This window comes from Somniosus microcephalus, chromosome 17 (genome assembly GCF_052327205.1).
Source record: "Somniosus microcephalus isolate GS21.2 chromosome 17, FLI_Smic_1.0, whole genome shotgun sequence".
NCBI lineage: Eukaryota > Metazoa > Chordata > Chondrichthyes > Squaliformes > Somniosidae > Somniosus > Somniosus microcephalus.
The window spans coordinates 27,503,337-28,080,052 of record NC_141003.1 but is presented as its reverse complement, the minus strand read 5'-3'; the positions used below and the strand labels follow the sequence as shown (position 1 = coordinate 28,080,052).

The 576,716-nt window shown below is 45.8% G+C and overlaps 3 protein-coding genes, 1 long non-coding RNA gene and 1 pseudogene across 19 annotated transcripts; all 5 read left to right on the top strand.

The window, feature by feature from the left end:
* Nucleotides 1–15,750: 15,750 nt before the first annotated feature.
* Nucleotides 15,751–37,584, top strand: LOC147105599 (troponin I, slow skeletal muscle-like). Of its 2 annotated transcripts, none has more exons than XM_086010141.1 (6): nucleotides 15,751–15,859; nucleotides 19,255–19,386; nucleotides 24,559–24,648; nucleotides 24,750–24,926; nucleotides 27,053–27,157; nucleotides 36,919–37,584. In XM_086010141.1, exons 1-5 carry the CDS (start codon nucleotides 15,848–15,850, stop codon nucleotides 27,152–27,154), a joined length of 513 nt encoding a protein of 170 aa, XP_085866267.1. In that variant the 5' UTR covers nucleotides 15,751–15,847; the 3' UTR covers nucleotides 27,155–27,157; nucleotides 36,919–37,584. The 2 variants fall into 2 exon arrangements, with proteins under 2 accessions (XP_085866267.1, XP_085866266.1); XM_086010140.1 differs by having other exon boundaries at nucleotides 36,830–37,584.
* A 25,360-nt stretch (nucleotides 37,585–62,944) lies between these two features.
* On the top strand, nucleotides 62,945–122,792 carry bpgm (2,3-bisphosphoglycerate mutase). Of its 4 annotated transcripts, none has more exons than XM_086010137.1 (3): nucleotides 62,945–63,126; nucleotides 91,427–92,069; nucleotides 119,529–122,792. In XM_086010137.1, the coding sequence occupies exons 2-3, from the start codon at nucleotides 91,472–91,474 to the stop codon at nucleotides 119,726–119,728; spliced, it is 798 nt and encodes a 265-aa protein (XP_085866263.1). In that variant the 5' UTR covers nucleotides 62,945–63,126; nucleotides 91,427–91,471; the 3' UTR covers nucleotides 119,729–122,792. The 4 variants fall into 4 exon arrangements, with proteins under 4 accessions (XP_085866263.1, XP_085866265.1, XP_085866264.1 ...); XM_086010139.1 differs by lacking the exon at nucleotides 62,945–63,126 and adding an exon at nucleotides 65,731–65,755; XM_086010138.1 differs by lacking the exon at nucleotides 62,945–63,126 and adding an exon at nucleotides 88,701–88,804.
* Nucleotides 122,793–177,023: 54,231 nt separating this feature from the next.
* LOC147105597 (uncharacterized) lies at nucleotides 177,024–180,153 on the top strand (annotated as a pseudogene).
* Nucleotides 180,154–273,629: 93,476 nt separating this feature from the next.
* Nucleotides 273,630–288,431, top strand: LOC147105596 (uncharacterized). 2 transcript variants are annotated; one of them, XR_015081649.1, is made up of 2 exons: nucleotides 273,630–273,821; nucleotides 288,032–288,431. It is a non-coding gene; the product is annotated as an uncharacterized LOC147105596 (long non-coding RNA). The 2 variants fall into 2 exon arrangements; XR_015081650.1 differs by lacking the exon at nucleotides 273,630–273,821 and adding an exon at nucleotides 283,362–285,331.
* A 24,758-nt stretch (nucleotides 288,432–313,189) lies between these two features.
* LOC147105595 (caldesmon-like) lies at nucleotides 313,190–569,237 on the top strand. Of its 11 annotated transcripts, XM_086010125.1 has the most exons (16): nucleotides 313,216–313,300; nucleotides 324,527–324,681; nucleotides 397,166–397,278; nucleotides 436,023–436,138; nucleotides 492,923–493,051; nucleotides 512,736–513,132; nucleotides 524,489–524,619; nucleotides 527,070–527,325; nucleotides 530,589–530,729; nucleotides 536,890–536,933; nucleotides 537,032–537,113; nucleotides 540,738–540,881; nucleotides 543,061–543,156; nucleotides 553,462–553,551; nucleotides 558,060–558,120; nucleotides 567,798–569,237. In XM_086010125.1, the coding sequence occupies exons 4-16, from the start codon at nucleotides 436,062–436,064 to the stop codon at nucleotides 567,827–567,829; spliced, it is 1,680 nt and encodes a 559-aa protein (XP_085866251.1). In that variant the 5' UTR covers nucleotides 313,216–313,300; nucleotides 324,527–324,681; nucleotides 397,166–397,278; nucleotides 436,023–436,061; the 3' UTR covers nucleotides 567,830–569,237. The 11 variants fall into 11 exon arrangements, 10 of the variants coding, with proteins under 10 accessions (XP_085866257.1, XP_085866250.1, XP_085866260.1 ...); XM_086010131.1 differs by lacking the exon at nucleotides 324,527–324,681 and having other exon boundaries at nucleotides 313,190–313,300; nucleotides 567,801–569,237; XM_086010124.1 differs by lacking the exon at nucleotides 324,527–324,681 and having other exon boundaries at nucleotides 313,190–313,300.
* The last annotated feature ends 7,479 nt before the right edge of the window (nucleotides 569,238–576,716 follow it).

Here is a 576,716-nt window from a genome sequence, read left to right as displayed (position 1 = left end):
CTGACCGCAAGGGGCTGAAATTATTATACAAGCGGAAAGATTTACAGCCCCAAAGTGGGGGATTTTCCCACTGGAACAACTGCAATTGCTAGTAATAAACATCTTAATGTCATTGAAATATGAATGCGGCTTAATGGGAGGACGAGAAAACAGCAGAAACAATAGTGTCTCCGGCGGCAACAGTGCAGGTGGGAGAGCTACAGTCACAGTCTCAGAATAAGAGGCTGGCTATTTAGGACTGAGATGAGGAGAAATTTCTTCACTCAGAAGGTGGCGAATCTTTGGATTTCTCTAGCCCAGAGGGCTGTGGAGTCGTTGAGTATATTCAAGACAGAGATCGATAGATTTTTGAATATTAAGGGAATTAAGGGATATGGGGATAGTTCAGGAAAGTGGAGATGAGGTAGAAGATCAGCCATGATCTTATTGAATGGCGGAGCAGGCTCGAGGGGCCAAATGGTCTACTCCTGCTCCTATTTCTTACGTTCTTATGTAAGATGGAGGGGTTCACCCCGCGTTCCTGACACGTTCCCGCCCCTACCTTTGGCACTTGCCTGAATCACAGGAAGCATGGCTGCCCCAGAGGAATGGGGACTTCATTTCAATGACAACATCGGGCTGCACACGCCATTTTAATCATTGCCCGACCAAGGTCCACATAGTCTCCAACCTGCCAGGAAAGCCCAAGTAACTGCGATTCTAAAATATTTTTATACGGTTCCTTGTGGATACCTTGGGCCTCCCTGGTCCCGGGTTTCCCCTCTCCCTGATTGCGGACTTTCCGATCTAACCCAATGCCTTATTTACCTTAGTGGGGACAACTTCCGTGGGTTCCCAGCAGCGGCCTGACCCTCCCCCACACAAATTTTGACTCCCGCCCACCGGCGGTGACGTCATTCCTGCCTGTCTCGGGCGGGAGTCATTGTCGAGGTGTGTAAATGAGGTCAGGAAGTTAAAATTTCCTGGGCCGCATGCTCCGGGATGGCACTGCCCACTTCGGATCATGCACCCCAGATTCCCAACCTGAGTTAAAATCGGGGTGGGCCAATCACGCCTCTTATTCACAAAAAGTCTTATGTAGCCTGATCCACTGGAGCTGTGTTGCATAAATGAAGCAATGGAGCCAATAAATAAAACAGAGAGATGTGATGATCAGCATTTGATACATGAATGACCTTGTATTTCTATAGAACTTTATCCTCAGGACATTGCAAAGCGTTTCACAGCCAATTACATTTGAACTGCGACCATTGTTGTTATGTAGGTAAAACACAGCAGCCAATTGTACAAAGCAGAATGCCATAAACACCCCTTTTTTGGTGCTGTTGACTGAGATATGCTGGCCAGATATTGGGAGAACTCCCTGCTCGCCTTCGAATAGTGCAACATCTACCCGAACAAGCAGACAGGGCTTCAGTTTAATGTCTCATGCAAATTGTAGATTATGTGCTAAGTTCCTGGGGTGGGACTTGATTCCAATACCATCTGACGCAGTAGTGAGCTGCCAAATGAGCCAAGCTAACAAAAATATGCTTTTTTTTAAAACACGATTATGTGTTGACAAACTCTTAACAAATTCAACAATTGAACTGCCTGCTGCACTTCATGTTTGAACAATATGAAAATAAATACAGGACTTAATAATTCTATACAATAAGGCACAGTAATTGTACTTACAAAATAGCATGTGAATACAGTATACTACATCAGAATCTCTTACAGCGGCATTGTGAATGTTGGAAGATGATAAAAATATAACATTTGAAATGAATTTAACAGACCACTATTTTGTTATCGTACAGGTCAAAATGTCAGAAGCCAAGTAAGTATTGAAATTTGTTTTCTAAATTCTATGTGCAAATTACAGCTTTGAAATGCATACATTCCAGAAATGATATTAACATTAAATTCTCTGTTTTCTTTTTCCCTGCTGTGCAGCAATATACAGGTTAGTTTTGGCTTTCTTCCAATTCCTTTCTGTGAACATTGTTTTAACAAATGAGCTCGGCACACGATGAATTCAAAATAAGCCGCATGTCTATAAACAACGATGATGAGAGGTTTCTTCACTCAGAGGGTGGTGAACCTGTGGAATTCTCTACCACAGACAGCTGTGGAGGCCAAGTCACTGAATATATTTAAGAAGGAGATAGATAGATTTCTAGACACAAAAGGCATCAAGGGGTATGGGAAGAGAGCGGGAATATGGTATTGAGATAGAGGATCAGCCATGATCATATTGAATGGCGGAGCAGGCTCGAAGGGCCGAATGGCCGACTCCTGTTGCTATTTTTTCTATGTTTCTGGTAGAGTTAGCAAATAACTAGATTCATAGTTCTGTGTAAGAAACAATAGTTAATGTATTCTTTAGTCAAATTTACTGGTCCTTAAAATTAAAGCAGAGAGTGAAAAACGAGGGTTTGAAATTCTGGGGTCCCGTTCTGCCAGTACAGTGGGATGGGACCCCCCCATCCACCCAAAAATAAGGCCGTAAACCCTATCCCAAATTGCAGAGATGGAGTTATTAGCATGGTCGAAGTGGTCCCTGATACCTGCATGGGTACTTCAGAGATGCCTGCCCCAATCTGCATTTGTGAGGCGCACCGGACTACATCTGCTACACCTGAGGTGTCCCAAGGCCACGCCAGGCCAAAGGAAAAAAACACTCACCAATGTCAAAGGAAGCCAATCTGTCTCCAGGCAAAAGGTAATCAGTCCGCTCTGTTGTCTTTAGCCTGCTAAAGGTGTGGGGCCATTCAAAAGGCCGCAGCAGAATTCACACCAGCTCTCTATTTTATTCATAAACAATATGGAGGACGGCAGTGATATAATAAAATCTGTTCGCCACAAGAAGCTAGGGCTAGATTTCTGCCTATTTACTGTTAACAAGCAGATAGTCTAGCCCTACATGACCAAGTGACTGGTGTCAGGAAAATTCAAAAATATCTGAACAATCAGATGTACTAAGGAATAGCAGGCGGATTTTAATGTCGATAAGTGTAAGGTAATGATCATTTGAATAGAAGCCGTCATACATTGAGACACCGAGGGGCATATTTTCCTCGGGTTGCTAATGTGAGTGAAACCGATTTCATACTCGCACCAACGTTTTCACTCTGGTTAGCAGCCAGAGAATAAAGTATCGATTGCCGTCGATTAGAAAAAGTGGAAAAGGGAAAGAATTTGAGGAGTGATTATCGACAGTCACTGAAAATGTCCAGTCAATGTGAAGCTAATATTAACAAAGCTCACCAAGTACATGGGTACATCTCAAAAGTATTTAATTATAAGCCAAAACAAGCTATTCTAACTTTGTATAGATCATTGGTGAGTTCACATTTGGAGTATTGTGTGCAGGTTTAGGTCCTGCATTGTCCAAAGGACATCGATGCACTGGACATTTCAAAGAATAGTGACAAGAATAATTTTGAGACTTTGGGCTCTGAGTTATAAAGAGACAGTCACAAAATAGTAATTCACATTGGAGAAAAGAAGATTGAAAGGCATCGGTAGGTAAGTAAATGTAAACAGGTCATTTAATTTATATTTTAATCACAGAATATGGGGGAAATTTTGACTTTGGGTGATAATGTAAAACAGCTGCCGTTAATGGAAATTAAAATCAGGAGCGATGTATAATTGGTGGCTGAATCGATATTGCCCATTTTACAATATCACCCAAAGTCGAAATGAGCCCCTGAGAGTGCAAAAGATGAACCTCAGTAGGTCAGTTTGAAAAGAAAGGAGTTGTTTCACAATCCAGGGCTTCCCATAAACAATGGCATAGGAAGCGCATCGAAGAAAATCACATTCACACAGCCTGTAATATTTGGGTGATAAATCATGGGGTATGCACCCGTGATTTCCTGAGATGCATTCCTTACAGTGCTGCTCCACACTGGAGGTGAATCACCCCTTACAGATGAGGGATCATTTTTGTCCCACACAGTTCTAGATGTTGCTAATATTGTCTTGGATAACTCTATGACAGAAGAGCTGGCTAACTAAGTGGTTAAGAATGGGAATGAAGATTACAGCAATAAGTGGAAATGGAATATTCTATCAACATGGAAGTCTCTGTCCTGTTTAGACCATGACCCCGATATTAATGGAGATCCGGGGAGGAAGGGGTAGGCAGGGGGTGCAGGGAGCGCCGTAGCGCGTTGAAAACCCGGCAAGATCGGGGACATGGAGGCCCTGTTGATCTTAACACCAGGGCCTCATTTAAAGAAAATGCTTTGTCTCCCGCCCAACTGCCAGACAGATTGACAGCCTGGTTGGTGGGCGGCAGCGCAACCAAACAGGTAGTGGGGGTGGGGGGGGGGGGCGAGGAAGCTCAGGGCCACGATTGGGTGGGGGCAGGCTGTGAATGGAGCCATGATTAGGTGGGGTGGATGTCATGCAGTGATCGGGGAGAGGGCAGTAGCCCAGTTCAAGGGAGGCCCAAAGCTTCCTTCTGGGACCCAGAGGAGCACTCCTGTCCCACAAGAAAACCTGAAAAATAAATTTTAGACTTATCTTCTGGGCCTCTCTTGACCCAGGATCTGGTTCCCGGCAGGTTCTGCCGCTTCCCCACCCCCCTGCTCAGGCCTCTGCTTGATATTGCAGATTGGATGACACCATCGGACCTGATCTGCATATTTAAAACAGGACCCGCTTCCTTGCTGCGGGTTTCCTGCTCGCCCTGCTCAAGAGAGCAGGTTAATATTGGGGATACGGCAGGAGGGACTCGGGATCGGTGGGGGTAACTGACACCCATCTTTTAACTGCCCCTCCACCCAGTCTCCACCAGGTGGGGGCAGTTAAACCCGGGGCCCATGAAACTGGTCAGAATTGAATAACATAGGTGGGAATACTTGACTGATATTCCTTAGTTTCACTTCGGGTGCCAGGCAGACACTTCCTGTGAGTTTCATTTGTGGTTTTAGTAAACTCCTTCAGGAGAGCAAATAGAGTTTATGACATGGCACATTGTCTGTGAAAGAAACAGGTTTAATGGGCCAAATGACCTCTATTTTCATATTTAATCTCCAGCCTCACTCAGGAAGCAGTGTGAACTTATCATTTCCAAGAGCAGTCATCTTGTTGGCTACTCTGATTGAGACTGTCAATTTACTGCCAGTTCATGTTGACATAACTTGCATTTATATAGCACCTTTCACATCCTCAGGACATCCCAAAGCACTTTACAGCCAATTAAGTACTTACATAGGATTACATAGGATATATGGTACAGAAACAGACCATTCGGCCCAAACAGTCCATGCCGGCATTTATGCTCCACTCGAGCCTCCTCCCGTCTTTCCTCATTTAACTCTATCAGCATAACCCTCTATTCCCTTCTCCCTCATATGCTTGTCTAGCCTCCCCTTAAATGCATCTATACTATTTGCCTCAACTACTCCCTGTGGGAGCGAGTTCCACATTCTCACCACTCTCTGGGTAAAGAAGTTTCTTCTGAATTCCCTATTGGATTTCTTGGTGACTATCTTATATTGATGGCCTCTAGTTATGCTGTTCCCCAGAAGTGGAAACACTCTCTCTGTATCTACTCTATCAAAACCTTTCATAATTTTAAAAACTTCAATTAGGTCGCCCCTCAGCCTTTTCTTCTCAAGCAAAAAGAGACCCAGCCTGTTCATCCTTTCCTGATAGGTACACCCTCGCAGTTATGGTATCATCCTTGTAAATCTTCTCTGCACCCTTTCCAATGCCTCTATATCCTTTTTATAATATGGCGGCCAGAATTGTACTTAGTACTCCAAGTGTGATGTATCCAAGGTTCAATGCAAGTTTAGCATAACTTCACTATTTTTCAATTTTATCCCTCTAGAAATAAATCCTAGTGCCTGGTTTGCTTTTTTTATGGCCTTGTTAACCTGTGTCGCTACTTTTAATGATTTGTGTATTTGTACTCTGAGATCCCTTTGCTCCTCTACCCCACCCAGACTCGCACCCTCCAAGTGAACTTCCTATTCTTCCTACCAAAATGTAATACCTCACATTTATCTGTGTTGAATTTCATTTGCCAATTACATGCCCATTCTGCAAGTTTATTAATATCTTCCCGTAATTTGTTGCAGTCCTCCTCAGTCCTCCAATTTGGTGCCATCTGCAAATTTAAAAAATTGTGTTTTTGATTCCAAAGTCTAAGTTGTTAATAAAAACAACAGTGGTCCCAGCACTGATCCTTGTGGAACACCACTACCCACATTCTGCCACTGTGAATAGCTATCCTTTACCCCTACGCTCTGCTTTCTGTCTTGAAGCCAGCTAGCTATCCATTCTGCTACTTGTCCCCTGACTCCACATTCTCTGACCTTATTCATTAGTTTATTATGTGGTCCCTTATTGAAGGCCTTTTGAAAATCTAGATAAATTACATCTACTGCATTACCCTTGTCTATTCTCTCTGTTACCTCTTCAAAAAATTCAATGAGGTTGGTCAAGCAAGACTTTCCCTTTTGAAATCCATGCTGACTATTCATTATTATATTTTGGTTTCTAGATGTTCTTTTTTCTCCATTAGAAGGGATTCCATTATTTTTCCTACCACCGATGTTAAGCTGACTGGTCTATAGTTCCCTGGACATGTTTTATCTCCCTTCTTAAATATAGGTATTATGTTAGCTATCTGCCAGTCTTCTGGCACTACACCTTTTTCTAATGAATTATTAAATATGTGTAGTAATGCCTCTGCTATCTCTTCCCTAGATTCTTTTAAAATGCACAGATGTAATCCATCTGGACCGGGGTTTTTTTCCTCTTTGAGTTTGATTCGTTTATTTAATATATCTCCTCTTTTTATTTTAAAAGCAGTTATTTCATTATTAACCTCATGATCCAATGTCATGTTCACCTGTTCTATCTCCCTGGTAAATACTAAAGCAAAATAATTATTTAATATTTCTGCCATCTCTCTATCATTACCTGTGGTATTATCCTGTCCATCCCTTAGTGGCCCTATTCCCATCCCGGCCTTCCTTTTTTTATTGATGTGCCTGTAAAATATTTTACTATTTTGTTTTATGCTCCTTGATAATTTAATTTCATAGTTCCTCTTTGCCTTCCTAATTGTTTTTTTGACTTCTCTTCTAATCTCTTCATATTTTCTGTTATCATGCTCTCCCCTACTGTTCATGTACTTAATGTATGCCTCTTTCCTTACCCTTAATTTTTCCCTTATGGCTTTATTCATCCATGGTATCTCATTAGTGTTTAGTTTGTTCTTGTTTTTTAGCGGAATATATTTTTCCTGGACTCTGTTGAACACTGTTTCCCATTGCTGTTCTATATCATTGTTTGCCAATATTGTTGCCCATTTTATTTTCCCAAGTTCTATTCTCAGCCCTTCAAAATCAGATTTTCTCCAATCTATTACCCTGGTCTTCGTCACACTTATGTCCTTCTAAATTATTATTTTAAAGTGTATTATATTATGGTCACTATTGCCTAGATTTTCCCCTACTTTTACTTCTCATCTGCTCTGTTTCATTCCCCATTACTAGATCCAATAGCGAATCCTCCCTTGTTGGGCTTTTTACATATTGGGTTAGAAAGGAGTCCTGTACACATTGTAGGAAGTCTATTCCCTTATCCCCTTTACCTACCTCTTCTGTCCAATTAGTATTAGAGTAGTTGAAATCCCCCATGATTCTTATTCTTATTCTATGTTTTTTTACTAATTTCCCTAATTTGTTTGCATATTTCTTCCTCCACCTCCCTTCCACTATTAGGTGGTCTGTAGACTACCCCTATTAGTGTGATTGATCCTTTAGTATCTTTTATCTCTATCAACAGGGATTCTATTTCTGTCTTGCTGATAGCTGCACCACTTTTTTCTACTGCCATTATGTTAACCCTAATAAGTACAGCTACTCTACCTCCCCTTTTTCCTTCTGTATCTTTTCTAAATATGTTATACCCTGCAATGTTTAATTCCCAGTCCTGATTTTTCTGTAACCATGTCTCAGTAATCCCTACTATGTCTGATTCCTCGCAACACATGATTGCCTCCAGTTCCCCTGTTTTATTACGGACACTGTGTGCATTGCTGTACAGACAGTTTAACTCATTTTTAATAGCAGTTCCTTTCACTTTATTTTTAACCATTTTTTTACACTCCTGTTCTACAACTCTATTTATTCCCTGGCTTTATTTTACTCTTTCCTGTGCTCTCCTTTCCTGTTTTGTTTATATTTAGGCTGGTTTCATTTCTTGAAGACCCCTCCTCCCACCTTACTAGTTTAAAGCCTTTGCCACCCTTTCCGCTAGGACACAGATCCCATCCCGGTTCAGGTGGAGCCCATCCCATCGGTACAGCTCAGAGTATCAGGAGGCGGAGGCAGGTAAATAAAGAGCGCGGTGAGTTTAGGCCCCTCTTTATTTACCTGCCTATGCTCCGGTACCCGATCAGGTCCACTCCACCTCCACTGCTCACAGTCACACCCCAGAGGAAAGCACAGGTTCAGGAAGGGGAGGGTGTGACTGCTAGGAGCATCAGGAGTTAGGAGCTTTATTTACCTGCCTCCGCTCCGGTCCCCAGTTCGGTCCACTACGCCTCCGCTGCTCCGCTACTTTTTGGAGTGTAGTCACTGTTGTAATGCAGGGAAATGCAGCAACCTATTTGTGCACAGCAAGGTCCCACAAACAGCAATGTGATAATGACCAGATAATCTGTTTTAGTGATGTTGGTTGAGGGATAAATATTGGCCAGGACACCGGGGATATCTCCCCTGCTCTTCTTCGATAGAATCTTTTACGTCCACCTGAGAGGGCAGACTGGACCGCAGTTTAACGTCTCATCCAAAAGACGGCACCCCCGACAGCACAGAGCTCCCTCAGAACTGCATTGGAGTGTCAGCCTGGATTATGTGCTCAAGTCCGTGGAGTGGGACATGAACCCGCAACTTTCTGACTCAGAGGTGAGACTGCTACCACTGAGCCACAGCTGACACCAGTGGTAGCACTCTCGCCTCGGAAAAGGCTTTCACTCTCTAATGAAAACATTTTGCTGTGGATTTGTGGGCTGGATTTTAATAAGGCAGGTTGGGGGCGGGGGGCTCCGAGGCCGGGTTTCCTGCAGGCCCTGCTGACTTTAACGGCAGGGCCTGATTTGCATGCGAGGCTGGAGAGGCTGGCTGGTTCCAGGTGGGTAGGCCTGCAGCACTAGGCCACACAGAGGAGGGAGGGAGTGTTTGCGTGGAGGCCGGGCTGTTCAGAGGATCGGGGGTGGGGGGGAATGGGGTCGGGCAGAAGATCGGGTTGGGGGTGTGGAGAGAGGATCAGGGCTGGATGACCGGGGGAGGTGGGGGGCGGTGGTGAAGGGAAGATCGTGGCCGGCCACCGAAGGATCGTGGGGGGGACCGAAGATCGGGGCCGGCCTCAGCATCATCGGTGGGGGGATGGGTCTGGGAATTCCATTGGAGGCCTTGTGGGGAGGCCACCGATCTCAGGGGGTGGGTTAGGCAGAGACCCTGGATCTAGGTGGTAGGTATAAAGGCACTTACCTCCTGGATGCAGCATTCCTTGCCTTGCTGTAATGCCGGGTTTTACGAGGTGTATAAAACCCGACCAGCTACAGTTAAAAACAAAATGGAGGTTAAAGAATAGGCTTCCAGCCTCATTATAATATTTAAATTATGCCCCGCATCCTGGCAGTGAGTTGGCTGCCCCTGCCCCCCACATCACCCCACTGCCCCTTATCCCAGAAGTGGGCGGGTTGGAGGGGGGTTCAGGTCAGGGTTACGATTTTTAACAATTTAGCTACCCCTACGCTCCTGACCCACCTAATTTTTTAGGTTAAAGTTACTAGGAATTGAACTGATGCTGTGCAGTCACTTCACTTAAAGGTGGCAGAGAGAGGAGACTTTCACCCCACCATTTTGGACTGGATTCAAACCCAACTTCTGTACAATGTGTCACCCAATCCCACTGAACTTTTAAGGGCAAATTTTCTGCTTAAAGCGCCTTACTCACGAGTAGTGCATAACAGGAAATCACATGTGCCCAGCCATAGATTTCTGTCCATAATATGGAAAATTGCTGGTTACATTTGCAAGGTTTCTTGATACGAGTACCCAGCAGACAAGGCTCTGTGCTGAAAACACGCACACAGAAAATAAAGCTTTTATAGTTTTATAGATTTAATGGCCCAGAAATTCGGGTCGGGAGCTTCCCGCAGGTGCAAGCCCCCGACCTGCACTTACCTTGCGCGCAGGCCGTTGAGCTGTGGGCCCCCGTGGAATTCCAATCCTGGGCCTGCTCCAGCTGCTGGCGTGCAGTGCTTGCGTATCCCAGGGGCGCAGTTAGTTCGATGCATCCCCTGGGATCATGTGGGCCATGGGGAGCCAATCGGAGCAGGGAATGCTCCATTCATAAACCTGACAGGAAGACCTGTCAAAACTTAGAAATACTAGATTGGGCTAACCAAATTAGTAACAATACTGTGGAGGAGGAATTCCTGGAGTGTTTACGGGATGGTTTCCTGGACCAATATGTCGAGGAACCAACCAGAGATCAGGCCATCTTAGACTGGGTATTATGTAATGAGAAAGGATTAATTAGCAGTCTTGTTGTACGAGGCCCCTTGGGTCGGAGCGATCATAATATGATCGAATTCTTCATTAAGATGGAGAATGAAGTACAGTAGTTGACTCAGAGACTAGGGTCCTCAATTGGTCTGAGGAGCGAGTTGGGTAGGATTGATTGGGGAATGTCACTCAAAGGGTTGACGGTGGATAGGCAATGGCAAACATTCAAAGACCGCAAGGATGAACCACAGAATTTGTTCATCCCAGTTTGGCATAAAAATAAAACAAAAATGGTGACTCAACCGTGGCTAACAAGGGAAATTAGGGATAGCATAAGATCCAAGGAGAGGACATATAAATTGGCCAGAAAAAGCAATAATCCTGAGGATTGGGAGCAGTTTAGGATTCAACAAAGGAGGACAAAGGGATTAATTAAGAAAGGGAAAATAGAATATGAGAGTAAGCCTGCAGGGAACATAAAAACTGACTGTAAAAGCTTTTATAGATATGTGAAGAGAAAAAGATTGGTGAAGTCAAGCGTAGGTCCCTTGCAATCAGAATCAGGAGAATTTATAATGGGGAACAAAGAAATGGCAGACAAACTAAATACATATTTTGGTCCTGTCTTCACAAAGGAGGACACAAATAACCTCCCAGAAATGCCGGGGAACATAGGGTCTGATGAAAGGTTGGAACTGAAAGAAATCAGTATTTGTAGGGAAATGGTGTTAGGAAAATTGATGGGACTGAAGGCCGATAAATCCCCAGGGCCTGATAATCTACATCCCAGGGTACTTAAGGAAGTGGCCCTAGAAATAATACATGCATTGCTGGTTATCTTCCAAAACTCGATAGACTCTGGAACAGTACCCATGGATTGGAAGGTAGCTAATGTTACCCCACTATTCAAAAAAGGTGGTAGAGAAAAAGTGGGGAATTATAGACCGGTAAGCCTGACATCGGTAGTGGGGAAAATGCTAGAGTCCATTATAAAAGATGTAATAGCAGAGCACTTGGAAAGCAGTGGCAGGATCGGACAAAGTCAACATGGATTTACAAAAGGTAAATCATGCTTGACTAATCTACTGGAAGTTTTTGAGGATGTAACTGGTAAAATAGATAAGGGAGAACCAGTGGATGTGGTGTATTTGGACTTAAAGAAAGCTTTCGATAAGGTCCCGCATAAGAGATTAGCATGCAAAATTAAGGCACATGGGATTGGGGGCAAGGTATTGACTTCGATAGAGAACTGGTTGGCGGACAGAAAGCAAAGAGTTGGAATAAACGGGTCGTTTTCCGAGTGGCAGGCAGTGACTAGTGGGGTACCGCAAGGATCAGTCCTAGGACCCCAGCTGTTCACAATATATATTAATGATCTGGACGAGGTAATTGGATGTAATATCTCCAAATTTGCAGATGACACAAAGCTGGGTGGGAGGGTATGCTGTGAGGAGGATGTCGTGAAACTCCAGTATGATTTGGACAGGTTGGGTGATTGGGCAGAAACATGGCAAATGCACTATAATGTGGATAAATGTGAGGTTATCCACTTTGGTGGCAAAAACGGGAAGGCAGATTATTATTTGAATGGCAATAGATTGGGAGAAGGGGAAGTGCAAAGAGACCTGGGTGTTATTGTGCACCAGTCGCTGAAGGTAAGCATGCAGGTGCAGCAGGCGGTTAAGAAGGCAAATGGTATGTTGGCCTTCGTAGCAAGAGGGTTCGAGTACAGGAACAAGGATGTCTTGCTACAGTTGTACAGGGCCTTGGTGAGACCGCACCTTGAGTATTGTATGCAGTTTTGGTCGTCTTATCTGAGGAAGGACGTTCTTGCCATGGAAGGAGTTCAGCGAAGATTCACCAGGCTGCTACCTGGGATGGCAGGAATGACGTATGAGGAGAGATTGTGTCGATTGGGCTTATACTCACTGGAGTTTAGAAGATTGAGAGGGGATCTCATCGAAACCTATAAAATTCTGTCAGGCCTGGACAAACTAGATGCAGGAAGGATGTTTCTGATAGCCGGGGAGTCCAGAACCAGGGGTCATAGTCTAAGGATAAGGGGTAAGCCATTTAGGACTGAAATGAGGAGGAATTTCTTCACCCAGAGAGTGGTGAACCTGTGGAATTCTCTGCCACAGAGGGCGGTGGAGGCCAGTTTATTAAATATATTCAAGAAGGAGTTGGATATATTTCTTAAGGCTAAAGGGATCAAGAGATATGGGGAGAAGGCAGGGACAGGGTACTGAATTTGGATGATCAGCCATGATCTCATTGAATGGCGGAGCAGGCTCGAAGGGCCGAATGGCCTACTCCTGCTCCTATCTTCTATGTTTCTATGTTACTACGGGCCCCAAAACATCACTAAATCTTCAAATAATTTTTTTTTAAACATCACATTTTTTAAATAAACTATAAATTACATGAAATAACTATTTTAAACAATAATTTAAATTTTTGAAAAAAATAATTTTATTTTCTAACGGGGCTAAAAATAAACTTACCTTTCTTTAAAGTATTTAAAAATAATAAACCTGTGGAAAAAATGTTTTAATTTTAATTAATTCACCACTTACCTTGTAAAAAGCAGGCCTTACGCCTGCTTTTTATATGTCTAACTTCTGCAGACTTACCCTCCCGGGAAAACCTGCAAAGAAAACTAAGTTCAATGTGCACGCGCAGCCTCTCCCGCGCACGCGTTCCACCTCTGAACCCCTGCTTTCAGGGGAACGGAAGTGCCGGTTTCCCGCGCATGCGCAGTGCATGCAGGAAACTGGCATTTCCATTGGGCAGCATATATAGTTAATGGTCTGTGGCACAACACTGTGTAAATTATTGACACAACATAAATAGCTTATAATTATTTAAATTAAGCATAAGTTTATATTCAGGCGAATACAAACACTGCATTTTGCCAGAGGGGAGAGGGAAGAGTCTAGAACCAGGGGTCACAGTCTCAGAATAAGGGGTCGACCATTTCGGACTGAGATGAGGAGAAATTTCTTCACTCAGAGGGCGGTGAATCTTTGGAATTCTCTACCCCAGAGGGCTGTGGAGGCTCAGTCATTGAGTATATTCAAGACTGAGATCGATAGATACTTGGGCAGTAAGGGAATCAAGGGTTATGGAGATAGGGCAGGAAAGTGGAGTTGAGGCAGAAGATCAGCCATGATCTTATTGAATGGCAGAGCAGGCTCGAGGGGCCGTATGGCCTACTCCTGCTCCTATTTCTTCTGTTCTTATGATGGCGATGTGTGATCAGATCTTTCAATGAGATAGTTATGGTGGGAGTCCCAGGGCTTTCTGTCACCCCAGCTTACTGCCCCTTGTTTGGAGGTGCATTTTGCTAGATCTAGGATAGTTCCATTGGGTAGATGCTTAGATATATTGAATGCTCTATCTTAGACATATTGGGCCAGAAATTCGGGTCGGAGTTTTCCCATGGGTGCAAACCCCCACCTGCACTTACCTAGCGCGCCGGCTGTTGAGTTGTGGGCTCACATGAGATTCCGATCCTGGACCTCCTCCAGCTGCCAGCACGCAGTGCTTGCGTATCCCAGGGGTGCAGTTAGTTCGAAGCGTCCCCTGGGATCACATGGGCCATGGAGAGCCAATTGTAGCAGGGAATCTCTATTCATAGATTTGACAGGAAGACCTGTCAAATCTATGAATAGAGATCGGCTCCAAAACCTAACTAAAACTTCAAATACATTTTTTTTTTAAATCACATTTTTAAAATAACTATAAATTACATAAAATAACTATTTTAAACAATAATTTAAATTTTTGAGAAAATTAATTACAGTTTTTAACAGGGCTAAAAATAAACTTACCTTTCTTTACAGTATTTTAAAATAATAAACCTGTGGAAAAAATGTTTTAATTTTACTTAATTCGCCACTTACCTTGTTAAAAGCAGGCCTTGTGACTGCTTTTTAAACGCGCAGCTCCTAGAGTCTTACCCTCCCGGAGAAACCTGTAAAAAACGGAAGTTCCAGGCATACGCGCTGCCTCTCCGGCGCACTCGTTTGACCTGTGAACCCCTTCCTTCAAGGGAACGGAAGTTTCGGTTTCCAGCGCATGCGCAGTGCATGCACAAAACCGGCACTTTCGTTGGCCCTACGCGTGAGTACCCACTGTGTACTCACCCGTGGGGACCTGAATTTCTGGCCCATAATGTTTAGCTTGATGAACTTCATCAGAACGTAAGTTCTGACGAAAGGTCATCGACCTGAAGTGTTAACTCTGTTTCTCTCTCCACAGATGCTGCCTGACCTGCTGAGTATTTCCAGCATTTGCTGCTTTTATTTCAGATTTCCAGCATCTACAGTATTTGCTTTTATAATATTTAGTTGGTTCTGCTTCAAGCGCACTGCCTACTGGATAATGGTGGCGTGGCACTGGTAGCTAATGGTCTGTAATTCGGACCTTACCACCCTCTGAGTGAAGGACGTTGAATGTGGCTGAGTAACAGCAACAATTCAATATGGGTGGAGGAGAAAAGGACAATATAGAGGGTGCTTCAGCTGGCATCCAGACTTGTACTTCCTTTAGGGAGAAAGTTCACCAGTGTTCACTGCAGTGTCATCTGAGGGAACGGCCGTGTCCTGTATTATTAAAAACCACCAGATAGCAAGTCAGGGAATGATGTATATCAGTCCACAACTAGACTGTGCCCTTCAACCAACCAAGAAGTGTGGACTAGAGGGGTGAATAGGAAGGCCAGCTTGAAAATAGCACAACCAACTTGCGATTTTAAAGATATTGCTTAAGGTGTATTCCACACGGTATATCAAGAAAGATACTTTACAAACCATGCTCTTGGAGTGCAGTTTTGCTCCCCATGAGTGCATTTCAGGAATTCAGGCATGCACTCTACCCGCTCCTGTGGTTTTCTGTCTATTAATGTCCACTCCCAGAAGGCTATGTGCCAGGAATATGAACTTGCAACGTTATCCCTTTATTACAAACATGATTAGCCCAGTATTCTGTGAAGCAGATGCCGTAGTAATAAAGGTAGGGTAAGTTTTACTAGGAAATGTCTACTGAATATATTTTCTGGAACAGCTTTAGCATTATGTCAGTTATATAAACACATGTGTTGAATCTTTCAATGAAAAAAACGTGATATTTAAGAAAACGTAATTGCTCTGTGGCCCTGCAATTTATACCACCGTTTAGGGACTTGGCAGTTTTTCCATCAGATTGGCTTTTGATTTATTTATTTACACTATCTTGTTTCTGTCTGATTAAATAATTATTCAATTTTTTTGTCGTAAAAGCCGAGAAAAGCCAAAGTCCCGATTGCACGCAGAATGCAACTTAAGGTAAGAACTTGATATAATTACTGCCATTGCACTATAGATTCATTTTAAAGTCATTCTATTCAGCACAGAAATAGATAGTCCTCCCAAAAGAATACTTCTCACTTATCAGTTGGAATTCCTGACATGACAGACATTACATCAGTCAGTTGGTATTTAAACTGTAACAACACTCAATGTTGTCTAAAAAAATTCCAGAAGCTTTTAATTCCAGTGCTATAACATGAGGTAGCTCCAATGTTGATGCACATGAGGTATTACCACATTATATAATCTAACTGTAAAGCAGTCACCTTGCAGGCAGTGGATGAAAGCCAGGTTAAATTATGGTTCCACTAATAGAAAACAGTAGCAGTTACAGAGCACAGACAGTTACACACTATGAACCCATCTCTCTGAATATCCTGCTACACTCTTGGTGGACAGTCTGTGTCCAAACATAACAACCAAGAAAACTAGCAAAAGCAGACCAAAAGCTTCAAAGAAGTTGATGGAACATGACAAATCAAGGACAGCCCTAATATGTGAGAACAAGTAGTTGTTCTCACATGTTAGGGCTGTCCTTGATTTGTCATGTTCCATCAACTTTGTACCTGAAGCTGTAGGTATACTCAACATCCATTCATTAGTACTGAAGGAAAAGAAACATGAGTACATGAAAGCCTGAAGGGGGAATCCAAAGGTTGAAGGCACAAAATTGGTGTGTTATTTCTAGGGGGTCCGGTGACATGCTCCACAGGAAAAAAATGGTCTTCCACAATTAGTAAAGGAAAAACAAAGTGACACTCAGATTTTCAACAGACCAACCACTTACCTAAAACTCACCTCAACAAGTTACTCCAACGTTTACCAATTCACAACGGCACTCTAACCCCTCCAGATCCAGTTCAGAGAGAAACTGCACCCCATCCAACTCTCCGCCCTTTCACCAAGAGACACTCGTCTTCAACCTTCCCGATTCCTTGTCTCCTCCAATTGAGTTAAGTTTGGTTGCCTTCTTCCACTCTCCCCCATTCAATCTGGTCCCTCCAGAGTTCACACGGGTACCCTTTGTCCAGCATCAGTTAATGCAGGCTGGCGGTGATCTCCCTTCCCACTCCCTCTCCGTTAATGCTGCTACTCTCCTTCCTCTCCCACTCCAATTTTAATTCCACCCGTCTGGTGGAAACCAGGTGGAATGGGAGTTAAAGCTGTGTGGAACTTCTTGCTGCCCCACTCCAGCCCGCTGCTGTTTCAATGCCGGGGGCTTGAGATGCTCAGCTAACTCAGGTGGATGCCTATGAATATATGCAAATTGGAGGCACCACTGCTTCGATACAACGCCAAGGCAGTTTTAGCGGCCTACTGGCTGGTGGTTCTGCCGTGGACCTGTCGGAGCAGAAGCGGAAGCTCCAAGTGATGAGTACAAAACTTATCTCTGTGGGGCCAGGAGGAGCAGGAGTGCTTCTTCAGGGCCCCATAACGAAAGTTTGGGCATCTGTCATCCTGGGCTGCCCCCACATTCCCACCTGAGAAAACCCTTCTGAAGCCCCTGAGTGTTGGCTCGCGGCCCTCTTTGTGGGGCGGCACCTGTTCAGCTGCCTCTTTACATTCATTTTTGGGGGGGGGTGGGGAGCTGGCCAGATATATTAATGATGTTCGGCTGTTACAATCGATTGGGCCTCTCAGGGCGACTGTTGCCTCTCCCCTGCTTTCCACCTGGGAATTAAAATCCTCACACAAGCTTCTTCCCCCAGAAGTGCTGCTCCCAACCTCGCCATGCTTCGCCCCTCAAAGCACAGCTTTTAGGTCCTGCCTAATTTTCTCTTCCCTTCGATATCATCCATTTCTCCTTTCCCTCCATTGCCATCCATTTACCTCCCTCTTCAATGTCATTGATTGCCCCTTCCCTTTCCCCTTCAGTTTCCCCATCACTTCCAACCACACCCCCTTTCACAACCATCCATTCCCCCTCTTTCTCCTTCCAATTCCTGCTCCTGCCCCATCCATTTTGCTGCTTGTCATGCATCCTGCCCCTCCTTCCCTTAGCATGCATGCTGCCTTTCTTCTCTTACCATACCTTCTGCACCCTCCCCTTCCCTTGCCATGCTTTCCACCCCCTCTCATCACTATTTATTTCCCTTGCCCCTCCTCCCCTTGCCTCCCTCCCTTCACCACCCTCCACTCCTCACTTCCTCTCCTCTTGGTATCCATGCCCCTCCACCCACACCTACCCGAATCCAGTGCCTAATGCACTAGACAAGTTGCAACGTTCCCCTCAACATTGCCCCAGTGGTAATGGTTGGGATGCCACCTGTGAAAACTGGAGGCAGGAACTCCCATTCTCACTAGAGAGAGTAGTCTTCAGTACACAGAGACGACAATCTTAGCTTATCTTGACTATTGTGCTGACAGAGTACATCATTTGAAAGTAATTGGATCTGCCCCCTAATAATTGGCTTAGCTGGTGATTTTAGTTCATTAGCGTTATATATTTATGACTGTTCTAAATCTATAATGGACTTTGCAAACCACTGTTAATAAAACCACTAAAAGTAGCCTTAATGACCGACCTGCCATTTACTGCCTGGTGGTAAGTCAGATATTTTTAAGGAATCACTTCCCTAAAGAAGGCAAAAATCCTTTATTTAGTCTGTACTAAGAACCGGTGGCGCCCCGTTTGGGGCACCAGTCTTGCCTGGGCGCCGGAAGTACCGCCCCGGAAGGAGCCGCGAGCGCCAGCGAGAAATTCAGTTTCAGCGCCCCAAACGGAAGCGGGGCACTGCTCGAGCATCCCTCTTGGGGCGCTGCAACTGAAAATCACAGCGCAACTTGCCGCAGCACCACATGCTGTGGCACGGCGCGCTGCGGTACTGCAGGCCTTCCTCCCCTTCTTAAAGGGGAGGGGCCTGCTGCAGCGCGATCCGAGATCGCGAGTGCCGGCAAAAAAAACCAGCACCAAGGAGAAGGGACACAGCTGGCACAACGCGGGGGGGTGCTCAGAAGGCCGGGGACAGCAGCGCGGAGAGGTGCTGGCAAGCGGCCAGCAAAAAAAATGGCCGCCCCGCACCTCTCCTTTAAATAGCGCCTCTACTGCCGCAGGTAGGCCCCCCTGAACTGGTTGCAGATTGCGACCAGCATTACAGCGGGGGGCGCTACCAAATATCGCGATCGGGGTGGTAGCGGGGCACTGCGCACACCGATGACGTCATCGGTGGCGGCGCAGTGCTACAGGCTAACGCCGCCATTAGTGCCCCTCTAAATTTTGCAGGAGGCGTGGCCAGTGGCGCTAAACCCACTAAGTGCCCTCTTTGGGCGCTAACTGGTGGCGCAGCCCACCGAATTTCTAGGCCCCAGTATTTAAAGCTTTGGGATTTTAGACGGTTTTCTCAATATATTCAATTGTATTTTATGTGTAGAGTTTGATGCTTGCAAATGCATGCAAGCAACTGGAAAATGAAAAGAACGAAAGAGATACCGAGAAAAATCGATTGCTTAAAGAGAGCGTGCCACAATTTAACACGTCAAGCCTTTCAGTTCAAGAACTCCAGGTAAATTGTGGATTATTTCAGTCAAAGCTGCAATTAATACAAACTTGTAAAAGAATTGAATGGAATGTGCGCCTTCAGGAGTCAGTCAGTTACTCTGGAACCATCTAAGAATAAAGAGCTTGCAGGTAGTGTGGGACTTGGAACTTCCTGAACTTAGAAAATATAAGCTTAGATTTTCATACCAATACTGCCCACTTTAGTGCCTGCCCAATCTTCCGCTGTCATTTCCAGTACACATCGAAAGTAACTGCTCTAAAATGGGTGGACGTATAATGAGACTTCATGGCGACTTCACATGTTCCATTTCTCATTATCACTTCATTTGCTTCATTCAGCAGTAATCACACCCCTGTACAAGGGCTGCTACAAACTAAGGAAAGGGTGGAAATCAATTCAAAGAGCCGCACACAACTATTTTGCAGATTTACCAAATCCTTATTTCTCCACCATTTCTGGATTTTTTTGTTTATTTTGCTTCTGCCAACTATTTGACCACCTGCCATTCTGCCACTTGCTTCCCTCTCCAACATGATTCCCTTTCAGACAAGGCACCAACTGGATTCCCGATGGGGATTCTGTCTACCTTTGCTTTGCAAGAAGAGAAGAAGAATGGTGGGAGGCAGGCTGGTGAAGCTGCACTGGAGACCCGCTCCACCCACCCACCGGTACCTCCATACCCGAGGATACAGGCAGACACTCCCATCTGCAGTTGTCCAAGGAGTGTCAGCAGCAGCCTGAAGATGATGAGGGGGACAACTCTTTTCTGGTTGCATGGCACATTCACGCTACGCTGATACAGGATATCTTTTCTTGACTGCCACATCTGGCCACCATGGGAAGAGTCCTTGTACATCTCCCCAGACTTCCCACACAAAAACATAACTTAATCTACGGAGCCTTCCCTGTGCGCCGAACATCACCGAGTTCCCATTCATGCCAGCTTATCAAAACCACTACCAAACTTTGCCAATAACAATGTCTACAAGCACAATAACTTTAGTGCAACCATAATTTTAATCAAAATCCATAGTGTGTCTGCCGCTACTTACTATTGTGCTTCCCCATGGTGCCATCATGTGCAGGTGAACTCTTAATCCTAATCAGATGCTCTCCATAGGTGCTATCTGAGTGGCATGAGGGAATGAGTTGGCTAACTACGGTGTGTATTAGTTTTTGTGACTGTAGTGCCCTCATCTTAATGCAGCGAAGTCCTTAGGTGTAGCTGCTGAAGGCAGCAAAGCTTGTTTCATTTACCTCCTTCTTTCATTTACCTCCTAAGGGGGTTAGTGGGAGTGCACGCATGTTCGACTAGACTGAGAGACAGTACTGCTATCTGACTGCCATTCCCCCAGTACTGGGCACTGCCTCTGCATGGCCACTGATGCGGGAAAGTAGACAATGATAACAATGGGATCAGTAAAACCCTGTGAGATATGTGTCTGTATCCTAGCCCCATTCATTTAGATATTGGAGGTGATAGCCCTCTCCAATCTGTTGCCAGGTTCTATAGCAGCAGTATGAGTAGCCACAGAGGGACCACTGCAGATTTACCTGGAGCTGCCACATGTTCCATGGTGGACTACAGTATTGAGTATCGCAGGTGACAATGTTGGACTCCTCTGGTTGGCCCACCATCTGTTGCACAGGTTCAAAAATGGCTTCCAGCGCCCGCACATATGGTTAATTTTCTGCAAGCATCCTTCTTTCAAAGGTAGGATCCATACGATCTCCAGGCTCGTCAGCTGAAGGATGACATCTTCTGACCTCTGAGCAGCAGTGTTTTCCTCCTCATGTCCCACCCGCAGTTGCTGCTGCTCGTTGACGCTCTATATTTTACCCAGTACATGCCCCTCTGTCTAATGTCCCCCACTTCCCCCTGGTGGTTATCTTTGGGCTGGTACTTGGGAGGGGGAGAGTGCTTAATGTGTGATGAAGTGCTCGCAGGGCCAGAGACAGAGGGGCAGAGTTTTTCTTCCTCCTCTGCTTTCTCTTCCTCAGGTACATCTAGAAGAGGCAAATAAAAAAGGTTACAATTGGTTGCTGAGGAGAAAAATCCACATGTCATTTTCAGTAGAAGTGGCATGAAGGTTTCAAGATCTAGATTGCTGATAGATAATATGGGGTAGAATGAGACAAGAAGGAAGGGAAGCTAAATGTCACGATGCATCTGCAGCTAGCATCTGTCCTCCTATTTTCCCATCTTCAACTCCCTCTATGCCATGAGATGCAGTAAAACCCAGCGTGAATACTATAATGGGAGTGATGACAGGCGCATAAGTCAAACAATTACCTTCCACAGAAGCCTTTTGATGGGGGGTGGGGCAAAACATGTAAAGATGTGAGTGGAGGATACATGCAGGTGAAATCAGGGGCTGTATAGAGCCCCTCGCTACTTTGTGGACATGGATGATAAATTGTTCAAAAACTTTAACACAGTGTGAGAGGGAGCTGCAATATTGGAAGGTGTGAATGGTTCCTCTTACCTTGCCAGACCTAATAAGGTTGTCAGACTTTAACAGCATTGCACTGCTGTGCGTGGGACCATCGAGATGGCACTGACTAGCCTTGCCTCCTCCTGCCGCCGCTGCAGTCCTGCTTTCCTTGTGGGATGACTTTGCAGAGTTCCTCTTTCCCTCTGCTGACTGACTTCAATAGCCGTAACATTGAAACTGGGGCCTTTCATTTTTCCTGCAGACCTAACCAACATATGGAAACTTTCGGAGCTGGTGAAAATCCGGGTTGCTGATGCGCTGCCTCTTTGAGCTTTAGGCCTTTAACCTCGCGGCAGCCTGCAAGTTTAATATTTGGCACATAATTCATAGAATCAGAATCATTGAGGGTGGGTTATAGCCAAGATATTTAAGCTATCCTTGACTTTGAAATGCTGATCAGCTTACTGCACATTTCCAGCACCACCAATTTTTATTGCGATATTTGATTGATAATATGGGAGGCAGTGCATACTTGAGAACTCCTTTGCATTGCAGAAAACTCTCTATGTCCAGTATATTGCATTTTAAGTGGCCTGTTCCAATGGTTACTGCACTGTTTTGGAATGTGGTTCACTTAGAGAACTATCAGGATGATCTCCAAATTTCAGGATTCAAATGGCTGGAACCTCTACCCAATGTACTAATATAGCTATATGATTTGCAAGAAATTTAACTTTTTATCAAAAATAGATATTAAATTCTTTAACTGGAACTCTGTTAGATTTGTAGTAGAAACCACACAATTATGCCCTCAAGCCCTAGTTCCTCAGCTGCTGAAAGATCATCTATACTTATGGAGAGTGTGGGTAGTGATGTGGTCTGGGGATCTGTGCTAGGAGCTCTTTTGTTTTCCATGTATACAAATAACTTGGAAATAGTCACAAGGGAAATTAAATTGAAATTTGCTAATAATACCAAATTAGGAGTTATAGCAAACGATGATGAAGAATACAGGAGATTGTGGGAGGACAGAGACGGGTTAGCAGAACCGAAAGAGGCTGTTCAATACAAAGAAGTCTGAAGTAGTACATTTTGGGAAAAAGAACAGCGAAAGAAATAATTCCCTAAATGGTACGATTTTTCACAAAGTCGAAGAACAGAAACATCTAAGGTTGTAAAAATCTTTAAAGGTGGGACAGCACGTGGAAAAAAGGCCTAGTAAAAGGCAACTGGAATTTTGGGCTTTATGTGTAGGGCATTGAAGTTGAAGGAAGGAAGTTGAATTTGTAAACGCCATCAATTGTAGCACAGTTGGAGTATTACATACAGTTTTGGGGACCCCATTATAGGAAGGGCATTAGAGCCATGAAAGACATACAGCAAAACTTTACTGGAATAGACCAGGAATAAGATTGTATAGCTGTGAAGGAAAGCTTCAAAGATTGAGGGCTAAAAATTGAGTCGCGCCCCTTTTGGGGCGCCAACTTAGTCGGGGCGCTAAAAGTAGCGCCCCAGAAAAATTAGCACCCCCGCGACTGAAACTGAGTGGTAGCGCCCTGCCTCCCTCTGGGGCACTGCGAGGGAATATCACGGCACTATGTGCCGCGGTACTGCAGGTCTTCCTCCTCTTCTTAAAGGGGAGGGGCCTTGTGCAGCTCGACCCGGGGCACAGCTAGGCCACTGGGGATCGGGAGTGCTGGCAAAAGATGGAGCGCAGCCAGCACTCCGCGGGGGGGCGGGTAAGAAGGCCGGGGACGGCAGCGGAGGCAGGTGCTGGCAGGCGGCCAGCAACAAAAATGGCCACCTGGCACCTCGTCTTTAAATAGTGCCACCCCGGCCGCAGGTAGGCCCCCCTGACCCCGTCGGACATAGCGTCCGGTGGTAAGTCAGGGGGCGCTACCAAAGATCGCGGCCGGGGCGCTGCGCACGGCATTGACATCATCACCAGCAGCGCAGCACCGCGGGGCGCTAATGGTTAGCGCCGCCACTAACCTCCGCTGAATTTCGCGGGAGGCATTGGCGGCACCATGCCCGGGCGCGAGTTGCTTTGCGCCCCGTTAGCGCCCTCTTAGGTTGGAGGCGCAAAGCAACCAAATTTTTCCCCCTGAGACTTTTCACACTGGAATGAAAAGAACAGAGAGGAGCATAACAGAAATTTCCAAAATTATGAAAGGTTTTAAGAAGGTAACCAGTGAAAAATTGGTGTATTGATAACAAAGAGACATATTTTCACTAGAATAATGAGGAGTAGAGTGTAGCAAGTTATACTGATGTAATTTTAATGATATACTCTACAAATTATACTGTACTGGTGCACCATAGAGTGATAAAATGCAATTTGGCAACCATAGTTCTCTACATGATGAGTTCCTGACCTTCTCCAGGTTAATGCCAGGGTGGAGTGGAGAGGGAGGGCAGAAAAGAAGTGGGGATAGAATCCTTTGCCAACAATAAGGAGGAAGGGTAAAATGAATGGGATAGCCAATCTGTACTGTTCTTATGTAACTTCTAATGGCTGTGGCCTCATCGGAGCATTGAGGATAGGGTTGCTGAGAAATTATACAATGGGGATCATTTTCACCTTCATCACTATAGATCCCGCCCGGTTTTCATCCTATTGCAGTCAGGCAGTGAAGGTGAAAATGACTCCCACTGAAGGGAATGTAAAGAGGAGGCCAAAAAATGTGATTTAGAATCAGGCCTCTGGCCATCCTAACCATGTTATTTTGGAATGTTCCAGGATATCTGCAAACAATTCCACCAGAAGATTGATAATGTTGATGCAGAACGCTATGACGTTGAAATTAAAGTATCCAAGAATGAGAAAGAGGTAAATCATTTAGATCGCTTTTCATTGGAGAAAACGGGAACTGTAAACTCTGGAGGATCAGATTGAACAGTATGGATGACAATATATTTTATTATATCTAGATCGAAGGCTTAACCCAGAAGGTCTTAGATCTCAAAGGCAAATTCAAACGTCCCACCCTACGTCGAGTCAGAGTATCTGCTGCTGATGCAATGCTGGGTGCTCTAGCGGAAACCACGTACAAAACTTCCTTGGATTTGAGATCGAACCTAAAGTCAGTGAAAAAGGAAGATGAAAAGGTATGGAGCTGTTATAAAATCACATACTGCTACTAATTATCAATAGCTTTGATTTCTCATACTTAGTTACAGATATTTCACCTCAGATTATTTTGGACATTCAGTTTCACTTTAGACTCAGATTAAATTGTTATCTCCATTTATAGCAGGTGTTTTAGGAAAACATTGCTCTGGTTATACTGCCATCATTTCTGGTGAAACCGCTGTACTATATTTTCTGTTTTACTTATTTTGTCTACAGATCAATATTGTGGAAAAAGTGTGCCCAGAACCTATCTGCATCGAAAGGCAGAAAGGAAGCACACGAGCATTCGGTGCCGATAGATTCTGTGTCCTCCTCCCTTTATATCTCTCTCTACATCATTTTTTTCTTTCTCCAAGTCGTTTCTTCATTCAACATTACTGCTCTCGGTCTCTGTCACCTTATAATCTCATTATCTCTTTCACTCTTTCTATTCTCTTTTTCTCTCTCTACGCTTTGTGCCTTCTCTATCATCCTCTTTCCTCAAGTTTTCCCGAGTGGAATTCAGGCTGTCTGGCCGGCTGATAGTCCTGGTGGTAGGCCCAGTCCATGCTGAAGGCCGGCCTCATTAGCATTGGGCCGGAGGGCTGCAGGTGGAAATCGAGTGCCCCGGGGCAGCCCGCTGGCTCTGGGCCACCTCAATATCAGGCAGTCTGGCCGGCGTCCAGGCCAGAAGAAGATAAGTCCATGGGGGGAGGCGGAGAGAGGTGTTGGGGGGCTCCGATCTCGGGGGAAGGGCAAAGCTGGAGTGGCAGCGACCCAGAGTGGTTTTGTGCAGCACAGGGGGTGGGGGGAGAAATCCTGCTCCTCCCACCTCACAAGAATAAAGTAAAACGTACCTATCCGCTTCTCTTTGGCCCAGACACCAGCTGATTCAGGGCGGAGCGAGCCCGGCGCACACTCCGCCCAGTTCTATCTTAAAATAGCATTGGGGTCCTATTGGTGTCAGAGGACTCCTATTTAAATATCAAAATCAGCTGTGCGCTCGCTTCAGGCAGCCACTCGGACCGCCTATTGGGTGGACCCCAGCAAAATGGACATGGCCACGGTGATGGTGGGAAGGGGGCGGTAAGTTCTTCCACGCCAATTTCAGAGCACTACCATTCCATTTCCTCCAGAAGATGGGCCTCAAAATTCAGCCCTGTTTCTCTTCACTTTCTGTCTTTGCTGCGTCTCATTCGTTTCTGCTACCTCTCTTTTTGTCTTTGTTCTCTGTCCCACCCAATAAAAAAAACAGAGTTATGTAAATATTGTCACAGGTCTTGTCCTGGACAATTCCCAAAAAGAAATCATCGCAAGTTTCCCAGATACACGAGCTTGTAAAAAAAGAAAAAAAGAAGTGCATTGGAAGTCTCCTGCTGCCTTCACAGTGCGGGTTATTAAGTTTCAATCGAACGCTAACCTTATTATCAATACAAAGCACACAACCAGGAACTACATTTCCAACCTTCCACTACTGAATCCCTTAATATCTGACCAGATACAGAGGCAGAAATGGAGAGTGAGGATAAACATAGACCAGAGTCTATGTAACAACATCAAAATCCAACCAGATTATACCAGTCTTGTTGTCATCCATTAAGATGTTGCCATTTACTCCTAATTTTCTGATGTTCCTTTCACAGGAATTATACTTTGCAACACAGCATTTTAAAATATCACATTTCATACAATCAAAGAATGTATCCTTTCTTGAAGCCATTACAAATTAGAAACTCCAGGATATTTATTTGACCATTCATTTTATATTCTTCATCTTTCACTAATGTCACTCCATGGAATGACCTTCCCATGCGCCCAGTACGTTAGGAAACATCAAGTTCCTTGAGCATTTGATAATCTTTGTTCACACTTATCTTCATAATCCTCAATTCCAAGATGAAACTCTACAGCAGAACTGAAAAATGTGCATAAGGGAGTAACTTATACTTCAGATGTGGTAGTAAATGACGCATTTGGCAATCCTCGTCTACCTTCTGATGCTCCAGAAAATTACATCTACACATTGCACAAGGAGCGGATGAAGCTCAAGAAACCAAATGGTATGATCATGCTTCATCTTATTATGAAATTTGATTTAATATATATTCCATTCTATTCAAAGGAACACAAAGCAGAAGTCCTTGACTGGCGTAAGAATGTGGAAGCAATGTCTGGGATGGAAGGACGAAAGAAGAAATTTGATACCGCTGCTGCTCCTCAGTAACAGGTATGTATCCACGTTGGGGCCAACAACATTCTTTTTCAGCCTCCACATTGTAAAAATATGTTCTTTCAGCATGGGACAAAAGCAGAAAATGTTGAAAATACACAGCTGGTACTTAAAGAAAAAAGACAAGTTAACGGTTTAAGGTACCACATCCTGATATTAGGGAGCTCACCCTCTACAAGGAGCAGACCACAGACATGCTGTGGAGGTGAGACTGGCGGGAGAGTGCAAGCTGCAGCTTAGTGGGGGGCACGCCTCGGCAGTTGCTATGGCATTATCTATGACAGGACAAACAGCCTGAAGCTTCCACACCCTTCTCTAGCTCCCTAATCCTAAAGGGTTAATGCTCACCCATTCTTAGCTTAAACCTGCCTTTCATGCCAAACAATCACAGCAACAGGGGAAGATGATAATGATGGCAAGGGCAGTTCCACCCATGTAAGTGGTTTTGATCCTAGCCCAATTGCTAGACGGACGGTTCAAATCGCCCCGCCTTACGAAAGTTCTATACCCGGGAATTATTATTCAGAGTGTAAATGGAATAAGTCACGGACAGGAATGCTTCGGTGAAAAATCGTACTTATATTTATTTGGTCTAACATACACTGGCTAAAACATGCACTACTAAATGAAATCACTGTCTCTGTGGAGAATCCAGGTTACAAATAACATACATACAGTACACAACTGGGGACTATAACAAGCAATAATTCCCTTGTTGCTATGGTGGACTCTAATTCCACCCCTACCAACGAATTACCCAGTCACATAAGCCCCTGCGCCTGGCTGAACCAAACGAAGCTCCCGCCCCAGAATAGCCCAAAAATTTCACTTCTGAGGAAAACCCTGAGCCCTTTACACCTCACCCAACTTGCCTGGGATATCTGGTTACCGGCTTGGGACCCTCAAGACCATGCTTACCACCACACACAGTCGGTCTCGATTGCTCCGCTCGGCGGCTTCTTCCTCTGGTACCTCTTCTTGTTAGGTCGATCTTGGTGGAGCAAGGGCGCGAGAGAGAAAGAATGGGGGAAAAGGATCTATCTTTATAGGAGTAACAACAGAAAATGCTGGAAAAACTCAGCAGGCCAGGCAACATCCGTGGACAGAAATTTGAGTTGACGTTTCGGGTCGAACCCTTCTTCAAAACTGGAAAGAAAAGATAGATCGGAGGCAGGGCTGCGGTCGGACAAAAGAATAAAAGAAACAAAAGAAGTAAAAAAGAGACAATAAAAGCTATTAGAAGCTAGACGAGATGGTAATAGGCTGAGATTAGGTGTAAAGTGTACTGGCAGGGCAGGAGATAGCTGCCAGGTGTGAGAGAGAAACAAAAGGAAAGGGGGGGGGAAAGGAGTGGAAAAATTACAAGAAAAAATGACCCAACTGACCCTTTCTCCCGCTTGCAGAATTCCCGTTCTACCTGGACCCCTCCCCCTGGCCTCTTACCCTCTCTAGATCTTTTCATCGCTAACTGCCGCCGTGACATCGGCCGTCTCCATTTCTCTGCTCCCCTCACTCACTCCAACCTACCTCCCTCTGAACTTGCAGCACTCCATTCTCTTAGATCCAACCCTGACATTGTCATTAAACCCGCTGACAAGGGTGGTGGTGTTGTTGTTTGGCGCACTGACCTCTACCTAGCGGAAGCTGAACGCCAACTCTCCGACACCTCCTCCTACCTCCACCTGGACCATGACCCCACTACCGAACATCAAACCACCGTTTCCAAGACTGTCACTGACCTCATCTCCTCTGGAGATCTTCCCCCCGCTGCCACCAACCTCATAGTTCCCCAACCCCGCACAGCCCGCTTCTACCTCCTTCCCAAGATCCACAAACAGGACTGCCCTGGTAGACCCATCGTTTCAGCCTGTTCTTGCCCCACGGAACTTATCTCTTCCTATCTTGACTCTATCTTTTCTCCCCTTGTCCAGTCTCTTCCCACCTACATCCGCGACTCTTCGGACGCCCTCCGCCACTTTAACAGTTTCCAGTTTCCTGGCCCCAACCGCTTTCTTTTCACCATGGATGTACAATCCCTCTACACCTCCATCCCCCACCAGGGTGGCCTGAGGGTGCTCCGCTTCTTCCTTGAACAGAGGCCCGACCAGTCCCCATCCACCACCACCCTCCTCCGCCTGGCTGAACTTGTTCTCACATTGAACAACTTCTCCTTTAACTCCACTCATTTCCTCCAAATCAAAGGTGTTGCCATGGGTACCCGCATGGGTCCTAGCTATGCCTGCCTTTTCGTGGGCTATGTGGAACAATCTTTGTTCCAGTCCTACTCGGGTCCCCTCCCTCACCTCTTTTTCCGATACATTGATGACTGTATCGGTGCCATTTCCTGCTCTCGTCCCGAACTTGACAATTTCATTCACTTTGCCTCCAATTTCCACCCTTCCCTCACCTTCACATGGTCCATCTCTGACTCTTCCCTTCCCTTCCTCGACTTCTCCGTCTCCATCTCTGGGGATAGGTTATTGACCAATATTCACTAGAAGCCCACTGACTCCCACAGCTACCTGGACTACACTTCCTCCCACCCCACTTCCTGTAAGGACTCTATTCCATTCTCTCAGTTTCTCCGTCTCCGCCGTATCTGCTCCGACGATGCCACCTTCCACACCAGTGCTTCAGACATGTCTTCCTTTTTCCGCAACCGAGGATTCCCCTCTACCGTGATTGACACTGCCCTTGACCGTGTCAGTTCTATCTCCCGCACTTCTGCCCTCACCCCTGCCCCTCCCTCCCGGAACCACGATAGGGTTCCCCTTGTCCTCACCTTTCACCCCACCAGCCTCCACATTCAACGGATCATCCTCCGGCATTTCCGCTACCTCCAAAGTGATCTCACCACCAAACGTATCTTCCCCTCCTCTCCCCTTTCAGCATTCCGCAGGGACCGCTCCCTCCGAGACACCCTAGTCCACTCCTCTATCACCCCAAACAGCCCTTCCCCTTCGCCTGGCACCTTCCCGTGCAAGCGGAGGAGATGTAACACCTGCCCCTATACCTCCCCCCTTCCCACTGTCCAGGGTCCCAAACACCCCTTCCAGGTGAAACAGCGATTTACTTGTACTTCTCGCAATCTAGTATACTGTATTCGCTGCTCACGATGCGGTCTCCTCTACATTGGGGAGACCAAACGCAGATTGAGTGACCGCTTTGCGGAACACCTCCGTTCAGTCCGTAAGGGTGACCCTGAGCTTCCGGTCGCCTGTCATTTTAATTCACCACTCCATTCCCACTCAGACCTCACCGTCCTTGGCCTCTTGTATTGTTCCACGGAAGCTCAACGTAAACTCGAGGAACAGCACCTCATCTTCCGATTAGGCACTCTGCAGCCTTCTGTACTCAATATCAAGTTCAACAATTTCAGATCATAACCTCGGCCCCTATTTCATTTTTTCTTGTAATTTTTCCACTCCTTTCCCCCCCCCCTTTCCTTTTGTTTCTCTCTCACACCTGGCAGCTATCTCCTGCCCTGCCAGTACACTTTACACCTAATCTCAGCCTATTACCATCTCATCTAGCTTCTAATAGCTTTTATTGTCTCTTTTTTACTTCTTTTGTTTCTTTTATTCTTTTGTCCGACCGCAGCCCTGCCTCCGATCTATCTTTTCTTTCCAGTTTTGAAGAAGGGTTCGACCCGAAATGTCAACTCAAATTTCTGTCCATGGATGTTGCCTGACCTGCTGAGTTTTTCCAGCATTTTCTGTTGTTATTTCGGATTTCCAACATCCGCAGTATTTTGCTATCGTATCTTTATAGGAGTCTGGCTAACCCTGTCTTTCCCGCCAATATTTAAAATCCTTTTGTTTCTAAGCACTCCGGTGCTTAATCAGTGATGGGTCATCATCAGATCCATGGGTATTCCGTGTTTGGACTAATGGCCCTAAGTCTGGGACATATCTTCGGTCTTTGTGTTGGGAAAAACTGGCTCCTCTTCGGCTGGCTAGACTAGTGGGTTCATTGTTCTGCTTCTCTTCTGAGATGGAGGTGAGAAGTGCTTTTGCATATTAGAGTGGCTTTCTAATAGGTTCAAGTTCAACAGGTGCCTCAGGGTCCTCAGCCCCTTCGTCAATGGCCCCCTTCCTTTTCCCAGGACTGTCGGGTGAACCCATACATTCTGGATGACTGACAGTTCTTTTGTCACAGCCAACTGCCATGCGTTCTCTGGCGTTTTAACAAACCAGTCCCGCACGCATCTGCACAGGGCGATCCCACCACAGGGAAAACACCCTCAGAAAAATCCCATAAAGTCCACAAAAAATATTCTCGACTGAGTCCATTCTTCAAACAGAGACTATGCGATCTCTTCACCCAGCTGGACAATGGATGAGGGGCGTTGGAGGAGGATGACATGGTCTCAAATTTACACAAAATTAAGGCTCATGGGATTGGTTGTAATATATTAGCATGGATTGGGGATTGGTTAACGGACAGAAAACAGAGAGCAGGAATAAACGAGTCATTTTCAGGTTGGCAGGCTGTAACTAGTGGGATACCGCAAGGATCAGTGCTTGGGCCTCAGCTATTTACAATCTATATTAATGACTTAGATAAAGGAACCGATTGCAATGTATCCAAGTTTGCTGATGATACAAAGTTAGGTGGGAAAGTAAGCTGTGAGGTAGACGCAAAGGCTGCAAAGGGATATAGACAGGTTAAGTGAGTGGGCAAGAACATGGCAGATGGAATAAAATGTGGAGAAGTGTGAAGTTATCCACTTTGGTGGGAAAAATAGAAAAGCAGAATATTTGTTAAATGGTGAGAGACTGAGAAATGTTGGTATTCAGAGGGACCTGGGTGTCCTTGTACACGAATCACAGAAAGTTAACATGCAGGTACAGCAAGCAATTAGGAAAGCAAATGGTATGTTCGCCTTTATTACAAAGGGATTGGTGTATAAGAGTAGTGAAGTCTAACTACAGTTGCATAGAGCCTCGGTGAGACCACACCTGGAGTACTGTGTACAGTTTTGGTCTCCTTACCTAAGGAAGGACATATTTTCCTTCGAGGGAGTGCAACGAAGGTTCACTAGACTGATTCCTGGGATGAGGGGATAGTCCTATGAAGAGCGATTGAGTAGACTAGGCCTGTATCCCTGAGTGTTTAGAAGAATGAGAGGTGATTTCATTGAAACATATAAAATCCTTAAAGGGCTTGACAGGGTAAATGCTGGGAGGGTGTTTCTCCTGGCTGGTGAGTTTAGAACTAGGGGGGCCATAGTCTCAGAATAAGGGGTTGGCCATTTAGGACTGAGATGAGGAGAAATTTCTTCACTCAAAGAGTTGTAAATCTTTGGAATTTTCTACCCCAGAGAGCTGTGGATGCTCAGTCATTGAGTATATTCAAGACAGGGGACAATAGAATTTTGGATACTGAGGGACTCAAGGGATATGGGAATAGTGCGGGAAGGTGGAATTGATGTAAAAGATCAGCATGGCAGAGGAGGCTCAAAGGGCCAAATGGCCTACTCCTGCTCCTATTTCTTATGTTTTTATGTTCTTATGATAGGTTGAGAAGGATGAGGAGGGATAGTTTACCATGGTCACAGCTACATAGAATGCCATTTGTGACTTTGATAAAGGCCGTTTCAGTACTGTGGAAGGGCAGATTCAAACATGGAATTGCAGGAAAGATGATCACGGATTTGGGAGGTGACAACAACGTTCCAGGACTTTGGCGAGAAAGGGAGTTTGGAGATGGGGCAGTAGTTTGCAAGGACAGAGGGATTAAGGGTGGGTTTTTTGAGGAGGGGGTTGATGTTAAAAGACTACTGAGCACTTGGTTTGAGTATAAAGCAAGGCTTTAATCAACTGTTTCACAACCAGGAGATTCTAGTTACATCACTAGTTCCTGGTTATAAAAACGTCCTGAGCAAGCTGGGTCCACGCCCGAGTATTTATACTCCTTGGACGGCGCCACCAGCTGGCCGCCCAGTGTTACTTCATGAGTCATTTCTTCATGAATGATAAGATTCATGACAGTGGGTAATGAAGGCAAATTTGATGGGGAGGAGGACAGTACCTGAGGAGAGGGAATCATTAACAACATCAGCTAACATGGGGGCCAGGAAGGGAAGCTGGGTGGTTAACAGTTTGGTAGGAATAGGATCGAGGGAGCAGGAGGTGGGTCTCATGGACAAAATGAGTTCAGAGAGAGCACAGCAGGAGATGGGATAGAATCTAAAGAAAGATGTGAGTTCAGGGCTGGGGCAGCAGGGAAAATTTGGGGAAGTTTGGCCCAGTGGGCTAGGGGATGGGAGGGAAGCGGCAGAGACAGCTGAATGGATGGTTTCGATCTTTGTGACAACAAAGTCCATGAGCTCCTCGCACTTGTTATTGGAGGTGAGGGTGGAGAAGGCACAGGAGGGTGGTTTAAGAAGACGGTTTGTGGTGGAGAAGAGAAGCCGGAGGTTATCTTTGCATTCCAGGATGATCTTTGAATACCGAGCAGTTTTAGCAATGGAGAGCAGGGCCCGATAGTGCTTTAGGTGGTCCAACCAGATCTAGCGATGGATGGTTAAACCAGTTGTCTGACATAAACATTCAAATATGTGTCCCTTGGACTCTGATCTCCTCAGCAGAAGGATGATCAAGGAAACAAAAAAAGACAGAATTGCATTTCTATAGTGCCTTTCACATACCTCAGGATGCCCCAAAGTGATATACAGCCAAAGAAGTACTTTTGAAGTGTAGTCACTGTTGTAATGTAAGAGACACCACACCTATGTTGAAGCTCTGAGCTCAGTCTCCAAGAATGTGCAGCAACAGACAGGTACGACTTTGAAGTCAACTACCTTCATTTGTGGTAACATCATGGAAGCTTTTTCTTCATTGCGGGCGCCAATGCAGCTGCACTAGAACCTGCAACAGCCCCCGACCTGAGAAGCAACCAGTGATAAGATGGTGACTCTACCTTCACGCAGCCACAGACTGCTGCCCTGGTGGCAGTAGGGGACAAATTAAATCACATCCTTTGTACTGGCTTTCAAACACCGGGGGCTGGCATGCAGGCTCCTGCCTCAAAAGGCTTTCAGAATCTGATAGCTGCCCTTACACCAGCTAGCCCGCTGATCACACAGATTCCAGGCCTTGTAGAATGGTGACAGCTGGAGTTGACCCGCATGAGGCCGCTGTTTCTCAGGACAGCAGCACAGGTCGGGCGCCCAGGCCTTCCCTCTCAGCACGCCATGCAAGTGGCACGTAGGAAGTGACACCAGGCTGCCCGGGCAAATACTCCAGATATCTAGCCAGCAGTGGCTCCCTCCCAGGACCAAGCTGTCATGAGAAGAGGGCCACCTCAATCCATGACTCATTTGTAGCAAAGGAGCAGCCAACCGACTCTCTACATACTGGTCCTCAGGTTGCACGTAGGAGAAGCACTAGAATAGGAGAAAGAAAGGCACGTTTGGATACTCTGGGAAAGCACAATGTGAGGAGACAGTGGGTTTCTACTCCCTTTCTCCACCCTCATATAAATTACAACTCCTTCAACTAAGTACACATCCTGAAAAAGCACATCACATTACATCACATCCGACCTTTTTGACCCTACATGACCATGCAAGTCTAAAACATCTGATGGAATAAGTGAGCATGAAATAAGTGCACATTCTCTTTTATTTCAAGGAACTCAGTAGGAGTAGGCTTCTCTCTCCACAGATGCTGCCTGACCTGCTGAGTATTTCCAGCATTTTCTGTTTTTATTTCAACTTTCCAGCATCCGCAGTATTTTGCGTTTGTGTTGGAGTAGGCTTATATTCATTTTTGAATCCTTTGTAATCATAGAATCATACAGCACAGAAGGAGGCCATTCTGCCCATCATGCCTGTGCTGGCTCTTTGAAAGAGCCATCCAATTAGTCTCACTCCCCTGCTCTTTCCCCGTAGCCCTGCAAATTTCTCCTAATAAAGGAGAAGATTTAATCCAAATAACTTCCTCAGTCCTAATGTCTGAAATTATTTGAAGTGACCCATAAAACCACAATGAGCCTTTTGAATATGGCTTTTGCATTTGTTCCATAGCTACAGCATGTCATATTGCTTTTGTGGCATACAAAAAGACACAGTACAATATGACAGGGTGTATACATTCAAGAGTGGGTTGAGATGGCTCTAGCTGGCTAGTTGTGTTAAGTGGTAACTGTACTAGGCTTTTGCTGTTTCCCTCAGTACCATTGTCTTGGTTACAGTGATACAACTCGTGATTTTCTTTGGTTGGGTGATTTCACATGTGGCATCTGTGCTGATGTGTTAGTCTATCATTAAGAGTAGGCCATAAACAGGAACAGATTTTGAAGAGTTTCAGTTGGTTCAGTCTTGGTGAGTACATCATTTTTTTTCAGACTGAGCTACCTTTTACAATATTTCTGCTCACATTAACTAGGTGGGCGAGGGGGGGAGGTGGCGGTGCTAGAGGGATTGATCTGCCATAACCTCGTTGGGATGCACCAATTGGGCTGCATTTAGGACGGGGTCAAGGAACTTGCTTGTGTTCAGGCCCAGGCAATCACAGTGTCAAGGCCTAGGAGAAAAGCACTGGGCCTGTCTTATTATTCTTTTAATTTAGCACAGCACATTAATGTAAATCTCGTTGTATAACATTGCTCCCTCCCCACTTAGCAAATTGTGACGTTTAAGTCCCAGCAGAACATTGGTGAGGATGTGATAGGTGAGGCACAATTCTGCTCATTTTCTAAACGTTATCCTAAAATCTCAACCCTTCTGAAGAAGATGCTCCTTCCACATTTTTGTTTGGGAGTTGTCATATTTTAATGTATAAAGTCAAAGACAATCTGACTTACAGTGCTGGAAGAATTGAGCACCGATGACTAGTATTACTTGAATCCAGTCCCACTGGAAGAATGCACTCCTGTCTCATTCTTGTTTAGGCATTGCCATATTTTAATTTAGAAACCCAAATATAATCGGTCTTATGGTGCATGGTTTATATTACATAAGATGTCACATTATAATTCTGGTATTTCCACAGACGTATTTTCAGATATAAAAACATCAGGGCGTTCCAACACAATCAGATTAGGTTTCTACATCGGTAATTCCCTAATTAGAAAAAAAAGTGATATACTTTATGATGGAATTTATTCACTTTGTTATCACTGCGTTCCATAAATGTATATTTGTTCAGTAAGAAACTGGAAAGTACGAGCTCATAAGGAAGTTATTAGATGGCCTCAGTGCCTTTAAACAAGTAGCAGTGGGGTACATTTCAGGATTCACCACCTGGGAGTAATCTAGGGGAGTAGATTGCACGCCTGCTTTGATTTTCATTCCATTGATTTGAGTTTGGCCCTCTATCATTCTTGATTCAGCCAGCGTATAAGTACTAGCACACCTATTCAAAAACATTAGCTAAAATGTAGTGTTCTACAAATGGCTAAATTCTACAAAAAACAAATCGTCACTTGCAGAACAACAGCAGTTAAATGAATTGCATCAGACAAGGCAAAAGCTTTGCAAATGCTGCCACTGCCTTTTCATCAGGTCCTACACTAACTTAAAAATATCTTCATGCGCTCACAGCGACTGTGTCTATATATGGCTCACAGCTGTGAAAAGAGCAACTGGTTACTTCTTCAACCTGCAACTGTGCCAACCTTTGCTGGCAAACACTAATGGTTTCTTAATATTTATTCCACCAGATCTGCTGACGAGAGTTTGGAAATCATTCAGCTGTCATTTGCAATTTATCACAATTAATCTCAAAGAAAGGTATCTTCTTTAATTAAAGATAATTTTGGAAAGTGGATGCTACGTGCTCCGTAAATATCCGAACGACAATAGTCCAATTGAGAAGAGGAACGGCATCTACAAGGCCGAATGATATGTTCAGTAAGAACAGTCGCTGGATGAGTCTTCTGTAGATGAATTTATGAAAACGATGATGAAGAAAGAAGACAAACAGGCAGCATTAACTCTTTCAGCACAAAGGCCTTTTCAACTTTCAAAATAAATACCTATTTTCCTTTCATAGAAATGAACTCATAGCTTTTCATTGAGAAATGTCCTAAAGTAAAGTTAGAGAAATATACAGAACCAAAGGATACTGCTTAATTTAAAGCCCTTAAAATAAAAAATGATGGCACCCTGGTATTATTTTTGAAATGTATTGATGAAGTGCTACTCAGATCGCAAAGGGTGAAAATGCTGCAGGATAAACAATTGCTTCGGTCTCCTGAAAGAAGTTCAAACGTTTGTAAAATATTGCAATGGCCCCCAGTTTGCATTTAGTTTACAATCTATATATTGGTGATATTTTAGTACAACGATTCAGAAATCAACTGTAAAAGGTGAATGTTATTGTGAGATTGTCATGATCTCAACAATGGCAACTGTCTAATATTTATTTTTAACATATACATTTGTTCAGTTCTAATAAAAGTGTAAATATAATAGATATGATCCTTGTGTCTTTTTTTTTAAAGAAAAACCTTTATTAAAAGAATGCTGTCGGTGTACATTGAGTTGACTCATTGCACATTTTGTGGTTTGCAGGTACAGGTAATGATGTGTTAAGCTGAGTTATGGACATAAGTGTGTGCACCTAGATGTAGTTAATGAGGACATAAGGTGAGCAGATGGAGGTTGTCTTGTAGGCAAGAACCAGCTTTCTTTGTGGATGGCAACTAGTAATTATAAGGTGTATGAAGGGGAGAGCAAGTCAGGAAAGTTATCACCTCTCCTCCTCCAGTCTATCTGTAAAACAGTAAAATATGTCAGAGAAACTCAGGATCAAACGATATAGACCTAGAAGTTGGTTCTATTTAGGGATCAATCACTGGCGTCGGAACAGGTAGGCCCAAGGTCCACCCGATATTGGGCCTTGGACCTCATTTACATCAGACCGGTGAGCTGCCTGGGGACGCTGAGCAAGCATCTGCAGTTCACCGGTGAAGAACATTTGAATTTCGGGTTGCTGCCAGAGACATAGGTAGGTCTTGCAAGATGGGGGGGGGGGGCGACTGGGGGAGAGGGGTGATCGGGAGAGGGGGATGACCGGGGCGGAGGGGGGCAGCGGCTGGGAGAAGGGGATAGTTTGGTAGAGGGGATTTCTGTGAGCGGGAGGGAGAAGGGGTGACCATGGGGGGGAGGGGGGCAATTGGGAGGGCATCGAAGTAGCGATCGGGAAATGGAGGGAGAAGCGTGATTGGAAGGGGAGTCGAAGCAGTGATCAGGAGAGGTGGCAAGCCATGGCTGGCAGCGGCCCGTACACCGGCTCCTTATTCAGGTAAGTATTTTTTAAAAACTTACCTTTTTGATGGTGGCCTGCAGCAGTCACTTTAAGGGCGCATTTAGACCTGGTTTTCCTGAACGCAGCCAACCTGGTGGCTACTGCATTCAGGGCAAACCAATTCAATAAGGGAGGCATCCAACAGGTGGTAAGCCTTTTATTTGCATATGCACAGGGCCTAACGCCTGTTTCAGGCGCAGGCTCTGGACGCCTCTTTTGATGCCTATACAAATATGGCAGGCGGCGCACTTCCGTCTACCTGCCATATTGGCTGCTTTACTGTCTGTTTTACACCTGTAAAAGCACTACAGCATCATCAAATTTCTAGCCCAAAGTGTCCTGGTCAGGTCATATGTCAAGAACTGTGCCCAGTTCTGGTCAGGGAGATGCAAGGGAGGTATTCATGTTTTTGGAGGCAATGCAGGAAAGAGCAAAAAGGCTGATCCCTGGTGTTAGAGGTGGGAGTTTCAAGGAAGGACTGGAGAGATTCAAATTTTCAGCCTTGAAAGGAGGTGTCTTCTGAAGTGATTTTATCGAGGTATTTAAGATAGTAAATGGTATGGAAAAGTAAGTATGGAAAATTATTTTAAATTAAGTTGTTAATTAAGAGTTAGACAAAGGCTAAAGGTTCAAACTAGTAAAAAATCAAAGTTAGAATTGCTGGCAGGTATTTTCTCTTCACAAAAAGAATAATCAATGGGTGGAATACATTACAACAGTGACTACACTTCATAAAGTACTTCATTGGCTGTAAAGCACTTTGGGAAGTCCTGAGGTCCTGAGAGCACAAAAATCTAGGCTGACACTCCAGTGACAGGATCGGACAAAGTCAATATGGATTTACAAAAAGTAAATCATGCTTGACTAATCTACTGGAATTTTTTGAGGATGTAACTGGTAAAACAGATAAGGGAGAACCAGTGGATGTGGTGTATTTGGACTTTCAGAAGGCTTTCGATAAGGTCCCACATAAGAGATTAGCGTGCAAAATTAAGGCAGATGGGATTGGGGGCAAGGTATTGACTTGGATAGAGAACTGGTTGGCGGACAGAAAGCAAAGAGTTGGAATAAACGGGTCGTTTTCCGAGTGGCAGGCAGTGACTAGTGGGGTACCGCAAGGATCGGTCCTAGGACCCCAGCTGTTCACAATATATATTAATGATCTGGACAAGGGAATTGGATGTAATATCTCCAAATTTGCAGACGACACAAAGCTGGGTGGGAGGGTATGCTGTGAGGAGGATGTTGTGAAACTCCAGTACGATTTGGACAGGTTGGGTGATTGGGCAGAAACATGGCAAATGCACTATAATGTGGATAAATGTGAGGTTATCTATTATGTCCGTGTATAATTGAGACACGGACTGCAGGAGTTGATTATAACAAGTCTTTACTGAATGGAGACAACCTAGAAACTGAAACTACAGAAGCCTGCTAGGGCCTTTTATACAGGGGTGGTCACTGCCGGTACTGCAGTCTGAGACCAGTTATTCCCTTAAAGGTATATACACAACAATTCCTCTCCTTTTAGATAAACAGTACATAACATTCATTTAACAACTAAATAATAACTAATTACAATTACGGTTGCTAGATACATTGGTTGAAGTTAAGCAATTATAAGTTCAGTCTTTGAGGAGGCTTCCTGATTCTGTCTGGATAACGCCTCTTTGGGATATCAGGTTCTTCTGGCAAGGTTGAGTCGGGATCAATGTCGTTGTTTGGTTCGTCTGCTTCCAATATCACCGATTCTGCGGTAGATGCAATTGGTACTTCGGTTTCATCGCCAGGTGTATCAGATCGTGGTGTGGAGTTGACGTTTTCCAGTGACTCTAGAATCTGGTCAGCATGGCGTCTTACAATGCTCTCTCCAACGTCCACAGTATACATTAGAGATCCTTGCCGTGTACAGATCGTTCCTGGCTGCCATTTCTCTGTGCGGTAGTCCCGGGCCAAAACTGGTTGACCTATCTTAAAACTCCTGGTCGGCCTTTCATTCATATTCTGAAACTGCCTGTTCTCCACATCTCTTCTGACGTTTGGCTTAACCAAATCCAAGCGGCATCGTAGTCTTCGATTGAAGAACATCATGGCTGGAGTTTGGTTGGTAACCACATGTGTTGCATTCTGGTAGGCAAACAAGAAGTTATCCACCTTGTGTTGTAGGGGTATATCTTCATTACACATTGCCTTGATAGCCTTCTTGAATGTTTGAACAAACCTCTCGGCCAATCCATTAGTGGCTGGATGATATGGGGCGGATGTGTAATGCTTAACACCATTGTTCTTTAAGAACCTCCGGAACTCTTCAGACACAAACTGTGGTCCATTGTCAGTGCAAATCTGTTCAGGCAGCCCATTCCTGGCGAATATGGTTCATAAGACTGTGATAGTTTTTTCTGTGGTGGTTGAGACATTTTTATTACCTCTGGCCACTTTGAATGTGCATCCACCGCAATTAAAAACATCGAGTCCATAAAGGGACCAGCAAAATCAATGTGCACCCTTTGCCATGGAGATGAGGGCCACTCCCATGGATGTAGAGGGGCTTGTGGTGGGGCGTTTTGGACCTTCTGGCATCCTGTACAGCTCTTGGTCATCTCTTCGATTTCTCTATCGATTCCCGGCCACCACACAAATGCTCTGGCTAAGTTCTTCATTTTTACCCCTCCCAGATGACCCTCATGAAGCTCATTGAGCACTCTATCCTTCAATTTGGGTGGAATTACTACTCTGGATCCACACATCGAGGTTCCTCTGCACACTGACAGCTGTTTTCTTCTCGGCGAGAATGCTGGCAGCAGTGGTTCGCCATGTGCTGGCCATCTCTTCACCGTTAAATCATAGATCCAGGAGAGTGTCGGGTCATTTCGTGTTTCCTTTTCTATGTTTGCATTCGTCACAGGGAGACATTCGACTATAGTCGAGTGGAATAACTCCACTGGATCCACTGCCAGTTCTTCTTCCACCGTCGGCAACGGTAGGCACGACAATCCATCAGCATTCCCATGCTGTTTAGTTCCTTTGAACTCGATGTCATATTGGTGTGCCCCTAGGAAAAGGGACCACCTCTGTAGCCGTTGTGCCATCATTATCGGTACGCCCTTCTGAGGGTTGAAAATGGAGATGAGAGGTTGATGATCAGTTAGTAGAGTAAATTTCTGACCGTGCAGGTAGGGATTGAACTTCTTCACCCCCGACACCAGGCTGAGGGCCTCTCTGTCAATCTGGGCGTAGTTACGCTCGGCTGAAGTTAATGAGCGTGACGCAAAAGCTATCGGCCTCTCTGAACCATCAAGGAATTTATGTGACAGTACCGCCCCAACACCGTAGGGAGACACATCACACGCCAGTCTTATCGGTAGTGATGGGTTGTAGTGAGCCAATACTTCTCTTGAAGTGATTAGGTCCTTACTCTTCTGAAAGGCCCGCTTACATTCATCGCTCCATTTCCATGCTACTCCCGTTCGTAGTAGGGCGTTCAGTGGATGCAGAATTGTGGGCAAATTCGGCAAAAACTTATGGTAGTAATTCACCAATCCGAGGAATGACCTCAGATGTGACAAATTTTCAGGCGCTGGAGCCTTAACTACCGCTTCAATTTTGTCAGGGGACTTATGCAACCCCTCTTCATCAATCACGTGGCCACAATACGATATCTGTTTCTTAAAAAACTCGCACTTAGGGCGATTGGCTCGTAGTCCATGTTCACGTAGTCTAGTGAGCACCTGCTCTAGGTTGGCAAGGTGTTCACTGTCATCTTCACCTGTCACTAGGATGTCGTCCAAGTAACACTGAGTCCCCGGAATCCCTTGCAGGACTTGTTCCATCGCTCTTTGCCATATCGCCGGAGCTGATGCTACTCCGAATACCAGTCGATTATACTGGTAAAGACCTTTGTGAGTATTTATCGTGAGATACTTCCTAGAGGATTCTTCAACCTCCATCTGCAAATATGCTTGTGCTAGGTCAATTTTTGTAAAACGCTTCCCTCCAGATAGTGAGGCGAAGATATCTTCTATCCTTGGAAGAGGATATTGTACTGTGTGAAGGACTGGGTTCACCGTCACCTTGAAGTCCCCACAGATGCGAACCTTCCTTGGCTCCTCAGACTTATTGTTTAACGTTTTCTTCATGACAGGAACGATGGGTGTCGCCCACTTGCTCCAGTCTACCTTAGATAACACGCCTGCCTTCTCCAGATTCTCCAGCTCTGCCTCGACGGCTGGGCGAATTGCATATGGTACCGGTCTTGCTTTGAAAAACTTGGGAATTGCATTCTCCTCAATTTTTATCGAGGCGGTTACGCCTTTAAGAGTGCCCAGTTCTTGTTGAAATACCTCTTTGGCGTCAGCTAAGATTGTTGACAATCGTCCAGGAGTGACGTCGTCATCCTTTTTACCAGCCACCGTCAGTGCCTGAATGGAGTGCCAGTCTAAACTTATCTTTCTGATCCATTCACATCCCAATAACGGTGGTCCACCATCTTGCAGAATGTAGAGATACAATTTCCGTATTTTCTTGCCATTGTATTCGACAGGCACCCTTATTTTTCCTCTGGGGTATACTTTTTGCCCCGTATACGTCCTCAAGACAATGGATGTCTCTCTCAAGGGTATGTGTGAGAATAGCCGCTCGTAGTCTTGTCGATTCATGACGGTTAGAGCTGATCCTGTATCCGATTCCATTTTGACTTGGGACCCTGCTATCGTGAGGGTGACCCAAATGGTTCGGTGATCCTCTTTTGCGATTACGTTGTGAAGTTTGAGGCAGCTTAGTCTCTTGTTCCCGGATTCACTATCGCTCATCTGGTCTTCGGAACTACTGTCCATCATCTTTTGTACTTTCCTGTACGGTTCCTTAGTAGCCTTTTTGTTGTCGTTAGTCTTCTTCCCAGACCTGCAAACTCGTGCAATGTGTCCCATCTTTCCGCATTGCCTGCATATTTTGTCCTTGGACCAGCAGTCCTTCTGGTCATGGTTTGTTCTGCCGCAGCGATAACATTTTGCAAATCCCCGTGTCATTTCGTGGGTGCCGTATTTACTGCCACGCTGAAAGCCTTATATAGCGTCAGCTCTTTCTCTGAGAGTAACCTCTTCTGGGTTCCTTCACTCAGGAGTCCACAGACAAATTTGTCCCGTAGGGTATCTGCCAGTCCTGCTCCGAACTGGCAGTGCTTTGATAGCTTGCGTAGTTCCGTAAGGTAATCAGCATTGCTCTCATTTTTATGCTGATTTCTCCTGTGGAATTTAAATCTTTCTGCTATCAGCAGCGGTGTAGGATTTAGGTGTTCCTGTAGGATAGCAACAATTTCGTTAAAACTCTTCGCCTTCAGTTTGGCTGGAGTAATCACGTCCCGCAATAGGCCGTACGTTCTTGTGCCCATTAAATTTAGCAATACCGATGCCTTTTTCTCGTCGGCTATTTCGTTTGCCTCGCAATATACCTCGACTCTTTCCACATACGTGGTCCAGTCTTCTATTGCATTATCGAAGGCAGTGATATCGCCAGTCTTTGGCATCTTGAAAATCTAAGATGGCGCCTCCCGCGCTTTGCCTTCGTCCCCGGTGGATCAAAATGGCGCCTCCCGCGCTTTTCCTTCTTCCCCGCCGAGTTAAGATGCTGCCTCCCACGCTTTCCCGCTGCTGCCAACGCTGTTGCTGGCGATTATATTTATTTTTCTATCGCGCTTCAATATTTGCTCCGTTAATTGAAGAACCGTTCCCGTCGTGGAGCGGACCCTCTGGGACACTTCCCTCCCTCTTCTTAGGTCCGAACGCTGCCCGGCTGCGAAGCACCGGCCGCGCCCTGTGTGCTCCACCCTCTCTCTCTCTCTTTGCTTCCCGACTCGCTGCCCGGCCCCGTTGCAGAGCCACCCGATCGAGCTCTAGCCCACCGCAGCCCAGGAAGGATCACTGCACTACCTGCCAGCAGCCCGATTAGCTGGGAAACCACAGACTGGAGACCAAGCCTGGCTCTCGACAGTCTCTCCTGCACTTTTCAATTTGATGATTTGGAGGGCGGTTGCCCACGGTCGACGCCCATTTCTCGAGTTTCTTTGGATTATTATTTTTTTTCTTTCTTCTGGCTTCGACCTTCAATAACGTCGTCTGAGGTGCTGCCGAGTTGCAGGTAAGTTCGTTTCTTACTCGTCGCCAGTATTATGTCCGTGTATAATTGAGACACGGACTGCAGGAGTTGATTATAACAAGTCTTTACTGAGTGGAGACAACCTGGAAACTGAAACTACAGTAGCCTGCTAGGGCCTTTTGTACAGGGGTGGTCACTGCCGGTACTGCAGTCTGAGACCAGTTATTCCCTTAAAGGTACATACACAACATTATCCACTTTTGGTGGCAAAAACAGGAAGGCAGATTATTATTTGAATGGCAATAGATTGGGAGAAGGGGAAGTGCAAAGAGACCTGGGTGTCCTTGTGCACCAGTCGCTGAAAGTAAGCATGCAGGTGCAGCAGGCGGTTAAGAAGGCAAATGGTATGTTGGCCTTCGTAGCAAGAGTGTTCGAGTACAGGAACAAGGATGTCTTGCTACAGTTGTACAGGGCCTTGGTGAGACCGCACCTTGAGTATTGTGTGCAGTTTTGGTCACCTTACCTGAGGAAGGACGTTCTTGCCATGGAGGGAGTGCAGTGAAGATTCACCAGGCTGATACCTGGTCTGGCAGGAATGACGTATGAGGAGAGATTGTGTCGATTGGGCTTATACTCACTGGAGTTTAGAAGATTGAGAGGGGATCTCATCGAAACCTATAATATTCTGTCAGGTCTGGACAGACTAGATGCAGGAAGGATGTTTCTGATGGCCGGGGAGTCCAGAACCAGGGGTCATAGTCTAAGGATAAGGGGTAAGCCATTTAGGACTGAAATGAGGAGGAATTTCTTCACCCAGAGAGTGGTGAACCTGTGGAATTCTCTGCCACAGAGGGCGGTGGAGGCCAGTTCATTAAATATATTCAAGAAAGAGTTGGATATATTTCTTGAGGCTAAAGGGATCAAGGGATATGGGGAGAAGGCAGGGACAGGGTACTGAATTTGGATGATCAGCCATGATCTCATTGAATGGCGGAGCAGGCTCGAAGGGCCGAATGGCCTACTCCTGCTCCTATCTTCTATGTTTCTATGAGTGCTGCACTGTCAGAGGTGCCGTCTTTTGGATGAGTTTTTAAACCGAGGCCCCGTCTGTTCACTCAGGTGGACTTAAAAGATCCCATGGCACTTTTTCAAAGAGCAGTGGAGTTATCCCCGGTGTCCTGGCCAATATTTATCCCTCAATCAACCTAACGAAAACAGATGACCTGGTCATTATCACATTGCTGTTTGTGGAAGCTTGCTGTGTGCAATTGTCTGCTGCATTTCCTACATTACAACAATGACGACACTTCAAAAGTACGTCATTGGCTGTAGAGCACTTTGGAACTCTTGAGGTCGTGAAAGGCACTATATAAATGCAAGTCTTTCTTTCTTTTTATCTACATGCCACCCCTCAGTGATACCATCTGAAAACACGTCAAGTTCCACATGTATGCTGACGGCAGACAGCTCCACCTCACCACCACCTCTCTTGACCCCTCCACTGTCTCTGATTTGTCACACTGCCAATTCTTGCCCAATTCTGGCCTCTTGTGCATTCCCAATTTTAATTGCTCCACCATTGGTGCCCGTGCCTTCACCTGCCTAGACCCTAAGCTCTGGAATTCCACCCCCCACCCCCAAACCCCTCCACCTCTCTACCTCTCTCTCCTCCTTTAAGATGCTTTTTAAAACCTACCTCTTTGACCAAGCTTTGACCTGTCGTAATATTTCCTTATGTGGCTCATTGTCAAATTTTGTTTCGTAATGCTCCAGTGAAGTGCCTTGGGACGTTTTACTACGTTTCCCTTTCTCTCCCAAATCTCCTTGCTCCCACTGTTCAAGTTCCCCTGGCTCCAGCAGTTCGTGCATTTTAGCCATAACTACAAATTAACCACAAGTTATCGGCTTTAAACCTCCAATACCCATCTCCCACCCCTGCTCTCTGCTTCTCAAATTTGGTTTCTGAATTCCTGGACTTCTCAGGACATCAAGACTATGTTTCTGCATTGGACTACACTGGATTACACCACAACGCTTCTGCACTGGACTACATTGGATTACACCGCAAGACTCATTTGCTGTGTCAAAAATTTGCTGCTAAAATATTATCTTCCCCACTGTGGCTGTTCCTCTGCTGAGCTGGGTGACTCGTTCTACTGGTTTTTCTGCTTTGTTGGTGGCTGGCTTGTGGTTTTACATTTTCTCTGCTACTTCTAGACCTCCAACTTCACGTCAACTTCTCCATCATCTTCCGTGACACTCGTCGCTTTCTCCTCACAAGTAGCAACCCCAACAGTCCCATCCTACTCTCTCAATCACCTTCCCGTCCAGCGCGCCTGTGGGGGGGCTAATCTTGCCAATCTCCTCCCCCTCCCAGCGCTGACCCTGTGGATGCTGGCAGTGGGTCAGCCATCACCGACCCTCTCTACATCTTCCTGCAGAATGTCCGTTCACTTGCGAACAAGGCCCTTGCCATCCATAAGCTTATCGTGGATGATTGCATCGATATCATAGCCCTGACAGAAACTTGGCTGAGGGGTGATGACACCTTACCCTTAAATGAAGCCTCCCCTCCTGGCTGTAGCTTCCACCACTTGCTCAGCCCAGACCGGCGTGGTGGCGGTGTGGCTCTCATCACCAAATCACACCTGGGTCTGTCCCCCTATTCCTCTGGCACTTTCTCCTCCTTTGCGTATCTCACCTTGTTCCACCCCTCTCACCTCTCATTTCTCGTTCTTTACTGCCCACCCAAGTACCATAAACATTTTATCACCGAGATATCTTCACTATTTTCCTCCCTTAGCTTCTGCACCGAGCAACTTCTCATCCTCGGTGATTTCAACCTCCATCTCAATTCATCATGCACTCTCTCCATTCACTACCTTCCTATCCTCCCTTAATCTCTCCCTTGTAGGGGGTGTGTGGCGGGTGCTGGTGTTGCTGCCTGGTGCGTGCGTGCGCCCAGTCAGTTATGCCTCTGACTGTTTTGTGAGAGGTTCAAATGGCTCCCACGCCCCTGGGTTCTAGACACCGGACTTAGGTACAAGGCGGCGGTACAGAGAAGACTTGACCAGACAGGTGGTTGGATGCAAACAGAACCAAGATTTTACTGAAGAGGAAAAAAACTTACTTAATACAATCTCATAGAAAATAATTACTAGTGTACACTTCTACAGGCAAAAATTACAAGAGAATCACAATAATACTTATACTTATGCAGGGAAAGGGGAACACACGGCACATCGAGGGAAAACAACTATCTTAACAATCCCCTTATCCTTATCCCACCCCCTATACCTAACTAGATTAAGCTATGAGGGGTCAGAACTTCATGCTCACCAATCAAAAGGTTTGTTAGACTCAAAACAGCGGTTGGGTTCGGGGTTCGCTCTTGGTGCTCTCTGGAGCTTGTCGTCATCACGTGGTCTCCAGGCGCTGCAAGGGCATTGTCCGGGTTCGCGTACCCTAAAGTTAAAGTCTCGGTTTGGGTACTTCACCTTGCAGGGATGGTTCTTCGTCGACAGCGGCCAATTTGAGTTGGTGTGTAGATATTCGAAGGTCGGCCGAGGCTGAAGGCCCAATGATTCGAAACCTCCCCTCGTTTGGCCTTCTCCAGCCGGTCTGCCCCTCGGTGGTTTTCCCTTCTCCCCTTGTCGCGTCCTGCCTCGCCTGGCCTGAATCTGTCCGTGTCCGCCCGACCCGGTGTCGGAGCAGTTCCAGATGGAGTGAGAAAAGGGCACGGGCAAAGGCCAGGGGGTAAGCGCAGGACGGGGAATAGCAGCAGCCACGAGGGCGAGGGGCCGAGGGGCAGCACCAGCACACCAACCAACGAACGCACCAACCTCCTCCGACCCACAACTCACCAACCCTCCGGACCACACAATGCTACCCGCGGCCTTCAATTATACCTTCGTCGAAAAAACCTTATCTGCCCGCCAAATCAGGTTAGTTCTTTGTTTTAATCTTGGCGGGCTGTTTTAAATAATGGTAGCAATCCATATTAACTGGTTTTGGATGGCTGGTAATCGCATCTACCGGCCCGATAATTGACATGTATTGTCCTGAAAGTTCCTTGATGGGCCTTGTCTGGCCTCGATGGCTCAGTTAATCTGTTTCCGATAATATATGCAGACTGCTAGATGGCCTTAACTATAGGCCTAAACTGCATTTAGATTTTGTCTCCAATTCGGTCTAATGCATAATTCAGTGTCCTGTCTGGTTCCAAAATACAAAGTTTCTCTTCGCAGAAAGCCTACAGCCTTAGTTTCAATTTCTCCCAAGCTGTCTGTGTTGTAGAATCCATTTTGGAATCCCACAGGCTTTCTGCCACGAGGCACGGACGCCATCTTGGGTACCCTTTTTAACCTAAAATGTCCACGCAGGGTCCCGTTTATTAATAACAGCCTTCGGGGAAATGCGGAAATTTTGCGAATCTTACATTCCCTCTGTGATACTAAAACTTGCTTGAAGTATCATACATTTAAAATGAGCACAAATTTTCTGGCCCTCCATAGTCAACCTTCCCCTGTAATTACCTATCTAATATACCCACGACACATGCACTTCCCATTCCGCGAAAATGTAGTGTACATCAGCATACAGAGCGCAAAATGACAGACTTTACACACTCATCCAAGTATGGAGGAGGTCCAACACCCCTGCACCCCTTGGCACACATATCTTTATTAAACCGCATCGCAAAAGAAAACAACAAAAGAAAAACCTTTAATTAAAATAACAAACACAAAGAAACAACAATTCTTTAATCAAAATACAGGGAAAAACTTAAACCAGCGTATCTCCCTCCACCTTTACATAATGTTCTTTCCAAATCTTCTGGTTTCGGAATTCTGACCACCGCCCTTTTCCCTTACACTGAACACAAACTAAATACAACACTATCCCTAACTGGCAAACCACGAGAATGTGGGAAGCCAATCTAATCCACGCAGGGACCTCTATATTACTGAAAATGTTCCACCAGGGTGGAGTCACAATATCCAATATCTTCGTCCCTATCTCTACTGTTTTCTGTTCGAGTGTATAAAAATGTTTCTGCGAAACTATAACGGCTTTGAGTATTCTGGTCAGATGTTCAGGGAGAGGGGGAATTTCGTAGCCAAAATGCGCTACGTACTTCTGCAAATCCGTAAAATTCTCCTTCACAGTGAGGTGAACAGTGGACATAATAGGGTAATAATAGTGGGGGATTTCAACTTCCCCAATATTAACTGGGATAGTCAGAGTGTGAAAGGCTTAGAGGGTGCAGAATTCTTAAAGTGCATCCAAGAGAGCTTTTTGAGCCAGCATGTAGAAAGTGCTACAAGAGAGGGGGCGGTACTGGACCTAATTCTAGGGAATGTGGCCAGGCAAGTGGTAGAAGTGTTAATAGGTGAGCACTTTGGTGACAGTGACCATAATTCAGTGAGATTTAAGGTAGTCATGGAAAAGGACAGAGATGGACCGGAAATAAAAGTTCTAAATTGGGGGAAGGCCGATTTTAATATGATAAGGCAGGATCTGGCCAAAGTGGACTGGGATCAGCTACTTGTAGGAAAATCCACATCGGAGCAATGGGAGTCTTTCAGAAAGGAAATTGAGAGAGTACAATGGCAACATGTTCCCTTAAAGGTCAAGGGTGGGACCAACAAGCCCAGGGAACCTTGGATGTCAAGGGATATACGAGAATGGATTAGGAAAAAAAGGGGGGCTTTTGACAGATACAAAGGACTAAAGACAGAGGAAGCCCTAGAGGAGTATAAAAAGTGCAGGGGGATACTTAAAAAAGAAATTAGGAGAGCGAGGAGGGGCCATGAAATAACACTGGCGAGCAAAATAAAGGAAAATCCTAAGGTGTTTTATAAGTATATTAATGGCAAGAGGATAACTAGGGAAAGAGTAGGGCCCATTAGGAACCAAAGTGGCAATCTGTGTGTGGAGCCAGAAGATGTAGGGTTTTAAATGAATTTTTTGCATCTGTGTTCACTATGGAGAAGGACGATGTAGACATAGAAATCGGGCAGGGGGTGTGATATACTTGAACATATTAGCATCGAGAGGGAGGAGGTACTAGCGGTTTTAGCAGGCTTAAAAGTGGATAAATCCCCAGGCCCGGACGAGATGTATCCCAGGCTGCTGTGTGAGGCAAAGGAAGAGATTGCAGGGGCTCTGACACAAATTTTCAAAACCTCTCTGGCCACAGGGGATGTGCCAGAGGACTGGAGGACAGCTAACGTAGTACCTTTATTCAAGAAGGGTAGTAGGGATAAACCAGGGAATTACAGGCCAGTGAGCCTAACATCAGTGGTAGGGAAATTATTGGAAAAAATTCTGAGGGACAGAATTAGTCTCCACTTGGAGAGGCAAGGATTAATCAGGGATAGTCGGCATGGCTTTGTCAGGGGAAGATCATGTCTGACCAATTTGATTGAATTTTTCGAGGGGGTGACTAGGTGTGTGGATGAGGGTAGTGCAGTGGATGTGGTATACATGGATTTCAGTAAGGCTTTTGATAAAGTCCCGCATAGGAGACTGGTCAGGAAGGTAAGAGCCCATAGGATCCAGGGTGCCTTGGCACATTGGATCCAAAATTGGCTTCGTGGCAGGAGGCAGAGGGTTATGGTCAAAGGTTGTTTTTGTGACTGGAAGCCTGTGTCCAGTGGGGTACCGCAGGGATCGGTGCTGGGTCCCTTGCTGTTTGTGGTCTACATTAATGATTTGGATGTGAATGTAAAAGGTATGATCAGTAAGTTCGCAGATGACACGGAAATTGGTGGGGTGGTAAATAGCGAGGAGGGTAGCCTCAGTCTGCAGGACGATATCGATGGGTTGGTCAGATGGGCGGAACAGTGGCTAATGGAATTTAACCCTGAAAAGTGTGAGGTGATGCATTTTGGATGGACTAACAAGGCAAGGGAATACGCAATGAATGGTAAGACCCTAGGAAAGACAGAGGATCAGAGGGACCTTGGTGTGCATGTACATAGATCCCTGAAGGCAGCAGAACAGGTGGATAAGGTGGTTAAAAAGGCATATGGGATACTTGCCTTCATTAGCCGAGGCATAGAATATAAGAGCAGGGAGGTTATGATGGAGCTGTACAAAACGTTGGTTAGGCCACAGCTGGAATACTGTGTGCAGTTCTGGTCGCCACACTATCGGAAGGATGTGATTGCTTTGGAGAGGGTGCAGAGGAGATTCACCAGGATGTTACCTGGGCTGGAGCGCTTCAGCTATGAAGAAAGACTGGACAGGCTGGGGTTGTTTTCCTTGGAGCAGAGAAGGCTGAGGGGGGACCTGATTGAGGTGTACAAAATTATGAGGGGCATAGATAGGGTAGATAGAAAGGAACTTTATCCCTTAGTAGAGGGGTCATTAACAAGGGGGCATAGATTCAAGGTAAGGGGCAGGAGGTTTAGAGGGGATTTGAGGAAGAACTTTTTCACCCAGAGGGTGGTTGGAATCTGGAACTCACTGCCTGAAAGGGTGGTAGAGGGAGGAACCTCACAACATTGAAGAAGCATTTGGATGAGCACTTGAAATGCCATGGCATACAAGGCTACGGACCAAATGCTGGAAAATGGGATTAGATTAGACAGGGCTTGATGGCCAGCGCGGATGCGATGGGCCGAAGGGCCTCTCTCTGTGCTATATAACTCTATGACTCTATGACTCTATGAGTGGAGGGTTCAGGAATGGGGACAATTTGCTCCTGGACCACTTAAACTTCTGCCTTGGGTTTGAAACAGAAACTGCAGTGACTAACCGGACACCAGCTATGCTGTCCATGCTGGTAGTGGGACGCGCCGGTGGTGACGCAATATGTCCCACCCCCTATACATGGTACCTGTGGGGGAACATGGCCTGTGCCATTGCCTCCATGGTACAATTTATAGGCTTCGCGTCAGCAGCTCTGAACCCACACTACGGTCTTGAAAAGGCATTCAAGTGCTGGGGACACAGGATTATGTGTGCTCCCTGGCTCCGGCACCCTGAGAGGTCAGTACCTGTCATAGCGTGCTCCCACTTAATGATGTAAGGCGGGGCCGCTGTGAAATGAATGTGTGCACCCCCTTGAATGACTCCAATGTTCTCAACCCTGTATACCGGCGTGGGTCAGGCTGTCCTACCCATGACCGGCATCCTAACTATCCACAATCCACGGGGATTGGATAGGCTTCGGAGGCTAGCCAGAGTTGGCACGGGCTCAATGCATTCTCAAAAGGGTGGAGGGCTGCGAGGTGCTTGTTGCTAATCCAGGAGGGGACCAAACCCTGTTTTAAATCCTCCAGATTACTGCGGCCCTCGCCCAGTAACCACGCCCCGTATAACACGCACACCTCGTTCTGCGCAGCTTGGTCAGAAGCATTTCTGTCCTCCCTTATGAAAGCATTTACCGTCTTTGCGTGCTTTTCCAACTCGGCTATGATCTCCTTTAAATGGACCGTCATGGCCTGGTCCTCATGCAAATCTGAGCCCACTACCTTGTTCTCATCCAGTAATATCCTTTTTAACTGTGTTTTTAAACCGTTTATCTGGGTCTGCAGCTCTATGTCATCCAAGCTGTTGATGACAGAGGACCCAGTATTAAACGCAGTAAAAACATCATTCCATACTCCCCTTCTTTGTCTCCCTGCATTGCCCAGAAATTCTCGGTGTGTGGTGTAGAGTTCGGTCTTGTCCACGTGGGCAAAATCGAACTCGTAAAACTTCTTGAACATGTCCTTTAATAGGGCCTGGTATAACTGCTCTGTTTCTTTGGGGCATCACTCTGGTAAATGTACCTCTGTGAGATTTAAAATCATGGAGGCTACCGCGTAGTGTACCCCCTGGTACAGCTCTGATCAGTGGGGACTAGTACCAACCCATTCCCTGGTCCCTTGGTGGTGGTGGGGCAATCTTCCCTGGATAACCTCGCCGCCTGCGCCGTGGGCGGGGCACGAGTTCAGTGGCATTGACTGGGATCTGGGTGTATGGGACCGCACACACCTTCAGGCTGGTATCCCACTTCATCCCCTCCCCGGCGCCTTGTCACTGTCGGTGGAAAAAGATGGATATGCCTGCGGGGCAGACCGTCTCTGACCCCCACATACAGATGTAAATCCCTTGATCCGGTTCCCACCACTTGTCCCAACACACACTCAGTCCTCCATGAGTCCCGGTGATTGTCCGATGGGTGTTGTTTCCCAACCGCTCCCATCCGACTTCGGGGTTCCTCATGTCCTTGCTCAACTTCCTGAGCCACCACCATTTATCCAGTGGAATGTGTCCTTTACACGTCAAACATATTCGCTTTCCAACAGTGACGCTGACCCTCGTAGTAACGACTCGTACCCGGGGGCACAGGAGGGAGGCCTCCCCGTACGTGAATCCGGTTTGGCTGGAGTACTGAGACGAATTGGACCCCAACCATCCTGGCCACCCTCCCTCGTGGAATTAGACGGCAGTCTCCTCCGCATCCCGTTCACCACTCCCATCGATCGCCGGGGGCGCCTTGTCTCCCGAACACCCGTAGATGTAAGAGTCCTGGACGTCGCCCCTCCTCTCCGCACTCAACCCGATCAGGGCGAATAGGATCACGATCCATTCCATCCCGAAAATCTTTCTGCAAAAAGATGTAAAAACATGCAGCCAGGTCCCAAAGAGATTCTCTGGCTTGGTGAGGCATGGTCGGGTCCCGCGACCTCGACCCAAATATACACTCTTAATAGACTACTTACATAAAACTACCCATCACCTTATTTAACTTAAATTATAAACACCCAAACCTAAGCTAAATAATTACACTTTACTTAAAACTTAAACTTAAACCAAAACTATGTACATCCGCCGCCCGTCTCCGGGCGGCCAGGCTAATCCCTGGTCGGACTGCGGCTTGCCGCTACCCCCGGCGTGACCGCACAGTCCTGCACTGTTGGTCCCCCGCAGCCCGTGGCTGCTGGCTGAGGACCTCTGTCTTTGGACCCCTCCCTGGCTCGCGGGGCGGCCCTTGGTAACTGGAGGGCTGGTGACCATGGATTTCTCAGCTGGGGCATCCGTGAGGACCTTCTGGGGGCTTTGGCGGGTGGGGCTGTCTTGGCCGCTGGGCCTTTTACCCGAACCGCTGCTCCCCCAGGCTTGACCCCTCCCAAACCTGGGCTGAGGGCAGGTAACTTTTCACAGCCTGCTGCTGCAAGCTGAGAGTCTCTGCCCCCGGGTCCCATGGCTGGGTCCGGGGCGGGGTTTTCGACCTCAGGTTCCTCCCTCTCTACACCTGGGTTAGGGGCGGGGTTTTCGCCCTCAGGTCCCTCCCCCTCGTCTGGATCCCAGAAGAGTGGGGGAGTGTCCCAACCGATGGGCGGGATGGTTCCTCCCTTCAAACAAGCCACAGCGCCTGCCTGAGCAGTCTGTGAACTTGCTCCTGCTGCGGGCTGAGGATCTTTACCCTCAGACCTTTTCCTAACTGGCTGTTTTCCCATTTCAGGATGAAACAGCTTGCATTGGTTGATATAACCAGCGGCCTGTTTTAAAACCTGTGCTGAAGGCTCGCCCGCTGCCCCAAGCGGACCTTCTGGGGGCTTCCCTTTCTTTTTCCCCACCGGGACGGTCTTACAGATGGGATCTTGGGCCCGGACCCGCTTTAGGTCCGGGGCCAAAACTACCCCCTGTGTGCCTCCCTTGTCCCGGACTGCAGCTTCCGGACCTGCCCGATAGGGGTCCCGGGACTCTCTTTCCCCAGCCTTATCTATGGCCCTTTCTCCAGCGCGCATGGTCAGACCGAGGAATTTCACCTCCTGCTGGCCGATCTGTGCTTTCTTGGGATTTACCTTGAAACCCTTCTGTCCTAACAGCTCCAGCAGTTCGGCCAATAGTGGGCCATGCTCCTCTTTCGAATCGGTGAACAGGAGCAGGTCATCCACACATTGAACCAGCTGTCTGTGCTGGTTAAAATCCTTCAAACTGTCGGCCATGCACTGAAGGAAAATGCTAGGGCTGTTGTGGAAGCCCTGTGGCAAACAGTTCCACGTGTACTGTTGCCCTTTAAACGTAAAGGCAAACTTGTACTGATCCTCCCTCCTTACAGGGATGGACCAAAACCCATTTGAAATATCCAGCACCGTGAAAGTGGTCGCAGATGCTGCAATACTCCCTATGAGGTCGGCAACTGCTGCTACTGTGGGTGCGCAGGCTGGGATGTTACTATTTAGCACCCGATAGTCCACCGTGGCCCTCCAGGAATTGTCCGGCTTTCTGACTGGCCATAACGGAGAATTCACATGGGTAGCTATCGGTCTCAGAACTCCCTGCTGCACTAACGAAGACATGGCTGCTTCCATGTCTGGCTCTGCTTCCCTGGGGAAGTTATACTGTTTCTGTGGTCAGGCCATGGGGTCCCCGTCTATGCTGACCTGAAACCCTGCGACCCTCCCGCAGTCGTGTTTGTGAGTGGCAAATGTGGCCAGGTGGGCCTGCACAAATGCCTGGAACTCTGGTGGGGCGTTGCTGACCACGAGCCCGAGGTTATAATCCTCTTTGGGCTTCATGGTGCAGAGGGTCCCCTTCCCTTCCTTACCCGGGATAACTACGATCTCACCGTTCTTTACTTTTCCTGCCCCCCAAAGGCAGTGATTCCTCAAGTCCACTAGGATCCCGTGACCCACGATAAAATCGGCCCCCAGGACCCCTCTTCCATCCTCCACGTCCCATTTCATCAGAACACACGTCCAGTTGGAGCGGAGCGGTCCTATCTGAATGGCGAGCAGGATGGAGACCGAGCCGGCTTGTTCCCTACCCGTGAACCCCAATCGACTGTATGGGGCCCCGCTGGAGAGAGGTGAGGTGCTGGGATTAGCTGAGTAGATCACGGTGCGCGATGCCCCCGTGTCCAACAGATAGGTCCCTGTCACCTTTTCCACCTCCATCTCCAAAAGGGGTCTCCTCCACTCATCATATCGGAGCGAACACAGATAAACAGGTTGCACTGGCTCTAGTTACGGTTGTGGGTTGGATGGGGCTGACGGGGTCAGAGCACCGGTGATGGCTGCTACTCTCCCCTGGCCAGTCAGTAAGGACCTCATGGCATGCAAAAGTGACTCGACCTCTGCGGAAGGGGTCCCTACCCCCGCCTTTTGGGCTGGGGCTGTGGGATGTTTTCCCTTGTTACCCTTCCAAGGGTTCTTACACTCCTTCCGCCAGTGACCATTCTTCCCACACCCGTAACAATTGGTCTTTGTGTTGGGGGGGTTACTCCCTTCCTGGTGCCATTCCTTTCTATTCTGCACTCCTGGTTTTATCTCATGCACCTTCCCCTTGGGTGGGTGTGCATCGGTTCCCCTGCCGTTTTTGTAGGCTAGGGTTAGCTGCCTAATTACCGTGAGCTCTGTGGTCTGGGGATCTTTGGGGTCAAACCAGGCTTCTGCCTTGGCCCGGACCTGTGGCAAGCTGTTCGCCACCAGGCAACAGAGCCAATGCGTCAGGGAATCCCCGTTCAGGAACGTCCGGCCTGGCGTCCCCGGGCAAGCTTTCTGGTACACCGGCCACAGCCGGTCCGCAAAAGCCTGCGGGGCTTCCCCAGGAAGCTGGATCATCTTCTCCACGCGGGAGAAGGGACTTCCCTCATCCATCCCCATGGCCTCTAGAACCGCATCTCTAAGCTCCTCGTACCCACTCTGCCCCCTTTTACACTCGTCAGAGAGGGATTGGAGGAGATTACTCTCCAGGGAGAATAGCAGCATTTTGGCCTTCTCAGCATCATCGCAGTTGTTGACGCTGGCGGTCTGCTCTATTTCCCTGAAGTGGATCAAGGGGTCTCCCTTGGCGGAAAGCTTCGGGATATGGTTGACCATAACCCTGAGCTGTTGAGTGTTAAAGTGTAATACGAACTAGTTTTGGAGGGGTCCCTCATTATCGCCAATGGCGGGTGGGCCGAACCTCTGATGCCGCGCTGGGCACATCGGTCCTGGCTCCGGCCTCTGGGGCGGGGGTTGCTCTACCTCCGCCTCCACCTCTGGCTCCATTTCGGGTTCCACCATCGGTCCCACCCCACCTTGCTGCCAAACCTCGCTGAAACTTGGCTCGACGGGTGGTGGCCGTGAGGTCTCCTCCCTCTCAACTGGGTCATCCCTAGGCACCACCGGTGACGTTGGAACTGTCCTCCCCTCGTTTCCCATAAAATCTGCCTGGCCTGCCTTTGGGCTTATGAGGCATACCATGATACCATGCCTTGTGCCCTCCAGAGGGCCCGGCTCAGATTTTCTATCCTCTCTTTACAGGGGCCGTGGTCTGCCTCCTCAAACCCCTGTTCATTTGCTAGCTTATAAGCGGCTTTTACCTCCTGCACTCTCTCTTCCTGTTCCCTGATCTGCCTTGCCAAGCGGGCGTTTTTCTCCCGCAACCGTAACTCATTTCCCTTGGCCTCGGTGACTTGGCACCGTAGGTATTCCAACTGGGCCTTGTGTTCTCCTATTAAATGTACTCTCTCTTGGTTCAAAGCCTGCAAAGCTATCAATAACTTTTCCCCTGCGAGAGCCTTATCCTGGATCTCCAGGGCTGATTCCCTTAACTCGACTGCCTGTGCTGCAACGAGCCCGTCCAAGAGCTGGACCTGCTTTTTAAAGCACATCAGCCAAACTGCCTTCTCTAAGGACTTCTTGTGTTCCTTTCCCTCTGTCCACTTAGCTGCTGCATCTATCGGACGCCCAGCCCTTAACAGAGTGGTGATCCACTTCTTAGTGATATTCAGCTTGCTAAACACATAATCAGAAATCCTTTCCTCCATCATGGTTCGCTCATCCGAACCACTGTCTACTGTATCGCAAACTTGTTGCCGGTGTCCTGCCGCGGTCGCCATTTCTGTAGGGGGTGTATGGCGGGTGCTGGTGTTGCTGCCTGGCGCGTGCGTGCACCCAGTCAGTTATGCCTCTGACTGTTTTGTGAGTGTTCGAATCGCTCCCACGCCCCTGGGTTCTAGACACCGGACTTAGGTACAAGGCGGCGGTACAGAGAAAACTCGAATAGACAGGTGGTTGGATGCAAACAGAACCAAGATTTTACTGAAGAGGAAAAAACTTACTTAATACAATCTCATGGAAAAGAATTACTAGTGTACACTTCTACAGGCAAAAATTACAAGAGAATCACAATAATACTTATACTTATGCAGGGAATGGGGAACACACAGCATATTGAGGGAAAACAACTATCTTAACAATCCCCTTATCCTTATTCCCCCCTATACCAAACTAGATTAAGCTATGAGGGGTCAGAACTTCATGCTCACCAATCAAAAAGTTTGTTAGACTCAAAACAGCGGTTGGGTTTGGGGTTTGCTCTTGGTGCTCTCTGGAGCTTGTCGTCGTCATGTGGTCTCCAGGCGCTGCAAGGGCGTTGTCCGGGTTCGCGTACCCCAAAGTTAAAGTCTCTCTTTGGGAACTTTACCTTGCAGGGATGGTTCTTCGTCGACAGTGGCCAGTTTGAGTTGATGTGTAGATATTTGAAGGTCGGCCGAGGCTGAAGGCCCGATGATTCGAAACCTCCCCTCGTTTGGTCTTCTCCAGCCGGTCTACCCCTTGGTGGTTTTCCCTTCTCCCCTCATCGCGTCCCGCCTCGCGTGGCCTGAATCTGCCCGTGTCCGCTCGACCCGGTGTCGGGGCAATTCAAGATGGAGTGAGAAAAGGGCACGGGCAAAGGCCAGGGGGTAAGTGCGGGACAGGGAAGAGCGGCAGCCCGAGGGCGAGGGGCTGAGGAGCAGCATCAGCACACCAACCAACCAACGCACCAACCTCCTCCAACCCACAACTCACCAACCCTCCAGACCACACAATGCTACCCGGGGCCTTCAATTATACCTTCGTCGAAAAAAACCTTATCTGCCCGCCAAATCAGGTTAGTTCTTTGTCTTAATATTGGCGGGCTGTTTTAAATAATGGTAGCAATCCATATTAACTGGTTTTGGATGGCCGGTAATCGCATCTACCGGCCCGATAATTGACTTGTATTGTCCTGAAAGTTCCTTGATGGGCCTTGTCCGGCTTCGATGGCTCGGTTAATCTGTTTCCGTTAATATATGCAGACTGCTAGATGGCCTTAACTATAGGCCTAAACTGAATTTAGATTTTGTGTCCAATTCGGTCTAATGCATAATTCAGTGACCTGTCTGGTTCCAAAATACATAGTTTCTCTTCGCAGAAAGCCTGCAGCCTTAGTTTTGATTTCTCCCAAGCTGTCTGCGTTGCAGAATCCACTTTGGAATCCCACAGGCTTTCTGCCACGAGGCACAGACGCCATCTTGGGTACCCTTTTTAACTTAAAATGTCCACGCAGGGTCCCGTTTATTAATAACAGCCTTCGGGGAAATGCGGAAATTTTGCGAATCTTACACCCTCCATGTGAACTCCCCAACCAATATTCACAGCCATCACCTTGACCTTGCCATCTCTCATGGCCTCGCTACTCCCACCATGTCAATCGAAGATAAGGCCATCTCTGACCACTTCCTCGTATCGCTCTCCACCCACATCCCCCTTCCACCACCCAACCCTACTTCCTTCTGTGTCCGCCCCTGGAAAAAACTCTCTCCCAATTCTCTTACAACTGCACCTACAAAATCCCAACTGTCCAGCCTTTGGCCTTCCATTCACCATGACATTTCTGCAGCTACCAATCTGCTCAACCACACCCTCACCTCCACTTTTGATGCCCTACTCCCTATTAAAACAATTACGCTCTCTCACCCTGGCCATATTCCCAGTACAACCCACATCTTCACTCCCTCAAGTCCAAGGCATGCAGACTTGAATGGATATGACAGACAACTGGTTTAGCCATTCACCGCCAGATCTGGCTGGACCACATAAAGCATTATCGGGTCCTAATCTTGTCTGCCAAAACTGCTTACTATTCCAGAATTATTCTGGAATGCAAAGATAACTCCCGGCTCCTATTCTCTACTGCTAACCATCTTCTTAAACCCCTCTCCCCTGTCTCTTCCACCCTCACCTCCAACAACAAGTGCGAGGAGCTCCTGGACTTCTTTGTCTCTAATATTGAGACCATCCAATCAGCTGCCTCTGCCACTTTCCTTCCTTCCCCTAGCCCACTAGGCCAAACTTCCTCTAAGGTTCTCCCCTGGCCTAGCCCTCAACTTGCATCTTTCTCCAGTTTCTCTCCCATCTCCCCTCTTGACCTCTCCACGCTCATCTTGTCCATGAGACCCACTTCCTGCTCCCTTAACCCTATTTCCACCAAACTGCTGACCACCTAACTTCCTTTACTGGCTCCCATGTTAGCTGACATTGTTAATGGTTTGATCTCCTCGTGTACAGTCCCCCTCTCCTTCAAATCTGCCGTCATCACCCCTCTCCTCAAAAAACCAACCCTTGATCCCTCTGTCCTTGCAAACTACTACCCCATCTCCAACCTCCCTTCCCTCTCCAAAGTCCTTGTTGTCGCCTCCCAAATCCGTGCCCATCTTTCCCGGAACTCCATGTTTGAATCCCTCCAATCCGGTTTCCGCCCCGTCACAGTACCGAAACGGCTCTCATCAGTCACAAATGACATAGTTTGTGACTGTGACAAAGGTAAACTATCCCTCCTCGTCCCTCTCGACCTGTCTGCAGCATTTGACATGGTTAACCACTCCATGCTCCTCCAACGCCTCTCCACCATCGTCCAGCTGGGTGGGACTGCACTCGCCTGGTTCCATTCTTATCTATCTAATCTTAGCCAGAAAATTTACCTGCAATGGCTTCTCTTCCCACTCCCGCATCGTTACCTCTGGCGTCCCCCAAAGATCTATCCTTGGCCCCTTCCTATTTCTCAACTATAGGCAGCCCCTTGGCAACATCATCCGAAAACACAGCATCAGTTTCCACATGTATGCTAATGACGCCCAGCTCTACATCACTACCACTTCTCTCGACCCCTCCACAGTCTCTAAATTGACACACTGCTTGTCCGACACCAGTACTAGATGAGCAGAAATTTTCTCCAATTAAATATTGGGAAGACCAAAGCATTTGTCTTCAGGCCCCGCCATAAACTTCATTCCCTAGCCACCGACTCCATCCCTTTCCCGAGCATCTGTCTGAGGCTGAACCACACTGTTTGCAACCTTGGTGTCATATTTGACCCTGAAATAAGCTTCCGACCACATATCCATGGCATACCTAAGACCGCCTATTTCCACCTCCCTAACATCACCCATCTCCACCCCTGCCTCAGCGCACCTGTTGCTGAAACCCTCATCCATGCCTCTGTTACTTCTAGAGTTGGCTATTCCAATGCACTCCTGGCTGGCCTCCCACATTCTACCCTATGTAAACTTGAGGCGATCCAAAACTCGGCTGCCCATGTCCTAACTCACACCAAGTCACGTTCACCCATCACCCCTGTGCTCGCTGACATACATTGGCTCCCGGTTAAGAAATGCCTCGATTTCAAAATTCTCATCTTTGTTTTCAAATCCCTCCATGGCCTCGCCCCTCCCTATCTCTGTAATCTACTTCAGCCCCACAACCCCTCGAGATATCTGTGCTTCTCAAATTCTGCCCTCTTGACCATCCCTGATGATAATCGCTCAACCATCGCTGGCCGTGCCTTCAGCTGCCTAGGCCCTAAACTCTGGAACTCCCTCCCTAAACTTCTCCGCCTCTCTACCTCTCTTTCCTCCTTTAAGACACTCTTAAAACATACCTCTTTGGCCAAGCTTTCGGTCACCTGCCCTAATTTCTCCTTATGTGGCTCAGTGTCAATTTTTTGTCTTATAACATCACTGTGAAGTGCCTTGGGATGTTTTACTACGTTAAAGGTGCTATATAAATACAAGAAGTTGTTGTTCTTGTTCTTAAAGGCACTGTATAATGCAAGTTGGGGATGTTGTTGATATATGAACGGGAAATCCTAGAAACGTACAGCAAGCCTATCAGCATCTGTAAAGAGAGAATACAGTTTGGAAGCAGGGTTTATTAACTTTTCTCTTTATTGATGCTGATAGACCTGTGTATTTCCAACGTTTTCTACTTTAATTTTAGATTTCCAGCATTTGCAGTTTTTTTCTTTATTTAAAGAAGGAATGTGATAATGCATTCCATCATTGAAAATCTTGAATAAATATTGAATGTGAGTGACAGTACCCATGAACAGGTCCAGGGTGGATGAGGCTTGTTTGTTTTGGCTGCCTGCCTCTCTTCCTGGGCTTGAGCCCTCCGCCGCCGGTGGGCATTGGAGGGATTGGAGTGCATCCTCTCCACTGGATACGGAATTTTAATTTGATTTGTTCAGTTTCCTTTTTATTTGTTTTAAGTTACAGTTTGGTGGGGCACATGGTTGATTTTTAATTGGCAATTGGCAAATCAACTAAAAAACCAATTCATTCATCTCATTGATTTTAATTGTTAAATTCTCCACTCGTTCCTGCCATTTGTTTGAATATTAATCTTACTTTCTGCAGTCGGATTAACTGGCCAATCAGGGAGGGAACCCCGTTTGTCACCTGCGCTCTGATTGGGCCATCGGCGGTGTGCAGGACGGTTGCCCGTGAAGCGGCGGCCTGTGATTGGCCGGCGCCGGTTGCTGGGATACCGCGGCCGGGTAGTCGTAGCGGAGGTGGGGCCCGTCCGTAGAAGGTGCCGGAACGACGGGGTGAGTGAGGGGAGAGAGGCCGGGACGCGGAGCTTGGCATCCCCACTTGTCAGGGGTGGTGCCGGGGCGTGTTGAGAGAGGGAGGAGGGAGGAGAGAGAAGAGAGAGGAGGGGAGCCGCCTGTAGCTTGCCGTTGCTCTGCGGCAGAGGCGAGCCTGGCCGTGTGCTTGGGTCGGCTCTTTGAGTTTCTAACGGGTCTGACCTGTCACCTGGCAAACCAAGGGGCCCAAGCCCTTAAAAAAAGAGATTGGCAGCATCAGACACACTAGCATCAAATGTAATAACGTCCCTGCATTTAATAATTTCATATTAATCAGCTGCCTCCTCCCACTGAATTATTTGGAAGCGGCTAGTGAGGCAGGGATTATAATATCACTTGAAAGAGGATTTTGATAATCATTTGAGAAGGAATGATCTAAAATTCAACAGGGAAATGGCTTCGAGGGGGGATGGGTCCAGTGGAAGATGTAGCATAGGTGCATTGAACCAAATAGTCTTCTCTGCTGCAATTTGTACGATTCTAAAAACGGAAACTATTTGTACCTTTTATGCCATTATAGTTTCTGCAAATGCAAATTGAGGAAGTTTTGGCCAGTGTTTTACTGGTTTGCATTCATATTGATGTAGGTTTAAACAGTGCAGCTTCAAAAGAGGGGAAAAAAAGGAAAAGTAAGAAAAAAATGTTAATTTCAAATTTGAGATTTTTAGAATCTCCTAAAACCATTCACAACCTGAAGGAATAAGACTCCACACTTATAATTGTTCACTTTGAGCAAGAGGGGTTGATTGGTAGTCATTAACAATTGTCATGTTAAGAGTACTTGCACTGTTATTTACAAGATTTGACTTTCTGTGATGAGTTTAATGGGCAATTAACGTGCAAATGCAACAGCTTCCTGAAAATCATGGAGGTAAAGTGTGAAATGCTGTTTTTGGCCAGCAACTTGTGGTTCTTCGCAATTCTGAGTATCAGAATACTGTGGCTACAAGAGCAGGTCAGCGGCTGGGTATTCTGTGGCGAATGACTTGCCTCCTGAATCCTCAAAGTCTTTCTACCATCTACAGGAAACTTTTTTAAATCCGGCACCGGTGTGGTGCCGGTTTATCAAAAAGTCTGGATTACAGAGAGGTAATAGTAAAAGGTACGAGAGCCCGGTACACAGCAACAGATCCAGGCGTCCCTGTTGCTTAGCAACAGGTGCAGGAACCCCGGTTACACAGCCACAGATCCAGGAACGGCCACTAATATGAAGTAAAACTTACCTGAACCTACTCCTGAATTTTGCCGGTTAACAGATTTCCGGTTATTTAGGTGCCGGTAAATCGAGAGTTTCCTGTACAAGGCTCAAGTCAGGAGTGTGATGGAATACTCTCCACTTGCCTGGATGAGTGATGAGTGCAGCTCTGACAACACTCAAAACGCTCGACACCATTCAGGACAAAGTAGCCTGCTTGATTGGCCCCATCCACCACCTTAAACATTCACTTCCTCCACCACCGGCATACTGTGGCTGCAGTGTGCACCATCTATAAGATGCACTGCAGCAACTTGCCAAGATTTCTTCGACAGCACCTCCCAAACCCATGGCCTCTACCACCTAGAAGGACAAGGGCAGCAGGTGCATGGGAACACCAAGTTCCCCTCCTAGTCACACACCATCCTGACTTGGAAATGAATCGCCGTTCCTTCATAGTCGCTGAGCTGTAACAGTACTGTGGGAGTACCTTCACCACACGGACTGCAGCGTTTCAAGAAGGTGGCTTGCCACCACCTCTCGAGGGCAATTGGGGATGGGTAATAAATGCTGGCCTTGTCAGTGATGCCCATATCCCATGAATTTTTTTTTAAGTGAGAGATAGTGAAATTATTTAGGAGCTGATAAAGAAAACTGGTACTGCCGTGCTAATGTGTTTTTTTCCCAAAGTCAATGGTGCTCTTGAGCCATCATTTCCTAGGGTAGCCCCAGAGCACACTCCGTAGCTTTGGAGAGAAGGAGGCAGAAAATGGTGGGTTTCTACCAGGCAGCAAATTTTTTTTTTTTTTAATAATGTGCTCAATCTATTTCTGGTATTTTTCCATTTATGTTGGGAGGTTCACTTTGATTGAAAAGTACTGTACATAGAAACATAGAAGATAGGAGCAGGCCATTCGAGCCTGCTCCGCCATTCAATGAGATCATGGCTGATCATCCAAATTCAGTACCCTGTCCCTGCCTTCTCCCCATATCCCTTGATCCCTTTAGCCTTAAGAAATATATCCAACTCTTTCTTGAATATATTTAATGAACTGGCCTCCACCACCCTCTGTGGCAGAGAATTCCACAGGTTCACCACTCTATGGGTGAAGAAATTCCTCCTCATTTCAGTCCTAAATGGCTTACCCCTTATCCTTAGACTATGACCCCTGGTTCTGGACTCCCCGCCATCGGGCACATCCTTCCAGCATCTAGTCTGTCCAGGCCTGACAGAATTTTGTAGGTTTCGATGAGATCCCCTCTCAATCTTCTAAACTCCAGTGAGTATAAGCCCAATCGACACAATCTCTCCTCATATGTCATTCCTGCCATCCCAGGTATCAGCCTGGTGAATCTTCGCTGCACTCCTTCCATGGCCAGAACGTCCTTCCTCAGGTAAGGCGACCAAAACTGCACACACTACTCAAGGTGCGGTCTCACCAAGGCCCTGTACAACTGTAGCAAGACATCCTTGTTCCTGTACTCGAACCCTCTTGCTACGAAGGCCACCATACCATTGGCCACCATACCATTTGCTGCCTTAACCGCCTGCTGCACCTGCATGCTTACCTTCAGTGACTGGTGCACAAGAACACCCAGGTCTCTTTTGCACTTCCCCTTCTCCCAATCTATTGCCATTCAAATAATAATCTGCCTTCCTGTTTTTGCCACCAAGTGGATAACCTCACATTTATCCACATTATAGTGCATTTGCCATGTTTCTGCCCAATCACCCAACCTGTCCAAATCGTACTGGAGTTTCACGACATCCTCCTCACAGCATACCCTCCCACCCAGCTTTGTGTCGTCTGCAAATTTGGAGATATTACATCCGATTCCCTCGTCCAGATCATTAACATATATTGTGAACAGCTGGGGTCCTAGGACCCCACTAGTCACTGCCTGCCACTTGGAAAACGACCCGTTTATTCCAACTCTTTGCTTTCTGTCTGCCAACCAGTTCTCTATCCAAGTCAATACCTTGCCCCCAGTCCCATGTGCCTTAATTTTGCACGCTAATCTCTTATGCGGGACCTTATCGAAAGCCTTCTGAAAGTCCAAATACACCACATCCACTGGTTCTCCCTTATCTATTTTACCAGTTACATCCTCAAAAAATTCCAGTAGATTAGTGAAGCATGATTTACCTTTTGTAAATCCATGTTGACTTTGTCCGATCCTGTCACTGCTTTCCAAGTGCTCTGCTATTACATCTTTTATAATGGACTCTAGCATTTCCCCCACTACCGATGTCAGGCTTACCGGTCTATAATTCCCCGCTTTTTCTCTACCACCCTTTTTGAATAGTGGGGTAACATTAGCTACCCTCCAATCCATGGGTACTGTTCCAGAGTCTATCGAGTTCTGGAAGATGACCAGCAATGTATCTACTATTTCTAGGGCCACTTCCTTAAGTACCCTGGGATGTAGATGATCAGGCCCTGGGGATTTATCGGCCTTCAATCCCATCAATTTTCCTTACACCATTTCCCTACAAATACTGATTTCTTTCAGTTCCACCCTTTCATCAGACCCTATGTTCCCCGGCATCTCTGGGAGGTTACTTGTGTCCTCCTTTGTGAAGACAGAACCAAAATATGTATTTAGTTGGTCTGCCATTTCTTTGTTCCCCATTATAAATTCCCCTGATTCTGACTGCAAGGGACCTACGCTTGACTTCACCAATCTTTTTCTCTTCACATATCTATAAAAGCTTTTACAGTCAGTTTTTATGTTCCCCGCAAGCTTACTCATTCTATTTTCCCTTTCTTAATTAATCCCTTTGTCCTCCTTTGTTGAATCCTAAACTGCTCCCAATCCTCAGGATTATTGCTTTTTCTGGCCAATTTATATGTCCTCTCCTTGGATCTTATGCTATCCCTAATTTCCCTTGTTAGCCACGGTAGAGTCAACTTTTTTGTTTTATTTTTATGCCAAACTGGGATGAACAAATTCTGTAGCTCATCCATTCGGTCTTTGAATGTTTGCCATTGCCTATCCACCGTCAACCCTTTGAGTGCCATTCCCCAATCAATCCTACCCAACTCGCTCCTCAGACCATCGTAGTTTCCTTTATTTAAATTGAGGACCCTAGTCTCTGAGTCAACTACTTCATTCTCCATCTTAATGAAGAATTCGATCATATTATGATCGCTCCGACCCAAGGGGCCTCGTACAACAAGATTGCTAATGAATCCTTTCTCGTTGCATAATACCCAGTCTAAGATGGCCTGATCTCTGGTTGGTTCCTTGACATATTGGTCCAGGAAACCATCCCGTAAACACTCCAGGAATTCCTCCTCCACAGTATTGTTACTAATTTGGTTGGCCCAATCTATATGTAGATTAAAGTCACCCATGATGACTGCTGTGCCCTTATTGCACGCTTCTTTAATTTCCCTTGTAATGCCATCCCCAACCTCCGCCTTACTGTTTGGAGGTCTATATACCACTCCCACTAATGTTTTTTTCCCCTTAGTATTTCTCAATTCTACCCATACAGATTCCACATCATCAGAGCTAATATCCTTCATTACAATTGTGTTAATCCCTTCTTTAACCAGTAATGCTACTCCACCTCCCTTTCCTTTTTGCCTATCTTTCCTGAATATCGAATACCCCTGGATGTTGAGTTCCCAGTCTTGGCCATCCTTGAGCCACATTTCCGTAATCCCAACCAAATCGTATTCGTTTACCTCTATTTGCGCAGCCAATTCATCCACCTTATTACAAATGCTCCTAGCATTAAGACACAACGCCTTCAGGCTTGTTTTTTTAACGCTCTTAGACCTATTAGAATTATTATTTACTGTGGCCACATTTGATTTAAACCGTTGATTTCTCTGACTGCCACTTTTGTTTTTCTCCTTCCTGTCTTTTGCTTTTATCCTTGTTTCCCTTTCCTCTGTCTCCCTGCTCAGGTTCCCAACCCCCTGCCATTTTAGTTTAAACCCTCCCCCACAGCACTAGCAAACACTCCCCCTAGGACATCGGTTCCAGCCCTGCCTAGGTGCAAACCGTCCGGTTTGAACTGGTCCCACCTCCCCCAGAACCGGTTCCAATGTCCCAGGAACTTGAATCCCTCCCTCTGGCACCATTCCTCTAGCCATGTATTCATCTGAAGTGTCCTTCTATTTCTACTCTGACTAGCACGTGGCACTGGTAGCAATCCTGAGATTACTACCTTTTGAGGTCCTGTTTTTTAATTTATCTCCTAACTCCCTATATTCCGCCTTTAGGACCTCATCCCGCGTTTTACCTATATCGTTGGTGCCTATATGCACCACGACAACTGGCTGTTCACCCTCCCCTTCCAAGGTGTTCTGCAGCCGCTCGGAGACATCCTTGACCCTTGCACCAGGGAGGCAACACACCATCCTGGAGTCTCGTTTGCGGCCGCAGAAACGCCTATCTATTCCCCTTACAATAGAATCCCCTATTACTATAGCTCTACCCCTCTTTTTCCTCCCATTCTGTGCAGCAAAGCCACCCCTGGTGCCAGGAAGTTGGCTGCTGCTGCCTTTCTCTGATAAGCCATCCCCCCCAACAGTACCCGAAGTGGTGTATCTGTTGGAGAGGGGGATAGCCACAGGGGACCCCTGCACTACCTGCCTGCGCCTAGTACTCTGCCTGTTGGTCACCCGTTCCCTTTCTTCCTGTCCAACCTCTACCTGCGGTGTGTCCAACTCCGTAAACGTGCTACTCACGATGTCCTGAGCATCGTGAACACTCCAGTATGCATCCAATCGCAGCTCCAGTGCCGCAATGCGGTCTGTCAGTAGCTGCAGCTGGATGCACTTCCTGCACATGTAGTTGTCAGGGACCCTGGAAGTGTCCCTGAGTTCCCACATATCGCAGGAGGAGCAATACTTCATCTTAGAAGCACAGGATAAGACATGATTGTGGCAAAATAACCTGTCCACAATTGCAATAACTGCTTGGGTGAGGTGCTGGAGGGTTCGCTGTGCCTATGGAATTGTAATGCACCATGATTGAAGAGAAGAGAAAAAGCAATACTTGGGCTGAGCTGGAAATTTGTTTTTAAAGCATGGTTTAGCCATTCTAACTTATCTGCAAGTAATTATTGATATGTAGACAGGATCATTTAACAAGCCCAAGATAAGGAAATAAAACACAAAATGGTGGACAGTGACTCCCAACAGTGATTACGGGCTCACAGACCCCTTGGTGGAATATTTGGTACTCAAGCTCAGGAACCAAACTAAACAGTGTTTCTTTAAGTTTTTAGTTTTAGTTTCTGTATAATCTGGCCATTCATTTTGTGTCTGTGTTTGGCTATTTCATGTGGCTACATAAGTCATTGTGTGGAGCTCCATTTGAGATGTGATCAGATGCTATATGAATGCAACTCTGCCTTTTTAATCCGTTATTCAAATTCCGACATATAAACAATCTTAAGGAGCCTCTTGCCATAGAATATTGGAGCAGTGACCTTGTAACATAAATATTACTATAAAACAGCTTAATTTTTGTGCTAAATTTACCAATATGTAAATATTTTTTCATCCCAGGATTGTGAAATCTAGTGCAATGGTTGTGGGGCTGAAGGAGATTGGAGATAGGGAGGGGCGAGGCCATGGAGAGATTTGAAAATAAGGATGAGAATTTTGAAGTCGAGGTGCTGCTGAACCAGGAGCCAGTGTAGGTGGGTGAGCAGGACTTGGTGTGAGTTAGGACACGGGCAGCCGAGTTTTGGATCACCTCAAGTTTACGTAGGGTAGAATGTGGGAGGCCAGCCAGGAGTGTGTTGGAATAGTCAAGTCTAGAGGTAACAAAGGCATGGATGAGGGTTTCAGCAGCAGATGAACTGATGGGCGATGTTATGGAGGTGGAAATAAGCGATCTTAGTTATGCCATGGGTATGTGGTCGGAAGCTTTATTTCAGGGTCAAATATGACACCAAGGTTGCAAACAGTGTAGTTCAGCCTCAGACAGATGTTAGCGAGAGGGATGAAGTCAGTGGCTAGGGAACAGAGTTTGTGGCAGGGACTGAAAACAATGGCTTCGGTCTTCCCAATATTTCAATGGGAGAAAATTTCTGCTCATACAGAACTGGATGTTGGACAAGCAGTCTGACAATTTAGAGACCGTGGAGGGCTCCGAGAGAAGTGGTGGTGAGGTAGAGCTGGGTGTCATCAGTGTACATGTGGAAACTGACGCTGTGTTTTCGGATGATGTTGTCGAGGGGCAGCATGTAGATGAGAAATAGGAGGGGGCCAAGGATAGATCCTTGGGGGACACCAGAGGTAGCAATGCGGGAGCGGGAAGAGAAGCCGTTGCAGGTGATTCTCTCTCTGGCTACGATTAGATAGATAAGAATGGAACCAGGCGAGTGCAGTCCCACCCAGCTGGACAATGGTGGAGAGGCGTTGGAGAAGGATGGCGTGCCCAACCATGTCAAAGGCTGCAGACAAGTCAAGAAGGACGAGCAGGCATAGTTTACCTTTGTCACAGTCAGAAAGGATGTCATTTGTGACTTTGAGAACTGTTTCGGTACTGTGGCAAGGGCGCAAACCTGATTGGAGGGATTCAGACATGGAGTTGCGGGAAACATGGGCACGGATTTGGGAGGCAACATGTTCAAGGACTTTGGAGAGGAAAGGGAGGTCGGAGATGGGGCGGTAGTTTGCAAGGACAGAGGGGTCAAGGGTTTTTTCCGAGGAGAGGGGTGATGACTGCAGATTTGAGGGAGAGGGGGACAGTACTTGAGGGGAAGAGAACTGTTAACAATGTCGGCTGAAATGGGAGCCAGAAAAGGAAGTTGGGTGGTCAGCAGTTTGGTGGGAATAGGGTCGAGGGAGCAGGAAGTGGATCTCATGGACAAGATGAGCGCGGAGAGGTCATGATGGGAGAGAAACTGGAGAAAGATGTGAATTCAGGGCTAGGGCAGGGGGGGAACCTTAGAGGCAGTTTGTTCCTGTGGGCTAGGGGAAGGAAGGGACGTGGCAGAGGCAGCTCAACGGATGGTCTCTATCTTAGAGACAAAGTCGTCCATGAGTTCCTCACACTTGTCGGAGGTGAAGGAGGAGGAGACGACAGGTGAGAGGGGATTAAGAAGACGGTTAGCAGTGGAGAATAAAAGTCGCAGTTTATCTTTGCATTCCAGAATGATTCTGGAATAGTGAGCAATTTTGGCAGACGAGCAGAACCCGATAATGCTTTGTGGTCCAGCCAGATCTGGCGGTGAATGGCTAAACCAGTTGTCCGCCATATCCGTTCAAGTCTGCGTCCCTTGGACTCAAGGGACTGAAGATGAGGGCCGTACCAGGGGAAATGGCCAGGGAGAGAGAGAGAGAGGTTGAGCAGATTGGTAGCTGCAGAAATGTTGTGAATGGAGGGCCAAAGGCTGGACAGTTGGGATTTCATAAGTGCAGTTGTAAGAGAGTTGGGAGAGGTTTTTTTCCAGAGGTGATGCAGAAGGATGTAGGGTTGGGGGGTGGGGGTGTGAGTGGAAGGGGGATGTGGGTGGAGAGCGATACAAGGAAGTGGTCAGAGATGCCCTTATCTGCGATTGGCACGATGGGAGTAGCGAGGCCATGAGAGATGGCAAGGTTGAGGGGGTGCCCGTGAATGTGGGTTGGGGCGTTTACATGGAGGGCGAGATTATGGGAGGTTAGGAGGCTAGTGAACTCAGAAGAGCGCGCATGATGAATTGAGATGGATATTGAAATCACCGAGGATGAGAAGTCATTCGGTGCAGAGGTTGAGGGAAGAAAGCAGTGAAGGTATCTCAGTAATAACATTTTTGTGGTACTTGGGTGGGTGGTAGAGAACGAGAATTTTAAATGAGGTGAGCGGGGTGGAATAGGTGAGATGCTCAAAGGAGGAGAACGTGCCAGAGGAGTAGGGGGACAGACCAAGGTGTGATTTGGTGATGAGAGCCACACCGCCACTATGGCAGTCTGAGCGGGGCAGGTGGGGAGGCTTCATTTAAGGATAAGGTTTCATTGCCCCTCAACCAAGTTTCTATCAGAGCCATGATGTCGATGCAATCGTTCACGATAAGCTCATGGATGGCAAGGACATTCTAGAGGGAGATGTGGAGAGAGTCGGTGATGGCTGACCCACTGCCAGCGTCCACAGGGTCCGTGCTGAGTTGGACCGGGAGGAGATTGGCAAGATTAATCCCTAGCGGGCGCACTGGGCAGGAAGATCAGTGAGAGAGTAGGATAGAGTCATAATGGCACAGAAGGAGGCCATTCAGCCCATCGAGTCCGTGCCGGCTCTCTGTAGAGCAATCCAGTCAGTCCCATTCCCCCGCTCTATCCCCGTAGCCCTGCAAGTTTATTTCCCTCAAGTGCCTATCTAGTCTCCCCTTGAAAACATTGAGTGTCTCCGCTTCCACCACTTCTGTCGGCAGCGAGTTCCAGGTCCTCACCACCCGCTGCGTAAAAAAAGTTCTCTCATCCCCCCCTGTATCTCTTGCCCAAAACCTTAAATCTGTGTCCTAGTCCTTGTACCATCAACTAGTGGGAACAGCTTTTCCCCATCTAGCCTATCTAAACCTGTCATAATCTTGTACATCACTATCAAATCATCCCTCAACCTCTTCTGCTCTAATGAAAACAAATCTAGCTTCTCCAACCTGTCCTTGTAGCTAAGAAACCCCATCCCCAAAACCATTCTGGTAAATCTCTGCACCCTCTCAAGGGCCTTCACATCCTTCCTAAAGTGTGGTGACCAGAATTGGACGCAACACTCCAGTTGTGACCTAACCAGCATTTTATAAAGGTTCATCATAACCTCTCTACTTTTGTACTCAATACCTCTATTTATGAAGCCCAAGATCCCATTTGCTTTGTTAACCACTCTCTCAATATGTCCTGCCACCTTCAAGGACCTATGCACATTAACTCCCAAGTCCCTCTGTCCCTGCACACTCTTTAAAACTGTGTCATTAAGTGTATATTGCCTCTCCCGGTTCCTTCTGCCAAAATGCATCACCTCACACTTCTCCATTAAATTCCATCTGCCCATTCTGCTAGCCTTTCTATGTCCTGTTGCAGTCGATTGATATCATCCTCACTGTTTGCCACACCCCCAAGTTTGGCGTCATCGGCAAATTTAGAAATTCTACTCTGTATTCCAATAAACAGGTCATTTATATTTATATTTATATATATATTATATATAAATAAAAACATTTAAAAAAGCAGGATAGGACAGTTAGGTTGCTGCTTGTAAGGAAGCAGCGACGAGTGCCTTGATGGGCACTTTGTAGGCTGCCAAGAGAAGCTGTAGGCTTATCTAAGAGGGAGTCACGCTTGGGACGGCAGCGGGAGAGTAGGAAGGTCGAAGAGTAATGAAGGATTGGGGTAGGGATTTGGGAGGGTAGAGTATCAGAGGAGAGATGAAAGGAGGCATGATGACAGGAGTCAGGGAGGGATAGAGAGAAAAGGAAAAGTGGAAATGAATGGCTTGGGTCCAGAACGGCAGCCAAAGTGCGCAAGCGCATGGACACAGGAAAAGCTCAGGTTACAAAGGCCTTGTTAAACGTAGTAATTACTTGTATTCATTGATCAATCTGAAAGTTTAGTTGGAATGTTGGCGATTCAAAACTTTACAATCTAACGGCTCAGTGAAGTTTAAATTGTTTTTACCAGTTTGAGGTTTCTTCAGTGAAATAATGAGGATTATTCTGTAATGGTTAGAGAATGCTGATCCCCTTTGAATGAAGTAAACCGCAACCACACACATTTCTACAGTTCACATTACAGTACTTGAGTTTAAATTGTATTATTCAAGAGCTTGTATTTATATAGCATCTTTAACATCGAAAAACATCCCAAAGTGCTTCAGAGACATAATTTTCAAAAATTGGATCAGTGACTAATGAGCATCTGTTGTCTGTTCCAATTCACTGACATGCATTGGTGCAAAATAAAATTAAACTAACTAAAATCTGCCTTGGAAATTCTACCAGTGTAATAATACTTGTTTCAAGAATGCAGTATATTTTGGGTGATTCTTGACTAAATAGCACAGTTCTAGTAGTTTGCCATTTGCATTTTGTTTTTTTAACACTTCAGCCTATTTATATTAGCATAATGTAGATAGACTGCTATGTCTTTCGTGCGCATAGAGAACCTGTTATCATCTGATTCCATGGCTGTATTTATCCTTGAATTATGCTTCACTCCAACTTTTTGTGTGGTTTGTCTGTCGATGTAAAATTGGTTTGGAGCTTTTTTAATGCCGGATAGCTGCTTCTGTAGTTGTTCTACCTGAATTAGAATGGTAGGGATTTCTAACAATTGGCTACAAATGTTTCCCTCCAATAGAAATATCTTGGACTACAAAAAAAATACCTACCTTGGGGAAGAAAAGGTCGTCATTGTAGTGTATGTGCTTTAAGTCAGAACTACTTTTTACAGCTCCTGTATACTGTAGTACCGGCAGTGACCACACCGGTATATAAGCTGTGCGCATGCCTCTGTACCCCAGTCGAGAGATACCCTCCTCCAGTAAAGACCTGTTATTTGTTTATGTACAGCATCCGTGTAATTATTTATCCACTGAACCACGGATCTAACAGTGGCGACGAGTGTTGATGCGAATCTACCTGCAACATTAAAAAAAAAAAGCCGAGTCCAGGAACACGGGTGTCGACCGCGAGCAACCGCCCAGCAGTCAGGCAGAGATCCAACTTCGCTGGGGAGGCTGTGGAGAGCCGGGCTTGGTTCCCCAGCCACAACGAGCAGTAAGAGACTGACGACAGGTCCAGCGCAGACCCTTCCCGAGCAGCGGCGGCTGGAGCCAACCGACGGCAGAGAGAGAGAGCCGGGCAGCGTCGACGGGGTAAGAAAGAGGGTGAAGAGAGCGGGGCGCAGCTGGGGGTTGATCACCAAGCGGTGTCGAGGAAAAATACTGCAAACCGGAGAGAGAGAGGGTAAGAAACAGCCGGGTTCTAGACTGAGCGGCGTCGACAGATATCAAGAGAAGAACGCGCAGAGCGCAGCCAGGGATCACGGGCTGATCAGGGTCCACGGGGCGAAGCAAGGGGAGACGCCATTGTGAAGCAGGGAGAGCGCGGGAGGCGCCATTGAGCCGCGGAGAAGACGGGCGAGCGCGGGAAGGAAGGAAAGCGTGGGAGACGCCATTTTGTGCCAACGGAGAAGAAGGGGAAGCGCGGGAGGTGCCATTGGTGATAGTTAATGCACAACCAAGGATGCCGAAGAGTGGCAGTATCTCTACGTTCGACAATGAAGTCGAAGATTGGGCGACATATGTGGAATGTATTGAGGTGTACTGCAGGGCGAATGAAGTGCCAGATGCTAATAAAGCACTGGTTCTGTTAAATTCCATGGGTGCAAAAACTTATGGGTTACTGCGAAATCCAATAACCCCAGAGAAGCTGGTAAACAAGAATTTTGAAAGCATAGTAGAAATCCTACAGGACCACTTAAACCCCACACCGCTGCTGATAGCAGAATGATTTAAGTTCCATAAAAGGAACCAACACACAGACGAAAGCAATGCTGAGTACCTAACAGAACTGCGCAAGCTATCGAAATACTGCCAGTTTGGAGCGGGACTAGCAGACACGTTAAGGGACAAGTTTGTGTGTGGGCTACAAAGTGAAAGAAGCCGTTTCTGGGTTCCATCAGAAAAGGACCTTACGCTGGACAAAGCTTTCAATATGGCAGTATCACACGAAGCAGCCGCAAGGGGCGCTGCAGAGATACAACGGAGACCGCAAGAATATGGCACCAACGAAATGACCTATGGAACAGGGAAGTGCTATCGCTGTGGCAGAACAACACATGACCAGAAAGATTGTTGGTTCAAGGACCAAGTGTGCAGACAGTGTGGGAAAGCAGGACACATAGCAAGAGTCTGCAGGTCTGGGAAGAAAACCAACAGTAAGAAATCTCCACAGGAGAAGTACAAAAAGGTACACCAGGTGATGGACAGTGGTTCAGACGAACAGAAAAGTGACAGACTCCGGAAGCAAGGAGCTGGGTTGTCTGAAACTACATAATGTAACCGAAATGGAGGATCACCAGACTATCTGGGTTACACTCAAGATAGACGGAGTCCAAGTGGAAATGGAATTGGACACAGGGTCAGCTCCAACAGTCATAAATCAAAGAGACTACAAGCGGCTATTTTCACACATACCCTTGAAAGTTGAATGCTACAGAGATTGTCTTGAAGACGTATACGGGGCAAAAAGTCTACCCCAAAGGAAAAATAAGGGTGAAAGTGACATATAAAGGTCAGGAAATACCTAAAATGGATATATATGTATTGCCAAATGGAAGACCACCACTGCTAGGACGTGAATGGATCCGGAAGATGCATTTAGATTGGCATTCCATACAGGCACTGAAGGTGGAGGCCAAAAAGGATGACGACATCACACCTGGACGACTGTCAAAAATGCTAACTGACGCACAAGAAGTGTTCCAGGAGGGACTAGGAACACTAAAAGGAATAACAGCAACAATTAAAATAGAGGATAATGCAAGCCCAAAGTTTCTGAAGGCCAGACCAGTGCTTTATGCGATCAGACCAGCGGTTGAAGCAGAGCTGGAAGGGTTGGAACATTCAGGAGTACTGTCCAAAGTGGACTGGAGCGAGTGGGCTACACCCATCGTTCCTGTAATGAAGAGGTCGTTGAGTAATACGCCTGGGGAACCAAAGAAGGTCCGCATCTGTGGGGATTTTAAGGTGACAGTGAACCCAGTCCTTCACACGGTGCAATATCCGCTTCCACAAATTGAGGATATTTTCGCCTCGCTATCTGGTGGTAAACGCTTCACCAAACTTGATCTAGCCCAGGCGTACTTGCAAATGGAGGTAGAAGAAGCTTCGAAACATTACCTTACGATCAACACCCATAAAGGTCTCTATCAATACAACCGGCTGGTGTTTGGAGTAGCCTCGGCTCCGGCTATCTGGCAAAGGGTGATGGATCAGGTCCTGCAAGGGATTCCAGGGACCCAGTGTTATTTGGACGACATCTTGGTCACGGGCGAAAATGACGGTGATCACCTCGCTAACTTGGAGAAGGTGCTCGCCAGATTAAAGGAATATGGGCTACGAGCTAATCGCCACAAGTGTGAGTTTTTCCAGAAACAGATCTCATATTGCGGCCACGTCATCAATGAAGAGGGGTTACATAAGTCCCCTGACAAGATTGAGGCAGTAGTCAAGGCTCCAGCACCGGAAAATGTGTCACAACTGAGGTCGTTCCTCGGGCTGGTAAACTATTACCACAAGTTCTTACCAAATTTGTCTACGGTATTACACCCGCTGAACACCCTACTGCAAACGGGGGTACCATGGAAGTGGGATGACGAACGTAGATGAGCTTTCCAGAAGTGTAAAGAATTGATCACATCAAAAGAGGTGTTGGCCCATTTCAACCCAGCACTACCAATTCGTTTGGCATGTGATGCATCACCCTACGGCATTGGAGCGGTGCTGTCGCACAAATTCCCTGACGGGTTGGAGAGGCCAGTAGCCTTTGCGTCTCGGTCACTAACCTCAGCCGAGCGCAACTACGCCCAGATTGATAGGGAGGCCCTCGGCCTAGTATGGGGAGTAAAAAAATTCAACCATTATCTGCATGGGCAGAAGTTCACCTTGCTGACTGACCACCAACCACTTGTCTCCATCTTTAATCCTAAGAAGGGCGTGCCAGTAATGACTGCACAGCAGTTACAAAGATGGTCCCTGTTTCTAGGGGCGAATCAATATGAAATAGAATATAAAGGCACGAAACAGCATGGGAACGCTGATGGGCTATCGCGCCTGCCACTGCCTACGGTGGAGGAAGTACCAGCAGTGGACCCTATCGAGATATATTATTCATCGATAATTGAACGATTGCCAGTAACAAACGCGGATATAGAGAAGGAGACCCGCAATGATTCGACGCTGTCACGGGTATATGAATTGACGGTGAGGGGATGGCCAACAAATGGCGACTCACTGTTGCCAGCATTCTCATCCAGAAGAGAACAGCTGTCAGTATGCCAGGGGACAGTGATGTGTGGATCCAGAGTGGTGATTCCACCCAAGTTAAGGGAGAGAGTGCTAAAGGAGCTACATGAAGGTCATCTGGGGGGAGTGAAAATGAAGAGCCTTGCTAGGGCTTATGTGTGGTGGCTGGGAATCGATCAACAAATCGAAGACCTAACTAAGAGCTGCTTAGGATGCCAGAAGGTTAAAATGCACCACCACATGCCCCTCTACACCCATGGGAGTGGCCCTCCTCTCCATGGCAACGGATGCACATTGATTTCGCTGGTCCATTCATGGACTCAATGTTCTTAATAGCAGTGGATGCTCATTCAAAGTGGCCTGAGGTGATAAAGATGTCTTCAACCACCACAGAGAAAACAATTGCAGTCCTACGGACCATATTTGCCAGAAACGGTTTGCCAGAGCAGATCTGCTCTGATAATGGACCACAGTTTGTGTCCGACGAGTTCCAAAAATTCATGAAAAGGAATGGGGTAAGGCATTACACATCCGCCCCGTATCATCCAGCCACCAATGGATTGGCTGAGAGGCTCGTATAAACCTTTAAGAAGGCGATAAAGGCCATGTGCGACGAGGAAATTCCACTACAGCATAAGATGGACAATTTCTTATTAGCCTACCGAAACGCGACACATGCAGTTACCAACCAGACCCTGGCCATGATGTTCTTTAACCGAAGGTTGAGATCTCGTCTGGACTTGCTCAGACCAAATGTGCGAAGAAATGTTGAGGACAAACAATTCCAGCACATCAACGAGAAGCCGACAAGGAGCTTCAATGTAGGGCAACCAGTCTTGACCCGTGACTATCGAACAGAGAAGTGGCAACCTGGAACGATATGTACAAGGCAGGGGCCATTAATGTACACAGTGGATGTCAGGGAGAAAATTGTGAGACGCCACGTTGATCAGATCTTAGCGTCACAGGAAGGCGTCAACCCCATGTCTCGAGTGCCTGGGGATGAACCCGACATACCGGTAGCATCTACTTCAGACCCAGTAGCAGTGGAACCCGATGAACCACCCGATGAAAAGGGGTCAGAATCGCCTCTGCACCAAGAACAAGAACCTCCGGAAAGGCGCTATCCCGAAAGGGTCAGGAAGCCGCCCCAAAGACTGAATCTATAAATGGACTTTTGTTACTGAATGTACATGTAAAATGTAATTGTTATTTGAATATTAAGGGGGTATTAATCTAAAAAGGGAGGAATTGTAGTGTTTGTGCTTTAAGTCAGAACTACTTTTTACAGCTCCTGTCTACTGCAGTACCGGCAGTGACCACACCGGTATATAAACTGTGCGCATGCCTCTGTACCCCAGTCTAGAGATACCCTCCTCCAGTAAAGACCTGTTATTTGTTTATGTACAGCATCCGTGTAATTATTTATCCACTGAACCACGGATCTAACAGTCATGTTACAGGAATGAGGTTAGATTATCAACAAAAACTATTATGGTAGCAGCCCTGCTAACATTTAATGTTGCCCATGCCATGATCCCAGGATGTATCTGCATGTGTTCTCCCTTGTACCTTCCCTGTTCTAGCTAGCTCTCCTAGGTAATGCAGAATATACAACGATATTTTATTTATATTATTCTTGAGCAAAAGACAGACAGATTTTACTATGTGGATGATGCTCCTTTTCAAGAGTCACCAAATTCAAACTAGAAATTGATGTCTGTTGGGATTGTCTTGTATCCACCCTCTGATTTCCTTCCTAATGAAGCAATTCATTAAAATGGCTAACGCAGCAGTACCACTATATAACAATACATTCGTGTCCACTCTCACTCCTTGCCACTCCTCCAGTGCTGTGATATTTAAACGGTAACTCTTCTGACTTCCACAGGCAGAATGGATGCAGAGACAAAATTAAAAATCTGCAGCAGCGATAACCGAAGTGGAGAGTTGTCATTTAAATATCAAAGTAGAGGAAGAGTAAGTGGGAATTGCTACTAAAGTGAGAGAGAACCTGTGCAGGGAGATGGAGGAAAGGGAAGCGAGGATAGAAGCAAAAGTGGCAGTCGGAGAAATCAAGGGTGTAAATCAAACATGGCCACAGTAAATAATAATTCTAAAAGGTCTAAGAGTGTTAAAAGAACAAGCCTGAAGGCTTTGGGGGCAAAATTTGGTTGGTTGTGCCACCCATTAGTGCCTAAAGAGGTCGAGACGTGGGGGCGCTAACCAACTAGCACCCGGGCGCAGCAAACCCTGCGCCTCTTCGCATATTGAGCAGACATTTAGCGCCGGCCCGAAACCGTAGCGCCTGCTCACCGGCGCACGCAGATCATGACGTCATTTTAGTGTGCAACGCCTTTGGGGCGCCCCGGACCGGAAATTCAGTGGCGCCCCCCTCCGTTCCGCCTGGCGCTAACAAGGACAGGTTACCTGGAACGTTTCCCAGTCGCTGTCGGGCTCGGGGGGCGCTCTTTAAAGGGGACTGTTCTGGATTATTAGTGGCAGCCATTTTTGGACCACAACTTCTTTGAGAGAGTTGCTTAGGTACACACGGAGAGTCATTTCTGCAGTGAGCCAGCGCTGGCAGAGGAACTTTAGCCTTCTGAACATCACTTTGCAGTTGGTGAGCTTCTCAAACGGCATAACTTTCAGTGCGCACTTACAATGGGGGCTGCATTGGATGGGAACGTCATGCTTCTCAATCATATTGACAGGGCACAGAGACGCAGGGTTAGAGTGGCAGGCATGGCCAGACGGAGGAGGGCCTACAGACGTCGCCACACGAGACCTTACGCTGCCGGGGTTTTCCGCCAGCAGTTTTCATATATCAACATGTCGGAGGAGCAGTGTTTCCGAAGGCTGCGCTTCAGTAAGGAGGTGGTCACTGAGCTCTGCCACCTGCTTCAGCCAGATCTGCAGCCGCAACTAAGGTGCAGGACATCTCTGTCGGTGGCTGTGAGGATCACTGTGGCTCTAAACTTCTATGCCAGCGGCTCCTTTTAGGCTGCTACTGGGGACATTGCCAACATCTCACAGTTCGCGGTGCATTGCTGCATCCGTCAAGTGACTAATGCCCTCTTTAAAAGGAGACGGCAGTACATCTCCTTCCCGATGACCCCAGACAAGCAGCGAGAGGGCTTCGCAAGGATAGCGGGCTTCCCCATGGTGCAGGGCGCCATTGACTGCACGCATGTGGCTTTGCAGGCACCTCTAGAGAATGCGGAGGATTTCCGCAACCGAAAGGGGTTCCATTCTTTGTGCAGCTGGTCTGTGACCACAGACAGCTGATACTCGCTGTCAATGCCCACTTTCCAGGCAGCAGCCACGACGCCTTCATCCTGCGCCAGACTTCTGTGGCAGACCTTTTCGAGGCCCCGGCTCACCCAGGAGGCTGGCTTCTCGGGGACAAGGGCTATCCTCTGTGCCCCTGGCTGATGACCCCGCTCCGTTCGCCCAGCACCCCTGCTGAAGAATGTTGCAGTGAGAGCCATCAAGCGACCAGGAACATCATTGAGCACACAATCGGCGTGCTGAAGCAACGGTTCCGCTGTCTGGACCATTCCGGAGGAGCCCTTCAGTACTCACCTGAGCGAGTCTCCCACATCGTGGTTGTGTGTTGCATGCTGCATAACCTGGCAATCCTCAGGACCCAGCCAATGCCACCAGACATTGAAGCACCAGCAGAGGAGGAGGAGGAGGAGCAGCAGCACCAAGACGGGAGGGAGGCACAAACTGCAAGGGCCGTCCGTCAGAGGCTTATAGCAAGTCGCTTCTAGACCCCTCTCAGGGAATGCTTGCTGCCATTCCAAGAACATGAATGGAACCGTTCTGCTACCCCTAAGCCGGTCAAGGGCAAAATTTGTGCAAAGAACAGACATGGCCATTGTGAATAAAGAAAGTTGTTTATTTAACAAAATGTGCTTCCTTCCCGCATGACAAAGCAATGGCAACAAAAAGCAAAACAAACAGACTGCCACATAAGTGGCTCTCACACCCGGGAGACTGTCCAAAACATAACTAACATTCAGACCAGCATCCTCGGCCTTGAATGAAACAAATAACAGGAATCAGCAGCACCTTCTACTTTTTCCCCCTCGATGGTGATCTGCTTCCCTTTCGGCATTGGCCCCTTCCCGCCCTACAGCTCCTCCGTAATGGGACCCTAGTGGCTGCAGCAAGGCTGGGGGAGGCCTGCTGACTGTCCGAAACCGCAGATGCCCCTGAGGGATGGCCTGGACGAGCTCTGGGCCTGGAGGGCCCAGCTGCTGACTGCTCCAACTCTGCATGGGCGGCAGCAGTCTGTCCTACAGGTGGTGGCAGCTGCAGTGGAGAAGTGCCAGTGGTGGCATCAGGAATGCTGTCATCCTGAGAGCGGACAGCAGCTCCCTGGTCGGCCAACACACTGGCACTCTGACGGGGCAGCACCGCAGCATGCACAGCAATCGGCTGGTGCACAGATTGCTGGCCTGCTGTGGTGCGGCAAGGGCCCCGGGGAATCCTGCCCCATCCAGCGAGGGTGGCAGCAGTCAGTGCTCACGTGGCCTCAATCTGCGTCTGCATGAGACCAGTGAGTGACTGCGTGGCAGCGCTCAGCACTTGCGTGGCAGGTGCCATTGCTTCACTGAAGTCCTTCACACTCCTTGCCTGTGCTGCGCTGAAGTCTTGGACACTCCTTGCCAGTGTCTCAATGGAGTTGGGCATCCTTGCCACTGCAGCCATGAGCTCAGTGAGCCTCAGCCCAGTCTGGGCGCTCATTTCAGCGAGGGCACGCACCTCTTCTGCGGTCTGTGCAGCAGCACTCGCGGCCCAACTCGCCCTCTGTGGAGGTGGCCCCCGAGCTTCCGTACCCTCCTCGCGTTGCTTCAGGCCACTGGGTCCTGGTGCTGGATCCTCCTCTGAGCATTCCCCCCCCCCCCCCCACTCCCCTCCAGGGAAGGAGTCTCCCCAGTCTGGAGATGGGCTGGCTCGCCTGAGGGTTGAACGGATGGTCTGGCTTCCTCCTCCTCGTCGCCTCCGGAGTCAGTCACAGTGGCAGCTTGAGGACCCGCCTCCCGAGCTGGTGATGCAGCATCTGAAAGCAGGGAGGTTCAAGAGTGGCTTTAGCGAAGGACAGGGTGGCAGCAAGGGATGCATGAGTGCTGCAATGCTCTGAATTGGGTCGAGAGTGAAAAAGCATGCTTGTGTGGGGAACAAGTGGAAGGAGAGAGGTCAAAAAGGTGATGACCTTACCATCGCTGTCCACAATGGGGTCGGCATCTCCAGAGGCGACAGGGCCACTCATCTGGCTTGTGACGATCTGGTGGACTCGCTCCTCCAGGCCTGTAAGGGTCTGCAGGTGAGGCCGGCCTCCTCCGGTCCGAAGCTGTTGCCTGCGGTTACTCGCCAGCTTGGCCTGCAAGAGAAAGGACGGGGTGTGATGAAACATGCTGCCCTGATCTGGCATCACATGCCTCCCATGGTCGAATAGCCCTTACATTATGCACTGAGCTGAATGTGTGTTTCCAGAAAGGGCCATGGGTTCTGAATGACAGCTGGCCATTGAGGCTTTACACACCCTCTGGCCATAAAGTGAGGTGCAGATGGAGGGATGATGATTCTGAAAAAGGCACTCGCCCTGATTGAGGTCGTTGAACTTCTTCCTGCATTGCACAGGAGTCCTCGGAACCATGCTGCTGAAGGTGACTCTTTGGGAAACCTCCCTCCAAGCTCTGCGGTATTCGGTGTGTTGAGGCCTCCTGCCATTCTCCGGGTACAGCACAGATCGCCGGCGCTCCACCGCGTCAACCAGAGCATTCAATGCCCCCTCGCTGAAGCGCTGCACTCTCTCCCTGGCCCTCTCCATGTGGTTGAAGTTTTGCCCGTCACAGGTAAGTTGCCGCCGATTTTGAGGCCTACAAGGCGCAGAGTGTGGCTGCAGATGATAATCGATCCGCCCCTTTAAGAGCTGGCTGCCGCCAGCGTGTCTGGGTGAAGCCGATAATTGACAGTACCTGCGCTGCACCCGCCCGTGGAGAAACTGCGTCGCAGCGCCTGATTTAGCGCCGCAATCACCTTCAGCGGCGCTGCAACCCAATATCGCTCGAGGTGACGATAAATTGCGCCTGGCGCTAAACTTTGCGCACCGCCAATACTAGCGCCCTAAATGGGGCGATACCAAATTTCTCCCCCTTTGTGTCTTAATGCGAGGAGCATTCGTAATAAGGTGGATGAATTAGCTGCGCAAATAGATGTAAATGGATATGATATAATTGGGATTACGGAGACATGGCTCCAGGGTGACTAAGGCTGGGAATTCAACATCCAGGGGTATTCAATATTCAGGAAAGACAGGTAAAAAGGAAAAGGAGGTGGGGTAGCATTGCTGGTTAAAGAGGAGATTAACACAATAGTAAGGAAGGATATTAGCTCTGATGTGGAATCTGTATGCGTAGAGCTGAGAAATACCATGGGGCAGAAAACGTTAGTGAGAGTTGTATACAGACCCCAAACAGTAATGCTGAGGTTGGGGATGGCATTAAACAGGAAATCAGAGATGCGTGCAATAAGGGCACAGCAGTCATCATGGGTGACTTTAATCGACATATAGATTGGGCTAACCAAATTAGTAATAATACTGTGGAGGAGGGATTCCTAGAGTGTATACGGGATGGAATCCTGGACCAATATGTCGAGGAACCAATTGGAGATCAGGTCATCTTAGATTGGGTATTATGTAATGAGAAAGGATTCATTAGCAATCTTGTGCGAGGCCCCTTGGGAAGGAGCGATCATAATATGACAAAATTCTTCATTTAAGATGGAGAGTGAAGTAGTTGACTCAGAGACTTGGGTCCTGAATTTAAATAAAGGAAACTACGATGGTATGAGGCGTGAGTTGGGTAGGATTGATTGAGGAATGTTACTGAAAGGGTTGACGGTGGATAGGCAATGCCAAACATTTAAAGATCGCGTGGATGAACTACAGAATTTGTTCATCCCTGTTTGGCATAAAAATAAAACAAAAAAGTGACTCAACCATGGCTAACTAGGGAAATTAGGGATAGCATAAGATCTAAGGAGAGGACATATAAATCGGCCAGAAAAAGCAGTAAACCTGAGGATTGGGAGCAGTTTAGGATTCAGCAAAGGAGGACAAAGGGATTAATTAAGAGGGGGAAAATAGAGTGTGAGAGTAAGCTTGCAAGGAACATAAAAACTGACTCTCAAAGCTTCTATAGATATGTGAAGAGAAAAAGATTGGTGAAGTCAAGCGTAGGTCCCTTGCAATCAGAATCAGGGGAATTTATAATGGGGAACAAAGAAATGGCAGACCAATTAAATACATACTTTGGTTCTGTCTTCACAAAGGAGGACACACATAACCTCCCAGAGATGCCGGGGGACATAGGGTCTAATGAGAGGGAGGAATTGAATGAAATCAGTATTTATAGGGAAATGGTGTTGGGGAAATTGATGGGATTGAAGGCTGATAAATCCCCAGAGCCTGATAATCTACATCCTAGGGTACTTAAGGAAGTGGCCCTAGAAATAGTAGATACATTGCTGGTCATCTTCCAAATTGCTAGAGACTCTGGAACAGTTCCCATGGATTGGAGGGTAGCTAATGTAACCCCACTATTTAAAAAAGGTGGTAGAGAGAAAATGGGAAATTATAGACCTGTAAGCCTGACGTCAGTAGTGGGGAAAATGCTAGAGTGCATTATAAAAGATGTAATAGCAGAGCACTTGCAAAACAGTGACAGGATTGGACAAAGTCAACATGGATTTACAAAAGGTAAATCATGCTTGACTAATCTACTGGAATTTTTTGATGATGTAACTGGTAGAATAGATAAAGGAGAACCAGTTGGACTTTCAGAAGGCTTTCGATAAGGTCCCGCATAAGAGATTAGTGTGCAAAGTTAAAGCACATGGGATTGAGGCTAAGGTACTGACTTGGATAGAGAACTGGTTGGCAGACAGGAAGCAAAGAGTTGGAATAAACGGCTCTTTCTCCGAGTGGCAGGCAGTGACTAGTGGGGTACCGCAGGGATCGGTGCTAGGACCCCAGCTATTCACAATATATATTAATGATCTAGACGAGGGAACTAGATGTAATATCTCCAAGTTTGCAGACAACACAAAGCTGGGTGGGCGTGTGTGCTGTGAGGAGGATGCAGAGAAACTCCAGGATGATTTGGACAGGGGTGATTGGGCAGATGCAGTATAATGTGGATAAATGCGAGGTTATCCACTTTGGTGGCAAAAACAGGAAGGCAGATTATTATCTGAACGGCAATAGATTGGGAAAAGGGGAAGTGCAACGAGACCTGGGTGTCCTTTTGCACCAGTCGCTGAAGGTAAGCATGCAGGTGCAGCAGGTGGTTAAGAAGGCAAATGGTATGTTGGCCTTCATAGCAAGAGGATTCGAGTACAGAAGCAAGGATGTCTTGCTGCAGTTGTACAGGGCCTTGGTGAGACCACACCTTGAGCATTGTGTGCAGTTTTGGTCGCCTTATCTGAGGAAGGATGTTCTTGCCATGGAGAGAGTGCAGCGAAGATTCACCAGACTGATACATGGGATGGCAGGAATGACGTATGAAGAGAGATTGGGTCGATTGGGCTTGTATTCGCTCGAGTTTAGAAGAATGAGAGGGGATCTCATTGAAACTTATAACATTTTGACAAGACTAGACAGACTAGATGCAGGAAGGATGTTCCCGATGGCGGGGGAGTCCAGAACCAGGGTCACAGGCTAAGGATAAGGGGTAAGCCATTTAGGACAGAAATGAGGAGGAATTTCTTCACCCAGAGAGTGGTGAACATGTGGAATTCTCTACCACAGAAGGCAGTTGAGGCCAATTAATTAACTATATTCAAGAAGGAGTTGGATATATTTCTTAAGGCTAAAGGGATCAAGGGATATGGGGAGAAAGCAGGGACAGGGTACTGAATTTGGATGATCAGCCGTGATCTCATTGAATGGCGGAGCAGGCTCGAGGGGTCGAATGGCCTACTCCTGCTCCTATCTTCTATGTAGAACAGAGAAGGCAAGTATTTATGGACACCAGCTGATGCAAAGCTGATAATGTTAATGAATAGAAGTTTTGTAATAACTATTGGGGCTTTTTCTGGTGGGGGGGAGGGGGGTGCAACGACGCAGGGGTTTTGGGGTCATCATCTTGTATGTGAATTGCCTTGTCTGTGGGTATATACAGTAAAATTCCTTCCTCATTCGACATCCTTGACCTACTCCAAGTGACTGATTCAGTGATAGTCGGAAGCATAATTATCAGTTGGAGCAGACCGTTGAAATGGAAAATTATTCATGGCTGAGTACAGAAATGAGCTATTTTCACAGTATGATTATTCTGAAAATGCTTCATCTGATTTTTTTAAATTACCCTTTTTTTACTATATTGTAACCCTAGTGGGATGGCTTTTAGACATTACCTGAAAGTTTTGTTTGTGAAATCTATCAATGTTAAATACATGAAGCTAACTGTCAGCCTTTTTATTTAGAAATGTCTCATTGGATACGCAAGTCCCTAACCAAATTGTCTTGACTAGTTTTTTTTGTCATAACAATTCATACTCAAAAGTATGAATGGGAATCACTGAAAAAAGACACTAAAACTTTTTTTAAATTAAAAACAATCGCATTTTTAAAATGAGTTAAAATTACATTAAATTTAATTAAATTTAGAAAAATAATTCAAATTTATTACGGGGCTAAAGAAACTTTTTTTTAAGTATTTTTAAATTATGAGTGAGAATTTAAAAAAAAAAAAAAAAAAAAACTTTTTTAAAACTCTTATGCTGGTAAAAGCAAGCCTTCTCCAGGGCAGGCATCCGATCTGTCAAGCGGATTCTTGGCAGATCGGAAATGCCGGTTTTCAGCGCATGCACTTCGCATGCCTGAAACCGGCAGTTCCAATGTCCCCACGGGTGTATACACACCCGTAGATATTGGAAAATACGGGCTAATGAGACATTTTCAGCATATACCAAGTAAAATCTGCCTGCCACTTCAACGATTGAGATGTAGACAGTGAGGAGGGAAAAGATCATAAGTTGTTTACTGGCTTCAAAGTGAAGTCATGGCAATTTGAAGCTATAAGCAAGATAATCAAACACCAGGTTCCATCTTATAGGCATTTTGATTACAAGTTGCCTTTTGTATAGATAACCTGAGACTGGATTTAGAATATTTTGGGAATTGTACCTTAAGTACATTGATGCAGAACAGGAGGATAATGACTGCTGGACTTGCAGAGCTGAACTTATTTGACGGAAGAAAATTAGAGGGCGTGATCCATAATAAGGAATATTAATTTCCTGCTGTAGATGAAATTACAGCACCACTGTAGGTAGGAATTTGAGGCATGGCTAGACCATGACCTGGTCCTGTGCGATCGATATGGTTGGTTAAAGGCCAGTGCCCAGAGTTCATTGCCTTGTCTAGCTCAAGCTGCTAAGAATGCAGTTTTCCAGGTAAGAGCAGCTATGTCTTGATTCAAGTTTGGTAACTTACCTGGTTTAGATTTCAAAAGGACTTGTTTGTTTGAGAAACTCCGAAGTTGAATGTGAACTGTTCGGTATCTCCTTTACTGCTTGCGTCTATAAATAACACTTTTCATAAATCTGTTTAATAGATTAGCCTATTCCAAGAAGTTAGCCTATTCCAAGAAGTTTCTAACATTGTTGATATTATTTGCTTTCAAATTGATGCGAAACATACTGGAATTCTAAGTAGCAAGTTTACAATAGCGGGCAGTATTATCTATACTAAATGCAATCTGGCTTAAGTGTCTGAATACTGGCTTGCCAATGTCATTTGCTTTCTCCGATGAGAAGCGGTAGTGGGAGGAGACATGAATCCTAAAGGGTATTTTTTTGGCAGTTTTCTATTGTGGCCACATGGACCTACAAATATAAGGATGCTGGTTGAGAAAGGCATTTTTAAAAATCTGTTTTGGGTCTTTTCTACCTTTCTTGCTCTAAATTTTCTGGCCTTTGTATTAAGGAGTGCCTTAAAGAGGCGAGGGAAATACGGGGCGGGGGATAGAAATTCTGGAGTCTGGGCTGAAGGCACAGCCACCATTGGTGTGGCGAGGAGAGCGGCAGTGGACAAGAGGCCAGAGCCGGAATAACTGATTTTGGGGGGTGGGGGCACACGGTTATTGGGTTGGAGAAGATTGGGGGGGCGGGGGGGCGGTTATTGGTTGGAGAAGATTAGAAATGGGGAGGAGTGAGACCATAGAGATTTAAATTTGAGGTACTGTACTGGGAGAGCAGGAGCCAGTGTAGGTCAGCGAGGATGGAGCGATGGGTGAGCAGGACTTGGTGCCGGATAGTATACAAGAGCTGGAATAATCTGTGTCATCATAGGCTCTCTCCTGCCTTTAACAAGCAATAGAGCATCAAAGCTTCACGCCTCATTTTAGTTTTAAATTATTAAATTAATTTATTTAATATGTGAACAAGTGAATATATATATATAAATCTACAGTATCTAGCTCTTGAAAAGTCAACCATAATGGTTACAATTTAATGCTGAGCGATTGTCTTGTAGGACACTTTTGTATACAGTGTTTCTTAACCACTGCAGTAGCTGATACTCTATTCTCGAGAGTTCTAAGTAACTCCAATTCAAACAGCTATAGCTCTTTAAATATCTCCAGAAATGGTTGACCAAGACTTTTTGGATTTGACTAACTGTTAACTTTCACTTGAAAATAATTGGCTGCCATACACCTAACCGAACAAAACACAATCTGTTTGCGTTAGAAAGTAGCTTTGTTTCTCTCAAGCTTGGTTGGTAACCATGAAGTTTGCAACATTTTATGTCGAGTTAGCCTTCAGATTGTTTTTTTTTGTTGACTCTCTACCTCATGCTATCACCCATACACATTATTCCTCTCTTTAGACACATTAGCCCAGAAATTCGGGTCGGGGGCTTCCCGCGGGTGTAAGCCCCCGATCTGCACTTGCCTAGCGCGCCGGCCGTTGAGCTGTGGTCCCCCGTGGAATTCCGATCCTGGGCCTGCTCCAGCTGCCGGCGCGCAGTGCTTGCGTATCCCAGGGGCGCAGTTAGTTCGATTCGTCCCCTGGGACCACGTGGGCCATGGGGAGCCAATGGGAACAGGGAATGCTCCATTCATAAGTTTGACAGGAAGTGCTGTCAAAACTTAGAAATACTACGGGCCCCAAAACATCACTAAATCTTCAAATAATTTTTTTTTTAAATCACATTTTTTAAATAAATTATAAATTACACGAAATAACTTTTAAACAATTTAAATTTTTGAAAAAAATAATTTTATTTTCTATTGGGGCTAAAAATAAACTTACCTTTCTTTAAAGTATTTAAAAATAATAAACCTGTGGAAAAAATGTTTTAATTTTAATTAATTCGCTACTTACCTTGTAAAAAGCAGGCCTTATGCCTGCTTTTTAAATGTGTAACTTCTGCAGACTTATCCTCCCGGGAAAACCTGTATATAAAAAAAAAACACGCAAGTTCGATGCGCACGCGCAGTCTCTCACTTGCAAGCGTTCGACCTCTGAACCCTGTCTTTCAGGGAAATGGAAGTGCCGGTTTCCCACGCATGCGCAGTGCATGCAGGAAACCGGCACTTCCATCGGGCTTACGGGTGAGTACCCCGTGCGTACTCACCCGTGGAGACCCGAATTTCTGGGCCGATACTTTCTAATTCTGCTAAGTTAAGGTGGGATCTAATTAGAAAGGGTAAATATTAGACAAGAGATGTCTGATTTGCAATCTTGATTTTTAGGTTGTACTACACTGCATTCTGTGGATATGGGTTATTTGGTGGTGGTCCCTGATAACTAATGATATTTCATAAACTGGCAGCAGCATGCACTTTGACCTTTTTCTTTGAGCAGATCCAAAATAGCAAACTATTTAAATATAGTGTAGTGATCAAGGCATTCGCTGATGCCTGACTGCCTTGTGGCTCATGCTCCCTGCAAGGAACTCACTCTCTATGTATCCTAACCTCACCATGCTTTTAATATATTAAGTGGTTATGTATTCAGTCTGTAATAACTACATTTCTATGTAATACTCTCGTTATTTCTCCTATTTTGCAGAGGCCCTTGAAGCTGTGCAAACAATTTAACTACATTCAGATCACTATGACGTTCAAGCTGGTGTTGCTGAGGCATGGCGAAGGCACTTGGAATAAAGAAAACCGATTTTGCAGTTGGGTTGATAAGCGGCTGACTCCTAATGGTATAAAAGAAGCCCAAACCTGTGGAAAACTCCTAAAAGAAGCTGGATTTGAATTTGATCTTGTGTTTACGTCCATTTTGAGCCGATCTATTCAAACCGCATGGTTTGTTTTGCATGAGATGGGGCAAGAATGGGTAGAGAGTGTAAGTTCATGGCGACTTAATGAGCGTCATTATGGAGCATTAATAGGTCTTAACCGGGCAGAGTTGGCCTTAATTCACGGAGAAGCAAAAGTTAAGCTTTGGAGAAGAAGTTATGATGTCATCCCTCCTCCTATTGATGAATCACATTCATACTTCTATGACATTTACAATGATCGAAGGTATAATTATTGTGATGTTCCAAAAGACCAGCTACCCAAAACTGAGAGTTTGAAAGATGTTCTTGCTAGACTACTGCCTTATTGGAATGATGTAATTGTGCCAGAATTGAAAAAGGGGAAATGCATTCTAATATCTGCGCATGGAAACAGTACCAGGGCTCTGCTCAAACATCTGGAAGGTAATATGATGAATTAATTTTTTCCTTGCATCATGATTTAAATGGGGTCGTAGCATATGCCTTTGCCATGGATGTTGACTCGTTCCTGACCTCAATTTCAACTGAGTCTTTTTGGTATGCCAGGCACACTACTATGGAAAGAATAGATAGGGGAACCCTTTCACACCTAGGCCTCGATTTTAACTGACCCGTGGAGTCGGGATTGGAGGCGTGCGGGGGGGTTAAAGTCCCGAATTCGGGGGTCCCGACACCATCCCGCCCCCAACCCGCCTCCATGTAAGTGTCAAAGGAGGCGGGTACCCACCCTGCCTTGGGACCCGCCTACCCAAGGCGGGAAGGGATTAGTGACAATTAACTGCCTGTTAACAGGCAGTTTTTAGCCTGATCCCTAGTTTAAACCTTGAAGTGTGGGATTCCCGACGGCTCCAAACCACGCCAAGTTAGAGGAGTCGGGCCGTCGGGTTGAAGGACTTGGAGAGGTTGAGATGTCGGTGTTCAGGTGAGTGATGTGTGCATGAGTGCAAAGGTAAGTGTGTTTGGTGTGTCTAAAGTGTGTAAAGAAGTTTAAATTACCTGTACTTACCTTTTCAGCCTTCCTTCCTCTAGGTTTCGAGAGTTCATCATCTAACCGGCACAGAAAGCAGAATGGCTGCGAACTGTCAAAAGTGACAGCCTGCAGCTTTCTGTGCCGGAGAGATTTCTAACTGAGTCTGTGTAGAAGGACTCAGGTTAGAAGTAAGACTCAGTGTTTGACAGCTTCAAACAGCTGTGAAACACTGATATTTCATCTGTCAAAACATCTTGACAGATGAAATTTCAGTCTGTGGTGGCCCTTAATTGGCCTGCTGAGCCCGCTGGGCGGGCTCAACAAGGTCAATCAAGTTAAAATCGCGTGGATTGGCTGCATCTTGATGGAGGCGGGACTACAACCCTGAAAGTTGTAGTCCCAACTTCTGAATGAAAATCACCCCCCTGGTGCTTGGGATCAACAGGAGTGCAGGGGCAAGAGAAAGCTAAGAATTGGATAAGCGAGTACCTTTACCTTGTAACTTGGGAAATTTTATTTCCTGTATATAGCCAATAAAGCTATAAAATAATTTATCTAGCAACATCCTAGTCAATTGTTCAAAGGCTTTAATGAGCTAGAATGCATTGGGTATTAAATCCCATGGCTCCGGCACTCCGGGGAAGTGGTCTAAATAGGCAATGAGAGGGCTAGAAGTTTCCCTACATTTGCAACTGCTTAGCTTCTTTCCTTGTGGGAGGCCCAGGTTAGATTGGCATGACTTGTCCATGTCCTTTCATTTATTGGTAGATTCTCCAGACTAGGCATTGAGGATTTGTTGTTTTCATTCAAAGTTTACTTACTTGTCTCACATTTGATTGGTACAGTGCCTGGCTGTTGAATTGTAATTTGCTGATTTTTTTTTTATGAACACACAATTTGAGCCAATTGAGTGCAACTGTGACAGGGGGTTTGCATATCAAGTATGACTACTGAAATGTGAAATCTGAAATGTCACGGACGTACATTCCTAAAGTTTTTCTAATGCTACTAGGTAGTAGGAAAGATAATGGAATATTTACTCAAAGATGTAATAGAAAAAAAATCTAAAAACCAAAAATCTAGAGTTGTCAGCATGGATTTCAAAAGGGAATGTTATGCTTGACCAACCTTATTGAATTCTTTGAAGTAACTGAGTAGACAAGGGTAATGTAGTAGATGTAATATATTTGGATTTTCAGAAGGCCTTCAATGAGGTACTGCATAGTAGACTTGTGACTTAAGGTCAGAACATGTGGAGTCCGGACAAGTAGCAGAAAACAGAGTAGGCGTTAAAGGTAGTTACTGAGACTGGCAGAAGGTGGGAACTGGTGTTCCACAAGGATCAGTGCTGGGACCACTGTTGTTCAACATTAACAAACAATTTGGAATCTGAAGTACAATTTCAAAATTTATAGGTGACACCAAATTGGGGGTATAGTTAATACTGAGGAGGACTGCAACAAAAATACAAGACTTTACTAAAAGTTGCAGAATGGGTGTGTTATTGGCAAATTAATTTCAATATAGATAAGTGTGAGGTGGTGCATTTTGGTAGGAAGAATGAGGAGGCCACATACTCCTTGCAAAATAAGTGTCTAAATGGGATAGAGGAGCAGAGGGATCTAGGGCTCCAGATACATGCCACTAAAAGTAGCGATGCCGGTTAATAAGTCCATAAAAAGACAGCCCAAGCATTGGGGTTCATTTTTAGAGGGATAGAATTGAAAAGCAGCAGTTATGTTCAACTTGTGTACCACCTTGGTTAGACCACACTTGGCTTACTGTGCGCAGTTCTGGTATCCATGTTATAAAACAGATAGAGGTACTGGAGAAGGTTCAAAAAAAGATTTACAAGGATGATACCAGAACTGAGAGCATACCTATCGGAAAAGATTGAACAGGCTTGGCACTCTCTTTCTCTAGAAAAGAGAAGGCTGAGTAGTGACCTGGTAGTGGTCTTTAAGATGATGATAGGGTAAACATGGAGAAGATGTTTCGACTTGTGGGGGAGACCAAAACTAGGGGCCATCAATATAAGCTAGTCACTAATAAATCCAATAGCGAGTTCAGGAGAAACTTTTTTTTATACCCAGAGTGGTTAGAATGTGGAACTCACTATGACGAGAAGTTAAGGCTAATAGTACAAGATGCATTTAAGGGGAAGCTAGATAAGCACATGAGGGAGAAAGGAGCAGAGGGATATGCTAATGGGGTTAGATGAAGAGGGATGGGAGAAGGCTCGTGTGGAGCATAAACTCTGGCATGGACCAGTTGGGCCGACTAGCCTGTTTCTGTGCTGTACATATGTAATGTAATTCTATGTACAAGCAAATCTTGGGAAACTGCTTGTGGTAAGTCTGAGGATACACTCTTGTATACCGAGGAATATTATTCTGGTGTTAAAATGTACGTGTCCTTTTAAGACTACAAAGCCAAATTCATAAATGAACACTTCGGAGTTCATTCAGAGTTTAATTGCAATTCAGGCTGAAGATCAGAGCCTTGGCTTTGTTGAGAAGGCCAGTGATGGACATCTGAAGTTTAACAGACAGGATGTGTACACATCCTAAGCTTTTATAACACAATCAACTGCTACATTTTTCAATCCTGATCAATGAAAACATTTTCTTTTGAAATGAATGAACAATGACTACTGTAGAGAAATGAAGATCTACATTAATCCCTTTGAGTGCAAACTCCCAAGATGCTGAAGGACCTTTGCCTACACCTATTTAAAACATGTGCATTTAATGTTCCCTCTAATTTTTGATGTGCGGTATCTTTTCCAGCGGAACAGCTGGTGAGCGGCCTGCACTGGACCTCCCGATCGATGCACGCCAGTGTAGTTTAGGGGGAACGTTGGTGCAGGGCATTCCTGGCACTGAACATTAGACATGATGGGTACTTTACATCTATGCCTAGTTTTGGAGCCCCAAGACCTTGTTACCCAATGATATGTTTTACTCACTCTCTCACCCACCCACTCGGTGCTAATGGGCACACCCCATTGCATAATTAACCCCATTATTCCAAACTTGTCACTACCGATTTAGTTAAAATAATCTCTCTCGAATACCTTTTGAGATGGATCCTGACTTTAATTTTGTTAAATTGGTATCAGTGAATGGTCAATGATTTACATCTAAGCCATTTATATTTCCATCTTTGCCTCTTTTGAGAGCGCTGATTCGCACTTTTGTGACCTAGCATCCAATGTCTACTGACTCACTGCATGGCTCCTGTGATCAGTGAGCACCACAGAATAAGTATATTATCTGCCCCAACTTTACCATTTTACATTTGTTACAGATGTTTAATTTGCATGGGCTTCTCTAGCATAGGGAATACTAAATGTTGTCTCCCCGTTAAAGGGAACATAAAGTACAGCATGGAGACTCTGCAGTACATCTGGCTCGTCTTAAAAAAATTAGAACCCCTTCATAGCAAACTCCTTCAAATATCTATCCAATTTCCCCTTGAATTGTTCCACTCCATCTGCCTTCCTGGGCCGTCTGTGCAGAAATAAAAACTGATATCATTCCTCTTCTGAGCTTGCACCCATGTCCCCTGATTCTGGTGTTTGTAGCAATCTCAAACATATTGGGGTTCAAATTATCTCCTTCCTTAAGGAAGGCACTGGTTGAAGAAATTATTAATGGTGTCCTCCCTGTAAGAGGAAGCACTTGTTGACGCTTCGCCTAATGCCAGAAAGAACTGCACACACCTTTGCTGCACTACTCTGCATTATCTGGCATCTGTGCACATCAAATTCTTTGTTTTGTCCAGCAGCTATTTCACCTGTTGAGATTCATTTTGAATATTCTCTCGCCACCATACTGGTCACCTAGCTTGGTGGCCTCCTGGCTTTGTGGTGATAAATGTTTTATAATGGAAGAACCTTCTTTCAGGTGGCTTCTGGATAGTGTACAGTAAACTTGCCATTTTACAGTCCTCACTTGAACCCTTAAGCAGTGTTTGTTGATGGCCATTGCATTGTGGAATATGGAGAATATATAATGGGAATAATGGAATTCAGTTTATATAACACAGCCCTTTTTAAGTTTGGACAGTAACAGTCTCGTTGCCTGTTGAACTGACTCTCGTGCCCCAATGCCCACACTTCGCAACCAAGGTCAGAGCGTAGTGATTAGCAGTGGGAAGTTTGGTTGCTTTTTTCTTTTGTTGGGTTGTGGGGACACTGAGGTCAATTGCAGTGCTCCTATTAATGTTTTAGCTGAGCATAGCCTAGGGTTGAACTGGGACACTTGGCTTTGCACCGCACAATTCATTTTCTAGTTTATAAAGGTTGACTGGTTTGCCGGAATCCTATATCTTAAAATGTGCTGTCCTAAACTCTAATCTGTTAAATTATACATCCTACAAGCAACCTTTATCTTTTGGATATGCTGTACAGCTTGTATTACAGAGAGTGTGAAATGACCTTTGTGACATTTAGAAATGGCAGAACATCCAAAGCCATATTTGCAAAGCCTTACTTTATTAATAGATTGCTGAGTGTAGAACCAACTGCGGTTAGCCTGTTGGTGTGAGATGAGCCTAATAAATCTAAACTTGCTCTCATTAGGGAGTGAACTGCAATGCTTTATTTTAAAACCAGTCTTATTTTTAACAGCATTTTGCACCTTGTAACTTTTTAAACCATAAGCTGGCTGTCCATACTCTACAAATGTATGTTTGTAGTGCCACATGGCAGCACCGTCTCTCCTAGAGTCAAAGTTGTGGGTTCAAGCCCCAAACTGGATTTGGCCACCTATTCTAGACCGAGACACCGTCTATCCGAGGTCATTAAACCAATACCTGGTTTGCCTGCTCAGGTGGGCATCCCATGGCATTATTTGAAGAGCAGTGAATTCTCCTGAATCCTGGTCAAATTGATTTGACAACCAATATCACTTGAAAGCAGATTACCTGGCCATTCATTTGTGGGACCTGATTTGTACACGTTGGTTGTTACGTTTGTTTAAATAACTTCAAAATCTTGCATTGGCTATAATGTGATGAGGTGTGTTATGAATGTTTGTTTTTATTTTTCCCTTAATGAACAGTAGAATACAGCTGTGTTTACATGCCACATACAATGTTTGTCATGTGAATAGTATATAAACAAAACAATGCTACATGAACTATAACAAAAATAGGATTAAATCTATATTTGTAATTTGTACAGTTAGAATTTTTAAATTTGTCCTTGATGTGGCTGACACTGGCAAGGTAGCGTTACACTATACCATATACTATTGTACCTTCCTACTGATGAACTTGCTGTGCATTTCCCAGCATCTTCAGTCTTTTCCTTTTTACCTCCCTGGTTAGTATCCTTGAGCGCGCACAGGTCAGCGGAGTGAATCACAAGACTGAGGTTTCTCTTCAATTTTTGATGGTTTGGGTATTGTAGGGAATAGAATGGTATGGGTATCGAAGGGGGAGAGAGAGCAAATGTTGACATATTAAGCTTTAGAAAGGAAAATAAGATCATTCATAAATAGCAGGGGGGGTGGCAGGTAGCAGGGGGATTGGATCAGTGTGGATGTGTCACTAACCGTAGAGACAGCAATCTAATCCATTGCCAACTCCAGGTGGCCTCTGCTGGGAGCTTCAATAACAAGGTGCCAGTGATGCAGTGATGTCAGATCTTTCTTTCAGCTCATTTGGCCAAGCTCATCAGCTATTCTGCCTGTAGAGGGGGGAGAGATTGTGGTTCAAAGTCTGTGACAAAAGCCTGTGCATTTTTGGATAGGCCAAGACTGCCATTACAATCTCCTGTTGTAAGGGGCTGCACTGCAGATGAGCTGGGAACTACCAGCATTTCCAAGTCTGACTGCATGCTCTCGATAGATGTGAGATGTGGGCTGTGGAATGCTCCATAAGTGCTGCTGCATGTTGAAAGATGCAAGGCACAATCCCCAATGACTAACAAAGAACGTATCCTTCTTAAAAGCTAGTCACCACAGGAATTTCTGGATAGTTTTATCCAGAGCACAGTAACACCCCAGAGGAAAGCATAGGTTCAGGAAGGAAGGGGAGGGGGAGACTGTCTGGGAGCCGGGTAGTGGGGACTTCGAGGTTGAGAAGGAGGTCCTGTAGACACTGGTACTGTCCAATAGTTACTATGTACTTGCTACCTGTGAGGACAAGGAGATTGTCTGCATTGCGGCTGTCCTCTCTGTAGTCTAAGGCACCATGGCTGTCCGGGAAGGGTGAGCAGAATAGAAATGAGATAGGGGACTCTATAATTAGGGAGATAGTGTCCTCTGCAGTCATGAATGAGAGTCCCGAAGGTGTGTTGCCTACTCTGTGCCAGGTTAAGGGATATCTCAAGGCGGCTGGTGAGGAATTTGGAAAGGGAGGGGGGCAATCCAGCTGTCATGGTCCATGTCAGAACAAACGACATGGGTAGGAACGGAGTATCAAGTTAGCAGCTAAATTTAAAAAGCAGAGTAATAAGCTTTGGATCATTGCCCGAGCCACGTGCAAATTGGCAGAGAACAGACAGATCAGAAGATCTGTGGCTAAAGGGGTTCCTTTTCATGGGGCACTGGCACTAGGAAGGAGCTGTACTAATGGGACGGGCTCCACCTGAACCAGAATGGGACCAGTGTCCTAGTGGAAATGGTAAATAGGGAGGTGGCAAAGGCTTTAAACTAGTAAGGCAGAGGAGGGAGGGATCTACAAGAAATGAAACTATCTTAAATATAAATGAAATGGGAAAGAAGAGCATAGGACAGACTAAGCTAAGGGAGAACATAAATGGCCAGGGAATAAATAGTTATAGAACAGGAGTTTAAAAAGATGGTTAAAAAATAAAGTGAGGAACTGCTATTAAAAATTAGTTGAACTGTCTGTACAGCAATACACACTGTCTGTAATAAAGCAGGGGAACTGGAGCCAATAATACAATGGGAGGAACCAGATATAGTTGGGATTACTGAGACATGGTTACAGAAAAATCAGGACTGGGAATTAAACATTGCAGGGTATAACATATTTAAGAGGGAAAAGGGGGAGGTGGAGTAGCTGTACTTATTAGGGATAACAATGGCAGTAGAAAAAAAGTGAGACAGCCATCAGTAAGACAGAAATTGAATCCATATGGATAGAGATAAGATAATAAAGGATTAATCACACTAATAGGGGTAGTCTACAGACCACCTAATAGTGGAAGGGAGGTGGAGGAAGAAATATGCAAACAAATTAGGAAAATTAATTTAAAAAAATAATCATGGAATTCCATCTACCCTGAAATTAATTTGCTAAAACAGGTAGATAAAGGGGATAAGGGAATAGAGTTCCTACAATGTGTACAGGACTCCTTTCTAACCCAGTATGTAAGTAGCCCAACAAGGGAGGATTCACTGCTGGATCTAGTAATTGGGAGTGAACCAGTGCCAATAAGAGAAGTAAAAGTAGGGAACATTTAGGCAATAGTGATCATAATATAATATGGTTTAAGCTAATGATTGCGAAGGACATAAGCATGATCAAGGTAATAGATTGGAGAAAAGCTGATATTTTTATGGGACTGAGAATAGAACTTGGGAAAATAAAATGGATAACAATTGGCAAATACTGATGTAGGAAACATTTAAAACGGTGTCCAATGAGTCTAGGAAAAATATATTCTGCAAAACAACAAGAACAAACTAAACACTAATGAGACACCATGGATGAATAAGGACATCAGGGAAAAATTGAGGGTAAGGAAAGAGGCATACATTAAGTACGTGGACAGCAGGGAAGAGCACGATGAGTGAGAATATGAAGAGATTAGGAATGAAGTCAAAAAACAATTAGGAAGGCAAAGAGGAACTATGAAATTATCAAAACATAAAACAAAATAGTAAAATTTCCCCAAGCACACTTTTTAAAAGTGGGATGGGAATAGGGCTACTAAGGGACAGACAGACCATAAAATCACAGGCAAATCATAGTGAAATGACAATGTTAAATCATTTTACTTCAGTCTTTACTAGGGAGACGGATCAGGTGGACATGACATCAGAAGATGCGATTAGAAATGATATAACCGCATTTAAAATAAAAAAGAGACAAATTAAATAAACTAATCAAATTCCGAGTATAAAACCCCTGGTCCAGATGGACTGCGTCTACACATTTTAAAAGAATCTAGGGAAGAGGTAGCAGAGACACTGTTACACATTTAATTTGTTAGAAAAAGAGCTAGTGCCAGAGGACTTGTGGATAGCTGATGTTCCATCTCCCTTCTTAAATATAGGTATAAAACATGCCCAGGGAGCTATAGACCAATCAGCTTAACATCAGTGGTAGGAAAGGTAATGGAATCCCGACTGAAGGAGAAAAAGAAAAATGTCTAGAAACCAAAAATATAATGGTCAGCATTGATTTCAAAAGGGAAGGTCTTGCTTGACCAAACTCATTGAATTCTTTTGAAGAGGTAACCGAGTAGACAAGGGTAATGTAGTAGGTGTAATATATCTAGATTTCCAAAAGGCTTTTGATAAGGTACCACATAATCGACTAATAAGGTCAGAGCATGCGGCGTCAATGGACAAGTAACAGAATGGCTAGCTAGCTGGCTGCAAGACAAAGTGGAGAGTAGGGGTAAAATCAGAACGGCAGGAAGTGGGATCCCACAAAGATCGGTGCTGGGACCACTTTTGTAAACAATTTATATGAAAGATTTAGACTTTGGAATCAAAAACACAATTTCTAAATTTGTGGATGCCACCAAATTTTTTTTTTGTGCTGGGGGGTGGTGCGGGGGGATATAGCCAATACTGAGGAGGACAACAAATTACAAGACATTAATAAACTTGCAGAATGGGCATGTAATTGGCAAATAAATTTCAACGCAAGTGTGAGGTTTCATTTTGGTTCAAATCAGGAGCCACGTGACCCCGAGCTGTCCTGCAGCCGGTCAGTAAAGTGGGTGAGGCTGTGTGGCGGGCTGAGATTGGTGGGAGGGATGTTAATCTCCTGTTTTTAACCAGTCGAAGGGGTGGACCACTGAGGGACTTTAATTTATGCAGCGATCGTGCTCTGTGGCCACAGTGCGCTTGCTTTGCAACCCCCCCCCCCCCCCCCCCACCGAATCCCCAGGCAGTCCTGTGAAGTTTGGTTCAAGAGAAATCGGCCCTGGAGCTAAAATGTCTGAGTAACGGGGGCTGCTTGTGGTGTATGTAACTTGTTCCACCTTAAGAGAACTTAAACCTGTTCCACCTTAAGAGATGTACTACTTTCTCTGGCTGCTGTATACGGTAATACCGGTGGTGACCACACCGGTATATAAGTGCTGTGTAGTAATTTGCTGGGTAGTTCAGCCCTGACCTTCGACTAGTAAAGACCTGTTAAAGTTATTCTTGTGGTCTGTGTGCAGTGATTCATATTAACCATAACTGGAACACACAGACTTAACACTGCTGGTAACCGGACTAATGAACGGTGGCTGGAGCCAGGCCGTGTGAATGTCCTGGAAGCTGGATCAGAGTGTGCTCTGCGGCCTTGGATGGTGTGGGTGAGTGTCTGGCTGAGAGGAGGGGGAGGAGCCGGTGATTGCGGCCGGCCGATCCGGTGAACAGCGGCTGCATTATTCAGGCGGAAAGTTCTGGCGCTGCTTTTTGCAGATTCAGTTTGCATCAAAATAACACACATTTGTTCGCTACGCAACCTACTTTTTCCGCCCTGGCTACTTTGCTGTGCTCCCACCCTGTGTCCTTGGATTCAGTTAAGAAAATCTGGTCACCCTATCCCAAAATGCAACACTTCACACTTCTCCATATTAAATTTCATCTGCCCATTTCACTAATGTCTATGTCCTCCTGAGGTCTGTTACTATCTTCATTGTTTACTCGAATTCTAAACTTTGTCATCTGTAAAGTTTGAAATTATGCCAAGTCCAGGTGATTAATGTTTATCAGAGAGACCAGTGGTCCTAATAGCAATCCCTGTGGGACACCGCTGTATACTTCCGTCCAGTCTGGAAAAACAACGGTTAACCACTACTTTCTGTCTCTTAGCCAATTTCATATCCATGCTGCCCCTGCCCCTTTAATTCATCCTCATGGGCTTCAATTTTGCTAAATTTCTGTATTTTGTGGCACTTTATCAAATGTCCTTTGAAAGTCCATATACACAGCATTAAGGAAAGAATTTTTATAATGTGTGTGTATACACTTTCTTTGAGTGTTTGAGATTAACATTGTAATTTGTATACCCCTAATTTTATCCCTTATTCATCAATCAGACCATAATTTCTGAAGCTGAACGACGAAGTTTCTGAAGTTTGTAATGCTCAATCAGGATTGCAGCATCAGCTGGCGATCTTGTGTTATACTTGTGTGTCTGCCAGTGTATTATGAAGCAGTACGCTTGTGAAAACAAGAAATAGTTGCTGTGTGTCCTGGAGCAGGGGATGTTCATTAATTCACTGTAAACAAGTTGACCAGCAGAATGATGTTGGCTGTTGTAATTTGTAGCATTTCAACTTAGACTAAATATTTGAATCACAGACTTTATAATATATAAACTAACATTAAAAAATCCTAAGTTTATGTTTGTCTTTTGTTCAGTCAGTCGAAAGAAAATGTGGGTGTGGCAGGGTTGTTGCATTATGCCTGTTTATTTGGCTGTTTTGTGTGAAGTATTGTTGTGTACTAAAGTATTTGAATTAAGCACAAAGCTAGGGGATGAAAATCTCATCAACCCGAGCTGGACCTGTTTGTCAGGAGAACTGAGTGGTGGCTCTTGGCCAAAGTTGTGGAAAAGCAGTATCCAAGTTCTGCCATCAGAGGGTGATGGAGTATTTACCTAGCTGGCAAACTCCTCCAGCAGTCTAGAGGCATTGAACCGTCGATGCTCGCCCTAGAGCTAGAATTATATTGTGCTGAGCCACCAGAAACCTTGATAAAAGTTTTTATTGTTTCTAAAAGCGTATCCTTTTGTATTGGCAGAGGGTGCACATTGAGCACCAATGGAATACCACTGTTCTCGTGAGTGAGAAACTTTTTTTAATGAATGAATTGTAGGGTTACTGTTTCCTTCGATGGTAGTTCTGTCTACATGGTGGTTACCTTGAACGACAAATGAGAGGCTGAACCATTGCAGGCATGTTGGGGGGGAAAAAATAATTAGGGTACAGTGGATGAATATGTTGCCAACAGTGCTGAGATGACCACAGTGGTAACTCTTGAGATTGTGGCGGAGACCACATAGGGACAGTAACACAATTCACTATGTATAGCCAATGTTGTTATCGCGCCACGTTCTGTACGGAACTTGGTTGGGTTATCGGGGCAGGGTCCCTTTTAAGAGTCGTCAATTGTGTGATGACGTCATAGTGCTGCGACGAGGCCGGGTCCCTCAGTCCATGTGGAGAGTTAACAAAGCTAACACGCGTTTTTCTTTGCTGCTATGAAAGTCTCGCAGTCTGTTTATTTCCAGCGACTCCTACATTGGTGACCCCGTTTCTCTTGGACGTTTCCAAAGACTTTATCCGAGATGGCGACGAACGCCGTTTCTCTCAAATTACTGGAGTTTTGGGAACGGCAGGCTGCCGCTTGGTTCGCCCAGGCCGAGGCTCAGTTTGCTCTCCGGGACATCACCGCGGACGACACGAAGTATTATTACGTCGTCTCTGCTCTCGGCAGCTCCACCGCGGCCAGAGTCGTGAGCCTGCTCGAGGACCCGCCGGAGCACCACAAATTTGCGACGCTGAGAACGCACCTCCTAGAGACTTTTGGACTAACTGAACCTGAGCACGCACGCCAGCTTCTCTCCCTACCCGGGCTTGGGGACTCCAAGCCCTCAGAACTGATGGACCACATGTTAACCCTCCTGGGCAAGCACAAGCCGTGCTTCCTCTTCAGAGAACTGTTCCTACAACAGCTGCCAGAGCAGGTACGGTCAGCTTTAGCGAACTCTCATATTAGTGATTTCCGCGCCTTGGCCAAGGAGGCCGACAAATTTTTCTCCGCCGGGCAACAGTACTGCGCGGCCATGCGGGGCCATGCCCCCACCGCCACAGCCCAATGGCAGCAGCCCCCAAGCATGTGCTTCTACCACGCGCAGTTCGGCCCCAACGCTAAAAAGTTGGCGAAACGCGAAGGCCCACTCATTAGCTACCATGGCTGTCGGCCGTTCAGGTAGTCTGTTATTCATTACGGACACTGACTCTGGATGTCATTTCCTCTGCGACATGGGTGCCCAGGTGAGCGTCCTGCCCGCGTCAACCGTAGACATACAGGGGGTGAAACCACGGCCCCGCCCTCGAAGCCGCCAATGGCAGTTCCATCCGTACTTTCGGGAAACGGAGCGTGACGCTGTGTTTTGGCGGGCAGCGTTTCGCTTGGGACTTTGTTACAGCAAAAGTGGCCACCCCCCTTCTCGGCGCTGACTTCCTCTGCGCCAATGGCCTTTTGGTGGATGTCAAGAACCGACGTCTCGTCAACGCTGAGGCTTTCAGTTCGCTCCCGTGTTCGCTCAGTGGTTCCGGCACGACGAAGTTGTCCAGCGCACTCTCGGCCTCCGACGAGTGTTCCCGCCTCCTCGCCGGGTTCCCGGACCTCACGAAGCCCACTTTCTCATCCGCCGCCACCAAGCACGGGCTAGAACACCACATCCCGACCACCGGTCCGCCTGTCTACACCCGCGCTCGGCGCCTCGACCCGGTGAAACTTGCCATCGCTAAAGCCGAGTTCGACACGATGGTGCGCCTCAGCATCATTCGCTGGTCGAACAGTCCGTGGGCCTCGCCCCTCCACATCGCACCGAAACCAGGCGGCGGTTGGCGCCCGTGCGGCGATTACCGGCGCCTCAACGACCCCCGACTGCTACCCGATTCCACACATCCAGGACTTTTCCGCTCGCCTGGCCGGGAAAGTTGTTTTCTCTAAAGTGGACCTCGTTCGGCCGCAGGACGTCCCGAAAACCGCGGTGATCACCCCGTTCGGGCTGTTCAAATTCTTCCGCATGCCATTTGGTCTCAAAAACGCCGCTCAGGCTTTTCAACGCCTAATGGACACCGTGTTGCGGGACCTGCCATTCCTGTTCGTCTACCTGGAGGACATTCTCATCGCCAGCGCCTCCAGGACGGAGCATGTGTCCCACCTCCGGACTCTCTTCGAACGCCTCAGCCAACACGGCCTAATCATCAATCCGGCCAAGTGCCAGTTTGGGCTGTCCTCGATCGACTTTCTCGGGCACCGCATCACTAAGGACGGGGCGGTGCCACTGCCGTCAAAAGTGGAGGCCGTGAAGGATTTTCCGCGACCCCTCACCATGAGGGCCCTGCAGGAGTTTTTGGGCATAGTGAACTTTTATCATCGCTTCGTTCCCCGGGCAGCCCAGCTTATGCGGTCCCTTGACGAGGCCCTCAAAGGCAAGCCCGCCAAGCTCGCCGTCGACTGGTCCGAGGAGATGGCCAATTTTTTCACTGACACGAAAAGGGCCCTGGCTAATGCGACCATGCTGGCGCATCCATTGCCCGATGCGCCGATCGCTCTCGCCACTGACTCTTCGGACAATGCTGTCGACGCCGTCCACGAACAGTGGGTCAACGGCACCTGGCAGCCGCTCGCCACCTTCAGCCGGCAGCTCTGCCCCAACGAGCGGAAGTACAGCACCTTCGATCGCGAGCTTCTCGGCCTCTACCTCGCCGTCCGACACTTCCGTTTCCTGCTGGAGGCCCGCCCGTTCACGGCGTTCGTGGACCACAAGCCGTTGACCTTCACCATAGCCAAAGTTTCCGAGCCGCGGTCGGCCCATCAGCAGTGCCAGCTTTCCTTCGTCTCCGAGTTCACAACGGACATCCAGTATGTGGCTGGGAAAAACAACCCTGTCGTCGACTGTCTCTCCCGGGCCATCGCCAGCGCCGTACATCTCTGCATCGACTACACCCGCATGGCGGCCGACCAGGCCTCTGACCCGGACGTCCAGGCCTACAGGACGGCTGTCACGGGCCTTCAGTTAGCGGATGTCGCGTTTGACGATGCCGGCACCACGCTCCTGTGCGACATCTCCGCTGGGGAGCCACGTCCCGTCATGCCCGACGGGTGGAGACAGCAGGCTTTCGACGCCGTCCATAGCCTTTCCCACCCGGGCAGGAAGCCGTCACAGAAGCTGGTGACGGCTAAGTTTGTCTGGCACGGGCTCAAGAAGGATGTTCGTGACTGGGCCAATACCTGCGAGGTATGCCAGCGCTCGAAAGTGCATCGCCATACTAAGGCCCCATTGGCGCCTTTCGCGGTGCCCGGGAAGCGGTTCGACCATGTTAACGTGGACCTGGTGGGGCCCCTGCCGCCCTCCCGCGGGTTCACCCACCTCCTCACGATGGTTGACAGAACCACCCGATGGCCGGAAGCCATCCCGCTGTCGTCAACAACATCCGCCGATGTGGCTCAGGCGTTCATCAACACTTGGGTCACCCGGTTCAGCGCCCCATCTGACGTCTCCTCCGACCGGGGTCCCCAGTTCACGTCGGAGCTCTGGAACGCAGTCGCCCAAGGCCTCTGGTTGAGACTCCACCGCACCACTGCATATCACCCTCAGGCTAACGGGCTGTGCGGATGTTTTGATCGCTCCATGAAGGCCGTGCTCCGGGCCAGCCTACGGGACGACAGTTGGATTGACAGACTCCCATGGGTCATGCTGGGACTCGGGGCCGCCCCCAAGGAGGACCTCCAGTCCTCATCCGCCGAGCTCGTCTACGGGCAGCCGCTGCGGGTTCCCGGGGATTTCGTCCCCAACGCCACGGACCCTTGGTCCGCGGCCCGTCAGCGGTCCGCCTCCTGGACAACGCCAGGGTTTTCGCGCCGGTACCCAAGTTGCAGCACGGTCTCCCTCAGTCCCACGTTCTGCCCGACCTTCGTGCGGCGGAGTACGTTTTCGTCCGCCACGACGCCCACCGGGGACCTCTTCACCCACCCTACGACAGACCATTCCACGTCCTGGAAGCCGGGGACAAGGCCTTCGAGGTGGATGTCGGTGGTAAGCCGGACTACATTTCCGTGGACCGTCTTAAGCTAGCCCACCTGGATCTGGACCGACCCGTTGGGTTGGCTCCGCCCCTGCGGCGGGGCTGACCTCCGGCTTCTGCACCCTCAGTCCACCACCGAGCGCCCGGGGACCCTCCTGCGACCGCATCCCCCCCCCCCCCCCCCCCGCCCCGGACTTAAGGAGCCGTTTTGCCCGTGTGAGCCGGGCCCCTCAACGACTGACATTGCCAGTTCTAGTGAATTCTGGGGGGATGTATGTGGCGGAGACCACATAGGGACAATAACACAATTCACTATGTATAGCCAATGTTGTTATCGCTCCACGTTATGTACGGAACTTGGTTGGGTTATCGGGGCAGGGTCCCTTTAAGAGTCGTCGATTGTGTGATGACGTCATAGCCCTGTGACGAGGCCGGGTCCCTCAGTCCATGCGGAGAGTTAATAAAGCTAACACGCGTTTTTCTTTGCTACTATGAAAGTCTCGCAGTGTTTATTTCCAACGACTCCTACAAGATGACTGGCAGTATTGCCTCGACACTCTAAGCTGCAGTGAAAACCACAGTTGCTATGTACAGTTCAAACCAATGCCAATCTGTTGAAGGTGGCCTGTTCTGAGAATCCATCCTCTCTGACATAAGAGAATGGAGTATGACTGGAGTGCCAGTGCTAAATCCAAACCACCTTATTTTTGCCAGGAACATAATTTTCTCCAACTGTCAGCCTGAGCTCAGTGCTGGCACCCTGACCTCGGTCAGAAGGTCGTGTGTTCAAGTCTCACTCCAGAGACTTGAGTACATAACCTAGGCTGATGATTCAGTGCAGTACTGAGGGATTGCTGCACTCGGGTGCTGTCTTTTCGATGAGATGTTAAACCAAGGCCCTACCTGCCCCCTCGGGTGGAAATAAGATCCCATGGCATTATTTGAAATGCAGCAGGGGAGTTCTGTGTCCTGGCCAATATTTATCTCTCAACCAGTATCAAAACTGATTTATCTGGTTATTTATTTAATTGCTGTTCATGGGACTTTGCTGTGCACAAAATGGTTGCTGCATTTCCCCATATATCAATAGTGATTACACTTAAAAATACTTCATGGTTATGAAGTGCTTTGGGATGTCCTGAGGTCATGACCGGTGCTATATTCTTTCTAACTGCATCAATGTAAAAAGTCACTTGGAATGCCAGTGACAATGCTTTGCACACTGCTCCTACTGGTAGAACACACACTCTCTCTCAGGTGGTTTCTCTAACCTGTCCCCTGTTTGCAGCAGTTCAAACAGTGAGTTATTGGGAAGTTGCATTTGGATATAGTAACTCTTGCCTGATGGTGTTCAGTGTAATTCTGTGACACTTGTAATTACAAGACTCAATCCTGAGAAAATTAACGACATATAAATTAAGAAAAAGCAGGGAAATGGTTTGAATATAATTGTACAGCACAGGAGGCCATTCAGCCCATCATGCCTGTGTTGGCTCTTTGAAAAAGCTATCTAATTAGTCCCACTCCCCTGCTCTTTCCTCTTAGCTCTGCAAATTTCTCCTTTTTGTTTTCATCCGTAGTTTGAGTAAAATTAACCTACACTGAAAAGAGTAGGCTAGTTTTTTTTATATATAAAATTGTTTTAGGTTTTGACTTGGTGTGCTATAGTAAAACTATTAATGCTTGAGTAACTTTTATTACTGTTAATGTGTTCAGAATCACAGTACAAGCTGAAAATAAATGTGGTTGTCCCAAGGAGATGGGAGCTTCTCCGAACATGCTGTCAACCGAAGGGTTGGCCTTGATTTGTAATCAGCCCACAGTATTTTTCCTCTTTGCTGAAAAATCTTGAGGGGTTCCAGGATGACGGCTAACTAGTTCCAGGGCAATAAAATGATAGAGGCCTTTTATGGAAGTAACATGTTCTTCTGATCAGTGTTCTCGAAATATTGTACAGTGTGTTCTACTGGAAGTATTTAAGTACCTTGCTCGGTTGCAGCAAAACCTACATAATTATTTCTGTGGATTACATGCAATGTGCATTTATTGTCCATTTGTGTGGATGTAGGTTTATTAAAGTTGGGTTAGTTGGTCTCTACTGGTATAGCAGTAGTGGGGTTACAATTGGTCACAGAACCCCTTGATAAGGGAGACAAAATATCAGAGGGTTTCAGCTCTTGATCCAGTGGCCTGTGCCGGAAAGAGTGCTTATGTTGATGCTCTTGCCTCAGTTGTCTGAGTTTTTACTGTGAATGTCAGCAGACTGTGCCCGAGTAGATTTTAGGGGTGTATTCTCCCTCTGATATGATGCCTGTTGTGCCGACAGGCAGGTACAGGAAACTTTGGTTTATCCGGAGGTTAACTGTCTGGAATGCTCGATCCACCGGCAAAAATCAGGAACCGTTTCGTTAGGGTTTTTTTTCTTCTCGTTGCTTTTTTTTCACCAGTCAGGCTCTGCAAGGTCTCGCTGTTGCTAAGCTACAGAGATGCTTGCAAGGTACGGCCGACTGTTTAGAAGCTGTTCAGGGTTTGTTGCCAGATACGGAGCTCAAAGCTCCGTATGTTTCAACATTAGCGCTGGTTTGTCCGGCAGTTTTGATGGGACGGCAACAGCTCGGTCCCGTCGGTGCCGGATATCACAAAGTTTCCTGTAGTTGGTTGTTTGAGTTCCACAGATGCTTGTGGTTCAGCCCCTTTAGAGGTTGCAAGTGTTGAGAGAATCTTGTGATCCACAAAATATTCAATCTTCTGGAGGAGAGCATGTTTAAATCTCAGACAATTAGCGGTACCGAGGGCTTCCTCTGCTCAAATTGACTGAGGAAATATCATTTGAGGATTTCTCTCTCTATGCAATTATTAAAGTCATGGGTTTCCCATTATGTTTGATCATCACAGTAGTTGGGTGTCGAAGAGGCACTGCTTTGCAACTGCAACGTTGGTCAGCTCTGATGCAGCTGGTTACCTCCGTGTTGGTTTTGACTTGTTTTTCCCCTTTTTTAAAAAAACACAAGGCTTTCAGAATTGGATGTAGAGGAGGATTGTGTAATATTCAGCACGGCTTGTGCCTTCTGTCAGACCTGACATAGCATTCATTTTAGGGTGTCACCATCCCTTCAATGCATGCTGTAGGCCTTGTCAATCTTGGAAGTAATAATAATCAACTTTATTGTCATTGTTAGTGCACAAGTGCAGTACAACGAAATGTAGGCTTGCGGCTCCCGAGAGTGTACATTTAGATTAAGACATTTAAACATTCAACATTCATTTGGCTTGTAATACATTAACATAAACATAACCATAATAAAGTGCATGGGCAGATGTGCAGGCTTTAGAGTTTATTTGTGGAGTTCAGTAGGATGACAGCCCTGGGAAAGAAGCTGTTCCTAAATCTGGTCGTTCGGGTGCGAATGCATCTGTAGCGTCTCCCAGATGGCAGGAGGGCGAACAGACTGTGGGTAGGGTCTTTGATGATGGTCCGTGACCTCCGTAAACAGCGTTTCTGGTATATGTGCTCTATGGCCGATAGCCGGGTGCCGGTAATGCGTTGGGCAGTTTTGACTACCCGCAGCAGGGCTTTCCGGTCATAGTAGCTACAGCTGCCATACCATACTGTGATACAGTTCGTCAGGATGCTCTCTATTGTGCAGCGGTAAAAGTTAGAGAGGATCAGGGGTGAGAGGTTACATCCCTTCAACCTCCTTAGGAAATATAGGCGCTGCTGGGCCTTCTTCACCAGAGAGGAGGTATTGAGGGACCAGGAGAGGTCTTCTGTGATGTGGACTCCGAGGAACTTAAAGCTGTCCACCCTTTCCACCACAGCCCCATGGATGTGGATGGGGGTGTGACTTCCGCCTTTAGACTTCCTGAAGTCCACAGTGATTTCTTTGGTTTTCTTGATGTTAAGGGCCAGGTTGTTATCGGCGCACCACTTCACGAGATGCTGGGCCTCCTCCCTGTAGGCTGACTCATCGTTGTTGGTGACCTGGCCTACTACCGTGGTATCATCCGCGTTTGGTATGGCCTGGATTCACTCAGCCGTATGTAGTTTGGGAGGCCTTGAGTTTTGTTTGATCTTGATGAGCATGGACAGATTTGTGTTCCATTAGCTTTTTAAAAAAAAAAAAATAATCTGCTGTATACTCTGTACAGAATAAAGTCTCATGTGAATCATATTGTTCTTGGCCTGGAATCTTTACTATGCTTTAATGTATGTGGTCTGACGGTGTCGGAGTAAATTGTGGGGCTACAGCTGAAAATTAATTTTAAAATGTATTCTGCACTGACCTGTTTCACCATAAGAAGTGGCCTTTGTATGTCCCACGTGATTCTCTACTTGCTTGCTAGTTTCATTAGCCATGCCACTGAACAATGGTTGGTATGTAGTCTGGGTGGAAAATGAGGCAGAATAACAAGAAAATAAGAGGGAAGCACCTGCTTAAGTGCCAAAGTAATTGTTAGGCTACAAGCCCAACAAGCTAATATGTTCCACTGCCTGTGTGACTTGGGTTTACATTCATGGCAATCACTCAGTTGCCTTCCAGCATGTTAGTGTGAAGTTTTCATATTGTGCTCTTTAATCTTTCTGCACGTTGTTACTCTTCCATTCATGTCTGTACATGTCAACTCACCAGGTTAATGAAGTTCTCTTTGACCAATTTTGAGTGATTTTCCAATATGGAACAATAGCTGAAGCTAAAATAACAGAAAACGCTGGAAAAACTCAGCAGGCCAGGCAGCATCCGTGGAGAGAGAAACAGTTAACGTTTCAGGTCGAAGACCCTTCGTCAGAACTGGAAAAAAGCAGGAAATGGAGCAGATCTTAAAGCAAGTTTAGGGGCTGGGAAATGGGGGAGGGGATGAAAGAACAAAAGGGGAAGGTCTGTGATAGGATGGAAGGCAGGAGAAGTAAAGAGGCATAAAGAGATATTCAAGGCAAGAGGAGATTATAATGGGACAGGTTAAGAAACAAAGGATGGCTCTAGATGAAGTGTGAATTGCGCTGGCAGAATGAAAGACAGCTGCCATGTGGGAGGGGGGAAAAAAGCAGTGTGGATAAAAAATATAAATATGATAGGGGCCGAGGTTATGATCTGAAATTGTTGAACTCTATGTTGAGTCCGGAGGGCTGTAAAGTGCCTAATCGAAAGATGAGGTGCTGTTCCTCGAGCTTATGCTGAGCTTCCGTGAAACAATGCAAGAGGCCAAGGACGGTGAGGTCTGAGTGGGAATGGAGTGGTGAATTAAAGTGACAGGCGACCGGAAGCTCGGGGTCCCCCTTACGGACTGAATAGAGGTGTTCCGCAAAGCGGTCACCCAATCTGCGTTTGGTCTCCCCAATGTAGAGGAGACCACATCATGAGTAGCGAATACAGTTTACTTGTACTTCTTGCAATTTAGTATATTGCTGTTTCACCTGGAAGGGGTGTTTGGGGGCCTGGACAGTGGGAAGGTGGGTGGTATAAGGGCATGTGTTGCATCTCCTGCGCTTGCACGGGAAGGTGCCAGGCGAAGGGGAGCTGAAGCTAGTTGCCTTCAGCCATACAAAAGTGTGCTGCCTATTCCAATCTTGCTATAATGTTTGCTACTGAATGCATGTCACTCCTCATTGATCAGTTTTTCTAGCCGATGGCCAGTATCCTCCTAGACACTATTTTAAAGTACCTAGCTTCCTTTTCTGTACTTTCATCAGGGTCAAGCTCTGCATCATACTGAATGTTGACTCTACGCTAGCCTCAAACACTGAACCTTTCAGAGTCATTGTAACCCCTCTCCTTCTCCACTGTAGTTTCCATAGTCGGTCAAGAGTGCTTTTAACTAGAGCAAAATTGGTTAATTTCTTTCCTTCCCCTTTGCTGGGAATACAGCTTCTTGGGTTTATAAACTTGTATACCGCTGCCACCTACTTGCCATCCGTGTTCAAAAAGTGTAACATCCCCACCGACACCTGGGAATCCCTGGCTCAAGACCGCACAAAGTGGAGGCGAAGCACCCGGGAAGGCGCAGAATACCTCGAGTCTCTTCGCTGGGAGCAAGCAGAAGCCAAGCGCAAGGAGCGCACGTCAACCCAAGCACCCCTTCAACCCACCGTCTGCCCCACCTGTGACAGAGACTGTAAGTCTCGCATTGGACTCATCAGTTTTTTTTTAATTCATTGATGGGATGTGGGCGTCGCTGGCTGGCTAGGCCTGCATTTAGTGCCCATCCTAATTGCCCTTGAGAAGATGGTGGTGAGCCGCCGCCTTGTACCGCTGCAGTCCATATGGTGTAGGTACACCCACAATGCTGTTAGGAAGGGAGTTCCAGGATTTTGGCCTAGCGACAGTGAAGGAACGGCGATACAGGTCCAAGTCAGGATGGTGTGTGGCTTGGAGGGGAACTTGTAGGTGGTGATGTTCCCATGCGTCTGCTGCCCTTGTCCTTCTAAGTGGTAGAGGTCGTGGGTTTGGAAGGTGCTGTTGAAGGAGCTTTGGCGAGTTGCTGCAGTGCATCTTGTAGATGGTACATACTGCAGCCACAGTGCGCCGGTGGTGGAGGGAGTGAATGTTGAAGGTGGATAGAGTGCCAATCAAGCGGGTTGCTTTATCCTGAATGGTGTCGAGCTTCTTGAGTGTTGTTGGAGCTGCACTCATCCAGGCAAGTGGAGAATATTCCATCACACTCCTGACTTGTGCCTTGTAGATGGTGGAAAGGCTTTGGGGAGTCAGGAGGTGAGACACTCGCCGCAGAATTCCCAGCCTCTGGCCTGCTCTTGTAGCCACAGTATTTATATGGCTGGTCCAGTTCAGTTTCTGATCAATGGTAACCCCCAGGATGTTGATAGTGGGGGATTCAGCGATGGTAATGCCATTGAATGTCAAGGGGAGATGGTTAGAGTCTTGCTTGTTGGAGATGGTCATTGCCTGGCACTTGTGTGGTGCGAATGTTACTTGCCACTTGTCAGCCCAAGTCTGAATGTTGTCCAGGTCTTGCTGCATATGGACACAGACTGCGTCAGTATCTGACGAGTCTCAAATGGTGCTGAACAGTGTGCAATCATCAGCGAACATCCCCACTTCTGACCTTATGATGGAGGGAAGGTCATTGATGAAACAGCTGAAGATGGTTGGGCCTAGGACACTGCCCTGAGGAACTCCTGCAGTGATTGAGATGAATGACCTCCAACAACCACAGCCAACTTCCTTTTGTGCTAGGTATGATTCCAACCAATGGAGAGTTTTCCCCTTGATTCCCATTGACTTCAGTTTTTCTAGGGCTCCTTGATGCCACACTCGATCAAATGCTGCCTTGATGTCAAGGGCAGTCACTCACCTCACCTCTTGAGTTCAGCTCTTTTGTCCATGTTTGGACCAAGGCTGTAATGAGGTCAGGAGCTGAGTGGCCCTGGCGGAACCCAAACTGGGTGTCAGTTAGCAGGTTATTGCTGAGTAAGTGCCGCTTGATAGCACTGTCGATGACACCTTCCATCACTTTGCTGATGATTGAGAGTAGACTGATGGGACGGTAATTGGCCGGGTCGAATTTGTCCTGCTTTTTGTAGACAGGACATACTTGGGCAATTTTCCACATTGCTGGGTAGATGCCAGTGTTGTAGCTGTACTGGAACAGCTTGGCTAGGGGCGCAGCAAGTTCTGGAGCACGAGTCTTCAGTACTATTGCCGGAATGTTGTCAGGGCCCATAGCCTTTGCAGTATCCAGTGCCTTCAGCCGTTTCTTGACGTCACGTGGAGTGAATTGAATGGGCTGAAGACTGGCATCTGTGATGCTGGGGACCTCAGGAGGAGGCCGAGATGGATCATCTACTCAGCACTTCTGGCTGAAGATAGTTGCAAATGCTTCAGCCTTGTCTTTTGCACTCACGTGCTGGGCTCCACCATCATTGAGGATGGGGATATTTTTGGAGCCGCCTCCTCCTGTTAACTGTTTAATTGTCCACCCCCACTCACGACTGGATGTGGCAGGACTGCAGAGCTTTGATTTGATCCGATGGTTGTGAGATCGCTTAGCTCTGTCTATCGCATGTTGCTTCCGTTGTTTGGCATGCAAGTAGTCCTGTGTTGTAGCCTCACCAGGTTGACACCTCATTTTTCGGTATGCCTGGTGCTGTTCCCGGCATGCTCTCCTGCACTCTTTGTTAAACCAGGGTTGATCTCCCGGCTTGATGGTAATGGTAGAGTGAGGGATATGCCGGGCCATGAGGTTGCAGATTGTGGTTGAATACAATTCTGCTGCTGCTGATGGCCCACAGCGCCTCATGGATGCCCAGTTTTGAGTTGTCAGATCTGTTCGAAATCACCTGAACTCATTTTTAATGTGGAAGCAAGTCATCCTCGGTTCAGAGGGACTGCCTAAGAAGATGATGATCAGTGTACTCCTTTTTCAATCTCCTTTCACCTTTCTGTACTATTCTGGGAGATAGTTAGTTATTACTGGTAAACTCTGGAGCTTTGCAGCATGTTATACTTTTGGTACCCTTTTTCTGAATTTTACATATACTTTGTTTTATATCTATGAATAGCTTAAGTGTTTGGAGAGACACATACAGTGCTCCAGCCAAAATTTTAAGTACTTGGATTATTTGTTGTAGTTTCGATGTTTATTCATCCCATCACTGGAGGTTTTTGGGGGGTAAAAACCAAAGCTAGTGCTATACCATATGGTATGTTTGATAGAGCTGCATCAGGTGATGGAATTTAGACCTTTCTTTTGAAGGATGGTGTTTTGTATTTAATCAAAAGCTAGCAATGATGTGATTAAGTTTACAGGATTTTTTGTTTAAACGTGATTATATAGTTTTGCAGTAGTTGGCTTGTTCTGGCAGGCTTGGCTCTGAAGGACGGTTTAGTAAAATTTGGCAACGTATCGGCATTAGAGGCATGCATGGTGGTGGATAAGCATGCCTCTGAAATTCACAAAGCTTTTCAACCATTCTGGTGTCCAGTTTATGTATCTTTGAAGGGTAAATAGGTGTCCTTTGCCATTCCAACAAATTGTTTTACAACCTGCTTTAAAGTTAGAATGAACAAATTATTTTTCGGTAATGGGGAACCAAAAGATTTTCCTTTTTTAAAATTCCTCAAATTCCTGAGAACAGAAATTAGCCGGTAAATTATGATGCCATAATTTAATTGCTTTGAGGCTGATATATATGCTGTACTTTTTTAAAAGTTTGTTTTCTAACACTGGCTCTGGAGCACCCCTGATTGAGGCTGATACTATCTCATGGGATTTTTTTTCCTCCGACATTGCTGCAGTCCTAATGGAAAGGAGTTTCCACAATGAAATTCCGTTCAACCTCATGGCAATCATTCTGGTCAGGGTTTCCCAGGACAAGTTCTCTCACTTCATGCTGAAATAGTACAGGTGGTCCCAGGCTTTTCCTCTGACCCAATTTTAGCAGGAACCGCCAAAATTGTTTTACAATTTGTTGTATGGTGTGACTGAAATTTAACTAGTTCGGGTTGCTGGAAATTTTAATAATTTGCGAGTAGACTTGGGTAGAACAGATGAGAATAGCATCAGGTTTAAAATCAAAGATCTTGCAACTGTCTGTTTTCACTCTTAAGTAGTTTCAATGGGCCGGATTTTTCTCTCAGCGGTGAACAAGGAGCGCCAGCCATTCATTACACTTGCACTTGTCCAGACTGCTGAGAGTTTGCATTAGTACTGTAAATTAGACAGCCAAAAACAGTGCAGCGCCCTCCACAGGGGACCTGTGATCAGACAAGCCACTGTGTATCCCATTAACCAAATTAGATTGAAGAATCGTTAATGAGCAGCACAGTCTAAACCAGAAAGTGTCAGAATATTTAATTCAATGTCAAATCAGGTGTGAAAAGTGAAAGAAATGGAATTGAGAGATGGCTCAAAGTAAAAAATTTTAAATCTCCAACAATTAAAAATCTAAAGGAATGAGACACCACATTTGTAAAAGTTAATTTTCAGTGCTAGAGAGGTTGTTTGGTAGAAATTAAGACTTATCATGCCGTTAATTTACTTGCACTGGAATGGCCAAGCCCTAACTCAGCAAGATACCATTATAGCGCAGCTTCTGGAGGAGCAGGGCAATTCAGACAGCAACTTCCTGATTTCCGCATTTAACTGCATGTGCGGTTGCTGGAAATTGCTGACCTATTTATACTTAATAATGAGCGCTATTAGCCTCACTGTTATTTCTGTAGCAAAATCTGGCCCAGTTACTATCCATTGAAGTATTTTTTTTCAATTTATAAGTGTAGCAGTTTAATTTGAGTTATATTTTGTTACTTTAATGTTTTATGTTGATCAGGATTGCAAATAATCGTTTAACCGCTCTGGCAATCAGCCTCAAAGACTAGGTAATTCAGCGTTATTCGCAGTTCTATTGCAGGTTTGCCCTGTTTGAACTTTGTGGGCTTGGAGTGTTGTAAAGGGCTGTTCTTAGTTCTGGATAAATCCTAAATCAATACCAAGATCTGTTACTATCTGCAGTTTGACTATGTTGCCTTTTGAGGCTGCATGGTGTGCAACTATAGTACTAGTGGAAACAAAATGTTTGGGCACACCAGTTTTAAACCAGGATTTCTAATCTTGGGTCAGAGTGCTAAAAGTTAACCAAAAATACTTTTCCAAATTTGGAGGGGGATAGTTGCATTTTTATTGGGAACCCGGAAGCTGTTGTCTCCGGTCTCCGCCACTGACTCCATTCCCTAGCCACTGACTCCATTCCTCTAGCTGGCAACTGTCTGAGGCTGAACCAGACCGTTGCATCTTTGGCCCGATTTGAGATTCCAACCACATCTGTGCTATCACCAACACTGCCTTTTTCCACATCTAACATCGCATGACTCCGCCCCTGCCTGAGCTCATCTGCAAGCAGAAACCCTCATCCATGCCTTTGTTACCTCTAGACCGACTACTCCAACACTCTCCTGGCCAGCCTCCCATCGCCACCCTCCATAAACTGGAGCTCATCCAAAACTCTGCTGCCCGTATCCTAACTCGCACCAAGTTCCGTTCACCCATCACCCCTGTGTTCGCCAACCTACATTGGCTCCTGTCTGGCAACACCTCAATTTTAAAATTCTCATCCTTGTTTTCAAATCCCTCCATGACATTGCCCATCCCTATCTCTCTAACCTTCTCCAGTCCTACAATCCTCAGGGATCCTTGCACTCTTCCAATTCTGGCCTCTTGCACATCCCTGATTTTAATTGCTCCACGATTGGCGGCTGTGCTTTCAGCAGCCTAGGCCCTAAACTCTGGAGTTCCCTCCCTAAACATCTCTGCTTCTCTACCTCTCTCTGCTCCTTTAAGACATTCCTTAAAATCTACTTCTTTGATCAAGCCTTTTGGTCAGTTGTCCTAAAATCTCCTATGTGGCTCAGAGTCAAATTTTGTTAACGCTCCTGTGAAGCGCCTTGGGACGTATTAACTACATTAAAGGCGCTATATAAATGCTTGTCGTCATGTATAAATATATTCCTTTCATTTTGTGACTTTTTTACCATAATAAAATCTTTACCTATTGAGACAGGATTATGTGGTTAATTTTTGATTGTGAAAGTTACCATGTAATTGAATTACTGTTTCTCATCATATTTATATGGCTGTATAACCTTTTCCCTATTGTATTCAACTTGGATTAATAGTGGTGGTTTTTAAACAGCAGATTGTTATTGGAGCAATTGCCCTTAATTGCAGACATGAATCACACACAGACCAATAGAGATTCAGTGCCAAGTTCTTTGAGGTGCCACTAAAAATAGTTCCACTTGGATCACTTGATTGCCTTTTTTGGTACTGTAGTTACCTAGTATACATAGTACTACTGTAGAGCTTTGCAAAGGTTTTCTTGTAGTAATCCAGTATTCTCAAACTTGCCTCATATCGAGGAAATCCTGAGGATTTCCATCATTTTTCAAGTTACTACTTCCTAATCGACTTTTTTGTATTTTTTTTCCAGGTATCCCAGATGATGAAATAGTTAATCTCACCGTGCCTACTGGGGTGCCAGTTCTCTTGGAACTGGACGAGAGCCTTCATCCAGTTAAACGACATGAATTTCTGGGTGATCAGCAGGCCATTCAGGCGGCTATCGAAAAGGTGGAGGAGCAGGGCAAAGCAAAAGCTCCAGGAAAGTGTGCACCCGCTGTTGCCCATTAACTCTCCTTGTATGGCTTTGAAGGAGAGAGGTGTAATTAGAAACAGTTTGAAAAATATTTGGAGAGGAAGTTTATTTTGTTTGGAACCCTCTGTGTAGGTTTGCTGCAATTGGTGAGAATATCCTAGGTTTGGCACTGGTGAAGTATGTTGGACTTTATTTGCTGCTTTGCACTAATGTCTTGAAAATAATTTATTTAAAAAGCTAAAAATACATATGTCTTCATACACTGGAAGATAGTTTCAGTATTGTGTATCAAACATTCTTCTAGTAAAATACAAGGCAAAATTAAAGGAGTGTCAATTTATAGTTTGTAATTTAAGTTGTATTATATGTCCTTGGCGAAGTCCTGCTATGTTGGGTAGGGATTGCAGGAGGTACCTTTGGACTAGGATTTAATGTTTTTTGTGGTCATCATGCTGAGGGATGTTGGTGCTGCGGAGTGGAGCAATGTCAGCATCGGGTGTTCTCGGGTCCGCTGTAGCACAGCTAGATTCAACAGTGTATCTCAACCCCAAACTCGGCAGAGCACCCATTAGTGTGGTTTTTTTTTGGCATTTCTTATTGAATGAGATTGCCAATTGGTGCTGTAGACCCATGCGCCCATTAAGCACTGGATTGACACTGCCCAAACTCACTTTACATGGAACCCTTAAAGCCAGCAGACAGAAGGAACTTTTTTTTAAATTCCATCAATCTGTGCTGGATTTGAGCCTTTGGCCCAGAGGTGAATAATCGGTGCTCTAACCCATCCACTTCCCCAAAATGCTTACTGCATCATTTATTGATTGTCAACCCTAATTTAAAACTGTGTACGTACTAAAATTGTTTTCCAAGAAAAAATGGGGTAAAAAATTAATTTTCTTGTCCTAATCAGGCCCAAAATAGTCTTTAATTTAAAAAAAAAAAACTGAGGGAAGTGATGGGATAATAAGTAATCAGTAACGATGTACTGTTCCTCTAGGAATCCTGAAAGTGACTGAACATTTTGAGACTTCCCTGAAAAAATGGCTCACAAATAAGACATTGCAGTACAGATGTAGACCTTTTTTATACTGCTGTATGCCTCCAGTTTTTTTTTAACTGGGGAAACAAGAATTCTTAAGAGGCCTTGTCTCTTGAGATGTTAACCATGAATTAATGGCTATTTGAAGTATTTATAATATGATCGATGTAAACTAGCTAACCGCATCAATGGAAATTCATTAGAAAACAGTGCAGAATATTACTGATTAAATGGGGAATACTTGATGCTATAGAAATCTTGAGGGGGGGGGGGTGGAATGTGAACCCTGAAGTGTAGGAGAATGCTACTGTACTATGGTCTGCAGGCTAATGGAACCACTGCATTTTTACTTTTTGGAGTTTACAGTACCAATTTGTTTTGATGTTAGTGTTATGAAACTGTAGACATTTTCTTTGAGTTTTATGTTACTTTCAAATGGTTAGAAATAGAGAAATAGCATTTTCCATTATCATATTATAACAGTCAAGTGTTAAGATTTAAAATACTGAGCATATTCATACCTCCTGTGTTTTCCTAGTATTTAAATGGAAAAACAGAGGCTTGCCTCCACCCATGGCTCAGTTGAGTTTACCCCATGAGGTGCTGAGCTGTACAGCCCAGGATAGCCCTGGGTTTGCTGCTTGATTTGTGCTGAGTTGGCCCATCTTGGTAGAGGTAGTGGTGGGCATGCCACAATGGGACCCTGCATCCCTTGATTAGGGAGAGGAAATTTTAGCTGAGGTTCCCCCTCCTGATTGCTATCCAGCGACCCATGTTGAAATTGTCGTCTTTACATCCACCGAGTGAGACTCGTTGACACCCAGTTGAGGCGGATGCAAGATCAATGGGCACTTGGGTGAAGGACTACTCGTGCTCATTTAACTGTACCCCAGCAAGGAGTTGATGCTTTTGGGGCAGAGGGGCAAGTGTAGCGTTAATTCCATGAATAATGAAGTGTTAGCCAATGGATAGCTTATGAAGGTGGATATACAATGCATCGTACTATTTTTGTTTGGTGCACTTCTAATTGGTGGTGGCAAGGGATGGAACCTTGTATTGTACTGTTGGTTGAATGATGTCATGGGCTTTCAGGTTCTATGTTATTGCCTTCCTTCATTGCTGTTTCACTAAATTATACTACATGAACTGTCCACGTCCTGTCTGCTGAATAAAAGTAAAACAAATTTGAACAGTTGACCTGTGTGCTATGTAACTGGCCTAATAATCCAGTGAACGGGAGTTCAAATTCCGCCATGGCAGTTTGAGAATTTGCTTTCAGTTTAAAGAAAAATCTGGCTGGCATCAGTAAAAGTGGCATGAAAAGCTGTTGGATTGTGGGTTTAAAAACCTAAATGTCCTTTATAGGGAAGGAAAGGTGCCATTATTACCTGGTCTGGCCCATATGTGACTGCCGTCTGAAGTGGCCTAGCAAGTCATGCCATTGTATCAAACCGCTACAAAAAAATGAGAAAGCCGGCACCTACACCACACAGACTGCAGTGGTTCAAGAAGAAGGCCCACCGTAACCGTCTCAGGATGACTATGGATAGACAGTAAATGCCAGCCTTGCCAATGATGTCCACATTCCGAGAATGAATAAAAACATGTCCTTTTTAACAATACAAGTATAAAGAACAGTTTTACTGGCCTTCTGTCTAAGGCAGTCGTTTAGTTTTCCAATTTGGTTGATATGTAAAAGTTTGCAGTATTATCGGAACCATTCAGTTGACTTTCAGTCTCCATTGCAATTATCTTCAGTATATTCTGTAGATACCATGAATAACATTTCAATCTGTATATGCTAGTTTAAATGTATTTTACTTTTATAAGTACTGTATATGAAAATATTGAATACTGAAGATGGTTAACCTACTTTCTGGTGTTTGGGGGATATTATAGCATCAAAATTATTACAATATAATTTTGTATAATATGTGTAATCTATTTTATGTCCTTGTATTTGTCATAATACTATGTTCACTGACAATCTTTTGTGTAGTCCATTATATCTTTAATGTTTGCATGTACAAAAAGTAAATTTAGAAAATTGTTTGGACAAATTCATTTATACCTTTTTATACCCCTGAAAGTAGTAATCTTTCTAATCTAATGTTGCAGATTAACCACTAAATTCAACCATCCTTTACTCTTGAGTGAGAAGCCTAGTGGATTAGGTTACAGCAATGTAACTCATTTTCTGGCCTGCACTTCCTTTAAGCATGGCGCAGCACTGGGAGTGCCAAATTTACTCATGGTTTTTTCAGTTGCATTTGGTTACTGTTTTAGTACAAGATACTGAAAAGATCATGGGTCAGAATTTGCGGTTGGTATGACGGCGTACTCCGAGGACGCCATCATAACATCTTTTTGAAATGGACAGTGAGTCTGGGATTTGCACATATTCTAAATCCGACTTGACAGATGATCCGCGCCAGCATTGAAATCCTAATTGCTGGCGCAGATTTGGGCCAACTGCATATGAAAATTTTACGGCTAGGTTTGCACAGCGTAAGGGGATATCGTCAATAATAAATCATCATTTTTATTTATACATACTGTATTGGAATTAAAAAAAAAAAAAAAAAAAGTATGTTGAGCTGCAAATATCTCTGATCATTTTTAAGAGTACAATTCTGTCACCAGACCAATTTAATTTCTCCAAATAACGTTGCTTCTGTTTCCTGATTGGAGCACCGGCCCACATGATCCCAGGTACGCTTATGCACACAGTGCGCCCCTGGGATCTATGGGCCAATACGCTGTGCTCATCTCTGCAGCGTCTGACAGCAACTTTTCGTTTGGGGTCTCTCAACAGGTAAGTGCACATTTGGTTCAGATGCAGGTGATTACATCGCCAACTGCAAAATCCTGGCCCATATTCTTATTTCTGATAACTTCTACATTGAATGCCGAATGTCTGTCCAGTATGCAGTCTCTTTTGCATCAGAAAAGTGGCTATGTTCTAGCAGATCATGTTGTATCTGCAGTTGCCCACATTTCAGAGAAATTCACAATGTAAAGCATGGAGATGGTTGAGTGACTTGAGCTATATAGATGCAAATCTTTTCATTGCCATGGTACTTTTCATAAAATAACTAAACGAATACTGTTTACAGATTATTGCACGAAGTAGCAGTCTTTCTCTTGCCATTCAGATTGGTAAGACATTGATCCAGATCAGTCTGTTATGCAGGTGTTTTAATAAATTGTGAATTTTTCCCATTATTAAAAATTATTCTCCAATAGCATTGTCTTTGCTTCCCAAATGAAGTGAAGAAGCAACCAAATGAATCCTTTCTAAAGTCCGATCCTTGAGTTGGGAATGTTGAAATGCCCCCATGGGTCAAGCTGTAATGGTAATACCTGTTCTTTCTTGCTATAGAAGAGGCTGTGTAACTTCTCTCGCCTGTTATAACAAATACATCTTGGATATGCCATTTTCTGACTAAGCACAGGAGATCTGGTTGTCAGTTATCATGAACTTTTATAGTTTAACATTTTAAGTGAGTTCTTGTATGAAATTTTTAGAGTGGTTTACTGCGACTGCAGTATTAAAACTTGTTGGTTGTAATTTGGTAAATATTTATGGTATCTAATTTACCATTTAACATTTTGTATGTTGCTTTTATTGAATGATTTTCATGATTAAATGTGCAAATATAAAACCGGAAATGCTCAGCAGGTCGAGCAGCATCTGTGGCGTGCAAAACTTTTCAGATCAATGACCTTTCGTCAGAACAGTTAGCTTTTTGTTTTTTCACTATTTTGAACATGTAATGAGAATTCTGGATAGTATTGTGACTTTTCAACAAAATCTCATACATTTATGTCATTAACGTTTAAAACGCATCCAATTTTAAAAAATTCATTCTCTGGATGTGGTCATCACTATCATTTATTGCCCATCCCTAATTGCCCTTGATGGTGGTGAGCTGCTGCCTTATATTGCTGCCGTCTGTGGTGAAGGTACTCCCACCGTGCAATTGGGGAGTTTCAGGATTTGATCCAGTGACTGAATGAGCAGCAATATACGTCCAAGTCAGTGTGGTGTGAGAGACTTGGGGAACTGAGGTGATGTTCCCATTTACCTGCTGCCTTGTCCTTTCTAGGTGGTGGAAATTGTGGGTTTGGGAGGTGCTGATGAAAGAGCCTTGGTGACTTGCTGCAGTGCATCCTGTAGATAGTAAACACTGCAACCACATTGCGCCGCTGGTGGGAGGGTGTGAATGTTGGGATGGGCTGCCGATCAAGCAGATTGCTTTGTCCTGGGTGGTGTTGAGCTTCGACTGTTGTTGCAGTTGCACCCATCCAGGCAAGTGGGGCGTATTCCATCATACTCCCGTCTTGTGCCTTGTAGATGGTGGAAAGGCTTTGGAGAGTCAGGAGGTGAGACACTTGCTGCTGAATACCCAACCTCAGACCTGCTCTAGTAGCCATGGCAATTATGTGGCTGATCCAGTTGAGTTTCTGGTCAATGGTGACCCCTCTCTTCCCCCCCCCCCCCCCCCCCCCAGGATGTTGATGGTGGGGGATTTGGTGATGGTAATGCCGTTGAATGTCAATGGGCAGTGGTTAGACTCTTGGAGATGGTCATTGCCTGGCACTCGTGTGACACAAATGTTACTTGCTACTTATCTGCCCAAGCTTTCCCCCTGATCCCCATTGACTTCAGTTTTACCAGGGCTCCTTGGTATCTCACTTGGTCGAATGCTGCCTTTATGTTGAAGGCAGTCACTCTCCACTCCTCACCTCTGGAATTCAGCTTTTGTGTCCATGTTTAAACCAAGGTTGTAATGGGGTCTGGAGTCGTGTGGCACTGGCGGAACCCAAACTGAGCAGCGGTGAGCAGGTTATTGATGAGTAAGTGCCGCTTGATAGCACTGTTGATGACACCTTTCATCACTTTGCTGATGATTGATTGAGAGTAATCTGATGGGGTGGTAATTGGCCAGATTGTTTTTTGTGGACAGGACATACCTGGGCAATTTTCCACTTTTTGGGAAGATGCCAGTCGTGTAGCTGTACTGGAACAGCTTGGCTACATAATCTGTGGCTAATGTTTTATTCATGGAAATGATTTTTAAAGTAAAATTAACATTCTCTTAGAATGTCATTATGAAGATTTGAACCCTTTGACTGCTAGCAGTTTTAAGGGATTGCACAGACACTGAAGTTCACTCACAGCTGCTTGAATGTCAGAATTATCTTTACTATAGTATTAACCCTATATAACAAAATTAAGCACTAAAAATATCTAAACACGTTTGTGAGATACTGGTTCTACCAGCTATCTGAGCGTCGACATGAATCGCATTGTTGTGGGTCAGGCACCTGTTGCAGCAACAGAGGTTAAGATTTTCCTTTCCATTGAAAAAATTTGACCTGCAATGCCAGTTTTATGCTCTAGGGGTAAGTTGAAAGTTACCCCCTAAATTTCCATTAGCAGATTAGAAAATGAACAGCTGCAGAGTGAAATAAATAAAATTGACTATTGTATTCATATTTAATCGCACCCCTTTAGAGTTTGTCATAAAACGGTGGAAGTATAAACAATATAATAGTGCAAACTCTTGCTAGTTATATAAACCACAAACTATAATGACACACACATTGTCTTAATCACAATATAAATTGTACAAAGGATGTTGACTAGTATCTCAGTTTTATATATAACCCACCACCTGATTTTTTTCCCCCCATCCCCACGCCAGCACTCCCCCATCTCACCTGTACTTACTGCAGCAGTTTCTAGATGGCCTGTCCACTGACCCAGTACAGTCTGTTGATTCAAGTTTGTGTAAAAACAATTATTCAGTAATTTGATTTAAGCAATTTATTTAGCAACTTTTTAATGAAACATTCCACGGTGCTTCACATAGGCATAAAGAAACATGGTGAGCCAGGAAGGGAGACATTAGGATGGGTGACTAAAAGCTTGGTCGAAGCGTTGGGTTTAAAGGAGGTTTTTAAAAGGTGGAGAAATGAGGAGGTTTAGTAATTAGTTCCAGAGAGTAGGACCAAAACTGCAGAGGGCTCTGCCACCAATGGTGGTCAAAAGGAGGGAGGTAATGCAGAAGATGCCTGCATTGAAGAACAGAGAGAGTGGTATGGGACATAGAGCTGCAGGATATTGCAATGATAAGGTGGGGTGAGGTCAAGGAGGGTGTCAAGAATTTTAAGTTTACTGCAATGAAAGATGGAGTGACTAGATCAGCAAGGATGGGGGTGATTGACGAGCAGAACATGATCGAGCATAGGAGGCCAGCAAGGAGTATTGAAATGGTCAAGTCTTGGTGATAAAGGCAAGTATAAGGTACTGACAATGGAGGAGCTGAGGCAATGGTTAGTGTCAGGTGACGTCGTAGAGGTAGAAAGTGGTGATGGATGGGATATGGGGTTTAGAGCTCTGCTCTAGGTTGAACAGGATGCCAAGATTGCAAAGTATATGGTTTGGCCAAGAAGTGAAATCAAGTGGGTTTGGGGTTTGTGAGTAATGAGCGGGTGAGCAATGGCTTTGGTTTTGCCAAGGGTGAACTGCAGTATGTTGTGGTTCATCCAGAATATGTCAGACAAGCAGAGAATTACAAGAGGTGGACACCGACTTGGAGGCAGCGATGACTTATTCAAGGATGTTGGAGAGAAAGGGACATTAAGTTAATGACAAATATGGGCCTTCTATTTAAACAAACATCATTTCCGAGAAGATTCTTATGGGATAAACAATGCTGCACTAACCAAGGGCTGCTATACCTACATGCACTGAAACACTTTACATACAAATTTTGATCGTGGTACTGCATGTTATGTATCTTGCCACCTTTATAAAGGGTGGGCAGATTGCTGGTGGAGCAAGGGAGCAGCTGAAATTTAGGCTAGGTATCCTGTATGTAGCCCTTGTAGAGCCTTTTTTGGGGGGGGGGAGGAAAAAATGGATGTAGTAAACTGCATTGCAAGCATCTGGTTCCTTTCAGGGCAGCAGGCTATTGCCAGGGATGTTTCTGTAGGTGGTCATGTGGCATGACCAGTGCTATCCTAACCTGCAATGGCTCCAGGTTAAGCAACACCTTGATTTTAAAATTCTGATCCTAGTTTTCAAATCCCTCCATGGCCTCGCCCCTCCCTATATCTGTAATCTCCAGCCCTACAACTTTCCAAGCTATCTGCATTCCTCCAATTCCGGCATTAAGCAACCCAATTTTAATTGCTCCACCATTGACAGCTGTGCCTTAAGCTGCCAAAGTCCTAATCTCTAGAATTCCCTCCCTAAACCTCTCCGTGCCTCGACCTCTCGTTCCTCCTTTAAGACGCTCCTTAAAAAAAAAATAAAGACTTGCATTTACATAGTGCCTTTCACGACCACCGGCTATCTCAAAGCGCTTTACAGCCGATGAAGTACTTTGAGTGTAGTCACTGTTGTAATGTGGGATACACGGCAGCTAATTTGCACACAGCAAGCTCCCACAAACAGCAATGTAATAATGACCAGATAATCTGTTTTTGTTATGTTGATTGAGGGATAATTATTGGCCAGGACACCGGGGATAACTTCCCCTGCTCTTCTTCGAAATAGTGCCATGGGATCTTTTATGTCCACCTGAGCGAGCAGACGGGGCCTCGGTTTAATGTCTCATCCGAAAGACAGCACCTCCGACAGTGCAGCACTTCCTCAGCACTGCACTGGAGTGTCAACCTAGATTTTTGTGCTCCAGTCCTTGGAGTGCGACTCGGAACCCACAACCTTCTGACTCTTAAGGCGAGAGTGTGACCCACTGAGTCATGGCTGACACTGCAAACCTACCTCTTTGACCAAGCCCTAATATCGCCTTATGTGGCTCCGTGTCGAATGTTAACACTCCTGTGACGTGCCTTGGAATGTTTTATTATGTTAAAGGTGCTATATAAATACAAGTTGTTGTTTCCTATGCAACTTCCAGTTTTAGTTGTACTTCAGGAAAATACTTGTACATTGGTCCTAGAGCTTGTCTCTTAGTTTGGATTGCCCCCTAATTTACAGGGTCTCCTGGATAGTTTGTCATTGTTTAGTGATTCTTCAGTGTGGGAGGCCATCATGGAATTGTTTGCCATCTGCTACACTATGGGGAATAATACTGCACTTCTTATACTCCAGTACTGGATGGAGATAACTGCATTTAAGAACCCTGCCTGTCTACATCATGGTAGTGATCTTATTGAAGGTTTCTCTGCTTTGTACCATGATCTCACTGCCATGAAGAATTCAATATCTTGAACAAGTGGTTGAAGAAGAATATTCGAACAATGCTTGGTGTTAAATTGGTCCTGGTACACACAAGTCCAATCTGCAGTATTTTAAGTTTTGGAGAACTCCAGTGCTGGCCAGCATTGCTGCAGCAACATTATTCAAAGCAACTCAAGAATGGGGTCTTGTGGTGATAGGTCTAGTACACCAACTAGAGTTTGTTTTTAAATCTGTATTAAAGTTAATCCCAGTCTAACTAACTGATCAAATGATTAATGCCCTTTGGTGAAATGAATAAGACAGAATTTATCACGGGGTGGATGAGTGAAAATTGACCCAACGTCTTTTTAAAAAAAAACTAAAATCCTCATAGGATCGGGGAAACGCCCTCTTATTTCAACTCCAAAATCTACTAATCTATGGTAGGAAACTCGACAAACCGTATATGCTCTGAATGCACAGATAGGGCTAGTAACTTTCCAACAAGGGAAAACATATCCATTGAAATCCAGGCATTGGAGGACACTAAAGATAATGGGTAAACGTAATGTTATTGTGAAATGTAATTATTTGATTTTATTGTTGAAAATTAGAAATGTCAATTACTGAAGAAAAAATATGAATTAAATTGGCTCACCTTTTTGGTCTTTTTATTGGTAGGTTCCCCTGATTTTTCATAAATCCTGGACAGTTTTGCATTGAAAGTTTTCTAGCCACTTTTTGTACTTTTCATCCATATATATTGGAATAGAGTACAAAAGCAAGGAAGTTATGCTAAACCTTTTATAAAACACTGGTTAGGTCCCAGCTGAAGTATACCCTAATTCTGGGTACCACACTTTAGGAAGGATGTCAATGCCTTAGAGAGGGTGCAGAAGATATTTACTAGAATGGTACCGGAGATGATAGCCGTCAGTTACATGGAAAGAGTAGAGAAACAGGTTGGTCTCCTTGGAGCAGAGAAGGTTAAGGGGATTGGAAGACACTAAAGGTATTCAAAACCATGAAAGATTTTGATAGGAGTAAATCGGGAGAAACTGTTTCCAGTAGCAGAAGCGTTGGTAACCAGAGGACACAGGTTTAAGGTAATTGGCAAAAGGACAGGAGGAAAAGAAATTACACAGCGAGTTATAATCTGGAAAGCACTGCCTGAAAGGCTAGTGGAAGTAAATTCAATCCTAACTTTCAAAAAGGGAATTGGCTAAATACTTAAAGTAAAGATTTACAGGACCATGGGGAAAGAGCAGGTGAGTGGGACTAATTGGATAACGCAAAGAGCTGGGGAGTTGGGTAGGATTGATTGGGGAATGTTACTGAAAGGGCTGACGGTGGATAGGCAATGGCAAACATTCAAAGACCGAATGGATGAACTACAGAATTTGTTCATCCCTGTTTGGCATAAAAATAAAACAAAAAAGGTGACTCAACCGTGGCTAACGAGGGAAATTAGGGATAGCATAAGACCCAAGGAGAGGACATATAAATTGGCCAGAAAAAGCAGTAAACCTGAGGATTGGGAGCAGTTTAGGATTCAGCAAAGGAGGACAAAGGAATGAATTAAGAGGGGGAAAATAGAGTATGAGAGTAAGCTTTCAGGGAACATAAAAACTGACTGTAAAAGCTTTTATAGATATGTGAAGAGAAAAAGATTGGTGAAGTCAAGTGTAGGTCCTTTGCAGACAGAATCAGGGGAATTTATAATGGGGAATTTATAATGGGGAACAAAGAAATGGCAGACCAATTAAATACATACTTTGGTTCTGTCTTCACAAAGGAGGACACAAATAACCTCCCAGAGATGTCGGAGAACATAGGGTCTAATGAAAGGGAGGAACTGAATGAAATCAGTATTTGTAGGGAAATGGTGCTAGGGAAATTGGTGGGATTGAAGGCCGATAAATCCCCAGGGCCTGATGATCTACACCCTAGGGTACTTAAGGAAGTGGCCCTAGAAATAGTAGATGCATTGCTGGTCATCTTCCAAAATTCGATAGACTCTGGAACAGTACCCATGGATTGGAGGGTAGCTAATGTTACCCCACTGTTCAAAAAAGGTGGTAGAGAGAAAACGGGGAATTATAGACTGGTAAGCCTGACCTCGGTAGTGGGGAAAATGCTAGAGCCCATTATAAAAGATGTAATAGCAGAGCACTTGGAAAACAGTGACCGGATCGGACAAAGTCAACATGGATTTACAAAAGGTAAATCGTGCTTGACAAATCTACTGGAATTTTTTTGAGGATGTATCTGGTAGAATAGATAAAGGAGAACCAGTGGATGTGGTTTATTTGAACTTTCAGAAGGCTTTCGATAAGGTCCCGCATGAGAGATTAGCGTGTAAAGTTAAGGCACGTGAGATTGGGGGCAAGGTACTGACTTGGATAGAGACTGGTTGGCAGACAGGAAGCAAGGAGTTGTAATAAACGGGTCTTTTTCCGAGTGGCAGGCAGTGACTAGTGGGGTACCGCAGGGATCAGCCCTAGGACCCCAGCTATTCACAATATATATTAATGATCTAGACGAGGGAACTAAATGTAATATCTCCAAGTTTGCAGATGAGACAAAGCTGGGTGGGTGTGTGTGTTGTGAGGAGGATGCCGAGAAACTCCAGTATGATTTGGACAGGTTGGGTGATTGGGCAGATGCAGTATAATGTGGATAAATGCGAGGTTATCCACTTTGGTGGCAAAAACGGGAAGGCAGATTATTATCTGAATGGCAATAGATTGGGAGAAGGGGAAGTGCAACGAGGCCTGGGTGTCCTTGTGCACCAGTCACTGAAGGTAAGCATGCAGGTGCAGCAGGTGGTTAAGGAGGCAAATGGTATGTTGGCCTTTGTAGCGAGAGGGTTTGAGTACAGGAACAAGAATGTCTTGCTGCAGTTGTACAGGGCCTTGGTGAGACCACACCTTGAGTATTGTGTGCAGTTTTGGTCGCCTTATCTGAGGATGTTCTTGCCATGGAGCGAGTGCAGCGAAGATTCACCAGACTGATACTGGGATGGCAGGAATGACCTATGAGGAGAGATTGGGTCGATTGGGCTTATACTCGTCGGAGTTTAAAAGAATGAGAGAGGATCTCATTGAAACTTATAAAATTCTAACAGGACTAGACAGACTAGATGCAGGAAGGATGTTCCCGATGGTGGGGGAGTCCAGAACCAGGGGTCACAGTCTAAAGATAAGGGGTAAGCCATTTAGGACAGAGATGAGGAGGAATTTCTTCACCCAGAGAGTGGTGAACCTGTGGAATTCTCTACCACAGAAGGCAGTAGAGGCCAATTCATTAAATATATTCAAGAAGGAGTTAGATATATTTCTTAAGGCTAAAGGGATCAAGGGATATGGGGAGAAGGCAGAAACAGGGTATTGAATTTGGATGATCGGCCATGATCTCATTGAATGGTGGAGCAGGCTCGAGGGGCCGAATGGCCTACTCCTGCTCCTATCTTCTATGTTTCTATGGCACGGGCATGATGGGCCAAATGGCCTCCATTCTATGTTTCCTACCTCTTCAGTTCTGATATGCTACTATTTTTGAATCAGTTAAGACAAATTGTGATGGTAAAAATTTTGCTGACAAATGTGAGTGGAAAAATTGTGAATGTAGGAAGCAAGGTGAATCAGGAAATGCATGCTATGTGAATGACTTTTATATTATTATAGATATATAGTTTGGTAGACGTAATGAAAGAAAAACAGAGTTTATCTTACAGAATTCTCAAGGTGAAGAGACGTTTACCTATTTGTGCATTATGTATAAAGGAATAGTCATGCAACAAAAATGAGAAAAAATGGTTCTTTTTTCATCACAGTACAAAGAGTACATACCAACAAAACCACTGCTTTTGATCTCCCTCGCTGTGGGAACTTTCTTATCCATAACTCCACCATTGGAATGCAGTCTAATAGTCTTGTTTCTGGCCATACCAGGCTAGCCTGCCCCGAACTCTCTTTGGAATCTTCAAAGTGAGCATCATCAAAGCTGATTCCACAGTTTAACTCTTTGGAAATAGACAAATAGAAGACTAAGGCCAGTCTTTTACCACTCCAGATCAATCAGCACTCAGGTATGTTTCATGATAACTGTGAATTCCTGAGTACTGGTATTTTGGGAACTTAATCTACTGACGTGTTTCAGCTAGGGCCGATCCTCATTCAGTGATGCTAATCACTGTATAACTTCGTCTGCGATGTACTTGATTAACAAGTCTAGTGCGCTAGGTGCATTACGGTCTGCCACAGTGAAGACAGTCTCACAAACTTTTTCACTTCATGGTGCCAAATTAATTAAACATGCTATCTGACTGCAATTACATAGTTTGACTTTGTACTGTAACTTTATGACTGGTGGGCATTGTGTGGGTTTAACTACTGCATTAAAGTGGATCTGGCGATTGTAATTTATAATGTCTTTATATTTACTTCAGGATTTTAGCTTGGACAGATTGTTTTTGTTAGTACTGTTATCCTTTTTCTTGGCTGATGTGGGGGTTGCTCGTAGATGCTCGTAGTGTGGGGCCAAGCCCACAAGTCTCTGCAAAACAGATCTCTGTGTATTTAGGTATAATCACAGGACACCTTTTACAGACTGTAATGATACCAGTTTGAATATGAGTATTTAATGATGTTCCCTTAAGGATCAGTGTTTGAATTAAACAATGTTAGATCCAGACTAGAGAACCAAATCAATTTGCAAGATGGAGTTGATGAACTAGCTGTGAGCTGATTAACATTGCTGCATGTACTGTTTGTACAGTTCAGTGATTGGTGGGATTATACAAAGCCCATCCAATACAATACAATACAATACAAATCGCTTTATTGGCATGATAAGGTACATCTTATGTTGCCAAAGCATCAAAATACATTTATGGTTGAACACATAAACGCGGTTCCATTCATACAGTGTATAAACAGGTATATCCCTGAGTTTATAAATATATTTTCGCCTTGTTTATATATACTCTTGTCTTCCACTGGGGCAGAAGGAATACTGCTGCACATAAAGTCACTTTCAAGGTTAGCTTTTAATGGCAGAACTTTTCTCTGCATTGAATAGTTCTATAACACAAAATTCTAGTTCAATCTGAGACCCTGAAAGATTTGCTGGTATATCTAGGCGTACTTTATCTGCCATTTTTGACGTCCTTTTTCTCCATAGATAATGCTGTATTAGCGCTCTTTTTAAACAGCAAACATTTCCTTGGCATGTTTAAAATCAATTTGGAAGAATTTTGTTTTGTGACTCTACAATGGAACTTGGGACCTGGCATCTGAAGCTTCAAATTTTTAAAGCCATGATCCCAAGCAATTACTTTATTTCTGTTCATTTTATTAGTATAATCACCAATTACAATAGAATAAGAACAGGGTAAATTGAATAGACCAAGTCAATCAAGGTATTTAATAGAATTAATGTACTTATTAATCACCTTCTTAAAAACTTTGTAGCAACAGCGAGAACTTGCACCTCGATATAGCATGACTCGCATGACCAATGTCCTTTACTTGTTTCCTTACTTGTGATCAGTGGACCGAGTAGGAAGTAGACAAGAAATTATGGGAGGTGAGCAACAAATAGGTGTTGGAGAAGCTTTTGAATGTTGAGAGCAAGGTTGTAAGGTGAAGGGGTTTAGGAAGAGGGTTTCAGAAGGTAGGGGCATAATGGCTAGAGGCTCTGTCACATTAAAAAAAAAAAGTGGAGGGAGTGGGAGAAAAACACACAATAGGCCAGAGTCACAGAAGCGGAGGCAGTGGATGACACACAATAGGCCAGAGTCACAGGAGCGGAGGCAGTGGATGACACACAATAGGCCAGAGTCACAGGAGCGGAGGCAGTGGATGACACACAATAGGCCAGAGTCACAGGAGCGGAGGCAGTGGATGACACACAATAGGCCAGAGTCACAGGAGCGGAGGCAGTGGATGACACACAATAGGCCAGAGTCACAGGAGCGGAGGCAGTGGATGACACACAATAGGCCAGAGTTGGAGGGGTAGAGGGAGAAGGTGACAAATAGGTCACAGTTGACAGGAGGGTGCTTGCTTGAGCATAAGTTTGGAGAAGTTTGCAGAGGAAGAGTGAACTGAGGAAATGCAGGTATGAAAATGAGATTGAGGACTTTAAAGATGCATTAGAGGATGAGGAGCCAATAATGGTGATGGATGCGTGGGATTTAATACTTGATTGGATATTGCAGCAGACTTCTGGGTGGTTTATAGGATGAAACTCACAAAGCTGGCCTGAATAGTATTGGGGAAATCAAGCTCCAAACTGATGAAAGCATGGATGAGGGTGATGTAGTGTCCTACCTAGACAGCTTTAAGGAGATCTGAGCAGGCAAGCTTGATGATGGGCCGGATATCGGGTTGTAAGCTTAGCTCAAGGTGAAAAAGAACACCAAGTTTGCTCACCATTGTGTGCGATCTGACTGACCATTGCAACAAGACTGAATTGCTATTGTCTTTCCAGTAGAATTCATTGCTGAAGTAGCAGCTGGTAAAGGGTAGGGGTTAATTTCTTCTCCTGTAAACTATTATGTGTTGCTTCTTCCTAAGTGTCTTGTACAATTTGACCACTTAAGTCTGGTAATCAAAATGCTGCTATACCCATTCATCCGCTAGATGGAGTGTTAGCCAGCCTTGTGCAGAGTTTGGGAACCGTTCTTGTGCATTGTGCACTAATTGAGAGAATAAATCTTGTTCAAGTACCTTGTTTTCTGCTTTGTTTCACTGAGCACACTCAGTGTATTGGATTTCTGTGAAAATTCTGCCCAACTGTCTGTTCTCTTTTTCTAGTGTTCAAATGAACTGAAAAAAACTAAACATTTTAAAAGCTGGGTGAGAATGTTTGAAAATTACCTCTGCTGGACTGTGGAGCTGGCCTTTAAACAGCCACATTGTCCTGGCTATTGAAGGGAATAGACTTTTTGTTGAATAGATTTTTTTTTACTAATGCTAATACACTGCCTGTGTATGGAAAGCAAAAGGCGTTACACTTTACCATCACTGACTCACTTAATTAACTGGCGTGACTGCTCCAAAAGTGAACGTCATGGGTGAAAATAATGTTTCACAGCACCTCGGTGAACCTACTGGTTGGAGTGTAGTGGCCTTGGGAAACTAGTCATGCCACATACATTTGAGACATAACAAATGGAATTATGAGATAATCAATTGGTGGAAATTATGTGAACACCTTCAATTCATGAAAGATTATTCCCTGAGGTAGGCTAGATCCTTGAAAGCATTCAAGTATCGCTCAACGGATTTGAGGCTGCCACAACTGACACCGATTTAAATGTATTGGCCAGAAAGATACGCAGCAGACTGATGTTATTTCTTTTGAGGGCTGGTATTTCTGTTATTTCTTTTGAGGGCTGGTATTTCTGTTAACAAATAACATGAAAAAATTTGGCAAATCTGACCCTATTCCTGAGAAAACATGACGAACTATCCATGTTTGTGTTGTAGATTGCTAATCATTTGCCAAATAGTTCATCATGTCCTGCCAAGAATATTAAATGTTGATTATGTGGATAATACTCTCAACGACTTTCTGCTAAGTGATAATGCATGTAGACATCTTGGGGCGTTCTACACAAGGTACTATATAAATGCAAGCTGTTGCTGTAAGCAACAATTCACCCAACATGTATTTGACTATCCTGGCTGCAGATTGCATAGCTAGATAAAGGTCAGAAGTGTTGTACAGGAACATTCTTTTAGACTCAGATGAGAAGTGATTAGCTAGGTATGAAAACTTCAAGTATTGACTCGTGGAGTTTTCTCACCTGTACAACCCCAGCATCATCACACAAGCTGGATGTTCTATGCAGGTCCAAAATTTTTTTAAAAACAAAGTCAAATAAACAGCAGGTTTGTCAGCATCAGAAAGAGGAAAGGCGGGCTTGACTTTTTAAAATCTTCTCTACAGGTCCAGTAGGCTGGAGTTCTTCAAGTCAAATTATCCATACATGATCTTCAATCTTGCTTTCAGAATTGGATCCTCAAAGCCAGTTACTGATGAATCAACTCCGATTAGTGTCCCCTCAGGCTGGGTTGGCAGTGTAAGTGCCACATTGCCAGCTGCCTGCTAAAGGGCTGGGTTGTCTACATTGATCCCTGATCAGGTGAACTGGACATCTCTGCTTCCCATTTGTTACCACAAATCATTAAAGATCCTGTGAAGAGCAGGGAGTTCTCCTCGTGTCCTTGCCAACTATTCTTCCTCAACCAACGCCACCAAAAACACAGAATAACTAGCCATTCAATTGCTGTTTGAGGGATCTTGCTGTACAGAAATTGGCTGCCATATTTGCCTACCTAACAACAGTGAATGCACTGCAATAATTCAGTAAATGTGAAATGCTTCAGGATATTCTGAGGCACTACATGAATACAAGCCTAATATACAGTTATTGTGTGCAGATGAAATATTTTGTTACATAGCTTTGGGACAACTTTAAATTTCTGATCAGCTTGGTAATGTCCATCAATGCTTTGTCTCCCTTCTGATTTTCTATCCTCTCCTGAAGGCACTGACTTATTTCTCCATGAGCTCTCGGGTACCTCAGCCAAGTAGCCGTTCATGTGAGCCAAGCAAATGACTGATGGAAAGCTTTTGGATGGTGGGTTATCGGGTGGGGCAGGTGGGAGGGGAATGGACATCAATCAAGCCTGACTTGCCCTTTTCCGACGACTGTACGTACTCGCCTTCTAATTGGGTAACTGGGGAGCAATCGGGAGTGGGATCCCCGGCTGATTTATTGCCCTCTTTGGCCCTGGAGTGCTGACGCCAACTGCAGCATAACTAGTGCCATCCATCGAAGATCTGCTAGTTCAACACAGACCAGAAATGGGACTTGACTTTCTAGTCTGTACGGCTTATGTAAACATAAGATAGAAGCAGGAGTAGGCCATTTGGCCCCTCGAGCCTCTTTCCCCCCCCCCCCCCATTTAATGCAATCATGGCTGATCATCCAATTGGTTGTTTCCCAGTAATTAGACCGAACATGGTTTTTAATCCATATTACTGTTCCTTTCAGTCCCTTTTGTCATTTGCATAATGGCATGAGAACCATTTAGCTCTTTACTCCCAGCACCAAACTAAAAAACAAATTCAGTGGATTATTTTGGAAGGCAGGAGAAGGAGGCTCCCAGTGATGGGAAAAACATGAAAACTGTGCCCTTTACGCTCCGATACACTTACCCCCACGCATTGTCTCTTACTGTGTTTTATACTTAAATAGGGGAAATACCACGGCAAATACCGTGTATAATTATAACAGTTGGCAAGGCGACTAGTTTTCACAGAAAAGTGAATGGAATCTGGTCCCCAAAACACAGTGAATAAACATTTACTAGAAACAGAATTTTGCTCCATCCTTGATGATAGTGATTAACAGCCTCTATGTATAATCTAGGCAAAGGCCACTGGTCTTCCATTTTTGTAGAAAAAATGGACAGTATTGCAGAATAAATTCCCAAGATCCCTTCAGTGATTCTCTGTGGGGTTCTCCTGCTCATCTGCTCTAACTCCGGTGGAGGTGCTGTGGAAACCCCAGAAAAATAGCTTAAATGACATTTGCGGCGTTTTTCCAGGGGTATTGTAGGCGCTGCTACCAAATATATGGTGGAAGAGCCAGAGACCACCCTCCCTGGAAATTCACCCCTCCCATGTCGTAGAAACTGAATTTGACTTATTAAGTCAGCATAAACCAATGACCGTTGTTATAATGAACGTATGGTTCACTTCATTTTTTATCCCATTGCTTGACCTAAACACATTCACAAACTGAGGCCACGTCTGCCCTCTCAGGTGGACTTAGCGGATCCTCTGGCCTGGCACTATTTGAAGAAGAGCAGGGGCGCCCCACCCAGTGTCCTGGCCAACATTTATCCCTCAACCAACATCATTAAAACAGCTAATCTGGTCATTTACCATTTTGCTGTTGGTGGAATCTTGCTGTGTGCATTTTGGCTCTCGTGTTTCCCAACATTACAATAGTGACTACATTTCAAAAGCAATTAATTGGCTGCAAAATGCTTTGGGGTGTCCTGAGGATGTGGAAGGCGCTATATAAATGCAAGGCCTTTTCTTTTGCTAGCCAGCCACAATATTTTTGAATGTCTTTGGGCACTAGGACTATGAGCGATACTGGCAATTGTGACAGATATGCCCCAGAGCACTGATATTTAATTTGAAGGTAGGGAAATGAAAAGCAACTGCTATGCTTTCAAAGGCCTGATTTTGCAATTGCCAGGGAGCCTCGCCCACCAGCCGTGCATATTGGGAAATCACGGGCAAGCAGCCATCACTGTCTGACCATTTTAAATAGAAAAGCCTGGGTAGCACACCCTTCAATTTCCCGATGTGTGTCCGCCAGTACCATGCATTCATGTAACAGCTGTGGCTCAGGTGGTAGCATTCTCACCTGAGTCAGAAGGTTGTGGGTTCAAGTCCCGTTCCACAGACTTGAGCACAAGAGTGTAGCCTGTCGCTCCAGTGCAGCACTGAGGGAGTGCTGCATTGTTGGAGGTGCCGGCTTTCGGATGAGACATTAAACCGAGGCCCCGTCTGCTCTCTCAGATGTTTGTAAAAGATCCCATGGCAACATTTCAAAACATAGAAATATAGAAGATAGGAGCAGGAGTAGGCCATTCGGCCCCTCGAGCCTGCTCCACCATTCAATGAGATCATGGCTGATCATCCAAATTCAGTACCCTGTCCCTGCCTTCTCCCCATAACCCTTGATCCCTTTAGCCTTAAGAAATATATCTAACTCCTTCTTGAATATATTTAATGAATTGGCCTCAACTGCCTTCTGTGGTAGAGAATTCCACAGGTTCACCACTCTCTGGGTGAAGAAATTCCTCCTCATCTCTGTCCTAAATGGCTTACCCCTTATCCTTAGACTGACCCCTGGTTCTGAACTCCCCGGCCATCGGGAACACCCTTCCTGCATCCAGTCTGTCTAGTCCTGTTAGAATTTTATAAGTTTCAATGAGATCCCCTCTCATTCTTCTAAACTCCAGCAAGTATAAGCCCAATCGACCCAATCTCTCCTCACGTCATTCCTGCCATCCCAGGTGTCAGTCTGGTGAATCTTCGCTGCACTCGCTCCATGTCAAGAACATCCTTCCTCAGATAAGGCGACCAAAACTGCACACAATACTCAAGGTGTGGTCTCACCAAGGCCCTTTACAACTGCAGCAAGACAGCCTTGTTCTTGTACTCGAACCCTCTCGCTATGAAGGCCAACATACCATTTGCCTTCTTAACCACCTGCTGCACCTGCATGCTTACCTTCAGCGACTGGTGCACAAGGACACCTAGGTCTCGTTGCACTTCCCCTTCTCCCAATCTATCGCCGTTCAGATAATAATCTGCCTTCCTGTTTTTGCCACCAAAGTGGATAACCTCGCATTTATCCACATTATACTGCATCTGCCATGCTTCTGCCCAATCACCCAACCTGTCCAAATCATACTAGAGTTTCTCGGTATCCTCCTCATAGCACACACACCCACCCACCCAGCTTTGTGTCATCTGCAAACTTGGAGATATTACATCTAGTTCCCTCATCTAGATCATTTATATATATATATATTGTGAATAGCCGGGGTCACAGAATCACAGAATCCCCACAGTGCAGATAGAGGCCATTTCGGCCCATCGAGCCTGCACCGACACATATCCCACCCTATCCCCGTAACCCCACGTATTTAATCCCCTAACACTAAGGGTCAATTTATCATAGCCAAATCAACCTAACCCGCACATCTTTGGACTGTGGGAGGAAACCGGAGCACCCGGAGGAAACCCACGCAGACACAGGGAGAATGTGCAAACTCCACACAGACAGTCGCCCGAGGCCGGATTCGAACCCGGGTCCCTGGCGCTGTGAGGCAACAGTGCTAACCACTATGCCACCGTGCCCCCCCTCCTAGGACCGATCCCTGCGGTACCCCACTAGTCACTGTCTGCCACTCGGAAAAAGAGCCATATATTCCAACTCTTTGCTTCCTGTCTGCCAACCAGTTCTTTATCCAAGTCAATACCTTGCCCCCAATTCCATGTGCTTTAACTTTACACGCTAATCTCTTATGCGGGACCTTATCGAAAGCCTTCTGAAAGTCCAAATACACCACATCCACTGGTTCTCCCTTATCCATTCTACCAATTACATCCTCAAAAAATTCCAGTAGATTAGTCAAGCGCGATTTACTTTTTGTGAATCCATGTTGACTTTGCCCGATCCTGTCACTGCTTTCCAAGTGCTCTGCTTATTACATCTTTTATAATGGACTCTAGCATTTTCCCCACTACCGATGTCAGGCTTACCGGTCTATAATTCCCCGTTTTCTCTCGACCACCTTTTTTGAATAGTGGGGTAACATTAACTACCCTCCAATCCATGGGAACTGTTTCAGAGTCTATAGACTCTGGAAGATGACCAGCAATGCATCTAGTATTTCTAGGGCCACTTCCTTATAGTACCCTAGGATGTAGATTATCAGGCCCTCGGGATTTATCGGCCTTCAATCCCGTCAATTTCCCAAACACCATTTCCCTACAAATACTGAAGAAGAGCAAGGGAGTTATGCCCGGTGTCCTGGCCAATATTCATCCCTCAATCAACATCACAAAAACAGATTATCTGGCCATTATCACATTGCTGTTTGTGGGCGCTTGCTCTGTACAAATTGGCTGTCGTGTTTCTACATTACAACAGTGACTACAAAAAGTACTTCATTGGCTGTAAAGTGCTTTGGGTCCTGAGGTCGTCGAAGGCGCTATATAAATGCAAGTCTTTCTTTTTTTATATATCATTGCCCCTGTAGAATTAGTGGAAATTAGACAGGAGTAGACATTTCTTTAACAAGTTAAATATTTGGATTATTTCACAAATAATCCATCAGTATGGAGTGTGCATGCCATGTATTTTTCCATTTATTGCATATGTGGAATGACTCTTTAGGGATATTTTTTGAGTAGTCCCATTATATTACCAGGAAGAATCTAACTCAGCGATGTCACAACAGTCTCATATTTTCACTGACGTAACAATATTATATTGTGCCCTGGTGAAAATATCACTTCCAGATTTCTGTTTCTTAACATTTCATAATCTGCTGCTTAAAGGCTGTGGGATGTTTGATTTCTTCTGGAACTAAGCATGCTTTTCTTTTGTGATCCATTACCCTGCCTTAAAGGACAATCACAGAGATCCTGTTGCAAATTTCCTGCCATATCGCTGGCAGCAGGGCAGTCAAGGAAGCAGCCCCAAACACTCTCAGTCCTAGCATCCTCGAGCACTCCACAGACTACCAGCCCAGGCTGCCCAAGCAGTGCTAATTTCTTCTCGGACTTGATGTGCCATTGATACCTGCCCTTCACCCAACTCCCAGGGCATACCTCACAGCTCCTCCCGAAGCCAGCAATCAGGAATTGGTGGTCAGCCAAGTGTATATATCATTATAGATATATATGATGATAACTGCCTTTGTTTCAGTAGGAGCGAAAGTATCAGTCTATCTCGCTTATGAAGGAGAATGAGTTTATATCTCATGGAGATAGAATGGGAGATCATACCAGAAAAAGTCAGACTTTTACAAAGAAACTCTTTTTAAATGTTTTGCATTTAAATTCTTTTATAAGCAGAAAAGTGAAATGCTTCATTCCTCAAAAAAGAACTCCATTGAATGGAAAGGCAGCTACTAATTATCAATATACTTTCCTTGGCTTTAGTCCTGGGTTTCCACTATTGGGAGCAGCTGTACATTTTTCCCTAGGTGTAAGGGGGGGGGCAGGTGGTATATTTAACATCAGTAATGGTTATAGTGGGCATTCTTTGGTCCACTCCCAGTGATTGAGAGGAATTTGGAAAGCATCAGTTGTTTAGAAAAAAAGACTTGCATTTACACAGCGCCTTTCACAATCTCGAGACATCCTACAGCGCTTTACAGTCAATGAAGTACTTTCCAAGTGCAGTCACTGTTGTAATGTAGGAAACACAGCAGCCAATTTGTAGACAGCAAGATCCCACAAACAGGAATGTGATAATAAACAGATAATCTGGGTTTTTTTTGGTGATGTTGGTTGAGGGATAAATATTGGCCCAGACACCTAGCGGAACTTCTCTGCTCTTCTTTGAAATAGTGCCATGGGATCTTTTATGTCCACCTGAGAGGGCAGACATGGGCCGCGGTTTAACGACTCATCCGAAAAACGTTATCTCCGCCAGTGCGGCGCTCCCTGCACTGAAGTGTCAGCTTAGATTTTGTGCTCAAGCCTCTGGAATGGGATATGAACCCACAACCTTCTGACTCCGAGGTGAGAGTAAATATTCAGGTTATTTTCCAAGTGTGTGCTGGCAGTGGGAAATTACTGCCCACAATTTTACGATATGCAGATGAGGTTCCCCACTCCCAGGCAGTACTCAGAAAATCAACCCCTGACGAACTAATTGCCGGCAAGAAGACCCCACCAGTGGAAGTAGACAGTATCAGGAGCCACCTCCTGATGACGTGCTGGCAACTTGAAGCCTTTCGGCGCCCGGTGCCTCTCAGATCCGTTTCTAATTACCACACGGAATCCAACACTGTCCGCGAGCAAGGAAGCAGCACAAAGGTCATCCAACCCAAATAAAATTACTGCCTTGCAAACCCCCATCAGGAGCTGTCATTATTTAAACCAAGTGTTCTGTTGCCAATAATGTTGGAGGACAGCCTGGGCCCATTTGAGGTTAGCAAGGCGGCAGCCTTGAGGAGAGGGAAATTTAAAGGCAGGGATGATAGAATAGCCAATGAAAGGTCAGAGGAGAATAAGCTGAGGACACAAAACAGGGTTAATTACTAGTCATAAATATACAGTATAATTTCCAGTCTCCAGTTATAGAGGGGAGTTTTTATTGAGCCCCAGTATGACAGATCTTAGGATATTTAACAACAGCAATTTGAAGAGGTTCTTGTGGAAAATTGGGTCTATGAACTGTGGATGCTGTGGTGTGTTAGCACATGACGGAGCAGGTATAATAGACTGGGGAATAGTTGTGATAAATGTGCGGTCCGGAGTTTGAATGGAAAGGTTATGAACCCTGGGAGGAGGGTTACTGAACTTATGCGGTAGATAAATTCAAGAGTATTTTAGAGGGTAAAAGACTAGTACTGGATTCAATAGTCAAGTCACTTCAGGTCGGTGAAGCTGAAGAGTTTTTTTTTCATTTGTTCCTAGGATGTGAGCAACACTGGCAAGGTCCAATTTATTGTCTATTGCCCTGAGAAGGTGGTGGTATCCCTTCATCTTGAACTGCTACAGTTCTTGTGGTAATGATGCTCCCGCAATAGTGGAGTGGATAGTACTGGAATCAATGAGTAAATGACCAGTGATCAGGCAAAAGGAAAAGTCAAATGTTGAAGGAAATAAAGTAAATAGGAGTAATATATGGGTCAAAGTCAATGGAAGTTCCACAAGAGGAAAGTAGGTTCGAATGGTTACTCAGATAGTAACTGTAATAAAAGAGACCAGGCTGTGGCCTTTGCAGCAGCTACAGATTAGGATGCAGAGAAAAAGGTTGGCAAGAAGCTGGAGATAATTGGTGAGATAAGGGACCACACTGGGAGGCATAGGAAGATAGTAATCTCTCTTGGAATCCTATTGTTCCTGCGCTCTAAGGAAGAGAACAATAAGGACATGGAGGAGGATAGAATGGAAGCCAGAAGAGTCTGGCATCATGCACGCAGGTAACACCCAATACATAGACACCTATGCCAGGGGTCATCTATGGATTTTCCCACAGGCAGTGTGGAAGAAGACTGGGGTTTCCCCTGGATGCTGTAAGTGAAGTATACCAGCTGTTGGCAGCAGACCTACAGCCTCTTTCTACCAGGGACACAGCTTTGTCAGTGTCTGTAAAGGTAACAGCAGCTCTGAATTTTTATGCCACTGGATGTTTCCAGGCAGCCTCAGGTGAGCCAAGTCCCATAAGTCAATCAGCAGAGCACCACTATTAAACAGATGACAGATGCCCTGTTCAGGTGGCCATCAGATTTCATATCCTTCTCCATGGATTCACCAGAGCAGAGACAGCAGGCTTTCAAATTTTATCAAGAGCAATTGTTGCTTCCACAATTGCTTCCATAGACTTCTTGCTTGACACCCTCAATAGTACCCTAGCCCTGGGCTTTCATGACTCAATTGGAACTGTTCTGTCTGTTCTCATGCGGGCCATTGGTCCAAATGACCCCAGGCCGAGCACCTATCCTCTTACTCCTTCCCACAAGGCAAGCTCAGTGTTATAAAAAGATTGTGAGGTTGGTGGCTGGGCCTGTACTGATGAAGCCTTTGATGATGCTGATGACCTTGCAGGATCTGCTTCTGATGTCATGTTGGTTGTGCACGCAATGCCTACTGGTCCCAAGCCAGAGACACATCCCTGTGCTGCCAATGGAGGGGCTGGAATGATGCAGCAGCATTTTTATTATAATGAGAAGCAGCAACATCTGTGACCACTCCTTGCAGCCTACTGGTGCCGGAATGCCTTCAACACATGAAAAAAAAATCCTGGAACTTGACTGTTTCACAGAGTGCATTGAAAGCATATGTCAATATGATTATCTGTCCTTTGGCAAACCTGCGAGTGAATGAAATGTAAAAGTGCCACCAGGTGCAGAATTTGATTGAACTACATAATAAATTATTTTACAGAGAAAGAAACACAGCACAAATCAAATAGGAATGTCCAAAACAGGAAGAGAAGGCCACAAAAAAAGGAGATTCCACAGCTGTTATAACGTGTAATTAATTTTTCAGTTCAGTGCCATGGAACCACATGAATCCGACATTAGGTATTATGTAGGTAGCTGATCACACATGGAGTGGACTGTACCGTGCAATCAGTATTAAGACAGCAAGTGGCAATAACGTCTCCATGGTCTGCTGGGCCTCTTCAGATCAACGAGCGACCCAACAATTGCCTGACAGAGAGGTGAGTGTTACCATTTTACTTTATCACTCTAATCATCTAAAGATGACTCTTGTTTAGATATTGCTTTACAAGTTTTAAAAAATAGACCTTGTGATATAAAACAGATGGGTGTTCCTCTATATTGCTGCATTATCATAAATTGTTTCTTCCCAGTGACATCATGAATTAAGGCTAAGGGCCGTGGGCAGTATTCCTAATTCATGATTCCTCTGCTAGGTTGCCTTGAACCATCTGCTTTTAAGCAGAAAATACTGGAAGAAAGCACGTCTCAGTAAGGGTGCAGGTATTGCAATTTTCTACTCTGTTGTGGAACATTTTTACATCTACTCATGGCTATGATATTTGGTGGAACTGGTTGAATCAACGTTCACTGGAGCAGGGAGACTGGAAGTGGCCTGTTCCTAGGTTTCCCACTGCAATATAAAGGGGACACATTGGTGCCAGAGCAAGTGACCACTTTTAGCAAACATAACCAGCACATTAACACACACAATTCCTAATGTTGCCAATAGCTGCTCCTTGGTCACTTGCGCTTTGAAAACTCTAGGGGTGTATAAATTTTCAGTTTAAAGTGCAGTACCCCAGTGTGTGCATAGTGTGGACTGTCAGAGCCTGTAGAAAACAGAATGTGATCATAACATTCATTTGTGATAGCAAGGAGAAAGAATGTGCATTTATATAGCACCTTTTACAACTACAGGACGTCCCAAAGCTCTTTACAGCCAAACAAGTACTTTTGAAGTGTAGTCACTGTTGTAAGGTGGGAAACTCAACAGCCAATTTGTGCACAGCAAGCTCCCACAAATAGCCATGAGGGATAAATGTTAGTCAGGACACCAACAAACTCCTCTGCTCTTCTCCAAATAGTGGCGTGGGAATTTTTACACCCACCTGAGAGGGCAGATGGGGCCTCAGTTTAACGTCCCGTCCGAAAGATGGCACCTCCGACAGTACTGCACTGAAGTGCCAGCCTAGGTTATGCGCTCAAATCTGTGGAGTGGGGCTTCAACCCACAACCTTGTGGCTCGGAGGTGGGAGCACTACCACTGAGCCAAGGCTGATCAAACTGTTTATCTTCAAGTAAAATCCAATGAAACTTCAACAGATGAATTGCAAAATGATGGTTAACATCAACATTGGCATACTGCTGTTTTAGTGTGGCGAGCGCAGTCTCTTTCTCTGTTTGGTGCAGGAAGTAGTTTATATCTCTCTGTACTGATGGGCTGTATCTAGTGCCATCTTCAGTCACCTGCATCACAGTGGCTGAATGAAGTTCCAGAGGCAGTGAGGATGCAGTTCATGACACACATCAAACTCCTTTTAGCTTACTGCTTTGTGAAGACAGTTGTAAGGTTTAAATTACTTGAAATATTTTATTTGTTCCTTCAAAAATTGTTTCACTGATTAAACTTGAAGTTTTCTGATTACGAACATTCAGTTTTATTTTTCACCTGAAAAAGCACTGATTTGCTCCCAGCTGATTTAATTTGATTTGATTTAAATTTCAGAAAAATGAAACCCAAAAATCAGAAAGTCTAAAAATAAACCATTACGTAGTGGGGATATGAATATATCCCTTTCAGAGGCCTTTAGATTTGATACATTTAATAAATGTATCACATTTTATCTCTTGTATTTTTATGAGCCACGTGCATCCCTCAGTTTTCTCTGGAAGCCCTCCATCTTCTCTAAGGTCCCTCTGGGCATGCACCAGCTGGTGGGCTGCATGGCACTTTAGTTGCCTGCCAGAAAATACGAGAGATTGTATGCTGGAGATGACTGTCCCTTAAATTTTCCCTTCCCTATGGCAGTCCTTCTCAACTCTGTTCCCTGTGGCAACACCCTGAGGTGTGTAGAATTGGGCCATTAGCCCCAGCTTACTGAGTCGCCATGTGCTGGAGTCCCATTTAGCGTGACCCCTCACCGTTTGACTTATGAAATCCTGAAATTGTTATTTCTTTCACAACGTTGAATATTTTTGCTCTCGCAGAAGAAGTGGGATGGTCTAACAGTCCAAATTTGTCACTGGTCCAGTTATTGTCTGGTCCATTTCTTAACTTTAGTTTTTACAGGCCAAGTAATAGCTATGATGGTGAAATTACAATTTAGCGCACATGGCTCCAACCACTGAGTTCCCTATAACTTGGATTAGTAACAATTTTTGAACTGTTTCAGTTATGGAATCACAAGAAAGCTCCCAGCTTGCCAGAAACGCACATTACAAAATCGCAGGCACGGCACCCCGTTTAATGTTTGAAAGTCGTGCAGAGCATGCCTGCAATTTCCCAAAGTGCGCCCCACCCATGATCAAGGCTGTATGCTGTAGTGTATGTACCTTGAAGAAGGAACTATATTCTGCAGCCCCTGTATACTGCAGTACCAGTAGTGACCACGCCTGTACATAAGCCTGTGTAATAACTTTGTGTAGTAGTTCCAGTTTTGTCTCCATTCAGTAAACACCTGTTATAACCAACTTCTGCAGTCCGTGTCTCAATTACACACGGACATTACATTGGCGACGAACAAATCCGAACTTAGCTACAGTTCTGCACCACCTCACAGGGATCCATCCCTGAAGCGAAGTTATTGGAGGTCGAAGCCAGAAGGAAGAAATCCAAAAAGAAAGGAAAAAAAAGAAAAAAAACAGACAGAGAAAACGGGCGTCGACCGTGGGCAACCGCCCTCTGATTCAAAGATTTGCAGGAGAGGCTGTCGAAAGCTGGGCTTGGTTCTCCAGTCTATGGTGTTCCAGTTAATCGGGCTGGTGGCAGGTAGTACACTGATCCTTCCTGGGCTGCGGCGGGCTAGAGCTCGATCGGGTGGCTTTTCAACGGGGCCGAGCAGCGTTGTCGGGAAAGAGAAGAGAGAGAGAGAGGGTGGAGCACACAGGGCGCGGCCGGTGCTACGAAGCCGGGCAGCGTACAGACCCGAGAAGAGGGAGGAAAGTGTCCCATAGGGTCTGCTCTGACGACGGGAACAGTAATTAAAATAAAGGAAAAAGAAGTTAGAAGCGCAGAAAGCCGCGAGGAGCTGCAGTTTGCCACGGGGACCGCGGAGAGCGGCGTTGGCAGCAGCGTGGGGGGAAGCGCGCGAAGACCATAGGGCGTCGCCATCAAGGCATATAAACGCCAGCAACAGCACTGGCAGCAGTAGAAAAGACAGAAAGCGCGGGAGGCGCCATCTTAATCCAGCGGGGAAGAAGGCAAAGCGCGGGAGACGCCATTTTGTTCAATCGGGGAAGAAGGCAAAGCGCGGGAGGCGCCATTTTGTTCAATCAGGGAAGAAGGCAAAGCGCGGGAGGTGCCATCTTAGATCTCCAAGATGCCGAAGACTGGCAATATCACTGCCTTCGATAATGAAATAGAAGACTGGACCACATATGTGGAAAGAGTCGAAGTATATTGCAAGGCAAATGAAGTAGCCGATGAGAAAAAGGCATCGGTTCTACTAAACTTAATGGGCGCAAGAACGTACGGCCTATTGCGGAACCTGATCACTCCAGTCAAACCGATGGGGAAGAGTTTTAACGAAATTGTTGATATCCTACAGGAACACCTAAATCCTACACCGCTGCTGATAGCAGAAAGATTTAAATTCCACAAGAGAAATTAGCATAAAGATGAGAGCAATGCTGATTACCTTACGGAACTACGCAAGCTATCAAAGCACTGCCAGTTCGGAGCAGGACTGGCAGATACCCTACGGGACAAATTTGTCTGTGGACTCCTGAGTGAAGGAACCCAGAAGAGGTTACTCTCGGAGAAAGAGCTGACGCTAGATAAGGCTTTCAGCGTGGCAGTATCGTACGAAGCAGCAGCAAGGGGAGCTGCGGAAATACAGCAAAAGCCACAGGAATACGGCACCCATGAAATGACACGGGGATTTGAAAAATGTTATTGCTGCAGCAGAACAACCCATGACCAGAAGGACTGCTGGTTCAAGGACGAAACATGCAGGCAATGCGGAAAGATGGGACACATTGCACGAGTTTGCAGGTCCGGGAAGAAGACTAACGACAACAAAAAGACTACTAAGGAAAAGTACAGGAAAGTACAAAAGATGACGGACAGTAGTTCCGAAGACCAGAAGAGCAATAGTGAATCTGGGAACAAGAGACTAAGCTGTCTCAAATTACACAACATAATCGCAAAAGAGGATCACCGAACCATTTGGGTCACCCTCACGATAGCAGGGTCCCAAGTCAAAATGGAATTGGATACAGGATCAGCCCTGACCGTCATGAATCGACGAGACTACGAGCGGCTATTCTCACACATACCCTTGAAAGACACATCCATTGTCTTGAAGACATATACGGGGCAGAAAGTATACCCCAGAGGGAAAATAAGGGAGCCTGTCGAATACAACGGCAAGGAAATACAGAAATTGTATCTGTACATACTGCAAGATGGTGGACCACCGTTATTGGGACGTGAATGGATCAGAAAGATAAGTTTAGACTGGCACTCCATTCAGGCACTGACTGTGGCTGGTAAAAAGGATGACGACGTCACACCTGGACGATTGTCAAAAATCTTGGCTAACGCTAAAGAGGTATTTCAACAAGAACTGGGAACTCTTAAAGGCGTAACCACCTCGATAAAAATAGAAGAGAATGCAATTCCCAAGTTTTTCAAAGCAAGACCGGTACCGTATGCAATTCGCCCAGCCGTCGAGGCAGAGCTGGAGAATCTGGAGAATGCAGGCGTGTTAACTAAGGTAGACTGGAGCGAGTGGGCGACACCCATCGTTCCTGTCATGAAGAAAACGTTAAACAATAAGTCTGAGGAGCCAAGGAAGGTTCGCATCTGTGGGGACTTCAAGGTGACTGTGAACCCAGTCCTTCACACAGTACAGTATCCTCTTCCGAGGATAGAAGATATTTTCGCCTCACTATCTGGAGGGAAACGTTTTACAAAAATTGACCTAGCGCAAGCATATTTGCAGATGGAGGTTGAAGAATCCTCTAGGAAATATCTCACGATAAACACTCACAAAGGTCTTTACCAATATAATCGACTGGTATTCGGAGTTGCATCAGCTCCGGCTATATGGCAAAGAGCGATGGAACAAGTCCTGCAAGGGATTCCGGGGACTCAGTGTTACTTGGACGACATCCTAGTGACAGGTGAAAATGACAGTGAACACCTTGCCAACCTAGAGCAGGTGCTCACTAGACTAAGAGAACATGGGCTACGAGCCAATCGCCCCAAGTGCGAGTTTTTTAAGAAACAAATATCGTATTGTGGCCACGTGATTGATGAAGAGGGGTTACATAAGTCCCCTGACAAAATTGAAGCGGTAGTTAAGGCTCCAGCGCCTGAAAATGTGTCGCAACTGAGGTCATTCCTCGGATTGGTGAATTACTACCATAAGTTTTTGCCGAATTTGTCCACAATTCTGCACCCACTGAACGCCCTGCTACAAACTGGTGTAGCATGGAAATGGAGCGATGAATGTAAGCGAGCCTTTCCGAAGTGTAAAGGCCTGATCACTTCAAGAGAAGTATTGGCTCACTACAACCCATCACTACCGATAAGACTGGCGTGTGATGCGTCTCCCTATGGTGTTGGAGCGGTACTGTCACATAAATCCCTTGATGGTTCAGAGAGGCCGATAGCTTTTGCGTCACGCTCGTTAACTGCAGCCGAGCGTAACTACGCCCAGATTGACAGAGAGGCCCTCAGCCTGGTGTGGGGGGTGAAGAAGTTCAATCACTACCTGCACGGACAGAAATTTACTCTACTAACTGATCATCAACCTCTTGTCTCCATTTTCAACCCTAAGAAGGGCATCCTGATAATGACAGCACAACGGCTACAGAGGTGGTCCCTTTTCCTAGGGGCACACCAATATGACATCGAGTACAAAGGAACTAAACAGCATGGGAATGCTGATGGATTGTCGCGCCTACCGTTGCCGACGGTGGAAGAAGCACCTGCAGTGGATCCTGTGGAGATATTCCACTCGACCATAGTCGAATGTCTACCTGTGACGAATGCAAACATAGAAAAGGAAACACAAAATGACCCGACACTCTCCAGGGTCTATGATTTAACGGTGAAGGGATGGCCAGCACATGGCGAACCACTGTTGCCAGCATTCTCGCCGAGAAGAGAACAGCTGTCAGTGTGCCGAGGAACCTTGATGTGTGGATCCAGAGTAGTAATTCCACCCAAATTGAAGGATAGAGTGCTCAATGAGCTTCATGAGGGTCATCTGGGAGGGGTAAAAATGAAGAACTTAGCCAGAGCGTTTGTGTGGTGGCCGGGAATCGATAGAGAAATCGAAGAGATGACCAAGAGCTGTACAGGATGCCAGAAGGTCCAAAACGCCCCACCACAAGCCCCTCTACATCCATGGGAGTGGCCCTCATCTCCATGGCAAAGGGTACACATTGATTTTGCTGGTCCATTTATGGACTTGATGTTTTTAATTGCGGTGGATGCACATTCAAAGTGGCCAGAGGTAATAAAAATGTCCTCAACCACCACAGAAAAAACTATCACAGTCTTACTAACCATATTCGCCAGAAATGGGCTGCCTGAACAGATTTGCTCCGACAATGGACCACAGTTTGTGTCTGAAGAGTTCCGGAGGTTCTTAAAGAACAATGGTGTTAAGCATTACACATCCGCCCCATATCATCCAGCCACCAATGGATTGGCTGAGAGGTTCGTTCAAACATTCAAGAAGGCTATTAAGGCAATGTGTAATGAAGACATACCCCTACAACACAAGGTGGATAACTTTTTGTTTGCCTACCGGAATGCGACACATGCGGTTACCAACCAAACTCCAGCCATGATGTTCTTCAATCGAAGACTAAGATGCCGCTTGGATTTGGTTAAGCCAAACATCAGAAGAGATGTGGAGAACAGGCAGTTTCAGAATATGAATGAAAGGCCAACCAGGAGTTTCAAGATAGGTCAACCAGTTTTGGCCCGGGACTACCGCACAGAGAAATGGCAGCCAGGAACGATCTGCACACGGCAAGGACCTCTAATGTATACCGTGGACGTTGGAGAGAGCATTATAAGACGCCATGCTGACCAGATTCTAGAGTCACTGGAAAACGTCAAATCTACACCACGATCCTATACACCTGGTGATGAAACCGAAGTACCAATTGCATCTACCTCAGAATCGGTGATATTGGAAGCAGACGAACCAAACAACGACGTTGATCCCGAATCAACTTTGCCAGAAGAACCTGATACCCCAAAGAGGCGTTATCCGGATAGAATCAGGAAGCCTCCTCAAAGACTGAATTTATAATTGATTAACTTCAGCTAATGTATATAGCAACTGTAATTGTAAATATGTTATTTAATTATTAATCGAATGTTATGTACTGTTTAGCTAAAAGGGGAGTAATTGTAGTGTATGTAACTTGAAGAAGGAACTATGGCCTAGAAATTCAGTATAGCCACTTTTGGGGCGGTAAAGTCGGGCGGGCGCTAAATTTAGCGCCCGCCGGAAAGTGGAGGCCACTTCGCCGATATTCAGTAGCTTTGGCCAAGGAGTTTGGGCGAGCGCTGAAACTGGCGTTGCACTCCTATCTTTAGGCGCTAAGCCGGCGGTGCAGACTGATAACGCCGATGCCGGGCGCAGCGCAGGTGCGGTCATGTTTTGATTGACAGCAGACACCCTGACGCCGGCCAGCTCTTAAAGGGGGAAGGGTCGACTTTGTCTGCTGCCACGCCCTGGATAGTGGAGCCCTGCAGCTAGGCCTGAACACTGCTGGTGGACCCAAATAGCGCCTGAAGCCATGCAGAAGGCCCGTGAACGAGCGCAGCGCTTCTCAGAGCATGCTTTGAGGGTGCTGCTTAGGGGTTTGGAAAAGAAAAGAGAGATCTTGTGCCCGGACAGTGGCAAGAAGGCTCCCAGGAGGCAGTACAGGAGAGCCTGGAGGGAAATCGCCCAGAGGGTCTCAGCCAACAGCGATGTCCCCAGGACTGGTGACCAATGCCGCAAGAAGTACAACGACCTCACTCGGTTGGTCAGGGTGAGTACCCTTTCCAGTGTCCTCCTCATCCTTGCATGTGCACCTCACATTATGGGCAAAGGGACCTCAAAGGCCTAATGGCCAGCCCTCCTCCCGCAGCTATGGCACTGGCATGATCATCAATAGCACTTTCTGCACTTTACACACTGGCCAAGCTATTCGACCATGGGAGGCAGTGCACACAACAACAGGGCACCACACTGGCCAAGCTATTCGACCATGGGAGGCAGTGCACACAACAACAGGGCACCACACTGGCCAAGCTATTCGACCATGGGAGGCAGTGCACACAACAACAGGGCACCACACTGTACTTAGAGGCCGTCCTTTCTCTTGCAGGCCAAGCTGGCACAGAATCTGAAGAGCCGGACTGTCACCGGGGGAGGCCGTGTCCAGTTCCAGGAGCTCAGTGACCTGGAGGAGCGCGTGGCTCGACTCATGCGTGCCCGGGTGGTTGGCCCCGTAGCTATTGGAGATGCCGACCCTGTGCTGGGCCCCAATGGTAAGGACATGACCGTTTGCACCTCTCTCGTTCCCCTTGCGCTTCAGACCTACATCCTTTGCCACTGTCCCACCAATGCGCATAATGCCACCACTCATGCCTCCCTCGCTGACGCCCTGTCCTCACTCTAAAGCTACTCTTGTGCCTTCCTGCTTTCAGCTGGTGAGGAGGAGGTCCCTGAAGCTTAGAGTGCCAGTCCCTCGGAAGAGGAGGACGACGAGGACCAAGAGGAAGGCGGCATATCGGGGGAATCCTCATCCACGCCAGGGGATGGCAATGGAGGGGAGACGTCTTGCCTGGAGGAGAGCCAGGGGGAAGTGTTGCAGGGGGGTGTAGCTCCTGGGCCCAGTGGCGTCCAGGCACGCAGGAAGGGTCGGGCAGCACGGCGGCCTTCTCCCCAGAGGGGGGAAGTGTTGCAGGGGAGGGCAGTTGCTGGGCCCAGTGGCGTCCAGGCACGCGGGAAGGGTCGGGCAGCACGGCGGCCTTCTCCCCAGAGGGGGGAAGTGTTGCAGGGGAGGGCAGTTGCTGGGCCCAGTGGCGTCCAGGCATGCGGGAAGGGTCGGGCAGCTCGGCGGCCTTCTCCCCAGAGGGAGAGTCCGGCCTCCAGTCCGGAGACGGTCCTCGCCCAGGAGGTGCGCCTCCTTGATGAAATGTCCGCGGACTCGGAGCGGCGCCACACCGAGTTCATGGGGGTTGTGGGACAGTTGCCTCAGGCCATTGAGTCCCTGGCTCATAGTGTGGCCGATTTCGGGGACTCACAGGCCAGGGGTGTCGACCAACTCGCGGCAGCACAGGACGCGAGTCGAGAGTTCCTGAGTGGTGCCGTGCAGACACTGGCTGGTCTGATGCGGGCACAGACCAGGGCAGTTCGGGCACTCACTTCTGCCACACTCGCTGTGTCACGGAGGCATTGCCAGGGCACCCGCCGCCCTGCTGCAGCACAGCGGTCTGGCCTTCACCAGATTGCTGCGCTTGCTGCAGTGCCAGCCCGGCCGAGTGCCAGTGTCTCTGGCGACCAGCGAGCGCCTGGCATCAGCCAGCTTGCCCCCATTGCTGCAGCCGCCACTGCCACTCCCCCAGCCAAGCTGCGACGAGCTGCTGCAGAGACTGATGCTGCCCAGCCACAGCTGCAGCAGTCAGCAGCCGGCCCCTCCAGGGCCGGACCTCGTCTAGGCCGACCCCCAAGGGCATCTACCGTCACGCATTGTGCCCCTCAGGAGCCTTCCCCCAGCCTTGCAACACCCACAGGGCCCAGGTTGAGGCGGAGCAACAGGTCGGGCAGGGGCCGGAGAAGCCTGCACAAGGACTCGCCCTCTCGGCACACCAAGTAGAGTGTGTTGCCAACTGTTTTTTTATATGGGGGTGTTTGTGTTCTGTATGGGGGAGGCTTATTTTGGTAAGGCCGAAGATGAAGGCAACTGTTTTTTTATATGGGGGTGTTTGTGTTCTGTATGGGGGGGGTTTGTCTTGGTTAGGCCGAGGATGAAGGCCAATTGGATGGACAAGTTTTGTTATTCCTCCCCAGGTCCTGGGAGTGAGATATGTTTTTGACTGTTTTTTGGGGGTCTTGTCTGTTTTTCTGTTTCATGTGGGAAGGGCCCTGAGTTTGTTAAATAAAGCTTTTTATTTATTCAGCTTGTCCAGGTGTCATGTTTCAAGTGGTTGTTGCGTTAACCGGCTGAGGGCTTGCGGAGCGGCTGCATTCAGGTGCGTTCATTACCACAAGCCATTCCCTGACAGGGGGCCTAGAAGTGCCGTTCAATAAGCCACCGGCGGACGGCCCTTGGACCTTGTAGCTCCCTCCTGGGCTGGTACTCCTCCTCCTCCTCCTCCTCCTCCTCCTCCTCCTCATGGTCCTCCTGCTCGTCCTCCTGAGGTGGTGGTCCAACGTGAGGTGGCAGTGCCTGAGTCCTGCGGATAGCCAGGTTGTGCAGCATGCAGCAAACGACGACGAACTGGGAGACTCTATCCGGCGAATACTGTAGAGATCCGCCGGAACGATCCAGGCAGCGGAACCGTTGCTTGAGGACGCCAATCGTTTGCTCTATGATGTTCCTTGTGGCTTGATGGCTTTCCTTGTATGCCTCCTCAGCAGGGGTCCTGGGCGCGCGGAGCGGGGTCATGAGCCATGTACACAAAGGGTAGCCCTTGTCCCCAATAAGCCATCCCCTTGGTGGAGGCTGTGCCTCGAACATGTCAGCCACAGTAGTCTGGCGCAGGATAAATGCATCGTGGCTGCTTCCTGGAAAGCAGGCATTGACAGCTAGGATGCGCTGCCTGTGGTCACACACCAGCTGTACATTGAGGGAATGGTAGCCCTTCCGGTTGCGGTAATCCTCGGCATTGTCGATAGGTGCCCGCATAGCCACATGCATGCAGTCAATGGCGCCCTGCACCATGGGGAAGTCGGCGATCCTGACAAAACCGACTGCATGCTGCTCCTGCCTCTCTAGGGTCATGGGGAAGGAGATGAATTGGTGTCTCCTTGCGAAAAGGGCATCGGTGACCTGCCGGATGCAGCGATGCACGGCGAACTGGGAGATGTTCGCTATGTCCCCAGCAGCGGCTTGGAAGGAGCCGCTTGCATAAAAGTTCAGAGCCACCGTGACCTTCACTTCCACCGACAGAGACGTCCTGCACATCAGCTGTGGACGCAGATCTCTGTGAAGCAGCTGGCAGATCTCTGCAACCACCTCCCTTCTGAAGCGCAGCCTCTTAACACAATGCGCGGCAGTCATGGTGAGATAGGACACCTGCTGCCGGTATTCCCTGAGTGGGTAAGGCCTATGTTGCCGACGCCTGATGGCCCCTCTGCGTCTAGGCATGGCTGGCCCTCTCACACAGCGTCTGCGAGCCCTTCGCACATAATGCTGGAACTGAGGGTTGGAACCCCATGCAGCCCCCATAATAAACTTGCAAACAGTGAAATCACAATGAGTCAAATTTCCAAGCTCTGGCCAGAAGCCAAAAATACCTCTCCTATGTTGTCCCAAATCAGTAAGGTCTGTTCCTTGGTCTCTGTCCAGAAATCCAAAGCACTAAAGTCATTGCAGCAAAATGGCTGGCCTTTATAGTTCAGTCTAAGTGCCCTTTAATTATCGCTCCCCGAGGCCCGCAGGGCCTCTGCTGCGTTCCACTTCACAGTTCTTAACCGCGCCACGTCCACATTGGGCGGGCGCCACTGAATTTCCGGTTTGGGGCGCACAAACAGCGTTGCACGACGAAATGACGTCATAAGCTGCGCGTGCAGCTGAGCGGGCGCAAACACTTTGCGCCGGCGCTAAATGTCAACTGAAGTTGGGCGTAGGCGCAGATCGGCCTGCGCCCGGGCGCTAAGTGCCTAGCGCTCGAAATCTACCCCTCTTATGGCGCTAACGGCTGGCGAACGCAACTGAATTTCTAGGCCTATATTCTGCAGCCCCTGTATACTGCAGTACCAGTAGTGACCACCCCTGTATATAAGCCTGTGCAGTAACTTTGTATAGTAGTTCCAGTTTTGTCTCCATTCAGTAAACACCTGTTATAACCAACTTCTGCAGTCCGTGTCTCAATTACACACGGACATTACATATGCCAAGAGTGAACATGTGTAAAATTGGCATTCAGTTAACTAAGGTAATATATAGCCCCTTTAAACAAACACACTCGGGTCATTACATTTTGTATTTGCCACTTCAGCCTTTTCCTGTTAATTTTTCTCAAGGATTGAATATACCAATTTATTACTTTTCCTGGTATGCAAATGTTCCTTGGTTTCCTTCTATTTACATTTTCATTTCCTGGTTGCAGTTTGAGTGGTAATGTGGTTTCTAAGGCCTTCATAGTTAAACAAAATAAGGGGAAATTCAGTCTTTTATTCCATGGTGGATTGGCATCCTTGCACCAAGGCATGAGAGTGCACAACTAATGGAATTCAAGCTGGCATTGAATCTAGTAATTTGTTGTGGAGATTAGGAGAGGTTCCGCTTGTACGTATGTTACAATGGGGACTAAGGGAGGCTCTGTTGGTATGACATGTCGCATAATGTGGTTTAACTGTTAACGAGGAACATATTTACAAGTCAACTTTATGTAGATTATAAGCTTCATATGATCTTTACTGTTGGTGCCTGAATTAAGATAAAATGCTTGCAAAACTAGTTCAAGATTAGAAATGAATTAAAACGCATAGATTTAAACATCTTGATTCAATATCATATACTGTATTGTATTCACTCCTTTTTGTTCTGCTGCCTCATCTCATGTCCCATTCGCCAGGTGGAATGACAAACAGCCACTGACCACTACAGTGCTGCTCACTGACCAATGACATGGGTAGGAAGATGGATGAGGTCCTGCAGCAAGAATTTAGGGAGCTAGGCAGCAGACTAAAGAGCAGGACCTCAAAGGTTGTAATCTCTGGATTACTCCCGGTGCCACGTGCTAGTGAGTATAGGAATAGGAGGATAGAGCAGATGAATGCGTGGCTAAAGAGTTGGTGCAGGAGGGAGGGCTTTAGTTTCCTGGATCACTGGGCCTGCTTCTGGGGAAGGTGGGACTTGTACAAGTCGGACGGGTTACACCTGAACCAGAACGGGACAAATATCCTTGCGGGGAGGTTTGCTAGCACTGTTCGGGGGGGTTTAAACTAACTTGGCAGGGGGATGGGATACAGAGTGGAGCTATAATAGGGGGTGATGTACAGCCAAATATAGAGGAAAAAATAAGTCAGACTGGAAGGCAGAGCAAATATGTAACGGCACAAGGGAGTAGGGCAAGGCTAAATGGCATTTATTTTAATGCAAGGAGTCTTACGAATAAGGTGGATGAACTGAAAGTGTTGATGAACACATGGGAGTATGATATTGTTGCTATCACGGAGTCATGGTCGAGGGAGGGGCAAGACTGGCAGCTCAATATTCCGGGGTATAGAATCTTCAGGCGAGATGGGGGGGGTAAAAGAGGAGGGGGTGTCGCAATATTAATTAAGGAGACAATTACTGCTGTAAGGAGGGATGATATATTAACAGGTTCCTCTAATGAGGCCATATGGGTTGAACTTAAAAACAAAAAGGGGGCTAGCACTTTGCTGGGAGTGTACTATAGGCCCCCAAACAGCCAGGGGGAGATAGAGGAACAGATATGTAGGCAAATCTCAGAGAAGTGTGCAAATAACAGGGTAATTATAGTGGGGGATTTCAACTTCCCCAATATTAACTGGGATAGTCAGAGTGTGAAAGGCTTAGAGGGTGCAGAATTCTTAGTGCATCCAGGAGAGCTTTTTGAGCCAGCATGTAGAAAGTCCTACAAGAGAGGGGGCGGTACTGGACCTAATTCTAGGGAATGTGGCCAGGCAAGTGGTAGAAGTGTTAGTAGGTGAGCACTTTGGTGACAGTGACCATAATTCGGTGAGATTTAAGGTAGTCATGGAAAAGGACAAGGATGGACCGGAAATAAAGGTTCTAAATTGGGGGAAGGCCGATTTTAATATGATAAGGCAGGATCTGGCCAAAGTGGACTGGGATCAGCTACTTGTAGGAAAATCCACATCGGAGCAATGGGAGTTTTTCAGAAAGGAAATTGAGAGAGTACAATGGCAACATGTTCCCGTAAAGGTCAAGGGTGGGACCAACAAGCCCAGGGAACCTTGGATGTCAAGGGATATACGAGAATGGATTAGGAAAAAAAGGGGGGCTTTTGGCAGATACAAAGGACTAAAGACAGAGGAAGCCCTAGAGGAGTATAAAAAGTGCAGGGGGATACTTAAAAAAGAAATTAGGAGAGCGAGGAGGGGCCATGAAATAACACTGGTGAGCAAAATAAAGGAAAATCCTAAGGTGTTTTATAAGTATATTAAGGGCAAGAGGATAACTAGGGAAAGAGTAGGGCCCATTAGGGACCAAAGTGGCAAACTGTGTGTAGAGCCAGAGGATGTAAGTGGGGTTTTAAATGAATTTTTTGCATCTGTGTTCACTATGGAGAAGGACGATGTGGACATAGAAATCGGGCAGGGGGACTGTGATATACTTGAACATATTAGCATCAAGAGGGAGGAGGTACTAACGGTTTTAGCAGGCTTAAAAGTGGATAAATCCCCAGGCCCGGACGAGATGTATCCCAGGCTACTATGTGAGGCAAAGGAAGAGATTGCAGGGGCTCTGACACACATTTTCAGAACCTCTCTGGCCACAGGAGATGTGCCAGAGGACTGGAGAACAGCTAACTTAGTACCATTATTCAAGAAGGGTAGTAGGATAAACCAGGGAATACAGGCCAGTGAGCCTAACATCAGTGGTAGGGAAATTATTGGAAAAAATTCTGAGGGACAGAATTGGTCTCCACTTGGAGAGGCAGGGATTAATTAGGGATAGCCAGCATGGCTTTGTCAAGGGAAGATCATGTCTGACCAATTTGATTGAATTTTTTGAGGGGGTGACTAGGTGTGTGGATGAGGGTAGTGCAGTGGATATGGTTTACATGGATTTCAGTAAGGCTTTTGATAAAGTCCTGCATAGGAGACTGGTCAGGAAGGTAAGAGCCCATGGGATCCAGGGTGCCTTGGCACATTGGATCCAAAACTGGCTTAGTGGCAGAAGGCAGAGGGTGATGGTGAAAGGTTGTTTTTGTGACTGGAAGCCTGTGTCCAGTGGGGTAACGCAAGGATCGGTGCTGGGTCCCTTGCTGTTTGCGGTCTACATTAATGATTTGGATGTGAATGTAAAAGGTATGATCAGTAAGTTCGCAGATGACACGAAAATTGGTGGGGTGGTAAATAGCGAGGCGGGAAGCCTCAGGCTACAGGACAATATAGATGGGTTGGTCAGATGGGCGGAACAGTGGCAAATGGAATTTAACCCTGAAAAGTGTGAGGTGATGCATTTTGGACGGACTAACAAGGCAAGGGAATACACAATGAATGGTTAGACCCTAGGAAAGACAGAGGATCAGAGGGACCTTGGTGTGCATGTACATAGATCCCTGAAGGCAGCAGAACAGGTGGATAAGGTGGTTAAAAAGGCATATGGGATACTTGCCTTCATTAGCCGAGGCATAGAATATAAGAGCAGGGAGGTTATGATGGAGCTATACAAAATGCTGGTAAGGCCACAGCTGGAGTACTGTGTGCAGTTCTGGTCACCACTGTTGTGTCTGTGTGTTGATAGAGACACTGAAGACAGGAGTTGGTTTCATAGGTGTTTACTAAACAAAGTCTGGAGGGGAACTAACTGATACAACACAATATACAGGCTTATATAGCCCGAGTGGCCATTACCGGCATTACAGTACACCTGGGGCTCTTAAAGGCACATACACTACAATTCCTCCCCTTTTAGCCAACCAGTACATAATATTTTAAGTAATTATTAATTACATGTTACAAGAAAAATAATCTACACATTGCTGCAGTTAATTAATTATAAGTCAGTCTCTCTGGAGGCTTCCTGACTCGGTCCGGATAACGCCTCGGTGGTGTAGTAGTTTCTGGTGGTGTATTAGGTTCTTTTGGCAAGGCTGATTCGGCTTGAATGCCAGTGTTGGGTTCATCGGGTTCCAGTATCACCGGATTGGAGGTAGATATGGGTATCTCTACTTCATCGTTAGGCGTATAGAGTTGTGGTGTAGGTTGTCCCTTTTCGGATGACTCTATGATTTGGTCAGCATGGCACCTTATTATGCTTTCTCTGATGTCCACGGTATACATCAGCGGTGCTAGTCGTGTGCAGATAGTTCCAGGCTGCCATTTCTCGGTATGGTAGTCCCGGGCCAAAACTTGTTGACCTATCTGGAAGGTTCTAGTTGGCCTTTCATTCATGCCTTGAAATTGCTGGTTCTCCACGTCCCTTCTGATGTTGGGCTTGATCAAATCCAGCCGGCATCTTAGGCTTCTATTGAAGAACATCATGGCGGGAGTTTGGTTTGTAACCATATGCGAACAAGAAGTTATCCACCTTGTGCTGAAGTTTTATGTCTTCATTACCCATGGCCTTCTTGAAGGTCTGGACAAACCTTTCAGCCAATCCATTGGTGGCGGGATGGTATGGGGCGGACGTGTAGTGCTTAACCCCATTGTTTTTTTAAGAACTTCCTGAATTCTTCGGACACAAATTGCGGTCCATTATCAGAACAGATCTGTTCCGGCAGCCCATTCCTGGCAAATATGGTCCTTAATACTGTGATGGTTTTTTCCGTGGTGGTGGAGGACATCTTTATTACCTCCGGCCACTTGGAGTGTGCATCAACCGCGATTAAGAACATTGAGTCCATAAATGGACCAGCAAAGTCGATGTGTACCCTTTGCCAGGGAGATGAGGGCCACTCCCATGGATGTAGAGGGGCTTGGGGTGGAGCGTTTTGGACCTTCTGGCATCCTAGGCAGCTCTTGGTCATTTCTTCGATGTCTCCATCGATACCTGGCCACCATACAAATGCCCTGGCTAGGTTCTTCATTTTCACTCCACCTAGATGCCCCTCGTGAAGCTCCTTTAGAACTTTATCCTGGAGTTTGGGTGGAATCACCACTCTGGATCCACACATCAAGGTTGCTCGGCACACTGACAGCTGTTCTCTTCTTTGCGAGAATGCTGGCAACAGTGGTTCGCCATGTGCTGGCCATCCCTTCACTGTTAAATCGTAGACTCGTGAGAGAGTCGGGTCATTTCTAGTTTCCCTTTCAATGGCAGAATTTGTTACTGGTAGACATTCGACTATGGTAGAGTGGAAAATCTCCACTGGGTCTACGGTAGGTGCTTCTTCTACCGTTGGCAACTGTAGGCGCGATAACCCGTCAGCATTCCCATGCTGTTTTGATCCTTTGTATTCTATGTTGTATTGGTGTGCCCCTAGAAAAAGGGACCACCTCTGTAGCCTTTGTGCTGTCATAATGGGAACACCCTTTTTAGGGTTGAATATGGAGATGAGGGGTTGATGGTCAGTCAACAAGGTAAATTTTTGTCCGTGTAGGTAATGGTTGAATTTCTTCACTCCCCATACCAGGCTGAGTGCTTCCCTGTCGATTTGGGCATAGTTACGCTCAGCTGAGTTCAATGAGCGTGACGCAAAAGCTATCGGCCGTTCCGAGCCATCAGGGAATTTATGCGATAATACTGCTCCTACACCGTAAGGGGATGCATCGCACGCCAGTCTGATTGGCAGTGATGGGTTGTAATGAGCCAAAACTTCTTTGGACGTGATTAAGTCTTTGCATTTATGGAAGGCACGTTTACAGTCTTCGCTCCATTTCCAAATTACTCCTGTTTGTAGCAGTTCATTAAGAGGGTGCAGAAGAGTTGATAAGTTCGGTAAAAATTTATGATAGTAATTTATTAATCCCAGGAACGACCTTAATTCTGAAACATTTTCAGGTGCTGGGGCTTTTATGACCGCTTCAATTTTTTCAGGTGACTTATGCAACCCTTCCTTATTAATTATGTGGCCACAATATGATATTTGATTTTGGAAAAATTCGCACTTGGGGCGATTTGCTCGTAGGCCCCGTTCTCTCAGCCTAGTGAGCACCTGCTCCAAATTGGCAAGGTGCTCGTTGTCGTTTTCTCCTGTTACAAGGATGTCGCCTAGGTAGCATTGAGTCCCCGGAATCCCTTGGAGGACTTGCTCCATAGCTCTTTGCCAGATAGCTGGAGCGGATGCTACTCCAAAAACCAGTCGATTGTACTGGTACAGACCTTTGTGTGTATTTATCGTGAGATATTTTTTAGAGGCCTCTTCAACCTCCATCTGTAGATATGCCTGTGCCAAGTCAATTTTGGTGAAACGTTTCCCTCCGGATAGTGAGGCGAAAATATCTTCTATCCTCGGAAGAGGATACTGTACCGTGTGAAGGACTGGGTTTACCGTCACCTTGAAGTCCCCACAGATGCGAATTTTTCTCTGTTCTTCAGATTTATCATTATTCAATGCTTTCTTCATGACTGGAACGATGGGTGTTGCCCACTCGCTCCAATCTATTTTGGATAATACGCCTGCCTTTTCCAAATTCCCCAGCTCTGCCTCGACTGCTGGACGAATTGCGTATGGCACCGGTCTTGCCTTAAAAAACTTGGGAATTGCTGCATCTTCCACTTTTATTGAGGCGGTGATGCCTTTCAAGGTTCCTAGTTTCTCTTGAAACACTTCTTTGGCGTTGGCCAAGATGTCTTTTAATCGTTCAGGTATGACGTCATCATCGTTTTTTTTCTTACTGGTCACCGTCAGTGCCTGAATGGAGTGCCAATCTAAACGTATTTTCCTGATCCATTCACGTCCCAACAGTGCTGGACCACCATCTTGTAGAATGTATAAATACAACTTTTGTATTTCCTTGCCGTTGTATACAACAGGCACCCTTATTTTTCCTTTGGGGTATACTTTCTGCCCCGTATATGTTTTCAAGATAATGGATGTGTCTTTTAAAGGTATATGTAGAAATAGCTGCTCGTAATCCCGTCGATTTATGACGGTCAGAGCTGATCCTGTATCTAGCTCCATTTTAACTGGGGACCCTGCTATCGTGAGGGTAACCCAAATGGTCTGGTAATCATCTTTGGCAATTACATTATGTAATTTGAGACAGCTTAGCCTCTTGTTTTCGGAGTCGCTATCGCTCTTCTGGTCTTCGGAGCTACTGTCCGTCATCATTTGTACCTTTCTGTACTTTTCTTTATTGATTTTTTTTTTTCCTGTCTGTGGATTGTTTTTGTCCAGATCGGCATACCCATGCAATGTGTCCAATCTTTCCGCATTGCCTGCATGCTTTGTCCTTGAACCAGCAGTCCCTCTGGTCATGGGTGGATCTGCCGCAGCGATAACATCTCTCGAAACCCTGTGTCATTTCATGGGTGCCGAAGTCCTGTGTCTTTTGTTGTATCTCTGCAGCTCCTCTTGCGGCTGCTTCGTATGATACAGCCATACTGAAAGCCTTGTCCAGTGTTAAATCTTTTTCAGAAAGCAGCCTTTTCTGTGTTCCTTGACTTAAGAGACCGCAGACGAATTTGTCTCGAAGATAATCTGCTAGTCCTGCCCCGAATTGGCAGTGTTTTGATAGCTTTCTTAATTCGGTGAGGTAATCAGCGTTACTTTCATTCTTGTGTTGATTTCTCTTGAAGAATTTGAATCGTTCCGTTATCAGCAGCGGTGTTGGGTTTAAGTGCTCCTGTAGGGTATCAACAATTTCTTTAAAATTCTTGTCCTTTGGTTTGGCTGGAGTGATTAAATTTCGTAACAGCCCGTATGTCTTTGCGCCCATTAGATTTAGCAGTACTGAAGCTTTTTTTTCATCTTCTATTCCATTTGCGGTGCAATATGCCTCCACTCTTTCCACATATGTGGTCCAATCCTCTATCTCGTTATCAAAAGCATCAATATTGCCAGACTTAGGCATCCTAGAAATAAAATGGCGCTTCCCGCGCTTTTCTTTCTTTTCTGCAGAAAAGATATGGTGCTTCCCGCGCTTCCCCGCCGCTGCTGCCGATGACAACGCTATTTCCCGCGGTTTCCGTTCTTTTTATTTATTTATTTACAGTTGGAGACTCGTTCACGCCGGACTCTCTCTCTAGGTCTGAACGCCGACCTGCTTGCAGCACCGGCCGTCTCCCGAGTGCTCCCTCCCCGTCTGTTACTGCTTGCCTCCGCTTTCGCTGCTTGGCCTAGCTGTAGAGCCAGCCGCTGGAGCCCCAGCCCGACGCCCAGGAAGGATTATTGCAGTACCTGCCACCAGCTTGGCTAGCTGGTGAAACCACAGCTTTTTCTTTTTCTTGATTTTTCTTCAACTTTGGACGCCAGAGGAATCGATGTCCTTGAGGTGCTGCCGAATTGCAGGTAAATCCGTTTCCAATTCGTCGCCACTGTTGTGTCTGTGTGTTGATAGAGACACTGAAGACAGGAGTTGGTTTCATAGGTGTTTACTAAACAAAGTCTGGAGGGGAACTAACTGATACAACACAATATACAGGCTTATATAGCCCGAGTGGCCATTACCGGCATTACAGTACACCTGGGGCTCTTAAAGGCACATACACTACAGCCACACTATAGGAAGGATGTGATTGCTTTGGAGAGGGTGCAGAGGAGATTTACCAGGATGTTACCTGGGCTGGAGCGCTTCAGCTATGAAGAAAGACTGGACAGGCTGGGGTTGTTTTCCTTGGAGCAGAGAAGGCTGAGGGGGGACCTGATTGAGGTATACAAAATTATGAGGGGCATAGATAGGGTGGATAGAAATGAACTTTTCCCCTTAGTAGAGGGGTCAATAACAAGGGGGCATAGATTCAAGGTAAGGGGCAGGAGGTTTAGAGGGGATTTGAGGAAAAACCTTTTCACCCAGAGGGTGGTTGGAATCTGGAACTCACTGCCTGAAAGGGTGGTAGAGGCAGGAACCCTCACAACATTCAAGAAGCATTTGGATGAACACTTGAAATGCCATAGCATACAAGGCTACGGACCAAATGCTGGAAAATGAGATTAGATTAGATAGGTCTTGATGGCCGGCGCGGACGCGATGGGCCGAAGGGCCTCTTTCTGTGCTGTATAACTCTATGACTCTATGACTCATCCAAACATTATGAGATATGTAAAAAGCAGCCTTGCTGATTTACCCCTCCTCCGATTTTTTTTCCCCCCTCACTCCCTCTGTGGAATTCACAGGCTTCTATTTGGCAGCTCCCTTTCATAGTACGATCAAGGTTTGGAACAGATGTGGAGAAATGTGAGCATTTCTCCCCGCCCTCCCTTTGTCATAGTATGTTGGAAAATCAACTTACGGAATGTATCTTAAAGTTTTCCAAGATGGCTAGAACTGATTACTCAGCGATGAATTTCTCACAGAAATTCCTATGCTTTTGTGAAGCAGAGTCAGACAATGCACAATGTCTCAGAGTTGTTGTATCTATTCCAGTTAAGTCTTTGGTTTTAATAAGCTCACTGCCACTGCATTAAATTTTAATGAAGAACACTTGGTAATACTAGAATGGTGAAGAGAAGGCTTGTAATAAAGCTGTTCTGTGACTTTACTGGTGTCTACAATCATCATGGGAGAACATTACTTGTACAATTAAGGAAGCAAGCAGCGTGGTATCAGTAAGTGCCATAAATTGCTCATAATAGTGATATAAATGTTAACTGGAAATACTGCATTATCATCTGTAGCCTAAACTGAATAGTAGCCAGGAACAGTTAACAGGAACAGAAAGAGCTGAAGGAACAATTACTATTCCATGCAGGAACTTACTCCAGCTGAGTGGCTCCTAAGCACCGTCAAAAGCTTGTTACCAGTAAACACAAGTAACAAAGCTGCGAGACGTAGTTTGATTGTAAGCATTTAAAATGTCCTTGTAAAATGTTCAGAACTTTTCCTTGGAGGTAATTTTAACTTTCAGCAGTGGTGTAAAATGGCTGATTTCAGACTGGCCATCCATTATACATAATAAAAACTGGAATCTCATTTGCCTTTTTATGGTCTTTTCTGCCTCCACTCTCACCTTTAAAGTCTGTGGCCAAGAGTTTCTGCTTTGGGCACAATCGGTGAACTGAGCGCAAATTGAACTCAAAATTGTGTTAGTTTGAAGAAGTTTTTTTTGGTTCAAGTTTGTGCTCAAATTCATTTGCATATTGCCAAACATAAAATCTTCCATGAACCAGTGCAATTGGGCAGTGTATTAGAACATAATTTAAATATATATATATTTTTGCATTAAAAAATAATCTTTGATATATTTAAGAGTGATAACCTGGTGTACTTTTATTAATATCACAAAAAATAAGAATAATTGATCAGTGTCTAGTCCACCACCTGTGAGTAACTTGTTTTTAAATAACTGAAAATGACTTAATAATACTGTACAGAGCCATTTGCTGGTTACATTGGTCAGTTTCTTAGTAACTTAAAACAATATTTAAAAGCTTTCATATAGTGTTCTTGCACCTAAAAAAAGCTTCATTTTAAGAGGTTCCTCGAAGGCTCGCAAACAGGCGCAACTAGCGGAAATTCGGCACGGAGATTCAGTCGATCTGGGGGCGTGGCCAGTTTTGTGGGTGGGGCCAGCTTCCTGTGGGACTGCTGAAGAAACCTGCACAACCTAGCGGAAACCTTGACCAAAAGCTCACTATTCTTCCACTCCAAGAATATTGCGATTTATGGAACACTTCCTCAAACTGCTCTTTTCCCCAAATGTACTATTTCCCATTTTTCTGCATTGAACTGCAATACAGCTGAAGCACGCCTTTATTTATTCAATTTTATTTGCCATATGTACTAGTACAATGGAATGCTTACTCCCCGTGGGGACACGTCAGCTATTCTTACAGCGCCGTGTTCAGAAAGTCAATTTGTTGGCATTCAGGCGCAGTGGGAGCTTGGGACGGTAAGGGGGGAAGCTCTGTAATGCATTTGTCATAAAGCCATATCTCAACCAAAAGTGCTTGAAGCTTCCAATGTAGAAAAATGTTTAATATTCCTCTTTTCTCTCCCCTTAAAACATACAAGCGTAACATGTGCATGTTAAAGAATAGGGGTGAGTTGTTGAAAGTATTTTTTGTGATTATTTTAATATAACTATTGGAGTAATTCTGCAGTCTGTCATGCAGATGAAGACTGTTCACTTCATCTCTTGTTCACTAAAGATGATACATTAATAATTTCAGTACAATTATTTTCAGATACAGTAAAAATGAAAATGCAAAGATGAACAATATCTTTCTCTGCATACGCTGCTTTAATTACAACAGGAGAATGTGCAATTCAGAAATGTTATCTTCCAAGTCAAGAGCCAGTTTTATAATGACAACCGGATAAGGGAGGAGTTGAATGGCATTTCCACAACATCTTGTTTATGACTACATACTTACAGAGTACAGATTATCTTGTATTTTGTTATTCAGAGAGAACATGCCAGGAATGATCCACTTCTATCTAATACTGTCAGGAAACACACAATTGGAAAAATGGAAACAGTTTCTTGCAGTTTTTGTGCATTGGTTTCAGGCGTGGTGACAGAATTCAAATGGTCATTTCAGCAGCCTTGATCAAGTAGATTTTCTCCTCAAAATGGTGCTAATTCACTCTCTACTCTACTATAGCACTTCAAGGTTTTTATTGGAAAGCAAGAGTTGAAATTCATTTTCCACCACCCCCCCCCCACCACCCAAGTGCTAACAATGATTATTTACTTATATACATTGCATGGCTACGCAGTAGTTAGGATTCTATACGGTCTGGAATACATGCTTAGAGTCAGAGAAAAGATTAATTACAGCATAGACAGATGCCATTCAGCCCACTATGCCTGGGCTGGTGCTAGCTCCTCAACTGGAACTATCTTTTCTAATGCCATTTTCTCAACCTTTTCCTGTACCCTTTTATATTATTTCCTTTCAAATCATGATGCAATTTGCCCCAGTGGCCAACCTGTGGCAAAGTATTCCTTGTTCTAGTAATCCTGTGCAAAAAGATTTTTCCCTTCATTCGGCACGGATAGAAAATTGGATATTTGGGGAGGTGTGGGGGGATTGATGAGAAAGAGAGAAACAGAATTGGCAAATTAGCCATTTCTGGGCTGTTCTTCCTAGCCACCCTCAGCTCCTTGTTTCCAATGTCCTGCTCATCCTGTGTTTTTGCTGCCAGCCCCGTGTTTATCATTCTCGTACCCTGATATCGTGCTGCTAGTTACATTCTTATCACTGTTCTTGCAATCAGTATTATGTCTGTCTTGTGCTCTCCTCAGATTTTATGGGGATTATTTTTATTCTGCATTTTTCATGATTGCTTCATTATTGTCTCTGGCTTTCTTGCTAGCAGTACCTCAAAGAAAAATTAAATTTTTAAAATATGATATCTATTGATAGCTTCAAACACTTTTGGGTCAAATATGGCTTTATGACAAATGCAGTACTGTCTCAAGATGTATCTCAGCTGTAAAACAGCACTCTTTGCTGCATCAGGGCCATATATGCTGATGTCTCTTGTTCTCCAGTATCTTTCTAATAGTCTTGTTCCTGCCCCTTGGTTTTGATTTAATGGTCCCTTGCCCTTCATTATTCTTCTTGTGATTTTTGTTAACAGCAACTCACTGTTGCCTCATTTCACACTCGTTGCTAATGCTGACTTATTCATTGTTCTCATCTTGCAGTTTCTCATTGAAGGCCATTTGATGATTGGCCTCAAACTGTGGGGCAAATGAATAAACATCGGTAAGGAACATTGCAGAAAGAGTGAACCATAAAAGGTGTCTATTACTCGGAATACAGCAATTACATTGTTTATTGAGTGAATACATAGCTCTTAAATAGAAATGTTCATTTTTATTAGCATTTAGGAAAGGCACAGAGAATAACTGGACCGAAACTGTGAAGTGATCAAAACTCTGCAGTTGTCTATGTATAAGTTCCCAAGATCAGTCATGCCATTGTACAGGGAGGGAAAATCAGAAGGAGTGTCATTATGAGCCACTTTTATATACCACCTACCAGGGATGAGAAGCTGTCAGAGTCTGGTACTGAGTGAGCTGCTGACTCTCTAAACTGTGGATGTGTTGCCTGGAGGGAAGAAAAGTAGAAAAATATAAATGCCTTAAGAACACACAAAAGCAGTCTACAGACGATTTTCACTGTGCGATGAGCTGCAACTGGTACTGCTCAACTCCACTTCCACTAGCACCAGCAATTCTCCATTATATTGCCCAAAGGGCCACTCTAGACAAGAAGTGGGTGATTTTCAACTGCCAGCCGCCCATTTCTCCCCTGAAAAAGAGACGGCCGGTAGTTAAAAATCGGGGGGGGGGGGGGGAGGCACCTCGGTCGCCCCATTGATGCCCAAGGTCTAGAGGGTTGTAAGACCCCATTTTCAATTTTCCGGTACAAATGGATTTCCTGCCCATTTGTACCAGGTGTCAGCGGCTTCACCAGCGGTTCTTAAAGAGAGGGGATCTCATTGAAACGTATAAAATTCTGACAGGGCTAGACAGACTGGATGCAGGGAGGATGTTTTCCCTGGCTGGGAGTGGTGGGGGGGGGGGTTTAGAATGAGGGGTCACAGTCTCAGGATTCGGGGTAGGACATTTAGGACTGAGATGATTAGAAATTTCTTCACTCAGAGGGTGGTGAACCTGTGGAATTCTCTACCACAGAAGGCTATGGAGGCCAATTCACTGAATATATTTAAGAAGGAGATAGATAGATTTCTAGACACAAAAGGCATCAAGGGGTATGGGGAGAGAGCGGGAATATGGTATTGAGATAGAGGATCAGCCATGATCATATTGAATGGCGGAGCAGGCTTGAAGGGCCGAATGGCCTACTCCTGCTCCTATTTTTCTATGTTTCTATGTTTAAAGGGACTGCTGGTGGCCTCTCAAGAAAAGGCCCCAAAATATTTTTGGGGAGAATTTTTACTCTCCAAAAATACTACAGCCATCTGCCAGCCCATGCTTCAACCCCTCTCGGATCACCGAACCTGCCCCTCCCAGGCCCGAGCCAGACAATTTCCTGCCCTCCCCAACTGATGAGCTGCAGCGAGGCAGCTATTTGCCACCTGAAGCTCTCCGGTAATGTTCAACTCAGGCCCAAACCCGAAAATGCCATTTCAGGCAGAAGTTGAAAATTGCCTTGAGGTGTGGTCATTAAGCATCAGCATGGCCCATTTGGTTGTACTCTTGTCTCCAATTCAGAAAGTTGTGGGTTCAAGCCCCACCCCAGGTATTGAGAACAGAATCTAGGCTGGCATTCGACTGCAGTGTTGAGGGAATGCTGTCATGTCAGAGGTGCCTGTTTCGGGTGAGACAGTAAACTGAAGCCATGCTGCCTGCTCAGGTGGATGTAAAAGATCCCATGGCACTATTTGAAGAAGAGCAAGGGATTCTCCTTGTCAATATTCCTCCCTTAACCAATGCCGTCAAAACAAAATGGTCATTCAGCTTTTTGCTCTTTGTGGGATCTTGCTGTGTGTAAATTGATTGCAGGAATTGACAACGAAACAGTGACTGCTCTTCGAAACGAATCCATTTGTTGTAAAGTGGATTGGGTCATCCTGGTGACGTGATAAATGCAATCTCTTTCTTAGATAGTTATGCTGGGAATTTCCTGGGGCTTCTTCCCACTCTGTCATGTAACATTGGCGGAGGTTCGGCGGTAGCCCCATTTAAGTGCATGTGGGATTTTGCTGAACTTCTGCCAAAGTTACAGCCGAGGAGTGAAAGCCCCAAGGAAATTCCCGGCATTAGTATTTCCAGCGTATTTAACTTGTTGGAGATATCGCAACTGAGCCCAGTCCCGTCTCCTGTTCTTGTCCAATGTCTACATGGATGCGGGTTTCGGCAGAGACACGAGAGAGCGAGGAGGAGTGGGGATTCTGGCTGATTTTCTGTTTCGTTCAGTAGTCCAGGCCAATTGTAGTGTCCCTAAAACAGGAAGTCAGTGCTTGTGTTTATATATGGGAAATTTTCTGTTCATCAAAGTGAGGGATGCCAGAGTTTCGATCAAGGGTCTACATCTGAAATGGTAACCTGTTACAGGAGCTGATAGACATGCTACTTATTTCTAGAGGTTTTGTTTTTATTTCTGATTTCCTGCATTTGTAGCTTTTTACTTCTTGACGTAAGAAAACTACTAGGCACTTGGTCAGAGTATTAAACAAGGCTTTAATCAACTGTTTCACAACATGGAAGTCTAGTTATCCTTCACTAGTTCCTGTTTACAAAATGTCCCTGAGCAAACTGGGCCCATGCCCAAGTATTTATACTCTCCCTGGACAGTGCCACCAGCAGGCCACCCAGTATATTCCGTAAGTCATTTCTACATGAATGGCACGATTTATGTCACTTCTTATTTCTACAATGGGGGATGTAAAAGTTGTGAATTAGAAATGGATAATTTTCAGAATTTTGTACTTGTTGTCAGCATCAAGCATTCTAAAAGAAAGACAGACTTGCATTTATATTATTAGTGCCATTCAGGGCCTCAAGACGTCCCAAAGAACTTTACAGCTAATGAAGTATTTTTGAAGTGTAGTCACTGTTGTCATGTAGGAAATGCAGCAGCCAATTTGTGCACAGCATGGTCCCACAAACAGCAATGTGATAATGGCCAGATAATTGTTGGTGGTTGAGAGATAAACATTGGCCAAGACACATACAGATCCAAGAAAACTGCCAGCAAACTATCCCAATAATCTGCCTACAATGTGCACTTTCTACTGCACCAGTGAAAATGTTTCTATTTCTCATCACCAGCCATGATGTGAATGAAAACTGTCAATTTAATTCCACACTGTGGACAGTTTGGTTCTGCGGGACCACACTTAGTAGGAACTTGGTTGAGACTGCTCAAATTCAATTCATGTAGGGCCTTTAGAAGTTGGACATGTTTGGGCATCAGTCTCAGCAGGATCGGAACAAGAGTTGACAGTGCAATCTGGTAACTGATTGCACTACCCAATTCCCTTTACCCTGTATCAAATACATACAGAAATTTCAATAGTTAATTGTCAGCAAAATCCAGTTGTTCACCAGAATATACTGCTGTAAAGTTGAAGTGCCCATCTTGTAGGGGTGTATTTTTTCCACCAATATAAGGTATTGCTTCTCTTTTATGGATTACATTTTAAGTAGTATGTCAACAGTCACAGTCTCAGAATAAGGGGCCGGCCATTTAGGACTGAGATGAGGAGAAATTTCTTCACTCAGAGGGTTGTGAATCTTTGGAATTCTCTACCCCAGAGGGCTGTGAAGGCTCAGTCGTTGAGTATATTCAAGACAGAGGTTGGTAAATTTTGGCGTACTAAGGGAATTAAGGAATATGGGGATAGTGCGGGAAGGTGGAGTTGAGGTAGAAGATCAGCCATGATCTTACTGAATGGTGGAGCAGGCTCGAAGGGCAAATGGCCTACTCTTGCTCCTATTTCTTATGTTCATATGTTCTTATTGTGATCACCTTGAATCCCATAGCTGTGTTGTATACATTTCCATGGAAATTAGCTCTCCAATAGTGGCCATAGCTCATCCAAATGCTATAGATTTTTTTCGGATAAGAAATTTAAAAATTCTCGGGAATGGCTCCATACAGAATACTTGCTATAGGACATATTGTAGATACAGGAAACTTTGTGATATCCGGCACCGACGGGACCGAGCTGTTGCCGTCCCATCAAAACTGCCGGACAAACCAGCGCTAATGTTAAAACATACGGAGCTTTTGAGCTCCGTATCTAGCAACAAACCCTAACAGTTTCTAAACAGTCGGCCGTAGCTTGCAAGCATCTCTGTAGCTAAGAAACAGCTTTAGCTAGACCTTGCAGAGCCTGACTGGTGAAAAAAAAGCAACGAAAAGAAAAAAAACTTACTAAACCGACTCCTGAATTTTGCCGGTGGATCGAGCATTCCAGACAGTTAACCTTCGGATAAACCAAAGTTTCCTGTAACATAGAAACATAGAAACATAGAAGATAAAAGCAGGAGTAGGCCATTCGGCCCTTCGAGCCTGCTCCACCATTCAATGAGATCATGGCTGATCATCTAAATTCAGTACCCTGTCCCTGCCTTCTCCCATATCCCTTGATCCCTTTAGCCTTAAGAAATATATCCAAATCTTTCTTGAATATATTTAATGAACTGGCCTCCACCGCCCTCTGTGGCAGAGAATTCCACAGGTTCACCACTCTCTGGGTGAAGAAATTCCTCCTCATTTCAGTCCTAAATGGCTTACCCCTTATCCTTAGACTATGACCCCTGGTTCTGGACTCCCCGGTCATCAGAAACATCCTTCCTGCATCTAGTCTGTCCAGGCCTGACAGAATTTTATAGGTTTCGATGAGATCCCCTCTCAATCTTCTAAACTCCAGTGAGTATAAGCCCAATCGACACAATCTCTCCTCATACGTCATTCCTTCCATCCCAGGTATCAGCCTGGTGAATCTTCGCTGCACTCCTTCCATGGCAAGAACGTCCTTCCTCAGGTAAGGCGACCAAAACTGCACACAATATTCAAGGTGCGGTCTCACCAAGGCCCTGTACAACTGTAGCAAGACATCCTTGTTCCTGTATTCAAACCCTCTTGCTACAAAGGCCAACATACCATTTGCCTTCTTAACCGCCTGCTGCACCTGCATGCTTACCTTCAGCGACTGGTGCACAAGAACACCCAGGTCTCTTTGCACTTCCCCTTCTCCCAATCTATTGCCATTCAAATAATAATCTGCCTTCCTGTTTTTGCCACCAAAGTGGATAACCTCACATTTATCCATATTATAGTGCATTTACCATGTTTCTGCCCAATCACCCAACCTGTCCAAATCGTACTGGAGTTTCACGACATCCTCCTCACAGCATACCCTCCCACCCAGCTTTGTGTCGTCTGCAAATTTGGAGATATTACATCCAATTCCCTCGTCCAGATCATTAATATATATTGTGAACAGCTGGGGTCCTAGGACCAATCCTTTCGGTACCCCACTAGTCACTGCCTGCCACTCGGAAAACGAACCGTTTATTCCAACTCTTTGCTTTCTGTCCACCAACCAGTTCTCTATCCAAGTCAATACCTTGCCCCCAATCCCATGTGCCTTAATTTTGCATGCTAATCTCTTATGCGGGACCTTATAGAAAGCCTTCTGAAAGTCCAAATACACCACATCCACTGGTTCTCCCTTATCTATTTTACCACTTACATCCTCAAAAAATTCCAGTAGATTAGTCAAGCATGATTTACCTTTTGTAAATCCATGTTGACTTTGTCCGATCCTGTCACTGCTTTCCAAGTGCTCTGCTATTACATCTTTTATAATGGACTCTAGCATTTTCCCCACTACCGATGTCAGGCTTACTGGTCTATAATTCCCCGTTTTTTCTCTACCACCCTTTTTGAATAGTGGGGTAACATTAGCTACCCTCCAATCCATGGGTACTGTTCCAGAGTCTATCGAGTTCTGGAAGATGACCAGCAATGCATCTATTATTTCTAGGGCCACTTCCTTAAGTACCCTGGGATGTAGATTATCAGGCCCTGGGGATTTATCGGCCTTCAGTCCCATCAATTTTCCTAACACCATTTCCCAACAAATACTGATTTCTTTCAGTTCCACCCTTTCATCAGACCCTATGTTCCCCGGCATCTCTGGGAGGTTATTTGTGTCCTCCTTTGTGATGACAGAACCAAAATATGTATTTAGTTTGTCTGCCATTTCTTTGTTCCCCATTATAAATTCCCCTGATTCTGACTGCAAGGGACCTACGCTTGACTTCACCAATCTTTTTCTCTTCACATATCTATAAAAGCTTTTACAGTCAGTTTTTATGTTCCCTGGAAGCTTACTCTCATATTCTATTTTCCCTTTCTTAATTAATCCCTTTGTCCTCCTTTGTTGAATCCTAAACTGCTCCCAATCCTCAGGATTATTGCTTTTTCTGGCCAATTTATATGTCCTCTCCTTGGATCTTATGCTATCCCTAATTTCCCTTGTTAACCACGGTTGAGTCACCTTTTTTGTTTTATTTTTATGCCAAACTGGGATGAACAAATTCTGTAGCTCATCCATTCGGTCTTTGAATGTTTGCCATTGCCTATCCACCATCAACCCTTTGAGTGCCATTCCCCAATCAATCCTACCCAACTCGCTCCTCAGACCATCGTAGTTTCCTTTATTTAAATTGAGGAACCTAGTCTCTGAGTCAACGATTTCATTCTCCATCTTAATGAAGAATTCGATCATATTATGATCGCTCCGCCCCAAGGGGCCTCGTACAACAAGATTGCTAATTAATCCTTTCTCTTTACATAATACCCAGTCTAAGATGGCCTGATCTCTGGTTGGTTCCTCGACATATTGGTCCAGGAAACCATCCCGTAAACACGCCAGGAATTCCTCCTCCACAGTATTGTTACTAATTTGGTTGGCCCAATCTATATGTAGATTAAAGTCACCCATGATGACTGCTGTGCCCTTATTGCACGCTTCTTTAATTTCCCTTTTAATGCCATCCCCAACCACCGCCTTACTGTTTGGAGGTCTATATACATAGTTATACATTGGGAACATAGCAGGGCATCTCTGGCCAGGAAGAAAGGCTTGTGAATGAAGAATAGGGAATGTATTTTCAGTCAGCTAAAGAGGCAGGAGGTCTCTCTGGGTGTTTGTCAGGGTTCTGGGACCTATGTTCTCAGCAGGTAGCCTTAGGGTTAGTCCAGTTAAGGGGACATTTATGAAAAGTTTTATAGCATTAATGCACAGTCCAAGCGACAATCAGATTATTTATCGCTCAATCTCTATGAAAATATCCTGCAGACTTCCAGCAGGCAAAGGCTTGCATAAGTTTCCCTTTTCTCAAAGTTTAGTGTTAGTAAAGAAATTGAAAGTTTTCATGAACAATCCACTCCCTTTCTCAAGAGTTTAAGGTTATACGAAATCTTTGACACAAAATAAGAGAATAAACATTTGGTAATATCATGTAAATAAATGTCATGGATTATGCCATTTTTCCAGAATGCACTGTAGAAAAGGGAAGCAATGTAAACCCCAGTGTGGAGCCTTCCTCATGGGAGCGAGACTCAGAGATAGGGCTCCAACACTATAGCTTCTATGCTCCGACCCACATTCAACAAAACAACGAATTGCATACATAACGTCTTTAATGTAGTAAAACATCCCTAGGTGCTTCATAGGAGCACAATCAGACAGGAATCCTGCGAGTGTGGCTTCTGGCTGGAGATGCAGGATTGCTGAATAAACTCTTAGGCTGGAATTTTACCTACCTGGGCGGGTCCGGTGCGGGCAGTGGCCATGGCGGGTCACGACCCCATTGCTAGCTCCATCCCACTCTACAGAATGATTATACATTAATAGGGCCTATTAAGCCTGCCCTGCGTGTTATCTGGACCAATTAAATGGTGCGGCTCTGGTGACGTCATTCATGACACGTTTTTAGCCAGGTTATTTAAAGATACCATGGCCACATTAGATTTGAAGGTTAATGTAACATAATGCTGTCAGTGCACTACAGCATTGGAGTGCTGCAAACACTGACAATGACTGCACAGAGACAGAGGGCTGCACTCAGGTTCTCCAATGACTCCGTCCATATGCTTAGGGAAGGAGTCATAGTACGCAGGGAGGTCCTCTTCCCTTCCAATGGGCGGAAAATACCTCCCCAGGAGACCAAAACAGCCTGGTTGGAGATTACAGAGGAGGTCACCAGCAGGGATGTCATCAGGAGGACCTGGCTGCAGTGCCGCAAACGTTTCAATGATCTCATTAAATCAGGAAATGTGAGTTCAAAGCCACACACAGTTTCATCCTGCTGTGCCTCTCATCACATCCCCATCACTCTGCCTTCCCTACCCTACTCCTGCACATCCTTATTCACACCAACTTACCTTGCACACCCACCCATCCCTCTCTCTCTATCTACATTATCACATCCCCATCTCACTACCCACCCCTCACACTCACCCTCACCCTAGTGCAATCATACCAACCAACAACACACAAGGAGGCCACTTGGCATTGCCACCCCACTCCATCATAATTTTCCTCTACAGGTGTAACCCATCCATTCCTTACACTCATTCCAGCATGCTAACTCAACCTTCCCTTCTTTCCCTCCTTGCAGGAAAAGAGGGCCCAAAATAAGAGGGAGAGAACTGGAGGTGGGCCTCCATCATTTACAAACCTTACAACAGCAGAGGAGGCTTCTTTAGGAATATCTGGAGTCACCCAGCAGCTGGAGGTGGGAGACGGAGAGAGGGGGACATCTCAGCAACCTGGTGACAAAATTACATATCATACAGCTACGTGGCAGATATCAGTCACTCATACAGGGTCTGATGTCAGCAGCCAGCGAATGGTCATCAAGTGCATAATGGTATCTGTAGCCATTCTTCATATGACATATCTAACTCATCTCTTTACTCTCCCACAGGTTCATCAGGAGGCACCACCACCCCCCACCCCCACTGTCCAGGAGGAAGAGAAAGATGACTCCAGCCTCTGAGGGTGCACCATCACTCAACCTATGCGCACCCACCACCAGCGCAGATTCGGACACCTGGGTGGGTCCTACGCAAGATAGAGTAGAGTTGTCACCTGGAGCCTCACAACTCACAAGTGAGCAAGAGCAGATGGTGAAGACAGGGACAGCAGTGGAGACTCCTCGCCAGAGGGCGCAGGATGCTCCAAGCTCTGCTCAGCGGCATGCAGACGCTGCACCTCGGGCCATCGAGAAGAGGGCAATCCTAGAGGTGCAGGAAGGAGTGCAGGGGGCTCTGACCGGTTTTGCGAGCTTGATTCTGCAAATGTTCAGGGAATGGAGGAGTTCATCTCCAACATGAGCACCACCGTGTCGCAGGTGATGGCGACTGTAGGCTCCTCCATAGATAGGATGGCCACTTACATGGAGCAGCTAATGTGCCACTCACAGGAGCACATGGTCTCTTTGGAGAATAGATGGCTATCTATGGAGGATAGATGGTAGAGGCTCATAGACCTCCTCTCTAGGAGGGATGTCAGCATAGACATGGGTTCTCATGGCCCAACTGATGTGCAGCAAGGTGCTCTCCAGCTCCTTGGCAGCAGGGAAGTGAGCAGGCTGCCTCTACCTCTGCTGAAGCCACAGGGCTAGCACCTCGTAGAAGCACGCGGAAGAGAAAGATGACACACGGGTAGATTCACAAGGGTAGCCACGTGGGTGTTTTATCCAATGTTTATGTAAAGTTTCTGTTAATGTGCTGTCAAACATAAAAACTTTCTTGCCTTGGACACATTTGTGTGGACCTTTGGAAGTGGCTTAGTGAGTTGCAGTGAATGGTGAGACATAACAGTACCCCCGCAATGGTGGGCAGTGTGAAAGGAATGGCTTGGACATTGTAGGGATGCTTTATGGTGTTGCTGTGGGGTGGTGCCAACCTGGTGCATCACGTGGCAGCCATATGGGTGTACAGTGTCAAGTAAATCTAGCCTTGATGAGGCCATCCCTGGCCTCCCGGGCAGCAATATGCTCGGATGCTGATGCCCTCTCTCCTGTGCAGCATCAGTTGATTGCGGAGAAGGTTGGTGGTGGTGTTGCTGGTGCTGCTGGTGTTGTTGGTGCTGCTGGTGTTGGGGTTCATTGTGGTCAGATTCTGAGGACCAAGGTGAGACAGCATAAACAGCACCCCTGTTGATGGAATAGATGGCAGGTGAAGTTGAGAATGGTGAGAGAGGTTCTTCCAATGAGGTGACACTGGATGGAGACTTTGCTGGAAACACTTGCAGCCTGCAGAATCTGTGCTTCTGCCTGAGGAAAGTGATCAGCTGTCAGGTGGGGGCTTTTATAACTAATTGTTAACTAATCAGCTAGCGCAATGGCCACTTAACACCCACCTCAACAACAACAACGTGTATTTATATAGCACCTTTAATGTAGTAAAACGTCCCAAGGCGCTGCACAGAAATATTATAAGACAAAAAATTTGACACCGAGCCACATAAGGAGAAATTAGGGCAGGTGACCAAAAGCTTGGCCAAAGAGGTAGGTTTTAAGGAGCGTCTTAAAGGAGGAAAGAGAGGTAGTGAGGCGGAGAGGTTTAGGCAGGGAATTCCAGAGCTTAGGGCCGAGGCAACAGAAGGCACGGCCACCAAAGGTTGAGCGATTATAATCAGGGATGCTCAAGAGGGAAGAATTAGAGGAGCGCAGATATCTCGGGGGTTGTGGGGCTGAAGGAGATTAGAAATAGGGAGGGGCGAGGCCATCGAGGGATTTGAAAACATGGATGTTGAAATTGAGGCGTTGCTCAACCGGAAGCCAATGTAGGTCAGCGAGCACAGGGGTGATGGGTGAACGAGACTTGGTGCGAGTTAGGACACGGGCAGCCGAGTTTTGGATCACCTCAAGTTTACGTAGGGTAGAATGTGGGAGGTTAGCCAGGATTGCGTTGGAATAGTCAAGTTTAGAGGTAACAAAGACATGGATGAGGATTTCAGCAGCGAATGAGCTGTGGCAAGGGGGGAGACGGGCGATGTTACAGAGGTGGAAATAGGTGGTCTTAGTTATGCTGTGGATATGTGGTCGGAAGCTCATTTCAGGGTCAAATATGACACCAAGGTTGGGAACAGTGTGGTTCAGCCTCAGACAGATGTTAGGGAGAGGGATGGAGTCAGTGGCTAGGGAACGGAGTTTGTGGCGGGGACTGAAAACAATGGCTTCGGTCTTCCCAATATTTAAATGGAGAAAATTTCTGCTCATCCAGAACTGGATGTTGGACAAGCAGTCTGACAATTTAGAGACAGTGGAGGGGTCGAGACAAGTGGTAGTGAGGGAGAGCTGGGTGTCGTCAGCGTACATATGGAAACTGATGCTGTTTTTTTCGGATAACGTCGCCAAGGGGCAACATGTAGATGAGAAATAGGAGGGGGCCAAGGATAGATGGGGGACACCAGAGGTAATGGTGTGGGAGTGGGAAGAAAAGCCATTGCCGGTGATTCTCTGGCTACGATTAGATAGATAAGAATGGAACCAGGCGAGTGCAATCATACCCAGCTGGACGACGGTGGAGAGGTGTTGGAGAAGGATGGAGTGGTCAACTGTGTCAAAGGCTGCAGACAAGTCAAGAAGGACGATGAGGGATAGTTTACCTTTGTCACAGTCACAAAGGATATCACTTGTGACTTTGATGAGAGCCATTTCGGTACTGTGGCAAGGGCGGAAACCTGATTGGAGGGTTTCAAACATGGAGTTGCGCGAAAGATGGGCAGGGATTTGAGAGGTGACAACACGTTCAAGGACTTTGGAGAGGAAAGGGAGGTTGGAGATGGGGCAGTAGTTTGCAAGGACAGAGGGGTCAAGGGTTGTTTTTTGAGGAGGGGGTGATGATGACAGATTTGAGGGAGAGGGGGACAGTACCTGAGGAGAGAGAACTGTTAACAAATGTCAGCTAACATGGGAGCCAGAAAAGGAAGTTGGGTGGCCAGCAGTTTGGTGGGAATAGGGTCGAGGGAGCAGGAAGTGGGTCTCAAGGACAAGATGAGCGTGGAGAGGTCATGAGGGGAGATCGGAGAGAAACTGGAGAAAGATGTGAATTCAGGGCTAGGGCAGAGGAAGTTTGGCCCGGTGGGCTAGGGGAAGGAAGGGAAGTGGCAGAGGCAGCTGAACGGATGGTCTCAATCTTAGAGACAAAGAAATGCATGAGCTCCTCACACTTGTTGTCGGAGGTGAGGGTGGAGGAAACAGGGGAGAGGGGTTTAAGATCATGGTTTGCAGTAGAGAATAGGAGCCGGGGTTATCTTTGCATTGCAGAATGATCCTGGAATAGTGAGCAATTTTGTAGACGAGAGCAGGACCCGATAATGCTTTATGTGGTCCAGCCAGATCTGACAGTGAATGGCTAAACAGTAGTCCGCCATATCCGTTCATGTCTGCATCCCTTGAACTTAAGGGAACGAAGATGTGGACCGTGCCAGGGGGAATGACCAGGCTGAGAGAGAGTAATTGTTTTAATAGGGACTAGGGCATTAAAGGTGGAGGTGAGGGTGTGGTTGAGCAGATCGGTAGCTGCAGAAATGTTGTGAATGGAGGACCAGAGGCTGGACAGTTGGGATTTCATAAATGCAATTGTAAGAGAGTTGGGAGAGAGTCTGTCAGGTTGACAGATATGGTTCCCGAGCAGCGTGATTTCCGCAGTCATCCAGGTAAATTTGAAATGTAGGGGGAAAAGGTGCTTAACTGTCTGAAAACAAGGTTATAATGATTTAAATTAGGTCGTCCGCCTCTGCCGGTTGGGTCACTGCCGCACCAGCAAACACGCCCGAGGGAAAGGTGCATGGGGCAGGATGACAGCGGGTTCCCGACCCACTCCCAAAAATACCAACTTTCCCACCCGACCCGCCTCTGATCGCATCCGCAACCACCCCAGAAATTTCCGGCCTCAGATTTTGTCACCGCACAGAACTAGAACGTTCAGCATGTGGCCCCTAGAGGATTATGTTTATAACTAAACTGGGTCAGTTGGCAGCTGGTGGAACAATAGGGGTAAATATTGTGACTTGGTGCTCCCAGTTCGGAGCTTGGTGCAATGGGAGCACACATCAGGAATTTGGGTAGGGAGGTCAGTACACCCTGTGTCTGGACTGTGTGGGCCTCGAATCAGGCACACTGACCTCCGCAGCTGAACTCGCCATATGTGGTCCTGTTTAGTGAAGCTGTGGCCTGGGAGCATTAAACGGTAACATTTACCCCATTGTCACCTGAATGGATTGTACAGCTGACAAAGCAACGAGAATTCCTGCAGTAATTGCCACACTGTTGTAAGACCAGTCCTGTGTTTATGTTTTTTTATCATTGAAGTACAGTGGCCAGTATACGGAACAATGAGTGACATTTCAAATAAATAAGTGTGCCTGAAACACCGCACCAGGATGTCAAGATATTCCCTGTACAACATTAATCAATAGAGGATGTTAACTCCTACAAATGTAATGTGTAAAGCCTACGGTAATGAATATCTGAATGTTTCCAATTTGATGTAGCATATACAAAGTTTCTCCAACCTCTATCAATGTATTCATGTTTAACAGTTGGATTTATTTCATTGACTGCAATAGACTGAATATCGGACGCTGTGTATAACGGGCGGCCGATCAGATGCCGCCCGCTTTGTGTCACCGCCCGAAACGAATTTATAGCCCTTTGAGTTTAAATACCTTCATGGCCTTGTCCCTCCATATCTCTGTAAACTCCTCCAACCTTTCAACCCTCCCAGAACTCCCTGTTCCCCTGATTCTGGCCTTTTGTGCATCCTCCCCATCACCCCACCATTGATGGTCTGCCTGCAGCCATCTAGGCCCCATGTTCTGGAATGTCCTCCCTATACCCCGTTTCCTCACCTCCCTCTCCTGCTTTAACGTTCTCCTTAAAACTTAACCCCTTAGGTTATCCCTCTTAATATCTTCTTATGTGGACCAGAGTCTATTTTTATCTGATTACGCCTCTGAGAAGCACCTTCGGATGTTTTTTCTACATTAAAGGCACTATATAAATGCAACTTGTTGTCGTAATCCACAGGAAAGTGAAGATCTGCACATTGTGCAGCTCCAGGCCCATATGCAATCTTTCAAGAAAGGTGGGTCCATACTTTTGATAGCAATTAATAGCACCAATCCTGCCGTTTTCCCCTCCTTAACCCTCGACTCAGAGGAGGTCAGCAAACTCCAAGTGGACCAACATTTGAATGTAGGACTTTCCTCCCTTCTCAGCCACCCCCTAATCATTAATGCTTCGAATCCTCAATGGTCTATAAAAGGTATTCCACCAAAGCACCCAAGTAGAAAGATTCAATGGTTTTTGAGTGGGTTCCAGAGGGCAGGTACATGGTGACTGAAAGGCTCGCCTTTCATGGACTGGAGGGGATAAGTAATAAGCAATAATCCAGACTTAGAAGACTGGTGGGTTACATGGCTGGAACAGATCACTCAGATAAAGTTGAATGAGGCAATGCAGGGATTTGAAGATGGGAATGAAGATCTTGAAGACAATCTGATGGCACACATGGATCCAGTGGAACCTGAAAAGAATGGGAGTGATAGATGTGTAGCACATTGTGTGATCGTTTTTTTTTTATTCGTTCATGGGATGTGGGCATCGCTGGTAAGGCCAGCATTTATTGCCCATCCATAATTGCCCTTGAGAAGGTGGTGGTGGGCTGCCTTCTTGAACCATTGCAGTCCGTGTGGTGAAGATACTCCCACAGTGCTGTTAGGAAGGAAGTTCCAGGATTTTGACCCAGTGACGATGAAGGATCGGTGATATACTTCCAAGTCAGGATGGTGTGTGACTTGGAGGGGAACTTGGAGGTGTTGGTGTTCCCATGCGCCTGCTGCCCTTGCCCTTCTAGGTGGAAGAGGTCGCGGGTTTGGGAGGTGCTGCCGAAGAAGCCTTGGCGAGTTGCTGCAGTGCATCTTGTAGATGGTACACACTGCAGCCACGGTACGTCGATGGTGGAGGGAGTGAATGTTTAAGGTGGTGGATGGGGTGCCAATCAAGCACGCTGCTTTGTCTTGGATGGTGTCAATCTTCTTGAGTGTTGTTGGAACTGCACTCATCCAGGCAAGTGAAGATTATTCCATCACACTTCTTACTTGTGCCTTGTAGATGGTGGAAAGGCAGGAGGTGAAATACTTGCCGTAGAATACCCAGCCTCTGACCTGCTCTTGTTGCCACAGTGTTTATGTGACTGGTCCAGTTAAGTTTATGGTCAATGGTGAACCCCCAGGATATTGATGGTGGTGAATATGGTGATCATAATACCATTGAATGTCAAGGGACAGTGGTTAGACGCTCGCCTTTTGGAGATAGTCATTTCCTGGCACTTGTGTGGCGCGAATGTTACCTGCCACTTATCAGCCCAAGCCTGAAAGTCGTCCAGGTCTTGCTGCATGCGGGCATAGACTGCTGCATTATCTGGGGAGCTGCGAAAGGCACTGAACACTGCGAACATCCACACTTCTGATTTTATGATGGAGGGAACGTCATTAATGAAGCAGCTGAAGATGGTTGGGCCTAGGACACTGCCCTGAGGAACTCCTGCAGCGATGTCCTGTGATGATTGACCTCCAAACACCACAACCACCAAAGTGACGGAGATCTGAATTAGCTGAAGTTTGTGAAGGGTAGAAGCAGGGATGAAGCTGAGGAGAGCTTTGGAGAAGTGAATCCTGAAGGTAATGAAGACATGGCAACAGACCAAAGAAGTTCAGCTGGGGATCAATCAGGTCAGCAAGGTTGCGTACACACAGAGTTACCCTGAGAAGGAAACATGGGATGTTGCCAAAGCCATGCATCTTGTTGACGTTGAATTGAAGGAAATTTTGAATCATCTCGAACATAATGTTGGCCAGGGAGTCTATAGGGCTGATTTTACTGGCCTTACTAACCAGGGAATGCTCAGTTCCTCAGGCACAAAGGGCAGAGAAATGGAGCGGAGGTACAGCAATCTCCTTTAACTGTTTCTGGGACTTTCATCGGGGGCAGGCAGAGCATGGTCTACATCTGAAGTAGCTCCAACCAATCCATTCTAATGAGGCAGGCAGGCCTATCGCCTCATTTCGCCAAGCACCCAAATCCAAGGGTGTGCTGAGAGACCTGCAGCTGTCCCATACTTTCCTGGCCCTGCCACATGCACTGCTCCTGTCCAATGCTTGGTTAGGACACACCCAGGAAAATCAGCCCTTATAAGAATAGCAATGGACTTGGAGTTAATGATGGAAGTAGAAAGGTAGAGTTGAGTCTCATCAGCTTTTCTGTGGAAGCTAACCACAAGCTTGAGGACAATGGCCGACATTTTCCTTACCTCGGCGGGTCCGGTGGGGCCCGGGGTCGGTGGCGGGTCGCGGCCCCGCTGCTGGCTCCATCCCACTCTGGAAAATGAATTTCCCCTGATTGGGCTTGTTAAACCCGCCCAGTGCATTTCCCGGCCCAATTAGAGGAAGCGGGTCTGGTGATGTCATTTGATGACGCGTCATCAGAGCCGGTTTCCTTAAAGGGACCATGGCCAACTTTATTTTGACGTTTGTGCTGTCAGTGTTCTACAGCATTGAAGTGCTGCAAATACTGACGAGCACTGCACAGAAAAAGAAAAAAAGAAAGACTTGCATTTATATAGCGCCTTTCACGACCACCGGACGTCTCAAAGCGCTTTACAGCCAATTAAGTACTTTTGAAGTGGAGACATTGTTGTAATGTGGGAAACACGGCAGCCAATTTGCACACAGCAAGTTCCCACAAAAAGCAATGTGATAATGACCAGATAATCTGTTTTTGTTATGTTGGTTGAGGGATAAATATTGGCCAGGACACCGGGGAGAACTCCCCTGCTCTTCTTTGAAATAGTGCCTTGGGATCTTCGACATCCATCTGAGACAGCAGACGGGGCCTCGGTTTAACGTCTCATCCGAAAGACGGTGCTCCGACAGTGCAGCACTCCTGCAGCACTGCACTGGAGTGTCAGCCTAGTGGAGTGTCAGTGGAATGGAGTGTCAGTGCTCAAGTCCCTGGAGTGAGACTTGAACTCCCAACCTTCTGACTCTGAGGCGAGTGTGCTACCAACTGAGCCACAAGTGACACAGGGCTGCACCCAGGCTCTCCCATGACTCCCTCCATATGCTTATGGAGGGAGTCACAGCACTCAGGGAGGTCCTCTTCCCTTCCAATGGGCGGAAGAGACCTCCCCAGGAGATCAACGCAGCCTGGTTGTACGTGGCACAGGAGGGCACAAGCAGGGATGTCATCAGGAGGACCAGGCTGCAGTGGCGAAACCTTTCAATGATCTCAGTAGATCATGAAACTTTAGTACAAAGACACACTCACCTTCATCCTGCTGTGCCTCTCATCACATCCCCATCACTCTGTCTTCCCTACCCTATTCCTGCACATCCTTACTCACACCAACTTACCTTGCACCTCCACCCATCCCTCTCTCTCTATCTATATTATCCCCATCTCACTAGCCACCCTCACCCTCATCCTAGTGCAATCATACCAACTAACAACACACAAGGGTAGCCACTTGGGTGTTTTATCCAATGTTCATGTAAAGTTTCTGTTAATGTGCTATCAAATATTGAAATCTTTATTTTCAACACTTCGTTCTTGGACAGATTTGTGTGCACCTTTGGAAGTGGCTTAATGAGTTGCAGTGAATGGTGAGACATAACAGTACCCTCCACAATGGTGGTGAGTGTGAAAGGAATGGCTTGGACATTGTAGGGATGCTTTATGTTGTTGGTGTGGGGTGGTGCCAACCTGGTGCATCATATGGCAGCCAGAGTGTACAGCATCAAGTGAGGTAAATCTGGCCATGGCGAGGCCATCCCTGGCCTCCCGGGCAGCAATGTGGTTGCTGATGCCCTGTGTCCTGTGCAGCATCAGGTGATTGCGGAGAAGGTTGGTGTTGTTGTTGGTGCTGCTGGTGTGCCTGGTGCTGCTGGTGTTGGGGCTGATTGTGGTCGGATTCTGAGAATCAAGGTGAGACAGTATAAAGGGTAGCCATGTTGATGGGATAGATGGCAGGTGAAGTAGAGATGACAGAAGCGATCTGTCAATGGTGAGAGTTCTTCCAAAGAGGTGATACTGGATGGAGAGTGGAAAGTGGAAAGCCTGCAGGATCTGTGCTGGAAATGGACTGAGAAACAGCTTGTGGCTGAGGAAAGGGATGATCTGTCAGGTGGGAGCTTTTACTGTACATTTGAAGCTGTCAAGTAATCAGCTGGAGCAACGGCCACGGAACTCCCGCCTCAGGTTCACAGACATGGTCCCCAAACAGCGTGGACCCCGTGGGCAAGCAGTTAAAGTGAAAGGTAAGTTAAAAAAGCCTGTTAATTATCTGTCAACTGGATGCTAATGATTTTAATTGGGTTGCCCGCCGCTGCCTATTGGGTCTGCTCAGCGCTGACAGACCCGACATTGGGAAAGGTGCATTGTGGCGGTTGACAGCGGGTTCCCGACCCACTGTCAAGAAAAAACATTTCCCACCCGACCTGCCACCGATCCTGCCCGCTGACACCCCGGAATATCTTAGCCAATGTCACCAAAAAGCAATATAGAAATAATGGACCAGCAGCAACCAAGGATGGAGCCTTAGGGCGCACCAAAGAGATAACTGTGCTGGCACAGGAGGATAAATTGTTTGAGGAGATGTAGTGACTGCACTGGCACAGTTCTGAGTGGAATCAAAAGCTTGGCATTGTTGCGTTTGCAAAGATAATCCAGAGGCCGTATGCAGAGCTCAGTTCATGTTGCTTTTAATGGCTGATCCAAACACACTCTTCCAGGCAAAAGCAATCGAATACCTATATCCAATGTCAGACACAATACAACGATAACAGCACTATCAAACTCCATGTGCTCAGGCCAAGGCAATCGAGTACCTATCACCAATGTCAGACATAACATTTCCTCCCCCCTCACAGAATTTCAAACATGAAATGTAGTGACAAAGTCCTGTAGGTGGCCAGGGCGAGAACGTGTATGAACAGGCCGAGGTGCGGACTGGTGAAGAGCAGGCCGAAGTGGGGACTGGTGAGGAGCAGGCTGAGGCACAATATCTGCTTGAGGGTTGGCTGGCTGAGCCACATGTGCATCCCGCCACTCTGGGGGTAAGGCTTGGGGATTAGGTCCGTATAATCCTGCATCAGGGGGTGCTGGCACCTTCCAAAGGCGGCTGGCATGCCACTGAGAGCCGTCAGTGAGGCAGAAAGTGGCTGGTCCAAGTTGGTGGCTGATTTGGAGAGGGGAGGACCAGAATGACGCCATCTTATTGTTGCGGTGAGGCCTGCGGACTCTGACCCAATCGGAGACTGAGATGTTGGGCGCCTTGGCCCTCTTCGACTGGTCGAAGCGGAGTTTCATCTTCTCCTGCTGTCTAGCGACTGTGGCTTGAGCCCGTGGAGCAGGGCTCTGAGCTAGCGAGGGGCAGAGCCTGCCAAGGGGCAGCATGAGCTCACGGCCTAGCATGAGGAATGCGGGTGAGACCCCTGTAGTGGAATGCTGGGAGGCTCTGTAGTGCAGCAGTGTGTGGAGGAGGGCCTTGTCAAACGTACACCCCTGGGATAGGTGTGCTCTGAGGCCATTTTTCAGTGTCTGGTTAAAACGCTCCACCCCCCCATTTGACTCGGGGTGGTAGTACGTATGTGACAGATGCCCTTGCTCTCAAGGTAAGAGGAGAGTTCCGAAGAGACCATTTGGGGGCCATTGTCTGTGGTGATGGCCTTTGGATGCCCCCAGCGGGAGAAGAGGGACTCAAGGATATCGATGATGACCCGAGAGGTAACGGAGCCCATGGCAGTGACCTCTGGCCATTTTAAGTACAGGTCATAGGTCACCACTAGGAACCACTGATGGTGGGGGACACCATGGATCTCCCCGCAGACGTTCAGCTGCAGGTGCTCCCAGGGCTGAGAGGGCCAGGCAAGGGGTTGCAGGGGTGGAGGAGTTTGGTGGCCAGTCTTGCCACTTACAAGGCAGGCTGCACAGTCCTTGACCAGGGCCTCGATTTCCCTGTCGATACCCGGCCACCACACTAGGTCTCGGCATCGTTGTTTGAGCTTCACTATGCCCAAGTGGCCCTCGTGCGCCATGGATAAAACACGCGCACGAAGGGCACTTGGGACCACAGGAGTCATTCCAGCAGGAGAGCTCCTCTTTAACTCTGGAGTAGGCAGACAGTTCCTCAGGCACCTTGCGAGGCCAGCCATCTCCGATGAAGGTGCACAGCTGGGAGAGCGCCGGATCCTGTTCAGAGGCCTCTTTGAGCTCCTGGAGAGAGACTGTGGTTTGGAGAGGCATGTGCAGCATCTGGACGATATCCTGTTCCACATGTTCAGACCCGATGAGTGGGGCTGGGGCAGAGACAGTGCGGGAGAGCAGATCTGCAACAACATTGTCACGTCCTGGTGTGAACTGGAGACTGAAATTGTATTGGCGGAGGCGGTCAGACCAGCGGTGTAGACGCAGTGGCCTGTGGCCCGTGCCGGATGTCAACAGCAGGGCAGTGAGAGCCTGGTGATCGGTTCGCAGGGTGAAGGCACGGCCATACGCGTACAGGTGCCACCGCTCACATGCCCAGACGCACGCCAGCGCCTCACGCTCGCCTACTGAGTACTTCTGCTCAGTGGGGCTAAGGGCTCGGGAGGCAAAGGCGATTGGTTTCTCCACTCCATTCTGTATCTGCGATAACACCACCCCCACAGCTGCAGCGGACGCGTCGCAGGTGATGAGGGTGGGGCTGGCGATGTCAAAGTGAGCCAACACTGGAGGCGACGTGAGCTGCGATTTGAGGAGGCGAACAGCTTCCATACAGGCTTGTGACCACACCCAGGGCTCATCCTTTTGCAGGAGCTGGCACAGTGGGGCCGAGGTGGCTGAGTACTGGGGCAAAAACTTCAGGTAGTACCCAGTCATGCCAAGGAAGGAGGCAACCTGTGCTGCAGAGCTGGGTTCTGGGATGCTGTGAATGGCATCCACGTTTGACTGGAGTGGGGATATACCGTCAGCCAACATCCGAAACCCCACAAATTCGATCTCTGAAACAGCAAAGACACACTTTTCGCCATTCAGTGTGAGCTTGTGTTTTGCTAGAGCCGTGAAAACTCTGTGAAGGCGTTCGTCATGAGTGGAGGTCGAGGGCCCATGCACAACGATGTCATCCAGGTAGATGGCCACCCCAGGAATGCCCGTGAGCACAGAGGACATCACCTTTTGGAAGCAGCTTGGTGCAGAGCTAAGTCCAAATGGCATCCTGGTGTACCGAAAGATGCCAGCATGTGTCACAAAAGCAGTGAGCTCCCTGCTGCTGGGGTGGAGGGGAACCTGTAGATAGCCCTGTCGAAGGTCCAGTTTCGAGAACAGGATGGAACCATAGAACTGCGCTGTGAGTTCCTCTGACGTGGGCAGTGGATATTTGTCAGGGATTGCGGCCTTATTCACTGCTCGAAGATCGACACAGGCGCGTAGACCACCTGACTTTTTCGTTGCGACCACCAGGTTGGAGACCCATGGGGAGGCCTCAACTGGTTCGATGATGCCAGCTTCCAGTAGCTGCTTTAGTTCAGCTGTGACCCCGTCACGGAGAGCAAGCGGGATGCGGCGCAGTGGCTGAATGACAGGGGTAACGGTGGAGTCAACCATGGGCTGGAGGGTGAAGGCAGTCAGGCAGCCCAGACCCTCGAAGAGTGCTGGCCATGTTTGGCACCATGGTGAGGCGATGTGCAGAATCGCAGACCCGCCAGTGTCCAAGAGAGAAAAACCTAGGTCAGTGAAAAGATCCAGTCCCATCAGGTTAGCTCCTTGGCGTGCCACATGAAAACAAAAATCTGGCAAAACTTTTGTTCCATAGCGTACAGTGAGGTTGACTGAGCCCACTAGCCCAATTTTCGAATTACCATACCCGGAAAGGGCAGTGGAGGGCGCAGAGAGTGGCAGGGAGCTGAAAAAGTGTTTGAATGTGTCCACATTCAGCAGTGAGATGCTGGCATCGGTATCCAACAACAGAGGGATGCACACATCATTCAGGTTAATTGTGCATGACTTGAAAGCCACTACTGGCCCAGAGCTCACGTTGTGAATTATAGGCCAACTGCTTGAGGACTGAGAGTGTTCATTTGTAGCAACAGGGGCAGAGCGGCAGACATTGGCAAAGTGATTTTGTTTTCCACAATTGCGACAGGCTTGGCCACGTGTGGGGCAATTCTGCGCTCTGGTAGCATGTGAACGAGATCCGCAGTTTCCACACTGTTGCCGCGGTAGCGCGCATTACTGCCGTCGCACGAGCATTACCGTGTCAGAGCTGTCGGGGCCGAGGGCGCTGTCACTGGGTGTGTGTACTAGTTTCACTGCACATTCGGCTGCAGACTCCACTTGAAAGGCAATGTTGACTGCCTGTGACAACGACAGATCATCGGACTCGAGTAACAGTCTTTCACGCACTCTCACGTTGTTGGTGTGCTCTATTAGTTGATCATGCACCATCTCATCTTGTAGTGCACCGAACTTGCACGAGCTAGCTAACCCCCTCAAATTAGCCACGTATTGATGCACCGACTCGCCGGGGGGTTGGTGACGCTGTCTAAAAATGAATTGCCGCAGGAGGGCACTTTGTGGGGCAGAGAAGTGTGTGCTTAACAGAGCCACAGCCACATCATATGTTTGAATTGAGTCTGCTGCGCATAATGTCCCAAGAACACGCTGGCCCTCTGCTCCCAAGCAATGGGATAACAGTGCCTTTTTCCATGTTGTACTCACATTTTCTAGTCCAAGAGCAATGAGGTAGGTTTCATAGGTCTGTAACCAGCGAACCCATGGGATCGGAGGCTTACCGGGTAGTGCAAGGAAGGGAGGAGGTGGTGGAAGAGAGATTTCAGCCATCCTCGTCGCCAAATGTTGCGTTTGCAAAGATAATCCAGAGGCCGTATGCAGAGCTCAGTTCATGTTGCTTTTAATGGCTGATCCAAACACCCTCTCCCAGGCAAAAGCAATCGAATACCTATATCCAATGTCAGACACAATACAATGATAACAGCACTATCAAACTCCATGTGCTCAGGCCAAGGCAATCAAGTACCTATCACCAATGTCAGACATAACAGGCATGTCATGGAAATGGACTTTGGGGGAGAATGGAATGGTCAACCATGTCAAAGGTGGCAGAGAGGAGGTACAGCAAACCATGGTTACAATTGTAGCAACAGAGGATAAATAGGTGTCTCCTCCTTACATCATCGACTGCAGAGAATAGCTGGTAAGTTTCATTACAAACCTATGACCTTTACAAAGAATTCAACAAGTTACATAAAAAATGTTAGCAGCCTGCACTTAAATGAATACTGAGCAGCCTGTCACAAAGTCCCCAAGTAACGCAGTAGCCCCCACTTCATCCAGGCTGATTACACAAGTAAGCCACGTGATGTAGGAAATCAAGTACGCTTGGTGAATGTTTGCTGGTGGGTGTGTAGCATCGGGGATTGTGTTGCAACATTGGAAAATGGCTGAAAGGAACAGACTTAATGAACCAGCTGGTCTTTCTCTGTCCAACTTTTTCATATGTTTGTATTGCTTTTGACTGAACAATACTAGGAAGATGAAGCACCCTGAGCTTTCACTAGTTTTGGCAAGAAGTTGGACTATGCCAATTTGAACTTCCTTATAGGTGAAGTCCAGTCGGGCTGTTGATTCAAAGGTCCTGTTATTATTTAGTCTGTCTTGTTCCTCAGAAGTGACTAAAGAGCTTATTGATGCCAAAACCGGTTTGTGTCTTTGGCCAATCACTGCTAATTTCTGAAATTTAAAGCTTGCTGTAATATTTTTTCTACACGGTTCAATAATTATTTCACTCTGCAGATCTCCCTTGTTTCATGTAATGGATTGTACGCACTTACAAAGTTGCCAGTGACTGATTTATAATAACACTGTAGTTGAGGCGTGTTCAAAGTAACACACTTTTCAAATTAATCTGTGCTAATGTTCATCTTGAATGCACATGTTTGTTCTTCAAACCCTTCTGTGTATATGGTTTGTTGGCTCTTTGCAAGCTGTAAGTCTTAATTGATATTGGTTCTGTACAGAAATGTAAGCTTCTTTCAGAACCAGCAATGTAAGTGAATACTTTGATTACGCTGAGCTTGACTTCAACAGTTGCCTGTTTGCCAGAGCAAGCTCGTTCTTTTGGGGACTTGTGCAAGTATGAGTTCATTTTACCACAGTTATTTCATTTGATTCTCCACAAATGTTTTATTGCATAGCGTCCCCTTGATTCTGGAAGAAAACTGTATGACAAAGTTATTATTCAAGGCTAGACTTTCCAAGGCCTTGCACACGGTGAGGTACCTAGCACTCTGAGAGGGTATCAGAAAATCACACTTATCAGGCCTGAAAGCGTCCCTCTTGCCCTCAAGGGGCTTGAGGGTGGGGAGAAGTTGCAGAGGAATGATTAGAGGGAGGTCCACCTCCATCTGAGGTGGGGCTGCACAGGCGCATTGTTAACCAGTATGTGTGTCCACAGACTCCATCAGAGTTACTAGGGCATGTTGTTAGCAAGGCTTTCTTTTGCCACCTAAGCTTCACTAGTGAGGCCTTTCTGCAGGTTGGTATTGTGCCCTGGAATTATGTGTGGAGATGCCGGTGTTGGACTGGGGTGGACAAATATAAGAAGTCACACAACACCAGGTTATAGTCCAACAGTTTTATTTGAAATCACAAGCTTTCGGAGCACTGCTCCTTCATCAGGTGAAGTGGAGAGATGCATAAAGACACAGCTTATATAGTCAGAGAATAATGCCAGATGATTACAGGTAATCTTTCTAACTGCCATTTATCACACCTCGGCAGAGAGATAATCACAGCAATCAAAGGTGTGGATGGTGTCCAAACAGGTTAGTCAGGAAAACATTACATCAAAGAACAATGAGGTGGGGTCACAAGGGGTCAAATGTTGCAGATGCTGGGGTCTGTATGAAAAACAAAAAACAGGCAAAAAAACATTTTTTTTGCTGGAAATCACAGCACGTCCAGCCGCATCTGTGTAGAGAGAACAAGCCAATGACGACTCGAGTCTGGGTGACCCTACATCAGGTGGGGTTACATGTAGCGTGACATGAACCCAAGATCCCGGTTGAGGCCGTCCTCATGAGTGTGGAACTTGGCTATCAGTTTCTGCTCTACGATTTTGCGTTGTCGTGTGTCTCGAAGGCCGCCTTGGAGAATGTTTACCCGAAGATCGGAGGCTGAATTTCCTTGACTGCTGAAGACCGTTAAAGAAGCCATCCCCTATGGACAAGCCCTGCGAATACACAGGATCTGCTCAGACAAGGAAGAACGCGATGGACACCTACAGATGCTGAAAGACGCCCTCGTAAGAATGGGATATGATGCTCGACTCGTCGATCGACAGTTCCGATGGGCCACAGCAAAAAATCGCATAGACCTCCTCAGAAGACAAACACGGGACACAACCAACCGAGTACCCTTCGTCGTCCAGTACTTCCCCGGAGCAGAGAAACTACGCCATGTTCTCCGCAGCCTTCAACATTTCATCGATGATGACGAACACCTCGCTAAGGCCATCCCCACGCCTCCACTACTCGCCTTCAAACAGCCGCCTAACCTCAAACAGACCATTGTTCACAGCAAATTACCCAGCTTTCAGGTGAACAGCGACCACGACACCACACAACCCTGCCACGGCAACCTCTGCAAGACATGCCAGATCATCAACACAGATACCATCATCACACGTGAGGACACCACCCACCAGGTACATGGTACATACTCATGTGACTCGGCCAATGTTGTCTACCTCATACATTGCAGGAAAGGATACCCCGGAGCATGGTACATCGGCGAGACCATGCAGACACTGCGACAACGGATGAACGGACACCGTGCAACAATCGCCAGGCAGGAGTGTTCCCTCCCAGTCGGGGAACACTTCAGCAGTCAAGGACATTCAGCCTCCGATCTTCGGGTAAGCATTCTCCAAGGCGGCCTTCGAGACACACGAAAACGCAAAATCGTAGAGCAGAAACTGATAGCCAAGTTCCGCACTCATGAGGACGGCCTCAACCGGGATCTTGGGTTCATGTCACGCTACATGTAACCCCACCTGACGTAGGGTCACCCAGACTCGAGTTGTCGTTGGCTTGTTCTCTCTACACAGATGCGGCCGGACCTGCTGTGATTTCCAGCAAAAAAAATGTTTTTTTGTCTGTTTTTTGTTTTTCATACAGACCCCTGCATCTGCAACATTTGACCCCTTGTGACCCCACCTCATTGTTCTTTGATGTAATGTTTTCCTGACTAACCTGTTTGGACACCATCCACACCTTTGATTGCTGTGATTATCTCTCTGCCGAGGTGTGATAAATGGCAGTTAGAAAGATTACCTGTAATCATCTGGCATTATTCTCTGACTATATAAGCGGTGTCTTTATGCATCTCTCCACTTCACCTGATGAAGGAACAGTGCTCCGAAAGTTTGTGATTTCAAATAAAACTGTTGGACTATAACCTGGTGTTGTGTGACTTCTTACATCTGGGATTATGTGGCATCTTGTTTTACAAGCAGAAAAGTAGTCCTCAAGATACTGTAAATTGGGGAACACCCTGCAGGACACTCCCTCAGTACTGCACTGACAGAGGTGCTGTCTTTGGGATGAGACATTAAACCAAGACCCCATCTCAGTTGGACGTAAAAGATCCCACGGCACTATTCAAAGAAAAACAGGGGAGCTCCTGGCCAACATTTTATTACATTGCTGTTTGTGGGACCTTGCTGTGTACAAATTAGCTGCTGCATTTCCTACATTACAACAGTGATTGGTTGTAAAGCGCTTTGGGGTATCCTGAGGTCATGAAAGGCGCTGTATAAATGCAAGTCTTTCTTTTTCTTTATGTGCGTAGTCATGGTAACGCGCCCAACCTACACGTGAGCCTGAGTGTCAGCAAGTGGCCCCCTTTGCGGACTCTTACTGTTAAGTGGTTACTCCCTTTATATTTCAGCTAAAGCATGATTTTGCAACTCCTCCCTGTTAGACTAGCTCCTTGTACAAGGCCAAAGCTAAGCAGCCAGTTATGAATAATTATGTAAATAAGCTGACCTCCACAAAATCACAGGCAGTCAGCTCACCACACAGTTGGCTGGCTCTTCACCAACAACTGTGCATTCCAGACTAAACTTAGCCTGGACCACAAAGTCAGCCGTACTGTTCCCATCAGGGGAGAGTAATATCTTGAAGTAGCAGAAAAAACAAATTTATTAAAAAGCCTTGAGAGAACGCAACGGAAGTGCTTTACCACAAGTGGCTATCAGGGTTGGAAGACATTCTTTCACATAAGCTCACTAGAATCTGGAATATATGGCCACAAACAGACAATTGAAACAGAGACTGTACAGGAAACTTTTTTTTATCCGGCATGGATGGGACCGACGTGGTGCCGGTTCATCAAAAATTCCGGATAACCGAACGCTATAGTAAAAGATACAGAGAGCTGACAGCTCCGTATAAAGCAACAAACCCTGTTGCTTACTGTAGAACAATGGCCACAAGTTTCAAGCGTCTCTGTAGCTTAGCAACAACTGCAGCCACACCCTTGCACAGCACAGATGGAAGAAGGCAAATACAATATGAAGTAAAACCTACTCCTGCATTTTGCCAGTTAACCGAGATTTCTGGTTATTTAGGGGCCGGTAAATCAAAAGTTTCCTGTAACATCATTTACAAGGGAGCTGGATAAGCATATGACAATGCAGAATGGCAAGAAACTGGAAAGTACTGAAGTACAAAGGGATCTGGGGGTCCTGGTGCACGAAACTCAAAAGGTTAGTATGCAGGTGCAGCAAGTGATTAAGAAGGCCAATGGAATGTTGGCTTTCATTGCTAGGGGGATAGAATATAAAAATAGGGAGGTATTGCTTCAGTTCACAGAATCACAGAATCACAGAAACCCCACAGTGCAGATAGAGGCCATTTCGGCCCATCGAGCCTGCACTGACACATATCCCACCCTATCCCCGTAACCCCACGTATTTAATCCCCCTAACACTAAGGGTCAATTTATCATAGCCAATCAACCTAACCCGCACATCTTTGGACTGTGGGAGGAAACCGGAGCACCCGGAGGAAACCCACGCAAACACGGGGAGAATGTGCAAACTCCAGACAGACAGTCGCCCGAGGCCGGATTCGAACCCGGGGATGAGGGGATGGACATATGAGGAGAGGTTGAGTAGATTGGGACGCTACTCATTGGAGTTCAGAAGAATGAGAGGCGATCTTATTGAAACATATAAGATTGTGAAGGGGTTGGATCGGGTGGATGCAGGGAAGATGTTCCCGATGATGGGTGAAACTAGAACTAGGGGGCATAGTCTTAGAATAAGGGGCTGCTCTTTCAAAACTGAGATGAGGAGGAACTACTTCACTCAGAGGGTGGTAGGTCCATGGAATATGCTGCCCCAAAAAGCTGTAGAAGCTACATCATTACATAAATTTAAAACAGAAATAGACAGTTTCCTAGAAGTAAAGGGAATTAAGGGTTACGGGGAGCGGGCAGGAATTTGGACATGAGTCTAGTTTCGGATCGGTCATGGCCCTGTGGGTAGCGGAGCGGGCCCAGGGGCCGTGTAGCCTGATCCTGCTCCTATTTCATGTGTCTAATTCTGTTAGATGCAGGAGATGGTTCTGTGATAGTGGATTGGCAGTTAGGATCAGATCAGCCATGATCTTATTGAATGGCGGAGCAGGCTCGAGGGGCCGATTGGCCTACTCCTGCTCCTATTTCTTATGTTCTTATGTTCCTATGTTCTTATGTTAATATGGGGAAAGGGCAGGAAAATGGGATTAGAGTAAATAGCTTCAGTGGAAGAGCTAGCACCGTCACAGTGGCCCGAATGACCTCCTTCTGTGTCGCAATATCTACGTTCAACTAAACTGGGAAGTGAAGAAAGAAAGTGAGGGTAAAGATACAGATTTGAGCTGAGAGGAGTTAAAAATAAGATAATCTAAGGAAACTGAAAAAAAGGAGTTCCTCAAAGAAGCAAATTGTGGTGAGGGGAGTATGTTAGTTTTACCACCTTGAATTATAAAGACTTTGTTAGGAATTAAAAACTGTGTCAGATTCAAATGACTTAAAAAAAAATTGATCTGGGTTGCACAGTTCTAGGGCGGAAAGTAAAAATATATCTAGGGGGAAAATTTCAGTTGTTTGCGCCTCCCATTAGTGCCTTAAGAGGGTGCTAATGGGGCGCAAAGCAACTAGCACCCAGGCACGGCGATGTTTGCGCTGCTCGCAAAATTAACTAGACATTTTGCGGTGGCGCTAAACACTACTGCCACGATCTCCTGCGCCGGCAGATCGTGACGTCAGTCGAGTGCGCAACGCCCCGGTAGCGCCCCGGACCGAATATTGAGTGGCGCCCCCTGCCTTACTGCCTGCCGCTAGCAATGACAGGTTGAGGGGAGCGTTTTGCAGTCAGAAAGGGACTAGGGGAACGCTATTTAAAGGCGACCGCTTCCTGCCTTTTTTTATTAGTGATATTTTTGCACCACACATTCTGAGAGAGAGGGAGAGAGAGAGACTTTTGGAGAGATTCAACGCTGTGTGAAGGAGTTTTGAGTACTGAGCAGCACTTTGCAGATTCATTTTGATTTGCCCTGCCTTGCTTCGCCAGCACTCTGAGGCAGCGCCTCGCTCCTCGGCCTTTGCGCCATAAGACAGGTGTGAAGCGCCTGATTTAGCGCTCCAATCACCTCCAGGGGCGATAAAAGCCAAGTTTGCCGTCGGAGGTGATAATTAGCGCCACGAGCTAAACTTTGCGCACGGCCGATAATGGCGCCCCAAATGGGGCGATACTGAATTTTTCCCCCATAGAATCATAGAAATTCCAGTGCAGTAAAAGGCCTTTCGGTTCATCGTGCCTATGTCACTGCTAGCTCTTCAATTGAAGATACCTCTGTGTTGCCACTGAAGAGGAAAACCCCTGCCAAGTCTAATGCCATTTCTCTCCCCTGTCACCATATCCTTTAATAAGTAGTAAAGCAACATCAAAAATTAAGAAAATAATTTTGATTTGAAGACATAGGCTGCGATTTTACTAATGGAGGCAGGTTGGGTGCGGGTCAGGTGGTCGGCGGGTCCCGCTCCCGCCTCCACTGTCAGGCGGGTTAAATTTGCGATATTGCCCTAATTGGGCAATTGATTCCCTGCGTGTGCGCTCCCCTGGCCCAATTAGTCTTTTGGGTCTGAAACTCGCCTCTGCTGATGTCATTTATCCAGCTGCTTTTAAGGGCTCCATGCAGCCTTGGTTCATTTTCTCCCTCTGTACTTCCAGAGTGAATACTTTGCTAATTGTTTGATACTCCTGAAATGTCTAGCTCAAGGCCCAAGGCCTCACCTCGCTTCGATGATGACTAACTCTATGATCTGGTGGAATGAGCCAGAACTCAAAACGAAGTGCTCTTTCCTTCCTCTGGGAGGAAAAAATCCCCCCAGCAAACCAAAGCTGCGTGGCTGCAACTGGCACAGGAGGTAAGCTCCAGATCATTGTGCAGCAGAACCTGGCTGCAGTGCCAAAAGATGTTCAGTGACCTTGTCCGCACAGGAAAAGTGAGTAGACCATCACCTTTACCCTCATACTGCTCCCCATCTCCTCTCAGCATCAGCACTCTGCATTGTCAACCTCCTCCTCCACATCCCACTTTACCTTTACATCCCTTGCACCCTTAACCATCCCTCTCTCTCTATGTACACAATCACTTCACTATTCGACTGTGCTGCCCTCACACTCACTATCACTGTGATGCTATGACAACAACTAACAACGCACAGGGAGGGCCCTTGGTATTGGGACCTCACTCCATCTTTGTCTCCTTCCATGCATCTATGCTATGGATTCTCTACACTCACTCCATCATTCTCACTCAAACTCCACTTGTGTCCCTCATTGCAGGAAAAGAGAGCCCACAATAAGAAGGAAAGGGCGAAGACAGGAGGAGGGCCACCCTCAATAGCCTATCTCACCAGCGCTGAGGAGGCGGTCCTAGAGATCGTGGAAGCCAAGGAGGATGTGCAAGTGGGGGACGGACAGATGGGCGCATCAGAGCAAACTGGTGACAGAATAGTTTTGCATCTCTCTCATTTACATTGCATGAGTGACTGCTATGGCTTCTGATGCTCATACAGATTGACATGATCATCTGCACAAGTCCATGTGCATGCTACGTTAATATCACATGTCTACCTCTTTCCTTTACTCCCCCACAGGACCATCGACAGCCCCCCCCCCCCCCACTGTCCAGGAGGAAGAGCCTGAGCCGGAAGACTGCTCAGAGGAAGCTGGAACCTCTGAGGGCGCAGCGTCAGCAGAATTAAGCGCACCCAACACCAACGCAGAAATGCACACCTTGGTGGGACCTTCTGGAGATAGAGCAGCATTGTCATCTGGTGTATCACAGCTCACAAGTGAGCATCAGCAGATTGTGGAGACAGGGACAGCAGTGGAGAGTCCTCGTCGGAGGCCGCAGGGCGTTCCCAGCTCGGCTCAGCTGCATGTCGACCCTGTGCCTCCAGGTCCATCCAGAACGAGAGCGGTGCTGGAACTCCAAGAATAAATGCAGGAGTCTCTGGCAGGTTTTGCCTCCAGGGTTACTGCAAGTGCCTTTGTGAAGGCAATGGCGCATGAATGCACCACCACGGAAAGGATGGCAACCTCCGTGGAAAGGCTGGCTTCGGTCATGGAGGAAATAAGTCGCCAGAGTCAGGAAAACATGGTGAATGTTCAGAATGGACTGACATCTCTGGAGGAGCGATGGGCAACTATTGAGCAGAGAAACCAGAGCTTCATGGAAGTCCTTTTGAGTAGGGCTGCCAGTGCAGATACGGGCCCTCATGGCCTCCCTGATGTGCAGCAAGGTGCTGTTTAGAAGAATGAGAGGTGATCTTATTGAAACATATAAGATACTGAGGGGGGTCGACAAGGTAGATGCAGAGAAGATGCTTCCCCTCATGGGGGCATAGTTTCAGAATAAGGGGTTGCCTATTTAAAACTGAGATGAAGAGGAATTTCTTCTCTCAGAGGGTCGTAAATCTGTGCAATTCTCGGCCCCAGAGAGCTGTGGCGGCTGGGTCATTGAATATATTTAAGGTGGAGATAGACAAATTTTTGAACAATAAGGGAGTGAAGGGTTATGGGGAGCGGGCAGGGAAATGGAGCTGAGCCCAAGATCAGATCAGCCATAATCTCATTAAATGGCGGAACAGGTTCGAGGGACCAAAAGGCCGATTGCTGCTCCTATTTCTTATGTTCTTATGTTCTTAAGCCACTTGCTAGCACTGAAGTGGGGCTGACCCATGAGAGGGATATTGGTGGCAGGCAACAAGGAAGTGGGGGCTCCTCTCCAAGCGCTCACACTCCCATGCCACTGAGTAGCCCTCGGTCAGAGTCCCACCTGAGTCCTCACCCAACTGAGATGGGCGTCTCAGACCCTGCACAGACGCAGGAGGAGCAGACTGTTGCTGAGCCCTCACAGGCTCACAAACCCAGAGGACGCACGCCAAAGGTGTCGATGCAGAAGTAGCATGAAAGTGAGCAAGGGGCCTTCACATCTGCTGAAGCCACAGGGGAGGCACCACGTAGAAGCACGCGTAAGGGGAAGATAAAGCACAAATAGTCACAAGGATAGTCACTTGGGTGTTCTGTTCTGTTGTCTTTTGTTTGCTTTAATATTTGACAATCCTTTTGTGAATGGATTAAACAGAAGTGCTGGCAAACAGTTGAAGTTCTGGCTTATGTGATCTCGGAAATGGAAGTTCCACATTGAGGACTCAGGGCGACTTGCATTTGTAATGATGGTGGTGAGAGTGATAGGAACCCATAGTTTCTTGTACATTGTGTATGGTGTGTTAAGAAGGTGCCAGCCACATTTGTTTGATTTGTCTGCTTAAGCGAAACTGGCAAAGATTAGTGCATCCCTTGCATCACGGGTAGCAATGTGCTCGCGTGCTGCTGGAACTGGCGCATCTGCCTCCACAAGGTCCTCCTCCTCCTCCTCCTCCTCCTCCCCTCCTCACCTGAGGAGGCTATGTGCTGAGCCACTTGTTCCTCAGGCAGCTGCGAGCCACGATGCTGTGCGATGTTGTGCAGTGCACAGCAGACCACAACGATTCTGGAGGCCCTGGCTGCTGAATACTTTAGGGCTCCACCTGATCTATCAAGGCATCTGAATCGCATCTTCAGCAAGCCGATGGTTTGCTCGATAATGGATCTGGTGGAAATGTGGTTGGCATTGTATCGCTCCTCAGCTTTGTTCGATGGCCTCCTCAACGGCGTCATCAACCATGTCTTCAGGGGATAGCCCTTGTCTCCAAGTAGTCACCCGGAAAGTTGGTTTGGCGGATTGAAGAGCGGAGGCACACGAGACTGGCACAGGATGAACGAGCCATGACAACTGCCAGGGTACTTCGCGCAAACATGCAAAATGTCCTTCCTGTGGCTACACACCAGCTACACGTTGAGGGAGTGGAAGCCCTTGCAGTTGACAAGAACAGCTGGGTTATGATGGTGTGCCCTAAGGGCCACATATGTGCAGTCTACGACGCCCTGTACCCTTGGCAAGCCTGCCATATTTGCAAAGCCAACTGCATGTGCAGTTACACTTGCGTGATCCATGGAGAAGTGGATGTAATTGTGCGCCTTGGCAAAGAGGGCATCGGTTACCAGCGTGATGCAGGTGTGTGCAAAAAGTTTTCCAAGACCTGAAAAAACAAAGTTCTTCCACCTGCAACTGATCCTTGTTGAGCGCACCATTTTTATGCTGGAGCTGCAGCTGTCAAGAAGGCAGCCACTTGTGAACCCGGCACAATTAGCTGGCGTGGTTTGGGAACGACGTTGAACACGCTGAAAATGTGGTAAAATTTGAAAGAGCAGGCAAAATAGTATTACATAGGCAGTTAACTGCCTTAAGGGCCTATCCTGCTGCTTGGTGGCAGGACTGAATGGGAGTCTGCAAATCTTGCACAGAGGCAGGTTGACGGCGGGATCAGAACCTGCCGGCATTTTTAGCCATTTTACCACCTGACTCACCTCCAAATCCGTCTCCTCAGGGCTGGTAAAATTGAGCCCGTAATTTTTTTAAATTCGTTCCTGGGATGTGGGCGTCGCTGGCAAGGCCAGCATTTATTGCCCATCCCTAATTGCCTTTGAGAAGGTGGTGGTGAGCCACCTTCTTGAACCGCTGCAGTCCATGTGGTGAAGGTACTCCCACAGTGCTGTTAGGGAGGGAGTTCCAGGATCTTGACCCAGCGATGATGAAGAATCGGCAATACACTTCCAAGTCAGGTTGGTGAGTGACTTGGCGGTGCTGGTGGTCCCATGCGCCTGCTGCCCTTGTCCTTCTAGACGGTAGAGGCCGCGGGTTTGGGAGGTGCTGTTGAAGAAGCCTTGGCGAGTTGCTGCAGTGCATCTTGTAGATGTGAAGATGCCGGTGTTGGACTGGGGTGGACAAATGTAAGAAGTCACACAACACCAGGTTATAGTCCAACAGCTTTATTTGAAATCACAAGCTTTCGGAGGGCTGCTCCTTCGTCGGGTGACGTGAAGAGTTGCATATAAGCACAGCTTATATAGTCAGAGAGTACTGCTAGATGATTACAGGTAATCTTTCTAACTGCCCTTTATCACGCCTCGGCAGAGAGATAATCACAGCAATCGCAGGTGTGAATGGTGTCCAAACAGGTCAGTCAGGAAAACATTACATCAAAGAACAATGAGGTGGGGTCACAAAGGGTCAAATGTTGCAGATGCTGGGGTCTGTATGAAAAACAAAAAACTATTTTTTTGCTGGAAATCACAGCAGGTCCGGCCGCATCTGTGTAGAGAGAACAAGCCAACAACAACTCAAGTCTGGATGACTCTACGTCAGGTGGGGTTATATGTAGCGTGACATGAATCCAAGATCCCGGTTGAGGCCGTCCTCATGGGTGCGGAACTTGGCTCTCAGTTTCTGCTCGACGATTTTGCGTTGTCGTGTGTCTCGAAGGCTGCCTTGGAGAATGCTTACCCAAAGATCGGAGGCTGAATGTCACGCTACATGTAACCCCACCTGACGTAGAGTCATCCAGACTTGAGTCGTCGTTGGCTTGTTCTCTCTACACAGATGCGGCCGGACCTGCTGTGATTTCCAGCAAAAAAATCGTTTTTTGTTTGTTTTTTGTTTTTCATACAGACCCCAGCATCTGCAACATTTGACCCTTTGTGACCCCACCTCATTGTTCTTTGATGTAATGTTTTCTTGACTGACCTGTTTGGACACCATTCACACCTGTGATTGCTGTGATTATCTCTCTGCCGAGGTGTGATAAAGGGCAGTTAGAAAGATTACCTGTAATCATCTGGCAGTACTCTCTGACTATATATGCTGTGCTTATATGCAACTCTTCACTTCACCTGACAAAGGAGCAGCGCTCCGAAAGCTTGTGATTTCAAATAAAGCTGTTGGACTATAACCTGGTGTTGTATGACTTCTTACATTCATCTTGTAGATGGTACACACTGCAGCCACGGTGTGCCGGTGGTGGAGGGAGTGAATGTTTAAGGTGGTGGATAGGTTGCTGATCAAGCAGGCTGCTTTGTCCTGGATGGTGTTGAGCTTCTTGAGTGTTGTTGGAGCTGCACTCATCCAGGCAAGTGGAGAGTATTCCATCACATTCCTCACTTGTGCTTTGTAGATGATGGAAAGACTTTAGGGTGTCAGGAGGTGAGACACTCACTGCAGAATACCTAGCCTCTGACCTGCTCTTGTTGCCACAGTATTTATGTGGCTGGTCCAGTTAAGTTTCTGGTCAATGATGACCCCCAGAATGTTGATGGTGGGGGATTCGATGATGGAGATGCCATTGAATGTCAAGGGGTGGTGGTTAGACTCTCGCTTGTTAGAGATAGTCATTGCCTGGCACTTGTGTAGCGTGAATGTTACCTGCCACTTATCAGCCCAAGCCTGAACGTCGTCCAGATCTTGCTGCATGCGGGTATGGAATAATTTTTCTGAATATGTGTGCACCAGGAGTATTCCCTCTGGTTTTCTATCCATAAATTGTTAGGAGTGTGGCCATGATTACACGGAGCAAGCATTCAAATTACCCAGGGTATGGTCCTAGTGGTTATGGTATTGGACTTGCAACCCAGAGTTTCTGAATTCACAATCCGCCATGGCAAGTTTTGAAATTGAGTTCAATAATCTATCTAGAGTTCATTTGAAAGCTGATGGATTGTTGTAAAAACCCAACTGGTTCACTGAAGTCCTTTAGAGAAGGGAACCTGCCACCCCTACCTGGTCTGGCCCACACGTGTGTCCAGTTCCACACTACAAGGTTAATTTTTAATGCCCTCAGGGAAACTGGGATGGGCCATAAATATTGCCATGTCAGTCTTGTCCACATCCCAAGACTAAATAAAAAAAGAAACATATTAAAATAATGTATTATTCCTCTTCACTCAGTGCACAGTTTACAAGTATGCAGGGCTATGGGGAAAGAGCAAGGGAGCGGGACTAATTGGATGGCTCTTTCAGAGAGCTGGCACAGGCACGATGGGCCGAATAGCCTCTTCTGTGCTGTAAGATTAAGTAACATCTTCAGCTGTTGCCAAACTTGTACCTCCAGTGATATCAGCTAATTGGCTGCTAATTACTTCAGGATTTCTCCTCTTTGTTTTTCAACTGAACCTATTGATTCCCTCGAAGCAGCCCTAAACTAGTTGCAATTGATTGCAGCACCGTTTGGCTGAAATGAATCTGGTGTGTCCTTGTAAAGAGCTTCTTAAAAACAAAGTTATAAAAGGGAAAGCAAAAATCTGCCGGGTTCTCAGCAGCCTGTAATATTCTGTAATCACACTCTATTCAAAGATGGGAGTGATGTCCCACAGGGTACGTTAGTTCTCATGGGCAGGGTGTGCTTGTGGTTAATCAGCATTTGTTCCTGGTGTTTGACTGAGGACGCATCCACGTGGCAAATTAGTGACAATGTTCAGGAAGCGGTGTGTGGTCAGGGAGTGACTTCTGTCGGGCAGCTTTGCTGGCAACAGAGCAAGCACAATCCGGAAGGAAAGCATTTTCAGTCATATAAGGGCTGATTTTAACTCATGGTACGAATCGGGGGTTTGGGAGCTGAAGCGGGCAGCAAACTGTCCATTCACCGACACCCCCCCCGCGCCCCCCCACCCTTTCCCGGAGCGTGAGTCCCAGGAGATTTTAACTCCCGAGCCTTGTGTAGTGTAGTTCACTGCAGGAGCACTTCATAGTCAGCCTTTTTATGAAATACTGTCAGACACATCAGGATCATCGGAGTGGGCAGTAGCACTGTTAATGGCGCAAATTAAATCCCTATCTGTGATCATTAGCACAAGAAAACTGACAGCTAGTCTTCCAGTGAATCCACATTAGATTCTTTTGTGGCCTTAGTGTTGTCTTCACCGTCAGTGCACATGCACACGCAATAATAATACAATACAAATCGCTTTATTGGCATGATAAGGTACATCTTATGTTGCCAAAGCATCAAAATACATTTATGGTTGAACACATAAACGCGGTTCCATTCATACAGTGTATAAACAGGTATATCCCTGAGTTTATAAATATACATTCGCCTTGTTTATATATACTCTTGTCTTAGTTTACTGGTTGTCCCTCTGTTCATGGCAAGCTGTAACATAGTGTGCCGCCAGTGTTACACAGCTCCTCTCCTCCCCCAGTAGGAATGGGAGTTTTTAGTTGCAGTCAGATTTCTGAATTCAGGGCATATTTGTGAGAATTTTTGGTAGAAATTCTCTCTGATGCCCTGATATTTTCCACAGGCTGTGAGGAAGTGCATCTCTGTCTCAACTACTCCCTGACTGCAGTGAGAGCATATCCTGTCTTCTCTTGGCAGCCTGGTCTGCCTGTGTCTGCCTTTTTCGATCGCTAGGCTATGTTCGCTAAGTCTGTACCTTGTCAAGGTTCTTCTCAGTTTGTTATCCTTTACCATGGTCAGGTAATCAGCTATGTTGTATTGTCTGTTTAGGTCCAAGTAGCAATTGAGTTTGCTTTGGGTTTTTGTTGTTTCTGCCCAATATGACAGATATTTTTCCTTTTGCTTAGCGATGATTGTGTTGGGTCGAATTCTTTGTGTTACCCTGTCACTGTCCTGGGACTGGTTATTGTTAGTATTGTTATTAGTTACTTTATTGAGTCCCAGGACTAGTTGACTGAGGGTATTCTTCTTTATGGTCAACTCTTGGCATTTCAGGGCGTCGTAGTGATAGCATTGGGGGTTGCTCATTTGTAGGTGATTCCAAAATTTGGTGGCTCTTTTTTGGATAGTGATTATTAATGGGTATTGGCCTAGTTCCGCCCTGCATGCGTTGTTTACTGTTTTCCTTTGAGTCCGGAGGATACTTTTACAGAATTCCGCATGTAGGATCTCAATTGGGTGTTTGTCCCATTTTGCAAAATCTTGTTGTGTTAGTGGTCCCCAGACCTCACTGCCATAGAGTGCAATTGGTTCAATTACTGATTTGAAAATTTTGAGCCAAATGCTAATTGGGATTTCTATTTGGATTGATTTTTTGATGGCATAGAAAGCCCTTCTTGCTTTCTCTTTCAGTTCATTCACAGCCAGTTTGAAGTTTCCCGTAGAACTGATTTTTAAGCCCAAGTATGTGTAGTGAGTGGTTTGTTCAATTTTGGTTGTTCCTACTGTGAAATTTATTGTGGGTCCATGTTGTTTGGATCTTTGCTGGAACACAAGGACTTTGGTTTTTTGGGGATTTATTGTCAGGGCCCAAGTCTGGCAGTACGACTCCAGCAGGTCCAGGTTCTGCTGTAGACCCTCCTTAGTTGGTGACAGCAGAACCAGGTCGTCGGCATAGAGGAGGAATTTAACCTTGGATTCATATAGGGTGAGGCCGGGTGCTGTAGATTGTTCAAGTAGTTTTGCCAATCCATTAATGTAAATATTAAAGAGTGTCGGTGAGATTGGCGAGCCCTGCGTCACCCCCCGCCCCTGTGGGAAGTATTTTGTTTGTTTGTCTCCAATTTTAACTGCACATTTATTGTTTGTATACATTGATTTAATTACATCATATGTTTTCCCTCCTACCCCGCTTTCGATAAGTTTCAGGAATAAACCGTCATGCCAGATGGAGTCGAAAGCCTTCTGGAAATCTACAAAGCATGCGTAGATTTTGCTTTTGTTATGGTGAACGTGTTTGTCAATTAGGGTCTGTAGGGTGAAGATATGATCGGATGTTCTATAGTTTGGCAGGAATCCAATTTGGCTTTTACTCAAGACATTGTGCTCTTCAAGGAAGTTTATAAGTCTTTTGTTTATGATGCTACAGAATACCTTCCCCAGGTTACTGTTTACACAGATGCCTCGATAGTTGTTTGGGTCGATTTTGTCCCCACTTTTGTATATGGGTGTTATGAGTCCTTTGTTCCAGATGTCAGGGAAATAACCGACACTCAGAACCAAGTTGAAGAGTTTTAGGATAGCCAGTTTCAGTTTGTCGTCTGCGTGTTTAACCATCTCGTTTAGTATGCCGTCTGTCCCGCAAGCTTTTCCTGGTCGCAGGTCCTTGAGTTTTTCAAGAAGTTCTTTTTCTGTTATTATGGCGTCTAGCGGGTTTTGGTTATCTTTTATGGCCATTTCAAGCTTTTCTAGTTTTTTGCGTATTTGGTGTTGCTCTGGTCTTAGTGTGTTTTTCTGGTATAATTTTTCAAAGTGGTTTACCCATGTGTCCCCATTTTGAATGGACAAATCGTCGTGTTGTTTTTTGTGTAGTGTTTTCAAGTTGTCCCAGAAACAATTCGACTCAATGGATTCCTCCATGGAGCTGAGTGTATTCTTAATAAATTGCTCTTTTTTGGTCCTGAGTGTGTTTCTGTATTGTGTTAGCGTCTGACAATAAGTAAGGCGTAATTCCTCGTTTTCTGGATGTCTGTGTTTTTGGTTTGATAGTTTTCTAAGTTTTTTCCTCATGTTATGGCAATCGTGGTCAAACCATTTTTCATAGTTTTTTGTTTTGGGTTTGTTCTTGCGAGCTTTCAAGTTTGCATTTGTTGCCAAATTATCAAAAATATTGTTTAGTTTACTAACTGCCCGGTTTATGCCTTCTTTATTGTGAGTGTATATGTTATCCAGAAAGGTGTCTAAGAGAGCTTGAGTTGATGCATTGCTAATTGTTTTCTGGTATTTTTCCGTGTCATTTTTGGCCCATCTGTACGATTTTTTGGTGTTGTACAGTTTACTGGGTTGTGTTTCTATGTTGTTTGTTTCTGTCTTTTTGAGAAACATAGTAATTTGGCTGTGATCTGACAGTGTTGTTTGTGGTTTGACTGTGAATGCTCTGAAAGAGGATGGGTCCAAGTCTGTAATCATATAGTCTACTGTGCTGCAGCCAAGAGGTGAGCAGTAGGTCGATCTTCCTAGGAGGTCTCCTATGAACCTGCCATTGACAATGTACAGACCCAGGTTTCGACAGAGCTGTAGTAGCTGTTTACCGTTGGTATTTGATTGCTTGTCGCAGTTATGCCTGTATGGAAGGGAAGGGATGTCAAAGTGGTTATTCCCGAATATGTAATTGTTTCCCTGATTATTGGTGAAGTCTGGTTCTTTGCCCGTTCTTGAATTGAGGTCCCCACAGATCAACACGTTCCCCTGGGCCTGGTATTGGATAATTTCCCCCTCCATGTTGGAGAAGGTGTCCTCGTTGTAGTACGGGGAATCGATTGGAGGGATATAAAGTGCGCAAATGTAAACATCTTGGGTGTTTGAGATAATCTCCCTCTCAAGTTTGAGCCACATATGGTTTTCGCCCTTTTTTATAAATTTGATGTAATTCTTAAGTTCTGTTTTAAACCAGATCAGTATGCCTCCGGAGTCTCTGCCTTGGGTTACACTTGGTAATTTATTGGAGGGGACCACTAGCTCAGTGTACCCTTGGGGACAACCGGTGTGTCCTTTTCCTTTATACCAAGTTTCCTGTAAAATGATAATATCTAGATCTTTAGTTTCCTCTATGAACTCTGGGGTCCTACTCTTCACTTCTCGCACTGAAGAGCGTAGACCTTGGATATTCCAGGTCGAAATATATAAGGATTTCATGTTAAGTTTTATCTTTTTCTATGATAGGTTAAAGAGTGGTACGTGTTTGTCGTGTCTAAGTGTGGGGAAAAAAAAAGATCACCCCAGTTGTCTACAAAAGTTAATACAATTTGGTTACAGTTCTTTTCTATTAATTAGTCCTTGATCCATAAGGCGGAAGTAGATGCTGCTGCACATCTGCTTATTGTCTCTTAATGGATTGTTTCTGTCTGAGGTATTGCGTACGTCCTGTGCATCTCTCCCTCTGTCTGGCTGGTAGCGGTCCTATTCCCCTGTGGGACAGGAGTGGTGCAGGTCTGATAATGTTGTTTTGCATGGGGATCCTCTCCGGTCTCGGTTGGTGTGGTGGTGGTCTTTGTAGTGTTCCTGATATGTACCCCGCTGATCTCTGGTTGTCGGGGGGGGGGGTCCTCTTGGAGTCTGGGTATGGACCCGGTTAAAAGCGACGTCCTTCAGGGCTTTAGCAAAGATCGATATTTTTTGCCTTTGGATGTGGACGTGGTCGTAAAGACATTCTTCATCGAGGGTGGGGTGTTGGGCCAGGTGTACGTTGTGGTTTGATTCACATTCTGTTGCTATGCTGGCATTTATCTCATGAATTGTGTTGTTGTTGAAGTCTGTTCTCGGCAATATTGTGGAAACAGTGATTCTAGTGTTTGGAAATGTACTGCTTGCCTTCCTAATCATTGCTCTGAGCGATGTTGCTACCTCTTTCTGTTTGGCCTTTAGGTCATTTGTGCCCGTGTGTATTATTATGTGTTGGGGGGAGCCTAATCTGGCTTTGGTCAGCCATCCCATGGCTCTGTCTGTTGTTGGGCACCAAATCTTTTCTACTTTACTTCTAGGGAAGAGCTTTTTCTCCCATAGAAATTTCCCATTTGAGTCTATGAGTATTACGACGTCAGCCTTGTTTGTGTTTACTGTCTGGTGGCTTTCGCCTGGACTCATAGGCCTAGAAATTGGGTTTTGGCGCAGCGACGGCTTTAGCGCCGGAAGTTAGTGCCGGAGCTAAGTCGCGCTGGGCGGGCCAAAAATTCACTAGTTCTGCACCCAAACGGCTGCCGGCGCTGCTGAAAGCTGTTTGCGCCTGAAAACTGGCACTACGCGCTGAATTGCGGCGCTATTCCGGCGCTGCGGCGCCCGCTGCGGTGCGGCAGGTTCGGGAAGTGCAGGCCTCCTCCTTCCCTTAAGGAGGAGCTGCCTGCACCCGGCCGCGGCCCGCGAAAATCATTGTAAAAATGAGCCCAGCACCTCGGACAAGTGCCGGGCTTGCATCTGTCCCGGGCGGGGGGGGGGGAGAAGTCCGGGGAGGGAGCTGCGGCCAGGCGGCCGGCGGGAAAGCGGCCGGCCGCCGCGGGGCCTTTAATGCGCCAGCGCAAAGTCGAGTAAGGCACCTCTGCCAGAACGTTGCTTGCGGCTGCCACGGGCGAGGCGGCCGCAAGTCAATTTCGGAGTTCGGGCGGGTTACCATGGCAACCGGGACGCTGCGCACACCGATGACGTCATCGGTGCTGGCGCAGCGCTAACGGCCTAACGCCGATTTAGGGACCCACTCAATTTCCAAACTGGCCATAACTCCGGCGCTAGGCCCTCTAGCGCCTCAAAAGCGGCGCTAAGCCTACCGAATTTCTAGGCCATAGTGTGTGTGCTGGGCTGGGGTGTCTGGTGTGTGCGTACCTCTTGTGAGCGGCTCGCTTGTGGTTCCATGGTGGTGGGGGAAGATTGCGAGTCAGTATGCTGGTCGGTCTGTGTGGCACCCCTTGTATTGTGTGTCTGTTGCTTTTGTTCCGTGTGGGAGTGCAGCCGTTCCGTCCGGCTCTGTCTTGTCTTATCTCTAGTCTCTGGTTGCTGGTCTAATGGTGTTTTCTCTCCTCTATGGCTCTCTTCTTTTTCCTGCAGCTCTTTCACCTGATTCTTAAGTAGATTCACCTGGTTATCAAGTCTATTCAGCTCTCTCTTGTGTCTCTCCCTCTCCTGCTTTTGTTTGTCATTCAATTTGAGGACCTCCTCTCTAAGTTTAACCATCTCTATCTCTAATTGATTAAATTTATCTTTTGGTTGTATCTGGCTGTGTGATCCCGGGGTATGTGTCTGGTCGGCCCTGGAAGGCTCACTCACTTCCTGGCTAAGCTGGTCGGCCCTGGAAGGCTCACTCACTTCCTGGCTATGCTGTTCTTCTCTTGGTGGGCTGGGAATGGTAGGGGAACTATGTGTGGCTTCCTCCGTGGTAGTTATGCTGGGGTTTGTCAGTTGTATCGTGTGGCTGTGGTTCCCCGGGGTTAGTGTCTGGTTTGAACTGTGTGGCTCGTTCATCCCTTGACCATGCAGATTTTCTCCTGGTAAGTTGTCAATGTTGGGGGGAGTGCGGGCCACTCGCATTAGCTAGGGCTTTCACAGGCTGTAGCACGTCACGCATGATAAAATGCACCTTTGAATACAGAACCTCAAATGTTGAGTTGACCATAACTAGGAGAACCAGAGAAGCTGAAGGATACAATGGCCTCTTGCCTTGCCCATGTTTGGGTGATTCTGCAATCACCACTCATGAAGAGAAGTGGCGTTTGAAGGGAGTACATCACAACAACAAACACATGTATTTATACAGCACCTTTAACCTAGTAAAACGTCCCAAGGTGCTTCACAGGAGCGTTATCAAACAGAATTTGACACCGAGCCACATAAGGGGATATTAGGGCAGGTGACCAAAAGCTTGGTCAAAGAGGTAAGTTTTTAAGGAGCGTCTTAAAGGAGGAGAGAGAGATAGAGATGGAGAGATTTAAGGAGGGAATCCCAGAGCTTAGGGCCTTGGCAGCTGAAGGCACGGCTGCCAATGCTGGAGCAATGAAAATCGGGGATGCTCAAGAGGCCAGAATTGGAGGAGCGCAGAGTTCTCAGAGGGTGTTAGGGCTGGAGGAGGTACCACAGGCATGAGTGGGTGTCCAGTCTGTGATTTTCTGTATGTTCATTTTCCAGAGATGCACTCGCTGTGAATGCTACTCCCTGCTGGAAATGTTGCCTTGCAGAATCACCCCTATTATCTCAACACAAATTCCCCAGGTCTTCAAAGCAGTTTTCCAGCAGCTTCTTCTGAGACTGGCTGCACACTGGAGAAGAAGCACTAGGGCTAAAAATGGAGAATGCAGCATGGTGCAGATCCTGGGTTCAGAGATTCATCCCTGCTAAATGGCTTGTTTGGTAGATGCACTACCCGGGGTGGAACAGAGGCATAAATACAGGGACAATCTTGGTTTGATAACAACAACAACTTGTATTCATATAGCACCTTTAACATAGTAAAACATCCCAGGGTGCTTCACAGGAGTGTTATAAAACAAAATTTGACACCAAGCCACACAAGGAGATATTAGGGCAGATGACTAAAAGTTTGGTCAATGTCTTAAAGGAGGAAAGAGAGGCGGAGAGGTTCAGAGAGGGAATTCCAGAGCTTAGGGCCTAGGCAGCTGAAGGCACGGCCGCCAATGGTTGAATGATTAAAATCGGGGATGCTGAAGAGGCCAGAATTAGAGGAGTGCAGATATCTCAGAGGGTTGTGGGGCTGGAGGAGATTATAGAGATAGGGAGGGGCGAGGCCATGGAGGGATTTGAAAAGAAGGATGAGAATTTTAAAACCGAGGCATTGCTTAACCGGGAGCCAATGCAGGTCAGTGAGCACAGGGATGATGGGTGAACAGGACTTGGTGTGAGTTAGGACACGGGCAGCAGAGTTTTGGATGAGCTTAAGGTTACGGAGGGTAGATGGTGGGAGGCCAGCCAGGATTGCATTGGAATAGTCAAGTCTAGAGGTAACAAAGGTGTGGATAAGGGTTTCAGCATCAGATGAGCTGAGGCAGGGGTGGAGTTGGGCGATGTTATGGAGGGAGAAATAGGTGGTCTTACTGACAGCGCAGATATGTGGTCAGAAGCTCATTTCAGGGTCAAATATGACACCAAGGTTGCGAACAGTAGCCAGTCTGTACACCAGACAGGTGTAAAATCAGCCACGGTCCTTGCTCCTGATTACTGTCCAGGGACTCTTGCTGGAAAGTGCATGTTTGAATTTTGGCTGAGGACAAGATTGACCTTGATCAAATAGCCTGTCAATCTTGGCTTGCATATGGACACTCGGGCAAGATTCTTTAAGATGGCCAGCACTTGTGGTTCATAACGCCGCCTGAATCAATGGCATAAGGAAAGGTGGGGAGAAAACTGGACCGAAAAGAAAAAGCTCCTGAGGAAGACCCAAGAGATGCCTTTTCCAACGTACTCTGGATTCATGCTGATGACCTTCTCGGCTTGTTTGAGGATTCCCAATGCATTGAACTGAAGAAAAAAAAATCTAATTGGCTCTAGGGGGAATTGCTACAGACATGTTAGTGGAGCCTTCTTAGAGCTTTCACACAAAGAATCCAATAGGTTGAGATAATTGCTCGATTTTTCCAATCTGCACTGGCTGCTTCCAGGCCCAATTGGTGGTGTGAAATGTTCCCCAAGGTCTCTTACATTATGCAGACATTATGTATGAATATGACAAAGAAATTATCCGCACATCATATTGCAGCGAAGCAGAATGATCTGGTAGGTCTCTTCATGCCCAGTGACAATTCAAAGCTGACATGCTTCTGCACCAGGTCCTGGAGCAGTAGGGTTCCATCTTAGAAAATCAGCTGACCAGGGCATTCAAGTCTGTATTTCTCCTATTTATTTTTAATTCACAAATCCAGAACCTAACTGGGAGCAGGAAACAGTGATCTTCATTGTTTCCATTTGGCATCAGTAACCATTGTTCTCAGACCTGCTTTCCTTGTTGGAGAGAGACAGCCTTCTCTTTAGCGAGAAGGGAAATATTGGCAGCTAAGTATGAGCATGATCATGTTGATGGGTTGGCTACTGTCCAGAACAAATGAATAGCTCAAGGCTTATGAGAGGACCAAGGTGATGCCTAGAGCGAGTGATATCAGCAACAGTAAATTGAAAAGACTTGAATCTTTTTTTGATGCAAAGACTATGAAAAGGATGCCATACCGCGTGAGATTTCTGTGACAATGAATAGTCTGCTGGATCCTGGACTGCGTCCCAGTTTTGTCAGAGTATATGTAGCAGCTGTTTTATGTTTCCATGTGTCTTGCCAAATGAAAGGGTTCTTCCCATGTCGTCATGTTTGTGAAAGGATTCTGCAAGTTCAGACATCCTCATAAGGTCATTCCTATTCAAAGTAAGCTCAATCCAGTTCTCCAGAAGCTCACAAAATCATAGAATCAAACAGCACAGAAGGAGGCCATTTGGCTCATCGTGCCTGTGCCGGCTCTTTGAAAGAGCTATCCAAATAGTCCCACTCCCCTGATATTTCCCCATAGCCCTGTAAATGTCTCCAATTCAAGGATCTATCCAATTCCCATTTGAAAGGTACTATTGAATCTGCTTCCACCACCCTTTCAGACAGTGCATTCCAGGTCATAACAACTCGTTGCGTAAAAAAATAATTCTCCTCATTTCCCCCCATGGATTTTTTGCCAATTATCTTAAATCTGTATTCTCTGGTTACCGACCCTACTGCCAGTGGAAACAGTTTGTCCTACGTATTCCATCAAAACCCCTTATAATTTTGAACACCTCTGTCAAATCTCCCCATAACCTTTGCTGCTCTGAGGAGAACAAACTCAGCCTTGACATCCTTCCTAAAGTGTGGTGCCCAGAATTGGACACAATATTCTAGCTGAGGCCTAACCAGTTTCTCATGTTTAACTAACTCATGTTTTCTACTTTTAATCCTATGCCTTGGAGTAACCCTGGTTGCTATGAGGGTTCCCTGTTATAACTTTTATTTACCAATCCTTATTACCTCACCTATTCTGGGCTCATGGGTCCAGAAATTAGGGTGCGCGGTGAGCACTGCGGTCATTCCCTACGCCTGAATTACTAGTTCCGAAGCTCCCCAGATATTGGGCCTAGGGCCTTATTATAATGGGGTCGGTGAGGCGTAACAGCCAGCCGGCGAATAGCAGGGAAAAATTGGGCCACTGATAGAGTTGCAGTGGTCCTCAGATAATTGGATCTCGATGGTTGGAAATCTGGGGGGTGAGGTGGTGGGGGGGGCGGGGGGGAGCGTCAGGGTCGGAAGATCGGGGTCTGGGCTGAGAGGTCGGGGCCGGGTGCAGGGGAGATCGGGGCCGGGTAGTGGGGGGGGGGAGCGGGGGCATTGTGGGGGTGGGTGAGCTGCTGCGATTGGTTCTTTTAATGTGGGGTCAGGAGAAACACCCCTGCTCCTCCTGGCTCCACATATGCAGGTAAGTTACTTCCCTTCTTGGTTAGGCCTAGCGGTTGGTCCCTAGGCTTGGTTTCCCTGAGTGCATTCGGTGCTTCCGCCGGCTGCTTCAAGGCAAACCAACCTTGCCGAGGGGGCCTGAAACAGGCGTTAGGCCCGGTATTTGAATACGCAAAGGGCCTAACGCCTGCTTCAGGCATGGATAAAGGACACATATTTCTTGTCCTTACCCAATATGGCGGGCGGTGCACTTCTGGCACCATATTGGGGCCTGAGTAGTTTGAGTAGCTCCAGAGAAACGGGTGCTGCGTGGAATAATTTCTAGGCCATGATCCCTCACTAAGCTAGTTTTTAATTTCCAACTTGACCACCTCTTTCTTACTCCCTCAGGTTCCACAATACTGGTTGGAAAGTTTAACTAATCTACAGTGGGAACTGAATTCTAGAGGACATTCCAAAGAAAGCCTAAGTGATCTTATCCCAGACTACCAGGTAGCAGGGAAAATAATTTTAGCAAAAAAGTCACTAATCAAAGTGACGATATCTTGAGCCAGCCTATTTTAATAGTACTCAAAGCTTGTGCTTTACGGCGATTGAAAAGCCAAATTCCATTTTTATTTCATGGGAGTCCAGATTTTTATCGGTGCTTTGGGGCTCACATTTCTGGGATTGTGCCCTGTTTTCTATGAAAATGTCAAACCAGTGAGCTGGAGGATATCTGCTAAGCACCATTTGAAGCAGCACCAGCGCCTTTCTCTGATTTATTGCCTCGTTTAATCCTTGTCCAAGTAGCTGCCATTTGAACAAGTTTCGGGATTTTTCTTTGTGACTTTTTGAAACCTTGTGCTGTTGAGTAAAACACTGCTGTTGTCACCTGATCAGCTCTTCTATGTTCTCCGCCTCCCAATTTCTGGCCCCATCATTGGACAAAGCTTCTCACAGCTGGATTACCACCCAAGGGAAATACGCATCGTGGCATCAGTGAGAGCGGAAGAAGTACGGAGCATGAAGACATTATCTAATGACAGCATTCCACCAAGCCTGACCCACACTTCCTCCAGTTCAAGGGTTTTTTTCTGGCACACAAAGGGAAGGTGAGCCTTCAAAAAACAAGATCATGCCAGATTTTGTTGGAACTGTTAACGTGAATTAAAATTTTAAATTATTGGAATTTTCTTCTTTTTGTGGTGCAGCTGTATGTTAAATTTGAAAATAATTAATGGTTGCCGCGGGTGGATTTGGGCTTACTTATTCTGTAGACTGAAATTCGGTGAGGGAGAAATTCCCTACCTTAGCGCCACCTGTCAGCGCAGCGTAATGTTGAGAAAGTGGTGGCCGTCTGCCGCTCTTCCGCCAGCTGGTGGCGGGTCCCGCGGCGCCCTCCATTTTCAAAGTCCCAGTAGCACTGCCGTTCTGAAGTAGCGCCCTGCAAAAAGAAAATGGTGGAGTCAGCGCTGGGTCCTAAGCACGCCAGGTAAACCCAGCGTGCAAGCAGATTGACAGAGGCGCTGTCAGCACCTCTTAAAGGGGCACACACATCTTTCAGGTAAGTTTGCATTTAAACTTTTGGACTGGGCTTTTTGATTTTATTGAAGTAGTGGCTTGCTGCAATAGATGTCAAAAGTTTTTTTTAAGTGTGTAGGGAGTGCTGCTGGATGCTTGCAAGGCCTCAAATGGTACAGGAAGGCCTCTGAGAAGACAGCAAATATTCAGTAGGTCAGGCAACATCTGTGGAGAGAGAAACAGAGTTCACATCTCGGGTCAAGCGGCTGCCTGACCAGCTGAGTATTTCCAGCATTTTATGCTGTCATTTCAGATTTACAGCATCCGCTCGCAGAAGGAAGAGGAAGACACAGAAGAGGAGGAAGCAAAAGAGGAGGAAGCAGAAGGAAGGATGCATCCCAGGCAGCCCCTTTCTGGCCGGGATATCCGGGGTGGAATCATCCGCCTGCGGTCCCAGTGACCACAGCCCCAATTCCCCTTTCAACATTTGTCCCACACTTTACCTTCCCTCTGTTACTGACCATCACAGCGTCCGCTTGGCCACGATGCTAAAATAAAAGCCATCACAAAGCAAACTTTCCAATCCAACTCTATACATCTATCCATCCAATATGACATCAAGAAATTAACTCAGCATCCTTATGCATTCCCTTAGTGAGTGTCTTGTGTGTACCTCTGCCTATCCTACTGATGTCACGCAGTGCTACCCCAGTGGCTGCAGCATGGCCGATGGAAGGCTGCTGCCTTTCAGTGGGGAACATTGCAAATGGCCTTGCTGGTCGACCTTGAGGAGCTGGTGGCTGGGAGTGTCAAATCAATCTTCTTCTTTTTCTTCACTGTCCTGTCCCTCTTCTTGGTCAACCGCTGGCTGGGCAGGCTGCATTTCTTGGGTGTGTGAAATGAGGAAGGCGCATGGGTGGAGTTGTGGTGAGGGGAGGGTGGGAAAGCAAGAGGTGCATGCGAGAAGGAGGATAACGTATGAGGATAGCAGCATCTTCTATCCTTTCAGCCCCGCCGCTGGCCAAGGGCTGAGCCATGCCCCTGCCAAGAATGGCCTGCACCGTCTCCTCCAAGGGGGTGAGGTGAGGCTAAGAATGGGAGATGTGCCTCGTGATTGGTGCAGATTGTTGGTAGGTGAGTAATTGGGGGAGGGAGTCATGCATTGAGCAGTGTGTGAGGCTAGTGATGCAGTTAATAGGAGACTACTTTTGAAGATGCATTCACTGACCTTGACCAGTGGTCTGAGACCATGAAGCTTCTTTGGGCACTGGAGCCAGGTGGTGGGGGCAACACTTCTGGCAGTGACAGCCTTAGTGATGTGGTCCCACATTGTTCTTTCTAGAGGGTCTCCTGGCCCCTGTGGGTATTGGACCTCTCTCTTGCAGTGTTGACCCCCTGCACAAAGCTGGAGTGCTGTGTGCCAGACTCTGGGTGTCCCTTCCCTGGCTTGCTGAGCCATTTGTGTTATTGCTGAAGCATTTTTCCCATTTTTTGAGATTCAGAAGGGAATTCAGCTTTAAGTGCTGAAGACTCCCATTTGGGACTTTTCAATGGTAATTTTTTGTTTGAAAGGCAGTAAGGGCTGAAAACTGCATTTTTTCACTGCATTTGAATTTTTATTAGTTCTGAATGCATCGCCCTTTCAATTGCCCACAATTCATTGTGAACTCCACAGCCTCGCTCCCAGACGCTGTAAGACAGGAACTTCGGGTCAGATGCCTCCTCTAACACTACCAGAAGGGCGTTACGTGGTAAGTTAACACTGCGCTACAAATCTCCAGCCCCCAGCGCAAACTTTTGCCCGGTAGCACTGCGGCCATTTTCAGTGGCCGTAAACCCGAGGCCACGGTGACATCGGCAGGTTTCTGTCGATGCATGGTGGCATAGTGGTTAGCACTGTTGCCTCACAGCACCAGGGACCCGGGTTCGAATCCGGCCTCGGGTGACTGTCTGTGTGGAGTTTGCACATTCTCCCCGTGTTTGCGTGGGTTTCCTCCGGGTGCTCCGGTTTCCTCCCACAGTCCAAAGATGTGCAGGTTAGGTTGATTGGCTATGATAAATTAACCCTTAGTGTTAGGGGGATTAAAATATGTGGGGTTACGGGGATAGGGTGGGATATGTGTTGGTGTAGGGGTTACGGGGATCGGGTGGCATATGTGTCGGTGCAGGCTCGATGGGCCGAAATGGCCTCTATCTGCACTGTGGGGTTTCTGTGATTCTGTGATTCTAGGCCAATAACGTTAGATCATAACCACCGCTCCCATTTTCTTGGACTGCAGGTGCTGGTAATGGTTCTGCTGTAATCATTTACACGTCCTCTGGACCCATCTATTGTTTCTCTATTGTCACATTACCACCCCCTTTTGCCTCGCACCATCATTCCTTTTGTCAGTTAATCTCTCCTACCCACCACCCTATCGCAAACCTTCCCCTTTGTTCTTTTTCCCCCCACCAGCCCATCCTCCCTTTACCCAGGCTCTGTACTTGCTTGTAAACTGTTAAATCTCTAACTTCAGGGAGGGGGAGGGGGAGAAGTACCTGGACTCTGTGTATCAGGACGTGGTCACACCTATGAAGTTAAGTAATTCAGATGTAGCCCATGGTCAGGGACAGGACGGTGTGACTACGGGTAAGGCAGGTACGGGGATCCAGGAGGTAGAGCTGGAGGAGCCGCAGCCCTTGCTCTTGACCAACAGGTTCGAGGTTCTTACTCCCTGTGGGGACAGGAGCAGGGACTGCAGGGAGGATGAGCAACCTGGCCACAGCACCGTGGAACGGGGGGCCATTCAAGAGGGGGGAGTAAATAGAAATGTTGTAGTGGTAGGGGATAGTATCGTTAGGGGGATAGATAGAGTTCTTTGCAGCTGAGAGCGAGAGTCCCGAAGGCTGTGTTGCCTGCCCGGTGCCAGGGTTAAGGACATCTCCTCTGGACTGGAGAGAAACTTGGAGTGGGAGGGGGAGGATCCAGTTGTCGTGGTCCATGTTGGTATCAACGATATAGATAGGACAAGGAAGGAGGTTCTGCTGAGGGAGTTTGAGCAGCTAGGGGCCAAATTAAAAAGCAGAACCACAAGGGTAATAATCTCTGGATTATTACCTGAGCCACGTGCGAATTTGGCTAGGACAAATAAAATTAGAGAGTTAAATGCGTGGCTCAAGGACTGGTGTGGGACACTGGCACCAGTACTGGGGCAGGAGGGAGCTGTTCCGTTGGGATGGGCTTCACTTGGCCAGTGCTGGGACTAGAGTCCTGGCGGATCATATAACTAGGGCTGCAGAGAGGGCTTTAAACTAACTAGTGGGGGGGAGGTTCCTAGAGAGCAAATAATAAAAATGACAACAGAGAGGGTCATAGACTTAGGTAGCAGTGGGGAAATTAAAAACCAGACCGTGTCAGGAAGGGGCAGAAGGCATGGAGTAAAAGGTAAAGTAATAAAAAGGGCAAAAGCAGGAACTAAGTGTCACAAAACATCTTTGAAAGTTCTCTATCTGAATGCACGTAGCATTCGTAACAAAATAGACGAGTTAATGGCACAAATAACTACATATGGGTATGATCTTGTGGCCATTACAGAAACATGGCTGCAGGGTGACAATGCCTGGGAATTAAACTTACCAGGTTATTTAATGATCAGGAAGGACAGGCAGGAAGGAAGGGGAGGTGGGGTGGCTATGTTAATAAAGGAAGGAATCACTTTAATACAGAGAAATGATATTGGGTCAAAAGATCAGGATAATGAAACAGTTTGGGTGGAGGTAAGGAATAATAAGGGGAAAAAAACACTAGTGGGCGTAGTCTATAGGCCTCCGAATAGTGGCAACTCTGTTGGACGGAGTATCAATCAGGAAATAGTTGAGGCTTGTAATAAGGGAACATCTATAATTATGGGGGATTTTAACTATCATATTAATTGGACAAATCAAATTGGGCAGGGCTGCCTTGAGGATGAGTTCATTGAGTGTATTAGGGATGGGTTTCTTGAGCAGTATGTAACTGAACCGACCAGGGGGCAAGCAACCTTAGATCTGGTCCTGCGTAATGAGACAGGATTAATTAAAAATGTCCTAGTAAAGGATCCCCTTGGAATGAGTGACCATAACATGGTTGAATTCCATATTCAATTAGAGGGTGAGAAGGTTGGATCTCAAACAAGTGTGCTAAGCTTGAATAAAGGAGACTATGAAGGTATGAGAGCGGAATTGAGTAGAGTGGATTGGGAAAATAGATTAAAGGGTAAGACGATACATGATCAGTGGTGTACATTTAAGGAGTTATTTTACAACTTCCAAAAAAAAAATATTCCACTGAGAAGAAAAGAGTGTAAAAGAAAAGACAGCCATCCGTGGCTAAGTAAAGAAATTAAGGATAGTATTCGACTAAAAACAAGGGCATATAAGGTAGCCAAATCTAGTGGGAGGATAGAGGATTGGGAAAACTTTAAAAGACAGCAAAAAATAACAAAAAGATTGATTAAGAAAGGGAAGATAGATTATGAAAGTAAATTAGCAAAAAATATAAAAACAGATAGTAAGAGTTTTTATAGTTATATAAAAAGAAAAAGGGTGGCTAAAGTAAATGTTGGTCCCTTAGAGGAGGAGACCGGGAAATTAATGGTGGGAAATATGGAGATGGCAAAATCACTGAATGAATATTTTATATCAGTCTTTACAGTAGAAGACACTAAGAATATCCCAACACTGGACAAACAGGGGGCTATAGGGGGGGGGAGGAGCTAAATACGATCAAAATCACTAAGGAAGTGGTACTCGGTAAAATAATGGGACTCAAGGCGGATAAATCACCTGGACCTGATGGCTTACATCCTAGGGTCTTGAGGGAAGTGGCGGTAGGGATTGTGGATGCATTGGTAATAATTTTCCCAAACTCCCTAGACTCGGCAATGGTCCCGGCAGACTGGAAAACTGCTAATGTAACACCCTTATTTAAAAAGGGCAGTAGACAGAAGGCTGGAAACTATAGACCGGTTAGCCTAACATCTGTGGTAGGTAAAATTTTGGAGTCCATTATTAAGGAGACAGTAACAGGACATTTGGATAATCATAATTTAATAGGACAAAGTCAGCATGGTTTTATGAAGGGGAAGTCATGTTTGACAAATTTGCTGGAGTTCTTTCAGGAAGTAACATATAGGGTGGATAAAGGGGAACCAGTGGACGTAGTGTATTTAGACTTCCAAAAGGCATTTGACAAGGTGCCACACAAAAGATTATTGCTTAAGATAAAAAATCATGGGATTGGGGGCAATATTCTGGCATGGATAGAGGATTGGGTATCTAACAGAAGGCAGAGAGTTGGGGTAAATGGTTCGTTCTCAGACTGGCAATCAGTAACTAGTGGTGTTCCGCAGGGGTCAGTGCTGGGTCCCCAACTCTTTACAATCTATATTAACGATTTGGAGGAGGGGACCGAGTGTAACATATCAAAGTTTGCAGATGATACTAAGATGGGAGGGAAAGTAGTGAGTGAGGAGGACATAAAAAACCTGCAAGGGGACATAGACAGGCTAAGTAAGTGGGCAGAGATTTGGCAGATGGAATACAATACTGGAAAGTGTGAGGTTATGCACTTTGGCAGGAAAAATCGTAGAGCAAGTTATTATCTTAATGGCAAGAAACTGGAAAGTACTGAAGTACAAAGGGATCTGGGGGTCCTGGTGCACGAAACTCAAAAGGTTAGTATGCAGGTGCAGCAAGTGATTAAGAAGGCCAATGGAATGTTGGCTTTCATTGCTAGGGGGATAGAATATAAAAATAGGGAGGTATTGCTTCAGTTGTACAAGGTATTGGTGAGACCGCACCTGGAATACTGCGTACAGTTTTGGTGTCCATACTTAAGAAAGGACATACTTGCTCTCGAGTCAGTACAAAGAAGGTTCACTCGGTTAATCCTGAGGATGAGGGGATGGACATATGAGGAGAGGTTGAGTAGATTGGGACTCTACTCATTGGAGTTCAGAAGAATGAGAGGCGATCTTATTGAAACATATAAGATTGTGAAGGGGTTGGATCGGGTGGATGCGGGGAGGATGTTCCCGAAGATGGGTGAAACTAGAACTAGGGGGCATAGTCTTAGAATAAGGGGCTGCTCTTTCAAAACTGAGATGAGGAGGAACTACTTCACTCAGAGGGTGGTAGGTCCATGGAATATGCTGCCCCAAAAAGCTGTAGAAGCTACATCATTACATAAATTTAAAACAGAAATAGACAGTTTCCTAGACGTAAAGGGAATTAAGGGTTACGGGGAGCGGGCAGGAATTTGGACGTGAGTCTAGGTCCGGATCGGTCATGGCCCTGTGGGTAGTGGAGCGGGCCCAGGGGCCGTGTAGCCTGATCCTGCTCCTATTTCGTGTGTCTAATTCTGTTAGATTCAGGAGATGGTTCTGTGACAGTGGATTGGCGGTTAGGATCAGATCAGCCATGATCTTATTGAATGGCAGAGCAGGCTCGAGGGGCCGATTGGCCTACTCCTGCTCCTATTTCTTATGTTCTTATGTTCTTCCAGTTCTGATGAAAGGCCATTGATCTGAAACCTTGGGGGGAATTTCTACGTGGGTGAGCTCGTGGCTTTGGGTGCGGGTGGCAGGTGAAATCCTGGAAAAATGCGAGCGCGTTGGGAAGCCGACTCCAATATGCCAACTTCCGCATTTAACTGCAGCGCGTTAGGTTGCGTGCCCCTCGGGAGAGGCGGATTGGCAATTTCAATATGTTAATCATTCAATTACAGCGATAATAACATGGGTTTTAGAGTACTGACTAAGCTGCTTTCTTACCTGATTCTGTGAAAGGGTTTTGTAAGGTATTCAACATTGAAGGGACTACTTTGTTTTGCGGATGTACATCCTTAGTTGCGAGCGTATATAACAGACGCGTATCAATTTGTACAGTCAGTGCCGAAGTTCCAGTTAACCAGTAAAGATCACTTGAAGTTACTCTCAGTCTCTGCTACTTTATTATTTTATGTAGTTGTGTATAGCGGTACAAACACAACAAATTGGCGACGAGAATTATGAACCTACGTCTTCCTATTCTGGCATCGCATCCTGAGGACACCGAAATTTGGAAGAAAGGAGTGAGAAGGTAGAGAAAACAGAGCACGCTTGCTAAGCTAGGCAGGGGATACGTAAGTCAAGTGAAAAGTGCACAGGACTTGCATGACGCTAGCTAACTAGTAAAGAAAGAAAAACGGGTTTGGAAAAAAAAATGGCGATGATTGGCACTATTGCAGCATTTGATAGCAGCATTGAAGACTGGGCAACTTACATTGAAAGAGTGGAGTTGTACTGTGAGGCTAACGGGGTGGAGGTAGAAAAGAAAGCCACTGTTTTGCTGAGCGTTATGGGTGCAAAGACATAAGGGCTGCTACATAGTTTATTAACCCCTGAAAAGCCAGCAAACAAAACATTCAAACAAATAGTGGACACACTCCAAGACCATTTAAGCCCCAAATCACTGCTCATAGCTGAAAGATTTAAATTCCATAAACGGAACCAGAGCAAAAATGAAAGCATTTCTGAATATTTGGCAAAGTTGCGCAAATTATCAGAACATTGCCAATTTGGAGTGGGCTTATCAGACGCATTGAGGGACAGATTTGTGTGTGGCATGCAAAATGAAAGCACACAAAAGAAGCTCCTGTCTGAAAAAGACCTCACATTGGAGAAGGCTCTGAGCATTGCAATATCAATGGAAGCAGCTGCACGTGGCACTTTAGAAATTCAACAAAAATCCCTGGAATATTCAACTAATAAAATGTCACTGAAACAAGAAAAGAAGTGCTATCGCTGTGGCAAAATGTCACATGACCACAATGACTGTTGGTTTAAAGATAAAGATTGCAGACAATGTGGCAGACGAGGGCACATTGAAAGAGTCTGCAAAGCAAATAAGAAGCAGAAAACTGATACAATACAGAGTAACAAGAAGGTACATCAAGCGACTGAAAACAAGAAACCTTTCAAAGGTAGATACAAGAAGGTACACTACGTGACTGGAGACAGTTCAGATAAAGAAAAAAGTGACACAGACTCAGGGGAAGAGGATCTGGCTTGTCTAAAACTACACAGTGTGAAAGAGACAGGGGATCACAGAATAATATGGGTTACTCCAGATGTGGCAGGAGTTGGGCTGAAAATGGAGTTGGACACAGGCTCAGCTTTAACAGTGATCTCTGTACATGACTACAAACGACTGTTTTCACACATACCGCTAAGGCCAACTAAAGTACTGTTAAAGACATACACAGGACAAAGAGTGTGCCCCAAAGGTAAAATAAAAGTGACAGTGACGTACAAAGAAAAAAAAATACCGCAATTGAACCTCTATGTAGTGGGAAATGGAGGACGCGAATGACTCAGGAAAATACAGTTGGATTGGCACACCATCCAAGCACTGTTTGTGTCAGCAAAGGAGGACAGCAACGCCACTCCTGAGAGACTGTCACAAATACTCTCTGACTCTCAGGAAGTGTTCAAGAAGGGAATAGGAACAATTAAGGGCATGAAAGCAAAAATTAAGATTGAGGAGAACGCAAATCCAAAGTTCCACAAGGCCAGACCAGTGCCTTATGCAATTCGGGCTTCAGTAGAAGCAGAGCTGGAGAACTTGGAGCAATTAGGGGTCCTGTCCAAGGTGGATTGGAGTGAATGGGCCACACCTATAGTTCCAGTAATGAAGAAAACCTCCAGCACAAAACCAGGAAAGCCAAGAAAAGTGCGCATCAGTGGAGACTTTAAAGTGACCGTTAACCCAGTCCTCCACACAGTACAGTACCCATTGCCTCGCATTGAGGACATCTTTGCTTCCCTGTCAAGAGGGGAACGCTTCACAAAGATTGACTTGGCCCAGGCCTATCTCCAAATGGAAATTGATGATGATTCAAAGAAGTACCTGACAATAAATACGCACAAAGGCCTTTACCAGTACAATCGGCTGGTATTCGGAATAGCATCAGCTCCTGCAATCTGGCAAAGGGCAATGGACCAAGTCCTGCAGGGGATCCCAGGTACTCAGTGTTATCTTGATGACATCATCATTACTGGCAAGAATGACAACGACCACCTTTCCAACCTCGAACAGGTGCTCATCAGATTACGGGAGAATGGGCTCCGAGCGATCCGAGACAAGTGTGAGTTTTTCAAAAAGGAAATCTCATACTGTGGACATGTGATTGACAAGGACGGTTTACACAAGTCTCCAGACAAGATTGAAGCTGTGATTAATGCACCAACACCTGAAAATGTGTCTCAGTTGAGATCATATCTTAGACTGGTGAACTACTATCACAAATTCTTGCCCAACCTGTCCACAGTGTTACATCCACTAAATGCACTGCTACAGACAGGGTCACAATGGAAGTGGAGTGACAGCTGTGAACAAGCTTTTCAAGAGAGTAAAAGACTCATTACTTCAGAAGAGGTGCTAGCTCACTTTGACCCATCCTTACCTATTCGACTGGCATGTGATGCTTCACCCCATGGCATTGGTGCCGTGTTGTCACATAAGTTCCCAGATGGCTCAGAAAGACCAATAGCCTTTGCCTCAAGATCATTGACTACAGCTGAACGCAATTATGCACAGATTGACCGAGAAGCCCTCAGCCTTGTGTGGGGAGTCAAGAAATTCAACCACTACTTGTATGGTCAACAGTTTACACTGTTAACTGACCACCAGCCTCTCATTTCAATCTTCAACCCAAGGAAGGGCGTTCCAGTGATGACGGCACAATGGCTACAGCGATGGTCACTCTTCCTAGGGGCTCACCTGTATGATATTGAATACAAGGGGACCAAGCAACATGGCAACGCTGATGGTTTGTCACGTTTACCACTGCCGACCTCAGAGAAAACTACAACAGTTGACTCAGCAGAGGTATTTCACACAACAATAGTTGAGCAGCTACCAGTGACAAACTCCCTCATTGAAAGAGAAACACGCAATGACCCTACATTGTCAAAAGTTTATGACATCACTGTGAAGGGATGGCCAGCGCATGGTGACTCATTGTTTCCAGCATTCTCAGCTAGGAGGGAGCAGTTATCAGTGTGTCGGGGAACACTGATGTGCAGCTCACGAGTTGTGATTCCTCCCAAGCTTCGTAACCGAGTGCTAGATGAACTGCATGAAGGCCACTTAGGTACGGTAAAGATGAAAAGCCTTGCCCGTGGTTATGTGTGGTGGCCGGGAATTGACAAACAGATCAAGGACCTGACAAAGAGCTGCTCAGGATGTAAAAAGGTCCAGAACGCACCACCACAAGCCACTCTCCATCCATGGGAATGGCCCTCATCACCATGGCAACGTGTGCACATCGACTTTGGACCGTTCATGGACTCCATGTTCTTGATTGCAGTCGATGCACATTCCAAATGGCCCGAGGTCATTAAAATGATATTAACCACATCTGAAAAGACCATTTCAGTTCTGAGGACCATGTTCGCTAGAAATGGCCTACCAGAACAAATCTGCACAGATATTGGACGACAATTTGTCTCTGACGAATTCCAAGGTTTCATGAGGAAAAATGGAATCAAGCACTACACATCTGCCTCGTACCATCCAGCTACAAATGGCTTGGCAGAAAGATTCGTACAGACTTTCAAGAAGGCCATCAAAGCAATGTACAGCGAGAATCTATCACTGCAACACAAGATAGACAATTTCCTCTTTGCTTATCGGAACGCAGTACACGCAGCCACTAATCAGACTCCAGCGATGATGTTTCTGAACAGGAACCTGAGATCTCGCATGGACCTTCTTAAACCGAATGTACGTCGTGATGTAGAGAACAAACAGTTCAAACATTTGAATGCTAAGCCAACAAGAAGCTTCAGTGTGGGACAGTCAGTTCTTGCTCGTGATTTCCGGACGGAAAAGTGGCAACCAGGGACAATATCCACAAGAGAGGGACCACTGATGTATACTGTGGATGTGGGAGAGAACGTTTTGAGACATCATGTGGACTAAATTCTGGATGTTCAGGTGGAAAACACCCCTATACCTCGCCCAGACTCACCTGACATGGAAACAGACACTCCTGATTCATCAGCATCAGCACCAGCCTCATCCACAGCTGAGAGCTCTACCTGTGCTGATAGCTCATCTGATGCACCTGTACCTGTACAGTCTCATTCCCCAAAGCAAAAGAGTCTGGTGAGACATTACCCAGAGAGGCAGAGGAGGCCTCCCCAGAGACTAGACTTGTAAAAGGGCTGTTGACAAAATAAATGTTATGTTGGAATTTGAATTTTGTTACTTTTAAGAAAACAAAAAGGTTACTGTAAAGACAGGCTCTGTATGTTAATTATAGAAATTTTGCGTTAATATACTATTAAACTAAAGGGGGAGGAAGTGTAATGTATACAACATTGAAGGGACTACTTTGTTTTGCGGATGTACATCGTTAGTTGCGAGCGTATATAACAGACGCGTATCGATTTGTATAGTCAGTGCCAAAGTTCCAGTTACCCAGTAAAGATCATTTGAAGTTACTCTCAGTCTCTGCTGCTTTATTATTTTATGTAGTTGTGTATAGCAGTACAAACACAACAGGTTTGTTCACAGTACTTCTGCTGAGAGGTTACTTCACACACTTTGGAGGTTAGGAGGTCTGATCTGCACTTTGGAGCTCTGATCTATCACAGCATGGGTGCCGCTTACACTGTGTTACTTTGGACCTCAGATGAGGACCAAGATGACCACGAGCAGCAGCAGGAGCAGCAGGACCTGCACCAGCAACCGCCTCCACAGGAGAGAGGGGATCAGCAGAGAGGTGCAGCTCGCAAGAGGCCATACCCGGCACACAGGGTCTACAGGCAGAAGATAAGCTTCCTTGCCAGCCAGCAACCAAGAATGGGCAAGACGTGAAAGTGGTGCAAATGAATAATATTTATGTGGCTCACATATAAAACAAAAACTTAAACGTTCTAACAGCATGTAACTCGCCCATGTGCATACCCTTGTGTGACTACAAATCCTTACTCTTCCTTTTCCTTCCACTTCCCTGAGATGCAACCCCTGTGGCTTCAGCAGAGGCAGAGGCAGGCTGCCTAGATCCCTGCTCTGACAGCTGGGATACTCTTGGCTGATGTCCTCTGCGTTTTGGAGCCGTGAGGGCCCCCGTCAAAGACTCTTTGGCTCCCAACTCCAAACTCCTTCAAATTGCATGTTTGGAGTGTCCCTTTAAATACTGGAGTTGAAATCGCGTCCTCATCATGTCCGCTGACACTAATTGATCGAGAAACCTGGAAATGATATGGTAATGCAGTGGCTGGGTTAAAAAGCCACTGACAAACGCACTGCACTGGCTTCCGGGTTTCCCTCACTCTACCGGACCCCCCCACTCCCGCCCCCCCGCCCCCCCCCCCCCGCTCCCAGCATGTCCCAAACTTAAAATCCAGCCCTTTAACTCTGGTTCTCTCTCCACAGATGCTGCCTGACCTGCTGAGTGTTTCCAGCATTTTCTGTTCTTATTTCAGATTTCCAGCATCCGCAGTATTTTGCTTTTGCTATTGTGATGTCACTTGTTAACAGCTATTGCCTATTCTTCCTGGTTATGATAATGTTTCTGCCATCTCATGGGGACCGGAGTGGGAACAAGGCTAAATCATAGAATAGAAGGTTACAGCACAGAAGGAGGCCATTTGTGTCCTCTGGTTACCGACCCTTCTGCCACTGGAAACAGTTTCTCCGTATTTACTCCGTTGAAACCCTTCATGATTTTGAACACCTCTATCAAATCTCCTCTTAACCGTCTCTGCCCAAAGGAGAACAACAATCAGGCCTTAGTACTGAATCAATTTAGTAAATTTTATGTGGGATGTTAGTTACAATAAAACTGTTTGTGGTGTTTGATAGTTAAATTAAACGATATTTCTGCCAGACATTTCTGAAAAGTGTTATTTGTTCAGCAGGAGTGGACACAATTGTTCTGGTTCCTCTTTCTATAGTTCAGGGTGGGGTTTGTGGGAGTTTATATTCCCACAATTACATTACAGAGTCAAAGGAAGGAAACTGTCTATAGACCCAGCCAGCGAGCTGTGATCAGATTTAATATTAAAGTGGCCTGGTGAAAAAATCTGTACCAATCTCTGGTGCTATGTTTTAGTGGGATTCTACATAACCAAACGTTTCAATTATTGGGAAAGAAAGGGACATATGAGTTCCTATAAACTTTATTTCTAGAGCTTATCAACGTTTGGGGATGTTATAGTATTAGTGGGAATAATTAGGTGGCACTTCTTGTAGTGATTTAAATCATTGTAGAATAAAACAAAAGTACAAAATGTTTGTGTAACTGCGTTTGCATTAGTGTTGTTGAAAGTCCAACTGTGCAGTCTATATATGTGTGTGCGTATATATATATATATATATATATATAATTATATATATATATATATATAAGCCACACCCCATAAGTTTTTCAATCTAATTCGCTTCAAAGGAACTAACCTGGTAATAATTTGTGTGTTTAACACTGATTTATTGCAAAAATGGGTCTGCACTTATCAAAGCTAGCATTGTGTCAGAACGCCAGTACTGCTAAGTATGGTTATGTGCATGAAACAACGATGAATAACCATTTTTATGCATACAGGTTAATCTAATTTAGTCACTGTTGATTTGTCTCCAAATGTGACAACATGCTGGTAAACACAGACTTAATTAGTAGCTGGTTCACGTAATTAATGTATCCTGTGCCGCTGTCTGGGGGCATGAAAGACAAATTGCACCCTAGCAGTCAAGTCATTTTAATGATTACCCGTATTTCTCTTCATTTAATTCTTTGCTCAGAAGGCTTTTGCATTTTCTCATTGGGCCAGCTGGATCCAGACTGCATGGAACCATTTATTTCTTGTAGGAGTTACTGGGGGCAATTTGCATCTTCTTAGCACCCCAAATTGGAGCACGAAAGGGACATTGAGGTCAGTAAATTGAGTGGAAATTAGTTCCTCTGGATTTCTGTTGGTTTTGGGTCCTGCTTTAAGCAGAGGTTTAACTAGCGTATGCAAGAAGGGGCCAGAGAAGGATGCACTGCCATTTTCTGGCCCACAGGCATGCCAGATGCTAAGTCCCCAGCACGTCCAGTGCTATTTGATGGTAGGAGGCGTTGGGCAGACCTGCAGGCCGGTTTGCAGCCAGGCACCAAGGTTTCCGTTGGGAACGAGCTCGGCAAGGACCTGAGATGTGCCTGTAGTGACACAGGCACAAGTCGGCCCCTTGACAACCTCTACCTTTGCAGTGCTCCAGCTCAATCAGGCTAGAGGACATTCGTGAACATGACCCCAATGTAACTGCCCGGATTGCAGCCCGAGGATTTTAGGGACTATTGTTTTGAGATGTGATTTTTTTTTTTGTGTCGCCAAATGTCTGTGCTCGGGCTGGGGTCGAGAGAGTTGATGGTGAGGTAGAGCTGGGAGTCATCAGCGTACATGTGGAACCTGACATCAGACCCAGATGATTTCGCCGAGGGGCAGTATGTAGATGAGAAATAGGAGGGGGCCAAGGCTAGCTCATTGGGGGACACCAGAGGTACTACTGCAGGGGCAGGAAGAGAAGTAGGAGATTCTCTGGTTGCGACTGGATAGGCAAGAGTAGACTCAGGTGAAGGCAGTCCCACTCAGCTGGGCAACGAAGGAAAGGTTTGATGACGGTGGTGTGGTTGACTGTAACAAAGGCTGCAGACAGGTTGAGAAAGATGAGGAGGGCTAGTTTACCATGGTCATAGTCACAGAGAAAGTCATTTGTGACTTTGTTTAGGGCTGTTTCAGTGCTGTGGCAAAGGCAGAAACCTGATTGGAGAAGTTCAAACATGGTATTGCAGGAAAGGTGGACATGGATTGGGGGGGGCAACAATACGTTCAAGAACTTTGGAGAGGAAAGGAGGTTGGAGATGGGGTGGCAGTTTGTAAGGACAGAGGGGTCAAAGGTGAGTTTTTTTAAAGAGGTGGTTGATAACAGAAAATTTGAAAGGGAGAGGGACAGTACCTGAGGAGAGAGAACCTTTTACAATATCAGCTAGCATGGGAATCAAAAAGGGAAGTTGGGTAGTCAGCAGTTTAGTGAGAATAGAGTCGAGAAAGCAGGAGGTGGGTCTCGTGGACAAGATGAGCATGGAGAGGGCATATAGGAGAGACACGAGAGAAAGATGCAAGTTCAGGTGTAGGACAGGGGGGAGCCTTGGAGAAGCTTGGCTTGCTGGACAAGGGGAAATGGGATATGGCAGAGGCAGCTGAATGAATGGTCTCAATCTTATTGACAAAAGAGGTCCATGTGTTCCTTAAAGACATTTTGAACTTATTTAGACATTGTTGTCATATAGAGTTTACAAAATTAGTCACCTTTTTTGTATAAATTAACTTCAGATTACTTTGAGATCTATTCCTAGCCAACTGTTCTTGTGTCTGCACCAATGCTGATCTGTAACTGCTCACTATTCACAAGTCAACTCATTCTCCAATTTGCCTTCCATTTTGAAGGGAAACTCCTAACATCTGCTTGTTGGTTCCTTTTCCTAGCAACCCAACTGAGATCAGGAACTTACCTTGCTGGAGAATACGGCCATTACTCCACATTCTAAATTGTCAAGGCACCCAACATTGGTGAACCAAACCAACCTGTGCCACCATGCTGCCCATCAAAATTATTATTCACTTCCAAAATAGACCCAAAAAAAGTCAGTAACGTTACGCACAGACTAACGTTACAGTCCGTTTCATGCATATTAGCAGTGAATTGAATGGAATGTGGAACTTAGCAGTTTTGTAAATTGAAGAAGAAATTGCTTGTGTATTTTGGCATTTCGTTATAATACTATGCCATTCAAATCTGGGCTAATTAGACTATCAACAATTGCAATGCTGTAAAAATGCTAAATTAGTTCAAATATCAGAGCCAAGGGAGTTAGTCTATGAACCCAGCAAACTGCGTGAATGTGAACTAGGAATGAATTCCAGGTCATGAGAGAGCATGTTTTTGGCAGTTACTGCTGAGAATGTAACAATTATTTAATCATGTTCTTGATTACATCTGCAGTGATCGTTGCTTTTTCCTTTTCAAGTATATGCTGTGATTGACTGTCATCTTCAAGAATGTAACTGATGTCATTCTGAAGGATTCTGTAGGTTACATCAAACACCGTTCTGAATTAAGTTGGGACTGTCAGTACATAGGTTTGGAATTTAAGTAATTACATTAGCCATTGCAGATGTGTTTCTGGGAAGGAAAGAACTTGCTTTCGTATCACCTTATGATGTACTCAGACCGCCCCAGAGCACTTCACATCCAATGAATTACGTTTGCTATATGGGCAAATGTTGCATCTAGTTTGCAAACAGCAGACCCGCAAACTGATCAGTTGATCTGTTTTTGGTGATGTTAGTTGAGGGAGGGATATTCAGCCCTGGAAGCACTCCCTGCCCTTCTTTCAATAGTACCAAGAGTATCGTGAGCAAGCAGAGGGAAACTTGCGGCTGGATTTTGTCAATGGGGACACGTTGGGGGTGGGGCTGCTGGTTTTCGGGTTTCAGTCCCGCCCCCAACGACGTCTGGCCAACCCACGCTATTTCCCTTGATTGACCTTGTTGACCTTGTTAAGCCCACCCTGCGGGCTTACCGGCCAATTAAGGGAAAGCCGGTGACAGAGGATGTCAGCGTATGACGTTTCACCTGTCGAAAATTTTTGACAGATGAATTGTCAGCGTTTGACAGCTTTGAGAAACTGTCAAACACTGACAACCTCTATTCTAAGGTGAGCCCTTGCACACAGGCTCACCAAAACCTCTCTCCGCAGCAGAAAGCAGATGGTTGCTGCATCTGAGAATGCAGCAACCATTCTGTCATCTCTGCCATTGAGCTGAGGCACCTCTGGATCCCCAAGGGTTGAAGCCTGCAGGAAGAAACAAAGGTAAGTAAACTTTTTCTAACACTTTACACTCACCTCTCATACTTACCTCTCCACACTTGCACCCATCACTCACCTCTACATCTGACCCCTCTCACCCCCGCAGACCCACTGCTCGCCTCGCTGACCCTGGCGAGGTTCGCAGCCGTCGGGAAGCCCGCACTTGCAGGTGTAAAATGGGTATAAGCCTCAAAACTGGCTGTTAACTACCTGTTAACAGGCAGTTAATTGGCTCTAATCCCCTTCCCATCTCGAGGAGACGGGTCCCTGCGCGAGTCGGGGACCCGCCTCCCAGGAAGATGGCACGGAGGCGGGTTGGGAGCGGGGTTGGTACCTGCTCCCAGTTTCTGCCATTTTCCCGGCAGTCCTGCCTCCATACCCGCCTCCCCAGGGCTGGCAAAATTCCCTGTGTCTCATCTGAAAGACAGCACCTCTGACAATGCAATGCTTCCTCAGTACTGCACTGGAATGCCAGTCTAGATTAAGTGCTCAATCCCTGGAGTGGAGTTTGAATCCATGACGTTCTGACTCCGAGGCAATAGTGCTACCCACTGAGGCAAAATGACAGAAAGTGTTAAAAAAAAAAGTCACGAGAATATAAATGAATTGATAGTAAAGTATGTATTGATTCTGATTAGTTGATCTTGAGCATTGCCATTATTGATTGATAGTACTAAGTGAAATGGAATACTTTCCACTTGCCTGGATGAGTACAGCTCCAACAACACTCAAGAAGCTCGACACCATCCAGGACAAAGCAGCCCGCTTGATTGGCATCCCATCCACCACCTTAAACATTCACTCCCTCCACCACCGGCGCACCATGGCTGTAGTGTGTACCATCTACAAGATGCACTACAGCAACTCGCCAAGGCTTCTTCACCTCCCAAACCCACGACCTCTTCCACCTAGAAGGACAAGGGCAGCAGGTGCATGGGAACACCACCATCTCCAAGTTCCCCTCCAAGTCACACACCATCCTGACTTGGAAATATATCGCTGTTCCTTCATCATCCCTGGGTCAAAATCCTGGAACTCCCTACCTGCCAACACTGTGGGAGTAGCTTCACCACATGGACTTCTCAAGGGAAATTAGGGATGAGCTATAAATTCTGGCCTTACCAGCGATGCCACATCCCATGAATGAATAAATAAAAAATAAAAAAAAACAGGAAAACATTTACAGACCCAAATAGTCTTATCTGGGTATCTCAGGTGTGTCCTGTCTTCATCACTTCTGTTTCACAAGGGAGGCCATCACTGAGCGATGCCTACTATAGAGGCTGGCCTCAAGACACCTTCTACCATAGGGATGGCTATTCTAGTGGGTGTGAGGGTGGCAATAAACATATACCAAATCAGTCAGGCAGTTTTCCACAGATGGATCAAGCAAGTGACAGAGACCTTGTTTGCAAGGGGTGACATGTTGATCACCTTCTCTGTGGAAAGGAGGCTTCAGCTCAACAGGGCACAGAACTTTTTCCAGTTGGCAGAGTTCCCAAGAGTGCAGAGCATTATAGATGGCATCCACGTGTCTATCTGGCCAGCAGGTTCCTTCCCCTCCTCTGCCACACTACTTTCTCCTCCTTAGCTGTGCGCTCTGCTTCAACGAGTAATATCTCTCATGCTTATTCTCAATCGCTGCATCCTCTGAGATATGTGTGACTGTTAGTGCTTGCAAGCTTCAGTGAGAGGTGCTGTCTTGTGCAAGTCCACTGGCAGTGCTGAGCGATTAATCTTCCAGGCCTACATGGGGAAAAAGTGCTAAATTTTAGAGTGCTTGCTCCCAACATGCTTTCAAACAGAACTAGCATTGTTTACGATGTTCTGTATATACCTGTATTGTAGCGAGTGAGAAACAAGACAAGACATAGAGCAGGATAATACTATGCTGAGCTTTGGGGCCTGTTGCTACTACTTTCCCTACTCTTTCCTTGCTCTGATGTGTACTGTCACGCCAGGATGTCCATTATGGCCTCTTCCAAGGGAGTCAAGGACCTGTGATTTGTGAACCGTTCTCCATTTGGGACGTGCTGCTTTCAATTCTGTCCTAACTTGTGGTGCAAGCAGAAAAGTAGTCTTGTAATGTAAGTCGAAGGAGTACATGCACAGTGAGAAACATGTACTCAACCTGCTGGCCATCTTGGAAAGGCATCATGCAACTAGGTTTAGTTACAATGATTTGGTGTGTGAAGTCCTTGGAAGATGTAAGTGTGGCAAAGGTCTCAGTTGTAAATTGCATCTTGAACGTGTGCTCTGCTGAAGTGTGGGCATGTATGAGATATAAATATAGAGCTGTAAGATTGTATGAGGGTTGTGCCATGAGCAAGTAGTAAATGTGGAACAATGGGACTCAAGGCGGATAAATCACCTGGACCTGATGGCTTACATCCTAGGGTTTTGAGGGAAGTGGCGGTAGGGATTGTGGATGCATTGGTAATAATTTTCCAAAACTCCCTGGACTCAGCAAAGGTCCCGGCAGACTGGAAAACTGCTAATGTAACACCCTTATTTAAAAAGGGCAGTAGACAGAAGGCTGGAAACTATAGACCGGTTAGCCTAACATCTGTGGTAGGTAAAATTTTGGAGTCCATTATTAAGGAGACAGTAACAGGACATTTGGATAATCATAATTTAATAGGACAAAGTCAGCATGGTTTTATGAAGGGGAAGTCAGGTTTGACAAATTTGCTGGAGATCTTTGAGGGAGTAACATATAGGGTGGATAAAGGGGAACCAGTGGACGTAGTGTATTTAGACTTCCAAAAGGCATTTGACAAGGTGCTACACAAAAGATTATTGCTTAAGATAAAAAATCACGGGATTGGGGGTAATATTCTGGCATGGATAGAGGATTGGCTATCTAACAGAAGGCAGAGAGTTGGGATAAATGGTTCATTCTCAGACTGGCAATCAGTATCTAGTGGTGTTCCGCAGGGGTCAGTGCTGGGTCCCCAACTCTTTACAATCTATATTAACGATTTGGAGGAGGGGAGCGAGTGTAACATATCAAAGTTTGCAGATGATACTAAGATGGGAGGGAAAGTAGTGAGTGAGGAGGACATAAAAACCCTGCAAGGGGACATAGACAGGCTAAGTAAGTGGGCAGAGATTTGGCAGATGGAATACAATACTGGAAAGTGTGAGGTTATGCACTTTGGCAGGAAAAATCGTAGAGCAAGTTATTATCTTAATGGCAAGAAACTGGAAAGCACTGAAGTACAAAGGGATCTGGGGGTCCTGGTGCACGAAACTCAAAAGGTTAGTATGCAGGTGCAGCAAGTGATTAAGAAGGCCAATGGAATGTTGGCTTTCATTGCTAGGGGGATAGAATATAAAAATAGGGAGGTATTGCTTCAGTTGTACAAGGTATTGGTGAGACCGCACCTGGAATACTGCGTACAGTTTTGGTGTCCATACTTAAGAAAGGGCATACTTGCTCTAGAGTCAGTACAAAGAAGGTTCACTCGGTTAATCCCGGGGATGAGGGGATGGACATATGAGGAGAGGTTGAGTAGATTGGGACTCTACTCATTGGAGTTCAGAAGAATGAGAGGCGATCTTATTGAAACATATAAGATTGTGAAGGGGTTGGATCGGGTGGATGTGGGGAGGATGTTCCCGATGATGGGTGAAACTAGAACTAGGGGGCATAGTCTTAGAATAAGGGGCTGCTCTTTCAAAACTGAGATGAGGAGGAACTACTTCACTCAGAGGGTGGTAGGTCCATGGAATATGCTGCCCCAAAAAGCTGTAGAAGCTACATCATTACATAAATTTAAAACAGAAATAGACAGTTTCCTAGAAGTAAAGGGAATTAAGGGTTATGGGGAGCGGGCAGGAATTTGGACATGAGTCTAGGTTTGGATCGGTCATGGCCCTGTGGGTAGCGGAGCGGGCCCAGGGGCCGTGTAGCCTGATCCTGCTCCTATTTCGTGTGTCTAATTCTGTTAGATTCAGGAGATGGTTCTGTGATAGTAGATTGGCGGTTAGGATCAGATCAGCCATGATCTTATTGAATGGCAGAGCAGGCTCGAGGGGCCGATTGGCCTACTCCTGCTCCTATTTCTTATGTTCTTATGTTCTAAGTTGACAGGCAACATCTTTGACCTGGTAAGTGGTACCATTGAGTAGTCTTACCTTTAGTGTTTCTTAAAGTGTACTGTCTTCTTGTACTTCTATTCCCAGATTCAGTGCATACAATACAGACTGTTTGCCATCTCTTGACGGGCATAATATACACTCTCTCTCTCTCTCTCTCTCTCTCTCGAGTGTTATGGAGTATCAAAGAGAAAATTCTTCTTGATCCATCTTATGCAGCAGCCATGCCCATTTTGCCAGCCAACAAATAGGGATTTTAAGTGCTGTACCGCACTGTCACAGACTCCATTTCATGCTTCCATATTGGGTTCCCCCTCACTTTATTTTTACCCAGCTCACACTGCCTTTGGCAAAGGATGACACATATTTGAAATCCATTTTGAGCCTTTCTGAAGGCTGGAACAATATTTGCCTCCATATGCAGCCACTTCCTTTTATTTGGGCACGGTCATTTACATTTGAGCCTCTCGCCAGATTTTCCACATGCCCAATAAGCTAGACCCTGGCGCCAGGACCAAGCTGTGCACATGCTAACTGTTCAAGTGAACTGACCACAGAAAATTACAGGCAGTCAGCTCCTTGCGCTTTTGGCCAGCTCTCCGCTGGCAGCCAATCATTCCTGGCTTCACTCTGTCAGGGCTGCAACATCGGCCCTCTGGAATCAGAGGCTTCAAATCCTTTCCTAATGTTACTTCAGAACCGAAACACTTTACAAAACGATTTTGGACTATCCTATTTTTGAAGAGTCGCCATTTCCTTTTGTGCTATTAAGCAATTAAAAAATGAGAGCAGGAGTGCCAGCAGTAGCAATTAGAACAATATGGGTGCATGTTAAAGCCAAAAACAGAGCTCGAAAGGTTTAACTGTATTGCTGTAGGGAGTGTTTCTTTCTCTCTTTAGGCTGTGTGTACAACCTTGTGTTAATATTTTGGTGATTAAATTACTTTTTTGGGAAGGTACAGTGTGCATTAGTATCGTCTGTACAGAGGCTATAATGCAGGATGTGAAGATTTGACATCTGTTGAGTAACAATGGCGCAAGTGTGTATTTAGCCATTTCCTCATGAGTTAAGTTGCAGGTGTTAGTTAGGCTGCACTAATTGCTTCAGACAGATAATAAGGAGCCACGCTAGACACGAGCATGGGTCGGAGATAAGGGCTACAGCATTGTAGCTCTGGTCTCCCACCCACACTCAGCACTAGCAAGGCTTCACGCCAGGAACTGAGGCTTGTAACATCACCCCTCAGGAGTTTAAGTAGATCTTGTTGGAGAGGGTGTCAGGATAGGGTTAAGGAAAGTTTTGAGTTAGACTGACAAAATAGTGAAACATAGAAAACCTAGAAGATAGGAGCAGGAGTAGGCCATTCGGCCCCTCGAGCCTGCTCCACCATTCAATGCGATCATGGCTGATCATCCAAATTCAGTACCCGGTCCTTGCTTTCTCCCCATATCCCTTGATCCCTTTAGCCTTAAGAAATATATCCAACTCCTTCTTGAATATCTATATATATAAATGAGTTTGTCTGTCTGTGTGTATGCGTGCGGTAAACTCAAAAGTTATAGAGTGTACCTACATATATGTTATATATCAAAAGAAAGCTTATGATTAGGGGAGTGTCATAGGTGTGTTTATTTTTTGGTCAGACAAAAATTGTTCGGACAGTGTACAAAAAACGGACAAAATCCGCTCATTTCACCGCTGTTGCTATAGCTACAGACCTTGCAAAGCCACACCCGAGTGTTTAGAAGCTGTTGCTAAGCAACAGTGATTGTTGTCAGATAACTCTAGAGTGTACGGCAGTTTTGAGGGAACGGCAGCAGCTCGGTCCCGTGGGTGCCAGATAGCACAAAGTTTCCTGTATATAGATTTGTACTTTTTTCTTAACATGGGCTCAAAAAAACGTTGCAGACTTGGACGCAGCACTTCTGATGCACGCCGAGATAAGGCTCGGAGAGCTGCTGAAACTGATGAGCAGAGACAGGCTCGCCTTCAGGCTAACCAGGACAGAAATGCTGCTGCTAGATCAGCTGAGACTCCTCAACAATCTGGGGGGCGTAAAGCTGCCAACACAGCCAGAATGGCAACTGCCAGAGCCTCAGAGACTCCTGACCAGACTCAGGCACGGCAAGCTGTTGACCAGGCGAGACATACCCAAGCCAGAGCCTCAGAGACTCCTGACCAGACTCAGGCACGTCGTCAGGCCGACACTATACGCATGGCCATTGCCAGAGTTGACATTTGGAATCATTGGCACAGAGCAGCCTTCTCCTATGAACCCACCATCAATTATGAAGCCGACCCCACAGTCATCATTGGCAGGATGACCATCATTTGCCCTCACTGTGGCGCTCTGAAGTGGGAAAGGGAAATTGATGGGATATGCTGCAATGGAAGAAAGGTGAAACTTCCAACACTACCAGCTCCACCTGAACCCCTACACTCACTTCTATTGGGCAGAACTCCAGCTTCAAGACAATTACTCACTCATATCAGGAAGTACAACAACTGTTTCGCAATGACCTCTTTTGGTGCAAACAGAGTGCATGAATCAGGATTTTGCCCAACTTTTAAAGTTCACGGACAGGTGTACCATACAGCTGGCTCCCTACTTCCTCTACCAAATGAAAGACCTCAGTTTCTCCAAATCTACTTCTTGGGTGATGACGAGGAGCAAGCCAATCGCCGCAGGGAAGCTGCTGTTCTCCCCCCACAACAACACCAAATCAAGCTTCAAACTTTGCTTGGGTTACAGGAGATGCTTCATCAGCAAAACCCATATATAAAGAGTTTCAAAACAGCCATTGAAAAAACAACAAATGAAGACCTCAAAGTTGTCATCAAAGCTGACAAGACTCCTGCAGGTGAACATGAGCAACGCTTCAATGCTCCGACCACCAATGAAGTAGCCATGGTCATTGTGGGCCAAGAATTTGAACAACGGGACATTGTCTTGCATATGAGAAGTAGTCCACTCAAAAGAATTTCTGAGCTTCACAGGTCATATGATCCTATGCAATACCCACTTTTGTTTTGCCATGGGGAAGATGGATACGATGCCTATAACAAGACCCCACATGTTGACCCCAAAACTGGTGTGCCACCTACAGCCCAAAGACAAAAGATGGTATCTGCCATGGAATTCTATGCATATAGGCTGATGGAACGACAAACTGCTTCAAACCACCTGCTTCAGTGTGGAGGACTTCTCCACCAATTCCTCACTGACATGTATGCAAAAATGGAAGGAGAGCGGCTTAATTGGTTCCGGAATAACCAAAATCAGTTGAGAGTCACAGACTATATACACTTGCGAGATGCTGTGGCCAATGATGGCAACACTGAGGACATTAGTCAAATGGTCATCCTACCACCCGCCTTTGTTGGAGGTCCTAGGTACATGCATGAGCACACACAGGATGCCATGACCTATGTCAGAAACTATGGCAGACCTGACCTCTTTATCACCATGACTTGCAATCCCCAATGGCAGGAGTTCCCACCCAAAGCTGGTACTGAAAGGCATGACCTCATAGCACGGGTCTTCAAACTCAAAGTTAAAAAACTGGTAAAACTCCTGACTGTAGGCAAAATTTTTGGTGCACCCCATTGCTACATGTACAGCATTGAGTGGCAGAAGAGAGGACTTCCTCATGTTCATCTTTTACTCTGGCTTCAGGCAAAGATTCACCCCAATCAAGTTGATTCCTTCATCTCTGCAGAGCTACCCGATAAGGACAAGGATCCAATCCTCTGATGTTGTTGTAAAAAATATGATTCATGGTCCTTGTGGGCGACACAACCCTTCTTCTCCCTGCATGAAAAACAATGAATGTACAAAAGGGTACCCAAAGCCACTCCGCGAACAAACTCAGCATGGGGATGATGGCTATCCTTTGTACAGGAGAAGGGGCAAAGAGAGTGGAGGTTTCAGCACTGAAATAAGAATGCGAAATCAGCATTCTGGTGAGTCAGGTCAACCTGGTCAGTCCAAATCAGACAAGACAGCAAGGACAGCCATTGGAAGTTGACAACCGTTGGATTGTTCCTTATTGTCCACTCCTATCCAGGCTCTTCAAATGTCACATCAATGTGGAGTACTGCCACTCAGTTAAGTCTATCAAATATGTGTGCAAGTACATCCATAAGGGCAGTGACCAAGCTGTCTTTGATCTTCAACGGGTTGGACAGCAAAATCAAAATGATGAGATCGCCACACATCTGATGGGCCGTTACATCTGCAGCAATGAGGCAGCCTGGCGAATTTTTGGTTTTGACATCAACAAGCATTACCCCACTGTCACTAAATTGGATGTGCACTTGCAAAATGGACAAAGGGTTTTCTTCCGACCAGTAAATGCCAGGCAACATGCCGAGGAACCTCCAAAGACAAAACTGACAGCATTCTTTGAGTTGTGCCAAACGATTGACTTTGCCAAGGCACTTTTGTATCATCAGGTGCCCAAGTACTACACCTGGCAGCCAAACAAGACATGGCGGGCTCGGCGCCCTGGACCAGGTCAGAAGGAAGTTCCTGGTCATACAGGGGTGTACTCATCTGATGCACTTGGCAGAGTCTACGTGGTCCATCCAAACAACACAGAGTGCTTTCACCTTCGTCTACTCCTCCATGAGGTTGCTGGCCCAACATCATTTAATGACCTCAAGACTGTCACTGGCCAGCTCTGTGCCTCCTTTCAAGAAGCTTGCCGCAGGAGAGGACTCATTGAGGATGACATTCATTGGCATGCAATGATGACAGAAGCTGCTCTGTCTTACTCCCCCAATAGGCTACGAAATCTCTTTGCCATTATAATTGCCCTCTGCAGCCCTTCCAACCCGATGCAGTTGTGGGAAGATCACAAAGACAGCCTGACAGAAGACATCTTACACCAACTCAGGAGAGCCAACCCCGCAATGGAGTTGAACTTCACTGATGCAATGTACAATCAGGTATTGATCCTTTTGGAGGAGAAGGCTTTGGCATTGGCTGGCAAGTCTCTGACTGAGTTGAACCTTCCCTCTCCCTGTAGGAATACTTCTCCAGGTCTCAGCAGAGAGGTACTCAGGGAAACCACCTACAATGTTGAGGAACTGACCTCCTTTGTCACCGTCACTGAACCTAAATTGGTTCCAGACCAGAAACAGACATACAGGTTGGTTGTGGATATGGTGGAAAACAATGCAGGTGGCATTATCTTCCTCGATGCACCTGATGGAACAGGAAAGACATTCCTGATCAATCTTTTACTGGCCATGGTTCGCTCTAAGGAATACATTGCACTGGCTGTTGCCTCATCAGGAATCGCTGCAACTCTTCTCCAAGGAGGTCACACTGCCCACTCAACCTTTGCTCTCCCTCTGGATCTGACAACACAAGAACACCCAGTGTGTAACATTAGCAAAGGAACTGGTGCTGCTGAGTTGCTTCAAAAGTGTAGACTCATTGTGTGGGATGAGTCTACAATGGCCCACAAGAGGGCACTTGAAGCACTCAACAGAACTCTTCAAGATCTGAGAGGCAACAATAGGCTGATGGGCGGCATCACCCTGTTGCTGGCAGGTGATTTCCGCCAAATCCTGCCAGTTGTCCCCAGAGGAACACCAGCAGATGAACTCAATGCATGTCTCAAGGCATCGCATCTGTGGCCAGCTGTGCAAACAGTCCATTTGACCACAAACATGCGTGTTCATATGCATGGTGACGAAATGGCAGGATCCTTTACCCGACTGTTGCTAAATTTGGGAGATGGAAAGTTGCCAATTGACAGCAGTGGTCAAATCACAATTCCTCCAGGCTGTGGCAGTCGAGTCAGAACAGTTGATGAGTTGATCTCAAAGGTGTATCCAGACCTCCTCAATCACTTCAAAGATCCCAACTGGCTGTGTGAATGGTCAATACTTGCACCCAAGAATGATACTGTCAACAACATCAACATGCTGCTTTTTCAAAAACTCCCTGGCCAAGAGCGAATTTATAAAAGTGTTGATACTGTTTGTGACGGTGCTGATGGGGTACACTACCCCACTGAGTTCCTCAACTCATTGCAGCCTTCAGGAACGCCTCCTCACAAACTCGTACTGAAGGAGGACACCCCCATCATGCTCTTAAGAAACATTGATCCACCAAAGTTGTGCAATGGAACCAGACTGGCAGTCAAAAAGCTCATGCCAAATCTCATTGAGGCTACCATCATATCAGACTGCACCAGAGGTGAGGATGTTCTCATTCCTCAAATTCCAATGATACCAAATGACTTGCCATTTCAATTTAAAAGGCGACAGTTTCCTGTAACAATTTCTTTTGCAATGTCAATCAACAAGGCACAGGGGCAGACTTTGAAGGTTGCTGGCATCAACTTACTCATGCCCTGTTTTTCACATGGCCAGTTGTACGTGGCATGTTCAAGAGTTGGTGCATCAAGGAATCTGTTTCTTTTAACACCCTCAGGAAAAACAGACAATGTTGTATATCAACGGGCTCTCCAATAATGCCATCATTAGGGAAGGAAAACAGGTAGCTGTAAAACCCGAACAAAATATAGCACCCCTGCCTTCCAACACACAAACTGAAACATAAAGAAAATGCTGTTATCATGTTAATGTGCAACATTAATCCACCTCAATTATGCAATGATACACGCTTGCAAAATCGAAATTTTTTTAAATACAGATTATACCTAATTTGGTATTTTTATTTAGATTAAAATTCCGTCAAAGCCACTATATTTTACGCACTGCCAAGTAATGATGGGAAGGGCGTAGAGAAAGAAAATATACTCCGCCATCAATACCTGTCCATCAGCGTTGTATTATGCAAATAGTTGGCGCATTGTGTTTGCGTGGGTTTTCTCCGGGTGCTCCGGTTTCCTCCCACAGTCCAAAGATGTGCGGGTTAGGTTGATTGGCTATGATAAATTGACCCTTAGTGTTAGGGGAATTAAATACGTGGGGTTACGGGGATAGGGTGGGATATGTGTTGGTGTAGGGGCTACGGGGATCGGGTGGGATATGTGTCGGTGTAGGCTCGATGGGCCGAAATGGCCTCTATCTGCACTGTGGGGTTTCTGTGATTCTGTGATTTGGTGAAGAAATTTTTTCTCAATAAAAATACCGATTCTGGGAAACTCTTAAAAAAACGAAAGAGACTAGGCTAATTTGTTTTTTTTAATTCAGATTAAAATTCCGTCAACGCCACTATATTTTATGCACTGCCAATTAACGATCGGAAGGGCGTAGAGAAAGAAAATATACTCCGCCATCAATACCTGTCCATCAGCGCTGTATTATGCAAATAGTTGGTGCATTTGGCGAAGGATTTTTTTCTCAATAATAATGCCTAATCTCGGAAACTCTTAAAAAAATGAAGCCATGCAATTTCCTCCTGGGTTGGCTATGGAAAATTGCATTTTTAAATCATAATCATTGTTTGAGTTTTTTAAGCGGAATGTGGTCCTCTCATTAAAAATGTCAACAATTTTATTGCTTTTCACAATAATGCACAATCATTATATGATCATGACACATTAATGTCAATGATAACATTGCAAAATTATAATTCTGCTTGCTACCTCCAAAGTGACATAGAAGGAAAACTGTAAAAACTTGAATTTTTGGCTACTGTCGATCCCCATTAACAAAAAACTAAGTTAAACAACCACCTCCTGGGTGCTTAGGAAGAGTTCTTCAATCCCAACAGTTTTATAAACAGTTTTATAAACATGTCAGAGGGTTCTTCAGTTCCCTTGGCAACGCCGGGTACTCCAGCTAGTATTTAATGTATTGGCCTCTACTGCCTTCTGTGGTAGAGAATTCCACAGGTTTACCACTCTCTGGGTGAAGAAATTCCTCCTCGTTTCTGTCCTAAATGGCCTACCCCTTATCCTTAGACTGTGACCCCTGGTTCTGGACTCCCCGACCATCGGGAACATCCTTCCTGCATCTAGTCTGTCCAGTCCTGTCAGAATTTTATAAGTTTCAATGAGATCCCCTCTCATTCTTCTAAACTCCAGTGAGTACAAGCCCAATCAATCCAATCTCTCCTCATACGTCATTCCTGCCATCCCAGGTATCAGCCTGGTGAATCTTCGCTGAACTCCTTCCATGGCAAGAACATCCTTCCTCAGATAAGGCGACCAAAACTGCACACAATACTCAAGATGTGGTCTCACCAAGGCCCTGTACAACTGCAGCAAGACATCCTTGTTCCTGTACTCAAACCCTCTCGCTACGAAGGCCAACATGCCATTTGCCTTCTTAACCGCCTGCTGCACCTGCATGCTTACTTTCAGCAACTGGTGCACAAGGACGCCCAGGTCTCGTTGCACTTCCCCTTCTCCCAATCTATTGCCGTTCAGATAATAATCTGCCTTCCTGTTTTTGCCACCAAAGTGGATAACCTCACATTTATCCACGTTATATTGCATCTGCCATGCTTGTGCCCAATCACCCAACCTGTCCAAATCATCCTGGAGTTTCTCTGCATCCTCCTCACAGCAGACACGCCCACCCAGCTTTGTGTTGTCTGCAAATTTGGAGATACTACATCTGGTTCCCTTGTCTAGATCATTAATATATATTGTGAATAGCTGGGGTCCAAGGACCGATCCCTGCGGTACCCCACTAGTCACTGCCTGCCACTCGGAAAAAGACCCGTGGACGTAAAAGAAACATGGGCGTAAAACATGATTCGAAGGTTCAATTTAAAACAAAAGAATACAGATGAGGAAAGAGAAATGCCATAATACCCTGTATTGATCACCATGATAGCAGTTAGGCTCATTATAACAGTTATTGGGAATGGCACACTTTCTGTAAGGGTTGATTATCCAATCCTGTTACAGTGCCAGCACTTTGTCAGGCAAACTGGCCTTGTCAGATTTTATACCATATCATGATAATAATTTGTAGTTTCTCCCTGCACACATTGGGTCAGGCATTGTATACATAAATGGGAGATCCAGCAACCCAGCAGCTCTTAAAGGGCTGCTGTTTGCATTTAAAGAACTGCACTATAGACTAAAAAACAAAATTTAGGAGACAGGAGAATACAGGGGCAGAAGGCAAAAGGACAAGGAGTGTCCCATTTGCTCAATGTTGCCCTTGAAGTATTGCAACAGTTTCTGCAGTAAAGCAAAGTTAATCTCTTCATAGTTAAGGGGTACCCACTATCAGGAACAACATTTAAAATACATGGGTGGAGGTGGCCGAGAGAGTGAATTCAGTCTCCCGCGTCCATAGGTCATGGGAGCAAATGCGAAAAAACCTTTAAGGCGTCAAGATTGCCAATGTAAGAATACTCAGAATTTGCCCACTTTAAGTATATGGCCACAGGATGTATGGCTAATAGGGGGCGAAATTGGGTGTCTTTGTGCCTCCCATTAGTACCCCAGGGGGGGGTGCTAACGGGGCACAAATGGCTTTGCGACCGGTTGTGGCACGGATATCGAGTCCTGCCATATTCGGTGGGAGTTTTGCGGTGGCGCTACAGCATTGCGCCCCAATCTCCTTCACCCAGAGATCATGACATCATCACCATGCGCATCACCCCGGTAGCGCTCCAGACCCAAAATTGACTTCCGCCCCCTGCAGCAGCGACGGGCGAAAACACCGACAGCTGCATCAGGCGGCCGGCCGCTTCTGCGGCGATGATTAAAGGCGAGATAACCGAGGTATGTAAAAAAAAAACCTACCTTTCTTGTTCCGATTTTTTTTCGCGGGTTCCTGCCCGAGATCGATCAGCCCGGCACTCTGCTTGAGTGCTGGGCTGATCGTGCTGGATCACGGCTGCATTGGTGGTCCTGGTTGGTACTTTTTAAATTGCCGAGCCTGCAGCGATGGCCCTTCCCTTTTAGGGAGGGAAGGAGCCTTTGAACGCGGCAGTGCTGCACGGCCCAGTGTGCAGCGCTGGTGAAGTCTCCGCCCCGCCTGCTGCCGATTGTGCTCCAAGAAGGAAGTGGAGTCCTTCTTGGAGCACAAAACCGAATTTTTTAAAAGTTTGGAAACATTAACGCCCCAAACGGGGCTATAATGAAGTCCTCCCCCGTAGAGTTTTTTCTCAACCTGGTGCAGCTTCACTGAGGCAACATGCAAAGTACTCGGGCAAACTTTCAGATTTTTGACACATGTATGTGCATACCTACTTTGCCCTTGGGTATGTTTTCTTATTGGCACTGAAATATGCTACTAATGTTGCACATAAATCTTGCAAGTTGTGCCCACCAAACGCACTGCCAACAGAAGCCACTTGCCTGCTGCATGTTCATGGACTCACATATATAGGCCCTAGAGTGGGACTTGAACCCTCAACCTTATGACTAAGGGGAGAGTGCTATCACTGAGCCACAGTTGGCACCTAAAGTTATGATTCATCTCTTTATTATAATTAAATAATATAATTTCGTCACATAATTTTTAGTCTGGTGAATTTTGTGCCTATCAGGGTGAGAGATCATAACATTGGAATTTTTTCCCCCTGCTAAGCCTGTTGTCTGACACATCATCATGTTCAAGAGATTCAGAATCAAGTTACTGAGAAATCCACAGAGTTTCTGTTTGCCTGAAGGAGAGTGCACACTCTTTTTCCGTTAGGGACACACCCACTTACCTAAATCAAGAGAGCTCAGGTACAGATAAGGGCCTAGAAATTGAGTTTGCGCTGCGCCGGGGCTTAACGCCGGAAATTTAGCGCCGGTGCTAAGTAGCGCTGTGCGCGCCAAAAATTCAGTAGCACCGCGCCCAAACGGCTGCCGGTGCTACTGAAGGCTGTTTGCACCTGAAAACTGGCGCTACGCGCCGCATTGCGGCGCTATTCCGGCGCTGCGGCGCCCGATGCGGTGCGGCAGGCTCGGGAAGTGCAGGCCTCCTCCTTCAGTTAAGGAGGAGCTGCCTGCACCCGCCCGCTGGCCGGTTAAATCGCCACAAAAATGAGCCCGGCACCTCGGGGAAGTGCCGGGCTCGCAGCCGAGAAGCATCTGTTCCGCGGGGGGGGGGTGGGGGAGTCCGGGGAGGGAGGTGCGGGCAGGCGGCCGGCGGGAAAGCGGCCGGCCGCCGCTCCACCTTTATGCGCCGGCGCAAAGTCGTGTAAGACTCTGTTGCCAGAGTCTTAGTTGCGGCTGCCACGGGCGAGGCGGCCGCAACTGAATTTCGGCGCTGGGGCCCGTCACCACGGCAACCGGGATGCTGCGCACACCGATGACGTCATCGGTGCCGGCGCAGCGCTACCGGTGTAACGCCGATGTTGGGCCCTAGTCAATTTCAAAACCGGCTGTAAGTCCAGCGCAATGCCCTCTAGCGCCGCAAAATGGGCGCTAAGCCCACTCAATTTCTAGGCCAAGGGGTGTATGCAGAGGTATCATTGGAGTTTAACTACCTAAAACTGCACAGCTTGCTAATACAGAGCAAGCTCCCCACCATTTGTCCATAGGGCCACCCTATCTGTTCGAGCATTGGTTTGGAGAGTTGTCCAGAGCTAAGTGTGAAGAATCCAAGCTCCAAGTGACAGATTTACCCCTCTAGGTTCTATTAGTGAGCCAGACTGACGAGTCCACCATCAACAGTACCCTGGAATACTGCCTGGTTCAGGTATCAGATTATCAAGTCTGCCATGGACAAATGACTTAAATGCGAACTTCTATCACCAGGCCTGTTATCTTGGAGTGATTTCAACCTAAAGAGACTCCTCTTACCAGTGCTGGGAAATGGAACGTTATTTTTTGTTTCAGGTACCCAGTACTAGATTGAAGCACTCCCAATCAGATACAGCACAGGTAGATGCAAATACATTTTTTTCTTTTCTGCCCCAACAATATGCCTCAGCCCCAGTACCAGAAGAGCACCACATAATACATCTGTAGATGTTTTTGATTTCCTAAAGCAGCCACCCTGTGACCTCTCTCAGGGAAAGCTGTGGCTCATATGAACATACGAATTAGGAGCAGGAGTAGGCCACTCGGCCCCTCAAGCCTGCTCCGTGGCATTTCTTAAGCAAAATTACAATACAGGCTCAGTTGGTAGCACCCTTGCCTCCAAGTCAGAAGGTTGTGGGTTCAAGTCCCACTCCAGGGACTTGAGCAAATAAATCTAGGCTGTCACTCCAGTGCTGTGCTGAGGGAGTGCTGCACTGTCGGAGGTGCCGTCTTTCAGATGAGACGTTAAACTGAGGCCCCGTCTGCTCTCTCAGGTGGACATAAAAGATCCCATGGCACTATTTCGAAGAAGAGCAGGGGAGTTCTCCCCGGTGTCCTGGCCAATATTTAGCCCTCTATCAACATCACAAAAACAGATTATCTGGTCATTATCACATTGCTGTTTGTGGGAGCTTGCTGTGTGCAAATTGGCTGCCGCGTTTCCCACATTACAACAATGACTACACTCCAAAAGTACTTCGTTGGCTGTAAAGCGCTTTGAGATGTCTGGTGGTCATGAAAGGTGCTATATAAATGCAAGTCTTTCTTTGTCAGTTTAGTGGGGGTTTCATATTGTGGGCCCATGTCTATTAGGAGCTGACCTCAGACTACACAAACCCATAGAACCCTTAGAGCTAACACTGAGAGGTGAAAGGTCAGTGTGCCAACTCACTGTGCCACCCTGTCTCCACAAATAAGAGTATTTAATTCAATATATGTGATGAAAAAATTCTTTCCAATTTTATAAAGATAACAAAGCTTTTCACATTTGGTGCAATAAACAGGGTGCTGTAATTGCAAATAGTAACACTGTATTTAGGAACACAGCTGACTGAGCATTTTGTAGACACTGGCCCTTCCAAGAGAAATAAAAGATTGCAGACATATGGCTTATGGCTTATTGTGCAAGCATATTGATTCCAGACTTTACCATATAGAGAATGGTTTAAATAAACCATTTCCTTAATCATACATAGCCCCTCTCACATTTACATTCCACTCTGGTTGGACTGTGCTATCACAGTCTAGAGTCATGGCAAATTTGTCATATGGCAACTTTCTGAAGTATGTCTGAACATCTAAAATTAAACCATTTTCCATTCAGAGAAATGATTCATAAATAATAACGTTTTGTAACCAGTGCTCTTTTGTCTGTCGGAGCTTACATTAGCAAATAACTCCATTAAAAAATAGTGTGGATAGACTGTATTGTAATTTTGTTTAAGAAATGCCAGATAACGGACAGCTAAGAGAGAGTCTAAATTCAGTAACACAAGCAAGGAGTATACATCATCTTATGAAGATTAATACCAAAAGGACTATTTTATTTGCCTCATTTGTATTTTGCAAAGAACAGACAGAAACTGCAATCCAGTGAACCACATTTTGAATTTATTTGGTGGTGTTGAATTAATATTAATATCTACGATCAAATTTGTTGTGCTCCTGTGAGAGGTGACCTTATTGAACTATTGAAGTTAATAAATGCATGGAAAGGTAAGCTTGGAAAATTCCTTCAAACCAGATTGCAAGAATAGGACGAGGAGACACAGGTTCAAACTAGCAAAAGGCAAATATGGGACTGATGTCAGAGAGTCTGTCACAAAATAAGTGCTCAACGGGCGTGATCTTGCCAGCCCTGGGGAGTCGGGTTTGGAGGTGGGACTGCCGGGAAAATGGCAGAATCTGGGGGCGGGTGCCCAACCCGCCCCCAACCCGTCTCCGTGCCATCTTGCCAGGAGGCGGGTAGTCGACTCGCGCCGGGTCCCGTCTCCTTGGAGGCGGGAAGGGGATTAGTGCCACTTGTCTGCCTGTTAACTGGTAGTTAAGAGGATTATCCCCATTTTACCCACACAAGTGCGGGCTTCCCGAAGGCTGCGGACCCCGCCAGGGTCACCGAGGCAAGCAGTGGGTCTGCGGGGGTCGGAGGGGTGCAAAAGTGCGCTGTGAAGGTAAGTGATGGGTACAAGTGTGGAGAGGTGAGTATGTGAGGTAAGTTAGAAGTGTTAGTAAAAGTTTACTTACGTTTGTTTCTTCCTGCAGGCTTCAATCGGTGGGTATGCGGAGAATCTCGCACCTCCGCAGCAGAGATGACAGATGGCTGCTGCATTCTCCAATGCAGCAACCATCTAATTTCTGCTAAATAAAGAGGTTTGATGAGTCTTGAATTAAAGAACTCATCAAACTTCAGAGAATGTCAGTGATTGACAGCTTCACAGAGCTGTCAAACGATGACAATTCATCTGTCAAAAATTTTTGACAGATGAAATGTCATACGTTGACGTTCTCTGTAACCGGCTTTCCCTTAATTAGCCTGCTAAGCCCACTGGGCGGGCTTAACAAGGTCAATCAAGGGAAAATAGCGTGGGTTGGCCAGAATTTGATGGAGGCGGGGCTGAAACCCGACAAGTGGGAGTCCCACCTCCAAAAGCTCCCCATTGGCAAAATCCAGCCCATGGAATGGATATCCTTGCAGGCTAATGGAGGTTACAAACCTGGAGGTATTTAGGAAGTGATTAGGCACTGCAGTGAGGGGAGAGTCCGGTCTGTCTGGATGGATGAGCTAAGATGGGCCGAATGGCCTTGGTCATCTGTAGTTATGTTGTGATCTTGTGACATTTTTTATTTGTACGGCAGAATTCTGAGTGTCGTGTGCAGTGGAAGAAGCGCCTGAGCGACACAACAATTAAACATCAAATTTCCTCCTTGGATGTGGGATACAAGAAAGCAAACCAGCTTTTTAAAAACTGCAAAGAAGCTGCGCCATATTGGGTCAGATATTTGAGGGTAAACTTTACGCTTGTGTGCTTCTGTGCTAGAGCCACACCCACCTGGAGAGCATAGTGAAAAATTGCACAGGCACAGCCTTGATTTTCCGACGGATGCTCAAGGACTGCACTATACAACACCATTGCAAGTGTTTTGAAAAGGAGGCTCACCACCTTCCTAGGGCAACTAAGGATTGGCAATAAGTGCGGCCTTGTCAATGTTGACCACGTTCTAAGAACAAATAAAAAAAATACTAAGTGGAATAGAGAAAGTTAATCTTGGGTAATATTTCAAGTGACTACATGAACACAGCTAGTAAAAGGCAAGTTCAGGACTGATATCAGGTAGCGTTTCTTCACACAAAGAGGACCTGAAAACCTGGAGTCTTCAGCCAGAAGTGCCGAGTGGATGATCCATCTTAGCCTACTCCTGATGTCCCCACCATCACAGAAGCCAGCCTTCAGCCAATTCGATTTACTTCACGTGATACCAAGAAAAGACTGAGCGCACCGGATACAGCAAAGGCTGTGGGCCCCGACAACATCTCGGCTGTCGTGCTGAAGACTTGTGCTCCAGAACTAGCCGCACCTCCAGCCAAGCTGTTCCAGTACAGCTACAGCACTAGCATCTACCCGCCAAAGTGGAAAATTGCCCAGGTATGTCCTGTCCACAAAAAGCAGGACAAATCCAATCCGGCCAATTACCGCCCCATCAGTCTACTCTCAATCATCAGCAAAGTGATGGAAGGTGTCGTCAACAGTGCTATCAAGCAGCACTTACTCACCAATAACCTGCTCACCGATGCTCAGTTTAGGTTTTGCAAGGACCACTTGGCCCCAGACCTCATTACAGCCTTGGTCCAAACGTGGACAAAAGAGCTGAATTCCAAAGGTGAGGTGAGAGTGACTGCCCTCAAATCAGCACTTGACCGAGTGTGGCATCAAGGAGCCCGAGTAAAACTGAAGTCAATGGGAATCGGTGGGAAAACTCTCCACTGGCTGGAGTCATACCTAGCACAAAGGAAGATGGTTGTGGTTGTTGGAAACCAATCATCTCAGTCCCAGGACATCACTGCAGGAGTTCCTCAGGGCAGTGTCCTAGGCCCAACCACCTTCATCTGCTTCATCAATGACCTTCCCTCCATCATAAGGTCAGAAGTGGGGATGTTCATGGATGATTGCACAGTGTTCTGTTCCATTCACAATTCTTCAGATAATGAAGCAGTTTGTGCCAGCATGCAGCAAGACCCGGACAACATCCAGGCTTGGCCTGATAAGTGGCAAATAACATTCACCCCACACAAGTACCAGGCAATGACTATCTTCAACACCACCTTATCTTGACATTCAATGGCATTACCATCATTGAATCCCCCATCATCAACATCCTGGGGGTCACCATTGACCAGAAACTTAACTGGACCAGCCACACAAATACTGTGGCAACAAGAGCTGGTCAGAGACTGGTTATTCTGCGGCGAGTGACACACCTCCTGACTCTCCATCGTCTTTCCACCATCTACAAGGCTCAAGCCATTAGTGTGATGGAATAATCTCCACTTGCCTGGATGAGTGCCTCTCCAACAACACTCAAGAAGCTCGACACCATCCAGGCCAAAGCAGCCCGCTTGATCGGCAACCTATCCACCACCTTAAACATTCACGCCCTCCACCACCAGTGTACTGTGGCTGCAGTGTGTACCATCTACAAGATGCACTGCAGCAACTCGCCAAGTCTTCTTTGACAGCACCTCCCAAACCCGTGACCTCTACCAACTAGAAGGACAAGGTTAGCAGGCACATGGAAACACCACCACCTCCAAGTCACACACCATCCTGACTTGGAAATATATCATCATTCGTTCACTGTCGCTGGGTCACAATCCTGGCACTCCCTACCTAACAGCACTGTGGGAGTACCTTCACCACACGGACTGCAGAGGTTCAAGAAGGCGGCTCACCACCACCTTCTCAAGGGCAATTAGGGATGGGCAATAAATGCTGGCCCTGCCAGTGATGCCTACATCTCGTGAATGAATACATTTTTAAAAAAAAGGAAGGGCCAGGGATTAGACCAAAACATGAACGCACTGGGCTCTGGCCGTTGCCCTGCAGTTTTTGTGGGGCTTCATTTTGAGCAGAACCTCCGCCCACACCAAACATGCCCGCAGCATGGGAGGGGGAACTGTTGTGGGGCTAGGGCCTCACAGGCCCGACAGTTCCCAAGGCCCATAGGCTGAGTGACACCAGACATACTTCACTGGTGACAGTGGGGCCCACCTGGGGCTCCAGCCATGGGTCGTGCCTGGACCACTGAAGAAGAGACAAATTACTTATGGGCCCCCTTACAAAGGGGGCCAAGGGGCAGCTTTAATTTCAATCTGAGGGACCTGGCACCCACTTCCTTAGACCTGGTGGATTCTGCCAGATATGTCAGCCTCCTTTGGTGGTCAGTTGCTCAAGATGTGTCTCTCGTAAAGTGGACTCCTGCCTGGCTATTTAAAGGACCTCCCCGAACTTTGGTGGGTCATCGCCAGTACACCTTGGCCGGCAGATCCAGACAGAATATCTATCCCGTAGGTTGTCTGCTCCAGGGTCATTCATACCTGGAATGGTCTCGGTACTTCAATGGAGGCCAAAACTGCAGAGTCATTCAAGAGGCAGTTAGACACTATCATTGGGGGCCGCAGGTTTCTATGGAAGGATGAAACAACTGGGCCATGTGGCCTTCCTCAGCTCGACTTACCTTTGTGAACTTGCATTTTACATTTTCAGTATTGTTTTCTTCAGTCCAGTTTTGTGTTGACACAGATTTCTAACTGCCAGAGCAGGGTGGATTATTTTGCAAATCGTGAATCTTCCTAACTTTATAGACATCTTGAGCCTATAATTTTATTTAATGAAAGGTTTGTGTGCCCGTGGAGAATAGGACTATTAGCCTGTTCCTGCTAATGACTGGGATATAAATAATAGCAAATTATTGAAATGAAAATTTCACATAATGGTGGCATCTGTTCTAAATCCTATTGCTGGTGCTATGGGATTGCATTGGACTGGAAATAAAATTGAAAAGTTTGAAAATTACTTGCAATTATTAAATTATGTTACAACTGTCCCCTTGCATTAACACTGCAAGCCATTAACCTTAGTCAAATCATTGTGTGGGACCTACACATGAGTAATGGCCACTTGGGCACAGTACTGGAGGATAGCCAGCCTGGATTAAACTGTTCATCCATGACTCCAGGAGAGGAGAAAGTATATATTATTTTTCTGATCTTGTAAAGTATGATACCTGCATCTTGGTTAGGTCACCGTTGGAGCATTGCTTGTAATCTCTTACCCATTCTGGAGACAGAGATGTATTATCAGACACAAGAACCCAAGAAAGTCTCATTTTTTTCAGTCCCGTGTAATCCCTGGAGCTGCTTTAAGTGCAAAGAATTCTTAATTTTTTTCTCATTGAATGCAGCACCTTCTTGATCAAGGCCATGAAAGGAAAGGCATTTATATAGTGCCTTTCACAACCCCAGTTTGAAAATTACTTGCAGTTATTAAATTATGTTACAAAGCCAACCTGCAAGCACAATACAAACACAAATGGGCTCGCACCATTAGATCTGTATTAGCAACAATCTCCTTGCATTAAGACTGCACGCCATTAACCTTAGTCAAATCATTAAACATTTCTAGAAACTGATTTTGAAAACTAGTAAACGTAAAGTGGTAGTCCGTACAAAAAGTCATTCTTGGTCACATAACCGTAGAGTAAGTCTAGACTTAAATCAGTATGAAGACTCGGAATGTGTTTTGTTTATGATCAATAGTTTGTTTAAAAAAGGAGAAAGTTGAAAGTCTGCAAGCTTTACAAGTCTATTGACAAGTCTTGTTCAATATACTCACACAAATCATTTCAGAGGGTTCATGGTTTAATGGATTATGTAAATTAATTCCTGTTCCATATGTAACTTTTATAAATGTAAGAAGTTACACAACACCAGGTTATAATCCAACAGCTTTATTTGAAATCACAAGCTTTCGGACTTCACCTGACGAAGGAGCAGCGCTCCGAAAGCTTGTGATTTCAAATAAAGCTGTTGGACTATAACCTGGTGTTGTGTGACTTCTTACATTTGTCCACCCCAGTCCAACACCGGCATCTCCACATCATAACTTTTATAAGTTTGTAAGTTATCTGAAGACAAGTTTATTCCATGTAAAAACCACACCCACTTTAATATCGTGTCAAATAGCTACTTTGATCAGTGGAAACAGCACAGTGAATTAAATAAACAGTCAGCAGAGGAACACTTAATTAACACAAGTTGTAAACAATTTGCTGACTGTCTCTAAGTGGTGTTATGTTAACACTGACCATCTGGGGGCTAGTACTTTCTGTTTCCATAGCGAATTGAAGTAAATATTTAAAAAATAGTACAAAATCAGGAAGGGTTCAGCGGGAAGTGTCTGTTCTCAGAGTGCAGTGAGCTTGCAAGTCCCCATGTACACACAGTCTGAATCTCAGCAGGCTTCTGTAGAGTCTCCAAGCGAAGCTGATTGATTATTGGTGACTAGTCCACCTTTATAATGAAAATACAAAGTAGTCCTACGGGCCACATGTAAGGATGATGCACCAAAGTGGAACAGGAAAATAATAATAGATTAGGTAGTAAGTTCAGAAAGGTTTGTGTCTGGAAATGCAGTGTGTATGGAAGTTAAGAAAAAATATTACCAGACTCGGTGGGGAAAAATCCCAAGGAACTAGATTCAGAATTATAACTGATATAACTCTACCAATAAAGGGTGAAAGGTGGAAGATAACAGTGCAAAGAAGTATACATATCTTATTGATTTATTAAGGCCAAGGAGACAGGAGATCAAAGAGGTTGATTAAGCCTGACTATAGGTGATTGGTTGAATACCAGGTCTGAATTTATAGTAAATTTTTAAAAAATATTGCTGAAGGCTATTGGTAGCATTGTCTTCCAGCAGTGTACAAATTAGAACAATACAAATTTGCTTTATAGTTAGAGGTTGCATAATTCAGTCAGTTGAGTTGCGGCCAGAAGGTGTGGATTTGGAATCATGGTAGGGTTCACTCAGCCTCTCCTCTTCCCAAGATCCATAGAATAGGTACCATGTCTTAGGATATAGAGAAGAAGCAGAAGACTGCGGGGAATATTTGGCACTTTGCTGCAGTATTGCCTGCTCATTCACCAGTATGATAACTACCTCCAAAGGTGCATTCGGCAAGTTGCGCCCAGAATGCGCTTGACACTGCGCCTGTCTGGTGAAATTGCACCTAAGTTTCCGCACAAACTGATTAACATAAGCCTGCACGTAAAATCTCCTGTGAATCAGCACAATCGACCAGCGTGATCGAGCCTAATCGATTTGTGACTGAAACAGAACCAATGGGGCCTCAAGGTGCTAGGGTGGGATAGTATAAAAGGTGAGGGGGAAAAAATCCCATCAGGTCTCAGCACTTCATCCTCTTTAACTTAACTAACTGCTCTAATTGTTTCCTTTTATTTATCATAGTATCTCTCATCTCGCTTTTAACCAGTTCAGGATTTACCTCCTCTCCAAATATCTTTTGTTTTGCAAACACTGATGCAAAATACTCATTAAGAATTCCTACCAATCTCGATTTACCCTTTACTATCCTCTCCTCGCAAAGGTCTCACATTACATTTAACAATTCTCTTTTTACTGACATATTTGTAGAATTTTTAATATTTTTTGCGATCCTGATACTCCCTCCTTGCGTTCCTATCTCTCTCTTGACACATTTCCTTACGTCCTCATACTCTCTCTTGTTTTTATGGTTCAGCAGTATATACATGGCTATTCATTAATATGTCTAGCAATGGTTAAAAAGTTTTAAAATTGCATTTAAGATACTTGCTCTGCCCCCAGGATGAACTACTGCTTCCCTCCATTATACTGAAGTGTAAACTAGCCACTTGTGCAAGCACCATTCAAAACAGAAACATTTTTAATGATGGCACTGGGCTGAATTCGCATCACTTTACACAACCTACATTTTATTAACAAACCCCCCACTGGCCTCCATTGTAGTGTAAAATCACACGTTTGGGGCAAGCTGCCAGAAAGTAAAACTTGTGCATCTTACAGACCAATACAGAAATCAAATCTTGGGGCTTCCTGAAAGAAAAACCCATAAATGCTCAACCCTCTGAGTGTGAATATTTGGCACATTTCCTGCCATATAATTTGGACTACGAGACTAAGCAATTGTTCATTATTGTGGCTACGTGCTTAATGTTTGCCAGTTTAATTGATTGAAAGTTCTGAATCAATCCTTAGGTAACAGTGGAATTCTATCTGTCCCTAAGTTGAAAACTAACTTTAGAACTATAGCAGAAGACCAGGTACTGGTACAGTGCTCCAGAACTCAATCCCTTCATTTGTGGCCCCATTATTTATTGAGTACTTCCTAAGTGAACAGAAGGTAAAACTATTTGGCACTTAGTCTTGTTGAACTAAACATAATTGCATATATTATTCTATCATTATACACCTTACTGTTATATGAAATGTCAGATGTGGCTCAGTGGTGTCAATCTTGACTCTGAGTCACAAGGCAGCGGGTTCAAGCCTCACTCCAGTGACTTGAGCACTATGGGCCAGATATTCCGATCCCTACGGGTGGGTATGCGCTGTGTACCCACCCGTAGGGACATCGGAAATGCTGGTTTTAGGTATGCACTGCGCATGTGCTGGAAACCGGCATTTCCGACCTGTTAAGAAAGCTCTTGACAGATCCTCCGCCTGCCCTGGAGAAGGGCCTCTGCGGGCGGATAGTTCTGCTTTTTGGAGGCCCTCCACCCGCAGAAAACCCTTACAATTCTTGCACCTGGTAAAAGCAGGCATAAGGCCTGCTTTTACCAGGATAAGAGTTGAAAAAAGTAAAATAAAAATTTCCACTGATTTATCATTTAAAAATACTTTATAAAGGTACGTTTATTTTTAGCCCCGTAAAAAAACTTTAATTATTTTTTTCAAAAATTTAAAGTTTTGTTTAAAATAGTTAATTTATTAGACTTTCAAGTCACTTTAAAAATGTGACTTTTTAAAAATTTATTTAAAGTTTTACTATGTTTTGGGGGTGATCTCTATTCATATATTTGACAGGTCTTCCTGTCAAATGTATGAAAGGAGATTCCCTTCTTTGATTGGTTCTCCATGGCCCACGTGATCCCAGGGATGCTGCGAACTACATGCGCCTCTGGGATACGTGGGCCCTGCGCACTTGCAGTTTGGTGAGGCCCAGGAGTGGAATTGTGCGCGTCCCGGGAGCCCTCGGGTAAGGGCACAGATTTTTCCAGATCGCAGTCCTCTGCCTGTGGGAGGCCTGCGATCGGAATATCTGGGCCATAATCTAGGCTGATACTTCAGTGGAGTACTGAGGGAGTGCTGCACTAGTAGAGGTGCTTTCTTTCAGATGGAATGTTAAACTGAGGCCCTGTCTACCCTTTCAGGTGACTGTAAAAGATCCCATGGCAATATTTGAAGAAGAGCCGGGTGTTTTCCTGGTGTACTGGCCAACATTTATCCCTCAACCAACGCCATTGAAACAAAAGCAAAATACTAGGGATGCTGGAAATCTAAAATAATAACAGAAAATTCTGGAAATACGCAGCAGGTCAGGCAGCATCTGTGGAAAGTGAAACAGAGTTAAAGTTTCAAGTCGGTGACCTTTCATCAGAACTATTTTATCTGTCTCTATAAGATCACCTTTCACATGTCTCCTGTATAGTCTGAAAAGCCCAAGGGTGCAATTTCCGCTGAATACTTTAGGCACTAAAGAGGTGGCCAAGATGGAGGCTTAAGCTGAAATGCCAGTTTAGCCCGCGTTTAGCGCAAGACGCCACCTTGGTAAAGGAGTTGAAGCCAGCACTAGAAACGGCTTGTTAAACAGCTGATTGATACTTAAATTGCCTGCTAGCGTTCATTAAAGAGGCTTCACGACATTTTCATGGCCAGCACGTCAACTAACGCCTTCGCCTAACAGCAATCAGCTGTTTGGGAGTAAACGCAGCGTTGATGTCGATTTAGAGCACTACTTAAAGGGATACTTGCCACTTAAAGGGACACTCACTATTTCATGGTCATTGCTGCTGGAGCTGTGAAGCGGTCCTCTGAAACACATTGGGATACTTTTTGGGATACTTTGTCAAGACTTCACCAACACCAACATTTATTCTGGAAATTCTCTGAGGACTTCACCTAAAAAGAGTGAGTGCGATGTTACTTCACCTTATTGGACACCTTATAGGAGTCACCAGGAGAAAGGTCATCGGCATCTTGCTAGGGGTCCCTCTTGGTCTTGATGAGGAATGGGAGTAGGACATGAGACTAGGCACAGCAGCACCAGCTGCTGCAGGAGAGAGGGACAAGAGGGCGAGGTGGAATTCTTCAGTCCTGTGGGCACAGGACATCCCTCCTCCTCTGGACCTCCTCCACCAGGACCTCCAGTGCCGCATCTGAGAACCTGTGAGCCCTCTCCCTCGGCCCCTGAGCCATCACAATTTATATTAACGATTTAGACTTTGGAATCAAAAACACAATTTCTAAATTTGCGGATGACATCAAATTGGGGGGATAGTCAATACTGAGGAGGACTGCAACAAGTTACAGGAGGACATTAATAAACTTGCAGAATGGGCATATAATTGGCAAATGAAGTTCAACACAGATAAATGTGAGGTATTACATTTTGGTAGGAAGAATAGGGAGGTCACTTATTACTTGGAGGGTGCGAGTCTAGGTGGGGTAGAGGAACAAAGGGATCTCGGAGTACAAATACACAAATCACTAAAAGTTGTGGCACAGGTTAGGAAGGCCATAAAAAAAGGTTTATTTCTAGAGGTATAGAATTGAAAAGTATTTCAACCTGTATCGAACCTTGGTTAGACCACACTTAGAGTACTGCATACAGTTCTGGTCGCCATATTATAAAAAGGATATAGAGGCACTGGAGAGGGTGCAGGGAAGATTTACAAGGGTGATACCAGAAATGCGAAGGTATACATATCAGGAAAGGGTGAACAGGCTGGGTCTCTTTTCTCTTGAAAAAAGAAGGCTGAGGGGTGACCTAAGTCTTTAAAATTATGAAAGGTTTTGATAGAGTGGATACAAAGAGAATATTTCCACTTGTGGGGAAGAGCATAACTAGAGGCCATCAATATAAGATAGTCACCAAGAAATCCAGTGGGGAATTCAGAAGAAACTTCTTTACCCAGAGAGTGGTGAGAATGTGGAACTCGCTACCACAGGGAGTGGTTGAAGCGAATAGTATCGATGCATTTAAGGGGAGGCTGGACAAGCATATGAGGGAGAAGGGAATAGAGGGTTATGCTGATAGAGTTAGATGAGGAAAGATGGGAGGAGGCTCGAGTGGAGCATAAACACCGGCATGGACTGGTTGGGCCGAATGGCCTGTTTCTGTGCCGTATATCCTATGTAATCCTGCAACGTGCTGCTGTGTGCCAGCCAGAGCACTTCATTCCTTCAGTGGAAGTGGGTGCGAGGCACCTATATATACTGCGCCACGAAAATTGTGTTAGCACCTCCAGGCAAGTTCAAATTGTGGTAATCAGCAATTAGGACCAAAATTATGTGGTAAATTCAGACTTTTAAACAGGCTAATCTTATTGCACTGCACCCATTTAGTGCCGGTTGGCCAAAAATAACCCCCTTTATCCAGTCTTTCCTCATATATCTGACACCAGGGAACAGCCACTTAGCTCCCCACACTGCCTCCAGTGCCTGTATCTCTCCTTTGTTTCCCACAAACTGATCTGGACGCAGAACTCGAGGTGCGGTCTGACCTGTAGGAGGTGGCCGTGTGGTGGTGTTTGGCGCGTACGTACGCCCAGTCAGTTATGCCCCTGACTGTTTTGTGAGCGGTTTGAATCGCTCCCACGCCCCTGGGTTCTAGACACCGGACTTAGGTACAAGGCGGCGCTACAGAGAAGACTCGAGTAGACAGGTGGTTGGATGTAAACAAAAACCAAGATTTTATTGAAGAGGAAAAACTTGATACAATCTCATGGGAAAATTACCAGCGTACACTTCTACAGGCAAAAATACAAATGTAAAAGAATAATAATAACTATACTTATGCAGGGAATGGGGAACACACGCACATCGAGGGAAAACAACTATCTTAACAATCCCCTTATCCTTATCCCACCCCCTATACCTAACTAGATTAAGCTATGAGGGGTCAGAACTTCATGCTCACCAATCAAAAGGTTTCACAGAATCTACAGTGCAGATAGAGGCCATTTCGGCCCATCGAGCCTGCACCGACACATATCCCACCCTATCCCCGTAACCCCACGTATTTAATCCCCTAACACTAAGGGTCAATTTATCGTAGCCAAATCAACCTAACCTGCACATCTTTGGACTGTGGGAGGAAACCGGAGCACCCGGAGAAAACCCACACAGACACAGGGAGAATGTGCAAACTCCACACAGACAGTCGCCCGAAGCCGGATTTGAACCCGGGTCCCTGGCGCTGTGAGGCAACAGTGCTAACCACTATGCCACCGTGCCCCGTGTTAGACTCAAAACAGCGGTTGGGTTAGGGGTTCGCTCTTGGTGCTCTCTGGAGCTTGTCGTCGTCATGTGGCCTCCAGGCGCTGCAAGGGTGTTGTCCAGGTTTGAGTACCCCAAAGTTAAAGTCTCTGTTTGGGTACTTTACCTTGCAGGGATGATTTTTCATCGACAGCCGCCAGATTGAGTTGGTGTGCAGTTATTCGAAGGTCGGCTGAGGCTGAAGGCCCGATAATTCGAAGCCTCCCCTCAGTTCGTCTCCTCAGTTGGTCTTCTTCAGGTGGCCTTCCCTCCGGTGGTCTTCCCTTCTCCCCTCGTCACGTCCCGCCTCGCCTGGCCTGAATTGTTCATGTCCGCCCGACCCGGTGCCGGGGCTAGTTCCAGATGGTGTGGGAAAAGGGCACGGGCAAAGGCCAGGGGGTAAGCGCGGAACGGGGGAAGAGCAGCAGCCACGAGGGCGAGGGGCCGAAGAGCAGCACTAGCACACCAACCAACACCGAACACGAACACCCGACTCGAACCCCACCGAACTTCACTGAACTTCTTGCTACCTGAGGGGGCCTTCAATTATACCTTTGTCGAAAACCCTTATCTGTGCGCCAAATCAGGTTAGTTCTTTGTTTTAATCTTGGCGGGCTATTTTAAATAATGGTAGCAATCCATATTAACTGGTTTTGGATGGCCGGTAATCACATCTACCGGCCCGATAATTGACTTGTATTGTCCTGAAAGTTCCTTGATGGGCCTTGTCCGGCCTCGATGGCTCGGTTAATCTGTTTCCGATAATATATGCAGACTGCTAGATGGCCTTAACTATAGGCCTAAACTGAATTTAGATTTGCCTCCAATTCGGTCTAATGCATAATTCAGAGTCCTGTCTGGTTCCAAAATACAAAGTCTCTCTTCACAGAAGCCTGCAGCTTGGTTTCGATTTCTCCCAAGCTGTCTGCATTGCAGAGTTCATTTTAAAATCTCACAGGCTTGCTGACACGAGGCACGGACGCCATTTTGGGTACCCTTCTTGATTTAAAAAGTCCACGCAGGGTCCCGTTTGTTAATAACAGCCTTCGGGGAAATGCAGAAATTTTGCAAATCTTACAGACCAGGGCACTGTATAGTTTGATCATGACTTCTTCAGACTTATATTCTACTGTTTTAACTGCATAGCTCAACATTTTATTGGCTTTGTGGGTTGCTGCTGTGCATATTTTTGGATATGTTGAGTGTCACGTCTACTAAGACTGCTGGTATTCTTTCAATTTCTTCCTTAACTATTTCAACATCATTCATGAAGTACATGCGTTGCTTATTTTCCTTCCTAGGTGCAATAGTTTACATTTGTTACTATTAAATTTAATTGGCCATTTTCCTGTGTGCATGAGGATTCTGTCTAACATATTCGGTATTTTCTGAAATGCCTCCTTCGAGTCCACTGTCCATCTTAGTTTGATATAATTTGCAAGTTTGACCAATTTGCATTGAGATTCTGAGTCCAAGTTGTTGATGTAAATTAGAAACAGCAGTAGTCCTAACACTGAACCCTGGGGCACCCCACTCCATACTTTCCCCCACCCTGACATAACTCCTCTAACAAGCACCCATTGTTTTCTATCCTTCAACTCAATTCTTATCCATTCCGAAGATCTACCCTGAATCCCTACAGCCTTGAGCTTAACTAGTAGCCTTTTATGTGCAACTTTGCCAAATGCCTTTTACAAATCTTAAGTGCAGCATATTGGAGGGTTTCCCACAGTCCACTTGGGTTGTCACTTCTTCAAAGAGGTCGAGGAGGTTTGTCAGGCAGGAACTCCCACCAGTTGCGCCTCTTGCCACCAAGCGTACTGTACAGCTTGCGCAAAGTAAGTGTGCAGTACTTGCCAGGACCGCATCCTGGCATTAGTGGGGCCCATGGCATACTGATAGGCTAGTTTTCTTATAGCATGTCGGTCACAAAGCTCAAGGATTCATTTCTGAAAAAGGGCCAGTTTTTAAACAAACAAAAAAAATCCTCTTCATCCGATCTGCTGGCACTCTTCCCCAGCGCTGATTTCCGCTGATCCACTCCACCTAATGGTTTTTCCAGGTGAACTGCTACTGGTCTGGACACCAACCAATTGATGGAAATTCCCTTGAACCCCAGAGTCTGAAGAAAGTCAGGGGCAACTGGGACCAATAGACGGGAGTCATGCTCTCCCATGATTACGACAGCATAGCGGGTTCATGGATTTTCACGGCCTGGTACTTGGCTGCTTGTAGAATTCTCCGTGTTACCCACTCTGATTTACAGTAGCAATTTGGATTCCAGATCAAAAGTAAAGCAACCAATTGTGGTATTTAGGGGAAAAATACCACATATATTCTGCTCTTCATCTTTATAATTGCCACAAAAATACCTTTAAAAGATACAGTCTCTAATAAGGAAATACGGTAAACATTACCTTTGCCAGCTACCCTTTTTGCACTATTTTCCCAAAGCTATTTAATTTTTGTTGGCAGCAGGATATATTACACTTCTGGCCATAAGCTTGCCCATGACTGCCAGCATTGTGCTCTTCATCTAAAGTAGGGCTCTATATAGTCGAATACTTTAGTTAACTCTCTGGAGAACTGGGTAGACGCATTAAAGGAACAGGAAAGCTTTGGCAGATTTCTGCTTCCCTTCCAGTTTCAACTGCACCTCCGTCACCCAGTCATATTTATGACTAGCAGACTCCAATGAATCAATCTGCAACATATGACCAGTGACAGGATGTTTGATATCATTTTAAAGCTGGCTAATCAAGGCTAGTGAATGGAGTCAAACTGAAGTTTTAACTATTATGTCCGTTATTTCAGAATTCATAAATGTTGGTGGCTCTCACATAGGATTGCTCACGGAGCTGGAGAAGACTGGAGTACAGTATTATATCTTACACCACACTATACTAGCAGATCCCTCAAGGTGTTGCTCATGGTGAGTCGCAGAATATAAAAATGAAAGTGGTGTCAATAATACAATGTGACAGGGAAAGTGTTACAGGAAGTAAGTGTGACACCCACAGGAAGTCTGCAATACTTCCAATATATTACAGGTAATTACCCTGCCATATTGTTGGTTAGTGATAAAAGAATCAGGGTAGATCTTGATTTTGTGCTGTGATGAAATATATTCCATTCATCACTGCCTGTTTTCTGTGTCTTCTAACTGCCTGCTTTCTGTGTCTTTTCCCTTCCCCCAGTCCTCATGTATTATGCATTGGAATGTGCTGGAACTGGTTGTGTGCAGGGCTCCGCCCATACCTGGCTCCTTTGTAATCTAACTTCAGTCCGGCATCAGCCTCCTGAAGGTAGACATCTCTCTATTTTACGTGTTATGTTCTGAGTTAATAAAAGCCTTACTTTTGTTCTGCTAACTTCGAGTCTCGGAATAATTGAGGCACATCAATTTTATTAACTCAATTTTCAACACTATGGATCAACTCCTGAAACCCGAACGTTTGGATTTGGATCAACATGCTCCGGACGCATCAGCACGCTTCGGACACTGGTTTGACTGTATGGAATTCTTCCTGGACAATTCCGCAGCCGTCAAAGACGCTACGGACACTGCGAAGATGAGACTCGGAATGCTACGGAATTGGGTAAGCCACCGGGTTTACCCCCTCATCCAAGACGCCGATACGTACCTGGCCGCCTGCAACACCTTAAAGGCGCATTACCAGCAGCCTACGAATGAGGTGTATGCTAGGCATCTACTCGCTACTCGCGCACAGCGACCTGGGGAATCGGTGGAGGAGTTCCTAAGCATCCTGAAAAAGCTTGGCAAGGACTGTAAGTGCCGAGATGTAAAAGCCGCAGTGTACACCGACGAGCTTGTTCGCGATGCCTTTATCACAGGCCTCAGCTCCACTCACATCCGGCAAAGACTGCTGGAAAAAACGGGGTTGGACCTGAAACAGGCTGCGGACACCGCGCGGTCCCTGGAGATGGCCCAGAGAAACTCGGACGCCTACTCTTCAGCCCGCGCCGCCCACGCCGCCACGTGTGCGCCGAGGGCGCCGCCATCTTGGAAGGCATCTTCCCCGCCCGGCAGCCCGACACCGGCGGGGCCCAGCTCTCCCCCCAGAAGCCCTACGACAGCCGCGACGCGTCAAGGACCCAACTGCTACTTCTGCGGGCAGCCAAAGCACACCAGAAACCTGTGCCCGGCGAAAGGCACCACCTGCTTTAAGTGCGGTAAGAAGGGGCACTTCGGGAAGGTGTGCAGAGGGAACCCCGCCGGAAAACCAACCGCCGGAAAACCCGCCACCGCCGCGTGTGCGCCGTGGGAGCGGCCACCTTGGACGCCATCTTGCCCGACCTCGTGGGGTCCGCCATCTTATGAGCAGACAGCGTGGACGCCATCTTGTCTCGATCAGGGCCCTACAGTGGCATCGGTCACAGTGGACCAGACCAGGCCGCATCCGCTATCCAAATCAATGGTGGACATCGAGGTAAACGGGTGCCGGGTTAAATGCTTAATTGACAGTGGAAGCACGGAGAGTTTTATCCACCCTGAACTGGCACAACAACTCTCCCTAAAGGTGGTCCCTGCTCAGGGTACCATCTCTATGGCCGATAAAACCCAGACATCGACCATTCTGGGTTACTGCACGGTACAATTGTGCGTTAACGGAACTGTGTATGATAATTTTAAAGTATTAATCATGAAGAATCTATGTGCGAGCGTGATCTTGGGTTTGGATTTCCAGTGCAACCACCAAAGCATCACGCTCAAGTACGGTGGGTCCCAGCCGCCCCTCACAGTGTGCGGTCTAGCTACCCTGAAGGTAAAGCCGCCTTCGCTATTCGCGAACCTTACCCCTAACTGCCGGCCAATAGCGACCAAAAGCAGGAGGTACAGCTGGGAGGACAGGCGGTTTATCGCGACCGAGGTAGACAGGCTCCTGAAAGAGCGCATTATTGAACACAGCAACAGCCCGTGGCGCGCCCAAGTGGTAGTGGTAAGGGGTAGCGAGAAGAAACGGATGGTGATCGACTATAGTCAAACGATCAACAGGTACACCCTACTAGACGCCTACCCGCTACCCCGCATATCAGAAATGGTGAACCAAATCGCCCAATACCGGGTGTTCTCCACCATCGACCTCAAGTCAGCGTACCACCAGCTCCCTATCAGACCAGAGGACCGCCCGTACACCGCCTTCGAGGCGAACGGACGCCTCTACCAATTCCTCAGAGTCCCCTTTGGGGTGACGAACGGGGTCTCGGTCTTTCAGAGGGAGATGGATCGCATGGTCGATGACCACCACTTGCAGGCAACCTTCCCCTACCTCGACAACGTCACCATCTGCGGTCACAACCAGCAGGATCACGACTCGAACCTCGAGAGGTTCCTGAAAACCGCACAAAAACTCAACCTCACCTATAACGAGGACAAGTGCGTTTTCAACACCACGCGCCTCTGCATACTGGGCAGCGTGGTGGAGAATGGGGAAATCGGACCAGACCCCGACCGATTGCGCCCCCTACGGGAGCTGCCCCTGCCCAACACTCCCAAAGCCCTGAAAAGGTGCCTGGGGTTATTTTCTTACTATTCCCAATGGGTCCCCAACTACTCCGAGAAAGCCCGCCCCCTCTTGAAAGCATCCTCTTTTCCGCTCTCTGCTGAGGCCCACGCCGCCTTCAAAAGCATTAAGCAGGATATTGAGCGGGCCACGCTACAGGCAGTGGACGAGAACACTCCATTTCAAGTGGAAAGTGATGCGTCCGACTTCGCCTTGGCGGCCACCCTCAACCAGGCGGGGCGGCCCGTAGCTTTCTTCTCGAGGACCCTCCAAGGCCCCGAGATCAGACACTCCTCCGTGGAAAAGGAGGCCCAAGCCATCGTGGAGGCAGTGCGCCACTGGCGCCACTACCTAGCCGGCAAACGCTTCACCCTACTTACCGACCAGCGATCGGTAGCGTTTATGTTCAACAATAAACAGAGGGGGAAGATTAAAAATGATAAGATTCTTAGGTGGCGGATCGAGCTCTCCACTTTCGAGTACGACATCATTTACCGGCCAGGGGCCCTTAACGAATCCCCTGACGCCCTCTCACGAGGGATGTGTGCCAGCGCCACCGAGGATCGGCTACAGACCCTCCACAACGACCTCTGCCACCCAGGGGTCACGCGGCTGTTCCACTTCATAAAGTCCCGTAACTTACCCTACTCGATTGAGGAAGTTCGGTCTCTGACCAGGAACTGCCGCACTTGCGCTGAGTGCAAGCCTCGGTTCTACCGCCCAGATAGAGCCCACTTAATCAAAGCTACACGGCCCTTCGAGCGGCTCAGCTTAGATTTCAAGGGCCCCCTCCCGTCCGTCGACCGCAATGTTTACTTCCTGAACATTGTGGACGAATACTCCCGTTTCCCATTCGCCTTCCCCTGCCCAGACATGACCAGCGCCACGGTCATTAAATGCCTCAACAGCCTGTTCTGCCTGTTCGGTATGCCGAGCTATATCCACACGGATAGGGGGGCGTCCTTCATGAGTGAAGAGCTACGCCAGTACATGCTGTCCAAGGGGATCGCCACGAGCCGTACCACCAGCTACAACCCCCGGGGTAACGGCCAGGTGGAGCGAGAGAACGGGACAGTGTGGAAAGCAGTCACTCTAGCTCTAAGGACCAAGGGCCTCCCTATCTCCCGCTGGCAGGAAGTCCTCTCGGATGTGCTCCATTCGATACGGTCGCTATTGTGTACGGCCACTAATACCACGCCTCATGAACGAATGTTTGTCTTTCCCCGGAAATCCACCTCGGGCGTATCCATGCCGTCATGGCTCTCCACCCCAGGTCCGGTACTCGTGCGAAGGCATGTGAGGGGCCACAAGACGGACCCTCTCGTGGAGCCAGTACACCTACTCCACGCCAACCCCCAATACGCATATGTCCGGCACGCCGACGGAAGGGAGGACACCGTGTCCATAAAAGACGTCGCCCCAGCCGGCATCAACAACAACCACGGCAATAGCAGCGACGACGATCACAGGAACCCTTACCCACCCACTATTCTTTCATCACCCCCGGAAGAACATCGACCAACGGCACCCCCACCAACTACCCCTTCAACAACCCCGGCGGCACCCCCGGCAGAGACCCAGGAGGCTACCGGGGACACCCAGCCGACACCCGCGGCACCACAACAGCCACGTCGGTCGCAGAGGACTATCAAACCCCCGAACAGACTAAATCTATAGAAGGGGTGAATGTGATGAAATATATTCCATTCATCACTGCCTGTTTTCTGTGTCTTCTAACTGCCTGCTTTCTGTGTCTTTTCCCTTCCCCCAGTCCTCATGTATTATGCATTGGAATGTGCTGGAACTGGTTGTGTGCAGGGCTCCGCCCATACCTGGCTCCTTTGTAATCTAACTTCAGTCCGGCATCAGCCTCCTGAAGGTAGACATCTCTCTATTTTACGTGTTATGTTCTGAGTTAATAAAAGCCTTACTTTTGTTCTGCTAACTTCGAGTCTCGGAATAATTGAGGCACATCATGTGCAATAGTGTAAAATGGGTGATAGCGAGTCGGCAGCCCGTTTTACATCTCTCGGTACTTTTAGTTCCATTGAAATCTCAGTTTATAATAAGACACCTAGGCCTAGAAATTGGATCACACTACGCTGGTTTTACAGGTGTCAAACGGGCACATAAGGGCCCAATGTAGTGAGCAGCATTAACGCCACCCACCATATTGGTAAGGGATCCTGTATCAGCATCCAGGGCGCGCACCTTTGCATATACAAATAGAGGGCCTAACGCTTGTTTGATGCCCCCTTTGCAATATTCATTGACGACTGGCTGCAGCATGCAGTGGTCTGTATTCTCAGGTGCTTGGCAACCCAACCCAGCGATCCTTAAAGGTAAGTTTTAATTATTAACTTACGTTATTGTGGAAGCAGGGGGGACCAAGCGTGCGTGCGCCCCCCGGCTCCACATTAAGTTCGCCCACTGCTCGCCCCTCCCGGACACTCCCTATGACTTCGGCCAGTGTCTGAGCCGGGCGCCCTCGGTGCCTCTCCGGACCGGCGAGCTGCCTCTTGGTGCCGTGACTCGCTCCCCCGGGGCAACAAACAAATCGGACCCGTGTCCTGCCGCCAGCCTCACTGGGGCACGCGTCGCTTGTGCAGCACGGAGATCGGTGCCGACTCGGGCACCATCCAATTTCTCGGCCCTGAATAAAACCAGGTGTAAGTTTGTTTTAATGAACTGCAGCAAGGGGTTTAGGGAGGGATGGTACGAATTAGCATCGCCGGTGCTGAGCTGAAGTACACACTGGGAATTCGGGTGCAGAGATCAACACCATCCACATGATTTTTCAGTCGTTAAAGGGATGGACATTTCTACACGCTATACTGACCTCCATACGTGAATTCCCAAAATGTGCCCCCGTTGTGCGATGCTGTGTGCCAGGAATGCTAATTTATGAAATCTATCCATAATTCATTTGAAAATGATATTCCATCACTGGATATTAGGAATGAAGCGAGCACTGACTTGAAGTATACAATGCAGCCAGTATGCTTGTTAATTACTAAATGCAGCAAGTAAGTGAATTAATTATGAAATTCCAGCAGTGATTTATTAATTATGTATTTCAATATGCTAATGGCGTTTAGAGTGTAATATAATTCATTATTAAACATTTTATTGTAAAATGCAGAACTCTGAAGCAACACACGTCAGTCTCACAAGTATTGTGGCAAAATGGAGTTCTGAAGTAAAAGGAAATCCTATTGTTTGCATCCATTAGTGTAACAAGAAGGCACGTGATGTAAATAATTTTAAAGGACCCCCCCAAGGCAGAGGCTGAGAGTAATGACTGGTAGACTTGGGAAAGGTTAGAGTGGGAGTTTGGTCGGACTCGGGAAGTGCAGTACCTGACAAAAAAGTGGGAATACTCATTTTGGGGCATTATGGAACTATTGAAACCTTGGGAACGGATTAGAGTGGTGAAAGAGGGTAAAAGCAGAAAGGGATTGAGTAAAGTAGATGAGTCACTTTGGGCGTTAAGAGAATTGAAGCCTTGGAGTTGGAACAAACTTTAAGGATGGAGTTGGCCTGAGAGGGAGCTGGGAGAGCCTAGAAATAGTTGTGCATGTGTTGGGTAGGCCACGCAGTGACTACTGAGAAGTATAGTCTGGGGCGTGGGACATAGTTAACATATGAAAAGCTAGAATGGCCCACTGAAGGGCCGGCACGGATGTTGCTGAGCACTGAGGTTACGTGCGAACAGAGGCCAAAAATGTATTGGTTGGGAAAGCTCAGCAGAGGAAAGCAAGTTCCAGGAAAGGAGCATAACTCACACCCCAGACCTATCAGAGAGGATAGGCTCGTGGGAGCAAACCTTAATGAAGAGATTTCCAACAGTATATTGGTAATTCTATGACAAAAGCAAAATACTGTGGATGCTGGAAATCTGAAATAAAAACAGAAAATGCTGGAAATACTCAGCAGGTCAGGCAGCATCTGTGGAGAGAGAAACAGAGTTAACGTTTCAGGTCGATGACCCTTCGTCAGAACTGTGGGTAAGTTTAAATATTTTTTTGTGAACTATTTGTTTTGAACTCTGAACTTCCAGTGAAAATGGAGAGAGCTATTTTAGATGAATGTGTTAAGTATTTGCAGTTTCAGCATCTGTGTGTTTGTTCTGTTATAGATTTTCTTTTCAATGTGTTTACAGTCTTGAATGTTGTCACCTCCCAAATCCCTGCCCGTCTTTCCCACAATTCCATGTTTGAATCTCTCCAATCAGGTTTCCACCCCATCACAGCACCAAAACAGCCCTAATTAACAGCCTCAGTTGCGAGGGAGGGATCGTGGGAGGGGGGCCGGAGGATCGTGGCCGGCCTCATCATCATCGTTGAGGGTGGGGAGGCCTGGGGGTGGAGGGGGGAGGCCTGGGGAGGGTGATTGGAGGCCTCGTGGTGGGGTCTCCGATCGCGGGGGGGTGGGTTAGGCAGGGACCCTGGATCCAGGAGGTAGGTATAAAGCCACTTATATCCTGGATGCAGCAGTCCCCGCCTCGGTTTAATTGCCGGGTTTCAAGAATTGTGTGAAATGCGTCCACAGGCAGTTAAACACAAAATGGAGGGGAAAATAGAGGCTCCCAGTTTCATTACAATATTTAAATTATGGTAATGCCCCCTGGCAGCTGGTTGGTCACCCACCCCCTGTCCCGCCATGACCCGCCTCTGGGGAAACCGGAAGTGGGCGGGTTGGAGGCGGGATCAGGTCGGGATTCACATTTTTTACACATGAACTGCCCCCACGCTCCAAACCGACCCGTTTTTTGATGGGAAAATTTTGGCCATGAGGTCAGTTTATGACACCCATCTATACCTTTCCATCACCTATTTCGACCCTTCCATTGCCTCTGTGTTGTCAGACTGCTTGTTTGATATCCAGTCTTGGATGAGCTGCAGTTTCCTCCAGTTAAACATTGGGAAGTCCGAAGCCTTGTCTTTTGAACACCACCACAAACTGCTACTCTTGCCAGCAACTCAACCCCTTTATCCAGTCACTGTCTCAGGCTGAACCAGACTGTTTTCAATCTTGGCATCCTATTCGACCTCAAGTTGAACTTCTGACCCCATATCTGCTCCATCACTAAGACCGCCTAATAAATAAGATTGGTGACATTTGGTTGGTGTGGCCAATCAGGCTTTGGTATCTGGTGATTACCCTGGCATGCCTCTTTCATGCAGTACCATTAAAGGCATGGTGTTTTGTGATTGCAGCAGTTCTGAAGAACCACCAGCATAATGGTTAGTAAAGCCTTCAAATACATACGACCATACAAAATTGATGGGCAGGGAAAGACCACCTGGTTCATCAAGCCTGCCCCATATCTGTGCCATCAGGCCTGCAGACACAATCTACCATTAGAACTGGAACCTCCAGCTGCACTAATCATTTGTCAAAGCAAGGTGTATTCACCTCTTGCCAGGAGGTGGGTCCATAACCCCTCTCGTGCAGCCTGAGCTGCCTGGCATCCTTTCATTGGTTCTTTTCTTCGTCTAAGCACCTGAGATAGACCGATTTCCATTGGTGAAACCCATTTGGTGCCAGCAATCGTTTGGGGGCAGACCATTTAAAAAAAAAAAAAACATTTGAAACAAAGGCTCACAAGAATCTGCATGCCAGCAGAGAAAAAAAACCAAAAGAAGCAAAATGGACCAGAAATAGCCTAAAAACCTAGGCCCCATCAGCTCTCGCGGGTGGACACAGAAGATCTTACGGAACTATTTGAATATAAGCATGGTGTTCTCCTGGTGTCCTGGCCATTATTTATCATATATACTTATGACTTATTAAGTGCTAGCCAAATATAAGAATGAACTATGATGTGCAAATTGGTCTTTCTGTCTGTCGACCCTAATGTGCAGTAATATAATAGCAGTAAATGTTTATACAGTATTAACAAAAACAGAGCTCATTTTCTTTCTTTTTTGGTCTTGGGACAGCTGTACATGGGGAAATAAGGAATGTAAAGAAAAATGCAAAGATTGTGCTAATGGTTTTTATGCAGATAATTTAGACTGATTGCTATGTGATTGTTTGCTTTTGGAAAACCAGCCTTTCAAATTCCCCCTCCTCCCCTGAGACCCTTAGCAATGCTGGCCCCCCATGGATGTAAAGTCCCCCCCCCCCCACAACCAGTGTTGCTGTGGTGCAAATGACAGTGAATAAGGTGCATGAAGTATTTCCCACATTTACATATTATGTGGCTGTCCCACGTCTAGCAGAATTTCTGACATGAACCTTACTGGGTCTTGCCCCAAATTCTACCCTTACCCAATCAGATAACTGCATTTTTTGCCCCCCTCCCCCCAGAATCTTGGGCTGGAATTTTCCCGTTGCCGAGCGTGCGGGTTTGGGGGCGGGTCGGCAGTAAAACTCCTGGAAACATCGAGCCCATCAGGAACCCGCCGTCGTCCCGTCTAGCGCATTTAACTCAGGCGGCTTTGAAGGCATGACACGGACCCGATCAGCAGAGGTGGGTGACCTCATTGAAATCATTAAGTGCTTGTTGAGAGACCCTTAAGAGTGATTTTAATGCCAGCTTTTGACTTTAACTGCAGGAGCACGGGATTCAGGAAGGTCGGGTACCTCGTCTGAAGGGGAGGCGGAAGCTCAGTGGCCATTGGCGAGTTCATTCACTGAGAGCTGGGAAAAGCACATAAACACTGCAATATTACACCTCATCACTTACCTCATGGAAAGGCTCTTTCTCACTCCACTTTGTCCACAGATTTGGGTATCAGCAGTTTGCAGGTCATTTCTGAAACCTTGAAAGCCATTCTCACCACATTGCTGCTCACTATCACAACATTGAAGGATTGGCCCTCTGATCTCCACTTTACCTGCCATCTACTACATCAGCATGGATGCCAATTATACTGTTTCACCCTGGTCCTCAGAATCGGACCAAGATGAACGCCAGCATCAACAACACCAGCCACACCAGCAGCAGCAGCCTTCTCCTCAACGACCTAATGCTCCAAAGGAGAGATTGGGTCAGCACAGGGCTGCACTGCGCCAGAGGCGACACCCTCAACACAGGGTATACAGGCAGAGGATGAGCTTCCTCAACATGACTGAGCAGCAGTGCTTCAGGAGGCTCAGGCTATCACGCCAGGTCGTCGCAGACATTTGTAGCTTGCTGGAACAAGACCTGCAGCCCAGAGGACCTGGTGGACACGCCTTACCAGTGGCTGTCAAAGTCACCAGCGCCCTCAACTTCTTCGCCTCCAGCTCCTTCCAGGGATCTGCAGCAGACATTTGTGGTACCTCGCAGTCGGCCGCACACAGATGCATCACACGGGTCACCAATGCCATGTTTCACAAGTCAGCCAATTATATCAACTTTGCCACTGATGAAGCCAGTGTTGCTGAGCGGGCACTTGGCTTTGCGGCTCTGGCTGACTTCCCACACGTGCAGGGCACCAACGACTACACACATGTGGCCATCAGAGTACCCCATCATCACCCAGGAGTGTTTGTCAACCGCAAGGGCTTCCATCCCCCTCAACGTGCAGCTCGTCTGTAACCATAAAAAGATCATCATGCATGTGTGCGCCAGATTCCCTGGCAGCTGTCATGATTCTTTCATTCTGCGCCAGTCCACTCCCTCAGCTCTTGGCACCCCCAAACAGACTTACCGGCTGGCTGCTTGGAGACAAGGGCTATCCACTGAAGACGTGGCACATGACACCCTTGAGGACGCCAAGTACTGAGGCTGAGGAGCTTGATAATGAGAGCCACATCTCCACCAGATGTGTCATAGAGCAAACAATGGGCATGCTGAAAATGCGCTTCAGATGACTAGACATATCTGGAAGAGCCCTTCAGTATACACCAGCCAGGGTCTTCAGAACCATCATCGTTTGTATGCGCTGCACAATATAGCGCAGCAACGAGGACTGGAGCTGCAGGAGGAGCAAGGCACTGAGCGTACAGCCTCTTCAGAGGAGGAGGAGGAGCAGATGGAAGATGAGGAGGAGGAGGATGAACATTTGAGGTGGAAATGGCACCAGCAGCAGCGCCATTGCTGCTCGGGTGGCCCGGGATGGCCAGATTTCATGGCCAAATTTACTTAACTTGCTCCAATGCAGCCACATGGCTGGCACATGCTGTACTAAGATCCCCCACCCCCCAGCAATAACACCATAGAGCATCCCTACAATGACCAACCCATTCCTTTCACCCAAACCCCCAGTGCTCAAGGTCACGTAATGTCTCACCATTCACTCCAAGTGACAAAGCCACTTCCAAGGTAGCAGGCAAAAATGGACAAGACCAGAAAGTAGTGCACGGAAAAACATTTATGTGTGTCATCAAAATAACTGAAACTTAACGCTAACATTTTCTGATATACCCAAGTGCATCTACTTTTGTGTCTTTTTTCTTTTCCGAGTGCTTCTACGAGGTGCTACCCCTGTGGCTTCAGCAGAGGTAGAGGCAGGCTGCTCACTTCCCTGCTGCGACTCGTTAGACACTCTTGGCGGACGTCCTCTGGGCTTTGGAGCCTGTGAGGGCCCCGCCAAAGTCGGCTCCTCCTGCAACTGTGCAAGGCAGACTCGGCCATCGGGATCCAAGGAAGCATCTGGGGCTCTGACTGAGGGTGAGTGCAAAGTTCTCCTCACTAACATCTGGGGACTTGTGTCAAAATTGGGAGAGCTGTCACACAGACTAGTCAAGCAACATGAACTCTCATGGCTTCAGGTCAAGCATGGGCAAGGAAACCTCCTGCTGATTACCACCTACTGCCTCCCTCAGCTGATGAATCAGTACTCCTCCATGTGGAACACCACTTGGAAGAAGCATTGAGGGTAGTAAGGGCATAGAGTGTACTCTGGGTGAGAGAACCAACATGAGGGAAAAACCTGCTTGACCTCGTCCTCACCAATCTACCTGTCGTAGATGCATCTGTCCATGACGGCATTGGTAGCAGTGACCACCGCACAGTCCTTGTGGGGAAGAAGACCCGTCGTCACACTGAGGACACCCTCCATCGTGTTGTGTGGCACTACCACTGTGCTAAATGGCAGAGATTCAGAACAGATCTAGCAGCTCAAAACTGGGCATCCATGAGGCACTGTGGGCCATCAGCAGCAGCAGAATTGTACTCCACCACAATCTGTAACCTCATGGCCCGGCATATCCCTCACTCTACCATTACCATCAAGCCAGGGGACAACCCTGGTTCAATGAGGAGTGCAGAGGAGCATGCCAAGAGCAGCACCAGGCATAACTGAAAATGAGGTGCCAACCTGGGGAAGTGGCAACACAGGATCACATGCATGCTAAACAGCGAAAGCAGCATGTTATAGACAGAGCTAAGTGATCCCACAATCAACGGATCAGATCAAAGCTCTGCAGTCCTGCCACATCCAGTAGTGAATGGTGGTGGACCATTAAACAACTAACGGGAGGAGGCTCTATGATATCCCCATCCTCAATCATGGTGGAGCCCAAAACGTGAGTGCACAAGACAAGGCTGAAGCGTTTGCAACAATCTTCAGCCAGAAGTGCTGAGTGGATGATCCATATCGACCTACTCCTGAGGTCCCCACCATCACAGAAGCCAGTCTTCAGCCAATTCGATTCACTCCACGTGATATCAAGAAACGGCTGAGCGCACTGGATACAGCAAAGACTGTGGGCCCCGACAACATTCCGGCTGTCGTGCTGAAGACTTGTGCTCCAGAATTAGCCGTGCCTTTAGCCAAGCTGTTCTAGTACAGCTACAACACTGGCATCTATCCGACAATGTAGAAAACTACCCAGGTATGTCCTGTCCACAAAAAGCAGGACAAATCCAATCCGACCAACTACCGCCCCATCAGTCTACTCTCAATCATCAGCAAAGTGATGAAAGGTGTCATCGACAGTGCTACAAGCAGCACTTACTCACCAATAGCCTGCTCACCGATGCTCAGTTTGGGTTCCGCCAGGACCATTCAGCTCCAGACCTCATTACAGCCTTGGTCCAAACATGGACAAAAGAGCTGAATTCCAGAGGTGAGGTGAGAGTGACTGCCCTTGACATCAAGGCAGCATTTGACCAAGTGTGGCATCAAGAGGCCTTAGTAAAACTGAAGTCAATGGGAATCGGGGGGAAAACTCTCCACTGGCTGGAGTCATACCTAGCAGAAAGGAAGATGGTTGTGGTTGTTGGAGGTCAATCATCTCAGCCCCAGGACATCGCTGCAGGAGTTCCTCAGGGCAGTGTCTCCGGCAGCACCTCCCAAACCCGCGACCTCTACCACCTAGAAGGACAAGGGCAGCAGGCGCATGGGAACACAACCACCTGCAAGTTCCCCTCCAAGTCGCACACCATCCTGACTTGGAAATATATCGCCGTTCCTTCATCGTCGCTGGGTCAAAATCCTGGAACTCCCTCCCTAACAGCACTCTGGGAGTACCTTCACCACACGGACTGCAGCAGTTTAAGAAGGTGGCTCACCACCACCTTCTCAAGGGCAAATAGGGATGGGCACTAAATTCTGGCCTTGCTAGCGATGCCCACATCCCAGGAACGAATAAAAAAATGATGGCATTTCACTCGCTGCTGACATCAGTCACCATATGAGTGACTGTTGTATGCCACGTGGCTTCATGAGATGTGATTCTGTCACCAGGTTGCTGGGATGTCCCCCTTGCTCTGTGTCCCACCCCCAGCATCTCTCCAACTCCTGAGATCTCCAGAGCCCCCTCCTCTGCTGGTGTTAGTTGGGTGAAGACTGGAGAGCCACCTCCGGTTCTCTGTCTCTCCCGTGTGTTCTGGGCTCTTTCCTCCTGCAAGGAGGGAAAGAAGAGAAGTTTGAGTGAGGGTGATGGAATTAGTGTAAGGAATGGATAGGTTACATCTGTAGAGGGAGACTATGAGGGTGTGGGGTGCCAATGCCAAATGGCCTCCTCCTGTGGTGTTACTTGCTATGATTGCATTAGGATGAGGGTGAGTGTGAGGGGTGGTTAGTCAGATGGGAATGTGAGTATGTACACAGAGGGGGTATGTTGGTGTAAGGAATTATGTGCAGGAGTAGGCTTAGGAAGGCAGAATGATGGGGATGTGGTGACAGGCACATCAGGATGAGGGTGGGTGTGGCATTGCACTCACCTTTCCTGACCTCATGAGATCATTGAATCATTTCCTGCACTGGATCCAGGTCCTCCTGACCACATTCCCTGCTGCTGACCTCCTCAGCTATATCCAGCCAGGCTCGTTTGGTCTCTTGTGGCGGTCTCCTTCGCCTGTCATCAGCAAAGAGGACCTCCCTGCGTGCTCTGACTGCCTCCACCAGAGTATGCAGGGATGAGTCTGTAAAACATGGTGCAGCCCTCTGCCTTTGGCTATCCATCCTTGCTACTTTATAACAGTACTCAGGCCTTTGAATGTCAGGTTCCACCCTCCTCTGGCAATCTTCAAATGAGTTGAGCGCAAGGCTGCTTTAAATATTGGCACTGCAAATGAGTCATCGATGACGTCATCGGACCCGCACCATTTAATAGCGCTGGGAAACGCACATGTGTCTTTCAATTGGGGCCATTAAGTTAAAGTCGCTCTGAACAAAGCGCTGCTCAGAACATCACGTTCCCGACGTGCTACACGGCCTGCACGCACCCGACCCGACTCCAAGGTAAAAATTCCGGCCATAGGGTTAATACTTCTGACATTGATTAATAGGAAAGCAGTTTTGCTCCCCACTTGCTGTAGAATACTGCAGTCTAGTGCCACAAGTATTTCTACCAGTATCACTGTCTCTCCACATTTTTTGACATAGGTTTAAACACAGTGTTAAGCATTTACCGTAGGAACATAGGAATCGCTTGACGAAAAAAGACCACGGTCCATCTAGTTCGCCTGCTACCATCCTGGTCATTGCAATCTATAACAACAATGGAGTTCGTTGATGAATTTTTTTTGGTAACGTCCCTGTGAAGCAGCTTGGGGCATTTTACTGTGTTAAAGGTGCTATATAAATGCAAGTTGTTGTTGTTGTAATTAAAGCAATCAATCTCTATCAATTAGTCTACAACAGATACAGACATGAAGCAAGGAAAAAAAAACCAGTGATGGAGAGCTTTGGGAACCATAGGCCCAAAGTCACCTGTTCCCCCCCCAAGCATGTTAGACTTACCACGTGTCTCAAATTACTCATATACCGTATCCCAAAATGTTATTTTCTGACCACCATGTGGGAGGCCTCTCACGCCATTTTCCTCTGGGGCAGTGTTCGAGCGGAAAATCCAAGCTGTGATCCATCAAACAATCCTCGCTGTTAAATTGAAAGCTTGGTTAGTGAAGGAGGATGAATGGACTTGATAACAGGGAACAAACGGCAGTTAAAATGGTCATATCTTTAATCAGCAGTAATTATATAACCATATAATCACAGAGATCAGTGCTGGAAGCCCTGTTCATTTATCAATGATCTTGTTGCAGTTACTATATGTAGGATACTTAATTTTTCGGATGATGTGTGGGAAAGCAGAATGTTTTGAGAAAAGGAATCAAATTCAAAGAATTCAACAGACATTTAGTGACAGATAATGGGATATGAGAAAAGGGGTTATCCTCTATGTGTACCTGATAGGCACAGCACACCTGAGGTGTCTGCCCCTGTGGCTGCTGCCATTTGTCCTCCCAAGGGTCATTTGCACTGTCCTAGCTGACTCCAGGTGCAGGCCTGTCTCCTGCTGGGACACGGCCCCTGTACGACGGGGAAGAAATGTGAGTGCAGCTGCTGGCCTGGCTCTGGGCCATTGAGACTGGGGGGTTTCTGGCTGCTGCCAGAGGACAGTAGCTTGAAGATCCCAAGTGCTTGACATTCTCCTGGAGGGTGGTTGTTAACTGCAGGTTTGGTACTTGCCTGACACTTCGCCAGCCCTCCCCCACGCCCCCCTGGACCCTCCAATCCACAGGACTATGGAGGCACCTTTTTACAGACAACCCTCTGCTGCGCACCCAACAGACATGGTCCCTGGAAGATAAGTCAGGAGGCTGGGAATGTCCCCTTCCATCTCATAGGTACTGCGAACATGTACCTACTGCAGTGCAGGCCAACTTACACTTGTTGGGGAAGCTCCAGGAACTCTTGGGCCAGCATAAAGGAGAAGGGGACCTGATGTAATGGGTCTTCACCCCTATTTTTGCCTCTTCCCTGTATATAGGGAACTTTGATTCCCCAGGCACAGGGCACAGAATAATCTACCTTGTAATTTAATGCACATTGATGACTAGGTTGATAATATATTCAATGGTGAATCAACATGATCCAAGCTTTTAATACAATCAAGGGAATCACTAAGGCAGATGTATAGGCGTATTTTGTGTGGGAGGAGAATGATTATAAGTTAGTCATTGGGGTGGATTATCTGACCAGGCCTCTAAACAAGCATTAGTCGAACGATGTGTAATGAGCACCCGTCTGACTGTTAGTGCGCTGAACTTGGCTGATTGTGTAGAGTTAGCTTCATTTACATAGTGAGGGAAAGCGCCTGGCCCATAGTGGGGCTGGCATTGGGGGCTCGCTGGAAGAAGGCAGGAGATTGTGCCGAAGCAGACCCTAAAGGGCTGCCATTAAGGGGGGCATGGACAATTGTGGTTCTTTAAAAGTAAATGGTCACATAAGAAATGTTGGTCGCAATTGCAAAGGCTGCTGGTATTTTCAACGTGTATTTCAGCCTTTTCAAAGGGTTGTTTGGGCAGCAAAACCCAATATTTGGCAGAATCAATGTGGGGCCAGGAAATGGAGTCTGGCTAAGTGATGGAGCGCCACAACACTCCAAATGCCTGGTTGATGGCTGGCAATGAGAAGCTGGCACAAAGAGGTGGAAGCGAGCATTCTGCAGCAGATTGTGTGACATTCTTTAGTGGCAATTGTCCAAGTGGGTGAACTGAAAAATGCATCAAATGCTGCACCACTTACCAGCCTGAGAGTGAACTGAACCCGACATTGTTAATGCCTGCAGGACTGACACAGAATGGCTCACCAGGCTACTGCGTACGGGCACCAGGTGGAACACACCCTCCTCCCTTGGTTCCTCATGATTTCAAACTGGCATTTCCAAGAGGCATGAGCGCCAATCTAGAAAGCTAGCAGAAGCCTGACCAAGAGCCTCAAGAAAAAGTTGACACAGCCAACAAAAGGCTGAGAACTCGGGAGCAGCCCTAAACAGGAGGCTCTGACAGGTGAAACTAGTTATGTGGGCTTTGTAACTTAAGCTGTAAGTGTACACAACTTTCCTTCATTGTATTCCAGGGAATTAAAACATAAATAATCCAAATGTTGTAGGTACAAAGTTGGTGGTGCAACCTTAAGGGCATACACCCTTGAAAAATGTTAAATGTTTACATGGAAAATGGTGCATTCTGGTTCATTTTAATCCGTTTTATACTTCACAATTGATGGGTTTTTTAATCTTAAGAAAAAGGAAAATAAGTGATATTTGGATTTTTAATAAACCAACCAGTCCATCACAAAGGTTACCTCGACATTCACTCCCTCCCCTGTTCAGAGGGACACTGTAACTCATTCAACTCTTTCACAGAGAACTTCTTTCATCTTCTAACCCTCCCATTCACACTGGCACTCTTCTCTCGCTACCAACGTTCAACACATTTCTCTCCTCCAGCCCAGTTCAAATTGGCACTCTTCTTACACTGTAGATGAGGCTGGCACTTGCTTCCCCACTTCAGCCCCCAGTTTGTGCTGGCATTCTTCCTCTCTACACTCTCACACTTAGAGCTGGCACACTCCTTCCTCCCTCACCCCCGCAGCACTACTCCTAGCTTTGGCCCCCTTCCCTCGCTCCTTCATTGCCATCCAGTTTCCCCCTTCCTGCATCCCTTATCAGAAATTTTCCCCCTAAGCACTACATTACCCCAGTACTGTTGCTCCTAATGAACCAGCCCCTCTCCCAGCACCATCCCCAGTGCTCTGCATTAATGGATCAGCCCCTCTCCCAGCACCACCCCAAGTGCTGGGCATTAATGGATCAGCCCCTCTCCCAGCACTACAATAATGGGATGGGACCTCTCCCATTGCTGCACCACAGGTACTGCTGCTAATAGAAGGGACTCTTGCCTCTGCATACTGTAGGTGGGGACTTCTGTTCCAACAAGAGCTCCGGCCTGCAGTACGCAGAGGCAGGTATCCCTTCCGCTAACAGCATTGGGAATCTACGCTGAGAAGTGGAGGGGCCAACACTGAGGGGAGAAGCATATCCGGCCATTCTCAGCGGCTGCTGAGTGACACTTCTCCTCTCCTGAAATCCAAAGTGGATATACAGGGACAGAGTAATGCACGGGCCTATCCAAATATGCGGCCCCCAAAACTTGCCATAACACAGATAAACTGCAGACAAATGCTGAATCATAATATCCCAACATTCAAAGATACTGTCAGAAGGGGTGAGGCAGAGCTGGCAGATTTGTTACAATATAAATACTGACACTCGCCGTTACAGTTTGCGTTTGTGTTTTAATGGATCGGGGGGGGGGGGGGTTGGAGAAGGGGTTGTATGGTGTTGCGGAAAGGTCACTAAAATTCATGGTGCCCAGGGCCCCCCAAGAGTTCTTAATCTGGCTGTGTGGATATATGGCGTGTACACTCCTATGTACAGCTAGAAGTTCAGTTCCCTGCGCTACTGGTTTGCGCGGAGTCCAGGGAGCGGTCACCGTGCTGGGACTGCAGTATTGGCCCTAGCGTCGTACACACCCTCCCTTTGGGTTGGAGAACTAATAGAGAACATTGGGGGGAAGAAGCCTCCCTTCGAGAAATTGTTTTGCAATCCACAAAGAGTTTCAACATCTTTGAATGACTCAACTCTTACAAGCTTAACTTACTTGATTTACTGAAATCATTATCATTCCTATGGAATTTGTTCCAAATATGTCCCATTTTTTGCGTCCCGCAAATGTCACATGCCAAAGCACTTTGCCCTTGCACATTCTTTGCAGTTAGAGCCTGGCATTAGCACCCTCGGCTTTTGCAGCATCTTTAATTGCTTCTAAAGGGGATGCAAAAGAAAGGTCAAATTTAGTCAAACAAATGGAAAGTTTATGATGCTAAGTCAGCTGTAATTTATACAGCAGTTTCACAATTTGTTTATTGCAGTTGGAAGAATTTGTATGTGTAGATGATTTAGGGCCAGTAAAAATAAAATATTTCCATTGGGCTTTACGACTCGTCCCATTTCTCCTGTCCATTCGACTCCGAACCAGTAAAGAGAAACACAACACACAGTAAAATTAGCAATTCTCTAATCAGAGCTGCATGAACACAGATCTCTGTGTACCTAACCCATTCCCACTCAAACTGGCCTTTAGCTGGCTGTGAATTCGATTTGAGAATACACTAAATCTTGTTATAATGTGGTGGTTGGGAGTCGGCCAAATCCTGCGTTAATACAAGGGATACGTTGTAACAAAAGTCTTGGGGGGGATGGTGGGGGGTGGTGGGAGGGTCGGGAATGGCATTAAGGTATTAAAGGAGGTGGGAGTAGTGTCTCAATAATGTCTTGTCTGTGGAGTCGGGGAAAAAGCCTGATCCCGCTCTCCCTTTCATTTGACTACTGCTCCAGTGTTTGCATTCCTGGTTTGTACTAACTGCTGCTGCTTTCTGTCCCTCTACATTGCTGCATCTGTTGTGTTTTTGTGTTGATTGGATACATAGTGCATTAGCTATTGGGTTTGTATTTTCGAAGCAACAAATCTGAATATACTCGCAAACCTCTTAAAACAAGAAGGCGATTTTGTGCCAACATTTTGAGTGGCTGGGCTCCATATAAAAGCAAAGGATGGGTCTCTGCCAATCAGCCGAATGATTATGTGCAAGATGTCTTCAGCAGCAGACGTCATTTTAATATATGGAACTCTTAATCTTGGCAGGTAATGCCAGGATATAATGAATAAAGTCAGGAATCAGAAGATGGGCCAGTGCAGGAGAGCACAATAACTAAGGAACAGCTGTAGTAGCGATTCTGAACAATCGTATGTGGAGTAGGATGAGCGGACTTATCACTGAGGGCATCTAGATCTCAACAGAATGTACACAAGAGACGACAGCAACACATCAAATAAGTCAGCTGGGGTATCGGTGTCAGCTTGGTTTAGTGTTCAACAGGGATGAGTAGTGAGTAAAATTCAGTACTGGGCCTAATTCACATAAACAATGGTGGCACTCATACACAAAGGAATAAAAGTATCTCTCTGAATGTGTGTCTTAATGTTGTGGTAACCTGCAGCTATTTGTGATGACAGAAATAAAGGGTTTTTAATTTTAACTACCCATTTAGAGAGTGGGATCTGATGGCTTCTGGTCTAGTGTCAGAGTATCCAATCCCAGATAGTCCCATGGTGGAGTTTGCTCCCGATTGGGATCTGTATTACATGGTTCTGTTGGTAGCCTGATCGGTCATGGTGGGGGCCGGATTGAGAATCTGCCCATGGTCACTCCCCGCACCAGAATTTAAAGGGTCACTGCAAATAGGGTGGAAATTCTGCCCCAAATTCCACACCCCGCCCCTGCCCCCAGCATAAAACTTGCTTTCTGCTCTCTCTGACCCCAAGAATTTCAGGGCCACTGGTTCTCAGTAGCTCTGTTACAATATAATTCAGCCTGCAGAGTGAGATGTTAGCGTGGCCCAGTGTTTTGGTTTAAATTTATCCCCCGTGTTCTTAAGAACCACATGGGTTCCCTGTTAGCTGTGTCCCCTATCCATTTGCATGTCCAATGAATCTCTCACCAGAAGTGAGAGATGATGTTTAATATTTCTGGCCATATATGGACAGACACATTGGACCTGGTATTTATGGGGAGTGAGCAGAGGAGGCTGAAACCAGCTGTAAGAACCCAGCAAAGCCGGGGACGCAGTGGTCCCTTTGAACTTATTGTTTTTTTGATCGGTTTCCTAGCCGGTGGCGGGCATGAACACCAGCGTCGAGGCCACAGACGGGAACCCTTGGAGACAGTCCCTGGCAATCGGGAGGGGGGCTGTTGGGTGATCGGGGTTGGAGGAGAGAGAAGCCGTGATCAGCAGGGGGAGGCCGAAGCCTTCCTTGAGGGTCTTGGGGGAGCTCTTCCGCTCCTCCTGGCCAACAAGGAGTGCTGAAAATAGCACTTACCTTGTGGAGCTGGCAGCTCCCGCCTCCCTTTCATTGCCGGGTTTCCTGTAGAAGCCCAATTTAAATATGTTAATGAAGTATCCCGCCTCTCCACAGCAGGACACTCAGACACCCTGATATCCACCACCATAACAAAGGCAGGGAGCGCATGCGCGGCGTGTTGGGGACACGTTCCCCGTATTTAAGTCTTTAACCCTGACCCTTTCCCACCCATCGTGGGGAGGTTAATATCGAGGTCATTGAATTGATATACGAAAAATGGAACTGGTTGGCAGCCCTGCCACTGTATTCAATGTCTACCCTCTCCACCGCTGGCGCACTGTGACTGTAGCATGTACTATCTACAGGATGCACTGTAGCAATTCACAATGCTCACTATGACAGCAACTTCCAGTCCTGTGACTTCTACCATCAAGAAGGACAAGAGAAGCAATATCATGGGAATATCAACACCTCCGAGTTCATACCAAACTCCAAGGGCATATATCATTGTTCCCTCATCATTACTGGATCAAAATCCTGGAATTCCCTACTTAACAGCATCGTGAGAGCACCTTCACCACAAGGACTGCAGCGGTTCAAGAAGCCCTACTATCATGTCAAGGCAACTGGGGATTGGCAATATATGTGGCTTTGAGAACAAATGAAACAAAAAATGAAAATATTTTGTGACACATTTTTCATCATTTGACCTGTAGCAATGCTGGGCACAAGGACACATCTTTGTTCCTCACATCCAACATTGTGAAGTAGTGGGGGCTGAGGGGAATTTAAATTTTACAATACAGAAATTCTGTCCAATTTTTCTCTTCGCTACCACTGGCACTTTGGAGACTGCCAGCAATGCTTTTCAGCAGTCTGAGGCCTGCCACAGCTGATCTCCAGCCCCATTGCTGGCGGATCCCCTGACCGTGTCCGTTCCATTTCCCGCACTTCCTCCCTTATCCCTTCTCCTCCCCTCTCGAGAACGATGATAGAATCCCCCCTTGTCCTCACCTTCCACCCCACCAGGCACATTCCTATACAGTCTCTTGCTCATTTCATATCAGAAATTTGGGCGTGCGCTCTCCGTGATTTTCCACCTATTATGGAATTTTAGAATTTTTAACAGGATACATTTATGATTTCACTATAGCAATCGGAGGCAATCTTCCCATTTTATTCACAATGCCACTAACACAAAGTCCAGTGCAGCTTTCTCCTGAGTTGTATCCCATAGATCTTTAGATCTTTATAACATATTCTCTACTTGTACTCTAGTTCGATATCTATATTCCACAGTTAATACTAACATTCCACTTCTTGTCACTGCAGGAAATATTGCAGAGCTTTATTCAGCATTAGTAGCGGTATTGATTTCACACCAGTGTACATGTGGAGTTTTCTATTAAAGACTCATGTGGGAATATGGAGGTCATGCACTAAAATCCTCTACATCCCCAGTGCATTTTTGCACATGTGCCAATGTCAACTATTTCCGCCCTTTCTGAGCCAGGGCTTCACCCCACCAAGGCCATGTTCTGATAACCCAAACATATAATCTACTATTGCTGATATAGTCGCACCATTTTCAGCTTGTTTCACTTTAAAGGCAGCTGCACTGCACAACAGAGTTCAACTAAAGTTACAATTGCCTTAAAAGCAAGCAGGTATGCACAGTTAGTGGGAAATAGACTTGAACGTGTCTAGATAAATAAAATCCTCCTCTACGCCATTAAAAAGATACTTCACTCCTCTGATGGCTCAGCTTGTTCTGGCAGTGAGTAACTGACCATACAAGCTTTGATCCCCTGTCTGTGTTCAATTAGCTGAACTCTGCCAGAGCAATGGTAATGTGACAAATGAACCTTTACATTTGAAGTTTATTTTGTAATTTGTTCAGAGTGGTTGGGGGCAGCTGAATGTATCTGAGGGAGAAGGCCAAAACAAAAACAGCATGGAAAGGGTTAACTACAAGCAGGGAAACTCTGGGAGGACAGTATCATCATTCAAATAAGGTGGTGAATTCTAGGTAACAGGTCTTGAATTTGGAAGTGGTATGTAATCAAGAGCTCTTTGGTAACAGTAAGTCCTGTTACAGAGATGTTTGGTGATGAAATAATGCATATTAGTTTCATTTTTTTAAATGTTTACGGCTTTTGGTGCTAATTATAAAGTTTCACCCTTTGCCCAGGCAGAACACTGTTCGATAATTGTGGTGCGGCTGACTAAATTAAATCACTTTATTGGTGATAAAGTTGCTTTTCAGCACAGTCAGTGGAGTCTTATATCTAAGTGAAGGAAAGAGAAAGGCATAGGGAGAGAGAGAGAGAGATTGGGGTAGTTTTTGACTTGCTTTGTGATAGTGTGAAACGGGTGATAGTGAATCAGCAGCCCCTTTTACATCGCACCCGATTTTTATTTCCATTGACTTCGCTATCACCCGTTGTACACTATCGTACAAAGTCCAAATCTACCCCATTAAGTATAGAGGAAGGAATGGTAACAAATTTTATAAAACGATATGTGCGACAGGATCAGGGGGTGTTTTCACAGCGGCGGCGGCGGCGGCGCTACTTAAAGAGCAGGTGTCAGGAAGCCATTTTCTTTTGGCCGACTGCCAGCACCTGCCCCCTTTCCCTTTTTTATTTGGGGCGCCGGCCACGATCGCTCAGCCCGGCTCTCCTCTTGAGTGTCGGGCTGTTTTCCCGGGACCCCGCTCCCCGGTGGTCCAGCAGGGCCCTGGTGCACGCAGCGCTAGGCCCCTCCCCTTTCATCAGGGGAAGAGGCCTGTAATGACGTAGCACCGCCAACTTCAGTAGTAGCGCCCCAAGAAGGAGGTGCAGCGCTTACAGTATTTCTGAATTTCCGGCGGAGGGGTGCTAACTTTTTCGGGGCGCTACAATTAGTGCCCCGGTGATGTTAGCACCCCAAAAGGGGCGCCACCCAATTTTTTCTCCCTTGGACTTTTTGTCCACTTGTCTGCACTTGCGGACAAAATTCAACATCTCTAACTGATCCCTCCCTCATCACTACTTGGAGCTGTTGCTCTGGAGAACTGAAACTATGGGGAGCATTTTCCGGGGGGTCAGTGCGCACGTTCGGTGGCGGGTCGGGTGGGAAAGTGTTTTCTTTTTGACAGCGGGTCAGGAACCCGCTGCCACATGCCTTTACCAAATGTCAGGTCTGTCAGCGCTGACCAGACCCGACATGCAACGGCGGGGGAAGCAATTCAGGTCCTTATGACCTTGTTAACAGAGGGTTAACAACAATTTTGAGCTCAGCTTTAGAATTTACCAGCTCGCCAATGGGGTCCACGCTACTCAGGATCTGTCTGTTAAGCTGGTCAGAAGTTGAATGGCCATGGAATCATCTCATTACTTGACAGCATGAAATGTGCTATAAAAGCTCCCATCTCACCTCTGTTCACTTTCCAAGCTCAGAAGCTGTTGCTTACTGCATTTGGAAGACAGGTTGAGCTTTATGCAGGTTGCAAGTGTTTGGAGCAAACTCTCTATCCAGTGTCACCTCATTGGAATAACCTCTCTCGCCATTGACAGATCGCTTCTGTCATCTCAAGTTCACCTGCCATCTATTCCATCAGAATGGGTACGGTTTATACTCTCTCACCTTGGTCCTCAGAATCTGACTACGATCAGCCGCAACACCAGCATCACCAGGCACACCAGCAGCACCAACAACCACACCAACCTTCTCCGCAATCACCTGATGCTGCACAGGGCATCAGCACCCGACCACATTGCTGCCCTGGAGGCCAGGGATGGCCTCACCATAGTCAGATTTACTTCACTTGACGCTGTACACCCTGGTTGCCACATGATGCACCAGGTTGGCACCACCCCACACCAACACCATAAAGCATCCCTACAATGCCCAAGCCATTCCTTTCACACTCACCACCATTGTGGGGGTGCCGTTATGTCTCACCATTCGCTGCAGCTCACTAAGCCACTTCCAAAGGTGCACACAGATATGTCCAAGAACGCAAAGTGTTGAAAGTAAAGGGGACGATTTTCTGCCATCGGAGGAGGCAGGTTTGGAGGTGGGAAAGGCGGGAAAACCAGATTCAATGAGGGCGAGTTCAGAACCCGCCTCTGCGGGAATTTGCCGGTGCCGATTTTGGAGGTCGGGAAACGGTCCCACCTCCAGCTGGCCATAGCTACACTTGTGATCATTAAATGCTCATTAAGGGCTTCACTAAACACACCTCCTAAACCACACCAGGTATACCTGGTGGGTTGACTCGTGTGTGGCCTCCTCACAGCTGCAGGTCTAACAAGACATCGTTTATTGCATCAAGGATTACTTGCAGGTGCCAGACCTTGGCTTTAAAAGGTCTCTGAGCATTTTTAGAAGGCCTTCCGAAGCCGGAGGTGCTGCAGCTTGAATCAATCAACTGTGGGACCTCCTTGGAAGACCCTCTCCCTGCTTGCAATGAGCGCTTCCCCAAAGGAGGTATCTGCAAGCAGTATGGGAACCATTTGTTTTCTTTCTGCATGGACCTCAGATGAGGATGAGGAGGAGGAGGAGCAGGAGGAGGTCAGTGCGCTAGTGTATTGACCAGCAGCAGCACGTGAGCACATGGCTGCCCGGGATGCAAGGGATGAACTTATCCTGGCCAGATTTGCATAGGTTGCCCAAGTTGGCACATGTCCTTGGCTCCATCCTAGGACATCATTGACAGTGGGCATGACTCTCTGGCCTCCTTTCACTCAGGCCGCCAACCTGACAATGCAAGTGTGGCGGAGCCCGCAATGTGGAGCTGCCTAAGGCGAAAGAACAGATGGCATAACGCCAACATTTTGGCTTCAAATCATTTTAATGCTTTCCAACAGGGATGGCATTTCATCAATACACAAACATTTTCCCAATCTGCACACAGATCTGGAGGTTATATCCCATGCCAGCTGTACCCACAGAGGTTTCTTTGGCCTCTTCCTCCCAGATGAGTGGAAGAGCACCTCCATGCTAGCTGTCACCCCCTCAAACAACATTTGCAGCATCTCATCCGAGAGCCTCGGAGCGTCCCTTGCCTTGGAATTGGACATAGTGGTTTCTCGAAATATGTTGCAGGTGGTGCAGCATAGGCAGACATACTGTGGAATGAGCCAAGGGAGCAAGAAGCCATAAAACCAGACTGGAAAAGTGCTGTCAACAGAGGCGGGTTTCAGTCGCAAAACACTAATTGACCAAGGGCATCCCACACCTCTGAAATCAAGTGGCCAATCATGTGAAAATCTCAATTTTTTGAAAACTATCGGAGGCGGGTTTCAAACCCACCCAAACCGAAACCCACCTCCAGTGGGAAAAGGTTTCAATGTTTGGCAGCACATTAACAGAAACTTCACATGAACATTGGCTAAAACACCCAAGTGCCTACCCTTGTGTGTTGTTAGTTGGTATGATTGCACTAGGATGAGGATGAGTGTGAGGGGTGGCTAGTGAGATGGGGAAGTGATAATGTAGATAGAGAGGGATGGGTGGAGGTGCAAGGTAAGTTGGTGTGAGTAAGGATGTGCAGGAGTAGGGTACGGAAGGCAGAGTGATGGGGATGTGATGAGTGGCACAGCAGGATGAGGTTGAGTGTGGCGTTGCAGTAACGTTTTGTGATCTACTGAAGATCATTGAAAGGCTTGTGCCACTGCAGCCTGGCCCTCCTGACGACATCCCTGCTTGTGTCCTCCTGTCAATGTGCAACTAGGCTGTGATGGTCTCCTGGGGAGGTCTCTTCCACCCATTGGAGGGGAAGTGAACCTCCCTGCGTGCTGTGACTCCCTCCATAAGCATGTGGAGGGGGTTATGGGAGAGCCTGGGTGCAGCCATGCACCTCTGTACAGTGCTCGTCAGTGTTTGCAGCACCTCATGCTGTAGAACACTGACAGCACAAATGTCAAAGTAAATTTGTCCATGGTCCCTTTAGGGAAACCTGCTGATGACGCGTCATCAAATGACATCATCAAACCCGTTTCCTTCAATTGCACTGGGAAACTCACTGGGTGGCCTTAACAAGCCCACTCAGGGGAAAGTCATGTCGGAAGCTGGGATGGAGCCAGCAGCGGGGCCGGGACCTGCCACTGACATTGTCCACCATGGACCCGCCGAGGTAGGGGATATCGTAGTGTATGTGCCTTTAAGTCAGAACTACTTTTTACAGCTCCTGTGTACTGTAGTACCGGCAGTGACCACACCAGTATATAAGCTTTGCGCATGCCTCTGTACCCCAGTCTAGAGATTACCCTCCTCCAGTAAAGACCTGTTATTTGTTAATGTACAGCATCCGTGTGATTATTTATCCACTGAACCACAGATCTAACAGTGGCGACGAGTGTCGATTCGAATCTACCTGCAACATAAAAGAAAAAAAATAAATAGTCGAGTCCAGGAACACGGGCGTCGACCGCGAGCAACCGCCCAGCAGTCAGGCAGAGATCCAACTTCACTGGGGAGGCTGTGGAGAGCCGGGCTTGGTTCCCCAGCCACAACGAGCAGTAAGAGACCGACGACAGGTCCGGAGCAGAACCTTCCCGAGCAGCGGCGGCTGGAGCCGACCAACGGCAGAGAGAGAGCCGAGCAGCGTCGACGGGGTAAGGCAGAGGGTGAAGAGCGCAGGGCGCAGCCTGGGGTTGAACACCGAGCAGCGTCGAGGAAAAATAAAGCACACCGGAGAGAGAGAGGGTAAGAAACAGCCGGGTTCTAGACTGAGCGGCATCGAAAAATATCAAAAGAAGAACACGCAGAGCGCAGCCAGGGATCACGGGCTGATCAGGGTCCGCGGGGCGAAGCAAGGGGAGACGCCATTGAACCGCGGAGAAACAGGGAGGGCGCGGGCGACGCCATTGAGCCGCGGAGAAGCAGGGAGAGCGCGGGAGACGCCATTGAGCCGTGGAGAAGAAGGAAGAGCGCAGGAGACGCCATTTTGAGAAGCCGCAGCGGAGAAGAAGGGCGAGCGCGGGAAGGAAGGAAAGCGCAGGAGACGCCATTTTGTGCCAGCGGAGAAGAAGGGAAAGCGTGGGAGGCGCCATTGGTGATAGTTAACGCACAACCAAGGATGCCGAAGAGTGGCAGTATCTCTACGTTCGACAATGAAGTCGAAGATTGGGCGACATAGGTGGAACGTATTGAGGTGTACTGCAGGGCGAATGAAGTGCCAGATGCTAATAAAGCACTGGTTCTGTTAAATTCCATGGGTGCAAAAACTTATGGGTTACTGCAAAATCTAATAACCCCAGAGAAGCGGTAAACAAGAATTTTGAAAGCGTAGTAGAAATCCTACAGGACCACTTAAACCCCACACCGCTGCTGATAGCAGAACGATTTAAGTTCCATAAAAGGAACCAACACAAAGACGAAAGCAATGCTGAGTACCTAACGGAACTGCGCAAGCTATCGAAATACTGCCAGTTTGGAGCGGGACTAGCAGACATGTTAAGGGACAAGTTTGTGTGTGGGCTACAAAGTGAAGGAACCCAGAAACGGCTTCTATCGGAAAAGGACCTTACACTGGACAAAGCTTTCAGTATGGCAGTATCACATGAAGCAGCCACAAGGGGCGCTGCAGAGATACAACGGAGACCGCAAGAATATGGCACCAATGAAATGACCTATGGAACAGGGAAGTGCTATCGCTGCGGCAGAACAACACATGACCAGAAAGATTGTTGGTTCAAGGACCAAGTGTGCAGACAGTGTGGGAAAACAGGACACATAGCAAGAGTCTGCAGGTCTGGGAAGAAAACCAACAGTAAGAAATCTCCACAGGAGAAGTACAAAAAGGTACACCAGGTGATGGACAGTGGTTCAGACGAACAGAAAAGTGACACAGACTCCGGAAGCAAGGAGCTGGGTTGTCTGAAACTACATAATGTAACCAAAATGGAGGATCACCAGACTATCTGGGTTACACTCAAGATAGACGGAGTCCAAGTGGAAATGGAATTGGACACAGGGTCAGTTCTAACAGTCATAAATCAAAGAGACTACAAGCGGCTATTTTCACACATACCCTTGAAAGCTACAGAGATTGTCTTGAAGATGTATACGGGGCAAAAAGTCTACCAGGAAAAATAAGGGTGAAAGTGACATATAAAGTTCAGGAAATACCTAAAATGGATATATATGTATTGCCAAATGGAGGACCACCACTGCTAGGACGTGAATGGATCCAGAAGATACAATTAGATTGGCATTCCATACAGGCACTGAAGGTTGAGGCCAAAAAGGATGACGATGTCACACCTGGACGACTGTCAGAAATGCTAACTGACGCAAAAGAAGTGTTCCAGGAGGGACTAGGAACACTAAAAGGAATAACAGCAATGATTAAAATAGAGGAAAATGTAAGCCCAAAGTTTCTGAAGGCCAGACCAGTGCCTTATGCGATCAGACCAGCTGTTGAAGCAGAGCTGGAAGGGTTGGAACGTTCAGGAGTACTGTCCAAAGTGGACTGGAGCGAGTGGGCTACACCCATCGTTCCTGTAATGAAGAGGTCGTTGAGTAATATGCCTGGGGAACCAAAGAAGGTCCGCATCTGTGGGGATTTTAAGGTGACAGTGAACCCAGTCCTTCACATGGTGCAATATCCGCTTCCACGAATTGAGGATATTTTCGCCTCACTATCTGGTGGTAAACGCTTCGCCAAAATTGATCTAGCCCAGGCGTACTTGCAAATGGAGGTAGAAGAAGCTTCAAAACATTACCTTACAATCGACACTCATAAAGGTCTCTATCAATACAACCGGCTGGTGTTTGGAGTAGCCTCAGCTCCGGCTATCTGGCAAAGGGCGATGGATCAGGTCCTGCAAGGGATTCCAGGGACCCAGTGTTATTTGGACGACATCTTGGTCACGGGCGAAAATGACGGTGATCACCTCGCTAACGTGGAGAAGGTGCTCACCAGATTAAAGGAGTATGGGCTACGAGCTAATCGCCACAAGTGCGAGTTTTTCCAGAAACAGATCTCGTATTGCGGCCACGTCATCGATGAAGAGGGGTTACATAAGTCCCCTGACAAGATTGAGGCAGTAGTCAAGGCTCCAGCACTGGAAAATGTGTCACAACTGAGGTCGTTCCTCGGGCTGGTAAACTACTACCACAAGTTCTTACCAAATTTGTCTACGGTATTACACCCGCTGAACACCCTACTGCAAACAGGGGTACCATGGAAGTGGGATGACGAACGTAGACGAGCTTTCCAGAAGTGTAAAGAATTGATCACATCAAAAGAGGTGTTGGCCCATTTCAACCCAGCACTACCAATTCATTTGGCATGTGATGCATCACCCTACGGCATTGGAGCGGTGCTGTCGCAGAAATTCCCAGACGGGTTGGAGAGGCCAGTAGCCTTTGCGTCTCGGTCACTAACCTCAGCCGAGCGCAACTACGCCCAGATTGACAGGGAGGCCCTCAGCCTAGTATGGGGAGTAAAAAAATTCAACCACTATCTGCATGGGCAGAAGTTCACATTGCTGACTGACCACCAACCACTTGTCTCCATCTTTAATCCTAAGAAGGGCGTGCCAGTAATGACTGCACAGCGGTTACAAAGATGGTCCCTGTTTCTAGGGGCGAATCAATATGAAATAGAATATAAAGGCACAAAACAGCATGGGAACGCTGATGGGCTATCGCGCCTGCCACTGCCTACTGTGGAGGAAGCACCAGCAGTGGACCCTATCGAGATATTTTATTCGTCGATAATTGAACGATTGCCAGTAACAAACGTGGATATAGAGAAGGAGACCCGCAATGATCCGACGCTGTCACGGGTATATGAATTGACGGTGAGGGGATGGCCAACACATGGCGACTCACTGTTGCCAGCATTCTCATCCAGAAGAGAACAGCTGTCAGTATGCCAGGGGACAGTGATGTGTGGATCCAGAGTGGTGATTCCACCCAAGCTAAGGGAGAGAGTGCTAAATGAGCTACATGAAGGTCATCTGGGGGGAGTGAAAATGAAAAGCCTTGCTAGGGCTTATGTGTGGTGGCCGGGAATCGATCAACAAATCGAAGACCTAACTAAGAGCTGCTTAGGATGCCAGAAGGTCCAAAATGCACCACCACATGCCCCTCTACACCCATGGGAGTGGCCCTCCTCTCCATGGCAACGGGTGCACATTGATTTCGCTGGTCCATTCATGGACTCAATATTCTTAATAGCAGTGGATGCTCATTCAAAGTGGCCTGAGGTGATAAAGATGTCTTCAACCACCACAGAGAAAACAATTGCAGTCCTATGGACCATATTTGCCAGAAACGGTTTGCCAGAGCAGATCTGCTCTGATAATGGACCACAGTTTGTGTCCGATGAGTTCCAAAAATTCATGAAAAGGAATGGGGTAAGGCATTACACATCCGCCCCGTATCATCCAGCCACCAATGGATTGGCTGAGAGGTTCGTACAAACCTTTAAGAAGGCGATAAAGGCCATGTGCGACGAGGAAATTCCACTACAGCATAAGATGGACAATTTCTTATTAGCCTACCGAAACACGACACATGCAGTTACCAACCAGACCCCGGCCATGATGTTCTTTAACCGAAGGTTGAGATCTCGTCTGGACTTGCTCAGACCAAATGTGCGAAGAAATGTTGAGGACAAACAATTCCAGCACATCAATGAGAAGCCGACAAGGAGCTTCAATGTAGGGCAACCAGTCTTGGCCTGTGACTATCGAACAGAGAAGTGGCAACCCGGAACGATATGTACAAGGCAGGGGCCATTAATGTACACAGTGGATGTCGGGGAGAACATTGTGAGACGCCACGTTGATCAGATCTTAGCGTCACAGGAACGCATCAACCCCATGTCTCGAGTACCTGGGGATGAACCCGACATACCGGTAGCATCTACTTCAGACCCAGTAGCAGTGGAACCCGATGAACTACCCGATGAAAAGGGGTCAGAATCGCCTCTGCACCAAGAACAAGAACCTCTGGAAAGGCGCTATCCCGAAAGGGTCAGGAAGCCGCCCCAAAGACTGAATTTATAAATGGACTTTTGTTGTTTCATGTACATGTAAAAATGTAATTGTTACTTGAATATTAAGGGGGTATTATTAATCTAAAAGGGGAGGAATTGTAGTGTATGTGCCTTTAAGTCAGAACTACTTTTTGCAGCTCCTGTATACTGTAGTACCGGCAGTGACCACACCGGTAAATAAGCTTTGCGCATGCCTCTGTACCCCAGTCTAGAGATTACCCTCCTCCAGTAAAGACCTGTTATTTGTTAATGTACAGCATCCGTGTGATTATTTATCTACTGAACCATGGATCTAACAGATATCGTGGCCTATACTACACACTCTGGGAAGGAATTCCTGATCCAATAGTTTGGATATCCCGTGGCAGCAGCTTCAGGTAGAGGTGATGGGAAAATCAGGGGAAAATGAGAACTCTGGGGGGGAATGAATAGATTTGGAGAAGAGTGGTTCTGCGAACTGTGAGGTGAAGAGGAAATTGGAGAGGGTGCCTCCTGAAATGGGGGCGGGGAAGAGAAGACTAGTGCCAACGTGAATTGGAAGATGAGTGGGGTCAAGAAAAGTACTAAAGTGCTCTTGGAGCATGGGGTGAAGACCAATATTCCCTCTAATATTTTTTGGTGCGTGGTCCCTTTAACTGGGCACGTGGCCCATTAAAATTTCCGCGCATGCGTGGTTTCTTCCCTGTAGAAGCCAGTGAGCGGCCTGCGCGGGATCTCCAGAACACTGCGCGGCCCCGCAGCTTAGCAGGAACGTTGGCGGAGACTGCCTCCTTATCGCTGTGACAACTAGTTTAGCAATTTTAAAACCATTTACCAATCACAAAATAGCAACAGTGAGTATCAATACATGTCCACAACAGCCCATAATTTGTCTGTAAGACATGAGGGAAAATCCCCAACATATCTGGGGCAAACTACAGCGACACAAGAGATGGAATAGGGGTTCAGTTACTCCTGTTCATTTAAAGTTGCTTTCTTGATTTAAAAAATCAAGTTATTCAGGCGTTCAAATTAAATTAAATGGCACAGAGGCATGTTTTGCAGAGTTTCAATGGGATTTAGCAGATAATTTAAGTAACTTTGCATTACCATCTACAAGATGCACTGCAGCCATTCACCAAGGCTTCTTCAACAGCACCTCCCAAACCCGCGACCTCTTCCACCTAGAAGGACAAGGGCAGTAGGCACATGGGAACACCACCACCTCCAAGTTCCCCTCCAAGTCACACACCATCCTGACTTGGAAGTACAGGTAGACTGTAAGTCGGCAGGGGTCGGGTCGGCGGGGGGGGCGGCGCTGGCGGGGGTCCGCGGGGGGGTCGGCGGGGGTCGGGGCCGGCGGGGGTCCGCGGGGGGGTCAGCGGGGGTCGGGGCCGGCGGGGGTCCGCGGGGGGGTCCGTGGGGGTCGGGGCCGGCGGGGGTCCACGGGGGTGTCGGCGGGGGTCCGCGGGGGGTCGCGCGCATGACCCCCGCCGACCCCCTCGCGGACCCTCGCCGACCCACCTTCCAAAATCCAAAATTCTCCGAAAACCGAAACACGACTGGTCCCGAGGTTTTCGGATAAAGGATAGTCTACCTGTATATCGGCCGATCCTTCATCGTCGCTGGGTCAAAATCCTGGAACTCCCTCCCTAACAGCACTGTGGGAGTACCTTCACCACACGCCTGCAGCGGTTCAAGAATGCGGCTCACCACCACCTTCTCAAGGGCAATTAGGCATGGGCAATAAACGCTGGCCTTGCTAGCGACGCCCACATCCCATAAAGGAATTTAAAAAAAATTAAGAGCAGTAGACTGAATGGCCTTCAGATTAGTCCATGTTCCGATACATTCCCCAGTTAACTACGTACCATTAGCCTAATTTTCAGTGCCATTTTTCAGTTGTCTGTTCTTTTGGGGCTCTATCAGTTTTTTGGGAAGCTTTTGCTGGTTTTCTAGATTTGCATGACTGTGTTTGGGCTGTTACAATTGGCCTTGGTGCTATTGGATATCAATATCAAGTGCATCCTGGTGGAAAGTGTGCTTCAGTGCACTGTGGGTGAGGACCGGATTAGGCTTGGCTATGATATCCCGCCTCCCCCTCCCCATAGTTTAATAACCTCCTGGCACTCACTCTATAGGTTTATACATCAAGTATAGCCATTAGGCAATGGACTGAACTAAATACGTGCTATGTAATGGCCAACCACTGCACATATCAGTAAAGCATGGGCAGAGCGTCCCTTATTCCACTTGTAGTGATTTCCCAATATACGGGCAAGGCCCTCTCTCCCCCACCCTCAGCAACTTAAACTTCGATAATTGGCCCGAAAATGTGCTTTACAACTCATGATTGTGTTCCAGTTGGCAGTTTGTTCCAATTAAATAGGTTCGGGAGGACCAGGGGTCACAATTTTAACACAAATACAATAGCAAAATACTGCGGATGCTGGAAATCAGAAATAACAACAGAAAATGCTGGAAACACTCAGCAGGCCAGGCAGCATCTGTGGAGAGAGAAACAAGAGTTATCATTTCAGGTCGATGACCCTTCGTCACAATTTTAAGTTGTATAAGGCTAGATCTAGGTTAGATGTCAAGAGGTGGTTCTTTTCCCAGAGAATAGTGGACCTCTGGAACAGGCTGCCGGCTTGTGCAGTGAACGCTGATTCGCTGAATTCCTTCAAGCGAGAGCTGGACCGGTTTCTGGCTGAGACGGAGATCACCTCTTACAAAAGGTAGGTACTGCAGGGAACTCAGGGCCAGAGTGATCTCCTGGACTATTTTTATCACCTAGAGGGGGGCGGGGGGGGGGGTTGGTCGGAGAGGAATTTCACAGAAATTTCCCCCAAATTGGCCTGGGTTTTTATCTGGTTTTTCGCCACTCCCATGAGCTGGTTTTTGGGTGGGGTGCAGTGTATCTAGTGTGATGCACAAGGTGGGACAGGCAGGATGAACCAAAGGGTCTTTACCTGTCCATTATTGTTTGTATGTTCACGTGTGCATAAACCATCTGTCCTACTCTTAGCGAAAGGAGAGTTTGTGAATCTGGGCACTTTCAGTCCAGTTCCTAGTGGGCACAAGTCTATGGGACAAATCTACCTCAGAGTCCAGTGCTAAACAGCATTAAGTGAGAGAGGCCTTAAGAATAGGAAGTCTCACAGGTGCAGTCAGACGATGCTGAACTGAGACTGAGATTGTCAGCGCGATATAAAAGCTACACAATTTTGCTGAGCTGGTCTATCTCACCTAGTTTCCTCCAAGCCTGATCTGTGAGCGAGAGCTGCTGCCACTGAATGCGAATCGGGGAAACCTATTCTACTTCCGTCACTGTGCCTATTCCTTTTGGTGAGGGACGCTGTTGTGTATGTACCTTTAAGAGAATAACTGGTCTCAGACTGCAGTACCGGCAGTGACCGCCCCTGTATAAAAGGCGCTAGAGAGCCTCTGTTGTTTAGTTTCGTTATTGACTTCCACCAGTAAAGATCTGTTCGTTTTCTCTCCTGCTAGTCCGTGTCTCAATCATTCACGGACTTAACACTGGCGACGAGTAAGAAACGTACTTACCTGCAACTCGGCAGCAGCTCCGACGACGTTGTTGAAGGTCGGAGCCAGAAGAAAGAAAAAAAAAGAGTCCATTGAAACTCGAGAAACAGGCGTCGACCGTCAATCATCGGGTTCAAAACTTGCAGGAGAGATTGTCCAGAGCCAGGCTGGGTTCCTCGGTCCGTGGTTTCCCAGCTAATCGGGCTGGTGGCAGGTAGTGCTCTGATCCTTCCTGGGCTGCGGCGGGCTGAAGCTCGATCGGGTGGCCTTTCAACGGGGCCGGGCAGCGAGTCGGGAAGCAAAGAGAGAGAGAGGGTGGAGCATACAGGGCACGGCCGGTGTTTCGAAGCCGGGCAGCGTTCAGACCTAAGAAGAGGGAGGGAAGTGTCCCAGAGGGTCTGCTCCACGACGGGAAAATAATAAAAGAAAAAGAATCAATATTTAACATGCAGGAAACCGTGGAAAGCAGCGCTAACAACAGCGGGGAAGAAGACAAAGCGCGGGAGGTGCCATTTTGTTAAATCGGGGAAGAAGGCAAAGCGCGGGAGGCGCCATTTTAGATTTGCAAGATGCCGAAGACTGGCTGTATCACTGCTTTTGATAATACATTAGAGGACTGGACCACGTATGTGGAAAGAGTCGAGGTATATTTCGAGGCAAACGAAATAGCGGAGGGGAAAAAGGCATCGATATTGCTAAACTTAATGGGCGCTAGAACGTACGGCCTATTGCGGGATCTGATTACTCCAGCCAAACCGAAGGCGAAGAGTTTTAACGAAATTGTTGCTGTTCTACAGGAACACTTAAACCCTGCATCGCTGTTGATAGCAGAAAGATTTAAATTCCACAGGAGAACTCAGCACAAAGATGAGAGCAATGCTGAGTATCTTATGGAACTACGCAAGCTATCAAAGCACTGCCAGTTCGGAGCAGGACTGGCAGATACTCTACGGGACAAATTTGTCTGTGGACTCCTGAGTGAAGGAACACAGAAGAAGTTACTCGCAGAAAAAGAGCTGATGCTAGATAAGGCTTTCAGCGTGGCAGTATCGTATGAAGCAGCAGCCAGGGGAGCTGCAGAAATTCAACAAAAACCACAGGAATACGGCACCCACAAAATGACACGGGAATTTGCAAAATGTTATCGCTGCGGCAGAACTAACCATGACCAGAAGGACTGCTGGTCCAAAGACAAAATATGCAGACAATGCGGGAAGATTGGACACATTGCACGAGTTTGTAGGTCTGGGAAGAAGACCAGCGACAACAAAAAGGCTACTAAGGAACCGTACAAGAAAGTACAAAAGATGACGGACAATAGTTCCGAAGACCAGATGAGCGATAGTGAATCCGAGAACAGGAGATTAAGCTGTCTCAAACTTCACAATGTAATCACAAAAGAGGATCACCGAACCATTTGGGTCACCCTCACGATAGCAGGTCCCAAGTTAAAATGGAATTGGATACAGGATCAGCGCTAACCGTCATGAATCGACGAGACTACGAGTGGCTATTTTCATACATACCCTTGAGAGAGACATCCATCGTCTTGACGACGTATACAGGGCAAAAAGTATACCCCAGAGGAAAAATAAGGGTGCCTGTCGAATACAATGGCAAGAAAATACAGAAATTGTATCTCTACATACTGCCAAATGGTGGACCACCGTTATTGGGACGGGAATGGATCAGGAAGATAAACTTAGATTGGCATTCCATTCATGCAATGACGGTGGACGGTAAAAAAGATGAAGACGTCACTCCTGGACGATTGTCAACAATCTTAGCTAACGCCAAAGAGGTATTTCAACAAGAACTGGGCACGCTTAAAGGCGTAACCGCCTCGATAAAAATAGAAGAGAATGCAGTTCCCAAGTTTTTCAAAGCGAGACCGGTACCATATGCAATTCGCCCAGCTGTCGAGGCAGAGCTGGAGAATCTGGAGAAGGCGGGCGTGTTGTCTAAGGTCGACTGGAGCGAGTGGGCGACACCCATCGTTCCTGTCATGAAGAAAACGTTAAGCAATAAGTCCGGAGAGCCAAGGAAGATTCGCATCTGTGGGGATTTCAAGGTGACGGTGAACCCTGTCCTTCGCACAGTACAATATCCTCTTCCAAGGATAGAAGACATCTTCGCCTCGCTGTCTATAGGAAAGCGTTTTACAAAAATTGACCTGGCACAAGCATATTTGCAGATGGAGGTTGAAGAGTCCTCTAGGAAGTATCTCACGATAAACACTCACAAAGGTCTTTACCAGTATCATCGATTGGTATTCGGAGTAGCATCAGCTCCGGCGATATGGCAAAGAGCGATGGAACAAGTCCTGCAAGGGATTCCGGGGACTCAGTGTTACTTGGACGACATCCTTGTAACAGGTGAAGATGACAGTGAACACCTTAACAACCTAGAACAGGTGCTCACTAGACTACGGGAACATGGGCTGCGAGCCAACTGCCCCAAGTGCGAATTTTTTAAGAAACAGATATCGTATTGTGGCCACGTGATTGATGAAGAGGGGTTACATAAGTCCCCTGACAAAACTGAAGCGGTTGTTAAGGCGCCAGCTCCTGAAAATGTGCCGCAACTGAGGTCATTCCTCGGGTTGGTGAATTACTATCATAAGTTTTTGCCGAATTTGTCGACAATTCTGCACCCGTTGAACGCCCTGCTACGAACGGGGGTAGCATGGAAATGGAGCGATGATTGTAAGCGTGCTTTTCGGAAGAGTAAGGACTTAATCACTTCAAAGGAAGTATTGGCTCACTACAACCCAGCACTGCCAATCAGGCTGGCGTGTGATGCGTCTCCCTACGGCATTGGGGCGGTACTGTCACATAAATTCCTTGATGGTTTGGAGAGGCCGATAGCTTTTGCGTCACGCTCGTTAACTTCTGCCGAGCGTAACTACGCCCAGATTGACAGAGAGGCCCTCAGTCTAGTGTGGGGGGTGAAGAAGTTCAATCACTATCTGCATGGTCAAAAATTTACTCTACTAACCGATCATCAACCTCTTCTCTCCATTTTCAACCCTCAGAAGGGCGTACTGATAATGACAGCACAACGGCTGCAGAGATGGTCCCTTTTCCTAGGGGCACACCAATATGACATCGAGTACAAAGGAACTAAACAGCATGGAAATGCTGATGGATTGTCACGTCTACCGTTGCCGACGGTGGAAGAAGAAGACCTTGCAGTGGATCCAATGGAGTTATTCCACTCGACCATAGTCGAATGTCTTCCTGTGACGAATGCAAACATAGAAAAGGAAACACGGAATGACCCGACACTATCACGGGTCTATGATTTAACGGTGAAGGGATGGCCAGCACATGGCGAACCACTGCTGCCAGCATTCTCGCCGAGAAGAGAACAGCTGTCAGTGTGCAGAGGAACCTTGATGTGTGGATCCAGAATAGTAATTCCACCTAAGTTGACGGATGGAGTGCTCAATGAGCTTCATGAGGGTCATCTGGGTGGGGTAAAAATGAAGAGCTTAGCCAGAGCGTTTGTGTGGTGGCCGGGAATCGATAGAGAAATCGAAGAGATGACCAAGAGCTGTGCAGGATGCCAGAAGGTCCAAAATGCCCCACCACAAGCTCCTCTGCATCCATGGAAGTGGCCCTCATCTCCATGGCAAAGGGTGCACATTGATTTTGCTGGTCCCTTCATGGACTCGATGTTTTTAATTGCGGTGGATGCACATTCAAAGTGGCCAGAGGTAATAAAAATGTCCTCAACCACCACGGAAAAAACTATCACAGTTTTACGAACCATATTCGCCAGGAATGGGCTGCCTGAACAGATTTGCTCTGACAATGGACCACAGTTTGTGTCTGAAGAGTTCCGGAGGTTCTTAAAGAACAATGGTGTTAAGCATTACACATCTGCCCCATATCATCCAGCCACTAATGGATTGGCCGAGAGGTTTGTCCAAACATTCAAGAAGGCTATCAAGGCAATGTGTAATGAAGAGATACCCCTACAACACAAGGTGGACAACTTCTTGTTTGCCTACCGGAATGCGACACATGCGGTTACCAACCAAACTCCAGCCATGATGTTCTTCAATCGAAGACTACGATGCCGCTTGGATTTGGTTAAGCCAAACGTCCGAAGAGATGAGGAGAACAGGCAGTTTCAGAATATGAATGAAAGGCCGACCAGGAGTTTTAAGATAGGGCAACCAGTTTTGGCCCGGGACTACCGCACTGAGAAATGGCAGCCAGGAACGATTTGTACACGACAAGGACCTCTCATGTATACCGTGGACGTTGGGGAGAGCATTGTAAGACGCCATGCTGACCAGATTCTAGAGTCACTGGAAAACGTCAACTCCACACCACGATCTGATACACCTGGTAATGAAATCGACGCTCCAATTGCAGCTACCGCAGAACCGGTAATATTGGAAGCAGATGAACCAAACAACGACATTGATTCCGACTCAACATTGCCAGAAGAACCTGTTACCCCAAAGAGGCGTTATCCAGACAGAATCAGGAAGCCTCCTCAAAGACTGAACTTATAATTGCTTAAACTTAACCAATGTATCTAGCAACAGTAATTGTGATTGTAATTCGTTATCATTTAGTTGTTAAATGAATGTTATGTACTGTTTATCTAAAAGGGGAGGAATTGTTGTGTATGTACCTTTAAGAGAATAACTGGTCTCAGACTGCAGTACCGGCAGTGACCACCCCTGTATAAAAGGTGCTAGAGAGCCTCTGTTGTTTAGTTTCGTTATTGACTTCCACCAGTAAAGATCTGTTTGTTTTCTCTCCTGCTAGTCCGTGTCTCAATCATTCACGGACTTAACAGACGCGAGAACGGCATATAACAGAAACAAAAAGAGAATAAGGGAAAACAATCATGTGAGAAGGAAAGATACTTATGGAAAGAAAATGAAGTCAGAAAGAAAATTAAACTAATTTCAAAATAAACTTACGGATATTCACGTTTTGAGTCGCAGTTATAAATTACTCACCTTGATAGGCATAAAATAGTTCCCTGTCTTATAACACTCCTGTGCAGCGCCTTGGGACATTTTACTACGCTAAAGGTGCTATATAAATACAGGTTGTGTTGTTGTAAAATCTGTCTTGTACCACGCCGGCTGTCGCAGTGTAATGATTTACCAGACAACCTCACTGCAATTGTTGGGTAGCCAACCCCGCCAGTCTCCACCATCAGACTGACTGATAACACCGTTATTTATCATCAGGAAACTAAGAACATTTATACTGAGGAAGCACATAAAAATATATTACAAATATTTTGTTCATTAATCTTTTGGGTTGAAATTCTGAATACAGTATTTTTAGTGAATCGTGCTGTAAAATGATTTCTGAGGTTTTTTTTTCAAACATAAAACAAAGTGGATTCAAATTCCGCAGGCTAATTCCAGTTAACTGGGCTTTGTTTATGCTTTCAGATCAAAAAGATGCAAATTAATGTAAGGGAAGGGAATTTTTGAACTTTTTTTTAACAAAAGCTTTGAACAAAAGCCTAAGCCACCTTTAGCACGAATGCACTTTATACTGTATTATACTTCATACTCGGACCCTACGTAGACTTGAGCTCATCCAAAACTCTGCTGCCCGCATCAGAACTGGCACCAAGTCCTGTTCACCCATCACCCCTGTGCTCGCTGACCTACATTGGCTCCCGGTCTAGCAATGCGTCGATTAAAAAATTTTCATCCTTGTTCTCAAATCTTTCCATGGCCTTGACCCTCCCTATCTCCGTAACCTCCTCCAGCCCCACAATGCTCCGGGATATTTGCACTCCTCCAATTCTGGCCTCTTCCGCATCCCGATTATCATGACTCCACCGTGGACGGCCGTGCCTTCAGCTGCCGAGGCCCTAAACTGTGGAATTCCCTCCCTAAACCTCTCCGCATCTCTACGTCTCTCTGCCCCTTTAAGACGCTCCTTAAATTCTTCCCCACCTGTCCTAATATCTCCTTATGTGGCTCGGTGTCAAATTTTGTTTGATAACGCTCCTGTGAAGTGCCTTGGGATGTTATATTACATTAAAGATACAATATAAATGCAAGTTGTTGTTGTATTTGCTGACTGTAAATATAAATGAAGTGTAATGCTAAAAAACGACTTTAGACTCCAAACTGGTTTAAAAGGCCAGAAATGGTTGAATTGGGTCTATGGGCTGGTGGCAGAGTGGAGCACTAATTCTCAATCCTGCCTCCCATCACACACTGCCAAACCCAGAGCCTTCCTTCAGTGCTATCAGATCTGATGACCTGCCCAACGTGTCCACCACCCCGCCCCGCCGCCCGCCCCCCCTAACCACACTACCCCTCCGCCCCCAAGTCCTTCCAAACACTGAAGTAAGTCTCTCTGATGCTACCAGACCCCAGGAACCAAACCCACATTCCACCAGTTCTCCAAAATTTCAGGTTCCCCTTCTCTAATGCTGCCAAACCACAGGGCTCTCCCTTACTGCTAAATGCCTACCTCCAGACAGCTATCTCCAGACACCTACCTCCAGACAGCTATCTCCAGACAGCTATCTCCAGACACCTACCTCCAGACACCTATCTCCAGACACATACCTCCAGACTGCTATCTCCAGACACCTACCTCCAGACAGCTATCTCCAGACAGCTATCTCCAGATAGCTATCTCCAGACACATGCCTCCAGACACCTACCTCCAGATAGCTATCTCCAGACACATACCTCCAGACAGCTATCTCCAGATAGCTATCTCCAGACACATGCCTCCAGACACCTACCTCCAGACAGCTATCTCCAGATAGCTATCTCCAGACACATGCCTCCAGACACCTACCTCCAGACACCTACCTCCAGACAGCTATCTCCAGACACATACCTCCAGACAGCTATCTCCAGACACCTACCTCCAGACACCTCCCTCTAAACACCTGCCTCCACACACCTACCTCCAGACACCTACCTCCAGACACCTACCTCCAGACACATGCCTCCAGACACCTACCTCCAGACAGATATCTCCAGACACCTCCCTCCCGACACCTACCTCCAGACACCTCCCTCTAAACACCTACCTCCAGACACCTCCCTCCAGACACCTCCCTCCCGACACCTACCTCCAGACACCGCCCTCCCGACACCTACCTCCAGACACCTCCCTCCCGACACCTACCTCCAGACACCTCCCTCCCGACACCTCCCTCCCGACACCTCCCTCCCGACACCTACCTCCAGACACCTCCCTCCCGACACCTCCCTCCCGACACCTCCCTCCCGACACCTCCCTCCCGACACCTACCTCCAGACACCTCCCTCCCGACACCTCCCTCCCGACACCTCCCTCCCGACACCTCCCTCCCAACACCTACCTCCAGACACCTCCCTCCCGACACCTCCCTCCCGACACCTACCTCCAGACACCTCCCTCCCGACACCTACCTCCAGACACCTCCCTCCAGACACCTCCCTCCCGACACCTACCTCCAGACACCTCCCTCCCGACACCTACCTCCAGACACCTCCCTCCCGACACCTCCCTCCCGACACCTACCTCCCGACACCTCCCTCCCGACACCTACCTCCAGACACCTCCCTCCCGACACCTACCTCCAGACACCTCCCTCTAAACACCTATCTCCAGACACCTCCCTCCCGACACCTACCTCCAGACACCTCCCTCTAAACACCTACCTCCAGACACCTCCCTCTAAACACCTACCTCCAGACACCTCCCTCCCGACACCTCCCTCCCGACACCTCCCTCCCGACACCTGCCTCCACACACCTACCTCCAATCACCTGCCTCCAGACATTTACTTCCAACACCTACCTCCAGTATGTACTACCAGTCACGTACCTCCAACTAGTCAGGTTCAGTGGAACAGCACATGATAACTGATTTGTCATATGGAACATTGAATCATTGCTTCACCTAAGGTGTCAGCTGTGGCTCAGTTGGTAGCGCTCTCGTCTGAGTCAGGTTGTGGGTTCAAGTCCCACTCCAGAGACTTGAACACAAAATCTAGGTTGACACTCCAGTGCAGTATTGAGGGAGTGCTGCACTGTCGGAGGTGCCATCTTGCGGATGAGACGTTAATACGAGGCTCCGTCTACCCTCTCAAAACATAAAAGATCCTGTGGCACTATTTTGAAGAAGAGCAAGGGAGTTCTTCCCGGTGTCCTGGCCAACATTTATCTCTCAACTAACATCCCTAAAAAACAGTTTACCTGGTCATTTATATCATTGCTGTTTGTGGGATCTTGCTGTGCATAAATTGGCTGCTATGCTCCCCTACATTACAAGTGACTACACTTCAAAAATACCCCATTGGCTGTAAAGCACCTTGGGAACTCGTGAGAGGCGCTATGTAAGTTTTCTTCACCGATCATGTACTTTTGAAAAACCTGGCAGATTCTCTGAAAAAAAAACTTAGCAACCAACAATGCTCCTTTAATATATTACATGCAAGGTACACACAAAGCTGAAGGCTTATTAACTCCTTCAATGCACTATTATTCTTATAATGATGTTACTGCAGCTCACACCCGCCCTGCACAGCTGCAATAATGACACATCTATCTCTGCGAGGCCAGGGGCTGCAGTGGGTACACCAAATGTCCAATGAGCTAAGTGGTTCCAGATGTTTTTGTTGGCCTTTTAGTAGCAGACATTGGGGCCTAAAGGGTTACTCTAAAACTATGTCCCTCCTCAGAAAACTAAAATGGTCAAATTCGGCTCACAGATGAAACCGCATATCATCCTGTCTTTATTTTTAAATGCACAGCAAACACGATGAAACTTCAGAAGGAAAGAACTGTCATCCACAATCTGCTGTATTTCTTGAGGTTTTTTTTTTCAATTTGTTCAGAGTACATTTGCACTAGGGTGTCGTGTATGGGACTTTTTAGCCCTTGCATATGTTTTCAATAAGCTGTAGAAAATAAGTTCTTGCGCACCGAGGCAAAATTCAGGGCTCTTTTCAACTCTGTCCTTTTACTGTGCTAAAAGAATATGCACAATTGCTCCAAAATGTGAAGTCTCTGTGCTTTTTAATTTTTTAGTAAGCCAAACGAAAGCTCAAATGGATGCATATTCCCTGGGATTAGCATTTCATATGATTATACATGACAGACTATTTACTTTCAGAGGCCCCGCTAAGGATAACCAAAAAAGGGCATGTAGCAAGACAGTTTTGGCAGCAAGCAATAGTTTTCAGGGGTTTTAAGTCTTGTTTCTTGATGAGTGGCTTCCTGAGCATGCCTGGGGAATGACAGGCATTCCTGGACGGAGGCTGGACTCAACTTGGGTTTAAACACTGTGATTGGCTCCTAGTCAGAACAAGCTACAGACAATGCATACTAGTGGCTGTCAACTGTAAACATAGGGGGAGATGTGTTCACTTGGCATTGACTTTGGGAGGGGCCTAGGCATGACTGGAGTTTTCTTGAATCGAACTGTGTGAGTGTGTGTGTTTTGACTGCCTGTACTTCCTCGCAGTTCTGCTGCATTGTAGCTTGTATTCTTTGAAAGCCGGCCAGCGTTCAACCTACAGAGGTAAGGCATGTACTTCTGGTATTCTGTGTAGCAGGCATTACTTCAAAGAAATGGAAGGTTTGCACTGAGCAGGCTTAAGATGATTCATTAAACTTTATAGTCCGGTTAAACTTTTAATTGTCCAAAGTGAAGGTTGGAAGCACGGTCTGATTTGTGCACAGACTGTGAAGGTTTTTTGGAATGTAACTAGAGTGGTGACAAAATCTTTCAAGGGGAAACTGTAGAACACTCGAAGGAGTTTGATATGCCTTTGTGGAAGTGCGAAAGTAACCGAAATGCTTTCTTAGGCTGTTTATTTTGTGCCATCTACAGTAGGAAGCAGTGAGGAATGAGGAGACTGAACGAATCCCTAGCTTTTAAATAAAACTCAGGCTGCACTTGTAAACCTTTTCACGCAAGAACAATTTGCAAATGAGTGCGTGTAAGCCTATTTTGTAGAAATATTGCTTCTCGTGCTTTAATTTTAAATCGATACCGGGAGAGAAAGGTAATTCGGGCAGTCTCTAATCGGCAAACTCTAGCTCAGTGTGGATCTCTGTTCTCCTGCTTTTTCAGAAGTAGAGGACGAACTTTTATTCTAATCAGCTCGACATGTTCAGGCGATTGAAATTGTTGTTGAAGTCGATATCTGATTTCAGACTCCGTATTGCTTAAATCTGTTCATCATCACTCGTGGAATGCTGCAGTGTTTTCTGTTCTGTGAGCTGGCTGCTTGAAGTCTCTCTTTTTTCTCATGCTGGTGTTCAATGCTCACACAGTTAAACATTTCCAGCACTTCACTTTTTCCATATCCTCAGCCTCTTTAAAAAGGGTTTCGAAAGCATTTCTATAATTATATGTCCCAGTGGAATATCTGATCAAACTTTTCATGTTCCAAAACGATTTCATGTTGATGAGCTCCTACTGTTTGGGGATGGGGGGGAGAAGGGGAGGGGGGGTTAAAGTCATTACCGCAAAACAAAATGCTAAGATTTGAGATGCATACTTGAGAATTGTCTGCTCCAGTGAGCTCCTCGTGTAATTTGCTTGGGAAGGTTGGCGGCATGCCAGTATTTTGAAAAGTAAAAAGGTTAGCTAAATATTTGCAGGCCTTCTGTGGAACCACATCTGATAAGGAATCCATGTTAGGAAAAAATGAAGGGAATGCACTCAATGCATAGGCCTTATAAGGAGCAAATTTAACATGGTGACAGACGATGGGTTTGACCTATGGAATGTAAGTATGCATTTGAAAAAGTTCTGTGGGATTTTTACATGCACAACGAGCAGAAAAAAAGACCAAGTTGTTTGTTCTCCATATGCACTGCATTGCATCTCTCTGCCCGTTGCAAGTATTTGTGACTATATACTGCTTGTTTAAACATTGAATTGTGACTATTTTTGAACTGTACCTATCAGCAAGGCCTATAAAAGATTGGTTGATCTTTTGATTCTGATCTAATTATAATCATGTACTTTTGCAATTTAATTGTACAGAATACATAACCGCAGTGCAGACTCAAAAATATTATCATTTAATAATAAGACCCCAAACTGCCTGAAGATGTATAATTACTCAATTTTTTAAACAAATCAAACACCAGTCTTGCCTTACGAAGCACACTGCATAAACAGTTGAGTTTGTATCTGTCTCTTTGTTAATTAAACCCTTTCTTGATTAGACAGGTTGAAAGCATTATTTGACTTAAGATTTGTATTCCCCAATAGTAATTTTGAGACTCTCTGACTGAGGTAACTGAAAATATTCAAGTGAAAACCAGAGACCACAAAATGGCCCAGCCTCATTAGATCTGTCTGATAGCGATGTTAGTCAGGATTGCATAGACGTCTGGGCTTTCCACTCAAGGGAGCTGCTGCTAAAACATTGCAACTGGTTGAGAATCTGAACTGAAGAACCCTAATTATGTGAAAGGTCTGGGCTGCAAAAGAGTAAAGGAATCATTCGTGCTCTTTGACAGCTTCTCATTAAGGGTTAGTTGAAACCACAACCATAGCATTGGTGTGAAGTGCCTTTGCTTTGCATCAACACTATGATTATAGTGCAAATATAGCCTGAATCCAGAGTCAGGGCCCAACATGGCACAGGAGCGAATGGGACTGCGACTCCCTGGAGTCTTACTCTACTTCACTTTGGAGTAATTACGTGATTACATACACAAGTTCAGCGCCTTTGTGAAGCCAGAACAGCTTTGCACCAATGCTAAATTTATAGTGTGAATGTACTGTTGCGATTACAGTACTTTGGTATTTGTGTACACGTTAGTTTCCAAGCTCTCTTTATTGAAACCCATGTCGTATTACACCAATTGGTATGGATGCCTGGATCTCAAATTAAGGGATCAAGGGCTTGAGTCCCAGGTGTCCAGTAATGGTTTCACCTAGTCTTGTCTTTACCTAGTCTTCAGGTAGAGGGGAGGAAGATAAATCAGGCTTTCACCCCCTTGAACTCTCTCCTGCTGGAGGTTGGGGCATTGTGTGGTACTCAATCATTGAGGAGAAGTGTTCGGACGAGGCTGTCTGATTCTCAAGCTGGAGAACAAGTCGCAAAGAAATAGGAAGAAAAATTACAAAAAAACAAAATTAGCCCTTAGAAAAGTGAACAGATTTTGTGTATTCCTTTGAAAAAAGAGATCAACATTTTGTTCTTCAATATTTCTACTTGGAAGTTAATAATGTAAACAAGTTAACAGCAGGGGTTAGTAAATTAACAAAGCACATCATGGATTGGTAGGATCCAGAATTGTAACTGAGATCCTGGTTACAGCAGGAGACACTGGAACCCTAGATTTACCCATGCAGTGTGGTTTCCAGATGCCAGTAAAGATGTTACCAGGATGGCCCATAAGGGCCTGGCCCAGATATTGTTAGGCATGTCTTGGTTCTTGGACTGTTCTTGAGTCCTGGACCAGTTGCAGTCACACTGCTCGGCTGGTTTCTCTGCTCTTTGCCAATTGCTTGAATAGCTAATGTAGCAACATAATTCCATAATCATAGCTGATGTGGTTGTATTATCCCAGTGCCACTGACTTGTGTAGGGAATGAGAACCCTCATTGAGTTTGCAATTTGCGATTAGTTAAATGGCCACAAATTATTTGAGGCCAATTCTGGATGCATTCACAGTCCGCAACTTTAGATTTAGTGCCGAGCCAAACTTAGAGTGTGAATGGTGTGTGAAGAGCGGAACTGACTCCAAAGCAAAACAGAGTGAGATTCTCTCCTCAGGGGATCTCACTCCACTTTGTTCAGGTGTCAGTAAAGGCCTGATTCTGGATTCTGGATTCAGGCTGCAGTTACACTACAACTCTGTCATTGGTTCCACACAAAACTGCTTTGCACCAACTCTACAGCTGTAGTGCAAACGCACCCTAGAGTGATTTGGGATCATTCATTCCTAGCCCTGATATACATGCACATGAGGTCTTTGCTGCGAGTTCTTGTCCTCATCAGAACCCACTGAACAGACACAGAACTGAGGCAGGGTCCTTCCACTAACAAAGGGAAAGAAAGGACGGAGGGAAAATTCAGAAAAGTGAGTTGACTTGTAACACTGCCATATTCCTTAGTGGGCATGAGCAGAATTGCACTGGTGGGACATGGGAGTTGGTCACCACTCATCGTTTCAATCAGAGCTGGGTGTGTCAAACAAAGAACTTTACTTAAGGAAGAGAAAACAAAACAACAGCCGAACATTGAATGTTACTGATTTCTAGTGAGTTTTGATTACATTATTAAAACTATAAAAGAATTTCTATGAGAATTGTTTCAATGTGTTGAAAGGTCATACTGGAGCTTATGATTAGAGGAATTCTTATTCAAGCCAAGAAAATACATCTTTAAAATGGAGCTTGCTTTGCATCCTTTCAGTATTTATATGTGTGTTTTTGGATAGAGACACCAATCATTAAAACGTGTTAAATATTTTGGGTTAAGGCTGGAAGTTGTAAAACAGAAGTGAGGCCATTTGAAAACAGACGACCGACTGAACTCATCAAGCATTGTAGCCTTGTGCCCTACTTTGATTCTTTAAGAAATTCCATTGTTTTATAACAATGAATAGGCTTATATTTCTAAAAAATATCCGGTTGCCATTCCTTTACAGACACTTTGTTGGGAGAAGAGATATAGGGGGCAGTTTTCATGTAAAGTGTAAATTTGGAGGCACTGGGTGGGACATGTGTTGTGCTCACCTGCAGGAGTCAGCAGGGAATCCGGACGACCTTAGTTCAGGGTCCTTATTATAATGTGGTTGGTGAGCTGCCTATTGGGCCGCGCATTTCGTGCTGGCAGCTCACCAACCTGCAGGCAGGGAAACAGGGGAGGCAGTCGGATTTGAAAGCATCTTAACGGAGAGGAAAAGGAACATCGGGAGTGAGGGGAAACACTTTACAGCAGCAGCTGAACCTACAGCAAGGATATTAAATGTTGGAAGCCTTTAAGGCTCAAAAGCCACAACGGGTGGCAATAAAATGCGTGCCAAGCATGCATCCAGCTTTCCCATAATTGCAACTAAACATCGGAACAGAATACGAGTGGGACGTGATCCTGGCAGTTACACCGGGATCGTGCCCGCTGATGCCTCTACCAGGGCCGGCTCTGCCAGAGTTTGCGGGGTCAGTGGGAAGGCATCATTTGCATGGGCCGGCAGGCACCTGTGCCACTACGGGCACATCTGGGGTGCCCGCTTGCCCCACACTACCGGATACTTTGGTGCCTGTTGGGGAGGGGTGTGCCAGAGACCCCATGTAAAGGGGCTGAGATGAAATTTTACCACCTTCAGGGGTCCAGACCACTTAACGGGTCTGGAACCCCCTCTGTTGCTGCCCATTTTCACCCTCCTGGATGCTGAGATGCCTCATCTCATTGGCCTCCAGTCTTAAGCCAGGTCCCTTAAGGGGCAGGGAAACAGGAACTCCGAGTGTAAGGATCCTCGCCAGTAGACCTGCTCCCGACACATCACCTGGTTTGTATAGGCTCCGCCCCTTGGAAAATCCCTAGTGTATCCAGAGTTACATCGGAGGACTGGTGGGAGGGTTGAGGAGATTCGGTGTCATGATGTCTTTGAGAGGCTCGTGCATGCTAACTTGAGATGCCATCTAGTAGTGGAGAAAATTCTTCTGTGGTTAGATCTGGGACTCATAATCAAGCCAGTCTCTTAATATAGTACAACAGGCAACACTGTCATTGAACATCACCACAATGCTGGCCACTGAGCAATGCAGTCCATATCATCAATAGGTTTGCTCAGGTGGCTCAGACGCTCTTTGGTAATGTTGCACACAGCACCTTTGTCTTTTTGCCTTTTTTTTAGCAGATAAATTTATCTGCACTGCTCTGTAGGAATCAGACTAACAGCCCTGGATTGTTGCAGAATTAGGATATTTTCAAACAGGTTACTTCTTGGAACATCAAAGTTTGCACCACAATAAATGGTTATGTTCCTGGCTGACACCACCTGCACTTCTGTTTATAATCCCATGTACAAAGTACTTTACTGGGCAACAACGACCCAGTAGCATCTCCTTACTAGACAACGATGATCTGATAAGAAAGTGTTTACAACCGATTCTTCCTTTTCATTGCACTCCCTTCCAGTTTTCTCTCCTCCTTTTCCAAGATCACTGATTCTTATCGGAGTCGGTTCCATGAGTGCTGACTTCCCTCTACTGCATCACCCTTTGGTCTTTATCTGTGAGCCTCGACAGTGAGTGTTGGTGCACTATTCAACCATGGAGGGCATCATAACGGAGACCGTGTCCGGTGTCCGGACACTTTCCAGCACGAGGCACTAGGCAGTGATCGGTAGCTGGAACACTGGCTGACTTTCCTCCTCAGAGGTACTGAGGCTAATTCTGGTGCCCTACCGCCATCTTGGATCAATGAGCTCACAACATCGCATCTCCTTTTGTTTTGTTTCTTAAAGGAGAATGCAGTTAAAATAATCCTCAGAAATTTGCAGGCAAGGAATATGATTTTGCCTAAGCTTCAGTCCATGCTTTTCCACTAACATGCTTGATAGACATCAGTATTAATATTAGTACTGATAGAAACATAGAAAAATAGGAGCAGGAGTTGGCCATTCGGTCCTTCGAGCCTGCTCTGCCATTCGATATGATCATGGCTGATCCTCTATCTCAATACCATATTCCTGCTCTCTCCCCATACCCCTTGATGCCTTTTGTGTCTAGAAATCTATCTATCTCCTTCTTAAATATATTCAGTGACTTGGCCTCCACAGCCTTCTGTGGTAGAGAATTCCACAGGTTCACCACCCTCTGAGTGAAGAAATTTCTCCTCATCTCAGTCCTAAATATCCTACCCCGTATCCTGAGACTGTGACCCCTCGTTCTAAACCCCCGCAGCCAGGGGAAACATCCTCCCTGCATCCAGTCCGTCTAGTCCTGTCAGAATTTTATACGTTTGGAATTTGATGTGAGGATGGTGTGACCACTGGCTCAGGGATAGTATTCCCGCCTCTGACTGTTGGGTTCAAGCCCCACTCCAGGCAGCCTAGGCGAGTGGAGACGGGATTGACGCCCGGTGGGTGTGCTCATGTCCCATGGGTGGCCTCCACCCATCATAAAAGGGTGGGGGAGGCTCTTCAGCCTTGGCTGTACCCTGCCTAGGAGAAGGTACTCCAAAGGTAAAAACTGTGAGGAAGGCAATGGGAATCCACCTCAGCTACTTTTCCCTTTTTTAAGTGGCTCAAGAATCCCGATTGTGGGACTTGAGTCAAGATCTGCCCTGGGGCGGAACGCAATGAATGGACGGACTAATGAAAGACTGCTGTGAACACACATCAGCCCTCAGCCATACCGAACAAAGAGGCTAGCTAGCCCATATACTTAGAGCCACGAGCTTCTATTCTCTATAACATGTGCCTAGACAACAGTGCACCTTTAAATATAGGCAAAGTTGGAGCCCCTAGCTACTGGTAATTTCCTGCTTATCTTTCAGAATGGCATGCTTTGTTCAGTACTGATAAGACATGGACATGTTTTAAATTTTAAAATAGTTTTTCTTGTAACAAGCTTTCCAGCAGCTATCAGCGTTTCAAGTATTCCGTATGCTGATAAATGCACAGCTGCTACACTCAATTCCTGTAATTCACCAGCTTTATTCTTAAATTAGTCTTTATACTGTTGAAATGTATCACTCGTGGAGTCTCCCACTTTCACTTGAATTCCCGCATGCAATCTCCACCCTAAAGGAAGTGCTCAATTTTATTTTTTCTACTTTATCAGCTCCTTAACTGCAACCTCAGCTGCTGCCCTCCTAATCTGCTCATCTTGACATCGTTTCATTTCACTTGGTGTCTTTTTTTACTTGAAACATTTAGTACTCCTTAAATTTTATTGCTTCCTATTGTCAACCGCCGGCATGCATCTGGAACATTACTGGGTCCTTTTATTCTCACTTTCAGTCTGTTGCACTGCTATGTCTGTACAGTCAGACCACTAAACGTTGAATAGCACCAAGATAGTGATGACTAGATCAGGCACAATACTGCTAGTCAAAAGATCAGCACTTTATATATTAAACATAGAAACATAGAAGATAGAAGCAGGAGTAGGCCATTCGGCCCCTCGAGCCTGCTCCGCCATTCAATGAGATCATGGCTGATCATCCAAGTTCAGTACCCTGTTTCTGCCTTCTCTCCATATCCCTTGATCCCTTTAGCCTTAAGAAATATATCCAACTCCTTCTTGAATATATTTAATGAATTGGCCTCTACTGCCTTCTTTGGCAGAGAATTCCACAGGTTCACCACTCTCTGGGTGAAGAAATTCCTCCTCATCTCTGTCCTAAATGGCTTACCCCTTATCCTTAGACTGTGACCCCTGGTTCTGGACTCCCCGACCATCGGGAACATCCTTCCAGCATCTAGTCTGTCTAGTCCTATTAGAATTTTATAAGTTTCGATGAGATCCCCTCTCATTCTTCTAAACTCCAGCGAGTGCAAGCCCAATCGATCCAATCTCTCCTCATACGTCATTCCTGCCATCCCAGGTATCAGTCTGGTGAATCTTCGCTGCACTCCTTCCAAGGCAAGAACATCCTTCCTCAGATAAGGCGACCAAAACTGCACACAATACTCAAGATGTGGCCTCACCAAGGCCCTGTACAACTGCAGCAAGACATCCTTGTTCCTGTACTCAAACCCTCTCGCTACGAAGGCCAACATACCATTTGCCTTCTTAACCGCCTGCTGCACCTGCATGCTTACTTTCAGCGACTGGTGCACAAGGACGCCCAGGTCTCGTTGCATTTCCCCTTCTCCCAATCTATTGCCATTTAGATAATAATCTGCCTTCCTGTTTTTGCCACCAAAGCGGATAACCTCGCATTTATCCACGTTATATTGCATCTGCCATGCTTCTGCCCAATCACCCAACCTGTCCAAATCATACTGGAGTTTCTCGGCATCCTCCTCACAGCACACATGCCCATCCAGCTTTGTGTCATCTGCAAACTTGGAGATATTACATCTAGTTCCCTCGTCCAGATCATTAATATATATTGTGAATAGCTGGGGTCCAAGGACCGATCCCTGCGGTACCCCACTAGTCACTGCCTGCCACTCAGAAAAAGAGCTGTTTATTCCAACTCTTTGCTTTTTGTCTGCCAACCAGTTTTGCTGCTAATAATTTTCCTGAAACCACAGATGAGCTGTTATCAAAAGTTATGTATTAAATAATAGATGAATGTCCATTGGTTAACTGAAAAGTCAAGTAGGACAGCAATAGGAATCGAGCAGATGGCACTGTTTTTTGGACAAATGGCACCAACACTGGCATGGATTCTTTAGCTAACTGTGTTAAGGGTTGCGTCATATGCATTTCAAGGCAAATAAAGTTGTGATATAACAGTTGGATAATGGAAGATTAACCCATTATATATAAAGTCCATTTGTAAGAGATGTTAAGAGCTGTATGTTTTTTTATAATGCACTGATTTAAATGATAAACATTAGTCAAAGCCTACGGTTGGATTAAGCAAGTTTGAAAAAGGACAAACATAATTTGTGTTTCATATTCAAAGAATTCTCACTTCTTTTACGTCTATGTCTGCCTCAGTAGCGAGCAGTTTTTAACTATTGGTAGTGAATGGAGCAAATGTCAGTCACTCTTAAATTGCAAGGAGCTTAGAAAATGTTTCTTTTTAGCAGCTGTACCTTTTGAAAATGTACATACTTCCATTAGCTTCTGAACTCTCTTTCCTTTGCATCTTCATCCAACTGGGAGGAGGGGTCCTTCATTTCTCTAGGATTTTATTTAATTCATTCTTGGGATATGGGCGTCGCTGGCAAGGCCGGCATTTATTGTCCATCCTAGCTGCCCTTGAGAAGGCCGTGGTGAGCCTTCATCTTGAACTGCTGCAGTCCATATGGGGAACATATGTCCACAATGCTGTTAGGTAGGGAGTTCCAGGATTTTGACATAACGACAATGTATGTCCAAGTTGCGATGGTGGTGATGTTCCCATAGAAAGAAAGAACTTGCACTTATATAGCGCCTTTCACAACCTCAGGATGTCCCAAAGTGCTTTACAGCCAATTAAATACTCTTGAAGTGTAATTATTGTTGTAATGTAGGAAACATGGCAGCCAGTAAGCTCCACAAACAGCAATGATATAATAACCAAATAATCTGTTTTAATGATGTGGATTGAGGAATAAATATTGGCCAGGACACTGGGGAAAACTCCTTCTTCAAAATTGTGCCATAGGATTTTTTATCCGAAAGACGTCACTTCCAACAGTGCAGCATTCCCTCAGTACTGCACTGAAGTATCAGCTAGATTTATGTGCTCAAGTCTCTGGAGTGGGACTTGACACCCACAATCTTCTGACTCAGAGGCGTGAGTGCTACCACTGAGCCATGGCCCACTCTGGTGCTGTTCCATTTTCAAATAGGATATGTATTTGTAGCCTGTTGACACAGGCAGTACCAGCTCTTTCACCCTGTGAGGCAAAGTCCTTACAGGGCAGGCGACGTGTCATCTGCCTCTGAACAGACAAGAGTGAGTGTCGGCCAAGCCTTGAGCTCGAGCCTAACAATCAGACGGAAGTGCATCTTAACCAATGCATTGTAAAGCTACACTTTACACTATAAGTACAATTCCAAAGAATTTGATCCCAGTATTTCAGAATTCACAACTAATAGATTTTGTTGCTGCTGTGGGCTGCAATTAGTAAGGCAAAGTGAGAGTATTTCACAACTGCTATTCCATTCATTCTTCTCAATATTACTCAAGGGTTACACACATGAGCATCCTGACAGTAATCAATTCTAAATGTTAGAACTGTAGCATATGCATAAAAATATATAGAGAGCAAGAATTACTCAATTTCACGGTGGCATAGTGGTTAGCACTGTTGCCTCACAGCGCCAGGGACCCGGGTTCGAATCCGGCCTCGGGTGACTGTCTGTGTGGAGTTTGCACATTCTCCCCGTGTTTGCGTGGGTTTCCTCCGGGTGCTCCGGTTTCCTCCCACAGTCCAAAGATGTGCGGGTTAGGTTGATTGGCTATGATAAATTGACCCTTAGTGTTAGGGGGATTAAATACGTGGGGTTACGGGGATAGGGTGGGATATGTGTTGGTGTAGGGGTTGCGGGGATCGGGTGGGATATGTGTTGGTGTAGGGGTTGCGGGGATCGGGTGGGATATGTGTCGGTGCAGGCTCGATGGGCCGAAATGGCCTCCATCTGCACTGTGGGGTTTCTGTGATTCTGTGATTCCATAACTGGTAATGAGGTTTCCCTCACCAACATGGGCCAGCGTACATTATGTTCTGTTCTCTTTCACTGCATAAGACATACCGTAAAACCGTTCTCTGATGATGTTCAAGGTAAAGTACATTCAACATTCCAAGAATATTGAGTCACAGAATAGTAAAGGCAGAAGTTATCCTAGTGCAGTATTTAAAAATATGCAATTAGTGGTTTGCAGATATTTATGAAGTAACATAATATTCTGTTAACATTCTTCATTGGGTTTTTACTCCAATTTTGTTTGACGGATCAAAGTCAGAAACTCTAAATGCCTATCAAATGTGAACAGGCATTTTTGTGTGAAGCAGCTATGGAAAGATCTAGTAGGAGAGAGGAGGTTTGCCAAGTTGCTCCGAACTCCTTAGATGGATGTGAAGTGAGCCCAAGACCAAGTACAGACATATTTAAAGTATAATCAGCTGCTAATATATGTTGCCTTTCTGGGTGTTTTAGGGAGTTCGCCTCAAGCGTTCAGCTGTCGGAACCGATGGGAACATGATTAGAATTGCAAGCTCATACTTGTGCATGCTGAGTGGTCACTTCAAGTGAGAAATGTGCTGTGCATTGCAGAGGACGAGAAACGTCGTACGGTGCCTTTCAATCCTAGGGTAGGTTTTAGGAATAGTACAGCAAATGTAGCTTTGGTTAATCTTATCTTATTGAAGTTAAGCTTTTCAGTCTTTAGGATCATGCTAAGAGCTGCATTCAAAAGTAAAAACTGGTGGGTGGTATTCAAATATGATCACCTCCGCCTTCAAAACCTCCCTCTACAAAATGTTAAATATGAGCCTAGAAATTACTATTGGCGATAATCTTTGTACGATATTCCTCTGTCTGCTATTTTAATGCAGGTGTTAGCTGGTTTATGTGAAAAGGTTAACAGCACCAGTAAAACAGCAGAGTGTCACACAAGCTCATTAAACATGCATCACAGATGGTCATTTCCAGCCTATACTCACAAATATCTCTTAAAATATTACCCCATAAAATGTATGGATTTCCAGGCACCAGTCTACCTTCCCTCTATCTGGAAACTAGTTTGGTCAAGTGTACAGCTGATTCATGACAAGAATGCACTTAATTCAAGCTGGCACCTGACTCTGGTTGAAGGATAAAATGCCAGTGGAACGAACCACATTGTATTCACTGCCATCGAACAGACATCCTGTTCCAAAAAATTCTGGCCTATGCACACACGTTTCTTATTTTTTATTAATATGCAGCTCAATTAATAGAGTCAGTTATTTGCCAAATTTCACTTAGAGTAGCAAAATGTGTCATTGGGCTGGACCTTGCTGGAGCGTGCCATCTCACGGCGTTAGTTAGACTTTCTTCTGTACCCTTCAGCTCAAAAAGGTTTTGCGCCGTAACTTGCTGGAACTGCGAGCTGGGACCTCAGTGAACAACCACAGCTATCTTCCTTTGTGCTAGGTATGACTCCAGCCAGTGGAGAGTATTTCCCCTGATTCCTATTGACTTCAATTTTACTAGGGCTCCTTGATGCCACACTCGATCAAATGCTGCCTTGATGTCAAGGGCAGTCACTCTCACCTCACCTCTGGAATTCAGCTCTTTTGCCCAAGTTTGGACCAAGGCTGTAATGAGGTCTGGAGCTGAGAGGACTTGGCGGAACCCAAACTGAGCATCAGTGAGCAGGTTATTGGTGAGTAAATGCCGCTTGATAGCACTATCGTCAACACCTCCCATCACTTTGCTGATGATTGAGAGTAGACTGATGGGGCAGTAATTGGTCTGCTTTTTGTGGACAGGACCTGGGCAGTTTTCCACATTGTCGGATAGATGCCAGTGTTGTAGCTGTACTGAAACAGCTTGGCTAGAGGCGCGGTTAGTTCTGGAGCAGAAGTCTTCAGCACGACAGCCGGGATGTTATCGGGGGCCCAAAACCTTTGCTGTATCCAGTGCGCTCAGCTGTTTCTTGATATCACGTGGAGTGAATTGAATTGGCTGAAGACTAGCTTCTGTGATGTTGGGGACGTCAGGAGGAGGCCGATATGGATCTTCGACTCAGCACTTCTGGCTGAAGATGGTTGCAAACGCTTCAGCCTTGTCTTTTGTACTCATGTGCTGGGCTCCGCCATCACTAAGGATGGGGATGTTCATGGAGCCTTCTCCTCCCTTCAGTTGTTTAATAGTCCACCACCATTCACGACTGGATGTGGCAGGATTGCAGAGCTTTGATCTGATCTGTTGATTGTGGGATAGTTTAGCTCTCTCTAAAGTATGCTGCTTCTGCTGTTTAGCATGCATGTAGTCCTGTGTTGCAGCTTCCCCAGGTTGGCACCTCATTTTTTTTTGGTACGCCTGGTGCTGCTCCTGGGATGCTCTTCTGCACTCCTCATTGAACCAGGGTTGGTCGCCTGACTTGATGTTAATGGTAGAGTGAGGGATATTAATGCAGGTGCCAAAAGGTTACAGATTGGGGTGGAATACAATTCTGCTGCTGCTGATGGCTCACATGCCTCATGGATGCCCAGTTTGAGCTGCTAGATCTGTTCTGAATCTATCCCATTTGGCACGGTGGTAGTGCCACACAACACGCTGGAGGGTGTCCTCGGTGTGAAGACGGGTCTTCTTCTCCAGAAGGATTGTGCGGTGGTCACTGCTACCAATGCTGTCATGGACAGATGCATCTGCGACAGGTAGATTGGTGAGGACGAGGTCAAGTAGGCTTTTCCCTCATGTTGGTTCTCTCACCACCTGCCACAGGCCCAGTCTGGCAGCTATGTCCTTCTGGACTCGGTCAGTACTGGTGCTACTGAGCCACTCTTGGTGATGGACATTGAAGTCCCCCACCCAGAGTACATTCTGTGCCCTTTCTACTCTCAGTGCTTCTTCGAAGTGGTGTTCAACATGGAGGAGTACTGCTGGTAGGTGGTAATCAGCAGGAGGTTTCCTTGCCCATGCTTGACCTGATGCCATGAGACTTCATGGGGTCCAGAGTCAATGTTGAGGACTCCCAGGGCCACTCCCTCCCGACTGTATACCACTGTGCCACACCTCTAGTTGGTCTGTCCTGCCATGGGACAGGACATACCCAGGGACGGTGATCGGGGAGTTTGGGACATTGGCTGAAAGGTATGATTCTGTGAGTATGACTATGTCAGGCTGTTGCTTGACTAGTCTGTGGGGCAGCTCTCCCAATTTTGGCACAAGCCCCCAGATGTTGGTGAGGAGGACTTTGCAGGATCGACTGGGCTGGGTGTGCCGTTGTAATGTTCGAAGCCAGTGCCGAGGTCGATGCCGGATGGTCCGTCTGGTTTTATTCTTATTATTGTTTCTTGTAGCGATTTGTTACAACTGGGTGGCTTGTTAGGCCATTTCAGAGGGCAGTTAAGAGTCAACCACATTGCTGTGGGTCTGGAGTCACAGATAGGCCAGACCAGGTAAGGACGGCAGATTTCCTTCCCTGAAGGGCATTAGTGAACCAGACGGGTTTTTATGACAATCCGCTAGTTTTGTGGTAGCTTTTTATTCCAGATTTATTTAATTAACTGAATTTAAATTCCACAGCTGCTGTGGTGGGATTTGAACTCATATCTCCAAGATCATTAGTCCAGGCCTCTGGATTACTAGTTCAGTAGCATAACCACTACGCTACCGCTACTGCTACTGTTCTGTGGCAAGTTTAATGGGCAATTTATGTGCAAATTCAGCAAGTTCTTAAAAATAACGGGGAGGCTAAGGGTGAGGTGCCGTTTGTATGAAGCAAATGGCGGAGCGGTTATTTTTCCAGCCAGGTCCAGCTCATTATTTTTATATGAAATCTAATATTGGCTTTTTTTTTGGGTGTACATTGAGTTGCTGAATCGAGGCTAATATAAGATGTGGTCCAAAGATTCACCAGCTGGCCAGGTTTAACTGCACTTTTAGCAATCCTAATCTAAGCACAATGCAAAGGCTCGCTTAGATGATGAGTTATTATATGTTTAAAAGGATTCAAGTGGATGATAAATGGGCAATACTTGGTAAGTGTGTAGTATTCTTGTCAATGCACACTTAAACAGATCATTAATAACCATGGTCATCTATGTTGAGTATCTGTTAATTGTTTAACTAAACAGCTTAGCCCAACACCTCATAATTAACTAAATATCAAATTTTGACCTGTGTAAATGTCACACTTCAAAGTACTTTCAGCTGGCCTATTTTGATTTAATTGCAGGATGTGGGCATTAATGGCAAGACTGGCATTTATTACTGACCCCTAGTTGCCCTGTGAAGGTGGTGATGGGCCTTCTTCTTCAACCACTGCTCTCCATGTGGTAGTCTTTGTAGTGGTTTGATACATCCGAGTGGCTTTACTACTTAAAGCAGTCAACCACATTGGTGTGGGATTGGAGTCACATACAGGGCAGACTGGGGAAAGTCAGCTGCTTTCCTTCCCTGAAACTCAATTGGGTTTTTACAACAATCCGACAGCTTCATCGTCACTTATCCTGACACTAGCATTTTATTTCCAGATTTTTAAAACTGAATTCAACTTTGCAAACTGCCACAGTGGGATTTGACCTCACCACCTTCTGGGGTTATTAGTCAAGGACTGCTGGATTACTAGTCCAATAGCATAACCACCACACTACCGTCCCCTGTTAAATGTCCCATTCTTAATTATAGAGCTGCGCCTTTTCCTCCCTAAATAAATAAGTGCATTCTATAATATTCATAAGGATCTATTACAATTTCCCAATGGCGTACTTGTATCGACGAACCCTTTCCTGGAGTTGTGCGCCTGCTCTGTCAGTCCCTCCGTTGTCGGAACCGCCCAGCAGTGTAAGCAGGATGGCTCCAACAGCAGCTGTATCAACTTTAAAAGAGCTGCACATGTACAGATCTGCTAAGGTCACCGGCTTTGACTATTTTATTCAGTTCCAGTATCTTAACAGCTGGAGGAAACCAATGCAGGTTACCAGTAGTGGAATCATTTCACTGCTTGCAGGGAAGTGGATGGGAGCCTTTCAGCAAAGAAGTCTGTCAGTAGCTGTGGTAAACCACTTTTATCGTTCACTATCGTTACACTATGGTTATCACTGTTATATCGTTACACTATGGTTATCACTGTTTACACTGTTGTATCACTACACGAGGTCGCCTCTTGTCACGCTGTTATACCTGGGCTGACCACTGCTGACTCCGCCCATGGCTCCACCTACTTGCCCAGGTATAAAGGTAGTCGACTGGCTGGTATTCCTCCTTGTTGGATCCGATCACCCACGAGGGTGGGCTCTGTTATTTAACCAATAAAAACCTATAGTTACTTTCTTAACTCGTCGCTTTTCATTGGATGAATTGATAGGTATATCAATTTTATTGGCTAAATTTTAAAAATGTCTAACGAACCGTCAGACCAGTCAGACGCCCAGCTACAACAGCCACAGCAGCCGGCCTGGCTGCGAGCCCTCCGACCGCCGTACCTGGATCTAAACCCACAGGCAGCAAACTCAGCCCTCGACTTCAAACACTGGCTGAGCTGTTTCGAATCCTACCTGGGAGAATCCGGCGTGCCTCAGAGATCCAAACTAAGAGTGCTGACCGCCCAAGTGAGCCCTAAAGTATTCGCACTCATACAGGACCTTACTACATACGAGGCCGCCATCAACCTGCTGAAACAGCAGTACCGGAGCCCGGTAAATCCTATGTATGCCAGACACCTCCTAAGATCCCGCCCGCAACAGCCAGGAGAGTCTGTAGATGAATTTTTACGGGCGCTACAAACACTCGGCAGGGACTGTGACTTTAAAGCGGTAACGGCTGCAGAAAATACTGAAGAGAATATCCGCGATGCCTTCGTGAAAGGCCTTCGGTCCGACTACTCACGGCAAAGACTGCTCGAATCAAAGGACCGCGACCTGAACACAGCTGCAGCCCTCGCCCACTCCCTGGAAGTGGCCCATCGGGACCTCGAGGCATATTCCAGGTACTGTACTGCGTGACCCTGGGACTCCGGCCCGACCCCGGCCGCAATACCCCTCACAACGCCGCCTCCGGGACCTACCTCAGCGTCGGCGTCCCAGAACCGATCGGGACCGCCACCCCCGGTACCGGCTGCAACATCGGACCCCCGCGATCGGGCCACCGGCTGCTTCTTCTGTGGCCAGGCGAAACACCCGAGGACACGCTGCCCTGCGAGAAACGCGACTTGCTCCCATTGCCAGAAGAAAGGCCACTTCGCTAAGGCCTGCAGGGAGAGAGCCACAGACGCCAGCAGTGCCTCATGCGAATTGTGGGGGCGGCCATCTTTCATCCAGGCCACAGATGCCAGTATCCCCTCGTGTGAGTCGTGGGGGTGGCCATCTTTGATCAAGGCAACCAACACCAGCAATGCCTCATGTGAGTTGTGGGGGCAGCCATCTTATTTAACCTCGTGGGCACCGCCATTTTGTCCACCACAGTCGACCGCCACCTTGTCGCCAGACCCGACCACCGCCTCACCCGCAGACTACAGCAGCTCGCTCAGCCATACACTAGCCTCCGTCACACTGGACCAAGCTCGCCCGCATCACCTGTCCAAGTCCATGATGGACATCAAAGTAAACGGCCACGCCACGACCTGCCTGTTCGACAGCAGAAGCACGGAGAGTTTCATACATCCAGACACGGTGAGCCACTACTCCCTCACTGTCCGGCCAACGCGCAACCGGATCTCGATGGCATCGAGGTCCCATTCTACAGACATCAGCGGCTACTGTATTGTGACCCTGTCGATTAGGGGCACGGAGTATAAAAATTTTAAACTCCTCGTCCTGCCCCAGCTCTGCGCTGCCGTCCTACTAGGGCTGGACTTCCAATCCCACCTGCAAAGTGTCACTTTGGCATACGGTGGACCCCTCCCCCCACTCACAGTCGACAACCAGCAGCCTTTAAACCGCCCACCGCATACCACCTGCGGCCTATCCACCCTCAAGTTCCCGCCCCCCTCCCTGTTCGCTAACCTCACCCGCGACTGTAAACCCGTCGCCACCAAGAGCAGGCGGTACAGCGCCGGGGACAGAGCTTTTATTAGCTGTGAGGTGCAGCGTCTCCTGAAGGAGGGCATCATCGAGAGGAGCAACAGCCCCTGGCGTGCCCAGGTCGTAGTCGTTACGACCGGCGATAAAAACCGCCTAGTCATCGACTACAGCCAAACCATAAACCGGTACACCCAGCTGGACGCATATCCCCTTCCCCGCATATCTGATATGGTCAATCAGATTGCGCAGTACCGGGTATTCTCCACCATCGACCTTAAGTCGGCCTATCACCAACTCCCTATCCGCCCTGAGGACCGCCAGTATACAGCCTTCGAGGCGAACGGCCGCCTCTACCACTTCCTTAGGGCTCCCTTCGGCGTCACCAACGGGGTTTCGGTCTTCCAAAGGGAGATGGACCGGATGGTTGACCAGAACGGGCTGCACGCCACGTTCCCCTATCTAGATAACGTCACCATCTGCGGCCGCGACCGGCAGGACCACGATGTTAATCTGGAAAGATTCCTCCGTACGGCCCAACGGCTGAACCTCACCTACAATAAGGAGAAATGTGTGTTTAACACCTCGCGCCTTGCCATCCTTGGCTGCCTAGTAGAGAACGGAGTCATCGGCCCCGACCCCAAAAGAATGCGCCCCCTCATGGAGCTTCCCCTCCCCCACTGTCCAAAGGCGCTGAAGAGAACCCTGGGGCTCTTCGCCTACTATGCCCAATGGGTGCCAAATTATGCGGACAAAGCCAGACCCCTCATGAAGTCCACCTCCTTCCCCCTGACGGCAGAAGCGTGCGCAGCCTTCTCCCTCATTAAGGGAGACATTGCTAAGGCCACAATGCACGCGGTGGATGAGTCTATCCCTTTCCAAGTGGAGAGCGATGCATCCGACTTCGCCCTAGCCGCAACCCTCAACCAGGAAGGGAGACCGGTGGCCTTCTTCTCAAGGACCCTCCAGGGCCCTGAGATCCGACACTCTTCGGTCGAGAAGGAGGCCCAGGCGATCGTGGAGGCTGTACGACGCTGGAGGCATTACCTGGCAGGCAAACGATTTACCCTCCTCACCGACCAGCGTTCGGTCGCTTTTATGTTTAATAACAAGCTGAGGGGCAAAATCAAGAAGGACAAGATCTTGAGGTGGAGAATCGAGCTCTCCACCTATGATTATGATATCTTGTACCGGCCTGGTAAACTGAACGAACCCCCAGATGCTCTATCACGCAGTACATGTGCCAACGTGCAAACTGATAGACTGCAGACCCTCCACAACGACCTCTGCCACCCCGGGGTCACCAGACTTTACCACTTCATTAAGGCCCGCAACCTGCCATACTCCATCGAGGAGGTCAGGACCATGACCAGGAACTGCCAAACCTGTGCCGAATGCAAACCGCATTTCTTTAGGCCGGACAGAGCAAGCCTGATCAAGGCCACCCGCCCCTTCGAGCGCTTGAGCATCGATTTTAAGGGGCCCCTCCCGTCCTCTGACCGTAATGTGTACTTCCTCAACATCATTGATGAGTACTCCCGTTTCCCCTTTGCCTTCCCCTGCCCAGACATGACCAGTACCACGGTCATCAAATGTCTGAACGACCTCTTCGCCTTGTTCGGGTTCCCGAACTATATACATAGCGACCGGGGCTCCTCCTTCATGAGCGAGGAACTTCGCCAGTTCCTATTAGCGAGAGGTATCGCTGCAAGCAGGACCACCAGCTACAACCCCCGAGGGAACGGCCAGGTGGAAAGAGAGAACGCGACTGTCTGGAAGGCCGTTCTCTTAGCCTTAAAGTCTAAGGGCCTCCCAACCTCTCGCTGGCAGGAAGTCCTCCCGGCAGCGCTGCATTCCATCCGGTCACTGCTTTGCACTGCCATTAACGCCACCCCCCATGAACGAATGTTTGTTTTCCCCAGGAAATCGACTACGGGAACCACGCTGCCAACGTGGCTGACTTCTCCGGGGCCCGTCTTGCTGCGAAAGCATGTGAGGGCCCATAAAACGGACCCCCTGGTCGAGAGGGTGGTCCTCCTGCATGCCAACCCCCAGTACGCCTACGTGGCATACCCAGACGGGCGGGAGGACACAGTCTCCTTACGAGACCTTGCACCCTCGGGCACCCCTGAGACACCACCGTTACCCTCCACCACCCCCCCAAATCCAGCCCAGGTAGACGGCATGCCGGAACCCCACGAGCCTTCGTCAACCACGCAGACACCAGCATTAACACCGGAGACTGCAACACCGCCGCCGCTGCTGCGCCGATCAGAAAGACTTACGAGGCCTCCGGACAGACTGACATACCCGAACTGGTAGTACACTTCACCCCGCCGGACTCAAATCTAAACAAGGGGTGAATGTGGTAAACCACTTTTATCGTTCACTATCGTTACACTATGGTTATCACTGTTATATCGTTACACTATGGTTATCACTGTTTACACTGTTGTATCACTACACGAGGTCGCCTCTTGTCACGCTGTTATACCTGGGCTGACCACTGCTGACTCCGCCCATGGCTCCACCTACTTGCCCAGGTATAAAGGTAGTCGACTGGCTGGTATTCCTCCTTGTTGGATCCGATCACCCACGAGGGTGGGCTCTGTTATTTAGCCAATAAAAACCTATAGTTACTTTCTTAACTCGTCGCTTTTCCTTGGATGAATTGATAGGTATATCAGTAGCCAAATGTTTCCGACCACCTGTGTCTCTGCCAACATGCTGCTTGGCATTTACATTGGCAGTTGAGAGGGTGTGACTGAAGAACACCCATTATGGTGGCACACTCTGCCAATGACAGCAGCAATCGCCCCTCCCCCCCCCCACCCCCCGCATTTATGATTATATGTGTACATGTATATGGGTGTAATTCTCTCATACTTGTAAATTCTCTTTCATAGTTCCACTTGAAGTTCTGGGCTGTTATTGGACTGCTCAGGGAGGAGTACCAGAGAGTAGTACTGGAATGGAATAGCGTGTTAGAGAGTAGTAATGAATGGAATAGAGTGTTAGAGAGTAGTACTGGAATGGATTGAAGTGTTAGAGAGCAGCACTGGAATGGATTGAAGTGTTCGAGAGGAGTACTGGAATGGATTGAAGTGTCAAACAGGAGTACTGGAATGGATTGAAGTGTTAGAGCGGAGTACTGGAATGGATTGAAGTGTTAGAGCGGAGTATTGGAATGGATTGAAGTGTTAGAGAGGAGTACTGGAATGGATTGAAGTGTCATACAGGAGTACTGGAATGGATTGAAGTGTCAGAGAGGAGTACTGGAATGGATTGAAGTGTTAGACAGGAGTACTGGAATGGATTGAAGTGTCAGAGAGGAGTACTGGAATGGATTGAAGTGTCATACAGGAGTACTGGAATGGATTGAAGTGTCAGAGAGGAGTACTGGAATGGATTGAAGTGTTAGACAGGAGTACTGGAATGGATTGAAGTGTCAGAGAGGAGTACTGGAATGGATTGAAGTGTTAGACAGGAGTACTGGAATGGATTGAAGTGTCAGAGAGGAGTACTGGAATGGATTGAAGTGTCAGAGAGGAGTACTGGAAGGATTGAAGTATTAGAGAGGAGTACTGGAATGAATTGAAGTGTCAGAGAGGAGTACTGGAATGGATTGAAGTGTCAGAGCAGTACTGGAATGGAGTGAAGTGTCAGAGAGCAGTACTGGAATGGATTGAAGTGTCAGAGAGGAGTACTGGAATGGATTGAAGTGTCAGAGAGGAGTACTGGAATGGATTGAAGTGTCAGAGCAGTACTGGAATGGATTGAAGTGTCAGAGAGCAGTACTGGAATGGATTGAAGTGTCATACAGGAGTACTGGAATGGATTGAAGTGTCAGAGAGGAGTACTGGAATGGATTGAAGTGTCATACAGGAGTACTGGAATGGATTGAAGTGTTAGAGCGGAGTACTGGAATGGATTGAAGTGTCAGAGAGGAGTACTGGAATGGATTGAAGTGTCATACAGGAGTACTGGAATGGATTGAAGTGTCATACAGGAGTACTGGAATGGATTGAAGTGTCAGAGAGAAGTACTGGAATGGATTGAAGTGTTAGAGAGAAGTACTGGAATGGATTGAAGTGTCAGAGAGGAGTACTGGAATGGATTGAAGTGTCATACAGGAGTACTGGAATGGATTGAAGTGTCATACAGGAGTACTGGAATGGATTGAAGTGTCATACAGGAGTACTGGAATGGATTGGAAGTGTCAGAGAGGAGTACTGGAATGGATTGAAGTGTCAGAGAGAAGTACTGGAATGGATTGAAGTGTTAGAGAGGAGTACTGGAATGCATTTAAATGTCAGAGGAGTACTGGAATGGATTGAAGTGTCAGAGAGGAGTACTGGAATGGATTGAAGTGTTAGAGAGGAGTACTGGAATGGATTGAAGTGTCAGAGAGGAGTACTGGAATGGATTGAAGAGTTAGAGAGGAGTACTGGAATGGATTGAAGAGTCAGAGAGGAGTACTGGAATGGATTGAAGTGTTAGAGAGGAGTACTGGAATGGATTGAAGTGTCAGAGAGGAGTACTGGAATGGATTGAAGTGTCAGAGAGGAGTACTGGATTGGATTGAAGTGGTAGAGAGGAGTACTGGAATGGATTGAAGTGTGAGAGAGGAGTACTGGAATAGATTGAAGTGGTAGAGAGGAGCACTGGAATGGATTGAAGTGTTAGAAAGGAGTACTGGAATGGATTGAAGTGGTAGAGAGGAGTACTGGAATGGATTGAAATGTTAGAGAGGAGTACTGGAATGGATTGAAATGTTAGAAAGGAGTACTGGAATGGATTGAAGTGTTAGAGAGGAGTACTGGAATGGATTGAAGTGTTAGTGAGGAGTACTGGAATGGATTGAAGTGTTAGAGAGTAGTACTGGAATGGATTGAAGTGTTAGAGAGGAGTACTGGAATGGATTGAGGTGTCAGACAGGAGTACTGGAATGGATTGAAATGTTAGAGAGGAGTACTGGAATGGATTGAAGTGTCAGAGAAGAAGGTAAGAGCCCATGGAATCCAGGGTGCCTTGGCACATTGGATACAAAACTGGCTTAGTGGCAGAAGGCAGAGGGTGATGGTCGAAGGTTGTTTTTGTGACTGGAAGCCTGTGGCCAGTGGGGTACCACAGGGATCGGTGCTGGGTCCCTTGCTGTTTGCGGTCTACATTAATGACTTGGATATGAATGTAAAGGGTATGATCAGTAAGTTCGCGGATGATACAAAAATTGGTAGGGTGGTAAATAGCGAGGAGGGTAGCCTCAGTCTGCAGGACGATATAGATGGGTTGGTCAGATGGGCGGAACAATGGCAAATGGAATTTAACCCGGAAAAGTGCGAGGTGATGCACTTTGCGGGGACTAACAAGGCAAGGGAATACACAATGAATGGAAAGACCCTAGGCAAGACGGAGGGTCAGAGGGATCTGGGTGTGCAAGTACACAGATCCCTGAAGGCGGCGGAACAGGTGGATAAGGTGGTAAAAAAGGCATATGGGATACTTGCCTTCATTAGCCGAGGCATTGAATATAAGAGCAAGGAGGTTATGATGGAGCTGTATAAAACACTGGTTAGGCCACAGCTGGAATACTGTGTGCAGTTCTGGTCGCCACACTACAGGAAGGATGTGATCGCGTTAGAGAGGGTGCAGAGGAGGTTCACCAGGATGTTACCAGGGCTGGAGCGCTTCAGCTATGAAGAGAGACTGGGCAGATTGGGTTTGTTTTCCTTGGAGCAGAGGAGGCTGAGGGGGGACATGATTGAGGTGTACAAAATTATGAGGGGCATAGATAGAATGGATGCTGAGGAGCTTTTTCCCTTAGTAGAGGGGTCAATAACTAGGGGGCATAGATTCAAGGTAAAGGGCGGGAGGTTTAGAGGGGATTTGAGACAGAACTTTTTCACCCAGAGGGTGGTTGGAGTCTGGAACTCACTGCCTGAAAGGGTTGTGGAGGCAGAAACCCTCACAACATTTAAGAAGCATTTGGATGAGCACTTGAAATGCCATAGCATACAAGGCTACGGGCCAAATGCTGGAATATGGGATTAGATTAGACAGGGCTTGATGGCCGGCGCGGACACGATGGGCCGAAGGGCCTCTATCCGTGCTGTATTACTCTATGACTCTATGAGAGTAGTACTGGAATGGATTGAAGTGTCAGAGCAGTACTGGAATGGATTGAAGTGTCAGGGATGAGTACTGGAATGGATTGAAGTGTCAGAGAGGAGTACTGGAATGGATTGAAGTGTCAGAGAGGAGTACTGGAATGGATTGAAGTGTCAGGGAGGAGTACTGGAATGGATTGTAGTGTCAGAAGAGTACTGGAATGGATTGAAGTCATAGAGTCATAGAGTCATAGAGTTTTACAGCACAGAAAGAGGCCCTTCGGCCCATCGTGTCCGCGCCGCCCATCCACCCCTGTCCTGTCTAATCCCATTTTCCAGCATTTGGTCCATAGCCTTGTATGCAATGGCATTTCAAGTGCTCATCCAAATGCTTCTTGAATGTTGTGAGGGTTCCTGCCTCTACCACCCTTTCAGGCAGTGAGTTCCAGATTCCAACCACCCTCTGGGTGAAAAAGTTCCTCCTCAAATCCCCTCTAAATCTCCTGCCCCTTACCCTGAATCTATGCCCCCTTGTTATTGACCCCCCTACTAAGGGGAAAAGTTCCTCTTTATCTACCCTATCTATGCCCCTCATCATTTTGTACACCTCAATCAGGTCCCCCCTCAGCCTTCTTTGCTCCAAGGAAAACAACCCCAGCCTGTTTAGTCTTTCTTCATAGCTGAGGCGCTCCATCCCAGGTAACATCCTGGTGAATCTTCTCTGCACCCTCTCCAAAGCAATCACATCCTTCCTATAGTGAGGCGACCAGAACTGCACACAGTACTCCAGCTGTGGCCTCACCAGCGTTTTGTACAGCTCTGTTGTGTATGTAACCTGTTCCACCTTAAGAGAGCTTAAGCCTGTTCCACCTTAAGAGATATACTACTTTCTCAGGCTGCTGTAGACGTAATACCGGGGGTGAACACACCGGTATATAAGCACTGTGCAGTAATCTTGTATTCAGAATAGTCCCTACCTCCAACCAGTAAAGACCTGTTTTTGATTGTTATTAATTAGTCTGTGTCTTAATTAACTAGATAACTCACAGATTTAACACTGGCGACGAGTCTGATTCGGACCCTGCGGCAGTCACTCCACGGCAGCTTTGTCCACAGCCAGGACGTTGCAGAGAGGTTTCCACCCTCTCCACCCCACTGGAAGACATCCTGACCTCGGAGCCTCCATCGGCGACCGTCAGCTTCTTCTCCAGCTTGGTGGTGGGTAAGCCGTTGTCTGAGCCAGGCAGCAACGCGACAGGCAGTCGACCGCGTTGGCCGCACGAACGGGGCTGGGGGAGCCGGAGGAATAGGGCGCGAGAGCCGCTTCGAGCGGGAGGCGTTTCAACAGAGCGATCGCATCTCCAGATAAGGGCCGAGAGCCGCTTCGGTCGGGAGCCACTTCGCGATCCAGCGATCGCATCCGCTGATAAGGGCCGCACTCGGGCAATCGCGGCGAAGATAAGGGCCGCACTCGGGGGCTGAAGGGAGACGGCGTCGGGGGACGGGTGAAGACCGCCAAGCATGGGAAAACCGCCATTTTGTGGGCGGAGGACGACGGCAAGAGCGGGAAGCCGCCATCTTGGATAGCAGTAAAAAAAAAAAAAAAATCTGAGAAATTGCAAATCTGATAAAGTACTACAATGCCTAAACACGGGAATATTAGCAACTTTGATAGTGACATCGAAGATTGGGCCATATATGTTGAACGAGTTAAAAATTATTGTAAGGCCAATAAAATTCGTGAGGCTGATAAAGCACTAACATTATTAAATTTAATGGGTGCGAAGACATACGGGCAATTGAAACACCTGTTATCACCAGATGAACCGGCGGATAAGACGTTCGATGAGATTGTTACTGTCCTGAAAGATCATCTAAACCCCACGCCGCTGATGCTAGCGGAATGATTTAAATTTTACGACAGAAGGCAGCTACAGCATGAAAGCAATGCTGAATATTTGCTGGAATTGCGTAAATTAGCAAAATATTGCCAGTTTGGAACGGGACTGACAGATGCACTACGAGACAAATTTGTGTGTGGTTTATTTAAACAGGATACACAAAAGCGACTGCTTGAGGAGAATGAGCTGATGCTTGAGAAGGCGGTCACTATGGCAGCAGCACACGAAGCCGCAGCGAGAGGCACGGCAGTAATGCAGCTACGGTCACCGGAGCTCAGTGCACACAAATTGGGTGTGAGTTCTGGCAAATGTTATCGTTGTGGAAAGACAACGCATGATCAGAACCAGTGTTGGTTTAAAAACCAAGAATGTAGAACTTGTGGTAGGCTTGGACATATAGCTAGAGTATGCAGGTCAGGGAAGAAGACCAGCAACAAGAAGTCACCGCAAGGAAAATACGCAAAAGTACACAAGGTGGCCGAACAGGAGTCCGATTCAGATGCTAGCAGTAATGAACTGGCTAGCTTAAGGGTACTCAACGTTGGTAAGGGTGCAGACCTCCAGACAATTTGGGTTACTCTTCAGATAGAAGGAGTCCAAGTAAAAATGGAATTGGACACTGGATCGGCATTGTCGGTCATGAATAAGAAAGATTACAGAAGGTTATTCCAACATATTCCCCTACAGGATACGGAGATTATATTGACAACCTACACGGGGCAGAGAGTGTACCCCATCGGGACAATAAAGGTTGCAGTGGCCAACAAGGGCGAAGGAAGTCAAATAATGGACTTATATGTGCTACCGGAGGGAGGTCCACCACTACTAGGCCGGGAGTGGTTTAGAAACATAAATATGGACTGGCATTCGCTAAAAGCCATAAAGAGTGAGAACTCGGTGCAGATAATCAGCCCAGACTCTAGAACTGATGATGGTAAGACCAACCCATGTGCAAAAGACAAAGTTTCAGCACAGAATTCCACTGAGCAACAACAACATAGTTTAACAGAGAATTCTGAGTCTGTCAAGTCTACTGATATGCACATTTTTGAGGGACACTGGGCTCGAACTCAACTCCATTTCAAACTACAACAGCAATTAGAACAAATGATTTGCCGTTTTGAGCAAGAGATGAATGAAATAAAAAAGTTCTTTGTTACAGAGTGGGAGAATCTGGAAAGGCAACAGAAGCAACTGATGGAGAAAATGGAGCAGGAGCACACCAACCATCTGCGCGAGGAGGCCGAACGAATCAAAGCTGATTCAGGTTCTGAAGGTGCGTGCCATAATCTGGTGTCAGAAGAGTTAACGGTCAGCCAACTCCTTCATATGCTGAGGGACAAGACTCTGAAATGGGAAAAACTTGAACACGAGCTGCGATCTTCAAAGGAAAAGGGTTCGGAGCTCTCAAAAGTCATTGAGATGGCTGATGTGACGACACAGACTGAAACGACTGCAACAGAGCAGCCATTGGATGCCAAAAGTACGCTGACTCACGTCAATGTAGAACAACAGACCGCTGAAACAGCTGCTCCGGTAGAGGGATTGCATAGTCCGATCAATCAATCTCCAAAGGAAGTTGAAGTATTAAAATCACAAATGAGGTCACTAGTAAACGACTTGCTGAAAGCCCAGAAAAAGCTGGATGCAGAGGTACACATGAAGAAGTCTCTTCAGGAAAGATGTCTGGATTTGGAACAAGAGCTGGCTAACGTCCAGCTGGGTATGGAGGAAATAGACGACCCTCTCACTGGTCTAGCTCAGGACGACACCGAATATTACCATGACCTGGTGGACGACACCGAATATTACGATGTCCTGTCCTGCCCAGCTTGTAACTTCGACTCCCAAAGTGCAGAAATCATGGAGGAGCACCAAAAGTCTACGGAACATCGGGAGAAGCTGGCTCTACGACGGAAACAGGAGGAAGAGAAGGAGGAACTGCGCATGCAGCTGGCAGCTGTGGCAGCTGACAATGGAGCCCAGAGAGTCTCCAAGAAGCAGAAAAGGAAAAGTAAAAACAGAAGATGACCCATCTGAACCATTATCACCTCTACCAGATCACACACGTGGTCCCTCCGAACGGAGCCAAATCAGTTCGGAAGTTCAAGCTGTTAAATCCATGAAAGGACTATTGAATGAGTAACGTGAACCGACTACACCACAGAGATTGAATCTGTGAACTGTTTTCCGCAGAGACTGAATCTGTGATATGTTACGTTAAACATGAAGTTATATATGTATATATGTTATTACGTTATGTTAAATGGGGGGATGACTATAAAGCTAAGAAGGGAGGAGTGTTGTGTATGTAACCTGTTCCACCTTAAGAGAGCTTAAGCCTGTTCCACCTTAAGAGATGTACTACTTTCTCAGGCTGCTGTAGACGTAATACCGGGGGTGAACACACCGGTATATAAGCACTGTGCAGTAATCTTGTATTCAGAATAGTCCCTACCTCCAACCAGTAAAGACCTGTTTTTGATTGTTATTAATTAGTCTGTGTCTTAATTAACTAGATAACTCACAGATTTAACAAGCTCCATCATAACCTCCCTGCTCTTATATTCTATGCCTCGGCTAATGAAGGCAAGTATCCCATATGCCTTTTTAACCACCTTATCTACCTGTTCCGCTGCCTTCAGAGATCTATGTACATGTACACCAAGGTCCCTCTGACCCTCTGTACTTCCTAGGGTCCTACCACTCATTGTGTATTCCCTTGCCTTATTTGTCCGTCCAAAATGCATCACCTCGCACTTTTCAGGGTTAAATTCCATTTGCCACTTTTCCGCCCACCTGACCAACCCGTTTATATCGTCCTGTAGCCTGAGGCTTTCCTCCTCACAATTTACCACCCCACCAATTTTCGTGTCATCTGCGAACTTACTGATCATACCTTTTACATTCTCATCCAAATCATTTATGTAGATCACAAACAACAAGGGACCCAGCACCGATCCCTGAGGTACCCCACTGGACACAGGCTTCCAGTCACAAAAGCATCCTTCGACCATCACCCTCTGCCTCCTGCCACTCAGCCAGTTTAGGATCCAACGCGCCAAGGCACCCTGGATCCCATGGGCTCTTACCTTCTTGACCAGTCTCCTATGCGGGACTTTGTCAAAAGCTTTACTGAAGTCCATGTAAACCACATCCACAGCATTTCCCTCATCCACCCCCCTAGTCACCCCCTCGAAAAATTCAATCAGATTTGTCAGACATGATTTACCCTTGACAAAGCCATGCTGACTATCCCCGATTAATCCTTGCCTCTCCAAGTGGAGACTAATTTTGTCCCTCAGAATTTTTTCCAATAATTTCCCTACCACAGATGTTAGGCTCATTGGCCTGTAATTCCCTGGTTTATCCCTGCTACCCTTCTTGTATAATGGTACTACATTAGCTGTTCTCCAGTCCTCTGGTACATCCCCTGTGGCCAGAGAGGTTCTGAAAATTTGTGTCAGAGCCCCTGCAATCTCCTCCTTTGCCTCCCACAGCAGCCTGGGATACATCTCGTCCGGGCCTGGGGATTTATCCACTTTTTGGCCTGCTAAAACCGCTAGCACCTCCTCCCTCTCGATGCTAATATGTTCAAGTATGTCACAGTCCCCTTGCCCGATTTCTATGTCTGCATCGTCTCTCTCCATAGTGAACACAGATGCAAAAAATTCATTTAAAACCCCGCCTACATCATCTGGCTCTACACACAGATTGCCACTTTGGTCCCTAATGGGCCCTACCCTTTCCCTGGTTATCCTCTTGCCCTTAATATACTTATAAAACATCTTAGGATTTTCCTTTATTTTGCTCGCCAGTGTTATTTCATGGCCCCTCCTCGCCCTCCTAATTTCTTTTTTAAGTATGCCCCTGCACTTTTTATACTCCTCTAGGGCTTCTTCCGTCTTTAGTCTTTTGTAACTGCCAAAAGCCCCCCTTTTATTTCTAATGCATTTTTGTATATCCCTTGTCATCCAAGGTTCCCTTTGCTTGTTGGTCCCACCCTTGACCTTTACAGGAACATGTTGGCGTTGTACTCTCTCTATTTCCCTTCTGGAAGTCTCCCACTGTCTTGATGTGGATTTTCCTATAAGTAGCTGCTCCCAGTCCACTTTGGCCAGATCCTGCCTTATCATATTAAAATCGGCCTTCCCCCAATTTAGAACCCTTATTTCCGGGCCGTCTTTGTCTTTTTCCATGACCACCTTAAATCTCACCGAATTATGGTCACTATCGCCAAAATGCTCTCCTACTGACACTTCCACCACTTGCCCGGCTACATTCCCCAGAATTAGGTCCAGTATCGCCCCCTCTCTTGTAGGACTTTCTACATGTTGGCTCAAAAAGCTCTCCTGGATGCACTTTAAGAATTCTGCACCCTCTAAGCCTTTCACACTCTGACTATCCCAATTTATATTGGGGAAGTTGAAATCCCCCACTATTATTACCCTATTATTTTTGCACTTTTCTGAGATTTGCCTACATATCTGTTCCTCTATCTCCCCCTGACTGTTTGGGGGCCTATAGTACACTCCCAGCAAAGTGCTTGCCCCCTTTTTGTTTTTAAGTTCTACCCATATGGCCTCATTAGAGGAACCCGCTAATATATCATCCCTCCTTACAGCAGTAATTGACTCCTTAATTAATATTGCAACACCCCCTCCCCTTTTACACCCCCCTCTGTCTCGCCTGAAGATTCTATACCCCGGAATATTGAGCTGCCAGTCCTGACCCTCCCTCAACCATGTCTCCGTGATAGCAACAATATCGTACTGTTAGAGAGGAGTACTGGAATGGATTGAAGTGTTACAGTGGAGTACTGGAATGGATTGAAGTGTCAGAGAGGAGTACTGGAATGGATTGAAGTGTCAGAGAGGAGTACTGGAGTGGATTGAAGTTTTAGAGAGGAGTACTGGAATGGATTGAAATGTCAGAGGAGTACTGGAATGGATTGAAGTGTCAGAGAGGAGTACTGGAATGGATTGAAGTGTCAGAGAGGAGTATTGGAATGGATTGAAGTGTTAGAGAGTAGTACTGGAATGGATTTAAGTGTTAGAGAGGAGTACTGGAATGGATTGAAGTGTCAGAGAGGAGTACTGGAATGGATTGAAGTGTTAGAGAGGAGTACTGGAATGGATTGAAGTGTCGGAGTAATACTGGAATGGATTGAAGTGTTAGGGAGTAGTACTGGAATGGATTGAAGTGTCAGAGAGTAGCACTGGAATGGATTGAAGTGTTAGAGAGGAGTACTGGAATGGATTGAAGTGTTAGGAGTACTGGAATGGATTGAAGTGTCAGAGAGGAATACTGGAATGGATTGAAGTGTCGGAGTAATATTGGAATGGATTGAAGTGTTAGGGAGTAGTACTGGAATGGATTGAAGTGTCAGAGAGGAGCACTGGAATGGATTGAAGTGTTAGAGAGGAGTATTGGAATGGATTCAAGTGTTAGAGAGGAGTACTGGAATGGATTGAAGTGTTAGGAGTACTGGAATGGATTGAAGTGTTAGGAGTACTGGAATGGATTGAAGTGTCAGAGAGGAGTACTGGAAAGGATTGAAGTGTTAGGGAGGAGTACTGGAATGGATTGAAGTGTTAGGGAGGAGTACTGGAATGGATTGAAGTGTTAGAGAGGAGTACTGGAATGGATTGAAGTGTCAGAGAGGAGTACTGGAATGGATTGAAGTGTCAGGGAGGAGTACTGGAATGGATTGAAGTGTTAGGGAGGAGCACTGGAATGGATTGAAGTGTTAGGGAGGAGTACTGGAATGGATTGAAGTGTTAGGGAGGAGTACTGGAATGGATTGAAGTGTTAGGGAGGAGTACTGGAATGGATTGAAGTGTCAGAGAGGAGTCCTGGAATGGATTGAAGTGTTAGAGGAGTACTGGAATTGATTGAAGTGTCAGAGAGGAGTCCTGGAATGGATTGAAGTGTCAGAGAGGAGTACTGGAATGGATTGAAGTGTTAGAGAGGAGTACTGGAATGGATTGAAGTGTTAGAGAGGAGTACTGGAATGGATTGAAGTGTTAGAGAGGAGTACTGGAATGTATTGAAGTGTCAGAGAGGAGCACTGGAATGGATTGAAGTGTCAGAGAGGAGTACTGGAATGGATTGAAGTGTTAGAGAGGAGTATTGGAATGGATTCAAGTGTTGGAGAGGAGTACTGGAATGGATTGAAGTGTCAGAGAGGAGTACTGGAATGGATTGAAGTGTTAGAGAGGAGTACTGGAATGGATTGAAGTGTCAGAGAGGAGTACTGGAATGGATTGAAGTGTTAGAGAGGAGTACTGGAATGGGTTGAAGTGTCAGAGAGGAGTACTGGAATGGATTGAAGTGTTAGAGAGGAGTACTGGAATGGATTGAAGTGTCAGAGAGGAGTACTGGAATGGATTCAAGTGTTAGAGAGGAGTACTGGAATGGATTGAAGTGTCAGAGAGGAGTACTGGAATGGATTGAAGTGTTAGAGAGGAGTATTGGAATGGATTCAAGTGTTAGAGAGGAGTACTGGAATGGATTGATGTGTTAGAGAGTAGTACTGGAATGGGCCCAAGTATCAAAGAGTAGCCTGAACAGTAGTTCAGTATCAGTGAGCAAATCCAAATGGTTCTTGACTGATCCATGGTGCTGACTGCAAGTCCTGCATTATTCTGGAATGATTTGCATAAAAAGACTGTTCTTTGCGAATTGTTCCCAGAAAGAAAGCAAGGATAATGCACCAACCAAAAAGGTAATGATACATCAAAGGGTTTAGATGATGCAAAGCATGAAGTAATGCTTGAGCTCTTTGTTGTTGTCATCTCAACATATGTATCGTAATCCATATACTTTGGCTTATGTTGTTCTATATAAAAAATGTTGGTGTAGTTTACATGGTTGTTTTATTCTTATTTTCCACAAGTATTTGTTGCTTTTCATTGGCAAGCGTTATTGAAACTGCCAGGATTGAGTCGTGGTTGGACAGCTGGACCCTGTATCCTCACCTGCACAAAGTCCTACACTCTTATCACCCTGATCCTCAACAAGCTTCTTTTGCCCAGAAAATTGTTCTTGCTTTCAAATCCCTCCAATTTTTCATCCCACCCTTCCTCAGTGATCTCTTCCAGTCGTGTTATCCCGTATTCAGCCTCCACTCCTCCGACATCCATTGAGTCCCTTATCCTCACTCCCTCTGCTCCACCATCACTGATTGCTCTTTCACCTAGTAGGCCTTGTTCCCTGGAACTCCCTGCCTAAACTGCTCTCCACTGCTGTCCCATTCCTAAGTCAATCTGCCCTGCTACCTCCCTCCAGTTTTCAAATGCCTTTTTAACAGCCTCCTCTTTCAACAAGCTTTTGGCTCTAAATCCCAAGTTCTTGGCTGCTTTTTCTGTTTCCCCTATTATGTGGAGTCTGTGGCGGAGACCACATAGGGACAGTAACACAATTCACTATGTATAGCCAATGTTGTTATTGCTCCACGTTATGTACGGAACTTGGTTGGGTTATCGGGGCAGGGTCCCTTTAAGACTCGTCGATTGTGTGATGACGTCATAGCCCTGCGACGAGGCCGAGTCCCTCAGTCCATGCGGAGAGTTAATAAAGCTAACACGCGTTTTCTTTGCTGCTACGAAAGTCTCGCAGTCTGTTTATTTCCAGCGACTCCTACAAGTCCATTATTTTCATCACACTATGTAAAGTGCTTTGAGACACCTTTCTGTACCAGAGCACTACAGTAACGCATGACTTGAACTGCATGTTGCAATGAAATCCTGCATGTACAATGCTGTTAATAATGGATGAATGACGGTGGAATGTTTCAGCCTGAAGCTATGCAACAGTCTGGTTGAATTCCACATGTTCATTAGTTGAATCTGTGATTTATCTCTAAGCAATTAATGATGGCTGGTATCCAGGGAATTCTTGTGAAAATGAGGGTAGGTGAGAGAGCCATTCATAAATGCAGAGAATGTAAGTGCTTGGGGCCTGAAGAAAACCCTCCTTATGTCAAAATCTGTTTATAAAATGCAACGCAAACTAACTTAAAGGCTACACATGTAAAAATGAAACAATTTACATGTAATTTTACAGCACAGCAACAGGCCATTTGGCAGTGTTTAGGCTCCACACGAGCCTCCTCCCACGTTATTACATCACACCCTGTCAGCAGATCCTTCTATTCCTTTCTCCCTCATCTATTTATCAAGCTTCTCCTTAATTTATATATCAATGTGTGACAATTATTTAAATAATCAGACACTGTTAGTACATTACCATTGGCTTGCCCTTGATGTGTGCAATTTGCAAAACACCTTGTGATGGTTAAGTTTAAAGCTAGCGGTTCCTGATCTGGCCTTTAAAGCTCCTGAAAGCATTGCATTTATGTGGATATTGCCCACTGATCGCACCTTAACTGTACACTTTTGCCTTTACACTTTGCAAGGTCTCGTGTCAAAATAGGGCAGAATTTCATTGAGAGAAAATGCTAAAAACATGTAACGCAGAGATTAGAATTGCATATAAATAGATTCCGCTGTATTTAGCATTGAAAAAAAGCAGTTTATTTCAACTAAAACATTCATTATAAAGGCACTCAAGTCTCCAATAATCATTGTTGCATTACAGCACAGAACAGATTTATTAGATCAAGGTGGGGATTAACAACAACTTACATTTATATAGCACCTTTAACATAGTAAAATGTCCAAAGCACCTAACATTGAGATTAACACTGAGAGGGAAGAATTTATGCAACCTTTCAAAGTAGTAGATAGTTTCTCCTGCTAAAAATAATGAAGGAATTCAATGGCCACTAGCTGAGGTACTGGCTGAGTGAGATATGCACAAAATATAAAAGGTGATCTCTGTAGTGTATGTAACTGTTCTACCTTTAAGAGAACTATTGTATGTAACCGTCCACCTTTAAGAGAACTATTTTAGGTGTGGCACTACTTTATCTTGGCTGCTGTATACTGTAATACCGACGGTGACCACACCGGTATATAAGTGCTGTGTCAGGATTTATTGGGCAGATTCGCCCTGACCTTCGAATAGTAAAGTCCTGTTAAAGTTACTCTTGTAGTCTGTGTATTAATTCGCCATAATACCTACAGACTTTACAGTGGCGACGAGTTCGATCTTACCCTGCGGCAACAATACTTCCGAAGCAGTTAACAAGCGTCGAGAAGAGGCACCCGCCCTCGTCGTTCTGCTGAGAGAAAACTCGAGTCTGCAGAGCAAGGAAGAAGGAAGAATTCAGACACGAAGCCTTCCATCAGCAACAGGCACTGATTGTCCCTTCTGCCACGGTGGTGAGTGAGCCGATCAGCACGAGAAGCAAGTCGGCCACGGTGACTGTGAGTAAAGGGAAAATAAAAAAATAAACGGAGGATAAGGGCGGTGAACTCGACCACGGTCGGGGGAAAGGAGCCGGACAGAAGTCGGGCCCTGAGGCGCTGAGACTGGGGCAGCGTGGAGCACGGAAGCCGCAGTACGAGCGGGCTGGGAGACGCAACGGCGTCGTGAGACAGCTAGACCGCGACCGGCGAAAAAGGCCGGGCAGCGACCGAGGCCACGAAGCGCTGCGACCGGGATCGTAAGGCGCGGGAAGATATAAAAATAAATAAACCACGGGGAACTCAGCCGCAGCCGGGGAGGAAAGCACCGGACTGCGAGAGGGCTGGGAGGCGCGATTGGAGTGAAAAAGGCCGGGCAGCGACCGAGGCCACGAAGCGCTGCGACCGGGATCGTAAGGCGCGGGAAGATATAAAAATAAATAAACCGCGGTGAACTCAGCCGCAGCCGGGGAGGAAAGCACCGGACTGCAAGAGGGCTGGGAGGCACGATTGGAAGCCGCTGAGGGAGAGACAGAGCCCGAGCGAGCGGGAGAGACAGAGCCCGAGCGAGGGAGACTGAGCGAGATCCAGCCCAGCGGCTGAAACTGTTCGCCGTCAACGGGTTGTACCCAGCGCCGGTTGCCCTGCCAAGAAAAGAGAACAAGGAACGCACTGAAGCCGATGCGCAGGCTGCGAACCCCGAAAGCCAGCGGTCGTCGCCCGAGGGAAAAGCTTACCCCTCCCGCCAGGGGAAGAAACGCGGGAAGCCGCCAGTAGGCGGGGAAGAAGACAGAAGCGGGAAACCGCCATTTTGAAAGTGGGCGGGGAAAGAAGACAAGCGCGGGAAACCGCCATTTTGGAAAAAAAAAGTTAAAGAAATATTTCGTTGTTGTTTCTCAGGAAGAGGGTGAAGATGCCTAAGCGTAGTAACATCAACGGTTTCGATTCCGATGTGGAAGATTGGGCCACGTATGTAGAACGCATCGAGATATATTGTAAGGTCAATAAGATAGCAAATTATGACAAAGCTCTAACCTTACTAAGCTCAATGGGTGCGAAGACATACGGGTTATTGAAGCATCTTCTATCACCAGCTAAACCGGCGGATCAGTCTTTCGCTTATATTGTTGCTGTCCTGAAGGATCATTTGAACCCCGCACCGCTGATGTTAGCGGAACGATCTAAATTTTACATGAGAACGCAACTAAAAGAGGAAAGCAACGCAGAGTACCTGGTTGAACTGCGTAGACTAGCAAAATACTGCCAGTTTGGGGTAAATCTGTCAGAGGCACTGAGAGACAAGTTCGTGTGCGGAATGTCGAAGGAAGGAATACAAAAACGACTGCTCGAAGAGAACGATCTTACACTTGAGAAGGCTGTCCTTATTGCAGCATCGCACGAAGCCGCAGCGAGAGGCACGGCGGAAATGCAGCGGAAGACAGCGGTACTCAGTATGGATCAAATGACTTCAGGTACAACGAAATGTTATCGTTGTGGGAAGACAACACACGATCAGAACCAATGCTGGTTTAAAAACCAGGAATGAAGGAAATGTGGCAAGCCTGGTCACATAGCTAAAGTATGCCGGTCAGGAAAGAAGACCAGCAATAATAAGTCACCGCAGAAGAAGTACAGAAAGGTACATAAGGTGACTGGGAAGAGTACAGATGAACAGAATTCGGATTCAGACTCCAACAGCAAGGAACTGGGTAGTCTGAGGATTCACAATGTGAGTAAAGAAGCTGACCGACAAACTATCTGGGTCACACTACAGATTGCAAAAGTCCAAGTGAAAATGGAAGTGGACACCGGATCGGCGTTGACGGTCATGAATAAGCAAGATTACAAAAAGTTGTTCAAACATATTCCCCTACGGGATACGGAGATAGTATTGCAGACATACACGGGGCATAAAGTATACCCCATCGGAAAGATAAAAGTCAAGGTGAGACACAAGGGCAAAGATCACCGAGGAATGGACATGTATGTGCTACCCGAGGGAGGTCCACCACTTCTGGGACGGGAGTGGATCAGGAAAATAAAGATAGACTGGCACTCACTAAACACAATGACGGTAGATTCCGGAAAGGAAGATGTCAAACCTGAACGGTTGTCCAGAATATTGGACGAAGCTAAAGAGGTATTTCAGCAAGGACTGGGAACACTGAGAGGAATTAAGGCAAAAATCAAGATTGCAGAACATGCAAGCCCAAAATTTTTCAAAGCCAGATCGGTACCTTACGCGATACGACCTGCTGTGGAGGCAGAACTGGAAGAGCTTGAACGTTCAGGGGTACTGTCTAAGGTGGACTGGAGTGAGTGGGCCACGCCCATTGTTCCCGTCATGAAGTCTTCATCAAGTAACAAGCCAGGGGGACCGGGAAAGGTCCGCATCTGCGGAGACTTCAAGATCACAGTTAATCCGGTGCTTCACACGGTACAATACCCGCTTCCGCGGATTGAGGATATCTTTGCTTCATTGTCTGGCGGGAAACACTTCACCAAGATAGACCTGGCACAAGCATACTTACAAATGGAAGTCGAGGAAGAGTCGCGCCAGTATCTCACAATCAACACACACAGAGGCTTGTATCGTTATAATAGACTGGTTTTTGGAGTAGCTTCGGCTCCAGCAATTTGGCAGAGGGCCATGGAGCAGGTCTTACAGGGGATTCCAAGCACTCAGTGTTACTTGGACGATATCCTGATTACAGGAGAGGACGAGGAGGAACACCTCGCAAATTTGAAACTGGTGCTCACCAGGTTGAAGGAATATGGCCTTCGAGTTAATCGCCAGAAATGTGAGTTCTTCCAGAAACGGATCTCGTACTGCGGTCATGTCATTGACCAAGAGGGGCTGCACAAGTCACCTGACAAGATAGAAGCTGTCGTGAAGGCCCCCGCTCCAGAAAATGTATCACAGTTGAGATCGTTTCTGGGGTTGATTAATTATTACCACAAGTTTCTGCCAAATCTATCCACGGTGCTGCATCCGCTGAATGCTCTGTTGCGGAAAGAAGTACCATGGAAGTGGAGCGAGGACTGTAAGAAGGCCTTTCGCAGAAGCAAGGCGTTGATTACCTCTGAGGAAGTGTTGGCTCATTTCAACCCAACGTTACCTCTTCGTCTAGCTTGTGATGCTTCCCCTTATGGAATTGGAGCAGTACTTTCACACAAGTTACCAAATGGCTCGGAAAGGCCAGTCGCATTTGCGTCCCGATCATTGACCTCCGCTGAGCGAAATTATGCTCAGATAGATAGGGAGGCCCTCAGCCTTGTGTGGGGAGTAAAGAAATTCAATCATTACCTGCAGGGCAAGAAGTTCACATTACTGACAGACCACCAGCTGTTGGTGTCCATATTCAACCCTAACAAGGCCGTTTCCACTATGACAGCGCAAAGGCTACAGAGGTGGTCCATGTTACTTGGGGCACACCAATATGACATCGAATACAAAAGGTCCAAACAGCATGGAAATGCTGATGGGCTATCGCGCCTACCGTTGCCAGTAGTAGAAGAGGCGGCTACAGTGGACCCGGTAGAGATGTTCCACTCATCCATAGTGGAATGTCTACCAGTAACAAATTCGATGATCGAAAATGAAACAAGAAATGATCCGACTCTCTCACGAGTCTACGATTTAACGGTGGAGGGATGGCCAGCACATGGTGAACCAACGCTGCCCGCATTTTTGCAAAGAAAAGAACAGCTGTCAGTGTACCGAGGAACCTTGATGTGTGGATCTAGAGTGGTGATTCCACCCAAACTTCAGCATAAGGTGCTAAAGGAGCTTCACGAGGGGCATCTGGGTGGAGTGAAAATGAAGAACCTAGCAAGAGCGTTTGTGTGGTGGCCAGGTATTGATGGAGACATCGAAGAAATAACCAAGAGCTGTCTAGGATGCCAGAAGGTCCAAAACGCGCCACCACAAGCTCCTCTGCATCCATGGGAGTGGACCTCATCTCCTTGGCAAAGGGTACACGTCGACTTTGCTGGTCCATTTATGGACTCAATGTTTCTAATCGCGGTGGATGCACACTCCAAGTGGCCGGAGGTAATAAAGATGTCCTCCACCACCACGGAAAAAACCATCACAGTATTACGGACCATATTTGCTAGGAATGGCCTGCCGGAACAGATCTGTTCTGATAATGGACCGCAATTTGTGTCCGAAGAATTCAGGAAGTTCTTAAAAAGGAATGGGGTCAAGCACTACACGTCAGCCCCATACCATCCCGCCACCAATGGATTAGCTGAAAGGTTTGTCCAGACCTTCAAGAAGGCCATAAAGGCCATGGGTAATGAAGACATCAACCTACAACATAAGGTAGATAACTTCTTGTTGGCGTACAGGAATGCAACACATGCGGTCACAAACCAAACTCCCGCCATGATGTTTTTCAATAGAAGACTAAGATGCCGGCTGGATTTGATTAAACCAAACGTCAGAAGGGACGTAGAGAACCGGCAATTTCAGGGCATGAATGAAAGGCCAACTAGATCCTTTCAGATAGGTCAACAAGTTTTGGCCTGGGACTACCGTACCGAGAAATGGCAGCCTGGAACTATTGGGAAAAGGCTAGGGCCGCTGATGTATACTGTGGACATTGGTGACAGCATCATAAGGCGACATGTTGACCAGATCATAGGGTCATCCACAAAGGACCAACCTACTCCACAACCTTACACGGCTAATGTTGAAGCAGAGATACCCAGAGCACCTACCTCCGATCTGGTAATACTAGAATCAGATGAACCTGACACTGTCCTTCAAGCCGAATCGACCTTGCCAGAAGAACCTACTACCCCGCCGAAAACTACTACACCACCGAGGCGTTATCCGGACAGAGTCAGGAAGCCTCCAGAGAGACTGAATCTGTGAACTGTTTTGCATAAGTTGTATATATGTTATGATGTTATGTTAATGGGGAATAAGTATGTTGTAAGCTAAAAAGGGAGGATTGTAGTGTATGTAACTGTTCTACCTTTAAGAGAACTATTGTATGTAACCGTCCACCTTTAAGAGAACTATTTTAGGTGTGGCACTACTTTATCTTGGCTGCTGTATACTGTAATACCGACGGTGACCACACCGGTATATAAGTGCTGTGTCAGGATTTATTGGGCAGATTCGCCCTGACCTTCGAATAGTAAAGTCCTGTTAAAGTTACTCTTGTAGTCTGTGTATTAATTCGCCATAATACCTACAGACTTTACAATCTCACTACACACTTTAGGGTGTATTCACACTGCAAGTTGACCTGAAGCAGTTTTGGTTTGACACTGATGCTAAACTTGTGTGGTATTTATCGAGTGCCTCAGACTTCTCCAAGGTGTATTACTTTGCTTCGATCTAATGTCAGGTCAGGCACTGTCACTGAATTCAGGGTGCATTTACACTATAACTGCAGCACTGGTGCAAAGTGAAACCACTGCACACTGACACTAGTCAGTGTGTAAATGCACCTTAAGTCACTTCAATACTCACTTCCGTTATAATTCCAAAAGTGTTACGTACATAGAAATATTAACACTTCAAATTGCACAACAAATCCAGTACTAAATAAAAGGGGTTAAATAAACAGACACTGTTGAACACCCATAAATGTTAACAAGGCACTTGCTTCATTAAATTCAGTTTTAATGGTAACAGTAAAATTCAATTCATTAATCTGAACTCTGCAATGAGATTGCCGCATCATTTTATTGTGAGCCTGATAGATGGGGATTTATTTCATGTTGGGCTGTTTCTGTGCTGACAGTGAGTGACTTTATGGCCAGATGCCGGTTGCTGATAGGCTGCCAGTTGTATTGTGGTGGAATCACTGCGAGTTTATCAAGTGATAAACGAAAGCTGATTAATAGAATATAACAGTTGGTTCATATTATCAATAATTATTTTATCAATGGATTGCACCTGGTGTTTGTGTTTATACTTTTACACATGATTAAATTCAGGAACATTAGGATCATGTCATTGTTTGATTTAATCAGACATCAATTTCTGTGTTTTAAGTACATAAGACATTTGTGTAAACTTAGCCAATGGCATTTATAAACTGTCAGTGCTCCATGTTAGTGCCCAATACAGATATTTGGTCATTATAATATTCAAGTAACCGCCACTGCGCTATTACAGAATAGCTTGTTTGGTACCTGTTGTCTGTAAGTACTAACCTTGTTTTGTTAAAAGCCTGAGGAGTTGAGTGATTTTAAAATATAATGTTAGAATATTATATTGATATTTAATAAATTATAATAAATGTTCTAATCATGAGTAAAGAAAGAACCAGCATTTATATAGCGCCTTTCACATCTTCAGACCATGCAATGCCCAGTGCTTTTTTAGCACACTATTTGTGGAATCATAGAATTCTACTGCACAGAAGGAGGCCATTTGGCCCATCGTGCCTGTGCCGGCTCTGAAAGAGCTACTGTTTAGTCCCACTATCCTCATAGCCCTGCACAGTTTTCTTTTTAAAGTATATATATCCAATTTGAAAGTTACCATTGAATCTGCTTCCACCACCCTTTCAGGCAGCGCAGTCCAGATCATAACATAACGCTGAGTAAAAAAAAAAAATTCTCCTCATCTCCCCTCTGGTTTTCTTTGCCAATTATCTTCAATCTGTGTCCTATGGCTATCAGCCCTCTTGCCAGTGGAAACAGTTACTCCCTATCTACTCTACCAAAACCCCTCATCATTTTGAACACCTCTATTAAATCTCCCCTTAACCTTCTTTGTTCTGAGGTGACCAACCCCAGCCGATTTGTGCCCGTCGAGGTTCCACACACAGCGAACGAGGAATATCCAGGTCGTCTGTTTGGGGGCAGCTGATTGAGGGAGGAATGTTGGCCAGGACAGCGGGAGAACGCCACTGCTCTTTAATAAATAGAGCTGTGGTATCTTTTGCAACCAGCTGAGCAGCCTCGGCTTAACATCTCACCCAAAAGACGACGCCTCTGACAGGGCAGCATCCCCTCAGTGTTGCCCTGAAGTCTGCACAAGTGCTAAAGTGGGGCTGGAACCCACAACCCTCTGACTCAGAGGGAGAGTGCTACCACTGAGCCACAGCTGACCTTTGCATGACATTGCTACTCAATTGTCATTTTGTTCTTTTTTTGGAATACTGCAGGGTGGCTTATTTTAGCCGGGTAGGGAAGGGATGGTTTTATTTGTTTTTGTAATGACTGTTGCCAACATGAAGCCGCTGAAATTTTAGCTGTTATATACTTACTGGATTGGTTTTGGATAAAATGATTAAATTTAGACAAATGAAAAAGATTCCCTCTGCTCTAAAATTGCAAAGTAGTGATGCAGTTTTATTCATGGGTCAGCCAAACAGAAAAGAAGAATGATCGTAGAACAGGGAGAGAAAACGCACACAGACAGTCCAAAGAGAGGTTAAACACAGCAAAAGAGAAGGCAGTGCAGTGGAACTGGCCAACGAGAGAACTATGGGACATAACGAGGAGTTGCAATCAGAGTAAATGGAGAGAGTCCATGCCCGCATGCAACAAGACCTGGACGACATTCAGGCTTGGGCTGATAAGTGGCAGGTAACATTCGCGCCACAGAAGTGCCAGGCAATGACTATCTCCAACAAGTGAGAGTCTAACCACCTCCCCTTGACATTCAATGGCATTACCATCGCCGAATCCCCCACTATCAACATCCTGGGGGTCACCATTAACCAGAAACTTAACTGGACCAGCCACATAAATACTGTGGCAACAAGAGCAGGTCAGAGGCTAGGTATTCTGCGGCGAGTGTCTCCTCACCTGACTCCCCAGAGCCTTTCCACCATCTACAAGGCACAAATAAGGAGTGTGATGGAATACTCTCCACTTGCCTGGATGAGTGCAGCTCCAACAACACTCAAGAAGCTCGACACCATCCAGGACAAAGCAGCCCGCTTGATTGGCACCCCATCCACCACCTTAAACATTCACTCCCTCCACCACCGGCGTACCGTGGCTGCAGTGTGTACTATCTATAAGATGCACTGCAGCAACTCACCAAAGCTTCTTTGGCAGCACCTCCCAAACCCGCGACCTCTACCACCTAGAAGGACAAGGGCAGCAGGCGCATGGGAACACCACCACCTCCAAGTTCCCCTCCAAGTCACACACCATCCTGACTTGGAAATATATCGCTGTTCCTTCATCGTTGCTGGGTCAAAATCCTGGAACCTCCCTCCCTAACAGCACTGTGGGAGTACCATCACCACACAGACTGCAGCGGTTCAAGAAAGCGGCTCACCACCACCTTCTCAAGGGCAACTAGGGATGGGCAATAAATGCTGGCCTTGCCAGCGACGCCCAGATCCCATAAGCGAATTAAAAAAATACAGTGAGGAGAGAGAGAAAAGTGGCAGTTTCTTTGTCCCAGAAGGCTGACTGTGAAGAAGACTTTAGAGTTCACTCTCCAGGACAAATCCTATGTGGAACATCTTATGGGAGGAAGAAGAGCTGATACAAATAGGGAAAACCCCATGCAAAATGCAGGAGCGTTCTTAGGCCTCGAAGAGCAACCAAAATAAAAATTGAAACATTTCCGTAAAATATTGTGGTAAAAAATGATAATGTTAGTGGAACTGAATTACTAAAAAACACATGAAGAATTATTACATTTAACTATTTGAATAAATGCAAACCAGAAAAGAAACACCCCTTAGTAAGGTATTTATTATTTTTTATTTTTTTGAATGGTGTTTTCATTATTATTCTGCATGTTTATTTTTCAACCCAACAAATGCACAAAACTTATAAATGTCCCCATTTTCCCTGTGATGTTTATATGGTAACAAAGCATGGTTTGCACATTGTGATACAGGGTAATAATCAACAAGTCAGTCTCCTGATTGCTTCGGTGTTGTAACTGGCCTATGATTGTAGAATATTCTATAATACTTCTGGTATAAACTCTGCAATATTCTGTCCCTTTGTTCCCAACATTTTCTTGTTGCATTTTTACGCTGTGTTACGAATAATTCCTTAGATAATTATGTTGGATTCTTGAGGGCTGTACAGTGAAAAGAATGTAGTGGATATTAGAAGGGAATCTGCATTTAGTAATCACTAGTAGTAACTATGTTTTAGTAGTAAGTATTTATTCACAGTGAATTTCTAATGTTCCTATGCCCTCATTATGTGATTGATGCACCTTTCCTAATTAAATGAATACTATTCTGTAATTCACAATGCTGATTTTCTATTGTTCAGACCCATTGGAAATCAATGGGCTTCACAGAGCAACAGAGGTTGCTGGTTCAAATCATCTGGACACTGATTGCATTTCTTAATTACATTAAAAAAACAACCATCCCAGCTCATGTATAGGAAATAGTCTTGGGATCACATATACAGGCACTTAGGCTGACAATCTGAAGAAACACGTCATTTTGAATTAGAGAGCCTTTGAATCAATATTGGGAATGCAAGTTAAAGTTTAGCTGTTTTATGTAATAGAACTTTGGACTTGCTGCTGCCTCCATTTAATTAAAAGGCCTGCAGCAGGCAGAAGCTCTCCTTGGCTCAGCTGTGGCTCAGTTGATAGCACTCTTGGCTCTGAGTCAGAAGGTTGTGGGTTCATAGACCCACTCCAGAGACTTGAGCACAACATCCACGCTGACACTCCAGTGCATTACTGAGGGAGCGCTGCGCTGTCAGAAGAGTTGTCTTTTGGATAAGACGTTAAAGCGAGGCCCCGTCTGCCGTCTGCCCTCCCAAGTGGACGTAGAGGATCCCAGAGTACTATTTCAAAGAAAAGCAGGAGAGTTCTCCCTGGGGGCCTGGCCAATATTTATCCCTCAACTAACATCAATAAACCAGTTTACCTGGTATCTCATTGCTGTTTGTGGGAGCTTGCTGTGTGCAAATTGGCTGCCACTTTTCCTACATTACAACAGTATTTCTTTGCCTGTAAAGCATTTTGGGATGATCTGAGGTCATGAAAGGCGCTATATAAATGCAAGTCTTATTTGTTTATTTATTTATTATGGTAAAGAGGATCTCACTGGGAAGGGGTGGGACTGACTGTACCATAAGAAATTAAATACAACACAATAGAGTTTATTAGGAATGGCAAACAATTGTGTCAAAGTATATTCAGTCATACCAGAAATAATATGGATGTATATAGCATATTAAAAGTTAACAGAAAGATACATCAATTCCAACATGATCTTTTAATTGAGAAAACGGGTAGAGAAGGCGAAAGCAGAGATAACAGAACATGCAATAACACTACATAGATTTAATGATAATGTTTCAAATTCCAGCTCAAGAAACTGCCCTGATACCGAGTTATTTGCCAATTACATTCAAAACACAAAAAATAAATTTACTTTATATTCTTCACCAACAAAACTTAGTTGCTTAAGTGAGAGAATTTGCGTTGCTATGGAAATAGTTTGCAGAGTACAGCAAATTTCTGAATATTACCACACTGCGGTAGTTATAATGAGAGTATGGTATGGGAGCTGAACTCAATCCAAACACAAAAGTGGGCCATTTCAATCAAATCTTTAATACTGTTTCTTTCAAACAATGGCCCAGTAATTCCGTTCCAAACGCGTGAGTATGGTCGGGGTACTCACGCGTCTGGCCGGAGGAAATGCCGGTTTTCAGCATGCACAGCGCATGCGGGGAAAACCGGCATTTCCTGTCCTCTGAACGAAGGGGTTCAGAGGCACAGCACGTGCGACTGCACAGGCAGCGCGTGCGCAGTGAACTTCGTCGATTTCATTCATGGATTCAGTGAGGTTAAGTCCTTACAACTTACACATGAAAAAAGCATGTGTAAAGTTGCTCCAGAGGCTGCGGAGGAAGATATATTTTATCGTGGAGCTTCTGAAAGGCAATATTTTTGTTTGGGAAAGGGAGGAAAGTTATTTTAAGAAATGCTGAGGTAAGTTTTAAAATTTAATTTTTTTTTTTTTAATGGGTTTTCAGCACTGTAGGTAGAAGGAGCAATTGTGGCTGTGTGAATTGAATTTGCTGTTTTTATTAAATGTGAAAATGACTGTTCTAAAATGAGTAATGTAACATTTCCAACATTTTTAAGAAAGAAACTTTTCATCAGTAATATATTCTTTTAAGTAATTATGTATGTATGTCGTATATATTCCTTTACGTATATGTATGTATGTATATATTCCTTTACTTATGTGTATGAATGTATGTATTTAATTATGATTTTCCAATAAGTTACTTTCTCTGAAAGTCATAATTAAATACATACATTCATACACATAAGTAAAGGAATATATACACACATACATATACGCAAAGGAATATATACAGACATACATACATAATTACTTAAAAGAATATATTACTGATGAAAAGTTTCTTTCTTAAAAATGTTGGAGTTATTTTCACATTTAATAAACACAGCAAATTCAATCCACATAGCCACAATTGCTCCTTCTACCTACAGTACTCAAAACCCGTTTTAAAAAACAAAAATAAACTTTAAAACTTACCTCAGCATTTCTTAAAATAACTTTCCTCCCTTTCCCAAACAAAAATATTGCCTTTCAGAAGCTCCACGATAAAATATATCTTCCTCCGCAGCCTCTGGAGCAACTGTACTCATGCTTTTTTCATGTGTAAGTTGTAAGGACTTAACCTCACTGAAAGCATGAATGAAACCGGCGAATTTTACTGCGCACGCGCTGCCTGTGCAGTCGCACGCGTTCTGCCTCTGAACCCCTTCGTTCAGAGGACAGGAAATGCCGGTTTTCCCCGCATGCGCTGTGCATGCTGAAAACCGGCATTTCCTCCGGCCAGATGCGTGAGTACCCCGACCGTACTCACGCGTTTGGAACGGAATTACTGGGCCAACATTTTACATGTCAATAAAATGAAAAATTTAACAATTGCACGATTTGCCCCCTTGCATCTGCGACTGAGGGTCCAAGGAGGTGCATTGCGCAAGAGGTCATCGTCATACGTATCCTCACACTGTTCCCTTTCGGGAACTGTATGAAGTGGTGGAAGGATTTCTGGCCACGTTAACGCTCCTTCCGTGACCATAACCATCTTCATACCAGCCATTAGGGTGGTTAGTCCTATGGCGTGAGGGTTTTACGGGCTCCCACAACCCATCTGAGGGGGGGGGCCACCCACACCCGCGGACGCAAGTATCCCGCTGGATGTCCACCCAGAATTTATAGTTGGAGCTCCGACTGCACTTGCCGGGACTGTCTGGAGCGGGGTTCGAAACCCTACTCCTTCTGGCCCAGCGGCGGGGATGCTTACCGCTACGCAAAAGGCCCACTCCGCGCAAAAGGTGATACCCATACGTTTCCTGCGCCTTTTCCCTCCCCGTGACTGGAGCCCTATGCTGCCACTTGAAAGACCAAGCTATCATCTGTCCTTTTTGCGGCGCCTTGGACTTCTCATTACCAATGATGAGCAGGCGCTGCGCCTCCACCTCGTTGAGGAGATTGCTGAGGTCATCATCAGTTCAATTGTGAGTTCTTTTAATGCCGTGAATTGTGCTCATTCCAGCCATTTCACGTTGCTAATCGGATTGGGCCTTTGGCGTAGCGGTAGGATCCCTGCCGCTGGGCCAGACGGGGTAGGGTTTCAAACCCCGCTCCAGACAGTCCCGGCAAGTGGAGTCGGAGCACCGGCTCTAAATTCTGGGTTGACATCCAGTGGGATATTTGCGTCCGTGGGTGTGGGTGGCCCCCCTCCTCGTATAGCTTGTGGGAGCCCGTAAAACCCTCCCGCCATAGGACTAACCACCCTAATGGCTGGTACAAAGATGGTTACGGTCACAGAAGGAGCGTTAATCACGGCCATAAATCCTTCCACCACTTCATACAGTTCCCCAAAGGGAACAGTGTGAAGACACGTATGACGACGACGTTGCTAAATAAATAAATGGAATGAAAAAAATTCTTTCAGGGCTTTTAAAAGTCTTTAAATTGCTTTAATTCTGTTTAAAACTACTTCAGATTCTTCAAAATAATGTAAATGTTTTTAAAAGTTTATAAAAGTTACCAAAAGCTTCATAAAAATACCAAAAACCTATTTGAAATGCTGCTCTGCATGTAAAAATGCTTTGCAGCTTGTGAGAAACATTGGGGGCGTGTCCTATTAAACTGAGACCTCAAGGGGCGTGTCTCAGTTGCACAGCGCGCTCCAGGCTTCGCGCTGGCTGCACTCCTGGGCGGCGTGACATCAGACGCTGCCCGGGATTCTTCTCTTTCAAAAAGGAATTCCAGGCGTCCCTGGAGGTGAACGGCAGGCGCGTCGGGTAAGTGCAGATCGGGGGCTTCCACGCACGGCAAGCCCCCGATCCGAATTTCTGCCCCAATGTGTTTTTCTCAGAGTTAAGGGGGTGGGGGGAGGTTGTTGCTTGTTTGCTAGCAATATTGTGCATGTGTGTGAATAGTGTGTGGTATGGTATGTGTGTGTGTGGGGAGTGTGGTTAGTGTGTGTGCGTGCATGGTGTGTGGTATGTATGTGGTGTGTGTGCAGTGTGTGTGTGTCTGTGTGTGTGTGTAGTGTGTGTGTGCAGTGTGTGCATGTGGTGTGTGCACGTGAAAAAAGAGCACTAGCTTCAACCGCTTTGCAGGAAAAGGAATGCCAGGTTGAATTGGGTGGGGAGAAAGGGGAAGAATGCTAGTATGAACTGGAGGTAGAGTTAATGGCCGGAATTTGAAGATTTTGACCCGCTGGGAGCAGGGAGACCTGGTAGAGCACAGGATACCCGGAAGTCCGGGTTTCTCTGCACACTGTGGAGTTAGCGTGCGTGTGACGTCACGGACAGGTTCTCCACCCGGAAGTCAACCTGATTGACAGGCTGGCTTCCAGTTGGGCGGGGAACCCTGGAGAAGAGGCTGCAACCCCAAGTAGGCGCAAGCTCCGAGCCGGGACGGAGGGTGTCCGACCCCAGGGGGGTCTGATCACCGATTGGTGGGTCCAATCCCAGGGGGGGGCGGGGTACAATCCCGGGGAGGGTCTGATCCACGACCCCGGGGGGGAGGCGGCGGTGTCTGGAGGAAGCACTCCTGCTCCTCCCGCCCACAAGGAGTGCTTCCTGAGGCTGTCCTCGCTGAAGCTGAAGCTGCCAGGAATCTTGAAGCCCGGGATCCCTGGCCGGCCCCAGTTAAACCTGCACAGCAGGTTAAATCCGAAGTATCCAGCCTCATTCTAATATTTAAAGTGCCAACCCGCCTCCTGGGAGCAGGTTGGCTACCTGCCCCCGTCCCACCTCCGTTAAACTGAAAGACAGTGGGTTGCAGTCGCGATTCATATTTTTACCACTTTAATCTCCCACCCGACTCCAACCCTCCCTTTTTTGGGGGTTAAAATTCCCCCCAATGTCTGGGAAATGGTGAGGAGTTGAACAGGGTGTGAAGGGATTGGAGTGCCTCTATGTACTGGTACATAGTACGGGTTGGACATAGGAGAATGACTGCTGACATAACTTTTGGGGAAGTGATCTGGTTCTGTTGAAAACCCAAATGTCACTTTGTTTTTCCTTTATTTAACAATTTAATATCCATCAACTGTGAAGTATAAAATTAATTAAAATAAACCAGAATGCATTATTTCTAATGTAAAATTCAGTATTTTCCAGGGGAACATGCCCCAGAATCTGCTCCCCCTGAAAATGCACCAACAAATCCTTGCCTTCGACATTGGATTTCCCCTTCAGACTTCCATGTGCTCATGTTTCTTTTCCTCCGATATTAATGAATGAATTTTGTGTATACAACAACAACTTGTATTTATATAGCGCCTTCAACGTAGTAAAAACATCCCAAGGTATTTTACAGGAGTGTTATCAAACAAAATTTGACACCGAGCCACATAAGGAGATATTAGGACAGATGACCAAAAGCTCGGTCAAAGAAGTAGGTTTTAAGGAGCGTCTTAAAGTAGGTGAGCGAGGTAGAGACGGAGAGGTTTAGGGAGGGAGTTCCAGAGCTTAGGGTTCGACAGCTTGAGGTATAAAGCCATGTGACTATTTGTTTTCACACGTCAAGAGACGTTCTTGTGTTATCATAATAGCAAAATACTGCGGATGCTGGAAATCTGAAATAACAACAGAAAATGCTGGAAATACTCAGCAGGCCAGGCAGCATCCGTGGAGAGAGAAACAGAGTTAACGTTTCAGGTCTGGGACCCTTCATCAGAACTAGAAAAAGCTGGAGATGTAACAGATATTAAGCAGTTGCAGAGATGGGGTTGGGGGGGGTGGTGGTTAGGAGGGGAGGAAGGAATTGAAAGAACATCCTGTACTTTTGTAAGAGGCAGGAAAGATAAAATGTTGCAAATGGGAGTGGCAAAAATCATACTGCATGAAAAATAGGGGCTGGGATAATTATCTGAAATTGTTGAACTCAATGTTGAGTCCAGAAGGCTGTAACGTGCCTAATCGAAAGATGAGGTGCTGTTCCTCGAGCTTACGTTGAGCTTCATTGGAATCAAGGGGAAAACTCTCCATTGGTTGGAATCATACCTAGCACAAAGGAAGTTGGCTGTGGTTGTTGGAGGTCATTCATCTCAATCACATGACATCACTGCAGGAGTTCCTCAGGGCAGTGTCCCAGGCCCAACCATCTTCAGCTGTTTCATCAATGACCTTCCCTCCATCATAAGGTCAGAAGTGGGGATGTTCGCTGATGATTGCACACTGTTCAACACCATTCGAGACTCGTCAGATACTAACGCAGTCCGTGTCCATATGCAGCAAGACCTGGACAACATTCAGACTTGGGCTGACAAGTGGCAAGTAACATTCGCACCACACAAGTGCCAGGCAATGACCATCACCAACAAGCGAGACTCTAACCATCTCCCCTTGACATTCAATAGTATTACCATCGCTGAATCTCCCACTATCAACATCCTGGGGGTTACCATTGATCAGAAACTGAACTGGACCAGCCATATAAATACTGTGGCTACAAGAGCAGGCCAGAGGCTGGGAATTCTGCGGCGAGTGTCTCACCTCCTGACTCCCCAAAGCCTTTCCACCATCTACAAGGCACAAGTCAGGAGTGTGATGAAATACTCTCCACTTGCCTGGATGAGTGCAGCTCCAACAACACTCAAGAAGTTCGACACCATTCAGGATAAAACAGCCCGCTTGATTGGCACTCCATCCACCACCTTCAACATTCACTCCCTCCACCACCGGCTGCAGTGTGTACCATCTACAAGATGCACTGCAGCAACTCGCCAAAGCTCCTTCAACAGCACCTTCCAATCCCGCGACCTCTACCACTTAGAAGGACAAGGGCAGCAGACGCATGGGAACATCACCACCTACAAGTTCCCCTCCAAGCCACACACCATCCTGACTTGGACCTGTATCGCCGTTCCTTCACTGTCGCTGGGCCAAAATCCTGGAACTCCCTTCCTAACAGCATTGTGGGTGTACCTACACCATATGGACTGCAGCGGTTCAAGAAGGCGGCTCACCACCATCTTCTCAAGAGCAATTAGGGATGGGCACTAAATGCAGGCCTAGCCAGCCAGCGACGCCCACATCCCATCAATGAATAAAAATTTTTTTTTTTTTAATGTAATAGGCCGAGGACAGAGAGATCAGAGTGGGAGTGGAGCGGAGAATTAAAGTGACAGGCAACCGGAAGCTCAGGGTCACCCTTACGGACTGAACGGAGGTGTTCTGCAAAGCGGTCGCCCAATCTGCGTTATCAACGTTTTGGGGCCTGCTTTTTGAAGCTGTTCACTTTCTGCTGGTATTTGACATCGGCGGTGTGCTGTACTGTCAACATGAAATTGTTTGGCTTCACACTGATGCTATAGTTACAGTGAAAATACGTCCTGAATCTGAAATCAAGGCCAAACCTGACATTGAAGCAAAGCAGAATGAGGTTCGCAGGAATGGGGAGTCTTATATTCACTCCTGAGTCAGGTCAGCTTTGGTGTGAAGCCACACCAACTTCAGTAGTGTAGTGCAAATGCATCCAAATATGAACCTTTTACCTACACGTGCCCAGCTATAAAAATTTGTCCCAACTAATTTCCTTCAGCTTATTTGCAAACTCTATTTTTTTCTGCTTAGTAAAGTGGCCCTTTATATTATTATGGCTTGTGGTCCAGTAGAACTTGGAGGGATGGCAGGAGATAAGATATGAAAAAAGCCAAATTGAGGACCTACTTCAAGTGGCTTGTGATGCATATTAGTCAAAGCCAGCTGCAAAATCGCTGTGATGAAATATTCCATTCATCACTCATCAGTATTTCTCTGCCTGTGACTGTGGTTGGTTTCAGTTTCATTTCCATTGTATTGTACTGTGTGTAGGGCTCCGCCCATACCTGGCTCCTATGTAAGCTGGCCCAGCCTGCAGCACATCCAGTACGGCAGACCTCTGGATGGAAGATACATTCTCCTCTGTGTGTTACCTTCTAAGTCAATAAAAGCCTTGTTTTGTTTCGCTAACATCGAGTCTCAGATTTATTGAGGCACATCAATTTTATTGACTTAATTTTCAACACAATGGATCAACTCTTGAAACCCGAACGTTTGGATTTGGACCAGCATGCTTCGGACGCATCGGCACGCTTCGGACACTGGTTTATGTGTATGGAATTCTTCCTGGACAATTCCGCAGCCGTCAAAGACGCTACGGACGCTGCGAGTATGAAACTCGGAATTATGCGGAATTGGGTAAGCCATCGGGTTTACCCCCTCATCCAAGACGCCGACACGTACCCGGCCGCCTGCGACATCTTAAAGGCGCATTACCAGCAGCCTATGAATGAGGTGTATGCTAGGCATCTGCTCGCTACTCGCGCACAGCGACCTGGGGAATCGGTGGAGGAGTTCCTAGGCACCCTGAAAACGCTTGGCAAAGACTGCAAGTGCCAAGATGTAAAAGCAGCAGTGTACACTGATGAGCTTGTTCGCGATGCCTTTATCACAGGCCTCAGCTCCACTTACATCCGGCAGAGACTGCTGGAAAAAACGGGATTGGACCTGAAACAGGCTGCGGACACAGCACGATCCCTGGATGTGGCCCAGAGAAACTCGGACGCCTACTCTTCAGCCCGCGCCGTCCACGCCGCCACGTGTGCACCAAGGGCGCTGCCATCTTGGAAGGCATCTTCCCCGCCCGGCAGCCCGACACCGTCGGGGCCCCGCTCTCCCCCCAGAAGCCCTACGACAGCCGCGACGCGTCGGGGACCCAACTGCTACTTCTGCGGGCAGCCGAAGCACACCAGAAACCTGTGCCCGGCGAAAGGCACCACCTGCTTTAAGTGCGGTAAGAAGGGGCACTTCGGGAAGGTGTGCAGAGGGAACCCCGCTGGAAAACCCGCCACCGCCGCGTGTGCGCCGTGGGAGCGGCCATCTTGAACGCCATCTTGCCCGACCTCGTGGGGTCCGCCATCTTGTGAGCAGACAGCGTGGACGCCATCTTGTCTCGATCAGGGCCCTACAGTGGCATCGGTCACAGTGGACCAGACCAGGCCGCACCCGCTATCCAAATCAATGGTGGACATCGAGGTAAACGGGTGCAGGGTTAAATGTTTAATTGACAGTGGAAGCACGGAGAGTTTTATCCACCCTGAATTGGTACAACAACTCTCCCTAAAGGTGGTCCCTACTCAGGGTACCATCTCTATGGCTGATAAAACCCAGACATCGACCATTATGGGTTACTGCACGGTACAATTGTCCGTTAACGGAACTGTATACGATAATTTTAAAGTATTAATCACGAAGAATCTATGTGCGAGCGTGATCTTGGGCCTGGATTTCCAGTGCTACCACCAAAGCATCACGCTCAATTACGGTGGGTCCCAGCCGCCCCTCACAGTGTGCGGTCTGGCTACCCTGAAGGTAAAGCCGCCTTCGCTATTCGCGAACCTTACCCCTAACTGCCGGCCAATAGCGACCAAAAGCAGGAGGTACAGCTGGGAGGACAGGCGGTTTATCGCGACCGAGGTAGACAGGCTCCTGAAAGAGCGCATTATTGAATGCAGCAATAGCCCGTGGCGCGCCCAAGTGGTGGTAAGGGGTAGCGAGAAGAAACGGATGGTGATCGACTATAGCCAAACAATCAACAGGTACACCCAACTAGACGCCTACCCGCTACCCCGCATATCAGAAATGGTGAACCAAATCGCCCAATATCGGGTGTTCTCCACCATCGACCTCAAGTCAGCGTACCACCAGCTCCCTATCAGACCAGAGGACCGCCCGTACACCGCCTTCGAGGCGAACGGACGCCTCTACCAATTCCTCAGAGTCCCCTTTGGGGTGACGAATGGGGTCTCGGTCTTCCAGAGGGAGATGGACCGCATGGTCGATGACCACCACTTGCAGGCAACCTTCCGCTACCTCGACAACGTCACCATCTGCGGTCACAACCAGCAGGATCACGACTCGAACCTCGAGAGGTTCCTGAAAACCGCACAAAAACTCAACCTCACCTACAACGAGGACAAGTGCGTTTACAACACCACGCGCCTCTGCATACTAGGCAGCGTGGTGGAGAATGGGGAAATCGGACCAGACCCCGACCGATTGCGCCCCGTACGGGAGCTGCCCCTGCCCAACACTCCCAAAGCCCTAAAAAGGTGCCTGGGGTTATTTTCTTATTATTCCCAATGGGTCCCCAACTACTCCGACAAAGCCCGCCCCCTCTTGAAAGCATCCTCTTTTCCGCTCTCTGCTGAGGCCCATGCCGCCTTCAAAAGCATTAAGCAGGATATTGAGCGGGCCACGCTACAGGCAGTGGACGAGAACACTCCCTTTCAAGTGGAAAGTGATGCGTCTGACTTTGCCTTGGCGGCCACCCTCAACCAGGCGGGGCGGCCCGTAGCTTTCTTCTCGAGGACCCTCCAAGGGCCCGAGATCAGACACTCCTCCGTAGTAAAGGAGGCCCAAGCCATCGTGGAGGCAGTGCGCCACTGGCGCCACTACCTAGCCGGCAAACGCTTCACCCTACTTACCGACCAGCGGTCGGTAGCGTTTATGTTCAATAATAAACAGAGGGGGAAGATTAAAAATGATAAGATTCTTAGGTGGCGGATCGAGCTCTCCACCTTCGATTATGACATCATTTACCGGCCAGGGGCCCTTAACGAATCCCCCGACGCCCTCTCACGAGGGATGTGTGCCAGCGCCACCGGGGATCGGCTACAGACCCTCCACAATGACCTCTGCCACCCAGGGGTCACGCGGCTGTTCCACTTCATAAAGTCCCGCAACTTACCCTACTTGATTGAGGAAGTTTGGTCCCTGACCAGGAACTGTCGCACTTGCGCTGAGTGCAAGCCTTGGTTCTACCGCCCAGATAGAGCCCACTTAATCAAAGCTACATGGCCCTTTGAGCGGCTCAGCTTAGATTTCAAGGGCCCCCTCCCGTCCGTCGACCGCAATGTTTACTTCCTGAACATTGTGGACGAATACTCTCGTTTCCCATTCGCCTTCCCCTGCCCAGACATGACCAGTGCCACGGTCATTAAATGCCTCAACAGCCTGTTCTGCCTGTTCGGTATGCCGAGCTACATCCATATGGATAGGGGGGCGTCCTTCATGAGTGAAGAGCTACGCCAGTACATGCTGTCCAGGGGGATCGCCACGAGCCGTACCACCAGCTACAACCCCCGGGGTAACGGTCAAGTGGAGCGAGAGAACGGGACAGTATGGAAAGCAGTCACTCTAGCTCTAAGGACCAAAGGCCTCCCTATCTCCCGCTGGCAGGAAGTCCTCCCAGATGTGCTCCATTCGATACGGTCGCTATTGTGTACTGCCACTAATGCCACGCCTCACGAGCGAATGTTTGTCTTTCCCCGGAAATCCACCTCAGGCGTATCCATGCCATCATGGCTCTCCACCCCAGGTCCGGTATTCGTGCGAAGGCATGTGAGGGGCCACAAGACGGACCCTCTCGTGGAGTCAGTGCACCTACTCCACGCCAACCCCCAATACGCGTATGTCCGGCACGCCGACGGAAGGGAGGACACCGTGTCCATAAAAGACGTCGCCCCAGCCGGTAACGACAACAACCACGACAACAGCAGCAACAACGACAACAGCAACTCTTACCCACCCACTACTCTTTCATCACCCCCGGAAGAACATCGACCAACGGTACCCCCACCAACTACCCCTTCAACACTCCTGGCGGCACCCCTGGCAGAGACCCAGGAGGCCACCGGGGACACCCAGCCGACACCCGCGGCACCACAACAGCCACGTCGGTCGCAGAGGACTATCAAACCCCCGAACAGACTAAATCTATAGAAGGGGTGACTGTGATGAAATATTCCATTCATCACTCATCAGTATTTCTCTGCCTGTGACTGTGGTTGGTTTCAGTTTCATTTCCATTGTATTGTACTGTGTGTAGGGCTCCGCCCATACCTGGCTCCTATGTAAGCTGGCCCAGCCTGCAGCACATCCAGTACGGCAGACCTCTGGATGGAAGATACATTCTCCTCTGTGTGTTACCTTCTAAGTCAATAAAAGCCTTGTTTTGTTTCGCTAACATCGAGTCTCAGATTTATTGAGGCACATCAATCGCTAGAACCCTCATTGTCCACTATTACAGACCTTAGTTTGATGCAGCAAACAGGCAACTTATTGGAATCGACCCATCCAAGCTTTAGCACTTAGATTGGCTGAAGATATTTGATCCTAACCAAACATATCTTCAAATATGAGATCATGGCAGATTTATCAGCATCTGGCAGACAGTGTGTTGCCCCAAGTACAACAGGGAACAATGTCAGGGTAAGTTCTGTGGTCATAAAGAGACCCAAAGGGCCTCTACGTGATCTTATTCAAAACGTATCAACCTCATATAAAGGATGGTATCAGTAATGAGACATATCATAATTTTAATTACATGCAATGCTTTTAATTACAATAATAATAAAGGCTGACATTTAATAAAAGTTTATCGCAAAATCTTTCCAGTACTGTCATTGGTCTCTGAAGGGAATATGATTCCTGACTGTTCATGATGTATCACTGAGTAAATATCCCAAAAGAATCTGGAGCATTGCCATAAAAAAGAACAAAAATCTCTGATCACATAGAGTTCAGTTGAAGTGAACTATAAAAAGAACACAACATAACTGTTCCAAATAGACTGACCCCCAAGGCCAATGCCAAGACTCGCATTACCATCAGTCAATACACTTATGACAGACTTGCACCTGGGTACCAAGTATTTATTTTCAATCCGGCTTTATCAAGTTATATGTGAATTCCTATAGTGTTTCTCCTTCATGCTGAATGTGGTAACCATGTGGAATAGCTTACCCAGAAAAGCAATAGAAACGAAGGATGTTATAAATATTAAGAGGGTGATAGATACATTTTTTTTAGTAGACAGCGCTATTGAAGGGTATCAGAAGTAAAGTGGGGTGAGAAGTCTTAAGATCTTTGGAGCCAACCTAACAGATGAAAATGGCCATTACCAATCCTGTACAGGCCTCTCTTTTTAAGGAAACTGAGATACAGTAAACTCTTTTGTATCCGGCACCTACGGGACCAGGATGGTGCCGGTTGATGAAAAATTATGGATAACAGAGAGGTCGGCAATTTTTAACACAAACAAAATAAAAACCACTGACTAACTCGGCCACCGCGGGAAACTCGGACGCGGAAAAACGAAAAAATGGATGGATTCGGCAAGATTACCGGTTATCTATTTTGCCGGTTATTAAAGAATTCCGGATGATTAAGTGCCGTTTAAACAAGAGTTTACTGTACATGGGTAATGGGAAGTAAGGTTTAGTTCAAGTACATCTAATGATGCCTTATACCTTATCATGGTCTTCCGGAGACTGCTGAATTGCCTTGGGGAGTCAGGGAGGAATTTCTCAGAGTTTTTCCTGAAACTGGCCACCATTGATTGTTCTACTTTTTTTGTCTTGCATGGGAGTTTCATTACTCGTGCTTGGGGAGCGGGGGTGGGTGCACAAGTTGCACTATCTAATAGATCGGATCAGCACTGCTTGGGCCTCCTGGGCTTTTCTCACCTTTCTCATTATATATCTTTAATGTTGCAGTTGTTTTAGTGAGAACGTGAGGAGCAAGCAATATATTTGTTCGCTAAATACTGTACCATTCCTAACAACTAATATTTTTTGTTGTTTTAAAAAATGATTTTTAAAATATGATATATATTATGCATATGTTATATGGCGCACATTTCCTAATTTAATTACTGCCCATTGCTTAGCTAGGTGTTATAGCTGAAACATTAAAATTTATGTTCTATGCCACTTTTATCAATGATGGATGTCGCACCCCAAGTCTCACCAATGCATCCATCTCCAAGCTCTCGACACATGATTCTTTCCCTAACAGTTCATCTTCTTCAATTGCTAATTTTGTGGGGGGAACATCAAGGAAGAAGGCTAACAAACATATTTTGCTACTTAAAAGTGCACAAAACCTTTAGATGTGGAACAAAACGTGTCAAACCAGGCCCTTGATGTGAAATGTAACCCAATAATGTAAGAACCATAGCTTCACCACAATTCTACAGTGTTCTGAGCAACCCAGAAAGAATTCAGTGACCAGTGATTGAATGATGCATTACATGGTCAGGAGCAGACAGCTGTCAGCACTCCAGGTTGTTCTGCTGTTGAGGGAAAGCAGTATAATGAAGATTAGCATCCAGACAGTGAGGCGAAGCCTTCCTGAGAAATGTCTGTCTTGGCTGGCGAGCTCAAAGAAAACTGCACATCAGTGCCAGAAACCACAAGAAGAGACTTGTGTTTGCAAGGAACTAAGTATTGACAAAGGACCTTGTGCTCAGATGTGTCTAAGAACAGACTGCTCATTTCTGATGAGTCTGTGATTGTGACTAGTGCTTGCACCATCCATGCAATTGGTGAACATCTCATGGAATTGCAGGTCACCATCAGGGTTGGGAGTCTTTATTTCACTGATGGCGTGACTACAGTTCTCCAGAGTCGAAAAATTCTAATTTGAACTACATTCTAGTATGATTATGATCTAAAACATACACCCTTCTTCATGAAGCCACTTGTTACAAAGATAATGGATGCAAATCCAACTTTGTGATTCTTGGAGTTGCATGAAGGATTGTGTGAATTACCAGAAACCAACATCTATCCATCAACTACTCCTTCCAGAAGTCAAATTAATTTCAGTATAGATTGTGGATCATGTGTGACATGTTAGATGTTTACTGAACTAAGCAGGATACGATCATGGTGACACTGCCACCTCAGTTTTATAATGAAAGATGTGACAGATCACAGATCTACCCTGCTTAATATCATGAAAGCTCCTACATTATAAATTTGTATAAGGAGTGTGCGGCTTGCCTGTATTGTGCCCATTTTAAATGGGGCACTGCAACTGGGTACTGGCGGAGATTGTCCTCTCTCTGCTTCTTTGTATTGGGGATGGTGAAAGAATCCAAGGTCTTTGGCTCACGTGTAGATGGCACTTCAAAGGCAGGTGAGTCACTGGGGCTAATGAGTGATGGACAGCGAATTGCCCCAGGTGTTATAAATAATGATCGTCGATCATGAATTGTTTCAGTTGCTCCACCAGGGGTCTTTGGCTCTCTTGTGAAGAATGGGTGTATTGTTGATTTGGTTTCTGGGAGACCGTGCTGATGCTTGCAATCTCTACTACGATTGACAGTCTGTTTAATTGTGAAATATTCCTTTTGCCCTACCGTTTAATTTCTGTACAGCTATGTGGGCAGACGTTAACTTGGGACTTTGTGGGGACAATTTTGGTACCTGACGTTGATCGGGTGGGTGGCATATCTGCTCCGTCCGCCTGATGATTTTTGCGGCAGGCCTGATCTATTTTTATAGACTGGCCTCATTTTAATTTGCACGGCGAGCTGGCAGCGCTGAACAAGCACTGACGGGCATCTCACCAAGTGTGGAGTCAGGAAATCAGACAGCGCAACTGCAGAGTAGAGCTGAAAGTGTGTCATTAAAGGGGAGGGAGGATGCAATCCCAGGAGGGGGTGGGGGGGCAGGGGGTCACTGAGGAAGCAGTGGAAGACAAAAATTGCCTTGGGGTCCTAAACTCGTCTGAGAACCCCAATTTAAATAGTTTAACGAGATTCCCACCTGTTTCAGGCAGGAGTGCTGGCCGCCTAAATCAAGGCCCACTCCAAAATCAAATCGGGCAAGCCTCGGGCAGCAAGTGAGGGGTAGTTTTGATTTATATTTTTGTCTCACTGCTACCCCATTCACACTGAAAAACGGGGAGGTAGTGAGATAAAAATCGCCCCCTGTGAGTCATCTTTCTCGTGTAAAAGTATTTCAATAAAGAAGCAAGTTCTGTAAAGTTCTTCAGGGAGTTGCTTAAGTTTCTTAACATTTATTGTTTTGAAAAATACTCTGAGCTACAACAGATAGTATAATCTAGCTAAATATGCCATTTATTTTAATATTGCTGCTGTTAATCTTATTTCTTAATAAACTTGTCTTGTAGTTTTTAGCCTGATTTGTCCATCAATTAGAGAAATCAAGAGTACGGGGGATCCCATACCATGCACAACGCATCTTAATGGTAAAAGTAAGGTTGAGCTTCGCCTTGCAATCTGCTATCCCAGAATACTTCATGCAGAAGGTCACATTTCAGTTCGTAGGGAGCAAGGGGCTTGCCGATGGAAAAGGTTTTTGCGTTGGGTATGAAAAATAATTTTTGGAGTGAACTTGAATCCTAACAGCTACAACTCCCCAAATTGTATCAAACTTAAAAACCACAGCCCTGTTGTAGAAATGGGATTATTTACATCTGGTCCTATACAGGGAATATGTTTAACATATTTACACTGTCAAACTAAAAGAGCACTGAGCTTAATCAGGAGGACAAACATATTTGGGATCGTGTGTCCACTCGATAGTGTGTCCACTCGATAGTGTGTCCACTCGATAGTGTGTCCACGATAGTGTGTCCACTCGATAGTGTGTCCACTCGAAAGTGTGTCCACGATAGTGTGTCCACTCGATAGTGTATCCACTCGATAGTGTGTCCACGATAGTGTGTCCACTCGATAGTGTGTCCACTCGATAGTGTGTCCACGATAGTGTGTCCACTCGATAGTGTGTCCACTCGATAGTGTGTCCACTCGATAGTGTGTCCACTCGATAGTGTGTCCACGATAGTGTGTCCACTCGATAGTGTGTCCACGATAGTGTGTCCACTCGATAGTGTGTCCACTCCAGAAATTATGGCTTTACATCATATACGACTACAGTTGTTTATTTATTGAAAGGGTTGGCTCTTATTATAGTCCAATGACAATACAACTTTTTCACTGGAATCACACTGGTTTCCTCGTGTAACTCCACTAGTAATCCAAAGGCATGAACTAACAATCCAGAGACTGTGAGTTCAAATCCCACCATGGCAGTTGGAGAATTTGGATTCAGTTTTTAAAAATAACAACCTGGTATCAGTAAAAGTGATCATGAGGCTGCCGGTTTGTTGTAAAAACCCAACTGATTCACTAATGTCCTTTAGGGAAGGAAACCTGGTGTCCTTATCCGGTCTGGCCTATATATGATTCCAGTCCCACACCAGCATGGTTTACTCTTAACTGCCCTCTGAAATGCCCTTAGCGATGGGCAATAAATGCTGGCCTTGCCAGTGTCACCCACGTCCCATGAACAATAAATAAGACACAAAGGTTAATTTTTCATTGTGACTTGTCATTCTCCTTCAATCTTGGAAAAGGCCGCTAATGGATTGAACCTTTCCAAAAGTTGTAAGAATTGATTCTCTCTATGTTACCACGTACCACGGATCAGCCATGATCTAATTGAATGGTGGAACAGGCTCGATGGTGCTGAATGGCCTCCTCCTGTTCCTATGTTCCACTTTTGTTTAATTGTCCACATGCCTTTAAATTTCACCTTTAAGCAATTTCCTGGTCCCACCATAATGAGCTCCCTGCAAACACCCAAATCTGCACCAGAAGCTGTGAATCATTCTGCAAATAGTTTGACACACAAAGATTAAGTGGCTCTTTGCACATCACCATCCTGACAAGATTTGCATCATTTAGAACTGACTTACACCAATGCAGAAAAATTGGCTGTTATTATGTCAGTACTGTACTTTTTTTTAACATTAATCTTTTGCTAGCAATTACACAGCAACTTGAAGTAACAGTTCCGCATCTTATTCACAAAATGAACCACAACTGATGATATTATTGATTGGGCTTTATGAACTGGTCAAATGGCACAGAGTTACTATGTCCTCCCTGGGTGCTGCACTCTGATTTGGTTGGTAACCAAACTGAAGCCTAGATTTTCTGCCCCTGCCCCGCCCGCTCCCACCTTTGCAATGTTTTTCCTCACTGCATTCCTGAATCAGTGCACTCCTCCCATATATGGGTGGATGTACCTACATGAAAAGCACTTGTGCCTTTTGAGTGTTAGATGTAAGGGGGGCCGCCTGTTACATGGTGCGGCCAAAGAAACTTCATTCGGGGCCAAGGCCTGTGCCACTGTCATGTGACACAGGCCGAAGAGAAGCGAGTACCATTTTGTAGAAAGTTGCCGTTTTTGCAGGCAGCACAGAGATTGCCTGTTTCACATTGCTGGAATTTTCCATCCTGCTTTTTGACATGACTCTCTAGCAGAGGCCTCCAGTGTGCCAATGTCAAACATGCAGTATATTACTGCCAACTATCCAGAAATCGGCAGTTTGGTACAGAGACTATCTGAAGGATGCGACTATGCCAGACTACTGCTGCACATCAAGTGCAGCAAAACTGTAGACTTAAAGTTCAAAAAGGAGCCAGGTGGGTCTTTTAATTCATAATGGCTGATAGCCCTGACACCTTTTATCTACTTTCTGAAATGTTACCTGTTGTTGGATACCAGGGAGGAAAGGAGAGATATATTTGCTTCAGAATTTGTTAAGTATGCATCCACAAAATCACTATCTCTGTAACTTCCTCCAGCCCTACAACCCTCCGAGATCTCTGCGCTCCTCAAATTCTGGCCTCTTGCGCATCCCCCGATTTTAATCGCTCCATCATTGGCGGCCGTGCCGTCAGTTGCTGAGGACCTAAGCTCTGGAATTCCCTCCCTAAACCTTTCTGCCTCTCCTCCTTTAAGGTGCTCCTTAAAACCTACCTTTTTGACCAAGCTTTAGGTCACCTGTCCTAATATCTCCTTATATAGAAACAGAAAAATGCTGGAAATACTCAGCAGGTCAGGCAGCATCTGCGGCGAAAGAAACAGAGTTAACGTTTCAGGTCAAAGACCTTTCGTCAGACCATTGACCTGAAACGTTAATTCTGTTCCTCTCTCCACAGATGCTGCCTGACCTGCTGAGTATTTCCAGCATTTTCTGTTTTCAGTTCAGATTTTCAGCATCCGCAGTATTTTGCTTTTGTCCCATTATCTCCTTATGTGGCTTGGTGTCGAGTTTTGTTTGATAACGCTCCTATGTTAAAGGTGCTATATAAATGCAAGTTGTTGTTGTTTATTCCTGGGCTCAACAGCTACTGGAGTGGCATTATATCTTTATGCGCCCACTCCTGAAAATGCTCCCAGTGCCTCATCATCTGCTTTGCCACAGAGGCATGGAAATGGGAATAGTCAGCTTTTTCACTTTCGAAAATTCTAAAATTTGAATTTGAATAAAATCCTGAAAACCACAAGCTCTCTCAAACCGCCAAGAAGCACAAACATATATCCCCAGTCGAATATTCAGAAATTTGGACACATACCAACCTATAAAGTGCCAAGCATTCAGTCGCATACCCACTCCTAGACCACTGGGGAATTGAACACGGACCACCATTATACAGCTAGGAGTTGACAATCTCTTTACACTAAAATAAAATGACAAATTAGTTTAAAAGAATTTATAGAAAGGTTTAATAAGAAGTGATGAAGTTCATACTGTAGCTCAGAGTTGTCTGAATGCTACAAGTTTCAGATCTCCCCAGTTATTCCCTGAGTTTTGTGTTGCCGGTCTATTCCGTAAGCAGACCACCATTCCCTTCAATCGGGGTTTACTTTAATACCCAATACCTATCTATATAATAGAATGACCTCGAGTTATAACAATGAGACCCTCTTGCTATATGGTCTGAATAGAGTACTCGTCCTATCATGTTCTGGAATGTGCCTCTCTGATCTTCTGAAAGATGGACTGATTCACACTTTAATGAGACAAGACTGAATTGATAAGTGAATGAATAGATAAATATTTGACGTAAATCTCACCACAATTTGACTTGATTCTGTACCTTTCCTCATAACAAATAAAATAATAAATACGCCACACTGGCCCTCTTAGAGCGCTAAAACATTGACTTTTCCTGGACCGTCCTTGAAATCTTAAGGGAGGTTTGCTTCCTCCCTGCCTCACAGAGTAGCCTTTTGGAACTGACTCAGAATATGTGTTTGTCTGTTTCCCCTCAGGACAGGAGGTTGAGGGGCTTAACGTCCGACCCTCACCATGTTAGAGGAGTTGGAGTGTAGGACTGCCGATTAAACTAGATACTGCCACCCGCCCCCCCAACCCCCCACCAGGTGGAGGCCTCTAGCAACTAGCACTTGCTGTTTTCAGAATGAATAAGGTTAACCCAACAGAATGAGCATGGATGCTTCATGGAACAGACTTAACAACCCTCACTGTTTGATCAGAAGACAGCCCACATTCCACAGACTGGTCTGTCTGGCTTGGCTTCAATATACATCTACTTGTGAAGATTTTAAGGCTTGATTGGGGTTTTAATTTTTCTCTATCTCCTGCTTCACCACTTTTATCTATCTTATTTTCAGTCATCAAGATGTCTCAAGGGCTGTTACTATTCTCACCGTTACTAGTGTTAAAACATTTGAAAAGATTTGAAACTTTATTCATTTTAACAATGTTACTAATGACTAAGTATTGAAAGAAATGCCAAATGTTTGCATTACCTTAAGAAAGAAAGAACTTGCATTTATATAGCACCTTTCACAACTTCAGGTTGTCCCAAAGTACTTTACAGCCAATGAAGTATTTTTGAAGTGTAGTCACTGTTGTAATGTGGGAAACGTGGTAGGCCATTTGCAGACAGCAAGCTCCCACAAACAGCATTGTGACCATATCATCTGTTTTAGTGATTTTGGTAGAGGGATCATTGTTGGCCAGGACACCGGGGAGAACGCCCTTGCTCTGTTTTGAAATCATGGCAGGTGATCTTTTACGTCCACCTAAGAGGGTGAAACATCTCAACCTCAAGAAGGCACCTCCGACAATGCAGCACTCCCTCAGGACTGCACTGGAGTGTCAGCCTGGATTTTAGACTCAAGTCTCTGGAATGGGACTTAAACCCACAATCTTCTGACTCAGAGGCAAGAGTGCTACCACTAAGCAACAGCTGACACCAGTAGGAAACTGAGATAAGCCAGTTCTTTATATGAGCTGTAAAATACTTGAAGCATTTACTGGCCTGCTGATGCATAGAAAGATGGGCATGAGCTGCTTCGTATTGAATCTTTTCAGAGAAATAAAGAATTAAACTGAAAATGGGTCAGAACTGTGCTTATTTGCAAAAGGACAGCCTGACTATTTCTGTGCATGTTAAAAATCCTAGACAAAATGATTGTGTTTGGAAACTTTCTACACAAGGAATTACTTTTACTATTGTGTATTTTGGTGATAAATTCACGTTTAAAATTATACTGACGTAAATCATGTCTATCTTAGTGCTTACATATCAGTCTCATCTTACACTTCAGTCTCTCTCAGGTCTGTTCATGACCCGTGAATGATTATAATTATAGGAAGAAGCATTCCAGAGATTCGTATCAAGCTGCTTGCCAGTCGTGATATGCTGAGCATAGATCTACAGAAGAAAGAGAGGGCATCTAATTAATTTTACATGTCACTTTTTGAGTACTAATTTTCTCTCTTCAGAACACAAACCTCTTTTTTCATCATTTAACTTCTACAAGATGGCTCTGATTAAATCATAATGTGCACTGAAAGGAAAGGGAATGACAAGAATTTTAGAGTTTTACTAACACACTGTCCCATGACATTGCTCATGGTGAGTCAGAGGACCCACTAAAGTGTAATGTCCAAAGTGTGATAACTAAAGCATGCTGGAAGTAACGGTAACACTGACAGGCAATGCAAACACAAGACTTTTACTATATTGTAGATGTTCAGAAATAGTGGAAAGCCAAGTTTTGAATTAGCAGGTCAGTGGTTTATTATTTGGTTTGGGTGATGATTGTTAAGTCTGTGTGTTCCAGCTGTATTAAGATTAATTACTGACACAGACTACAAGAATAAAGTTCAACAGGTCTTTACTAGTTGGAGGTCAGGACTATACTAAATACAATATCACTACACAGTACTTATATACCGGTGGTCACCACCGGTATTACGTATACAGCAGCCAGAGAAAGTAGTACATCTCTTAAAGTGGAACAGGCTTAAGTTCTCTTAAGGTGGAACAGGTTACATACACCACAATCCTCCCTTTTTAGCTTAACAGTCATATCCCCATTTAACATAACATAATAATATATATATACATATATAACTTCAGGTATAAACAGTTCAAAGGTTCAGTCTCTCAGGAGGCCTTCTGATTCAGTTTGGATAATACCTTTCAGTGGTCTCTGATTCTTGTTGCTGAGGTGACTCTTCTTGTTGGTTTCCTATGTATTGGACGTCATCATCAGGTACAGTCCCTGCCGAGGTAGATGCTTCAGGTTCATTAACGTCTTCCACAGTTGTCTCTGTCGCAACCATGGGTTCGACCCTTGCTCTTGATTCTACCAGTTGATCCGCATGACGCCTTATCACATTGTTACCAATATCTACTGTGTACATCAGAGGTCCTTGTCTGGCCCGAATTGTTCCGGACTGCCATTTTTCGTTTCCATAGCCCCTTGCCAACACTGGTTGTCCTACGTCGAAACTTCGAGTGGACTTGTTATTAATATGCCGGAACTGTTTGTTTTCCACTTCCCTCCGCACATTTGGCTTTAACAAGTCCAACCTGGACCGCAACCTCCTGTTATAAAACATCATGGCAGGACTTTGGTTAGTCACTGCATGAGCGGCGTTTCGATATGCCATTAGGAAATTGTCCACCTTGTGTTGTAACGGAATCTGATCATCGTTCATGGCCTTTATTGCCTTTTTGAATGTTTGGACAAATCTCTCGGCCAACCCGTTTGTCGCCGGATGATATGGGGCAGAGGTATAATGTTTCACCCCATTCTTCTTTAAGAACTTTTGGAATTCTTCCAACACGAACTGTGGTCCGTTGTCCGAACATATCTGTTCTGGCAATCCGTTCCTTGTGAATATTGTTCTTAACACCGCAATTGTCTTTTCTGAAGTAGTGGTATTCATCTTGATCACTTCTGGCCATTTGGAATGTGCGTCCACCGCAATTAGGAACATGGAGTCCATGAATGGACCAGCAAAGTCAATATGTATGCGTTGCCATGGGGCTGAAGGCCATTCCCATGGGTGTAGCGGTGCGATCGGACGTGCATTTTGCACTTTTTGGCACCCAGCACAGCTTTTTGTCAACTCCTCTATCTGTTGGTCAATGCCCGGCCACCATACATAAGCCCTAGCAAGACTTTTCATCTTAACTCCCCCCAGATGACCTTCATGCAGTTCCTTTAGAATTCTTTCCCGTAACTTGGGAGGAAGAATCACTCTTGTCCCGTACATCAAAGTACCATGGCAGACGGACAGCTGGTCTCGCCTTGCCGAGAATGCCGGTAACAGAGGATCACCATGTGTTGGCCATCCCTTCACTGTCACCTCGTAAACTCGGGACAGTGTCGGGTCGTTCCTGGTTTCTCTTTCAATACTTGCATTGGTGACTGGTAAACACTCGATGATGATCGAATGAAATAATTCAACAGGGTCAACTTTCGTTGTCTCTTCTGCTTCAGGTAGTGGCAGGCGCGACAGCCCATCAGCATTGCCATGCTGCTTTGTACCTTTGAATTCTATTTGATATTGATGCGCCCCTAGGAAAAGGGACCATCTCTGGAGTCGCTGTGCTGTCATCACCGAAACACCCTTCTTAGGGTTAAAAATGGATACCAACGGCTGATGGTCTGTCAGAAGTGTGAATTTTTGGCCCTGCAGGTAATGATTAAACTTCTTCACTCCCCATACAAGGCTGAGAGCCTCCCTATCGATCTGCGCATAGTTGCGCTCAGCGGAGGTCAATGATCTGGATGCAAACGCGACTGGCCTTTCCGTGCCATTTGGCAACTTGTGTGAGAGTACTGCCCCAATACCATATGGAGAAGCATCACAAGCCAACCGAATAGGCAGCATCGGGTTGAAGTGAGCCAACACTTCCTCTGAGGTGATCAATTCTTTGCTTTTGCGAAATGCCTTCTTACAGTTTTCACTCCATTCCCATGGTACCCCCTTCTGTAAAAGAGCGTTCAGCGGGTGCAGTACCGTGGATAGATTCGGTAGAAACTTATGGTAATAGTTAATCAATCCCAGAAATGACCTCAACTGAGAGACATTATCCAGAGCGGGAGCCTTTACAACTGCCGCTATCTTGTCAGGAGACTTATGAAGCCCCTCCCGGTCAATGACATGACCACAGTACGAGATCCGCTTCTGAAAGAACTCACATTTCTGCCGATTAACTCTAAGTCCATACTCTTTCAGTCTGTTGAGCACCAGTTCCAAGTTTGCGAGGTGTTCTTCATCACCATCACCTGTAATCAGAATATCGTCCAGGTAACATTGTGTGCCTGGAATTCCCTGTAATACCTGCTCCATGGCCCTCTGCCAAATTGCCGGAGCCGATGCCACTCCAAAAACCAGCCTATTATACCGGTACAAACCTCTATGCGTGTTGATCGTGAGGTACTGGCGTGACTCTTCTTCAACCTCCATCTGCAAGTACGCCTGCGCCAGGTCTATCTTGGTGAAGTGTTTCCCCCCAGACAACGAAGCAAAAATATCCTCAACCCGCGGAAGCGGATACTGCACCGTGTGAAGCACCGGATTAACGGTGATCTTGAAATCTCCACAGATGCGAACCTTCCCTGGTTCTCCTGGCTTGTTGCTCGAAGGACGTTTCATAACGGGAACAATGGGCGTAGCCCACTCACTCCAATCTACCTTAGACAGTACACCTGAACGTTCTAGCACTTCCAGTTCCGCTTCTACAGTAGGTCGTATTGCATAGGGTACCGGTCTGGCTTTGAAAAATTTTGGTTGTGCATGTTCATCAATCTTGATGTTTGCCGTAATTCCTTTCCGTGTTCCCAGTCCTTGCTGGAACACCTCTTTAGCATCATCCAATATTTTGGACAATCGTTTAGGTTTGACATCTGTTTCCCCGGAATCTACCGTTAGTGCTTTTAAGGAGTGCCAGTCCATATTCATTTTCCTAATCCACTCCCATCCCAGTAGTGGTGGACCTCCTTCAGGTAGCACATATAAGTCCATTACTTGGCTTTCTTCGCCCTTGTGGACCACTTTTACCTCTATCTTTCTGATGGGGTACACTCTTTGCCCCGTGTATGTTTTCAATATAATCTCCGTATCCCGTAGGGGAATATGTTGGAATAACCTTTTGTAATCTTTCTTATTCATGACCGTCAATGCCGATCCAGTGTCCAATTCCATCTTTACTTGGACTCCTGCTATCTGAAGAGTGACCCAAATTGTCTGGAGATCTGCATCCTTACCAACATTGTGTACTCTTAAGCTACCCAGTTCATTACTGCTAGCGTCTGAATCTGACTTCTGTTCGTTCGAACTGGTCTTTGTCACCTTGTGCACCTTTTATGTATTTTCCTTGCGGTGACTTTTTGTTGCTGGTCTTCTTTCCTGACCGGCATACTTTAGCTATGTGGCCAAGCCTGCCACACGTTCTGCATTCTTGGTTTTTAAACCAACACTGGTTCTGATCGTGTGTTGTCTTTCCACAACGATAACATTTTACAGTACTCAAACCCAATTTATTTGTACTGAGTTCCGGTGACCGTAGCTGCATTGCTGCCGTGCCTCTCGCTGCGGCTTCGTGTGCTGCTGCCATAGTGACCGCTTTCTCAAGCGTCAGCTCATTCTCCTCGAGCAGTCGCTTTTGTGTATCTTCTTTTAATAATCCACACACAAATTTATCTCTTAGCGCGTCTGTTAGTCCCGTTCCAAACTGACAGTACTTTGCTAGCTTACGCAATTCCATTAAATATTCAGCATTGCTTTCATCCTTCAGCTGCCTTCTGCTGTAAAATTTAAATCGTTCCGCTAGCATCAGCGGCGTGGGGTTTAGATGATTTTTCAGGACAGTAACAATCTCCTCGAACGTCTTATCCGCCGGTTCATCTGGTGATAAAATGTGTTTCAATTGCCCGTATGTCTTCGCACCCATTAAGTTTAATAAAGTTAGTGCTTTCTCTGCATCTGGGATTTTATTTGCTTTACAATAATTTTGTATGCGTTCTACATACATGGCCCAATCTTCGATGTCGCTATCAAAGGTATTAATGTTCCCATGTTTAGGCATCGTTGCAATTTATTTTATCCCAAGATGGCGGCTTCCCGCTCTTGTCTTCGTCCTCTGCCTACAAAATGGCGGTTTTCCCGCGCTTGGCGGTCTTCACCCACTGGCTGCAATGGTGTTTGGCGTGCCGCTGCTGCTCCCCTTTCCCAGCGGTTAGCAACTCCCCCGACGCTGTCTCCGCTTCACCGCGGCTCCCTCGGGCATTCGCGCTTCCCCGATGTCGCGCCTCGCAGCCCTTCTTGCAGCCCGGTTATTAGCACCGGCTGCGTTTGCCTTCACCGCGGCTCTCGCGCCTTCAGTCGCCCCAGACGCTGCGCCTTTTTGGCCCGAAAGCGGCCCGGCCCTTATCTCCGGTCGCGATCGATCTCACCGCCCTTATTCCTCCGTCTTCCTCCCCCCGTCTGTACAGCCAACGCGGCCGACTTTCTGCTCGCGTCGCTGACCGGCTTACCCACCACCGAGGTAGAAAGAAGATAGCTGACTGCCGCTGATGGAGGCTTCGAGTTCAGGATGTCTTCTGCACTCCAGGTTCTCGATGCCTGCCGCACGACGTGTCTTCCAGCAGGGTGATGAGGGTGGACGCCTCTCTTCGACGCCCGTTCTGTAGACGAAGCCGCCGTGGATATAAACTGCCGCAGGGTAAGAATCGGACTCGTCGCCACTGTTAAGTCTGTGTGTTCCAGTTGTATTAAGATTAATTACTGACACAGACTACAAGAATAAAGTTCAACAGGTCTTTACTAGTTGGAGGTCAGGACTATACTAAATACAATATCACTACACAGTACTTATATACCGGTGGTCACCACCGGTATTACGTATACAGCAGCCAGAGAAAGTAGTACATCTCTTAAGGTGGAACAGGCTTAAGTTCTCTTAAGGTGGAAACAGGTTACATACACCACAATGATAACTTCAAAAAACTATTGTTAGCACTTGTCTATTAACAATGAAAGAGCTATGGTCAGATTGATATCTGTATACTGCTATTTTATGCATTAGTGTCTCTAGTGTACTTCTGACTCAACCATCTATGGCAACCAAGAGAGAAAGAACAAACTTGCATTTATGTTGCACCTTTCCCATCCTCAAGGCATCCCAAACTGTTTCACAACCAATAAAATACTATTGGAATGGAGCCACTGTTGTTCTGCTGGTGAAAATGGCTGTCAGTTTACAGACAGCAAGGTCCCACAAACAGCAATGACCAGTTAATCTGCTATTGGTGGTGTTGGTTGAGGGAGGAATATTGGTGGAGACACCGGGAGAACTCGCTGCTTTTCTTCAAATAGTACCATGGGATCTTTTACGTCCACTTCTACAGACACATGTGACCTCAGTTTAATATCTGATCTGAAAGATGCAGGATGGTCTGCTCGCAGGGCTCGCTGCACTGACCAATAAAGGGCGTGAAATGCAGTTCATGATAATTCCTCCTCTAATATCTCTTCCCTGCTATTGGGAAAACAAGTACCCTTTGCTTGCTTCTTTCCCTAGTGAGGCAGTTGTAATCAAGAACTTATTAGGCTGGGGGATTGCACACAAGAACACTCTGTGACCCAGATTTCAATGTTTGAGTTGAGTGTACAGTTGAATCTTGATAAATGGGAGGTCGTTTGCCAAGAAATGTTTTCCTATCTCATTCTGGAACTGCAAATTATGATCTAATTCTGGAATAATGTAGTACGAAGAAATGCATGATTCACAACATTAATACATTGCATTTCTTGCTTCACGTTACTGCATGGTTTGTAATTGGATCAATACTTGCATTTATGTTGCACCTTTGGTCTGCGGATTAGTCTGCGCTCTCAGAGATAAACTTTTACACATTTGGGAATGTTGTTAAAATGTAAGTGAACTTATTAAATGTTACATTCTTCAACTGTTTATTCTCCACTCATGGTATCGAAGGGGCGGAGGTGGGGTGGAGATGAGGGGAAAGGGTTGGTTATATTACCTGTCTGTCCACTACTCACGGTTCTCTGATTTGCACTATCAATGGCCAGGCTCCCTGTCTGCAGTGCAAGCTTGTAAAATTACCCTACAGTTGTTGGATAGATATGCTGTTATAGAGCCATAGAATCATAGAATGGTTACAGCACAGAAGGAGGCCATTCGGCCCGTGCCGGCTCTCTGCAACAGCACTTCAGCTAGTCCCTCTCCCCCGCCCTTTCCCCGTAGCCCTGCAAATTTTTTTCCTTCAGGTACTTATCAAATTCCCTTTTGAAAGCCACAATTGAATCTGCCTCCACCACCCTCTCGGGCAGTGCATTCCAGATCACAACCACACACTGTTGTCTGGAGTAGGACATCACGTGCTGTGCCAGGGTTTTTAGAGCACGCACTAAGGTATAAGGAAGCCTCGGCTTACCCACAGGTACCCCAGTACAAATTCCCCAAGTCTTATCTACACTCCCAGCCAATAGCAGGAGCGCTTTTAGAGATGTCTATCTTTGCTACAGTTGATTGAAGTTGAACTTTTTGCTGTTGCACCATTGACTACACAAATCAAACTCTTGAAGCTGTGCTTGATGATCATTCTTTCCAACAGTTCACTTACTGAGAACAGGCTAACCCCTAAAACACTCCATAATGGGAGTGAACGTGAATGGTACCCTGGAACTCCATATTTGGATGTTTGTACCAGCTACGTAGTTATCCAGGCTCCACTGTATTCTGAATTATTGAGGTTAGGTTACATGGTTAGGAAGTTAGGAAACTTTGCCTTCAACTGGAGAAATAAATGGCTGGAACTCAGAGTGCTAAATATATAATTGCCTGGGGAAAATAAACATAATCTCTCCCCTTTTGTGACTGCACAAACGTACATGTATGGAGAAAAGCTGCGTTGGAGACGTGTGGTATTTAAAGAGGCGTATGACAGCTTGTTTACAAAGCCTCACATACCTCTGCAGTCTGCAGTTTACTTTCTTTCTCTCCAATTTAAATTGACAGCTTGAAATATTAGAACTGTTACAACATATTTGTCCGACACTTTTTGCTTGTAGGACCTGGCAGGACATTCAGGTTATAATTTCTGCTCACTTTTGTAGTCTGGAGAAGTGTATTAAGATAGGCTATTTTTTATATTAAGAGCAGCAATGGTCCATGGCTCTGGTATGGTGAAAGTTCCATTGCAAACTTTAAAGAAATGGCAGTAGAAATAAGCAAAGGAGCCAAGAGTTGCGTTGAGTTGTATCTGTGTGTGTGTGTGTGGTGGCGCGGGGGGGGGGGCAGAGAAATTAGCAGACAGCAGAATTTGCTAATCCCTCAGAAATGAGTGTGACTCCCTCCTCTGTCCAAAGATCCTGATTCTGTCCACATATAAGTAAATGTTTTCTGAACTAGTTAACTTTGACCTGAAAGTGTTCATGGTCAAAAATGCTCCTTCATATAATTCACTTGGCTACTGGAAGGGCAGCAGAGTTCTCTACCTAGTCCTCTCTGCCTTGCCACCTCACTCACTGCTTAAAACTCTTCTCTTTGATCATGCCTTCAGTTCCCCACCTAGTTCTCCAATCCTCTCCCTTTTCCCCATGCTTGGTGTAAACAGTACCCTTGCCTACTTATCATAAAGCATTCAGAAACATCTTTCAGCATGGGAAGCACTATAGAGATTAAAGTTGTTTTCGGGGTGCAACAAAATACAGATTTAAAATCATTTCATAGTTTTGAATAAAGCAATAAAACACACCAATGGATCTCACTTGTATTCTTCAACTCTTATAAACTTTAAAACAATATAACTGAAAAGTTTCCATTTGGGGTTGTCAGCTTTTTCATTACTTATTAGTTTAGATGTGGGATATTGCCTCTGAATCAAAAGGCTGTGTGGCTCAAGGACTTGAGCCCACAATCAAAAGCTGATATTCAACTACATTACTTAGGACATGCTGCATTATTGGAGGTGCCACCATTCAGATGAGACATGAAATTGCAGCCTTATGCAGGACATAAAAGATCCCATGGCACTATTCAAAGAGGAGGGCGTTCTCCTGGTATCCTGGTCAACATTCCTCCTCAACCAATGCCATCACTACAGATTAAATGGCAATTAATTTCATTTGCCATGTGTGGGACCTTGCTGTGTGCAAATTAGATGCCGTGTTTTTACCTATATAACAGGGACAGAACTTTAAAAATAATTGTGAAATGCTTTGGAAGGTCCTGAGGATGTAAATTCTTAAGAGTTTCTTTTGATGTCATTCAAAGGTGCTCATTTTGTAAGAATCTGTTCTTCAGTGCATGGAGTAGTGCTAAAGAGTAGCGATGTATGATGACATGAGTTCCTGCGCCTGATTTCCTGTATGATGAGATTGGAGATGCTTCCCCCCCCCCCCCCCCACCAAGGGATAGAGAATTGTCTTGACCACTATCACATGCTGTTTAGAGAGCAACATTTAAGAGGTGAGCTACCTGCCCCCTTGGCCAGGGAATGGAACAGATGGACCTAAAAGGACATAAGATAACTGGAAAATGAAGAAGAAGGAACATTTTAAAAAAGAGACTAAAGATGGATGTTACAAGAGCAGCTAACCGTTCTGTTCAGTAAGTGAAAGTAAACAGGCATTTCAATTGGCTGTGAGGGCATGTACAACATCAAATAAAATATATTTAGTGTCAGATCTTGATTCTCTTCAAAAACTTATCTGAAATGAATGAATATTAAATTCAATTTGGATTAAGATCAAATTAAGAATGAATGGTTTGATTTCATCCAGTCACGGTAATCAAATGCTGGTATCAGAGAAGTACTGTAATCTGTAAGAAACACAGCTGCTGCAGTTTAACAGAAAATGCAATGTCCATCAGTTTAAAAAAAGCAACCCATATATGGCCTGGGAAATATGCTGCCTTGCACAATCACGATAGGGATACAGCAACACCCACGCGGCAAGTTTCCCAAAGAGCTTTATATTTCATTCTCATGAACCCAGAAGGAAAAAAAGTGAACACTTCACTTTTATGCTGTAATTTCATTCATTTTGGATCATCTCTTCCCAGGTGTAGTTTCTAAACCTTCGTAAACCTCCATCGATGGAGAACAGTGCCCAGAAGAGAGTTGCTCCAGTTTCACAATGTTTTACATTGCATTTTTTCAGCAGTCATTGCCATATGTTGTTTTTCTGGCTTCATTAAACTAACTTCCTTTTTTCCCACCCTTCAACACCCTGGTTATCCTGAGCCCTGACAATTATGTCAAACTCAGTGCACTTATAAGGAGTGAAACGCTAGAGTGGAGCTTTGCTAGATGGGACTACTTTGGGAATCAGAATACGGCTGATGGAGTCATTGCAGAATATATGGAGCGTAAAGGGGTCATTATCTGACTTTGTGCTCCTGATAGGGACTCTCGCCCAGTGAGAATGCACTTCAGAAATTCGGCTGCTCGCTGCTGATGATTTTATTATGGATTTTATGGATTTTAAAATTCTAGACATAGTGTGCCCAAGTTTCCTATACAGTATATACTGAGGCATGAAGTCAGCGAATTAGGCATCAAGTATCTTGAGCTCCCTATTTAATAAGATTTCTGAGGATTCACTGTGACACTGGGGTACCTGGGCAGAAAGGACAATCTGGTGGAGAGGTTCGCATGCCCCTTGCAGAACCCACCAGATCTTCCTTTCTGTGCTCTGACCACCCGATGCTTAGCGCCCTGGCGGTAACGACAAAACTCTATCCCAATAGCTCTAACTATACACAGGTGACACAGTTTTAAGGTTTTGGGCAAGAGATACAGGGGGGATGTGAGGAAAAACTTTTTTTACACAGCGAGAGGACCTGGAACTCGCTGCTGACAGAAGTGGTGGAAGCGGAGACACTCAATGTTTTCAAGGGGAGACTGGATAGGCACTTGAGGGAAATAAAATTGGAGGGCTACGGTGATAGAGCGGGGGAATGGGACTGACTGGATTGCTTGACAGAGAGCCGGCACGGACTCGATGGGCCGAATGGCCTCCTTTTGTGCCGTTATGACTCTGCACGTGTTTGCAAACTATAAAAGTATAATGGATAGCATTTTCTGAAGCATGACCCGATAATACATACAAGTCGTTCCAACTTTATTATGTCGAAACGAAACGATCACAATAGAACTCGAAAATGGCCGTCCGTCTGCTGTGCAGTGGTTTTCAGTGACATCAGATTAGATGATAGCAGCAGAAATCAAACAAGCAGCCATTGTGCTCTCCTTCGCCTGAGCAGCAGGCACTGATCTATTACAGCAATATTTTCAGAGCGGCCTGAAGGAGGTCTCAGCAGCCTGGAACCAGACTAGACTGTTTCCACTTGTCTTTTACTTGAAGGGAAGGTCAAAACATTAGACGTCAATGCCACTGCCACCAAAAATAAAATCCTTATACCCTCTCTTCTTGCATTTGGAGTCGTCAAATCTTAGCCATTTTTGCTCTCTCTGACATGATCTCGGGGGGCTGTTATCAATTGTAAACTTGATATAATCAAGTTATAGTGACCAATGATTAATGAATCTGAACTGCGTGAATTGTATAGCTGTGTTTAATTTAATGAAAGCTATGGTGTTTGGCCACTGTTTCTATCAAATGTTTTCATTCCAGAGAAAGCATCCTATCCATATTTGGTGATGTGGATGAAGGCCAAACCAGCCACAGAACCCTGACATACCGCACGCACACAGACATTTTGCAATACCTGGCATCCAGTTATTTAGAAAGGTTTTTCCAAAAGTGCCTGCTAAGTGAAGGCGGTTTCATTAGTTTCTTTTCAAATCTTTTCAAAGAGCTTTGCAAAGAACAGTGTTTTGCTGTTTAACAACAATGCTGTTGCATTGGCATATGTGGAAGCCCGTGTTTGATAATAGATCACTTCTGATTCAAATCAGTTGCTATATTATCACTCGGATCAATGCTGTAAGAGCCAACGTGACTCAAAAATAATAAAAAGAAATATTAATGCATGTAGAAAAAGGACTGAGAGAAAACAAAACTGTCCTTGTAGAATGAACTATATTATCTTTTAATGCAGAGTTATCTGAACTGCAGCCCATGGGCCACATGCAGCTCCTGAGCCCTGGCATTCTGGGCCTAGAAACTCAGAAAACTCGGTGCTGTTTACTCATTTATTTCATAGGACGCATTTACACTGTTGGTTTAATGTCAGTGTGAAGTGACTTCTGCGGGGGGAGGGAAGCAATTTTAACCCAACCCATGCAGCGGAAACCGAGCGGGGTGCAGTTAAGATGCCCTGGGTTACTTACCTGCCAGAAAGCTGCCCAGATTCTGCTATTTCCAATGTTAACAGACACTTCCGAACAGGCGGTAATCCACCCTCCCAGATCCAGCAGGGTTCTAATTCACATAATGCTAATCGGGGTCTCATGATGCGATTGGGCGTCGACATCAAATTTAACTTTGACCTGAGCGGGGAAGCCAGGCGAAGGCAGACTGAAAAGCGGCTTGAAGTTGAAGAGGCCCTCCAGGTAGGATTTTTCTTTGTTGCACCAGGGTGGGTGCTCCATCGGGCCCCACAAGGAAGGTGAAGGCCTCCTCTGCCCTGAACTCCATTCCCATCCCACCCCCTTCTCTTTCCTACTGTGAGACATCCCCCTGGAACTCCCTTCCCCACATTTACCTGAGTGCTGGCGGACAGCCCTTGGCCACCCAATTTCCCAGAGGTCAGCAGCCGCTTCCCGCCCACTTCCGGGCAGGATGTGGATCAGCGGCATGTTAATGAGCCGCAGGCAGGTGGGAAACTAACCGAAACCATAGTTTCCCACCGGAAACCCGCCGATAGTTAAAATCCCTTCTTAGAGTCTGGGCTTGACCTGGCTTCAGAGTGAGAGGCCCTGGAAGCTATGCTCTCCCACCACTTTGGTTTGCCATCACACGGTGTGGATAAACAGTGCAATGTCAAGCCCTGGTTTACTAAGCTCATAGAGGTTTGTTGAATCTCCTGGGTGCCATGTAAACCCACCTAAGCTCAATTTAAACCACTCCCTTCCCTGCTCTTTAAACGTTTACATCTCTAACTGTTGAGAGTTAGCTCTGCCCTGCACCTACCCAGGAACGTACAGAGCTCTCTCCTAAACAGAACATCTAAAATCCAGGCAGGAGTGAAACAATGTAAAGTTGCAGACAGTGCCTGGCTGTGACTCGATCAGCAGCTACCAGTCTCACACCTGTAGCTGCAATGTAACGCACCATCATTCGCTGGCTTGTCCTATTTGAATTTCATGGGCCTGTCTGTAGGTTTGGAAAGGGCAGTTTTTAATGCTATTGCCTCATTGGTGGATAAATCCTAAATCAGAACACCATGACCTGTTGTGTGTGTGTGCTAGGCCGATGTAGCAGAGCCTGGTCTCCAATTGTCTTGGATCCCCTTGCCATTGGACCAAGACCTTGCTCTGTCAAGCCCGTGTGGTAGCTGGTGTGCAACGGCCACCCCACGTTAAAAGAATTCACGCACAGGCATCTTCCACCCTTTAAAATGAAGTTCGGGACCTGGAACGTCAGGACCCTCCATGGACAACCCCAATGTCAACCCAAGCACCCCGCCCGCCCGCCCCTTCAACCACCGTCTGCCCCACCTGCGACAGAGACTGTAGGTTCCGCATTGGACTCATCAGTCACCTGAGAACTCATTTTTAGTGTGGAAGCAAGTCATCCTCAGTTCCGAGGGACTGCCTAAGAAGAAAAGATGTTCTGTTGGAGTCAACAACTTGCGATATATGCAAAAGAATGAGAACATGGATTTGAACTTTCTGTGTGGCCTCTGAGGGCTTTATGGTACGTACTATGAGGCCCCTGAAGACAAAGGGGTAGATTTTATGAATTCACGCTCCTAGGCGTGCACATCAGGAATCTGGGCGCGGTTGTGAGTGGGCCCTGCAGAACCTTCCACTCACCTCCATGTCTGAATTCTTGATCTGTGCTTCCATGTGAATCTCTAAACCGGGAGCAGTAATTTGTTAAATCTACCCTTAAAAGGTTGGACACCCGAGTTGTAATGTGTGATACTTCTGTTTGACTACCTTTTTAGTTGTCTTGTGGCCTAGTTCTGGGTATTGTAACCAACAATATTTTCAATAAGTATTACAGAAGTTTGACCTTTCAATAACAGTGTTGCTGTTGCAATCATCATACAACCCATCAGGCAATCTGAGATAGTTAGAGTCGAAGAGATTTGCACATCACAGGAAAGTGACCGCAGAAAGCAACAAACCTTGAAAAAGAAACATTTCAGTGACCGGAATTTGGTCTCCTGGGGGTAGAATTTCAACTTGGCTGATGTTTAGCGGGTCCCCCAATTAAAAGAGGCTTTATAATACCAGAATCAGTGCCTGCAGATCTAACTGAAACCTTAGAGTTATTGTACGATGTGTTAATCGATCATTTTGAAATTTGAAGTACCTCTATCTCAGATAAATTCATACCACACGAGGTTGTCAGATGTCTTTCAGTCAGTTTTGGTGGAATTTGGAGCAATTGTTAGCAAGTTGGTTAAATGATTAAGCTGGCAGAGTCACAAAAAAAAGCAAATAAAATAAATGTGGCCCCTCTGCATGATTCCCCTTCCCTGTTATTCTCTGGAGCAGAAAAGGGGAATGCTGTATATGCAAAAAATCCCTATAAAGAAAATATCCTACTAGAGAAATGTTGCAAGACTTTTCATGTGGGTATTAAGGGCTGTGGACAGGTTCTACCTTGACTTGAACCTTGTAGAACAAAAATCTGATCATATGAAATCCATTCAATAATACATGTTATGATAAATATATGATTATTTGTAGTAAAGAAGAAACTCCTTTTAATCATTCCCCAATTTTCAAATGATTTTCTTTCTATTTTTTTGCTTTCGTTCTCCTCCCACCCTCCCTAACTGAGCTTCTTCCAGGACTTTACTGACCACACTGTACAATTGTTTTGATATATTTGAGTGCCACCAGAATAATTTGCCTTGTGAATTTCCCCCTCTCCTCAAGGGAAAAAGTGAAACCCTTGCTTGGCACCTCCCTCACTTAGATCAGGGACCTTTCCACATGCTAAAATGAAAGCACAAGGGCATATTCTGCCACTCATGAGTAAACCAAGGCACAGTAATTGCGTGCTGCCACTATCGTATTTTTCAGACCAGCTGTATTAGTGCATGTAGTTACCTCCCATGAAATAAGGTCTTCAAGACTGGTTGTCCTGGGTGAACAATGGAAATAAGTTACAGGACAGCCATTGAATCTCTTCATTATCACTATCCTGTGCGTAAACAGTAGAATGGATCTGCCAAATATTTGGAATGCTCGCTGGTGAGACTCCAAAGCTATAGTTTCCACATTATCAGGAATTTCTATTTGTGATACAAAGTGGACAATCGTAGCATCACAAACAGGCAGCAGATTAGGGAGTCTGCTGCAGTCTTTGTAGTTTTGAAAGGGATAATGTTAGGAGGTTCCCAATGTTTATATTTTAACATTAAAACTCCTCTTTATTAACCGCAGAGACTAAGCTTTATCATAAAGTATGCCCATAAATGTATTACGATACAATAAATTACTTTTAGGGCAAAATTAACTGCGTGAATAAGAAGAGCAGCTACTGCTTCTGAAATGGTAATATAAATTGTCAGAATTTTCCATTGACCATAGGTTTCCTGGTTGTACTTAAGATAAATAGAATAGTGACCCATCGACTTATACAGCGTATCATTAAGTGATGAAACAGCCCTGTTTAAAAAGAAAAATGTTCATTTAAATAGTTTTCTCTCCAGGATAATCCTGTGGCGTGTTGTTCTCACCACATCCTGCTTTAGTCTGGGGAAAATGTATGTTATAGTCCGATAACTTTTCACCACAAATGCAGCGAAAGGACATTCCGATGGCTTTGCAGTATTTGCTGACTCGGTGATAGATATATTTCATAGTTCAAAAAGTCCCAGGTTGGGCTCATTTTCCAAAGTATTGCCACTTTAATTGACCGTAGGATGCTTTTAATGCAACCAAGTTGACTAAATATTGCCTTGCAATAGATTGTTTTTACTGAAAAAACAACTAATATAGCAAAACTTGTTGGAGCATGGAATATATGCTTTGGCATAGAAAGAAAGACTTGCATTTATATAGCACCTTTCATGACCACCAGATGTCCCAAAGTGCTTTACAGTCAATTTTTGTCATGTAATGTAGGAAACGCGGCAGCCAATTTGCGCACAGCAAGCTCCCACAAACAGCAATGTGATAATGACCAGATAATCTATTTTATTGATGTTGATTGAGGGATAAATATTATCCAGGGCACTGGGGATAACTCCTCTGCTCTTCTTCGAAATAGTACCATGGGATCTTTTACGTCCACCTGAGAGCAGACGGGGCCTCGGTTTAATGTCTCATCCAAAAGATGGCACCTCTGACAATGCAGCACTCCCTCAGTACCGCACTGGAGTGTCAGCCTAGATTTTTGTGCTCAAGTCTCTGGAGTGGGACTTGAACCCACAACCTTCTGACTCAGAGGTGAGAGTGCTACCAACTGAGCCATAGCTGACACTTGGAAATAGTTGAGGCAGAGCGTCTTTATGTGAAAAATAGATAAACAGTTGAAGCAAAGGAAAATACAGGGCTATGGAGAGAGAGCATGGCAATGGTAATAGTTTATGTTTGCTCTAGCAAAGAGCCAGCACAGACACAATAGGCCAAATGGCCTCTTTCTGGGCTATAAACCTCTGGTTCTAAGAATGAAGAAAATAGGCCAGAATTTCCTTCGGGGGGGTGGGTTGGGGGTTGGGTCCGAGGTGGGCAGGAAACCCGGGAGGGTGGGTTTCCCGCAGGCCCAGCCGACATTACCGGCAGGTCTTAATTTGAATGTGAGGCCTTGATTTCCCGCCCGCAACCAGCCATCTTGAGAGGCTGCCTCTCTGTCCCCGCCTCTGTTTAACTGCCGACTTTCACGAATTGTGTGAAACCCGTCCATAGGCAGTTAAATTCAAAATGGCGGGGAAAATAGAGGCTTCCAGCCTCATTACAGTGTTTAAATTGTGGTAACGGCCCCTGGCAGTGGTTTGGCTGCCCGCCCCCTGTCCCACCTCTGGAAAAACCGGAAGTGGGTTGGTTGGAGGTGGGATCATAGAAACATAGAAGATAGGAGCAGGATTAGGCCATTCGGCCCCTCGAGCCCGCTCCGCCATTTAATGAGATCATGGCTGATCATCCAAATTCAGTACCCTGTCCCTGCTTTCCCCCCATATCCCTTGATCCCTTTAGCCTCAAGAAATATATCCAACACTTTCTTGAATATATTTAATGAATTGGCCTGTACTGCCTTCTGTGGCAGAGAATTCCACAGGTTCACCACTCTCTGGGTGAAGAAATTCCTCCTCATCTCAGTCCTAAATGGCTTGCCCCTTATCCTTAGACTGTGACCCCTAGTTCTGGACTCCCCTGCCATCGGGAACATCTTTCCAGCATCTAGTCTGTCTAGTCCTGTTAGAATTTTATAAGTTTCAATGAGATCCCGTCTCATTCTTCTAAACTCTAGCGAATATAAGCCTAATCGACCCAATCTCTCCTCATACGTCATTCCTGCCATCCCAGATCAGGTCGGAAATCCCATTTTTAACAATTTAACTGCTCCCACGCTCCAAACCCACCCGTTTTTTGATGGGAAAATTCCGGCCATAGTTTTCCTTAACATGCAAAACACTAAGATTATAAATTGAATTTATATGCTCAAGTACTTCCTGAAGCAGTGTAAATAAGTAAATCGAAGTAATTATAGCTCGAGATCAATCAGAGGGCAATTGTAATACCTGTACTGTGTAAAATTTCTGGCTTCAGGCCAGGAGAAAGCAGCATGAAATAAGTAGCTTCGCTTTGGAGAGCAGTGCTCGAAGGAGTGCATCATGGGAAATCATGGTCATACTCCTCATTAGGAACGCTGGATCGTGGAATCATCCAGTGTGCGGTCTACCGCTAAACAACCCATTTCTGACACATACCAGTTCTAGATCAGAAGAAAAGTGACAGAAACTTGTGATAAAAGGACCCTGTAGTGTTGCAGTGTTGTGTGACAGGAAGATCCAGTCGTATATCTCTCTTTCAGCAGGTCACCAGGAAGTTAATTTGATGGGTTGTAACGGACCGGATTCTGCTGGATTCTGTTGATTTGAGTTTTGAGCCTCTTGCTAGGGTTGATTTGCTTTGCTGCTTTGCAATTCCCTCCCATCGGTTTTACGCCGTGCATGGGTTTGAAGTGCAATGAGGGCACCCAAACTATGCAATGCATCCGAACAGTTTTACCATATTTAGTTAACATCACTTAATTGATCTTTTCAACATTTTCCCACAGATACGGCGAAGAAGTCAGTATACTGTATGCAAACAAGCTCTCATCCCTGTGACGGGATAGCAGGGCCAGCTCTCAATCAACAAGAGTGGTGTTGACACTCCAATTACCTCTATGTGAGTATAGTTAGAGAGATTAATTATACGCTGCCTTTGGTAGCTGCCTCCTGTTGACTTGACATGCTCATTTATCTACATATACTAATGCATCTCTACAATAAACTATGCGATTAACAGTCATCTCAAGCTTACTCTAAACTAATGGCCCTGAAATTAGGATCGGGAGCTTGCCGCGTGTGCAAGTCCCCGATGTGCACTTACCCGGTGCGCTGACATTTTAATCCTGGCCCGCATTGCATTTCCTCTCACTGGCCCGCTTGAGGTCCTGCCGCGCTGTGCGTGCATGACCCAGCGGTGTACTTAGTGCGATGAGCCGGCTGGGATCACGTGAGCACTGGGCAACCAATGGGAGGTTGCAAAAGTTCATTCATGAGTTTGACAGTAAGAGCTGTCAAACTCATGAAAACTCCTGGCCCCAAAACACTACTTCAACCTGAAAGAAAAATTTTAAAAACATTGCACTACTTAAATGAACCATAAAGAACTCTGAAAAACTATTTTAAACAATAATTTTAAAATTTGAAAAAAAAAATTATATAAAAAATCGGGGCTAAAACTAAACTTACCTTACTGTAAATTCTTTAAAAATAACAAACCTGTGGAAAAAAAATTTCTCAATTGTATTAATAGACCACTTACCTGTAAAACTAAGTACTTATGTGTGGTTTTTCAATGCGTAAATACCGGAGGCCTTTACACACGTGCAACTCTCTAAAAATAGAGGAAATCCAAGTCGCACGCGCTGCCCGATACCGCGCACGCGTTCAGCCTCTTAACCCCTTGGGTCAGAGGACAGGAAATGCCGGTTTTCAGCGCATGCGCTGTGCATGCTGAAAACCGGCAATTCCTCCGGGCACACGCGTGAGTACCCCGTCCTTACTCACGCGTTGGGCCCGGAATTACTGGGCCATTATGTGTAACTAGGGCTTCTGTTAACACTGCACGCTATTTTATGCTTAGCATTTAGACATGTGTTCGGTGTTGGAGGGAACACTGCAACTTGTTAACACTGTAGGGGTATGAAAGAAATAACTTACATTAATATAGCACCTTTCATGACCCCAAAGCAGTGCACAACCAATTTACTTTTGAAATATAGTCATTGTTATTATGTAGGCAGACACAGCAGCTAATTTGCACAAAGCAAGGTCCCATAGATAGCAATAAAATGATGAGCGACCAGATCATCTGCGGAGGGAAGCAGTGTTTGTCAGGACACTGAGAGTACTCCCTACTCATGAAATTAATTTACGATGAGTACAGGATGGGTGGCTGGCAGGGAATCCAGTCTGAAGCTGATAAAGGCCTGAATGAGGGTATCAGCAGCTGATGAGCTTAGGTAGGGGCAGAAGCAAGTGATATTATAGAGATGGAATTAGGCGTTCTTTGTGATAGACAGGATATGAGGGGGGAAGCTGTGAGCCAGGTTTCATTGAAAGCCAGGATGTCGATACAATCATCCAGAATGAGGTCATGATACAAGGGCCTTGTGTGCAAGAAAGCAGATGTTCTCGAGGGAAATGCAGAAAGGGCTGGTGACTGACGACCCACCAGCAGAGCCCAGTGCCGTGCAAGGTGGGAGAGAGATTGGTGAGGTTCAGCCCCCCTGGGCAGGAAGGTTAGCAAGAACGGAGGATGGAATGCCTAGCGAGATTTTGTGCTCAAGTCCTGGGGTGTGGGTTGAGGCCACAACCTCCTGATTCAGAGAGAAGAGTGTCACCCCTGAGTCAACGTTGACACTTTTGCAGGACTCTGCTCCTTGCTACATGCACAATACACCTTATAATGAAAAAAGAAAAGAAAAAATCCAATGTTAAAATTAAAATTTGAATTTGGCATAGGGATGGCGGATTATTTTCTCTGATAAAACGGATGTACACAGAAGAAATGTCTGTAATTTTCCGTTACTGATATCTTCATTTATGGGAAGTTACTTTTTAGACCACATTGAGCTGTGGGATTTGACATTTAAAACTCTTGGTATAGTATTAACACAGTGGTAGTGAAATGAAGTTTCGTAAAGAGACTATTTCCATCTTTCCAAGGAACGTTACTTACCTAAAAATAACTCTTCAAAACAGCAGCAGTTAGTGACCCTTTAAGTAAAATTTTTGTACTGATAGCCTCTCAATGCTCTGAGATGGTATCGGTGATATTATGGAGTTGATAAAGTGATGCTATCAGATGGAAATGATGGATGACAGTGTGGGTGGCTTTGTTTGGCCAGGAGTATTTTTCGGGTGATGAATCAACATTGTCTGGAGCCTGCAAGATCTGTCGGGTAAAGCTGAAATATTGATACAAGAGCCAGGTGGAGCCTGGAGCACCTCAGGGAAGCTTGGAGTATCTGTCAAGGTAAACCAAGGCTACCTTTGAGTGGGCTCTTCAGATGAAAATCCAGGATGCTGGGATTCTTGATCATTAATTCAGGAGCATGAAACATCCATTAAAGGAGGGACAGTTCGAAGAAGCCTGGAGCAGCATTTTAGGGGCCTGGAGAAAGTAAGAGTAGCTAGCTGGGTTTTAAATGATCCATTTCATGTTAAAATCTTTGGCTGAAGGGACATATCTGGAGTTATATAATATGAACAGGGGAGAGGTATGTGTTTCCAGTCTAGCGTTGGAGGCCTTTATTTATTATATTAAGCTTATCAAGAGCCATATTAATATCTTTAGGCATTTTCAAATGGTGATAGATATAGGGGTGGAAGCAAAATCAAAAGAAGCTTTGTTCTGCCTTACCAAACCAAAGTTCGGAACCTTAGATGCTTTACTGATCCCTAATTCTCTACATCAATGATATCAAACAAGATGCTTTGATAACCAGCATGCTCCATAATTGTAAACTTGGTCTTAAAAGATTGGCGGTACACAAGCAAAGGGTTCAGGTTGATGTCATCAGTTGTCATTGTAAAGCTCAAGTACCGTCTTCAGATCAATGGCCTTCTCCATTCACCATCCAATCTTTGCCATTGTCCATAATAGTCTATCATGGTAATCTTCTGGAGATGGTGGTTGTGGTTTGTCACTTAGCAAGATAAGAAGTACAACAGAACTTATGGCAAAAGTCCTAAAGTGTATCCCCTTCTGTGACAGCAGTAGTTTTGCTGCTATGATACTCACAAGTTATATAACGGTCATTACACGTAGTCTGTTCTTGATGGCTTCCTAATAATACCATAAATTGTCATCACAGAAACAAGTAAAATTGGTTCCAGCTGTGTAGAGAGAAATCTGACACCTCTGTTTGTGTCAAATTGCACCTTAATAGGATTAAACTCAAACAATCGGCAGGCATATTGAAAGCATTTTTAAAGTCACATAATATTTAAAAAAGACAGGATGTAGAAGACAAATAGAGTCAAGGAGAGAGTTACAAGGCTGTAACCTAACCATTGTGTTCAGAGGAGGACAACATCAACTTACATTTATATAGTGCCTTTAATGTAGACAAACGTTCAAGGTGTATTCACAGAGGTGTAATCAGGCAAAACATGGACGCTGAGCCAAAGAAGGAGATCTTAGGTGGGGTGACCAAAGCTTGGTCAAAGCGGAGAGGTAGGTGGAGGGGTATATGGAGAGCTATTTATGAATGTGATTTGGATCCCAAGATGGGTCTCCAAACTTTCAATCCCACCCAGATGTCGTTCAGACTAAAATATTGGGTAGATTTTACAAATTGGTGCTTTACATGATGAGAATGAAGATCAGGAATTAACAGTTGCAAGACTTATGAGGTGCTGAACTGTGGACAAAATTTCCAACATGTGCAAAGCTCTGAACTGGAGGAGCCCTAATTCATAAGATCTACCCCATACTTACGTTTTTGTCAAAAATTTTAACGAGCTTACTATAATAGTTGTGCTGACTGACTGGCTTGCTCCACATTATGTAAAGAAAAACATATTACATGATTGATTTTTCACCGTATTTTAGCAGCAATTATTCACCAAGTGCTATTATAAATAGACCAGTTGTTTATGTTACAAATTGTAACCAAGTAGACATCATGTTAGGTTGAAAAAAAAATTAGAGGATTAACTTGTAGTTAGATAAATTGACCCCATTTTATAGAATTTTGGATTGTAGCTTTGGCTTTGATTCTCATCCTAGCTCTAGTGTAGTGACTTGGACTAATGCAGGATTTTGAAGTGAAATATAGATCATGTAGCCACTAAAAGCCCCTCAGATTGTCCGAGCAGAAATATACCAGTATCTAAGTTTGAGGAGGGAGGGCATTGAATGGAAGGTTGCATCTATTTTGCAAATTAAAATGTTAAATTCTGCTTATGAAAGACAACTAAGAAATTTCTCCCTGGGCCTCCCTGCATTATGCCAAATCCTCAACCAAGTGCCCTCAATTCCAATTTAAAACCAGCTGTTGGAAGGTATATGAAAATATCCCAGGTTGACTAACCCGCTGTTTCTCCTCTCCCTCCCCATGGGGATGTTTTTCACTCAGTGCCTCCCCAAGGCAGTACGGCTGAGATCAGTAACTCTCCAGGTGGGGTAAGTATCATAGGGACAGAACTGCATCCTGCCACGCAGGTACACAGTGTGTTGGTACTTCACCGAAAGAAGTGTAACTATCCCTTCCCTTGCCACACTCCTAATCTATATATATAAAGCGGCTCTTCTGTCTGTCTGTCTGTCTGTTCTCTATACGTTTGAAAGTTACAGAGCGTACCGACGCGCGCGTCGCCTCAAAAGAAAGCTTGCGATTCCGGACCGGTCATAGGCGTATTTACGTTTCGGCCGCACAAAAGTCCCGCCCGCGGTATCCGAAAAACGTTCAGCCTTCCGCTCATTAGCGACCGTGTGACGTCGAGGTTGACCAATCGGACGGCGGGTTCCTTCCTACAGTTGAGTGTCGAGTGACTCGATGATTGACCAATCCTACGCTTCGGTGACCTGACCGGTCGACCAATCGGTGCGTGTGTGGGCGGGCCTTATCCTTCTGAACCGAGGTGAGTGGCCGCCATCTTGATTTTTCACGATTTTTTCCCCACACTTTCAGTGTGTTAGGGAAGTAAGGTAAATATTTGAATTATGTGTTAGGGAATTAATTAACAATTTATTTGAGTTTTATATTGTGTTTAGCAACCCCCCCCCTCCTCCTCACCCTCGCGCAGGGGGGACTCGGGGCCTGAAGCTCAAAAAATTTCTCTCTCTCTCTCTGTTTCTTCCCTCTCTCTCTCTCTCCTTCTCCTCTTCCCTCTCTCTCCTTCTCCTCTTCCCTCTCTCCTCTTCCCTCTCTCTCCTTCTCCTCTTCCCTCTCTCCTCTTCCCTCTCTCTCCTTCTCCTCTTCCCTCTCTGTCTCTCTCTACTTCCCCCTCTCAGGTTTCACGGTGTCGCGGACGGAGCGCGGGCGGGCCGCCCGAAGTTTCCCGCTCGCTAACGGCCGCCAAGCCGCCCTTGCCTGCTCCCCGTGGGCCGCCTCGCGCTGCCCGCACTGACCGCGCATGCGCCGCCCGCACTGACCGCGCATGCGCCGCCCGCCCGCAGCGGCCGTCCATCAGCCGCGCGATACGTGGGGGACCTCAGCTCCGGTCCGTCCCGGCCTCAGAACCCAACCGCGCCTTAAGCGCTAGGCCCCGCACGGCCGCTATCGCAACGGCACCGGACCTCAGGCGCTAGGCAGGGGGAGGGGCTGGAGAGAGGGACAGAGGGGAGTGGGGGAGCGGGGGAGGGGAGGGGTGGGGGTGGGCGAGGGGAGGGGAGGGGGTGGGGGAGGGTAGGTGTGGGGGTGGGGGAGGGGAGGGAGGGAGGGAGACGGGGAGGGGAGGGAGGGAGAGGAGGGGAGGGGAGGGAGAGGAGGGGAGGGAGAGAGGGGAGGGGAGGGAGGGATAGGACAGGGAGAGGACATGACAGGGAGAGGGGGGACACACAGGGGCAGGGAGACCAAGCGCCCCAAAATTGCCCTCGCAACGCGGGGCTCCCCAGCTAGTTTACATATAAAGCAGTGAGCTGTAAAACATGACCCTTTTTTTTGCTTCTACATTAGAATTTGCAACACTGGCAAAGAGGCAATGTATTTTTCTAGTTATAAAAACACCTAATCCTCACAAAGGAGTTAGGCTGGTTGTTGACGAGAGATGACTCTAAGTTCACCCAGTTATTCAAAATAATTAGTGGATCTTCTCAGATGAAGTGTACCTCACCTACAATTGTAACAAGCCTTCAAAGGACCTCCTCAACAGGAGGGCCCTTGGTATCAAAGCTCCACTCGGTCCTGGAAATGAATGTAGGGCTGGAAATTGGTTTCTGGGTACAGGTGACATCTGGTTTTGATTGACAGCTGGAAATTGGTTTCTGGGTACAGGTGACATCTGGTTTTGATTGACAGCTCTACATTTATAAACAAAATGCCACAAGTTTAGAGAAACAAATGGTCTGCATTACCTGAATTTTCAGTCATTTTGGTCCCAAATAAACACGGTAAAAAGTCAACTGGAGAGGGTCAAGGTGAATATAGTTTCTCCAAGTCAATCCAACAGTACCAGTTGAGTGACAGGTGATGTTCAGACAAGTACTTTGTGTACAAGTCAATTAGCTAACAATATCTGTTTGAAGAATGAAAAAAATTACACATAATTTGAAGAGTCGCTAGATTTTTTAACTTATTCTTGGTACAACACACACAACCTGCTGCAAAACTGTTCTCACTGATGCAGTGCTGAGTGTAAATGCTCAGGGAATATTTTCCAGTCCCAGCCAACTTGCCAGAATTTTTCCAGGGTCATCCCTGATGAACTAATCAGTGGAGCTCGTGGCTCAACCTGGACCTGTTGCTAGAAGCGCGCCAAAACGGAGGTGGTGAGAAATTGCATGTATCAACAGTCCTTTAAAGGGCAACAGCAAAAGTTTAAAGGGATGTGTCCACTTAAAGGTAAGTGGCTATATATGGAGGTGAAAATTGTTGCCGCTTTTACGAAGGCTGTAAAGATTTTAACAGTACATTTTAGTCTTTCCAAAAGCTATATAGCGCAAATAGTAATGTTACTAGCAAAAAAAATTGGATAGCAAAACAAAAGTGGAAGCAGGAAATGTAGTCAGCAGGCAAGTGATGGAGCTGCACAGTACTCAAACCCCCCTGTTTGATGGCTGGCAGAGTGGTGGTGCCACTGCGTGAGGTTTGGCACAACAGGGCGCTCTCCCCAGAGGACAGCAGTGCAACATGCATGGCAGGAGGTGGCGACCAGTGCCAACGCGATGCACAGGACCTGGGTACAAATGCAGGAGCAGATGGTAAACCTTAAGGAAACAGCCAGGGTATGAATACCCAACAGAACCATTTACCAATAATTAATGGATGGAGAATCTTGTACTGTTCTCCGCACCCAAAATATGAATGTATTCTCTCCAGCAAGCCGAGTGATAAAATCCACCCTCATAGTCATTATTGTGCTGGCATGCCACAGATCAGATGGGACTTTGATAAAGCGGGTAACCCTTATCAAATGCACGTTGTTTGTTTTCTGAATGTGATAGGCCAATGAACCGTCTCACGGTTGGCTGTCTCTAATATTTTTGATAGACCGTTTACCTGATGGAACTGGTGGCAATCTAAACCTCGGTGCTAAGGTGGTTGCTAGCTCCAAGACCCATCGAAAGAGGTGGGGGGGGTTTCTGTCCTCTCCGGAGGTAATTCTGTCGCTGGTGCCAACATAGATGTTGTGACTGGCAATAACAGCCAGTGTTTTTCATGGCTCAGTCACCAGCTTGGTTTAAAATCAAGTGGATGCATGTAAGCTTGCACAGGCATGGTTGTTTTTGTTTTTGTTCCAGTTCTGTGCACTGCGCTATCAATAAGATGGTTTATAAAGCACCTGGACCCCGAGGCATTATTATGGAGCCACTTTCTGAAGAGATACCGCAACGTAAATGGGTCATTTAGCCTTCAGTCAGACACGGAAAGGCCTGAAATTCCTCTTTCAACAAACAGGAGACTGCCTCTTTATCTTCCTAATTAATAACTAGCAATAAAACTAGAGGTAACTCGTGCAATTTCCGAAAACGCAGTTCCATTAGCTGGCTGCTAATCGCGGAACAAAACACAGCATCCTCCCCTTAAAAAGAAAAATTTCACCGCAAAGCCACAAGAACAAGTTAATAGTTTTTTGAAAGAAGTATACTATGTTGTGTTAAATAGTGGTAACAATTTCAGTTGGTTAGGTTAATATTGTGCTCGTTTGTGGTGAGGGATGATAGAGCCAGAGAACAGGGGATGAAACATTATGGGGGAGACTTTCAACTAATGGCTGCCTGTTTCTTGCCTGAAAAATGGATAACTAACCATTAAAAATCTGTTGGGGACCATTGGCCCACCTGAATCAACTTTCGAGCAGCCCTTTAAATGGGCGCAGCGCACTCCCGCCCAAAACAGGCATGAGACTGTTTAAATAAGCAAATCGGATCTTACGCCTGTTGTAGGACCCTTGTTACAACGTTCAAGGAGAAATGGAGAGCGCGTGTCAGCCCAAGTTCTCCAAGCATTGAGAGGCCTAACCGGCAGTCTTTAAAGGGACCACTGGAGGCCCTGAGGAGCAGGAGAGCTCCACAGAAATCTTCAACCGTTGACCCGTTCTGGGCCCCGCCCCCAATAGGCATCTGCCCCCGCCGCCTCCCCCTATTAGGACTATCTGCTGGCTGGCTGCCTTCAGTAGCCGGCTGATTTTCCTCCTGCCAAAATCGGCGAGCACACCAAGGAAATGTTGATAAGGTCCGAACCCCGAAAATGGTTCGGGTTTCTCGACTGTTGGGTTGGACTGATGTCACGGGTTCACCGCCGATATTATGCCCATTCGGCGCCCAAGCCAAAAGTCTCCCCCATGCGATTTTTTTCCCCTGGCACAGAGCTTAATGTTAGGAATTCAGGCATGGAGGTCTGCAGGTCCTAGAGTGTTTTCCGATCTGTGCCTGAATTCTTGATAAGCGCTTCCGGCATAGAGCTTTGCCGTATCAGTAAAAATCTAACCTTATACCTTTTTCCATCCACTGTCTCCTACAGTTTACATATCAGGGTAAATTTGTTGAGGCTTTAATCCTGGCATGAATCGCGCTCGAAGGGAGCATGGATTGAAGAATTGGGCATGTAGGCCACTGGGCACCATTCACAGCAGCTGGACCTGTGTCCAATTCTCTGATCCCTGCTCCCGTCAAACAAAGCTCTGTGCTGGGATCCTGGCCATCAAAATTTACCTTTTTATAAGGGAGGGCTTGCCCTAGCCTGTCTCAATGATAATTCTTCTTAAAGGGGATGGAACGAAATACTCTTACTGAAGAGTACTCAGCAAACATCGTAACACTCCCTTAGTTCTATTTATTTTACTTTTCACTTTTAAATGTCTCCAATTGCATTACTCCTTTGTGGAGCCTTCATCAATTTGTTGAAGTATCAGGTGACATAGAGCCATGTAGACAGCATCCACTAGACAGCAGTAGAATTAGTGTTTACATTCTCTTTGGTGATTGTCAACCAGTTTGTTCTATGCTCATTGAGTGTCAGCAAATACTTGTCAGAAACCAAAAAGAAAGACAAAGAAATGCCCTGTGATGATTGCTAACAAGACTGTAAATCTTGATCTCCCTGAATGTTGTTCACTGGACATATTGCAAGAGAATCCTCCTGGTGTACATTAATCCTGTGCTTCTTTTTTATTTATCACTTCAGCAAATGGATGTAATCAGACCTCCAGAAAGCAATACTGTAAACTGAGGTATTTTTAAAAAGTTTAAAAAGTCCCAGGGTGATGCTGTATGATGAACTCTTAAGGGCCAATTCTGTGATGATGTCCTCCCAGCAAAGAGTCACAATTGCAGGGAAAACTGGTTAGAGAATTAGGCCTAAACTATTGTAGCCTTATCCTCCGACCTGCCCTCCTTTTCCCAGGGAACGTGGGATCATGGAATGCCCTTTACACTCAACCTTTAAGTTATGTTCCATTTTTACACTACTTCAGAATAACAAGCTACATTGACATGACATTCCCATTCACACTGTAGACAATGTTATGACTAATCTGAATGGGATTATCTGATTTGTTTTCAATTGTGTTTGTATTCCTTCTCCAATTTCCCCACTGATTTTATCCCTCTTACTCGTGGTCTAAGCAAGGAGGGGTGTTTAAACACCTCCTGAAATTTCAATTATTATTTTTTTATATAGGACTACTTCTTCTTTCGAATGACCGGGCCTTAGATCACTTGATAGAACGCAGAAACAATGGATGTTCTTCTAGAGCTGCTCCGTCTGCAATTTGACCAGTGAAAACCGATTAGTTGGGCTTGAGCTTCTAAATGTTCACCGGGATGGTGCAGTGGATAGTAACAAAATGATTAATAGACTAGCGACACATAACTGGGGCTTGGACTTTGTGCTTTAGAGGTTTTGTCTGACAAGGCTGTTTTACCTTTTCATTATCTTATTTGAATTGTTGGATTAATGGAAGTAATAATGTTTCTATTTGAATCTTATTGTGAAATTCTTCTTTGAAAAATAGACCATTTGAAGTAGTTCTGTTTGGTCTGGCAAGCTCATATCCAAATCTCCCTCCGTCCCCGAAAAAAGAATCCTGCCTATGCCACTGCCCCGTAACTCTTTCCCTTCAGGGTGAGCTCTCAAACTGAAGTAGTGTCCCACAGGCATCACAGCCCCTCTTACACCTTCCCCAAATATAATCCTCAGTTATGATTAGCTTGTTTTGTGCTACATACCTATTTCAAATTTAGCTCACTCAACAATCCTGCGGCAAAAATTCTGAAGGAAAGTGTTTCATAAAGAAAGCTAAAAGGCATTATTCACCAGGAGCCATAATTCTGTGGGAAAACTATATTGAACGGCCTCAGAACATAAGCTTGTCACTGCGATGGCATCTTATTGAACTCCTCTGTAAGGAATGAATGCAGTGGGATCACCATAGTGATGAAAAAACACACGGCAAGCTGGCTGTCTTCATAACAAAGCTACACATGGCCCACCCCACGTGTCGCTGGCTTTGTGTGTGACTACACTGTAGAAATATACACCTTTTAAATAGGCTTGAGTTTCCCTTAGATTGAAACCAATGCCAGTTGATGATGGCAAACTTGTTGCACAAATCAAAAGATCACAACATTGCAACATTATATCCTTTATGACCTAAAGAATGTGGCCCACATATACCAGAGATAATCTCCACGAGTGAGATATGTATCACAGTAAGGGCAGAGCTTCTGTGTAACCGATCTCATTTTATGTCTGAGAGAATTCATGGTATGCCTTTTGATGACTACAAAATAGTGTTCAGCTTTTTACAAATTGCTAAATTTTATTAACTGAGATCCCTAATTATTAATAGCCGCTGATTGCTGCGTTTACATTATGAATCAGCACGTGGCCTCAAACTTTGGCTCCATGGGCTACACTGGTGCATAGCTTGGAATTCCAGGGGCTATGTGTAAAGACTAACTTGTGTTTCTATTAATTTACATCTACCCCAGGTTGCTGACGCTAACAGACCTTGCTATTCTGACTTGGGATTTATCTGCCAATGAGGCAATTAGCACTAAGATCAGCCCTTTCTAAAACTCCAAGCCCACAAAATTCAAAAGGAAAAATGAGCAAAAACGAAACATAAGCACAAAGCCTTGCCAGGGTTCAGGGGCCACGGATTGGGTACCCCTTGATTTAAATTAAAGACAACTATCTCTGAATTGCCAGGATTGTGTTTTAAAGGAAGGTATAGACATCACTACTCAGATGCTGTAATTAGTACAAATCCTATTGCCTCTACATAATAGAACATAAGAACATAAGACGTAGGAGCAGGAGGAGGTCATTTGGCCCCTCGAGCCTGCTCCGCCATTCAATAAGATCATGGCTGATCTGATCTTGGCCTCAACTCCACTTCCCCGCCCGCTCCCCATAACCCTTGACTCCCTTACCTTTCAAAAATCTGTCTATCTCCACCTTAAATATATTCAATGATCCAGCCTTCACAGCTCTCTGGGGAAGTAAATTCCAAAGATTCACGACCCTCTGAGAGAGGAAATTCCTCCTGATTTCTGATTTAAATGGGCGACCCCTTATTCTGAAATTATGCCCCCTAGTTCTAGATTCCCCCATGAGGGGAAACATCCTCTCTGCATCTACCCTGCCAAACCCCTTCAAAATCTTATGGCCTAGAAATTCGGTGGGCTGCGCCACCAGTTAGCGCCTAAAGAGGGCACTCAGTGGCTTTAGCGCCACTGGCCGCGCCTCCCGCGATATTTAGCTGGGGCGCTAATGGCGGCGTTAACCTGTTGCGCTGCGCCGCCTCCGATGACGTCATTGGTGTGCGCAGCGCCCCGCTACCGCCGCGATCTTGATATTTGGCAGCGACTGCCTCTGTAGCACCGTTCGCAAATGGCGCCCGGTTCACGGGGCCTTCCTGTGGCGGCAGTGGCGCAAATTAAGGTGGAGGTGCGGGGCGGCTGTTTTTTTCGGCGGCCGCCTGCCAGCACCTCCGTCCCCGGCCTCCTGATCGCCCCCCCACGGCATTGCCGGCTGTTTTCTGAGAGCCCGGCACTTCTCCTCGGTGCCGGGCTCTTTTGCCGGCACTTGCGATCTCCGATCGTGCTGGTGCAGGCCCCTCCCCCTTAAGAATGGGAGGAAGGCCTGCAGTACCGCAGCACGCCGTGCCGCAGCATGTGGCGCTGCGGCACGTTGTGCTGCGATATTCAGTTTCAGCGTCCTAAGAGGGACACGGAGCGCCTCGAGCCTCGCCCCGTGTCCCTCTTGGGGCACTCAAGCTGAATTTCCGGCAGTCGCTGCTGCTCCAAACGCTGCGCTAAATCCGGCGCCCAGGCAAGCTTGGCGCCCCGTTTGCGGCTCCACCCAATTTCTCCCCCTATATGTTTCAATAAGATCCCCTCTCATTCTTCTAAACTCTAATGAGTATAGGCCCAACCTGCTCAACCTTTCTTCATAAGACAACTCTGAACCGTTCAGAACTTCTAATAGGAAGTGGATATGTATCTGGATACAGTATTAATGGTTCTAGGAATAGATATTTATTTGGATAATAAAATAATCCATATCATATGATGAATCTTGTGCGTGTGGGTCAGAGAGAATGTTGCCTGTGGATGGTAGCAGATCAGACTTCGATAGTGGGGATGGATGAATATTTTCAAATTTTGCTCTGTGATCTTTAGGATCAGGGATTATTGAAGTATTTTTTTCGACTTTGCGCTTTCAGGGGAGCCTCACCTGCTGGAACTGCACATTGGAAACTGGGTGCTGGGTGCATACCGTCCATGGTTTTCTGATCAGAAAATCATACCCAGAATGCTTCAGAATTTCCTATTCATGCTGCCAGTATGGGAGACTCCCCATTGGAGAGTGAAGTCGGTAAATTGCTCCTCTAGTTTTCCCTCAGGAGATTAAATGTGTGAGGTGGACTCCATGATATCTATGCTACATACTCTGGAGAAGGAACAGGCTTGAATGCCTTTTCTTCTGCTTGCGTTCTTATGTTCAAACGATTAACTGTAGAGGTTGGAGAATATTTACTTTGCTTCTGCTTTCAGTATTTAAGGCTTTTCATTCAAACGAAACCTTTCATACTACATCTGAGCTGGAAAAGAGCCAGTGATTGTTTAACCCATAGGGACCACTGACACTGAGAACAGACAGTCAGAGGGCCGAACAGAGAAGTGTAAGGATATGATTATGAGGTTGAAGGATAGGCCAGCGAGATCAGTAACTTTGGAGCTAGTGCCAGGGCCATCATGGGATGATGAAGTGTTGAATAGTATTATCAGTTTAAGTGATTGTTTGTAAAGGTAGTGTAATGGAATGGAATTGAAGAGGACAGACTCATTCCCTCCCTTCCTTTTTCATTTTTGAACAATAACATGGCTAAATACCAAGAGCCAAATATGTTAATATTTCATCTCAAGTAAATGTCATTTTAAATCAGCAAAGATAGAAATTTACATGGAAGTTATTCATAATAATTTCTATTTTATTTTCCTGTTTGACGTTCCTGAAATGTAATCTGTGTCATGATCTGGATTTTGCCAAGGGAAGTTAGGTGCTGTCATCTGCAAAATTTATGTCTCCTCTTGGTAAAAATGTGATTCTGGACAGAGATTGGTTGGTTACTAAATGCTTCATTTCCTATTATTGTATTTCAGATGACGGTGAATCATGTTCCCAGTAATTACAATATTTCAAAATAATAGTTCGTATTTATTATTGAAATCATTAGTCATAAAGAAAAAATGTATAGGATAACTTGACTAATCCTGTTATCTCAGTGTGCAGCTGCACTGAAAGGCTTAGGTTTCTGTTAAGTGATAGGTTTTTATTAGGCAAGGGTATTTAAGGTTACATAGAAACATAGAAGATAGGAGCAGGAGTAGGCCATTCGGCCCCTCGAGCCTGCTCCGCCATTCAATGCGATCATGGCTGATCATCCAAATTCAGTACCCGGTCCCTGCTTTCTCCCCATGCCCCTTGAACCCTTTAGCCTTAAGAAATGTATCCAACTCCTTCTTGAATATATTTAATGAATTGGCCTCTACTGCCTTCTGTGGTAGAGAATTCCACAGGTTCACCACTCTCTGGGTGAAGAAATTCCTCCTCATTTCTGTCCTAAATGGCCTACCCCTTATCCTTAGACTGTGACCCCTGGTTCTGGACTCCCCGACCATCGGGAACATCCTTCCAGCATCTAGTCTGTCCAGTCCTGTCAGAATTTTATAAGTTTCAATGAGATCCCCTCTTATTCTTCTAAACTCTAGCGAGTACAAGCCCAATCGACCCGATCTCTCCTCATACGTCATTCCTGCCATCCCAGGTATCAGCCTGGTGAATCTTCGCTGAACTCCTTCCATGGCAAGAACATCCTTCCTCAGATAAGGCGACCAAAACTGCACACAATACTCAAGATGTGGTCTCACCAAGGCCCTGTACAACTGCAGCAAGACAACCTTGTTCCTGTACTCAAACCCTCTCGCTACAAAGGCCAACATGCCATTTGCCTTCTTAACCGCCTGTTGCACCTGCATACTTACCTTCAGCGACTGGTGCACAAGGACACCCAGGTCTCGTTGCACTTCCCCTTCTCCCAATCTATTGCCATTCAGATAATAATCTGTCTTCCTGTTTTTGCCACCAAAGTGGATAACCTCGCATTTATCCACGTTATATTGCATCTGCCATGCTTTTGCCCAATCACCCAACCTGTCCAAATCATCCTGGAGTTTCTCGGCATCCTCCTCACAGCACACATGCCCACCCAGCTTTGTGTCGTCTGCAAATTTGGAGATATTACATCTAGTTCCCTTGTCTAGATCATTAATATATATTGTGAATAGCTGGGGCCCAAGGACCGATCCCTGCGGTATCCCACTAGTCACTGCTTGCCACTCGGGAAAAGACCCGTTTATTCCAATTCTTTGCTTTCTGTCTGCCAACCAGTTCTCTATCCAAGTCAATACCTTGCCCCCAGTCCCATATGCCTTAACTTTACAAGCTAATCTCTTATGCAGGACCTTATCAAAAGCCTTCTGAATGTCCAAATACACCACATCCACTGGTTCTCCCTTATCTATTTTACCAGTTACACCCTCAAAAAATTCCAGTAGATTAGTCAAGCACGATTTACCTTTTGTAAATCCATGTTGACTTTGTCCGATCCTGTCACTGTTTCCCAAGTGCTCTGCTATTACATCTTTTATAATGGACTCTAGCATTTTCCCCACTACCGATGTCAGGCTTACAGGTCTGTAATTCCCTGTTTTCTCTCTACCACCTTTTTTGAATAGTGGGGTAACATTAGCTACCCTCCAATCCATGGATACTGTTCCAGATTTCATCGAATGCTAGAAGATGATCAGCAAAACATCAACTATTTCTAGGATGTAGATTATCAGGCCCTGGGGATTTATTGGCCTTCAATCCCATCAATTTCCCTAACACCATTTCCCTACAAATACTGATTTCATTCAGTTCCTCCCTTTCATCAGACCCTATGTCCCCTGACATCTCTGGGAGGTTATTTGTGTCCTCCTTTGTGAAGACAGAACCAAAATATGTATTTAATTGGCCTGCCATTTCTTTGTTCCCCATTATAAATTCCCCTGATTCTGACTGCAAGGAACCAAGGTGGGTAGATGGAGTCAAGATACATATCAGCCATGATCTATTTGAATGGGGGAGCATTGGTTGAGGGGCTGAATGGCCTACTCCTGCTCCTGTGTTCCTAAGTGTTGCAGTCCCTATTTCTGACCCAAGCTCCCTACGAGTACAGTTCCCTGTTGGGACTGCAGGATCAGTCAATTCCCCCTTCATTAAAATCCTCTAACTGCACCACTTAGAAAATGGTAAATAATCCTCACAGGCTCTAGTAATCTTTATTACATCTATGGAAGTAAAAGTCTTAGGCCAGTGTCTGCAGTGTCCTACCTCTCAAAGGCGTCACATCTCAAAAGTGTCCCAATACGTGTTTTAAACAAGCAGGGCTCCGTACCAACAGGTGAAAAATCTACCTTAAATTTATTCTTAGTCCAACTCCGTGCATAATTGTAGTGTATGTGCCTTTAAGAGCCCCCTGTGTACTGTAATGCCGGTAATGGCCACTCGGGCTATATAAGCCTGTATATTGTGTTGTATCAGTTAGTTCACCTCCAGACTTTGTTCAGTAAACACCGGTGAAACCAACTCCTGCCTTCAGTGTCTCTATTAACACACGGACACAACAATAGTGAACCATTGGGCCAATTGTACTTAATAATTAGTGTAGTGGTTATGGTGCTGGACTCGTAATCTAGAGGTTATGAGCTCAAGCCCCACCAGAGCAAGTGGTTTTTATAAATCTGGTAATTTGTGGACTAGGATCAGATTGTCACCAGTCTGACCTACAGTTCCACAATCTTAAAGGATGAATATCCACTGGAGTTCTCCTGCTCATCTGCTGTAACTTTGGCAGAAACAGAATTTTTCCAGGGTTTTCATAGCTCTTCCGCCGAAATTATGGTGGATGAACGTGAGAACCCTCGTGGAACTCTAACCCCCTACTGCCCTCTGAAGTGGTCCAGCAAGCTAATCAGTTGTAAAACCAATTGAAGGCCTACCACCACCACATTCACAGGGTAACTAGGGATGGGCAATAAAAATGGCCATCACTGGCAAAGAAATTTTTAAAACAGTGAAAAGATGGGCTTTAAGAAAACTGTAGGAATGTGTTGCACAAAATATAAACACCTTATTTTCCAAGTACATGGGGCAGGTGAGAAGCTTCATATTTTGGGACTTTCCATCCATTGATTTCATTTGGTTACAATGGATGGACAGTTGCAGGCAGTGCCGAGCTCCCCGCCAATCATGGGTACTTAGAAAATCGTCCCTCATTACTCTTCGTTAGTATCAGTAATGCTAAAGATTTAAATCTTGTGAAGCCTGTCAAGGTAAGATTGGATAAGCTAACTTTTAACTTGGAATGACCTAATATGTTTACGGTACCCAATTTCCCAGTGGAGCCATTATTTAAAAAAAATATACTGATTTTAGCGATGAAAAAGTACAGTACAAAAGTTCAGTGTCCAGAATCAATGTTCGACTTGTGCCACGTTTACAGAAACTTGTGCAGTTGTGGACTTGAAACATCCTTTGATATACATGAATAAAAACTCAAGAGTTTATTTTAAAACTGTTGTACCTTTGGCAGAGAAAGTAAGGATTGATTTAGTATGTGTATTAGTATTGCTAATAACGTGTTGCTGGTCCCCTTCTCTGCACTGGTCTCCATGATCATTTTTTGCCTCCCCCCCTCCCTCCCGCCCCCAACCCCCACCACTAATCAACCCTCTGGGTCTATCAGACCTGAGCTAGCCACCAGCAGCTGTATTAGAGAAGCTCACCATTAATTGCCCTTACCGTATACTTTTATCTTCCTCATAATAGTGGGAAAATGGCTCACTTTCACTAATCATATTTTACCCCATGAGATTGAAGGGTAAAAATTGGGTAGCACCCCCTATCTGATTTTCTCAGGTAGCGCCCCGAGAGGGAGGAGGGGCGCTACTGGAAGCGCCCTGCCTCCCTCTTAGGGCGTTGTGAGCCAATATCGTGACGCTACATGCCGCAGCACACGTCGCGCCGCGGTACTGCAGGCCTTCCTCCCCTTATTAAAGGGGAACGGCCTGGCGCAGCGTGTCCTGGTGCCCAGCTGGTCCACCAGGGATCGGGAGTGCCGGCAAACGAGCCATGTATGCAGTAATATAAATAACATTTTTTACATAAGAAGCATAATAAAAAATTAAATAATTTACAGCAAAATCAATAAACTTGTCCATACAATGCGCATGTGAGTGTGAAGGAGGTGTTAGAAGCCTCCTCATGGGAGCTGAATTCAAGGCTTCAATACTGCAGCCTGGATTTTCTGATTGGTGATACTGTAACACCGGCCTTGAAATAACACGGACCGGAAAATCTAAGGCCCCTCTCTGCCATTTGCACTCTGGAAAAGACTTGCCTGAGATTGGAACTGGACAAACTCCAGTCACCTGTATAACCCTCTCATGAGTATAACCCTTACCAGCTTAAAACAGCTCACTTTATTTCCATAGAATTACAATATACTTTGTTCTCTTTATTCCACACAAGCTTCAGAGTAACTACAAAGTAAGATGCTGGAGCTTATAGTATTTACACATTCTACACATCAAGATTCATCTACCTTCTGCACAAATGCAAGTCTGGCAAAAAAGGGAAAGTCATTATCTACAAGTTTGTGGAGCATTCAGTTGGATAATTTAATGATCTCAGATTACTAGATTGTAACTTGACATTATATCACATTAACATTCAAGGCCTTTGAGGCAATTTGCTGTATTTCACTGATGTTTCAATCATTCCAGATGTGCTAGCTTTTATGCCACAGAAACATGAGCTACTGGACCTGCACTTAATCCAGAAAGTCTGGATAGAATGCCAATATGCATACACACCACTTCTGCCTGACTTTGGGGCTGATTTTGCCAATGGGGAGCTTTTGGAGGTGGGATACCCACTTGTCGGGTTTCAGTCCCACCTCATTCAACGTCTGGCCAACCCACGCTCCCTTGATTGACCTTGTTAAGCCCGCCCAGCTGGTTTAGCAGGCCAATTAAGGGAAAGCCGGTTGCAGAGAAGGTCAACGTTGACAGATGAATTGTCATCGTTTGACAGCTCTGTGAAGCTGTCAAACACTGACATTCTCTAGTTTGATGAGTTCTTGAATTCAAGACCTCATCAAACCTCTTTCTTTTGCAGAAATGAGATGGTTGTTGCATTGGAGAATGCAGTGGCCATCTGTCGTCTCTACCGCAGAGGTGCGAGACTCTCCGCATACCCACCGATTGAAGCCTGCAGGAAGAAACAAAGGTAAGTACACTTTTTCTAACACTTTGCACTTACCTCAGATACTCACCTCTTCACACTTGCACCCATCACTCACCTCCACAGCACACTTTTGACCCCCGCAGACCCTCTACTCGCCTCAGCGACCCTGGCGGGTTTCGGAGCCTTCGGGAAGCCCACACTTGTGAGAGCAAAAAGAGAATAATCCTATTTGCTGCCTGTTAACTACCTGTTAACAGGCAGTTAATAGGCTTTAATCCCTTCCCACCTCCAAGGAGACAGGACCTCGCGCGGGATGGTTACCTGCCTCCTGGCAAGATGGCATGGAGGCGGGTTGAGGGCTGGATGGGCATCCACCCCCAAAATTCTGCCATTTTCCCGGCAGTCTCGCCTCCAAACCCGCCTCCCCAGGGCTGGCAAAATCGCCCCCTATGTCATTGGCTAGAATTCTGCCTCTTACAGAAGTCTAAAAGGAAAGTAGACCTTGCTTCTAAATGAAGGATGTTTTAGAGCATGGATTAGGACATGGGAAGGTTTCGGGTTTCTCCCTTTGAATACCAACACTTATTGTTCAGGCTTTATTGTGCAGTTGGTCAATTTCATAAGACACTTGGCCTCATTAAAGTTGTCTCCCATTGCACACTGTTGTTATCCCATTGCTATGCACAAAAATAATTAATATCAGAAGCTTTTATAATAGCCTTGGTTCTATGAAGGACTGATAGTCATCTTGAGGGTGTCAGTGAATACAGAGAAGATCCGGGTGTCAGTGAATACAGAGAAGATCCCAGTGGATTGGAAAGAAGCCAACATGTTAAGAATGGCAATAAAACAAATCGGGGTAATTATATGAAAGGATATTTACTTGTCCTAGCCCCTTTGGGACTATCCCAGATCAGGCGTATTTCTCAGATGTTCACTTTCAACTAAAGGTTGAGGTAGCCGAATCCTAAAGATGCTTAATTGGGTCTAAAGGTCCGATCTATCTCTCCCTAAAGGAAAGGAGCAACCTGAGAATGTACCATCCTTCAGATAGCACCTTTATTAAGTTTAAGTTTAACATCCCGGATATTATAAGGGTCCGGAGATCTCCCCTCAGAAATGTAACTCTTCACCAAAGAGTGTACAGAGCTTGGGTTCACGAGTTATTGATACTGAAGAATTATGTGAGACAATTCTAAAAATATATAGAGATTTATTAAAAGAACCGACATGCAATTTACAGTTGGTGAATCAGTCAATCGCAACGTTGTAGTCGAGAATCGCCTTGCCTGATTCGAGACTTCAATATTGATACCCTTTTCAGTTATTTTTCATAAGGTTTCTTGTTGATCCAAGTTAATTATCACTAATCATCTTTTAACTGATAGTGTATTTAAAAAAAAGTTATAAGGTAGAATTCCTTCACAACCCCACTTTTGACCAAAAAATGAGCTTGAGTATCAAGGGCAGGATTTGGTCAGTATTTTTCAAACAAGGTTTCAATAGTACATCAAACAACATTAATTTCATGAGATTTACAATAGTCTGATCATGTGCTACATTAAAATTCCTCTAAGTCATTTCCAGGACAATGTTTTGCCTTATTTCAAATTGGACAGAAACTGAAAGAATGACAGGTACATTGTCATGCAATTAGCGAAACAACATGTAATTAGAATGTCCAATTGGCATGTAATGTTCTGTAGAGGTGAGTTATTCATGCGAGTCAAGGAGACGTTGCAGTGTTGTTTGAGTTGGCTGAAGCTTGATACGCTGAGTAATGTCCCATAAGATCAGCAATTGATAGTTGAATCCAGTTGACCAGGTGGCGGTCAGTAGAAGTGTCATTGGGTAGATGATTGTCTTTATAACAGGTGTATGTCCCATTGGAGGATAGCTTTTAAATACAAAGAAGATTCCTTCCTCCGTGTTTTCCTTTGTGCCATCGTACTTCACCAAGGTTATAGTGAACTGGTCCGTTACACTCGTTATCACCCATCCAAATGTGAGTTGATTTAAACTTAGAAAAGTGTATGATCTCCTCACGTCTGCAGGAGATCGCACAATGTGAGGTATTTAAGTAATAATACATTTCTGGCATTTCACATGCATTGTCTTTGTCCGGAAGACCGGTACCATTGGAATTCCAATCTTGGGGTAGGCAAGATCCATCAAGGTGATACTTGTCATTTGACGAATTGGGATTTTGAATCTTGCAGTCGTCAACGAGCATTTGAGTGATCTCCTCCATTCCATCATAGCCCCAGGTGTTGTTAAAGGAGTCAGAATAAAATTTTGAGGAACAAAATATTGTTGAATTGTAAGGAAGCCCCTCATCAACGGGTAGTAAAATCATGGGCTTGTTGTTGTGCCAGAGACGGAACGATGGAGCAGAATTAGAAGGGACATGTTGCCAAATAGTGGAAGTGGATCCAAACACGCCTGACTCCTGGGGTGTTTGACAATGATTTCACATCATTCCCCTACAGGGATCGGTCTGTGTCCTTAAAGATGTCATGGGGATAGCAGTGGTTGTGGACGTAGACGGGGGATGTTTTCCAAGCCCGTTGGTGTGAGGATATTTTTTCTGCCTACCCCAGTCAATGAAGTAGCAGTGACCCACCTGCTCAAAGCATTGCTCATGTGTTGTCTTTTCCCCAGGATCTCCAGCTGACATCTGGAAGGATGGGTTTTCTCTTCGAAGGTTCCTCATGGTTGCGTTGAGTCTTCTAACTAAGTTCATTTTCTTTTTGAACTGATTTAATTTCAAGAGTCTTAGCTAATATTGTGGTGTTGAGGTCGACTTGTGTGGAGCCAGGCGATGACACAAGTGGCTGAGGTTGAGGTATCGAAATGATGCCAAAAGGAAGTCGAACCTTGGTAAGGGTAGACGTGTCGTTATGAGTTTTTGTAGTGCGACATTTCCTAAAAACAATTGTAGAATTTGCAGTAGAGTTGGCATTGCCGTCGTGAGAAGGATAGTCTTGAAACAAGTCTTCAGTTTTTCGAGTTTGGATATAGGCCCCGTATTTAATTACAGTCCGAAGGGTGGTAATTAACTCTACAAGTAGAAGGATAAGTAAAGCTGAAGTAAAACAGCAGCATCTCAATCTTTGTTTCGGTCGAGAGTTCATTTTGTCATCAGGAAACTTTGGTTTTCTTTTTCTTCTTAAAGGCCTTGCCAGAAGCTCGGTTGATTCCTCTCCATCCGCAGTGTTTTCCTCCTTCGTTGAAGTAACTTGTTTGGTCTTTACTCGTTTCAGTTGTGGCTTTTTGCGAAACCAATTTCTGAGGCATTGCCAAGCATCGTGTAGAGGAGTCGGCGACACTGTCTGGCTGACCATCATCAGTAGTTCAGTCGCATCCGTTTCCGGTGTCGTGCTCCAAGCTGGGCCTTGGAAGACAGTGTACGACTGCACCTTGTATTGTTCCTCCATTCCGGTATCCCGCAGGACACCTTTTCAGATTGTCTATGGAGATAGTTTTAAGAGTTTGCTAACTGTTCAGCTGATTAGTATGTATTTCAACAGTTCTTTCATTAATAATGGAATGTATTTGAACAGTTTTTTTCCACTTAGGTCTTAAACCAGGTCTTTGCTCGAACTTCTTTTCCTGAACCCATTCCCCTGCTAGGGGTTGCCATGCTTTGTTTGTCAATTGTTTTTGCCTATTTGTCTCCCTTAACCTCTGATCAATTTGATGTATCTCATCTGTTATTTCTTTTTTCAAATCTAACTGTTGCTGTCGGGTCAAGGAATCAGAGAGTGTAGAGGCAATAAAAGAACCATGGGTAAGCGGTATATGCATCTCAACTCCATACATTAGATAATATGGAGTTTTAGGGGACACTGTCCCTGATGCAGATGCGGGCACATTATTAAGTAATAGCTGACGGCAGTCCACTTATTTCCCCTGATTCTCAGCAGTTTGACCAATAGCTTTTTACTTCCTGGTTTTTACGTTCCACCAGCCCCGCTGATTGCGGATGACCTGACATGCTGTGCTCTAACCCAGTCCCCCTTTGTTCACAGTAGTCTTTTAAGACATTGGAGACAAAGGCTCCGCCTTGATCGGAGTGTAAGATTTTGGGTGCACCAACTACAGTAATTATGTCAGTAATAGCACTGACCAGTGCGTTTTCCGAAACAGTTTTTGTGGGGACCAACCAGCAGAAGGAAGTGCATCCACCAACACAAACGAAAACATACCTGCATCCCAAAGACGGGGGAAGTAGTCCAATGAAATCAATAAAGAATTTTCCCATTGGTTCCTCAGCTTCCACAGGAGCCAATGGTGGTGGCTTAATTAGTGATGATTTATTGGTTAAATTGCATGGCTCACAATTTGCCACGTATGTTTTACAGGCCTTAAGCATGCCTGGCCACCAGTATAAGGGAATCAATTTGCAGAATGTTGTTCTGGCATCGCAATGTGCTTGACCTATGCCCTCACGAGCTTTTTTTACAAGCTGTTCTCATTTGTGTCTCGGGAGTACTTAACTAGCACAATTCCAGTAGGGGTTTCTGAGTAAAAGTACTTTGATGGATATCCTGGTGGATTCTCTTTTGTTGGGCCTAATAGCTGAATCAGTTCCTCATCCTGATTAGCTGCCCGTTCTGCCCTAGTGCTAACACTAATTTTGGCAGGCCCCTCTCGAGGGGGTGTCATGCAGACCGAACATTTTGCTTGTTCGCATGCAAGACTGTTGCCTTTTGAGTGTACTGTTCCAGTGGTATGCCTGTTTATATGAATCACCTGACAATTCTGTTTCTCCCTCTTGGGGGTATCATTCTTTCCAGATCCCTTAGGGGGTCTGTCGGACCATTTAATATCTTGACGATTCTCCCATTGGGGTGGACGTCGGTTCTGCTGGGAATCTTTTTGATCCCTATTTCGATCACCCTGGTGTCCTCCCATGGCTCTCTGATAGTTTTGGCCAGTGTAACAGTTGTCCCCATAGAGATTCCACTGTCCTTTGCTTTCCCTTCCAGATCTAGCCCCTTGTCTGTCCCATCTTTCCGGGGAGAGATCTTTCTCCTGCTGTGGGCGAGTTGGGGGTGTAAACCTTCTGGAATATCCTCCTCGGGGCCCTGAGCCACGAGTTTGTGTCTGGGCGAGGTGGGCTTGAGACTTGGGTCTATGCGGTACTTTTTTCTGAGTACTAAAGGTACCTTCTCTGGTATTTCTATCCCTAGTTTCTGGTCTCATTATAGGTTTAGTTTGGGGTAAACATAATAGGTCGTGATTTAATTGGATAATGCATTTGACATTATCCCATTTTTGTTGGTTATCTCGATAATTGTTTAGAGCACCCTCACAGGCAAGTTTGAGGGCTGTATTTTGGTATTGATTGGCCAGGCAACCGTGGACAATGTCCCAGTTATCCTGTGTGAGTACTTTGCCTAATCTGTAGGCAGCTACCAACCCTTTAGTTTTGGCTATATTGGTGAGTATTTCCTTGATGGAACCCATTAAATGCCCTCCCTGAGTTGCCGTGAGAACATATATAGGCATATATTTGAACCCAGTTGTTATACTGGTTTAATGGGGGAATTAAGTCTGAACTTAGTATCATTTGTAGTAGTTGCCTCAGGTGTTGGGCATTCCAACCTTAGCAACAGGTTTCCAATTTATCAAGGTTAGTTAGAATCCAGCAAGTTTTTTCCTGGCTGGTGTTTCCTGGTCTACCACACATCGTGTAGATAGAGCTCCGGTTTACTTGACCTAGGGGTGCAATGTGTGGTTGCTGGGGTTGGCTTACTGGACCATTAATCATTGCGCCTACAGCATTTAGATAAGATTGAGCTAGTGCCTGTCTGCATTGGCTATAATGGATTCTAAGCTGTCTATAGTCTTCTTCTCGAATATTCTGTTAATTTATTTCATCATGAGCTTGCCACCTTAGCCGGAATCCATGGCCTCCAGCAACATACACTGCTCCGTGTCCTACTATTCAGCCATGGTTGCCTTCACCTTGTTGGGCACCGTTCATTAGGCCTCCCAATTGTGCGGGTGTGCACCTTATCATTAAGGAATTTAGTGGGTTTGGAGTATTTGTTTGATTATCCCACTGGATATTCTGTATCCCCTGGTTCTGGGGATCAGCATCAATCATGCCATGTGTTCTAACGGCTCCATTGGCATCAAAGCCTTCTAATTCAAAAATTATTACTTGGTCTTGTTGAGGTATAGGGATTGATGTAAGAAAACTACTAGGCACTTGGTCTGAGTATTAAACAAGGCTTTAATCAACTGTTTTTCAACATGGAGATCTAGTTGTGTCCTTCACTAGTTCCTGTTAAAGAATGTCCTGCACAAGCTGGGCCCATGCCTGAGTATTTACACTCTCCCTGGACAGCGCCACCAGCAGGCCGCCCAGTATTATTTCATAAGTCATTCCACATGAATGACAAGATTCATGTCAGGGATAGGGTTATTTCCCCTAATAAAGCAATTGTTTGAATTTCCTAATAAAAAGATTTGGCCAATTCCAACAGGGTTTGCCATTTCGTCAGGACCTAACCTCGGTTAGGATTTAATATGAACTTTATAAGAAATTTCTAAACCTCAATGGTGTATTGAGGGAGTTCTGATTTAAGTTCTACAAGGCCTGATCAGGGACTTGTCATCTCTAGAGACGTAAATCTGGGTCTTAGTACCACTGTCAGTAAAACACTCCTTCTATACTTAATCTATGAGATGGATATAGATATAAATATAAGTTCTGTATAAACTCGTTAACACACACGTTGGGCACTAACTGAAAGATTTTTACAAGTCCTAGCCCGTTTGGGACTATCCCGGATCAGGCGTATTTCTCAGATGTTCACTTTCAACTAAAGGCTGAGGTAGCCGAATCCTAAAGATGCTTAACTGGGTCTAAAGGTCCGGTCTATCTCTCCCTAAAGGAAAGGAACAACCTGAGAATGTTACAGCCCTCCAGATAGCACTTTAAAAAAAAATTTATTCATTGATGGGATGTGGGCGTCGCTGGCTAGGCCTGCATTTAGTGCCCATCCCTAATTGCCCTTGAGAAGATGGTGGTGAGCCGCCTTCTTGAACCGCTGCAGTCCATATGGTGCAGGTACACCCACAATGCTGTTAGGAAGGGAGTTCCAGGATTTTGGCCCAGCGACAATGAAGGAACGGCGATACAGGTCCAAGTCAGGATGGTGTGTGGCTTGGAGGGGAACTTGTAGGTGGTGATGTTCCCATGCGTCTGCTGCCCTTGTCCTTCTAAGTGGTAGAGGTCGCGGGTTTGGAAGGTGCTGTTGAAGGAGCTTTGGCGAGTTGCTGCAGTGCATCTTGTAGATGGTACACACTGCAGCCACAGTGCGCCGGTGGTGGAGGGAGTGAATGTTGAAGGTGGTGGATGGAGTGCCAATCAAGCGGGCTGCTTTATCCTGAATGGTGTCGACTTTCTTGAGTGTTGTTGGAGCTGCACTCATCCAGGCAAGTGGAGAGTATTCCATCACACTCCTGACTTGTGCCTTGTAGATGGTGGAAAGGCTTTGGGGAGTCAGGAGGTGAGACACTCGCCGCAGAATTCCCAGCCTCTGGCCTGCTCTTGTAGCCACAGTATTTATATGGCTGGTCCAGTTCAGTTTCTGATCAATGGGATTATTAAGTTTAACCAGATTGTAACGTCCCGGATATTATAAGGATCCGGAGATCTCCCCTCAGACATGTACCTCTTCAGCAAAGAGTGTACAGAGATTGGGTTCGTGAGTTATTGATACAGAAGACTTATGTGAGACAATTCTAAAATATATAGAGATTATATGAAAAGAACCGACATGCAATTTACAGTTGGTGAATCAATCACAACGTTAACCGTTCTAAAAAGAGAAAAAATACGAGCCTATTTTTAACAGAGAATCTTACTTATAAATCTTAACTTCGCTACAGTATTACCGTTCTTAAAATTTTCTATACAGGATATCCATCAACTATCAAGGTAGCAGTTACCTTCAATCCCCGAGGTACAAAAGAAGGAAGAACTACAGAGCCTCCCCTGTAGTCGAGAATCGCCTTGCCTGATTAAAGCAAGCCTGATATCTCATTCGAGACTTCAATATTTGTACTCTTTTCAGTTGTTTTTCATAAGGTTTCATGTTGATCCAAGTTAATTATCACTAATCATCTTTTAGCTGACACCTGCACTTCTTACTGCTGTACAGGAAACTCTTTGGTATCCAGCACCGACGGGACCGGGATGGTGCCGGTTGATTAAAAATTCCGGATGACGGAGAGGGTTATCTACCGAGGCTATTTTTAACAAACAAAAATAAAAAATAAAGAAATGTGCAGTATACAGTAATTGGGTACTCACCTACAGAATGTTGTGTTAAATGGATGGTGGAAGATGCTTGATTAAGTACAGTACTGCCAGTTGAGGGTAATCCATAACTCTTTAATTACTTAACAGTAAAACAAAACTTATACAGTAAACGACTGTATACTGCGCGGGAGAGTCAGACTCCTGTTATTGAGGTGTTCGGACTTCCGACAGCGCCAAGAAGCCGAGTAGTGGCAGTTTGGAGAACTACCCCCACTGACTAACTTAGCCACCGCGGGAGGCTTGGACTCGGCAACATTTCCGGTTATTGAGGTGTTGTTTTCGGAATATGAATTTTGTCGGTTAATAGAGAATTCCGGATATTTAGGTGCCGTTTAAACGAGAGTTTCCTGTATTATCAATAGTTATTGGGAGTTTACCATTTATGTTAAAAGGGCAGATGCCCTTTGTTTGTGCCTTGTCCATTACATCATGTGTCATTCTTAAGAAGTTTAATCAAGATCATTTATCCAGGGTTGACCATTGTCCTGTTTTAATAAGGTTACTTATTCAGGGTCAACAATTGTCCTGTTTTAATAAGGTTAGAATTCTTTCATAGCTAGGATTTCCAAATCCAGCTTGTCTTGTTTTTAAAGAAGTTATATAAGGTAGAATTCTTTATAAGGTAGTGTATTTTTTTTAAGTTATAAAGTAGAATTCCTTCACATATAGACCCTTTAGTCTTTCATTAGTAACTGGCCAAAAGATAGGATCAGTGGTTAAGAACAAAGCTGAGAATCATCTATATGAAAATATTCTGGTAAGTGACAATCAACATGGTTTCAGAAAGGGAGAACCTACCTCACCAAAAGCCTTGGAGTAGAAGTTCCTCTAAATCTTTCCTTCCCCACTACCAGGGGTCGATTTTCGTAGAGCCGTCAGGCGGGGTTTCAGGCGTGTGGGGGGGGGGGGAAATCCCGAATTCGGGGGTCCCGACACCATCCCGCCCAAAACCCCGCCCCACGCACCTTTCAGAGGCGGCGGGTACCCGCCCCGCAATGGGACCCGCCGAAACCAGGCGGGAAGGGATTAGTGCCAATTAACTGCCTGTTAACAGGTAGTTAACAGACAATTTTTAGCCTAATCCCTATTTTGAGGGGTGTCGTGTGGGATTCCCGACGGCTCCAAACCACGCCAGGTTAGAGCAGGCGGGCCGTCGGGTTGAAGGAGTTGGAGGGGGTCGCGATGTCAGTGTTCAGGTGAGTGATGGGTGCATGAGTGCAAAGGTAAGTGTGTTTGGTGTGTCTAAAGTGTGTAAAGAACTTTTACTTACCTGTACTCACCTTTACAGCCTTTCTTCCTGTAGCCGTCGGGAGCACATCACTCAGCCGGCACTTAAAGTTGAACGGCTGCGATCTGTGAAAAATGACAGCCTTCAGCTTTGAGTGCCGGTGTGAGTTCTAACTGAGTCTGTGCAGAAGGACTCAGGTTAGAACTCGGACTATCAGTGTTTCACAGCTTCAAACAACTGTGAAACACTGATATTTCATCTGTCAAAAACTCTTGACAGATGAAATTGCAGTCTGTGACGTCACCTGTTGCCGGATGGCCCTTAATTGGCCTGCTGAGCCCGCTGGGCGAGCTCAACAAGGTCAATCAAGGGAAAATCGCGTGGATTGGCCGGACATTGAAGTAGGCGGGTCTAAAACCCAAAAGTTGCAGTCTCGCCTTCTTCCTGACAGCTTCGGGAAAATCGACCCCCCAGTGTCTGAGCTATTTTGCCCACATAAATGGATATGCTACTGCTAGTCACCAGCAAACCTGCTATGGGTAACAAAGTATGTTTCCTTTTTCTTTTAACTTGGATTAGAATATTACACTTGTTCCTGTAGAATGGATCTTGAAGCAGATGAAGAAATGTGACATTGTTTACTGTCATGCCACGTTTGAAGATCTGAAGTCATGGAGATTGAGAAAGAAATTCCTGAGTGGCTGGAAACTCACTGGAGGTGAAATTGGTCTGCGCCAGTCGAGTGAATATAGCGAATGGGCACCACGCCCAATTTTCTTTTCTATTGACTTCACAAGGTCCCCACCGGATTTTCAACTCCCGATCACCTGTTTTTCAGACGAGAAACGGGTGGCCGACAATTGAAAGTCTCCCCCAGCACAGGGCTGGTGCAAAACTCCCTGAATGGTGACTGAATTTTAGAGACAGCCACCAAATCAAGACCTAGACAAAAATACATAATTTTTGTCACACAGTTCTTGACGAACTTTTGCATATGTAACATTGGCCCAGAAATTCGGGTCGTGGGCTTCCCGCAGGCGCAAGCCCCCGACCTGCGCTGGCCGTTGAGCTGTGGGCCCCCGTGGGATTCCGATCCTGGGCCTCCTTCAACTGCCGGCGCGCGCAGTGCTTGCATATCCCAGGGGCGCAGTTAGTTCGATGCGTCCCCTGGGATCACTTGGGCCATGGAGAGCCAATGGTAGCAGGGAATGCTTCATTCGTAAGTTTGACAGGAAGAGCTGTCAAACTTATAAATACTATAAGCCCCCAAAATCACTAAATCTTCAAATACATTTTTTTTTTAAATCTCATTTTTAAAATAACTATAAATTACATGAAATAACTATGTTAAACAATAATTTAAATTTTTGAAAAAATTAATTACATTTTCTAACAGGGCTAAAAATAAACTTACCTTTCTTTAAAGTATTTAAAAATAATAAACCTGTGGAAAAAATGTTTTAATTTTAATTAATTCACCACTTACCTTGTTAAAAGCAGGCCTTGCGCCTGGTTTTAAAAAGTGTAACTGCTGGCGACTTACCCTCCCGGAGAAACCTGCAATAAAAATGTAAGTTCGATGTGCACGCGCTGCCTCTCCCGTGCACGCGTTCCACCTCTCAACCCCTTCTTTCAGGGGAACAGAAGTGCCGGTTTCCCGCGCATGCACAAAACCGGCACTTTCGTTGGGCCTACGCATGAGTACCCTGTGCGTACTCACGCGTTGGGACCCGCATTTCTGGGCCATTGTTAGTCAACCTCACTTATGCCTGGACTACCTGGAGGAGTCCGTGTACCATGTTTATACCAAGTGTGAGAGGTTGCAGTCCCTCTTCCATTATTCAAAGGGGCTGCTCCTCGATTTTTGGCTGCACTTCAGTCCCACGCTCCTGATCTTTGGTCACCCGGTGAGGAGGGGAGCGGGCAGATTGGGGGACCTCCTCGTAGGACTGCTCCTGGGCCTGGCCAAAGTGGCCATCACCTGGTCCAGGCAGCGAGCAGTCAAGGGGGTCGTTCGGCCTGACTGCCTGCCTCTCTTCCACAGCCACGTTCGCGCCCGGGTGGCCCTGGAGATGGAGCACGCGGTGTTCGCCAGCACGCTCGAGGCCTTCCGCGACCAGTGGGCACCGCAGGGACTGGAGTGCACCATCACCCCCGGCAACCACATTTTAATTTAAGTTGTTAAGTTTTATTTAATGGTTTTTTAGTTACAGCTTATTTGATTTTGTGTGCACCAATAGAGTACACCTGAACTACCAATTCAACATATTCAAATGTGCATTTTGAACAGTTTCACATTCAGCACAACCCACAGCACTTAAATTTTGCATTTAAAACTGATAGCTTTTGGTGAATTTTTGTAGTCACGAAGGTGTAGTACGCCAACAGAACATAAGAACATAAGAAATAGGAGCAGGAGTAGGCCAATCGGCCCCTCGAGCCTGCTCCACCACTCAATAAGATCATGGCTGATCCGATCCTAACCTCAAATCTTCTATCACTCTCCATCCACCCGAACCCATGTGATCTCCCGGGAGAGGCGAAAAACCAGATAAAAGACCCAATGGCCAATTTGGGAGAAAAAAATCTGGGAAATTCCTCTCCGACCCATCTAGGCGATCGAAATTCTTCCAGGAGATCACTCTGTCCCTATATTTTCTACAGTACTTACCTTCTGTAAAAGCGATCTCCACCCCAGCCAGGAACAGGAATAAAACCATCTCCTGAAATCTAACACAGAATTAGAATACAGTAGGAGCAGAACCAGGCTACGATAGCAAAATACTGCAGATGTTAGAAATCCGAAATAACAACAGAAAATGCTGGAAAAACTCAGCAGGTCAGGCAACATCCGTGGAGAGAAATTTGAGTTGACGTTTCGGGTTGGACCCTTCTTCAAAACTGGAAAGAAAAGAAACTAGATCGAAGGCAGGGCTGCGATCGGACAAAAGAATAAAAGAAACCAAAGAAGTAAAAGAGATTAGAAGCTAGACAAGATGGTAATAGGCTGGGATTAGGTGTAAAGTGTACTGGCAGGGCAAAAGATAGCTGCCAGGTGTGAGAGAGAAACAAAAGGAAAGGGGGGGGGAAAGGAGTGGAACAATTACAAGAGAAAATGAAATGGGGGCCGAGCTTATGATCTGAAATTGTTGAACTCGATATTGAGTCTGGAAGGCTGCAGACTGCCTAATCGGAAGATGAGGTGCTGTTCCTCGAGTTTACGTTGAGCTTCCGTGGAACAATACAAGAGGCCAAGGACGGTGAGGTCCGAGTGGGAATGGAGCGGTGAATTAAAATGACAGGCGACCGGAAGCTCGGGGTCACCCTTACGGACTGAACGGAGGTGTTCCGCAAAGCGGTCACCCAATCTGCCAATCACCCAGGCTACATGGCCCCTGGGCCCACTCCACTACCCACAGGGCCATGACCATTCCGAACCTAGACTCACGTCCAATTTCCTGCCCGCTCCCCGTAACCCTTAATTCCCTTTACTTCTAGGAAACTATCTATTTCTGTTTTAAATTTATTTAATGATGTAGCTTCCACAGCTTTCTGGGGCAGCAAATTCCACAAACCTACCACCCTCTGAGTGAAGAAGTTTCTCCTCATCTCAGTTTTGAAAGAGCAGCCCCTTATTCTAAGATTATGCCCCCTAGTTCTATTTTCACCCATCATTGGGAACATCCTCACCGCATCCACCCGATCAAGCCCCTTCACAATCTTATATGTTTCAATAAGATCGCCTCTCATTCTTCTGAACTCCAATGAGTAGAGTCCCAATCTACTCAACCTCTCCTCATATGACCACCCTCTCATCCCCGGGATTAACCGAGTGAACCTTCTTTGTACTGACTCGAGAGCAAGTATGTCTTTTCTTAAGTATGGACACCAAAACTGTATGCAGTATTCCAGGTGCGGTCTCACCAATACGTTGTACAACTGCAGCAATACCTCCTTGTTTTTATATTCCATCCCCCTAGCAATAAAAGCCAACATTCCATTGGCCTTCTTGATCACTTGCTGCACCTGCATACTAACTTTTTGAGTTTCGTGCACCAGGACCCCCAGATCCCTTTGTACTTCAGTACTTTCCAGTTTCTTGCCATTAAGATAATAACTTGCTCTATGATTTTTCCTGCCAAAGTGCATAACCTCACACTTTCCAGTATTGTATTCCATCTGCCAAATCTCTGCCCACTTGCTTAGCCTGTCTATGTCCCTTTGCAGGTTTTTTATGTCCTCCTCACTCACTACTTTCCGTCCCATCTTTGTATCATCTGCAAACTTTGATATGTTACACTCGGTCCCCTCCTCCAAATCGTTAATATAGATTGTAAAGAGTTGGGGACCCAGCACTGACCCCTGCGGAACACCACTAGTTACTGGTTGCCAATCTGAGAACGAACCATTTATCCCAACTCTCTGCTTTCTGTTAGAGAGCCAATCCTCCACCCACGCCAGAATATTACCCCCAATCCCGTGATTTTTTATCTTGAGCAATAATCTTTTGTGTGGCACCTTGTCAAATGCCTTTTGGAAGTCTAAATACACTACGTCCACTGGTTCCCCTTTATCCACCCTGTATGTTACTTCCTCAAAAAACTCAAGCAAATTTGTCAAACATGACTTCCCCTTCATGAAACCATGCTGAGTTTGTCCTATTAAATTATGTTTATCCAAATGTCCCGTTACTGTCTCCTTAATAATGGACTCTAACATTTTACCAACCACAGATGTTAGGCTAACAGGTCTATAGTTTCCAGCCTTCTGCCTACTACCCTTTTTAAATAAGGGTGTTACATTAGCAGTTTTCCAATCTGCCGGGACCTTTGCTGAGTCCAGGAAGTTTTGGAAAATTATTACCAATGCATCCACAATCCCTACCGTCACTTCCCTCAAGACCCTAGGATGCAAGCCATCAGGTCCAGGGGACTTATCCGCCTTGAGTCCCATTATTTTACCAAGTACCACTTCCTTAGTGATTTTAATTGCCTTTAGTTCCTCCCCCCCTAGAGCCCTCTATTTGTCCAGTGTTGGGATATTCTTAGTGTCCTCTACTGTAAAGACTGATACAAAATAATTGTTCAGCGTTTTTGCCATCTCCATGTTTCCCACCATTAATTTCCCGGTCTCATCCTCTAAGGGACCAACATTTACTTTAGCCACCCTTTTTCTTTTTATCTAACTATAGAAACTTTTGCTGTCTGTTTTTATATTTTTTGCTAATTTACTTTCATAATCTATCTTCCCTTTCTTAATCAATCTTTCAGTTATTTTTTGCTGTCTTTTAAAGACTTCCCAATCTTCCATCCTCCCACTAGATTTGGCTACCTTATATGCCCTTGTTTTTAGTCGGATACTATCCTTAATTACTTTACTTAGCCACGGATGGCTATCTTTTCTTTTACACCCTTTTTTCCTCAGTGGAATATATATTTTTTGGAAGTTGTAAAATAACTCCTTAAATGTACACCACTGATCATGTACCGTCTTACCCTTTAATCTATTTTCCCAGTCCACTCTAATCAATTCCGCTCTCATACCTTCATAGTCTCCTTTATTCAAGCTCAGCATGCTTGTTTGAGATCCAACCTTCTCACCCTCTAATTGAATATGGAATTCAACCATGTTATGGTCACTCATTCCAAGGGGATCCTTTACTAGGACATTTTTAATTAATCCTGTCTCATTACACAGGACCAAATCTAAGGTTGCTTGCCCCCTGGTCGGTTCAGTTACATACTGCTCAAGAAACCCATCCCTAATACACTCAATGAACTCATCCTCAAGGCTGCTCTGCCCAATTTGATTTGTCCAGTTAATATGATAATTAAAATCCCCCATAATTATAGCTGTTCCCTTATTACAAGCCTCAACTATTTCCTGATTAATACTCCGTCCAACAGAGTTGCAACTGTTCAGAGGCCTATAGACTACACCCACTCGTGTTTATTTCCCCTTATTATTCCTTATCTCCACCCAAACTGTTTCACTATCCTGCTCCTTTGACCCAATATCATTTCTCTGTATTATAGTGATTCCTTCCTTTATTAACATAGCCACCCCAACTCCTCTCCCTTCCTGCCTGTCCTTCCTGATTGTTAAATAACCTGGTATGTTTAATTCCCAGTCATGGTCACCCTGCAGCCATGTTTCTGTAATGGCCACAAGATCATACCCATATGTCGTTATTTGTGCCGTTAACTCATTCATTTTGTTACGAATGCTACGTGCATTCAGATAAAGAACTTTCAAATATGTTTTGTAACACTTAGTTCCTGTTTTTTCCCTTTTTAGTACTTTACTTTTTACTCCATACCTTCTGTCCCTTCCTGACATGTTCTGTTTTTTAATTCCCCCACTGCTACCTAAGTCTATGACCTTCTCTGTTGTCATTTCTATTATTTGCTCTCTAGAAACCTCCCCCCCACTAATTAGTTTAAAGCCCTCTCTACAGCCCTAGTTATATGATTCGCCAGGACTCTAGTCCCAGCACTGGCCAAGTGGAGTCCGTCCCAACGGAACAGCTCCCTCCTGTCCCAGTACTGGTGCCAGTGTCCCAAGAAGCAAAACCCATTTCTCCCACACCAGTCTTTGAGCCACGCATTTAACTCTTTAATTTTATTTAGCCTAGCCAAATTCGCTCGTGGCTCAGGTAATAACCCAGAGATTATTACCCTTGAGATTCTGTTTTTTAATTTGACCCCTAGCTGCTCATACTCCTTTAACAGAACCGTCTTCCTTGTCCTATCTACGTCGTTTGTACCAACATGGACCACGACAACTGGATCCTTCCCATTGTTTGTTCCCAGTGTCAAACCAGGTCAGGCATTACACGGACAGACACAGTAAAGGCTTTTTGTACTCTGGCCCTTTAATGATCCCTCGTAATCTCAACCTAAGATTACTATTTCTGGCGGTAAGGGAAATATTTCAGTGCTTGTCTGAAGTGTAGGAATGAAGGAGCCTGAAATTGCAGAACACGAGAAATGTGATGAGTTGTGATTTTTTTCTATTACGGTAATGGTAATGCAGTGATTTATGATATATTAGATACTGTTAAAACACATATTAAATCCCTATTTACAAACATTGATACAGACAAACACACGGTGAGTGAGTGGTCTGGCCACCCACTGCCGACTCTCTCTTGTCCATCTCAAGCTGTACTATTGTCCCCTTTCCATGGCTAAATCTGAGCAATATTCAAAGTTCCTCCTGGAGAGCTGGAACAACATCAGCCTCCTCTTTTCTACTACCAGGTGTTTCTTCCACAGAACCCATCATCTTCAATTTGTACACCAAGGGGACACTTTTCCAAGTATCTGCTCTCAATTTTCCAATATGCGCTGGTGGCAAAGCATGGTTTCCACCACCCTTGGAAATGGCTCCCCAAATTCGAAGAACTCATAAACTTCTTTGAGTCAAAAGAACTCCTTTGCCTCCTCTCCTTTCCTACTTTCCTTGGCTCCCATCCTTCTGCTCCCGTCCCATTCAAACCTTCAATCCTTCCCATACTTTTCAGTTTCTCCATTACCTCCCCATCCAATCCTCATTAAGCTCATTTTATCATGAAGCATATTATCTGCTTTCTTAATCTCCTCTTGTTCTAGCTCCTAAACACCCAATTTCCTCACCTCAGCCTTATGCTTGCTGATCTCTTTCTATTCCCTGGCACTATCCCTACGTTCTTCAACACCATTGTTATCGACCCCATTCTTAAAAGAAGAAAGCCCAAATGTTTTCCATTCCCTTCAACTACTGCCCTGTTCCAATCTCCCATTTTCTCCAAAGATCTGGGATACATCAGTGACTTGCAACTACACTCCCATCTCCACCACTGCTTGCTTAGATTTCCATTTCAGTTTCCATCCTTTCCACAGCACTGAGACTGCACTGTTTGAAGTAACAACTTGTGTAACTGCAACTGTAGCTCATCAGCTTTCCTCATCCTATTGGATCTCTCTGCTGCCTTTGACATCCTTGACTGCACCATCCTTCTCCAATGTCTATATCTGTGCCATATATATTTATATATATTGACCCAGCGACGATGGAAGAACAGTGAAGTATATCTAAGTCAGGATGGTGCATGACTATGAAGGGAAAGAGACTGTCCTACAGTACAACAGTGGAAGTTGGTTTGATTGGGTCACAGGTTGGGCACTCCTGTTGTAGTCCCAGAGGGATAAAAATGACTCAGTGAAGGGGTGTCAACCTGTGACACCCCACGCCTTGGCAACTTAAGCCTATTTGTCCATTTGCCCTGTTTGTATTTGTGGGCTTGAAAGTTTTGAAAAGGCTGTTTTTAGGGATGTTGCCATAGAGCTGGTTAAACCCTGAACCAGAACACCAAGATCAGTTAGTGTCGGCAACTTGAGATAAATCAATGGGAACAGGATTTTAAATTTATATGTGGCACCTAAGATGTCATGGTATACACCCATGTGGCCCATGAAGTCTAAGCTTGGGCACTCCACCTTAGTGTACATGGTGTAACCTATCTACATGAATAAGTACAGTACTCACCTGAGAGGAGGTAGCCAAACTCAAGGGTGGTACATCTGTGAAGAATCAAAGCCTAGACCTGAGACAAAACAAAATGTTCATGTTTTAAAGGATGTTTTGCTGCTCATAAAGATTTAATACTAGTCAGTATTTGTCCCGTTCAAAGTGACCAGAAGTTTTCTCCTATATACACACACATTTTTATTGCTACTTTTCTCAATCTCCTGACAAGAGTGAAACCAATGAAACGTATTTGAAGCCAAGGGCAGCTGACACTCAGGCAGCACGCACCGCAGTATCCAGGCAGCCTCTGTCTGCACAGAACTTACAAAATGTTTTCACTGCTCACTGAACAGCCTAGGCTGGGATTCCAAAGGAAGTGGAGGCCTTCAGCACTGTACAGGAAACAATCTAAGAGTTGGCCTTAAACGCCAGATTCCCTTCAGAGTTTTGCTAACCACTGACAGCTCTGTAAACAAAGCAGCAGCAGAAAGAGAAGGCAGCTTTCCCTTTTCTAGTAGCCATTTCTAGACGTGGGCTTCAAAGGAATTCGCTGTAAAATGATGGGCTGGCTCCTCGTGCTGGAGCATTTTCTGCGGTGATTATCAACAGACATTACGATTTAGTGGACTAATAGATTTCAGGAAAAGGTATCGTTTGATTAAACCGCAGGGATTGGGCTGTCTGTTCTTTCCTGCTCTGAGAAAGTCTAATTCGCGGAAGGAATTAAGCGCTGTGAGACTTCTGGGTGGTCCCAGGGATGCAGCACGCGTTCTCTTCTACTTCTCATTAGTCTATTCAATTGGAAACATTCGTTACTGGTAAGACAGATTTTTAAATATTTGCAGCACGATATACGGGAGCTTTCGTTGCAACATTTTATGTCACGCAGTGCAGCTTGAACAGAAGGGTGTTAATATTTGGAATGGTGAGCTTTTAAGTGTCAGAACGACTACTCTATATTTGCAGACTGAAGACCGACTGTTAGGGTCATTACTACTGACTGGACAGTAACAATCCACAGAGTCATACATTTTAAATAAGCTCCTTGTTTTCTCTGAAAATCTTTCTTACATTTGTTTAACATCTGCATATGGTGTTGATAGATATGAACAGTTCTGCTAGTTGAATTAATCCAGATTGTTTGACAAAATAACAAAAAGACTTGTTTTTTCATTGGACACTTGATGTGGTAAAAGTTCTAGCGTGTGTGCATATATATATAAAAAATATATAACATATTTACAAACGTAAGTGCATGTGTATGAATTCTGTTGCAGTGTTTTAACCATTAAATAAATTACTATTTTCAGATTTTTACCAAGGCAGAGCAGAACATTTGCCCATAAACCATGGATATGGATGAGTTTGAACGTCGTAGGGAGGAACGCAGGAAAAAGCGTGAGGAAATGCGCCGTGAGGTGGAAAGGTAATGCTTTGTGCACTCTGTACAGGACACATTTACTAGCAAATTTTATGACTTCTGGCGCATGACAGAGTTGCTAATTAGGAAGTCAGGCATGGAGGTCAGTATGCTCATGACCTGTATGATGCTCATTTCAGTGGCCGAAAAATAGTGCGAACCATGGATCAGGTGTGCGACCTCTACTCCGAATTCCTGCTGTGCACTCTCATCGCAGTAAGACCTGCGCTCGGAGTGTGAAATTTACCTCAGATCAAAAACTTGTAAAAGCTGTCGCTGAGTTGATGCAATTTTAAATCTATATTATTTTTAAATCATTTGCTATTTCTGGGAATTAATTTAAATGAATGATTAAGAAATGTCTTCACCTGCAGTTTTCTGGTTGGTTCATTGAACATCGAGAAACTTGTGTGATAATAAGCAGATCTTACTTCTAACCTGATCCCACCTCTAACCTTAGCGACATCGCTATCATGCATTATTCTAGAGAAGGAAAGAACCTGCATCTAGATAATATCTCACCAGGCCATCCTAAAGCATTGCACAGTCAATAAATTATGCTTTTTAAGTGAAGTGCCTGTTGTCAAGTAGGAAAACATGATAGGAAGATCTCACAAACAGCAAATGAAATGAACGACCTGTTAATCTGGCTTTTTTGCATTTGGGTTGTTTGAGAGAGGAATGTTGGCCAGGATATTGGAAGCACTCTCTGCTTTTCAAATATTATAGCGGGATCTTTAAGGTCTGTTTGAACCACAGGAACAGGCAGGACCTCTGCACCTCTGGCAATGCAGCACTCCCTCAGTACTGCAGTGAATGCTAAATCCAGCCCAATTAGGTTTGGGTTTTGACACAATGGGGAAAAGTGCACAGGTGGCTTAAATCAGACTGACCTCTTAAAAAAAAACTCATTAATTTAAATCTTATAATATTATAGTAAGTCAGTATATTTGTGGATTAACAATCTCAAATGTTGTCTGATAACGCTCCAGTGATGCGCCTTGGTTAAAGGTGCTATACAAATGCAAGTTGTTGTTGCTGTTGTTGTGTGGTAATTTATTGAATATATGGCAAGAGCGAAGAACAAATTAAAACTGGGAAGGTTTGAAAAGCTGTTGTCGGCTCAAGCCAAACGATTTTATGTGGCACGCTTAGGGTTCATTTATATCATAGGCTAATGGGGTTTGTATTTGAAACATTGAAAATGTAATACATTTTAAATGGCAATGGTGCTTTTGATTTCACGTGACCTGAGGCCCCACAACTTGCTGGAAACCACTTGCAGGTGAAAACAAGCAATCTAATGGCTCATAGATCACGTGTGCCCCAACGTCAAAACATTTTTTGTTAAGTTACTCTGTCACCTCAGCTCTTTAAAGAACCTAATTATTTGCATTACATAATCATAGTGTTTGGGCATTCAAAAATCAGTTACGGGCAATTGGGCCTTATTACAGGCACTCCAACACGGAAGCCAATTAATCATCCTCTCAGGAAGATAGGAATAGGAGTGGGCCATTCAGCCCCTTGAGCCTGTTCTGCCACTCAGTTAGATCATGGCTGATCTGCAGCTCAACTACATTTACCTGCCTTTGTTCCATATCCCTGGATACCCTTACCTAGTACAAATCTGTTGATCTCAGTCTCAATTGACCCAGCATTCACAGCCTTTGGGAGGGAGAGAATTTCAGATTTCCACTGTTAGCAGCATGGTGGCAATGCAGAGCTAACTGCTGGCATTTAATTCTAGTCAGTGATTCTTGAATTCTGCAAGGAACTGGAAAAAAGAAAGTAGTGAAAATAAAAACAGAAATATTTTATATTGGATAGAGCATTTCTATTTTACTGGCAATAGAAACCAGTGCAAAACCCACATAAAGCAGTGAAGAACAGAATTCAGAAGGTGGCCTGATATGTTCACTATGAAGGTTCCGTTCTAAAGTACAGGAAACTTTCGATTAACCGGCCCCTAAATAACCGGAACGCTTTATCCACCGGCAAAATTCAGGAGTCGGTTCAGGTAACTTTTTTTACTTTTAGTTACTTTTTTTACTCCATTTGTTGCTGTGCAAGGGTGTAGCTGAAGCTGTTGCTAAGCTACAGAGATGCTTGCAACTTGTGCCCATTGTTTTGAAGCTGTCGCAACAGGGTTTGTTGCTTTATACGGAGCTCTGAGCTCCGTATCTTTTACTATAGCGTTTGGTTATCTGGAATTGTTGATGAACCGGCACCACGTCGGTCCCGTCCGTGCCGGATACCAGAAAGTTTCCTGTACTGGCTGATAAGTAGGTCACTATTTTTGTGTTAATATGTGCTAAATGACATTGCAATATTGAATGGCTTAGCAATCTTAGTTGGGGACTGCACAGTCAAAGGGTTTGGACAAAAGGAGACCGTTCCCCAAGCAGCAGGTGGGGCAGGAGCTGTCAGTTTGGGAGTGGTATGAACCAGAAGTTAATGATGTCATGAATAGCTGCTGAAGAAAATGTAGCGGTTTGGTTCCACTTGGATCAATTGTTCCTTTCTCGTTTATTTTTATATACCATGAAACGCTTGAATCTCTTTTCAAAGCTCGAACATGAAGGCTTACATCTGTTTCCTATGAATCATTGGGCCCTATTTTATACTTTAAACGTTGGCGCAATTACCTTTTTTCAGCAGTCACTGGCACTGACTAGAGAGATAATTCCAAGATCACACACTCGCAGTGGAGAGCATTGGGTGTACAGGTCAGAGATAGGGCTACAACATTTGTGACTCCAACCCAAGGATCCCCATTGGAATTACAGATTTGTCCTATTACCCCTTAGGTTTTTCCACCAGCACTAATGAAAGGAGCAATTCCTTTTGGTTGGTCTTTTGACATCATTTACTGAAGTGTTAACTAGATACCCAAACATGCCCAAAATAACAAACTGAATGTTCAAACCCATCACAAACCTTTTTGTTTACTGCAGAAGAAGCATTTCTGTCAGTTCTTTTTCCAAATGATGGAAAAAGTGCAAATAAAGTAACTGGGGGAAGAATCCTTCACCTTACTAATGAAGGCTTTGGTCATTCCACTCACTGCAGGATTACAAGGGGCTTTACAATGTACCAGTGCTGAAAGCTGTACGTGAAGCACCTTACCACATCCTCAGGACATCTCAAAGTTATGTCGGCAAACATGGCAGCCAATTAGTGCTTGGGAAGGTTCCTTAAACAGAAAATGAGATGATTGACTAGATGATCTGCTTTTGGTGGTGTTGTTTGAGGGAGGAAAACTCCCTACTCTTCGATGAATAGTGTCATGAGATCTTTTATGTACACCTGAGAAGGCAGATAGGGCCCTTAGTTTAACATCTCATCCCATGGAATTTGTATATTCCATTAACACGATTCTATACCATGGTGCAAAAAGGTACAAAATTACAGGGGGGACAAATTTTCTTGTAATTTGTGCCTGGGAACATTTATTCCCCAGGCACAAAACACAGGAAAAAGGGGCGGAGACATATGATACCAGGTCTCCACCTCTTTATGGTCCCACAAGTTTAGGCCTGCTAGCTCCTCCAAGATGGAGTACAACCATGTCTCATTTTCCTCTTGGATCACCAGCAGGTGGCCCATTTTGAGCAGTACCAGAAAAAGAAGGCCATAGGTCCTGCACCAAGTTCCTCTCCGATAAGGGGACCAAAGGTCCTTTCTTTTCCCAGGAAAAGGGGTAGGTGCTGGAGGCCTTGTGGCTGCTGTTTCAAGACAGCAGCTGGAAGACCAGAGTCCAGGTGGTCATTCTGACTGCTGTAAGCTGTCAGCTGATTTTCCTTCCTTGCCTCCAGGCAGTAGGCTCTGTTAGAGGTGGGCCTGTGCCTTGGGGAGACATTTGGGCCTTGTAAATGATTCAGATCATTTCAGGAGGAGTGGGTTTGGGTGCTCTTGACCTGCCTGGCCCTGGGCTCAGGGGGACACAGGAAAATCAGCTGTTACATTTCCTAAGATAAACTAGCCAACAGAGTGATTAAGCTGTTGCCCAATAAACAACCTGGATATGGATTAGACTTCCAGTGCTGAATGCACTGTTTTCATTCCATGTGGTGTTTTGACGGAAACTCTGTAGTGTGAATGTGATTCTTTGCTAAATGTTGACTTTTAGCAAAACAATATAACTTAAATTGCCTTAGGCTGATGAGCTTGACTTTACTAGGGGGAGAAAAACAGAAATTAGAGCAATTGCAATGCTTTGATTTATTTTTTTATATACATTCCAACAAGTACTTGATGCCAAAAGCAAATACTGTGCTGCTGATTAAGTTTAAAAGAAAGACTTGCATTTATATAGCGCCTTTCACAACCTCAGGACATCCCAAAGTGCTTTCCAGCCAATGAAGTACTTTTTTTGAAGTGTAGTCACTGTTGTAATGTAGGAACCATGGCATCAAATTTGTGCACAGCAAGCTCCCACAAACAGAAATGTGACAATGACCAGATAATCTGTCTTAGTGATGTTGGTTGAGGGATAAATATTGGCCAGGAAACTGAGAGAACTCCCCTGCTCTTCTTCGAATGGTTTGGTTTTCTTTTGGTATTTCGCAGGAACATTTTAAAAACACTGGGGTAACTTGTCGGCTAACTTGAGTTTTGCCCAATGAGAAATCACATCAGATATCCAGGCCTGCCCAGTTTGCAGCCAACATGATTTCCTACCTATTGAAATGTGAGCAGGCGACAAATCAGGCAGCACCTGCACTTGCGATATGTGCATCCACCACTGGGAGCGCAAGACCCTCCCCAACCCGCCCCCTCTCCCCCCTGCCCCCTCTCCCCCTGCCCCTTCTCCCATCCTCCCCCTCTCCCCCCGCCCCCTCCCCTCCTCATCCTCTCCCCCCCGCCCCCTCTCCCCTGCCCCCGCTCCCTGCCCCCTCTACCCCCTGCCCGCTCTCCCCCTCCCCCTCTCCCCCCCGCCCCACTCTCCCCTCCTCCCCCTCTCCCCCCCGCCCCCTATTCCCCCTCTCCCCCGCCCCCTCTCCTCCCTGCCCCCTCTCCTCCCTGCCCCCTCTCCCCCTGCCCTACTCTCCCCTCCTCCCCCTCTCCCCCCACCCCCTCTCCCCCTCTCCTCCCCGCCTCCTCTCCCCCCGCCCCCTCTCCCCTGCTCCCTCTCCCCCGCCCCCTCTTCCCCTGTCCGCTCTCCCCCTGCCCCTTCTCCCATCCTCCCCCTCTCCCCCCGCCCCCTCCCCTCCTCATCCTCTCCCCCCCGCCCCCTCTCCCCTGCCCCCTCTCCTCTCCCTGCCCCCTCTCCCCCCTGCCCGCTCTCCCCCTCCCCCTCTCCCCCTACCCCACTCTCCCCTCCTCCCCCTCGCCCCCTATTCCCCCTCTCCTCCCCGCCTCCTCTCCCCCGCCCCCTCTCCTCCCTGCCCCCTCTCCTCCCTGCCCCCTCTCCCCCTCTCCCCCCTGCCCCCTCTCCCCCCTCCCCCTCTCCCCCCTGCCCCACTCTCCCCTCCTCCCCCCCAACCCCTCTCCCCCCCGCCTCCTCTCCCCCCGCCCCCTCTCCCCCGCTCCCTCTCCCCCGCCCCCTCTCCTCCCTGCCCCCTCTCCCCCCGCCCCCTCTCCTCCCCTCACCCCCTCTCCCCCCTGCCCCCTCTCCCCCTCTCCTCCCCTCCCCCTCTCCCCCTGCCCCCGCTCCCTCCCCTCCCCCTCTCCCCCTGCCCCCGCTCCCTCCCCTCTCCCCCCTCTCCCCGCCCCCTCTCCCCCTGCCCCCGCTCCCCCCCCGCCCCCTCTCCTCCCCTCACCCTCTCCCCCCCGCCCCCTCTCCTCCCCTCACCCCCTCTCCCCCGCCCCCTCTCCCCCTCTCCCCCCCGCCCCCTCTCCCCCTCTCCTCCCCACCCCCTCTCCCCCTGCCCCCGCTCCCTCCCCCCTGCCACCTCTCCCCCCCACCACCTCTTCCCCCCCCCCCCAACCTAAAATTTTACGCGTATAAGATATTGGGGTCAATCTTGCGGTTCAGCATTCCTGGTGCAGTGCTTCATGAGACAGGAATACATATCGGGGATTCAGTTGGGGAATGTTAGCTCTCCTGATCCTTTCAGGATCTTCCATGTGCAATGGGTACAAATGTGAAGACTGGCTTTTCAAATAACAGTGAAGCCGTCTGTGGAATCAGCAGTGAAGGGGTTAACAGCGGCACTTCTTACTTGAAATTCTGATGATTTCTCAGTGGTAGCTGCCTCATTAAATAAGTAACGTCTAGTAGTCAGTAATACGATCCAATCTCATTTTCCGTTATGTTTGTTCTGGAACCTTTAAAAAAAAACTCAGATTTACACAGGTCCTTTGTTGGAAAATTCATTAGGTTCTGTGTAAAGCTTGATATAAATAGTAAGTTAGTATTTGTGTTTGTCATAATCTCTAGAGAGTGTATTTTTAACTGCACATAATGTTTATGATCGGAAATTCTTTAGATACTAATTTTCCCACTCCTAGCATCACTTTTTTTCAACTCCTGCAATTTTCAAGGTTATAGTAAGTCTGTTTCAACACACTGCCGAGTTAGAAAATGCTAACCATGGCACTTTACAATCTAATGGGAATCCTGCAGGTTTCTTGGGGATATCGGACTGTAAACTAGATATCCCACTAAGCTGTCAGCACAGATTTTTGTATTGAATGAGTGCTTTATTTCTGCAACACATGGAGCTAATGCTCATGGAACAGCAACAGTAAGCCAACAAATCTTATACTCCCAAAGAAATGCCCCCTCTCTGCGCAAGCCTATTACAACGTCTCCAGAACCTTCAGTTGGCTGAAGTGACTGTTTTAAGAGCAAAGTGGTGTTGAATGGTCATGAAAATTTCAAGGTGACAGAAGAGTAGAACAAAGGTTCATTTAGTTCCTGCTGAGCTGAATGGCTGTGAACTGGCTTTCTGAGTGTGTCTGCACACAATTTTGTTAAATGGCTTTAGTTTATCTTTTCTCTTTTATTTGCACTACTTTAATTCCCATAGTATATCCTTTAAAAAGAACTTACAGCTTAGGGTGATGGGAGAAGGTTACTCTTTGGAGTGAAAGTAGGAAGTTACCTCTCAGGATGTGGTTAGCGGATTACTCTGGTTGAGGGTAGGAGGTTAATGCTTGGGCTAAGGATAGGAAATTTCCCCTTGAGTGAGGGTCGGAGGTCACTCCTTGGGCTAAGGATAGGAAACTTCCCCCTTGAGTGAGGGCAGGAGGTCACTCCTTGGGCTGAGGATAGGAAATTTCCCCCTTGGGTGAGGGTAGGAGGTTACTACCTGGGCTAAGGATAGGAAATTTCCCCCTTGAGTGAGGGTAGGAGGTTACTACCTGGGCTAAGGATAGGAAATTTCCCCTTGGGTGAGGGTAGGAGGTTACTACCTGGGCTAAGGATAGGAAATTTCCCCCTTGGGTGAGGGTAGGAGGTTACTACCTGGGCTGAGGATAGGAAATTTCCCCCTTGGGTGAGGGTAGGAGGTTACTACCTGGGCTAAGGATAGGAAATTTCCCCCTTGAGTGAGGGTAGGAGGTTACTCCTTGGGCTAAGGATAGGAAATTTCCCCCTTGAGTGAGGGTAGGAGGTTACTCCTTGGGCTAAGGATAGGAAATTTCCCCCTTGAGTGAGGGTAGGAGGTCACTAGCTGGGCTAAGGATAGGAAATTTCCCCCTTGAGTGAGGGCAGGAGGTTATTCCTTGGGCTAAGGATAGGAAATTTCCCCCTTGAGTGAGGGTAGGAGGTTACTCCTTGGGCTAAGGATAGGAAACTTCCCCCTTGAGTGAGGGTAGGAGGTCACTCCTTGGGCTAAGGAGAGGAAATTTCCCCCTTGGGTGAGGGTAGGAGGTCACTCCTTGGGCTAAGGAGAGGAAATTTCCCCCTTGGGTGAGGGTAGGAGGTTACTACCTGGGCTGAGGATAGGAAATTTCCCCCTTGGGTGAGGGTAGGAGGTTACTACCTGGGCTAAAGATAGGAAATTTCCCCCTTGGGTGAGGGTAGGAGGTTACTCCTTGGGCTAAGGATAGGAAATTTCCCCCTTGAGTGAGGGTAGGAGGTCACTAGCTGGGCTAAGGATAGGAAATTTCCCCCTTGGTGAGGGTAGGAGGTCACTACCTGGGCTAAGGATAGGAAATTTCCCCCTTGGGTGAGGGTAGGAGGTCACTCCTTGGGCTAAGGATAGGAAACTTCCCCCTTGAGGTCAGGGCGTGATTGCCCACCTGGCCACCTTTTCACTGAATCAGTGGTTTTGATATTACTGCCAGTTGATATTTCAACCAGCGACACAGCAGCTATCTCTCCAATAATGCACATTCAGCACAATATATTTTAACAAAGGCTGGCAACTGATGGCGGTTTCAAAAACCCGGTTGGGCAGTGAAAAAACAGCCAGATGGTAACCATAAGTGACTATCTTATGAAAGGCATTGAACTTTAGAACCCGTGTAATCATAGTGACAAGGAATTGGCATGTATTTTGGAATCTGTAGTTTTGGATGTTTGAAAATTCAGGGCCTGATTCTAAAGTGAAATTCTCGCTCATGAACATCCCCATCATTATTATTGGAATGCACCGACAGCAGTCAAATCCAGGCAACCCTTGGAACCATTAACCTGCCAACACTGCCAGAGGAAGTGTCCTCCCAACGTTAGGGAAAGTAAGTGTGATTATTAAACTGCCATTAGAGCACTGTGGATCTGGCACAACCTCAATTAGACATCTTAGTCCAACTGGGTAAATTATTATTTTTTTTATTTATTTTGGCACCTCAGGGTGAGGGAGATTAGTACTACAGAATGGAATTCTTCTCATCTCAGGCACCCAGCGTCAGCATTCCCAGTTAGGTAAGCACAGCCAGATGCAGAATAAAGGTCCCTCTGCTCTGTCCCAACCCTAACCTCAGAAAAACACCCCTTACTGCATAGGAGTGACACTTCATCTCATTTTGCACACCAGCCTTTCTGAGTGAGACTGACAATTAGCGCTATTTGTGGGACCTTGCCATGTGCAATTTGGCTGCCGTGTTTCCCTACATTGCAACAGTGACTTCACTTCAAAAGTACTTCATTGGTTATGAGGTTCTTTGGAATGGCCTGAGGTCATGAATGAAGCTATATAAATGTGAGTCTTTTCTCGCTAATATGCTTTACATTGATGAGTACAAAATACATCTGAACTACCCACGTTTACTCATACTCAATCACACCTGGGGCAGGATTTTCATTGGGGCCGTGGAGGCGGGATTGGAGGTGTGTGGGGGGTTAAAATCCCGAAATCGGGGGTCCCGAACCCATCCTGCACCCAACCCGCCTTCATGCCAGTTTCAAAGGAGGCGGGTACCCGACCCGCACTGGGACCCGCCTCCCCGAGGCGGGAAGGGGATTAGTGCCAATTACTAACTGTTAACAGGTAGTTAACATGCAGTTTTTAGCCTAATCCCTATTTTTAATGTTGAAGTGTGGGATTCCCGACGGCTCCAAACCACGCCAAGTTAGAGGAGGCGGACCGTCGGGATGAAGGGCTTGGAGGGGTCGAGATGTCCGGTGTTCAGATGAGTGATGGGTGCATGAGTGCAAAGGTAAGTGTGTTTGGTATGTGTAAAGTGTTTAAAGAAGTTCTACTAACCTTTACTTACCTTTACAGCCTTCCTTCCTTCAGGTCTCGGGAGTCCCTCATCTCACCGGTACAGAAAGCAGAATGGCTGCGAGCTGTCAAAAATTGCAGCATTCAGCTTTCTGTTCCGGGGAGATCTCTAAATCATCCTGAAAGGAAGGAATTAACTTGGAATACAGATTGTCAGTGTTTGACAGCATCAAACAGTTGTGAAACGCTGATATTTCATCTGTCAAAAGGTCTTGACAGATGAAATATCAATCTGTGACGTCACCTGTTGCCGGGTGGGCCTTAATTGGTCTGCTGAGCCCACTGGGTGGGCTCAACAAGGTCAATCAAGTCTAAATCGCGTGGGCTGGCTAGAACTCGACGGAGGCGGGACTACAACCCCGAAAGTTGTAGTCCCGCCTCCTACCCGACTCCTCAATGAAAATCCAGCCCCTGGTATCTCCAGCCAAACTTCGCCATACAGGGAGGATACTGCAGTGGCCTTCAAGGCCACCATAGCCCAACAATTTTATTCATGACCTGCATGTTGATGGAATGGAATGAAACCATGGAATCATATGCAGGGCTGCATAAGGCCACATAGATTCCTGGAACTTGGGAAATCTTACTATCCAAAAAACCTGCACAGCCTTCTTGCTCAGTTACCATTTGCTAATGGGGGAAATGATTAAATTGTGTGCCCTGCTGAACCGTACATCAGCCGTCTGTTTGATGCATCCGTAAACTACAACAACAACAAAAACTGGCATTTATATAGCACCCTTAACATAGTAAAACGTCCCAAGACGCTTCACCGGACAGTTATCAAACAAAGCCGCATAAGGAGATATTAGAACACCAAAAGCTTGTACAAATAGCTAGGTTTTAAGGAGCATCTTAAAGGAGGAGGGAGAGGTAAAGAGACGGAGAGGTTTAGGGAGGGAGTCCCAGAGCTTAGGGCCTCGGCAACAGAAGGCACGGCCACCAGTGGTGGAGCGATTAAAATCGGTGTTGCGCAAGAGGCCAGAATTGGAGGAGCGCAGAGATCTCGGGGGGCTTGCAGGGCTGGAGGAGGTTGCAGAGCTATGGATTGGCAAGGCCATGGAGGGATTTGAAAACAAGAATGAGAATTTTATAATCGAGGCATTGCTGGACTGGGAGCCGATGTAGGTCAGCGAGCACAGGGGTGATGGGTGAACGGGACTTGGTGCGAGTTAGGATACGGGCAGCAGAGTTTTGAATGAGCTCAAGTTTGTGGAGGGTGGAAGATGGGTGGCTGGCCAGGAGAGCGTCAAGTCTAAAGATAACAAAGGCATGGATGAGGGTTTCAGCAGCAGAGGAGCTGAGGCAGGGGCGGAGACAGGTGATGTAACAGAAGTGGAAGTAGGCGGTCTTAGTAATGGAGCAGATACGGGGTTGGAAGCTTATCTCAGAGCCAAATAGGATGGCAAGGTAGTGAATGGTCTGGTTCAGCCTCAGACAGTGGCCAGGGAGAGGGATGGAGTCAGTGGCAGGGATTGAAGACAATGGCCTTGGTCTTCCCAACATTTGTTGGAGAAAATTTCTGCTCATCCAGTACTGGATGTTAGACAAGCAGTCTGACAAATCAGAGACAGTAGATGGGTCGAGAGTGGTGGTGGTGAAGTAAAGCTGAGGGTCGTCACTATACATGTGGAACCTGACGTTGTGTTTTTCGGATATTTTTGCCGAGGGGCAGCGCATAGATGAGAAATAGGAGGGCGCCAAGGATAGATCCTTGGGGGACTCCAGAGGTAATGGTGCAGGAACGGGAAGAGAAGCCATTCCAAGTGATTCTCTGACTACGACTGGATAGATAATAATGGAACCCGATGAGGGTAGTCCCACCCAGCTGGACGACAGAGGAGATGAATGGAGGATGGTGTGGTCAACTGCGTCAAAGGCTGAAGACTGATCGAGAAAGATGTGGATGGATAGTTTACCACAGGCACAGTCACATAGGATGTCATTTGTGGTTTTGACAAGAGCCATTTCAGTACTGTGGCAGGGGCAGAAACCTGATTGGAGGACTTCAAACATGGAGTTGCGGGAAAGATGGGCACGGATTTGGGAAGCGACGTTTAATTGAAGTTTTAACACTAAATAACACCACAGTATACAAAGTTCCATAACCATATCAGAAATCAATTAAAACTTCAAGTAAACACGTTCAAGGACTTTGGAAAGAAAGGGGCGATTGGAGATGGGGCGGTAGTTTGTAAGGACAGAGGGGTCAGGGGTGGACTTGCTGAGGACCAGGGTGATGGCGGCAGATTTGAAGGAGAGGAGGACAGTACCTGAGGAAAGGGAACTATTAACAATGTCAGCTCACATGCATGGGGGCTAAGTAAGGAAGTTGAGTGGTCAGTAGTTTGGTGGGAATAGTAACTAGGGAACAGGAAGTGGATCTCATGGGCAAGTTGAAAAAAAAAGGAAGACCTACATTTATATAGCGCCTTTCACAACCTCTGGACGTCCCAAAACGCTTTACAGAAAATGAAGTATTTTTGAAGTGTAATGTAGGAAATGCGGCAGCCAACTTGTGCACAGCAAGCTCCCACAACAGCAAGATAATCTGTTTTTAGTGATGTTGATTGAGGGATAAATATTCCCCAGGACAACAGGGATAACTCCCCTGCTCGTCTTCAAAATAGTGCCGTGGGATCTTTTACGTCCACCTGAGAGAGCAGACGGGGCCTCGGTTTAACATCTCATCCGAAAGACGGCACCTCCGACAGCGCAGCGCTCCCTCAGCACTGCAATGGAGTGTCAGCCTAGATTTTTGTGTTCAAGTCTCAAGCTCGGAGAGGGAATGAGGGGAGATAGAAGAGAAATAAGAGAAAGTTGCGAGTTCAGGGCTAGGGGAGGGAGGAACCTCAGGGGAAATTTAGCTTGGTGAGCTAGGGAAGTGGCAGAGGCAGCTGATCGGATGGTCTCAATCATAACGACAAAGAGATCCATGAGCTTCTCACACTTGCTATTGGATTGACGGATATTGCTAGAGTCCCCTGTGGCAATTTGGGATGAGCCAGACACATAAACGTTCAGAGCTACTGAAGTGCCGCCTCAATGGCAGAGGTTGACTGGAGGTCAGATTCTGTCACTGCCTCCCTAGTGAACTGAAGCCTGCGAGAGTTTTCCTTATCCATTCCAAGGTAGGTGTAGCTCTGCTTGTAGACATCGCTTCATAGGAAAGGGTGGGTAAGGGAAATCCACCTTCGATTGAGACTGACCTGCCTTGCATCCCTCCTTTCAGCCTCTTCTTCATTCTCCGAATAACAGGAAAAGAGAGGAATCCTGATTGGAATCCCGGTTTTCAAAACTATAATTGCAGCAACAACAAAATCAGGTGGCCGAAACACACGGGGAAAATCGCAAAAAAAAAAAGTAACCAGACAAAAATTAGCACTAACATTTAGTACAGAAAAATTCCATATTCGAATGTTCTCAAAACACGGTGTGTCCTCTTTGAAATGCTGACTTCCTGTCAGTCCAGAATGTGCCTGCTTTCCATTACTCATTTCCTGTCGATGAACTCAGTACACAGCAAAATCCTGGTCAGAATCTCAGAAAATTGAGTGTGTGCCAATATGCAGCCATTGAAATATATTTACATATTAACATGAGCCTTTCACCTTTTTTGATCTTACTTAGGCTTGACAATAAGTTCACAGGCAGCACAGAATAATTTCATCATTACAACTACATTTCTTAATGGAAATTTAAAATAATTCAATTGCCTATTTAATATTAGGGTGCATTTTCCTGGTCACTGTTGCTGATGGTATTGAAGCACAACAGGTGCTAAGGAGTAGGAAAATTCTGCAGAGAACAGGGGCTGGATTTTCATTGAGGAGTCGGGTAGGAAGCGGGACTACAACTTTCGGGGTTGTAGTCCCGTCCCGCCTCCATCGAGTTCTAGCCAACCCATGCGATTTTGACTTGATTGACCTTGTTGACCCGCCCAGCGGGCTCAGCAGGCCAATTAAGGCCCACCCAGCAACAGGTGACGTCACAGATTGATATTTCATCTGTCAAGACCATTTGACAGATGAAATATCAGCGTTTCACAACTGTTTGAAGCTGTCAAACACTGACAATCTGTATTCCGAGTTAATTCCTTCCTCTCAGGATGATTTAGAGATCTCCCCGGAACAGAAAGCTGAATGCTGCAATTTTTGACAGCTTGCAGCCATTCTGCTTTCTGTGCTGGTGAGATGAGGGACTCCCGAGACCTGAAGGAAGGAAGGCTGTAAAGGTAAATAAAGGTTAGTAGAACTTCTTTAAACACTTTACACACACCAAACACACTTACCTTTGCAATCATGCACCCATCACTCACCTGAACACCGGACATCTCGACCCCTCCAAGCCCTTCATCCCGACGGTCCGCCTCCTCTAACTTGGCGTGGTTTGGAGCCGTCGGGAATCCCACACTTCAACATTAAAAATGGGGATTAGGCTAAAAACTGCCTGTTAATTACCTGTTAACAGGCAGTTAATTGGCACTAATCCCCTTCCCGCCTCGGGGAGGCGGGTCCCAGTGCGGGTCGGGTACCCGTCTCCTTTGAAACTGGCATGGAGGCGGGTTGGGTGCAGGATGGGTTTGGGACCCCCGATTTCGGGATTTTAACCCCCCACACGCCTCCAATCCCGCCTCCACGGCCCAATGAAAATCCTGCCCCAGGACTCTGTCATTGCCTCCCAACCAGCAGTCACGATGCTTTTAGTTTAAGGCAATCTATAGTGTCAGGAATTATTTGACAGAGAATAAGCGGGTGCCGGTTTGAATATTAGGAGGCCTAGGCAACGCCCTCCAACCCTGACTCTTAACATCTCTGACATAGCTACGTACAGCAGTAGGGCACAGATACAATGAGGACCATGCAGCCACCAAGATCATTATTGGACACTCTATAGGCATCTTGAGCAGCACTTCAAGTGCCTGGACAGATCAGGGGCATCTTACAATATAGACCTGCCTGAGGCTATTTTCCTCATATGGATGTTTCAGACTGCATTGACTCTGATATCCACCTCCTGCCAACCAGCCTGGATATTTCCTGGATGGTGCCCTAAGATGCCAAAAAGGAACAACATTTGCAGTACTTAATCCACAAGAACATTACACAGGATAACGTAGGACCTCCAAACATGCCTCAGAAGATGGAGGTGGGCCGACTATTTCTGCTTAAGTGCCCAGCAACAGATGTAGCCCCTTTTAAATAGTACTACAGCTTTTAAGAATTCCAGCTCTGTGTTATTTCTCACCCCCACTGGCAGCACCCACCCCTGAAGCAGGCCCAACCTGCTCTGGAAACTCGTTATGAATGGTTACTGAAGCTGAAATCAGGAAACCATGTGAGATGGGCAAAGCACGGTGTCACTGAGCACCATGTCCGGTGCTCCGGGGTCCCACTGCTTTGGCACCGGCACCGGAAAATGTACCTTATTAATATTTTATGAAAACCATATCAAGATTTATTTTCTTCATGTGATACTCATAATCCTTATTGGCACATCGCCATTTTTGCACATCTGCGGAATATTTGGAGGTTCTACAAACCTATTCTACATTTGCAAATAAAATCTGTTAGTGATGTAGGCTCATGGGATTAAATCCAAGTTTCTATCATTTTCACCCATTTTACATGGAAAAAAATCCTTCTATAAAACCATTTTTAAAAAGTCAGTTTATTGCGTAATAGCACAATATATGCAATTCTTCACTTCCCTTTGATTAAGGTTGCATGACTGACTTGTTTTCATAAGGGTAAATTTTATGCTCAAGTACTCTCAGCACAGAGCGTCAGGTGACAGGACTGTGAATCAGGAATTCCGGTGCGGAGGTCAGCACACCGGATGCGCGGCCCTCACAGGTCAAAGGGAATCATTTGCTATATGTGTGCAGCCATTTGTGTGCCTACCAACAACTGTAAATGGAACAGGCTATTTTCCACCAACTCCTGCTGGAAAAGAATGCCCGTCAAAGCAAGGTTTATGAGGTGCCCGCACGGTGCTTTCATTATAAGGCAATGAAATGTGACAGCTCTTTGAAGGCGAAGGAAAGATTGATTCCTGACTTCTCAGAAAAGCAGTGCAACCATGGCTGACGACAGCTCTGTGCAATTTCCATGTCCCACCGGAGAACAAATTCAGTGAAATGCCTGAGCAAAACAGGGTCCTTACTGAGCAGACATTCGACGCAATGCTTTAGATGCTTAGATTGGTTGGGGGGAGGAGGGGGGAAGTCTAGCAATATGCCTTAGAGAAGGTCTGTAAAATTGCACTGTCTTAGTGTGTTAGGTGCTGTACAATATTGCCTATAGTCTTGAGTGATGAGCAACGACAAGTCACGGAAAGCGAGACCTGCTCCATACCACAGACTGACCACCAGTGCCAGAGATAGGTGAATGAGCATTCCATTCTCATTTTTCCGGTGAGCTTTGCATTTGGGAACTATTACTTTCTATTGGACATATTTACAATCACAGAGCTGCTGTTTGTTTTGGCAGAACACTGGATATGTTCTGTTAGGTTTACTTTTGGTCAACTGAACACTTTATTCTCTGCACAATGAAAGAATGGCAGGCTGCAAGATGCATTAAAAGTACATTTGTTTTATTAAGTAGTTTAGTGCTTGCAGTCTATATTTTAATGTGTTTTTGCTGGTGTGTGTGCATCTTGTACTCCGGGTACTTCATATTGCTAATGGATGGGCTCTACAATAGTGTGCACCCCAGCTAAGAGAATAGCACTGGTGGGTGCCTGCATAGCCAATTGGAAAACTGCAAGGGATGCAGAAGACCAGTTGCCTGTATCTGTGCCTAGCCCTGATGGGCTTGCATCAATACCAGGAATCTTCTGCTATAGTCACGGACTCATTGCTTTCAGAACCGGAGTTTACTGTTGTCGTGTAAGGGTATGTGATGACACAGAACTGCCATTAACATGAGTATGAACTGACTGTACTTGCTATACTTCATTCATATCACTGCTGCAGGGCATCTTCTCATGGTGCTTACTGATCTATGTGTACATAAAACACTGAGCATCTTATTAAGTTTTGGAATCCCTCCCTTGTTCTACCCTGCTGCCATTTTCCAAATGAGTTGATAGCCCCTTGGACTTTGTACACTAAAACCCTTATAGCAGCAATGTGTGCATTCATAAAAGTTACCCCTATTGTGCCTAAGTCCTGCCTTATTAAATATCCACTTCTGTTGACACTTGCTCAATGGCAGGCAACTTGTTCCAATCTAACCATGCCATCTTCCACTGCTGTGCGTATGGAGGCAAGTGATTTCAACATCGATCATATGTTCTAATATCTGCCATTGAAGAGGTCGACTAAGTTCTGTATCACCATACAGCTCACAAGGGGCACTCAAAATGCGGGACTTCTGCACTGCATCTGTTGCTCTCTCTCTCAATCCTCACCATTACTACTCAGTCATCATCTGTACTTACCCTGTGCTTCCTCCTCAACATCACTGTGATCTGCCAGTGTGTGTATGTATCTGTCCTGGAGCCTTCCGCAAACATGGATAGCTGGTGTTCAAGTGAGTGGTGCTCTTTGGGGCAGCTTGCATGGCACCTTGGGTCCCCTTGCTCTTTGAAAAGAGCAGATGGGATGTTATGGGGCTGTATTTTACAGTGTAGTGCACTGCATGCTGAGGGGCAAATCGGAATATTGCATGAGAAGGTTAAAGTGCCTGCTTTGCAAGCCCACCTGATTTTTCACTCCTTAAAATCAGGCAGGTTGCAAAACTAGGACACAGTCTTATGTGATACGCTGATTAACATTTGAGGTGCACAAAGCTTGGTATTGGAAGTTCCACATCATAAAATCTGCCCGTAAGACTACATAAACATTTATTTATTGAGTACAGTCTTGATTTTAAATGCACTATTATGTGTGTATGGACATGGTGATGTAACATTGTGCAAATGATGGAATATATGGTTAATATAGTACACACCAGTTGACTTGTGTATCCCTCCAATCTCCACAGTCACAACATCTCCAGAATCTCTTGCACAAATATTTCCTTATGCCGTGAATTTCTTTCCACTGTATAGTTTTCACTGTGCCCAGTTGTTGTGTGCCAGTTTTCACTGTGCCCAGTTGTGTGCCAGTTTTCACTGTGCCCAGTTGTTGTGTGCCAGTTTTCACTGTGCCCAGTTGTGTGCCAGTTTTGTTTTTTAAGCATAAGAGCAGTGTGCATTGAGACAGAGTGATTGGACCCATGGAAATTCCTTCCTGCAACAAATTATTTTTGCCATCAAGACATGTGCAATGCAATCCTGCTACAGTAATTCACTTCTACAACCTCACTTGTTTTGTCTCTACTGATATTTTGTGTGCCAGTACAGCATTATTTTTTACCCATGTCTTTAACATTTACAATTATCGTCTATATCCATACATGTCTCGTGCTGCTACAATATGGAAATATACTTGCCTTACATTTATGCTTTTCTTTTAAGTTATGCAACTCTTTCTGGACCTCCCACTAGACCTTAGAAATAGTTGACATGGAGTTCGAATTGTTTGACACATGTTTACAAGGATGATACCAGAACTGGGAGGTTATGCCTAGCAGGAAAGATTGAACAGGCTGGGCCTCTTTTCTCTAGAAGACTGAGGAGCGACCTGATAGAGGTCTTTAAGATTGTGAAAGGGTTTGATGTAGAGAAGATGTTTCCACTTGTGGGCGAGACCAGAACTAGGGGCCATAAATATAAGACAATCACTAATAAATCCAATTGGGAATTCAGGAGAAACTTCTTTACCCAAAGAGTGGTTAGAATGTGGAACTCGCTACCACATGGAGTAGTTGAGGCGAATAGTATAGATGCATTCAAGGGGAAACTAGCTAAGTACACGAGGGAGAAAAGAATAGAAAGTTATACTGATCGGATTAGATGAAGAGGGGTGAGAATAGACTCGTGTGGAGCTTGGACCAGTTGGGCCGAATGTCTGTTTCTGTGCTGTACATTCTGTGTAATTCTATGTTGCCTTGCTTGTTTCCTGCATGCCACATTTGAAGCCTCCACACCAAAATAATGATCTCCATTACGTGCAGCACTAAAAGAACATTGTACAGGTATGTCAGTGATTGGCTACTAGTCTTACACTGTCACTGACGAAACTGGATTCTCATGTACATTTCAAAACTGCATCTTCCCTCAACTTTAACAATTAAAATAACAATCAAAAGTTCTCTTTTAACCCCTTATTTAAGAAACGTGGACGATATAGTGGTTTACGTTCTGTAAACATTGACTCCAACAAGTGAGTTCACAAAAGCATGGGGAGAAATTTTTCGTGCGCCTTGCTTCACACGCTGGAAAACATTTTGAATAATCATGTTGCTAACACACAGCAACCAAAGGAAATCTTCCCGCTGTGTTTATGATGTCACGAATGCATAGTGACAAGAGGAAATCCTTGTCCATAATTAGTAAAGCACACAGCTGGAGAGTCAGTATCTTGGTTATGTGGTCTGTAAAACAGAAATGAAAGGTGGTGCATGTAGAAAATATGCAACTGAGCATCTTCTGAATATGAAATTCATTCTAATACTGATTGCAGCACTGCTGTGAGGGATTAAAGCGGTCAGGAATTTGAAATTATACTTTAAAAAAATTATAACTGCTGGAAATCTGGGGTAAAATCAGAAAATGCTGGAAATACACAGTAGGTCCATCAGAACAGTGCAGAGGATTCAGGTTTACAGTCTTTGTCAGAACTGGAAAGTGGAAGTTAAGTGAGTTCCATTATAGGACTAAACAAAACAGGAGATTGGGGGGTCGGGGTTGGGAACACAAGTTACGAGTCAGGAATGCTGAATCCTATCACAGAGATACAGCTAATGGGTTCAATGGTCAGCAGGCCGGTTTTCTGAAAAGCTGGAAATAGGTAAAAACTGTTAAATGATGTACTAACATCTCAATAATGGCAATAAAAAGACATTAAAAGAAAAGGGCATAAAAGGAATTAAGTAAGGTGGTGAAAGGCATGCTTCATTTGTCATCATTTTTGAAAGTTGTTTTGTGGATCTTTGTCACTATTTTCACCGCCTTTACTTAGCGAATCCCATGTCCCTTTGTTCTTCTGATGCCTGTTCATTGCCTCACTGAGATGGTCTTTGTATGTCATAACCAGTTTTCACCTCATTCTAGCTGTTGAAAAAAAATACAACCAGTCAACTCATTAACTGCCTCTATGTGACAGCAGTCAGCATTCCTGAGTCCCAGCTTCTATCCGCCATTCCCTTCAAATTAATTGTCAAATTCACAGAAATTACAGCACAGGAGGCCATTTGGCCCATTGTGCCAGTGCCATCACTTCTACTCTAATCCGGTTTCCTCGCCCTTTCCCCATATCCTTTTATATTCTTCCTTTTCAAATATTTACCCCATTCACTTTTAAATGATGTATTAGTCTCTGCCTCAGTAGTCGCTGTGGTAAGATGTTCCGTGTTCTAATACCGTGTGTGTGAAAACAAAATCTTCTAGCTCCCCATTTGTTCTTCTAGTGATGATCCTGTCTATGCTCCCTGGTTACCAATTCGCCAACGAGTGGAAACAATCTTTCACTTGACACTCTCAAATCCTTTGATCAGTTTGAAAATGTCTGTCAGATACCCCCTCCCTGCCCCCACCCCAGCGTAACAATTTCTGTTTCAGTGAAAACAATGACCCAAATCTTTGAGCCTTTCTTCATAACTGTAACCTTTTCATCCTGGTATCATTCCAGTGAATCTTCTCTGTACTCTTTCCATGGTTCTAATACCCTTCCTTTACTGGGATGCCCACAACTGCACACAATGGGGGTAATTTTGACTTTGGGCGCTAGTGTAAAGCAGGCGATATCGAATCAGTCACCTGCTTTACATCTCTCCTGATAATTGCCCCCTTTACACTATTGCCCAAAGTCAAAATTACCCCTAATGGATGAAATTTTCCCAGATCTCCCCGTGCCACCGCCAGGGCCTTGCACACAGCTGGTGGTTGATTGGAAGAACACTGGTGTACTGCCCGTGATTTTCCATCCATTGAAATCAATGTTATTGTAGCATCAGTATTGGAGGGTCGGAGGGAATCTGCCAGCTTGGTGCCCAAGTATCAAGCAGCAAGGTGAAGTGATGTATTGAAAGCAGGCCATGTCCAGCTCTCCACATGAACAGGCAAACTGTAAAAGTCAGATCGCAGACACCTGGGGAATGCCAGCAATGAATTCCAGTGACTATTATGAAATCATATCAAACAGCTGCAAATCATTTAAAGAGAAAGCATGTAAAATGAAGCAAATGAATTGCATCTACAATAAATGAACCATTTTAAGCCTTGTATTGTTCATTCATTCAAGGAATCTCTTTTCAAGCCTCTGGCATTTCCCTGTAGGTAATTGTTCAATGATTGCAATAGTTTAATTGAGAGAAATGGAGTCTAGAGAAAGGTTTATATCCAATTGACATGAAAGGAAAGCCCATGTCCAAAGCTTGCAGCACCAGACTTTGCCAATGAGTTCAGATTAAAGAAATGACTGGTGGGATATTAGTGAATGAACCCTTGATGTATTTAAACGGCATTCCTCCATTTGATTGGAGCCACTATCCACACCTTTGTTAAAATGGTGGATAGAGGAAGGTTATATGACTATGAAACATTCAGGAAGGAGGGACAAGATATTGGGACTATCTCCACTGCAGTAGAGAAGGTTAAGAGGAGATTTATTAGAAGTTTTCATGGAATGAATAAGGAAAGACTAGTTCCTCTAGTTGGGGAGGCAGTGACAAGAGGTCATCAATTTAAAATAGTCTGGGAGCGAGTGAGGAGAAAATGTCTTTACACAGAAGTTGGGAGTACAGAATATGTTGAAAGTAGATAAATGTTTGTGGGTAGGGTTGACATTAGATGTGCTGAGGCAGTAAGCTGATGAGTTTTTGCTGATGCAGCTGAAACACTTTGTCATTTAATGACCTTTTTAATGACCTCTTCAAATTAGAGTATGTCAATCACTGCCAGGCTACCCATAGTAGCTCGCTTATTATAGAGGAAGGATGGTCTAGGGGAATATGTTTTGTTCAAAGTACTTCCCTTTTTATCAATTCACCTTATATTTCTTTGACCTGTTTTTAGTCACCAATATAGTGACCTTTATATAGGGTCTACCTCCCTACTAGGTAGCTCCAGTAACATCAATTGCAGGGAGCATCCTGGACTTGTTCCATTGTGAACAGTGCAGGGTGTAACTTTGAACTTGCCTGAAACACCTGTGGTGCTGCCTGACCCTCCAGATATTGTACTCTGGAACTACCTAACCCTGAGATCCCATTACTATGGAGCTGCCTGAACATGTGATGCTGTTACAAGCTGGCTACAATACAGAAAACCGAGAGTAGGGGTTAAAGGTCGTTTCTCAGACTGGCAAATGGTGGGAAGTGATGTTCCACAGGGCTCGGTGTTGGGACCGCTGTTGTTCACCATTTACATAAACGATTTGGACTTTGGGAATAAGTGGTACAAAATCAAAATTTGCAGATGGCACCAAATTGTGGGGTGTAGTTAATACCGAGGAAGGTGGTGACAAAATACAGGAAGTCATTAACAAACTTGCAAAATAGGCATGTAATTGGCAAATTAACTTCACTGTAGACAAGTGCGAGATAGTACATTTTGGTAGGAAGAATGAGGAGGCCACATATTCCTTGGAAAATTACTGTCTAAATGGTGTAGATGAGCAGAGGGATCTGGGAGTACAGATACACAAATCACTAAAAGTAACGACGCAGGTTAAGGCCATAAAAAAAAACACTCGGGTTCATTTCTAGAGGGCTAGAATTGAAAAGCAGAGAAGTTATGTTGTTTTGTATGACTGGAAAAGTTTATAGAGAAGTTATGCTAAACTTTTATAAAACCTTGATCAGACCACACTTGAGTACCGTGAACAGTTCTGGTCTCCATTATAAAAAGGATATAGAGGCACTGGAGAAGATGCAACAAATATTTACTAGATTGATACCAGAACTGAGAGATTATACTTAATCAGAAAGGATTGAACAGGCTGGGACTCTCTTTTTTCTGGAAAAGAGAAGGCTGAGGAATGATCTGATAGAGGTCTTTATGATTATGAAAGGGTTTGATAGGGTAGACGTAGAGAAGATGGTTCCACTTGCGGAGGAGACCAGAACTAGGGGCCATAAATATAAGACAGTCACTAATAAATCCAATAGGGAATTCAGGAGAAACTTCTTTACCCAGAGAGTGGTGAGAATGTGGAACTCGCTACCACATGGAGTAGTTGAGGTGATTAGCATAGATGCATTTAAGGGGAAGCTAGATAGACACATGAGGGAGAAAGGAGTAGAAGGATATGTTGATGGGCTTAGATGAACGGCGGGAGCAGGCTTGCATGGACCTGATGGGCCAAATGGCCTGTTTCAGGGCTGTAAATTCTATGTTATACTATGTAAAACAACTCTTTCAGACTTTCCTCCCCTTTAACTTCCTGCCCAGTATGGAGCTGAACCACACAGAGCAGGAAGGATTCCAGGTTCAATCCCTGGTCTGAATTCGTTAAATTTGCCTTGGGTGTTGGCGTGGGGCTGCACAACTGGCATCAATAGGGAACGGAAAAATCAGCTCGGGTTCCCGCTCCTGGTCACAAGCCAGGGATACATGTCAAAATGTGGACGTATGTGGATGTTGGGTGAGAGCTGTGTTGTGTTCACCTGCGATACAGTCTATGGCCACTTGCCAGTCGACACTCACTGCATAGGCTCACTTGCGGAGAATAGTCAATTGGGGAAGGTACGGCGAAGTGGCTGACACCTGTGCCACTGTACCCCAGCATGAGGCTTCAGCCACGGAATAGAGCAAACTAGGGGTGGAGAAACACTCTCACCATTGCCAGGAAGGGGTGGGTGTGGGAGGGAGGTAGAAGAGCGAGAAGAGGAATGTTTCACAGTCACTCTGATGACACGGGGTTCCTCTGGCACATCCACACCGTAACCCTGGCAGGGGTGCAGCGGAAAGACTGGGAACAGGCTGGGATCCAGAGTGGCCAGTTGGGGCAGGGCCTTATGAAGGGCAGAGGAGACCAGCGCATTATCGGAGGCCGGTACATCCTGTGTGAAGAATAAACACCATAGTGTCCGAGATATAATTGGACGACCACTTAACGCAATGCGACATATCTCTGTCTGCCATTTTAACGCTGACCAGTTTAAAATGAATGGATTAACACCCATGTTAAAATAGCAGATAAAGGAATGTGTTACGTGCTCATCCAATATTGTCACTGGTAATTTCTAGACTTGTGTCCTTTTAAAAGATCAGATTCTTTTCTTTAGCACTTGAGCATACATCATCACCTGGACAGCGCATGTAGAGGAAACTAGGGCTGGCCTTGTACGGGGTGGGTGGGATCCTCTCCGCATGATTTCTTCTGTGCGCTCAGGTGATGCTTCACACCCAAGGGTGAATGAGGAGAATCTGGCATCAATCTTCTGTAAGTGTTGTTGGTGACCTTTTATTTTTCAAATTAAAGTAAGACTTGCAGCAGAAGTGTGATCTTCTGACTTTGGGTTCCTGTGGGGGGTGGGGTGGGGGTGGGAGGGGAGGGCTTTGACTGGCCCAAAGGGTGTATCTGAATTTCGGGTGCTTGTCCTGCAGCATTTTCTGACAGCAGTGGGAGGTTAGAGAATCATCCTTCATTTCTCCTGAGGCTAAAACAAAAAAAACATTTTTTGGTTTTAGTCCAGCAGGGCCCCGTGTGCGCTGCGCTAGGCCCCTCCCCTTTAATCAGGGGAGGGAGGCCTGCAGTACCGCGGTGCTATGTGCCGGCGCGCATGGCGCTGCTGCACGTACCGCCGCGATATTCAATGGGCGCGCCCCAAGAGGGAGGGGGAGCGCGACGTGCAGCTTTCTCGGGGCGCTAAAAGTAGCACTTGGGTGAAGTTATCGTTCCAAAGGGGGCGCGAGCCAATTTCCCCCCCCCCCCCCCATCATTTTTTAATGCCTCTGTGATTTTTCTCCTCGGTTGCCCATGGGGGCGTCCAGGAGATTCATCTTCAATACCTGGAGACTCCAGGGTAATCCTGGAGGCTTGGCAGCCCTATTAACAGTTGAAACCTATCGTATCACTTTTAGACATTTGTACTTCTGGTGTTGAGCTCCTTCATTCAGGAAAGTGTGTGGGGAGTTTGGGAGCAAAGGTTAGCAGCTCCCTGCACATTGATTAATATTGATTGATGGAAATCTGTGTGGGTATCCAGCCCTCCAGGAGTGTCCAGGAGTCTTCAGGAAGTGAAGATTCGTCTCCAGGCTGTGAGCAACCTGCGAGAAAAAAATCATAGGGGCACTAAAAAATTGCGTGCTTTTTTTCTCCTTTTTGGAACATTTGTTTATTACTTATATAAAAATATAGGAATTGAGGGAAAAAAGGCTGTTTGACAGTCAAGAATCACCCAATTGAGTCCTGAAGAGTCTGTTTGCTTTCCAATTGGCGTGGGAAGACGGTGTGCGGTGAAGATGGACATGTTGGGCGACCAATGGCAGGAGTGTGGGGGCGGGGCATTGGGCGGCTGGAGGTCATGTGATTGAACCTCCAGGAATACATCCAACTGTAGTTGGCAACCGGAGCCGTGACCTCCACATCGGATGTGTGCTCCTGACGGGCAAAGCTACACATTGAGATCGTGCATTCGAGACATTTAAGTTATCATAGCAAATCAGCTACTTCACAACGTGAAATTTTAATTGTCAAGCTGCACTATCGTGCGCTAGCGCAGTTAAATGTGAGGAAAATCCGTCACAATAAAAACGTTAAAAATGCAGGTTCCGTTTTGTTTGACAAAAAAAAAATCCTTTTGGAACTTACAGAGCTTTTAAAAATACATAAGTCCCAATAATGGGCACTTTCCTAGGCACTCTGAAGCCACTAGGGTATAGATTTCTGCGCTGGGCCTCATTTTGCTGTTAATGATTAACAGTCTTCACATTTCATTGATTTTTAAAATATAGACCCTTTACAGGAAAAGGGGACGTGTTAGCCAAGATTATGGCACAGTTGGAAACATTTTTAGTTTCATTTTTGAAGTGATTTTACGAAATCAAGAAGGATTAATCCTGTTGCTGTTACAACAGTTCAAAACCAGCTGTAAAACAAATTGTGCCTGCATGTGTGATGGCGGCCATGATTATTTATTCCTAAAGGTCAGAGGTTAGACTAATTCTCGCAGCATTTACACAAACTCTTGTGTGTGCGCTCTGTCAGTGGAAGCCCTCACCTCTTTCCAAAGCTCTTCTTCAGGAAGATGACAGCAACAGCAACTTGCATTTATACAGCGCCTTTAACATAGTAAAACATCTCAAGGCACTTCACAGGAGCGTTATCAGACAAAATTTGACACCGAGCCACATAAGGAGATATTAGGACAGGTGAAAGAGGTAGTTTTTAAGGAGCGATAATTAAGAAAGGGAAAATAGAATATGAGAGTAAGCTTGCAGGGAACATAAAAACTGACTGTAAAAGCTTTTATAGATATGTGAAGAGAAAAAGGTTGTTGAAGTCAAGCGTAGGTCCCTTGCAGTCAGAATCAGGGGAATTTATAATGGGGAACAAAGAAATGGCAGACCAACTAAATACATATTTTGGTTCTGTCTTCACAAAGGAGGACACAAATAACCTCCCAGAAATGCCGGGGAACATAGGGTCTGATGAAAGGGTGGAACTGAAAGAAATCAGTATTTGTAGGGAAATAGTGTTAGGAAAATTGATGGGACTGAAGGCTGATAAATCCCCAGGGCCTGATAATCTACATCCCAGGGTACTTAAGGAAGTGGCCCTAGAAATAGTAGATGCATTGCTGGTCATCTTCCAGAACTCGATAGACTCTGGAACAGTACCCATGGATTGGAGGGTAGCTAATGTTACCCCACTTTTCAAAAAAGGTGGTAGAGAAAAAGCGGGGAATTATAGACCGGTAAGCCTGACATTGGTAATGGGGAAAATGCTAGAGTCCATTATAAAAGATGTAATAGCAGAGCACTTGGAAAGCAGTGACAGGATCGGACAAAGTCAACATGGATTTACAAAAGGTAAATCATGCTTGACTAATCTACTGGAATTTTTTGAGGATGTAACTGGTAAAATAGATAAGGGAGAACCAGTGGATGTGGTGTATTTGGACTTTCAGAAGACTTTTGATAAGGTCCCGCATAAGAGATTAGCATGCAAAATTAAGGCACATGGGATTGGGGGCAAGGTATTGACTTGGATAGAGAACTGGTTGGCGGACAGAAAGCAAAGAGTTGGAATAAACGGGTCGTTTTCTGAGTGGCAGGCAGTGACTAGTGGGGTACCGCAAGGATCGGTCCTAGGACCCCAGCTAGTCACAATATATATTAATGATCTGGACGAGGGAATTGGATGTAATATCTCCAAATTTGCAGACAACACAAAGCTGGGTGGGACGGTATGCTGTGAGGAGGATGTCGTGAAACTCCAGTACGATTTGGACAGGTTGGGTGATTGGGCAGAAACATGGCAAATGCACTATAATGTGGATAAATGTGAGGTTATCCACTTTGGTGGCAAAAACAAGAAGGCAGATTATTATTTGAATGGCAATAGATTGGGAGAAGGGGAAGTGCAAAGAGACCTGGGTGTTCTTGTGCACCAGTCGCTGAAGGTAAGCATGCAGGTGCAGCAGGCGGTTAAGAAGGCAAATGGTATGTTGGCCTTCGTAGCGAGAGGGTTCGAGTACAGGAACAAGGATGTCTTGCTACAGTTGTACAGGGCCTTGGTGAGACCGCACCTTGAATATTGTGTGCAGTTTTGGTCGCCTTACCTGAGGAAGGACGTTCTTGCCATGGAAGGAGTGCAGCAAAGATTCACCAGGCTAATACCTGGGATGGCAGGAATGACGTATGAGGAGAGATTGTGTCGATTGGGCTTATACTCACTGGAGTTTAGAAGATTGAGAGGGGATCTCATCGAAACCTATAAAATTCTGTCAGGCCTGGACAGACTAGATGCAGGAAGGATGTTTCTGATGGCTGGGGAGTCCAGAACCAGGGGTCATAGTCTAAGGATAAGGGGTAAGCCATTTAGGACTGAAATGAGGAGGAATTTCTTCACCCAGAGAGTGGTGAAGCTGTGGAATTCTCTGCCACAGAGGGCGGTGGAGGCCAGTTCATTAAATATATTCAAGAAAGAGTTGGATATATTTCTTAAGGCTAAAGGGATCAAGGGATATGGGGAGAAGGCAGGGACAGGGTACTGAGTTTGGATGATCAGCCATGATCTCATTGAATGGCGGAGCAGGCTCGAAGAGCCGAATGGCCTACTCCTGCTCCTATCTTCTATGTTTCTATATTTCTATAAAGGAGGAGAGAGAGGCGGAGAGGTTTAGGGAAGGAATGCCAGACTTTAGGGCCTAGACAGCCGAAGGCACGGCCGCCAATGGCGGGGTGAAGGAAAGTAGGGATGTGTAAGATGCCAGAATTGCAGGTGAGTGATAATGGTGCAGGTTGATTTGCTCCTTGAATTTCCCCCTCCCCAACCTGCCTCTGCTGAAGTGTTTGTCTCCTCATTTCCTTCATGTGGCTTGGCTGCGATTGATTGGGACCTCCATAGGGAGCGGAAGGAAGAGCGCCCATTCTACCACTCCACGGTACAGAGCGCTCATGTACCAATGCTGTGCGCCCACTGCTCTACCACCCCACAAGGAATTTCAATGTTGTTGGGAGTTAGAGTTTGAAACGGAGTTGGGAGAGATATATTTTTATAATAGTAAATTAATACATTTCAAATTTCATTCATACAGTTTTTTGAACAATTGATGATGTATTTATATGGCACATACTCCCATTTCTCAGAACCACCTCAAAGCACTTCACGTTCAATGCTTTTAGCAAGTAACAATCACAGATTTTGAATCTTCAAAGACTAGTAGTTACCAACAGTTAGTCACTGCTTCTATTTACCCATCTGGGATATTCTCATTAGTTTTTTCCTCTTCTTCTGTGACATGTTTCTGGCGAGAGCAGGGATTGAGGGATATGGTGAGAAAGCGGGTAGGTGGGCTTGATCAATGAATATGGTTCGTTGGGCATAATGGCCTTTTCCCTGTTCCTAAAAATTCCTCTGTTGTTGTTATTTGCCCAGTAGAGATTCTAGGCCCAATTTTCTGAATATGTTTCCCCTAGTGTGCAGTCTCACCCACCAGAAACATGGGTCAGGATATCACAGGCACACTCCTCAGAATTTTCTGCCCATTCATTTTAGGTTCCCATCATCAGTGCACACTCTAAAAATAGCAGAACGTGCCACTCATGAACTTATGCACTTGTGGTGGGTGAGGCTCAGTGTCTGGAACATGCACTCAGGAAATCAGCCCCCTCACCATTTTTAGACTATTTTCCAAAATTACATTTAAAACCTGAGTATTAAGAAATCTTTCTGATCATTTATTTATATATTATGAGCATTTTAGTGACTGTTTCTGGGAGTACCATCAGTGGCTCAGTTGTTAGTAGTCTTGCCTCTGAGTCAAAAGGTCTCACTCCAGTGAATTGAGCACAAAATCTAGGCTGACTGTTCAGTGCAGTACTGAGGGAGTGTTGCACTGTCAGAGGTGCCGTCTTTCAGATGAGACGTTAAACTGAGGCCCCGTCTGCTCTCTCAGGTGTACGTAAAAGATCCCGTGGCATTTTTCAAAGAATTCAGGGGAGTTCTCCCAATGTCCTAGCCAACATTTATCTCTCAACCAACGCTTAAAACATTATCTGATCATTTATGTCACTGCTGTTTGTGGAACTTTGCTATGCGCAATTTGGCTGCCGTGTTTCCTACATTACAACAGTGACTACAGTTCAAAGATACTTCATTAGCTGTAAAGCTCTTTGGGACATCCTGAGTTCGTGCAAGGCGCTATATAAATGCAAGTTCTTTCTTTCTCAATATTGTTACATTTTAGAGAGGCTCCAATATTGTTGATTGGTCTATGGTGTCACATGATTAGCTTTGAATCAGCATTGGTCCATACTAACCATTTGAGACAACAAACGAATCAGATCCCTATAAGAACACACGAGCCACATTACTTCAATTGTAACAACTTATATTTGTACAGTGCTCCTCACATATGGACATCTCAGCATTTTACAGGGCAAAGAGTTAGCGCTGAGTAGGGGGGCAATGGCACAAAGGAATTGAGGGGGATGAAAGGAGAGCCAAAGAGAAAGGTCTTCAGGAAGCTTGTGTAAAGAGGAAGGGATGTGAAAAAGCAGAGGGGTTGAGAAGTGACTGGTGATGGTGAAGCAGAGGGAGCTGAGGTTAAGATCATCAGTGTCAAAGGAGTGGAGGGTGAATGCAGGGACTTACGGCTGGAGGGGATCGTGGAGGTTGGGTGAAGTAAAACCATGAGGAGATTTGAAGGTGAGCACGAGGACCTTAAAGTTAGTTTTCTATAGCACAAGAAGAGTGAACTTGCATGGACGGGGCTGTGGACCTTTGTGCAGGGAGCTGTTTGTGGGGACCAAAGAGGATGACTTAATTCTTTAAGAGAATTAGCTGGAGGAGGTTTTAGCTCATCCACTTATATTGGATGGTCAGTCGGAGAGAGTAGCAGTAGTCCTGGGTCGATGGAGGAGGTGGAGGGAAGTGAGTGTTGTCGGTGTACATGTAGAAACTAACTCCATGTGATAATATTCTGAGCACACGTTGCTAGCAGGGAGCCTCACCCATTCATATGCTTTCAGTGTTATCACTGAGGGGCAGCGGATGAAGATGAGGAGACTAAGGATAGAGCCCTGGGGTAAATTGTGGGAGGAGACGCCATTGGAGGGGAGGTGATGTAATGTAGACAATGCGAGTGGAACCATGAGAAAGTGGTACCATGGAGATGGACTATGGAGGAGAGATGCTCAAGAAGGATAGAGTGCTCAGCAGTGTCTAAGTCAGCAGAGAGATCCAAAAGTAATCAATTAATAATATTAATAATTAAGAAGAACATAAGAATTTTTCGGATTAGGGATAGGGCTTTAGGGCCAAGAAACATGTTGATTTTTGATTATTTTCTGCTTCTTTTAGCTTTATTTTTTTTAATTGTTTTTAATGCTTTCTAGATTTTATTTATTTTTTCTCAAGTACTGCCAGCTTCTCAACCTGTTCAGGCTCTCTGCTTGACCAATCTTAATTTCCCCTCCGCTCGCCTCATAGTGTGGCCTCAGACCAAGGCCCTGGCTGACTCAGCCACTATGTCTGACTCAGCCTGTCTATAGTAACAACTCGATGCCAACCTAACCTCACCCAGCCTCTCTGCCTTGCCAGACCTGCCACTTTCCAGCAGTCCAATCCCAAATGATAATTTACTTGCCACCCGATGCCCAGAATGACATGTGTGTACCATATTGCATGGACAGCAGGGAGTGGCACACGCAGCTATTACGGGCCAGAGGATTGGGGCTACAATATTGTAACCCTATCTCTGACCCTCGCACCCTCCGAGCATGGCTTCCCCAGTCGGAGCGAGGATCATGGAACCTATCCTACAATGTTTTGCTTGATGGTGTTGGTTTCTAGTTCCTTCTTTCTTCTAGAGATTGAGGTAGAATTTCCTCTTGGGCACTTGGGCATAAAGCATCACCTGGGCAGAGGGCAAAGAGGGAAATTGAGCAGGGAGGATTGCAGACCCATAATGGAGCCTGCCCAATTTTTCTCTAAGCACTTTGTCCATGAGATGCTCTACAACCAAGCAGTAAGGAGGAGAATCTACTGCACCATGTTCAAATATATGTATTTATTATTGGCCCAGAAATTCGGGTTGGGGGCTTCCCGCGGGTGCAAGCCCCCGACCTGCACTTACCTAGCGCGCCGGCCATTGAGCTGTGGGCCCACGTGGGATTCCAATCCTGGGCCTCCTCCAACTGCCGGCGCGCAGTGCTTGCGTATCCCAGGGGCGCAGTTAGTTCGATGTGTCCCCTGGGATCACGTGGGCCATGGAGAGCCAATGGTAGCAGGGAATGCTTCATTCATAAGTTTGACAGGAAGAGCTGTCAAAACCATAAATACTATAAGCCCCAAAACATCACTAAATCTTCAAATAAATTTTTAAAAATCACATTTTAAAAATAACTAAATTACATGAAATAACTATTTTAAACAATAATTTACATTTTTGAAAAAATTAATTACATTTTCTAATGGAGCTAAAAATAAACTTACCTTTCTTTACCTGTGGAAAAAATGTTTTAATTTTAATTAATTCACCACTTACCTTGTTAAAAGCTTACGCCTGCTTTTTATATGTGTAACTCCTGGAAACTTACCCTCACGGAAAAACCTGGGAAAAAAACGTAAGTTCGATGTGCACATGCTGCCTCTCCTGCGCACGCGTTCCACCTCTCAACCCCTTCTTTCAGGGGAACAGAAGTGCCGGTTTCCCGCGCATGCGCAGTGCATGCACAAAACCGGCACTTCCATTGGGCTTACGGGTGAGTACCCCATGCGTACTCACCCATGGAGACCCGAATTTCTGGGCCAATGTTTTTGTACTTTCTAAATTATGGGGAAAGGGCAAGAAAATGGAATTAGACTTTAGATGTTAAGTAGGGAAGTTATGCTAAACCTGTATCGAACCTTGGTTAGACCACACTTAGAGCACTGCGTGCAGATCTGGTCGCCATATTATAAAAAGGATATAACGGCACTGGAGAGGGTGCACAGAAGATTTACAAGGATAATACCAGAAATGCGAGGGTATACATATGAGGAAAGAATGAACAGGCTGGGTCTCTTTTCTCTTGAAAAATGAAGGCCGAGGGGTGACCTAATAGAGGTCTTTAAAATTATGAAAGGTTTTGATAGAGTGGATAGAGAGAGAATGTTTCCACTTGTGGGGAAGAGCATAACTAGAGGCCATCAATATAAGATAGTCACCAAGAAATCCAATAGGGAATTCAGAAGAAACTTCTTTACCCAGAGAGTGGTGAGAATGTGGAACTCGCTACCACACGGAGTAGTTGAAGCGAATAGTATAGATGCATTTAAGGGAAGGCTGGACAAACATATGAGGGAGAAGGGAATAGAGGGTTATGCTGATAGAGTTAGATGAGGAAAGATGGCTGGAGGCTCGAGTGGAGCATAAAGGGCGGCATGGACTGGTTGGGCCGAATGGCCTGTTTCTGTGCCGTATATCCTAAGTAATCCTATGTATGTAATGTTGGCACCAAAACTTAAATATGGGGCCAAATGGCTCCCTTTTGTGCTGTAATTTCTATTATTCATGCATAACTATAATGTAACTTCTCCAATTTTGGACGCTTGCACTTCCCTGATTTCCTTCACTCCACCATTGGCGGCCGTGCCTTCAGCTGCCTCGGCCCTCAATTATGGAATTCCCTCCCTAAACCTCTTCACCTCTCTACCTTTCTCTCCTTCTTTAAGATGCTCCATGAAGCCTACCTCACCTGTCCTAATATCTCTATGTGTTTGGTGTCATATTTTTGTTTGATAACGCTCCTGTGCAGCGCCTTGGGATGTTTTACTACATTAAAGGCGCTATATAACTGCCTAAGAAGAAGAAGATAAATGCAAGATGTTGTTGTTTAAATCAATGGGAACATGTTTGGGCACAGTATTAATCTCAGAAAAAACTAAAAATACCTGAGGTATCTAATACAATTTTTTTTACTGTACAAAGAAAACCCCATTTAACTTTAAAGGTTGTAAAAGAAGGGACCTCATCAGTAGCAATGTCACTGGAATTACTGAGGGGCTGCTATTACAGGAAATACCACAGAAATCAATGATCATGTGACCCAGATCCAACCACAGGACGTAATTACAGCCTGTCCTCTCAGGGTATGAGACAGGCTCTGGAGAGCTGCAGATGCACACGGTACATCTGCCGCACGGGAGATGAAAGCAACAGCATCATCTGGCGAGTGAAAGCCAGGCCATTTAAAGGTGATGCTTCACTCCGCCAAACAAGTCGGCTGCCTGTGAGAGCAGCTCCTTCAACAGTGAAAACAAATCCTGCCAGAGCCTCCTGGAGCCTGCTCTTTCAAAGATGGCCAGCGGAGCCCATAGCAGACAAAACTGGTCAGCTCTCTCCAAGTAAGTGCCCATTTAAAGCGTTTCTGCCTTGTAATATTGAGCTTTACACAAACAGTGGGGAATCATGTGGGAGATGGAGAGGCAGCAAAAAAACTGGTCTTTAGTGAATAAAAGACCTGATGTTCTTTTGACCATTTTCCCCCCCCACTGGTTTCTTTTCCTTAAAATGGACAGATTAGTACGCTGGGCTTCAGCTCATGTTGTGTTCATTGTTCTATCTCCCAACAAAGGCAGCACATGACAAAACGTTACTTGTGCGTACTGTTGCTGCTAATCCGTGAAGGGGGGCTTTTAATACATGTGCTGCTCACTTTGATAGGCAGTCCAGCATTGTAAGCAAACAAAATGACAAAGAATGGAGCTGCGATGGAGGTCAGAGAATCTTGTCATGATGGAAATCTCATTTGATGTTCTGCTCACAAGAGAGCTGTGCTCATTTGGATCCCGACTCATTTGTTGCTAAACAGTGGTCTTCTTGTTGGCTTAGGCGGACTGGAGCTGAAAACCATTCAGAAATTAAACCCACACACAAGTCGCTGTTTACCTCGGCTTTGCCTGATGTTTAGGGTAGGATTAATGAGAGTTACACTATCAGTCATTGTGCTAGTGGCATGAAATGAATAGGAAGCTGGGCACATTTGAAACTACATTAGAGGAGCATTCTTAATAGCGAGTGACATTGTGATGACCAAACAGCTTTTTGTTGAATAAGTGGGAAGCAAGGGTTAGTGCAAATCATCAAATATTAAACCGTGGCATGAATAAGTTGGCATTCGTGCTATGAAATAATTACAACATTTATTATAGGCATCCAGGGCAGTGGGAACTGCTTCTTATCAACATTACCACTTTTTAGCACTGTGGTTTATAGATAAAAATTCTGCTTTCGCGCTCCCAGCACACATCGGGAGTGCCTCTTTCGGAATGTGCACTTCCAGCCTTTCATTTTCCATCCATCTTTATCTCAATATTTAAGAAATGGTGGCTCTTTTTTAATTGTGCTACACATCCCATTCCTTGACTGAGAGCTGGACAGGTGACCTCCTCGCAGATTAGTTGGGACTTACGCAGTCCTTTCCCGTCCCGATCTGACCTACTGCAATTTTAAATTACAGATGGCGAGGACACCTATCCCAAGCCAGCGGAGCCCTCTTTAAATATGCAGATTGGGCTCTGATGACGTCATCGGTGCCTGATCTGCGACTTTTAACCTGAGGCCTGAGCGGGAAAGTAGTGGTGGTTTCCCCAGGCCAAACCTGCCCGGAACAGGAGCCAGAAAGTTAAGTTTACTTACAGACCAGGAAGAGCAGCAGTACTCCCCCGGGCCCCACAAGGAAACCTTGGGCCTCCCTTTCCCTGGGCTCTGCCCGCTCCTCCGATCACCTCACCCACCCCCACCACTTACCTGACTCCTGGGGACCGTTCCCACAGGTCTCTGGTGGCGGCCTCCTGCCACCTGACTTCACGCTCCCGCCCACTGGCCAGGCTGTGATTCGGGCGGCTGTCCGTCCGAATATGGAAATGAAGCTCGGCAGTTAACGGGCTGGATTTTGTGAATGGAGGTGAGTTGGAGGTGGGACAGCTGCTTGTCGTGTCAATGTCCCACCTCCATCCTCGCCTGACCAACCAGAGGGATTTTCCCCTGATTGAGCTTGTTAAGCCCACCCTGTGGGCTCAGCAGGCCAATTAGGGAGGAAGCCACTGACAGAACACGTCTGACGTTGACGTGCTATCTGTCAAGACTTCTTGAAAGAAGAAATGTCAGCATTTGACAGCTCTGTGAAGCTGTCAAACACTGACATTCTCTTTAGTTTGATGAGTCCTTTTGTTCAGGACTCATCAAACCTTTCAACTTTGTAAGTTTCACATGGCTGTTGGTATGGAGGTTCCAACAGCCAGTCTGTGAAATTGACAAGGAGGATGTCGGCTCTCCCGATCCACCGTGGCTGAAGGCTGTAGGAAGAAAACAAGGTAAGTGAACACTTTTTAAAAAACTTATCACTCACCTTGCATACTTACCACTCCACACTTACACCCATCACTCACCTCTACACCTTACTTCCAGGTGCCTCCAACCGCCGCAGACCTCCTTCACGTCTCCTCCAACCCGACGAGATTCTCCGAGGTCGGAAAGCCTTCACCTGTGAAGGTAAAACAGCAGTAATCCTTTTTTCTGCCTGTTAACTACCTGTTAACAGGCAATTAAAATGATTAAATGCCTTTCCCGCCTCCAGGAGACGGGACCCGAAGCTGCACATCTTCCCGCCTCCTGGCAAAAGGGCACGGAGGCGGGATGGGGGTGGCTTTGACATCCGCCCCCACTTTCTCTGAATTTATCGGCTGTCCCGCCTCCATGTCCGCCTCCTCTGGGCTTGGAAAATCCAGCCCACAGTCTCTCTGGGCTTCGGCATGCGAGATTGTCACTTGCACAATTTAAAATCGGGGCCTTGGTTTGCAGCCAGCTGCACCACAGGATGAAGGTGTCCTCTTTCTGGTCTTATGTGAAATGAGCTTGGGCACTTTTGACACAGCACCTTGTGAACATGGACCCGTAGGACAAATTGCCTATAACTTGGCACTAAATTCACAATCTCACTCTAAAAGACCACAAGAGAAGCTGATGCATGAACTATTTTTCTGAGTTTAGGACGAAGCCAAATTGTCCAAGCTGAGTGGAGTGAGATTTCCTCTATCAACCCTGTGCTAGCTGACCTGGAACTGCTTGATGCTGGCACTGAAAATCTGAAATGACAAATAATTTCATCCCCAAAAGTAACATTCATCGCCCGATGAGAACAAAAATGTGTACCACAACAACAACTTGCATTTATATAACACCTTTAATGTAGTAAAACATCCCAAAGTGTGTCACAGTAGTGTTGCCAGACAAAAATTGACACTGAGCCACATAAAGAGATATTAGGACAGGTGACCATAAGCTTGGTCAAAGAGGTAGGTTTTAAGGAGCGTCTTAAAAGACGAGAGAGAGGCAGAGAGGTTTAGGGAGAGAATTCCAGAGCTTAGGACCTAGGCAGCTGAAGGCACGGCCGTCAATGGAGGGGCGAAGGAAATCGGGGATGCTCAAGAGTTCAGAATTGGAGGGAAAGGGTCTAAATCTGTAATATACATTATCATATTGTTTTTTATCCCATTACTGGTAGTTGAAGAACATTACTGTACTTAAATTACAATATACCCTTCATACAGCAAATTCAAATGTATAAGTAATCTTCATTGTATGAATATGTTTAAAGCTGTTTCTTTGTTGTATTTTCCTGGCCATGTAAACAACGTTAACACCGCACTTCCAGCGGAGTTATGGCGGTGGAGCGGGAGCAGCTCCGAGAATATTCCCAGCCATTGTTAACAGAAATAAAATCTCTGCATATTGACCATATAGATGGGAAATCAGTCAACCATGAGACAGTATGCCAGGGTTCCCTTTAGTTTAGTAGTGATTTGATTCTTTCCACCATTTTGAAGTGAGATTACAGTTGTGAAGAAAGGCTCCAAAAGCTGGGAATTTGTTCATTGGAACAGAGAATGTTAAAGGGAGGAACCTCATAGAAATGTTCTAAAATTATGAAAGGTATTAAGGTGGTAAATAATGAAACATATTTTGTCTTGGTTAGTGAATCGGTAACAAGGGGGCATAGACGCGGGATTATCATTAGAAGACGGAAGGGCGACGTTAGAAGAATTTTCTTTCACAGAGGGTTATTAGAATATGGGTTATTACCACAAGTAAATATTGAGGCAGAGACTGTGGCGTAGTTGGCCAACCCAAAGGAATCACAGGCCAGAAATACGGCTACAATACTGTAGTCCTGATTCTCAGGCATGGACTCCCACTGAGCACAAGATTTAGTGAATTTAACCTCATAACATCATTTACATGGATAAAAAATTGAATACTAAGAACAGAAAAAGGGTGTTAGAGTGAGTAGATCCAGTAAAGGCGCTAGCACTGGCAAAGGCGCGATGGACTGAATGACTTCCTTCAGTGTTGTGATTGCTATGGTTCTGTGTAAGCAACCAAGCTACACTTTGAATCATTCTTACTGAATACAACACGTTAAACAATTAAAAATAATTCACACAGAGGACAACCCAAGTGTGCTCCTTTAGCTCCTGTTCAATGTGACTGACATCCTGTTCAGTGCCCCGACACCACTGAAAGCATGCTTGATGAGCAGTCAAAGCAAAGATTATTTGTGCCCACTTTATTTTCAGGTTACTGTGGAATATTGTTGCTAATTCAAGATCAGATTTTTGTCTACAATCAGAAGGCGAGGGGAGAACTCAATCCTTCTTGAAGCTGAACCTTGTGCCTGTTCAGAAACAAGTTTGTTCTTTTTCAGTTTAGAATGTAAAATAAACAGGATATTGAAAAATTAGATGCACTGTAGACTTCCTAAATAAGCAACAAGAAGAACAACAAAAAATGTCCATGAGAATTAATAGTTAAAAGCTCATCAAAACCTGCCACAAGAGCTGAATGGACAGACTTATCATAACAAACCACTAAGTTTGCCACAGGATGAGAACAAAAGCATTCATTTGTCCATTGATTTCCTTCCACCAGTCGACATGCCCTGGAGCAGTAATCATATCCCAGGATAACTGAGTACAAGCATCTTCTACTGTGGCTGACAGGCCAGGATCAAAGTTTCCTTAAACTCTTGATAACTGGTATAAAGCTGATGGTTTCCATACAAAGAAACTCAGGGTTCCTCGAAATCCAAGTAAATTCAACCTTTCAGATCTCAAAGTTTCTCCATATGTAACACATTTGGCAACTGAGCAGCTTGAACTTAGAAAAGTTATTTACCTACAGGCAGTGATATCTATTACTGCCTAAAATTAAAATTATATCTGTAAATACAACCATTTTGTCAATATTAACACAACATTCACAATAATAGAAAGGGAAAAAACACTTGGATTTCCACCTCAGCATCTCTCAAAGTGCTTCACAAGCAATGGATTATTGTTAAACTGTAGTGTCTGTTGTTATGCAGGCAAACATGGCAGCCAATTGCACACCGCAAAGTCTCACAAGCAGTAAATTATGTGAATGACCAGTTAATCGACGTTTCATGGTGTTGGTTGAGGGAGGAATGTTGCCCAGGATATCCGGAGAACTCCCCGCTCTTAAAACAGTACCTTGGACTCTTTTGCATCCGCCTGAACAGGCAAACAGAGCCTGGGTTTAATGTCTCGTCCAAAAAGTGGCACCTCCAGCAATGCAGCACTCCCTCAGTGCTGCACTGGTAGATTAGCTGCTCAAGGCATGGAGTGGGGCTCGAACTTCACCTTCTCACTCAGAGGCGAGAGCAACTCCCAAACTGAGCCACAGCGACATTTGAATGATACACAGGATAAAATTGTATTAGCTGCAGCCACAACAACAACTTGCATTTATATAGTGCCTTTGACGTGGTAAAACGTCCCAAGGTGCTTCATAGGAGTCACGTGTAAGCCAAGCAATTTGTTGAGTGCACCACTGTCTCTGTGACCTCCAGAATTGAGTGCAGTGATAGGAAGCTACAAGGGCACTGTGCACAAGTGAAACAAGAATTTGTTCACAAAGGCCACCTTGAGTTGGGAGAGTCCTAATCTGCTTCGTGAAGAGATCAAAGGAAGCACAAAACCAGAGACACGAAGAACACAGCCTTACTTGAAAAAAAAAATTCTCCCTCACTGATGTTGGGTAACCATATCTGATGATCTCCCCATAACAGCATGCTACTATTGATGCAGAACAGAAAATCGGATGAGGTGCAGAATGAGCAGCCGATTCGCTATTACCTGTTTTTTGGCTGGCGATAAAAAGTTAAAACTACCCCCCAATGAGTTAACATACAGTACAGCCGGAGTGGGTTAATTCATTAGTGGGGGGAGGGGAAACTCGTCATGGGTGGTAGGACAACATGGGCGACATCACTTCAGTCAATGGGAAAGAAAGTCTGGCGGAGTGTGAAACGGGCTGTCGACCGTTTTGCGCCACTCTCCAAGACGAATTTTGCCCCCATTAACTGCTAAATGTTTCTTAGCTTCTCTGCAGCTAAAGATACCAGTTTAGCTCTATTTGAAGACCCTGCTTCCGGAAGATTCCAGATGACGTCGTTACTGTAGCTGCAAAGAGTAAGTTGCGCCTGTGGAAAGGCAGCTCCCTGACCTCGTGGTTGCCATATGGACGAGGCAATTTTGTGAGTGCAATAATTCTGAATAAAAGGAAGAGAATGTCTCAGTATATGGGGTGAAAAGCATTGCACGGCTGATTATACTAACAGAGCATGCAAGATTTAAATGAAACCGGGGAGTGATCATTAGAGAGGATGATTAAACAAAATACTAATTGGGCAGTGATGGCAATCTGAACAGTAGAAATACAATAGAGCTACCTGACAGAACTGGATATATAACATTATACAGAGTTACATAGAAACATAGAAGATAGGAGCTGGAGTAGGCCATTCGGCCCTTCGAGCCTGCTCCGCCATTCAATGAGTTGAATTACAATCTATAGTAACTAGAAGATGGATGTGTTGTTCATCAGTGGGATGTAAAAGATCCCATGGCAGTGTTCGAAGAAGAGCAGGGGAATTCTCTCCTGTGTCCTGGCCGACGTTTATTCCTCAATCAACATAATTAAAAAACAGATTATCTGGTCATGTATCACATTGATGTTTGTGGGAGCTTGCTGTGTGCAAATTGGCTGCCTCATTTCCTATATTACGAAAGTGACTGCACTTCAAAAATTCTCAGTGGCTGTAAAGCGCTTTGGGACATCCTGAGATTGTGAAATGCAAGTCTTTCATTCCTTCATTCTTTCATAAATGCTACTCCAATGCCAGGAATAGCTTTATTATCTACAGTCTATTATAAAAGTGGCGCTGAACCCACCAGAGTATATAGGGTTAGTGGTATCGCTTAGATGCTTTCAAAAGGAAACTAGAGCATATGAGAGAAAAGGGAATAGAAAGATATGTTGAAAGGCTGAGATGAGGTAGATGGAATGGGAGGAGACGCATGTGGAGTATTAACACCAGCATAGGTGAGTTGGGCCAAATGGCCTGTTTCTGTGCTGTATATTCCATGTAATTTTATGTAATTCTAATTTAGCATAGGCTTGGCAGGTGCCCAAACCAACGCAAGTGGGTCTCTGGTGTCCACCGGTTGACAAAGACCGGACACTCCAGCATCTGCTGCGATCTAGGGGAATGGCCTTCTATAGAGTGCCAAGGAATGGGTGCTCTCTCAATCAACTTCCAGGGATTAACTAACAGAAAACCTTGACTAGAGATACTCCACCCCACCCCGTCCTGAACAGACTCCTCATCACTGACCATTCAAAGTTTTTACCATTTTTAAAAAGGCACGTGCCTATGACAGCAACTCAAACACTATGACAGTATGACCTCTGGTAGAATCGTTAATTGGCATCACCTCTGGTCCAGGGGGGATACTTTATCCCATTTGGTTTGCATGACACCATGTTATGTGCTGTTGGAAGTGAATCTAATCCAAAGTGGGCCAACTGGCTAAGATTCATATATGTATTTATGAAGAAATGCTTGGGGTTTTTCAATTTGATACAGTGCTCATTCTGAACAAACACACTGATATTGTTGAAACTCCACAAAAGCACATTCACTCCGAGGCTGCTGCAGTATTCAAGGTATGTAGGCCTCTGAATTAAGCTGTCAGCAATGGAGTTGTTCCGGGTAGTTTTATAGCTGAGGTTTCACGTAAGGCTACTGAAGAGACAGCATGGCAACCCTTGCCTGACCCACCCAATTTAAATCCATTACCAGCCCCAGACTGAAGTTAATTTGGCTTGTCAATACTGACTACTAGGTCAGACGTTTCATCACAGTACAGTAGAACTACTGTATGCAATTTTTTAGCACATCATTAGCAGTGCTGCAACTTTTTTTTATTCCATAGGTGGTCTAATTTTCATGTGATCTGGTAGGTTTTATTCTCAGTAGCAACTGCCCCTGGTTTCAGAAGGGGCACAATGAGCCTTTTTTAAACTTTGCTGGCAAACTTGCTGGGCTCTACATGAAGAACAAGTTATGTTTTCCCCATTCAGGTCACGGCAACATTTGCTAAGCTGGAAAAGTTGTCAGATGATCATAATTACATAGAATATATAGCACCGAAACAGTCCGTTCGACCCAACTGGTCAATGCCGGTGTTTATTCTCCACACGAGCCTCCTCCCACCCCTCTTCACCTCCACCTATCAGCATAATCTTCTATTCCTTTCTCCCTCGTGTGTTTATCTAGCTTCCCCTTAATTGCATCTGTGCTATTCGCCTCAACTACTCCGTGTGGTGGCGAGTTCCACACTCTAACCATTCTCTGGGTAAAGAAGTTTCTCCTGAATTCCCTATTGGATTTATTAGTGGCTATCTTATATTTATGGCCCCTAGTTCTGGTCTCTCCCCACAAGCGGAAACATTTTCTCTATGTCTACCCTTTCATAATTTTAAAGACCTCTATCAGGTCACCTCTCAGCCTTTGTATGGACATTTTGGACTAAATGTTCCGGGTACCACACATCGGAAAACCGCGGGCGGTGCGCCCGTATGTGCCGACAGCGGGCGAGATTTTTCCCTGCTGGCATGTAGTCAGCAATTTAGACCTTTGTCTTTCTGGGGGAAACAAAAACAGAAATGATTTAATGATGTTATTCAAGATTAATGCGTAAGTGGCGAGGGTTAGTGGGAAAATAGGGTTGCCTTTTCTAGTTGGGCGTATTCCTGGGGGTTTCATCACATGACCTCCCGCCTCAGACAGCCCCATTCCCACGCTCGCTCCCGCCATTGGAACGTGAACAGACTCTTTGTTACCCGATTGGATTAGTGAGAGGCAGTCTTTTTTCTCTGTCTCCAATATTTTTATAGCTAAGAAATTAAAGTGTTCGAAGAAAAATGAAAAAAGAAACACAATTTGTTTTAATGCCCCTATGATTTTTCACCTGGGTGGCTCGTAGCAGTGTCCTGCTATTATTCTTCAAATCCTGGAGACTCCCGGGCAACCCTGGAGGGTTTGCGACCCTAAGGAAAAACCCTGTCAAAGGGCAAGTGGGAAAAATAACACGGGCTAACTTGTTATCTGTTGCTAAATAACGTGTAAACATATAATAGTGTGGTTTACACTGAGCATGTAGTCTGGTGAGTACTGGTCCTTACAATAATACTTCAATTGTAACTTCTTAAAACAGTCATGACAATAGCTTCTGAAGCTGTTCGCGACAAGGTTCACGTTAAATCTGAAAAGTAAACAACAAACTGGAAATATGACCAATGGCCAAAGAACAAAATGCAGAAAGAATGCTGAGGCGGAAAGTTTGGGAAAGCAGTTTAAAGCAAAATCTATTTAACTGCTACGAGAATAGAAAACACATGTTTGATGGGGTGCAACTGGGCCCTGGTAAGCTGGCACGAGATAAGAGTACAAGTGTGATTGGGAAATGCTCAATGTTGGCGTTAGGGAAGAGCAAAAGATTCTTGTGTCGTTTCAGAGTTCTCATTTAATGTTTCTTTTTAAGTTTGCGATAATTTCTTTACGTTAATTTGCTGCATGAAGGTTTCAGTACAGAATGTGTTTTAAATATACGATGGAGCTGTGTTGTAATTTGTCTCAAACAACAAGGGGCGAAGTCCCAGGGCACCATTGTGCCACCAAGAGTATGCCCAGCGCTTTAACCTGATGGTAAACTTATCCCCAAATCCCGGGGATAGAGTCATTTCAATTAGAGGGCCACTGCTGGCCCAGTGGAAAGCCGGAGCGGACAGTTGCACCAAAGGTCTGCTGGGCCAAGAAATACTGGCGGTGATGAGGTTTCTTTCTACAAAGATCCAACGCCAACAGGCCCTGAACTGAATGGTCATCAATCCCTTTGGGCCCATTTGCAGCTCAAAATGGCACCTATGCCTGTTGCTCAGCAGGTGTAGGTGCCACCAGGCAAAGCAGGAGTGCATTCTGGCAGGGTTTCCAGGGCAGCTCAGGAACAGCCACAGACATGACACAAAAGTGCTACTGGGATCCGGGCAGAAATGGCGCTGACCCCCCCCCCACTGCTCAGAATGTTTGAACTCTTCTTGATTGTAACAGAAACTCGGTGGATCTGGATTCCACCTCAAATTGCGACCCCACGTCACAACTACACCACAATTGCACCGCCGCACCACCAACCCCCACCTCGGGGGGCTGAATTTCAGAGATGTACAATTGAAGATTCGATTAAGGACAATTGAGAATACAAAGAATAGTTTCACTTTTTTTAAAATCTCCCTGCCTATCAATTCTCCATCAGTTCTACATCTAATTCTCTCTGTCCATTATCTCCTTTGTCTGTCCTTGTACCTCTTGAGTCACAAAGGCCAGTACTGATGACAGGCCATTCCTGCCCATCTAATTCATCCTCCATCTAAACACACAGTCCCTCCCATCACAGCATCTAACTCACTCTCTCTCGAATAATTCCAGAGTTTTTGCCTCCACCACCCGAGCCAGCTACCATTCCAAGTACTGATCACTCTTTGTCTGAAGAAGTGCTTTCTGACACCAGTGCTGAACTTGTTTTTTTTAACCAGTTTGCATCCATACCCGATTGTCCATTTGTGGTTCGACTTGAAATAGTGCTCAGGATTAATCTTTACTATTTCACTTTATATCTTGCATCCCTCTCTAAAGGTTCCCTTTCATTCACCTCTTTTCAAGGCTGAATTTTTCTAACCTTTCCTCACAACAATGTTTACAAAAAAAGGCTATTGGGGAGGAGGTCAATCCTGAATTAGTTAAAAGTAAATAAATATAAGGAAAGTACGAGATAAGTTAGAGGACAAAGTGTCGGGACCTGATGGGATACATCGGGAGATCCTGAGGGAAATGGGGGAAGAAATAGAGAAGGCCCGAATGTGGTAAACCACTTTTATCGTTCACTATCGTTACACTATGGTTATCACTGTTCTATCGTTACACTATGGTTATCACTGTTTACACTGTTGTATCACTACACGAGGTCGCCTCTTGTCACGCTGTTATACCTGGGCTGACCACTGCTGACTCCGCCCATGGCTCCACCTACCTGCCCAGGTATAAAGGTGGTCGACTGGCTGGTATTCCTCCTTGTTGGATCCGATCACCCACGAGGGTGGGCTCTGTTATTTAGCCAATAAAAACCTATAGTTACTTTCTTAACTCATCGCTTTTCATTGGATGAATTGATAGGTATATCAATTTTATTGGTTAAATTTTAAAGTGTCGTTACCTGAGCAGCCAAACGACCAGTCAACGGAGCAGCCAAACGACCAGTCAGACGCCCAGCTACAACAGCCACAGCAGCCGGCCTGGCTGCGAGCCCTCCGACCACCGTACCTGGATCTAAACCCACAGGCAGCAAACTCAGCCCTCGACTTCGAACACTGGCTGAGCTGTTTCGAATCCTACCTGGGAGAATCCGGCGTGCCTCAGAGATCCAAGCTAAGAGTTCTGACCGCCCAAGTGAGCCCTAAAGTATTCGCACTCATCCGGGACCTTACTACATACGAGGCCGCCATCAACCTGCTGAAACAACAGTACCGGAGCCTGGTAAATTCCATGTATGCCAGACATCTCCTAAGATCCCGCCCGCAACAGCCAGGAGAGTCTGTAGATGAATTTTTACGGGCGCTACAAACACTCGGCAGGGACTGTGACTTTAAAGTGGTAACGGCGGCAGAAAATACTGAAGATAATATCCGCGATGCCTTCGTGAAAGGCCTGCGGTCCGACTACTCACGGCAAAGACTGCTTGAAGCAAAGGACCTCGACCTGAACACAGCTGCAGCCCTCGCTCGCTCCCTAGAAGTGGCCCATCGGGACCTCGAGGCGTACTCCAGGTACTGTAATTCGCGACCCTGGGACTCGGGACCGACCCCGACTGCAATACCCCTCGCAGCGCCGCCCCTGGGACCTACCTCAGCGTCGGCGTCCCGGACTCGATCGGGACTGCCACCCCCGGTACCGGCTGCGACATCGGACCCCCGCGATCGGGCCGCCGGCTGCTTCTTCTGCGGCCAGGCGAAACACCCGAGGTCGCGCTGCCCTGCGAGAAACGCGACTTGCTCCAGTTGCCAGAAGAAAGGCCACTTCGCTAAGGCCTGCAGAGGGAGAGCCACAGACACCAGCAGTGCCTCATGCGAGCTGTGGGGGCGGCCATCTTTCATCAAGGCCACAGATGCCAGTATCCCCTCGTGTGAGTCGTGGGGGCGGCCATCTTTGATCAAGGCCACCAACACCAGCAGTGCCACATGTGAGTTGTGGGGGCAGCCATCTTCTCCGCCATCTTACCCCACCTCGTGGGCGCCGCCATTTTACCCACCACACTCGACCGCCACCTCGCCTCCAGACCCGACCACCGCCTCACCCGCAGACTACAGCAGCTCGCTCAGCCATACACTAGCTTCCGTCACACTGGACCAAGCTCGCCCACATCACCTGTCCAAGTCCATGATGGACATCGAAGTAAACGGCCACGCCACGACCTGCCTGTTCGACAGCGGAAGCACGGAGAGCTTCATCCATCCAGACACGGTGAGCCACTACTCCCTCACTGTCCGGCCAACGCGCAACCGGGTCTCGATGGCGTCTAGGTCCCACTCTACAGACATCAGCGGCTACTGTGTTGTGACCCTGTCGGTTAGGGGCACGGAGTATAAAAATGTTAAACTTCTCGTCCTGCCCCAACTCTGCGCTGCCGTCCTACTAGGGCTGGATTTCCAATCCCACCTTCAAAGTGTCACTCTAGCATATGGTGGACCCCTCCCCCCACTCACAGTCGACAACCAGCAGCCTTTAAACCGCCCACTGCGTACCACCTGCGGCCTATCCACCCTCAGGGTCCCGCCTCCCTCCCTGTTCGCCAACCTCACCCGCGACTGTAAACCCGTCGCCACCAAGAGCAGGCGGTACAGCGCCGGGGACAGAGCTTTTATTAGCTCTGAAGTGCAGCGCCTCCTGAAGGAGGGCATCATCGAGAGGAGCAACAGCCCCTGGCGCGCTCAGGTCGTAGTCGTCAAGACCGGCGATAAAAACCGCCTAGTCATCGACTACAGCCAAACCATAAACCGGTACACCCAGCTGGACGCATACCCCCTTCCCCGCATATCTGATATGGTCAATCAGATTGCACAGTACCGCGTATTCTCTACCATCGACCTTAAGTCGGCCTATCACCAACTCCCTATCCGCCCTGAGGACCGCCAGTATACCGCCTTCGAGGCGAATGGCCGCCTCTACCACTTCCTGAGGGTTCCCTTCGGCGTCACCAACGGGGTTTCGGTCTTCCAAAGGGAGATGGACCGGATGGTTGACCAGAACGGGCTGCAAGCCACGTTCCCCTATCTAGATAACGTCACCATCTGCGGCCGCGACCGGCAGGACCACGATGCTAATCTGGAGAGATTCCTCCGTACGGCCCAGCGGCTGAACCTCACCTACAATAAGGAGAAATGTGTGTTTAACACCCGCGCCTTGCCATCCTCGGCTGCGTAGTAGAGAACGGAGTCATCGGCCCCGACCCCGAAAGAATGCACCCCCTCATGGAGCTTCCCCTCCCCCACTGTCCAAAGGCGCTGAAGAGAACCCTGGGGCTCTTCGCCTACTATGCCCAATGGGTGCCCAATTATGCGGACAAAGCCAGACCCCTCATGAAGTCCACCTCCTTCCCCCTGACGGCAGAAGCGTGCGCAGCCTTCTCCCTCATTAAGGGAGACATTGCTAAGGCCACAATGCACGCGGTGGATGAGTCTATCCTTTTCCAAGTGGAGAGCGATGCATCCGACTTCGCCCTGGCCGCAACCCTTAACCAGGAGGGGAGACCAGTGGCCTTCTTCTCAAGGACCCTCCAGGGCCCCGAGATCCGACACTCTTCGGTCGAGAAGGAGGCCCAGGCGATCGTGGAGGCTGTACGACGCTGGAGGCATTACCTGGCAGGCAAACGATTTACCCTCCTCACCGACCAACGTTCGGTCGCCTTTATGTTTAATAACAAGCTGAGGGGCAAAATCAAGAACGACAAGATCTTGAGGTGGAGAATCGAGCTCTCCACCTATGATTATGATATCTTGTACCGGCCTGGTAAACTGAACGAACCCCCAGATGCTCTATCACGAAGTACATGCGCCAGTGTACAAAGTGATAGACTGCAGACCCTCCACAACGACCTCTGCCACCCCGGGGTCACCAGACTTTACCACTTCATTAAGGCCCGCAACCTGCCCTACTCCATCGAGGAGGTCAGGACCATGACCAGGAACTGCCAAACCTGTGCCGAATGCAAACCGCATTTCTTTAGGCCGGACAGAGCAAGCCTGATCAAGGCCACCCGCCCCTTCGAGCGCTTGAGCATCGATTTTAAGGGGCCCCTCCCGTCCTCTGACCGTAATGTGTACTTCCTCAACATTATTGATGAGTACTCCCGTTTCCCCTTCGCCTTCCCCTGCCCAGACATGACCAGTACCACGGTCATCAGATGCCTGAACGACCTCTTCGCCTTGTTCGGGTTCCCGAACTATATACATAGCGACCGGGGCTCCTCCTTCATGAGCGAGGAACTTCGCCAGTTCCTACTAGCGAGAGGTATTGCTGCAAGCAGGACCACCAGCTACAACCCCCGGGGGAACGGCCAGGTGGAAAGAGAGAACGCGACTGTCTGGAAGGCCGTTCTCTTAGCCTTAAAGTCTAAGGGCCTCCCAACCTCTCGCTGGCAGGAAGTCCTCCCGGCAGCGCTGCACTCCATCCGGTCACTGCCATTAACGCCACCCCCCATGAACGAATGTTTGTTTTCCCCAGGAAGTCGACTACGGGAACCACGCTACCAACTTGGCTGACCTCTCCGGGGCCCGTCTTGCTGCGAAAGCACGTGAGGGCCCATAAAACGGACCCCCTGGTCGAGAGGGTGTACCTCCTGCATGCCAACCCCCAGTACGCCTATGTGGCATACCCAGACGGGCGGGAGGACACAGTCTCCTTACGAGACCTTGCACCCTCAGGCACCCCTGAGACACCACCATTACCCCCCACCACTCCCCCAGATCCAGCCCAGGTAGACGGCATGCCGGAACCCCACGAGCCTTCGCCGACCACGCAGACACCAGCATTAACGTCGGATACTGCATCACCGCCGCCGCTGCTGCGACGATCAGAAAGGCTTACGAGGCCTCCGGACAGACTGACATACCCGAACTGGTAGTACACTTCACCCCGCCGGACTCAAATCTAAACAAGGGGTGAATGTGGTAAACCACTTTTATCGTTCACTATCGTTACACTATGGTTATCACTGTTATATCGTTACACTATGGTTATCACTGTTTACACTGTTGTATCACTACACGAGGTCGCCTCTTGTCACGCTGTTACACCTGGGCTGACCACTGCTGACTCCGCCCATGGCTCCACCTACCTGCCCAGGTATAAAGGTGGTCGACTGGCTGGTATTCCTCCTTGTTGGATCCGATCACCCACGAGGGTGGGCTCTGTTATTTAGCCAATAAAAACCTATAGTTACTTTCTTAACTCGTCGCTTTTCATTGGGTGAATTGATAGGTATATCACCGAGAAATTATATTTCAAGGTTCCAATGAGAGTGGATGTGTGCCGGAGGACTGGAGAGTGGCCAACGCAATTTCCATTTCCACAAAGGGAAACCGAGCTAAACCAGGTAATTACAGGCCAGTTAGTTTAAAATCTGTGGTAGGGAAAATTTTGGGATCTTTAATTAAAGATGAAATGACTAAATATCTAGATGAAGAGAAAGTAATTAGAAGAAGCCAACGTGCATTTCAGAAAGGAAGATTGTGCTTGACAAACCTGATAGAGTTCTTTGAGGAGGTGACAGAGATGGTGGATGGATGTGGTCTTTCAAAAAGCCTTTGACAAGGTAGAACACAGGAGACTGTTTGGAGAAGATTAACGGGTACGATGGTAGACGACTGCATTGAAAACCAGTTAGAGGGGAGAAAACAGAGAACAGGAGTTAAGAGTTTAATGAGTTAAGGATTGGACTCCAAATTTTCAGATAATAAAATAGAAGGTGTAGTAAATGATTCTGAGGACCAAAGGAAGCTGCAAGGGCATATTGGTAAGATGGTGGAATGGGCAAAAATGTGGCAGGTGGAATTCAATGTCAGTAAATGTGTGGTGGTACATTTTGGTTAAAAAAATAAAAGTAATATTTGTACTTTGAATAGGGGAAAGCTGGGCGATGTGGAAGAGCAGACGGATTTATGGGGTTCAGGCTCATAGGAGATTAAAAGAAGTACCTCCAGTGGATAAGGCCATGAAAAAAGCTAATGCTTTTATGGCAAGAGGTATAGAATACAAAAGTCGAGATTTTATGGTGAATCTATAGAAAGCCTTAGTAAGACCACAGTTGGAGTACTGTGTGCAGTTTTGGGTTCCACACTATAGGAAGGATGTTGAGCGAATAGAGAGGACATAGCGCAGATTCACTGGGATGCTGCTTGATCTGAAGAATTATAAATACGAAAAAGGACTTGTAAAATTGGACATATATCTTCCCCATCCCACCTGGGAACTGTACTTTCTTGGGTAAGTTGTGCCATTGATATGTAGATGAAGGAACCTCCCCCTGACCCTGGAAATCCCGTCAGTTCAGTGGCGAAGGCTCCTGCTGGGTGCCATCCCAGTGTAATTGCTGGCATTGTAGGCCCACTCATTTGCAGGGCCTGTATTTTTCAGTAAAAAGATAAGAAGGAAAATGCATTGTATGGTGTGGTACTGAGCTGTACAAAACCGAAAAAGTCCCTTGATCTCTGCGGAGCTAGCTGTCTCAGTGATCTCTAGACTAGTTTGAGCTGTGGTTCAGTTGGCAGCACTCTCTCCTCTGAGTCAGAAGCTCGTGGATTCAAGTCCCACTCCAGGGACATAATCTCGGCCGGCAACCCAGTGCCATACTGCGGGAGTGCTACGCCATCCCTCAGATGAGACGTTAAGCCGAGGCCCCACCTGTCCTCTCAGATGGACAGTAAAGATCCTGTGGCACCATTTGGAGAGGAGCGGGGAGATCTCCCTGGCAAATATTTATTCTTCAACCAACACCGCTAAAACAGATGATCTGGTCATTATCACATTGCTGTTTGTGGGACCTTGCTGTGTGCAAATTGGCTGCCGCATTTCCTACATTACAACAGTGATTATACGGGTACACTATTCCTTATCTGAAAGCCTTGGGACCAGCTGAGTTTCGGTTTTCGGAATTTTTCGGATTTCAGAAGGTATTATTATAAGACTGGGAAATTTGTATTTAATATAAATTGTAAAAGTTCAGGCTACCTCTTGCGACTGTTCCATGTCTCATTCCCCTTCCTGCTTCTCTGGAAAGCCGGATATCGGCTGACTCCTACTAAGCTGGCCCGCAAATCAGGTTGGGGGTCGGGTGGGGGGGGAGAAAAGAATATCGGACGGGTCGGGGGGGGGGGGGTCGGGAGAAAAGAATATCGGACGGGTCGGGGGGGGGTCGGGGTCGGGGGGGGGTCGGGAGAAAAGAATATCGGACGGGCCGCTGCAGCTATCGGACGGGCCGCTGTATTGTTGGGTTCACTCTCCCAGTACCTCCTTCACACTGCCCGGCTCGGCCTGCAATCTCCTACCCAGGAGGGAACTCTGTGACCCTCTGCCCTGCTCTGCGTAAGTCGTGCGCCACTCTGGTCATGTCGTGCGCACGACTTACGCTGAACAAAAAAAAACTTTCGGTTTTTAGAGGTTTTTGGTTTTCGGAAGTTCAGATAAAGGATAGTCTACCTGTACTTTTTAAAAAAAAGGTACTTACTGTAATTGGTTGTAAAGCATTTTGGGACATTGTGAAAGGAGCTATAGGAATACAGGTAAATATCAGTCTCCCAGCTGCAGTCCAATAATGTCCTAGTACCAGTCTGTCTTTTTAAAAATGGATAATTTTCTTACATGCTTTTTCCCCAACGCCTGGACTAAGCACCATTGTCTAGCAAGGAGAAATTCAGCAACAAGCTTTAGTTTTATGAGCCCTGCTCTGTAACTAGTTGATTAAGCAGTGTGCTTGAACAACACAAGTCATCTCTTCCGGTTAGTTTCCCCGTTCTTTTCCCCACAGAGGAGATATGTCTCCACTGCTACCTCAGAATGTCCACTTCAAATGTGGGCTCACTGTACTGAGCAATCTGGTGTGTCAACCTGCATCCTGCACCCCAGGCACAGCGTGCCACTGCACTATCATGTCTCGCCATTGGATTTCCTTCCTAATACTTACGTTAAATGTGCAATTTTCCCACTAATTCCACCATCACAATTCTGCTAACATTTTAACAATATGTATGACAAAATAAAACACTACCAACTGAGGCAAAATAGGGAAGATTTCTGCATTTTATCTCGTACAGCTCTGAAATAGTTAGAATTAAAATGCAAGCTGTCTTTCCTTTCTCCATCCACTCCAGAGGCTTGAGCGCATAAATCTAGGCTGACACTCCAGTGCAGTACTGAGGGAGTGCTGCGCTGTCGGAGGTGCCATCTTTTGGCTGAGACGTTAAATCGAGGCCCTGTCTGCCCTCTAGGTGGTAACCTGGCAAAGCGGATCGCCCACCTTTTACAGAATGTGCCTGATTTCCGTTCCATTGAAATCATCCCCTCCCCCTCACATCCTCCCTCCCCCCACAGGGTTCTGCATCGAGCGGGCGATCCGTTCTGCCAGGTTCATGCCCAGGGGGAGAATTTGAAAAGGACCCTTTCGCGCCTAAAAGGCTGTGGCTGCTGAGACAATTGAAATTTTAAAGACTGAGATTGATAGATTCTTGTTGGATAATGGTATCAAGGAATATGGAGCACAAGCGGATAAATGGAGTTGAGGTTCTGATCAGCCACTATCTAATGGCGGAATGAGTTCAAGGGGCTGAATGGCCTACTCCTGTTCCTATGTTTTCCAGTGTTCAATAGCACAGTTAAGGAGCAATTGTTAATCCTGAGCACACTTATCCATTTACAGCACAGTAAGGGAGCAGATTTTGGAACATATGAGACTCTGTTTAGGAAAGTTCCTCTTTTGTTTTGAATACAAGACAGGAATCTTGGGAATAATCCCAGACCGTATCATCGAGATCATACAGCTGCTGTCACTACGCCTGAATGCACCGTGTTTTCAGTGTCAGGTACAGACAAGAGAAATGGTTGAGGAGGAAGATATGATGTTAGTAGATGGAGTCTGGGACTTAGCTTTGAGTGTGTGATAGAGTTCTTAATCATGGCCGGGTACTGCTATACTCTGAGTATTAGTTTCAAAATTGTTTCTAACAATGGCAAAGATAATGGTCCTGAAATTAGGATCGGGAGCTTGCCGCGCGTGCAAGCCCCCGATGTGCACTCACCCGGCGCGCCGACATCTGAAGCCTGGGCCTGCTTGCATTTCCTGTCACTGGCCCGGTTCAGATGTCTGCGCGATGTGCTTACCTGATCCAGCGGCGTAGTTAGTGCGATGTGCCGGCTGGGATCAGGTGAGCACTGTGCAGCCAATCAGGGGAGGGGAAACTTCATTCATGAGTTTGAGAGTAAGAACTGTCAAACTCATGAAAAGTATGGGCTGCCAAAACACTACTTAAACTTTAAATAAAATTTTAAAAAACATCCCACTGATTATATTAACTATAAATAAGTTAAAAAATATATTTTAAACAATTAATCAAATTTTTGAAGAAATTTTTTTTTTTTTAAATAGGGTCTAAAACTAAACTTACCTTACTGTAAATTCTTTAAAAATAATAAACCTGTGGAAAAAAAATTCTAAATTGTACTAAAAGACCACTTACCTGTAAAACTAAATACTTTCGTCTGGTTTTTCCACGTGTAAAAACCGGAGGCCTTTACACTCGGGCAACTCTGGGGGGAAAAAAAAGGAATTTCAGTGCGCACGCGCTGCATCACAAGTCGCAAGCGTTCTGCCTCTTAACCCCTTGGGTCAGAGGACAGGAAATGCCGGTTTTCAGCGCATGCGCTGTGCATGCTGAAAATCGGCAATTCCTCCGGGCACACGCGTGAGTACCCCGTCCGTACTCACGCGTTGTGACAGGAATTACTGGGCCAATGCTCCATGCCACAATAGTTTTTGAAGAGCTGATTGTCCTACACTCGAAAGCATAACTCACCAAAATGTTTGTTTCACCATATCAGCCAATGATGTGTTTAAATGACAATATAAATATCATGCTTATGACACCTGTGACCCTTTTCACTCCAATCCATCAAAAATTATTCCGCAGCTCCTAATTTGTTTCAAGCATCATTTAAAGGACTGACACACCAAAACAAGACTGCTGAATGAAAATTGACATCTATATATATAAAGCGGCTCTTCTGTCTGTCTGTCTGTCTGCCTGGTCTCTATACGTTTGGAAGTTACAGAGCGTACCGACGCGCGCGTCGCCTCAAAAGAAAGCTTGCGATTCCGGACCGGTCATCGGCGTATTTACGTTTCGGCCGGACAAAAATCCCGCCCGCGGTATCCCAAAAACGTTCAGCGTTCCGCTCATTAGCATCTCATTAGCGACCGTGTGACGTCAAGGTCTTCCTACAGTTGAGTGTCGAGTGACTCGACGATTGACCAATCCTACGCTTCGGTGACCTGACCGGTCGACCAATCGGTGCGTGTGTGGGCGGGCCTTATCCTTCTGAACCGAGGTGAGTGGCCGCCATCTTGATTTTCCACGATTTTTTCCCCCACACTTTCTGTGTGTTAGGGAACTAAGGTAAATATTTCAATTATGTGTTAGGCAATTAATTTAACAATTTATTTGAGTTTTATATTGTGTTTAGCAACCCCCCCCCCCCTCCTCACCCTCGCGCAGGGGGGACTCGGGGCCTGAAGCTGAAAAAATTTCTCTCTCTCACTCTCTCTCTTTCTTCCCTCTCTCTCTCTCCTTCTCCTCTTCCCTCTCTCTCCTTCTCCTCTTCCCTCTCTCGCCTTCTCCTCTTCCCTCTCTGTCTCTCTCTACTTCCCCCTCTCAGGTGTCGCGGACGGAGCGCGGGCGCGCCGCCCGAAGTTTCCCGCTCGCTAACGGCCTTGCCGGCTCCCGCGGGCCGCTCGCGCTGACCGCGCATGCGCCGCCCGCACTCACCGCGCATGCGCCGCCCACACTCACCGCGCATGCGCTGCCCGCCCGCCCGCAGCGGCCGTCCATCAGCCGCGCGATACGCGGGGGACCTCAGCAACAGCACCGGACCTCAGGCGCTAGGCAGGGGGAGGGGCCGGAGAGAGGGACAGAGGGGAGTGGGGGAGCGGGGGAGTGGGGGAGGGGTGGGGGAGAGGGAGACGGGAGGGGAGGGAGACAGGGGAGGGGAGAGAGACAGGGGAGGGGAGGGGAGGGAGACAGGGGAGGGGAGGGAGAGAGGGGAGGGAGGGAGGGGAGGGAGGGATAGGACAGGGAGAGGACATGACAGGGAGAGGGGGGACACACAGGGGCAGGGAGACCAAACGCCCCAAAATTGCCCTCGCGCCCCAAAATTGCCCTCGCGCCCCAAAATTGCCCTCGCAACGCGGGGCTCGCTAGGCAGGGGGAGGGGCCGGAGAGAGGGACAGAGGGGAGCGGGGGAGTGGGGGAGGGGTGGGCGGGGAGAGGGAGACAGGGGAGGGGAGGGAGGGAGAGAGGGGAGGGGAGGGAGAGAGGGGAGGGAGGGATAGGACAGGGAGAGGACATGACAGGGAGAGGGGGGACACACAGGGGCAGGGAGACCAAACGCCCCAAAATTGCCCTCGCGCCCCAAAATTGCCCTCGCAACGCGGGGCTCCCCAGCTAGTAACATATAAAAGGTCTATAATAAAATGTTATAATCCAACTAAAAGTACATGGCAGCTGTGAGAGACATTTACAAAAGATAAACGCCTGCTTTCAATTGTGTATTTGACCAAGGGGTAAACACTTGCCTTTCACTCGACAGTCGTGCCAATTGTGCAAATACAGCAGGCAAACACCACTACACTGCCTGATGCACCAGGAGCTGATAGAAAGCAATTTAGGGGAAATCGGCCACTCCCAGTGGGGGATTGGTGCTTCCAGGGAGCTCATCACGAGCACATAACCCGTGAGATTCCAACAGAGCCACGATCATTCTGCTTCCGCGACCGGCGGACACCGCAGGCTATGGATTGCTTCCGAGACACCAGTAATAACATTGCCATTTAATTGTTTAAGTTACTTCTGGCCTTTTGTTGCTTCATTAAAGCATGGTAGTTTGATTAGACCATATGTATGTTGTATTAGTGGTGCCCTTCAAGGGGCACTTGTGCTGACCCTTGTTTGGTGACACTGGGGCCTCGGTATCACCCTTATTGGTCAATCAAAACAGGCCAGTGATTATTTTGTTTAATGCTGTTTTGTGCTACAAGTTCCTGATCATAGAAGTCACCCCGCTTACTTACAGCTCCCTCACCCAAGTACAGTACCACACCCTGTAATTTCCTCTTCTCTGTATATGCTTAATATAGGACTCCCAAGGACTGTTCTTCCCGATATGATTCATGATTAAAGAAATATTATTCAGAAACTCTATCACTAACTGAGGAGCCGGCGTTTGGGTGGGGGGGGGGGGGTGGGCACGGTGGAATCTTTGAACTGGTGTCCAGAACCAGGGGTCACAGTCTAAGGATAAGGGGTACGTCATTTAGGACAGAGATGAGGAGGAATTTCTTCACCCAGAGAGTGGTGAATCTGTGGAATTCTCTACCACAGAAGGCAGTTGAGGCCAATTCATTAAATATATTCAAGAAGGAGTTAGATATATTTCTTAAGGCTAAAGGGATCAAGGGATATGGGGAGAAGGCAGGGACAGGGTACTGAGTTTAGATGATCAGCCATGATCTCATGAATGGCGGAGCAGGCTCGAGGGGCCGAATGGCCTACTCCTGCTCCTATCTTCTATGTTTCTATGGTGAATTAAGTTGATTTGCCCCAGCAGTGGCTACTAATGAGAGACAGCGAATGTTAAATATATTCACAATGAATTCTCGTGTCTGCAGAATGACCAGTCAGCGGACAGATGATGATGATGAAGAACTCGCTAAGGAACGACGTCGCAAAGCTCGTCAAGAGCGACTGCGGGAATCTGCACTTAGCCAGGACACTGTGGAATTCAATTCCCAGAACAGGTAGAGAGACTCTGTAGAAACTCGGATTTTTTTTTCTCCAATTTAATTCTTCCAAATAAAAAGATCAAGAGGTAAACGGACCGGTCCCAGCAGTGCACTGGGCTGGAGATAAGGCGGCAAGGCCATGCACCAATTCTCTGACCCGTGCTCCCTTTGAGTGCAGCTCCTCGCTGGGAGGGCAGGATCAGTGATCACACCCTCAGAATTAGCACAGCCTGGAGCACAGAGGGAGAACCATGATTTCAGCCGCTCCACTGGGTAAAACCAACTTTTTTGCAACATTTACAAATGAATGGGCTATAGGGAAAGAGCAGGGGAGTGGGACTAACTGGAAAGCTCTTTCAAAGAGCTGGCACTGGCACGATGGGTCGAATTACCTCCTTCTGTGCTTTATCATTCAATGATTCACACTTTGTGCTTTCCTGCAGATCACACCCAAAAATATACAGCCAGAAAATGACCAGCTGGTCCATCGAGTCTGTCCCATTCAGCCATGTTGTAGTGAGGTATCACGGCCTCCAATGCACCCCACCCACCAGCACCCATGTAATCCCTTGAGAGAGGCAAGAAAACAGATAATAAAAGCCTCTAGTTTTCTTGATATTTATTCTTTTTTTCCTGAGTTAGCCCAGTACAGTTCATTTGTTTTAAAAAAATGTGTTAAAACATGATAAATAAGCCAGGGTTCTGTTCCTGATCACTGTCCAGTGACCTCCCCAGCTGCAAAGGTGCGCAGCTGTCGATGCCAAATGAGGTCAGGATTAGGCTTGACTGTGATGCTTTCTGTGGTGGAATAGCTTGAAGCCAGTCACTGCCTGGGCACTTCATGTGAAGAATGACCACCTGGGTAAGGTGCCAAAGAACAGTTGCCATCTGTGGGTCCGTATCCCACCATTAATCAGTATCTTCTGGCCTGCTCCCTGGGCGCGCGCTCTCTCTCTCTCTCTCTCTCTCTCTCGCTCTCTCTCGCTCTCTCTCTCTCTCTCTCTCTCTCTCTCTCTCTCTCTCCCTCTCTCCCTCTCTCTGGGTGCTCTCTCACTCTGTCTCTCTCCTCCTCTGACCTGCTCCCTGGGTTCTCTCTCTCTGAACTGCTTCTTGGGCTCTCTCTCTTTCTGTCTATCTTTCTCTCGCTGCTCTGCTCCCGCTCACTGTAATTCTCACTGCGTTTTCCACATCAGCTTGGGCCTCACTCCCTGCATTTGGCCTGTGCCTCTATCCCTGGTTTCCGCTTCCCTGTACCTTCCCTGCTGCACTCGATCCTGTACTTTCCTGGTTACTTTCTACAGCTCCTGTTGCTGCTCAATTTTATATTTTCCTTTCCCATGTCCTCACTTCCTCTGCGTTCCAAAGACGCAGACATCATGTGGTACCACCCCCGCTCAACTGATTCCCAAGAGCTAGCTATTTCTCTTGCTGGCTTTTCCCACAACAAAGCACCATACCCTTGTCCACTGCCTGTTAAAATGTGCCAGTGAGGCGCAGTTTTGTGAAAGGTGGGTTTCCAATTAGACAAGACAACAACAACTTGCATTTCTCAAGTGCCTTTAACATAGTAAAATGTCCCACGGTGCTTCACAGGCACACAATCAGCAAACAATTGACACCAAGCCAAAGAAGGAGACATTATATGACCAAACGCTTGGTCAAAGAGGTAGATTTTAACCAGCGACTTAAAGGAGGAGGGAGAGGTGGAGAGGCTTAGGGAGGGAATTCCAGAGCTTAGGGCCTAGACGGCTGAAGGCACGGCTGCCAATGGTGGGGCGAAGGAAGTGGGGCGACCTGTACCACTAATGCAACAGTGTTTGCCAAGAATAAGGGAAGAAAAAAGAATTTTCCGAGTTAGATGTCACAAATGAAATGTAGTGCAGTTTATTTCAGACAAACACCCACCTGATCCAAGTGCAGAATTCCAATGTCCCAAATCATTTCCCATTCACAGTCATTACACAGAACTCTCAATCCATTCATAACTCTTAAATGCAAAGCCCAGATCCAAACAGAAAGTGTTCCAAATATTCATTTATTTATTGCTTGCTATACCGAATAGAGTCAGTTCTCAGCACCTGCCAACTTCTGTACACTGCGTAACCCTCTTGTAAAAGATTATATTTGATATGTTCCATTTACATTCTAATAAGAAGTGGCGTTATTGACTGTTTTATAAATTGGGGTCAATTTTAAAAGTTAACAACCCCGGTAGAGACTAGAGAGAGACGGAAGAGCATATAGGGAACTCAAATGCAGAGATGGATGCACCTGATTTGTGGCCCACGTAATTTTCTACCCATTAAATTCGGTAGATGGAAATCATGCGAGCTGTGAATCAGACATGCTCACATTCCTGATATGCGCCCCGTCACGTGAAACCCTGCACAGAAGCAATGAATCATCAAATTTGGCACCTAAATCCGGAGGTGGCAGCAGGGAAGAACTCTCTGGACAAGTTGGAAATAACATGAACCCGATTTATTCTCCTTTGTTCTCAGTGTGGTTTACTCCAGTGTTGCCCCCTGGTGGTAATGTAGGTCTTACATGTTCTAGCTCCTAATCGCTCGCTCCTTAGTCATGCAAAATGTGTCAGGGTACTGGAAGGTAGACAGTGTAACTCCTTTGTTCAAGAAAGGAGAGAAGGATAAACAGGGTAACTACAGATGTCTAATGTCAGTTGTGGGCAAACACACGGAGGAATTTTGCCAGCCCTGGGGAGGCGGAACTGCTGGGAAAATGGCAGAAACTGGGAGCGGGTACCGAACCCGCTCCCAACCCGCCTCCATGCCATCTTCCCAGGAGGCGGGTCCCCGAGTCGCGCAGGGACCCGTCTCCTCGAGGCGGGAAGGGGATTACTGCCATTTAACTGCCTGTTAACAGGTAGTTAACAGGCAGTTAAGAGGCTTATCCCTATTTTACCCCTGCAGGGCGGGCTTAACAAGGTCAATCAAGGGAAAATAGCGTGGGTTGGCCGACGTTGTTGGGGGCGGGACTAAAACCCGAAAGCCAGCAGTCCCGCCCCCAACGTGCCCCCATTGACAAAATCCAGCCCACAGAATCCATATTTCATGAGATGTGCTGGATAATTAAGGCAAGCAAGCGTGGATTTGTAAAGGCTGCTTGTCTTTGACAAATTTAATAAAAGTAACTAATTGTATAGATAAAGGAATGCAATAGATGTAGAGTATATGGATGTCCAGGATGTAGGGTGCTGGGCGGAAGATTAGCCTGCTCCTTTCCTTCCCCAGATGAAGATTTCTGATGGAGGGCAATTGGGGCACACACTAGGTAGATCTGGGTTGTGTCCCACCCTACTGTTCGATTTGCACCCTCCTCCACCCCAGGAATTTTGGGCCTCGGGGCAATTTCCATTGGCGCAGAGAAGGTTAAGAGGTGATTTGAAAGAGGATTCTACAATTATGAAGGGTGAATAGGGAAAGACTATTCCCTCTGGTTGGGGAGTCATTAACAAGGGATCGTCAACTTAAAATTGTCACTAAAACAGTGCGGGGAGAGGTTAGGAGAAATTTCATTTATCCAGAGAGTTGTTGGAGCAAGGAATGGTTTGCCACAGAGAATAGTTGAGGCAGAGACTATCGGATCTTTTAAGGGAAGAACAGATAAAAATTTGAACATAGGACGACACAGGGCTATGGGAAAAGTTTTGGATTGCTTTAGGAAAAAGTTGGTACAAACACAATGGGCCAAACGGCCTCCTTCTGTGCTGCAAACCTCTTCTATGTTTTCTAGAAGTTATTATTTAAATAGAAATAGAAATTGCTCCTTATTATACTAAATAATGCCCACAATACATTTGGACCTCATCCCCCCCTGTTTGCTATTTTAATACTAACATTAACCCATTTAAATCAACCTTTTTATATACAATAATAATATAAAAAGAAAATACTGCAGATGCTGGAAATCTGAAATAAAAACAGAAAATGCTGGAGACACTCAGCAAGTCAGGCAGCATCTGTGAAGAGAGAAACAGAGTTAATGTTTCAGGTCGATGACCTTTCGTCAGAACTGGAAAAAAGCAGGAAATGGAAGAGATTTTTAAGCAAGTGTAGGAGCTGGGAAAGGGGGGAGGGGATGAAAGAACAAAAGGGAAGGCCTGTGATAGGATAGAAGGCAGGAGAGGTTAAGAGACATTGAGAGACATTAAGAGATATTCAAGGCAAAAGGAGATGGTAATGGGACAGGTTAAGAAACAAAGGATGGCTCTAGATGAAGTGTAAATTGCGCTGGCAGAATGAAAGACAGCTGCCACGTGGGAGAGAAGAACAGAACAAAAGGGTATGATAGGGGCCGGGGTTATGATCTGAAATTGTTGATCTATGTTGAGTCCAGAAGGCTGTAAAGTGCCTAATCGAAAGATGAGGTGCTGTTCCTCGAGCGTACGCTGAGCTTCCGTGGAACAATGCAAGAGTTCTGCAAGTTATATACAAGTTCTGCTTTATTACACAAAGAGTAGCTTATGGGAAGGCAACTTTAATGAAGCTATTTAAAGAAAGGGTGGGTGGGACAGTAGAGGAAGGCAGACGGCTGAGGGTCGTGTTTATCCATCAATTCAACTGTGGAGCCCATTAGTCTCCATGACAACAGAACTAGAGAAATTGTCTGGGCAGCAGCAACTGTAACTATGTGTTGCTGAGGGCCCAGAACAAGCGTCTCCCTTTCCTCTCTACAACAACACTGTACCTTGATTAAGAACATAAGAACATAAGAAATAGGAGCAGGAGTAGCCAATCGGCCCCTCGAGCCTGCTCCGCCATTCAATAAGATCATGGCTGATCTGATCCTAACCGCCAATCCACTATCACAGAACCATCTCCTGAATCTAACAGAATTAGACACACGAAATAGGAGCAGGATCAGGCTACACGGCCCCTGGGCCCACTCCGCTACCCACAGGGCCATGACCGATCCGAACCTAGACTCATGTCCAAATTCCTGCCCGCTCCCCGTAACCTTTAATTCCCTTTACTTCTAGGAAACTGTCTATTTCTGTTTTAAATTTATGTAATGATGTAGCTTCTACAGCTTTTTGGGGCAGCATATTCCATGGACCTACCACCCTCTGAGTGAAGTAGTTCCTCCTCATCTCAGTTTTGAAAGAGCATCCCCTTATTCTAAGACTATGCCCCCTAGTTCTAGTTTCACCCATCATCGGGAACATCTTCCCCGCTTCCACCCGATCCAACCCCTTCACAATCTTATATGTTTCAATAAGATCGCCTCTCATTCTTCTGAACTCCAATGAGTAGAGTCCCAATCTACTCAACCTCTCCTCATATGTCCATCCCCTCATCCCCGGGATTAACCGAGTGAACCTTCTTTGTACTGACTCGAGAGCAAGTATGTCCTTTCTTAAGTATGGACACCAAAACTGTACGCAGTATTCCAGGTGCGGTCTCACCAATACCTTGTACAACTGAAGCAATACCTCCCTATTTTTATATTCTATCCCCCTAGCAATGAAAGCCAACATTCCATTGGCCTTCTTAATCACTTGCTGCACCTGCATACTAACCTTTTGAGTTTCGTGCACCAGGACCCCCAGATCCCTTTGTACTTCAGTACTTTCCAGTTTCTTGCCATTAAGATAATAACTTGCTCTACGATTTTTCCTGCCAAAGTGCATAACCTCACACTTTCCAGTATTGTATTCCATCTGCCAAATCTCTGCCCACTTACTTAGCCTGTCTATGTCCCCTTGCAGGTTTTTTATGTCCTCCTCACTCACTACTTTCCCTCCCATCTTAGTATCATCTGCAAACTTTGATATGTTACACTCGGTCCCCTCCTCCAAATCGTTAATATAGATTGTAAAGAGTTGGGGACCCAGCACTGACCCCTGCGGAACACCACTAGTTACTGATTGCCAGTCTGAGAATGAACCATTTATCCCAACTCTCTGCCTTCTGTTAGATAGCCAATCCTCTATCCATGCCAGAATATTACCCCCAATCCCGTGATTTTTTATCTTAAGCAATAATCTTTTGTGTGGCACCTTGTCAAATACCTTTTGGAAGTCTAAATACACTACGTCCACTGGTTCCCCTTTATCCACCCTATATGTTACTTCCTCATAGAACTCCAGCAAATTTGTCAAACATGACTTCCCCTTCATAAAACCATGCTGACTTTGTCCTATTAAATTATGATTATCCAAATGTCCTGTTACTGTCTCCTTAATAATGGACTCCAAAATTTTACCTACCACAGATGTTAGGCTAACCGGTCTATAGTTTCCAGCCTTCTGTCTACTACCCTTTTTAAATAAGGGTGTTACATTTGCAGTTTTCCAGTCTGCCGGGACCTTTGCCGAGTCCAGGGAGTTTTGGAAAATTATTACCAATGCATCCACAATCCCTACCGCCACTTCCCTCAAGACCCTAGGATGTAAGCCATCAGGTCCAGGTGATTTATCCGCCTTGAGTCCCATTATTTTACCGAGTACCACTTCCTTAGTGATTTTGATTGTATTTAGCTCCTCCCCCCTTTAGCCCTCTGTTTGTCCAGTGTTGGGATATTCTTAGTGTCTTCTACTGTAAAGACTGATGTAAAATATTCATTCAGTGTTTTTGCCATCTCCATATTTCCCACCATTAATTTCCCGGTCTCATCCTCTAAGGGACCAACATTTACTTTAGCCACCCTTTTTCTTTTTATATAACTATAAAAACTCTTACTATCTGTTTTTATATTTTTTGCTAATTTAATTTCATAATCTATCTTCCCTTTCTTAATCTTTTTGTTATTTTTTGCTGTCTTTTAAAGTTTTCCCAATCCTCTATCCTCCCACTAGATTTGGCTACCTTATATGCCCTTGTTTTTAGTCGAATACTATCCTTAATTTCTTTACTTAGCCACGGATGGCTGTCTTTTCTTTTACACCCTTTTCTTCTCAGTGGAATATATATTTTTTGGAAGTTGTAAAATAACTCCTTAAATGTACACCACTGATCATGTATCGTCTTACCCTTTAATCTATTTTCCCAATCCACTCTACTCAATTCCGCTCTCATACCTTCATAGTCTCCTTTATTCAAGCTTAGCATGCTTGTTTGAGATCCAACCTTCTCACCCTCTAATTGAATATGAAATTCAACCATGTTATGGTCACTCATTCCAAGGGGATCCTTTACTAGGACATTTTTAATTAATCCCGTCTCGTTACACAGGACCAGATCTAAGGTTGCTTGCCCCCTGGTCGGTTCAGTTACATACTGCTCAAGAAACCCATCCCTAATACACTCAATGAACTCATCCTCAAGGCAGCCCTGCCCAATTTGATTTGTCCAATTAATATGATAGTTAAAATCCCCCATAATTATAGATGTTCCCTTATTACAAGCCTCAACTATTTCCTGATTGATACTCCGTCCAACAGAGTTGCCACTGTTCGGAGGCCTATAGACTACGCCCACTAGTGTTTTTTTCCCCTTATTATTCCTTACCTCCACCCAAACTGTTTCATTATTCAGATCTTTTGACCCAATATCATTTCTCTGTATTAAAGTGATTCCTTCCTTTATTAACATAGCCACCCCACCTCCCCTTCCTTCCTGCCTGTCCCTTTGTTGGTGCACATTATAAATAAAAGAGCCAATTTTCCGAGTTTCTGCTGCCAGTGAGGTGTCATGGCCGCCGACTGCGTGTAGAGAAAAATCGCAGGCGTGCAGCCTTTGATTTGTGGTCATTTGGAGACTGGTTCTCTGATATAAGTTTAACATTGTGCAAATCTAACAAAATGGCAGCTATGTGATCCACAGATTCCCTCCCTTTGACAGGATTGAGAGTAGCAGATTTGATTTTACAATGTGCAGGACCCACTGAGTCTCCGAACTTCCTCTTTTCTCCATCCCCCGCCCCCCCCCTCCCCTTTTTTTGGGCAGTAATAGATTTTCCATGTCTTGTTGCTGGCCAGCCTCATGATTGTGGTTAAAGACTGATTACTCTCAGCAGAATTATAAGATGCCTTGAGATCATAAAGGGAGTGCCATAAATGTCCGACAGTGCCAGGGTGATTTATAATAAAAATTAAGGATATCCTTTCATACAACCAGCTTTTTATTAGTCACTAATGTACCACCAAATAGAAGACCTTTGAACTGTCAGGAATTTACAGGGAGGATTAAGTATGAATGTCATCACTCAAAAGGGAATTGGAAATGTATTTGAAAAGGAAGAATATATAAGGATACAGGGAAAGGGCAGGGAAGTGGGAGTACAGTCGGCAGCTCTAGTTGAAGAGCCAACACCAGCACAGGCACAAAAGGCTGAATGGCCTCCTTCTGTGCTGTAATTTCCACGAATGAGGTTCACCGTATGTTTCAATGAGATTATAAAGACCAGCACGATGAATTAAAACCTGGGACAGCTATAGCAGTCTGAATTTATATATATATATGTATATATTTAAAAAATTGTGCTTTTTTTTCTGGTTTCTCTGGACACTGGGAGTGGCCAACTGTCACCAAGGAAGGTACCACAAGAAAGCTACAGCTGTTTTCAACCAGCCAGTGTTAAGGGACTGCTTTGGATGGTTGCCTTTTATGTCTGTCTTTTCCCCGGGGAGTGCATCTGGGGAAATCACGAGCGTGCAGCCTGTTGCTTCCTGTCTCTTCATTTCACTGGGAGGAATATCACCAGCTGCGTGCCCAGGATGTGTTTCCCGTAGGGGGCACTGGTGCACAGCCTTGTGCCCCGGAGATTTGTTCTAATTGAAATGATTGCACATGACATTCAACAGCCCATTAATATAAATCTGAAATGAGGCATCTTACGAGCACAAAGGCCATAGTAACGAGCACAAAGGCCATAGTAATTCACAAGTTAAATATGGACTGGAAGGCCATTCAGCCCATCTTAACTCATCCATCCACAGAGATCCTAAAGTCCCCAGCATCCAACTGTTTCTTGAAATATTCCAGGATTGTTACCCTCACTACTATTTCTGGCAGATTATTCCAAGTGTTGATCACTCTTTATGCAAAGAAGAATTCTTGGTTCAATCCTAAATTTACCTTTTACTAACATGAACCTGTGTCCCCCTTATTCCACTCTTGCAATTTACCTTTAATAGTCCCTTAACTATCTTGTATACCTCTATAAGATCACCTCTCCCAGGCCTCCTTTCCAGGCTGAAAATCCCAAGTCTCTCCAGTCTTTCATCATAACGCAAATCTTTGACACTAGGGATCAGCCTCTTGTCTGCTCTGCCTCTTAAGCTTTCATTTGTCTCTCTCATCTGTGGGCACCCTGAACTGGATACCATACCCAAATAGCGGTTTGAGCAGTTTTAATAGTATGCAGTTTTAATTTGAGTTGAAAGGAGATAAGCTATTTTTAAAATGGGACAATATTCTTTCATTTTACCCTTTTGAATTGTACATTTTTAAATTCTTAAAAATAAAATAATACATTGCAGAGTTGAGCAGCACAGATCCTAGGCAGAAATCTAAACTAATTTGAAATTGTTTGGTTCTAGGAATTAAAAGTTTGTATTTCTTTTAAAATGGTAGAAGTCTCCATTACATAAAATCTGAATCTGAAGTGTTTAGATCGAACTGTGAGTTCAATGGGCTGGGGCCAGTCTGAGTTAAGCTAAACCCACTATCTGACGAGCGGTTTGCTCATCTTTATGGCCAAGACACCCCTATAATCTCTGGTCTCTACTGCTATAACTTCACTAGCCAATAACAATAAGGTAGCTTCTTAATATGCGTCATTGCAGCCTCTGACTGTCATGGTCTACTTTGCGGAATATTAGAATGACGGTGCAGTGACAGAGCGTTGAGGTTGCCTTTTCTCACTTCAGTAGCACTGACATCGAACATTATAGTCCCGTCGAAAAGTCTCTTTTCCAAAGCATTTTTAGAAGGTGTTGAAACTTTAAATTAAAACAACATCTGCACAATCCAAGTTAGTAAAATCGGATGTCTCTGGATAGCAGCAGGATGCCAGCTAACCCAGCCAATGCTTGGATAAGATTCCCAGAATAGTTTGGGAATTTGCCCTGGACTTCAGCTGTCGAGCTTTACAAGGGAGACTGAGAAACAAAAGTTTCGGATTGCAGCATTCTGTTGTTTAAAATAGTTAGGAAACCAAAATAAAAGCAACATTTGGTGAAGAACAAATTTTGCAAAACTTGTACTCCGTCCTTTTGGTCTTGTTCATGACTAATTATGATAATGAGAAGAAAGCTTCCAGTAAAAGAGGATGTGTCACCATCAGAACTCCCTTTGAAACTGACACTGAGGTCAACAGCGTCAGGGAGCTGAGCATTTGCAGTTGAAATGATACCATCACAGAAGCACCCTAGGACAATGACTGTATCCACTGACAGTAAGTCAGTTGGTCAGGCAGCACCTGTGGATAGAGGAAGGCAGGGTTAGCGTCAGATGAAAGGCCCTGACCTAAAACGTTAACCCTATCTCCTCTCTCCACAGATTCTGCCTGGCCTGCTGAGTTCTTCCAGCATTTTTCTGTTTCCATTTCAGATTTCCAGCATCTGTGGTATTTTGCTTTTTGACAGTAATTCAGTCCTCTTGTGCTGTTCGACTCAGCTTATACTCTTAACCTAGTTTAAGTATTTCAAAGAAGACTAGACGTATTCTGAGAGTGCCAGAATTCCCCCTCTATCTTCCCGCACACCCAGACTCAAACATAGACTCACACTAGACTAACAAGGCTACACCTACATTAGATCACCAGATGGAAAAGTAACAATCAAAAATTACGTAATCGGAGACTTAAAAGGCAGTTGCATTTGTTGCTGATGCTCAAGCTACAGGCACCGACATGTGAAAAGGAAATTTTAGTAAGACAGCGGCTGTACATGTGCAAAGGGACATTTTGTCTCCTCATTCACGTACAATTCAACAGTGGATGATGGATGGCGACGTGCATGCGGTGAGAGCGACTTTCTACCTGTGCAGTGGAACAGTGAGCTTTGAACTTGAAGTCATGCAAGTTGGATTGCATTGAGTTCTCAGTGCACATTTGTATCACTCTATCTAATTTATTAAGGGGCGTAGGCTTGATTTGCAGTCTGTGTTGAAAGAGCTGATCTCAGCTGGCCGGCAGCAAGAGCGCTGCAGTTGGCCTCAGTGCCCTAGGTTAGGGTGGGGTAAAGTGGAGACTCCCGATGGCTATCCAGTGACACCTGCTCGAATTGTATTTGTGTGGATAGTGGTTGAGGACAGGACTCCCCTCCGTTCTTCTGAAGCCGCTGACTGTTGCTGAAATGGAGTTCCATGGGCACTGAATATCTCTGGTACTTTGCCAGTCTACATGTGTAAACCTTGACACCAGGGCCCCGACTTTCTGCCAGCCGTCGGGCGGGTTTTCAGGCGGGCGGGGACTGAAAATCGCAGAAATAGGGGGTTGCGACCCTCCCCCCGCCTGATTCCCCGCCCCGTCCGACTTTCGGACCGCCGTTTCTCCGCGACCCAAATCAGTCCCGCCCGCCGCTGGCGGGACTGGCCGTTGGAACACTAATCACCAATTATTACCATGTTTAAACCTATTTTCAGGGGCTGTTGTGATTTTGTGGGGTTCCCCACGCTAAACACGCCTGCGGGGAACCTCGCTGATGAAACCTGGCGTGAAGCTTGCCGGCTTGCTTGCTGTCAGCTGCAGGTCATTCGGGAAAGCTGCGATTTAATCGGTGAAGGACCTTGTTGCTGCAGGCTTGGGGCTACTTCTTCAAGGCTTAGGCACAGCTGTGGAAGGTTGGAGCCTCACACACTTCTCCAATGTGATCTCCTGGGAAGCCCCTCTCCCCACCCTTACTCAGCGCTTCCTCAGCGGAGGCATCTATGAGAAGCATGGTGTGATGAAATATTCCATTCATCACTCATTGGTATTCTCTGCCTGTGACTGTGGTTGGCTTCAGTTTCATTTCCCTTACCTCAGTTCCGTTTCCTCACCATTGTATTGTACTGTGTGTAGGGCGCCGCCCATACCTGGCCCCTATGTAAGCTGGCCCAGCCTGCATCACATCCAGTACGGCAGACCTCTGGATGGAAGATACCTCTCCTCTGTGTGTTACCTTCTAAGTCAATAAAAGCCTTGTTTTGTTTCGCTAACATCGAGTCTCGGATTTATTGAGGCACATCACATGGGACGCCTTTTTTTCCTTCCCTTCTTGCCATTAGAGGATCTCCAGCAGCAGAGGCAGCAGCAGCAGAACCAGGAACAGCAGGATGAGCACCAGGAGCACCAGGCGGCTGCTCACTCACCTGAAGCTGCACAGGCCAGAAGAGGCCAGCGCTTGGAAGTGGCTTGAGAGCACCTTGCTGCGCTTTAGGGGGCCATGGGGACCCATTTCTGCACTGGCAGTCCTACTCAGAAGGACTTCCATGATGGTCTGGTTTCTCTGTTCAATAGATGGCCAACGCTCCTCAAAAGATGTCATTCTCTTATGAGCACTCACCATGTTTTCCGTACCCTGGCGAGTTATCTCCTCCATGGAGGTTGCCAACCTTTCCATGGTGATGCGTTCATGTGCCAATGACTCCACAAAGGCTCTGCTCTTGGGCGCTATGGACTCCTCCATTCGCTCCACACTCGCAGCGACCCTGGAGACAAAACCTGCCAGAGACTCCTGCATCTGTGCATGGAGATCCATCACCTCTTCTCTTGCGGATGGACCCAGAGGCAGAGGGTCGATATGCAGCGCAGCTGAGCTGAGCTGGCAGAGTCCTACGCCCTCCGACGAGGACTCTCCACTGCTGTCCCTGTCTCCAGAATCTGCTGAGGCTCACTTGTGAGCTGTGAAACACCAGGTGACAACACTACTCTATGTCCCGAAGGTCCCCCCGAGGTGTGAGTGTCTGCGCTGGTGCTGGGTGCGCTTACTTCTGCTGACGCTGCGCCCTCAGAGGTTGGAGCTTCCTCTGAGGAGTCTGGCTGCACAGCCTCTTCCTCCTCCACAGTGGGGACGGGGGCTTTGGATGGTCCTGTGGGGGAGTAGAGGAAGGAGGTAGAGATGTGATGCCAAGGTTACATGCACATTCGAGTTGACATCTGCTGACACCTGCATCCATGCAGCCTTGGTCTCAGTGGGAGGCCTCTTCCTGCCTGACCTAGGGAAGAGGACCTCCCTGTGGGCCTTAACCCCATCCAATAATGCCTGCAGTGAAGCTTCGTCGAATTTGGAGGCAGCTCGGGGTCTGGCACTGGCCACAGCTGCTGCAGGCTCCTCTGCCATCCTGTATGGTTCATTTGGAAGCCAACAGAGGAATCAATGCTTGCTGTGGACCTTGAAAACACCACGAATGATGACATCATACTGTGGGGCTTTCTGACTAGAAATGGACAATCAGCAAGGCTGTCCACACACTGGGAATTAATTGGCCACTTGAGGGAAAATTGCGTGCAGCTGGCTGACATTTTTTTGTGAGTCAGAACCCCACATTCGGGGAATCCGACCATTTCCCACACAATCCACAAAATCGGGCCCCAGGTGTCAGCACACTACTCCAACATGGGGGGACAACATGCTTATGCTGCCCACCACTGACACTCATTTACAAGAGAGGTCGTGGGAGCCCTGGCTGATTTTCCTCCTGCACGAGCGTTGGCTAATCACTGATCTGATGAGAGAATCTAACTCGGCACTGGCTGAGAATCAAACTTGGGACCTTCTTGGTCTTTGTGGCTCAGTTACTTACTGACTGAGCTCACTATATACTCACTGAGCCATCTGGAACGCTTTTAAATGATTGCTACTGGAGCTAGAGATATATGAATCAGTACTGTTCAGTTTATGGATGGTTTGGTACATTTAACCTCAAATGATGCTACTTCATGCAGAGGTTGAATTGAATAACACTGTTCTTCACTGTCCTAACCTTTAGGATGGAAGAGATTTGCTGTCCGGACAGCCTGTTGCATTAGGACAAAGAAATGTGAACTGTAAAAAGTCCATTTACTCATCTTGATGTGCTGTGTGTTCAGGAATGCAACACGTTTGACCTTTGTCAGACCTTGTGCACTGATCACATAAACACAACTCGAGCAAGGCTGTGTTCCCAGATTGGAGCCTCGTTACATGGGAGCATGAATCAGAGATAGAGCTATAACATCATGGTCCCAATTGTCTGGGTCGTGCTCCCTCCTAAGCAAGGCACCGCTCCAGAAATGGAGCCTCACTGAATTGCTCTATGGAGTGTTCTTTGATCGTCAATAGATTGAAGTCAATGAGGAATCCAATTCTACTGCTGATCATTGTAGACTATTCGTAGTATGTGATTGATCTGGGGGGTAATCATGTCAATACTTTTTACATGGAGTTACATAGAATGAACAGCACAGAAACAAGCCATTTAGCCCAACTGGTCTATGCCAGTATTTATGCTCCACACGAGCTTTCTTCCACCTTACTTCATCTCACCATATCAGCATATCCTTCTATTCCTTTCTCCCTCATGTACTCATCTAGCTTCAAACAGACTAAAACCAAAGTTCAAACCCCATGCTAAAACAGAAAGAAATTAGGGAGTTGGGGTTGGGGACGGGGGGGTGGGGTGGTGGGCGGTGGGGGAGTGGTGTGGGGGTGCGGTGAGAAAGCTGCCATCTACCAGAGAAATGGATTCCTTGGATGCATATTCATGTCCCTCAGAATGCTGGACTTCTGCTATAACTTCATGCTGAAACCACACCACACTGACACAACAGCTGTATTGGAAATGCAGACATTTTGAAGTGGTTTCCACTTCACAGAAATGCTACAGTTGCGACATAATTCCACAGTATGGGGTCCAGCCCGATTCTGGAGCAGAGCAATGTGAGACCCCTAGAAGGGAGAGTTTCCTACTACTTGGGTTTCGCATTGCATCGATTATATCTCCATTGCGGTGTCAAACCCGCTTCAGAAAGTGCTTTTGTGGTTCCTCGCCCCCTTGTTAAACTTATTGACAGTGAAATTAAAAGTTTGCATACAGACATTCCCGCCTCCGCACTCTAAACATTTAAATGTAGCTGTAGGGAGAGGGGCTCCGTGTAATCTCGCACCCACAGAGCTCTCTCCTGGCCAGGAAATGTGTGTGTAAATGAGCAACAACAACAACTTGCATTTCTATAGCACCTGTAGCGTGGAAAAATGTCCCACAACGCTTCACAGAGGCATAACCAAAAGATAAATGCTGAGCCAAAGGAGGAGTGAGGAAAAGTTTGGTCAAAGAGGTGGATTTTAAGGAAGCTCTTAAAGGATTAGAGGGAGGGGTTTGGGGAGAGAGCGGAGGGGTTTGGGGAGAGATCGGAGGGGTTTGGGGAGGGGGAGAGAGCGGAGGGGTTTGGGGAGAGAGCGGAGGGGTTTGGGGAGAGATCAGAGGGGTTTGGGGTGGGGGAGATCGGAGGGGTTTGGGGAGAGAGCAGAGGGGTTTGGAGAGGGGAACAGCGGAGGGGTTTGGAGAGGGGGAGGGAGCAGAGGGGTTTGGAGAGGGGGAGGGAGCGGAGGGGTTTGGGGAGGGGGAGGGAACGGAGGGGTTTGGGGAGGGAGCGGAGGGGTTGGGGAGGGGGGAGCGGAGGGGTTTGGGGAGGGAGAGGGAGGGGTTGGGGGAGAGGGAGAGCGGAGGGGTTTGGAGAGGGGGAGGGAGCAGAGGGGTTTGGAGAGGGGGAGGGAGCGGAGGGGTTTGGGGAGGGGGAGGGAACGGAGGGGTTTGGGGAGGGAGCGGAGGGGTTGGGGAGGGGGGAGCGGAGGGGTTTGGGGAGGGAGAGGGAGGGGTTGGGGGAGAGGGAGAGCGGAGGGGTTTGGGGAGGGAGAGAGCAGAGGGTTTGGGGAGGGAGCGGAGGGGTTGGGGAGGGGGGAGCAGAGGGGTTTGGGGAGGGAGAGGGAGGGGTTTGGAGAGGGAGGGGTTGGGGGAGAGGGAGAGCGGAGGGGTTTGGGGAGGGAGAGAGCAGAGGGGTTTGGGGAGGGGGAGATTGGAGGAGTTGGGGAGAGACTGGAGGGGTTTGGGGAGAGAGCGGAGGGGTTTGGGGAGGGGGAGATCGGAGGGGTTTGGGGAGAGCGGAGGGGTTTGGAGAGGGGGACAGCGGAGGGGTTTGGAGAGGGGGAGGGAGCAGAGGGGTTTGGAGAGGGGGAGGGGTTTGGGGAGGGGGAGGGAACAGAGGGGTTTGGGGAGGGGGAGCGGAGGGGTTTGGGGAGGGAGAGGGAGAGCGGAGGGGTTTGGGGAGGGAGAGAGCAGAGGGTTTGGGGAGGGAGCGGAGGGGTTGGGGAGGGGGGAGCAGAGGGGTTTGGGGAGGGAGAGGGAGGGGTTTGGACAGGGAGAGGGAGGGGTTGGGGAAGAGGGAGAGCGGAGGGGTTTGGGGAGGGAGAGAGCAGAGGGGTTTGGGGAGGGAGGGAGCGGAGGGGTTTGGGGAGGGAGAGCGGAGGGGTTTGCGGGGGAGAGTGGAGGGGTTTGGGGTGGGGTGAGCGGAGAAGTTTGGGGAGGGGGTGAGCGGAGGAGTTTGGGGCAGCAATCCAGAACGTGGGGCCTAAGCGGATAAAGACACATCCACCCATAGTGGGGCAAAGAAGGGGTGGATACATGCGAGAAGTACATAAAGGAAGCACTGCGTGGCTGAAACTGACACTCGGCCCCCAGCCTTGGACCAGTCGGTGTTATAATACACCGTTGGATACATATATCCTTCCAGCTGAATATCAGAGAAGAGATGCCTCTTAAGCATTGCCACTAGCTCACCAAAAACATTGAAAGCATCAATTACAAAGATTTATCTCGCCCACCAGGCAGATCAAAGCAGCAAATACAAAGCCACTGGACCATTAATGGAAAATGGGATGGATCAAACATTTCCCTTTCCCAGTCTACTAGAGAATCCAATTTCTTAAATGAGTTGCTACGAGACCACAGAGAAAATCAAATGGATTGGCTACAGGAAATACCACAACAAACTATTTAAAACAAACCTACTTGTGACTTGTTTTCTGTTAGCAATACAAGGAAGCCAGGAAGACACACAGAAATCGGGGTAGCATTTTAGCTGATTAATTCAAATGTATTGATCAGTTTCTCAATTCTTTAGTGGGGGTTAATAAATCATCTAATGCTTTTTTTGTGGCGCTCTCTGAATTATAGCACCCAAGAGTTTAAGATTAACATTAGGTCACTGGAATATTCTGTGTGAAAGATTGATAGATATTGGCAGCACGTCAGATCTACCCCAGGTTAGTTTTAGATTTCAAGAATTATACAGAGTTCCTCATTTGGGTGCAGTCATTAACAAAATGATGAGTTGGCATGTGTTTAAAAATAGAATTTTAATTTAATAGCAATTTGCAGAGCCAAGCCATGTCCTCTCAACACAAAAGGTTCTAGTGTTAATGAAAATAAAGAGGGATGAGATCATCTATAATAGCCTTTCTATATATGGAAGGCATGTGGGTCCAAAAGTCTCGTATTAACTCACGCTACGGTATTTGTACATACAGTTTGTGCCTATCTAGAGGATTGATCTCCAAATCCATATACGAGTTTTATTACTGCTTAGAAAAAAAAGAACATTGGTTTCATATTAAGTCACTGAAATTGCATGCCCTAACCCCTGACCTGGTAATGTCCTGATCTGAGATTCTTGAAAAAACAGCCACTTTGATTCACAACGAACCATAAATGGGAATGAATCCGCTTAACCCCGTCTACCCCCGAATGTTCAGCAGGGACAACCTGCAAGTTAACTGGTTGAAACGAGTTTTGATTTGGCCGAATGGGGAATATTTCGGGACTGTAAAGCTTAGCACTGGGGAAAGCTGTCTGGAGTGCAAATATTTCTGATTGTAATGGGGTTCATATCTGGAGTTAAATTAGCTAATTAATAATTAGTCATTGGCATTTGCTTTTTGAACAAATTATGCACAATTCTGTTCAAGTGATGCTGATGGTCTCTCGAGCTTTGGCACTCTTTTCATTTTTATTGTATGGTCATTAAAGAGGAAGTGTTGAATGTGAGAGTCAGTGCACCTTCTGTTTATGCTATCTCTACAATCATGTCAAAGGAACACGTTCTTCAAAAGGTTCTGTAAGTGTTTGCGGACATGAGGTAGAACAAGAGCTTGGCTTGGCTTTCATGCCTCCTGCACAAACCTATCTGGGGCTTAAAGGAGCTGAAAACAAACGGCTGCATTAATCATGGCAGCAGAACGCTCCGTGATTTCTTCCATTACCCTGGGTGTGAACTTTCTCGGGAGCTCTCCCACTTCTCCATTGTAACTTCAGCAGAAGAGCCAAGGAAACCGTAAGAATGGCGGCAACTCCCTTTTATGCCGGCGGATGAGCGAGAGAAACTCCAACAAAATTTGCTTCCTGTGATTTAAAATCTGCAATGCTAAATTTATTGGAATGATCATAGCCCATTGGCACATCCTACAGAGCCATTGCTATTAATAGTTTATACTGTTCTGAACTAATCCATAATCTCGCAGCAGAATGAGAATACTCATTTAGCTTATTACAGGGTATACCTATTTCACATTCTTAACTCCAAGAATTGTTTGACCCTTTATCAGTGATCTTACTGGCATGTGTTATCGATGGTCTTCGTATCTATTAACATCCACCTCTGCCACCACATGCAGTCGTATGATTCCTTATCATCATGACTCAGCACTGCTTAAATAGAAAAAGACCAGTAAAGTTGATCATGTAAGCTTGGGTTATCTAAGCATGACATAGAATTACATAGAATGTACAGCACTGAAACAGGCCATTCGGAACAACTGGTCCATGCCGGTGTTTGTGCTCCACACAAGCCTCTTCCCACCCTACTTCATCTCACCTTCTCAGCATATCCTTTTATTCCTTTCTCCCTCATGTGCTTATCTAGCTTCCCCTTAAATGCATCTATGCTATTCACCTCAACTACTCCATGTGGTGGCAAGCTGCACATTCTCACCACTCTTTAGCTAAAGAAGTTTTTCCTGAATTCCCTATTGGCTTTATTGGTGACTATCTTAATGGTCCCCAGATTCAATCTCCCCCAATCATCATCACTGATGGTTGCTGAATAAGGTGCTGCGACCAAGGAAGACAGTCACTCAGAGTTATAAATTGTAAGGTTAGTGATGTAGGGCTGGATATTCCTCTTCCGAGCAGGATAGTGGCAGGGCAGAAGCAGCACGAAAAGGAATGGCACCATTTTCTTTAAAGGCCTAGGCCGAGACTGAGGCCTCAAAAGGTAAGTGTGCAAGGCCCTCGTGGAGGAGACCAGGCCACTGGTAGGCCTTTCTCCCTCAAAGCAACGACTTTAGGTGACTACAGCCGCACCGTTTTCCACCAGATTTTGAATGTTTTGCTTCATTTAGTTTTTTGAAGCAGGAAACAATTTTGCAAAAATTTCCATACGAGGTTAAATGGGTGAGACGGAGGCTGATATGGTGTCTATTATGCATGGAGTGTGGAAGACACTTGCTTGAAATGACTTTCTTTTGTTAAATTTATTTAATTAGGTTAATACCCTTTCAGTTTTACATACTGGTGCAGCAGTGTTGGCTAAGTGAGGAAGATGTTCACTTAAAGGACAATATTCCAAATGGGAATTTCCAGCTTGGAGGCTGGCCCACTGAAAACACACCTCAGGAAATTGTGGGGGTGGTTTAAAAGTAATATTTTTGTCCTTTAAATTAATACAAGTATAAATGTGTAAAACAAATCTGATAACAATAAATCCTCTTCCAATACAGTGCAATGGAAGAAGAGACCAAGGTTTCAAGAACTCAAAGTATGATGGATGAAGACAATGACAATGCAGACCGGTTGCAGAAACGAGAAGAACGACGCCAGAAACGTCTTCAAGAGGCCATGGAGCGTCAGAGTGAATTTGACCCAACAGTAAAAGAAGAAACTCAAGATATTTCAAAAGAAATCCGAAGAAATGAGAGGGAGGAGGAGGAGGAGGAGGAGGAGAACAACCAACGAAATGAGTGGCGGCAGGAGCCTGAACCAGAACCAGAACCCGAACCTGAACCCGAACCAGAACCAGAACCCGAGCCAGAGCCTGAACCTGAACCTGAAGAGGTGGTGATAGAAAAAGAGGAGATTGTAGAGGAAAAAATTGAAAAACCATACCAAATCGAAAAGGTAAAATAAGCAGCTCTGCTGACCAAATCACTTTGACCATCACTTTGGTCTCTTTCCCTCAGCTTAAGTGTCCTTATTGCAGATTTTAATTTCTACTTTAACGCATGCGTAGGTATAAAGACAGGACAGATGTTCCAATTCCTGTGCCTGTGCGTATTGGATTACCTGGGTGAAGTGTATAAAGGACAATCAGGCGGGGAGGTCCGTACACCTGTAATACAGCCCGCCCGATTTTCCATCTTTTAAACTAATGGGTGGAAAAATCAGGTGGGCTCCCTTGATCTTTTTCCTCTATGCTGCACCCAGACAATGCGGTGTCCCCGACCACAGGAACAGGAAGATTAACCTCAATGTGTTTTAATTTAGCGGACTACACACAGTTTAATTTTAAAGTAGCTATGAATTCAGCTCTTTATCATTGACTCTTAAATAATCTGCAGTCAATTTGTTCCCCTACCTTTGCCTCAACACTAAAATAAATGTTTGTTAGTGGCTGCACTAACAGGATATTTCCATTCTCAGCACACTTCCATATTCAGTGCCAAATTCTGGGTAGTTTGTACTACAGACTCATGTCCTCTGCAGATTAGATTAATGTTAAAGAACTCAATTCACTTATAACCATTAATGGGCAGCAGTGAGAGGAAATGTTTATCCCCTCTGTCTGGACAGGATTCAAATTGAGCTCCAGGGGTGGAAGAGTGATGCTGGTGCTGTAGGAGTATTCATTGCTTGCTGCAATTGTAATACATCATTTTATTCAAAGCTTGCTTTGGAATTATGCCGGTTTGCTCACAAAGTCGAATCTATGGGGTAGAAATTCGCGTTGGGCGGTAATGCGAAACAGGGGATTGCGAATTGGCAACCTGTTTTCCATTTGCATTTCTATTGGACAAAAAGCCGGGTGGGGTGTAAAACGGGCTGCCGATTCGGCATCGCCTGTTTCACGCCATCGCCCAAGGCACAGTTCTACCCCTATGCCTTTGAAAGTCAGTATCGCAGTCTACAGAATAACACTTGTATAGATTTCTTAATAAGGAACTAAATAAGATCAGCTGGAGAGGCACCAGGCAGGGATCCGATCGGTTCAGTTGTGGCCCTGATGGCTTGGTGCCTTTACCCAGTAGACCATTGAGGAGCTAGTTTCAGCTGAGTCTGCACTTGGGCTGTTACAGCCTCAGGAGCCTGGGATTGGGAAAGGGCAGAAGCCAGCCAGGGTTCTTTCTGCTGATTGTTATTCAGTCATCACCGCTGGGAAGTCCACATGTACAGACATTCAGTGAGAAGATGACCAGGCTCTGCTGTGACGCCCACCACAGGTGAACAGTCTGCTGATACTCATGCTCTAGTCTGGCATATGCAGAATGGGATCGGAATCAGTGCTGTCAGGAGAGGGCGAAAATGAGAAAAGCACATTTTACTTATAAGATTACATTTATATTTAAAAAAATGATAGAGTAGCTTTTCTAATAATCATTATTATAAACTCAGTTGATAGGCCCCAGCTACTATGGTTCTGAGTGGGATGTATGTCACTGCTCCTCCCTACCAATTTATTTAGCATGTTGTTATGCCCACTCTCCCAAGCTGCTCCAATTCCCAGAATTGCCGTGATGGGCCCCCCAACTCTGTGTCCATGGCTGTGGCCAACTGTCTGCACTTGATGCCGACCGGCAGGATTTTGGGGGTACCACTTCAGGGCTTTTATCTTCTGTAGGTGATTGAAACCCCCTGCACACTGTGGGTAGGTATTCCCACACTTTGGCTGTGGGGAGAGGGTGGGGTGAAGATATCGGGAGTGGTGTTTTGGGAGGGGGGAAGCGAGAGATGCTGGGAGCAGCCTGCCAGCTCGCCTATCGGGAAACAGTAGGTGGGCTGCCAAAAATTTCTCCCCTGTAATTTTAATAGACAGAAAATCGAGGGTGTTGTGCCCACAATGTCCTGATATTTTTATAATTGCAGTGGAATGATTAAAAAAAGGCAATAATGCAAAATCACAAAATTCTACTTTCTGTCTGAGGTGTACCCTTCATGGTTTAGACTATGCTTAGATCCAGGAGTTAGTAGTTTACCATTTTTCCTATGCAGGCCCAATTTTCCGAGTTACATAGAATGACATCGAATTACATCGAATGTACAACACAGGAACAGGCCATTCAGCTCAACGGGTGTGTGCTGGTGTTTAGGCTCCACACGAGTCTCCTCTCACCCTACTTCATCTCACTCTATCAGCATATCCTTCTATTCCTTTCTCCCTCATGTGTTTATCTAGATTCCCCTTAAACGCATCTATACTATTCGCCTCAGCCACTCCCTGTGGTAGGAGTTACCACTCTCTGGGTAAAGAAGCTTCTCCTGAATTCCCTATTGGATTTATTAGTGACTATTTTATATTGATGGTGCCGCGTTTTGGTCTCCCCAGTTTGCGGTTTGCAGGAAGCTGCATTGGCCGGTGTGCATATTGTGCTGCCCTCAGACCGCTGTTCATCAGAATTAATGGGCAGAATATCGTGGGTGGTGCCAGCCTGCGATTTCCCAACGCGCAAGGCTGGTAATCAAGGCTTCCTTGCCAGCCATGCAAACTCAGAAAACTGAACCTAATATTTGTTCTTGGCTTAAGTTTTCCACAAAGCCATTTGACAAGTCACCCGGCAGGATCCCAGCGGGTTCGACTTACACCATGTCCAATTTTACACACCATCAAAGTCAATGGAGAGCAAACTCAGGCAGGGTGTAAAACGGGCGGCCAACCCAATCCTGCCAGTTTCCCAGATTAGGTTAAAACTCAACTAGAACCCTATAACTCACTTTGTTGGTCGTCAGTTGTTCAGTATGACTCAGCTGTGGCTTATTTATCCAAAAATAACTTGCCTCCATTTTTAATTCTATAATGGGACCACTGTACTAATGTCATTAGCTAGGCAGATGGAAGATGTGGGCTGGCTGGTGAGACTGACTAGACAAGTCATCAATAAGGCAAGTGGATGTGCCACAGAAAAGATTGCCAGCTAACCGTGCAGGAGGAAAGACGAGCACTTGCAAACAGTTGCAGGAGGGCAGGGCAGCTCAGTCCCATGGAGTGCACATCCTGTGCCATGTGGGAAGTCCTGGACACTTCGTGTAGCCTGGACAACCACATGTGTGGGAAGTGTCACCAGCTACGGCAACTCGAGCTCCGGGTTTCGGGTTTCGGAGCTTGAGCGGCGGCTGGAGTCACTGCGGTGCATCCCCGAGGCTGAGAGTTACGTGGATAGCACATTTCTAGAGGTGGTCACCCCGCAGCTTAAGAGTATGCAGGCAGAGAGGGAATGGGTGATGGCCAGTCAGAAGAGGAGGACCAGGCAGGTATTGCAGGAGTTCCCGGAGTGCATCGCGCTCTCCAACCAGTATTCTGTTTTGAGTACTGGTGAGGACGATGGTTCCTCTGGGGAGTACAGCCAGAGACAAGTCCATGACACCATGGGTGGCTCAGCTGCACAGGGGGGGCAGGAAAAAGAGTGGAAGAGCAATAGTGGTAGGGGATTCAATAGTTAGGGGAGCAGACAGGTGTTTCTGCGGCTGTAGATGTGCCTCCCTGGTGCCAGGGTCAAGGATGTCACTGAGTGGCTGCATGACACTCTGAGGGGGGAGAGTGAACAGCCAGAGGTCATTGTCCATATCGGTACCAACAACACAGGCAGAAAGAGGGATATGGTCCTGTAGGCAGTGTTTAGGGAGCTAGGAGAGAGATTAAAAAGCAGGACTTCAAAGGTAGTAATTCCTGGATTACTTCCAGTGCCACATGCTAGTGAGTACAGGAATAGGAGGATAAAACAGATGAATGCGTGGCTGGAGAGATGGTGCAGGAGGGAGGGCTTTAGATTCCTGAGGCATTAGGACCATTTCTGGGGAAGGTGGGATCTGTACAAGCCAGACGGGTTACACCTCAACAGAGCCGGGACCAATATTCTGGCAGGGAGGTTTGTTAGTGCTGTCGGGGAGGGTTTAACCTAGTTTGGCAGGGGGATGGGCACCAGCATATAGGAGTAGAAAGAGGAATAAGGTGCATAAAAGAGTGACTGTGTTGGATAGTACTAGGGAAGTTAGTACTAGAGGCGGTAGTAGTACCATATTAGATAGGAGCAGACTGAGAAAGACTACGAAAAATTCAAAAATAGGTTTAGAATGCATGTACGTAAACGCACAAAGTGTGGTGAATAAGGTTGGTGAGTTACAAGCACAATTAGCCGTGAGGCAATATGATGTTATGGCAATAACGGAAACGTGGCTTAAAAACGGTGAGGACTGGGCACTTAATAATCAAGAGTACAAGGTATTCAGAAAATATAGGGAAGGGAAAAAGGGAGGTGGGGTGGCAGTGCTGATTAAGGAAGACGTAGTGTTGGAAAGGGAGGATGTTCTTGAGGGGATAAGGACAGAATCCATTTGGTTAGAGTTGAGGAGCAAAAAGGGTATGATCACATTATTGGGGGTATTCTGTAGGCCTCCAAATAGTGAGAGGGAGATAGAGGAGCAAATCTGCAGGGAAATCGCAGAGATATGCAAGAGCTAAGAGTGGTGATATTGGGGGACTTTAATTACCCAAATATCGATTGGGATAATGCTAGGGTAAAGGGAAAGGAGGGGGAGGAATTTCTGAAATGTGTTCAGGAGAATTTCCTTGAACAGTATTTTCTTGGCCCAACTAGGAAGGAGGCATTGCTGGATCTGATGCTGGGGAATGAGGTAGGCCAGGTCAACCAAGTGTCTGTGGGAGAACACTTGGGTATGAGTGATCATCGTATCATAAGATTTAGATTAGCAATGGAGAGGAGCAAGGAACAATCTAGAGTGGAACTTCTAAACTGGAATAGGGCTAACTTCAATGGGATGCGAAAGGATCTAGCCAGGGTAAAATGGAACCAAAGACTGACAGGAAAAACTGTAATGGAACAATGGGTGATCTTTAAGGAAGAGATGTTCCAGGTACAGGCTAGGTACATTCCAACAAGAGGGAAGGGTAAAGGAACCAAAGCAAGGGCTCCTTGGGTGACGAGGGAGATAGAGAAGATGATGAAACAAAAAAAGAGGGCGTATGATGCATGTCAGGACAGAATGTTGGCCATGATACTGGAAGAACTGCCTGTTCTTCTCCAAATTGTGCTTAGGAATCTTTAAAGAGCCAGAAAGACCTTGATTTAGCATCAACCTCAAGCAGTGCTGCACAGAAGTATATCAACCCAGATTCTGTGCTTAAGAAGTGGTTCCTGAACTTACAACCTTCTGACTCAGAAGCAAGAGTGCTACCAACTGAGCCAAGCTTATATTATCACATATAACATTCTGTCATTTTTATGGATCTATAGGAGACTCTGTGCAAAATAAAATGGTTCAGGTAAACTGTGCAGGCATGCTGGAGAGTGGTTGACAGAAAACAGGTCTCACTGTCTCAGTGGGTAACACTCTTGCCTCGGAGTCAGAAGGTTGTGGGTTCAAGTCCCTCTCCAGAGTACTTGAGCACATAAATCTAGGCTGACACTCCAGTGCAGTGCTGAGGGAGTGCTGCACTGTCGGAGGTGCCGTCTTTCGGATGAGATGTTAAACAGAGGCCCCGTCTGCTCTCTCAGGTGGACGTAAAAGATCCCAAAGCTCTATTTCGAAGAAGAGCAGGGGAGTTATCCCCGGTGTCCTGGCCAATATTTATCCCTCAATCAGTATCACTAAAACAGATTATCTGGTTATTATCACATTGCTGTTTGTGGGAGCTTGCTGTGTGCAAATTGGCTGCCGCGTTTCCTACATTACAACAGTGACTACTCTTCAAAAGTAATTCATTGGCTGTAAAGCGCTTTGAGACGTCCGGTGGTCGTGAAAGACACCATGTAAGTGCAAGTCTTTCTTTCTTTCTTTTGCTGCCTTCCTAACCTTCTACCCCTATTAGGACAGCTGTCAGCCACTCCAACCACGTCAGGTGCATGGAAGTTATGGCAAGGAGGCAGAACCCAGCAAGCTCCCCCATTCCCCTTGCCTACCACCACTGTTTCCACTGCTCCCAGGACAGGGGTGGCTGTGATATCTTGTGACACAGCATATATATACAACAGCACAACATGGCTTCTGGTAATAACTGTACTGCATATGGCTTTATTATTATATACATCAGTAGTCACCAGGTGGTTCTATTACACTTCTCCCTCCTTATTGAAGAAGTTAATCATAGAAAATAATCATTGTACATGACTTGCATGGTATACACAATTCTTGGTATACATTTCTCAAATGGAACCCATTTTATGTTTTTAAATTCTACTATAGAATTCTGTAACACAAACAAAAGATATGAACTTATTTTCCATATTTACAGATTAAACTTAACCATTTGTTTCTGTTTCGAAGTGGATATCTTCTTTCTTGAATAGAACTTTCAGATCTTGTAGGACTTTGACTCGTTCTAGGCTGACCCTTTGGAGAATTTTTCTCCAAGGGCTGACCTTGATCTACATTTGGACTCTTTACACTTTCAGACTGTTTGCCTGCCTGATTCGGGCTCAGACTTAAATTCTGACTTTGTCTTGGACTTGTTTCTGATACGTCTGATGTAGGATTTGCTACTAGTAACAAGACTATCTGACTCATCAGAATAAATTGAATCATCCCAGCTTTCAACTCCTTCCACATCTGTAGGTAAGATATGATTAATGTGAACAAACCTAACCTTTCCATGATCAAACATCCTGACCAAATATGTGGGAGGGCCACATATCTTCACTACTCTTCCTGGTAACCACTTTAACCATTTATGGTGATGGTTCTTCACTCTAATCTTTTGGTTCAACTTCACACTTCTCTCTCTAACTCCCATGACTCTCTTTCTGCCTTGATTGTTTCTCTTCTACGGACTGTGCCAAGTTTGGCTTTAACAACAAGAACCTGGTTCGTGGCTGTCATTTGAAAAACAACTCTGCTGGTTTTCTACCAGTAGTGGTATGAGGAATATTCCGATAGGTAATCAGAAAATTTGCCAGTTTGTGGTCCAACGACGTTTCTTTGGATTTGGATCCAACATTTGCTTGATGAGGGCACATTTGACAATTTGTACTGTGCGCTCTGCTGCACCATTTGAAGCAGGTGGTACAGTGAAACTTTGGTATGTTTCACACTGTTTCTGCTCATGAACTGTGTGAACTCTTCTGAACAAAAGTGCGGCCCATTATCAGACACAATTTCTTCTGGGAGGCCGTATGAAGAAAACAATCTTTGCAAATTGTCTCGTGTTTTGCTTGTTATTATCCGCATCGGAAACACCTCTACCCACTTCAAGTGACTATCTATCACTAGGAACTATTGCTGTCCTTCTAGCTCAGCAAAATCTACATGTAATCTTTGCCACACTCTGGGAGGCCATTTCCATGGCTGTAATGGTACTGATGGTGGTTTCTTGCTCACCAATTGACATGTTGTACACTGACTGACTATGTACTCTATCTCTTTATCTAAACCTGGCCACCATAAGTAACTGCATGCAAAGCTCTTGGTCAAGCACATTCCCAGGTGCTGGTCATGAAGATCTCCTAACAATTTAGACCTGAACCTATTTAGGATAACCACTCTTGCTCCCCACATGATACAAACTTTATCCACTGACAATTCATTCCTACGAACAAAGTATGGATGGATATCTTCCTCTGATACCTGGTTTGGCCATCCATTTGCTATGTAATCATACACTTTTGACATAATTGGGTCACGTTTGGTTGCCCTACCAATCTCTTCAGCTGTGACTGGCAGCTCATCAATGTATGAGAAATAGAACACTTCTTCCTTATTGGGTGTAACTTGTGATGGGGATGGCAACCTGGACATAGCATCAGCATTACTGTGATCAGCTGATCGTCTGTACTCAATGCCCATCTCTGCATTTGGGCTGCAGCTAAGGTTGGAATTGGGGACTTTGGATGAAGGATTGCTGTCAGGGGCTTATGGTCAGTAACTATGGTAAACTTATAACCAAACAAGTATTTGTGAAACTTCTTGACTCCAAAAACCAACAACAAATATTCCCTTTCGATCTACGCATAATTCCGCTCACTGGCAATGAGAGTACGTGAAGCAAAAGCAATTGGTCTCTCCTCCCCACTATTTAGTACATGATAGATCACTGCCCCAACTCTGCATGGAGAGGCGTCACACGCTAGCTTGATCTCCTTAGATACATCATAGTGAACTAACATGGTACTCTCTACTAACTGGCTTTTACACTCTTTGAATGCTGTGTCGCATACTTTTGACCACTTCCAAGGGACCTGTATTCTCAACAGCTCATTTAGTGGATGTAACAATGTAGCCAAGTTTGGGAGGAACTTTCCGTAGTAATTCAAAAGACCCAAAAATGATCGAAGTTCAGAGACATTCTTGGGAGTGGATGCATTTCTGATTGCATCCAGCTTTCCCTTGATTGGATGTAAACCACCTTTGTCTACTCTGAGCCCCAATTTCTACCTGTCAAGGCAGGCTTGTCTCCTGCCACTGCTATGAGAGGCAAGCTCTGACACTGATCCTTGTATTTCACTGGTATGGTGACACTTCCTACTACAGGGATTTTCACTAGTCGATAATCCCGCAACTTGTCGCGATATAGTGATTCCGGTACTACGCTCACGGATGCACCAGTGCCGATTTCCATGGGTATCCTGGTTCCTGCGACATCTACTTGGATGACGATACCTCGCGAATCGCTGTTAGATACCTTCGTGCTCCTGATGACGTGAATCTCCAGAAACTCCTCGTCCTGCTGCTTCTCTTCTATGTAGAGTCTGGCGATTTCTACTTCTAGCATTGCCAGTCGGTTTACTCTTCTGTCGGCACGCCTTTGCAAGATGCCCAGTTTTCTTGCAGTAGAAATACTCTGCCTTCACATATGGACAGCTTTGAGCGATGTGTTGTCCCAGGCACTGATAGCGCGACTTCAATGCACTGTTACCTTGGCCAGTTGCTGAGGCCTTGGGGTCAACTGCCTTTTACTTTTAGCCTGCTGCCATTTCACCTCGGTGTCTGACGACTGGAAATGACGCAGAACTCTCGGAAGTATCAGTCGGCCATATCCATCAACATAGCTGTCTGACAAGCTAAGTCAAAAGTCAAGTTAGGGGTTGTCAACAATTTACTTCTGATTGGTTCATTTTTCAACCCACAAACAAAGTGGTCACGCAAAGCTTGATCCTGAAAGTTTCCAAAATGACAGTGAATGGATAGCTTTTATAAAGCTACAATGTACCCACTGATACCCTCGTCATTTAATTGCTCACATGTTCCAAAATGATAACTTTCAGCAATTTCCAGGGGCTCAGGACTGTGGTGCTGTTCTAACTTGGTTAGGATCTCCTTCAGTGGCGTGTCCTTCGGCTTGGTGGGAACAAACACATATTTCAGGGTTTCATACACCTCAGGGCCTGCTTCAGTCACAAAAATAGCCCGTTTCATTTCTAAAACCATCCAGTTATGGTTTACATCATCGGGGACTTTGACGATACTATTCGCGGTGAAAAACATTTCTAGTCGCTCCACATACGTTCCAAAAGTCTCTCGGTCATGATGGAACTCACTCAAGTGTCCTATTATTCCCATAGGTACAGCCATCTGGTCTCTGGCAATGTCGACAGTTCAGCCACGTGTGCTCAAAATTTACCTCGGATTTTTAAGTTTTTCTGCAAAACGAAGAACCTGTAACAGTCTCTCCATCGGCTGGCAGAATTATCTTCCAACAAAAATTTCAGCTAGGGAATCTGCAATCACATCCTCCTCACCAATTCTGTGATATCTTGAGACACAGCATATATATACAACAGCACAACATGGCTTCCAGTAAGAACTGTACTGCACATGGCTTTATTATTATATTAGTCCACCAGGTGGCTCTTATTACAGTGGCAGTAATCCCTGGGGCAGTGGTAAAGGCTGCCCCTTTTGGGGGGAAAGGGCCCTGTAGTGAGTACCTCTTCATCCCAGTAGGCCACATACTTGTACACTTTTAGGCCTAGCCCTGAACTAAAAACTGTCGGTTCTTCCCTCATCTTTGGGGCTCCTCTGTGTGTACTTTTGAAGTGGAGTCGCTGTTGTAATGTGGGAAACGCGGCAGCCAATTTGCGCACAGCAAGGTCCCACAAACAGCAATGTGAAGATGATCTGTTTTTGTTATGTTGGTTGGGGGAGAAATATTGGCCAGGACACCAGGGATAACTCCCCTGCTCTTCTTCAAAATAGTGCCATGGGATCTTTTACGTCCACCTGAGAGAGTAGACAGGGCCTCCGTTTAACGTCTCATCCGAAAGACAGCACTCCCTCAACACTGCAATGGAGTGTCAGCCTAGCTTTATGTACTCAAGTCCCTGGAGTGGGACTTGAACCCACAACCTTCTGATTCAGAGGCGAGAGAGCGCTACCAACTGAGCCACAGCTGGCACTACTTAAGATAAATTGTGTTTCTGCTATATATTATAGGTTGAAGACTGTAGATTAGTAAGTACACAAAAGAAAGGTTGAAGGCAAAACCCAATGAAGTGTGTACAATAACGATAAGGATTGTAAAAATAAATTGTAAAAATATACCCGGGATGTTTCAGTGTAACTGTAAAATACCAAGACTGGTGGGCAGTCTTTGCTTGCTTTGCTTAAGTCCAGTATCTAGGAAGTATGCACCAGGGGTACTATCATATCACTATAACCTGAAACCAATACCTGTCGAGTGAAATGTGCAGCTGGCGTGCCCGAACTATATGGCCGGCTCAGAGTCACATTGCGCTCACAACAAACGTGTGTGTGTGTGCAGTGTTGCACTTCCGGAGTGGTTAATTTTTAATGTTATGAAAGCACGGGTATGGTGTCAACTCTCTAACACTAAAGACAAGGCGCTCACGAGAGTCAGACAGCCGACCTGATGTCTGAGTTACACTGGCACTTCAGCCACTTTGCATTTACACAAAAGCAGTAGTATAATGGCATTGTCGGAGTTTCCTAGCAGAATACAACATGGTACAAATCAGCTAGAGATTGTGCAAGATCGTCACAGTTCATCAATACTGGTGACTATTTACCTTTTAGGGAATACTTCCCTTTAACACAGGGATGACTGTCCTGCTAATGCATTCTTGATGAAGCCACAGCACTTTACTCGATACTCGACACTGTGCTGTCTTTGCTACCTGTACTCAGAAGTCGGCAGAATAAGCTGCGCCCTTGCAATGTTTTGCAAGCGGTTTGGGTATTAATTCTCTGTGGTTGGTGGGCGTTATTTCAACAGCAGCATATCTAACTAGTCATAATGCAGCATATTAATTAAGTTTCTACCTCTTGTCTTTGTTTATAAAAACAAAAATTCTAGAAAAGCCAAGTATGGAAGGAAGAAATTGTTGAGCGCACAGAGAAGAAAATATCAAAAGCAGGCCCCGAGAACGGAGAGGCTCTCCATGAAGAGATTGCACAGAAACATAAAAAAATGGAAAGAGCGTTGAGGTAAGAGCAGAAGTATTACATTCCTTTTATTTCTACTTGTTGTCACTGGGATTCTGGAAGATACACCTGGAAATAACGTAATGATTGATGCCAGTGACTCACACCTTAATTCCTGTTCTTTATGGGGTTGACCAACAATAGCATCTGCGCAAACGTGAAATAGGCAGTCCGTTGTAGCATGGCCAGACTGGTGTGTTGTCAGAACACTAGTAAAATAACACAAGTTAGTATAGGAAAATGTAATGTTCTGCTGATTATACACACCAGTGTTTTTATTCAAATATCCCTTGACATTTCTTAATCTCTAAATTGGCTGAGGGGTGGCAAATAATGCTGATGTGATTTATTTTACTATGGTTCTGGCAAAGTTCGCAGACATTTGTTGAAGAACTCATTGCCGAGATCAACAAATTTAAAACAATTGCTACTTTAGGGGCCATTCACAGAAGCTGGCAGTGTGTAACTCACTGTCACTCCAGCTTGTCCTAATGGTGTCCTGGAAACAGCCTGAATGAATGGGCTGAGCACACACAATCAATTATTTAATCAAATGTGTGTCCACTACTTCTTGCTGCAAATAAAGCAATTCTGTTGTAGTGTCTCAGCTGTGGCTCAGTGGTAGCACTCACGCTCCGAGGCAGAGGATTGTGGGTTCCAGTCCCATTCCAGAGACTTGAGCACAAGAGTGCACTCCAGCACAGTACTGAGGGAGTGCTGCACTGTTGGAGGTGCCGTCTTTCTAGATGAGATGCTAAACTGCCCTCTCAGATGGCACTTTTCGAAGAAGAGCAGTGGCGATCTCCCGATGTCAGCATTTATCCCTCAACCAACATTACTGAAATAGATTATCTGCGCATTTATCTCGCCTTTGGAACTTGCTGTGCCATGCTTCCTTACATTACTACACTTCAAAAATACTTTGTTGGCTGTAAAGGCACCATATAAATGCAAGTTCTTTCTTTCTATCAGATGATCACTGATGGGGCTGTACTGCCACTACATTGTGTTTTGGGTTGAGTCATACTAAAGGCAGCATAGAAAAGTGATTTGATTAAACTGAAGGGTAAATTCAGAGGCCGCATGCTCCAAGCGGCATAGCCGTACTTGAGATCAGAGATTGGTCTACAACATTGTAGTTCCCATTTCTCCTTTGGAGCCTGGCTTCCCATTGGGAGTGCTAAAATTTATCTTTAACTATCAACTAATTCACTGTTTCGTTCCTGTTTACCAATAGCCTTGAACATATAAATCGAGAAAATTGGTAAAATAAATGTTTTTTCACAAATGAACCAGCTTTTCTTTTGGGCAGAAATCTCAACTGTTGGTCCAAGACATGACAATGATGATTTAGATTTTTTTTAAACTGAAATTGATCATAAGGTAGTTATGGATGAGGAAGGCCATCCAGAGCGAGCCTACAATCCCCCCCCCCGCCACCTCCCGCCCCACAATGTACCTCTTAAGAACATAAAAAATAGGAGCAGGAGTAGGCCATTCGGCCCTTCGAGCCTGCTCCGCTATTCAGTAAGATCATGGCTGATCTTCTACCTCAACTCCCCTTTCCTGCACTATCCCCATATCCCTTGATTCCCTTAATATTCAAAAATCTACCGATCTCTGTCTTGAATATACTCAACGACTGAGACTCCACAGCCCTCTGGGGCAGAGAATTCCAAAGATTCACCACCCTCTGAGTGAAGAACTTTCTCCTCATCTCAGTCCTAAATGGACGACCCCTTATTCTGAGACTGTGACCCCTGGTTCTAGACTCCCCAGCCAGGGGAAACATCCTCCCTGCATCTACCCTGCAAGCCCTGTAAGAATTTTGTATGTTTCAATGAGATCACCTCTCATTCTTCTAAACTCTAGAGAATATAGGCCTCGTCTACTCAATCATCCTCATAGGACAATCCCTCTATCCCAGGAATCAGTCTGGTGAACCTTCATTGCACTCCCTCTATGGCAAGTGTATCCTTCCTTAGGTAAGGAAACCAAAACTGTGTACACAACTCCAGGTATGGATCTTACCAGGGCACTATATCATTGCAGTAAGACGTCTTTACTCTTCTACTCAAGTCCTCTTGTAATAATAATCTCCAGTGTTTGAATATGTTGGCAACCTTAACTGGAAGCAGTACTCAAGTACAGTCAGACCAGAGCACTGTACTATTTGATATTGACTTCCTCTGTCTTACATTCTACTGCTTTGGCTATGTCGAATTGAATTACCAAAAATGAATCCAGTGTGTCATGCAAGATGGGCTCTGAGAGTCAATCATTTTTGAAAGCACCCTAATTGCATCCGGGATGATATGTGTTCATTAAAATGGCTGGATTGCTGTATAAAGAAGGACTACTTTAAAAGTGATCTGAGCAGCGTTGATGGTGAAGGAGTCCAAAGTGTTGCCTCATAACATTCTGCTTTTTTCCTTTTGGTGGGGGGAGTGCAGCCGTCCAGATTCCAAGTCGAGCCAAGAGGCAGAGGAAGCGGCGTCCAAACTTGAGGCAGAGAGGAAGCTGGAGGAGCTGAGACGGCGCCAAGATGAGAAAGAGAGCGAGGAGTTTGAAAAAATGAAACAGAAGCAGCAGGTGGCCGTAGTGGAGCTGGAGGAGCTGAAGAAGAAACGAGAAGGGCGCAGGAAGGTACGAGAAGAGGAAGAGCAAAAGCGGCAACAGGATGAGGCTGAGAGAAAAGCAAGGGAAGAGGTAAGGGTGAAATAGAAGGATATGCTGATAGGGTGCGGTGAAGTTTTGTGGGGGGAGGCTCGTGTGGAGCACGAACGCCGGCACAGACCAGTTGGGCCAAATGGCCTGTTTCTATGCTGTAAATTCTATGTAATCAAAAAACAAAGAACTAAACATTGGCACTCCCCTCTGGCTCGGTGGGTAAATGCACTGAGTAGTGTGATACTTGAGGTTTGATTCTCAGTCTGTGCTGCCTATCAGGTGTTTCATACACGAGTCTACAATCTTACGCTCTTCCACCTGAGAATCGTGAAGATCTGTGCAGGGCCATATTTCCCTGTTATGCAGAACAGCACAGAAAACGCCCTGGGATAGAAATTCCATGGGGATTCCCCTGATCTCCTGCCGTAACTCAGGCAGTAAACTGGCGGAAAGCCCTGGACAAATGGCGCAAACGGCAGTCTATGTCGTTTCTCCGGGATCTTTGCTGACAGGATATTGGAGAACCCCTGAGGAAATTATTAGCACCTGTCTTAAAAGTGTTAGAAAACTTTGTTTTTTTGCATGAGCATAGGGACCTTCCTGAACGAGGCAATGAATCACCACGGCGAGGCAGTGAATCACCACGGCGAGTCCTGATGTTGCTGCATCTCCTCTCCTGTACACTCGAGTCCCAATACTGCTGCTGGAGTTTCCATACCCTGGCCACCCTTGTACTCAATCTGCTGTAATCTCTCTCCCCCTGCCCCCAGTCCCAGTGCTGTTGTCTCTCCCCCTGCCCCCAGTCCCAGTGTTGTTGTCTCTCTCCCCCTGCCCCCAGTCCCAGTGCTGTTGTCTCTCTCCCCCTGCCCCCAATCCCAGTGCTGTTGTCTCTCTCCCCCTGCCCCCAGTCCCAGTGCTGTTGTCTCTCTCCCCCTGCCCCCAGTCCCAGTGCTGTTGTCTCTCTCCCCCTGCCCCCAGTCCCAGTGCTGTTGTCTCTCTCCCCCTGCCCCCAGTCCCAGTGCTGTTGTCTCTCTCCCCCTGCCCCCAGTCCCAGTGCTGTTGTCTCTCTCCCCCTGCCCCCAGTCCCAGTGCTGTTGTCTCTCTCCCCCTGCCCCCAGTCCCAGTGCTGTTGTCTCTCTCCCCCTGCCCCCAGTCCCAGTGCTGTTGTCTCTCTCCCCCTGCCCCCAGTCCCAGTGCTGTTGTCTCTCTCCCCCTGCCCCCAGTCCCAGTGCCGTTGTCTCTCTCTCCCTGCCCCCAGTCCCAGTGCTGTTGTCTCTCTCCCCCTGCCCCCAGTCCCAGTGCTGTTGTCTCTCTCCCCCTGCCCCCAGTCCCAGTGCTGTTGTCTCTCCACCTGCCCCCAGTCCCAGTGCTGTTGTCTCTCCCCCTGCCCCCAGTCCCAGTGCTGTTGTCTCTCCCCCTGCCCCCAGTCCCAGTGCTGTTGTCTCTCTCTCCCTGCCCCCAGTCCCAGTGCTGTTGTCTCTCTCCCCCTGCCCCCAGTCCCAGTGCTGTTGTCTCTCTCCCCCTGCCCCCAGTCCCAGTGCTGTTGTCTCTCCCCCTGCCCCCAGTCCCAGTGCCGTTGTCTCTCTCTCCCTGCCCCCAGTCCCAGTGCTGTTGTCTCTCTCCCCCTGCCCCCAGTCCCAGTGCTGTTGTCTTTCTGCGCCTACTAGTGCAAAAGATCGCGGGAACTCGATTTGCGCTGAACATAATTTGCACTTAAAATTCTACGATCTTTTGTGCTGATTTTGGGCGAATTGCGCTGAGAAAACCAAGCGGAAACTCTACCCCATTGTGTTTTACATGTTTTATATGTCCTTATAAAACAACGTATCATCCAATTTACCATGAGCAATGCCACAGGAGATTTACTGGCAAATGGTACACTGTTACACACATATTACACACCAGACCGCACAAACATTTTAAAATGCTTTGTGCTTCCAAGCTACAGGCTGAAACTGGCAACTATCTTCCAATTTGCAAAATTCCCTGACCAAGCAACAATTAAATTCAGTATGAACGAGACTTCTGGTTTTCAGTTCTGAAGAAGGGCCCAGCCTAACATATCAACTTATCTGTTCTCTCCACAGATGATGACTGACCCGCTGAGTGTTTTCAGCTCTTTCTGTCTCTACTATACTTAGTGCAACTTTATTGAAACAACTCACACTTTAAGATGAACATTCAAGTTGAAATTTTACAGATTTGTAAAGGGATGCACTGGAACAAAAGGAACTGAGATCTATATAACTGACCTGACACCCTCAAAGCAGCTGCCATCAAACCTTAAATGTTTTGGTGGGAATTAGCAAACAGTAAAAGCCAATTAGTATTCTCCCTAAATTATAATTTTCCTCACTAAATTCCGGCTGAATTCACTACTTCTGCCCTGGGCTGTTGCTTCCTCCATCTTCAGAGGTGCTGAACTTCCCCTAATGACTGCAAGAAAACCTCTCCTATTTCCACTTCATGTGGAATCATATCGTAGAATCTTGCAACATAGAAGGAGGCCATTCGGCCCATCCTTCTCATGCCGGCACTTTGAAAGAGCTATCCAATTAGTCCTGCTCCCCTGCTCTTGCCCCATAGCCCTGCAAACTTTTCCTTTTCAAGTATTTATCCAATACCCTTTTGAAAGTTACCATTGAATCTGCTTCCACCGTCCTTTCAGGCCGTGCATTCCAGATGATAACACCTCACTGAGTAAAACAATTTCTCCTCTGGTTCTATTACCAGTTACCAAAAATCTGTGTCCTCTGGTTACCGACCTATTGCCAGTGGAAACAGTTTCTTACTCTATCAACATCTCTCATGATTTATATAGCACCTTTCACGCCAATGATGGACATCGCAAAGCGCTTTACAGCCAATGACGTGTAGTCACTGTTATAATGTAGGAACCATGGCAGTCAATATGCGCCCAGTAAAGTCCCACAAAATGCAACGTGATAACCAGCTAATGTTTTAGTGATGTTGGTTGAGGGATAAATATTGGCCAGCACACTGGGGATTATTTCCCTGCTCTTCAAAATAGAGCCATGGGATCTTTTACGTCCACCTGAGAGGGCAGATGGAGTCTTGGTTTTACGCTTCATCCAAAACACGGCACCTCCAACAATGCAGTGCTCCCTCACTACTGCACTGGAGTGTCAGCCTAGAGTTCATGCTCAAGTCCTTGGAGTGGGGCTAGAACCCACAACCTTCTGACTCAGTGCTACCCACTGAACCACGGCCGACACAGTTTATTTGTATGAAATACCCACAAATCTTTTGACGGAAACTTTAATATTTGATCTTGTTTTAAGGAGGAGAAGAGGAAGCTGAAGGAAGAGATCGAGAGACGAAGAGCAGAGGCAGCAGAGAAACGGCAGAAGCCAGAAGAGGCTGAAACAGCCAATGATAAAGAGCCGTTCAAATGTGTGAGCCCCCGCGGCTCCTCCCTAAAAGTACGTACTCGGCGCGCTATAGGATCGGCACCCTGCTTACTGGGAAGTGGAACAAAAAGATATTTGAATTTCATTTAAAAACATCAATTATATTTCACAAATGATGTACTAGCGATTGTGTAGAGGAAATACTGTGGGGGTAATTTTGTGAGGCTTGGCTCACGAGCGGTGAGTGCAAGGTTCAAGCCAGAGAATCAGAGCTATGTTATAGCCCTAGCTCTGACCCGTGATCCTATTAAGATATCATGCCCTTAGCACAGCCTTACAAAATTGCCCTTCATGTTTTCAGAAAAAATCTGACCAACTATTGGCCAAGTAAGCCTGGGATAAAGTTTTAGTGTGTTCTCTCTTTACACACATTTCCACTGACCTTTTTGTCCCTTCACCCCTTTCGCTGAAGGTGTTGACTTCTTCTTCATGGTTTACAGTTCCAAGGCCACCAGACCAGCCCCTGGTACCTCACCAAGTGGTCATTATTCATGTAAGGCTTGAGAGTGAGTGCTCACAGGCCGAGCTGAGGCCGATCCTGTCCTCACACGATGTCGAAACACATGCACTTCCAGCAGGGGTCACTCGATATCCACCAGGAATAGGGACCCTGGACGATTATTCCTTCCCCACCCCAGTGATGTTGAGACTAATTGTAGCAGCCTTCCATTACAACAGTGACTACATTTTAAAAGTACTTCATTGGCTGTATTCAGAGGCAGAATGTTGTGTCAGCTGTGGCTCAGTTGGTAGCACCTTCATCTCTAAGTCAGAAGGTTGTGGGTTCATAGTCCCACACCAGAGACTTGAGCACAAAAATCTAGGCTGACACTCCAGTGCAGTACTGAGGGAGTGCTGCGCTGTCAAGAGGTGCCATCTTTCAGATGAGATGTTAACCTGAGGCGCTGCCTGCCCTCTCAGGTGGACGTAAAAGATTCCATGGCACTATTTGAAAGAAGAGTAATGTAGTTATCCCTGGTGTCCTAGCTTATCCCTCAATCAACATCACAAACGGATTATCTGGTCATTATCACATTGCTGTTTGTGGGAGCTTGCTGTGCGCAAATGTCCAGAAGTCATGAAAGGCGCTATATAAATGCAAGCCTTTTTTTTACCCATCACCCCCCCCCATAGGCAGCTAACCCAGGACTGACCAAGGATTAAGCTGAAACCACTATGGTCCACATGACTCAGCTACTGAATGAGGAAACTCACGGAGACATCAAGGGAGGCAGATTTATTTTCTAACTTTCAGCACTCTGAAAATATTTTTTGGAAGAGGCAAAGTTTGAAAATAATTAAATTGTGGTTATTTGAGACAGACCCAGTCCTCAAAGGTTAATTACTGTCATTCAATGATGTTGTAGGAGACATTTAAAAAAAAAAAGAAAGACTTGCACTTATATGGCGCCTTTCACAACCTCAGGACGTCCCAGTGTGCTTTACAGCCAATGAAGTACTTTTGAAGTGTAGTCACTGATGTAAGGTAGAGAAAAGCAGCAGCCAATGTTTGCCCAGCAAGATCCCACAAACAGTACTGCGATCATGGCCAGATAATCTGTTTTAGTGATGTTGGTTGAGAGAGAAGTATTGGCCAGGACACCAGGGGGAACTCCACCTGCTCTTTTTCGAATAGAGCCATGGGATTTTTTACGTCCCCCAAGAGAGCAGATGGGACCTCGTTTAACGTCTCATTCGAAAGACAGCACCTCCGACAATGCAGCACGCCCTCAGTACTGCACTGAAGTCCCAGCCTAGATTTTGTGCTCAAGTCTCTGGAGTAGGATTTGAACCCACAACTTTCTGACTCAAAGGCAAGAGTGTTACTCACTGAGACAGTGAGACATGTTTTCTGTCAACCACTCTCCAGCATGCCTGCACAGTTTACCTGAACCATTTTAATTTGCATAGAGTCTCCTATAGATCCATAAACATGACAGAATGTTATAAGTGATAATATAAGCTTGGCTCAGTTCTCTTGCTTCTGAGTCAAAAGGTTGTAAGTTCAGGAACCACTTCTTAAGCACAGAATCTGGGTTGATATACTTCTGTGCAGCACTGCTTGAGGTTTGATGCTAAATCAAGGTCTTTCTGGCTCTTTAAAGATTCCTAAGCACAATTTGGAGAAGAACAGGCAGTTCTCCCAGTATCATGGCCAACATTCTGTCCGCAACTAAAACTGCCAAAAAAATAGATGAACTAGTCATTCATTTCATTTAGTCACATTGACTGCTGTATTAACCTACAGAATAGCTGCATTTCAAAAGTAATTCATTGGATATGAAACACTTTGGGTTAAGGATGTGATAAGGCAGTGTGGAAATGCTCATTCTTTTTCTGTTTCACAAATCACACACACATCTCAAAATAACCCTGGAGACCTCCAGATGGTCATTAGACTTGTCTTGAAATGTAGTTCAAACAAAAGTAAAATAAAATAATTTTGCTGAGAAGTTTTAAATCTAGCCCTCTTTAGACATTGTTCTACATTTTCAATTCTTGTTCACTACATTTTAGTGATCGTGAGTACCAGCATCAATGGGACACACTTGTTTTAATTGCCCTTAACAAAATATGATGATTTTAATCATACTATTTCCATTTTAATTCCATTTTTTCACAACCATGCCTGTAGCCTGAAAACCTGCATTATTCTCTCATTGTTATTACCTATCTTGGTATCAATATGCCCATAAAATAGGGTAGGTATTAAGGGAATTGTCACTAAAGTCAATCGAATAGGATATTAAAGTCATAGAAAAGGCACAGCGAAGATTCACGAGAATGACACTAGGAATGAGGGTAACGTTTATGTAGAAAGACTCAGAAAATTTGAGGCATTTTGCACTGGAACAGAGAAAGATAAGGAGGAATCTAAATTCTTATTTCCATTTGTTGGTGAGTTTGTAATCACAGGGCACAGATTGAGGATTATTACCAAAAGAATGAAGAAGAAAGTTAAAGGAAATGTCATTTTTTCACACAGAGGGTTATTAGAGCATGGAATACTTCACCACTAATTGCTACTGAGGCAGAGGTTAGCAAACCGATTTTACGAATGTGTTCGCCTTAAAAGTGGCCTTTATAATATAGCTATAAGTATGAGTAAAAGGATATGGGAAAGGGGCAGTGAATTGGAATAAGTATAGTTAGCTCCAGTTGCCCAGCTAGTACTGGTACAGATGTGACAGGCTGAATGGCCTCCGGCTGAGCTATGATTTCCAGGGTGCGATGACGAGAACACCCCAAAGTTTAACATCAGTCGTTTACATGCCTACCTTTCTGGAATTGTTTCAGATCTGCCGGTATATGTGCATCCTGTTTACCGTATGTGTCTGCCTGTTTGATATACAATAATCCTCTGAGGATACAATCTTTTGCTGAGTTGCTGTGTTCTGTCCTCTGCTCCTTTATCATTTTAATACTGTACCCCAGTGAATTGATGTAAGCAGTCCTAAGGAGAGGATGTTTCATGAATTGAACATTTTGCTGAAAAAATTCTTAGCGTTGAATGCATGCTGTGAGTCTGTCGGCATTAACCCTTTCACAACTGTATCAGAATTTGTACCCAATGGAAAAGAACATTCTGATGTCAGAGCTTATTTTGACATTTTGGAAAAAAAAATAAGGATGTGGTGGGGAATGATCTAACAGCTTCCTAGGAGAAGTCAACCATTCTGCCTCATATTTGCTCAGAAAATGGCAGACTCACTATTTGAAAGTGGCTGTGAGATGGACACAGCCAAACACACTCACACACAGACAGACACACAGACATACCGACAGAGACACAGACAAAATAAAACCAATCAGTCCCTGTCAGTGGTCTGCTTCCATCAATCTTGTCCCATCCATTCATATTTTTAAACACTTCTATCATATTGCCCCATAATCTGCATTCTAACGAAAAAAGGGACCAATGTTTCCAGTCTTTCTTCTTCTTTGTGGCTGAGGTCTCCTGGTTATCAGATCATTCCCCACCAAATCCTAATTACAGAAATAACATACGGTACTTATAATGCAGCATTGCTCAACATATTTGATGCTAATACAATCTTGATGCACAAATTTTAAATAGGGCCCATTATGTCTAGCTATCACCTAACAACAGGTATTGAAATACAAAAAGGGTTAATGAAATAGTTGAAGCAAAGTCTTGTCTTTCTAGTCTGTTATAATTTAACTAGAAAAAGGGACCTCTAAATTTCATCATACCATACAGCTTCCAGCTACCCTTACTCTAGTTTATAACCATTATTTTCAGTAGGTCGTGGGGTTCTGTGTGGATCGTGTAAGCTCCACAGTAGCCAGCGCTCAAAGCCCAGGGGTATAGAGCTACAGCAGGTTCGATAGATCAGTGAGCAAGTGGAATATTCTGTATTAAACAAATGTTTTAAATCTGCCATGTGTATCAGCAACTACCGTAAACAATTGGATTTATAAAATGTTTTTATATAGATACATTCTTCATTAGAGGCAGAGAATCACTGTGAAGGGTCAGGTGGTGTGAGGAAACGCATGCCATTATGTTTATCTAGCATGTTGCTCGGGCCCCATTTTGAAATCTGATTCGGGGCCTTGTCTTGGATGTAGTAAACTTGTTAGAAAATAGTCAGGCGTGTACAATACAAACATGCACATTACAAAATCGAGCAGTAGCATTAAGTGCCTCTTGATGGCGCTGCTAAGAGCAGAGCCGGTTTCAACCGCAGTGGCACCATCTTCAGGCACTCGGCAAAATAACAGATTCTTTTAAAATGCGCCTGAACCTGACGCACAACTCTGGTTGTGGAGATAACAGGGTAAATTCACCAATCCTGCGCTCCCAGCAGAGACATGCACTTGAAGGGAGTGCAGGATGGAGACCAGGTTAAAACACGGCAGCATCGAGCCTCAGATCTGTACTGCTTACCACTGAGAGTATTGGATTGGTGAATTTACCCCAAGAAGAACTGAATGCCAGAAAATAGAAACACTGCAAATAAAGCTACATGATCGTGAGGCTTTCTGGCCTTTCTCTTGGGTGCGGGTTCTAAAATATGTAACCTCCTGGTATTAAATTGGGAATGATTCCTCACGGCACTTGAGTTTGAACAGCTTTCTGCAGCGACAACCAAGTAAGGTCATGGCGGAATTCCTGAAAGAAAATCTCCTATAAATGATGTCTCCAAAACACATTTTAATATTTGCCTGTACCGTTCACAAGAATTCATATAATACAGAGAAAATGCGGTCCATTTATGAACACAGTACTGCAGGGTATTAAGCGTCACTTTGTGTATGGACTTTTGAGTTATGATCTGGATTGCTGTATGGTGGAATGTTAAAAAATAGAGATTCCTTTAGTGGAGTAAGTTTGTTGATTTAGTGCTGGTGGTGCAGAGCTTCACCTAACAGCAGTGTATACAGATAAATTCACCGAGTTACGCTCCCAGTGGGGAGTCACACTCGATCACAGAGAGACAGCACTGTAGCAGCATTCTCTTCGAGTTCAGCTCCCCTCCGGGACTTTGTGCGAGCAGTGAATTTGGGGATTGAAGAGCCAAGGCCCAATTCAGGGCCTGCGTGATTTCACGTCCGTTGGAATTAATGGAAAGACACGGCCTCCGTCACACAAAATCCTGCACCAAGAACACTAAATCGTTAAACTTCCCCCAGTCTGCATGTCTCCAGGCCTTTCTGTGTGGCAACCAGCAGATGGCTAATTCACTCCTCGGAAACTTATTTCAGTTTGTGACCTCAAAGTGAGAGGCATTTAAATTACATGTTATTAGACATGGAAATTGACAGAAGATTGCAACACTGCCCTACTCTACAAATATTATTTTAATCCTGAGAAAACTGGCTTCTGAAACATTTTTAATTCTATTCCTGATTCTCCAAGAGGCCACTGCAGTCCTCGGGATCAAGGTTCCTTTTCCATTTTGGGCAATTTAAGATTGAGGGAGGTACATTTTACACTCTGTATGCAGTGTGTTATTGGAAAGATCCCAAACATCTTGACACGATGCTGGTTCAATATGTTTCTGTTTGCTTTCTCACTGAATCTGATCAGGTGTGAGCTTGCTTCCGATTATGCAGTGGCTTTTGTGCGTAAATCATTTCCCATTTTCTCTGCTCAGCTTTGCCATCACCTGAATTACAAACCTTTCTTTTCATATTTTATTTGCAGATCGGTGAAAGGGCAGATTTTTTGAATAAATCAGCAAAAAAGAGGTAAAACCATTCACAGCATCATTTTTGCCAATTTTTTTTTTTATGTACTTGCTTGTTAATCAGGACCATTAATCCTGTAAATTCAATTGTATTCACAGCACTACCACCAAGACTGCACGCCCAGTATTGGGTGTCTCCAAGATTGACAGTAAATTGGAGCAGTATACCAGTGCAATTGAGGTGAGGTTCCAGAACAATTATCCGCATGATATTCTCAATTTTTTCTTAACCAGTTACAGTACGTAAATTCTGCGTTGCTAAATTCTGCATTAAAACATTTAAATGCCCAGGAAAATATCTCAAGTTTTTCTTTAAGACAATAAAGACTTTAAAGTACAATGCTTGAAATAGTGTTAGGCATTCAAACCCTGGTATGGTATTCAAATTATTTAAATTTATACCAAATATGTTGGGCCAACATTTGCGATCGGAGGCTTCCCACGGGCGGAGGCCTCCGACCTGTAAAAAATCTACACATTTACCTGGTGGCCCGGGAGGTATGGAGACTCGCGCTACTGGGCCTCTCCGGGTACGTGCGGGCAGAGGTCCACGTATCCCAGGGGCGCACGCGGCTCGCAAGCGCCCCTGGGACCACGTGGGCCAGCCCAACCAATGGAAGAAGGGAATCCCCATTCATACTTAAAGGCGTTCCGTACGTACGGAACTCCCATAAGGATGAATGGGGATGACTTAAAAAATACACAAACACATGAAATAATTTTTTTTTTAATTACATATTTAAAATGAATTAAAATGCCATTTAATTAAATATTTTAAACAAAAATGTAATTTAAAAACAATGTTTTTTATATGTTTTAATGGGGCTAAAAATAAACTTACCTTATTGGACAGGGTTTTTATTGTATAAACGAGTGATAACATTTTATTTTTCTGTTTTTTAAAACTCTTATGCTGGTAAAAGCAGGCCTTATGCCGGCTTTTACCAGGTGTAAGAATTTCACCGGCATTCAGCGGGCGGAAGTTGGGCAAATAGCGCAACGCTCCATCCGCGGAGGCCCTTTTCCCGGGGATGCGGAGGATCTGTATTGACAGATCACAAGTTCCGGATTTTAGCACATGCGCTTCGCATGTCTAAACCCGGCACTTGCGCGGCCCCTACGGGCACATACACATCTCGTACGCACCCGTAGGGGTCGCAAAATACAGCCCATTGTTTTTTTAACAATAAATAATGAGTCTGAAATGCCTGTACTGTTAGTGTTAAAAGGTTAATGCATAATCCCTCGCCCTGTAATGTTAATACTTTTACCTCCGTAACACCACCCTGCCTCAGCTCATCTGTTGCTGAAACCCTCATCCATACCCTGTTACCTCTAGACTCGACTAATCCGATGCTCACCTGGTTGCCCTCCCATCTTGCACCCTCCGTAAACTTGAGCCAAAAATCACATCCCTGATTTTCAGCGCTCCACCATTGATGACTGCGCCTTCAGCTGCCTCGCCCGTAAGCTCTGGAATTCCCTCCCTAAATCTCTCCACCTCTCTACTGCTCTCTCCTCCTTAAAACCTACCTCTTTGACCAAACTTTTGGCTCGGTGTCAAATTTTGTTTGATAATGTTCCTGTGAAGTGCCTTGGGACATTTTACTACGTTAAAATCGCTATATAAATGCAAGTTATTGTTGTTGCATAAGCCCTTACCCAGTACTATTACTGTGTTAGAATTATAATGCATAGGACCTAACGCTGTGCTGACTGGCATATTATGTTCTTCTGAGGTAGCCTCAGTCACTTGCCTAACCTCATTCTGTCCTGATCCTCTCCCATTATCTCTATTTTGGCTCACTGTCCTATTCTCGCTGTCTTGATCCTCTCTAATTCTCTCTTATCTGGCTCACTATCTAATCCTGTCTGCCGTTTCTCTATTCTGGCTCACTCTCCCTTTCTCTCTGTTCTATCTCTGCTGGCTTGCTCTGCCAATTCTACTTTTTACTCCCTGACTTTACTTTCCCCCCTGCCTGGGGGAGTTCTTTGACATGAATAACGACAACCCATAACCATACACTTGCGCCCTAAACACATTACCCTCCAATGGATTGCAACACTATGTATCTGTGGTAATACCTCGTGAATGATGTCACACATGAGGATAATACATACTTGTGCACAAAGTTAATAAGACACTGGCATTTTCCTGATTGTACAGATAATGTCGGAGACCAAGCTAAAGGTTGTAACCTAATCTCGGGGTTTAGGTGACGTGCATCTACTCATAAAGCTGCATTTCCTATTGGTTAAAATACCATTAAACTCCTTCATTCGATTACATCACAACTTTGCAACTCACTCCATGGTATCCATTGTCAATACGTAATTTTGCAAAGTTCTTTTCTATGTTGTCAAAGTTGCTTCACACGTCAGGGGCATTCTCCTCCAAAAAGATTAGATTAACAGCACATTTTAGGGTTCAAAATCAGAGTCAGGTCTAGATATATGAAGATAGTGGTGAATTACAAAAAATGAATCCAACATGATCGTGCAGCACGCTGTAACTTCCTGACACCCATTGTGCAATCTCTGTTTCACTGTAGAGTATTGGCACGATGGGCTGAATCTTGACAGTGGCGGGCTGCGTAGACGGAGGTTCTGTCGAGAAACCCATAAGTTCAGGTTTTCCCCGCAAGCTTTGGAGTTTTTGACTCCACAGTGTGCGTACTTTTGCTTTGACGGGTTCCCCGGCCGGAAGTCAGTCTGATTGACCGGTTTGGCTTCTAGTCGGCCGGGGAGCACTCCGGAGGAGGCTGCAGCTGCAGGTAAGTCACCTGCTGCTGCTAGTGGGAGCATCAGGGTCTGATCCCTGACCCGGGAGGTGGGTGCGACCATGGTGGGGGTTGTCCAATCCCTGACCCACGGGGAGAGGGGCATCTAATCAGAAGGTGGGGGGGAGCTGGGGAAGCACTTACCTTCTCCCCGAAGCTCTCCTCACCTCCCTTCAGCTGCCGGGTTTCCCGAGGCCTGGGAAACCCATCGGGGCAGGGTTAAACCTGCAAAGCAGGTTAAATCAGAGGCTGCCAGCCTCATTGAAATATGGCCAACCCGCCACCTGGGAGCATTGAATTGGGGTTGGGTTTGAGATTTTTAAAGCTTTAACATCTCACCCAACCCCAACCCACCCATTTTTGGGGGCTAAGATTCAGCAATACTCCCAGATTTGTTAAGACTGTTAGTGACATCAACAAAATCTGAAGTCCCTATCTTCCCAGAATATATCAAATAACAGGAAATTGGTGCAAATTGATTTGACACGGTTTGTGTCATGCAAATGTCACTATTTATTTTCCTGTTAAATGATCATAGTAACTGAATCTTGGATAGTGACTGTCAAAATAATTTACTGACTGCACCCTTGACAACCTAGAAAAGAACGCTGTAAAATCATATATTGTCAATAAATACCATGGAGCTAGTTGCACGGCTGTTAACATAATAAAATCCAGGGGTTTAAATTATATTTTAACTGATGAAAAGTGCAGTTTTAGTGGTTCATCCACATCACCTAAACCCCGAGATTAGGCTACAGCCCACAGCTTGATCTCTGGCATCATCATCAGTGGAGCTTAGTGCACAGTCGTGTAATAACCTCATTTAGTCATTGTTCCTGAACTGCCACCAAGGATTTATTTCAAATGGATTGCAGGGAAATTCTAAATACATTATCGAATATTTTATCAATTCAGAAGCTGTTCATGATAATGTTCTGGTCATTGCAATCTATTTTGGCATTGCTACTTGTACATTTACCTACTCAGCTGTTTTATGAGAAATCACTACTGTCTACATTTAGGGTGCCAAAGCTGCTAAAGGAGGCAAGCCGTCCGCTACAGATCTCCCATTGACAGCTGAGGGAGTGCGGAACATAAAGAGCATGTGGGAAACTGGTGATGTCTATAGTTCTGCTTCACCAACTAATAAGGGTACACCGAACAAGGTAAGGTATCTCTTTGGGATCTTCCTGCCCAAATCAGATCGTACTGAAATAGAATGTAGGTAGGACAACAGCATGACACAAACCGTGTCAAATCAATGTGCTGACACTAGCATGAAACTGCTCACAGATTTACTGCACAGCTGTTTTTGTTCTTGATGTATGTGTCTTGTGTTTTTAACTCTTTATCCCATGGATACTTTTTGACACTGTCAGTCCTGTATCTGTGGAGAGTGTGCTTGTATTTCCATGAGGCTTGTCAAATTTTCTTCAGTTTTCTCTTTAAGAAAACCAATTTAATTGAAATTTGCTTAGTTGTTGAATAAAGCGTCTACTGCTTTATAATTGATAATGGGTCAATAATTTAAAGATTGATTCTACAGTCTTCATTCTGTGAAGATAATGACAGTATTGGTCCCAAACTGGTACAGACTGAGCAGTGCCATACAAATACCAACAGACTGCAGAGCTTTTTTGTATTACAAACATCTCTGGGTTAAAGAGTTAAACAATGAAAACGTGCTTAATGCCACAGCATCATTCTTCATAAATGTACTGGGGATTATGTAGGTTGTTTCTCTCTCGTATTAATTGATGAAAAAAGACATTTGCCCAATCCTGTGAAACGGAGAGAGTCCAAAAACTGCCTCCACCACAACCTAAAAAATGAAGAATTACATTAGTTCAAAGTTGCCTGTAATCCCCAGGGTTTATCCCTAAACTGTTGATCACAATATTTAAAACTCTTTTATGATATCAGAGCTGGTACTTGCACACTTAGTAAGCACCTTGTTAATCGTGCCGCAATGTATTTTTAAACCTGTGAAATTTCTCATCAGGAACCTTTGACATGACAGACAAATGGTGGCAGGTGATCGAGCGTATCCCCACGGAAATTCTACCCCAGCAGGTTTAGTAAGAGGAAACAGAGTTTGGGATGGAAAGCTAAATTGTTTACAGATATCAAAACTGATTTCTGGTCCTTTTAATATCCAACATTTTAAGATTCCCTCTTGGTATTAATAAAGAATATAACAGACAGCAAGCGGAACTTGCACTTTCAAAAAATAAACATTAGTGACATAAGAAAAAACACCATTATTATGGATCATAGAATGATACCGCACAGAAGGAGGCCATTCAGTCTCATTCCCCTGCTCTTTCCCCATAGCCCTGCAAATTTTTCCTTTTCAAGTATTTATCCAATTCCTTTTTGAAAATTACTATTGAATCTGCTTCTACCGCCCTTTCAGGCAGCGCATTCCAGATCGCAACAGCTCGCTGTGTAAAAATTTGTTTTCTCAGTTGGCCTCTGGTTCTTTTGCCAGTTACCATAAACACTGAATAGCCCATCTCAAATACAATGTCCCGATATAAAACCAGTCGGTAGGACCCTGAGCCGCCCTGAAAATGCTGTGACCCCCGACGTGATTCGAACAGGCAGCCTTCTGATCTGGATTCAGACGCGCTACCCTTGTGCCAAAAGATCCACAGCAAGCGGAGTTCCTGAAACTAAAACAATTGCTGCAGCTATTATGAACTGATAATTAAATAGCTGGGAATACCGACTGAGTAGGCTTTTCACCCACAACTGCCAGAGTTATGTGCACTATGCTCAGAACATCTTGGTGTAAAACATTAAACACTTTCAAGATGCATTGTCAGGAGTACCTAGCTTGTGGTCCAGGATTATTTTGTGTAAAACCAATAGGTAGTTCAGGAGTATCCATGATGGTAGCGACATTAAGAACTGAATCCTTGCACTAATTATATTCTGGGAGTGCGTCAAAGGAACAGGCGTATCACACTTTTGGAACTACCCCAAAACAATTTCACTATAAAATGTTGAAGCAGATCTCATGTTCGTTGTAATCTTGGATTTTTTTATGCACAAGTTTTTATTATTGGAAACAAGAAATTCTTGACAACAGACCCTCTTTTAGGTGATGTGCAGTGTACTAGGTTTGTGCATTAATTTGAGTATTTGAAGAAGAAATTTATCAGATCTAAGTTATAGTCTTAACTTGTTCTGATTCATAACGGGCAGAGAATATTTCAGGAAACGAGCTAAGTAAATCTTCCACTGTCCTGTACGTTGTGGTGACCAGCTTTTAAATCCTATTGAAACTTGCATGCAATCACAAAATGCTTCACAAGATTCTGTTTCTGGCTATCCTTGTAGGAGGTAGCAGGCCTGAAAGTTGGCGTTGCCGGTCGCATCAACCAGTGGCTCACCAAAACTCCTGAAACAAACAAATCACCTGCGTCTAAACCCTCAGTAAGTTGCCCACCTCTTCACTGCTTTTCAAAAAACTTCTCATCTCAGGGCAACCTGGCGGCTACGATTCTAGAGCATTCCGCGTTGAACTAGGAGGCCCAACTTGCAAACGTGGCCTGTGCTGAACTTTGCGCCTGGGTTTCTCCCAGAGGGCCAGTTATTCCCAGTCTCAGCCACGTTGAGCGGGTAGGGGAGAAGACTGGCTGGGGGAGTCATACTTTGAATACAAATTCTGCTAAGTCCATCTGCCAAGGGTGAGCATTGACAACATGTTTGCACATGTACATGGGTACACGATTCCGCCCTCATTAACTGAGGAAGATAGCATGAAATGGTTAATTTGGGGGAAGGGAGGGCGAGAACAAAAAGGGAAATATTTTTAACTCTCAACATCAGTACCGAATGAGCTGCAATGTCTCATTGAAATAGCAAAAAAAACAAAAATCCAATTTCTTGTGCTTGGCTTTCATTTCAGTCTGTCCACATTAGCACAAGAAATAAAAAGAAATGACCTTCTACAGCATGGAATGCAAGTTTCTAAGAGACTCACCAGTGATACATGTTTTTCCAAAACACTTAGATGGATTTAAAACAAAATCTCCAAATTGAAAGATGCAATATTTGTGAGACAACAGTGTCCATGTTTTCTGTTGCTTAATTGGCAGGATATTACTGTGTATTCCTCCATGATTACATAGGATATACGGCACGGTAACAGGCCATTCCGCCCAACCAGTCCATGCCGGCGTTTATGCTCCACTCGAACCTCCTCCCGTCTTTCCTCATCTAAATCTATCAGCATAATCCTCTATTCCCTTCTCCCTCATATGCTTGTCTAACCTCCCCTTAAATGCATCTATACTATTCTATTGACACCGTGCTTCAGGAATGAAAATTAACTTGGACTTTGCTGAAAGTTTCATTTTCATCTTTCCAGCATTGTTTTGATTGGAATATACAAGGATACTTTGCTACATTCTAAAGTATTGCCTTATAGCAACCAAGATCGCTAGCAACCAAGGTCGAAACCCACCATGACATTTTTGTGTGTACATTAGCCTCCCGAATTCAATGGCACATATCAGTACCTCTGATATGGTACACATTGTTTATAGCTTTCATCTTAAATTTTTAAAAACTTGTCTAAAAACCCTTTCTTTAACATCCCGCTCATCACTTTGCACTTTTTGTATAATTCTCAGTAACGGTGCTACAAACAACATGTACTGTACCTACCGATACAATGCAGGGTTTTTGATACTATATCAAGGACATAACAGACCCAAGGGAAAAGTAATTAGAATTCAATTAACAAAGGCATTAGCAAATTTGACAACATTATTAATAATTCAATAGCTCAGAATAATGCCCAACTCTCTCGACGGCTTTTCACCGTCCCAGTCAGGTTTCTGAAACTGTCGCCAGTTGACAGTTTTAACTCAGAAACAGTGGCTGTTTTTATTTAAAATATTGTGTGTCGAAGACCTCAACAAGAAAAACCAAAAAGAAAACAGCAGGGTAGCAACACCAACCATTGGCCAGGAAATAGCAGAGGAAGTTAAGAGAAACACAAGAAAATTAACTTATATGGGGGAAGGAATTGAAATGAAAACACATTTCTCTAATCCTGCTAGTGCCTCCATAATGAACAGTGCCAACACTGGATACATCAATGCTAATAACTAATGTACCGATATCTCATGTATCAGTACCATTACCTATTGTAACAGTGCCAACACCTGGTGCATCAGTACTAATATCTGGTCTATCAGTACCTCATGTATCAGTACCAATACTGAGCATAGCAGTATCAGTACCTGGTGTACCAGTACCCAACACCTCATGCATCTATACCAACATCCAATACCAACACCTGGTGTACCAATATCAATGGGCTGGATTTTGTCAATGGGGGCGCGTTGGAGGCGGGGCTGCTGGTTTTCGGGTTTCAGTCTCGCCCCCAACGACGTCTGACCAACCCACGCTATTTTCCCTTGATTCCTGCGGGCTTACCGGCCAATTAAGGAAAAGCCGGTGACAGAGGACGTCAGCGTATGACATTTCATCTGTCGCAAATTTTTTGACAGATGAATTGTCAGCGTTTGACAGCTTTGAGAAGCTGTTAAACACTGACAATCTCTGTTCTAAGGTGAGCCCTTGCACAGAAGGCTCACCAATACCTCTCTCCTCGGCAGAAAGCAGATGGCTGCTGCATCTGAGAATGCAGCAGCCATTCTGTCTTCTCTGCCATTGAGATGAGGCACCATTGGATCCCCAAGGGTTGAAGCCTGCAGAAAGAAACAAAAGTAAGGAAACTTTTTCCAACACTTTATACTCACCTCTCATACTTACCTCTCCACAATTGCATCCATCACTCACCTCTACAGCTTACATTTCGACCCCTCTCACCCCCCGCAGACCCACTGCTCGCCTCGCTGACCCTGGCAAGGTTCGCAGCCATCGGGAAGCCTGCATTTGTAGGGGTAAAATGGGGATAAACCTCAAAACTGCCTGTTAATCACCTGTTAACAGGCAGTTAATTGGCTCTAAACCCCTTCCCGCCTCGAGGAGATGGGTCCCTGCGCGAGTCGAGAACCCGCCTCCCGGGAAGATGGTTGGGAGCGGGGTTGGGACCCGCTCCCAATTTTTCCTATTTTGCCAGCAGTCCCGCCTCCTCAGGGCTGGTAAATCCAGCCCATATGTTGTGTACCAATTTATGGTATTCCAATACCTGGTGCACCAATACTACCAGTTGGTACATCAATACTCAGTGTACCTGGTATATTAATACCAGGGTACCAATACCAACACCTAGTGTTCCAGTATTACTGCCTGGTGTGACTCTCAAGGACGTCAGGTGGCAACAATCCTTTAATCTCCACTTGTACGAAGCTCCTTAATGTCAATACATAGCGCATATTGTGCAATTCAGCAGTAGTCACAGTGTGCAAGGTGTGAGGTGCATGGGATTATGTAAACCCATTGATTTCAACTCCTTAATTATGTGAATGTGCAGAAGCACTGGCTCCAATTTAGCAGGTAAATGTGTAAAATGTGAAAGGCATGGGGATTAATGAGTTGGAAATCAATGGGATTTAAATGATTGATGTTAGATGACACCATTCTGATTCAGAAGGTGGGCGACTTTAACCCTACTACCTCAGGAGAAACCTGGCGGGTGGGCAGTTAAAATCGCCCTGGCTTTTACCTGTCCGAAAGCCGCCATGATCGCAGCATCTGCAATTTTAACTCCTGAGCAGGCAGCAAGGGCACGCGCCCGGAGCCAACAGGGTCCTTCTTTACATATGCATGTTGTGGCCCGATGACATCATTGAGACCCGACTGTAATTTTAACTCTGGCCTGAGTAGGGAATCCATCTGGAGTTAAAATTGGGGCCATGGCAGGTATTGGTTACCTACTACTTAATACTTAGCTGCTATCTCATATGTAGCTGTCTCTCCTGGCAAGGTGAAAGCTATTGAGGCTAGGGGTGAGTTGAAAATTTAAAAACTGAGATTAATAGATTTTCATTAGGCAAGGGTATTAAGGGTTACGGAACCAAGGCGGGTAGATGGAGCTAAGATCAGCCATGATCTAATTGAATGGCAGAGCAGGCATGAGGGGCTGAATGGCCTACTCCTGATCCTATGTAAAATTTAGTTGGGGTGCTACAGAAATTGACCTTGAACTGCCACAGAATTCACGGGGCCCTGATCTCAGTTGTTAACAATTTAAACATTTGATGATAAGAACTATTTTGTCAGTCCCACGGGTTTGTGTTAACAAGGCTTTGACTGTATATTACTGAAAGCCCAGTAGTCTAAGTCGTAAATGTATCTTTCATGGGCAAGTAGGCAGATCAAAGCAGAAGTGGTTCTTTCAGTGTTTAAGATGAAGGAGTTTGAGTAAAATACTTCATAGTCTTTGATGTCCATCACAAGAATTGCTCTCCATATTTCTTATTCATATCCGTTAGCATTTTTGTTTAAGGAACAAACTATTCATTAATCAGTTAACCAGCAACTTTTAAAAAGTAAGTCTATACTTGTGGGCTGCTCGATACCATTCATGTGGCGTTTGGTTGTCTTTTCATCTCAGCCTAAAGTCATTCACTATCTGTTAGTGACAGTAACAAGGATGATATTTATGTATATAGAATGGATGTGGCAAAGCTGTAAAACAAAGAACATTGCTACGACACTTCCGTTTGGGAGCTCGCATTTGGCCCATGTTACAAATGCAGAGTCGTTAACTGATTGAAGGGTATAGCTGATATCGCAGGCACCATGTCAAATGGCACATGTACAGTTGTGGTGGGGAAAGAGGAGTCAGAAATGCTTTGCTGTCATTTTGGGTTTGTCTAAGGGACTGACTTTATGCCAAAGGATGAATCAGATATTTAATGGATGGAAAATCTTGTGGACTGTGAATTGGGCGCACTGAGTAAATGGAGTTAAGATACAGATCAGCCATGATCTTTTTGAATAGCGGAACAAGCTCGAGGGGCTGAATGGCCTACTCTTGTTCCTATGGGAAGTTAGGTATGGTAGTCAGTGCGCCCAACTCACTGTCCACAAGCATTTCCATCTATTAAATTCCTGATTCGTGTACTCAGAATTGTGCGGACTGCGATTCAGTCTCACTGACCTCGGCATGTTTCCCAGCATGCACTCCTGCCATGCAAAGCTCTGCGGAGGGTGTGCCAACTCATGAAAGTTACCCCATACTGTGCTGAGGCCTCTTATAAACTCCGAATACGGATGTCTCTGTGTAACAGGCGAGTCTCTAGGACAGCGACAAGTTCTGATGAAATTGGTCTGTGAGAGATTGTTAACTTATTCACTGTCTTGCCACAACATGGTGATTAATACCAAGCACTTCTGTGATAAAATTACAACTTTATTCATACCAATGGTTGTTGAAAATGTAACATTACATCCACATTACATTTCTTTCTACATAGTGTAATTCAATGGGATTATACCAGAGGTAACCAGCAGTGTGCAAAACAACATTATTTTGATTTATTTTTCTATAGATTGAACAGGGGTCATTATATTCTATGTATACTATATTTTGATACATACACATATATCCTCAGATCTGAGCCTTAGTTATTTGTTTTCAATTGAAGAAATGTCAGTTTTAGAACATAGCTAACGTAACAATCAAGAGAGGTTCTCGGCTTTGCGTGGCAGGTTAACAATAGTCAAAATTGTATCACTTAAACTTTCCACTTCTTCAATTGAAAGAATTGAATAATAAAGTATCGTCATTGATTTCAGTTGTGATGTTGTACTGCGTATTTATCAAATCTATATGCAACAACAACAGTGAAGGAAGTGTGGAATGGACCACAGGCCAGAGTTGGAGGAACACAGAGTTCCCGGAGAGTTGTAGGGCTGTTGGAGGTGAAGGAGATGGGGAGGGGCGAGGCCATGGAGGAATTTGAGCATGAGGATGAGAATTTTAAAATCGAGGCATTTGGGGACCGGGAGCCAATGTAGGTCAGCGAGAACAGAGGAAATGGGTGAATGGGACTTGGTGCAAGTTAGGATACGGACAGCAGTTTTGGATGAGCTTTAGGGTGGAAGATGGGCGGCCAGCCAGGAGTGCATTGGACTAGTCAAGTCTAGAGGTAACAAAGGCATGCATGAAGGTTTCAGCAGCAGATGAGCTGAGGCAGGAGCGGAGTGGTATGATGTTACGGAGGTGGAAGTAGGCAATCTTGGTGATGAAGCGGATATGTGGTCGGTCGCTCAACTCAGTGTCATATATGACACCAATGTTGTGAGCAGTCTGTTCAAGCTCAAACAATTGCCAGGGAGAGGGATCAATGGCTAGGGCATGGAGTTTGTGGCGAGGACCGAACACAATGCCTTTGGTCTTCCCAATATTTAGTTGGAGGAAATTTCTACTTATCCAGACAAGCAGTGCAACAAATCGGAGACAGTAGAGGGCTTGAGAGAGGGGTTGGTGAGGTAGAGCTGAGTGTCGTCAGCGTACATGTGGAACCTGACGTGTTTTTATACGATGTCGTCAAGGGGCAGTATGTAGATGAGAGCGAGGAGGAGGCCAAGGATAGATCATTGGGGGACTCCAGAGGTAGCGGTGTGGGAGCAGGAAAATAAACCATTGCAGGTGATTCTCTGGTTATGATTAGATAGATGAGAATGGAACCAGGCGAGGGAAGTCCCACCCAGCTGGACGACAGAGGAGAGACGTTAGAGGAGGCTGGTGTGGTCAACTGTGTCAAAGGCTACAGACAGGTCAAGAAGGATGAGGAGGGATAGTTTACCACAGTCACAGTCACACAGGCTGTAATTTGTGACTTTGATAAGGGCCGTTTCAGTACTGTGGCGGGGGTGGAAAACTGATTGAAGAGATTCAAACATGGAATTGAGGGAAAGATGGACACAGATGTGAGAGATGGTAACACATTCAAGCACTTTGGAGAGGAAAGGGTGGTTGGAGATGGGGCGGTAGTTTGCAAGGAGAGAGGGGTCAAGGGTTTGTTTTTTGAGGAGGGGGTGCTGACGGCAGATTTGAAGGGAAGGGGGACTGTACCTGAGGAGAGGGAACCATTAACAACATCAGCTAACATAGGGGCCAGGAAGGGAAGTTGGGTCGTCAGCAGTCTGGTGGGAATAAGATCTAGGGAGGAGGAGCTGGGCCTCATGGACAGGATGAGCTTGGCGAGAGCATGATGGGAGATAGGAGAGAAACTAGAGAAAGATCAGAGTTCAGGGCTAGGGCGGGGGGAACCTTTGGGGAAATTTTGCCCGGTGTGCTAGGGGAAGGGAGGAAAGCGGCGGAGGCATCAGCCACAATAATGGAAATACTGATGACAGTTGAGGGATGCAGTAATGCCCTACTGATCATAGCTAACAGAAACCTCTGAGCGTGCTCCCTAATGCTTGATGGAAGTTGAAGATGTTATTGCACTATCAGGACTCTTTAGCTTACCTTTACATTTCCGAAGATTACAGTCAATATATTCATCATACTTTTGACCTCAATTTTAATGATGAAAAGGACAATTGCTTCAATTCTTTTGCGCAGGGAATGACCTGTGCTCTGTCATGTCAGTGGGTAGTCTCTGTTGAAAACTGCAGCCTGCTGACATTAATTAGTGGGTCATGGTGAAGACCTTTACACACCAGTTAATTTTGTGCAGTGTCTCAGTCCAAGGGAATAATAAATATATGCAGCGTACACACATAGGTTACATTGGGGGGGGGGGGAAACCAAAGTCCCAAACAACCAGTCTTGCATACGGCAGGGCTGGGTATACTGGTATTGGCCCATTAAGGGGTCAAATTGAAGTTTAGTAATAAATTACATACATGAGGATTTACCTACACTGTGTGTCACATTTTCTTATAGCTGGTGGAGATACTTAGCTGTGAAGAACACAGCATCTCAGACTAAGACCAGGGGATCAGGAGTTTGAATCCTAGCATCAACTGAGATTCTAACTCACCTGCTCTAATTGGTTCTGTTTTGCCAGTTTTTAGTTGGTGGCTGTGAAACTCCACCTTGGAGAGGGAAGGGCGATAAAAATCTGGTAGGATTCGTTCTGCCTTGCAGAAGTCCATCCATTATTGTCCAGTCAAAGGCACCCATAGACTGTCGAGAGCTGAGCTGAACTCGCCTGTTCATCTCGAGGGGGAGGCATGATGTGAGACCTCCAAAAGGGGGGCAATGTATTTTTTTTTTAAACTCTGCGTGTTTTGTTTGCATGGGTTTGCAACTGTAATGAATAATGAAACAGCAAACATTAAAACTACTGTCAGCGTAATGTATGTTCCAGAGGTAGTTACTGAATTCTCCACAAGAGGGAGGCATCACACCCCCCCAAAGAATTTGAATTGGAGACTGCAATGAGCTTAAAGGTTTATGCTTACCAGTGGCCAATTTCATAGTTTGAAACTTGTGATTCAAATGTATCTACCTTACAAATCTCTGCAGTTATTTCCAACTGTGTTACACTTATATAAAGCGCGAACAGCTTGTGTGAAGTTAGTAACCATATACCTCTCCTGTTCTCTCGCCCAGTTGATTCCTCCACTTCCTTTCTTCATGCCTTCGTTCATTTCTATCTGGTTGGCATAGCTTCTTCTTCTTTCTTTCTTCTACTTCCTGGTGGTCAGGGATTCTTGTGAATGATCAGGTAAACCTGCATTGATTGTTTTATAGTTTATCTAGCCACAATTATATTGAGTAGTACAATGTCTGATTTTTATTTTTGCCAAACAAATGCATCCAAATCAGATCCATACACAGAAACATTATTACTTCAAAATAACTGAATGAGATGCTGATAATGCTGACTCCTCCCTCTCCCGTGTAGCCACAATAATCCCCCCATAGCGATTGTGGTGCCAGAACGAAGGTTAAAAGTCCTCTGTATCAGTTGTATACATCGGCCTGATGTGAAATGCACTAGTAGCTGTGCCATCATTGAACAATGGCTCCCTTCAAATCATTTGATGGCAGAAAATTACATTTTGAATCTATAAATTGGGGAAAGTACATTACTCCTAATTAAAATGCAATATTCAGTAGAATGCAAAATACACTTGTATAATTGGATATTGGCCAACATTTCCCTTTTACAACAAAAGAGAAATAAGCAAATCTATAATTTAATGATCTGTCCCATCTCTCCCTTGCTAAAGAACATCAAAGGTGAGTGGCTCTTTACTCTATGGGATTACAAGCGGAACAGTAATGTCTCCATGTCAAACGTTTATGTCAGTCCTGCTGTGTCAGCAGGATTCACCAAACACGCCACACCACCGAGGGGCGTGAGTCATCTCGGGCTGGATTTCAAGTGCCTGGCTCAAAACCGGTAACGCCAGAGGCCTGAAAACTGAAGCCTGCCTGTTTGCGTGGGAAAGGTTCTGTGCTGAAAGTGAATCCTAGAGGGGGAAGAAAAACAAACTTCAAATGGGGCCAAGAAATTTTCAAATGACAGCAGGTCCAAAACATCTTTTATAGATTGCTCTCATCATGTCAGCCTAAGCTAAATTTAATCCAAGGTCCCTGAGGTGAAAGAACAACGTTGCTAATCTATTATCCCACCCAATTCTCTGAATTATTTTTTATAAAGCGATTTCCTTTTAATCAATAGCACAGGAATCCCACAATGCACCTATTTTTCTTTTTGAAATTCTTAAGCATGAAGTGATTGGTAAACGGCTCCCAAATGTAACCGTGCTGTGAGCTGCCGTTTTGGGGGTTTGGCAGTAAATGCCTACTTTGGTGCTTTATTGCACTGTAAATCGTATCATACATTCATTTAATTGCTAACCTGATAGCGTGTGAAAACAAAACATTGTAACTGTGGTAATGTATATTTGTTAATCAAACTGTCAGCAATACACATAGGACCCAATGAACTCCAATGTTCCTTCTATGCTATATACTAAATCAATGAGAAGAACCCTGTCATGTCCAATACAACCACATGTGCAGTCCGCTCCTCTCGTGAGTTTGTATATATCTTTCTAAAAGTTCTGTACCCCTCCCTATTAACTTCTATTTCTTGATGCTGCTTCTGGTAAAGGCCGTTTCTCTTATTTGTATAATTTTCCAGTGCAACAAATCCTAATCTGCAGACTGTTCTTTTATCCATTACTACATTTTACTTAAAGAAACGTTGGGCTAGATTTCCAACTTTCTGCCCGGGTGTAAGACTAGCATTGCAGATTGGCCGCCAATTCCAGAGTTCGCCTGATTTTTATTGCCACTGATTTAAACATAAAGGGCAGCTGATCTGCAACGTTAAGTTTTAAGCTCTCCGAACTGTACTGTTGTAATAATAAATATGAAACAGCATTGTGGGGAATAAACTGTTTTTTGATACTGCAACACACTTCATATGCCCTCCTCTTTATGTATATGCCTGATAAGTTCATGAAGAACTGCAGAAAATGATTTTTCGAGAGACGCTGTCATCTGTGTAAGTTTCCCATTAGATATCATTGTTACCACGATATGTTGATGGATGATAGTTTAAATACAGTATGTAAATGATCAAATTATTGCTTTTTAATAAATATACAGTACTGCTCTCAAAATCAAACACACAGGCGATGCCCGGTTAAAAGAAGTGCACTGTGCTTTGTTTTCCCTCCTCTTGCTCCACATGCACACTAAATGCAAAATGGTAGTATAAGTTTAATGCTTGTCACCATCACCAAGTACTGAAAAAGCGCACAGTGTTCCGGTTCCTGTGTAATTGATCAGCAATTTTCTTTTAAAAAACCCCTGACAATTTTTCACATTTCTAATTGCAGGATGTGAAGCCGGGAGATGTATCAAGCAAGCGCAACCTATGGGAGAATAAAACTGATTCTCCCAATGGAAAATCTGCCACCCCGTCTAAGGTCATCATTGGATAGGAGACCTGTATCTATATTCATACACATTTTGACATTATATTTAGATGGAAACTGTTACATCCCCGGGATGACTGTACAAAACAAAAATGTCCACCAGGGAGCTATTTAAATGTTATTAGTTGATATCCAAATATTATGCTGGAACTGTTGATGCTATTCCTGTAACTTATCAAGAAAAAAGTTAAATTGGTATTATGTGCTAAGACTAATGAGAGAGACCGGGTACCAAAGAGTAAAGAGCAAGAGAGAGATTGGTATCCTAATGGATCTTCAAAAGTTAAAATTTCCATTTCTAACACTAGAGTTGCTATTAGTTCTAGATCACCAGACTCTCATTCAGAGAAGCTGAATTGAAATCTCAGCTTTGCCTGTCCCTTGAATTTGGCTACTCTGTATTGGTGAGTGTTGCTACTTTGCAATCAGCCAAATCATGCAAATACATTGTATACACCCACTGAACTGCCATTACACGAAGTACAATGTATTGTAGAACAAAGAGAACGTTTCAAGACCGTCACGTGAATTTTTCAAATAGTTGAATCCCCTCTATTTTCTACCCAGTTTTCAAAGGCCATATCTCGACTCTGGCCAAGAATGTAGTCCTCTCCCTGCCAGCGGAGCTCTGATCCAGCTAGCGCAAGGTGTACAAGTGCAGCCTGGGGATGACTTTCTCTGCAGTTCTCCCTCTCCGCTGGAGAACTGTGTCTGGGCTCTGCCCAGAGCCTTGGTGAGATCAGGGAGTCAGCAGAATAATGTGAATGAGTATCCACCATTGTGTGTGCTGAATATTGATGCTCTACCATGCTGTGTAACTACACCACACACCATGTTCCTACATGCCAACCATCAGCGTTTTGCAGTTTTGGGGGACCAGTCAGTGGCACAAATCAACACAATTGGGCCCACTTCTGCCCCCCACCCAGTTGGTTGCTGGCTTGCTGCTCCAACAATGTGCTGTGGTTTACACACTGGATGGGCCCCACTTCTCCTGTGAGTGTATTCCCAGCACAAATGGCCCAATTACTATCATAGGTAGGAATCATTGTGAGAACAGGAGTTCCCTAGGACAGTATGCACAGGGAGGAATCTCGGCAATTAGCATTAGGAGTGTGTTGATAGGAGAAGTGTTAGCCACTGAACTCAAATATCAGTGGGGGTGGGGAATGGTCAGGACGGTAAGGAGGTTTGATTGGCAAGGAGATGAGGAAATGGCAGCAAGGGGCGAGGAGGAGGATGTAGTTGGACAGGAGAGTAGGCAGAGTTGATGACAAGGGGGGAAGGGGGGAATGGTTGGTGAGGAAAGGTGAGAAGAAATGATTTGCAAAGGGAAGGGACAAAATAGTTGGCATGGAAGGGGAAAAATGCATGGAAAAATGCAGCCAAGTGGAGTTCGGATCGAAGATCGGCCATCATCTTATTGAATGGCAGAGCAGATGCAAACATAGAAACATAGAAGATAGGAGCAGGAGTAGGCCATTCGGCCGCTTGAGCCTGCTCCGCCATTCAATGAGATTATGGCTGATCATCCAAGTTCAGTACCCTGTTCCTGCCTTCTCTCCATATCCCTTGATCCCTTTAGCCTTAAGAAATATATCCAACTCCTTCTTGAATATATTTAATGAATTGGCCTCCACTGCCTTGTGTGGTAGAGAATTCCACAGGTTCACCACTCTCTGGGTGAAGAAATTCCTCCTCATCTCTGTCCTAAATGGCCTACCCCTTATCCTTAGACTATGACCCCTGGTTCTGGACTCCCCGACCATCGGGAACATCCTTCCTGCATCTAGTCTGTCTAGTCCTGTTAGAATTTTATAAGTTTCGATGAGATCCCCTCTCATTCTTCTAAACTCCAGCGAGTATAATCCCAATCGACCCAATCTCGCCTCATATGTCATTCCTGCCATCCCAGGTATCAGCCTGGTGAATCTTCAAGGGGGGCCCATATGGCCTACTCCTGCTCCTGCTCCTAATGTTCTATGTTCTTATGTTCTTCCGGGGGGTGGGGGGGGGGTGATGGGGTGGAATGGATGGGGAGAGTAGAATGCATTGATGTACGACGGGAGTGTTTGGTGGTGATTACAAAAAATTGGTAGAAATGACAGAGCGAGGGAATGGGGAAAATGAACCTGAGAGGAAAGGGGAAAGGGCAATGAAGAGGGAGGTGAATGCATGGCAATACAGGAAAGAGGGAAATGAAGGTGGAGGGAAATGTTTGGCAATAGAGGGAGGGGGGCAATAGATGATAATGAAGGGGCAAGAGAAGGAGGCAGAAGCTGGGAGCAGAGCTTTGAGAACGAAGGGGCAGGAAGTTGGGAGCGATGCTTTGGGCGGAAAGACAGGAGAAGTGTTTCGGGGTGGTAATGTAGTGGCTATTGTATGGACTGGCGTCTCAGTGGTTATGAGTTCAAATCCCACCATGGTAATTTGTGGATTAGCACCAGGAAAAATGATCATTAAAGCTACTAAATTGTCATTAAAAACCCAACTGTTTTAAGAAGGAATATCAAAGTCTTCTGTAATTGTCTAGAAAGCCATTATTGTAAAGAAAGTTGTGAAACAATAATAATAAGAAAAATATAACAGATCTAACGGCAATGACCAACAATTGTATTAGGACAAGACTCGGGTAACAAATTAAGCCCAGTCAACTCTGCAAAGTTTTCTTCACTAATATCTGGGGACTCGTCCCCATCCTCAGTGCAAGACACGAGGCTCAAGTGTTCGCAAGTGTCTTCAGCAGACAGTGCCGAGAGGATAGTCCTACTCTGCCTCACCTCGCGGTCCCCACCGTAATAGAGTCCAGCCATTTGGTTTAACTCCATGTGCCAATAAGAAGGAGCTGAAGACATGGCACCAAAACTAGCCACGCCTCTCTCCAAGTTGTTCCAGTGCAACTGTGGCAATGGCATCGACCTGACAATGTGAAAAATTGCTCAGATATGTCCTGTCCACAAATAAACAGCACAAATCTAACCCAGCCAACTACTGCCCTATCGGCCTCCTCCCAATTATCAGCAAAGTGATGGTAGAAGTAATCAGTAGTAACACCAAGCGGCACCTTCTCACCATTAACCACTCACTGATACTGAATACCAAAGGAAAGATGAGAGTAACTGTTCTCGACATTAAGGCAGCATTCGATCGAATACGGCACTAAGGAGCCATAGCAAAAACCTCCAGTAGTTAGTCATGCCTGACACACAGGAAGGTGGTGTGGTTGTATCACAGCCTCAGAACATCTGTGAAGGAGTTCCTCAGCACAGTGTCCCTGGCCCGGACATCTTCAGCTGGTTTATCAAAGACCTTCCATTTGTCATAAGGATAGGACTGGGGCAGTTCACTGATGATTCCCCAGTGTTTAACTCCATTCATAACTCCTCCGATAATGAAGCCGCCCATGTCGGCCTACATTAGGACCTGGGCTGATAGGTGGTGGGTAACATTTGTACACATAAGCGCAGACCCTCTTTAACAAAAAAATGCTTAGGCACCTCCACTTATCTTTTAACAACACCACCATCACCAAGTTTCCCACCATCAATATCTTGGGAGTCACCATTGACCAGAGACTTAACTGGACCAGCCAGATCAACACTGTGACTACAAGAGCAAGGCAAAGATAGGCTAGTCGTCAATGAATGCTCCACCTCCTGACCCCTTCAAACCTTGCAAAGTTGGGCACAAGCTGCTCATAATAATCAAATAAAAGCAATAGATGGAAAATTGTGAGCAGCTTATGCCCAAATTTGCAATAAGGGCTTCCACCCGGCCAAGCTCTTGTGCCCTGGTGCTGATGAGGAAAATCTACCTCAATGTCTCCCTGAAAGGGTGGGAAGTTGGATGGGTTGCTGTGGCTCTGTGAACTAGGTCCGGAGATTAGTTAAGAGTGCCTTTGTGAATTGAGCAGTGAGGCTTGGATATAGGAGAGTGACAAACTGAGGTAACTTTTGGGTAAGTGATGGTCTGTTGAGAGTTCCACACATTTTTCCTTTTTTTGAGATTAAGTACAAAAGTGCTTAAAATGGACCAGAATGCATCATTTTTAATATACAAATTCCATATTTTCCAGGGGAGCGTGTCCCCAGCCTCCCATAAAATACACTCCGGTTTTGTGCCTTCAGGTTCACATTCCCCCTTCAAGCTCTCATGTACTTGTGTTTTTTCTTTCTCCTTTCCAACACAAGCAAAGGAATCCTTCCTACTTTCTGGTTGCTTATACATGTCCCTTTCTTGGGTTGTCAGCCTTTTGGGGTTGTGTCAATATTTTGAAGCTGTTGGTCAACTTTTGGTACAGATGCATGGAACTTCTTAAAATCAGTACTGGGGCGCGATTCATCTGTAGATGTGGTGCAGAAGATTGGTAGGCAAACTGAAGAGAAAATAATTGAATTCTTTAACAAAAAGGGAGTACTGCCTGGGAGGAGGAGTTGGGCTCAAAATGATATAATTTTAGCACTAGAAAAATGATGACCGTTGTCCTTTGTTACACCTAGATTACAGCTGGAAGTAAGTACAAGTCAGACTCAGCAGGGGATCACCGTGGTTACACTAATGGTAAGTGACTTTCATAAGCATTTCAAATGGAAAATTAACATTACAGCCAGGTACTTGTGGAGTTGTTCACGGCACTATTTCAGGCTACGCTGACAGCTATTACTAATGATTGCTAGCAGCTGAACATTAGATTTTTTTATTGCGTCTTCAATAATGTTTAACATACGTCAGCAGAAAGGCTGTAAAATCATAAAACGAAGAAAGCAACTGCGTTAAGAGCAAACTGTACACTCACCCTTCAAAGGGCAAATAAAGAAATGTCACTGTGACAAATGGCTGGCCATGTGTCAGTTCAGCTTTGTGTTCCTGTTCAATTACAAATTGCTATATTTACAGAAAAGGTGATAAATCAAGTGTTTATTCCTCTCCGGGAATGTTTTAAAATGTTAAAATGTCAGCTTTGCATTGTATTGTCTAAATTTAAATAGACATAGGAATCTGAACCATGCTTGTTGCATCACACGTGGGCCTGTGTGCTGTTAAACCGAGGAGCCTGTCAGAATTGACCATTAATCACCCATTAACTGCTCTGGGATTTAAAAATACCTTACAAAGGAAACCAAGGGGAAACGGGAGTCAGATCATTATATCTCACAACAGCTGGGTATTATTCCTGATTATTGCACACGCTGAGCAATGTTAACAACTTGCCCGACACATGATAATTGGACAGGGACGATTAGAGTTTCAATAACAAGGACGTAGAGGAAGGCACGTTGTGAGATCTGTTCAAAAGCAAACCGTGAGGCTAACAATTTTCACGTAGATTTGAGTTTCACTCTACTGAAACTAAGTCACTGTAGGCTGTGGTCGGCCCACAGATTTTTAATAAAAAACAGAAAATGCTGGAAACACTCAGCAGATCGGGCAGACTCTGTAGAGAGAGAAACAAGAGTTAACTTTTCAGGTCAACGACCTTTCATCAGAACTGGAAGATGCTAGAGATGAACAGTTTTTAAGCAAGCACAGAGTCAAGGATTTTTAACATTGATTTATGCTTAGCACTTGATTTTTTAATCCAGATTCAGGCATGACCGTCAAAACTGACTGGCTCTCACATCTAAACGGAAAATGCTGGAAATACTCAGCAGGTCAGGCAACATCTGTGGAGAGATAAACAGTGTTAACGAAAACTCTTGTTTCTCTCTCCACAGCTGCTGCCTGACCTGCTGAGTATTTCCAGCATTTTCTGCTTTTATTTCAGATTTCCAGCATCCGCAGTATTTTGCCTTTTGGCTATCACATCTACCCATCTCAGTCAAGTTTACTTTATTGCGCTCTTCCTCAAAGTAGATTTTTCTGCTCTTCCTCCCCGCTCTAGTGCTGGAGAGGAGCAGTAGAACTAAGGTGCCCTGCTACTGTCCAGGCCTAAGGGTGCTGGAATTTCCTGTCTTGGGCCATTAGCATGCTCGGCGTACACTTCTAGCACAGACCCATTCCCTAGCAGGAGCTGTGGCTCAGAGAAGGAGCAGGAGATGTAAATGCACCTGCAGGCTTTTCAGGCCTGCAACTGTGGATCAGGCCTTTATGATCGAGGCCTTCTGACTACTGATGGAGATCTGGGATGTGGAGGCTAAAACTAGGAAATGTTACTGATCTTCCTGTCTTAAGCCTACCCCCCGGCCTCCCGCAAACTCTCCAGTCAACAGGGGCTATAGGGGTAGGCCATAGCGCAGTGTTTTACCTAGATCCCTGCGCTGGGGGACCCAGCCAGTGTTCCTCCAGGTAATTCAGGTGGAAGGTTGGGGATGTCCCATGCCTCATTTGCATCGAAATTATGGAGGTGCTCCAACCTTCCAAGTAATCCCTGGAAATCCCGGGGTGATTATATAAGGGGTGGAAACCTGGCACAATGGAACTCTACCCCTTTTTCCTAACCTTTGTGCCTGGGGAAATGGGTGTTCCTCAGGGGGGCAAGGGTCAGTAAAATCAGCCCTAATTTCTCATCATCTTCCAGAGGCAGATTTTGTTTTCAAGTTTTTTTAGGGCAGTGCCTGACCTAGCCATCATTCTGTATTAAAGCTTTGTGCCTGTGTGAATGTGCAGCTGTAATGTTATAGAAGTCCCTTTGACCTATGAGATTTCAACCAATCACATCCCAGAACTTTGATCAGGCAGACCCTCAGTTACAATTATCCCTTCAACCTATCTCTTCATATAATCAGACTAAGAACGAATCAAATCCCAGAAACATGTAGCCAGGGACCAATGGAAAGCCCAAACCTGTTTCTATAGTGTTGTTTCTGATTGGTTCAGTCCAGTCACTTTCTCCCCCCCACCCCAAAATGTTTCTGTATCACCCTCCATGACATTTAAAACAAATATATTAAAATTCAACAAACATATAATAAATAACTTACCCATAAATTCAGAGTGGGCCTTTGGCATAGCGGTAGCATCCCCGCCGCTGGGCCAGAAGGCGTAGGGTTTCGAACCCCGCTCCAGACAGTCCCGGCAAGTGGAGTCGGAGCTCCAGCTCTAAATTCTGGGTTGACATCCAGCGGGATACTTGCGTCCGTGGGTGTGGGTGCCCCCCCCCCCCCTCGTATGGGTTGTGGGAGCCTGTAAAACCCTCCCGCCATAGGACTAACCACCCTAATGGCTGGTACGAAGATGGTTACGATCACGGAAGGAGCGTTAATCGCGGTCAGAAATCCTTCCACCACTTCATACAGTTCCCCAAAGGGAACAGTGTGAAGACACGTACGACGACGACCCATAAATTTAGCTCCATCAATTCCCACCCTCTGCACAATGCACCTTTGTTCAGTGTACTCTCCCGCCTAAACTTCTTTGTGCCCTGTCGACCACCTGACTTCCCACACTTGCAGGCACGATGTTGAATGCAGAATTCTACATCTCATGGAAAATACTACAGTTCTCAGGAGCCATTGTCCAAACATGCGCATGTATAAGATGTATGCTTCGTTCAAATAATGACAACACCAGTATTCGCATGCACAGAATGCCACCTCTGATTAGATTGATTAAATCACCTGTCAACCGTCTAAATTCAAGAGAATGAACCTGTCGTCATGATTGAACCCTTTCAGACCTGGTATAAATCTGGTGAACCTAGGCTGCACCCCCTCCAAGGCCAAAATATATTTCCTGAGGTGTGGTGCCCAAAACTGAACGCAGTACTCCAGATGGGGTCTGACCAAGACTCTCTACAACTGAAGCATCTTGTATTCCAACCCCTTGAGATAAAGGTCAACATTCTATTAGCCTTTTCAATTACTTTTTATACCTGTATAGTGATTTGTGTACATTGACACCTAAATTCCTTTACTCCTCCACAGTTCCTAGCCTCTCGCCATTAAGAAAATACTCCGATTTGTCTTTCTTAGGTCCAAAGTGGATGACCTGACACTTCCCAACATTGAACTCCATCTGCCATAGTTTTGCCCACTCACGTAGTCTGTCTATGCCCCTTTGTAACATCCTGCCCCCATCTACATATACTATCCAAGTCATTAATAAATACAGCAAAAAGCCAATGGCCCAGTACAGATCCTTGGTGAACAGCACTTGTCACATCCCACAAATCAGAGAATTTTCCCTTTATCCCTACTCTCTATCTCCTACCACTCAAAACTAATTACCAACCCATAGCACAAGGTTACCTCCAATTCCATGCATTTTCATTTTTGATAATCTCTTTATTATTATTTAGAGCTTTGGAAAATTATGGTTAACACATCTGCAATTTCTTTCCCTATTTTTAATACTCTGGGGTGGAAACCATTAGGCCCTGGCGATTTGTTTATCTTTTTTATTCATTCACGGGATGTGGGCATCGCTGGCAAGGCCAGGATTTATTGCCCATCCCTAGTTGCCCTTGAGAAGGTGGTGGTGAGCCGTCTTCATGAACCGCTGCAGTCCGTGTGGTGAAGGTACTCCCACAGTGCTGTTAGGTAGGGAGTCCCATTATTTTTTTTATTACCATTTTATTTATTATATCCACTAAGTTACTCCCCTTGACTTATTTTTAGGTTCCCTTGTACAACAACTGTTTTGTCCTCTCTCTCCACTGAAAAAAACAGGTGCAAGTCTGCCATTTCCTTATTGTTCATTATCTGGCATTACCATCATCAAATTCCCCACCACCAACATCCTGGGAATACCCACTGACCTGAAACTTAACTGGACCAGCCACATAAATAATGTGGCAACAAGAGCAGGTCAGAGGCTGGGTATTCTGCGGCGAGTGTCTCACCTCCTGACTCCCCAAAGCCTTTCCACCATCTACAAGGCACAAGTCAGGAGTGTGTTGGAATACTCTCCACTTGTCTGGATGAGTGCAGCTCCAACAACACTCAAGAAGCTCAACACCATCCAGAGCAAAGCAGCCCGCTTGATTGGCACCCCATCCACCACCTTAAACATTCACTCCCTCCACCACCGGCGTACCATGGCTGCAGTGTGTACCATCTACAAGATGCACTGCAGAAACTCGCCAAGGCTTCTTCAACAGCACCTCCCTAACCCATGACCTCTACCACCTAGAAGGACAAGGGCAGCAGGTGCATGGGAACACCACCACCTCCAAGTTCCCCTCCAAGTCACACACCATCCTGACTTGGAAGTATATCGCCATTCCTTCATCGTCGCTGGGTCAAAATCCTGGAACTCCCTCCCTAACAGCACTGTGGGAGTACCTTCACCACACAGACTGCAGCGGTTCAAGAAGGCAGCTCACCACAACCTTCTCAAGGGCAACGAGGGATGGGCAATAAATGCTGGCCTTGTCAGCGATGCCCACGTCCCATGAATCAAAAAAATTATAGTCTTACCTGCATCTATCTTTAATGGACCCACATTCCCTTTTACCACTCTTTTGCAGTTAAAATATTTATTAAAATATTTGCTGTTAGCTTTGATCTCGCTATGAAGCTTTTTATATTCCTTTTTGCACCTCTTATTACTTTCTTTGTATCCCTTTGTTGCTTTATATAGCTCACCCAGTTTGCTGAATTTCTACTTTTCCTTGCATTTGTGCAAGTACTTTCTTTTAGCTTGATATTGTCTCATATTTGTTGGCCATAATTGCTTATCTACACAAGTGGAGCCTTTGGGGGAGAAATTCGGTATCGCCCCCTTTGGGGCGCAATTATCGGCCAGGTGCAAAGTTTAGCGCCTGGCGTTAATTATCGCCTCCGAATGCAAACTTGTCTTCTATTGCCCCTGGAGGTGATTGGAGCGCTAAATCAGGCGCTACACACCTCTCAAGACGCTAATGCCGAGGAGCGAGGCACTACCTCAGAGCGCTGGCGAAGCTCATGTGATGTCCGTCAGCAATGGAACACAGACACACTGGCGCCGGCCAGTTCTTAAAGGGGAGGGTCGATCTTGCTCTCCATCCACATCCTGCTCATTGCAGCCTTGAATCTCGGCCTGGAGAGACCTGTACATCAAATCTGCTGGAAAGAACAATGGAGAGGCCCAGGGAAAGAGCTCAGAGTGCAGTCCCCATAGACTCTTCTAAATCGATGCAAGGAAGATCAAATCAGAAAGAACCTGCAAAATGCTGCTCAGTACCCAAAACTTCTTCACACACCGTTGAATCTCTCCAGAAGTCTCTCTCTCTGAATGCGTGGTGCAAAAATGTCGCCGACAAAAAAAGGCAGGAAGCGGTCACCTTTAAATAGCGCTCCCCCAGTCCCTTCCCGACTGCAAAACGCTCCCCTCAACCTGTCATTGCTAGCGGCAGGCGGTAAGGCAGTGGGCGCCACTTAATATCTGGTCCGGGGCATTGCACGCTCGACTGACGTCACGATCTGCGGGCGCAGGAGATCATGGTGGTAGTGTTTAGTGCCGCCGCAAAATGTGTGGTCAACTTCGCGAGCGCCGCAATCATCGCCGGGCACGAGTTGCTTTGCGCCCCATTAGCGCCCTATTAGGGTGCTAACTGGAGGCGCAAAGCAACCGAATTTCCCCCCCTTTATCTTTTAGGGATATGTACTGGTTTTGGTATTGTACCAAATACTTTGAATTTTTCCCACTGTTTTTCTGTACATTTACCCAGTAACTGTTCAGCCCAGACAATTTATTTCTCATTCCTTAGAAGTTTACTTTACTTAAATTTAAAACCCTGGTTTGTGACATCCCTTCTCTCTCTTAAATCAGATATAAAACTCAAATCATATTATGGTCACTATTCCCAAGCTGTTCTCTTACCAATGAGATTGTTAATTAATTCTGGCTCATTACACATCACTAAATCTGTTATGGCTTGTTCCTTTGTCATTTTTAAAATGTGTTGTTCTAGAAAACTGCCCTGAATACATTCTAGAAATTCAGTGCCTTTACCACTTGAGTTATTCTTCTTTTCCCAATCCGCGTGAAAATTAAACTGTTCCGTTATAACCATGTTGTCTTTGCTGCATGCTTGCCTAATCTCCGGGTTTATACATCCCCCCGTTACATCGCTACAATCAGGAGGTCTGTAGACAAACTCTATCAGAGTCTCGCATCCTTTGCTGTTCCTTAATTCTACTCATAATGTTTCCATTGCCTGGTCACTCATACTGAAATCCCTTATGTCTATTATTAGTAATGCTACTCCTCCTCCTTTTCCATTTTCTTCATACTTTCTAAAGATCAAATAGCCTGGAATATTTAGCTCTCAATCCTGCCCAGCTTGTAGCCAGGTCTCTGTAATAGCTAGAACATCATGCCCTTTAAGCTGAGTTTGTGCTTCTAGCTCACTTGTTTTATTTCTTATGCTACGTGCATGGAGCTCAAATGCTAATCAGTCAATATTACCTTGATTTAAATTCATTCTAAAAAACCCAATTTACTGGCCTTCCATTCAGAAGCACAGATGCCTCTTTATATTTGTGAGTGTCCATCCTACCACCACGGGGAATTTTGTTTGTCAGGGGATTTTTTTTTTATGTCAGGCCCCTGAGAGAGTAGCAACAAGAGTCATTTTTGGACTTATGACTCTAAATCAAGGGGAAAAAACACAGAAGTCAACTTGTTTTCGCTGGAGAAAAAAAAATCAAGGAGAGAGAAGAGCCAGACCTTTAAAATGCTGAGACACAGATTTTGGCCCAGAAATTCGGGTCGGGGGCTTCCCGCGGGTATAAGCCCCCGACCTGCACTTACCTTGCGCGCTGGCCGTTGAGCTGTGGGCCCCCGTGGAATTCCGATCCTGGGCCTGCTCCAACTGCCGGTGCGCAGTGCTTGCGTATCCCAGGGGCGCAGTTAGTTTGAAGCGTCTCCTGGGATCACGTGGGCCATGGGGAGCCAATCGGAGCAGGGAATGCTTCATTCATAAGTTTGACAGGAAGTGCTGTCATCAAACTTATAAATACTATGAGCCCCAAAACATCACTAAATCTTCAAATGAATTTTTTTTTAATCACATTTTTAAAATAAACTATAAATTACATGAAATAACTATTTAAAACAATAATTTAAATTTTTGAAAAAAATAATTTTATTTTCTAACAGGGCTAAAAATAAACTTACCTTTCTTTAAAGTATTTAAAAATAATAAACCTGTGGAAAAAATGTTTTAATTTAATTAATTCACCACTTACCTTGTAAAAAGCAGGCCTTACGCCTGCTTTTTAAATGTCTAACTTCTGGACAAATGTAAGAAATCACACAACACCAGGTTATAGTCCAACAGCTTTATTTGAAATCACAAGCTTTCGGAGCGCTGCTCCTTCGTCAGGTGAAGTGGAGAGATGCATAAAAACACAGCTTATATAGTCAGAGAATAATGTCAGATGTTTACAGGTAATCTTTCTAACTGCCATTTATCACACCTCGGCAGAGAGATAATCACAGCAATCAAAGGTGTAAATGGTGTCCAAACAGGTCAGTCAGGAAAACATTACATCAAAGAACAATGAGGTGGGGTCACAAGGTCACAAGATTTCAAATAAAGCTGTTGGACTATAACCTGGTGTTGTGTGATTTCTTACATTTGTCCACCCCAGTCCAACACCGGCATCTCCACACCATAACTTCTGGAGACTTACCCTCCCGGGAAAACCTGCAAAAAAAACATAAGTTTGATGCGCATGCACTGCCTCTACTGCGCACGCGTTCGACCTCTTAACCCCTGCTTTCAGGGGAACGGAAGTGAAGGTTTCCCGCGCATGCGCAGTGCATGCCTGAAACCGGCACTTCCATTGGGCTTATGGGTGAGTACCCCGTGTGTACTCACCCGTGGAGACCTGATGTTCTGGGCCAATGTATATTAAGCAGACTATTTATTCTAGACAGTGAGTGCAGAATTCAAGGACACAGCAGGATATTAATAAGTCTCAAGTGAGACTCTAGATTGGAAGACATTTTTCCTCGCCATATTGGCTTTGTAGCAGAAATGGAGAGCAGCTATTGTTGTATTAAATTCCTTCAAAGGGCCTGGAAAAGAATAGGAGTGGAAATGAAGTATAAGTGAAGATGAACAAAATACTTTATATAACACAATGGTCTCTGTACTGCTGGGACCACAGGGGAAGTCATCTGAGGAAGGCAGTTGGTTAGCGTTCTGGATTGAAGGTGCCAATGTGGACAGGCATTTATGGGTTTTCTCAACTAACTTTAAGGGTTTCGCACAATCTTTACTTTGGAAATTGAGTAAGTTGTAGATCCACAATATTGTCCATTGTTTGTACCCTGTTCTCACCGTGAATGGCTGGAATGGTGGTTTCCCATTCCATGGATTTTTTTTCCTTGCACCAATTATATATATAAGAATCCCTGGTAGATTGTGAGGGAAATGGTGGATAGTTTCAATGTTATGTTTCCAGTCCAGATTCTTATAGGGGGGGAGGGGGAAATTAAAGTGGAATTCACGCTGGTCTAGTGAGAGGGACAGGCATGCATTCGATTCCTGGTGGTCCTGAGGAGGTTCGTGTGTGTCTTATGTTTTTTGGTAGGAATGTCTGAGTCATTCAGCTGACAGGCCAGGAAATTGAAAATTCAGCATCTGAGCCGGCAGATTTGACTGACAACCAAGTCGTTAAGCTTACCACTTTCTAATCAGGAAAATAAGGGGTCTGTTGCTTATGTTACCGATCCTTATAATCGGTTAAATTCTATATCAGAGACACTAAATCAGAGCCACATGTACGTGCTTTAAAAGTTCAGTGTTTTTGATAAACGTACCTTTCAAATTGTTATAGAGAGTAAATTGGGGGTTAGCTAGGACTAGAGGATTTACGGGTTACTGTGGCCTCCTCCTGCAGGTTTGATTAATTGCTTTGGGGGACGAAAAGGAATTTCCCGAAGTTTTCCTAAATTGGCCCCATTTTTTTGTGTCTCCCTGGAGATTGCGTGACTGGGGCGGGGGCAGGGGGGTGGTTCATTGGTGTTCCATTTTTAGATAGGCTGGATTTTTTGGACTGGATGGTCATTTCCCAGCCTTTTTTGTACGTATATTGTTGCAAATTCAGGCAGCATTAATTGTGACTCATGCTTAATGCCATAAACATAAAAACCCATCATGGTATTTTTAATTTTCTTTACACATTTAACCTAGTAATATGACATTTTAAAATGACGTGTCTCTGAAAGAGGGGACATACTTTGTTTTAAATTATTTATATTTCACATTTTGCCGCAAAAATCAAAGGTGTAACGTTATTTTGTTTATTTCATGTCTTGCTTTACTCGTTTGCACGAACACATCCGACTTTTCTTTCTTTCTTCAGCAGGGATGGCACATTATGAAAATGAACCCTAAAGAGGTCTTCACAGAATTCTGGTCCATATGTTTCTGAGATGCCTAGATGAGCTTTTTATATTTATGTAATATTTTATTAACAAATTGTTTCACATTATCCCAGTCAAAGCCATGTGTATTAGCACTGTATTACAAATCCACATTTGCAATTGATCTTCACAGGTATATCACCTTTGTACAGATCAGTGAGACCCTTATTTCGAAAGAGAAATGTGCTGTGAAATTTGAACATTTAGAATATTGATAAATCATATACTTTAGAATACAATTAAATATAGCAAAAGGAACATTTTGATCATGAATCATTGATGAATTAAATGTTAAAACCAATAAGATTTTTGATTAGACTTTCTCCTCACTTTAGCGTGCTCTGCCTAATATGTCATAATTTTTACATTTTTGCTAAATATGTTTAAATGGGTATTAAAATTTGATTTGTAATAGTGGTACTGATTATGGATTGGTTCATTTTGCTCTGAATGGAGGAACACGGAGCAATGGTGATTCATCACAGATAACATTCACAACTTCTAGCTTTGTAGTTTAATTAAAGATAGAATGCTTTTAACTAGCTTGAAATGCTAGATCATATATTCAGTAATAAACCAGATAGCAGCCTACATCACAGTGTATTTGAAATGTTCACATTTTCTCACGAAATTTAGTTCCATCATAACTGGCCTTAGATGTTCGAAATGAGTTCTCAAACAAACAAAAAATATCGAATCTGCCTCAAAATTATTAAAAAAAAGTAACACAATATATTTTAAGGTGTGAGTGAGTGTGTGTATGTGTTGATGTGTGTGTCTGCAAGGAGATAGGACAATGAATAGATGTGGTATTAGGAGATAAAAAGGGGTTATGAGTTCTCTGAAACACTGAACTTCCACTATGCATGTCACAGGAGTTGTACCGCATACCTTTTGATGTATCACACTTTTATTCATATCTTAACCTGCATACGTGGCAAATACACGCGAGTTCAAAAGTCTTGGTTTTGAAGGAATTTGGAAGTTTTAATATGCATTCGACCGGAGCAGTTTAATTTTGAGACTGAATAGGAAAAGAGGCTTTAATCGCTCCTTGTGTATGCTCGTCATCCCTGCGTAACGTTAGATAAAGGTGAAAAATCAACCCAAAGATGTGCTACAACTGCTTCGCTACGAAACGTTAACCATTTTGTACTTTTTTTTGGTTTACATATAACATGAAATGCAAATGCACTCAATTATTGTATAGGTCTGAAAATAAAACTATGCAACTTTTATCTTAAATCGTCTGCTTTCTGCCATTTGGTGAACACCACAAATAGTTAAGGAGTATTAGGCAACTGCATTTTTTCATTAAAAATGTTTAAAACAATGTATTATGAAAATGGCAATTCACAATAAATAGATTATTTCTATAAGCTGACTTCTCGAGTTTATTTGCTGGAAATCTAATAAATGTTAAACTGATATAAAATTAGCTTTAACACATCGGGGTTGTGTCAGATTCTGTGCTTGAACGGGGTTGGAGTAGGTAACTGACTATCACTGGAGTCGGACAAATAGATGGTCAAATAGGTATCCTTCCGTGGGCCACCTCCTGTTGTGGTGTTTGGAAGAAGGGAACTTATCTCTTGTGATGTTCTGGTTGTACTGGTCAGCTTTCCTTTTACAGGGACATTGAGGCAAGACTGGAGGTGATGACACTAACTAGGAAGGGATCCCAGATTGCTTGGCAGTGCCCAGATTGCCTGGCGATGCCCTAGTTCCAAACAGAATCTGTGTTCAGATTAGCATATCTCTCACAAGTGCCTTGTGCACACATTTGCTGCGGAGGTGGTCGTGCTTCGCAGAGCGTGGGGATGCGTCGTCTTGTTGTCAACAGGGAGATGTACAGCCGCACTAATTTGTGCATCATGTTTGGTGGGGGAGGAAATAGAGTTCTCAGTCTCTGGTGAGTAATGTTCATAATGATGGGGCTGGCTCTGGCGGGTTGGTGTCTGAAACAGTTGGATGTTGGGGCTTTACCAGATATGTGCAGGAGTGCACTCTTTTGGTCGCAGTCCCCTCAGCATGTCTCTGCTACAGGTGGTGTAACTGGGTGTGGGTAGGTTCAGTGGATGATTGAGTTGAGCCTTCCACAATCTGCTGCATGGCATTTTCCTACATACCTCCCCCCTCCCCTGTCTTTCCCCTTTCATTCTCTGGCAGCCTATTTCTTGTTCCAGACCCTTTTTTAGGCTTTATACTATTTAGATGATGTTTGGGTAACTTTATTTTCACCGGTCAGCTGCCTAGCACCAATGGTTTATTGCACAGCTGATGCTCCGTAACGCCTTGGAGCAATCATCTGTTACCATAACCTGAAAGGCGGTCTGTGTATCACTGAAGATAGCCGTGGGCATGCTAACCTTTCACACACTCTGGTGCAATGGAAACTTCAAGAAGCACGCACAAAGAGTGTATTCAGGCCTGGCTTTATTTAAAATATATATATGTATAACATACAAATCAGTTCTACCTGTAAGGCTGGATATTATGTTTTATTTACTGCAGTGACACTTCTTATTTCAAAAATAAAAATCATCCAAATAGCTGTGGAATCACCTACTGCCAAAGAGTTGTGTGCTCACTCGCCACATCAGTGGCCAACTGTTGCAGTTCTGTCCTCATGGTTGTTCCGTGGCATTATGCAAAAGATTATACACCTCTGCAGCTGACCGACAAGAAAAAGTTCCACAAGCACCACCTAATAGAATAGAACCAAACAAACAACCCCATGAAAGTCAAGACCTTACATACACGCAGTTTCTGTCACGACAACATCTTCAACAACCAAAGCACCCTGAGGTACTATTATGTGCAGCCTTGTACAATGGGGCAAGAAAGACCACAAGAACAGATCAAAACCACAATATGTTCATTATGTTTAGAATTTTAAATAGATCACACGAGGTTCTAGCACACATATTGTGTAAATATAATACTACATATGCAGTGGCTGAACATCATATTTATTCCATGCCATGTCACAAATCTTATATAACTTGCAGTACAACCCTCCTCACGTGAAATAAACAGATAAAACGGCAAATACATGCAAGTTACAACATGGAAATCAGCCCAACCAGTCCATTGCGGGGTTTACCCTCCATATGAGCAAGTCGTTCACCGAGCCTGTCCCCATTGTCTGTTCAACACCTTTTCCTTAACCTTGAATCATGACAGTTTTTACCTCAGCCACTAATGCTGGAATGAATTCCACAGCCTCACAAATCTCTGTGAAGAAGTTTCTCCTGTTCTAAATCTCTTGCATTTAATCTTGTATCTACGGCCCCTCATTCTTGACCGCTCCACTACTGGAAACAATCTGTTTCTATCTACCCTGTCCCATCCTTTCATAATCATGAGGGGCATAGATAAAGTGGATAGAAAGGACCTATTTCCCTTAGCAGAGGGGTCAAAAACCAGGGGGCACAGATTTAAAGTAATTGGAGGAAGGTTTAGAGGGGATTTGAGGAGAAATTTCTTCACCCAGAGGGTTGTGGGGGTCTGGAACTCTCTGCCTGAAAGGGTGGTAGAGGCAGGAACCCTAACCACATCTAAAAAGTACTTGGATGTGCACTTGGGATGCTCTAACCTGCAGGGCTACGGACCAAGAGCTGGGAAGTGGGATTAGGCTGGATAGCTCTTTGTTGGCCGGCATGGACACGATGGGCCGAAATGGCCTCCTTCCGTGCTGTAACTTTCTATGATTCTATTACTAATTTTAAACACTTCTATTATATCGCCCCATGATCTGCGCCATTCTAATGAAAAAAAGACTAATGAGGGGTGATCTAATTGAGGTGTTTAAACTTATGATGGTATTCGATAGGGTAAATACAGAGAAACTATTTCCTATTGAGAAATTAATTTGGCAGGGGGAAGGGCACCAGGATGAAGCATTAGAGAGGAGAAACAAGGTGCACAGAGGATTGGGAGAGAGAGACAAACTGCATTAGAATAAAGGGTAGTTCAGAAATAGGAGAGATCAGACGGGGGCGGGGGGAAATGCGAGGCAGACTAGGGTGTGTTTGGAGTGCATGTGCATAAATGCTCAGAGCATAGTAAATAAAGTTGGTAAGCTGCAGGGACAAATTGTCACATGGGATTATGATATGGCTCAAACAAGGGGAGGATTTGGGACTTAATATTCCTGGCTACAAGGTTTTCAGGAATGATAGGGAAGGGAAAAAAAGGCGGGGCGGTGGCAGTATTGATCAAAGATACTGGCTCGGATTTAGCGGTGAGGCTAACAGCGCTCACTTATTATGGAGTAAATCGGACAGCAACTTCCGGAGTCGGCCCATGCACAGTTAAACCTGGAAATCCGGATGTTGTGGTCCAAATTACCCTGCTCCTCCACAGGCTACGCTATAACAGCACCTCGCTGCTAGGCTCACCATTGAAATCAATGTAAGGGCGTGAAGGTCTGGTACTTACCCGCTAAACACGGCAGAACAAGTTAGGGCTGGTACATTCTGGTGCAAGTGAATTTTTAACAGCGTGATCAGTTATAATTACTGCCAAACTACCTATCTGGCCCTGAAAATTTAATTTTTTTCCATCAGAAATTAATTAGTGTTGGAGATTTTTTTAAATTATTTTTCTGTCTGTCTCTTTTATCTCCCTCTCTTAATCCCATCTGCCTTTCCCAATCTTTATTGTGCTTTCTGTACATGATTTAAATCTAATTTATAATTCCTGGTTTATACTTGCTGGTTTAGACTCTGCATGTTGCAGTGAGGATTCTTCAATCTGATTGGTTGCTTGCCTTGCTCACACAAGCCACAGATCCCCTGTAGAGAGTGCTATGCTGGATCAGGCATCCGATGACAGCAAGTCTCTGCTTAAAAGCTCGCAAAAACTCTGTGGGCAGCTGTCAGAGTAGTAAACGGCCCTGGGCCGCTGACCACGAAATCTGGGCCACTGTTACAGCACTGGAATGGGATGATGTACTGGAGGGTTCAAAGACTGAATCTATTTGAAATCATTGTGGACTTCAGGAAGTCCAAAGGCGGAAGTCACACCCCCATCCACATCAATGGGGCTGTGGTGGAAAGGGTGGACAGCTTTAAGTTCCTCGGAGTCCACATCACGGAAGACCTCTCCTGGTCCCGCAACACCTCCTCTCTGGTGAAGAAGGCCCAGCAGCGCCTATATTTCCTAAGGAGGCTGAAGGGATGTAACCTGTCACCCCTGATCCTCTCTAACTTTTACCGCTGCACTATAGAGAGCATCCTGACAAACTATCACAGTATGGTATGGCAGCTGTAGCTACTGTGACCGGAAAGCCCTGCAGCGGGTAGTCAAAACTGTCCAACGCATTACCGGCACCCGGCTACCGACCATAGAGCACATATACCAGAAACGCTGTCTACGGAGGTCACGGTCCATCATCAAAGACCCTACCCACCCCAGCCACAGTCTGTTCGCCCTCCTGCCATCTGGGAGACACTACAGATGCATTCGCACCCGTACGACCAGATTTAGGAACAGCTTCTTTCCCAGGGCTGTCATCCTACTGAACTCCACAAATAAACTCTAAAGCCTGCACATCTGCCAATGCACTTTATTATGGTTATATTTATGTTAATACACTACAAGCCAAATGTATGTTGAATGTTTAAATGTCTTAATCCAAATGTACACTCTCGGGAGCCGCAAGCCTACATTTTGTTGTACTGCACTTGTGCACTAACAATGACAATAAAAGTTGATTTGATTTGATTTTGATTTGATATTTGGTTAGAATTAAGGAACAATAGAGGAGCTATTACACTGCTGGGTGTATCCTATAGACCACCAAATAGTGGGAAGGAGATAGAGGAGCAAATTTGCAGGCAATTTTCAGAAAGATGCAAGATCTATAGAGTAGTGATAATGGGGGACTTCAATTAGCTAATATAGACTGGGATAGTAACAGTGTAAAGGGCAAAGGAAGGGAGGAATTCCTGAAAGGTGTACAAGAACATTTTCTTCATCAGTATGCTTCCATAGAGGAAGGAAGCAGTGCTGGATCTGGTTCTGGGGAATGAAGTGGGGCAAGTGGAGCATGTTTCAGTGGAGGAGGATTTGGGAAACAGTGATCACAATATCATTAGGTTTAGAGTAGTTATGGAAAAGGACAAGGAACAATCAAACATGAAAATACGTGAATTGAAAGAGTATCTAGCCTGGGTGGATTGGAATCAAAGATTGGCAGGTAGAACAGTAAATGAGGAATTGGAAGCCTTCAAAGAGGAGCTAGTCTGGGTACAGACTAGACACATTAATGACCTGGAATTTCAAAGTTTACAGATGACACAAAACTCAGAAATGCAGTGAACAGTGAGGGTGTAATCTTAAAATTAGAGCTAGGTCAGGTGGGAGTAAAATCAGAGAGATCTTTTTCACACAAAGGGTAGTGGAAATCTGGAACTCACTCCCCCAGAAGGCTGTGGGTGCTGGGTCAATTGAACTTGTCATGACAGAGGTAGATAGATTTTTGTTGGCAAGGGTATTTAGGGATATGGATCAAAGGCAGATAAATGGAGTTGAGGTATAGATCAGCCATGATCTAATTGAATGGTGGAACAGTCTCGAGGGGCTGAATGGCCTCCTCCTGTTCCTATTTACTTAGCTCATTGGTTAGTTATTTACTCGGCTCATTGGTTAGTGTCAGCAACTTGAGATACAGGAATACGCACTGGAAATTTATAGAGATCATTTTCTGAAATTGTGCTATCGGCAGAGAGCCTGGGCCAAGAGTTGTCAGCTGTAGCTCAGTTGTAGCACTCTCGCCTCTGGGTCAGAAGGTTATGGGTTCAAGTCCCACTCCAGAGACTTGAGCACAAAATTTAGACTGACACTCCAGTGCAATACTGAGGGAGTGCTGTCTTTGGAGCGAGACATTAAACCAAGCCACCGTCTGCCCTCAGATGGACATAATAGATCCCGTGGCATGGCAGGAACGGTAGCATAGCAGTTCAGAGACAATTCACTAGATTAATTCCAGAGATGAGGGGGTTGACTTATGAGGAAAGGTTGGGCCTATACTCATTGGAATTTAGAAGAATGAGAGGTGATCTTATTGAAACATATAAGATACTGAGGGGATAGCAAAATACTGCGGATGCTGGAAATCCGAAATAACAACAGAAAACGCTGGAAAAACTCAGCAGGCCAGGGCAGCATCCATGGAGAGAGAAACAGAGTTAACGTTTCAGGTTGATGACCTTTCATCACAACTGGAAAAAAGCAGGAAAAGGAATAGATTGTGAAGCAAGTTAAGGGGCTGGGAAAAGGGGGAGGGGATGATACTGAGGGGGCTCGACAAGGTAGATCCAGAGAGGATGTTTCCCCTCATGGGGAAATCTAGAACTCGGGCATAGTTTCAGAATAAAGAGTTGCCCTTTTAGAACTGAGATGAGGAGGAACTTCTTCTCTCAGAGGGTCGTAAATCTATGGAATTCTCTGCCACAGAGAGCTGTGGAGGCTGGGTATTAAATAACGTTAAGGTGGAGATAGACAGATTTTTGCAAGATAAGGGAGTGAAGGGTTATGGGGAGTGGGCAGGGAAGTGGCTTTGAGCCCAAGATCAGCCATGATCTTATTGAATGGCGGAGCAGGATCGAGGGGCCAAGTGGCCTATTCCTGCTCCTATTTCTTATGTTACTGGATTAATGATCCAGAGACGTGAGTTCAAATCCCACCACGGCCGTTGGGGAATTTAAATTCAGTTAATTAAATAAATCTGGAATAAAAAGCTGTAATGGTCATCATGAAACTATCAGATTGTCATAAAAACCCATCTGGTTCACTAATGTCCTTTAGGGAAGGAAATCTGTCGTCCTTACCTGGTCTGGTCTATATGTGACTCCAGACCCACAGCAATGTGGTTGACTCTTAACTGCCCTCTGAAATGGCCTAGCAAGCCACTCAGTTGTAACAAACCGCTACAAAAAACAATAATAAGATTAAAGCTGCACAGACCACCCGGCATCGACTTTGGACACGGCACAGCCAGCCCAGTCGACCCTGCAAAGTCCTCCTCACCAACAATCATAGTGGAGCCCAGCACGTGAGTGCAAAAGACAAGGCTGATGCATTTGCAACCATCTTCAGCCAGAAGTGCTGAGTGGATGATCCAGCTTGGCCTCTTCCTCAGGTCCCCACCATCACAGAAACACTTCAGCCAATTCGATTCACTCCATGTGATATCAAGAAATGGCTGAGCGTACTGGACACAGGAAAGGCTGTGGGCCCCGACAACATCACAGCTATCGTGCTGAAGACTTGTGCTCCAGAATTAGCCGCACCTCTAGCCAAGCTGTTCTAGTACATCTACAACACTGGCATCTATCCGACAATGTGGAAAACTGCCCAGGTATCGTCCTGTTCACAAAAAGCAGGATAAATCCAATCCGACCAATTACTGCCCCATCAGTCTACTCTCAATCATCAACAAAGTGATGGAAGGTGTCGTCAACAGTGCTATCAAGCAGCACTTACTCACCAATGACCTGCTCACCGATGCTCAGTTTGGGTTCCGCCAGGACCACTTGGCTCCAGACCTCATTACTGCCTTGGTCCAAAAATTGACAAAAGAGCTGAATTCAGAGGTGAGGTGAGAGTGACTGCCCCTCACATCAAGGCAGCATTTGACCGAGTGTGGCATCAAGGAGCCCTAGTAAAATTGAAGTCAATGGGAATCAGGGGGAAAACTCTCTACTGGCTGGAGTCATACCTAGAAGAAAGGAAGATGGTTGTGGTTGTTGGAGGTCAATCATCTCAGCCCCAGGACATCACTGCAGGAGTTACTCAGGGCAGTGTCTTGGCCCAACCATCTTCAGCTGCTTCATCAATGACCTTTCCTC

Excerpts from the sequence above, each read along its gene's own strand:
- LOC147105595 (XM_086010124.1), top strand. The coding sequence starts at position 436,062 with ATGGATATGGATGAGTTTGAACGTCGTAGGGAGGAACGCAGGAAAAAG. Across the intron at positions 493,052-512,735 it reads GAATTCAATTCCCAGAACAG|TGCAATGGAAGAAGAGACCA; the intron begins GTAGAGAGACTC and ends CTTCCAATACAG. Across the intron at positions 530,730-536,889 it reads CCCGCGGCTCCTCCCTAAAA|ATCGGTGAAAGGGCAGATTT; the intron begins GTACGTACTCGG and ends TTTTATTTGCAG.
- bpgm (XM_086010136.1), top strand. The coding sequence starts at position 91,272 with ATGCCTGACTGCCTTGTGGCTCATGCTCCCTGCAAGGAACTCACTCTC. Across the intron at positions 91,323-91,426 it reads GCAAGGAACTCACTCTCTAT|AGGCCCTTGAAGCTGTGCAA; the intron begins GTATCCTAACCT and ends CCTATTTTGCAG. Across the intron at positions 92,070-119,528 it reads TCTGCTCAAACATCTGGAAG|GTATCCCAGATGATGAAATA; the intron begins GTAATATGATGA and ends TTTTTTTTCCAG.
- LOC147105599 (XM_086010141.1), top strand. Across the intron at positions 19,387-24,558 it reads TTTCAGTTCAAGAACTCCAG|GATATCTGCAAACAATTCCA; the intron begins GTAAATTGTGGA and ends GGAATGTTCCAG. Across the intron at positions 24,649-24,749 it reads TATCCAAGAATGAGAAAGAG|ATCGAAGGCTTAACCCAGAA; the intron begins GTAAATCATTTA and ends TATTATATCTAG.